This window comes from Oreochromis aureus, linkage group 3 (genome assembly GCF_013358895.1).
Source record: "Oreochromis aureus strain Israel breed Guangdong linkage group 3, ZZ_aureus, whole genome shotgun sequence".
In the NCBI taxonomy this organism is placed as follows: Eukaryota; Metazoa; Chordata; class Actinopteri; order Cichliformes; family Cichlidae; genus Oreochromis; species Oreochromis aureus.
Window position 1 is genome coordinate 88,557,630 of NC_052944.1, and position 576,716 is coordinate 89,134,345.

At 42.2% G+C, this 576,716-nt stretch overlaps 9 protein-coding genes, 10 long non-coding RNA genes and 1 pseudogene across 34 annotated transcripts; 10 read left to right on the forward strand and 10 right to left on the reverse strand.

Moving 5' to 3' along the window:
- Positions 1 to 21,985: 21,985 nt before the first annotated feature.
- On the forward strand, positions 21,986 to 25,238 carry LOC120438432. The gene is made up of 2 exons (XR_005611888.1): positions 21,986 to 22,229; positions 24,680 to 25,238. It is a non-coding gene; the product is annotated as an uncharacterized LOC120438432 (long non-coding RNA).
- A 10,638-nt stretch (positions 25,239 to 35,876) lies between these two features.
- On the forward strand, positions 35,877 to 37,168 carry LOC120438431. The gene is made up of 2 exons (XR_005611887.1): positions 35,877 to 36,680; positions 37,035 to 37,168. It is a non-coding gene; the product is annotated as an uncharacterized LOC120438431 (long non-coding RNA).
- Positions 37,169 to 54,530: 17,362 nt separating this feature from the next.
- On the forward strand, positions 54,531 to 58,351 carry LOC120438420 (gastrula zinc finger protein XlCGF49.1-like). Its single transcript, XM_039608839.1, has 3 exons — positions 54,531 to 54,586; positions 56,921 to 57,854; positions 58,218 to 58,351. The coding sequence occupies exon 2, from the start codon at positions 57,047 to 57,049 to the stop codon at positions 57,851 to 57,853; it is 807 nt and encodes a 268-aa protein (XP_039464773.1). The 5' UTR covers positions 54,531 to 54,586; positions 56,921 to 57,046; the 3' UTR covers position 57,854; positions 58,218 to 58,351.
- Positions 58,352 to 66,533: 8,182 nt separating this feature from the next.
- LOC120438415 lies at positions 66,534 to 257,131 on the reverse strand. 5 transcript variants are annotated; one of them, XM_039608832.1, is made up of 7 exons: positions 76,317 to 76,352; positions 75,961 to 76,001; positions 73,681 to 74,007; positions 73,498 to 73,593; positions 72,999 to 73,325; positions 70,841 to 71,158; positions 66,534 to 67,688 (listed from the first exon to the last, which is right to left on the reverse strand). In XM_039608832.1, the coding sequence occupies exons 4-7, from the start codon at positions 73,502 to 73,504 to the stop codon at positions 67,336 to 67,338; spliced, it is 1,005 nt and encodes a 334-aa protein (XP_039464766.1). In that variant the 5' UTR covers positions 73,505 to 73,593; positions 73,681 to 74,007; positions 75,961 to 76,001; positions 76,317 to 76,352; the 3' UTR covers positions 66,534 to 67,335. The 5 variants fall into 5 exon arrangements, 2 of the variants coding, with proteins under 2 accessions (XP_039464766.1, XP_039464765.1); XR_005611865.1 differs by lacking the exons at positions 66,534 to 67,688; positions 70,841 to 71,158; positions 72,999 to 73,325; ... (2 more) ...; positions 75,961 to 76,001; positions 76,317 to 76,352 and adding exons at positions 252,390 to 252,606; positions 252,719 to 252,793; positions 252,903 to 253,027; ... (2 more) ...; positions 254,517 to 254,895; positions 256,961 to 257,128; XR_005611864.1 differs by lacking the exons at positions 66,534 to 67,688; positions 70,841 to 71,158; positions 72,999 to 73,325; ... (2 more) ...; positions 75,961 to 76,001; positions 76,317 to 76,352 and adding exons at positions 252,390 to 252,606; positions 252,719 to 253,027; positions 253,725 to 253,820; ... (1 more) ...; positions 254,517 to 254,895; positions 256,961 to 257,129.
- Positions 88,392 to 90,244, forward strand: LOC116309989. The gene is made up of 2 exons (XR_005611886.1): positions 88,392 to 88,751; positions 89,115 to 90,244. It is a non-coding gene; the product is annotated as an uncharacterized LOC116309989 (long non-coding RNA).
- LOC120438441 lies at positions 168,726 to 170,018 on the reverse strand. Its single transcript, XR_005611905.1, has 3 exons — positions 169,732 to 170,018; positions 169,568 to 169,656; positions 168,726 to 169,488 (listed from the first exon to the last, which is right to left on the reverse strand). It is a non-coding gene; the product is annotated as an uncharacterized LOC120438441 (long non-coding RNA).
- On the reverse strand, positions 171,573 to 173,612 carry LOC120432729 (nuclear factor 7, ovary-like). Its single transcript, XM_039608796.1, has 2 exons — positions 173,387 to 173,612; positions 171,573 to 173,287 (listed from the first exon to the last, which is right to left on the reverse strand). Exon 2 carries the CDS (start codon positions 173,268 to 173,270, stop codon positions 171,879 to 171,881), a length of 1,392 nt encoding a protein of 463 aa, XP_039464730.1. The 5' UTR covers positions 173,271 to 173,287; positions 173,387 to 173,612; the 3' UTR covers positions 171,573 to 171,878.
- On the reverse strand, positions 202,878 to 210,858 carry LOC120438384. 2 transcript variants are annotated; one of them, XM_039608777.1, is made up of 2 exons: positions 210,195 to 210,858; positions 202,878 to 209,973 (listed from the first exon to the last, which is right to left on the reverse strand). In XM_039608777.1, exon 2 carries the CDS (start codon positions 209,154 to 209,156, stop codon positions 203,250 to 203,252), a length of 5,907 nt encoding a protein of 1,968 aa, XP_039464711.1. In that variant the 5' UTR covers positions 209,157 to 209,973; positions 210,195 to 210,858; the 3' UTR covers positions 202,878 to 203,249. The 2 variants fall into 2 exon arrangements, with proteins under 2 accessions (XP_039464711.1, XP_039464710.1); XM_039608776.1 differs by having other exon boundaries at positions 202,878 to 209,976.
- LOC120438428 lies at positions 215,254 to 217,921 on the reverse strand. 2 transcript variants are annotated; one of them, XR_005611878.1, is made up of 4 exons: positions 217,828 to 217,921; positions 216,911 to 217,055; positions 215,637 to 216,410; positions 215,254 to 215,554 (listed from the first exon to the last, which is right to left on the reverse strand). It is a non-coding gene; the product is annotated as an uncharacterized LOC120438428 (long non-coding RNA). The 2 variants fall into 2 exon arrangements; XR_005611877.1 differs by having other exon boundaries at positions 215,515 to 216,410; positions 217,828 to 217,914.
- Positions 257,132 to 262,818: 5,687 nt separating the features above from the next.
- On the forward strand, positions 262,819 to 265,950 carry LOC120438409 (zinc finger protein 814-like). The gene is made up of 2 exons (XM_039608821.1): positions 262,819 to 264,963; positions 265,808 to 265,950. The coding sequence occupies exon 1, from the start codon at positions 263,652 to 263,654 to the stop codon at positions 264,960 to 264,962; it is 1,311 nt and encodes a 436-aa protein (XP_039464755.1). The 5' UTR covers positions 262,819 to 263,651; the 3' UTR covers position 264,963; positions 265,808 to 265,950.
- A 28,365-nt stretch (positions 265,951 to 294,315) lies between these two features.
- On the forward strand, positions 294,316 to 297,711 carry LOC120438413 (zinc finger protein 418-like). The gene is made up of 4 exons (XM_039608827.1): positions 294,316 to 295,006; positions 295,087 to 295,236; positions 295,320 to 296,225; positions 296,589 to 297,711. Exons 1-3 carry the CDS (start codon positions 294,669 to 294,671, stop codon positions 295,993 to 295,995), a joined length of 1,164 nt encoding a protein of 387 aa, XP_039464761.1. The 5' UTR covers positions 294,316 to 294,668; the 3' UTR covers positions 295,996 to 296,225; positions 296,589 to 297,711.
- A 675-nt stretch (positions 297,712 to 298,386) lies between these two features.
- On the reverse strand, positions 298,387 to 307,682 carry LOC120438437. Its single transcript, XR_005611899.1, has 3 exons — positions 301,585 to 307,682; positions 301,458 to 301,519; positions 298,387 to 301,383 (listed from the first exon to the last, which is right to left on the reverse strand). It is a non-coding gene; the product is annotated as an uncharacterized LOC120438437 (long non-coding RNA).
- A 37,955-nt stretch (positions 307,683 to 345,637) lies between these two features.
- On the reverse strand, positions 345,638 to 354,210 carry LOC120438402 (nuclear factor 7, ovary-like). Of its 2 annotated transcripts, none has more exons than XM_039608813.1 (2): positions 353,905 to 354,210; positions 345,638 to 347,674 (listed from the first exon to the last, which is right to left on the reverse strand). In XM_039608813.1, the coding sequence occupies exon 2, from the start codon at positions 347,393 to 347,395 to the stop codon at positions 346,010 to 346,012; it is 1,386 nt and encodes a 461-aa protein (XP_039464747.1). In that variant the 5' UTR covers positions 347,396 to 347,674; positions 353,905 to 354,210; the 3' UTR covers positions 345,638 to 346,009. The 2 variants fall into 2 exon arrangements, with proteins under 2 accessions (XP_039464747.1, XP_039464746.1); XM_039608812.1 differs by lacking the exon at positions 353,905 to 354,210 and having other exon boundaries at positions 345,638 to 347,412; positions 347,514 to 348,052.
- A 10,308-nt stretch (positions 354,211 to 364,518) lies between these two features.
- On the reverse strand, positions 364,519 to 368,055 carry LOC116320176. 4 transcript variants are annotated; one of them, XR_005611894.1, is made up of 6 exons: positions 367,633 to 368,055; positions 367,161 to 367,183; positions 366,653 to 367,049; positions 365,950 to 366,035; positions 365,785 to 365,865; positions 364,519 to 365,129 (listed from the first exon to the last, which is right to left on the reverse strand). It is a non-coding gene; the product is annotated as an uncharacterized LOC116320176 (long non-coding RNA). The 4 variants fall into 4 exon arrangements; XR_005611895.1 differs by lacking the exon at positions 364,519 to 365,129 and having other exon boundaries at positions 365,141 to 365,865; positions 366,653 to 366,843; positions 366,924 to 367,049; XR_005611893.1 differs by lacking the exon at positions 364,519 to 365,129 and having other exon boundaries at positions 365,141 to 365,865.
- A 4,162-nt stretch (positions 368,056 to 372,217) lies between these two features.
- Positions 372,218 to 410,827, reverse strand: camta2 (calmodulin binding transcription activator 2). Of its 3 annotated transcripts, none has more exons than XM_039608779.1 (25): positions 410,695 to 410,827; positions 400,474 to 400,565; positions 397,379 to 397,482; positions 396,017 to 396,084; positions 395,781 to 395,916; positions 395,370 to 395,441; positions 394,047 to 394,194; positions 393,825 to 393,953; positions 393,524 to 393,734; positions 392,069 to 393,104; positions 391,296 to 391,946; positions 389,103 to 389,229; positions 388,875 to 389,009; positions 384,641 to 384,807; positions 380,476 to 380,660; positions 380,322 to 380,400; positions 379,618 to 379,885; positions 379,320 to 379,535; positions 379,040 to 379,242; positions 378,757 to 378,938; positions 378,467 to 378,671; positions 377,900 to 377,971; positions 376,752 to 376,945; positions 374,853 to 374,927; positions 372,218 to 374,773 (listed from the first exon to the last, which is right to left on the reverse strand). In XM_039608779.1, exons 2-25 carry the CDS (start codon positions 400,505 to 400,507, stop codon positions 374,719 to 374,721), a joined length of 4,752 nt encoding a protein of 1,583 aa, XP_039464713.1. In that variant the 5' UTR covers positions 400,508 to 400,565; positions 410,695 to 410,827; the 3' UTR covers positions 372,218 to 374,718. The 3 variants fall into 3 exon arrangements, with proteins under 3 accessions (XP_039464713.1, XP_039464712.1, XP_039464714.1); XM_039608778.1 differs by lacking the exon at positions 410,695 to 410,827 and adding an exon at positions 401,583 to 401,641; XM_039608780.1 differs by lacking the exon at positions 410,695 to 410,827 and adding an exon at positions 401,002 to 401,558.
- Positions 410,828 to 420,488: 9,661 nt separating this feature from the next.
- Positions 420,489 to 425,864, forward strand: LOC116320172 (nuclear factor 7, brain-like). 4 transcript variants are annotated; one of them, XM_039608791.1, is made up of 6 exons: positions 420,489 to 420,625; positions 421,164 to 421,251; positions 421,341 to 421,411; positions 422,223 to 422,890; positions 423,332 to 423,468; positions 423,570 to 425,864. In XM_039608791.1, exon 6 carries the CDS (start codon positions 423,587 to 423,589, stop codon positions 424,979 to 424,981), a length of 1,395 nt encoding a protein of 464 aa, XP_039464725.1. In that variant the 5' UTR covers positions 420,489 to 420,625; positions 421,164 to 421,251; positions 421,341 to 421,411; positions 422,223 to 422,890; positions 423,332 to 423,468; positions 423,570 to 423,586; the 3' UTR covers positions 424,982 to 425,864. The 4 variants fall into 4 exon arrangements, with proteins under 4 accessions (XP_039464725.1, XP_039464727.1, XP_039464726.1 ...); XM_039608792.1 differs by having other exon boundaries at positions 420,493 to 420,625; positions 421,167 to 421,251; XM_039608793.1 differs by lacking the exon at positions 422,223 to 422,890.
- Positions 425,865 to 465,949: 40,085 nt separating this feature from the next.
- On the reverse strand, positions 465,950 to 467,997 carry LOC120438387 (annotated as a pseudogene).
- A 2,866-nt stretch (positions 467,998 to 470,863) lies between these two features.
- On the forward strand, positions 470,864 to 472,036 carry LOC120438461. Its single transcript, XR_005611930.1, has 3 exons — positions 470,864 to 471,014; positions 471,300 to 471,357; positions 471,733 to 472,036. It is a non-coding gene; the product is annotated as an uncharacterized LOC120438461 (long non-coding RNA).
- Positions 472,037 to 489,480: 17,444 nt separating this feature from the next.
- Positions 489,481 to 491,769, forward strand: LOC120438434. Its single transcript, XR_005611892.1, has 4 exons — positions 489,481 to 489,511; positions 489,823 to 489,981; positions 490,060 to 490,116; positions 491,661 to 491,769. It is a non-coding gene; the product is annotated as an uncharacterized LOC120438434 (long non-coding RNA).
- Positions 491,770 to 501,020: 9,251 nt separating this feature from the next.
- LOC120438458 lies at positions 501,021 to 514,667 on the forward strand. Its single transcript, XR_005611927.1, has 3 exons — positions 501,021 to 501,144; positions 501,247 to 501,299; positions 514,521 to 514,667. It is a non-coding gene; the product is annotated as an uncharacterized LOC120438458 (long non-coding RNA).
- The last annotated feature ends 62,049 nt before the right edge of the window (positions 514,668 to 576,716 follow it).

Below are 576,716 nucleotides of genomic sequence, written 5' to 3' on the forward strand. Positions count from 1 at the left end.
TGCCTTTTTGCTTTTTTTCCACCTCCTGACTTCTGTATTCCTTCCCTGATCTGAAAGACAAAATCAGATTCATCTAAAACTCAACACTTCAACACCGACCTGCTGGATGATTCACTAACAGCCACTCTCTTCTCTGGCCCTTCGTTACACCTTTCCAAGGTCCCCAGATCTTATAGGGAATATAAAACATCACCGCTGCTGATTAAGTGTATTTCTATTTTTTTTATTGTAAGTTTATTTAATAAATGAGTTCCAGAACTGAGAATTTAATTAAGAGAGTTTCTTAGCACGTCACTACAGCCCCCTCAGACTGTGTTTTCTGCCGTCTAAAGATAATATTGATAGTGTGTGGATTTACAGAGCTGGAGACTTTCTTTTTGCCGAGGTCATTAATCATGTCAAACCGCAGACACGCTGACAGACTGAGAAGACCGCTCGTGAAAACGACCAATCTGTGGATCCACACACGATGAACACACAGAGTGGAGTCTGTAAACAAATCTAACTGTTAACCTGCAACACAGGGTCACGTGCCTCCCTCAGTTGGGAACTCTCCTAAAATAAAGTACTGGAACAAACGGCGCGCTTTAGGGCAACTTGGCTCCGCCCCCATATGTTACTTCAGTGTTGCCAACTTAGCGGCTTTGTCGCTATATTTAGCAGTTTTCAGACCCCTTTAGCGACTTTCTTTCTTCTAAAACGCGAGTAGCAACAAGTCTGGCGACTTTTTCTGGCGTCATTACAGACTTGTTTATGACGACTTTTTGACGTGAAAGCGCTCGTGAATATCGCTCTTACTCTCACTAAGCAGCGGTGCTGCCGTGGGCACCTCGCCCGTGTCAAAGCTCTCACAGGCGTTGGATAGTCCTCCCCCAGCTGCTATCAGGGCAGGGCTCCCTCACTGACTGTAACGCAGTCAGTTCTTCTTTTACTGTTATGCAGTTTTGTGGACGATAAAGTTTAAAACTACTTATGAACACACACAAAGTAACTCCACCAGAGTGACTGTTTCGGGTCACTTTTGCCGGTCCAAGCCCGGATAAAGGAGCATTGTAACATTAAAAAAGATTTAATTGCTAAAATAAATTTAATTTGTAGTTCTAAATAAATTCTAAATGCATTTAAGATGTTTTTTACTGACCTTATGTCTCTTCCACAACGTTATTTCTCTCTCCAACAGCGTAGGTTACAATTATATTAGCATGACAATTATGCAAATTAGGCAATAACATCATTAAGTGGCTTCTAGCGACTTTTAGGACAGCCAATAGCGTCGTGGGCTTTCTCACACCCACCCTCATACTTTCACAAACACAGTCGCGCTGTGTGAATCAAACCGCGGATTCACAATATGTTCAAACAGCGCTCAGAGTCAGTGTGTTACCCTTCATGAGGAGCAGGAACAGCGGAAACAGCTTAATCCTCCTGTAAACACGCAGAAAACCGTCCTCACGCCCCGTTAAATCCACGGCGAAGAGGCCAGAAGAGACCGTCCGCACTGCTGTGTGTGCAGAGGAAGCCCCCAATGGTGATGTGTCGGTCGTGAACGAAATGGCTCTTAGAGCCGGATCTTTGACGTGAACGACGCGAGCCGGCTCCTTATCGCGAGTCGTGGCGTTTTTTTTTCCCTCTCTGGCACTTTTTTTCCGCTTCACTAATAAATTAATTAAAGCAACAAAATAACCTGAAGAGCCGGTTCTCTAAAAAGAGCCCCCCAGACACCTGTTTGCTCAGCTGTTCTTTTTAAGTGTGTGTGTGTGTGTGTGAAATAGAATACAATGTATTTGATAAGTTTCGTTCATATCCACTCATGCGTTGTTTCACAGCCACACTGTGACTGAAGGAGAAAGCAGCACATTAAAGATTATAAATGTGCCAAAATGTCAAATACAAATATAAAACAGCTAAGCTGGAGTGGCTAAAGGAAGTGTCGCGTGTCCATGGACTCATCCAGTGTGCCTCTTTCTGAACATGTGTGCACATCAGTCTGTAAAGCAGTCTTTCAGGATTGTACTAATAAACAAATATGAATTATTATTAAACAGCGTAGTGATTGTCAGAGTTATTGTAAGGTTATTCATGTCCTGCATTTGAAAATGCAAAAAAGTAGAAAGATTTATAACCATGAAAAATTTGACTCAAATTCATCTGAAACACAGAATTTTATTGGTAAAAACATGCTGCATTTTATAACTTTGTATACATGTCATCCATAATAGATTTGTTGCAGATTCACCGTTTATAATTTGTATCAGACAACTGGATGAAATTCACAGTAAGTGCAGTTGTTTGCTTCTTTTATTTTCATTATTTTCTGCAAACCAGCGTGGCGCAGTGCAGACATCTTCATGTTTACTATGAAGGCACACACAGGCCTGAGGAGAGGAAGCAAGCAAGGGGGAAAGATGGATGTGAGGAAATAAACTAGGACAAATAAAATAGGATAAATAAATACAAATACACTCACACACAGGAACAGCCAGCTGTCTGTACCAGAGATCAAACTCTGAGTATCACTCTGATCTCTGGCATGAATAACTTTGAAACCTTTAACTGTGTTTGTTTTTGAACAGCTGTCTAAAAGGTACAGTGTCTAAAATGCAAAGCCTGATCCTCACATTGTTTTTATTTATAATAGTTCATCTATATCGGTCTGAGTGGATCTACCCAGACAGCAGAAACACCAAACCCAGAACTGATCAGCAAACCGGGTCTGTACCAGATTCCACCTGCACAGCAGGATCCAGAAGAGTTAAAGATGACAGATTCAGGCCACATCAGGTCTGCATCCCATTCAGATATTTAACTTATACTATTAACACTAGAGATGGCACGATACCACTTTTTTATGTCCGATACCGATATCATAAATTTGGATATCGGCCAATACCGATATGAATCCGATATAGTGTGTTTTTTAATCAATAAAACTAACACTAAAAAATATTTGCTGTAAGAGAGCCATTATCCATTGGTGAAGGCTGATGTTACTTAAATCTACCAATTGTTGCAGTGGGGAATCACCAAATCTCAATTCAAACTAATGAACAAAATATAATAGAAATAAAGAACAACATTACAAAATAACATTATAAAACTAAACAAAAGCAGAAATAAATAAATAAAAATCCAAAACTAAAATAAATAAATACAAAACCAAAACTGTACAAGACCCAGTATGACCAGTATGAAGTCAAAAGACATACAAACAACACATCACATGGAGGTAAAGTAAAATCACTGGTCTGCTTTGTGTGAGACTGACGTTTAAAGAGAAACACGTGGAGATCCTTTAATACTACAATGATGTGTTGTTGATTTATTGCTTTACTTCAAACATATAAATAAAATGAAAAAACAAAACAAAAAAATGACATAAATGTTCTGTTTCATTCTGCATCCATGGTGACAAAAAAAAGAATGACAGTTTCCTGTTTCTGAGAACTTTGACTTTAAGGACACCTGCAAACCCATTAATCTGACTTTGTAGCTATACCATTCTGGTCATGTGATCATGTGGTTTGTACGAACGCTCCTCTTCCTCAGAGGATCCACCTGTGCTTCCTCCCCTCTCTCCTCCACCTGTTACAGTGAGGGAACGTCCTCCATGATGGAGGAGCTGCTGGAAAGTGCTGAGAGTTTCCTCCAGAGTGAGACCTCTGTCACAGTTCAGAGGATCTACGGCAGCAGAGACCTTCATGGACACTAAAAGTCTCAAACACACAACAACAACATCACACTGACTCCACTCTGACATCACTGATCAATAATCAAAGAACACACAGATCAAACTGATTGATCAGCCATCAGAGGAGTCGGATCAATGGAGCTGCTTCTGTTCCTGATGTCCCCTGTTTGATCCTGGACCTGAACTCTCCCTGCAGAGGAGACACAACACAGTCAGACAGCAACAAACACAAATATCATCTCTGACAACTTAGGAAGTTTGAGGTCTCTCCAGTGATCCTCTGGCCTTTCTATGCAGGCGCTGTGGAGAGCATCCTGACACAGAACATCACATCCTGGTATGGGAACAGCTGTGTTAAGGACCAAAAAGCTCTTCAGAGAGTGATCTGTACAGCAGAACGCTGCTGCAGGACTGCCTCCCTAAAGGACATCTACACCAGTAGATGCTGGACTAAAGCAGCTCTGATTGAAGGACCTGTCACATCCCAGCAAAAAACTGTTCTAAGGTTCTTCACCGTCTGCGCAAAAACAGAGAAACTCAAGAGCAGCTTCTATCCTTGGGCCATCTGTGTGTTACATCAGGACATAGAACTGTGCACATGACAACTAAAGAATCTTGCATCTTGAATCTTGAAATATGAACATGAAGACAGAGACAGACAGATACCTTTGACTTTAAGTGGGATTATTTTGTATTGGATGATACTGCTGCTGGTGACCATACACTTATACACTCCACTGTCTCTCTCTGTGGGCTGTTCCAGGGTCAGACTGAGGTCTCCAGTTCTTAGCAGGTCTTCATCCATCTTTGTTCGTCCTCTGTAATCCTGGTCCTGTTCTTCAAGCTGATCAGAGCTATTCTTATACACGTGGACCTTCCTGTCATCACTGTCCCTCCACACCACTACAGCATCTTCAGGCAGGTTTTCTGTGGTTTTGAAGGGCAGCTGGAAAGACTCCACCCCCTCCTCTACCTCCACCTGACAGACTGAGAGGACAACAAACAAAAGATGGGCTGTACAGACAGCAGCAGCAAGTTTTCAGAGTTGTAGAGAAAGATGAGGGACAGAAGCAGATCAGAGCAGAAGGTAACAGGACAGAAAGTTAAAGGAACTTTTTGAGCTGTTGGAGATGCTGAACAAATGTGTGAAGAGGATTTGTTAGTTTGTCTGTGGTCTCTTTGGGGAACATTTGTGTTCCAGACAAAGTTAAAGAGACTGAGCGAGAAATGTTCCCTTGAAACACTGTGGGAGAATATATGGACTCTACTGATACAAACAGTTTCTGAGGAAAATGGGAATTTGAGTAATACTGTTAATTTTGCCCTGCTGACTGTAAAGGATTGTATTGTATATACAGTGGCTTGCAAAAGTATTCGGCCTCCTTGAACTTTTCCACATTTTGTCACACTACAGCCACAAACATGAATCAGTTTTATTGGAATTCCAGGTGAAAGAACAATACAAAGTGGTGTACACGTGAGAAGTGGAACGAAAATCATACATGATTCCAAACATTTTTTACAAATAAATTACTAAAAAGTGGGGTGTGCGCAATTATTCAGCCCCCTGAGTCAATACTTTGTAGAACCAGCTTTCGCTGCAATTGAAGCTGCCAGTCTTTTAGGGTATGTCTCTACCAGCTTTGCACATCTAGAGGCTGAAATCTTTGCCCAAACAGCTCCAGCTCAGTCAGATTACATGGACAGCGCTTGTGAACAGCAGTTTTCAGATCTTGCCACAGATTCTGGATTGGATTTAGATCTGGACTTTGACTGGGCCATTCTAACACATGGATATGTTTTGTTTTAAACCATTCCATTGTTGCCCTGGCTTTATGTTTAGGGTCGTTGTCCTGCTGGAAGGTGAACCTCCGCCCCAGTCTCAAGTCTTTTGCAGACTCCAAGAGGTTTTCTTCCAAGATTGCCCTGTATTTGGCTCCATCCATCTTCCCATCAACTCTGACCAGCTTCCCTGTCCCTGCTGAAGAGAAGCACCCCAGAGCATGATGCTGCCACCACCATATTTGACAGTGGGGATGGTGTGTTCAGAGTGATGTGCAGTGTTAGTTTTCCACCACACATAGCGTTTTGCATTTTGGCCAAAAAGTTCCATTTTGGTCTCATCTGACCAGAGCACCTTCTTCCACATGTTTGCTGTGTCCCCCACATGGCTTGTGGCAAACTGCAAACAGGACTTCTTATGGTTTTCTGTTAACAATGGCTTTCTTCTTGCCACTCTTCCATAAAGGCCAACTTTGTGCAGTGCACGACTAATAGTTGTCGCTCTCCTTGTTCGGCCTGTGAGTTTAGGTGGACGGCCTTGTCTTGGTAGGTTTACAGTTGTTCCATACTCCTTCCATTTCTGAATGATGGCTTGAACAGTGCTCCGTGGGATGTTCAAGGCTTGGGAAATCTTTTTGTAGCCTAAGCCTGCTTTAAATTTCTCAATAACTTTATCCCTGACCTGTCTGGTGTCTAAATCCAAATCAAGAATCTGTGGCAAGATCTGAAAACTGCTGTTCACAAACGCTGTCCATCTAATCTGACTGAGCTGGAGCTGTTTTGCAAAGAAGAATGGGCAAGGATTTCAGTCTCTAGATGTGCAAAGCTGGTAGAGACATACCCTAAAAGACTGGCAGCTGTAATTGCAGCAAAAGGTGGTTCTACAAAGTATTGACTCAGGGGGCTGAATAATTATGCACACCCCACTTTGCAGTTATTTATTTGTAAAAAATGTTTGGAATCATGTATGATTTTCGTTCCACTTCTCATGTGTACACCACTTTGTGTTGGTCTTTCACGTGGAATTCCAATAAAATTGATTCATGTTTGTGGCTGTAATGTGACAAAATGTGGAAAAGTTCAAGGTGGCCGAATACTTTTGCAAACCACTGTAATTGAAGACAGTTTGACTGCACACAAACTTCATGTTGTCAGTGAATTCACTGTGCAGTGGGAGTGACTGAAGTGACACCTGCAGATTCAGATTATAGCAGGCTGCAGACAGAGGTGGGAAGTGACAAGGTACAAGTACTTTGTTACTGTACTTAATTACAATTTTCAGCTATCTGTACTTTACTTGAGTGGCTTTTTTTCTGACTACTTTTTACTTCTACTCACTACATTTTTAAACAAATATTAGCAAACACACAAACTCTTTGTGTGTTTGTGTCACAGTGCATTGCAGCTAAAGGTGGAGCTGCTGGACTTCACAGTGAGATAAAAGAAAGAGAGCTAACTTCACTCAGAGAGGAAGAAAGAGAAGAAAGACAGGAGAGGAAGAAGAGAGCTTAGATTTAAAGGTAAGGACTGCTCATTTAAAGCTTACATGTCCTCATATTTTTAAATCAGATCTTCAGTCTGTACATGTCACATTGTGTTTTTAAAAATAAAGAACAGTGTGTGCCTGGTGCACAGTGACCGTGGTTTCATGCTCACAGTTAGCTTACATCAAGTGTAGTAGAGATTCATATGAATTTTAGCTGATGATGCTGAGATCCATTCACTGATTTCCACCTTCATACCAAGTTTGTATTGTCTAATATAAAGACTATAAACAGTGTAGTGTCAGTGTAGAGGATGACATCAGCCAGGACAGCTCATGAAACATCTGCTGACATCTGGTTGAATTCAGTTGTGTACATCCACAGAGAGCAGCAGGTCAGCTGATCAGCCTGCACACTAAAGAAATCTACTGGAGCTCTCAATAGAAATTAATGTGAGTTATGATTGTTTTCCCCACACTGAGACATTACAACCAATTTTAAAATTACGCCACCTGCTGAATCCACTTCAACCCCTGACTGTACATATTTTCTGTTTAGAGGCAAAGTCACCCTCTACAATGTAGCAACAGGAAATACAAATATATTTTTTTATTTTGCTTTGCAACCAAATAATAATAATAATAATAACGATTTCAAAGGACATTGTCAGAGTCAAAATTCACACTGACAATGTTTGAAACTTTGCATGTCAAATTTTTTTTTAAAGAATTTTTTATACAAATCTAAATAATTTCAGTTGATGATTAAATGCCTAAACGTACCTGTGTTCTGTAAGCAGCATTTAACAGTTTGGAGTGTTCAAACATGTAAACAAATGCAATAATAATGTAATAATAATGTAATAATAATGCATGAATGATAAACATACATGTGGAGGACCATGAAGAAGACAGAAGGGAAGATTTTACCTTGTGTCATTCGCCATTATTCTTAAACTGTGCAGTCACAATGACACAAATGTGCTGTCCTGAAACTGTTTTAAAGCACTATATCTTAAAATTGTGACTTCAAATCTGGCTGATAGTAAACTAAATGGAGCATTGCAATTTGAAAATTAGTGTTGCCATTTTACTGTTTGGGTGACCTTAATTTTATTTTAATTTTATCATGATACTTAGGTAATATACTTATGCTTGTCTAGTAGAGATCATTCTGATCTCAGTCTGTGATATAGCATGACATAGTCGATTCATCATTTCACTCATGAAGAATAGATGATGCTTTTTGATTTTACTGCACTAGAAGGATTGTGAGGGATAATTCTCCTCCTGACATGACGTAAGGCTGTTTATGGATGTCACTCATTGCTCAACAGCCTAGTGATGATTTTAAATTGATTACCACAAAAAACACAAGCCACAGCCTGCCTATCAATCCAGCTTAGATTTGTTTGCATACAGCATGAAAAGGCTTTACTCTAATCCTGCAAAGTAGTTTCTAGAATAAATAAAATGAAGTCATTCAGGAGGACAGCTCAAGTCCACCATTCCCAGTGTTTCCAATCTCTTCCCCTGGCCTTGATTCCTGAGCATTGCACCAGCAGCCAAACTGCTACTCCACATGTCTCTGGTCCCCTCCCCAGTCATACCAGGGTTGATATGTTTAGCTTGCTGGCTGTCTGAGGGGTGTCCAAAAATGTGGGCTTTATAGATAATTGACAAACTTTCTGGAGGAAGCCTGGTCTTGTTAGGAGAGACGGCATTCATTCCACTTTGGATGGAGCAGCTCTCATTTCTAAAAATCTGGTCAAATACATGAAAACCTCTGAGAACATGCCCCAAAAGGTTGATTCTGTTCATCTGGACACAGCGTTTTCAGTGGGAGAAACATTTAGTCACTCATCCAACTGACGTCTTAAGTCTCAGCTGACTTGTTTCCCCAATCTTGTAAACATTTGCACTGAAACGAGCCCACTGAATGACTGTGAGGTCAGTTCCTTGATCATTAATATGCCACTGTATAACGACTGATCAACAACCACTGATCAATGATCAATGGATGTGTACATCCTCATCCTTGAAAGAGTCTCCACTGGCCTGTAGGTGTGAACAGACTGCAGAGTCCTGGCCTCACGAGGTAGCTCTTCTGTGTTGTGCCAGAGGTTGTTTAGTTTCCCCGATGTATAAACCATGACAATCCTCCTAGAGTGTTGGGGATATATTCGCACATGAACACTCGTGCACAAGGAATCCTGTTACCTCTATAATACTCCACACTGATTTGGGTCTAATGTGAAGATCTCCACATTAACTACCTGAAAACAGCGTGTTAGGTTTCACACTGCAAGGACCTAAATCATGGTCTTTCTTCCCCACTAATTACTTTCTGCAGAAGAAGTAATTCCCCAGCTGCTGTTTAAAACCACCAGTGTTTCCACTCATTATCACATTTCTGTGTGTCCTCAAAGCTTTGAGCTACTGCTGTCTGTGTCCTGTGTTCTAATGAGTTGTTATATTCAGCAAAGAAATGCTGCACTGACTCCATAAGATTCACTCTGACTCCAAACTCAAAGAGGCACTTTTGAACTGGAAGCCACTTTTACCTTCAATCAGCTTCTCACTAGCTGCCTGGAAACAGAAAACAAAGTCAGAGGTCTGCAGCACTGACCTCTGAATTTCAGCTCCACTTGTTTCTTGAGGATGTTTCCCTCCCTGCTGCAGACGGTGCAGGTGTAGGTGGAGTTGTCTCCATCTGTGGGGTGTTTCAGCGTCAGACTGAGGTCTTCAGGGTGGTTGCTCCCTGTTGCCCCTGGTGAATCTATCTCATCGCTGTCTGAGTGGGTGGGGGTTAGGTGGTGTTAATTCTATCTTTCCAAATTATACTTTAAAAAGACAAGTCTTGAAAATCTGCTGACAATTTTATACATTAATACAGTGTCACACATAACCATTTATGCACAAAATAAGGTAAAAAAATAATATAAGTGTTTTTATGTGATTTCAAAATCAGCTGTTACATCTACAGCCACCTCAGAGTCACTAATTGGTCTAAACATGTGATTAGCTTAATTAGACAGTTGACAGTGTGAATAAATGTGGCTTGATGATGGACAGAAACACAGTGTCAGTGTTGCTCTTTGTTGGCCGTCCAATAAAGTTGCAGAATGTTGTTTAGTTTTTGGCTGAGAAGTGTACGAGGCAACTCAAACTGTAGCTTCTCAGAAGGAAATAGTTTTAATTTAACTGAAATGATCCATAAACTTTTAACATTTAACATTTAAGAAAAAACAAATGTGTTATATATGATCACAAATTGAGTTCTGGCATAGTCATGTACTAACCTTTGACCTGAAGCAGTACTTTTTTTTCATTCCTAACTTCCTGTTTGAATCATCCGTCTGTAGTTCCACTGAGTGTTGGAGGTTCATCAAAAGTCCAAAGCCCAATTTGTGTTCACAGAGCAGCTCCGATCAGAGCTCACTGTCTAAGTGCTAATTATGCAAATCTCAGAGGGGGACCACTATCTGGTTTTGTCCTGGAGGTCAAAGTTCAGCAGGTGTTTGTTTAGTCACACAGAACTTCTCATTTTACCCTCTGATCCTTAAGCAGACAGAAGGAGCTTTATCAAGCAAACAGATGAAAGGAAGGGTTAACCAGCTTCAACCTGTTAGCAGGTCTCTGTCCCAGGAAGCAGGATTAGCTAAAACCTCTGAGTCAGTGTAAAAGTTCAAAGCAAAATAACTTAACTATGGAAATTTATATTTTTACAAACACTGAGATTCCAGTTAGAAGTTCATTTATTTTGTAATCAACGTGGCTACTTTCATAACCCAACAGTGCTTAGGATGGGGAAATAAATTAGACATGCATTCATTTATTACAAAGCAGGCGCTGTTCTTTACTTAGCTGTTGATTTGTCAATTCTGAAGCTCGACTGATGATGGCTTTCTTGCTGTAAGCGTGAGTTTTCAGGAACATTTGTGTTCCACACAAAGTGTGAGCCAGACTCAGTGAGAAATGTTTCCTCCAAACTATGAAGGAGGAGAACAAAACTCTGGAGGCAGCAGATCCAAACTGTTCCTCTGCTGACTTCATGAAATACCAACATGTTTGCTTTCACACTGAAGGAATTTCAATGCTATTATTTCTTTCTGATCAGTCTGTCAGCTGCTCAAAACTCCTCTCTACAGAAGAATAAATTCTCCAACTGCTTTTTAAAACCACAAATGTTTCTTATGATCAGTGGAAAACCACTTTTACCTACGACTTAACTAAGACTTAACTTTGACCTGTGTCTGCAGCACTGACCTCTGACTTCCAGCTCCACTTGTTTCTTCAGCAGGATGTTTCCCTCCCTGTTGTAGATGGTGCAGGTGTAGGTGTCACTGTCTCTGTCTGTGGGCTGTTTCAGGGTCAGACTGAGGTCTCCAGTTTTCAGCAGGTCTTCATTAATCTTCGTTCGGTCTCTGTAAACCTGGTCCTGTTCTTCAGGCTGGTCCGAGCCGTTCTCATACACGTGGACTTTACTGTCGTATTTGTCCATCCACTCAACTTTAGCATCTTGAGGCAAGTGAGCTCTCGTTTTGCAAGGCAGCTGGACAGACTCTGCCCCTGAATCCACCATCACCTGGTAAACTGGACAACAAAAAACAACATGATGATATGAACAGCAGATGGGACGAGTCGTGACTTCCCAAAATGGGCTCTTTGAATGCAGCACGGATGAGAACTTGGAGAAACTCGAGGCTGTCGTGAGGACTCAGACTTTGCTCTTTGAGCGCAAAATTGATAACATCTTTGAGAAGCTCACGGCTCTTAAACGGGAGAATGAGAGATCAGTGACGGACTGTTAGATCGGCTGTGAAATTGACACGCAGTTGTTCACACTAAAGGAAAACCACCATCATTGACTGCAGGTGTAAACATTGCATGTGGCAAATAAAAGGATTGATTGATTGATTGATTGATTGATTGATTGATTGATTGATTGATTGATTGATTGATTGATTGATTGATTGATTGATTGATTGATTGATTGATTGATTGATTGAGCTGTGATGGTCACATGACCTCCCTGTCCCCTCCTTGTCTTCTAGTCTCAGTCAGATTGTGTCTCAGTTTGTTCCTGACTCGTTCTTTGGTAACTAGTCTGCAGCGTCCTGTAAAGTGCTGCAGACATGTTGGATGAAGAGCAGAAGAACAGACAGACTGAGCCTCCACAGTCGGCCATGTCTCACACACATCAGCACAGAGACCATGAAGATCTCATGTGTCTGCTCTGAACATCTGAAGCTCTCCACCACATGACTGAGCACAACTCAAGGAGGAACATTTACTGAAGCTGCTGCAACATTTACTGTCAGCATGTTTCCATGTCAGCCTGCTGTTTACCACCACAGAAGAAGAACAGCTTGTACACATGCAGCCTGTGTGTCAGATCAATACAGTGAAGCACACACACTGTTTAGTAAAGTCATGTTGTGGAGCTGTTTCACTGATCAATGACTGAGTCTGAAGGAGGTTTTCTGGAACAAACCTGGAAGTTTCTCTTCAGCTCTCTGTATCAGCTGTTTGTAACTCTCAACTCTTTCAGCTTCTGGAACAAGTTTGTGTGAGCCGCAGTCAAGGAGCCACCAGAGGACACCTGCTAACCATCGGCATTATGGGTAGTGTAGTAGGAGACACTCACCTGACATGAAAAAGTGCCGGAAATGATATAAAAGACCTCCAGAAACCACAACAAGAACCAGGAGAACCAGGAGAGCTTTGGCCCAAGATCGTTCTAAGAAGAAACAATAAAACAAGAAATTGAACTGTTACGCTCTTACTTGTAGCAGCGACCTCTGACCTGCATTTACAGCACTGACCTTTGACCTGCAGCACTACTTTCTGTCTCAGGATGTCTTTGTCCCTGTAGATGGTGCAAACGTATCCTCCACTGTCTCCATCTGTGGGGTATTTCAGGGTCAGACTGAGGTCTCCAGTTCTCAGCGGGTCTTCATTCATCATCGTTCGGACTCTGTAAAAGCCATCCTGTTCCCTGATGGTGTTACGTGTCTTTGAGTACACGTGGACCAACATGAAGTCTACATCAGAGCGAGTCCACTCAACCGTGGCATCCTGTGAGAGGTCAGCTGTCGTTTTGCAGGGCAAGATGGCAGACTGCGATCCTTCTACCACCTTCACAATCACCTGCTGGTCTGAGAGGACAAGAAACAAAAATGATCACATATGGAAGCAGCAGCCATTATCACAACAGTGAACTACACTGTTATCCTAGTGTTTACATTCCTTTCCTCTGACTCTATACTTCCAGTAGTGTTAATAAAGTATATAAATATCCCTTGTGTGGCCATTATCAGTTGATAGTGTGCTGAGCCTCGTGGAGTGGTGCACAGATACTTTTACATGTTCATTCACTGCAAAAAATAATACAAAATCACTCATTTGAAATTTTTACATTTTTTTGCATGCTTAATCGAGCACTCAGATGAAACAAACCTTGCACCCTCCTGATGAACTAACGGGTGAGAAAAACATATCAGGGTTTTCAAACTGTGCTAAAGAGCCAGCAACATGCGGCTAACTTATCTATGATTATTGTCTCAGACAAGGTGCCAGCTCAGAGTTCAGCTTCACACCTTGTTAAACCAGGTCAGTGGAATGAATGTTTTGTTAATGCCGGTGTTCTGAGATTCTACCCTGCCAAAACGTCCAACCGTAAGCAGTTTATGCACATTCCTGATGTCACAGAGTAATTCCAGCACAAATGTAAGTAGGTATGACGGTTTGCCACTTAACATTGCCCATCAGAGTATGCTTGTAGCTCATATTCATAAAGCCAGGACGGTTTGCTACTTCATTTTACCCGTTAAAGTATGTTTCTCGCTCTTATTAACAAAGGTAGGATGATTTGCCACTGAATTTTATCTGTTAAAGTATGTTTATAGGTCACATTCATAAAGGTAGGACGGTTCGCCCTTTAATTTCGTGTTGTGCGCATATGTAGAAACAACGGGTAGGATGGTTTGTCAGGTAGGATGGATTCCCAGAACATCGGTAAAACCTTTACTGCATTTTTATTGGGCCTCAGTGGGCCCAGAGTTACAGTGCAGAACAATAACTGGAATGTTTATGTAAGTAGGCAATTTTTTTTAAACGAATCAATCAGGGTTAGTTGCTGACCTTTGACCTCCAGCTCTATGTCTGTCAGTCTGCGTTCTACTCCATGGCTTCTATAACTGAGGGTGCAGGTGTAGTTGCCGCTGTCATACATAATAATTTAGGAAATACTTTTCTTCAGTTAACCTCTGACATTTGTCTACAGAACTGACTTATGACCAGTAATTACAACATTTGTTTGAGTTTTTCTGCTAACCTTTGACCTTCAGCTGGATGTCTATGACTCTCCGTTCCTCTCCTCCATCACTGATGGAGCAGCTGTAGTTGCTGCTGTCAGTCTTTGTTGGTTTTCTCAGAGTGAGGCTGAAGTCTCCAGTGTCCAGAGCGTCAGACCTCATTGTTGTGCGTCTGCTGTAACGCTGGTTTTGTCCTGTCAGATCATCTCCTCCTTCTCCTCGTAGGTGAACAGATTTCAGATCAAGATCATTGCGAGTCCATGTCACAGTGGGATTTGTCTCAGGTATGATACCGGAGTACTGACAGGGCAGCAGGACATAGTCTTCCCCCTCATTCACCTCCACCACCAGAGCCAGGGCATGCTGGGAAACTGTGATGAACACACAAACAGAAACACAGATTAACTGCTTGCCTTCAGTTTAGCACCGTACTGACATTTATCTGCAGGCATGAAAGAGACAACTTTTACAGTTAGTCTCTCCATGAAAAAACAGATTCAATCAGAGACGCTGGTGGTCAAAGAAATTACAGAATAAACTCCTAAAGTGTGACCTCATCACACATCTGTGCGGTACTCTAAGACTCATTTAACATCAAACTAAGAGATATTATTATAAACTACAGATCTAAGATTAAACAGCTGGAAATGCTAAAGTGATGAACACGTTAAGTTGTTTTAGAAATGCTTGAAATACACTGTTGTAGCATTGCAGTACAAGTACAAACCTACACAAAATAAACACCTGATACTGTAACTGTATTCAAACTATTGTAAAAAAAAAAAATAATAATCACAGTTTACTGGACTTCCTGATCCACTGATGAGAATTTAAATGTCCATAGACGATGGGAGGCACAGAGCTACACAACAACACACAGCAGTTGTAGTACAAATACAAACTTAAGCAAAACAAACTAACAGTTTGCACGTTTCCAGGAATCTGATTTATTCATAGGACAGTACAACAAACACAGGAAGCAAACACACACACAGCAGCTGATTGTAACATGAGCTCATCTGAAAGCCACCAAGAAGAATCCAGTGATTTGAAAGTTGCTGCTTTGGATTGTTAGTTTGATCTGAATCAGAATCCAGTGTTTGATGGAAATCTCCTCCTGCTGCACTTCAACACATTAAAGAGAGAGAGATGATGATGAGAGCAGAGAGAGGAAGGTGTACTTACCGTGCAGGAGGATCACAAACACCACAAACATCTTCATGTTCCTGTCAAACTCAGAGACTCTTTAAAAGCCCTTCAGGACATCAGCTCACAGCAGCTTCACTTTCCTCTGCTGATCATCTACTGACACTCTCACACTGCTCACACTGTCACAGCTCAGAGTTCAGCTTCACACTTTGTTAAACCAGATCAGTGGAAACAACTCCAGATGTGCACGGATCACTTCTGAGGAAAGAGGAGGACGTTCAGTTTCCTCCTAGTTTCACGCCCGAGCGCTCCGGTTGGAGGCGGCTGCTGCGGCCTCACCCTGACACACACAAAGCTCCACCTTCAGTCCTGACACTGAAACATGCACTGAGGGAAGGCCTGAAGCTCAGCCAATCACAGAAGAGAATCGGGAAAGGTCTTGATCAGCTGTCAGAGTGAGGCTACCTCACTGCTGAAAACAGTGGACCTGAACCCCTTTCTTTGTGTAACCTCCCACCAGTTAACAATAGGCAGTTCTCTTTAGGTCCTCACAAAAGCAAAGACCTCTAGGGCAAAGGTGAGGTATTCTTCCTCCCTGCAAGGTGACATACAAAGAAACAGCAGACAATCCTTCGCCTGTACGTGTGTGTCATGGTCCTCCAGGCCTGCTGTGTCACTGCCATTTCTCTCTCAGTATGAATATGTAGTGTTTTTGTGTTTGTTTCTTTACTCAGGCCTGCTGGGTCCAGGATCCAGGACCTTCACCCTCCTCCTCTAACCATGCTAGTGAACCTGTTCTGTGAGTCTCTTTCCTGTTGTTGCCTCAGGGATTACTCATTTGTCATCTCCTCTGTGCAGCAGCCCTGGTGTTGTTTCCCTGCAGACAGAGCGCGAGAGCTGTGGAGTAGTGCTGGTAGAAGTGTACCGAGGCTTCGAAACGACCTGAAACCGTCTCCACAGTGACACCTGCTGGACAGTTTGGCTGTCACCACATCTTGATGATGATATTCTGTGAAACAGTAACACAGCGAGGAAAGACTGCAGTGTTTCCTGTAATAACCATGTGTTTGGGTCACTTTAGGTTTTCTGGGAGTTCATGTTATCAGGTTTGTTTAACACACTGTCAAGCAAAGATAAAAGCTGACATACCGTTAGGTTTTATTTTTAATGAATTAAAAATCACGCTGCTGTGGATGTTTTATCCTGTAACACTGGCATGATGTTTTACTGAGTCTGTGAACCTTCATTACTTCTGTTGTTTATGATAAATTCACAGCAGAAGCTTCAGTGGGAATAAAAAAGGAAAAAGAAAAAACGAACTTGCCATGAAAACAGTAAAGAAGTAGATCACCTGTATTTAACGGATGTGTTTTACAGATTATTTTCTTTCTTGCTGTGTGCAGTGTGTGAGTGTCAGGTTACATGACTCACTGTTTTATTATAGAACTCCTGTTTTATTTCCTTCCTGAAAGCAGAGAGCAGGCTTTTATTGAGATACTGAAATCAGTTTACAGCAGTGTTGCCTCCTCTCTCTCTCTCTCTGCTGATAGGAGTGAATGGAGCTCTCGCCCTGAGTGAGCACTTGGTGACATGAGGCCTGGGATTTTCTTCTCCTTTCAAGAGACTGAAAGGAAGCTCAGTCGTGTGAAAGCCTGGCTTTTAACGTCCCATTACTCCTCTCTACCTTCTTTATCTCTTCGACCGTTTAACCCTTGGCTCTACCTTCACACACTTTCTTTCTTGATTGAAAAAGAACAAACTCTGGGACTGAATTCAGAAGTTCAGATGGTTCAACTTTAGACCTGAGAGGAAAACGATACTTCTGAACCAAACAAAGGACTAAACTTTAGGATGGAAATACAGGATTTTACACACCAATGAAATGAATGGGACTAAATGAGAGGAGAATTTAATGCAGCTCAAGTTCAGAATCATGAGGCCAGATTAATGGCATGGTTAGTTTTCCCTGTGGTCTCTCTTTTCTGCCTGCCTGTAAGATCAATCTCCAACATCCTTTGTCCAGTGTATCCACTGTCCCTCCCATGCACATGTCCACACCGTCTCAGTCGTGTCTTTCTAACTTTGCAGTGAGTGCACTTCCTTTACCAGCCTTAGTCCTTGTGTTTAAAGTCTCTACTCTCACCTCCACAGTCCTGTCCTTCCTTCTGTCTTGCTGCCTCTGAACTGCTTTTCCTCTTCTCTTCCATTAACACCCTGTTGCTCAACAGCACCAGAGGCCATCATCATAAACCTGGGCCCTGACTGATTCAGTATGTTTATGATCCGCATGTTTGATTTTGCAGAGATTTTATGTCTTTCCTGATTTTACCTTCCCTATTCAGACACACAGTCAGATGCTGCTCTGGTTCCTCTGCTTCCTCAGATCTGCTCCCAGCTGCTAACAAGAGTTCAAACTGTCTCACTGACATCGTTTCATATGTATGAATGCGTGATACAGCTTCTACTCCTGCATCAAACTATAATGTTCTCCATGCCAACGCCACTTTTTTTCTTCACTGTGCAGTTTCTGAGGACTTTTTGCAAAAATGTAACACATTTGGTGTGTATATAGGCTACATGGCAAGTTCTGATTAGTAAAATAACACAGTGTGTAACATCCTTCAGCACCAACTTAAATCTCTGGAACGCTTGATGTAACCCAACTCTGACGATGAACACCTCAGTCGCTGTGCACCAGTCCAACACTGTGTTCTTTACTGTGTATTCACCACAGAGAGGCAAGCTAGCCTATTACAGTATTACAGAGTCTGGCAGTCTTTGCATGATGTCCACGTCACTGTAAGCTTCTAGCTGACTCTCAGGTGTGACAGGTGTGCCAGCAGGAAAGAGTCATAATAACCTGCATCCTGAGGTTTGTCATGCAGGATTAAAGGAGCCAGGCTTTGTTCACACAGCTAGGATTGTATTTACACTGACCCTGGGTCAGTATAAGTATCATACAGTTTAAACGAAGCACTGAAACTTGCACATATTCATTACAGATGCACTAAAGAAAATCGAGATATTTACAGTCAATCTGTGGCTGCGATTAATCACTTTACTGGAAACTTTATTAACTAGTAACTTCATCAGTCATGACAGAAGCTAATATTTCTGTGCTAACATCGTTTAAATAAGTGGTTCCCAAACTTTTTTTGCTGGGTCTCCTTTGTTTTACAAGAAAAATTTGCCCGCCCCCCTCGTGCGCACAAACACATCCTCCAACCACACACACCCATGTTTTGCTCCATTGTGGTTTATTTCACACCTCAAACATTTAGTAAACAATTAAGCAAATACAAGTAATCTGCAGGTAGTAATAAAATAAAGTACTAACTCTTTTACGCTGCGTCCACACCTACACGGGTATTTGTGAAAACGCAGCTGTTTCGTCCACACGTAACCAGCGTTTCAAATCACCAAAAACTGAGATTTTTTAAAAGTCATTTTTTGCATTTACGTGTGGACGAGGAATACAGAGTTCGTCACGCAACGTCAAAGGTATGTGCCTCTTTTCACGCCACGCTGTGCGCCACGTTATTGTTTACATGAGATGAATTGCAGAATGGCAGATAGAGACAGTCTGACTGTCTGCAGGTTTTACACGCAGTTACTGTCCCTCCATTTACAAAGGCAGAGGCATCACGTGTGATTATTTTAGTGTAGTTGTTTTTTTCCTGTGTAATAACCAGTGTTGGGACTAACGCGTTATTAAGTAACGCGTTACAGTAACTACGTTATTATTATGGTAACGAGCACGGTAACTAGTTATTATGCCAAAACCAGGAACGCGTTACTCGTTACTGGGATTTAGATAGGCTCGTTACTCGTTACTTCGTGTGGTGGATATCGCGGAGCTTCCACAGATTCAATAACATTAGCAAGTGGTGGAAGCCAGCAGGTGGATGAAGGAAAAGGGAGGCAAGAGGAGAGACCCGAAGCGGCCGCCGGTCCGAGTGTCAGGTGAACTGAACTTCAGGTAAGAAGTTATGACCTGCAGCCTATCAGTCAGATATAAACCAAGTTTAGGTGGAGTTTATTTTCGGTATGCTGACATTTTCGTACTGCGAGCTAGCATGACGGAGTTTCTATACAGCTGAGTGGGTGCTATGTTACTGATGTTGAACTTTATTTTGTTCATACAGTTAATTATTAGAGTTGCCAACCATCCCGTAAAAAACAGAATCGTCTGGTATTCAGAGAAAATATTACGCGTTTCGTACTGAGGTGAAAAGGAACACAGTTTGTCCCGGACTTCAGCTACAATGAAAAAGACACAAAGCTGAAGCTGCACAGCTGCCTCTTCTTCTCTCATTCTCTCCTCTCCTGTTTCTACTTCAATCACGAAACTGATCAATGATCAGCTGATTGGCTTTTCTCTCTTGTTTATTTATCGCCCACTTTGCGCCAGAAAGAGGAAACCAGCGGAGGTCGCGTTAAACAACAGCAGCACGTTTAAGCTTGATCAGCTGTTGTTAGAATTTATTTAATATTAATTTCTAGTATCAGTTGATGTTTGCTGGAGCCACAGCTGTAAAGCTGCTGGTCATGATATCGGTTTGGTTATCTGGTGAGAGGGAAACATGCAGATGAAACCAGGAGATGTCCTTACTGAATCATCAGAGCTGAACAGGTGATGGAGAAACAGGTTTACCTTTAGGTAACATGAATGAGTGGAAGGGAAGTTATGAACTGTTTCTGAGAGACAAATAACACCAGCATCCTTTTCTATGTAGCTGACAGCTGGTAACTGTGCAGGGGCGGGTCTAGCAAAGTTTTGCCAGGGGGCCAGGTAGGGCATTAACAGGGAAAGGGGGGCACAAAGAAATACTTTTCTTTCTTATTCTCATTTAAAATGTCTCGCTTTTAAAAAAATAATTATCTGAGTCTTACAACAAACAATTGATAGATTGATACGTATATACCATCAGAACAGTGTACATCACTGTCACAACAGTGTTTGTTTTCATTCAAAGGCTTTATGATTTTTCCTATAATGGTGGGCTGGTCTCTAGTCAAAATGCCCGGACGATTGTTTTGTCCCAGTCCAGCTCTGTATGCAGCTCATCTGCAGTCTGGTGTTACCCACATCTTCCTATTCAGAAGGCAGAATTTCCAAGTTCTGAGTACAATCAAAAGCACCACGACTGCAGTTTTTGTGTTGGATGTAAAAAGCAGGCTAGAATCATGGCGGCGGTCAACGACGGTCCAGGCGTGATTTCTCTCGTGGAAATGTGCACATTATTTTTCCTTTCTGTTGGTAGGTGGCACAGTGCACTTGTGGCAAGTAAGCAAGCTAGAAGACTGGCAATCTGGCTGGGTATCCAGTTACGGAAGCAACACATTAACAAGAGAATTCTGAGTAAAACCAAAGTTACTTTCCCTAGTAACTAGTTACTTTGAAAGTAACGAGTAACTTGAAGTAACTGAGTTACTTTTTTAGAGAAGTAACTAGTAATGTAACTAAGTTACTAATTTAAAGTAACTTACCCAACACTGGTAATCATATTCAACATTGCTATCAATACATTTTTCAAAAAATGCCTCTCTGTGAAAAATGGGTTCAAAAACATAAACAGCTGTGGGAGACTGTTTGTCCGTGATTTGAACAGGGGGAACAAATCGTGGCAGGATCAGCCTGATATTATTTGTATCCCGCTGTAACTTTACTGTATAAAGAGCTAACATCTCCAAAATGTCAGGAGTAGTTTGTGAACTAAAAATCAAGAATGTGGGATACTGTTTGTCTGTGATTTGAACAGCCGAGCGCTGCTCTGACGAAGGGAAAACTAATTGTGCTGAGGAGACCTACCTTGGCACTTGTGCTCCCCCCCCACACACACACACACACTTTGGGTAGGTCTGGTTTAAACAGTAACAGCTTTACTACAATTATATTTTGGCTCACACGTGTTATAAAGCTGTTCTTTCGTACTGCTTTTACGCGAAACATGCTTTGTAGATGAGACCAAGGGTGTTCATCCTCTTCAATTCTAACAGAAACAGTTGCCTCTGCCATGTTTTCCTGTCTCTTCTTTCCGTGTGTCCGCTAGTTTGAAAGGCTTGAGCCGCTCTGCCCGCCACAGTTCATAACTGGTCATGTGACCGCCTGGCTACATCTGCTGGGGAAAGAGTTGCAGGAAACTCCACTGGCGGCATGATCTATTATTAGTAACATTATCTAATGTGTGAAATTAATTATTTAAAAAGAAAGTAACGAGTCAAATATTGTCAAATGTAGCGGAATAAAAGTACCGTTTCTTCTTCACAAATGTACTCAAGTACAAGCAGAGGTGGGTAGTAACGAGCTACATTTACTCCGTTACATTTACTTGAGTAAGTTTTTGAAAAAAATTTACTTTTTAAGTACCTTTTTTGCACGATACTTTTTACTTTTACTTGAGTACATTTATGAAGAAGAAACGGTACTCCGCTACATTTGCAAAATTCGACTCGTTACTTTAAAAAAAAAATTAGTTTAACACATTAGATAACATGCCGTCAGTGGAGTTTCCGGTAACTTTTTTACCAATGAGACGTGGCCATACAGTCACATGACCAGTTTAACCGTAGCGGGCGGAGCGGCCCAAGCGTTTCAAAGTAGCGACACACGGAAAGAAGAAATATGATGGCAGAGTCTACGCTAGAGCTGAAGAGGATGAACACCTTTGGCCTCACATACAAAGAATGTTTCGCTTAAAAGCAGCACAAAAGAACAGCTGTGTCTGCAGTGTCGGTGTCTTCAATGAGAGCCAAAACAAACCAACTTTTCAACGTGAAACAAATCAGCTCGTAACCTGATGAAACGGTAAGTTTTCTCTAAATATCTTTTTAGCTGTGGTTAGCTGGATGTCAGTCTTATGTTACAGCAGCTGTGTCGAGCTCGAGCTGCGAGTCATATTTTCGGTGCTACGTTGTAGTGAGATAAGTTTGTGGGTGTTTTGTGCAGCTTCAGCTGTCTTTTTAACTGCTCGCTGGTTAGCTAGCGTGAGCTATAAGCCAGTGGTTCCCAAACTTTTTTTGCTGGGCCCCCCTTGTTTAACAAGAAAAATGTTCGCGCCCCCCGACCCCCGCGCGTGCACGCGCGCACGCACACGCACAAACACATCCTTCAACCACACACACCCATATTTTGCTCCATTGCGGTTTATTTCACACCTCAAACATTTATTAAACAATTAAGCAAATACAAATAATCTGCAATAAATTACAGGTAGTAAGAAAATAAAAAACCAACTCTTTTACGCTCCGTCCGCACCTACACGGGTATTTTTGAACGCGCAGCTGTTTCGGGCACATGTAAACGGCGTATCGAATCACCGAGAACGGAGATTTTTTAAAACTCCTTTTTTTTTTGCGTTTACCTGTGGACAAGGAATACAGAGTTTGTCACGCAATGTCAAAGGTATGTGCCTTTTTCACGTCACACTGTGTGCCACGTTATTGTTTACATGAGATGAATTGCAGAATGGCAGATAGAGACAAAATACTGTTAATCTGACTCTGCAGGTTTTACACGCTTACATATACAGGCCATTACTGTCCCTGCATTTAGAAAGGCAGAGGCATCATGATGTAATTACTTTACATGTAGTTGTTTTTTTTCCTGTGTAATAATGTTCAACATTGCTATCAATACATTTTTCAAAAAAACCCTCTACAAAATGGGTTCAAAAACATAAACAACTGTGGGATACTGTTTGTCCTTCATTTGAACAGCCCAGCGCTGCTCCCGATGCAGGGAAAACTAATTCTGCAGGGAGACCTACCTCAGCACTTGTGCAGGTGAAACCAAAGGGAAGATATGCTTCACCATATTTTCTAGTCTTTGGCTTAGAATGAAGTTGGTTTGGAAACATATTCAGCAATGCTTCATCTCCTGCTTTGCGTTTGTGTGGGCGCCCCGTGCTAGCAGTGTCCAAGCATTGTTTTTGTTTTTGTTTTTTTTCCCTTTTCATGCCGCGCCCCCCCCTGCAATAGCTCTGCGCCCCCCCTAGGGGGCGGGCCCCACACTTTGGGAACCACTGCTATAAGCTAACAGCTAGCCTGGTTAATGACGCTAGAGTTCCACGAACATGCAAACAGCTCGTCTCTACTGCTTTAACTGTTAAACAGAAGGCAATACTGCGGGTGACAGGGTTTATTATGTGAAACAGCAGCTTGTTTAGTTTAAACAGTCTGCATTAAGCTGGGCAAACACTGTGCGATTTTTTTTTTTCAGTCACGTTATTCCGCTCCTGCTTAAACTGTACAATTAAATCGCAGAGGTTAGAAGTTCATAGGTCACGATGCAGGGTTTCACACTAGCCGGCCTGATGCTGTGAGTGCTCAAACGGTGCGTCCATAAAATGAAGCTTATCATACAAAATCTGTCCCTCGCTCTCCCTCTCTGTCTTTCACTCACACAGACACACACACCATCAACTCTGCTAAATTACTAATGAAAAACATTGACCAGGCAACTGTGATTGAGCAGCAATGTCCATCCAACTCTTCATGGTTGTTGCAGTCGTGATAATTTTGTGAGGCCACATTGAAAAGCCTCGGATACAGAAGTGTAGAGCTGCCACCGGGGCAAAAGAAAAATAGAGCTATGTTACGTTATAACATGAAAGCTTTATTGTTCTAACAATATACTTTTAATGTTTGAACAATATAATATCACGTTATTACAATATACATAATTATCACATTCGTACAATATAAATATTATATTGTTCAAACGTGAAAGGTATGTTGTTAGAACAATAAACTGTTTACGTTATAACGTGATATACTGTAGCTCTATTTTTCTTTTGCCCCGGTGGCAGCTCTACGCTTGCGTACTCGGATGAGCTTGCCTCATCCTACAAGTTGTGCCTCCATCTCTTGTGTCCAGATCACACACTGCACTGCCGTGCCGCTCCACCTTTTCTTTCATTTCTGTGTTTGTGCGTGCGCAGTGTGAGAGGCGACAGGATTTCAAACTGGTTTGATTATCATGCGACCATACGATTGATGATTGGGAGCTGGTCGTGAGGTGTGAACTGCTTATCGTTACCCCATGTATACTACACAATGCACACACGATTAAGGCAAAACACGGCCGATCCCCAAAACGGTTGCGCGATTGAAAAATCGTCTCAAAATGGGCCAAATCACACAGTGTATGGCCAGCTTTTGGAGGCTTCCTCCAAACAAACATCTGCAGCTTGGCAGTGTATACAGCACTATAATGACCAGACCTAATTCTTTTGAAAACCTTACATCTTTCCACAGGTCTCCACTTCATCAGACATCACCTAGACACAGAGCTGGATGAGGCCAGCACAAACAGCGGCCTATTCGATGAAGATGATGGATCCATGGGGTCAGGAAAGCCAGAAGCAGAGGAGCTGGAGAGATACTTTTCACTGTCCAATCACTGGAGGTGTGGAACTATTGCATGGCTTTCCTCAGATCAAGAAGCTGTCATGCAGGACTCCTGTTCACTGCCAAACTGTCGCAGCTGAAGCTGAACCACCATTTCACTGACTGAAGAAACAATTTGTGGTAAAGTGAGCAATACACATATGTACATCCACATAGTGGAAATTTGTATTTGTCTTTTATAATTAGTTTTACTCTGATTTCAGTGTTTATTTGTGAGTGTAGTTTTTACATTTTTACATATTACATTGTGTTAATCCACTGTCTATACTTCAGGGTATTTTAGTATACAAAATAAGTTTTGTTAGAATGCCTATTCATGTGGAATTTTAGCACAGATGTTTTTTTTTGTTGTTGTTTTTTTTTAATTCCTGCTGTCCGCCTTGGGGATAAACTTTTCCTGATTATACCTGTTGCATCTCTGTGTCATTTGTTTCTGATTTACTTAATTTACGTTGTGAAAAACTGAAATCTTGAAATTAGAATTGTTGTGCCTTATTTTGTGGATCTTTTTACATATATTCCTTTTGAAAATACTAAAATTTGTATATTTATTTATTTTTGATTGTCTGATAGCATTTATTTATAAAATAAATTGGACATTTCAAACAGATACTCGCTATTTACTCAGTACTTGAGTAGCCTTTTCACCAAGTACTTTTTTACTCTTACTCGAGTAACTTTTTTGACGACTACTTTTTACTTTTACTTGAGTAATAATATTTTAAAGTAATGATACTCTTACTTGAGTACATTTTTTGGATACTCGACCCACCTCTGAGTACAAGTAAAAAGTATGGTGCGATAAAGGTACTTTGAAAGTGCATTTTTTTCAAAAACGTACTCAAGTCAATGTAACGGAGTAAATGTAACTCGTTACTACCCACCTCTGGTCACTACTGTGTCATTTTGGAAATATAGAAATATACAGACAACAGACTCTTCCACAGCAATCTCTTGTCGTCGGTCTGCGTTCACACTGCAGGCGAAAGCGCATCAGTCTGACTTTTTTGACCCTATGCGACCCATATCCGATCATGGTGTGACAGTGTGAACGGCACAAATCCGATATTTTCAAATCCGATCTGGGTCACTTTCATATGTGGTACTGAATCCGATACATATCTGATGTTTTAGAAAGCGACTGCTGTTTGATGGTCATGTGGCATTAAATCCGTCTTTTACGTCACTGACACAAGACAGACGCCAATTATCAGCGCCTGAGGAGACATCATGAACGCTTCCTGGCCCTCCAGTGAAACTGTTGGGAAGACAACGTTGGAGAAACGTGAACATTTTATTTGTACTGTATAATGGTAAATGGCCTGTATTTATATAGCGCTTTACATATCCAGTCATTCACCCATTCACACACTGGTGATAGTAAGCTACGTTGTAGCCACAGCCACACTGGGGCGCACTGACAGAGGCGAGGCTGCCGGACACTGGCGCCACCGGGCCCTCTGACCACCACCAGTAGGCAACGGGTGAAGTGTCTTGCCCAAGGACACAACAACCGAGACTGTCCAAGCCGGGGCTCGAACCGGCAACCTTCCGATTACAAGGCGAACTCCCAACTCTTGAGCCACGATTGCAGATTTCTGCAGATTCTGACAGAAATCTGCAGAAATCTTATCCTTTGAAGCACCGCTCCTCTAAAACAGCAATAAGGATCATTATTAGGCCAAATGTATATAATACACACTAATTTTGAAACTTCAGCAAAAAGAATTTGTGAGGACAGGCATGATCTGTCAAAAACACAACTCACAAGGCAATCTGAGGACAAAAAGAGGACATTTCCCCACACTACCTCATCCATTTCACACCATTCACATGGACTTTATTGAATTAAGTGAAAGTCAAGGCTAAAAAATACGCTCTAGTGATTATAGACGTATTCTCAAAATGGCCAGAGATTTATCCAGTGAAAAAAACAGATGCAATCTCAGTTGCAAAATGTCTATGTAATCATTTCATTCCAACATATGGCATCCCTACTCTGATAAGATCAGATAATGGGACACATTTTGTCAATGATGTAATCAGTAAAGTCTCTGAAGCACTAGGATTCAGCATAAGAAACCATTGTGCTTATCACCCACAAAGTGCAGGGTTAGTGGAGAGAACTAACGGCGCCATAAAACAGAGACTCAGAAAATGCATGGAAGAAACAGGAAGACCGTGGCCTGAAAGCATAGGCCTAGTAAAAATGTGGATGAGATTAACACAAGGCTCCCAAAAACTTACACCATTTGAGGTCGTACATGGGAGACCTTTTCCTCTACCAGTGACAAGTGAACCTTTAGACAAATCTGTCAGAGAAATGACTCTGGCAGAATGGATGGCAAAACTACTAGAAAATAAGGATATTGTTTTGAACAATAAACTGCCGTACGGCTCTTCTCCAGTCTCTTGCAGGTTGAAACCAGGCGATTGGGTCCTAAAGGGGTGCTCCAGAGGAAAAATTGGAGTTTACCCCACTGGGAGGGCCCATACCAAGTGTTATTGACCACACCCACAGCCTGTAAAATTGCAGAGAGACCATCCTGGATTCATCAGAGCCACTGCAAGAAAGTTTGAAGCCCAGACCACTAGAGATGCACAAGTGTAAGGTAATCTCCCCCGGTGCCAGTGGGTCCAGTGGCGAGGGAGGAGTGCTGATTGAGCTCAGCTTGCACTCTCATTCTCTCCTGCCACTGACCAACTCTAGGCTCACTGATACATTTGGGTGTGACCAACCTCAAGCATGACGTGTTCTCAGGTGGTAACTGGCTCTGATCATCACGCTATCCACCCTGGAAGACGGAAGAAAACAATACACGAGCCGAGAAAAGAGATGGACAATGCCTGATACAGATACGTGTTTAACAGAACCACAGAGAAAGACTGTTACGTCTGCTGCACATGCCGAGCATATTAACACACCCAACTATATATGGGAAACACCCTGGAACATGTGCACCAATTCTGATCTCCGACCACACCTTCAGAATGACTTGTGTAAACTGCACCTGAAGAATTCAAACTCTGGACATCTGGACAAAAGGTACTCAACTCACTCTTCCTGTGGGCAGGAGTTGGAAAACATGTTCTCAGAATTGAGACACTGGACTGTAGATTCGGCTTGTTCCTCAAAGCATCCTGGAAGGTCAACGAGGGACAAAACCAAGAAATAGACGCTCTCAGAATTGCTGCAATGCAACATCGTGTAGCACTGGACATGATCCTGGCTAAGAAAGGAGGATTGTGTATCTTATTCAACACCACGTGCTGCACCTGTACATTCTTTAAACATGGCTTCAGATTCTATAGAGACTGTTGATCGGCGTTGGAGTTTCCCTGGTTTTATTTTACTTTTCTTTACTTGTGTTATTCCTTGTTTAGAAGCTGTAATTTCACAGATGATAAGTTTATCGTTCACAACATATGCGGAAATGTACCACAAACCGATGAAGATCATGAAGACTTCTTTTCCTATTTGTAAGATGAAGATGAAGTGAAACTAATTATGTAGTAACTGAAAATGTGAAAGACAAGTAGTTACTTACTGTTGAATTGTACATTTCACTTTCTGATAAACAGAATGTCAAAGGAAAATCGTGTATTTGTGTTATCAGCTACACGAAATGTGCTCTTTCAGGATCACTAAGCAAATGTCTACGTGACTTTTCACCTAATAACTTTTGTGATGATAAACTTATTTACCAACTAACAGCTTCCTCTCTTCTGGAACATGCAGACTTAGAAAAGGGGAACCTCAGCTCTGAGTTCTTAGAATAACTCTGTTATCTTTGTACACACACAGACACAAGCTTGTATAAATGGTAAATGGCCTGTATTTATATAGCGCTTTATTAGTCCCTAAGGACCCCAAAGCGCTTTACATATCCAGTCATCCACACATTCACACACTGGTGATAGTAAGCTACATTGTTGCCACAGCCACCCTGGGGCGCACTGACAGAGGCGAGGCTGCCGGACACTGGCGCCACCGGGCCCTCTGACCACCACCGGTAGGCAACGGGTGAAGTGTCTTGCCCAAGGACACAACGACCGAGACTGTCCGAGCCGGGGCTCGAACCGGCAACCTTCCGATTACAAGGCGAACTCCCAACTCTTGCGGCACGATTTATTTATAATATAAATAAATATAATATAATAATAATAATAAATAAATATAAATAAAGAACGCAGACAGTGACAGAGCGCGAGTCTGTGAGTGTCTCCTGCGAATACAAGCGCTCTGTGACCGTCCTCGCGAGTAAAGACAACTGCAGTGTTTGTGTTTTCTAACTCAGGTGTCTCAGCTGAAGAACTGCGGGGTGATTTTTAGAAATCCCCCGTCAATAACAAAATAACTTTTTAAGTTAAAGCAAAATTAGGAAATGTAAAGTCTGAAACAGGTCTCTATATTAACGGCCATCAGTCAAACAATACTGTTTGGTCTGGGTCTAAACAGAGCGCGTTGTGTGTGACGTCTTCTTTTGAGCATGCAGGCGCTTTGAGCGTTCACACTAGAGCGCGTTTGCTGTCAGACAAAAAAAACGTATTTGATCAAAAAATGGGAGCATTAAGACCTGCAGTGTGAACGTAGCCTAAGAGGACCCTGCACGTCAATTCTCGATGCGAGGGGGGTACCCGGCGCGTCAATAAGTGAAGCAGAGGGAGCCTGACCATGCGTCGCACATTTGACGAGTTAGGAGTGAGAACGTGTTGAACATCTATATTCAAGAAGTTTTAAAGAAAAGAACAATAGAAGCTGAACAAACCTACAAGAAGTATAAGAATAAACTGATAATAATTATAAGAAGCAGCAAAAGAAATTACTACAGTAAACTTTTAGATGAAAATAAAAAGAGTATGAAAAACGTGGACAGCAACAGGTCTGTCTAGCACAGACCTGTTGCTGTCACAGCCAAGACAATTCAGCTGCTGCTAGCACAGCATTGGGAACCAGGCAGAAGTCTTTGTGTGATCTCGTGCACGAGGGAGAGAACCGTGCACGAGCGCTGTTCCTCCCCAGTCACTCTCAGTTAGCTCCTCCATAGCACTGCTCTTTATTGTGGTCCCATGAATATGCATAGGTTCATTAACATATGACATCTCACACAGACATAGATGTGTTTACCATATCATAAATCAGAAAGAGAAGGTTCGACCTCTCTCATGACCTTACGATGTGTGTGGATGCCAGAACACTCTGGAAGGCACACAGAGTCTTTGCAGACTGCTAAGGATCAGACCTCTATCATTATACAATTGATTATATACCTCTAAGCATATATGATTATATATTTCTAAGCATAAAGGACAATCCAACAATATAAACCTGACAGACAGAACTAAATAATACTGTATTATATAAACCTGTAAAGGGGAAATCCTGACAAACCAATCCACAACCAGAAAAGAAGACTAACTCTGTACTGCTCCAATCAGGCGTCAGCTCTGTCAGTGTAATATGTAGGTGTGTAAAGTCACAGTGTAGCTGGTTTTAAATGTATCTATAAACTTTATTTACATTTTATTTAGGCTTAAAAAACGTCCAAGTTTATTTCTTTGGACTGTTTTCACTTAGTGCCACCTGGAGGACAGTCAGCTCCCTGCAGCAGCTCTGGAGGACTGTTAACTGATGAAGAGCTCGGACTGCACAGCCTGCTTCATCATGACTTCTTTAAATAAACATGACCACGATCAGTCGCAGCACCTCAGACAAACATTTGTTACACAGCAGCCGCCTTCACACCGACTGAGCTCCATCACAGCTTCAGAGATCAGCTTACTAAAGTCCAAAGTTTATTTCCTCTCAGGTTTATTACTTTCAGTAAAGTTTCACTTTTAGAGCCCTGACCAGCATCCTGCAGCATCTGGAGCAGCTGTGTGGTGCTGTCATGTCAATAAGGATCAATATCTGTGGGGATGTTTCCAGCAGGGGTTATAACCTGCAGTCAGCAAGGTGTACCTAATAAAGTGGCAGTGTTTATGTCACAGTGCAGCACCATCAGAAAACGGTGGTTTACATCTCTGTTACAGGAAACCTGAAGAGTTAAAACACAAGAGAAGAAAATCTAAACGTTACACAAAGAACATAAAAGAACTAAACTTCATAAAAACTTCACAAATGATGCTTTAAATGAAAAATAAATCCCTGTAAATAATTCAACAGGTCACATATTAGAACCACCTTAACTAAAACTCTGTAGCCGCTCACTGTGGTTTGTCCCAGCAGCTCTTAGGAAACAAACTGCTAACTTCAGTGTTAGCACACACTGTTAGTAAACTATGCAACACAGAATTCAGGTTTCAGTTGTGTTAAGTTGTGAAGTTGTGATGAAAGTTTTCTTACTGACACAGGTAGGATGGTCAGGCGTCCTCTGTTCCTGCACCGTTCATGAACTGTCACTTATAAAATGCTGCCAAACATCAACTACACTCAATAACTAAACGTGTGCAGGTTAAAGTGATGGACGCCCAGATCTGCACTCCAAATAAAAACAGACTAAAGGTGTTTCCTTCACAAACAAAGACAATATTTACAAAGATCTCACAGGTAAACTGTGAGCAATCACAGCAGCATCTCATCCTGACTAACAGCTTTTAGATGCAGGGAGAGCGTCGTGGTTCAGAGGTGCTTCAGCAGATGATGAAGGCCTTTCTGTTGCATTGTGTAGTGCTGTGGATGCCATGATGGTTGACTGGGTCTGGTTCTACTGAACTCAGAAACACTTCTGAGGTATTTACACCTGAAGCCTCATTTAATGTGAGTCAGAAACAAACGGCTCACCTGTGATTAATGGATGTTTCCCTGCATTTATATTTGCACACAGTTTATTTCTTACAGCAGGAAAACTGAACAGAATGTATGTAAGAGGTTAGAGTGAGGATGACGTCACTTAATACAGAAAATCCATGTTTGTCTGTTTTGATGATGAAGGACTTCTTTAGCTCTGTAAACAGCTACACTTGAGAGGACAGAGGTGATTTCATGGATCAATAACAATGTGTTTATCAGCTTTCATCATCGCAGTGCAGACATGACGTCAGATCTATCAAAGTGAAGGCCGTCTCTCTGATGACGTCACAGAGTCGTTCTGTCCAATAAAGGATGTCAGATCAGCTGCTGCCATCTTGTGGCCACAGTTGGTTACTGTCTCTGAAAGTTGTCTCATGTTTCCTGTTGTCCTGTTAACAAAGGCTGGAGCTCATCATGCTGAGAGGGGAGCAGCATTTTTTGGCTCTTCACACATGTTCATTATATTCTGATGATCCTGGATGGAGACAAACTACAGATAAGTGTGTTCAGCCCAACTAGTTTATCTCATTACAGCAGTTTGATGTTTCCTTTGAATCCCCTGAAGATACTGACAGTGAAGCACGTACATAATACTCCAGCCTTTCAACTCTGAGCTTATTTAGTTCTATTAATACACTGAAATCTCATTTGTGTCATGAAGAAAGTCTTTAATCAAACAGAATTCAAAGATCAGAAACATTTCATATATGGAGTTAAATATGAATCATTGTTTCAACAACATATTTATTGTTGTCATAAACAGACAAGAAGACAACAACAAACTGCTCCTCCCATTCAACACATGTCAGTCCATATCCCAGCAAACTAAATCATCTCCATTTACACACATCAAATAGAAACATGAATCACTTGTAATGATTAGAAACTTGATAGAATTTCAAATCTAGTTTGGGGAGTCATTCAGTGAGAAACAGTGAAATGATTTTCCATGTGAAAAGGTGGACAGCAGAAACAGAAAGAAACAGTGAGAACTAAAAGAGAAACAAAGAGCTTTGGAACAACGAGGCAGCAGGAGGACAGCTGCAGTTTAACAGCTTCAATTCACTGACAGGAAACAACATTAGAAACATCATCATCCTCAACTCATCTGCTCCACTGACACTGACACCTTCAATGGCAACACCTTCACTTTACCAGCCCAAATATATGGAAACATCCTGTGAGTGAAAGTGTGTGTGAAGGTGTGTATGTGTGTGTTAGTATCAGGATCAGAGAACGACAGCTTTCCTCTGTTCCAGTCCAGATTCACTCTGATCCTCTGGAGCTTCTTCTGTACTGAGAGATCAGTGAGAGGAGTTGATGGTGAGCGAGCTGAGTATTTACCTTCATATAAACGTATTCTCCACAAATGAGACAGCATGTTTCGCTTCCTCTGCACAGACTCTGCTAACACACCCAGTCGCCACTCTGTACTGTCTCCAACCTCAAAATCCCAGCTGTGAGTCCCCGAGTTAAAGCCCTCAGAGCCCAGGACAGAGCAGATTAATCCATCAAACCTCTCTGGATTATCAGGAAGCTGCTGCCTCTCTCCTCCTCGTCTCACACTGGTCAGATCTTCAGACAGGATGAGTTTTGGACTCACAGTGTTTGGGTCCAGAATGAGAGGAGTGTAGGAGACCATGTCCTTCATGTTCTTCCAGATGTTGAAGGTCAGGTTGCCCAGGTGTTTGGCCTGGTCTATCAGAGCTCCTGAGGGCAGCTGTGGATCATCCAGCAGGGGGCAGCGCTGGACTCTTTCCACTGCAGCCTTGTAGTTGTGCAGGAATGAGACGTCTTCAGCTCTCAGCTCCTCCTCTGTGGCTCTGACTGTGTCTGAAAGAGCTGCTATCTCTCTGCTCAGAGCCTCCATCTTCTCCTTCATCATCCCACTCTTCTGCTCCTCTTCCTCCCTCAGTGCAGCCAGCCTGGCCTCCTCTTCCTCTGCTAGAAACTGGTGAAGCTTCTTAAACTGCTCCTTAATCTGCCTCTCTGTGTGTCGGGCCTGGACCTTAATGTGTTCTGCTGTTCGATCAAACTTCACTTGAACTCTTTTGCAAACCTTTAACTTCTTCTTTAAGGGCTCCAGAGTTTCCTGAAGTTCCTTCTTGTGTTGTTGTGCAGCTTCATCGATGGGTCTGAATCTGTGATTGTTGTGTTTTTCTGAGTCTCTGCAGATGAGACACACTGGCACTGTGCTCTGCTCTCTGAAGACTTCCTGACAGACCGGACAGCAGAGATCCTCCTCTGATCTGGAAGCCATTGAGTCTGTGAGTGAAGCTGAAAACAGCACACAGGCAGTACAGTCAGTCCTGGCTCCCCTCCCTCCTCTACTACCACTGCAGGAACACAGAGAGAGTTATTCCCTGTACTGTGAGGACACATTCAGCATTGTGCAGTAAATCCAGATCATCCCAGTTAAATGATTACATGGATGTGAGTGTGGTCGTCAGAGCAGCACTGATCAGTGTCAGGTTATAATGACCAAGGTGTACACAAACACTAAGTTTGAGTGTGTGCAGTGAGACTTCAGTCAAAGCATTTAACTGACGTGTGAAAAATAAGCTGAACTCTACAGCTTGTTGTGGTCCCCTGTGGCTTGACAGCCTTCCAGCTGTTCTCCAGCATTTTCATTTACAGTCATAAAATATCTCCACATGTTGCTCCTCTTTCTCTCTCTCTGCAGTCCAAATGCGTCTTCTGAGTGCATCTGAGTCACGTGACGGCACAGTAACAAATCCCAGCAGGGCAGGAAGAAGGGGGCGGAGCAAAGTGCGTCTGCCGCATAAGAAGAGGTGTTCACACAGACAGAGCTGCTGTTTCATCCACAACGAGTAAATAGTGAACCTCCAGGAGAGAAACAAACTAAAGTATCGATCATATACCACTACCAACGTTTGGATCGATATTCCATGTATGCCTTGCCTGCTAGCATCTTGCACCCTGCTGTTATGTGCTGGATTGTCTCTGGGGCATCTTTACACAGCCTGCACCTGGGGTCTTGCCTGGTGTGATAGACCCCAGCCTCTATGGATCTTGTATTCTTGTGCTGCCATGATTAGTGCCTCTGTGCTGTCTTTCAGTCCAGCTTTGTCCAGCCACTGGTAGGATTTCTGGATATCAGCCACCTCCTCTATCTGCCGGTGGTACATACCGTGCAGGGCCCTGTCCTTCCATGATGGTTCCTCGTCTCCCTCCTCTTTCTTGGGTTTCTGCTGCCTGAGGTATTCACTGAGCACGCTGTCAGTTGGGGCCATCTTCGTGATGTATTCGTGGATGTTTCTTGTCTCATCCTGGACTGTGGTGCTGACACTCACCAGTCCCGGCCCCTTCCTTCCGCTTAGCGTACAGCCTCAGGGTGCTGGACTTGGGGTGAAACCCTCCATGCATGGTAAGGAGCTTTCTTGTCTTTATGTCAGTGGCTTCTATCTCCTCCTTTGGCCAGCCTATTACCCCAGCAGGGTACCTGATCACGGGCAGGGCGTAGGTGTTGATGGCCCTGATCTTGTTCTTACCGTTCAGCTGACTCCTCAGGACTTGCCTGACCCTCTGCAGGTACTTGGTGGTTGCAGCTTTCCTAGCGGCCTCTTCATGGTTCCCATTAAACATGCGGGATCCCCAGGTACTTGTAACTGTCCTCTATGTCTGCAATGTTGCCTTCTGGTAGCTCGATCATCTCAGTTCTGACTACCTTCCCTCTCTTTGTTACCATCCGACTACACTTCTCCAGTCCGAATGACATTCCAATGTCACTGCGGTATATCCTGGTAGTGTGTATCAGTGAATCGATGTCTCGTTCACTCTTGGCATACAGCTTGATGTCATCCATGTACAGGAGGTGGCTGACAACCGCTCCGTTCCGTAGTCGGTATCCGTAGCCAGTCTTGTTAATGATCTCACTGAGGGGTTCAGGCCTATGCAGAACAGCAGTGGGGACAGAGCATCTCCTTGGTAGATCCCGCACTTGATGGTGACTTGTGCTATGGGCTTGGAGTTGGCCTCTAGTGTTGTATGCCACATCCCCATTGAGTTCCTGATGAAGGCTCTTAGGGTCCTGTTGATCTTGTACAATTCTAGGCATTCCAGTATCCAGCTGTGGGGCATTGAGTCATAGGCCTTCTTGTAATCAATCCAGGCTGTGCACAGGTTGGTCAGTCTGGTCTTGCAGTCTCGGCTGACTGTTCTGTCTACCAGTAGCTGGTGTTTTACGCCTCTGGTATTCTTGCCATATATTCAATCACATTTGCAATGTGTGTATGAAAATAAGTATAAATACTTATTTAATAAAAGCTCACAAAATACCACTAATAAAAGGCCGGTTAGAATAATGTATTTCCCACAAATCACTGCCTCTGTTTGTATCTCTGTCACTGCAGGACCAACGTGGATCGAGAAGTCAGCGCTCTCAGGAGGCCGACAATTTTGTTGAAGAAAGAAGTGGAAGAAAAAAATACAACAGTGACGAGTTTGGGAAAGATTTTACTGTGAAAGCTTCCAAAAAAATGCATCAGGTCATCCACACCGGAGAGAGACCATTCAGCTGTGGAGACTGTGGAAAGTCTTTTACGCAGTCTGGAAACTTAAAAGCACACCAACTCATCCACAGTGGAGAGAGACCGTTCAGGTGTGACGAGTGTGGAAAGTCTTTTGCCACGTCTGGAAACTTAAAATCACACCAACTCCTCCACACTGGAGTTAAAGCGTACACCTGTGATCAGTGTGGCAGAGCTTTTACTCACAGTTACAGCTTACAGAGTCATCTAGTTACCCACTCTGGAATTAAGGCATACAGCTGTGACATTTGTGGAAAAACTTTCAGCCTGATAGGGAGCCGAAACATTCACCTACGCATTCACACCAGACATGATGTGTACAGCTGTGATCAGTGTGGTAAACAGTTTACTACAAACACAGAGTTACGACGTCACATGTTTACCCACACTGAGGAACGACCTTATAAATGTGGCCTGTGTGAGAAGACTTTTAAATCTCCACGTTACCTGAAAGCACACCAACAGATCCACACCAGAAAGACTCTACAAGTGCAGTTACTGTGAGGTATGTATTTATATTTTTATCTTGTCAGCCCGACTGTTTGAAACAACTCTGCTCATCAAAGTGTGTTAGCATGTTAGCAATTCTACTGGCAGCTCTGAATGATTATTCAGACTCTAATCACAGGTTTTTAGGGATAGTGTTTGAGAATTGTGTTATTGTTATTGTAGCATTAAACTAGTATTACTTTAATGTTTTTACTCTTATCGTTTTTATAGCACATTAAATTGAGCTGAGTGTGATAATGTAAACAGTAAAATGTAATTGGACTTTGGCAGAGATGCTCTTTATTTCAGGTGACGTTCAGGATAAAAATGTTGAAGGACTGACTTACACTGTCTTTGTGTTTTTGTTTAGAAGCAGAGCGACACAGATGGATCAAGTTCTCAACCCTGTCATCGCTGTGGGAAAGACTTTTGTTGTGACCTTTGTGGAAAAACTTTAAGTCATTGAAGGACTCTGAAAATACATCAACGTAGACACACTGGAGACAAAATGAACTACTGTAAAGAATGCGGGAGAGGCTTCACCACTTCAAAGGACTTCAAACAATATGAACTCCTTCACAGTGGCGTTAAAAAGCATGTCTGCGATCAGTGTGGGTCATCCTTCATCAGTGCACGTCAGCTTGAAAAGCATAAACGAGTCCACACATGAGAGAAACCATACAAGTGCAGACACTGTGACAAAACCTTTTCACAATCATGTGATCATACTAAGCATGAACGCAGACACATGAAAGAGAACTTCATCACGGCGCCCCCCGTGTGCGGCAGCCTGTTACAGCAGCTCTGCTCGTTCTGAGTTTCTTTCTTTCTTATCTTTTTCTTCTCGTAATTTTTTATAACTAACGTATTAGTAATTAGATAACAAATTTGCCACGTGTGGGACTAATAAAGGTTATCTTATCTTATCTGTGAAAGAGTTTGAGTAATCTCGGTTCATACTCCACTCAGAAACGATTCCATGTTACAAATAAACTGTTACGTCTTGATTCCTGCTTTTACGTTAATCTTGTAAACAGTACATTTGCATAACGACTGAAACCGGCCCAATGAATGAACAATGGGCTGTGAGGTCAATTTCTTCATCATTAATATCCAAATTCTTATGAGCATTGATCAACAACCACTGGTCAATGGCCATGAGTACCATTCACAGAGTAAAAATTTGCATAATGATTATGAAGTTTACTGTTACCAATGTTCAAAAACATTTACTAAATTATCTTCTCTGTGCAAACATCAGCGTGATGCAGGACTGAAATCATTGCCATCTCTGGATCACAGTGAATCTGCAGAGACAGAAAGATCCTCTTCTGGTTTCAGGGTCAGACTTAAACCCTTGAGATCAGGCTCCACAGAGTTCAGGTGGAGTCTTCTGCAAAGATCTGATGAGGCACCTATGAATGAAAATGTGCCTCTTGTTACATTTTAAGCTTTCTAAACTGTTCTACTGTAGTGTTTGTGTTGAGTGGTTCGCTTTGTTCCAGCAGTTTGATTAAGAAATCTGTTTCCTGTTATATTTTTAATGAATGCATTGATCCATGTGTTCTGCAGATTTTTTTTTTCAGTTTGTTTGTGTAATGAAATCCTGCAACAATTAAACCAAAATTTTATATGTTAAATAAAGAAATGGTTTACTGACAAAGAGTTTGAGCCGTGATGTCATTTCCTGTCTATCAGAGCAGCACCTGAAGTGACCAGTGTTTAAAGTCAGAGTCAAATTTTGTGTCAGCATGACCTTGTGAAAACTGCTTGGCGATGCTTCACTACGTTATCTGCTAACTGTTAGGGTGTAGAAGGACGAAACTCCCAGGGTGACCAGTGGCAGGAGCTTCCTGATGCAGAGAGTTGAGTGTGGGGATATAAAGAGAAGCTGAGGCATCCCAAGGTTAAAGCTGGCATAACTGAACTTTAATGTTTGATGTGTGTTTTGGCTCTCCTGCGCACAGTAATTAATAGCTTGAACACAGCAGAGCTTGATATAAAGACCTGGGTGACAACTAACTTTATGCTGCTGATTATACTTGGCCCTAAAATACCTAGAAATATGGTATCTAACCAGATACTTGCTCTGGATGGCATTACCTTGGTCTCCAGTAACACCTTGGAGTAATATTTGACCAGGACATTAAACAAATATTTAGGGCTGTGTGATGAACCAAGTTGAAAAAAAGCAGAAGGAGTCACAAGAATTATTAGAAAAACAGAGTTTTCATTCATTTAACCCAAATATTATATTTACAAAAGTAATTAATGTTAAGCTCATAAAAAATGTCAAAGAAACAAAACTGAACTCAGGCAAAGAACTGCAAACTTAACAAACCAAATGACTGCACAAGGAAATATAACTGACCTAAACAAACATAACTGACCTAAACATGAAATGGCACAGAAGGGTAAATATATTGTCTGATCAGACCACTATGACACACGAGGAGTTTTTCCTTTCCAGTCACCTTTCTCACTCACTATGTGTTAATAGACCTCTCTGCATTGAATCATATCTGTTATTAATCTCTGTCTCTCTTCCACAGCATGTCTTTATCCTGTTTTCCTTCTCTGACCCCAACCGGTCGCAGCAGATGGCCCCGCCCCTCCCTGAGCCTGGTTCTGCTGGAGGTTTCTTCCTGTTAAAAGGGAGTTTTTCCTTCTCACTGTCGCCAAAGTGCTTGCTCATAGGGGGTCTATGATTGTTGGGCTTTTCTCTGTATCTGCTGTACAATATAAAGCGTCTTGAGGCTATTTTTCTTGTGATTTGGCGCTATATAGATACAATTGAATTGAATTGGTTCTTTAGTATTTCTACAAGGTTAAACTGCTTCCTCACATCTGCTTCATGAGTATGAAGGGTTGTAGTGGGAGAAGGTGGTGTGAAATCCTCATAGGTGTGAAGTGAGGAGGTTGCTCCTGTGGGTGAAGTCTTTCATAGCATCTGTTGTGGGGGGAGTGGGGAAGGTGGGGGGATGGGGTTGCTGTTGCTGGGGGTGGCTGTATCTCAGGAGGTAGAGCAGGTCACCTACTGATCGCAAGGAGGTTCGATCCCAGGCTCCTCCAGTCTGCATGCCAAGTATCCTTGGGCGAGATACTAACGCCAAGTTGCTCTCCGATGCATCCATCGGAGTATGAATGTGTGTGAGTGTAGTGAGAAAGCACTCAGTATAGAGGTATTGCTTGTGAGAATGGGTGTGACTGTGTGAATGTGGCGTGTTGTATAGAGTGCTTTGAGTACTCTGGGAGAGTAGAAAAGTGCTCTATAAGAATCAGTCCATTTACCATTTACCATGAGTGACCAAAGTGTCTCTATTGTTGGGGAATTCTCTATTGAGTTGTGAAAGCTGCTTGATGTCTCATCAAACCAGCAGTAAGAGTCGTTGAGGGCGTTGGCCAACAGTGGAGTGGGGCTGTGTGCTTCCTGAAGTGAAAATCTGGCATTTAGTCAGCTGTGAGCGAGTCTTTCCCAGTGCCCGCCCCCAGGCCCCGGCTGCAGCTCGGAGCTGGGAGAAGGCGAAACAAGTGAGCCGCATGGAACTATTTCAAAGTGAACGAAGACGCGAAAACAAAGGCAGACTGCATATAGTGCTCAGCTCAGCAAACAGTTATCCTTTGTCCTCCCTGGTGAATCTGACTTTAAGGACACCTGCAAACCCATTAATCTGACTTTGTAGCTATACCATTCTGGTCATGTGATCATGTGGTTTGTAGGAACACTCCTCTTCCTCAGAGGATCCACCTGTGCTTCCTCTCCTCTCTCCTCCACCTGTTACAGTGAGGGAACGTCCTCCATGATGGAGGAGCTGCTGGAAAGTGCTGAGAGTTTCCTCCAGAGTGAGACCTCTGTCACAGTTCAGAGGATCTACGGCAGCAGAGACCTTCATGGACACTAAAAGTCTCAAACACACAACAACAACATCACACTGACTCCACTCTGACATCACTGATCAATAATCAAAGAACACACAGATCAAACTGATTGATCAGCCATCAGAGGAGTCGGATCAATGGAGCTGCTTCTGTTCCTGATGTCCCCTGTTTGATCCTGGACCTGAACTCTCCCTGCAGAGGAGACACAACACAGTCAGACAATGAAGTTTCATTTCTAGTCAAAGCACCTCTAAAAACTGAATCACTGAAGTGATATTTTATTCACATCAGAATTACATGTGAGAAGAAAATGTACAACCTCATTGTTCCAGACTGTCAGAATCAAAGAGCATCACTGACTCACACTGGAATGTGGCTGAATGTAAGTGAAGCTCTCAAATAACTGGTCAGTTTATGTCCCTACACTCACCTGTGGTCGTGAGCTTTGGTAGTGACTGAAAGAACCAGACTGCAGATACGAGTGGTGGAAATGAGCTTTAACCTGGGTGAGGTGTTTTGGGCATATATCCACCGGAAGGAGGCCCCGGGGAACGTCTTGGTGCTCCCAGTCAAGCTGGAAGAGGTGGCTGGGGAGGGAGAGGAGGACTGGGCTTCTTTGCTTAGGCTGCTGCCCGGTTAAGAGGAAGAAATGGATAGAAGGTACTTAAAGATTAAGCTGTTGCTAATGTAAACTGTGGTACCTGGAGCTCCAGTTATTAGTGTCTGTGTATGATGATGAGTTTAGAAGTGAGAGTAGTCGCAAATTAAATTTATGGAAACGTCGCGTTAAAGTATCACCAATAAAACAGTATCAAGGCTCCTAAGTCAGTTTCATAAATCTAATTTTCCCACTTGTTGATGCCCAGACTGGTTGAAACTAGATTTAGTTTGCTTGCTGTTGAAACATAATCCAACATAATCATTCTAGTGGATCATTCAGGCAGGTTTTCTGTGGTTTTGAAGGGCAGCTGGACAGACTCCGCCCCCTCCTCCACCTCCACCTGACAGACTGAGAGGACACAAACACACCGTGAGCTAAACAGATGGCAGCAGCAGTTTGCAGCACAGTTATAGAGAAAGCTGAAGGAGAGAAGCAGACCACAGCAGGAGGTAACAGGACAGAGATCTAAAAAGTCAAAGCAGTTTTTAAAGATGTTGGAGACGATCAGAGTCTGATGGTGCTGCTTCACAGTCATGTCTCCTGTCAGTGTGGATCTACTTACTGCTGAGTGTGTGTGGGCCTAAAATGAAACATTAAAGAGAAGAGTTCAAGGAGTTCTGATCACAGATCCTGTCTTCTGTCAGGATCGGTTTCTTTGTAGGACAATATGACTCAACAAAGCACCGGATTTAAAACACATCTTCAACCTGGAGCCTCAGAAACTGTCACACATCAAGGTTTCATTATTTCTACACATCACTAAGTCCTCAGGATCAACACAGCTCATCTCTACAGTTCTGTTTGAGCTGCTCTGTTGGACCAAACAGTTGAAATCAGCTCCACTGAAAGCTGCTGATAATCACATGACCTCAGATGAGTTGCTTCCTCCAAACAAACTGAATCACTGAGTGAATTTATTCCATCAGTCATGCTGAACATGAACAGCTTTGCAGGATGGAGAAAGTAGGACAAAAATTCAGTCTCTGAAAACACAATCAGAACCTGAAGTGAGAAATCGCTGCATGATCTACATATAAACTGGATCAGACTGTCTGCTGGACTCTCACAAACATTAAGAGCTAAAAATACAAGGCTGTCTATTCCAACTAAAGCACAAAGTCTAGTTTGTGTTCACAGAGTAGCTCAAAGCAATCTGCTGATTTTCTCCGGGAGGTCAAAGTTCAGCAGCTGTTTGTTAGCTTAAAAGGAGCTTCTAATTTTATACTCTGATCCTCGAGGACACAGGAGTTTACAAATCAAACATTTCTGCAGACTCAACAACTACAGGCTACCAATGCCTTTTTTCTTTTTTCTTTTTTTGGATTCACATCACCAACAGAAGTTCTAATGCTTTAAATAGTATAACAGATTAAGACACACACACAGAGGAGCAGCACTGACCCATGACTTTTAGATCCACTTGTTTCCTCATCAGGATATTTCCCTCCCTGCTGTAGACGGTGCAGGTGTAGGGGCCTCTGTCCCAGTCTGTGGGGTGTTTCAGGGTCAGAGTGAGATCTCCATTTTCATCATTCATCTCTGTTCGTCCTCTGTAACGGCGGTCCTGTTCTTCAGGTTGGTCAGAGCTGCTTGGATACACGTGAAGCATCCTGTATGAACTGTCCATCCACTCAACTTTAGCATCTTTAGGCAGGTTAAGTGTAGCTTTAATTGGCAGCTTGACAGACTCCACCCCTGAATCCTCCACCTCAACAAGGGGGACTAAGAGGACAACAAAACTTAATGTGACAGACAGCAGCAGCACTGAGCACATTTTCTTTGGTTTTCTTTGAATGAATTATCTTTGACTGGCTCCACTCTGACATGCTCCACTTTCTTTGCGTTAGCTGGCTCAATATAACATCAGTCGCATCAAAGCGCTTTATATTATAGGGTAGATATGTCAGTAATCATCAGTCATTATCAGTAATATCAGCACAGTGATAATCAACTTTCTTGAACTTTTTTGGTAGATTATCAGAATCAGAACCAGGCAGACTTTATTAATCCCAGAGAGAAATTAAGTTGCCATAGCAGCAAATATACAATAAACATCAAACAAAAAAAATAAGAAATAAAGAAGTGCAGATCAGCTAAGATCAAGAAAAAACAAATTACATAAAAGTTATAAATTATGAGTGGTCGTTTATTTGTGTAGTCAGTATTGAACACCTAAACTCTACAGGTTGTTGTGAGTACACTGCCGAAACTTTGGCTTCATCCTGTAACAATTCACTGAGTCTTCAGGTCCTCACCCCAGATGTTTACAACAGAGCTATTATCCAGATAGCACACTTGGTGTGGCCCCGATCTGGCCCACACAATGTGCTTACACATGGCCCACATACCGCAAAGAATGACGGCCCTTTGGTGGCCCAGATCTGGTTTACCAGAGGTGGCCCACACATGGGCCAGCACAACGCGAGTTGCAGACACACTGGTGGCCCAGATCAGTTTCAGATCTGGCCCCAGATGCCAGCCTAATGTGTACCTTAATCAAGCCATGTAATAACAACATGTGTCAAACATAATAATGCAAAAGTAACATGATGAAACCCTGTTCAGACGATGAATGGAATGATTCTTATATAGCACTTTTTTCTACTCTCCCTGATTACTCAAAGTGCCCTATACAACATGCCACATTCACCCACTTTCTCTAAACTGAGTGCTTCCTAACTACATTCATACACATTCACATGCAAACTGGAGGACCCAGGGATTCAACCATTAACCTTCCAATCAGTAAGTGACCCGCTCTACCTCCTGAGCTACAGCCACGCAGTGGTAAACATGCGTTTTAGGTTTTGGATAAAGTGTACACTCACAAACCTGTCAAACCTGCATTTGAAACATTGTCTACCACAGCAGTATAGTATTGCAACATGGGATTTGGGTCTTCTAACTAAAATAGGAAAATAGGAACATAAATAGTGCCATCATTGCCAGACCTGGCCCACATCTGGTTGACATACACTCTGCCATGACACCAGTCAGTCAGAAGTGCCGGTTTGATGCCGGATCTGGGCCAAACCTGTTTTCTATGAGCCTGCGCCACATAAACCAAACCACAATCGGGCCAGATGTGGCATGCCATCACATAAGCAGTGCCAGCTACGCCAGGCCTGGCCATATCTGTATGAAATACCACTTACCATGTGTTACGGGTCCGAAATTGAGGACGAGAGTAAAACAATGATGGTCCAGAAAAGGTCGATCAAACAATTGATTTTAATGAATGCACGCAGCGTGGGGAGACGTACACTGGAAACCATCAGTTGTAAATCCCCACCCAAAAATACACTTCAGATTGCTTTTATAACATCAGGGTATTATGACGCCCCCTCATGCGTTTACAAGCACATAATTTGCATCTTAAGAACATTATTTGCCTCTTCTACAGACAATGATCAATTTTAAGAGATAACTACAGAGACAGGAGTTCCCCTTTCTGGCATCCTTTTCCAAATATGGTGATGAGGTCCCCATGGACTTGTCCTCCTCTTTGGCCCATCTTCTGTCACCTGTTGCTAGGCAAACTCAAATGCAACAAGAAGCTGAATACATTCAGGCCTTTGCTCAGCTACTATTTTACTGTAACAATATACTCAGCATATAAGCTTTTATGATTATAGATTTAACTCAACGATTTAAGTGGTTATAACTGCACCTGTAATAAACCTGTTAATATGTGATTATGATAACACCTGTAATACAAATTATAACATAATGCCAGCAACTTCAACAAATGCTTGGATGAAATGATAATTAATGCAATGATAAAGATGATGGCTATGTAAAATAATCCCTGTAATTCCACACATGCCAGAAGTCAGCCAGCAGTGCTGGCTCGACACCAGATCCGGCCCTGACCTGTCTGTTATGTGGGTAATCTCGCTCAGTCTGATCCACTGTAGCAATAAAAAGGCAAATTTCTTCATTTGACTTATAAATACATAAAATCCAACTGCTTCCCAGTGTAAGCAGAAACCAAGGGCCCAGGTCACAGCTGGTTATTATATTAAATACTGATGAAAACAAAGTATGGTCTTACCTCTGACTTTCAGCTCCACTTGTTTCTTCACCAGGATTTTGTTTTTATCCCTGCTGTAGATGGTGCAGATGTAGGTGGAGTTATCTCTGTCTGTGGGGTATTTCAGGGTGAGACTGAGGTCTTCAGGTTTCAGTGGGTCCACATTAATTTCTGTTCGGTCTTTGTAACAGTGGTTCTGTTCTTCAGGCTGGTCAGAGTCGCTCTCATACACGTGGACTATCCTGCCTGAGCTGTTCTTCCACTCCACTTTAGCTTTTTCAGGCAAGTGAAGTGTGGTTTTGAGAGGCAGCTGGACAGACTCCACACCTGAATCCACCTCCACCCGGGGGACTGAGGGGACAAAAAAGCACAAATGAGCTGTACAGACACTAGACAAAAGACATCATCACTGGTCCTTGTTTCTCTTACGCTATTTGTGGTAACCACATCTTCTACAAGGCAGCAAAGAGAGGCAGAGGTCCTCTCTAAAGAATCCTTCCACTCGTTGCTGCCTGCTCTCGCTCTGAGAGTGGCAATATTTTGCAGTGAATGCATTGGAAAGCATCTTTCAGGCTGCCCACCCCAAACAGCTGGGGCATCCTCAGATCTGGCATCCTCACAAGTGCATGCCAATTTTATGACAAACTGCAAAAAAAGATATCACACTGGGCGATCTGAGTGGGAACTGTGACCAGCAACAGAACACATATTGAAACAGAAGCAGCAATAAGGATTGATAAACTAACACAACCTGAAGCAAATCAAATCAGGGAGAAGGGTTCAGCTACTGTCTTCAGTTCAAGAATTCCATTGACCAACCTCATAATTTACCTGGCGATGGTACGGCCTTCTTTTCTTAGAGTCCAAAACATCGCTACCCTTCTAACCGACAAGGGGAGGTGCACTGTTGTTCTAAACTCAACTGATTATCACACCAAAAGTACTACACAGCATTTCCTATTGTAATCCCAAAATGGCCCGACGTGACTCTGTGGCTGTGTTTTGTAGGGTTTGAGTTTTTTTTTGACACAATCAGTTTATCATTTGTGTCACTTTCCAGCACACACTGCCCTGACTCTGGTGCTTTTCTCCAGCAGCAGCTCTCCTTTCTCTGGCCCGGCCGCTATCGAAATAGGGAAGGTATGATTAGCCTCCCCAACACCACACCCTGAACCCACTACTCTGCACTGATAGTTAAGTTATTTATTCACCAGGATATAGTTATGTATATTACTTCGTTAGAGTTATCCGATACTATGTCTTGCACTATCCTACTGTATATTACTGTACACCATTCTTATTGTATATATTGTATATCTTATATCTTATTTATCTGTTCCTCTGTCTCTCCTGCTGCTTTGAGCATGTACATGACAAAAGAATTTCCCTCGGGATAAATAAAGTTGTTCTTATTCTTATTCTTACTCCAGTCCTCTTCATCTTAGCCACCAACCACACATCGATGAAGCCTTAAGATGAGACCCCACAAGCAATTAGAACAAGAAAGTCATCAGTTGCCTACAACAACATTAAAGGGGAAAAGCCATTGCCCCACTACATACAACTGCCTGTATACAGGGGATTTTATACCATATTCATGTGAACATCCAAAGAACCACAAAGAGGCCCCATTCAGACCCATTATTAACAGTATGAACTAAGGCACCTACAGCATTTCAAAGCACCTAGCTACCATCCTAACCCCCATTTTGTGGGGAGCACACCCCATCACATCAAAAACTCTACTGACTTCACCAACGAGGTTCACAAATTTACACTGGATCCAGATGAAACCATAGTGTTCTTTAATGTGGTCTCATGCTGTGGCTGGTTGTATTAACTGTATTAACTAACTCAATAAAAATATAATAACAGTGGAAAGCAGAAGAGAATACACTAACATAAGACAAGGAAATATCAAAGTAATACACGAAACACAAGGCCCCATTCACATTTGGGTCCAAGAGCATCAGAAACGACTTAATGCTGCTGATTAAAGTGTGAGAAAGTGTATCCAAGCAGCAGTGCAGATCATCAGACCACTCCAGCTTCTGACCCACTCCTATTGCTTCAGCTAGTGTATTTGAGAATACACAGTATCTGAACCAAGGCAATCTCCAGAGGACCTTGTTACTGTAATCAGCTCACATTCCAGAAAGGCTGAACCTGCTAACCTGAGAGAAGAAATTAACGTCTCCACTCCCCTGACTCACAGTAGTAGGGTTAGAGGAACAACACACTCAACAACTGACCACCATTCAAATCTTACCATCTGCTGCAACCAGCTCACGTAGTGTATATTTAGTTACAGCGTTTTACAGGCCTTGGCTTTGAGGTTTCATTGTTGAGTTGTCAATGCAAAAATAAAGAAATTGGACTAAAGAAAAGGTCACTATTGGGTATCATATGAAAAACAAATGAAAACAAAGTATGCTTTTACCTTTCAAATGTATCTACATCACTGACCTCTGACTTTTAGCTCCACTCGTTTCTTCATCAGAATTTTTCCCTCCCTGCTGATGGTGCAGGTGTAGGTGTTTGTATCTCTCTCTGTGGGATGTTTCAGGGTGAGACTGAAGTCTGCAGGTTCCAGGAGGTTTCTCTTCATCTTTGTTCGGTCACATAAATCATGTGCAGTTCAACATGATTATTAACAGACAAAAAGAAAACATATTACCTAATGTCCACCATACTGTTACTCATCTTATATTATGATTGTAACTACAGGGGTCCAACAAAGAATGGCCACGCATCATACTGATGTCTTCGGAAATTTATTTCTCTCTCACACACACTCTTATTGTCTTCAGACACCGTGAAAACTGAAGAAACACAAAGTTTACAACATAAATGCTTTGAGCTTATCAGTCTCTCTTATCAGTGTCCATAAACAGTCTTGTGCAAGCAGAACAGAAAAAATGCACAATAATGGATATCAAAAAAATGTTCTCTCATTACCAGTGTAGAACACGTATGCAACATTACAAACAATATACATGAAACCATACCGTGTGCGCCTCTTGGACCACATGCAGAATAACATTAACGTTGAGGCTGTAGATGCATCTGTAGCCATGTAGCCATGTATCCATGCTAGCTCCACCGTGCCATGGTTGTGCTCTCAACCAAACTCTGGTCATGTGACCATTACAAACTCTACCTCATACAAACTTTACATATTTAACAAACCCATATTTTGTCACATATTTTAGACATGTTTTTTAATCAATTTTACACTTTTATCAACTTATCTTGTAATTATTAAGCATCTCTCTATCACAGAAACATATGAAATAAACAACTTTATTTTAACTGTCTCAGGGACAGTTACAATGATTTAGGCTTAGAGTACTGCCGTATCAAAAGATGCCAGCTGAGCTGGTTCATGCATCTTACAAGGATGCCTCCAAACGGAGCTTTTTCTAGGCATGTCCTAATGGAGGAGGACCAGGGCAGAACTGGGACTCGCAGCTTCAGTTAACATTGACACACTTTGGCAACAATAGCAGATATAGGTGGCCACTTCATTGCATGTTCCTGTCACCTGTCTGAGAATGATGTTGTTGTGATATAAAGGATTATCGCACCTGTCAATAAAGCCTTTTATCTGCAGCCATGACCTGTCACCGAGCTAGCTTAGCACGGCTAGTTAGCCTCTCAAAGCTCAAACTTTCAACACAAAGTCGCTCCAGACTTTCTCACACCACCCCTCGCTCTCCTACATTAAAGCCATCATTACATCGGTAATTTCACACACTGCGTGTATCTACCTGTGCGATAATGATCAAACTTCGGTCTGAGTGCAAGATAAACATTGTTTACATATAGTATATAACATAGTAAGAGTTTCTTACCACTCGTGAGGAGCAGGAGCAACAGCAGCATCTTCAATCTCCTGCAAGAAACAGCAACCCGTTAAATCCAAATACTTCTCATTGTTGTCTTAATATTTGGGGATTTATATCTCATATTTGGAGCCGTGGATAAAACACAGTGGAGGGAGTAACACCAGCTGTTTACTTTCGGTTTCACGTGAACAGCAGTGTCTGTGTCTTCCAGGTTAACTTCCAGGTTAACTGGTTTTTACTTTCACTGGCATATGTATTGTCTGCTCAAACAGCTCTTATCTCCAAACTAAACTCTCAGCGCCCTGAACTTGTTTATTGATTAAACTTACGATGATAAAACATTACAAATACACTTACTCAGCAGTGGCGTGTTGTAATGCAGTTCATCGCCGCATGGTGGCGCCTGTTGTGTCATGACTGCAGGTCACCCTCTTTTTTTATTCTTCTTCGTTGTGTACGCGGACTAGTGTGCTCTCGTGTGAGGTAGAGCTGGCACTTTTATTTTTGATATTTAAATTCTGGACACAAGACGTCGCACACCTTCATCATGCAGCTTTTCAGAAACTCTCCCTCGGTAAATGGCCGGGCTGATTTGGCTTTCTCCTCTGCTACAATAAAACTTGCTTTCACAACAGCTTCACTTTGTGATTTTGCTCTGGTGACAAAAGTCTGCTGAAATGTCAGATTCTTCTTTAGCTCTTCTACTTTCTGTAGTTTCTGCTCTGCATTCAGGTTTTTCAGCTTATCCTGACGTTTGTCTCATAGTTTTGTCTTAAATTAAATTCTTTCATTACAGCCACATTAGCTCCACTAATAAGACACACGGGTTTACCAGCAATGTTTGTAAACAATCAGTCTCCCACCGGTGCTGAAAGGCTCTGTTTTCAGAAATCAACTTTTCTCTTCGCCATTGTGAGGTGCTAGCTAGTGATGTGTCCTGTGTGTCGAAGCGTCGAATCGTGCGTCGGGTAATCTCGGGGGCGTTTTTGTGAAGCGCGTATCGAGGCTTGCTTTGATTACGTATGCAGTGAAGTTCGAGGCCTCGCGGGCAGTCCGTACCACGTGACTGATTCAGGGACTGGTTCACCGGTTCGCGCCAGATTCGAAATAAAATGGGCAGCAAAACACAGCTGATTTCTCCATCACACTGTGTTGTGGAATTGGATTACGTACGTGTTACATAGTTACTTAAACTTCTTCGATGGAACCAGCAAGGAAGAGATTTTTTTTTTATTTCATCTCTCCTAATAAAGTCTGCACACAGTAATAAATATCACAAATGATAAGCACCATAATATAAATAAACAACACTACAGATCCTATAATCTGATTTCTGTCATTATCATCATCTGTCATTCTGTCATTATTTGTGTCATTATCCAGATGTACATAAGCATGATTACACAGTTACTATAGGAGCGGGTTTTGATTATCAATTAAAATCGATTCTAGCTTGGATAACGTGATATCGATTTATTAAAATCCTGAATCGATTTTTAATATAAATATTACTACATTTCAACAACCACCAAACAGTAAATGAGAGCAGGTACACCGATTCTGCACAAAGACGTAAACTCAAAGCGCGGACCCGCTGACGCATCAGAATCAGTGAGATGTCGCCTTTCTCTCCCAACGGCGCGGACACGGTCGGGGCTGAGAGCTGACAGCTCACTGATTCTGATCCGTCGGCGGGTCCAGTGTTTATGCCTTTTTTGCGCTGATTCTGAAGCTGCAGGTTTTATTTCTCTTCCCTTTCTTTTGCTGTTTTGCTTTCACCAGGATAAAATCACACTTCATGCACATCTCTCTCTCTCTCTCTCTCTCTCTCACACACACACACACACACACACACACACACACACACACACTTCAAGAACAGTTTCCCGTCTAAAAATCTGTTCAATAGATGGAGACCATCAGCACTTCTCGGGCTCTGCAGATCTCTGGCCGTGCTGGGAGGTTCTCCTCCAAGTTTAAAGAGGGAGAAGTTACAACCATGCACAGAGACGATCTCCCCGTCCTCAAAGAAATACTCAGTCACTCTGTCGATCCTAGAGACTGCAGGACTCCATCCAACTGCAGAGCAGATAGAGATGTTTGCTTACCATCTGCCCGATGCAACGCTATCCAACCTTGTTGACATATTTGTCAGCCTCTCTCATGTGGATGGTTTGTATTTTGTCTGCAACATTGACGACTTTAAGTTTCTGGCGGACATGATTCAGCACATACCGCTTAACCTGAGGTCACGCTACGTCTTCTGCACTGCTCCCATCAACAAAAAGCAGCCTTTTGTATGTACCTCCTTCCTTAAGTTTTTGCGTAACAAACAATCGCTTGTTTGTTACGCAAAAGACTACCGTTGTTTACAGCGCTGTCAGCCACTGTTTTTTCCCTTTTACATACTTCTGAAAAGAAAACCTAATTTCTGCCATTCAATAGGCTACAAAACAAATTAAAATTTTTTAACATTATGCAAAGTTGCAAAACGCTAAGGTGTGTGTCTAATAAAACCTCTATAATTTGCTCTGCTTCAATTCAGCAGCATCAGGTAATGTTCATTTGTTGATTAATGGTTTTCTTTCGTATTTGATCTACTGCTGAATATTTTTATAAAATCGTTTTTCTGTTTTAGCCTCAGCTATGTTGACACAAAGGCATCTGCTGTGATGCTTACACATTAGATAAAGTCTCGAAAGTGTCAGCTTTCTTTTTATAGTTATAAAAATATGCAAATATACTGATCGATGATCTGAATTATTCTATTGACTGACTGTCTGAGGCTAACAGTTACACAATCATACCAAAACTCTGTCCTGATAGTTTCCACCTTCACTTTTGTATCACTCATACTGAGGCAATATTCGGGATAAATAACCATGAAAACAATTTATTTATTCAGTTTAGAGGTTTACACATCATTATATTATAATCACAGAGCCCGCTTCACTTGAATTGTCCACTTGATGGCGCAGTAGAGCAAATGAATCATCACAATGCTTCGAACCATGAGTCGACCAATTCAGTGGAAAGCTTCAGTTCATCATGAGGCTTCATCTCACCATCACTAGTGCTAGCTAACACACGTTGGACTTGATTGACACAGGAATGTTCCCAGTTAGCCTAGCGTTCAGCAAGGAGGCTGCAGCGCTGCATTATGGGATCTGTAGTTTGTGTGTTATTAGCGCCTCATATTGCCGGGCCATGCATAACAATAATAATAAATCTATATAAAATGATCTCGCGGGCCAGATATAAATGTCCGCCGGGCCAGATGTGGCCCGCAGGCCTTGAGTTTGACACATGTGCTCTGAAGTGTCAAACTTCTTTTCTTGTTTCTGTGACTTCAGCACACTGACAAACTTGAAGTTGCTAAAGATTTTAAAAAGTGATAATTATATGGAAGAAACGCCTTTTTCATCCGTTTAATCAAACATTTGATGCCTCAGCTGTCTCAGTCCTACAGCGTTCTGCAACTACAACTAACCTGAGGAGGCTTGGATTTGGCAGCAGGTACACCTGTACATCCTTCTCAGCAGCACACATGCGGCTACAATTTAATCACACTTCTTCCTGAGCTTTGCTTCATCACAAGACCAAAGGTGGCATCCCATGTCACAGTCTTATCATCATCCAACAGGACAAGAAACATTTATGGTCATCCTGGTTTTGTGATGCTGAGGCTCAAGACATTCCGATTCATCCCCGCCACACGCCTGTTTGTACGCTCATACACAGTCGATGGGACTGGAACACATTCAGCAGGATTGCAGAACACACCATGACTGAACTGAGATCATCACAACATATAGTGTGATGGAAATTCAGTTTCCAGTAGCACAGCACCGACAGAAGTTGCATGTTACAGATACGCTAAGGGAAATGAGAGTAAGGATATAAGCACACAGCCCCACTCCACTGACGACCTGCTGTTGGCCAACACCCTCAACGACCTTTACTGCTGGTTTGATGAGACATCAAGCAGCCTTGACACCTCCACCTTCCCCAACAATAGAGACACTTTGGTCCATCATCCCCCCACCTCCCCACTCCCACCAGCACAGAGCTATCACCACCATCAAAGACTTCACCCACAGGAGCCCCCTCCTCACTCCACAGCTATGAGGATTTCACACCACCTTCTCCCACTACAACCCTTCATATTCATGATGTGAGGACGCAGTTTAACCCTTTAGACCTACTAAAGAACCCAGTCCGCCTGAGCTTATCTTTATATTTTTACATGTTGTAGTGCCATTTCTGGGAGTATTCTAAGTTGCTATACATCAATACAACCATTATATCCCAAATTTTAACCATATGTATGCACTAAGTCATCAGTAACTACATAAATTGCAATAGTGGTATTTTTACACAAATTTCTAGTTAAAGTAATTTCAGAGGTTCATCCCTGAAAATTGTAAATGTAAAAAAGTTGCATAAAACAGTTTCCAAATTAATTTTGAGTGTCTTCATAGTTTTATTTTTGAGATACACCAATTTGTATATACTGCAGCCACCAACTTTGAAATTCTCATTTACATGACTTATTTAAACATTCTCCTCTTGAATGCAAAATTCTTAAAAACATCTTTTATCCTTTAAGAGTAAATAAATCTGAAAGCTGTTCCATCCTAAAAGAGTACAACAATGTGTAGTTTATGATGTTCTAAAGGTTTCAGCATCTTTTTTGAATTTGTCACATGTGTGGAAAGGTATGAGTGAGCCTTTGTATCATACTGTGAGTGATGCTCGTCAGCACACAAACCCAGAGTTTCTCTACAGGAACACAGAGAGAGTTATTCCTTGTACTGTAAGGACACATTCAGCATTGTGCAGTAAATCCAGATCATCCCAGTTAAATGATTACATGGATGTGAGTGTGGTCGTCAGAGCAGCACTGATCAGTGTCAGGTTATAATGACCAAGGTGTACACAAACACTAAGTTTGAGTGTGTGCAGTGAGACTTCAGTCAAAGCATTTAACTGAGGTGTGAAAAATAAGCTGAACTCTACAGCTTGTTGTGGTCCCCTGTGGCTTGACAGCCTTCCAGCTGTTCTCCAGCATTTTCATTTACAGTCATAAAATATCTCCACATGTTGCTTCTCTTTCTCTCTCTCTGCAGTCCAAATGCGTATTCTGAGCACATCTGAGTCACGTGACGGCACAGTAACAAATCCCAGCAGGGCAGGAAGAAGGGGGCGGAGCAAAGTGCGTCTGCCGCATAAGAAGAGGTGTTCACACAGACAGAGCTGCTGTTTCATCCACAGCGAGTAAATAGTGAACCTCCAGGAGAGAAACATACTAAAGTATCGATCATATACCACTACCAACGTTTGGATCGATATCTGCATCGATCTGCACACCCTTGTCTCCTGGATCGTAGCTGAGATCAGCGTGAACCACGTGGGTCTCTGCTCCCTGACCTGTTTCCTGTGCTTGGAAAGAGTTCCAGCTTCATCACGGAGTTTCTCTCGGTTTGTGGGCTCATCTAAAGGTAAGCACCGAGCTAACTTCAACACTAGATTTACTAACCCTGCGCAAATTTGCAGAAATCCCTTGAACCCAACACCTACTAGAATTACTGACTTTTTTATTTTCTGTAAGACAAAAGCAGCAAAAATAAAAACTGTACCAAGAGTACAGTCTTAATGGCTCACTATACAAACAATCTGGAGACATAAATATTGACACGTGTAGCGCTGGGCTATATCATACCGTTCACGGTAATACCGGTGTAATTTTGGGCAACGATAGGAAAATGAATTATTGCGATAGAATATGGGTAAAACGCGCATGCGCAGTGCATATGTTTACATACGCACATGGCGGGTCGTTAAATGAAACGGATGAACCAGAACTGGTTTGTAGAAATGCTGCAACTTCAGTGGTGTGGAACTGGTTTGACTTTCGTCCGTCAGATGCACAACAAAGCACTATTTTTGGTAGAGCATGCTAGCGGGCCGTCGTTATTACTGTGTTTTTGGAAAATACTGCACACTTAAAATCAATCCTTTGATTTTTCTGAAAATCGTCAGTGCCCCTTATAATCCCGCGTGCCTTATGTAACTCTGGTTGTGTTTACTGACCTCGGAACGATTTTATGTACACGGTGCTTGAAAATCTGTCAAATGTTTCAGTACGACTTTGCTCAGCTATGAAGCCGCACCGCTTGATGGTAGTGGTGTTCGATACTGCATATTTTGGTATCGATCCGATACCAATACAGATACGATACTTTTCAATAAATAGGGTGGATGCCTCAGTGAATTACTAAATCGCAATTAATTTTCATGACCTTAAGTGTTTTTTGTGATGTTTCCTTTGGTGTTATTAATTAGTTAAAACCCAGGACATAATTAGGAGAAAGAATTTATTTATAATTAAATAAAAAATGTTTTATTATTGTGGCGGCTCGTGGTCTGCGATGCCGCTGCAGGTGAGATGGACTCACCTTCACTGCCTCTACAATGATGCCTCGCTGGCTTAAAACCTGTGCGCTGCTTGTGCTGTTGTTGTTTTTGGTGTTGATGTGTACAGCTGGCAGCAGGAGGGCTGCAGCCGTTGAATGTAGGCTACTGTTACAGCAACCGCGTGATCACTGTAAGTAGGGCTGCACGATTAATCGTTAGAAAATCGCGATCTCATTTCCAAATGACAACGATAAAAAAAAAAAAAGAAAAGACGATGACGATTGCACCGCATTTTGATCCGGGACTTAATCTGCATGAAAACAAGCGCTCACTCTTCCTGCTCAACAAATGACAAGGGCGTAGCCTTATACCACGTGATACAGACGCTGGCTGCTAATATTGGCAGGGAAAAACCAACGGAGAGCACGTCAGGGATGACGAGAAAGTGACTGGAGAAAATCCACCCAAACATCAATAACGGGAACCTTATACAGTGCTTCCCCATACCCGTCGAACGGAGGCTATTACTTATCACCTGACCAAAGATATGGCTCCCATCAACACTGTGCAAAACGAGGGATTTAGGAAAATGATCAACACCCTAGACAAATGCTACACAGTGCCGTCCCGCAACTATTTTTCTATTGTTGCACTACCTGCTCTATACACGTAGTGTTGAGCAACGGTGGAGACGGAATTTCAAGCAGTACAACATTTAGCGGCAACGACAAAATGTGAGGCATTTATTGTTTTTATGTTTATTGTTTTTATGTTCAGTCTCAACTGTTACAAAGTTGATGTGTAGTTAATAAGTGCAATAAATATTTATATTGGAAGTCAAGGGTTTGCAAAGAAAAGCGTCTGGACTTCTTTAAGTTGCTTGAAAATTTTTCAAGCAACTTAAAGAAGTCCAGACGCTTTTCTTTGCAAACTCCTTTGACTACGATGACCTGGATGACTGAGAACCTTCACAGACATTTATATTGGAAAAGAAAATCGTGAGAGAATCGTGATCTCAATTCTAAGCAAAAAAAACGTGATTCTCATTTTATGCAAAATCGTGCAGATCTAACTGTAAGGGTGGACAGCACGCGGCTCGGGTGAGCCGGAGGCTGGCGCACCAGCGGGACCTGCTGTTTTTTCTCCTCGTACACGTCTCTGAAACATCCAGAGTACATTCTGTGCTAATCTCACTGAGCAGGCGTACAGGCACAGCCAAATGTCTCTAATCTTTGCCCTAGAAACAAGTCTAATATTTATCTGTGTCTGTAAGCAAGTTTGACATTTGCAATGTGTGTATGAAAATAAGTATAAATACTTATTTAATAAAAGCTCACAAAATACCACTAATAAAAGGCCGGTTAGAATAATGTATTTCCCACAAATCACTGCCTCTGTTTGTATCTCTGTCACTGCAGGACCAACGTGGATCGAGAAGTCAGCACTCTCAGGAGGCCGACAATTTTGTTGAAGAAAGAAGTGGAAGAAAAAAATACAACAGTGACGAGTTTGGGAAAGATTTTACTGTGAAAGCTTCCCAAAAAATGCATCAGGTCATCCACACCGGAGAGAGACCATTCAGCTGTGACGAGTGTGGAAAGTCTTTTACGCAGTCTGGAAACTTAAAAGCACACCAACTCATCCACACCAGAGAGAGACCGTTCAGCTGTGGAGACTGTGGAAAGTCTTTTACGCAGTCTGGAAGCTTAAAAACACACCAACTCATCCACACTGGAGAGAGACCATTCAGCTGTGACGAGTGTGGAAAGTCTTTTACCCACTCTGGAAGCTTAAAAAGACACCAACTAATCCACACTGGAGAGAGACCATTCAGCTGTGATGAGTGTGGAAAGTCTTTTACGCAGTCTGGAAACTTAAAAGCACACCAACTAATCCACACTGGAGAGAGACCATTCAGCTGTGACGAGTGTGGAAAGTCTTTTACCGAGTCTGGAAACTTAAAATCACATCAACTCATCCACACTGGAGTTAAAGCGTACACCTGTGATCAGTGTGGCAGAGCTTTTACTCACAATCACAGCTTACAGAGTCATCTAGTTACCCACTCTGGAATTAAGGCGTACAGCTGTGACATTTGTGGAAAAACTTTCAGCCGGATAGGGAGCCGAAATACACACCTACGCATTCACACCAGACATGATGTGTACAGCTGTGATCAGTGTGGTAAACAGTTTACTACAAACACAGAGTTACGACGTCACATGTTTACCCACACTGAGGAACGACCTTATAAATGTGACCTGTGTGAGAAGACTTTTAAATCTCCACGTTGCCTGAGACGACACCAACAGATCCACACCAGAAAGACTCTACAAGTGCAGTTAGTGTGAGGTATGTATTTATATTTTTATCTTGTCAGCCCGACTGTTTGAAACAACTCTGCTCATCAAATTGTGTTAGCATGTTAGCAATTCTACTGCATGGAAAGGCAGCTCTGAATGATTATTCAGACTCTAATCACAGGTTTTTAGGGATAGTGTTTGAGAATTGTGTTATTGTTATTGTAGCATTAAACTAGTATTACTTTAATGTTTTTACTCTTATCGTTTTTATAGCACATTAAATGGAGCTGAGTGTGATAATGTAAACAGTAAAATGTAATTGGACTTTGGCAGAGATGCTCTTTATTTCAGGTGACGTTCAGGATAAAAATGTTGAAGGACTGACTTACACTGTCTTTGTGTTTTTGTTTAGAAGCAGAGCGACACAGATGGATCAAGTTCTCAACCCTGTCATCGCTGTGGGAAAGACTTTTGTTGTGACCTTTGTGGAAAAACTTTAAGTCATTGAAGGACTCTGAAAATACATCAACGTAGACACACTGGAGACAAAATGAACTACTGTAAAGAATGCGGGAGAGGCTTCACCACTTCAAAGGACTTCAAACAATATGAACTCCTTCACAGTGGCGTTAAAAAGCATGTCTGTGATCAGTGTGGGTCATCCTTCATCAGTGCACGTCAGCTTGAAAAGCATAAACGAGTCCACACATGAGAGAAACCATACAAGTGCAGACACTGTGACAAAACCTTTTCACAATCATGTGATCATACTAAGCATGAATGCAGACACATGAAAGAGAACTTCATCACGGCGCCCCCCGTGTGCTGCAGCCTGTTACAGCAGCTCTGCTCGTTCTGAGTTTCTTTCTTTCTTATCTTTTTTTCTCATAATTTTTTATAACTAACGTATTAGTAATTAGATAACAAATTTCCCACGTGTGGGACTAATAAAGGTTATCTTATCTTATCTGTGAAAGAGTTTGAGTAATCTCAGTTCATATTCCACTCAGAAACGATTCCATGTTACAAATAAACTGTTACGTCTTGATTCCTGCTTTTACGTTAATCTTGTAAATAGTACATTTGCATAACGACTGAAACCGGCCCAATGAATGAACAATGGGCTTGAGGTCAATTTCTTCATCATTAATATGCAAATTCTTATGAGCATTGATCAACAACCACTGGTCAATGGCCATGAGTACCATTCACAGAGTAAAAATTTGCATAATGATTATGAAGTTTACTGTTACCAATGTTCAAAAACATTTACTAAATTATCTTCTCTGTGCAAACATCAGCGTGATGCAGGACTGAAATCATTGCCATCTCTGGATCACAGTGAATCTGCAGAGACAGAAAGATCCTCTTCTGGTTTCAGGGTCAGACTTAAACCCTTGAGATCAGGCTCCACAGAGTTCAGGTGGAGTCTTCTGTAAAGATCTGATGAGGCAGCTATGAATGAAAATGTGCCTCTTGTTACATTTTAAGCTTTCTAAACTGTTCTACTGTAGTGTTTGTGTTGAGTGGTTCGCTTTGTTCCAGCAGTTTGATTAAGAAATCTGTTTCCTGTTATATTTTTATTGAATGCATTGATCCATGTGTTCTGCAGTTTTTTTTCAGCTTGTTTGTGTAATGAAATCCTGCAACAATTAAACCAAAATTTTATATGTTAAATAAAGAAATGGTTTACTGGCAAAGAGTTTGAGCCGTGATGTCATTTCCTGTATATCAGAGCAACGCCTGAAGTGACCAGTGTTTAAAGTCAGAGTCAAATTTTGTGTCAGCGATGCTTCATTACGTTATCTGCTAACTGTTAGGGTGTAGAAGGACGAAACTCCCAGGGTGACCAGTGGCAGGAGCTTCCTGATGCAGAGAGTTGAGTGTGGGGATATAAAAGAGAAGCTGAGGCATCCCAAGGTTAAAGCTGGCATAACTGAACTTTAATGTTTGATGTGTGTTTTGGCTCTCCTGCGCGCAGTAATTAATAGCTTGAACACAGCAGAGCTTGATATAAAGACCTGGGTGACAACTAACTTTATGCTGCTGATTATACTTGGCCCTAAAATACCTAGAAATATGGTATCTAACCAGATACTTGCTCTGGATGGCATTACCTTGGCCTCCAGTAACACCTTGGAGTAATATTTGACCAGGACATTAAACAAATATTTAGGGCTGTGTGATGAACCAAGTTGAAAAAGCAGAAGGAGTCACAAGAATTATTAGAAAAACAGAGTTTTCATTCATTTAACCCAAATATTATATTTACAAAAGTAATTAATGTTAAGCTCATAAAAAATGTCAAAGAAACAAAACTGAACTCAGGCAAAGAACTGCAAACTTAACAAACCAAATGACTGCACAAAGAAATATAACTGACCTAAACAAACATAACTGACCTAAACATGAAATGACACAGAAGGGTAAATATATTGTCTGATCAGACCACTATGACACACGAGGAGTTTTTCCTTTCCAGTCACCTTTCTCACTCACTATGTGTTAACAGACCTCTCTGCATTGAATCATATCTGTTATTAATCTCTGTCTCTCTTCCACAGCATGTCTTTGTCCTGTTTTCCTTCTCTCACCTCAACCGGTTGCAGCAGATGGCCCCGCCCCTCCCTGAGCCTGCCGGAGGTTTCTTCCTGTTAAAAGGGAGTTTTTCCTTCCCACTGTCGCCAAAGTGCTTGCTCATAGGGGGTCATATGATTGTTGGGGTTTCTCTGTATCTACTGTACAATATAAAGCGCCTTGAGGCTACTTTTCTTGTGATTTGGCGCCATATAGATACAATTGAATTGAATTGAATTTGTTCTTTAGTATCTCTAAAGGGTTAAAGTGCTTCCTCACATCTGCTTCATCTTCAATATGAAGGGTTGTAGTGGGAGAAGGTGGTGTGAAATCCTCATAGGTTTGAAGTGAGGAGGTTGCTCCTGTGGGTGAAGTCTTTCATAGCATCTGTTGTGGGGGGAGTGGGGAAGGTGGGGGGATGGGGTTGCTGTAGCTCAGGAAGTAGAGCAGGTCACCTACTGATCGCAAGGTTGGAGGTTCGATCCCAGGCTCCTCCAGTCTGCATGCCAAGTATCCTTGGGCAAGATACTAACCCCAAGTTGCTCTCCGATGCATCCATCGGAGTATGAATGTGTGTGAGTGTAGTTAGAAAGCACTCAGTATAGAGGTATTGCTTGTGAGAATGGGTGTGACTGGGTGAATGTGGAGTGTTGTATAGAGCGCTTTGAGTACTCCGGGAGAGTAGAAAAGTGCTCTATAAGAATCAGTCCATTTACCATTTACCATGAGTGACCAAAGTGTCTCTATTGTTGGGGAATTCTCTATTGAGTTGTGAAAGCTGCTTGATGTCTCATCAAACCGGCAGTAAAAGTCGTTGAGGGTGTTGGCCAACAGTGGAGTGGGGCTGTGTGCTTCCTGAAGTGAAAATCTGGCATTTAGTCAGCTGTGAGCGAGTCTTTCCCAGCTGACTAATGCTTAAGAACTGCATTGACCCCATTTCACTCAAGGTTTAAAATTCTGCCTGCAAATATCAGAGGTGTAGTCACCTGTGTCCATATTTTCTCCAGCATACGGGGGATTCCCATCATAATAAATCTTTTGGTAAGAGGTGATAAAGAACCTAATCAAAATTTTCCATCCAAATTCCCTCCATCTTTGTGAGGTAGTGCATTTCCATTGTTCTTTCCATATTTGAGTCCATTCATCCTGTGTTATGCACACTCCTCCCTCCTTCTCCCATAATATCTTATTTGTAAAAAATGTATACAAACAGGAAATGTGTTTTTTGTTGACGTCACCACTAGGGATGCACCGATATCGATACCGGTATCAGGTATCGGCCTCGATACCACATTTTCTAAAGTACTCGTACTCAAGTTCCTCGATACCGGGGACCGATACCACGGTCTGAGCCCTGTCTATGTTTGAGAGGCATGTAAGGGGTTAATCACAGGCGCCGAGTGCCCGCCCCCATGCCGGAGCTGGGAGAAGGCGAGGCGAAACAAGTGAGCCGTGTGGAACTATTTCAAAGTAAACGAAGACGCGAAAACAAAGGCGGTGTTGTGGAAATTTTAACAATAACCTGCATCACACCCAGTGAGCTTGATTTGAAGTGGGTTTAATGAACACATTGCAATGTGGAGAGAGTATCCCAGTGAAACACCAGGATCATCTCTGAATTGTGGCCACCGCCCTTACATCTTATATACAGAGACACAGACAAAGAACATTCCTCAAACTCTCACATGTTGGCCCCTCTCACGGGGGACCATACCTTCTCCCTCACAGAGAGAATTATGACCTTGTTTTCTGCTTAGCCTTCACCTAAGGATTTACATCCCTGATAAGCAGAAGGAGTCTCACTATCTGTATAATGTCTCCCATTACAACGGCCTCACTGTGTTAACATTACACATGCATGTAAACTAGTAACAGGAGTGCTCTTACTATAGTAAAGTGAGAAAGTGATATAACTATAACTAATGTTATATGATTAAATATGTGATTAATACATGAGAAAAGAAATCTGCCACCACAGCGGACTGCATATAGTGCTCAGCTCAGCAAACAGTTACCCTTTGTCCTCCCTGGTGAACATGATGTGAGGAATCTGACTTTGTAGCTATACCATTCTGGTCATGTGATCATGTGGTTTGTACGAACGCTCCTCTTCCTCAGAGGATCCACCTGTGCTTCCTCTCCTCCACCTGTTACAGTGAGGGAACGTCCTCCATGATGGAGGAGCTGCTGGAAAGTGCTGAGAGTTTCCTCCAGAGTGAGACCTCTGTCACAGTTCAGAGGATCTACGGCAGCAGAGACCTTCATGGACACTAAAAGTCTCAAACACACAACAACAACATCACACTGACTCCACTCTGACATCACTGATCAATAATCAAAGAACACACAGATCAAACTGATTGATCAGCCATCAGAGGAGTCGGATCAATGGAGCTGCTTCTGTTCCTGATGTCCCCTGTTTGATCCTGGACCTGAACTCTCCCTGCAGAGGGGACACAACACAGTCAGACAATGAAGTTTCATTTCTAGTCAAAGCACCTCTAAAACTGAATCACTGAAGTGATATTTTATTCACATCAGAATTACATGTGAGAAGAAAATGTACAACCTCATTGTTCCAGACTGTCAGAATCAAAGAGCATCACTGACTCACACTGGAATGTGGCTGAATGTAAGTGAAGCTCTCAAATAACTGGTCAGTTTATGTCCCTACACTCACCTGTGGTCGTGAGCTTTGGTAGTGACTGAAAGAACGAGACTGCAGATACGAGTGGTGGAAATGAGCTTTAACCTGGGTGAGGTGTTTTGGGCATATATCCACCGGAAGGAGGCCCGGGAACGTCTTGGTGCTCCCCAGTCAAGCTGGAAGAGGTGGCTGGGGAGGGAGAGGGAGGACTGGGCTTCTTTGCTTAGGCTGCTGCCCCGGTTAAGAGGAAGAAATGGATAGAAGGTACTTAAAGATTAAACTGTTGCTAATGTAAACTGTGGTACCTGGAGCTCCAGTTATTAGTGTCTGTGTATGATGATGAGTTTAGAAGTGAGAGTAGTCGCAAATTAAATTTATGGAAACGTCGCGTTAAAGTATCACCAATAAAACAGTATCAAGGCTACTAAGTCAGTTTCATAAATCTAATTTTCCCACTTGTTGATGCCCAGACTGGTTGAAACTAGATTTAGTTTGCTTGCTGTTGAAACATAATCCAACATAATCATTCTAGTGGATCATTCAGGCAGGTTTTCTGTGGTTTTGAAGGGCAGCTGGACAGACTCCGCCCCCTCCTCCACCTCCACCTGACAGACTGAGAGGACACAAACACACCGTGAGCTAAACAGATGGCAGCAGCAGTTTGCAGCAGAGTTATAGAGAAAGCTGAAGGAGAGAAGCAGACCACAGCAGGAGGTAACAGGACAGAGATCTAAAAAGTCAAAGCAGTTTTTAAAGATGTTGGAGACGATCAGAGTCTGATGGTGCTGCTTCACAGTCATGTCTCCTGTCAGTGTGGATCTACTTACTGCTGAAAGTGTTTGTGGACCTAAAATGAAACATTAGAGAGTTCAAGGAGTTCTGATCACAGATCCTGTCTTCTGTCAGGATCGGTTTCTTTGTAGGACAATATGATTCTCAACAAAGCACCGGATTTAAAACACATCTTCAACCTGGAGCCTCAGAAACTGTCACACATCAAGGTTTCATTATTTCTACACATCACTAAGTCCTCAGGATCAACACAGCTCATCTCTACAGTTCTGTTTGAGCTGCTCTGTTGGACCAAAGAGTTAAATCAGCTCCACTGAAACCTGCTGATAATCACATGACCTCAGATGAGCTGCTTCCTCCAAACAAACTGAATGACTGTGTGGATCTGTTCCATCAGTCATGTTGAACATGAACAGCTTTGCAGGATGAAAACAGCACAAGTATAGTAATACTTCAAATAATTGTAAGCATTTTTTTCTTCAACAATATTCTAAAAGTGCATCTGAAGCCTCGTGATATAGTTGAATCTCTGATTTCTGTCTTTATTGATAATGTTGATTTCTACTTTGTGATCTGTGTTTTAGTTCTTGATTTGTTTGCTATCTCAGCATGTAGAGTTCCAGTCTTACTGGATTACTCCAAGTTCTGTTTGCTGTGAGTTTTCAATGTTTCATTATTTTGAATTGTTTGGTCTTTCTTTAGCTCCAGTTTCACCAGTGTGTTGTCTGTGTGTTTAGTTCTGATCTTCATGTTTGCTTCTTTCAGAAAGAACCTGACTGACAACATGACAGCAGCATCTTACAGGCCTGAGGACAGCCTGGAGGAGAGGGTAGAAGGGCAGAGGACAGGGGAAAAGACTAGAATACATAAATACATAAACACATAAATCAGGAGGAAGGTACTGATTTTGATTCAGACCAGGTCTTGTATTAGATTTTTAGCTGTAACCTGACAGGACCTGACCAGAGATGATGTAATAGAAGTGAACCGATTTTGGTGATTTGCAGGTTCATAATTTACATTTTAAGATTTCAAAATACTGACTCTGAATCGTTAAATTTAAACTGCGGTTTTCTTCAGTTTTTAATGTTAGTAAGAAAAAAAAACCCAAACCTTCAGAGGTCCAGGTTACCGAGGAGACAGTACTCCGTCTTTAACATCATCCAAAGAAACACCTCAGACTTCAGATCAGATCCATAAAAATTCAGAATAAGACTAATTGTTATTAAAATGTCTCAAACATTCAAAGACATGATTTTCTTTTTTCCTGTCTGTGAGCTAGAATCATCATGGATAAAAGCAGCAGTGTAAGTGTGTATGAGGCATGTTGTATGTTTTGAAGAAAGTCTTTCAGACTTGAAGTCTGCTGACTGTAAAATAAATAGCATGTCAGGGGTAATACAGAAACCCCTCATCACTGATCACATGCAAATTTCAACATGTTGACCTCTAACCCCTGTTTAGTCTATAACTCTGAATGAATTCATGTGTTTTTAGTTATTGTTAAATTGGTCCTAAATTTCATTGTGAGTGACAAAAAAAGGCTTAAATCTAACTTTCCTAAAGCAGTAGGAACCCTGGTTTCATCCTGGGAGAATCCCAAGAAGAAAACAGCTGCAGACCAAAACAATCACACAGGTTCATCTCACGTTTGCCAAAACAATATCAATGATCATTTTATTCTCCGATCCCAGCAACAAACTGTTCCAGCTTCTGCAATCAGGCAGAAGGTTGTGCACCATCCGGGCAAAAACAGAGAGGCTCAAGAGGAACTTAATGTGATGAAGGTTTCTGTGGCTTGTTGTTGAACATGTGTTTCAAAGGCTGCGTGGAGCCATGATTCATTTAAAAACTGAGAAAAAGCTAAATAAAACCAAAGATCCAGAAAAACCACTGCGTTAGTTTACCAGTCCTGTTTACTCTTTATAAGTGATTGTACAAACAGTTGACCAACAAACACAAACAAACACTTGTCTGTTGGTGAGGAGATGGTGCACCCCAGTGCTTATTCATAATGAAGAAACCAGCTCAATCCCAACCAGGTCTAATCGACCGTGGCATTCACGTCGATTATCTCTTTAGCTGGAATGTCCATTTCAAACATCAGTGTTATCATTTAAAACTGCATTTTTAAGCAGACTAGGGGTGTTTGGAGTTGATCCGAAAGTAATGGTTTTGTACTACCAGGCTGCACTGGACAGCATAGTAAGGTACGGCATATCATTGTGGTATGGCAGGCAAAATCTAATCTGCTGCATGTGGTGTGGTCTACCATGAAGGTGATGGGGAGGACTGGAGACCTCTCAGGGACAGAGGGCTGTGTTAGACTGTCATAGACAGAAGATGAAGTGTCTCAAAACACTTTAAAATTACATTTGTTACAATACAACTTTATTTATAGAGCACAGTTAAAAAACAACATTATACCAAAGTGCTTAACAAAAAAAAAAGCAGAAAATAGAACATAAATATTGCAAGACCAAAACAAAGTACAAAATATGCTAACAGGTCGATGTCACTAATACACAGAAATAGCAATGAAATGCACATCAAATAAAAACATGGTAAAAGCACCAAAGCATAAAAGAAATGTATAAAAGAGAAACAGAATAAGTCTACAAATCAGGTGCAGCCAAGGCAAACGCATACGGTCACCTCTAGATTTCAGCCAAGATCTTGGCTGCACCAAGATTACCAGTAGATGATCTTAGTGCTCTAACAAGGACAATCTAAGGAATTCGATAAGGTAGCTCGGCGCTGTGTTGTTGATAATTTAAAAAGTAAGCAGCAGTATTTTAAATTGGATATGATATTTAATGGGTGCAGTGCAGATCAGCAAGAACAGCAGTAATAGAGGCAAACCTCCCAGTTCCAGTCAGAGGGCATGCCTAGTCTTAGAAATGAGATGCAGTTGGTAGAAGCTAGATCTATTTACAGCAGACACTTGTTCATCAAATTTAAAAGAGCTATCCAGCAACACGCCCAAATTGCTAACAGTGTCAGAGATGGAACTGGCAAGGGAACCAAAGGCATCACCAAGTTGGCCGCGAGGGATATTACTATCAAATACCACGATGTCTGTTTTCTTATCATTAAAGATAAGAGTTTCTTAAGAGCCATTATTTGACCTCACACAAACAGTGCAGAGACAGAGATCATCAGTTAGTTCAAAGTAGATCTGTATATCATCAGCATAACTGTGAGAAGCGATATTGTATTTCTGAAAGATTGCACCTAGAGGGAGCATACAACACGCTAGCTTCAGGTACTCCTGGGTGAAGCCAGGTTTCTGTGATGATCAAGGCACAGCTTCTGGATTTTATTTAAATTCTCTCACACACACACACACACACACACACTATTTATCTGTTATCTATTCCTCTTTTCTTTTAATGTCTATTGACTTTGTAAAGGCAGATTCTGTGACAATCCTAGAGTCCACACCAAATTTAAACAAGGGGACATTAAAGTTCATTCTATCATAAAGAGGAAATTACTATAATAAAACCAAAGTTCAATATCTAGACAATGGCACCCGAGAAACTGTTACTTTTAACATCACTGTTTTCGATCTGATCATGTCTCCCTTTCTCCAGACGTAACATGTGTATCTCCCAATGTTTCCCTGTGTGGGGTTTTTCAGAGTCAGACTGAACTCTCCAGTTTCCAGCAGGTCTTTATTCATCTCTGTTTTATCTCTATAGTCCTCATCCTGTTCTTCATGCTGGTCAGATGCATTATGATACACATGAACCTTCCTGCTGTATCTGTCCTTCCACTCCACTTTAGCATCTTCAGACACGTTAACTCTGGTTTTGAAGGGCAGCTGGACAGACTCCACCTTTGAATCAACCACCACCTGGGGGACTGAGAGGACAACAAAGAACAACATGAGTTGTTTGACTAGTTAAAGTCTGAAATATGTCCGACTTCTCCACTGAACAAAGACAGTGCTGCATTTCTTCTCTGTCCAGTCAGTGGCAGAGATAACCATTTGCTAAAAGAAGTGTTATTGTCACATGTCCAGACTCAAAGCTTTACTTGCTGTCTTCGAAAGAGAATCAAGAACTTGTTCCATGAGGGGCGTCCTATGAAAGAAGGTAAACATATTTAGACTTTCAAGTTCAATTTCCCTTCATGGGATGAAATGTTTCTCTTAGTCCAAGTAAGTGCAAAATTGTCAAAGTGAAAACCACTCAATATAACACTGAACAAAACAATAGACAATGCAAGGTGATAAAATACAAGCAATTTTTTGGAGATTGAAAATCAATCTGAAAAATAATCAAGTGTTCAAAACCTCTGGTGTGACCCTCTGGATTGTGACTCTGATACTGGATATTGGACTCAGAGTAGCAGAACTCGCTGCAGACTAGCCAAGAAGCTGCTAGTCTGCAGCAGGGCTGAGCATCATCACTGATTTCTATAATCGATTTGATCCTGGTTCGTTTCACTTCAATTTTGACTGAAACAGTCAGAAATGTTATAATTTGTCATCTTTCAGCACAGTGTGTCCATGTATGTGCCGTCTGCGCTTTGTGTTTACGCGTTTGTATGGAATCTGCTTACCTGCTCTCATTTGCTGTTTTAGCTTTGAGCTGAGATTCTGGCGTTTCTGGCAAAATACATTCATATTTAAAAATCAATCCTGGATTTTACTGAATCGATATTGAGATATTCAAACTAAAATCAATTCTAAGCTGACTAGTTCACAGCTAACCGAGCTTGTTCACTAGATAATGTTGGGCCTACGAGGACACAGATGACTGAGGAAGCTGACAATAGTCTTTCAGTAAAAAGTCTTTTTACTTCCTAACAGCAGATATTTCTGCTGTTGGGATGTAATAGAAAAGTATATTGGACTTTGTTAAGAAGTTAAAGTTGCTCTGTATTAAAAATGTGAGGAAGAAGCAGCAGATAGTGTACCTGGAGAGCAGGATTGCAGACTTGGAACAATGCACCAGGACAAACTATGTCATTGTTTCACCAACAAGAAACCCGCAGCAAACTTAAGGTTTGTAAACAGGAAGCTAAATGGATCTCATGTCTTCATGGATATGTAACAAATGCAATGTTGGCATAGCCAAGAAAGCCTCGAGAAATTGGGTAAAATTCAAAGCACTTGGACTACAAAGTAAAACTAAGCTAAATGTAACACTGGAAGATGTGGAAAAATACCAGTGAGCAACATGAACTGGACTATAAACAAGGTGACACGCATCCACACTTAAAGCACACAATTAAAATAACTGATGTGGAGAAAACAGCTGCATCACTCAGACGATTGCTGAATATAATCAACTCCAACTTAAAACATTTGAATATATGAATCACAATATATCAGGTTTTAAAACCATCTAAGAATTAGGGGTGCCGTCTTCAGATCAGGGGCTAAAGCAGCCCTCAGACTGCCAAGAACTGACCTCTCCCAAACTCACCTGAAGCATGAAGCCTAAGCTGGTGTGATGGAAATCTGAAACAGACTGAGCTACACAAAAAACCCGTTCCCTTTCAGGGCTCTAGAGTGTGATCAATTTGTTCACATTTGCGACTTAATTTCTCAGTGGTGCAACTAAAAGAAAATCGTAGGTCTCACCAGCCTTTCGCGTATATCATGGTCTATCTACCATATCGTGGTCTAAACCAACCAAAGGTCGTCAGGGGTGGGACCTCTCTGATAGTCCTGTCGGCCTACATGTGTGTATGTTTGAAAATGCAGGCGCATAGACAGAGGTGAGCAGTAGGCTGGGTTTCAATAACTGATTTAAAATGATTTTAGCTTGAATAAAGCAACATTAATTCATTAAATCCTGAATTCATTTTTCAATGTAAATTAATTTTGCCAGGAACTCCAGGAGCTCACAAACTATTTCAGGAACCACCAAACAGCTACAACAGTAAATGAGAGCAGGTAAACAGATTCCACACAAAGACAAACACAGAGCGCTGAGATGTTGGCTTTCTCGGTGTGTTCGTGCCGTCGGGGCTGAAAGTCGACATCTCACTGATTCTGAACTGCAGGTTTTGTCCCTCTTTGACCCAAATGTACTTCAAGAACAGTTTCCCATCTCAAATCTCTGTTTTCTGCACAATCTTTCTTCTTATTACGCACCAGTCTACCATTGGGTTCAGCGCTGTTTTTCTTCTTTTCCCCAAAAATGTTTAATACTAACAAAATTAAAACTTTTAAAAATTATGCCAAATTGCAAAACTCTTAGCTGTGTCTCTAATCAAACCTCTGTAACATTCCTCTGCTTCACTGCAGCAGCATCAGGTAATGTTCAGATGTTCATTCATGGTTTTCTTCAGTCTTGGTTCTTCTGCAGAATATTTTTAAGGCGGTTATCTGTTATAAAGCTGGCAACATGATGCACTGCATTTACTATGGTGAGTGTGGAAAGACCATGGCCGGCAATACTGATACACAGTGGATCCAGAAAACACATTGTATGCTGTGATAAATGCACTGCCCGAGTGTCCCCTCTCCCCACTGCCTTTAAGTGGCAGGCAGCAGCAAAAAAGGTCATCAGACGATGATCAAGTTTATCATTGTCTACAATATTGCCAAAGCACTTTAAGCACTTTTTCAGTAACTTAAATTTTGTAGAAATCTGCTTCAAATAAAGAACTTTGTGTTGACAAGATTGTTAATCATTTACAAATCAATATTGTCTGTATGGCAATTTCCCCCTGAAAAAGTGCAAATGTAAAAATGTGGTCTTAATTGATGCGGTTGAAAAATCTGGGTGCAGCGAAGCAAAAGGTTAGTCAACAGCCATCACTTTATATGGCTTTAATATGGCTTTCCAAAACGGTCAGATAAAATGTTTTTAGTATCATCAGTAACTGACCCATTATTTTTAGTTGTTGTATTGCAATAATTCTCATTGCTGCATTTCTAGTTAAAAATTAAAAAAAAAAAAAATGAGGCTGGAGAAAAAAAAAAATTTGTTTAAAAAGGTCAAAAATGAATATGATATCAAATATCAAATCCAAGGCAAAACCATGTACGCTCTGACCTCTGACTTTAAGCTCCACTTGTTTCTTCAGCAGGATGTTTCCCTCCCTGCTGTAGACGGTGCAGGTGTAGGTGTTTGTGTCCCAGTCTGTGGGGTGTTTCAGTTTCAGACTGAGATCTCCAGATTTCAGCAGGTCTTCATTCATCTCTGTAATCCTGGTGCTGTTCTTCAGGCTGGTCAGAGCCGTTCTTATACACATGGACCTTCTTCTTGTTCTCCGTCCACTCCACTTTAGGGAGTTTTTTTTAATCAGACGAACTCTGATTTTGAAGGGCAGCTGGACAGACTCCACCCCTGAATCCACCTCCACCTGGGGGACTGAGAGGACAACCAAGCACAACATGAGCTGAACAGGCAGCAGAAGCTTTTTCTTCCTCATCAGTTGGAGGTAAATTGCAGCAGACCCTTTCTGCATTTTGGATTGGAGTGGAGAAAGATTACCCACTGCTAGGTAAGAGAGGCTGGCCATACTTCTTTTATCACATCCTACTTATGTGAGGTAGTCTTTTCTGCTGTGGCTTCAATCAATATAAAAATAAATAAATAAATAAATTATACAGTTCATAGCTGGACATTGAAAATGAACTCAGAGTGGCGGTTTTAAAACTCCACCCAGGTTTGAGAAGATCTGCAGCAACAAGCAGCTCACACCAGCCACTAAAACGATGTCAGGATTAAATGTGTTATTTTTACACAACAAACCTTTAATTTCTGATTTTTCCATTGAGGGAGTTTGTCAGGAGTTTTCCTGTATTGCAACTCAGGTCGGAATAAAACGCTCAGACAGGTTAACGTGTACACGGGTGAGACTCAGAGAGACTCGCCCCGCTGCAGTAAAAAGGAAGAGTCTTTATTCAGAGAGCACATACAGGAAGAGAGAAAATAGAACTGCAGGCTTCCTGTGTAACTTCCCCATTTAGGAGTCTGCACAGAGTTGCAGAGTTTAAGCTGAATACTGAAAAGAGCAAACACATTTCGATAATGAAACGTACTTTTAAGCATAACATAATAAAAATCCCAAAATCCTAAGAAATCTCTTAACAGAGTTGTTTATGTTTTTCACTCCATTTTACACGGAGGACCTAAAAGAATCACACTATGAAGATGGTTTGTTTTTCTGTCATTTAAAAGAGTTTATTTTATTGAACCTGCAATTTATTGATGTTTAATTTTATTTGTTCAAATGTTTACAAAGGTTTCATGTGTGAAATAAACTGCAATGGATTTTCTTGTAAAACAAAGGGGGGTTAGCAAAAAAAGGTTTGGAACCACTGGGTTAAGATGATTAGAGATAAAGATGAAAATGTACCAGCGAGTGAAGAAAGTGTGTTGAGGAGATGGAAGTAGTTTGAGAGGCTGATGAATGAGGAAAATGAAAGAGTGAGAAGCACAGATAAAGGAAACAGTGCTTCATTATTTCAGAGGATTAGTAAGGAGGAAGTGAGGGCAGGTATGAGAACGATTAAGAGTGGAAAGAAAAGAGGGCAGTGGACCTTTGTGATCAGACTTTCTAACACATCCTGTTGTTTAACAAGTATCCTCTCACTTTAGAGAGAACTGATTTTCACAAACAAGGGTGATGTGCACCTTCAGTAGAAGCATAGCAGAATACAAGTGCATGCATGAGAGGCAGACAGGTGGGAAGGTGAACATGGAAGTAGCAGAAGTAGTGAAAGTAGATGAGTTTAACTACCTGGAGTCAACCCTTGAAAGGAATGGACAATGCAAAGGGAGGTGATAAAGGAGAATGCAGGCGGGGTGGATTGGGTGGAGATCAACATCAAAGGTGATTTGTGACAGAAGGAGAGCAGCAAGGCTGTTAGGGGTGGATGCTGGAAGAGGGGGAGATGTAGGAGGATAACTTGTGGCAACCTTTAAAATGAGCAGCCAAATGAAGACAAAGTAATATAATCCAGGTAATTAATGAATGTGTATAGCCTCAGTATATTCATTCAGCCAAAAGATCTGGCACAGACACAATGTGCCTCATTTAACTGATTACTTTTGGGGACAGAGTCAAAGTGAACAAAGGCACTTTGATGGCACGACTTGGTCTCAATATAAAGAATATTGCAGAAGCACAACATTTTTCCCATCATCATCAGTGAATCAAGTTAATATTATATGAAATACAAGTAAAAACTAAGTGCACACTGACCTCTGACTTTAAGCTCCACCTGTTTGTCTATCTGGAATTTTCCTCCCTCCTTGTTGTAGACGGTGCAGGTGTAGGTGCCTCTGTCCTTGTTTGTGGGGTATTTCAGGGTCAGACTGAGGTCTCCAGTTTCTAGCAGGTTCATCTCTGTTCGCTTCCTGTATGCTGGGCTTTGGTCTTCAATCCTATCACAACCATTCTGGTGCACATGGACTTTGTTGTTGTATCTGTCCTTCCATTCCACTTTAGCATCTTCAGGTATATTTTTTGCTTTGGTTTTGAAAGGCAGCTTTACAGACTCCACCCCTGACTCCACCTGCACCTGACAGTCTGACAGGACAACAAACAACATGAACTGTACAAACAGCAGCAGCAAGTTTTCAGAGTTTTAAAGAAAGCTGAAGGACAGCAATTCTTTCAACTTCTGGACCTTTGAGTGACACTTAAGGAGCCACCAGGGGACACTTGTTAACCACTAGTGTGTCTGGCACGAGAGACTCACCTGACATGAAATAGTGTTGAAATCTATATGTGAGACCCCCAAAAAACACAAGAACAAGAAGAACTACGACAGCTGTGGCCCAAAGTGGAAGTTTTTCTGTGGAGAAACAAAAAATAAATGAATAAATAAATTATGACCTTTGAATTCTGAAGTTAATCTGAGCCACTGTCCACCAGCTCTGACCTCTGACATAGTGCAGCACTACTTTCTGTCTCAGGATGTCTTTGTCCCTGTAGATGGTGCAGATGTATCCTCCTGTGTCTCTCTGTGGGCTGTTTCAGGGTCAGACTGAAGTTTTCAGCAGGTCTTCATTCATTTCTGTTCGGTCTCTGTAAAACTTGTCCTGTTTCATAAGTTTGCCACCTTTGTTTGAATACTCCTGAACTATCAAGAGTTCATGGTCAGAGCGAGTCCACTCCACTCTGGTGTTCTCAGGCAGGTCAGGTGTTGTTTTGCAGGGCAGGGTGACAGACTCTGAGCCTTCCTCCACCTTCACCTCCACCTGATGATCTGAAAGGACAAGAAACCACAATATCAAATATTGGACCAATAGCAGTCACACTCATGGCAAATGACAAGTTTCTGCATTTCTGACCTCTGACTTCACTAATGTGGCTCACTACTCTTTGCTTTGAGTGGTAACTAAACTGGAATTTATGAACTGGTGCTACAGCTACAGACAATTGAGGGATCATAATGAATGTTTCAGTGTTTTAAAAGAAATCTTGAGTTTCCATCATGGACAATATGTAAAAAGTCTACTGACATTTGTCTCCCTGAGAAGAGAAGACAACTCTGCACACCTAAAAGAATGCAATGCCATATACCACAGAGGCTGTATCAGTAAGATCTTATTTTAGTTTACTTTCCTGCTCATGTTTGTTGTTTCATTTTAAGGTTCGGTCCATTGGAAATCTTTCTGTTAGGTTAATCAAGACTGTTGCAGCTCCTCCAACCAAAGGCTGCGGCAGGCTGAACATGAGGACACAGATGACGCGCAACAATAAACGCATAAAATACACTTCTGTAACATTTGCTCCTTTTATTCCACATGCAACTGTCCAATATACAAATCAGCACATGGGATCAACTATTAAACAAACGCACAGACTGCACAGACAAATAACTGCAACTCACAATGGCTGCACTAATTACTATGCCAAATTACAACTTGGCCTATGGCATCAATTAGTGCACAAATATACAAAAAACTAGTGATGGGTCCAGCAACACTGACGCACCGACGCTTGTATCAAGCTCACAGAGCGAAACCTGTATCGGTGCGTGCGTCGCTTTAAGAAAAAGTCACGTGATCGATACAGCTGCTGTATCGCTTATTGCCAACGCGCCAAACTGTGTTTAAAAGGTATCGCATCCGCATTTGTTAACGGAATGAGTCACCACCAAAAAACACACAAAAGTACTCTCGCAAAGATAAAAAAAAAAAATACATATCTTTCTACAACAAATACAAACACATCTCTCCGTTACAAAATGGAGCCCGAAAGAAAAATAAATGTTTCTGCTGTGTGGGATCATTTTGATCTTTTAACTGCAAATAAGGTAATAGTTTGTCTGTCTTTGTTTCAGTGTAATCTATCAGAATAGGAAAAACAGCAATGTGACTTGCAGTGTAAATTATTTATTTCATTTTATGCAGGTTAAGTGTCGCATCTGTTCTGCGGAGCTTTCTTACACAAACAAAAGCACCTGTCATCATTTTTGGAGCAGCCTTCAGGATCTCCAAGTATTAACATGCTGTTTTTAGACTTGGTGGATAGCATTAACAACCTGCTAGCTGCAAATAATCATGTGCAGTTCAACAAGATTATTAACAGACAAAAAGAAAACATATTACTCATACAAAAATAGTTTTCTAAACAAGATCGCTGCAAAAAGTGCAGCCTTACCTAATGTCCACCATACTGTTACTCATCTTATATTATGATTTAGGCTTAGAGTCCTGCCGTATCAAAAGATGCCAGCTGAGCTGGTTCATGCATCTTACAAGGATGCCTCCAAACGGAGCTTTTTCTAGGCATGTCCTAATGGAGGAGGACCAGGGCAGAACTGGGACTCGCAGCTTCAGTTAACATTGACACACTTTGGCAACAATAGCAGATATAGGTGTCCACTTCATTGCATGTTCCTGTCACCTGTCTGAGAATGATGTTGTGATATAAAGGATTATCACACCTGTCAATAAAGCCTTTTATCTGCAGCCATGACCTGTCACCGAGCTAGCTTAGCACGGCTAGTTAGCCTCTCAAAGCTCAAACTTTCAACACAAAGTCGCTCCAGACTTTCTCACACCACCCCTCGCTCTCCTACATTAAAGCCATCATTACATCGGTAATTTCACACACTGCGTGTATCTACCTGTGCGATAATGATCAAACTTCGGTCTGAGTGCAAGATAAACATTGTTTACATATAGTATATAACATAGTAAGAGTTTCTTACCGCTCGTGAGGAGCAGGAGCAACAGCAGCATCTTCAATCTCCTGCAAGAAACAGCAACCCGTTAAATCCAAATACTTCTCATTGTTGTCTTAATATTTGGGGATTTATATCTCATATTTGGAGCCGTGGATAAAACACAGTGGAGGGAGAAACACCAGCTACACTGTTTACTTTCGGTTTCACGTGAACAGCAGTGTCCTGTCTTCCAGGTTAACTGGTTTTACTTTCACTGGCATATGTATTGTCTGAGGGAGCTGCACTGCTCAAACAGCTCTTATCTCCAAACTAAACTCTCAGCGCCCTGAACTTGTTTATTGATCAAACTTACGATGATAAAACATTACAAATACACTTACTCAGCAGTGGCGTGTTGTAATGCAGTTCATCGCTGCATGGTGGCGCCTGTTGTGTCATGACTGCAGGTCACCCTCTTTTTTTATTCTTCGTTGTGTACGCGGACTAGTGTGCTCTCGTGTGTGGTAGAGCTGGCACTTTTATTTTTGATATTTAAATTCTGGACACAAGACGTCGCACACCTTCATCATGCAGCTTTTCAGAAACTCTCCTTCGGTAAATGTCCGGGCTGATTTGGCTTTCTCCTCTGCTACAATAAAACTTTCACAACAGCTTCACTTTGTGATTTTGCTCTGGTGACAAAAGTCTGCTGAAATGTCAGATTCTTCTTTAGCTCTTCTACTTTCTGTAGTTTCTGCTCTGCATTCAGGTTTTTCAGATAAACCTGACGTTTTGTCTCATAGTTTTGTCTTAAATTAAATTCTTTAATTACAGCCACATTAGCTCCACTAATAAGACACACGGGTTTACCAGCAAAGTTTGTAAACAATCAGTCTCCCACCGGTGCTGAAAGGCTCTGTTTTCAGAATCAACTTTTCTCTTCGCCATTGTGAGGTGCTAGCTAACACACGTTGGACTTGATTGACGCGGGAATGTTCCCAGTTAGCCTAGCGTTCAGTAAGGAGGCTGCAGCGCTGCATTATGGGATCTGTAGTTTGTGTGTTATTATTACCTCATATTGCCGGGCCATGCATAACAATAATAATAAATCTATATAAAATGATCTCGCGGGCCAGATATAAATGTCTGCCGGGCCAGATGTGTGAGTCTGACACATGTGCTCTGAAGTGTCAAACTTCTTTTCTCGTTTCTGTGACCTCAGCACACTGACAAACTTGAAGTTGCTAAAGATTTTAAAAAGTGATAATTATATGGAAGAAACGCCTTTTTCATCCGTTTAATCAAACATTTGATCCCCCCACCTCCCCACTCCCACCAGCACAGAGCCATCACCACCATCAAAGACTTCACCCACAGGAGCCCCCTCCTCACTCCACAGCTATGAGGATTTCACACCACCTTCTCCCACTACAACCCTTCATATTCATGATGTGAGGACGCAGTTTGACCCTTTAGACCTACTAAAGAACCCAGTCCGCCTGAGCTTATCTTTATATTTTTACATGTTGTAGTGCCATTTCTGGGAGTATTTTAAGTTGCTATACATCAATACAACCATTATATCCCAAATTTTAATCATATGTATGCATTAAGTCATCAGTAACTAAATAAATTGCAATAGTGGTATTTTTACACAAATTTCTAGTTAAAGTAATTTCAGAGGTTCATCCCTGAAAATTGTAAATGTAAAAAAGTTGCATAAAACAGTTTCCAAATTAATTTTGAGTGTCTTCATAGTTTTATTTTTGAGATACACCAATTTGTATATACTGCAGCCACCAACTTTGAAATTCTCATTTACATGACTTATTTAAACATTCTCCTCTTGAATGAAAAATTCTTAAAAACATCTTTTATGCTTTAAGAGTAAATAAATCTGAAAGCTGTTCCATCCTAAAAGAGTACAACAATGTGTAGTTTATGATGTTCTAAAGGTTTCAGCATCTTTTTGAATTTGTCACATGTGTGGAAAGGTATGAGTGAGCCTTTGTATCATACTGTGAGTGATGCTCGTCAGCACACAAACCCAGAGTTTCTCTACAGGAACACAGAGAGAGTTATTCCCTGTACTGTAAGGACACATTCAGCATTGTGCAGTAAATCCAGATCATCCCAGTTAAATGATTACATGGATGTGAGTGTGGTCGTCAGAGCAGCACTGATCAGTGTCAGGTTATAATGACCAAGGTGTACACAAACACTAAGTTTGAGTGTGTGCAGTGAGACTTCAGTCAAAGCATTTAACTGAGGTGTGAAAAATAAGCTGAACTCTACAGCTTGTTGTGGTCCCCTGTGGCTTGACAGCCTTCCAGCTGTTCTCCAGCATTTTCATTTACAGTCATAAAATATCTCCACATGTTGCTCCTCTTTCTCTCTCTCTGCAGTCCAAATGCGTCTTCTGAGCGCATCTGAGTCACGTGACGGCACAGTAACAAATCCCAGCAGGGCAGGAAGAAGGGGCGGAGCAAAGTGCGTCTGCCGCATAAGAAGAGGTGTTCACACAGACAGAGCTGCTGTTTCATCCACAGCGAGTAAATAGTGAACCTCCAGGAGAGAAACAAACTAAAGTATCGATCATATACCACTACCAACGTTTGGATCGATATCTGCATCGATCTGCACACCCTTGTCTCCTGGATCGTAGCTGAGATCAGCGTGAACCACGTGGGTCTCTGCTCCCTGACCTGTTTCCTGTGTTTGGAAAGAGTTCCAGCTTCATCACGGAGTTTCTCTCGGTTTGTGGGCTCATCTAAAGGTAAGCACCGATCTAACTTCAACACTAGATTTACTAACCCTGCGCACATTTGCAGAAATCCCTTGAACCCAACACCTACTAGAATTACTGACTTTTTTATTTTCTGGTGCAAGTCCCGAGGTGTTAATCACCCCCAGTAGCGGTTTTAGATACGGGCGACACGGGCGGTTGCCCGGGGCGGCATCGTGGTGGGGGGCGGCATCACGGGCATCGGCAAAAAAAAAAAAAAAAAATTGCTTGTACTCATGCTGCCCAGACGTCATGCCAGCGCATATTGGGAATGGCATAGGCACCGATCGGTTTTCTATCGCCCATTTGCTGGGAGTAAGGGCGCCCTCCGTTTGCGAGGTGCACCTGCTGCTTGCGGCACAGGGAGGAGAGGGCGGGGCGGCGGGGGATTCTCTGGCTGGCTGGAGCAGCATATAATCAACTCGCAAAATAAAACAAAATAAAAACAAACCAACAAACACGAAAACACCAGACATCATGATACAGACTTATAATTTGCACCGGTGTTTTTTCGAAATTCAATACGCGAAAAGTGAGCGCGAGAGCCCTCGGTGCGCCTACTCGCTGCTGAAGTCAAAGTAAACTTTATTGTCATCTCCGCTATATACAGTCCAGTATATAGAGAGACGAGACGACGGGGCTCCAGTTACAGCAGTGCAAGTAAACAAATAATAACTGTAAGAAGAGTAAGAAAATAAATATACACTTTAGGACTCGGGGTAAAGGGATCAATGACAATTTAATATTTATAATTTACAGTTTGATGATTTAAAGTCTCACACACAACGCGTCGAAAGGGGAGAGGGGGCCGGCTGCTTCCAAATAGAGCACATTTCATTCATAATAATGTAAATCCAAGCCCATTATGTATTCATGATTTGAATCCTGGGTTGTGTGAAATCCCAAAAATACACCTTAGACAAAGTGAATCTGTGAACTAAGGTGTAGGTCTGTTAGGTTATGTTGTGGTGATCCTCGGGTTGGAGGATGGAGTGCAAAATGGAAGATGGACAAGAAAAGTTCAAAGCCATCAGGTGCTTAGTTTAGAAAAAAGAGAAAAGAAGAGGAGGAGAAACGAGCAAAAGATACACATAAGCAGATGTGTGATTGGATAATGGCAGGTCATCCTGAAACAATCAGAATCATACTTTATTAATCCCTAAGGAAATAATGTGGGTTACAGTTGCTCCAATAAGAAATGGTAAAAATAGTAACAGTAACAGACTAAATTCCAAACAAGACATTATGTTACAGACTTTAATAGTAATTAATCATTGTCAATTGTTGATTTGTCCTGTTCTCATTGTATGATGAATTATGATGGCTGTTTGGTAGCCGTTTGCATACAATCCATACTCTCTCTCTCTCTCTTCATATGTGTGTGTGTGTGTGTGTGTGTGTGTGTGTGTGTGTGTTTCTCTGGCGAAATTCAGTATGGTTCCGACAACAGTTTTATGTTAATGTATAATCCTTAATATGTTTTATGTGTGTGTGTGGGGGGAGGCCAGAGGGAGTGTTCGCCTGGGCGCCAAAACAGGCTAGGACCGCCACTGATCACCCCTGCTGAGATTTGTACAGGTCATATGCTCGATTCACATCCTGCTTTTGTTGTGCAAACCACCCATTGTCTTTGAGGCCTGGCACATTTGCTTTTGCACACACATACAAACGCTGCAAATCTGTGTTTATTTGACAGTGTAAGACAAAAGCAGCAAAAATAAAAACTGTACCAAGAGTACAGTCTTAATGGCTCATGTCAGGAGTTTTCCTGAATTGCAACCCAGGTCGGAATAAAACGCTCAGAGACAGGTTTTACGTGTACACGGGGAGACTCAGAGAGACTCTCGCCTGCAGCATAAAGAAGTAGTCTTTTATTGAAAGCACATACAGGAAGTGATACAGGAAGAGATAAAATAGCTGCTGCGTGCAGACTCTGAGTACAGAGTGTAACTTCCCATTTAGGAGTCTGCACAAAGTGTGCACAGAGTTTAAGCTGAATACTGAAAAGAGCAAACACATTTAGATAATGAAACGTACTTTTAAGCATAACATAATAAAAACCCCAAAATCTCTTAACAGCTCACTATACAAACAATCTGGAGACATAAATATTGACACGTGTAGGGCTGGGCTATATCATACCGTTCACGGTAATACCGGTGTAATTTTGGGCAATGATAGGAAAATGAAATATTGGATAGAATATGGGTAAAAGCAGCATGCGCAGTGCATATGTTTACATAAGCACATGGCGGCGAAGAAGAGAAAGTGGTCGTTAAATGAAACGGATGAACCAGAACTGGTTTGTAAAATGCTGCAACTTCAGTGGTGTGGAACTAGTTTGACTTTCGTCTCTGTCAGATACACAACAAAGCCTATTTTTGGTAGAGCATGCTAGCGGGCATAAAATACTGCACACCTAAAATCAATCCTTTGTTCGACAGTGCCCCTTATGTACCTTATGTAACTCTGGTTGTGTTTACTGACCTCGAAACAATTTTATGTACACGGTGCTCGAAAATCTGTCAAATGTTTCAGTACGACTTTGCTCAGCTACGAAGTTGCACCGCTTGATGGTAGTGGTGTGCAATACTGCATATTTTGGTATCGATCCGATACCAAGTAAATTCGGGCCAGTATCGCCGATACCAATACCGATACGATACTTTTAAATAAATAAGGTGGATGCCTCAGTGAATTACTAAATCGCAATTAATTTTCATGACCTTAAGTGTTTTTTGTGATGTTTCCTTTGGTATTATTAATTAGCTAAAACCCAGGACATAATTAGGAGAAAGAATTTATTTATAATTAAATAAAAAAGGTCTTATTATTGTGGCGGCTCGTGGTGCTGCTGCAGGTGAGATGGACTCACCTTCACTGCATCTACAATGATGCCTCACCAGCTTAAAACCTGTGCGCTGCTTGTGCTGTTGTTGTTTTTGGTGTTGATGTGTACAGCTGGCAGCAGGAGGGCTGCAGCCGTTGATTGTAGGCTACTGTTACAGCAACCGTGTGATCACTGTAAGGGTGGACAGCACGCGGCTCGGGGTGAGCCAGAGGAGTGGAGCCTGCGGCTTAATTTGACTCAACACGGGAAACCTCACCCGGCCCGGACACGGAAAGGATTGACAGATTGATATGTTGTCAAAGGAGTTTGCAAAGAAAAGCGTCTGGACTTCTTTAAGTTGCTTGAAGACGTTTCACCTCTCATCCGAGAAGCTTCTTCAGTTCTAAGGTCAAATGGCCGAGAGTCCCAGATTTAAACCCAGTGGGAGTATCCCCCCAAAGAGGGACAAAGGACCCCCTGGTGATCCTCTAATCACATGAACCAAGGTGTGAAAGCGGGTATGGGACCTAATCAGCCCGGGTTTCGGGTGAGCTCATTGTGAAACCTGGCCCCACCCTATCATGTGATTTCCTGAGGTCAGATGGCCCAGGATGTGAGTGGGCGTTAAGGCGTCTGGGGAGGGATCTCAAAACTGGATTATAGATGGCAGACAGTTGGTGTCGTAAACCACCGCCTCTGTTCAAAGATGGTCGCTCACAGTGGACATAGATGGCCTCTTTCACTCCTCTTTCAAACCATCTGTCCTCTCTGTCCAATATGTGAACATTGGCATCCTCGAAAGAGTGACCTTTATCCTTAAGATGCAGATGGACTGCTGAGTCTTGTCCTGTGGAGGTGGCTCTTCTATGTTGTGCCATGCGCTTGTGAAGTGGCTGTTTGGTCTCTCCAATGTAGAGGTCTGGGCATTCCTCGCTGCACTGTACAGCATACACCACGTTGTTCAGTCTGTGTTTTGGAGTTTTGTCTTTCGGGTGAACCAGTTTGTGTCTGAGTGTGTTGCTGGGTCTGAAGTACACTGGGATGTCGTGCTTGGAGAAAACTCTCCTGAGTTTCTCTGATACACCGGCTACATAGGGGATGACAATGTTGTTGCGTCTGTCTTTCTTATCCTCCCTCGCTGGTGGCAGACAGTCTGTCTGCCTTTCCTGGACTGCGCCGTGCACATTGAAGAGAACGGCAACTTCAACATTGAAGTTTACCGGAAGCCCACACACACGGACCAGTACCTCCTCTTTGACTCCCATCACCCTCTGGAACACAAACTTGGAGTAATCAGGACCCTACACCACCGGGCAGAACATGTTTTCTCTAAGCCTGAGGGAAAAAAGAAGGAACACACACACGTAAAGGAAGCACTCAAAACATGTGGTTATCCTAACTGGGTGTTCATAAAGTCAGCAAAGAGTCACAGAAAAGAAGATCAGACACCAGCGAGGGAGGATAAGAAAGACAGACGCAACAACGTTGTCATCCCCTATGTAGCCGGTGTTCGCTCTGTGTTGTAGCGTCCTGATGACACCCAGTTTGTGCTCCTGGTTTGAGCGCGGAGTCAAGGAGGCCATTTACGTGAAAAGGGAAAGACCATCTCTGAATCGAGGAGGGGGCCTAAGGGTACATCTTTCGCCATCTTACAATGCTGTGATTGCAGCCATTCCCCAACTCTCTGTGAATGGTACTCATGGCCATTGATCAGTGTTCTTTGATCAGTGGGTTTTGGTCAGTGATTGTTGATCAATGGTATGGCTGCACGATTTTGCATAAAATGAGAATCACGATTTTTTTGCTTAGAATTGAGATCACGATTCTCTCATGATTTTCTTTTCCAATATAAATATTTATTGCACTTATTAACTGCACATCAACTTCGTAACAGTTGAAACTGAACATAAAAACAATAAATAAACATAAAACAATAAATGCCTCACATTTTGTGGTTGTACTGCTTGAAATTCCGAGCAGGTAGTGCAACAATAGAAAAATAGTTGCGGGACGGCACTGTGTAGCGTTTATCTAGGGTGTTGATCATTTTCCTAAATCCCTCGTTTTGCACAGTGTTGGTATATCTTTGGTCAGGTGATAAGTAATAGCCTCCGTAATTTCTTTGTGCCTGCGGAAGTTCGACGGGTATAGGGAAGCGCTGTATAAGGTTCCCGTTTGGGTGGTTGACCGGGACGGATTTTCTCCTGTCACTTTCTCGTCATCCCTGACGTGTTCTCCGTTGTTTTTTTCCTGCCAATTTGAGCATCACGGCACAGCTTCTGTATCACGTGGTATAAGGCTCCGCCCTTGTCATTTGTTGAGCAGGAAGAGTGAGCGCTTGTTTTCATGCACATTACGTCCCGGATCAAAATGCGGTACAATCGTCGTCGTCTTTTTTTTTCTTCTTTTTTAAAAAAAAATCGTTGTCATTTGGAAATGAGATCGCACATAAGTATGAATCGAGATCGTGATTTTCTAACGATTAATCGTGCAGCCCTAATCAATGGTCATGGAATTTGCATAATTATGATTAAGGAACTGACCTCACAGCCCATTGTTCCTTCAGTGGGCTGGTTTCAGTCATTATGCAAATGTACTGTTTATAAGGTTTGGGGAAACCTGTAGTCAGCTGAGACTGAAGAAGTCACTTGGATGAGTGACGAAACGTTTCTCCCACAAAACGCTACGTCCAGATGAACAGATTCAACTTTTGGAGATTTACTTTCCTGGATGATTGAGAATGCATCAAGATGTAGTTAGGAGGGGTCGTCTCGATGAGAACAGCTCCACTGTTACTTTGGTCCATCCAAGTTTCAGTTAAAAACATAAAATCAAGGTTGTGCTCAGTGATTAAATCATTAATTAAATATGTTTTCCCAGCTAAAGCTCTAACGTTTAATAAAGCCAACTTAAGTGTTTTAGAGGTATTATTTGCCCCCTTGTGTTTGGGAGCAGTCTGTGGCACACAAGGTATGTTTACTATACTTAAAGATCTTTTAGAGTGCAGCTCTCTGTGTTTTGACCAGGCCACATGTCTCCTTCTGTCACCTAAAAGTACTGAAATTTTAAAACCTTCTAATAAACAGGGTCCCAGCTTCTCCTGGGAAAAGTCACCACTGCCATAATCCTCACAGCCTGGACCCTCCACACATCACACATCAGACTGCAGAGACAGAGCATGAAGGTGGTAAGGAGGAACTAAGGGGGAGAGGCTGCAAATGTAACTTCGATTGCTCTGTTGAGGGCGGGGCTCGATGGCGAACCTTGGCTTCTCTGGTGGGGGTTTATGGGGGACAAAAGGGATTGGGCCGGGGTAGATCTGAGCCCAGCATTGACCCGCTCCATCATCTCCTCAGTGAATTTCAGGTGTGGGGATGAGGGAGAAAGGGAGGGGGAGGAGGGTGATGGCCTGTCAGGGGTTCCGGGGACTGGGGAAGGTCGTGGTCCCTGGTCCTGGTCGTTGGTGTTGTTGAGAGAGTTGGAGGCAAATAGGGACCCCTCTTCTTGCCTCAGACATCTCTCCTTTCTGAGGCTCTTCCCGGGTGGAGGCAGATGGAGCTCCTCCTCAAGGTTTCTGCTGGGCTTTGTCTGTTCTTGGAGTACTGTTTGTTCCTCTTTATGAGATAACTCCTCGTTTATCTCAGCCTTGGCACCAAGCACAGATGGATGACGTATGGAATAAAACAAGTTGGAGGTGAACAGTTTCACCCCTGACTTGTTAAAATTAAATCCGTTTGCTTTAAACAGATGCCTGCGTTCCCAAAAAATATTAAAGTTGTTGATAAAATGCACTGAGTGGTCAGTACATGCTGATATGAGCCATTTATTCAGTGCAAACAACCTGCTGAATCTCTCGTCTCCTCCTCTGACGGGCGGTACAGGTCCACTGATGAATACAGCTGCATTCAGAGAGTTTACAGTATGTAATAATCCAGTAAAGTCCCGTTTCAGAGCCTCCGACTGTTGTTTGGACACATCGTTTGACCCTGTATGCAGAACAATGTTTGTCACAGTTGGATATTCATCTGCAATCTGAAGAATTCTCTCCTTCAGGTTGTTGACCATATCCTTAGGAAAGCAGAGGACTTTAGTGTTCTTACCGCACATCCTTTGTACATCCTTTACGGCAGAGTCACCCACAATCAGAGTTTCAGGCCTAGCCTTTAGCTTTCCTGTGGCCTTTACTTTTCAACAGATTTTCAGACTTTACTTCGCTACTTTTAGGTGGATGGTTGTCCGATATAGATTGTTAAGGTTCATTTTGAGGACGAGAGAGATGTGGGAGATCGAATAACACACTGACCCAGTCAGTTGGAGTCAACGAATGATTTTTAATGAAGCACACGCATGGCGTGGGAGATGGACACTGTATACAAACAGCATCAAAATCTCTTCGCCCAGACTTCAAAATACAGTTTTATATGCATCAGAGTATATTTAGTGACGCCCCCTCATTGCGTCATCACATACATCAGTTTCAAAACCACAAATGTTCTATTTGACAACTTGTGACAAAAGTAAAAGGACACCGGCTTCCATCTTCTCCCCGGTGGTTTCCCGTAAGCCAGCTCAGCTCCTCTGTTTCTTCATCAGTCACAGGAAGCATGCTCAACTTTCACCTACACCCAAACCGTATGTGTGTGTGTATGTGTGTGTATGTCTGCCTGTGCGTGCACAGAGTGTGCATATGCTCTCTGCACCTTAGTTGACCTCGGCCTAGGCAACCAGGCTGAGGCCATCCTGTGTTGTGATGATCTTAACTTCTATGTAAAATGTATAAAACAAATGTTTCAATCTAATACCACTACTTAAAACTTAATCAAAGCTTAATCAGAGATATAAATGCATAACAAAATGACAAAACAACTTGCACTCAGACTCTGCTTTCAGTTTTACTTCTGCAAGCCTTGCAGAAGTGTTTCCTGTCTCCTTTTGGCACAGAGTATATTTCCTGTCCCTGCAGCTCAGCAATTTAAAGTGATTCTTACTAGACCTGTACTAAAGGCTAATACTGTATATTTAAACCTATGAATGCAGTATCAATACTTCAATAAATGTGTCAATGCAAAGGCTTGCTATATGATTATGATGCAACAGTAATGACAAAATAATAAAAATAGAATTAATAAAAATAAAATAATAGATGGAAATAATAAAAATAACAAAAAATAATACTTCCTTCCCAACAAGATCCAGGGTCCTTTGATAGTGGAGCAAATCTGTTCTGCAGTTTCACATTCAGTTGTTTTGGAGGTTTGTTGTTAACCTTCCTATTCACGGTTGTCCAGTCCTGTTTCCTCCCGTATACAGGGGTAGAAGAGCTTCTCTGTCTCGTAGGAAGTGAAGGCCAGTCGGTTTCAGAGATTTCAGCTCGCTGTGCTCTGCATGTGATACGTCCTCCCCCTTCCAGGAGACATGATTTATGTCTTGGTTTTGCACCAAGACAGTCCAAGGGGGGATTATTGCTTGAGGATTTATTATAATGCACAGAGTCTACTTTCTTGGTCATGTTATCTGTGCTCCTTAACTGTGTACTAGCTTGCTCATCGCCATTGCTTTGAATCAACGGCGAGGTTGTTTCATTTCCACACAGTCCATTTACCTCCACATTTACTTCTAAGCGATGAATTTTTGTCTCCAGTACTGCAATCTTCTGCAGGAGGCTGTGGTAGTCATCTGTGGAGAGGGAAGGCATCTTGTTGCTAGTTAGCCTAGCGGTTAGCACCTTTCCAGGCTATTGAGGCTGTTCGGTGTCCAGACACTGTAATCAGGCTTCAGCTGTGTCTAGGCCAAGGACACACGGAGCGCTGAGGATAAGGTAACTAAAAATGTTGCTGTTCTGTTAAGAACACTTTAGTCCTAATGATCTATAAGTGTCCAGAAGCTCTCGCAGGTAAGCTCATTTAGAAAAAAGGGAAAAAATCAGCATAAAAATCAATAAAAGAAGCAAAGCCTTTGAAGAGCAAAGAGAGGAAGCGTCCACACTCACGAAAGGGGCGGAGAAAATAAGTATAAATACTTATTTAATAAAAGCTCACAAAATACCACTAACAAAAGCCCGGTTAGAATAATGTATTTCCCACAAATCACTGCCTCTGTTTTTGTCTCTGTCACTGCAGGACCAACGTGGATCGAGAAGTCAGCGCTCTCAGGAGGCCGACAATTTTGTTGAAGAAAGAAGTGGAAGAAAAAAATACAACCGTGACGAGTTTGGGAAAGATTTTACTGTGAAAGCTTCCCTAAAAATGCATCAGGTCATCGACACCGGAGAGAGACCGTTAAGCTGTGGAGACTGTGGAAAGTCCTTTACCAGGTCTGGAAACTTAAAAACACACAAACTCATCCACACCGGAGAGAGACCGTTCAGCTGTGGAGACTGTGGAAAGTCTTTTACCACGTCTGGAAGCTTAAAAACACACAAACTCATCCACAGTGGAGAGAGACCGTTCAGCTGTGGAGACTGTGGAAAGTCTTTTACCACGTCTGGAAGCTTAAAAACACACAAACTCATCCACAGTGGAGAGAGACCGTTCAGCTGTGACGAGTGTGGAAAGTCTTTTACCCACTCTGGAAGCTTAAAAACACACCAACTCATCCACAGTGGAGAGAGACCGTTCAGCTGTGACGAGTGTGGAAAGTCTTTTACCCAGTCTGGAAACTTAAAATCACATCAACTCATCCACAGTGGAGAGAGACCGTTCAGCTGTGGAGACTGTGGAAAGTCTTTTACGCAGTCTGGAAGCTTAAAAACACACCAACTAATCCACAGTGGAGAGAGACCGTTCAGCTGTGGAGACTGTGGAAAGTCTTTTACCACGTCTGGAAGCTTAAAAACACACAAACTCATCCACAGTGGAGTTAAAGCGTACACCTGTGATCAGTGTGGCAGAGCTTTTACTCACAGTAAGAGCTTACAGAGTCATCTAGTTACCCACTCTGGCATTAAGGCGTACAGCTGTGACATTTGTGGAAAAACTTTCAGCCTGATAGGGAGCCGAAGCATTCACCTACGCATTCACACCAGACATGATGTGTACAGCTGTGATCAGTGTGGTAAACAGTTTACTACAAACACAGAGTTACGACGTCACATGTTTACCCACACTGAGGAACGACCTTATAAATGTGACCTGTGTGAGAAGACTTTTAAATCTCCACATTACCTGAAAGCACACCAACAGATCCACACCAGAAAGACTCTACAAGTGCAGTTACTGTGAGGTATGTATTTATATTTTTATCTTGTCAGCCCGACTGTTTGAAACAACTCTGCTCATCAAAGTGTGTTAGCATGTTAGCAATTCTACTGCATGGAAAGGCAGCTCTGAATGATTATTCAGACTCTAATCACAGGTTTTTAGGGATAGTGTTTGAGAATTGTGTTATTGTTATTGTAGCATTAAACTAGTATTACTTTAATGTTTTTACTCTTATCGTTTTTATAGCACATTAAATTGAGCTGAGTGTGATAATGTAAACAGTAAAATGTAATTGGACTTTGGCAGAGATGCTCTTTATTTCAGGTGACGTTCAGGATAAAAATGTTGAAGGACTGACTTACACTGTCTTTGTGTTTTTGTTTAGAAGCAGAGCGACACAGATGGATCAAGTTCTCAACCCTGTCATCGCTGTGGGAAAGACTTTTGTTGTGACCTTTGTGGAAAAACTTTAAGTCATTGAAGGACTCTGAAAATACATCAACGTAGACACACTGGAGACAAAATGAACTACTGTAAAGAATGCGGGAGAGGCTTCACCACTTCAAAGGACTTCACACAATATGAACTCCTTCACAGTGGCGTTAAAAAGCATGTCTGCGAACAGTGTGGGTCATCCTTCATCAGTGCATGTCAGCTTGAAAAGCATAAACGAGTCCACACATGAGAGAAACCATACAAGTGCAGACACTGTGACAAAACCTTTTCACAATCATGTGATCATACTAAGCATGAATGCAGACACATGAAAGAGAACTTCATCTGTGAAAGAGTTTGAGTAATCTCAGTTCATACTCCACTCAGAAACGATTCCATGTTACAAATAAACTGTTACGTCTTGATTCCTGCTTTTACGTTAATCTTGTAAACAGTACATTTGCATAACGACTGAAACCAGCCCAATGAATGAACAATGGGCTGTGAGGTCAATTTCTTCATCATTAATATGCAAATTCTTATGAGCATTGATCAACAACCACGGGTCAATGGCCATGAGTACCATTCACAGAGTAAAAATTTGCATAATGATTATGAAGTTTACTGTTACCAATGTTCAAAAACATTTACTAAATTATCTTCTCTGTGCAAACATCAGCGTGATGCAGGACTGAAATCATTGCCATCTCTGGATCACAGTGAATCTGCAGAGACAGAAAGATCCTCTTCTGGTTTCAGGGTCAGACTTAAACCCTTGAGATCAGGCTCCACAGAGTTCAGGTGGAGTCTTCTGTAAAGATCTGATGAGGCACCTATGAATGAAAATGTGCCTCTTGTTACATTTTAAGCTTTCTAAACTGTTCTACTGTAGTGTTTGTGTTGAGTGGTTCGCTTTGTTCCAGCAGTTTGATTAAGAAATCTGTTTCCTGTTATATTTTTAAAGAATGCATTGATCCATGTGTTCTGCAGGTTTTTTTTTCAGCTTGTTTGTGTAATGAAATCCTGCAACAATTAAACCAAAATTTTATATGTTAAATAAAGAAATGATTTACTGACAAAGAGTTTGAGCCGTGATGTCATTTCCTGTATATCAGAGCAACACTTGAAGTGACCAGTGTTTAAAGTCAGAGTCAAATTTTGTGTCAGCATGACCTTGTGAAAACTGCTTGGCGATGCTTCACTACGTTATCTGCTAACTGTTAGGGTGTAGAAGGACGAAACTCCCAGGGTGACCAGTGGCAGGAGCTTCCTGATGCAGAGAGTTGAGTGTGGGGGATATAAAAGAGAAGCTGAGGCATCCCAAGGTTAAAGCTGGCATAACTGAACTTTAATGTTTGATGTGTGTTTTGGCTCTCCTGCACGCAGTAATTAATAGCTTGAACACAGCAGAGCTTGATATAAAGACCTGGGTGACAACTAACTGTATGCTGCTGATTATACTTGGCCCTAAAATACCTAGAAATATGGTATCTAACCAGATACTTGCTCTGGATGGCATTACCTTGGCCTCCAGTAACACCTTGGAGTAATATTTGACCAGGACATTAAACAAATATTTAGGGCTGTGTGATGAACCAAGTTGAAAAAGCAGAAGGAGTCACAAGAATTATTAGAAAAACAAAGTTTTCATTCATTTAACCCAAATATTATATTTATAAAAGTAATTAATGTTAAGCTCATCTTGAGGTCATCTGTGTCTATATTTTCTCCAGCATACGGGGGATTCCCATCATAATAAATCTTTTGGTAAGAGGTGATAAAGAACCTAATCAAAATTTTCCATCCAAATTCCCTCCATCTTTGTGAGGTAGTGCATTTCCATTGTTCTTTCCATATTTGAGTCCATTCATCCTGTGTTATGCACACTCCTCCCTCCTTCTCCCATAATATCTTATTTGTAAAAAATGTATACAAACAGGAAATGTGTTTTTTGTTGACTTCACCACTAGGGATGCATCGATATCGATACCGGTATCTGGTATCAGCCTCGATACCACATTTTCTAAAGTACTCGTTAAAAGTCCCCCGACACTGGGGACCGATACCACGGTCTGAGACCTGTCTATGTTTGAGCGACATGTAAGGGGTTAATCACATGCGCCGAGTGCCCGCCCCCAGGCCCCGGCTGCAGCTCGGAGCTGGGAGAAGGTGAAACAAGTGAGCCGTGTGGAACTATTTCAAAGTGAACGAAGACGCGAAAACAAAGGCGGACTGCATATAGTGCTCAGCTCAGCAAACAGTTATCCTTTGTCCTCCCTGGTGAACATGATGTGAGGAATCTGACTTTAAGGACACCTGCAAACCCATTAATCTGACTTTGTAGCTATACCATTCTGGTCATGTGATCATGTGGTTTGCAGGAACGCTCCTCTTCCTCAGAGGATCCACCTGTGCTTCCTCTCCTCTCTCCTCCACCTGTTGCAGTGAGGGAACGTCCTCCATGATGGAGGAGCTGCTGGAAAGTGCTGAGAGTTTCCTCCAGAGTGAGACCTCTGTCACAGTTCAGAGGATCTACGGCAGCAGAGACCTTCATGGACACTAAAAGTCTCAAACACACAACAACAACATCACACTGACTCCACTCTGACATCACTGATCAATAATCAAAGAAAACACAGATCAAACTGATTGATCAGCCATCAGAGGAGTCGGATCAATGGAGCTGCTTCTGTTCCTGATGTCCCCTGTTTGATCCTGGACCTGAACTCTCCCTGCAGAGGAAACACAAGACAGTCAGAGACACACACACACACACACACACACACACACAAACACAAATATCATCTTTGACAACTGAGGAAGTTTGGGGTCTCTCCAGTGATCCTTGGGCCTTTCTATCCGGTTGTTCAGTCTGACGTCACTAGCCGTGTCTGGGCCTAAACTCTGCTGCAGGTCCATATATCAAATGATCACTGTGGCATTACTGAGAGTTAAAACACTGTCTAAAGTCTTTCATCTTTAATAAAATGATCAGCGTTCTGCTCTACCAGGTGTAACAATTGAGTTTAACATCCAGGCATCCATGAAAACAGAATTTATGACATTTAACGAAGTTAGAAGTTAGCAGGAAGTTAGCTCGCTAGCTTCCATCTAAATACAATATAGCATGTCCTGACTGCGGGGGTTTAGAAACAAATTCAAACGTACAGCTCTGCTATCACTTCCAACATAAATGAAGACAGAAAACTAAACAGCAGTGACGTTTGTCGGGTTACTGAAGTTTGGCTAGCTGGTATATAATGATGTGCTACGTGACCGCTAGCGACACAGCTACGTTAGCATAATATAAACAAGCTAACTTTTTTTCCACTCGATAAAAGTTAACGTGAGGGTTCTCGGTGGTCAGGAACAAATGTAATCACATGGCAGGATGCTGTAAAAGGACCAAACTTCAGCCAGGAGAACAACTGAGATAATCCATCCACAATACGAGGTAGTCATTCATATACTGCTGCATGGGCCGTGCTGTAGTTACATCATAAGGTTTTAAAAACTGAGCTTAAATAAATGATTAGCGGTAATAAAAGCCGAGGGAGGTCAACGGTGATCACTGACTCTTTTTAGGAGCTTTTTGAGATTAAATAGAAGAAAATACAAAGCATTAAACATGTTAACAACACAAAACCCATATTAAACGCAGACTACTTTAGGCCCGGAAGTAGGATTCGTCGCGTCATCACTGAACAACCGGATATAGTAGGGCTGGGTATCGTGACTGATTTCTAGAATCGATTCAATTCTGATTCACAAGGTCCCGAATCTATTCTATCCACGATTCGATTTGTATCAATAAAAAGGAAGCTGGCACACGCAAGACTTTATCAAAGGTGTGAGCGTCACAGCAGATGCCTTTGTGTCAAAGTAGCTGAAGATAAAACAGAAAAACATGAAGGTGGTTTTCCTGGCCTGGGATTTTATAAAAATATTCTGCAGTACGAAAAACAAAAGAAAACCATTAATCAACATATGAACTTTACCTCTGACGTTCCAGCGGTTTTATTAGAGACACGGCTAAGCATTTTGCATTTTGCATAATTTTAAAAAGTTTAAATTTGTTCAGTATTGAACAGAAGAAATGAGGTTTTCTTTTCGGAAGAATGTAAAAGGAAAAAAAACAGCGGCAGACAGCGCTGTAAACAACGGTAGACTTGAGCGTAACAAGCAAGCGAATAATGCCGAAAACAGATTTTTAGACGGGAAACTGTTGTTGGAGTAGAGAGAGAGAGAGAGCTGTGCGTCGTGGTGGAAGCAAAAGAGTAAAAGTCAGAGTTGTTGTTGTTTATGTGAAGCATAGTTTGGATCTTCTTTTGCTGCTGGTTCGGTCAATATTGTTTGGAGAGAGATAAAACTAACAGCTTTAGAATCAGCGCAGAAAGGGCGTGAACACAAAGCGCGGACCCGCCGACGGATCAGAATCAGCGAGCTGTCGGCTTTCAGCCCCGACCGTGAGAAAGGCGACATCTCACTGATTCTGATCCGCGCTGTGTGTTTACGTCTTTGTTCCTGCTCTCATTTACTGTCTTAGCTGTTTGGTGGTTGTTGAAATTTTGTGAGATTTCACCAGAGATTCTGGCATTTCGAACAAAATAAATTTATATTAAAAAATCAATTCAGGATTTTAATGAATCGATTTTACGTTATCCAAGCCAGAATCGATTTTAATCGATAAATCAATTATAAAAACCCACCCCTACTATATAGGCGCTGTGGAGAGCATCCTCACACAGAACATCGCATCCTTGTATGGGAACAGCTATGTTAAGGACCAACAAGCTCCTCGGAGAGTGATCTGTACAGCAGAACGCTGCTGCAAGGCTGCTCTCCCCTCCCAACAGGACATCTACACCAGTAGGTGCTGGACTAGAGCAGCCCAGCTATTGAAGGACCTGTCACATCCCAGCAAAAAACTTTTCCAATTGCTGCAATCAGGCAGAAGGTTCTGCACTGTGTGCGCAAAAACAGAGAAACTCAAGAGCAGCTTCTATCCTTAGGCCATCTGTGTGGTAAATCAGGACACGCCCCCCCACCATACGTGACTGAGACAGGACTCATTCTTACCACATTCTGTCTGATCTAGTATTTTTCTTTCTCTCTTATTTTCTTTTCTAGATGTACCTGTATATTGTTTACATGTTTGAAATAAATTAACAATCTAATTAACAATCAATCCTTCTGGCTTCACTACGGCACAGGACACTTTAACACTCATGCAATGTACATTCTGAGATTCAAACGTAAATTTACAGATTGTTTTATTTTATTTATATCCATCCATCCATTCGCTTCCGCTTATCCTTTCCAGGGTCGCTGGAGCCTATCCCAGCTGTCACAGGGCAAGAGGCGGGGTACACCCTGGACAGGTCGCCAGTCTGTCGCAGGGCCAACACACAGGGACAGACAACCATTCACGCTCACATTCACACCTAGTGACAATTTGGATTATCCAATTAACCTATCCCCTCAAACTGCATGTCTTTGGACGGTGGGAGGAAGCCGGAGTACCCGGAGGGAACCCACGCAAACACGGGGAGAACATGCAAACTCCACACAGAAAGACCCCGGCCTGATGGTGGAATTGAACTCAGGACCTTCTTGCTGTGAGGCAACAGTGCTAACCACCATGCCACCGTGCTGCCGTGTGCTATTTTATTTATATAATATATATAATTCACTCACTGTATATAATGTTCTCTTTCTTGTTTTGTTGCACAGTTGAGCAGCTTCTCAGGACACATTTCTCTGTGTGTTGTACTTGTATAACTCTGCACATGACAACTAAAGAATCTTTAAATATGAACATGAAGACAGAGACAGACAGATACCTTTGACTTTCAGCGGGATTATTTTGTATTGGATGATACTGCTGCTGTTGACTATACACTTATACACTCCACTGTCTCTCTCTATGGGCTGTTTCAGGGTCAGACTGAGGTCTCCAGTTCTCAGCAGGTCTTCATCCATCTTTGTTCGGTCCTTGTAATCGTGGTGCTGTTCTTCAGGCTGGTCAGAGCCGTTCTCATACACATGGACCTTCCTGTCTTCACTGTCCCTCCACACCACTACAACGTCTTTAGGCAGGTTTCCTGTCGTTTTGAAGGGCAGCTCCAAAGACTCCACCCCCTCATCCACCTCCACCTGACAGACTGAGAGGACAACAAACAAAAGATGAGCTGTACAGACAGCGGCAGCAAGTTTTCAGAGTTGAAAGCTGAAGAAGAGAAGCAGATCAGAGCAGAAGGTAACAGGACAGAAAGTTAAAGCAACTTTTTGAGCTGTTGGAGATGCTGAACAAATGTGTGAAGAGGATTTGTTACTTTGTCTGGAGGCTAAAAGGTCCCTGTGCATCTGCATTGCCTGCATAGAGCATGAAAAGGTTTTACTCTAATCCTCCTGCAGAGTAGTTTCTAGAATGAATAAAATGAAGTAATTCAGGAGGACGGCTCCAGTCCACCATTTCCAGTGTTTCCAATCTCTTCCCCTGGTTTTATTAAGCTGATTCCTAAACATTACACCAGCAGCTAAACTGCTAGTCCACATTCAAAAAACTGTGGTTCTAACCCTTCTCTAATTCTCTAACCCTAAGAGAGTCTCCCAGACTTGTTCTCTAAAAACATAAAGAAGAATTATGGATTTGATCAACTGGTCTTGACACCCTCCTGGGCTTGGGAGAGCCTAATTGTCCTGTAGAGAAGTTTGCTGCCAGATACTTGATGGTCGGTTGCGTCGTTTGTCTGGCGACACTCTGAATGGAGGACATTGAACGACATCTACCAATTTGGAATCATGATAACAGAGTTCTGGCTGATTGGAGCTTGATTGGACCTGACTTATCGAAGAACAAAAGCAGCTACAGCTGTTCAAAATCCCACAAGGCTGGCCCACATGATAGACGATGGGCAGGGCTGTGAGCACTCAGACTGTGTTTATTGAACACAATATGGATAGGATCTTGGAGAAGCTCATGGCTTTGCAATATGGATAACATCTTGAAGAAGAACAACGGGAATTGAGAGACCTGGTGACCAGTGACGGACATAGACTACTGTAAAATTGGATGCAGTTTGTTCGCACTAACCAAAACAACTACCATCTTCATCTCATGCGGCCCCCCTGGCACCCCCTGACAAAACTCTCCTTTAGATAATAGGACTGTTCATCGTGACTCTCTCTCCCCTCATTCAACACACTTTCTCTCGGCTGAACACGGAACACACACACACACACACACACACTGACACAGACCTACACTCAAACCAGCCCACTAAATGAACAGTGTTGGTCAAGTTACTTGAAAAAAGTAATCAGTTACTAATTACTGATTACTTCCCCGAAAAAGTAATCCCGTTACTTTACTGATTACTTATTTTCAAAAGTAATTAATTACTTAGTTACTTAGTTACTTAGTTACTTTTTAAAAACACGATTTACAACCTGAATAGGTGATAAAGCTGTGGTGGACCACTAGAGGGCTCCACTCACACCCAGTGTTGAGGAAGTGTGTTCCTCGGTTTTGTGGCGCGATATGTGCAGTTAATATAGAGAGACGAATAAGATGAGAGATGAGATGAGATAACCTTTATTAGTCCCACACGTGGGAAATTTGTTTTGTCACAGCAGGAAGTGGACAGTGCAAAAGTTATGAAGGAAAAATTAGAATAAGATAAAATAAGAATAAATACAGTACACAACTGTACAGAATAGAATAAAATAAAATACTATATACAGTAGAATAAAATAGAATAAAATATACAATAAGATAAAAATAGAATACAAATGCTATATACAACTGAGTAAAAATACAACGATGCCAGAAAGATTATTGCACAATTTACTATATAAATAAATAAAGAAGGAGTGAGAACTGAGAGCTCTGTGTCGTTGATGCTTACCTCCACATTGGTGACCCCTGACTCGAGCATGCAACGGGCCGCAGATGACGCAGACTCCGCTATGGAGGCATCAGCGGCCGCCGGTCCTCCGCCTCCTGTTGCAGCTACGTTCGCTGTGGCGCTGAAACTGCCGGACTTTTGGCTCCATGACCCCCCGTCATGGTTCATACACGTGGAGGCTCAGTTCGCCCTTCGCGGGGCCTCGCTCGACCCGCTGGCCACCCGTCGCGCGATGACACTCCTCCGGGACCCACCCGCCCAAGGGAAATACCCCGCCCTTAAAGAGCTGCTTCTTCGGCGCTATGCCCTCTCCGACGCTGAACGAGCCGACAAGCTCCTCAACCTGTCAGGCCTGGGTGGCGGTACCGCGCTCGAGCTCATGGAGAACATGCTATCGTTGCTCGGGCCGGATGACGGGGGATTCCTCTTCGCCCACCTCTTCCTCCGCCAGCTACCGGCCGCCGTGAGAGCTGTCCTCGCAAACTCCCCGCTTCTGCCCGCGAAGGATTATCGCTCCCTGGCTGAAGAAACGGATCGCATTCTCCTGGCTAGCCGCACTTTCAACGTTCACGCCCTGGCTACGGACTCGCCGGCGGCGCCTTCCACGCCTCCACCTGCCTCCCCCGGAGCATCCGCCCCCTTGCTGACGGCAGGGATTGCTACACGCAGGCACCGCGGAAAGAACATCTGTTTCTACCATCAGCGTTTTGGCGACAGAGCGCGTCGCTGCCTGCCGCCTTGCGCTTTCACGGCCCAGGGAAACGGACCCGCCCGCGCGCCGTAGCAGCCGCGACCGCTGGCAATACAGAAAGGCTGCTCTTCATAGAGGACTCGCGCTCCGGGAGACGTTTTCTCGTGGACTCCGGCTCCCAGAAGAGCCTCCTTCCCCCTACCGCTGCCGACGGACTAGCAACGAACTGTGGGCCGCAGCTCCTGGCAGCTAATGGCTCTCCCATCAAAACGTTTGGGGAAAGGTTGGTGACTGTTTGTTTTCATGGCCGGGATTTCCAGTGGAACTTTGTTGTTGCCGCTAGCTCTGTACCTATTTTAGGTGCTGATTTTCTGTGCGCTCATGGACTGCTTGTTGATGTTGCTAACAGATGTTTAATTGATGCTCTCTCGTTTTCTTCGCTACCCTGTTTTACTCGGGCCGCCGAACCCCTGATTCGGGCTAATGTAGTGACCTCTGGGGATGCTTTTCAGCGTTTGCTTTCAGAGTTTCCATCGCTGTCTGTCCCTGATTTCTCTGGCATGGTAACGAAGCATGGGGTTGAGCATTATATTCCCACAGTCGGGTCCCCGGTGTTCGCGCGCGCGCGCGCCGCCTCGACCCCGCGAAACTGTCCGTCGCTCGGGAAGAGTTTGCAGCCATGGAGCGCCTTGGCATTGTACAGCGTTCGAACAGTGCATGGGCCTCTCCGCTTCACATGGTGCCCAAATCAGACGGTCGGTGGCGGCCATGCGGAGATTTCCGCCGTTTAAATAATGCCACGGAGAATGACCGTTACCCCATCCCCCACATTCAGGATTTTTCTGCCAATCCTGCCGGAACGTCGATTTTTTCTAAAATTGACTTGGTGCGGGGGTATCACCAAGTTCCCGTGCGCGCCGAAGACGTTCCTAAGACCGCTGTCATTACCCCCTTCGGCTTGTTCGAGTTTTTGCGCATGACGTTCGGCCTGAAAGGTGCCGCCCAGACCTTTCAGCGGCTGATGGACTCGGTTTTGCGTGGGCTGCCGTTCGTTTTTGTTTATCTGGACGATATATTGGTGGCCAGCTGCTCAGCGAGCCAGCACGAGTCCCATCTGCGCCAGGTTTTCCAGCGTTTGGCAGTGCACGGCCTGATCATCAACCCTTCCAAGTGCCAGTTTGGGTTGCCTGTTCTGGATTTCCTCGGGCACCGCATTTCCGCTGAAGGTGTGGTTCCGTTGTTCGACAGAGTCCAGGCCGTTTCAGCTTTTCCGCGCCCATGTCGGTTAAAGCGTTGCAGGAGTTCTTGGGGATGATAAATTTTACAACCGCTTTCTCCCAGAGCTGCCCACCTGCTACAGCCACTCTATGCTGCCTTAGAAGGTAAAACAGCCAAAGATCCGGTTGACTGGCTGCCGGAACGCGTCCATGCGTTTTCCGCAGCCAAGTCTGCGCTGGCTGACGCCGCCCTGCTGGCACACCCGCTTCCATCGGCGGAGATCGCGTTGACCACCGACGCGTCCGACGTGGCAGTGGGTGGGGTGTTGGAACAGCGGGTTTCAGGTCTCTGGCAACCGCTTGCCTTTTTCAGTCGTACGCTCCGGGATGCCGAACGCAAGTACAGTGTTTTTGACAGGGAGTTGCTGGCCCTGCACCTCGCCACACGACATTTTCGTTTTTTCCTCGAGGGTTGCAACTTTACTGCGTACGTTGACCACAAACCTTTGACATTTGCGATGTCCAAGGTCTCTGACCCATGGAGCACACGCCAGCAGCGCCAGTTGGCGGCCATTTCAGAGTTTACCACAGACATTCAGCACGTGGCTGGTAAGTCCAATCACGTCGCTGACTGTCTGTCACGTGTGTTGGTTTCTCCGGTGTATGTCGGCATCGACTACGCTGCCATGGCCGCCGAGCAACGTGCTGACCCGGACATCCTGGCCCTTCAGTCAGCAAAAACGGGCCTCGTGCTGGAGGACACCCCGGTGTGGGACGGCGGTCCGCACCTTCTTTGCGACGTTTCCACCGCCGCCCCGCCCGGTGGTTCCCCTTCGTGGCGTCGTCGTGTTTTTGACTCGGTGCATGCCCTCTCATCATCCCGCGTCCGGGCCTCGGTCAAGCTGGTCAGCGCCAGGTTCGTTTGGCCGGGCCTTCGCAAGACGGTGAAAGAATGGGCGGCGGTTTATATCCCATGCCAACGCTCGAAAATCCACTGGCACACACAGGCACCCCTCGAACCTTTCCGTATCCCCGGTAGGCGTTTCGATCACGTTCATGTGGACCTGGTTGGTCCCTTGCCGCAGTCACAGGGTTTCACGCACCTTTTGACTGTGGTGGACTGCACCACCAGGTGGCCGGAGGCGGTACCCCTGGCGTCCACGACAGCGGCGACGGTGGCCAGAGCATTTTTGTCGACGTGGGTTTCACGTTTCGGTCCCCCTGCTGACATTACTTCGAACAGGGGCCCCCAGTTTGTTTCTGAGCTTTGGTCTGCCATGGCTGACGGCCTGGGGGTCAAGGTCCACCGCACCACAGCATACCACCCGCAAGCTAACGGGATGTGTGAACGGTTTCACCGGTCTCTTAAGGCTGCGCTCCGGGCTTCCTTAACAGGTGGCGACTGGGTCGACCGTCTTCCGTGGGTTTTGCTGGGATTGCGTAGCGCGGCTAAAGAAGACCTCGGGGTTTCCCGGCTGAACTGGTCTCGGCCAGCCCCTCCGGGTCCCCGGGAATTCTTACCTGAGAGCCCTCCCCATGTTATGATACCTCTTTGTTGCCTTTTCGCCCCCACGAGACTCATTTCCTGTTCCTGGTCCTGTGCCCACTGCCTGCCTGACACTTTTGTTCCGAGTTCGTTGGACTCTGCTCGCTTTCGTTTTTCGTCAGGCACGATGCCCATAGGACTCCGCTCAGTCCCCCATATGACGGGCCATACAGGGTTCTTAAACCAGGCAACAAACATTTCATTTTGGACTTTGGCGGTCGGCAGGAGGTTGTCTCTGTTGACAGACTTAAGCCTGCACATGTTATGCATGAGGATCAGGTGGTCCCGGCCCAGGCCCCTCGCCGCGGCCGCCCACCTGCCACCGGGCTGATGGATTCTGTTTTTTCCCCCAGGAGCGACCCACAATCAACGGAGTCCGAGTCTTCTGCAGCTTTTTCTGACCGCCAGTGCCAACCTCGCTTCCGGGCTGGGTTGCCCTCTGTCAGTTCCCCACCCCCCCGGTTCAGCCGTTCCGGCCGTTTGCTTAAGCCCCGGGTCCTGGACTAGTTCTGCTGGGTGTTCGGGGGGGGCATGTGTGGTGGACCACTAGAGGGCTCCACTCACACCCAGTGTTGAGGAAGTGTGTTCCTCGGTTTTGTGGCGCGATATGTGCAGTTAATATAGAGAGACGAATAAAGAAGGAGTGAGAACTGAGAGCTCTGTGTCGTTGATGCTTACCTCCACAAAGCGATAGATCTTTCAGCCCAATTCTACTTTTTCTGCATAATCCATCATACAAAATGTAATCAAATGGAAACGTCTCTTTTTAAAACTTTAAACTTTAAATCTTTTAACATTATGCATCAAGCAAAAACTTAATTATATGCAACATTCTCTGACTGGAAGAAATTTGTTTAACAATTAAACCTATTTTCTGCACATTCCAGCATTTAAAATAAAATATTTTTTTGTGTTTACACTCACTCTTTCAAATAGATGAAAGTAAAACACAGCAGAAAATAAATAAAATCAAAGACTAGCGGTCCTGTTGCTCTATTTTCACCTGTAAAGCAGGAGTGGGTTAGGCGGAGGTTTACCCTGGTGCAGGTGTGCTGCAGCGGTCAGTGGAAGAATCCGCGAGTTTCTCTGTGAGTTTCACATTACGTCATAGTACACTCGCTGCTTGCTTGGAAGTTTAGGGGTTTTTTTCGCTGTAAAAAGAAGTTTTCTTCCCACGCACAACGGACACTAATGTTTTTGTCACTTTTGATGGAATCAAACTCAAAATAAGGTCAGTACTTCCACACTTTGAACGCTGCATGCTACACTCTGTCCCGCACTTGATATATTATGATCTGCACACAGCTGTTGTCACGAACGTCGCACTCGCTTACGTCACTGTCATGAGACATTCTCGCAAAAAATCACGGTTTTAGTAAGGGAGTAACGCAGCGTTCCTACGTGAAAGTAACGGTAATCTAATTACTGTTTTTGCAATAGTAATCCCTTACATTACTCGTTACTTGAAAAAAGTAATCAGATTACAGTAACGCGTTACGCGTTACTGCCCATCTCTGTAAATGAACAATGGACTACGAGGCCAGTTCCTTGATCATTAATATGCCACTGTATGACCATTGATCAGCAACCACTGATCAATGATCAATCAATGTGTACATCCTCATCCTTGAAAGAGTGTCCACTGGCCTGTAGGTGTAAATAGACTGCAGAGTCCTGGCCTGATGAGGTAGCTCTTCTGTGTTGTGCCAGAGGTTGTTTGGTTTCCCCGATGTATAAATCCTGGCAATCCTCCTGGAGTGTTGGGGGTATACTCGCATATGAACACTCGTGTACAAGTATGCACAAGGAATCCTGTTGTTATAATACTCCACACTGATTTGGGTCTAATGTGAAGATCTCCACATTAACTACCTGAAAACAGCGTGTTTGGTTTCACATTGCAAGGACCTAAATCATGGTCTTTCTTCCCCACTAATTAGTTTCTGCAGAAGAAGTAATTCCCCAGCTACTGTTTAAAACCACCAGAGTTTCCACTCATTATCATATTTCTGTGTGTCCTCAAAGCTTTGAGCTACTGCTGTCGGTGTCCTGTGTTCTCCACCTAAAGGAAACACTCGCCTGGCATGTTTAGCAAAGAAATGCTGCACTGACTCCATAAGATTCACTCTGACTCCAAACTCAAAGAGGCACTTTTGAATTGGAAGCCACGTTTACCTTCAATCAGCTTCTCATTAGCTGCCTGGAAACAGAAAACAAAGACAGAGGTCTGCAGCACTGACCTCTGAATTTCAGCTCCACTTGTTTCTTGAGGATGTTTCCCTCCCTGCTGCAGACGGTGCAGGTGTAGGTGGAGTTGTCTCCATCTGTGGGGTGTTTCAGCGTCAGACTGAGGTCTTCAGGGTGGTTGTTCCCCGTTGCCCCTGGTGAATCTATCTCATCGCTGGGTGAGTCTGGGTGGGTGGGGGTTGGGTGGTGTTAGTTCTATCTTTTCAAATTGTACTTTACAAAGACAAGTCTTGAAAATCTGCTGACAATTTTATACATTAATATACATTAATAGTAATAATTAACTATGAAAACACTTAAAAATATAAGTGTATTTATGTGATTTCAAAATCAGCAGTTACACCTACAGGCACCTCAGAGTCACTAATTGGTCTAAACATGTGATTAGCTTAATTAGACAGTTGACAGTGTGAATAAATGTGTCTTGATGATGGACAGAAACACAGTGTCAGTGTTGCTCTTTGTTGGTCGTCCAACCAAGTAGCAGAACGTTGTTTAGTTTTTGGCTGAGAAGTGTACGAGGCAACTCAAACTGTAGCTTCTCAGAAGGAAATAGTTTTGATTTAACTGAAATGATCCATAAAATTTTAACATTAAAGAAAATAACAAATGTGTTATATATGGTCACAAGCTGAGTTCTGGCATAGTCATGTACTAACCTTTGACCTGAAGCAGTACTTTTTTTTTTTCTATCTCAACGTTTCTATAGCAACATCATTAAATCCTCAGGTTTCACTCAGCTCATCTCTGAGCTGTTCTGTGGGATCAATAACGTTGATCATTTCAAAGTCATGCATCCTCGCTGATTCAATATTGGATGATTCTCTGATCTATGCAGATCACCATTACAGACATTCAGCTTTCTCTTTCTAATTTTTCTTTGTGTGAAACTTCCTGTTTGAATCATCCGTCTGTAGTTCCACTGAGTGTTGGAGGTTCATCAAAAGTCCAAAGCCCAATTTGTGTTCACAGAGCAGCTCAGATCAGAGCTCACTGTCTAAGTGCTAATTATGGAAATCTCAGAGGGGGACCACTATCTGGTTTTGTCCTGGAGGTCAAAGTTCAGCAGGTGTTTGTTTAGTCACACAGAACTTCTCATTTTACCCTCTGATCCTTAAGCAGACAGAAGGAGCTTTATCAAGCAAACAGATGAAAGGAAGGGTTAACCAGCTTCAACCTGTTAGCAGGTCTCTGTCCCAGGAAGCAGGATTAGCTAAAACCTCTGAGTCAGTGTAAAAGTTCAAAGCAAAATAACTTAACTATGGAAATTTACATTTTTACAAACACTGAAATTCCAGTTAGAAGTTAATTTATTTTGTAATCAACATGGCTACTTTCATAACCCGACAGTGCTTAGGACGGAGAAAGAAATTAGACATGTATTCATTTATTACAAAGCAGGCGCTGTTCTTTATTTAGCTGTTGATGTTGTCAATTCTGGTAGTGAAGCTCGACTGATGATGGCTTTCTTGTTGTAAGTGTGAGTTTTCAGGAACATTTGTGTTCCACATAAAGTGTGAGCCAGACTCAGTGAGAAATGTTCCCTCCAAACTATGAAGGAGGAGAACAAAACTCTGGAGGCAGCAGATCCAAACTGTTCCTCTGCTGACTTCATGAAATACCAACATGTTTGCTTTCACACTAAAGGAATTTCAATGCTGATGTTTCTTTCTGATCAGTCTGTCAGCCCTGCTCAAAAACTCCTCTCTACAGAAGAATAAATTCTCCAACTGCTTTTTAAAACCACAAATGTTTCTTATGATCAGTGGAAAACCACTTTTACCTACGACTTAACTAAGACTTAACTTTGACCTGTGTCTGCAGCACTGACCTCTGACTTCCAGCTCCACTTGTTTCTTCAGCAGGATGTTTCCCTCCCTGCTGTAGACGGTGCAGGTGTAGGTGTCACTGTCTCTGTCTGTGGGGTGTTTCAGGGTCAGACTGAGGTCTCCAGTTTTCAGCAGGTCTTCATTCATCTTCGTCCGGTCTCTGTAATCCTGGTCCTGTTCTTCAGGCTGGTCCGAGCCGTTCTCATACACGTGGACCTTCCTGTCGTATTTGTCCATCCACTCAACTTTAGCATCTTGAGGCAAGTGAGCTGTCGTTTTGCAGGGCAGCTGGACAGACTCTGCCCCTGAATCCACCATCACCTGGTAAACTGAGAGGACAACAAAAAACAACATGATGATATGAACAGCAAATGGGACGAGTCGTGACTTCCCAAAATGGGCTCATTGAACGCAGCACGGATGAGAACTTGGAGAAATTCGAGGCTGTCGTGAGTACTCGTGACTCAGACTTTGCTCTTTGAGCGCAAAATTGATAACATCTTTGAGAAGCTCACAGTTCTTAAACAGGAGATTGAGAGATCAGTGACGGACTGTTAGATCGGCTGTGAAATTGACATGCAGTTGTTGGCAATAAAGGAAAACCACCATCATTGACTGCAGGTGTAAACATTGCATGTGACAAATAAAAGGACTGATTGATTGATTGATTGATTGATTGATTGATTGATTGAGCTGTGATGGTCACATGACCTCCCTGTCCCCTCCTTGTCTTCTAGTCTCAGTGAGACTGTGTCTCAGTTTGTTCCTGATGTGTTCCTGACTCGTTCTTTGGTAACTAGTCTGCAGCGTCCTGTAAAGTGCTGCAGACATGTTGGATGAAGAGCAGAAGAACAGACAGACTGAGCCTCCACAGTCGGCCATGTCTCACACACATCAGCACAGAAACCATGAAGATCTCATGTGTCTGCTCTGAACATCTGAAGCTCTCCACCACATGACTGAGCACAACTCAAGGAGGAACATTTACTGTCAGCACATGTTTCCATGTCAGCCTGATGTTTACCACCACAGAAGAAGAACAGCTTGGACACATGCAGCCTCTGTGTCAGATCAATGCAGTGAAGCACACACACTGTTTAGTAAAGTCATGTTGTGGAGCTGTTTCACTGATCAATGACTGAGTCTGAAGGAGGTTTTCTGACTTCTGGAACAAACCTGGAAGTTTCTCTTCAGCTCTCTGTATCAGCTGTTTGTAACTCTCAACTCTTTCAGCTTCTGGAACAAGTTTGTGTGAGCCGCAGTCAAGGAGCCACCAAGGACACCTGCTAACCATCGGCATTATGGGTAGTGTAGTAGGAGACACTCACCTGACATGAAATAGTGCCGGAAATGATATAAAAGGCCTCCAAAAATAAGAAGAACCAGGAGAACTTTGACCCAAGATCGTTCTAAGAAGAAACAATAAAATAAGAAATTGAACTCTTACGCTCTTACTTGTAGCAGTGACCTCTGACCTGCATTTACTACACTGACCTTTGACCTGCAGCACTACTTTCTGTCTCAGGATGTCTTTGTCCCTGTAGATGGTGCAGATGTATCCTCCACTGTCTCCATCTGTGGGGTATTTCAGGGTCAGACTGAGGTCTCCAGTTCTTAGCGGGTCTTCATTCATCATCGTTCGGACTCTGTAAAAGCCATCCTGTTCCCTGATGGTGTTACGTGTCTTTGAGTACACATGGACCAACATCAAGTCTACATCAGAGCGAGTCCACTCAACCGTGGTATCCTGTGAGAGGTCAGCTGTCGTTTTGCAGGGCAAGATGGCAGACTGCGATCCTTCTACCACCTTCACAATCACCTGCTGGTCTGAGAGGACAAGAAACAAAAATGATCACATATAGAAGCAGCAGCCATTAGCACAACAGTGAACTACACTGTTATCCTAGTGTTTACATTCCTCTCCTCTGACTCTATCCTTCCAGTAGAATTACTAAAGTATATAAATATCCCTTTGTGGCCATTATCAGTTGATAGTGTGCTGAGCCTCATGGAGTGGTGCACAGATACTTTTACATGTTCATTCACTGCAAAAAATAATACAAAATCACTCATTTGACATTTTTCAATTTTTTTGCATGCTAAATAACTGGAATGTTAATGTGAGTAGGCACTTTTTTAAACAAATCAATCAGGGTTAGTTGCTGACCTTTGACCTCCAGCTCTATGTCTGTCAGTCTACGTTCTACTCCATGGCTTCTATAACTGAGGGTGCAGGTGTAGTTGCTGCTGTCATACATAATAATTTAGGAAATACTTTTCTTCAGTTAACCTCTGACATTTGTGTACAGAACTGACTTATGACCAGTAATTACAACATTTGTCGGAGTTTTTCTGCTAACCTTTGACCTTCAGCTGGATGTCTATGACTCTCTGTTCCTCTCTTCCATTGCTGATGGAGCAGCTGTAGTTGCTGCTGTCAGTCTTTGTTGGTTTTCTCAGAGTGAGGCTGAAGTCTCCAGTGTCCAGAGCGTCAGACCTCATTGATGTGCGTCTGCTGTAACGCTGGTTTTGTCCTGTAAGATCATCTCCTCCTTCTCCTCGTTGGTGAATAGATTTCAGATCAAGATCGTTGTGAGTCCACGTCACAGTGGGATTTGTCTCAGGTATGATACCGGAGTACTGACAGGGCAGCAGGACATAGTCTTCCCCCTCATTCACCTCCACCACCAGAGCCAGGGCATGCTGGGAAACTGAGATGAACACACAAACAGAAACACAAATTAACTGCTTGCCTTCAGTTTAACACCGTACTGACATTTATCTGCAGGCATGAAAGAGACAACTTTTACAGTTAGTCTCTCCATGAAAAAACAGATTCAATCAGAGTCACTGATGGTCAAAGAAATTACAGAACGAACTCTTAAAGTGTGACCTCATCACACATCTGTGCAGTACTCTAAGACTCATTTAATATCAAACTAAGAGATATTATTATAAACTACAGATCTAAGATTAAACAGCTGGAAATGCTAAAGTGATGAACAAGTTAAGTTGTTTACAAATGCTTGAAATACACTGTTGTAGCATTGCAGTACAAGTACAAACCTACACAAAATAAACACCTGATACTTTAATTGTATTGAAACTATTGTAAAAAAATAAAATAATAATCACAGTTTACTGGACTTTCTGATTCACTCATGAGAATATTAATGTCCAAGACGATGGGAGGCACAGAGCTACACAACAACACACAGCAGTCGTAGAACAAATACAAACTTAAGCAAAACAAACTAACAGTTTGGACATTTCCAGGAATCTGATTTATTCATAGGACAGTACAACAAACACAGGAAGCAAACACACACACACACAGCAGCTGATTGTAACATGAGCTCATCTGAAAGCCACCAAGAAGAATCCAGTGATTTGAAAGTTGCTGCTTTGGATTGTTAGTTTGATCTGAATCAGAATCCAGTGTTTGATGGAAATCTCCTCCTGCTGCACTTCAACACATTAAAGAGAGAGAGATGATGATGAGAGCAGAGAGAGGAAGGTGTACTTACCGTGCAGGAGGATCACAAACACCACAAACATCTTCATGTTCCTGTCAAACTCAGAGACTCTTTAAAAGCCCTTCAGGACATCAGCTCACAGCAGCTCTCACTTTCCTCTGCTGATCATCTACTGACACTCTCACACTGCTCACACTGTCACAGCTCAGAGTTCAGCTTCACACTTTGTTAAAGCACATCTGTGGAAACAAGTCCAGATGCGCACGGATCACTTCTGAGGAAAGAGGAAGACGTTCAGTTTCCTCATAGTTTCACACCTGAGTGCTCTGGTTGGAGGCGGCTGCTGCGGCCTCACCCTGACACACACAAAGCTCCACCTTCACCCCTGACACTGAAACATGCACTGAGGGAAGGCCTGAAGCTCAGCCAATCACAGAAGAGAATCGGGAAAGGTCTTGATCAGCTGAGAGCAGAGACAGTGATTTGAGGTTCAGCTGTCAGAGTGAGGCTACCTCACTGCTGACAACAGTGGACCTGAACCCCTTTCCTTTTACAACCTCCCACCAGTTCACAATAGGCAGTTCTCTTTAGGTCTTCACAAAAGCAAAGACCTCTAGGGCAAAGGTGAGGTATTTTTCCTCCATGCAAGGTGACATACAAAGAAACAGCCGACAATCCTTCGCCTGTACGTGTGTGTCATGGTCCTCCAGGCCTGCTGTGTCACTGCCATTTCTCTCTCAGTATGAATATGTAGTGTTTTTGTGTTTGTTTCTTTACTCAGGCCTGCTGGATCCAGGGTCCAGGATCTCCACCCTCCTCCTCTAACTGTGCTAGTGAACCAGCTCCCATCTGTAAGTGTCTTTCCTGTTGTTGCCTCAGGGATTACTCATTTGTCATCTCCTCTGTGCAGCAGCCCTGGTGTTGTTTCCCTGCAGAGAGAGAGCTGTGGAGTAGTGCTGGCAGAAGTGTATCAAGGCTTCGAAACGACCTGAAACCGTCTCCACAGTGACACCTGCTGGACAATTTGGCTATCACCACATCTTGATGATGATATTCTGTGAAACAGTAACACAGAGAGGAAAGACTGCAGCGTTCCCTGTAATAACCATGTGTTTGGGTCACTTTAGGTTTTCAGGGAGTTCATGTTATCAGGTTTGTCAAGCAAAGCTAGAGGCTGACATAGCATTAGGTTGTTTTTAATGAATTAAAAATCACGCTGCTGTGGATGTTTTATCCTGTAACACTGGCATGATGTTTTACTGAGTCTGTGAACCTTCATTACTTCTGTTGTTTATGATAAATTCACAGCAGAAGCTTCAGTGGGAATAAAAATGGGAAAAGAAAAAAACTAATTTGCCATGAAAACAGTAAAGTAGATCACCTGTATTTAATGGATGTGTTTTTTAAACTTTTCTTTTTACAGATTATTTTCTTTCTGGCGGTGCAGTGTGTGAGTGTCAGGTTACAGAGAGGATGACGTCACTGTTTTATTATAGAACTCCTGTTTTATTTCCTTCCTGAAAGCAGAGAGCAGGTTTTTATTGAGATACTGAAATCAGTTTACAGCAGTGTTGCCTCCTCTCTCTCTCTGCTGATAGGAGTGAATGGAGCTCTCGCCCTGAGTGAGCACTTGGTGACATGAGGCCTGGGATTTTCTTCTCCTTTCAAGAGAATGAAAGGAAGCTCAGTCGCGTGAAAGCCTGGCTTTTAACGTCCCATCACTCCTGTCTACCTTCTTTATCTCTTCGACCGTTTAACCCGTGGCTCTACCTTCACACACTTTCTTTCTTGATTGAAAAAGAACAAACTCTGGGACTGAATTCAGAAGTTCAGATGGTTCAACTTTAGACCTGAGAGGAAAACGATACTTCTGAACCAAACAAAGGACTAAACTTTAGGATGGAAATACAGGATTTAACACACCAATGAAATGAATGGGACTAAATGAGAGGAGAATTTAATGCAGCTCAAGTTCAGAATCATGAGGCCAGATTAATGGCATGGTTAGTTTTCCCTGTGGTCTCTCTTTTCTGCCTGCCTGTAAGATCAATCTTTAACATCCTTTGTCCAGTGTATCCACTGTCCCTCCCGTGCACATGTCCACACCGTCTCAGTCTTGTCTTTCTAACTTTGCAGCGAGTGCACTTCCTTTACCAGCCTTAGTCCTTGTGTTTAAAGTCTCTACTCTCACCTCCACAGTCCTGTCCTTCCTTCTTTCTTGCTGCCTCTGAACAGCTTTCCTCGTCTCTTCCTTTGTTCAGTTTCCATTAACACCCTGTTGGTCAACAGCACCAGAGGCCATCATCATAAACCTGGGTCCTGACTGATTCAGTACGTTTATGATCCGCATGTTTGATTTTGCAGAGATTTTATGCCTTTCCTGATTTTACCTTCCCTATTCAGACACAGTCAGACGCTGCTCTGGTTCCTCTGCTTCCTCAGATCTGCTCCCAGCTGCTAACAAGAGTTCAAACTGTCTCACTGACATCGTTTCATATGTATGAATGCGTGATACAGCTTCTACTCCTGCATCAAACTATAATGTTCTCCATGCCAACGTCACTTTTTCTTCACTGTGCAGTTTTTGAGGACTTTTTGCAAAAATGTAACACATTTGGTGTGTATATAGGCTACATGGCAAGTTCTGATTAGTAAAATAACACAGTGTGTAACATCCTTCAGCACCAACTTAAATCTCTGGAACGCTTGATGTAACCCAACTCTGACGATGAACACCTCAGTCGCTGTGCACCAGTCCAACACTGTGTTCTTTACTGTGTATTCACCACAGAGAGGCAAGCTAGCCTAGTTCTGCCCTGAACTGCTATTTTCATGCAACCTTTAAATAAGACAAAGTTAGTACACCTCCCATTGTTATGCAGGAGCATTCACAATATGAACAAAATATATAACTTCACATCATATCCTGTCAAGATTTATTCTAAAAGACACTTCTTCAGCTGAGAGTCAGAGAGTGAAGACACACACGCTGCAGATTTGACTTGTTTTCACAGAGCGCTCACATCAGAGTGGGGCCCTGTGAAGAGCGCGCTCTGTTCTTGCACTTGTCTTTATTTATACACAAGAAAAATGAAAACATTTGTTCAGTGGAATGTTGATACGTGAGCATGTGTGTATGTGTGTATGTGTGTGTGTGTGTGTGTGTGTGTGCGAGGTCAGAGCTGCTTGTTCAGCTTCTTACTATCGCTGTGGGAAGATTCAGATAAAAATATCAGAACACGTTTTATAAAGAACAATCAGTTCAAAGCAAGGAAAAGGTCATCATGCAGTAATCTATCACATGTAAACTTATATCATTAAAAGCTTATACTGACTACTAAGTACAATTTTCCATTGACACAAACTTTGAAGATGCAGAGCATGATGTCGCATCATCAGACTGTAAACAAACATCCACCAGGCTTCTTTGCTGGCAGAGGTGATGATTCTCCCATCAGGGATCAGTAGAGTGTATTAACCTGTGGTATAAGCAGCAGTCAGTGAAATATTACTGTTTCACATAAGAAATCTAGCACATAAAAGCCAGGGTGGGAGGGATCTCTACAAACTGACTTACCTCTGCAAGTGTGAAGCTCAACAAAGATCTGACTCTGCAGTCACAGACAAACAAAAAACTCCAGCTGGGAGATAGAAAACGCTGCCTGAGTCTTGCTGGATGTTGCTGGTCAGAGTCCCACATTAGCACAGTGCTGCTTGGTCCCACTGACCCATGTGGACAGCGACTGTGGAGAACTGTCCTGGAAAACAGAAAAGAGAATTAAAATGACAAAAAGCCAAACAGGATTTCCACAAAGACTCTCTTGGAATCAGCAATCAGAAAATCATTGGTTCATATTACAATTAAATATGACCAGGCTCCTTAAATGTAAGCAGTTAAGATCTGATTTCATTTACTTCCTTCACACAGCACATGTGTCCAGGCTGTCAGGTAAACATAGAATTAATCTCAGGTAACATGACTCAGAGTAGAGATTCAGTAGGAAAGATTGCCAGCTCTAATATTATTACCACACAATCCAAGGACACAACAGCTCAGATTTCTAGAAGTATTTAAACAAATGTCTTCTGAATATTCAATTCATGTTCACAGTGGGAGGGTAAATAAAGTCTGCAACACAGAAAGAGCTGTGATCAAGCTATTTATTACTGCGTGCAGGAGAGCCAACACACATCAAACATCACAGTTCAGTCATGTCAGCTCTGCCACAGAAGTCGTGCTCCTACTCCTTTGTGCATTCTAAGGAAGAGGGAGGAAGTTACAAACTGATCGTACCACACTTCACGCGTCTCACTATGAAACCTAACGGATCAATGGTTAAGCTGTTTTGTGCCCTTGGCCTTATCAGCACCTGTAAAGGGAGTTGTTTTCTCAAACTGCTGACGCTGAAGTAAGTTCATCTAGTTTTAGAAACTTTCACTGAACAGTCTATAACAGTGTCACAACTAAGCATATGCATAAGCACTTAAATACTTTAAATGAGAATAATAGAAAATGTCTATTACAGGAGCTAGAGCCTGTCCCAGTAGTCACAGGTAGAGCACACCTGGACAGGTACCAGTCTGTCAGAGGACTAACAGAGAGACAGACATCAGAGTAACAAATCGATTTAAAATTAATGTAAGCTTGCTGCAGCTGTATGTATGAACATGTGTTCCTGTGCTCACAGTCCACCTCTCAGGAACCTGGAGTTCATTTTAAGTCTACTTTAAACAGACCTCACAAAAGGCTGATGTGGCTGGATCAGTAGTCTGATTTAAGTACGATACCTTTGGCCAGGGATTCATCTGGTACATCGCTTCACTGCAGTCTTACGTATTTTCCCCACACCTGAATAAAAAAATACTGATATTTACAAATAACAGATTCAGCTGATGCAGCCTGACTCAATCCTAAATGTTCAGCACACACAGAGACACAGAGGGACTGTTTAAAGTTTAGTGTTAACCTGAGTCACTGATCATTTACAGTATTACAGAGTCTGGCAGTCTTTGCATGATGTCCACGTCACTGTAAGTTTCTAGCTGACTCTCAGGTGTGACAGGTGTGCCAGCAGGAAAGAGTCATAATAACCTGCATCCTGAGGTTTGTCCTGCAGGATTAAAGGAGCCAGGCTTTGTTCACACAGCTAGGATTGTATTTTACACTGACCCTGGGTCAGTATAAGTATCATACAGTTTAAACGAAGCACTGAAACTTGCACACATTTATAACAGATGCATTGAAGCTAATCGGGATATTTACTGTCAATCTGTGGCTGCGATTAATCACTTTACTGGAAACTTTATTAACTAGTAACTTCATCAGTCATGACAGAGGCTAATATTTCTCTGCTAACATCGTTTAAACCAGTGGTTCCCAAACTTTTTTTGCTGGGTCCCCTTTGTTTTACAAGAAAAATTTGCCCGCCCCCCTCGTGCGCACAAACACATCCTCCAACCACACACACCTATGTTTTGCTCCATCGCGGTTTATTTCACACCTCAAACATTTAATAAACAATTAAGCAAATACAAGTAATCTGCAGGTAGTAAGAAAATAAACTACTGACTCTTTTATGCTGCGTCCGCACCTACACGGGTATTTTTGAAAACGCAGCTGTTTCGTCCACACGTAAACGGCGTTTCGAATCACTGAAAACAAATTTTTTTTAAATCCTTTTTTGTGATATTTGAAAAAAAAAAAACCAGGATATAATCAGATTAGTTGTAGATATTTAGTAAAGGTGATCACAAGGGAATCCCACGGAGTAAAAAGCTATCAGTGCTGCTGTACATCTGATGCTACAATTGCATACCTGTGGGCGCAGCAGCAGGAGCTCAGGGACTGGGGAGCCAGGAGAAGCAACAGGGGATGCTCTGCCGCAGAATCAGTTGGTTCTATCAAGACAATATTAAATGTTAACAGGTTGAATACAATAATCATAGCGAAAGTATATACAGTGGTCCCTCATTTATTGCAGCAGGGGTTGTCAGAATAACTAGCCCCTCGCCACGCACTTTATACACTTTTTTCCCCACACACATGAACATTAGTCACAGTTCTCACAAGTTGATTCTCAAAGTGCAAACCTTTGTAGATTGCAAAACGTAAAAGTATTATTATGCTGCATTTTGTCTTCATCTGCCTGCCACTTTCGTGCGCCTTTTTCCCTCGCGGTGCAGGTGTCTATTCCCGAATGAGGGTCATAGTTATGGGTGTTTTTGTGCTGTTTTATCTATTGGACGTGATGGTTATAAAAACAAAACATGATAAATTTGACAAGCGCAGGAGACACAGCACGGAGGAGATTTGTCAATCAGGCTGCAGAATGCAATGCTGTACTGTGCAAAAAAAATAAAAAACAGCGAAAAAGCGAGGCAGTGACGGATGAGCGGGACCACTGTGTGCTGTTTATTAATAAACAAAATGTATTCCTATATGACAACATGCATAAAAGCAGAACGGTATTTGTACATCAGTAGGAAAATAGCGGTGGCTTGCTAGCTTTTGTGCGGCTTCCTCGGGTCAGTGAAAAATTTCAAAAGAGAAATGAATGAACTCACCAGGTTGCCCGATCTCTTCACATACAGTATCTTCCTCCAAGCTCGGTCCTTTTTATTCCTGTCTTGGTACAGAAAGCAGCTGGTGTCGTACAGCTCCGGGTTGTTTGATACAGCGTTGATTAGCCTTCCCTCCATTGAAGAATGAAGGGCTTTGGCTGGATCTGCCCCTTTGACCTAGGTCACAGCCACATCACCAGGCTCCTGATTGGTTGTCGCGGCGCGATTTGACACTGGAGTTCAGATTTTTCCAACTCAAGTGGTAGAGGCGAAACGCGCGTATGCACAAAATGCAACACAAAAACTGACGCGCGTGGTTTTATTCGCGAGCCAAAACGCGCCAGACGCGGTACACTGATGCCCGTTTCACGCGTTTTCGCGAGGCAAATCTGCTTCCGAATTTTCGCGGGACCCGCAATCGCGTGTCATCGCGCTTTTCCCACTGACTTTACATGTAAACCTGACGCTCTGTCTGCCTCTATCGCGTTCGGTGTGAACACACCGTAAGTGTTTAAGGTATGTGCTAACTAAAAATAAAGACAAGATGATAGTTCATTGAATTTAAATGAAATTTGCAGATTGTTTTGATGAAGTTTAATAAACTCAGCCATCTGCTCCTTGCTATCTAAAATATAACAGGACACCGGAGTATATTCTCGAGCATCTCACACTTCTGATAATCAGTTGTCTGCTTGACGTTTATTCATCCATCCATCCATCCATCTTCATCCGCTTTATCCTGGGCTGGGTCGCGGGGGCAGCAGCCCAAGCAGAGAAGCCCAGACCTCTCTCTCCCCAGCCACCTCCTCCAACTTATCCGGGGGAAAACCAAGGCATTCCCAGGCCAGCCGAGAGATTTAATCTCTCCAGCGTGTCCTGGGTCTGCCCCGGGTGCTCCTTCCGGTGGGACATGCCCGGAACACCTCACCCAGGAGGCATCCTTTTCAGATGCCCGAACCACCTCAGCTGGCTCCTTTCAATGTGGAGGAGCAGCGGCTCTACTCTGAGCCCCTCCCGGATGGCTGAACTTCTCACCCTATCTCTAAGGGAGAGGCCAGCCACCCTTTGGAGGAAGCTCATTTCCACCGCTTGTATCCGCGATCTCGTTCTTTCGGTCACTACCCACAGCTCGTGGCCATAGGTGAGGGTAAGGCCGTAGATCAACCGGTAAATTGAGAGCTTCGCTTTTACACTCAGCTCCATCTTCACCCTGACAGACCAGTGCAGCGTCCGCATCACTGCAGCTGCAGCACCAATCCATCTGTCGATCTCCGGCTCCCTTCTCCCATCACTCGCGAACAAGACCCCGAGATACTTGAACTCCTCCACTTGGGGCAGGAACTCATCCCCGACCTGGAGTGGGCACTCCACCCTTTTCAGGCTGAGAACCATGGCCTCAGATTTGGAGGTGCTGATCCTCATTCCTGCTACTTCACACTCGGCTGCGAACTATTCCAGTGCAAGCTGGAGGCCATCACCCGATGGAGCCAACAGAACCACATCATCCGCAAAAAGCAGAGATGACATTCTGAGGCCACCGAAGTGAAAGCCTTCCGCTACTTGGCTGCACCTAGAAATCCTGTCCATAAAAATTATGAACAGAATCGGTGACAAAGGGCAGCCCTGGCGGAGCCCATCACCCACCGGAAACGAGTCTGACTTATTGCAGGCTATGCAAACCAAGTTCAAACCAAGGGAACCTGTCATCCACCCATTCACACACACTGAAGACGTGTCAGTGGGATTAAGGATGTCCTCGAAGTATCCCTTCCACCGCCTGACAATTTTCCAGTTGAAGTCAGCAGCGCTCCACCAGCACTATACACAGTGCAGGTAGAGCACCGCTTTCCCCTCCTGAGAAGCCTGACTGTTTGCCAGAATCTCTTCGAGGCAGTCTGAAAGTCTTTTTCCATGGCTTCTCCAAACTGCTCCCACACCTGAGTTTTTGCTTCAGCCACTGCCCGAGCCGCATTCCGCTTGGCCTGTCGATATCTGTCAGCTGCTTCCGGAGTCCCACAGGCTAACCAAGCCCAATAGGACTCCTTCTTCAGCCTGGTGGCTCCCTTCACCTCTGGTGTCCACTATTTGGTTCGGGGATTACCACCACGACAGGCACCAACCACCTTGCGGCCGCAGCTCAATGCAGCAGCTTCAGCAATGGAGATGCTGAACATGGTCCATTCAGACTCAATGTCCCCAGTCTCCCTCTGAATGCTGTTGAAGCTCTGCCGGAGGTGTGCGTTGAAGATCTTGCGGACTGGGGCCTCTGCTAGACGTTCCCAGCACATCCTCACTATACGTTTAGGTGCACCGGGTCTGTCCAGCATCCTCCCTCGCCACCTAATCCAACTCACCACCAGGTGGTGATCAGTTGACAGCTCAGCCCCTCTCTTTACCCGAGTGTCCAGAACATATGGTCGCAGGTCTGGTGATACGATTACAAAATCCATCATCGACCTGAGCGTACTGGTGCCACGTGCACTTATGGACACTCTTATGTTCGAACAAGGTGTTCGTTATGGCCAAACTGTGATTTGCACAGAAGTCCAATAACAGGCCGTTCCTCCCAATCACGCCCCTCCAGGTCTCACTGTCATTACCCACATGAGCATTGAAGTCTCCCAGTAGAACAACAGAGTCTCCAGGTGGAGCACCTTCCAGCACCCCACCCAGGGACTCTAAGAAGGCTGGATACTCTGAACTGCCACTTGGCGCATAAGCGCAGATGACAGTCAGGACCCGTTCCCCGACCCTAAGGCGCAGAGAACAAACCCTCTCATCCACCGGGAAGAACCCCAATGTACCGGCAGCAAGCTGAGGGGATATTAGAATACCCACCCCAGCTCTCCGCCTCTCACCAGGGGCAACTCCAGACTGAGACAGAGTCCAGCCCCTCTCCAGGAGACTGGTTCCATAGCCCAAGCCATGCGTAGAGGTGAGCCCGACTATATCTAGCCGGTACCTCTCAACCTCATGCACTAACTCAGGCTCCTTCCCCACCAGAGAGGTGACATTCCATGCCCCAATTGCCAGTCTTGGAAGCCGGGGATCAGTCCGCCAGGGCCTCCGCTCCTGGCCACTGCCCGGCACACAATGCACCCGACCCCTGTAGCACCTCCTGCAGGTGGTGGGCCTGCGGGAGAATGGGCCCATGTACCCTTTTCGGGTTGTGCCCGGCTGTGCCCCATGGACATGGTGTCACATCCGGTGTGGCAGACGTGTTGAGTTGAAGATAGGAGCCAAAATGTGGCAGCTCTGGTGCAGGTGAGTATTTATTGAACAAGAGATGATACGAACAGAAATGGCAGGTGAACATGAAACTGGAAAACCTAAACTGGGCAAAACTAACAAAACAAACCAGAAACGAAGATGCAGAGAGGAACTGGGAATACACAGAGAGACGGAGAGACACAGGAAGACCGAGAATAACACCGACGAACCAGCCACGAGGACGGGTGAACACACACTATAAATACACACACCAGTAATCAGGGGATGGGAAACAGGAGGGAAACACACCTGGGAGACATAACAGCTGACGAGGCAGGGGAAACGTAAACAGAACACACTGACATAAGACAGAGACCTTCAAAGTAAAACAGGAAACACATACACGTAATGACACAGACTCAGAGACGCAGACTAAACACAGAGACCTACTACACAAAGGGGATACACAAGCAGGGACGACACCAAACAGAGGGAACTCGGACCCTCCAGCGGAGACTATCACAAAGCCAGCAGGCATGAAGTCCTCTGGCAGACGTGAAGACAATGGGTGCTGTGCTGAGCACTGGCTCTGCCCAGACAGCGCTGACCCGGAGTAGTTCTCTGAGGGCTGCTTAGCCTTCAGGAGTCCAGAAACAGCTGGGGACTGAAACCTAGCTTCTGGGGATGCCCTGGAGTGCATAACTGTGCCTGAAGCAGCTAAACCGCGAGAAACTCCATGATTGGAACTTGGATTTTCTCCCTGCATGGAGTGAATGAGTGAGACTGGTGACAGAATAAGTGACGGAGCTAGTGGTGACAGTGGAGCCAGAGTTATGGGTAGCGGTGACACTTGTGCCTGAGCTACGGTTAGCGGCGACACAGGAGTCTGAGCTACGGGTGACACTGGAGGCACTGCAGCGTGAACTACAGGTGACCCTGGAGGCACTGGAGACTGAACTGAGGGTGGCTGCTGGGCAGCTAACTGAGCTGAAGATGGCTGCTGGGTAGCTAACTGAGCTGAAGGTGGCTGCAGAGCAGATAATAAGCTGTTAACATTACTATCTGCCACACAAAACATAGCCCCAGAAAAAAACAGTTCCACAGTCCAACACAGAAAAAGAGTCCTCACTCACCACAGCCGGGGATTTAGAAGTCCGAACGTCCGGCTGTGGGGTGGCGCGCCGGCAGCGTGATCGTCGTTTCTTCCCCGCAGACGGCTCCAACGGGCTGGGCAAAAAAACATACGATGGGGCGGGCAGCGAGGTAGTAGTGGCTGAGAGAAGGTGTGGTGTGTGGTGGAGAAAGGCCTGCATGGTCGGGGAAAGCGATTCCAATAGCCATGGCAGGCCGGAAAAGAGCCGCTGTAGCCGACTTTCCACTGCGCAGCGAAGCTCTTCCGGGGGGTGTTCCAGCCACAGGCTGAGAAGATTCTCCACAGTGAAAATAATGTCATCCTTTAGCTCCTCAGAAGGGTTGCAGACTGCTGGGTCCATGGTGGCTGGTTTGTACTGTCATGGGGTGCCGAGGAAGGCCATGTGAATTAGTAACGGACACAGATACACACATACACACACAAGGTATTCTGTGTTCACATGTATACCTATATAAGAGGTCATATGTTAATGAACCTATGCATATTCATGTAACCACAATAAAAGGAGTGCTATGGGGAACCTGACTGAGAGTCCGACGGAGGCCAAGTGGGCGGAACGACATCTGGCTCCGGTCCGGTCTCCCTCATGCATGAGTACGAACTTTGCCTACTTGGTGTTCAATGCTTTTGCTGTGTAATTACATTGTCTTCAACGTTCCAGCGAATAGGTTCAAGCTACAAACCTATCAAAAGGGTGGCGAGAAACAGAACTGAAAACACTCTAAATTGGGAAAACTAAAACTTACACAACAAAACCAGAACACGAATGAGAGTACCTTGCAGGGTGAATGTCGAGGAAGACGGAGAAAAAATACACAGAATGATGGAGGGGAATAACACCGACGAACCAGCCACGAGGACGGGTGAACACACACTATAAATACACACACCAGTAATCAGGGGATGGGAAACAGGAGGGAAACACACCTGGGAGACATAACAGCTGACGAGGCAGGGGAAACGTAAACAGAACACACTGACATAAGACAGAGACCTTCAAAGTAAAACAGGAAACACATACACGTAATGACACAGACTCAGAGACGCGGACTAAACACAGAGACCTACTACACTAAGGGGATACACAAGCAGGGACGACACCAAACAGAGGGAACACAACTAAACCGTAGGAAACCCAAAACAACAGTCATAATACAAAAACTATCAAAAGTAAAAGTACACAACCCAAAACAATGGGTCACCGACCCAGGACCATGACACTAAGGCCCGGCCACCAGACGCTCACCTTCGGGAACCCTCGCTGGGCCTGGCTCCAGGGCGGGGCCCCGGTAACCTTATCCCGGGCAGGGTAAACTGTTCCCTCGATGTTTTTCTCATAAGGGTCTTCTGAATCGATCTTTGTCTGGTCCCTCACCCAGGACCATTTTGCCATGGGAGACCCTAACAGAGGGCAAAATCCCCCAGACAACATAGCCCCTGGGATCCCTGGGACACACAAACCCCTCCTCCACGATAAGGTAGCGTTTATTCAGCTGTGTAAAAACTATAACTTTAATCTCAGCCAAACCGATTTACTCAGGAACAAATAAAATACTGAAAAAAGCCAAACAATAACATTTTTAAGTTTTCTAAGTGACTTATATATCATGTTTAACCTGAGTATTGAAAGACGGCGGTGGGTTTGAAAACGATTTGCCGGGAGTCCGGTGTTCTCACCGGCTCTAGTGAGCCTTGAACCCCGGCTAGCTATCGAGGTGATGGGTAACAGACGTCTCCGAAAACGTCGGAGCGCTTTACAAAATATGATGTGTCTTGATAAACTGAGCAGATATTTGAATTTACACAGATGCATTCTCGCCTGAAAATATGTTAAACGTTTATTTTGTGACCCAGAAAGAATAATAAGAGTAATATTAAAACTAACTAGCTGCCGCCATTGTTGGAAACTGAGTAGGGCCGCATGGGCCGCGCTATGATTTCTGGGACACAGCTTCTTCTTCGGGAGTTTAACGGCAGCTGGCATCCTTGTACATGCAGTGCTGCCATCTTCTGTTTCAGTCCGTTATTACACTTTTAAATCCTACTACTTATTCTTTCATCTTTTGGGATCTTGCAAAGCTTCAAACGACACGTCGACTATTAGATTAGTCGGCAACGATTTTGATATTTGATGTAATCGTGACTGGTCGACTAATCGTGGCAGCCCTACTAGCATGTCTCCTGAACTTTTGATTTGGACTGACTAACTTTGAACTTGTATATAAATGTTAAAAAAAAGAAAAAAGAAAGACCCCTGGGCAGGTGAAACTCAGAACCTTCTAGCTGTGAGGTAACAGTGCTAATCATTGCACCATCGTGCTGAGGAAGTTGAGGTAAAACAGCTCCCTCAGCACGGGAAAACAACTGGACCTATCACTAGAAGTTGAATCTTTGGAGTTGCTAAACATGTTGAAATTCCACCCACTGTGGTGGTAGCAGCACATTACACATCCAACCAGGTGTAGTCAAAAAACAAAGAAAACTTCATAATGATTCAAATATTCATAATAATATTCATAATGATTCCCCTCCCTCCAGGACATTTACAGCACCCGTCTCACTAAAAAAGCCCTTTGCATAGCGGCTGATCCCACGCACCCAATGCAAAGCTTCTTCAAGCTGCTGCCGTCAGGGAGGAGACTGCGGAGTCTCCAGGCCAGGACCAGCAGACTGAAGGACAGCTTCATCCATCAGGCTGTCAGGAAGCTTAACTCCTCCCGATTCTGCCCCTCTCCCTCTCTCCTCCACGGTCTCACTGAACTCTGACACACACACACACACACACTCTCTGACTCACTCACTGGCCTGCACCAGTTATTAGTCACTTTGTGGAGCATTGGACTGCCATTACCTCATAAGACTTTGTTGTTACACTATCTCCTACCGTACATTACCAAATCTCCATTTGCACTATTTGCCTATTTGCACTACCTTGCCTGGTTTACACCCAATGTCATTTACCCTTACCTGAATATTGTATATTGTATATTGTATAGCTTTTTTTTTGTTATATGTAAAATTGTACTGTATTTATTTAAATTTTTACTTAATTATTTTACTTGCATTTTTAATCACTCTCTTATATTTAAATGTTCATTTGGGTTTGAGAGTAACGAAATTTCTATTCTCTGTATGTCCTGTACATGTGGCAGAATTGACAAATAAAGTTGACTTTGACTTTGACTTTGATGACACCACTTTTTAATCATACCGATATCTTAAATTTTGATATCTGCTGATACCGATATGAATGAGATACACTCTATTTTCTAATCAATAAAACAGTTTTTAATATCTTGGTGCCTCTTGTATAGGTTCATACCCAAATTTAAAAACAAAACAAAACACTGAAGCTATTCTGTTGTACTTGTATGCAGGAAATACACTGCACCCAAAATATGGCTCAGTTCAGCAGTACTGATCTTTTCCATTTAAACTTTTAGCACCGTTTAGCTTTCACCAGTATCGAACATCCATCCTGAAAGTCAGCAGCTTTATGCAGGACTAGTATTTAAGTAATATTACACTACTATAATAAAAGTAATTCAAAAATGCAATTTGATGCAAATGTCAAAAAGTCTGTGGGTCTGACAAATAAATGAAGCACAAAATAAGGTTTATATTCAACAACTTAAAAAACAAAAGCAATTGTAGAATCGACCGTTTTATACTTGTTGTTTCTATCACTTTTAACCTGAGATTGATATTTGTAATTTCTATACAAAACTTAACACAAATATGAAAAGTGTTTTCATAGTTTTTGAACCACAAAACTGTTTAGTCTGCAACACTGCTTTTTACAAAGTAAAGCTTGAGTCTATCCATTGTACAGTCAGATGATGGACAGACGTCCGAGCCCCAGATATCAGCTGTTAAGCTTAAAGTGGGAATGCTTTACAAACACTCAGAGATGAACTTACACACTTGCTTGTAATTCTGTGGGATAGCTTGCTCTGAGATTAAATGCCAGTTTGGCAGCACGCAGCGAGACTCTGATACAATACTGTATCTGGGTTTCGGTCCATCACTAGATTCAAATATTGTAAAATCATGTCCATCTCTGGAGCTCGTAAACAAATTTTCATGATATCATGTTAAGACACTAAGAATGGTCATTAACATTTACCAGGTCTATGCTTTCACATGTTTTTTGTTCTATTATATATTTCTATGATTTTCTAATTAATATTATTCAATGATAACAAATCAAATGCAGTTTGATATATAAGGCAAAAATCACCACTACTCTGGTCAACAATAAGCTTGGTTGATTGAAGGAAAATATAGATTATAGAATATAGAATCTTTTTGTAGTATCAGTATTTTGACATTTCTGGTAACATTGCGTTCTTAAATATCATTTAACATTTTCAGTAAAACAGCCATATTTTCCTCACCGTTTGTGTCGAGCTCATTGTTTCCTCTGTAGTGATTCAGCTTAGTCCAGATGGCTGGAAATCTTCCTCTGCTCCTCATTCAGAGTCTTCTCCTCCTGCTGATCAGCTGGGACACAAAACAGATCTTTGTTAGGCTCCACACTGCAAGATTGACTTGTTCCAGCAGCTGCAGGATGGTTTCTACAGGCTGAAGAACAGCAGTCACTGCAGGAAACAACATCTGCACATTGACTTTCTATTAGTGTCACGGCCTGAGGGATCGGCGAGACGCTGATCGACCTCTTCTGTCTTTCTCTCTCTCTCGTGCTCTCTCTCTCTCTCTCCTCCTCTCTGTTGCCGGGGCAGAACTCATTGCGGGTTCACGCCCTCGGCCCATGCCCACGGAGATCAACACACCTGACGCCCATCAAGGTGAACAGCATTTAAGCCAGGAGAGGACTGCTGGTCTTTGCTGGATCGTTGTCTGCCACGCGTTAGTGAAAGTCGAACTTCAGCGCAAGATAAGTCAAGTGTTTTCTGTGAATATCGTTCTCATTCCTGTCTCCTATCTACAGACCCCCTGGACCCCTCTCGTGTGAATCTGTGTCAAGTGTGAAAGAAGAGGACAGCCGTCGGTATGTGGAGAGTTGGAGAACGACTGTTTCCCCCCCTTGGATTTCCCTGGAGCCGGTCCCTCACATTTCTGTAAATAGCACTACCCCGCACTCTCTGTATATACACCTTGGTGACCTCTGTAAATAAATCCTTGTCTTCAGCTGATTCAGGAGTCCCGCGTTTGAGTCCCCTGCATTGAACCCTAACAATTAGAGGAACAAACAGGGCTGGACTGGGACAAAAAAAATTGGACCGGGCATTTTGAGTTGTGACCGGCCCACCAGGCATAATAGGAAAAGCCATAAAGCCTGTAAATGAAGACAAAAACTGTTGTGAGAGTGAATTTGTGATTTCATCAGCCACACATGGGTAAAACAAATCCATCCATTCACCTTCAGTGATGTGTCGGTCGCGAACGAAACGGCTCTTATTGGGAGCCGTGTTTTTTCTTTTTCTTTTTTTTCCTTTCTTGCACTTTTTTTTCCACTTTACTCCGCACGTAAGCCTTAGTGATGGGATTTCCAGCTCTTTTTAGAGAACCAGCTCTTTCGGCTCAGCTCACTAAAAAGAGCCGGCTCTTGTTTTGTTGCTTTAATTTACTATTAACAACAATATACAATTATGCACAAAAGAAATTACTAATGTAAAAAAACTTGTTTTATTTATATATGTTTATATATAAATATATGCTGTGGCCCCTAGAGACAAAGCTCGTACAAACTCAAAAACACATTTCTAGCGTTAACTGAACTTCCGAAACAGAGCTACCTAGATCACTTAAATTACACAATTTAAAGCATAAAAAAAAGTTCATTTACCTGTTACTACCACACACCAAATCCGGTCGTTGGTACTTCCTGGCCTGTGTAGTCACTAGGTAACAAAAGCTCAACACTGCCCCTAGCATCCTGGAGCACTTCTGTTGTGTTTTGTACGTGCTTCTGAGTTTTTACGTGTTCTGGAGTTTCGATGTGCTTCGGGCAACAAGCTTCAAATGATGATTTATACATATGCAAAAAATAATGCCCGTGACCTCAACACACATTTTGGAACAAATTCCAACCCTAATCATCAGAATCACAATACTTTATTAATCCCGAAGGAAATTATGGGTTACAGCAGGCAGCACGCTAATAGCGCATGCGCACTTACAAAGGAACCTTCTGACCAAAATTTACAGGATAGGATAGGAAAAAACAAAAAAAAATACATAACATAAGGTGAGAGGAGGAGGAAAAAAGCTCCACTCAGACTGAGCTCCTAATGGGAGAACAGTTTGAGAACAGAAAAAAACCCACCCCAGCACAAAAAGCACATGACTGTCAATACACCATAGAAACACAAGACAAGCAACAGGGGTGGGTAAGGGTAAGAGAGAGCCGGTGTTGACAGCACATCCGGTCCTGCAGCATGTCTGCGCTGGTCCAGTCGACCCGCCATCTGCACTGGGAGGGAACAAGCATCGAAGGCGTTTGGAAAGGGAGGGGGGATGAGTGTGTATCAGTGTACGTGTGTGTCTGTGTCCTGAGTTTAGCTGATAGAGTGTCCTTGGCCCTGCCAGGCCAAGTAAACAGTCTTACAGCCAACCCAGGTGGCCTTGGTAGGATAGGAAGAAACAGTCTATGCACAGTCCGTTATCAGGGTGTTTTGTTCGGCTCCAGCCTTGAGATCACAGCTGGCGCCGAAGTGGTAGCCGCATGAAGTGATGGCGGTTTTCACTTTAGTGCAAACAACTCGTGTGAATTTCAAAGATGTTCTAGCATTCCCGTTGGACAGCTGTTAGCCCCTCCACGATGTCATCCATCCATACCGAGATGTTATCCAGTGTGCTCATAGAGCATGAGTGTTCACGACAGCCGTGAGCCTCTCTGAGATGTTGTCAGATGTTGTCGGTCTCAGTACTCACAGCAGCCACAAGCTTCTCCAAGATGTCATCCGTGCTGCGTAGAATGAACCCATTCTGAGAAGCCACAGCTCGCTCCATTGTTCCAATCAACATAGCGGGCAGCCTTGTGGGGATTTGAACAGCCGTTTCCGCTTTCTTTATTCTTCGATAAGCCAGGGCTAAGCCAGTGCCGATCAGCAAGAAGCCTGTAATCATGGTTCCGAAAAGGTGTCTTCAATGTCTTACAGTCAGGCTCACCCGAGCCCAGGCTTCTCATTGAGAAGAGGGTGTCAATTGCATTCAGGGGCCAGTTGATCAAATCCATAATTCGTCTTTTAGGTTTTAGAGAACAGACTGTGAGAGAGTGTTCCAGGGAAAAAGTGAGAAAATACACGAGACTAGACAAGGACACAAGATGCTAAGCAGGGAAGATAAGGGAAGGGGGAGGAGAAAAGTGTGACTGCCTTCACCAAGAGAAAAAAAATGAATAAAATTTGGAAGCTTTCACTTAAATAAATGAGGGGAAAGTCATACCTTAATGTTCGGTGGTGACGACAACATAAAATCTGCTTCTGTTAAATCAATATTTAAAACTGATTAAAAAAACAAACAAACAAAAAAAAAGCTTAAATCTTATGGATGTATCTAAAATTTTATTGTGATAATGAGGAAACATGACTACCAACACACAGTATTCCCCTGCAGGTTTATATTCAGCTTTCTTGGAATGCCGTGTCTCCTCATTATCTAACATGTCAGTTTAAAGGGACTCAACTCTGCCTGTGTCAGCATTTCTTTCAGCTCTTCTTTCACAAATTCCTCCATCAGTGAATCAGCTCTCACACACATAAAGTTTCACAGGTTAGAGAAAATGATCCAAATACTGTCATAAAACAACACTGACATGAAGGGCTCATCAATCAGGTACATGAATGAAATTCAACATATAGATAATATAGGAAGAAAACCCAGTTAGATACTTTTCACCTTAAGGTTGTTCAGTGTTTAAACAGCTGGAGCTGAAACATGAACTAAATGTTAAATAAAACTAAAATAAGTACAAAACACTGTGAACATCCTTTGATTCATTAGAACTACGACTGACCGTCACTTACAAATGAAACAGATGATGAAAGCTTATTTTTTCTTATAGTCTATATGTGAATGAAGTTTGATTAATGGTCATCATCATAAAGTTCACAGAGCTCTGAGAGATGCACGGATTGTTTCCATGGCAACCAAAGGTGACGTCACTTCCAAAGGTTCCAAAAGTGAAAAGCAGAATAAACACCAACTATTTAATGCACCACACATCACAGCTAGCTACATCCAACTTTTTCATCCAGACTAAAAAAGTACACACAGATAAAAAACTAAATACAACAACAAAAACAACATGACAGAAATATTAAATGAAGGAAGAAAAATTGAAAAATATTACAAAATTAGCTACATTTACAATTCATAATGTCAGGATATCACACATACTTACTAGTGTCTTAAAGAAATATCCACACGCCACAACCAAGAGGGGGGTCGTACCCCGTACATATGGATTATATTATGCTGTGTGGAGATAGTCTCGATATGCTAGAGAACTTTAATATTTAATGTGCTAAACGAGGCCTGGTAAGTCTGACGTGCAGCTCTATGGTTTGTTGCACCTTCTTTGAGGATTGCATGGTCTGAATTTGGGGAAAGTGGCAGCCGTCATTTCTTGTGAATAATTTCTCACTGTAAGTAACTAATGTGTACTTATATAGTGCTTTTGTTTTTCTGCCACTGTAAATAAGAATGCGCTCTTTCCTTGATTAGATAAAAGTTACTCTGACTCACTGCTCCACCTTGTGGCTGAAATTGCTATTACATAGAAGTGCAGCTAAGCCCCAGGTCCAACTTCTACTTTTTTTTAAAATTTGTTCGTCTTTTGATAATTAAACTCTAAATACTTATGTCTGTAGTTGTAGATGGTTGGTGGTTATTAAACACAAGAAGTACTGCACTGACTTGAACATCCTGTCAGTCTTTTAAATATAAGATTACATTTTGCTGCTCTATAAGTTGTAATATAAAGTTGCAGAAATCTCTGTTATATTCAAGGATTACTAACAAATATATTTCCCCGGTGAACAAAAAGATTAAAATGTAACTGGGATAACACTTTAGAGTACTAAGATTCCTCACATCATGTTCACCAGGGAGGACAAAGGATAACTGTTTGCTGAGCTGAGCACTATATGCAGTCCGCCTTTGTTTTTGCGTCTTCGTTCACTTTGAAATAGTTCCACACGGCTCACTTGTCTCGCCTTCTCCCAGCTCCGAGCTGCAGCCAGGGCCTGGGGGCGGGCACTCGGCGCCTGTGATTGACCCCTTACATGCCACTCAAACATAGACAGGTCTCAGACCGTGGTATCGGTCCCCGGTATCGGGGGACTTTTAACGAGTACTTTAGAAAATGTGGTATCGAGGCCGATACCAGATACCGGTATCGATATCGGTGCATCCCTAGTGGTGAAGTCAACAAAAAACACATTTCCTGTTTGTATACATTTTTTACAAATAAGATATTATGGGAGAAGGAGGGAGGAGTGTGCATAACACAGGATGAATGGACTCAAATATGAAAAGAACAATGGAAATGCACTACCTCACAAAGATGGAGGGAATTTGGATGGAAAACTTTGATTAGGTTCTTTATCACCTCTTACCAAAAGATTTATTATGATGGGAATCCCCCGTATGCTGGAGAAAATATGGACACAGATGACTACACCTCTGATATTTGCAGGCAGAATTTTAAAGCTTGGGTGAAATGGGGTCAATGCAGTTCTTAAGCATGCATGCAAATGTTCATTAGTCAGCTGTGAGCGAGTCTTTCCCATTCATCTTTAAATGCCAGATTTTCACTTCAGGAAGCACACAGCCCCACTCCACTGTTGGCCAACGCCCTCAACGACTTTTACTGCCGGTTTGATGAGACATCAAGCAGCTTTCACAACTCAATAGAGAATTCCCCAACAATAGAGACACTTTGGTCACTCATGGTAAATGGACTGATTCTTATATAGCGCTTTTCTACTCTCCCGGAGTATCAAAGCAACACGCCACATTCACCCAGTCACACCCATTCTCACAAGCAATATCTCTATACTGGGTGCTTTCTAACTACACTCACACACATTCATACTCCGATGGATGCATCGGAGAGCAACTTGGGGTTAGTATCTTGCCCAAGGATACTTGGCATGCAGACTGGAGGAGCCGGGGATCGAACCTCCAACCTTCCGATCAGTAGGTGACCTGCTCTACTTCCTGAGTTACAGCCACCCCATCCCCCCACAACAGAGCAATTAATGCTATGAAAGACTTCACCCACAGGAGCAACCTCCTCACTTCACACCTATGAGGATTTCACATCACCTTCTCCCACTACAACCCTTCATATTCATGAAGCAGATGTGAGGAAGCAGTTTAACCCTTTAGAGATACTAAAGAACAAATTCAATTCAATTCAATTGTATCTATATAGCACCAAATCACAAGAAAAGTAGCCTCAAGGCGCTTTATATTGTACAGTAGATACAGAGAAACCCCAACAATCATATGACCCCCTATGAGCAAGCACTTTGGCGACAGTTCGAAGGAAAAACTCCCTTTCAACAGGAAGAAACCTCCGGCAGAACCAGGCTCAGGGAGGGGCGGGGCCATCTGCTGCGACCGGTTGGGGTGGGAGAAGGAAAACAGAATAAAGACATGCTGTGGAAGAGAGACAGAGATTAATAACAGATATGATTCGATGCAGAGAGGTCTGTTAACACATAGTGAGTGAGAAAGGTGACTGGAAAGGAAAAACTCCTCGTGTGTCATAGTGGTCTGATCAGACAATATATTTACCCTTCTGTGCCATTTCATGTTTAGGTCAGTTATGTTTGTTTAGGTCAGTTATATTTCTTTGTGCAGTCATTTGGTTTGTTAAGTTTGCAGTTCTTTGCCTGAGTTCAGTTTTGTTTCTTTGACATTTTTTATGAGCTTAACATTAATTACTTTTATAAATATAATATTTGGGTTAAATGAATGAAAACTTTGTTTTTCTAATAATTCTTGTGACTCCTTCTGCTTTTTCAACTTGGTTCATCACACAGCCCTAAATATTTGTTTAATGTCCTGGTCAAATATTGCTCCAAGGTGTTACTGGAGGCCAAGGTAATGCCATCCAGAGCAAGTATCTGGTTAGATACCATATTTCTAGGTATTTTAGGGCCAAGTATAATCAGCAGCATACAGTTAGTTGTCACCCAGGTCTTTATATCAAGCTCTGCTGTGTTCAAGCTATTAATTACTGTGTGCAGGAGAGCCAAAACACACATCAAACATTAAAGTTCAGTTATGCCAGCTTTAACCTTGGGATGCCTCAGCTTCTCTTTTATATCCCCCACACTCAACTCTCTGCATCAGGAAGCTCCTGCCACTGGTCACCCTGGGAGTTTCGTCCTTCTACACCCTAACAGTTAGCAGATAACGTAGTGAAGCATCGCCAAGCAGTTTTCACAAGGTCATGCTGACACAACATTTGACTCTGATTTTAAACACTGGTCACTTCAGGTGTTGCGCTGATATACAGGAAATGACATCACGGCTCAAACTCTTTGTCAGTAAACCATTTCTTTATTTAACATATAAAATTTTGGTTTAATTGTTGCAGGATTTCATTACACAAACAAGCTGAAAAAAAACCTGCAGAACACATGGATCAATGGATTCAATAAAAATATAACAGGAAACAGATTTCTTAATCAAACTGCTGGAACAAAGCGAACCACTCAACACAAACACTACAGTAGAACAGTTTAGAAAGCTTAAAATGTAACAAGAGGCACATTTTCATTCATAGCTGCCTCATCAGATCTTTACAGAAGACTCCACCTGAACTCTGTGGAGCCTGATCTCAAGGGTTTAAGTCTGACCCTGAAACCAGAAGAGGATCTTTCTGTCTCTGCAGATTCACTGTGATCCAGAGATGGCAATGATTTCAGTCCTGCATCACGCTGATGTTTGCACAGAGAAGATAATTTAGTAAATGTTTTTGAACATTGGTAACAGTAAACTTCATAATCATTATGCAAATTTTTACTCTGTGAATGGTACTCATGGCCATTGACCAGTGGTTGTTGATCAATGCTCATAAGAATTTGCATATTAATGATGAAGAAATTGACCTCAAGCCCATTGTTCATTCATTGGGCCGGTTTCAGTCGTTATGCAAATGTACTATTTACAAGATTAACGTAAAAGCAGGAATCAAGACGTAACAGTTTATTTGTAACATGGAATCGTTTCTGAGTGGAGTATGAACTGAGATTACTCAAACTCTTTCACAGATGAAGTTCTCTTTCATGTGTCTGCGTTCATGCTTAGTATGATCACATGATTGTGAAAAGGTTTTGTCACAGTGTCTGCACTTGTATGTTTCTCTCATGTGTGGACTCGTTTATGCTTTTCAAGCTGACGTGCACTGATGAAGGATGACCCACACTGATCGCAGACATGCTTTTTAACGCCACTGTGAAGGAGTTCATATTGTTTGAAGTCCTTTGAAGTGGTGAAGCCTCTCCGCATTCTTTACAGTAGTTCATTTTGTCTCCAGTGTGTCTACGTTGATGTATTTTCAGAGTCCTTCAATGACTTAAAGTTTTTCCACAAAGGTCACAACAAAAGTCTTTCCCACAGCGATGACAGGGTTGAGAACTTGATCCATCTGTGTCGCTCTGCTTCTAAACAAAAACACAAAGACAGTGTAAGTCAGTCCTTAACATTTTTATCCTGAACGTCACCTGAAATAAAGAGCATCTCTGCCAAAGTCCAATTACATTTTACTGTTTACATTATCACACTCAGCTCAATTTAATGTGCTATAAAAACGATAAGAGTAAAAACATTAAAGTAATACTAGTTCAATGTTACAATAACAATAACACAATTCTCAAACACTATCCCTAAAAACCTGTGATTAGAGTCTGAATAATCATTCACAGCTGCCTTTCCATGCAGTAGAATTGCTAACATGCTAACACAATTTGATGAGCAGAGTTGTTTCAAACAGTCGGGCTGACAAGATAAAAATATAAATACATACCTCACAGTAACTGCACTTGTAGAGTCTTTCTGGTGTGGATCTGTTGGTGTGCTTTCAGGTAACGTGGAGATTTAAAAGTCTTCTCACACAGGTCACATTTATAAGGTCGTTCCTCAGTGTGGGTAAACATGTGACGTCGTAACTCTGTGTTTGTAGTAAACTGTTTACCACACTGATCACAGCTGTACACATCATGGCTGGTGTGAATGCGTAGGTGTGTATTTCGGCTCCCTATCCGGCTGAAAGTTTTTCCACAGACGTCACAGCTGTACGCCTTAATTCCAGAGTGGGTAACTAGATGACTCTGTAAGCTCTTACTGTGAGTAAAAGCTCTGCCACACTGATCACAGGTGTACGCTTTAACTCCACTGTGGATGAGTTGGTGTGCTTTTAAGTTTCCAGACGTGGTAAAAGACTTTCCACAGTCTCCACAGCTGAACGGTCTCTCTCCACTGTGGATTAGTTGGTGTGTTTTTAAGCTTCCAGACTCGGTAAAAGACTTTCCACAGTCTCCACAGCTGAACGGTCTCTCTCCAGTGTGGATTAGGTGGTGTGTTTTTAAGCTTCGAGAGTGGGTAAAAGACTTTCCACACTCGTCACAGCTGAACGGTCTCTCTCCAGTGTGGATTAGTTGGTGTGTTTTTAAGCTTCGAGAGTGGGTAAAAGACTTTCCACACTCTCCACAGCTGAACGGTCTCTCTCCAGTGTGGATTAGTTGGTGTGTTTTTAAGTTTCCAGACCTGGTAAAAAACCTTCCACAGTCTCCAGAGCTGAACGGTCTCTCTCCAGTGTGGATTAGTTGGTGTGTTTTTAAGCTTCCAGACTCGGTAAAAGACTTTCCACAGTCTCCACAGCTGAACGGTCTCTCTCCAGTGTGGATTAGGTGGTGTGTTTTTAAGCTTCGAGAGTGGGTAAAAGACTTTCCACACTCGTCACAGCTGAACGGTCTCTCTCCAGTGTGGATTAGTTGGTGTGTTTTTAAGCTTCGAGAGTGGGTAAAAGACTTTCCACACTCTCCACAGCTGAACGGTCTCTCTCCAGTGTGGATTAGTTGGTGTGTTTTTAAGTTTCCAGACCTGGTAAAAAACCTTCCACAGTCTCCACAGCTGAACGGTCTCTCTCCAGTGTGGATTAGTTGGTGTGTTTTTAAGCTTCCAGACCTGGTAAAAGACTTTCCACAGTCTCCACAGCTGAACGGTCTCTCTCCGGTGTGGATGACCTGATGCATTTTTAGGGAAGCTTTCACAGTAAAATCTTTCCCAAACTCGTCACGGTTGTATTTTTTTCTTCCACTTCTTTCTTCAACAAAATTGTCGGCCTCCTGAGAGCGCTGACTTCTCGATCCACGTTGGTCCTGCAGTGACAGAGATACAAACAGAGGCAGTGATTTGTGGGAAATACATTATTCTAACCGGCCTTTTATTAGTGGTATTTTGTGAGCTTTTATTAAATAAGTATTTATACTTATTTTCATACACACATTGCAAATGTGCTCATGAGAGTTGGCATTCAGTCTTTTGAGGGTCAATGCAAACACGCTTACAGACACAGATAAATATTAGACTTGTTTCTAGGGCAAAGATTAGAGACATTTGGCTGTGCCTGTACGCCTGCTCAGTGAGATTAGCACAGAATGTACTCTGGATGTTTCAGAGACGTGTACGAGGAGAATAAACAGCAGGAAACACAGAGTGTGAGATGGTGAGGACGTTTTTTAAGTGTTATAGAAGTCAAGTAACTGATGCATATTATGATATCTGCTTACGTATTGTGAGGCTGGACTTTAATATACAAAAGTAGTGTGATGTGTGCTTCCAAGTTGAGATCTCTGTAAGTGAGTGACGCTGCAGACCTCTCCCACGTACATGTAATCAATAGATCATTGTTTGACTGAACTTCTCTGGAGTGTTGGTTGTTTTTTCTCGAACTCAAATAAAAGGATCGGGACAGTGTGAAATGCAGTCGTGAAACAAACTGAACCTTCAAACTCCCTCCAGTAACACTAGTTTTAAACCCGAGGCTGGTAGTGATGTGAAGTTCATGAACAAGTTTGCTCTAAGAGTCGATTCTTTGTAGTGAAGGAGAAAAACTGGCTTCTGTCACAAGAAGTTAAATAACCTCCCCTACCCCACCCGCTTCTATATATATATATAGATATATATATATATATATATACACATATATATACACACAGATAGATAGATAGATAGATAGATAGATAGATAGATAGATAGATAGATAGATAGATTTAAAACCTACTGCTTATTCCTGCGTCTTTTTGGGATCTTACAAAGCTTCAAACGACGGGTCGACAATTAAATTAGTCGTTGACGATTTTGATTGTTGACGTAATCGTGACTAGTTGCCTAATCGTGGCAGCCCTAATATATACATCAATATTTTTCAATACACGTGTCAATATTTATGTCTCCAGATTGTTTGTATAGTGAGCCATTAAGACTGTACTCCTGGTACAGTTTTTATTTTTGCTGCTTTTGTCTTACACTGTCAAACAAACACAGATTTGCAGCGTTTGTATGTCTGTGCAAAAGCAAATGTGCCAGGCCTCAAAGACAATGGGTGGTTTGCACAACAAAAGCAGGATGTGAATCGAGCATATGACCTGTACAAATCTCAGCAGGGGTGATTAACACCTCAGGACTTGCACCAGAAAATAAAAAAGTCAGTAATTCTAGTAGGTGTTGGTTTCAAGGGATTTCTGCAAATGTGCGCAGGGTTAGTAAATCTCAGTGCCCTTACTCCCTGCAGATGGGCGATAGAAAACCGATCGGTGCCTATGCCATTCCCAATATGCGCTGGCTGATGTCGGGGCAGCATGAGTACAAGCAATTTTTTTTTTTTTTTTTTTTTGCCGATGCCCGTGATGCCGCCCCCCACCACGATGCCGCCCCGGGCAACCGCCCGTGTCGCCAGTATCTAAAACCGATACTGGGGGTGATTAACACCTCGGGACTTGCATCAGAAAATAAAAAAGTCAGTAATTCTAGTAGGTGTTGGTTTCAAGGGATTTCTGCAAATTTGCGCAGGGTTAGTAAATCTAGAGTTAAAGTTAGCTCGGTGCTTACCTTTAGATGAGCCCATAAACCGAGAGAAACTCCGTGATGAAGCTGGAACTCTTTCCAAACACAGGAAACAGGTCAGGGAGCAGAGACCCACGTGGTTCACGCTGATCTCAGCTACGATCCAGGAGACAAGGGTGTGCAGATCGATGCAGATATCGATCCAAACGTTGGTAGTGGTATATGATCGATACTTTAGTTTGTTTCTCTCCTGGAGGTTCACTATTTACTCGCTGTGGATGAAACAGCAGCTCTGTCTGTGTGAACACTTCTTCTTATGCGGCAGACGCACTTTGCTCCGCCCCCTTCTTCCTGCCCTGCTGGGATTTGTTACTGTGCCGTCACGTGACTCAGATGCGCTCAGAAGACGCATTTGGACTGCAGAGAGAGAGAAAGGGGAGCAACATGTGGAGATATTTTATGACTGTAAATGAAAATGCTGGAGAACAGCTGGAAGGCTGTCAAGCCACAGGGGACCACAACAAGCTGTAGAGTTCAGCTTATTTTTCACACCTCAGTTAAATGCTTTGACTGAAGTCTCACTGCACACACTCAAACTTAGTGTTTGTGTACACCTTGGTCATTATAACCTGACACTGATCAGTGCTGCTGTGTCGACCACACTCACATCCATGTAATCATTTAACTGGGATGATCTGGATTTACTGCACAATGCTGAATGTGTCCTTACAGTACAGGGAATAACTCTCTCTGTGTTCCTGTAGAGAAACTCTGGGTTTGTGTGCTGACGAGCATCACTCACAGTATGATACAAAGGCTCACTCATACCTTTCCACACATGTGACAAATTCAAAAAGATGCTGAAACCTTTAGAACATCATAAACTACACATTGTTGTACTCTTTTAGGATGGAACAGCTTTCAGATTTATTTACTCTTAAAGGATAAAAGATGTTTTTAAGAATTTTGCATTCAAGAGGAGAATGTTTAAATAAGTCGTGTAAATGAGAATTTCAAAGTTGGTGGCTGCAGTATATACAAATTGGTGTATCTCAAAAATAAAACTATGAAGACACTCAAAATTAATTTGGAAACTGTTTTATGCAACTTTTTTACATTTACAATTTTGAGGGATGAACCTCTGAAATTACTTTAACTAGAAATTTGTGTAAAAATAACACTATTGCAATTTATGTAGTTACTGATGACTTGATGCATACATATGATTACAATTTGGGATATAATGGTTGTATTGATGTACAGCAACTTAAAATACTCCCAGAAATGGCACTACAACATGTAAAAATATAAAGATAAGCTCAGGCGGACTGGGTTCTTTAGTAGGTCTAAAGGGTCAAACTGCGTCCTCACATCTGCTTCATGAATATGAAGGGTTGTAGTGGGAGAAGGTGGTGTGAAATCCTCATAGCTGTGGAGTGAGGAGGGGGCTCCTGTGGGTGAAGTCTTTGATGGTGGTGATGGCTCTGTGCTGGTGGGAGTGGGGAGGTGGAGGGATGATGGACCAAAGTGTCTCTATTGTTGGGGAAGGTGGAGGTGTCAAGGCTGCTTGATGTCTCATCAAACCAGCAGTAAAAGTTGTTGAGGGTGTTGGCCAACAGCAGGTCGTCAGTGGAGTGGGGCTGTGTGCTTATATCCTTACTCTCATTGCCCTTAGCGTATCTGTAACATGCAACTTCTGTCGGTGCTGTGCTACTGGAAACTGAATTTCCATCACACTATATGTTGTGATGATCTCAGTTCAGTCATGGTGTGTTCTGCAATCCTGCTGAATTGTGTTCCAGTCCCATCGACTATGTATGAGCGTACAAACAGGCGTATGGCGGGGATGAATTCGGAATGTCTTGAGCCTCAGCATCACATCATCATAGTGGGTGTCAAAGTAATTCTCGGGCAATTCGGAGTCTGGCGAGTCTGAGAGGTCCCATGCTTGCATGTCTCCCTCTGAAAAATGAGAACAATAACAAGATGTTATATTTTGTTGCATAGATACTCACACACACATTTAACCTACCATTTGGTTTATTTAGTTGTCAGACGGCCTTATGATTTTAGGTTTGCACAGGGTAGAATGCATGCCAGTCTTTGGACAAGTTGCAAAATCATCAAAAACAAGGCGTTTTCTAATACACTCGTACGCAGTGTTGAGCCTATCCCTCTTGATGGTGTCGTCAATCTGGCTAAACAGACGCAGCATAGCTCTCCAGTCGCACCAATGTATAAAAAACATGTCCTTAAACCATGTAGCAGCCAGGCACCGTGTTCAAATAGCGCACTAAACTAAAAACTTCCATTTTTTTATTTCTATATGATAATTCTGCATTATTAAGTGATAAGAACAAGTAATCTGACGTCCTGTAATCATTATGAAGCTATAATTTGAGATACAATAAAACATACAGTAAAAAAATAGTATCGGTATCGGATCAGTATCGCCGATACCACCCTGAATTTTACTTGGTATTGGATCGGAAAGGAAAACAGTGGTGTCACACATCACTAGCCATTATGCAGTAATTGTATTTGGCCACATGATGGCGCCAAAGTTCCGTGTCAATGGTTAGTTCAGAGCCATTGCGGGGGGGGGGGGCGAAAAGGAAAAAAAACAAAAAAACACTTGGACACTGCTAGCATAATGTACAGGTTTTTGACGGGGCGCCCACACAAACGCAAAGCAGGAGATGAAGCATCGCTGAATATGTTTCCAAACCAACTTCGTTCTAAACCAAAGACTACAAAATATGGTGAAGCAAATCTTCCCTTTGGTTTCACCTGCACAAGTGCCGAGGTAGGTCTCCCTGCAGAATTTTTCCCTTCCAAATTAAAGAGAAGCAGTATCCCACATACTTGATTTTTAGTTCACAAACACTTCTTATTAAGACTAATTACTCCTGACATTTTTGAGATGTTAGCTCTTTATACAGTAATGTTACAGTGGGATAATACCAGGCTGTTTCTCCCACGATTTGTTCCCCCGGTTCAAATCCCTTACAAACAGGATCCTACAGCTGTTTATGTTGTTGAACCCATTTTGCACAGAGAGGAATTTTTGAAAAATGTATTGATAGCAATGTTAAATATTATTACACAGGAAAAAAAACAACTACACATAAAATAATCACACCGTGACGCCTCTGCATTTCTAAATGGAGGGACAGTAACTGCGTGTGTGTGTGTAAGCGTGTAAAACCTGCAGATAGTCAGATTAACAGTATTTTGTCTCTATCTGCAATTCATCTCATGTAAACAATAACGTGGTGCACAGCGTGACTTGAAAAAAGGCACACACCTTTGACGTTGCGTGTTGAACTCTGTATTCCCGGTGCAGACATAAACGCAAAAAAGGAGCTTTAAAAAATCTCCGTTTTCGGTGACTTGAAACGCTGTTTACACGTGGACGAAAGGCTCAAACGCATAGAAACAGCTGCGTTTTCAAAAAGGTGTGGATGTAACATTTTTCTTGTAAAACAAAAGGGGGCAGAGTTAGAATAAATTATTCTGCTTATAGTACTGCATTGCCACTGTGCTTAACTTGAGTTATCATATATTAGGTCATGGATATATTTAGATGGATGTGTGGGTTTAATTCCGCAGATATTATCAGTTTATATAAGTTGAGCTGCTTCTCTGTGTATATATTTGGTCTCATGGCAATTTGTTTATTATTACTTTTTTTTTTTTTTTGTCTGTCCCATTTGGTTCTTTAGCCGTCAGAATTGTTGTCTGAAGACCAACAAGGATACCAAATGGATTTATTTTGCCAAATGGATCATCATGGCATTGCTGTATTGGTCCATTTGATCAAACTTTGTTGTTATTATTTATTTCATTTTCAGTTGTTACAGATGGGACAGACATGACTGGGGGATAGGAAAGGGAGAAAGAAAGAGAGGAAGGAAAAGAAAAACAGAAGGAAAAGGGACAGTGAGAAAGGGCACTTACAAAGACAAAGAGAAAAAAATCTCCTGGATCACCTGTTGAGAGAAAAGAAGAAAACAAGCAAAAAAAAAAAAAACAAAGCAACATACTAAACACAACACCATCACGTTAATCTAGCTAAGTGTGAACAGCAATAAATACTAAATATTGAATGTTGTTGTGCAGCACGCAGGACAGACAGCGCACAATGTGCTTTGAAGTAGCAGCTAAGAAAGGTGTAGTTTATGTCTACGAACAGTGAACACCCGTGTGCACACCTGTGTGGATCAGCGCGCTTGTATACAAAAGGTTTCCCCATGTAACGGTCTGCTAGAGGGTGTGGAGGGCCATAGCCCCGTCCCCCAGGGCATGAAGCAGGCATGGAGGAGATCCAGGCTCCAGACATCCAGAGCCCCCAGAGTGCGAGAGCCCAAGGAGTACCACTGGAGGGGCATCCGTGCCACCCTCCTGGGAAGGGCTGAGGAGATCCCCAGACGAGGGGGTCACCCAGTAGCCATGGAGCAGAAGCCAGAGGGGGCTGCACCGGCGTGCCCGCCGGCTCTGCCAGCAGCCAGCTGTGCCAGAGTGAACCGAGTCGCAGGCCCCGAGGCCGGAGGCCCGAGGGCCCCCTTTGCCCCGGAAGAGGCCTGACCGAGCGACAGGCACCAGGCCCCACCAAGTAGCCACCGGGAGTGAGCTGGTGCATACCTGAGCGCCCAGCCCCGGACACCAAGAACCACCAATGCACCAACCCCTGAGGGCATCAGTTACCAGCAGGGAGTGTGGTGAGGGGAGATACGCCTCCACACTTGGAGGGCCTGGGAGTTCCCAGGGAGGTGGAGTCTAAGACCCGACCTGACATATAGACACAGACAAACAGGCACACACAGACACAAACATGCTTTCCCACCCTCATGCACACATATACAAACACTCAGCACTCACCCAACGTAGGGAAAGACATAAATCGACATGTACACACAATCATACTCCCCAAACATACTCTATACCCCGGGTCCAGGTACCCTCGTCCCCAGAGGGGGAAACGGCATCCAGACCCAAGAGATGTGACCCTTTCCCCCAGGGTGGAGGCAAGCAGACCGCCCCAGGCTCCGCAGCAGCAGGGAGGCCAATCGGACAGCCAACACCTCTTCCCAGCCCCCCGCCCCGATGGCTAGTAGAGTACGGGGGTGTGTGAAGACCCCATACCTCCCTCCTCCCGCTCATGTGTAGTGTTGCTGCGTGTTGTTCTAAAGTGCATTTAAAAGAAGGGAGGGCATGGTGCTGCTGCCAGAGAGCAGCAGGTGTTAGCACGGCCCCTCCCGAGAACCCTCAATGTCCACATGGATTTAAAATTGAGAGGTGGGCACCGGCGCCAGAGGTAGGGTTGAATACACAGACCGTCCTCTGGATGCCGTTAACGTGGTCACCCTCAAGGCCCTATATATATGTGTGTGTGTTATGAGAGTGTGAATAATGTGGATGTCTAAGTTGTGGAATAAAATTGAGGCACAGGTGGCCAGAAGGGGACGGGGGGGGGGTGCCTCCCCTGCACCCTGGTGACACACCCGCACCCCAAGGCCCTAGCTGTGTGGGTGGGTGTGGTGGAGCGGGAAGAGGGAGGCAGCTGGGGATGGGGAGGAAGAAAAGGGAGGGGCAAGATGCCTCTCCTTAGGGCCAGCTCCCCCGCTGACCCCAGTAGGCACCCCCGTCCTCTGGTACCCACCAAGGCAAGGGAGCCCAGGCCCATCCAGACCGGGGCCTACGGCTGCAGCACTGCCAAGCCCCACAGGACCTGGGGAAGCCCACCTTACCCCACCGCAGAGGAAACTATACCCACCCCAACATTCAATCATCTCCAGACTACACAAGACAAAAGACACCCAGGTTAGGTTTATTCTCCACCTCTCTTATGTCTCTCCCCCACCTGCAGAGTGGACTTCTGCAAGGATGGAACAACCTCCCTGCCAGTTGAAGAGCCCCCCAGTTAGGCCGATGCACCAGAGGCCCCCTGCGCCAGGGCTGAGCCGCCGTGCACTCACCCGCCCACAACCTCGGCGACACACCGACGAGGACCGAAGCCCCCAAGGCCCAGCCAGAGCCCCATCACGGAGACGAAGCACCCCGAGCCCCAAGCCCCCACGCCTTCCCCGGATCCACTCAGGGGCAGCCAGGCTACCAGGCCAGTAACCTACGTCCGCCAGTACAGACCATCCCCCAGCCCCACTGCACGCAGCCATGAGGAGAACACCCTCTAAGAGCGACCAGAGCCACTAACCAGGTTATGACCACAACCCCCGGGTTGAGCCCTCCAGGGATAACGTCTCTAGGGGTTCTCCTGGCGCCCTAAGCCCATCCCAACCTCCACATCAACCACAATAGCGAAGGCAGGACCAAACCATGACCCCCCACCCCCACTAGGTAAAGAAGCCGATCAAAGGAGCCCAAAGGGATTGATCAAATGTGGTGGCAGAGGCTGTATCAAGACTAATGTGATCTATTAGATGGTTTTTATATTGATTAGAATTAAGATTATTTTTATTTTTCCAGTTAAGGAGGACCGTTTTCTTGGCAATGCATAGGGCTGTAAAAACAATGTGGGCCATGTTCATTTCTGTGGTTACATCAGCCAAGTTGCTCAGCAAGCACACTAAAGGGGAAGTTGGAATGTTACATTTCAGACACTTTGATAAGTCTTCACATATCTCACGCCAAAACTTCTGCACTGGTGGACAGAACCAAAGAGCGTGGATGTAATTGTCTGGTGTATTGCCTTGACAGTGTGAGCAGTTGTTGGAAGATGTAAAGCCCATCTTGAACATCTGATGACCTGTATAGTGCACTCTATGTAGTAATTTGTATTGTATTAATTGCAGACTGGGATCTTTAATCAATTTAAAGGTTTTTAAGCAAATCTGAGACCAGAAGTTTTGGTCTAAGCTTACTGATAAATCTGCTTCCCACTTTGCAATAGGAAGGAATATTGATTCATCTATTTTAGAAAGTGTTCTGTATATTTTAGATAATAATTTGGGGGCAGGGCAATTTAAGAGTAAGAAAGTGTACCACACTTGGTGGTGGTTGTAATTCAGCTTGACTGAGGTAAAATTTCTTTTTTACTATGGATTTAATTTGTTGATATTCTAAAAATCTTTTCTTGTTGATCCCATATTGTGTAACTAGTCTGTCAAATGGAATAAATTCTGTTACCTCTAATATATGTTCTAAGTATTTAATTCCTTTACAACTCCATTCTGGAAAATTAATCAAATCAAATCAAATCACTTTTATTGTCACATCACATGTGCAGGTACACTGGTACAGTACGTGTGAGTGAAATTCTTGTGTGCGAGCTTCACAAGCAACAGAGGTGTGCAAAGTACAATAACATAAGAACAAGCAAATATAAGAATGGCTAAATCTGAGAATTATATGAATAAATATATGTACAATATAAGAGTGTATGCATATTACTGAATGTGTATACTAAATATGTATGTCTACGTGTGTATATATGTGTGTGTGTGTATGTATACATATTTTACAAATTAAATAGAGTAAAAATAAAATAAATATATAACTACTACTCTCTGGAGAGCTTTGCGGTTGTAAGCGGTGCTGTTGCCATACCAGGTGGTGATGCATCCAGTGAGGATGCTCTCAATGGCACAGCGATAGAAGGTCCTGAGGATGCGGGGGCTCATGCCGAATCTTTTCAGTCTCCTGAGAAAGAAGAGGCGCTGCTGCGCCTTCTTCACTGTTTTGTTTGTGTGTACTGACCACGTAAGATCCTCAGCCAGATGTACACCAAGGAAGCGGAAGCTGCTCACTCTCTCCACAGCAGCGCCGTTGATGGTGATGGGGGTGTGTACTTCTCTGCACCTCTGGAAGTCCACTATCAACTCCTTTGTCTTTGCGACGTTGAGGGTGAGATGGTTGTCTTGACACCAGTGGGTCAGGGCACTGACCTCCTCCCTGTAGGCCGTCTCATCACCGTTGGTGATAAGACCCACCACTGTAGTGTCGTCCGCAAACTTCACAATGATGTTGGAGTTGCTAGTGGCCGTGCAGTCGTAGGTGTAGAGTACAGGAGAGGGCTCAGTACACACTATTGAGAATAGAAATATTTTGCTGCTATTATTTGCTGCTACTTTTATAATCATCATTACCATTTCATGATTGAGGGTAATGTTGCTTTCACAGATGCATTTAGATGTTCGAATATATTGGTATTATATTAGTCTTTATTGCAGGTCCAAGAAGAACCGCTTTAAGCTGTTGAGTTGAATTTATAATCTTAAATGTTTGTATGCAGACTGCATGGTGAAAGAAAAGGCCCCACGTAGAGTAACTTCAAAATGAGACAGGAAGTTATAGGCTTTTGAAGTTGCAGGCTTCTGCAGAAGTGAAACTGAAACCAGAGTTTAACTGCAAGTTAAGAGCAGGGTGTTATTATGCATGTATCGTTGATTAACACACACACTTAGTTAGAGGGATCACTGATAGGGGAAAATTCAAATTGTGTTGCTTGGGGTTGCTTTTAGACTATATTAGGAGGAGCAAACATATTGGCAGATCTGAGAAGGAAAACCTGTGTTATGAAATGATTTTAATCTTTTATACATGATTGCATTTGAGCTTATTGAAGAGCTGTGGCTCCTGGTCAAGTGAAGGTTAGAAACTCTTGGCGGGCGTTATGATCAGCCAATACAAGGTGAGGAGAACAGGAGCTCTGAAAGGAATTGCAACACACCTGCTTACATGACATATGCCTGGAGTTATATCCTTATATCCTTATAAGAGTTAAGTTTGTGTCATTTATCACTTATATCCTTTTAAGTAAGTTTTAAGGTTCATTTATCTTCAGTTTAAGTAAGTTTCCTTCATGGTTTGAGTATCATCATTCGAGTGTGACATTTAGCCCAAAAGTCACTCATAGTTTAGCTGTATGAGCTCAGGCCTTATGTCTGGCTATGACAGAGGTGTGAGGTGAAGCTGGGGTGCAGGAGAGGTCATGACACGTACACAGTACACAGCATGCACGCGCCCCCGCATGTGCACACACACACAGATAGACTCATTTAGGTAAGAGTTTATAACTGCAAAGTTGTGCCTGTGTGAGTGACATTTTGTGCAGAACGTGGGCCTGATGTTCCAGGAAGATAAGCCTGGGCAGGATGGAGACAGGAACCATCTGCCTTCGACGCGAAGATGATGTTCTATGTTAAAAGTCATTGTGGTTTTGGAGTGACGTATGCTTTGTTGTCCTACTCCTATAAAACCTTGTCTAATTGTTGTAAGTTCAGTTCGAGTGCTGACTTTGCCCAGCTTCGGACTCCACGCGTGTGTAATCAATAAATCTTCGCTTTGATCACATCCTCTGGACCAGAGTTGTTATTTTGCTTGTGAGCCCTCCGTACTCCTTATCTCCAATTTTTGAACCTTAACAACACCCCTGTGGAGCACCAGTGTTCAGTGTGATGGGGGATGAGGTGATGCTGCCCAGTCTGACCACTTGGCGTCTGTCAGACAGGAAGTTAAGGATCCAGCTGCAGAGGGAGCTGCTCAGTCCTAGATCCTGCAGTTTCCTGTCCAGCTTCGAGGGAACGATGGTGTTGAATGCTGAACTGTAATCTACAAACAGCATTCTCACATACGTGTCTCTCTTCTCCAGGTGTGACAGGGCAGTATGTAGTGTCTAGAGATGGCACGATACCACTTTTTTATGTCCGATACCGATACCGATATCATAAATTTGGATATCTGCCGATACCGATATGAATCCGATATTGTGTTTTTTAATCAATAAAACTGTTTTTTTTAATATCTTGCTGCATTTTGTATAAGTTCATACTCAAGTTTAAATAAACAACAACACTAAAGCTATTCTGTTATACCTGTGTGTAAAAAATACACTGCACCCAAAATATTTCATAGTTCAGCAACACTGATCAATCTAATAAACCTTACCTAACTTAAAACCTAACTTAAACCTGCTCCATCCTCCCTATTCTGGTATTTTAAAAGAGTACTTAGCAGAAATATTAAGCAACCTAACTAATAGGGTTGCAAACTCCCAACAAAAAAAAAAAAAAAAAAGGGAACCACCCACCCTCCACCTCATGATGCTTAATCGATGTAATCAACTTTAATTTGATGCAGGGTGAAAAAATGCACAGAAACAAATTATTTTTCAAGAATAATTAAATAGATTCAACATCTTTCTTCAACAGAATTGCAGAACTCACAGATGGTACCTTCCCAAAGGAAAAAGTACTATAGCTTACTAGTATATAGACTTAAGAGTTACTATATACAGTAATGGACTTCTATACATTTTACATCAGATTAAAACTTTGGGTGTAAGATTCAGATAATTATTTATTAAAAGCTACATATTTTAAATGAGAATAAGAAAGAAAAGTATGTCTCTGTGCCCCTTTTCCTGTTCATTCCCTATCGGCCCCCTGGCTAAACTTTGCTAGATCCGCCCCTGCACAGTTACCAGCCGTCAGCTACGTGAAAAGGATCCTGGTGTAGAAAGTAATATTAAATAAATTCTAACAACAGCTTATCAAGCTTAAACGTGCTGCTGTTGTTCAGCCGCTGGTTTCCTCTTTCTGGTGCAAAGTGGGCCATAAACAAAGAAGAGAGACGGACTCGCGACAGAAAAGCCGATCAGCTGATCGTTAAGCAGTTTCACGATTGAAGTAGCAGCAGGAAGGTGAGGGAGAGAGAGAGGCAGTCGCTCCATATATCGGTTGTTAAGCTTAACATGGGAACGCTTTACAAACATTCAGAGATGAACTTACACACTTGCTTTACTTCTCTCTGGGATAACTTCCTCGGAGATGAAATGCTGGTTTGGTAGCGAGGCTACAAATACACACAGCCGCTCTATCACGTGACGCACACTGCTGCAACGTGCTACAGTTATGAGCCGAGTTACGCCGTGTCGCAAGTTTTGTGAGATGCTTTTTTTGATATTTAATGGATCGGATTACATTTTTTATTTTTCGCCGATATCCGATCCAGTAATTTAGGTCAGTATCGGACCGATACCGATACGTAATATCGGATCGGTCCATCTCTAGTAGTGTCAGGGCTATGGCATCATCAGTGGACCTGTTGTGGCGGTATGCAAATTGTAGAGGGTCCAGTGAGTTGGGTAGTGCAGAGCAGATGAAGTCCCTGACCAGCTTCTTGAAGCATTTGCTCACGATGGGGGTCAGGGCTACAGGTCGCCAGTCATTCAATGAGGAGATGGTGGAGGATTTGGGTACAGGGACGATGGTGGCCATTTTGAAGCAGGCTGGGACTACAGACAGAGAGAGGGAAAGGGGGATTTTGTAATATGTCAGGGTTATTCCAGATAGGTGTACGTTTGCATGGGATTAATGAGGACTCTGTCATTTTTAGAAACTCCCACCATGCTGTCAGAGAAGAGCTGATGTTGATGCTTTTAAAGCATTCATGTCTTTTGATGTTTGAGCTGATAAATAGTGGGTCTGAAATTTCTAGATTATTACATAGTGCCTGTTCTACATCTAGCCAGGGCTCATCTAAGAAGCTGTGTTTAAACCATCTAGAGATGAATTGGAGCCTGTTGGCTAAAAAATAGTGATTAAAGTTAGGCAGATCTAATCCTCCTTTATCCTTGGTCCTTTGTAATGTTTTTAAGCTGATACGTGGGGGTTTGTCTTTCCAAAGGAATTTAGAAATACATGAGTCTAGAGATCTGAACCAATCTTGTGATGGCTTATTTGGGATCACTGAAAACAAATAGTTTATTTTTGGCAAGACCATCATTTTTATAGCGGCGACCCTTCCCATGAGTGATATGGGTAAAGATTTCCATCTAGCCAGATCGCTTTCTACTGTCTTTAAAAGCGGGATGTGGTTTAATTTAGTTAATTCTGAAAGCTTAGGAGAGACATTAATACCTAAATATTTTATATTTCCAGATTGCAGTGGTGTAGGAGAAGAATTATGGAAGGAGCAATTAATCGGAAGAACTGTAGATTTTGACCAGTTAATTGAATAATCTGAGACTCTTGAGAAAGAATTTATCAATGCAATCACCTCAGAGATATTGGTTTGTGAGTTTTGGAGAAAAAGTAACACATCATCCGCATAAAGGCTGATTTTATGTTCTACATTCTTACATTTTATGCTCTTAATTGTAGCCTGTCTAATTGCTGCTGCTAGTGGCTCAATAAAAATTGCAAACAGTGAAGGGGAGAGTGGGCATCCCTGCCTGGTGCCCCTCAGGAGACAGAAGCTGGAGGATGTCTGGTCATTTGTTCTGACACAAGCTGTTGGGGAATTATATAATATTTTTAACCAGTTTATGAAAGAGGTTCCAAAACCAAATTTGTGTAAAGTTGCAAATAGAAATTTCCAGTTAACTCTGTCAAATGCTTTTTCTGCATCAAGAGACAATATTATGGTTTCAATGTTTTTACTGCATGAGTAGTCTGTTAAATTAAGTAATCTACGTGTATGTGTTGATGAGTGCCTACCTTTTATTAAACCAGTTTGGTCAGGATGAATTAAAAGGGGGGTCATTTTCTCTAATCTCTTTGAGAGAGCTTTGCAGATTATTTTAAGGTCTACATTAATAAGGGATATTGGACGATAGCTTGAGGCAAATACAGGGTCTTTGCCTGGTTTTAGTAAGAGACTGATATTTGCAGAGTTCATATTTGATGGTAGTTTTCTTTGATTTCCTGCAACATTCTGTAAACAACTGGTGCTAGAATCGTCCAGAATTCTTTGTTTATTTGTTTATTATTACTGACCGATACAACATCTTCTTAGCTGCTAAACCTAATGAGCTAACCCTCACCTACTACTCCTCAACAATGAATTATAGTAGTCCAGCCCAGATCCAACAAATGCATGAACTAATTTTTCAGTGTCACTCTGAGTCAGAATATTTCTAATTTTAGAGATGTTGCACAAATGAGCAGCTCTACATATTTGTTTAATGTCCTGGTCAAAAATGACTCCAGGATTCTCACAGTGTTACTGGAGGCAAAGGTAATGCCATCTGCAGCAAGTATCTGGTTGGATACCATATTTCTATGCATTTTAGAGCCAGGTACAATTAGCAGCAGAAAGTTTGAGGTCATCCAGGTCAGTTTGATCAGAGAGAGGGTTTTCAGAAAAGTGTTAAATGTTCAGTTTCTATATAGATTCACATCATGGATGTCCAGCTGAAAAATCTGCAGCAAATGTGTGATGCTGTCATGTCAATATATACATCAACAACTTCTGAAGAGAGGCAGTGCCAACTATGGAAACGCTGATAAACACAAAATTAGATGTTTTAATAGCTACAGAAAGTTTGATCAAATATTAAAAAAAAATAAAGATCTTATTTTTCATGAATTTTAGGTCAGAGTTTGCAATAAGCTGCAGGAACCCTGTGAGAACAGCCAAGTCTCGTCCTCTGATAAACCTCAATCTGTGTCACTGAAAACAGTTAATTTGACTCTGACTGTGAAGATGTTTCCATTCGTAACTTCAGTTTTTGCTCTGAAATACAGGAAATGACATCATGGCTCAAACTCTCTGTCATTAAATTATTTCTTTATTTAAAATTTAAAAATTGTATTTAACTGTTGCAGGATTTCATAAAAACAACCTGAAAAAATAAACCTCTGCAGAAAACGTGGATCAAAATGCATTCAATAAAAACATGATAACAGGAAAGAGATTTCTTCATCCAACTGCTGGAACAAAGTGAACCACTCAACACAAACACTACAGTAGAACAGTTTAGAAAGCTTAAAATGTAACAAGAGGCACATTTTCATTCATAGCTGCCTCATCAGATGTTTACAGGAGATTCCACCTGAACTCCGTGGAGCCTGATCTCAAGGGATGAAGTCTGACCCTGAAACCAGAAGAGGATCTTTCTGTCTCTGCAGATTCACAGAGATCCAGAGATGGGAGTGATTTCAGTCCTGAATGATCACGCTGATGTTTGCACAGAGAAGATAACGAAGTGAAGCTGTTGTCACACTGGTCACAGCTGTAGTTTCCTTCCATGTGTGTACGTTCATGATAGTTACTACTACCTGAATGTGAGAAGCTTTTGTCACAGTGTCTGCACTTGTATGGTTTCTCTCCTGTGTGGACTCGTCTATGCACTTTAAGCTCAAATGCAGATATGAAGGATGACCCACACTGATCACAGAGGTGTGTTTTAACGCCACTGTGAATAAGTTCATGTTTTTTTAAGAGACTTGTTGTGGTGAAGCCTCTCCCACATTCTTTGCAGTAGTTCATTTTGTCTCCAGTGTGTCTATGTTGATGTATTTTCAGAGTCCTTTGATGACTGAAAGTTTTTCCACAAAGGTCACAACGAAACTCTTTCCCACCATCACAGTGATGACAGGGTTGAGAACTGGATCCATCTGTGTCGCTCTGCTTCTAAACAAAGACACAAACACAGTGTAAGTCAGTCCTTCAACATTTTCATCCTGAAATAAACAGCATCTCTGCAGACATCCAATTACATTTTACTCCTTCAGTAAAAACTCAACTGACTGGGACAGAAAAAACACTACCACCATAACAATGTAGTTGTATTATTAAATGAGTATTTTAACACTAATGTCTAAAAGTACTAAAGCTATAGGGAAGCAATGATACTACTGCTAAAATACTACAATACCATTACATAATGCTACAACTTTGTTAACCATAAGAGAAGATTACTGAATGGTTTTGTACTTATTTTCATTTGTGTTATATTTTATTTCATGTACACCTGACAGAGGAATGGGCCGCTGTAAACAAAAGGCCATTTATGCTGAACTAATAACAATACCATGAAATACCACGAAACTGCCTGAAAATTAAATAACAACAAGGTTTTTTTTTAGCACTTTTAGTTTTTTATGATCGTGTAAACAAAAATCACACCTGAAATGAAAATTGGAATAATCACCCAGAACTGCTTTTCAATGCAGTAGAATTGTTGTCATGCTAACACAATTTGATGAGAAAAATGACAAGATAAAAATATAAATACATACTGTTACGGGTCCACAATTGAGTGAAGAGTAAAAAACCAAGACAGTCCAGAAGGATGGTCAAAACAATGATTTATTTGCACACGCGTGGGAAGATGATTACTGCACACATCAGCAAGGATCTTCACCCAAAATACATTTCAAAATGCTTTTATACTGTCAGGGTATTATGACGCCCCCTCATGCGTTTACAAGCACATAATTTGCTTCCTAAGAACATTATTTGCAACTTGTACAGACAATAATCTATTCTAAGAAATACATGCAAACACAGAAGTTCCTCTTCCTGGCAAATAAGGCGATGGTCTTTGGCCTCTGGGTCGCCATGGGCTGGTCTTCTTCTCCTTGTCACCTGTTGTTAAGCAGAGTCTAGTGCTACAGGTTTGCTAAATACATTCAGGCCTCTACTCAGATCTGTGTCTAGGTTATATGTGATATATATGTGTGTTGTAAGCATGTATGCAATTACCCTACTATGTTCTCATCTCCCTCCAACATGTATCACCTGGACACTCTCACCAGTGAAGCTTAAAACCTTTTGGATGGAACATCAACTCGAAACAAGCACAAATATGCATTGTGTATAAAGATATAACAACATAAGAAATGGTTATAACTGCACCTGTAATAAAGGTTAATATGGTGTCAGTGTGTTAAATGTCTCCCTACTATCTTGAAGCTATATGTGATGTTATTAATGCAATGCTAATGCTATAAGATATATTGTAGCAGTAAAACAGTTTCTTTTAATTCCACAATTCCTCCTTTTGACCTCTTGACCACAAGAGGTCACCATACCGGGTGCTGTATCACTCCTCGGTCTCCTCAACTGCTTCTATCAATGGCATCATGGACACCGGGTCACTTCCCAGGGTCCACTGCCCTCGCGATTACCTTTTCCAACAATCTTCTGACACAAGGAATGAGGCAGCACCCACAGGTGACCAAAATCCCTAGAAAGACAGCAATAGAAAGCATTGCAGAAATCACAAACCCCTTCCACTGCCCGAACACGGATGTCATCCAGCCCTCAAGGGGATTCTCAATCCCTGAGTCTTCATGCATGGTCCTGGACAGGGTTCTAAGGCCCTCCAGTGCTCGGGTTACTGAGCCATCTGGGGCAGTGTTGTTGGGGATGAAGGTGCAGCACTGATCGCCGAACATGGCACAGACCCCTCCTCTTTCTGCCAACAACATGTCCAGGGCCATACGATTTTGGACCCCCATCAGTGAGGTCGGGCCCAGTTGCTCCACTAATCCCTCCATGGCGTCCCTGGTTAGGTTTGAGAGTCTCAGCACATTATAATGAACATAGTTTATTCTATCCACATTCTTGTTTGGGGTCACTGGGAAAAGAGCAGAGATTATTGGCAAGTTTTCAAAACCAGCGGCTATTTGATCCACTAATTTATACTCATTTGGGACTCCCCTGGGCACTCCTATTGAGTCAATCCAGGTGGGTGAGTCCATTCTGGGGTCGTATGCATGAGTCCCCTGGGTCCCTCTCTTCCTCAGAATGTGTCTCTTGCGTCTAGCTGCCAATGTGCGTGTATTTCTTTGTGGTATGGCTTTTACTTTGTTTCCTATTAGAATCAGTGGAGCTCCCAATCTCACCATAGCGCATGTCCCGACACTTCCCATTGGAACACGAACCAACAGAGTTTTCTGCCCACAATAATAATATAACCCACTTCTGGCCCAATTTCCAATTAAGGTGCTGGGGTCAGTCCTATTGTTAGTGGTCCTCCCTGTGAGTGTCACGGAGCACCAACTAGGATCGATCTCTCCCAGATTGTATCTCATCCTATTTGTAGAAAAATTAAAGCACGTGTAGTTATCTTTTTTACTTATGAATGGTCCTACCTGTGTCTGCTTGTCTATAGGTGGAAAAAGACTGGACAAGATTGTACAGTTGCCAGTGCTCACCGCCTCCCTTGTCAGTCGCAGCATGCAGTCATAGCCCCACTTGTCCTCTGGATACAGTGGTGCGGGTTCTGTAAACAACCGCGGCCTAGCTGAAGCACAAGCAACACAGTTAGATACCTGTTGTTCTTTAGCATTTTGAGCCACCCAGTCCAGCCACAGGTTACTGTCACTGAAACCAGTGGCGCGTTCAATCAAATCCTGTGGCTTCAGCCTAGTGTAATCCACCATCAGGACTCGTCTCTTTTGCTCTTCACGTGCAACAGTTAACGACTCGTTTCCCCAATTCCCTGTACTATTTGTGACAGGAGTTTTTATGACCGGTTTGGGCTTTGGGTTGACTAGATTCACTCTGATCACCCCTGTCGGGTCTGTCCCTGACACATCTACCCCTATCACCAGGTAGAACACGCCTCCCGGACTACCTGACCTGGGCAGAGAGTTCCAAGGTCCCAGAGAAAGAGTGATAGGGTTCTGGGAAGCAGAGAAGTCCCTCTGAATTGCTATTCCTTTCAATCCTTCAGGGATGTGTGGCTGCCACCCTACTCCTGTCCAAGCTACCACATTGCCCCACCCAGGAATGCACCACTGCCCTGCCGTGTATGACGCCAGAACAGGGCGGATTCCCCGGGTGGAGTGAGGGTTCCCTCCCCGGGTACAAATATCAGGATGACTACAAACCCACACATCATATCCCCTCCAGCTGCTGTTTGCTCCTTTACAATTAATCACTCCACACAAATCAAACGTGTATGAGCTTGTGGACCCTTTAACGTAGTCCAGTTCTATGCCATTAAATGCGCTGAGACACCCATCCCTCTTACCCGAGACCTCACGCTTTGGTCTTTTCAATGGCCACATCTCCGTATCCAGTTTCTCAGTTGGTGGTGGGCTGGACTGGCCGCCGTGCTCGGACAGGTTCCCCAGGGCGGTCTGCAAAAAATACACAAGAAAACACACGGCCAGAACTAACACTATCTGACCTAGCAAGCATGTGGTTGTGAGAAGCATTTTTACCAATTTCTTCTCTTCACGTGTCCCATTACGTGTCTCTGATTCGTGTGGGTGCATTGTATTGTGTGAAATTTGTACTTTTAGCATAAAATAGTGCGCCTTTCTTTCTCCTTAATTTGTTACCACTCCTTTGTGTTGACGTGGCGATCTCCTCCTGGGCTGTTCTTCTTGCTTCGGCCTTCCAGGTGGACTACTGGTCGGCCCGTTGCACAGGTGAGAGGATTTATTCTGCCTCTGATTTTCACCACCCGTGTCTGGTGAAGCTGAGTTCTTCTCCACCAAGCTCTCGTCTGCTGCAGCGCACTGCGTCCAATGGAACCAGGTGTCGCCTTTCCCTTTCAGCCGAACCGCTGTGCTCGTCCTGGCCGTCACCTCGTACGGACCGGTCCAGCGCGGTTCCTTCCACTTCCTCTTGATGACTTTCAGCCACACTGCTTTTGCATCTGGGACCTCCTTTTCTGCTGTGGGTCCTCCAGAGGTGACCTGTGTTGTGAAACTGGACACAAGAGCTTTCAACTCATTAAAATATTCAGCATGGGACCTGTTACTTCTTCTGGGCTGCTCCTCCGGGACCACTGTCCAGGGCGCCGGAAACTGCCTCCCTGTCAGCAGCTCGTAGGGCGTGAAACCTGTTGATTGGTTAACAGAGCATCTTATGGTCATCAAAGCAATTGGCAGGGCCGCAACCCAGTTCAACCCTGTCTGCGCGCAGATCTTAGCTAACTTGTTCTTCAAATTTAGATTCATTCTTTCTACTTTCCCCTGGGACTGTGGATGATACACTGTCCCAAACTTATGCTGAACCCCCAACATTCTCTCCACCTCTGCTAAATCCTGATTTCTAAAATGGGTGCCGTTATCTGATCTAATTCTCTTAGGAAATCCATGCCTTGGAATGTAGTGGTTAATCAGACATTTAATCACACTTTTTGCATCCTCTCTCTTTGTCGCCCATGCCTCTGGCCAGCTGGTCAGAGCATCCACACATACCAACAAATACCTGGTCCCTCCCGGACCTGGATCTACCATGTCGGTGAAATCAATCACAATCTCTTCTCCCGGTCTCTCTGGCATGAGAAACTTACCTGGTTCTGGCTTCACCGCTGGTTTTGGATTGTGTGCCCCACAAATCAGACACGTTCTGGCTTTTTCTTTTATCATGTCTCTCAAGTGAGGGTGCCACCAGTGACACAAGTTTCTCTCCATCTGTGTCACTCCTACATGACCAAGCCCATGCGCTTCCCTTACCTTCTTTTCAGCCAGTTTAGCTGTCAGAACCGGTCGCCCGTGGGGTCCTCTCCATAGATCTCCTTCTTTCCGGGCTCCTCGGGCCTGCCACACCTCCTTTTCCTCTGGGGTGGCCTCTTCCTGGGCTTTTCTGGTTTCTTCCAACACGTCCGTGTTTGACTCTTCTTCAGCGATAACTGCCACCATCTGCCTTCGTCCTTTGTAGCCAGCAGCTTCTTTTGCAGCTTCATCTGCTTTCTGGTTCCCTTTGCCCACCATTGTTTTTTTTCTTGAGAGTGTGCTTTGCATTTTATGATACTCACCTCGTCTGGGTCATTCAGAGCTTCTTCCAGTTCCTCCATTTCCTTCTTATGGCTTATTGGGGCATTGGTTGCCGTTCTGAAACCTGCTCTCTTCCATTGGGCAAGTTCCACGTGAGCTGCCCCAAAAGCATAAGCTGAATCAGTGTAAATGTTCACCCTCATGTCCTTAGCCAGTCTGAGGGCTCGAGTCAGGGCTATTACTTCAGCTCTCTGTGCTGACTGTTGACCCTCAATTCTTCCAGCTTCTTTTACTTCATACTGGTTTCCTCTTCTGCAAACCACAGCGTAGCCTGCTTTCAGTCCTTCTTCATCCCGGTGACAGCAGCCGTCTGTGAACCAGTCCTCGGCTCCGGGAATGGGCTCCGCTTTCAGGTCTTCTCTGACTTTCTCTTCAGCTTCAGCTTTTTTGGCACAGTCGTGTGGTTCCCCTGACCCCATCAAGTCTGCCATGTTAATTCCCTCATGTGTGAATGTCAAGTTTGGAGCGTCTAGGACTTTGCTCAACCTCTGCTGTGTCAGTGGTGTCATGGTGAAGGCTTGTGAGTTCACGTAGGCTACTACACTGTGTGTGGTGAGCACTTTAAGTGGATGTTCTCTCACTACATGTGCTGTTTTCTGGATGATTTTTGCTACCCCAGCTGCGTGTTGTGTGCATGTGGGATGCCTGGCCTCTGTTGGATTTAGTCTTATGCTGACATACATAAGCACATCTCTGCCTCCTCCTTTTTTCTGAAACAACACCCCATTTACAATCCCATGTGTTTCAGAAACATCGAGGTAAAATGGTTCGTCATAGTTAGGTGTAGCAAGGTCTGTGGCTCTTGACAGATCCTGCTTCAGTGAAATGAATGCTGTCTCTGTGGGTGGCGTCCAGGGCAATTCAGCCTTAAGGTTTCGAACGCCCACCTTTTTTATCAGGTCCCTTAAAGGGGCCGTTTTGCCTGCATAGTTAGGAATGAACTGTCTGCTGTACCCTGTCAAACCCAGGAAGGAAAGGAGCTCTTTCACAGTTCTTGGTTGTGGGTGTGTCAGAATCTGGTCTCTGTGTGTGTTCATCAAACCCACTGACCTGTGTGCGACGACTCGGCCCAGAAATGTTACTTCCGGTCGGACCAACTGCAGTTTTTCTTTACTTACTTTGAACCCACATTCTGCCAACCGGTTCAGAACCACGAGCGAGGCTGCTGTACAGGCTGATGCTGAAGGGGCTGCAATGAGAAGGTCATCAACATACTGAATTAATGTACAACCTTCAGGCAGGTGGCATGGTGACAATGCATCTTTCAGCACCTGATTGAAAATGCCTGGGGACAGTGCGAAACCTTGTGGCAGGCGTGTGTATCTGTATTTCTGGCCTCTGTATGTGAATGAAAAAATGTCCCTAAGTGACTCATGTAGAGGGAGACAAAAGAAAGCATTAGCAAGATCAATACATGTAAACCACTTTTGGTCCCATGAAATGGCGGTTAACGCCGTGTATGGGTTTGGCACAGGCACAGTGTCAGTGCGCAGTATGGCATTAATTGCCCTGAGGTCATGTGCCATCCTGTACTTTCCTGTCCCGTGTTTTTCCACTGGCAAAATAGGTGTGTTCCAAAACGACTGTGAAGGCTCAAGCACACCTACTTCCAGCAGCCCTTCAATGGTTTCTGCAATTCCTTCCTCAGCCTCTGGTTTGTGTCTGTATTGTGGTCTATTAATTGGCGCCTCAGACTTCAGCTGAAACAGGACAGGTGAACAGGTAGCGAGGCCGACGTCAGTGGGCCCCGTAGACCACAGAGTGTCAGGTAGTTGTGAAAGCGCGGCGACTGCATCAGGATGGTCAGTTCTTTCCCTGCCGTGTGTTCTTGAGATTTCCTGATGTTCCAGAACCACTGCATCAGTAGACAGACAGGTGATTCGGTACGTTTTGCATTTTGGCGCATACCATACATTTGGAATCTGAGTACTTTGCCACCAAGCGTTATCCAGCGCCCGCTTGACCATCGGTCCCATTTCTCTAGCCTGATGACCTACGTGGACCGCCAATGTGACATGAGGAGCTGAATCTGATCCCATCTCGTACCAAGGCAGTTGTTCGTCCGTCAATTTCACAGCCGCTGCTACTCCTTCCGGGCCAACATAGATGTTGTGGCTACGCACGTTCCAAATTTGACCTTCAAGGTCAGATTGAAAGCTTTCTCGGTACGTGTCATCGTCGTCCCTATCATAAAAAAGAGTGACGTGGTATGGATCACGCGGCGGGGTGTAGACGGCCAGGCTCATTATCCAGGGTTTCCACAGCTGATATTGTCTGAGAATGCCGTCTTCTACTAGCCTTCCCCAGTATATGTCGGCTGTAGCTTGTTCAGAGTCTTGGAGCAGATATTGGTTCTTTGAAAATGTCCCCAGGCACGGGAACTCTTTTCCTCCTGGAAGACTGACAGTAAGTCCATCTGCAGAACACATGATAGTGGCTCCCAGCTTCACGAGCAGATCCCTGCCCATGAGATTTACAGGCACTTGTGGTGACACCACATATTGGTGCTTCAAAGTTTGTTTTCCCAGCTTTGTCAGGGCTGGATCAGTTAGTGGCAGAGTCATCGGGACCCCGGAAAAACCAACCACTGTCACAGTGTGGCTGGAGAGTGTTGCACTGTTTGGTGTGGTTCTCAGTGTTGAGTAAGTTGCTCCAGTGTCCACCAGGAAGGTCAATGGTGTTCCTTCCACGGTCATTGACAGCATGGGATCTGCCATCCCCACGCTGTCGGGTTTTTCAGGGCCCCGTCAGTATTGCTCCTCCTCCCAGTTCCAGTCAGCCACTGGATACTGAGCGACTGGCGCTGCACTTGGGTTTGGGGCTTGATGCCCTCCTCTGTATGCACCTCTTCCTCTGGGAGCTCCGCGTGCCTGGGTTTGGCAGCCTCGCCCTCGATAGTTCATGGGCGGTTCGGGGCAGTCTCGCGCCCAATGTCCTTCTGCTCCACATCTCAGACAGACATTCCATGGCGTGTTGCTGGGATTCCCCGTACCACGAGCCCTTTGTCCTCCCCGTGCGGATCCACCACGCCCTCTATACTGTCTACCAGCTCCCCAATTCCCCGCGGGTTGCCGCTGCCTTGGTGCATTTACGGGCCAGCGGTCATCAGGGTAGACGTTGGGATCCAAATCTGGCCATTCAGGCACGGGATCAGGCTGGGGCTTCACCACCATTATTTTCTTTGTGGCTTCCTTAACCTCTTTCTTTTTGTCGCTCACTTTAGTCTTTGCCTCTGCCAGCTGTAGTTTTAACAACAACGCCTGCGCTTCCTCCAACTCCTTCCTCTGTTTGTTCACGTCATCCTGTTCCAGCATCAATCTGTGCGTGACATGCCGCTCCCATTGGGTGGAGTCTGCAACAGCAAAGTCTGGATTCTTTTCCAGATCAGTTCTCACTTGCTTGGGCAGCCCTGCAAGGACCGCAGCACGGAACCACGCCCGACTTTCTCCTTCCCTTCCGGGGTGTATTCCCGTTTCTGACATCCACTGCTCCTTTGCTCTTGCTAAAAACTCACTAGGTGTGTGTTGTGGATCCCAAATTATTTTAGGAATGGCTCCAGTGTTTGGGGTCGGGTACTTCTCACGAACTGCGTCCGCTAGGTCACTCTGCACGTCACGATATGGCACGCCGCTGGCGTGATGGGTCGCTCGGCGATTTCTTCCACGTCAGCCAGGCCACACCCAAGCATACATCTCCCAGCGATCCCGCGGAAGTCTCCAATGGCAATCTCGTCTCCTTCTGTCAACATGTTCAGTTTCCTCAGCCATTTTGCTCCCCCTTCTGTTATGGGTGGTAGTTGTTTGACCAATGCGTCCAGGTCTCTTACCTTGTATGCGCGATAGATTGGTTCGTGTTTGGGGCCCATTATCAGTGGCAAACTCAAACTTGCGGTTGTGGCTTCATCCCTGAACTTCACTCCCTTGCCCCTCTTGGGTTTTTCCAAGCCCCTTGGGACGTCAAACACGGATTGGCGTTGTCCTCTGCCACTGGATGTCCTTCTTGTGCCTGAATCTCTGCTCACTCTCCTGTTACGCAGTTTGATACTGGTGCCTGGGTCAGAGGAAGCGCCTTCTATGATGTCTTCCTGTTCTGGGTCCTCTTCTTCTGATGAACTCCTACGGGCTGTGATTTCTCCCTCAGCGAGCTTTCTCAGGGCTTTCTGCTTCACCGAGGTCAGTGTGTCCAAGACCGCTAGTATGGCGTCTCTGTCCTCATGCATGAACCCATGTACTTCTCCTTCCCAACGGTCTTTCCTCACAGGAAGTGACTTACCTGTCTGGAGCTGTCCTTCTCTTTTTGGGGTTGGCAAATCAACAAATGATGGCCTCCTGACCACGTCGTCTGGTGATCCCATATCCTCATGTGGAGGTGTGAGTGGAGCCTCGCTGTGAGGCTCTCCGTGGCTCCCAGCCTTTCCTGAGTCCTGCATGGTCACGTCATCGTGTGGCGAGGTCGAGACCCCACCTGCAGCTGAGGCTATCAGTGTCCCTGCTTCCTCTGGGGTTGGTTGTCCCCCTGTCATTGTCTCTCCTGGTTGGGTGGTTGTGATTGTGCCTGTGTATTTAACATCTGCGATTCCCCCAAGCACAATGCCAGTTTGTCCATCTGGGCCACGCACTCGTCCCCCCTCAAAGGTCATCATAGGCATCACGTAGGGTGGCGGGGCTTCAACTCCAAGAGCCTGAGGCGGGGCACTGGGCAGTTGTGGGATCCACGGATATATTTTTGGTGTGTGGTGTCTGTTTGCTTCTTCCTCCTTTGAGGTGAGTTTTGTCATCTGATCCTCCATCTTTTTGTTGTCTTCCTGCAACTGACGCAAAGTTTTCATTATACTCACCATATCCTCTGTTCCCTTTATCTTCTCATCCACCTCCTTTCCAGATTCCGTCTTTTCCAATTGCTCCTTCATCCAGGATGGCACTGCATTGCTCATCATCATCCACTTACAGCAATTTCCATGCATTGCCTTCAGGGCCTTCATTTCCTTTTTTGTTTTCCTGTTTACTGAACGGCCTCCACATTCCTCCTGTAAACTCTTCAATTTTGTTTCACACCTTTCCCCTTCAGTTTTAAGCACAAGGTCCAGGGGCACCCTATCATCTGGCCCTTTCTGTTGGGATTGAAAAAGTTTGCATACCTCAGCTTCCATGGCTTGACATTCCTTTTCTGCTTCTTTAGATGTACCCGGGCAGGCCATCCGTATGGCCTTTTTCAACTGTTCCACCTGATCCTTCAGTGGTTTGTAACGCCTCTGCCCGCTGGCCGAGCTGTCCGCCATTTTGTGTCTCCCCCTGCAAGACAGCACTCACCTCTTCAAAATGGCTGCTGTCGACTCCTCCCTCCGAGTTACCCCCGGACGCTTCCCTGTTCAGTCACAGAGGCCGTCTCACTGCTCAAACAGTCACTTCCTCTTTTTCCTGCTTGGTGACACACACACAACGGTGAACTCAGGACTCACAATTCAGTTTTTATTTCAGCAGTCGTCACAGCCAACCCCTGGACAACACCCCAAACTTACTGTGCAAGAGAAAATGGAAATGGCAGCTGAAAACTCCCCCAAAAACCCTCAATATGCTGTAGTGTGTTTGTTCATGCGTTTCATGCTATTTCCAACCCCTTTAAATTTCTGAAAGGCCTCACTGTGCTTTCTCAGAAAGCAGGCCAGCTGCACACCACGCACCAGTGAGAAAAGAGGAACCAGGGCCAAGCTCCCCTGGCACCCAGCAACACTTCTACTAAGCCTATTTAATAAAATATCACAACATAACAGTCTATAGCCACAATTTCGAACTCAAAATCAAGTGTCTCAAATGTACTTATTGTCACAGGAACCAAGTAAACACAAATCCACATTATTTTAACTGCAAGCGAGAAGCCAGGCCTTCCCCTGTAAAAATCGTATCTACAGTAATAAGAAAAGACAGAATCGCAACCCAAGTGTGTGTGATTGCAGTCAACCGTTTCAACGTGCAGCTCAGTTCTTGGTCAGAGACGTCTAAGCACAACAAAGATCACATAGAAAACAAGGCAACATCACATAAAAACACTCATCATGGGCCTTCTCCAAGGCTGTCCTCTGTAGGTGCCCAGTCAGTAGTACCAGCACCCTCGCACAAGTCGGCTATCATGACAAACAGATCCAGGCTCCTGCTCAACCAGTCATCTAACTCTGATTCTGTAAGGTCAACAGCAATGGAAAACTCATGAGGTTCTTCCACCGTTTCACCTCGCACGACACAAGTAACCATAAGCCGATCCTCCCCTAAGGGCACAATTCTTATCCTCCAGGAACCGGAAATGAGCATGATTCTATACAACTGGACAGTGTCAATAGCAAAATTCAAGAAAAGCAGTCCAGTTACCGACCAACAACAGTCCTTACACAATCTCGCAATATTGCCCACAGCAAACTCACAGTGGATATGGTATTGACTATATTCACATAAATATAAAGACCATTTGTAAAGTCTGAATACTAACAGGAATCTTAGCAAAATTATTTCAAGTATTTAACCGACAGTACGACAAATATCACAGTTTCACCCAAACCAACAGGCAAAAAGAACACATGTAAGTGAAAACAAGGTATTACTTATTATGAGTTTTCTCAATGTATAAAAGTATTCAAAAGCCTTCAGTATTCATATATCACATAGCAAACCCAACCAAAAATCACATATTAATTGCAAACATAAACATCATTTATTTCATTGTAAAACACAGAGCCAGAAGTATAATCTCACACAGTCATTCCATGCCTATCAAGGCGTCATGGCCAGACACCTACGCACCAGGTAATTAACGGCTCCACATGTCCCTCAGTTATGTCACACACAAATAAAATGCCAAAACAAAAATTAAGTATTTCACCATAAATGTATAATTCAAAGTGACTTCCCTGGCCTTCTCGGGTTAGCTCAGCGCTCCACGAGAAATAATTAAACATGTCCCTTTACTTCCCTATGGGGTAGGACCGCACCCTGCTGTCTCTGTGTAAAGTCTCAAGTTATCCGTAACTCAACAGATAAATGGTTTAATGTTTAAAGTCAACAGATAATAACAAGGTGTACATGAATATTCAGCATTTCAAACTGTAACTCAAAAGCAGCCACTTCAACCATATGTGCAGTTATAGAAATTAATAAAAAACAGTTAAACATATTGTCCACAGTAAAAGAGGAACTAGATCTCTAATTGCAAGTGCGTATGAGGCCTTCAAGAAAGGCCCCGAGAAAAAAGGGAAGTGACCGCACCCACTGGGGGTATTCTGAAAACACCAGCAAATTTCAAAATTTCAAATACTACAAATGCACAAAATGACCACTTATAAACACACAAAGAGACCACACCATTAAAGCTTTTAAACAACAAGATATTACTGCGATAACAACATACGAGTCACCCTGCAATTCAGTTCTCATAATTAGGCTCATAAGATCTATAAACCAGATGAATTAGACCTTGTACAATATACATGGTATCAATCAAAAAATCAGCCAGTTGTTCTTCTGTTATCAACATACTCGTGCGATATTCATAAGGAACATCCACCGTTTCACAGGAAATAAAAATCTCTATTGCAATCCCTTCAGGTACTGGTCTTAAACTAACTGCCACAAATGCGTCAGTCACATTACCCTCCAAGTCGGACAAAGGGATGTCAGGACCATCCATTGGTTATATGTATTTTAAATGGGACCGTGTTGAACTGATCTTCTCTATTCTCTCAATGTTTTAAATGAAAATGACATCCTGTTTCATTCATGGTTTAAGTACTGGATCAATACACACGAATGTCGCACTTTAAATTGAAAACAGGAAGTCACACTCAAAGTCAATGGTAACCTAAGAAATTCACAACTGGGTCACTTTCACACACACACACAGACATACGACTTTAAAATAACATGTCCTCTGCAACTTCGTCTCTCACACAGACTTTCTAGGTATAAAAACTTTTTACATTATAATACAGTGACGTCTTGTAATTACAATAACAACAATTATCAGGCCAGACATCGCACAACCTCAACAATTTCGACAGATTTAAATTAACCCTCCAAGGGACAAACTCCAAGTTTTTTATTGTCAATTACCCAGTATCAGGTCCAACCTGTCTCTGGTCTAATTTCTAAAAACTCTAACACAATTTAAAAGCGTCCAACGCCCAAGCTCCAAGCTTTACTACCCAAAAAAGTGCAAACACCATTCCAAACGGTAAAGTGGTCCAACCACTAGCTATTTTGGACCGTCCCCAGTTGTCCACGATTGCTAATCGAACTATCCCGTCCAACGGAAAATCTTAAGCGTCCCTAAGAAATGTGGAGCGTCACCTCCGAACAATGCACTTCTTAGCAGTCTAACTGCCGTTCTACAGAAATTTACCTTAATTTAAAACAACCATCACAACTCTACATTAAGTATATGACCGAAGCCGGTCCAACCGTTTCACCAATTAAAATTACCAATTACCTATTTTTCTAAATTCTCTTAAGTCATTTGTCACGTATCCGTTATTATTATCAGAACAATATTATTCTCGACAGATTATATCCGACTTTGCAAATTTTCAAACCATTACGACACAAACATTTACCAGCAATCTAATGAGTAGACATTAATTTCAAAATCCAATTCGGCACACTTTGGAATAATTCAACAGGTGGTGCCTACCTTTTAGATGGGCTGCCCTTTGTCCACTCAGTACGACCGCCGGATCTGTCTGCGTGACCCCTTCGGACGTCCACACCGCCAACAAATCCGTCCTCAACTCAACCCCGGGCCAATGCACCAAATGTTACGGGTCCACAATTGAGTGAAGAGTAAAAAACCAAGACAGTCCAGAAGGATGGTCAAAACAATGATTTATTTGCACACGCGTGGGAAGATGATTACTGCACACATCAGCAAGGATCTTCACCCAAAATACATTTCAAAATGCTTTTATACTGTCAGGGTATTATGACGCCCCCTCATGCGTTTACAAGCACATAATTTGCTTCCTAAGAACATTATTTGCAACTTGTACAGACAATAATCTATTCTAAGAAATACATGCAAACACAGAAGTTCCTCTTCCTGGCAAATAAGGCGATGGTCTTTGGCCTCTGGGTCGCCATGGGCTGGTCTTCTTCTCCTTGTCACCTGTTGTTAAGCAGAGTCTAGTGCTACAGGTTTGCTAAATACATTCAGGCCTCTACTCAGATCTGTGTCTAGGTTATATGTGATATATATGTGTGTTGTAAGCATGTATGCAATTACCCTACTATGTTCTCATCTCCCTCCAACATGTATCACCTGGACACTCTCACCAGTGAAGCTTAAAACCTTTTGGATGGAACATCAACTCGAAACAAGCACAAATATGCATTGTGTATAAAGATATAACAACATAAGAAATGGTTATAACTGCACCTGTAATAAAGGTTAATATGGTGTCAGTGTGTTAAATGTCTCCCTACTATCTTGAAGCTATATGTGATGTTATTAATGCAATGCTAATGCTATAAGATATATTGTAGCAGTAAAACAGTTTCTTTTAATTCCACAATACCTCACAGTAACTGCACTTGTAGAGTCTTTCTGGTGTGGATCTGTTGGTGTGCTTTCAGGCAACGTGGAGATTTAAAAGTCTTCTCACACAGGTCACATTTATAAGGTCTCTCCTCAGAGTGGGTAAATGTGGATTTTTAACTGTGCATCTGTTGTAAACTGTTTGCCACACTGATCACAGCAGTGCACATCATGTCCCATGTGAATGCGTAGGTGTCCTTAGACTGAGTCTAACCCTGAGGTTAGACTGTAAGGACTCTCTGCAGCCGTTATTCTCCTGTCTGTCTGACGTTAAGACTTGGATGGCTCTTAACTTTCTACATCTAAATGAAAGTAAAACTGAAGTCATTGTGTTTGGGCTTCCTAAAGACCCCAACCCTTCCTTTGATTTTATGGGACCCCTAACTTCTGAATGTACTTCCTCCATTAAGAGCCTCGGTGTTATTTTTGACAGTGCTTTTAAATTTGATAAACAAATCAGCTCCGTAGTCAAGGGATCTTTTTATCACCTACGGATTTTAGCTAAAGTCAAGTCCTACCTGTGCAGGAACGATCTAGAAAGGGTGGTCCATGCTTTTATTACTTCACGGCTGGACTACTGTAACTCCCTTTATGCTGGTTTAGATCGTTCCTGTCTGCATCGCCTCCAACTGGTGCAGAACGCTGCTGCTCGCCTGCTGACCGGTTCCAAAAAGAGAGACCACATCACTCCGGTCCTCTGCTCTCTCCACTGGCTCCCAGTTGCTTTTAGGATTGATTTTAAAATTTTACTGCTGGTTTTTAAGGTTCTTAACGGTACTGCACCTCCTTACCTGGCAGAGCTTCTTAGCATTTACTGCCCCAGCAGATCTTTGAGGTCAGCAGACTTGATGCTTTTAGATGTTCCCAGGTACAGATTAAAGACTAGGGGAGAGAGGGCTTTTGCTGTGGCTGCACCCAGACTGTGGAACAGTTTACCCCCCCCACATTAGATTCTCCACAAGCCTAGGAACTTTTAAAACTGCTCTTAAAACTCACCTCTTTTCATTGGCTTTCAGCAAGGTTTAACCTATTGTTTTTAATTTATTGTTTTATCAGTGAGGTATTTTATGTACCTGTGTTTTATAGTATTTTATATTTGTATTTTATTGTACAGCACTTTGGTCAGCCTTGGTTGTTTTTAAATGTGCTTTATAAATAAACTTGACTTGACTTGACTTGACTTGTGTGTATTTCGGCTCTGTTTCAGGCTGAAAGTTTTTCCACAGATGTCACAGCTGTACGCTTTAATTCCAGAGTGGGTAACTAGATGACTCTGTAAGTGGCTACGCTGAGTAAAAGCTCTGCCACACTGATCACAGCTGTACACTTTAACTCCACTGTGGATGAGTTGGTGTGCTTTTAGGCCACTCTTCCTGGAAAAAGACTTTCCACACAAGTCACAGCTAAAGGGTTTCTCTCCAGTGTGGATGACCTGATGACGTTTTAGATAAGACTTAGCAGAAAACCCATCCCACACTCGTCACAGCTGTATTTGTTCTCTCTCTTTCCTCTGTGAGGTTTGTCAGCCTCATGAGAGCGCTGACTTCTTGGTCCATGTTGGTCCTGCAGTGACAGACATACAAACACAGGCAGTGAGTGAAATGAAGTCGTGGAACAAACTGAATCTTCAAACTCCCTCCATCAACACTAGCTTTAAACCTGAAGGTGGAGCGTGGCACCAAACACCTTAAAGTAGTGATGGGTCCAGCAACACCGACCGGCGCATGTATCAAGCTCACAGAGCAAAACCTGCATCAGTGCTTTAAGAAAAAGCCATGTGAGCGATACAGCTGCTGTATCGCTCATTGCCAACGCGCCAAACTGTGTTTAAAAGGTAATGCATCCGTATCTGTCAATGGGCTGAGTCGCCTCAAAAAAAGGAAAATCACTCTCGCAAAGATAAAAAAATAAAAAATAAATATACATCTCTCTCCATAAGAAAATGGAGCCTGAAAGAAAGAGAAGTGTTTCTGCTGTGTGGGATCATTTTGATCTTTTAACTGCAAATAAGGTAACTGTGTGTCTGTCTTTGTTTCGGTGTAATCTATCAGAACAGGAAAAACAGCAATGCGACTTGCAGTGTAAATTATTTATTTCATTTTATGCAGGTTAAATGTCACATCTGTTCTGCGGAGCTTTCTCACACAAACAAAAGCACCTCCTCAGTGTTCAGGCATTACAGAGCCAAACATGAAAATGAGGAGACAAACACACTGAGAATGAACAGTCGGCCTATATTGATACTGAAAAGCTTTATCATCATTTTTTTAAATTAATATGTGTTTTATTTTGAAATCAAGCATCTAGGAAGACTGCTCTGGACCAGGCAGTCCTGAATTTTATTCTAAAGGACTGCCAACCCCTTAGTATTGTGGAGAGTGTCGGAGAGAAACATTCCAAGATCAGAGGATCCTTTAACGTTGTTTACTATTTTTATTTATTTTCTCATCTGATATAGTTATCATAATGAACATGTCAGTGATGAAAGCAAGAAAATAAAGAAAAATAGTAAACGGCTGTCTAATTAAATTGTTCCTGTGAACCTTAAGCCCAAAACAGCCTTAAATCATCCTTTAATATGTTTGGTGTTACAAACTTGAAGACCACAGAAACCGTCATCAGAAATTAATCGAATGAGTTTTTCAGCCTTCATTCATATTGAAATGTTGAAATCTTTCCTGCTAGACCAAAATGCAGCATTTGATACCGCTGACCATAACATTTTATTACAGCTATTATTAAACGGAGAGTCTTCTTCACACACATTGAGGTTAATTATGAAGCTTCAAGGGCTTCTGTGCTAATACCAGTTCTATTGACATTATACATGCTTTGGAAGGCATAGCATACATTTTCACTGCTATGCAGATGATACCCACTTTTATTGGTTAAACGGTTGGGATGTTTTAGATACATAATGAGCTTTAATTTTCTGCTTCTAAGTTCAGATAAAACTGAGGTTATTGTAATGGGACTTGAAAATCTTAGAAACACTGTCTAACAAGATCCTTACTCTGGACGGCATCGTCTTGAGCCGCCTGTTGTAGTGATTTGGCACATTATAAGTAAAATTGAAGCACACAATCCCGTCGCCCAACATCAACATTTATTTATATACAAAATAAAAATGCTTTTTGTTTACAGAAAAGAATTGTAACTTCACAATTCATCACCGTTTACGTGGGTACACAGGGTAAGTCCCCATCCTTATCCCATAGTGATTCGGGTAATTTGTCAGGGCCTTGGAAGGGTGGCCATGTCAGGATACATGTTTTAAAAATGCGCTAAATGTAGGATACATGTTTGAAAAAGGATACATGCTTTTAAAAATGTGGTAAAATGCAGGTTAAACATTTTAAGAAAGAAAAATCTGGATACATCTTTGGAAAAAAAAAAAAGCAGGGTAGCTGTTTGAAAGATACGGTACAATGCGTTTTTGTTTTTTTGGAAAGAATCAGTGTTTCAGAGAAAACATTATCAGCCTCCTTTGTAACACTCTGTGACCAAGCGTAGCTGTCCGATTTTCACCACGTCCAACCCCACCAGATTGTGGTATGCCTTGGCGATGGCGTCAAAGACTTTCCTTACTGATTTCAATTCGTGCAAGAGAGTCTCTGCCACCATGCGGACATTGACGTCGTCCATTTTGATGTTGCGGGCAATCAGCAGACATTGAATGGATGGAATGAAGCGAGGGGTGAGGAGTCTTTTTCTGATGCTGTAATAATTTTCAGCGTAAAAGTCATCCTCCGAGATTTGCAGACACTCTTGCTGTCTCTGGCTGGGGTGATCAAACTTACAGCCGTTGCATTCGTCAGTGAGGTACTTGTTGATTGCTAGGTTGACTAGATGATACACACCTGTTTTCATGGTATCGATAAAATAAAGAAGATGCCCGACCGTCAAGCTCGATGGCTTGCTGCTGCTGCTTCTCCAAGGGGCTATAGTAACGGGCGTGTCAGGTACTAATGAGCCCTCGTCCGAGGAGCTGTCCTCCTCCTCAGTGTGACGCAGGGGTGCAGACTCCATCCTTCTCGCTGTTTTGAGCTAAGAAAGGTTTTGGAGGAATGAGACGGCGGTCTTGTTTTAAAATAACAGAAGGTGGGTCGTGATCTGGAAGTGGGATGATCTTAAAGCGCTGGTAGGATATGAAGCGTTTGAAATGCAATACATGTCCTTATCAGCTGGAAATATTAATGCCAGAACTTACAACATGATACTTTTTACTTCATGTACAGGGTTTCCAAAATAAGTTTTATTTCAAGTAAACAAACTAATACATTTGATTCAGGTAAAACAGATCATCACATTTATTCTTGTAAAGGGTTTTCTAAAAAGTTTTATTTCATGTAAAGCGTTTCCAAGGCTGTTAGCCGCGTTGCCCTGTATTGAACTTATGTACAGTGTGCCAGTAAAGGGTGACATGCACTTCTGGCCCCTGTGTTGAATGAGCCCATGTTGGTGTGACCAAGTGGTCGGCGGGGTTCTAAAAGAAATGATAAAAATGACAACACCACCTGGGGGGAAATTCTAGCCCTCAGGAAATATGAAAAAATAAAATGTAATTAAAACAACGCTCGCACAGGTTCAGGGATGCACACTGAGGCCAACTCAAATATAAACACAATTTTATTTATTAATGTAAAATGAAAAACAAAACAACAGCGCACTGAATATCTAAAACGGTGTCCCAAATTACAATACAAATAAATACAACTGGGACTTACCAGCAGCGGTGGACCAAAAGAACCACACACAAAAAAAAAAAACCTACTATAGTCTATTCACCTGGTGCTGTACAACAATAGTAGTGTGGAAAACGACGCACCACCTGAGGTCCCACGGCCGCTGGTAAATCCTCAGTTCGCTGAAATAAAAGCACGAGATAAACACATTAAAAAGGATAAAAACATGGGACATAAACAAGCTCTCAACCTAGAAAACAAAAGAAAGAAACAATTAAAGGAAAACAAAAGTCGGTGATACAACACACCCAGTTAGACACCACAGAGCACTGATTAAAAATACTTTCACTCGGCGAACCAGCCCAAAGCTGGTGCTGGGTCCGATTATCCTTGGTCTGCTCGGTCTCACACAACTTCCCACAGCTGGGAGAAAGGGGAAAGGCAGTACCAGTTCGTATAACCGGCCCAGTATACGGCCGACAATCGCCCCGGCCAGCCACAAAAGCTGGAGCGAACAATAGTCCAAAAGGGCGTGGAAAGGCAAGCTACAGGGGAAAACTGGGCCGCCGACAGATTGACCGTAATATAACAAAATCAACAAAACAAGACAGCAGCAGGGCAGGTGCCCGACTCTCTACGTAGCCAAAGCAGGCGGTTGGTCCCCGAGAGGGCACGGCAGCAATCAAACCCTACAAATAAGAAAAAGGCAAAACTAACCTTAGTCTTCTTTAATTTACAAAACTAGCAGCTATAAAATAAGCTGCTTACCCCAGAACTTGGAGGCGCTGTACTGCACGGCGGATGCACTCACGCGTCTCCTCACCACGGCTGGAGCAAAGGAAAGAAAAACAGCCGCACTGTAGCGGGCCGCAGAAATATAACTACTAATTGCCGACGTCAGGGAGAGATCAGAAATCGAAGAGGAGACCTACCTGTAGCAATCACACGACCTGATCGCCTCAGTAATTTAACCAGCAAGCCAGCGTCTACCGCTGTATCGCACCAGAAGCTCGGGAGGAAATAATCCAACGAAAGAACCCGGCTTCTCTTTATACAGGTGAACGCCGCCCTGTAATCAATATACAGGTGTGCTCCTAGTTGACGTAAGCGCGCAGCGGGAGCAAGCACAGGAGGGAGAGAGAGAAAGCAGTAGCGCAAGTGGGGGCGAGAGAGAAAGAAAAAGCGAGTAGCCCCTCCGGCTACATCGGGTTTGTGAATTTGACACCTTAAGGTTTTGAAGTTGGGGATACATGCTCCTGGTGAGCATAAGATGTCTGATATCAGCTTGACATCTCAGTTATAAATGAAATTCAAAATGTTTTTGGAAGTATGACTAATGTATAATCTGACTTCTAAGGTACGCACGCCAAGGCCTAGAAGACAAGGGGACAGTTTACTTCGTGCTCTAAAAACACAAACCTTAATCTTTGATCTTCCAACTTTATCTTTCTGTTCTGGTTTTACAGTCTCTGTTTATTGAGTCGTACTTTGGGAACCACCCTGTTGTGAGACAAGGGTACACTGGGAGAGAATGCAGGCATTTTTTACTTAAGTAGAAGTATAGCTGCTAGTGTCAGAGATACTCAAGTAAAAGTTTGATAATGTATGGGCTCAGAAATGTGCTCAAAGTAAGAAAGTCAAAGTAGTAACCAAGCTGAATATTGTGCTATAATAAAATAATATTAGCAGGTGAGACTACAAACTTAGTCTGGTGGTGAAAAGGCACACGAGGCTCAGAGGCACATTAGAGGGTTAGAGCTCAGAGACCCTGAGCCTGGTGGTTGGGCTAGCAGCATGGTCTGGTGAAAGAGTCTAACATCCATGCATTACATGGTGTTGCGCCTGATCAAAAAACAAAACAAACAAGCAAAAAACCTATAAACTAACCCCCCCTTGTTTAGAGGTGATTGTCAGTTTGCTGGGTTTTTAGAGACACTGAGAGTGAGAGAGATCATGTTCTACATTACTTTAAAAGTGATTTTCAGAGCTGTTGATGTATGAAACAGTGTCCATATGGATCAACTCTATTTATGGTACTGAGTGTTAAATTGTGACAGTTTCAATAAAGTCTGCAAAATTCTTGCATTTATACTGGGGAGCAAGGAAAAGTTAGACGTTGGTTGTACTATTGAAAACCAGTTTCATAAAAGAACAATTAAACAGATATGAAGAAGAATGTGTTTGTAAAACTAGCGGTAAAGTATGGGAACTATAGGGCAGACTGTTTCTGCTATCAAAACAGTTTGTGTTGTTAATCCTGAATGATTCTTGGTCACAACATTTTACTCCACACACATTTGGAAAATCGCATAGTTTGACAATAAATATCCCAGTAAAGACGCTTTATTTCTTAACAAATATGCAGACGGAGTGATCTTTGTTAAAAGTAGAAGTTGTATCAGTAGCTAAACCGTTGTACACAAGAACTTTAAAAATCTATAGTGTGTGAGGTTGTGTAAGTAAGGGGTGGCTTGCCCTTCTCGCCCACGTGTCACAAACCATCTGTTGGATCGTGGATTTGTCACCTCAGCATTGTGAAAGTGGGGAAACACGCTTCTGGCTGAGCATAAGATTTCTGCTTACAACTTAGAATCTCAGTTCTAAATGAAATTAAAAATGTTTTTGTAAGTATGGCTAATGTATACTTTGACTTCTAATACATTCACACACGCGCACGCGCACGCACACACACAAACAACATCAACACAGAGAAGAAGAAGAGGGGGTAGTTTACTACGCATCATAAAAAACCCCGCAATCATTCATCTTCCAACTGTATCTTTCTGTTCTGAATATCCCAGCAAACTAAATCATCTCCATTTACACACATCAAATAGAAACATGAATCACTTGTAATGATTAGAAACTTGATAGAATTTCAAATCTAGTTTGGGGAGTCATTCAGTGAGAAACAGTGAAATGATTTTCCATGTGAAAAGGTGGACAGCAGAAACAGAAAGAAACAGTGAGAACTAAAAGAGAAACAAAGAGCTTTGGAACAACGAGGCAGCAGGAGGACAGCTGCAGTTTAACAGCTTCAATTCACTGACAGGAAACAACATTAGAAACATCATCATCCTCAACTCATTTGCTTCACTGACACTGACACCTTCAACGGACACACCTTCACTTTACCAACAGTGTTAATATATGGAAACATCCTGTGAGTGAAAGTGTGTGTGAAGGTGTGTATGTGTGTGTTAGTATCAGGATCAGAGAACGACAGCTTTCCTCTGTTCCAGTCCAGATTCACTCTGATCCTCTGGAACTTCTTCTTTACTGAGAGAGCAGTGAATGGAGCTGATGGTGAACGTGCTGAGTATTTACTTCCATCAAACCATATTCTCCATAATCCAGACAGTTTGTCTCCCTTCCTCTGCACAGACCCTGCTAACACACCCAGGAACCACCATGTACTGTCTCCAACTTCAACATCCCAGCTGTGAGTCCCTGAGTTAAAGCCCTCAGAGCCCAGGACAGAGATGTAACTGTCAAACCTCTCTGGATTATCAGGAAGCTGCTGCCTCTCTCCTCCTCGTCTCACACTGGTCAGATCTTCAGACAGGATGAGGTTTGGACTTGCAGTGTTTGGGTCCAGAATGAGAGCAGTGTAGGAGACCATGTCCTTCATGTTGTTCCAGATGTTGTAGGTCAGGTTGCCCAGGTGTTTGGCCTGGTCTATCAGAGCTCCTGAGGGCAGCTGTGGATCATCCAGCAGGGGGCAGCGCTGGACTCTTTCCACTGCAGCCTTGTAGTTGTGCAGGAATGAGACGTCTTCAGCTCTCAGCTCCTCCTCTGTGGCTCTGACTGTGTCTGAAAGAGCTGCTATCTCTCTGCTCAGAGCCTCCATCTTCTCCTTCATCATCCCACTCTTCTGCTCCTCTTCCTCCCTCAGTGCAGCCAGCCTGGCCTCCTCTTCCTCTGCTAGAAACTGGTGAAGCTTCTTAAACTGCTCCTTAATCTGCCTCTCTGTGTGTCGGGCCTGGACCTTAATGTGTTCTGCTGTTTGATCAAACTTCACTTGAACTTCTTCACAAACCTTTAACTTCTTCTTTAAGGGCTCCAGAGTTTCCTGAAGTTCCTTCTTGTGTTGTTGTGCAGCTTCATCGATGGGTCTGAATCTGTGATTGGTGTGTTTTTCTGAGTCTCTGCAGACGACACACACTGGCTGCTGATGGTCCAGACAGAAGAGTTTGAGTTTCTCAGAGTGCAGACTGCAGAGAGCCTCTGAAGCTCTCTGATCTCTCTCCTGTAAGAACGACTCACACAGGTTCTTCAAAGCTCGGTTTAAAGGTGGTTCATTCTTTGAAGATCTTCTCTTACAAACTGGACACTCGTGTGTTGGTCTCTCTCTCCACCATCTCTTCAGACAGTCTTTACAGAAGCTGTGGCTACATGACAGAATAACAGGATCTCTGAAGACCTCCTGACAGACCGGACAGCAGAGATCCTCCTCTGATCTGGAAGCCATTGAGTCTGTGAGTGAAGCTGAAAACAGCAGACAGGAAGTACAGTCAGTCCTGGCTCCCTCCTCCTCTACTACCTTCACTGAAACTTCCTTTGAGTCGTGTTTTTGCTCAAACTCACATTCAGTGTGTGGAGCGTCAGCAGCTTGAAGCAGCAGTGTTGGAGTTTCCACTTTTCTCTCCTGTAGCTGGACTCACTCAGAGGAAGCTGCTAGTTTGGTCTGAACTCAGTCTGATCGTCTGTCCGTCTCTCTTTACTGAGGACGAAGAACTTCCTGTTTCCTGGTTTGCCACATTTGAGTGACGTGAGGGGAGGAGACAAATGTTGCTGTTTGACTTTTAACTAAGATGTGTTTCAATCCTGCCTGTAGCTCAAAAACTGTAAAACAGTTTTTTGTCTTTTCACCTCCACAGGTCACAACATGAAACCTGTTGTGAAGTTTATAAAATAAAGTGTCACTCGGTGGTGCAGCTGTTTGTCAGCTTCTATTTTAGACTTTGTTCTGGTTCTTGTTCAGGTTCCCAGCAGTGGGAGTGTAATGCAGTCACACACACACAGGTGGTGTTAAGGTGGATTCACTTTGTTACAGACAGTGGTGTTATTTCTTGTAACTAAGGGTGTGTTTCACTCCAAAGTTCAGACATTAACCTGCCAGAAGTTGTAAAACCCATACGGTAAAAAATATATTTTAAAATATATTTTAAAATATATTTTTATATTTTGAAATATATTTTAGCACATATATTTTTTGGCCATTTTTTGTATATTTTGAAATATATTTCAAAATATATTGTACAATATATTTTTTTTTATTTTGAAATATATTTCAAAATATATTTTAAAATACAATTGAAAATTAATTAAAATCTTTCAAAATATATTTTACCCTCATATATTTCAGTCAAGAAAACACATTCACATGTAACAACTGAAAATCTTTATTTGATATCTAAAACAAACATAGCATATAAATCAAGCTAGGAACATACATTATACAACTTTATTCTCATAACATTATTAAAAATTGTAAAATAATAAAAAAAATACATATCTATATCTATATATATATATATATATACACACACACATATATATATATACACACATATACATTTTGCTATACAAAATGCAACTGCAACAAACACTTATAAATAACGATACTGTGAATTTGATGTGAACTGCTATTAACACAATAAAGATGTGATTACTCAAAGATATTTACTGATCAATAACAAGCAGAGGAATACACACACACACACACACACACACACACACACACACACACACATATATCTATATATCTATATATCTATATATATACACATATATATATACACACACATATATATATATATATATATATATATATATATATATATATATATATATATATATACACATATATATATATATATATATATACACACATATGTGTGTGTGTGGGGGGTGTATGTGAACATAATACATACTTAAGATGTAACTTTTTTCTTCTCCAACAGTCTGAGTTCCCCTAGCTTTGAATTGACTGCAATCCCCAAAGCCCCTCTGGATACATTGGGGAACCTCTTCCTGACTGCCACTGTAACAAACAAAAGTCACAGTTGTAGTACTTTTATCACAGTTAAAATAAAAACGTGATTTAAATTAGCTAGCTTCATTTAGGAAACAGATATTTCCGTTTATAGAGATACAGATATATTTTACACATAATTTTACCTTTTTTTTTCCCCGATGGAAATTCTATCCAGTTCACATTACAGTAATACTAACCCCTTTTGGTCATCTATCCTTACTCTCCAGCATTCAATCTGTTGACCTTCTTCGTCTGAGTCACACTACTTCAATGCATCATCACCTCTTTGTGCAATTTTTACTGTTGCAAAGTGAGTTACTTGTGCAGTATGCAATTTTAGATACACAGTCTTCACTTACTATATATGGCTGTCATGGTTTCTTTATCAAGGGCAGTTCTTCGCTCTGCGCCGATGTCTGTTTTGCTGTGTCCTCCTATAAAAAGCATGAACATTTGAGTGTCTGACTAGTTTTAGATTTCCAAAAATCTGATCTTTGTTCATCTAAACATTTGAACTACAACATTATGCTGTTTGGTAAAGAAACTGGTGACAGAGAAGTAGGCTTTTTAAAATACTGTTAGCTAACCATTGGAACTAAATTTCAAAGCTGTTTACCTTTTAAATTGCTCTGGATCAAAACCTCCAGTGGGAAGGCAGCCGTCAGAAGAACACGCACCATTGAAGTGGGTGTTTGGGCCTGAAGAGCAGCAGCCCACTGATGTTTAAGAATTTTTACTCCTGTAGCATGTGCTATCGCCACCTGTGGTTGCAATCACATAAAAAGAGTGTTTCAATATAAATTGTTTTTAAAAAACACATTTGAGTATGCACCTACCGAAATTCTCAGCAAAAATTACTTACATATTCAGCATCACTGGTACCCTTTAAATAAAAAAATACATACATACGAAGTCAACAATGTTGTTACAGACAGAGTGTAACTGGTTAAATAAAGGAAAGAAGGAAGAACTCAGAATAACTTAGATGATTGAGTCTTTACACTTTAATGAGAAAGATTTACATTTCTCGGTGGCACAAAGCAGAAGCAAAATACTTACTTTAGCATCACCAGATGTAGAAGCTTTGCATGAAGAGTTGGGCACCTATAAAGGATAATATTTAAAGATTAAAAAAACAAAGACACATAGCATTGACCGCCATAAAATCACTGAATAAATATCAGAATGTGACAATGTTGCACAACTATCTAAAACTTCTTCTAAGTCATGTGACATATTTTGATGACGTAAATATATCTATACAATTCAAGTAAATAGGTACAGCATACATGTTCTGGAGAAAAAAACAACAAACAAACAAGCAAAAAACAAAACAATATATAAGAATCCAGTAGGGTAAAAAATCTCTTCTGAAGCAATAGAGTTCATTTTGGGTGAAAAACAAAACATTGCTCTAAAATATATATACTGACACCAGCAATCAACATCCCGATTGAAATTATTTCCCTCCTAGTCAATCTACTGCTCTGTGCATGTGTCAAGCACTACGACTGTATCTATGCATATAAATTCACCATATACATCCTGCAAAAATGTCCCAAAGCGCTTACACATTCAGTCATCAACCCATTCACACACTGGTGATGGCAAGCTATATTGTAGCCACAGCCGCCATGGGACGCACTGGCAGAGGTGAGGCTGCCGGACACTGGCGCCACCGGGCCCTCTGACCACCACCAGTAGTAGGTGAAGTGCAAGGTACACAACGACCGAGACCGGCAACCTTCCGACTACAGGTGAACTATTCTTTATGTACTAGCAATCAAGCTTATTTAACTAAGAAGCTTGAGATATTTGAATGTAAAATAAAATAAATAACAATAAAAATAACATGATATAACAACGTACATTAAGGATATCTGCATTTAAATCCACAGGCTAAAAGTAATATAGTAAATGTGTTATTAATAGTACAGGTATTTGTGCAAAATAATTTACAGTATATCTCCAAAAGTTGAATCTGTTCATCTTTACGTAGCGTTTTGTGGGAGAAACGTTTCGTCACTCATCCAAGTGACTTCTTCAGTCTCAAATTTACAGTATAGTACTTTGCATGTACAGGTAGCTGTGGTGTGAATTGTAACTGAATATCAGATGAATGTCAGAGAAATGAAATGTATTCATTTTTTGTATTTATCAATCATAAAACCTTCTGTTTTGTGACAACAATAACTACTTTTTGTTGGTCGGTATATTGCCCCATAAACAATTGCGACAAGTAATGTCATTGTCATTTTAAGACCATGTAATGCCTTTGAGTGTATAATCATAAAATAACACCATAATAATGCAAGATCTACACACTTTCAATTGACAAACAAACTACTATTTCTTAAAATATTTAGATCATGGATATTAGGTATGAAAATATTAGATACCTTAAAAAACTTGAATAAATAGTAAATTTTCTAACAAATAGAAAACAAAATGCACAAAGAACTTTTATGGAGATTTTTCCATCTACAAATTTTTCCCTTTTTTACTGTGAAAAACAACATATCGTGCTGAAAAACACAATCTTATTAAGCAATGTATAACTAGTAGTACTGGTGTGAATGACGACAAACATAGCTAGTGTTTGGGAAATCTGTTATAAAACAGTTATTATTTCAATAGTTATGCTTAACATGTGACATAATATCACGTGACACAGACACTGCGTAAAAAACCACAACAACTAATACTTACTTTAGGAGAATGAGGGAGGGCAGCATCAGGTTGAGACTTTGACATCTGTAAGAGAAAAACTGATGTGTTAGAAACAACTCGCTTAAAAATACATTAATGTGGCAGACTGTTCCCTGTTCCGATGCAGTGTACAAGTACAATCAGAGCTGTCACAACAATGGGGCGGTGCCAAGTGGCTGCAACCCTAGGTACAATGTACAAGTACATATAACTACATATTATGTGAATAAAGCAAGAATCTGTTTAGGTTACGCACACTGCTGACTGATGCTTGTTAGGTTTATATGATTGTAAACTGCACAAAAACAACAAAGCAACAAAATTAATGAGAATGTGACAGGTGCGACCTGAGTCTGGGAACCGCCCCTGGTGGGCGGAGCTGGTCTTTGCTCCTTTGATAAGCGCAGGTGTGGGCAATTGGGCATTTTCTCTGCGAACCTGAAGCTGCAAGTGCTCAGTCCAAGTTGGGCAAGTTGGTGTTTGTAACTTCTGTCTATGAAAGTCTGATATGGGTCCTCCCCTAAACTTCTGTTAGAACGGTAGGTACACAAAAATGTACCATTTGAGCTCTGGCTTTGGCAGAGGTTTATAGTTATGTGCACCCTTGTAGGTGGGAAACATTGCTCCCGTGAGAACGGTACAGTGGACTTCATCGCCACTGACCCACAGTTATTAGGGTGTGACACGAACTTGTGGACAGGTAACAAAACAATTAAGTTGAGGAATATTCCTGTGTTTTATTGTCCAGCATAAGTGATCTCCTGCCTTTTATTCACAGAGTACCGAGCTGCTGCTTTGCCAAGTGGATTTCTGGCTGCGGGCAAAGGACCCGACACGTCACTGAATTTTAAACTGTTTTAAATGCGACAGACTGACTGCTGTGGCTGTCGATTGTTTGTTTCTTGTTTTATTTTTCTGTATCAGTAGGCACCACAGATATTGATTCTTTTAGTATTTTAACCTCTTTTTTATATATATATATATATAGAGAGAGATATTGTCTCAAACGGTGAAGGCGCTGTGTGGAAAACAAATCCTTTTTTTGTCTCGCCGCTTTTGCATGCACAGCGGTGGGTCTGAGTGAAGACGGCACTGAAGACTTGACTTTTTCTATAGTGTTTTGCCCATTTGGGGGTTATGTGTGAGTTGCCGTCCCTTTTTAACCTGTGTGCTGTGTTGATTTGTTCCTACACAGTTCCCCGCAGCGCTTGTCCTGTCTCACGGGCAATCGTACAGTTTTATCATTTTTAAACAAGGTAAAGTTTTTAATTGTTTTTAAGTACCGCTGTTACATTGTTACTTTTATTTTGTATTAAAAATTAAATTCTTTTTAACTGACTGTGCGCCTACGGCTCTGTCCTATTTTAAATAGGTACCTACCACGGGCCACAATAATGACAAACAAATTGATTAGATTTCACTTACGTCAGGAAGATCTGCATTCATTGTCATGGGCTGAAATAAATAGGCACAAACATTAATGCTAAACAACCAAAAGAACCTCCAGAAGGCCTTAAAATTATTAAAAAGGCAAGGAAATTTGGAACATTGTAATTAGTGATTATTAATGAAGCATAACTGTGCTTTGTTTCTAACCTTGGTAAGTAAATGTTCTGTAGCCTGAAGGAGAGGTGGGATTTCTGTGAAAGTCAAATTAAATGTGAATAGGTTTTGATAGTCTTTGTATATAACAAGTGTAAACACACACATAACACATGCAATAGTACAGTACTTACTTTCAAGTATTTCATTTTTCAGCCTCTCGTTCTCTCTTTTTAGATTCGAGTTCTCTTCTCTCAACTGATTAATGACACGCTGTAGATGTTCAATTTTCTTTTCATTCCATAACTTTAGATCGTTTTGTTGGTCTGTTGGGTATGCCTAAAAAATGAAACAAAAAACTCTCTCTTTAAAAGCCACCTTAGTGATTCTGTATGAAGGAATGATCTCAGAGCAGTTGTGGCAAAATGTTGGAAAAATTTTGAATAACAAATTGTTTAACTAATAAATTCTTATTCTCAAAAAGATAAACAATAAGCACAAATGTGTGTGTGTATGTATACAGTCAAGTCACAATTTATTTAGACACCTTCAACTAGGGCTGTGCGATGTGACCAAAATCTCATATCCCGACATAAGACATCTATCGTCCTGATAACGACATAAATCACAAAAATTTAACATTTTATGTAAATTATGTGAATCTCGGGCAACTCGACTTGCGTGAAGTGTTTCCAGCTGGGCGTCGTGTACCTGGAGTCGAGTGTTTTAACCGATGCATGAAATGTTACATAAGTTGTATGTAATAAACAACATAAGTTGTTTATTACACAACGTGCTGCGGGGAAAAGTCTGTTCTAACCATACTTGCCAACCTTGAGACCTGAGAATTACAAAGATATTCAAAAGGGCTGTTGGGGGGTTACACATGCATATATATATACTGTATATATATGCAAAACAGGTATACATATATATATATTAGTATATATGTGTGTGTGTACCTGTGGCAAAACACTCACCTTTTTCTTAGCTCAAGGAGTTTCATAGAAGGTTTACTTTTTCTCTTAAGCACCTCTGGCTTGGGTAGTTGTTCCTCAATTTCCTTAAGTTTTGTTTGCAAGGTTTTTTCCCTTTCTGAGGAGGCAGAATAATAATAAAAAAAAAAGGCTAAAGTACATCATAATAAAATTGATTAAGTTAGATATTTTGATTAACAAATAAGCGACAATAAAGTAATATTATATTGGAGAAAAGGCACCTGCTAGCTTGATGATGGAGGCTTCATAGACCGGCCACCCGCCTTTTGGCTCCTTGGCGCCTTGTCGCCACTCCACCAAATAAACATCCTTTTCCTCCAAACCGTCCAAGTATTCCTCCTCATCAAAATCCCGAATGTGTTCAGTTGGCAGAATTGAGAACTTTCCATCTTCCGACCACTTAATTAACGCGAACATTATCCGCTTGTGTCTTCCCGCCTGTATCGCGCCATTCCACTCACTGTCGGAAATTGCGCCTCAGAGGTCGGTTATATTTAAAAAAAAAAAAAAAAAATAAAAAAAAAACAACAACAACAACTAACAAACAGATTTTTTTATGCTGTTGTTGTGTTGTTGTTTGGGAATATTTAAATATTTACTTTTTACGTATTACTTTTTATTTTATCTTAATTTATAAAAGCACAATGGCAACCCGCATGCGCATACTCTGCTCCGCGCATTAACCTACAGATCTAGAACGAATACGCTGCATTTTTGGAATAATCTCTGGTGAGCATAGATTTCATAGAAAAAAAAACATACTATATTGTTTTAAGTGTTTACCTTTTTTCGATTAATCCTGTGACGATAAAGACTGATGTTTTTAGGACTTTACGTTTAAGTTTTTAAAGTTTTTCTTAAGGTGTGCATTGCGCGTGCAGACCCTCTCGGAAGCAAATGCTGCAATTTTGCGAACTCCCTGGAAAACTGCTCGGTAAGCATATATTTCACAGTAACATGCTACATTTATTTTATATGTTGCAGTTTCTGTTTTACAATCCTCGATGTTTTCTTCAATGTAATTTTAATTTCATCAATAGGTCACATGTAAGTCAAAATGAGCGAGCCTCCTGAAAGGATTTCGTATAAACGTTATCTAACTGATCCACGGAGATGGGCACAAAAAGAAAGGTGTGTTGGTAATGTAATATCCCTCACTCTTTAACATTAACGAATGCCATAGGGCCGCACAATCAATTAATCTAGTGGCAATCACTAAGGATGCCACAATTATGTAATCGTTCAAAGTGGCAAATAATCGTCCACTGCATGCTTAAGATGTTTGTTTGTTTTTTATCAAGAATAAACAAAGCCAATGTGTAATAGACATTTGGGGTTTAATACTCCAGAATAGCATTGAAGGATTTACAATTAGTGTTTTCAGCTTATGTTCTTGTAAAAATAGGACATGCAGTTGCTTAAAACAACATCATTCTAAGTAATTTTTATATAATGTAATTAATAACCACAATGAAAATATTAAGGAAAAAATGACAATCTTTATAAATTACCATAGCATAAGGTACGATAAATGTACTCTGGCTCCCAAATGAATGATCTGGAGTTTTAAACAGCGAGGCTATGTCTAATCTGCTTATTACTGATCAATAAACATCTTTATAAGTGATCACATCTTTATCGTTTTAATAGCAGTTCACTTAGAGTTCAAATATAGCAATAAGCAATTTCTATTTTCTTTCTATTTCTTTTTCAGAATTAAGGTTGCAGAAGAAGAACTTCAGAATGTTATCAAGGAATGTCAAAAGGTATGCCTTATGATATAATTGGTGGTTCAATTTGCATTTTTGTAAATTCATATATATATAAGTTGTTCTAAACCTTTATGAATTTCTTTTTAACATAAAATAATGTTGATAATCAAACAGTTGCTGGTCCATCTTGACATAGTATGGACATAGTATGAAATAACAATACTATGGAAGTCAGTAGGGACAAGAAACTGGTTACCAGCATTCTTGAAAATATCTTCTTTTGTGTTCAACAGAACAAAGAAACAGGTTTAGAACAACTTGAGGGTGATGATTACCAAAATAAAGTTTTATTCCTTTTTCCTTTTTATCTTATCATCCATTTTATCATATCCCTTAGCATTTAATTACTTCAGTTATACCAAATAATAAATGATTGATTAATATTACTATTAATAAATGATCTTATTGGTCTCTTTTTAAGGTTAGTATTGGAATACAAACATTTTGGGTTAACTGCAATGAAAACACTTTTAATGCATAAATCTAAATTGGATTTATCATGAATATTGGACTATAGATTTGTTGAAATAAGTACACCATAGTTAGTTGAATTTTCAAGTCAAGAAATGAAATCAAAAAGATCATTAAATTTCTAGACATTATTTTTTAAAGAATATTCATGAATTAGTGCATTGATAGAAAAAATAAAACAAGTAATCATTGTTCTAATTATTATTTTTACAGTAATTTCTACTTTCTACTGCAATCATATATTCTTACAGAATTTATCATGAAAGAAAGCACTAAGCATTCATTTTGAGAGTTAATCTTGGACAGCCAAAGCACACTTACATTTTGGCAAGACTGAATGGACATGTCAAATAGTGCACAATTAGTGAATAATACCAATTTCAAATGTCTGCTGTAATGTTAAAAAAAAGAGATGCATAAATACAGTATATATATATATATATATATATCGGTGAGATATGTCTATATCTCACCAATATAGACATAAATGCGTCTATGAGTCCACTAGGCTGATGCTCTTACACTGAAGATTTGTAATGTGATGTTTACAGGACCCATAATTCTCACTCTCTCTCTTCTCTTTTCAAGGAAATCCCAGACACCCTTCCAGAAGACAGAACTCTGCTGATGACTAATGATGAAGAGTGCACTGCAGGTCCTGTTCAGATAGAGGTCCCAGTGGATTCAGGTCAAACTAAAGAGCAAAATCAACTACTACTTCTGGCACTTAAGCTCAAACACAGTTTGACCAATGACTGTCTTGAAGATATCATGAAAATCCTTAATGTTGTTGGTGGCAGTGATTCAGCGTGCAGGACAAAATATTCATTTTTCAAAGCTTTTGATGATACAAAAGACATCATGAAAATCTGTTATGTGTGTGAGCAGTGTAATAATATAATGTCAGCTGAGCTGGACCAAGTTCATTGTGTTCAATGCAACATCACCTATGACAAAGCAAGTTGTCATGGTTGGCTGTGTGGCAGGCAGGCAGGAGAGGTGGATCCAAAATGCAGGACTCAGACACAGGGAGTTCAAACTTAAAGCGCAGCTTTATTGCTGGGACAAAACCTTGAATTAACTAAACTCACCAAAAGACAACAAAAGACGCGAACAGAGGAACTAAGGTCTGAAACACTGGAAAACAAAACTGAACCTGAGCAGATGACTAAACACAAGGAACACTGGAAACAGAACACACACAGCTAGTTGAGGGTACGACGCGACACTGAGCAAGGGCAAACACAGGGCTAATATACACAGGGTAGTAACGAGGGGAATGAGACACAGAAGGGGAGCACAGCTGGGAGAAATCAGAACTGACGAGACGAGGGAGCAAAGTAGAATACACTCACAAGAGACATGGACCTTCAAACTAAAACAGGAAGTAGCACAGACGCAAACTAGACTAGGGGAGACAGAGCAACTAAGAACACAGAACAACAACAAAGACACAGAGGGGAGCTATTAAATACTCAGAGAACTAAAGAGAATACAAGAGAGCCAAACTAAGACACTAAAGAATAAACTGGGGAACAAAGGGAACTGAGACCATAATACAAAACTCAGAGACAAGAAACTCAAAACACTGGGTCACCGACCCAGGACCGTGATAGTACCCCCTGAAGGGCTGGCTCCAGACAGCCCAACAGGGAAAACAAAAACGCCTAAAACACAAAACCACCCGACCAGGGCGGGCGGCGGGGCCCAGGACGGAGGGCTCGGAACAAAACCAAAACATCCATCACATGAACGCAGAAAAGAGTCCAACACAAAATGTCCATGAAAAGCACAGGGGCCCGGGAATTAGTGAAAACAAAACAGGCGGGCCAAAAACAACCATGGGTTGCAGGGAACGGAGTCCAGAAACATAGTTCAGGGGGCCGACCCTGGTCCCGACAGTACAGGAGCCAAGGGGAAAGCAGTTCAGGTGGCCGACCGTGCGCACGGCAACGGCGGCGACGGGCAAACAGTTCAGGGGCCGCCCTCGACGCCATGATGCCGACTCCGAGGCCTGGAAAGCGGCCAACAAAGGCGAGGAGGCGCAGGTCGAGCTGGCTCTGACAGCAGAGTTGCCACTGCAGGACCAGGCGAGGCTGGAACAGATGCTGAGGCCGCAGGCGGCGAGGACGAAGGCTCGGAGGCCGCAGGCGGAGCAGGTGAGGCCGAAGCTGTTACTGGACCAGGCGAAGCTGAGGCCGGACCAGGCAAGGCAGGACCGGGCGGCAGCGTGGCAGCTGCGGAAGCCAATGAAGCGGAGGCTGGACCAGACGAGGATGAAGACACGGAGGCAGGACCGGGCGGCAGCGTGGCAGCTGCGGAAGCCAATGAAGCGGAGGCTGGACCAGACGAGGATGAAGACACGGAGGCAGGACCGGGCGGCAGCGTGGCAGCTGCGGAAGCCAATGAAGCGGAGGCTGGACCAGACGAGGATGAAGACACGGAGGCTGGACCAGACGAGGATGAAGACTCGGAGGCTGGACCAGACGAGGATGAAGACTCGGAGGCTGGACCAGACGAGGATGAAGACTCGGAGGCTGGACCAGACGAGGATGAAGACTCGGAGGCTGGACCAGACGAGGATGAAGACTCGGAGGCTGGACCAGACGAGGATGAAGACTCGGAGGCTGGACCAGACGAGGATGAAGACTCGGAGGCTGGACCAGACGAGGATGAAGACTCGGAGGCTGGACCAGACGAGGATGAAGACTCGGAGGCTGGACCAGACGAGGATGAAGACTCGGAGGCTGGACCAGACGAGGATGAAGACTCGGAGGCTGGACCAGACGAGGATGAAGACTCGGAGGCTGGACCAGACGAGGATGAAGACTCGGAGGCTGGACCAGACGAGGATGAAGACTCGGAGGCTGGACCAGACGAGGATGAAGACTCGGAGGCTGGACCAGACGAGGATGAAGACTCGGAGGCTGGACCAGACGAGGATGAAGACTCGGAGGCTGGACCAGACGAGGATGAAGACTCGGAGGCTGGACCAGACGAGGATGAAGACTCGGAGGCTGGACCAGACGAGGATGAAGACTCGGAGGCTGGACCAGACGAGGATGAAGACTCGGAGGCTGGACCAGACGAGGATGAAGACTCGGAGGCTGGACCAGACGAGGATGAAGACTCGGAGGCTGGACCAGACGAGGATGAAGACTCGGAGGCTGGACCAGACGAGGATGAAGACTCGGAGGCTGGACCAGACGAGGATGAAGACTCGGAGGCTGGACCAGACGAGGATGAAGACTCGGAGGCTGGACCAGACGAGGATGAAGACTGGAGGCTGGACCAGACGAGGATGAAGACTCGGAGGCTGGACCAGACGAGGATGAAGACTCGGAGGCTGGACCAGACGAGGATGAAGACTCGGAGGCTGGACCAGACGAGGATGAAGACTCGGAGGCTGGACCAGACGAGGATGAAGACTCGGAGGCTGGACCAGACGAGGATGAAGACTCGGAGGCTGGACCAGACGAGGATGAAGACTCGAGGCTGGACCAGACGAGGATGAAGACTCGGAGGCTGGACCAGACGAGGATGAAGACTCGGAGGCTGGACCAGACGAGGATGAAGACTCGGAGGCTGGACCAGACGAGGATGAAGACTCGGAGGCTGGACCAGACGAGGATGAAGACTCGGAGGCTGGACCAGACGAGGATGAAGACTCGGAGGCTGGACCAGACGAGGATGAAGACTCGGAGGCTGGACCAGACGAGGATGAAGACTCGGAGGCTGGACCAGACGAGGATGAAGACTCGGAGGCTGGACCTGGCGACGCTGATGAGGCCGCAGGTGACGGCGTGGAAGCCGGACCTGGCGACGCTGATGAGGCCGCAGGTGACGGCGTGGAAGCCGGACCTGGCGACGCTGATGAGGCCGCAGGTGACGGCGTGGAAGCCGGACCTGGCGACGCTGATGAGGCCGCAGGTGACGGCGTGGAAGCCGGACCTGGCGACGCTGATGAGGCCGCAGGTGACGGCGTGGAAGCCGGACCTGGCGACGCTGATGAGGCCGCAGGTGACGGCGTGGAAGCCGGAGACGAAGAGGCCGCAGGTGACGGCGTGGAAGCCGGACCTGGCGACGCTGATGAGGCCGCAGGTGACAGCGTGAAGCCGGACCTGGCGACGCTGATGAGGCCGCAGGTGACAGCGTGGAAGCCGGACCTGGCGACGCTGATGAGGCCGCAGGTGACGGCGTGGAAGCCGGACCTGGCGACGCTGATGAGGCCGCAGGTGACGGCGTGGAAGCCGGACCTGGAGAGGCTGATGGGGCCGCAGGTGACGGCGTGGAAGCCGGAGACGAAGAGGCCGCAGGTGACGGCGTGGAAGCCGGACCTGGCGACGCTGATGGGGCCGCAGGTGACGGCGTGGAAGCCGGACCTGGCGACGCTGATGGGGCCGCAGGTGACGGCGTGGAAGCCGGAGACGAAGAGGCCGCAGGTGACGGCGTGGAAGCCGGAGACGAAGAGGCCGCAGGTGACGGCGTGGAAGCCGGACCTGGCGACGCTGATGAGGCCGCAGGTGACAGCGTGGAAGCCGGACCTGGCGACGCTGATGAGGCCGCAGGTGACAGCGTGGAAGCCGGACCTGGCGACGCTGATGAGGCCGCAGGTGACGGCGTGGAAGCCGGACCTGGCGACGCTGATGAGGCCGCAGGTGACGGCGTGGAAGCCGGACCTGGAGAGGCTGATGGGGCCGCAGGTGACGGCGTGGAAGCCGGAGACGAAGAGGCCGCAGGTGACGGCGTGGAAGCCGGACCTGGCGACGCTGATGGGGCCGCAGGTGACGGCGTGGAAGCCGGACCTGGCGACGCTGATGGGGCCGCAGGTGACGGCGTGGAAGCCGGAGACGAAGAGGCCGCAGGTGACGGCGTGGAAGCCGGAGACGAAGAGGCCGCAGGTGACGGCGTGGAAGCCGGAGACGAAGGCACTGCAGCTGGCGGCGTAGATGGTGAGGCTGCCGCTGGCGTGGATGGTGAAGCTGCAGCTGGCGGCGGCGTGGAAGCCGGAGGCGCTGCAGCTGGCGTGAATGAAGAGGCTGCAGCTGGCGTGAATGAAGAGGCTGCAGCTGGCGTGGAAGCCGGAGACGGAGGCGCTGCAGGCTGGACGGATCCCTCGGACCCTCCAGCGACGACAGGAAGCAAAGGCCGGACGGATCCCTCGGACCCTCCAGCGACGACAGGAAGCAAAGGCCGGAGCGGTCCCTCGGACCCTCCAGCGGAAACGGGTGGCTGAACGGGCCACTCGGACCCTCCAGCGGAGAAGGCAGGTGGCGGCGTGGGAGCCGCGGAGTGCTGGATGAACTCATCTGAGCTTCCAGCAAGTGTTGCCGTAGAGCCAGAGGGTATAGGGACCCCTGGCTGAATGTGTAGAGGACCAGGTGAGCTAATGTGTCGCTGACTAGGGGACTGAGCGGCTACAGGGACCTGGGCTAATGGTTCAGGTGGGAGCTTGGCTGCTAACGGTGGTGAAGCAGGTGACTGCACTGGGAAGGCTGAACTGCAGGTGACTGCACTGGGAAGGCTGAACTGCAGGTGACTGCACTGCACTGGGGAAGGCTGAACTGCAGGTGACTGCACTGGGAAGGCTGAACTGCAGGTGACTGCACTGGGAAGGCTGAACTGCAGGTGACTGCACTGGGAAAGGCTGAACTGCAGGTGACTGCACTGGGAAGGCTGAACTGCAGGTGACTGCACTGGGAAGGCTGAACTGCAGGTGACTGCACTGGGGAAGGCTGAACTGCAGGTGACTGCACTGGGAAGGCTGAACTGCAGGTGACTGCACTGGGAAGGCTGAACTGCAGGTGACTGCACTGGGGAGGCTGAACTGCAGGTGACTGCACTGGGGAAGGCTGAACTGCAGGTGACTGCACTGGGGAAGGCTGAACTGCAGGTGACTGCACTGGGAAAGGCTGAACTGCAGGTGACTGCACTGGGGAAGGCTGAACTGCAGGTGACTGCACTGGGAAGGCTGAACTGCAGGTGACTGCACTGGGAAGGCTGAACTGCAGGTGACTGCACTGGGAAGGCTGAACTGCAGGTGACTGCACTGGGAAGGCTTGAACTGCAGGTGACTGCACTGGGAAGGCTGAACTGCAGGTGACTGCACTGGGGAAGGCTGAACTGCAGGTGACTGCACTGGGGAAGGCTGAACTGCAGGTGACTGCACTGGGGAAGGCTGAACTGCAGGTGACTGCACTGGGAAGGCTGAACTGCAGGTGACTGCACTGGGGAAGGCTGAACTGCAGGTGACTGCACTGGGGAAGGCTGAACTGCAGGTGACTGCACTGGGGAAGGCTGAACTGCAGGTGACTGCACTGGGAAGGCTGAACTGCAGGTGACTGCACTGGGGAAGGCTGAACTGCAGGTGACTGCACTGGGAAGGCTGAACTGCAGGTGACTGCACTGGGAAGGCTGAACTGCAGGTGACTGCACTGGGAAGGCTGAACTGCAGGTGACTGCACTGGGGAAGGCTGAACTGCAGGTGACTGCACTGGGGAAGGCTGAACTGCAGGTGACTGCACTGGGAAGGCTGAACTGCAGGTGACTGCACTGGGGAAGGCTGAACTGCAGGTGACTGCACTGGGAAGGCTGAACTGCAGGTGACTGCACTGGGAAGGCTGAACTGCAGGTGACTGCACTGGGGAAGGCTGAACTGCAGGTGACTGCACTGGGGAAGGCTGAACTGCAGGTGACTGCACTGGGGAAGGCTGAACTGCAGGTGACTGCACTGGGAAGGCTGAACTGCAGGTGACTGCACTGGGAAGGCTGAACTGCAGGTGACTGCACTGGGGAAGGCTGAACTGCAGGTGACTGCACTGGGGAAGGCTGAACTGCAGGTGACTGCACTGGGGAAGGCTGAACTGCAGGTGGCGGCACTGGGGAAGGCTGAACTGCAGGTGGCGGCACTGGGAAGGCTGAACTGCAGGTGGCGGCACTGGGGAAGGCTGAACTGCAGGTGGCGGCACTGGGAAGGCTGAACTGCAGGTGGCGGCACTGGGGAAGGCTGAACTGCAGGTGGCGGCACTGGGGAAGGCTGAACTGCAGGTGGCGGCACTGGGAAGGCTGAACTGCAGGTGGCGGCACTGGGGAAGGCTGAACTGCAGGTGACGGCACTGGGGAAGGCTGAACTGCAGGTGACGGCACTGGGGAAGGCTGAACTGCAGGTGGCGGCACTGGGGAAGGCTGAACTGCAGGTGGCGGCACTGGGGAAGGCTGAACTGCAGGTGGCGGCACTGGGGAAGGCTGAACTGCAGGTGGCGGCACTGGGGAAGGCTGAACTGCAGGTGGCGGCACTGGGGAAGGCTGAACTGCAGGTGGCGGCACTGGGGAAGGCTGAACTGCAGGTGGCGGCACTGGGGAAGGCTGAACTGCAGGTGGCGGCACTGGGGAAGGCTGAACTGCAGGTGGCGGCACTGGGGAAGGCTGAACTGCAGGTGGCGGCACTGGGGAAGGCTGAACTGCAGGTGGCGGCACTGGGGAAGGCTGAACTGCAGGTGGCGGCACTGGGGAAGGCTGAACTGCAGGTGGCGGCACTGGGGCCTGGACTACAGGCGGCACTGGGGCCTGGACTACAGGCGGCACTGGGGCCTGGACCACAGGCGGCACTGGGGCCTGGACTACAGGCGGCACTGGGGCCTGGACCACAGGCGGCACTGGGGCCTGGACCACAGGCGCACTGGGGCCTGGACCACAGGCGGCACTGGGGCCTGGACCACAGGCGGCACTGGGGCCTGGACCACAGGCGGCACTGGGGCCTGGACCACAGGCGGCACTGGGGCCTGGACTACAGGCGGCACTGGGGCCTGGACTACAGGCGGCACTGGGGCCTGGACTACAGGCGGCACTGGGGCCTGGACTACAGGCGGCACTGGGGCCTGGACTACTGGAGACACAGGTGACACTGGGAGCTGGGCAGCTAAGTGAGCTACTGGAGGCTGGGCAGCTAAGAGAGCTACTGGAGGCTGGGCAGCTAAGTGAGCTACTGGAGGCTGGGCAGCTAAGTGAGCTACTGGAGGCTGGGCAGCTAAGTGAGCTACTGGAGGCTGGGCAGCTAAGTGAGCTACTGGAGGCTGGGCAGCTAAGTGAGCTACTGGAGGCTGGGCAGCTAAGTGAGCTACTGGAGGCAGCGGAGGTGTGGTGGAGCGAGGACAGTGAGGATGCAGTCTCTTACTGAAGGGAGGATCGAAGGATTTGGTTAGTCTTGATTGGAAAAGATGCTGACGCTGAAAATACCAGGCTGCGAGGGCGTCCAGAAGGGCCGCGGAATCTTCCTTGCCTGGACCACCCATGCCAAACAGCTCAAAGCAACACCTGGCTCGCAGAGCTGCTATTATTTGAGTTAGTCTGTTAATGTCCAAAAAGCTGGCTGTACAAAAGGTGGAAGACAGAAAATTGTCAAAAAAAAACAACCTGGATGAGTCTCTTGGGAGTGTCCTCAGCGTGGATAACGTCCCGGCAATAATTCCGCAGCTGCGCGAGGAACAGTGAGTCTGCTGGATCCATTTGATGGTCGCGTCGTTCTGTCATGGTTGGCTGTGTGGCAGGCAGGCAGGAGAGGTGGATCCAAAATGCAGGACTCAGACACAGGGAGTTCAAACTTAAAGCGCAGCTTTATTGCTGGGACAAAACCTTGAATTAACTAAACTCACCAAAAAGACAACAAAAGACGAAACAGAGGAACTAAGGTCTGAAACACTGGAAAACAAAACTGAACCTGAGCAGATGACTAAACACAAGGAACACTGGAAACAGAACACACACAGCTAGTTGAGGGTACGACGCGACACTGAGCAAGGGCAAACACAGGGCTAATATACACAGGGTAGTAACGAGGGGAATGAGACACAGAAGGGGAGCACAGCTGGGAGAAATCAGAACTGACGAGACGAGGGAGCAAAGTAGAATACACTCACAAGAGACATGGACCTTCAAACTAAAACAGGAAGTAGCACAGACGCAAACTAGACTAGGGGAGACAGAGCAACTAAGAACACAGAACAACAACAAAGACACAGAGGGGAGCTATTAAATACTCAGAGAACTAAAGAGAATACAAGAGAGCCAAACTAAGACACTAAAGAATAAACTGGGGAACAAAGGGAACTGAGACCATAATACAAAACTCAGAGACAAGAAACTCAAAACACTGGGTCACCGACCCAGGACCGTGACACAAGTAGGTTTACCAATAACTTTTTCATATACCTCTCCTTGGAAGATCAAATCAAAAATCTCTTGAAAATGCCAGGAATTACAGATGAATTAATAGGAAGGCAAACAGAAACATCTACTTCTCTCAGTGACATTTGTGATGGTTTTTTGTATCAGAAAGCTTTAAGTGGTTCAGAAACGGCCCTTCAAACCCTCAGCTTAACATTTAGCTGTGATGGTGTCCCAGTTTTAAAAGTCCCCTTGTAGTATTTGGCCCCTTTATGCACCATTAATGAATTGCCATTGAAAACAAGACAGGATAATGTACTCCTTTGTGGACTATGGTTCGGGGATGAGAAGCCTCACATGAGAAGTTTCTTAAAACCTTTCATTGATGAGTGTGTGGACCTACAGGACAGTGGTTTCACATGGGAAAATGACAAAGGTGTTTCTGTCAATACAAAAGTAATCCCTCTAATTCTAATGAGTGACTCAGTTGCCAGACCTCTGATCCAGAATTTTAAACAGTTTAATGGTGAATATGGATGCTCCTACTGCCTTCATGAAGGAAAGGTAGTTGAAAAAGGCAGAGGATTCACTCGTGTATATCCTTTTCAGAAGGACATTCAGCTCCGCAATCAGGAACAAACTAATGAATTTGTAGAAGCTGCGCTACAGTCTGGTAAAGCTGGTATGGGTGTTAAAGGGCCAAGTATGTTGTGTAGACTTCCCAGTTTTGATATTATCGAAGGGTCTGTCCCAGACTACATGCATTCAGTACTTCTGGGTGTTTCAAGAAGTGTAACAGGGCTGTGGTTAAACAGTGAAAACCATGAAAAGCACTGGTATATAGGTAGGTCTACAAAACTGTTAGATGAAATGCTTTTAAAGATTAAACCGCCATGTAATGTACCTCGTGTGCCAAGGTCTGTCACATTGAGGAAATTTTGGAAAGCCCATGAGTGGTATATGTGGCTCTTTTATTATAGCTTACCTGTACTAAAAGGTGTATTGTGTTAAAATCTCCCAGTTCTTTTAATCTTTGGGCTGAAGGAAGGACAATACTCGGTGTATAAATGCTCAATCAACAATACTTTATTTCCATATAATTCAACACTTAAGAGCATAAGAACCATCATGATGGGGAGACCTGCCTGCAGAGGGTCACAGCAAGTCTCAAAATGGTGACGGGTTACTCAGCCTTTTATAGCCCCTAGTGGCCCCCACCTAGTCGTAAAAGCCTAAACATTCACATGTTTTCTCTCTTACGGCGCCTAAGTTATGACCTCAGCTCCTTGTTTTTCTGCTCTCCGTAAAGGTGGGGGTATGGAATGTGGTCTGTTTCTTCTATTCTAGACACAAGGTCTCCTGCACACAACATTCTCTTCATGATTCAGCAATATGAAATGTCAAGAAACAGTGTAACACATTCAACAGTGTCAAATAATACAGGTCAATCAAATAGATCTAATGATTTTCACACTCTTTTAAGTCAGAAGTATAATGCAAACTAAAACTACATACTGATCACACACTCTATATTAAGGGGTATAATATGATCTACAGCAGTATCATAATTCAACTACTTTGATTACAGATATAAGGTAACATATGATAACAGAATAATCTCACAATTGCCAGAACCACTACTGAATCACTGGTCTAAACTAGTCAAGGGAGTATCCCTTCTGTTGGGCGAAAATATAACCAGAGAGCAGATTACTGAGTCTGAGGCACTTCTAACAGATTTTGTGAAAGACATGGAGGTATTCTATGGGGAAGCTAATCTGTCTTATAATGTCCATCTTTGCCTCCATTTACCAAGAAGTGTAGTTAACTGGGGGCCTTTGTGGGCTCATTCCGCCTTTGTGTTTGAGTCTTACAATGCTAAACTACTAGACATGATCAAAAGCACTCAAGGGGTTGCGCTACAGATTGTAAAAATGTTCTGGCTACAGAAGGCCTTACCATTTTATGGCCAGACTTTACTGAAAGATGCCTCAAATGAATGCAAGGAGATATTTGAATCTCTAACAAGACCTAAACAGTTAAAACATGTAACTCGCACACATGGTATCACTGCACTTAATCTTTCTAAAGTGCGATTAATTAGGAGGGATGACTATATGGCACTGAGTCGTTTTGGGGTACAAAGGAGCAGAGTACAGTACTTTCAACGAATCATTACAAATGGCGAGGTGTTTCACTCAGAAGATTACAGTCGTGTACTCAAACGTAATTCATTCACTGTTATGTTGAATGATGATGATCAAAATTTCTTTAACATTAAACGATTTGTATTATGTCAAAATGAAAGTGGAGAGACGTGTTATGCCATTGGAAGATTCTATGAACGAGCAAAGCATAGTCTCTGTGCCTCAAATCCAAGTTATTTTGAACCAGTATCAAAAGGTCTTGGGCATCTGACAGGTATTCTTGCTGCAGAGATCAAATGCAAATGTCTGATCATTCACACTGAAAAACTAAAAGTTAATTACATTTTTAGAAGCATTAATCAGTGTGAATTCCTTAAATAAGGTTAAACATGAGAAAACATGATTTTCTTCAGTGCCATGTGGTATTTTTCTGAAGTGATTTTGAACCAGTTCATTAAAAAAAAAAACATACATAATTAAACATTAAATGGTAAAACGTCAGATATACATTACATTAAGTCATTAAGTGCTATATATTGCATCATTAAAGGAACACTCCCTCAGAGTTAATACGTTGAGTCTGACCATTTTGGAATCCATACAGTTGATTTGTATGGTGATAACACTTTTAACATAGCTTAGCATACATCATTGAATCTGAAGGGACCGTGAGCATTGCATTGAAAAATGACCAAAGACTTAATGGTCAAACTCATTTTTTTTTTTTATTTCTGAGGGAGATCGAGAATGAGCTTATTTCCAAAAAAAGTGGACTGTTTCTTTAAGTACTATATTGTATATAATGTCAAAAACTAAAGTGTACATAGCAGTTGTTGTATTTTGTGTACTGTATCACTGATAAATAATTTCAAAGTCAAGTGAATGCTAATATTGTGTGAAATACTGTAAGCAAATGAATAAATAACCTAATTCTTGCTAGACCTTTGACTCTGTTTTGTTTGAATCCAACTGTTTTTGTAGATGTGATTAGATGCAGATGTTGTTACTTTTATTATTGTTATTATTATTGCACTAAATACATTTTAAATAAGGGATACTTTGATATACATTCTACTGTAAGGTTGGAAATGTATTTTCTTGAACACAAATATATTTTGAAATGTATTTTGGTTAGAAAGAAATATATTTTCAATTTCAAAAATATATTTTTTTGGAGCATCACAAATACAAAATATATTTACCATATATTGTAAATATATTTTGGCCGGGAAAAATGTATTTTTTTACCGTATGGGAAGTTACTAATAAAGAGCTTTTATCTCATTTCATATGCAGGTCAGAGCATGAAAGCTGTGATGCAGCAGTTTGAGAAAAATTGCTGTGATATAAAATATGTTTTTTGGTTTTACAAAATATATAAAAGAGCAGATAGAAAAGAAATAAGTGTAAAGAGTGCAGCAAACTGCATGTTTTAGTGTGAGTTGGTTCATCTGATCTGGTTGTGTAAAAGTCACTGCATGACACTGAGTTTGACTTTTGTGTCACTGACACTCATCTCTGACTCAGAGAAACGATTTCTCCCCTGTGATGTTCACACAGTGGTGAGTTACATGTGTGTGGAATTTTTACTCTTTTATAGAATTAAAGTTTTGCTTTTCTCTTACTTTCTTTTTTCTGTTATTTACTAAAAAATCTCTCAAAGAAATAATGAATTCTCCACACGTGTTTGAAGGTTGCATGCAAATATCATGTGATCTAAAAGTCAAATATCTGCTGATGGAGCAAAACAAGGCCAGATGTTCAGCAGCTGTATTGCTGCATGACATCAGCCCACAGCAGCAGAGACCGTGGAGCCAACATGTGAGAAACAAAGCAACACGCTGAACATCTGAACCACAGCAGGAAGTGCGACTCTTTGTAGACCTGTGGACAGGAAACACACAGCAGGTCCTGATCAGTAACAGGGTCCAAATACAAACATGTGTTTATCAGCATCTGTATATATGAGCACACAGAGAGCTCAGCTGGACACACACTTCAGTCCTCCATCAAACACAACACACCTACACACTGTTTCCACCAGCTGCAGCACAGTCCAGTCTTTACAGTCAGGGAGGGCTTTTAATGTGAAAGGGACCACACAGGAAGTTTCAGAGGAACAGAAGAACCAAAGGATGGTCTGTGATGTTAAGGTTAGTGTGATCAGCATCAGCTGGAAATATGAAACATGTCAAACATGTGAGGAAGAAGCAGCAGCAGCTCACACGTTTACCACAACCACACACAGTCCTCTGAGAGCAGCGTGGCCTCCATCTTTGAAACGCACAAACTCACTGTTTGATTATTGATTGATTGATTTTCAGAGATAAGTAATGAAAGTTTATTTATTAAGCACAAAAGGCTCAAATATACATGAACATTAAGTGGAAAAAAAAGATTCAATAAGACAGTAAAATAAACAGGTGGTTTTAAAATAAATAAATAATAATTCAATAAAATGTTTGTCATTAGAAAGCCTGTAAAACAGAAACATTTGAACAGCTTTTTTAAAGAATCCACAGAGTGGACTAAACGTAGTTGTGGAGGCAGACTGTTCCACAGCCTTGGTGCCACAGACTGAAAGGCTCTGTCACACTTAGTCTTTAGTCGTGTACAGGGAACAACTAACACATCATGAGTCCGTGAACGGAGACAACGAGCTGCATATATTTTGTAAGAAGTTGAGATAAATAATCGAGGACGTGATCATTTAGTGTTCTGTGTGTTAAAACAAGAATTTTGAAACAAATCCTGAAATTTATTGGGAGCCAATATAAAGAAGATTAAATAGCAGTAATGTGAGCTCGCTTGTTAGAACATGTTAGTCGTCTGGCTGCAGCATTTTGTATAACTTGGAGGTGAGAACGACATGATGTGTCCAGGCTGGTAAACAGGACATTACAATAATCTAAACACAATGACACAAACGTATGAACAGTTTTTTCCAGTTCAGCCGAGGAGACCATATGTCACAGTTAGAAATGTTCCTTAAATGAAAGAAACAGGAACGAGACAGATTTTATATGTGAGTTGAAGCCCAGAGAAGAATCAAATATTCCACCAAGATTTTGAATGTTGGACTTAAAGTTGATCAAAAAGAAGCAAGAACCAATTTATATTTGTAGTTCATGAGGAGCTATGATCACGGTCTCAGTCTTGTTGGTGTTTAAGACAAAGTATTTGCTACAGAGTGAATCAGTCCCCTGATTTAAGCAGTGGACTAGGGTGGATAGCCTATTGATCTGATGAGGCTGAATGTCAATGGCATAGAAATGATAAGAAATGTTATTAAAAGACTGAATAATGCCATCCGAGGGGGCGGTGTGGCAGCAATTTTTCACACCAGCCTATTAATCAATGAAAGACCAAGACAGACTTTTAATTCATTTGAAAGCCTGATGCTTAGCCTCGTCCACCCCAGCTGTAAAACTCAGAAACCAGTCTTACTTGTTATCATCTATCAACATTTACAATAATTGATTACACAGCAATGGAGAGTAGACTTTATCAAAGTAGATGTCTTTCTGAAAGTGCTGTAACTAAGTTTAAGAATATAATCCACCCACTGTTATCATCTTCAATGCCCTGTACCAACATAGAGCAGGGCAGCTATCTGAACGCTACTCCAACAGAGGTCGATTATCTTGTTAATAATTTTACCTCACCACGCATGCGACTCTGGATACTGTAGCTCCTGTGAAAACTAAGGCCTCAAATCAGAAGTACCTGACTCCGTGGTATAATTCTCAAACACGTAGCCTAAAGCAGATAACTCGTAAGCTGGAGAGGAAATGGCGTGTCACAAATTTAGAGGATCATCATTTAGCCTGGAGAAATAGTTTGCTGCTTTATAAGAAAGCGCTCCGCAAAGCCAGAACATCTTACTATTCGTCACTGATTGAAGAAAATAAGAACAACCCCAGGTTTCTCTTCAGCACTGTAGCCAGGCTGACAAACAGTCAGAGCTCTACTGAGCCAACAATCCCTTTAACGTTAACTAGTAATGACTTCATGAACTTCTTCACAAATAAAATTTTTATCATTAGAGAAAAAATTACCAATAATCATCCCACAGATGTAATATTATCTACAGCTACTTTTAGTACCATTGATGTTAAGTTAGACTCTTTTTCTCCAATTGATCTTTCTGAGTTAACTTTAATAATTACTTCCTCCAAACCATCAACGTGTCTTTTAGACCCCATTCCTACAAAACTGCTCAAAGAAGTCCTGCCATTAATTCATTCTTCAATCTTAAATATGATCAACCTCTAATAATTGGCTATGTACCACAGGCCTTCAAGCTGGCTGTAGTTAAACTTTTTCTTAAAAAGCATCTCTAGACCCAGCTGTCTTAGCTAATTATAGGCCAATCTCCAACCTTCCTTTCATATCAAAAATTCTTGAAAGAGTAGTTGTCAAACAGCTAACAGATCATCTGCAGAGGAATGGCTTATTTGAAGAGTTTCAGTCAGGTTTCAGAGCTCATCACAGCACAGAAACAGCTTTAGTGAAGGTTAGAAATGATCTTCTTATGGCCTCTGACAGTGGACTCATCTCTGTGCTTGTCCTGCTAGACCTTAGTGAGATTCCCATGATGCATTGAGTTTTTCCTTTCCAGTAACCTTTCTCACTCACTATGTGTTAATAGACCTCTCTGCATTGAATCATATCTGTTATTAATCTCCGTCTCTCTTCCACAGCATGTCTTTCATCCTGTTTTCCTTCTTTCACCCCAACCGGTCGCAGCAGATGGCCCCACCCCTCCCTGAGCCTGGTTCTGCCGGAGGTTTCTTCCTGTTAAAAGGGAGTTTTTCCTTTGAACTGTCGCGAAAGTGCTTGCTCATAGGGGGTCATATGATTGTTGGGTTTTTCTCTGTATCTATTATTGTGCGATCTACTGTACAATATAAAGCACCCTGAGGTGACTGCTGTTTTTATTTGATATATAAATAAAATTGAAATGAAATGAAATTTAAAATGGGTGGACAGGCTGCACTCTCCCATAGACCTGTCACAGCACTGACAGCCTAGAACAGCATCATTGAAGTCTTTGTTTCTCTCTGAGTGGGGCAAAACTAGCATAAGCCAGAGAATAAGCAGCAGTGAAAATATCTGCACTGACAACGTGCCAATAAACTACAGTCATACCACATGTAGGAGGACCTGCAGTCACTGTGTTTAGAGTGGACATGAAACAGTACCTGTATTAGGTTTTATTTGAGATGTTCACATGATGTGATCATCACTCTTTTATGCAATATTAAGGTGTGATTTAACCACAAGTCTCTCCTTTTCCCAGCCCAACAGTTTACAACATAACAGGCCCGTGTGCAATCAACCCACCTTTGTCTACAACATGTCTCAAAGCCTCTGTTTGCTGCCCTGTAATCTTTGTGCCCCACAGCTTTTAACTGAACTCTGCTTGGATTTTGCCTTTTTGCTTTTTTCCCACCTCCTGACTTCTGTATTCCTTCCCTGATCTGAAAGACAAAATCAGATTCATCTAAAACTCAACACTTCAACACCGACCTGCTGGATGATTCACTAACAGCCACTCTCTTCTCTGGCCCTTCGTTACACCTTTCCAAGGTCCCCAGATCTTATGGGGAATATAAAACAACACCACTGCTGATTAAGTGTATTTCTAATTAGTTAGTTCCTAATTAGTTGAGTTAGTTTCTTAGCACGTCACTACAGCCCCCTCAGACTGTGTTTTCTGCCGTCTAAAGATAATATTGATAGTGTGTGGATTTACAGAGCTGGAGACTTTCTTTTTGCCGAGGTCATTAATCATGTCAAACCGCAGACACGCTGACAGACTGACCAATCTGCGGATCCACACACGATGAACACACAGAGTGGAGTCTGTAAACAAATCTAACAGTTAACCTGCAACACAGGGTCACGTGCCTCCCTCAGTTGGGAACTCTCCTAAAATAAAGTACTGGAACGCACCGCGCGCTTTATGGCAACTTGGCTCCGCCCCCACACGTTAGTAATGTCACGTAGTGTCGGGTCGTGGGCTTTCTCACACCAGCCCTCATATTTTCACAAACACAGTCGCTCTGTGTGAATCAAACCGCGGGTTCACAATGTGCATTTTCACCCAGTCCTGTTACCCTAACATATTATCCCGTGTAAAAAATGTGGAACATTGCAGAAGTCACATGCACGACAGGAAGTTGCATAAGGTGAATCTTTTAAAAGCCATGCAAAGACCAAAAGTACGTTTTCTCATTTATTTGATATTTTAACTATGGATGAATATCAACATACAGCCCCATTACCTTAATTATATCTTAGTTGTTATTTGATTATTTTAAAAATACAATGTTGGGGAAAATCATTAGATTGTGCTCACTGTCCTCATACTAGCAAGGATGCCATGTGGCTATATTGCAAACTGTATGCTAAAAACTCACTGCTATTACTTTCAGTCCTGTTACTCATATAAAGAGTAGACTGAGTACCAGTTACAGGAGTGAGTAGAGTAAATGGATTAAATGATTTATTAATGTGAATATTTGTTGATTTTACTCTATTTACCTGATTTTTAAGTTGTACAGTTGAAATTACTTGAGTTGTTGAGATTTATGTTCAGTTTCGTGATATAAATAAATACTGATATGAAGTCAATGCAAAGGTGGAGAAAGACACACCATAATATCAAGGAAAGAAAAGAAACTGAACTGCACCTTGTTACCCCTCGAGACTTATTGGGACACATATATGTGCAAAATGCATGAGAATCTGGGTTGTTGTGCAGAAGCTTCACCACTTGAAAGTGATCACTGTCGATCTGGATGATCTTGTGAAAGCCATCACACAGAAAACAAACTGCATGTACGGAGAATGTTCTGAGTGCAAGGATCTCTCTTCCCAGTCTCCATCCAGTACAATGCAGAGAGTCAAGTGACTTATCTCCAGCAGGCAGTAGTGGATTAGGAGCACAAGAATGACCCCAGTGGCAAAACATCCAGAGTAACAATCAAAAAAGAGACGAGGCTTGAAAGCACATGAAGACTTGATTCGTGTTGACCTCTGAAAATGAGCTCTGAAAATATAGCACAGAGATACAAGCAGTCCACTTCAGAACATCACACCAGCACACAGATGTGCTTTATATACATACATCCTCCCATCCAACGTCCTTCTGCACAGTGTCCCCATCAAGAAATATTTTAAGGTTAGCGATGGATGTTGTAAAGTAATACAGCATGCGCTCGGATGATAGAGACCGATTGATAATAGAGGAGTGAGACATCTGTGAGAGATCCTCAAAAAGAAATTTGGAGGAACAGTATGCTTTGGGAAGAAGGAAGTGTGCATATGAGAAACTATGTCCTGGAGATGGAAACCAAATCAAAATCAGATAACAGGGTTGACTGAGAGACTTGGAAAGGTGATAGTTCCAGGTTTGAACTCTGATCTTATACTGCTGATGCCACCGGCAAAAGAATTACAAATATTTTCACAATAATCAGATAACATGGCAGGAAAACCAGAATGAGCAGTAGTAAGAGGTCAGGAACTTCATATCCCTGTGCTTATTATTGCTAATCAAGCTAACCTTATTAGAGGTGTTTTTTAGCTGTTTTTTGTGTCTGAAGTTAGTCTTTGTCCTTGCCAGATCATTTGTCTCTGTCCTCTGACATTTCCCTGTGTCTTTTATTATCCCTGTGCACTGTTGGATTCCTGATTTGTTCATTTGCTTAGATTCAGTGACTGTGGAAACTTTATATCCCTCATTTATAATTATCAGACTTTACATGTTATACATAACAGATTTGTTGCAGATTAACTGTTAAGAATAGGGAACACATAACTGGATGAAATTCACAGTAAGTGCAGTTTTTTGCATTTTTTTTTCATTCTTTTCTTCAAACCAGCGTGGCACAGTACAGACATCTTCATGTTTACTATGAAAACACACACAGACCTGGGGACAGCCAATGCAGAGGAAGCAAGCAAGGGGGTAGGAAGGATGTCAGGAAATAAATTAGGACAAATAAAACAGAATAAATAAATACAAATACACTCACACACAGGAACAGCCAGCTGTCTGTACCAAAGATCAAACTCTATTGCCCTGATCTCTGACATGATTAAGTTTGAAACCTTGAACTGTTTTTTTTATGTTTTGTTTTTTGTTTGTTTCTAAATCAGGAGTCTAAAATGTACAGTGTCTATAATGCAAAGCCTGATCCTCACATTGTTTTATACTAATAATATTTCATCTATATCATATGTAACACCCGTCCCACGTTCTATTGAGAGGGGCCCTGGGTTCCTGTTGTTACTTTCCTATTGATATTCCCTTTTTAATGCTTATGGTACAAAATATGCAATAAAACTACACTGTATAGAAATAAATCACACACAAGCAAGTCAATTATAAAGTTAACTCCACTTTAGTAAATGATTAATTAACGACACAGAAGAAAATAAGTAAAATTAATAAAGTTTGTTAAACAATGTAATGTATCTACTTTAACAGAAACAAAAATAATCAAACAATATTGTGGGCCCACACACACTCTCACCGACACACACAGACCTCAAGTGCTACAGTCTTTCTGCTAGCAAACCCCTCGTTGCAGGCCTGAGTTGTGGCTCGGGTGCGCTGGGACCTAAAACAATATGGTCGCTTCACTTGTTGCCAAGCAGTAAAATAAAAAGCACGTGCAAACAGTACTCACACCTCCAGGCAGTTCAAGGGGATAGCAGGGGAAACTGGGTCAAGGCTACCAGCAGGCCACGGCAGCAGCACTCACAGTCGTCCTCACCACGTGCTCTCACGTGAACACATAACTTCAGCCCACCAGCAGAAGGGACCTCTCTGACACGCCAGCAAGACGTCCGTCTCCTACTGAATCACACAACCCCGCTAAATGCCAATTCACAAGCAAGAACATTCAATCTTAGCATTAGCTTCATAAATAAAAACAGAGCAGGACAAGAGCTTAACGAATATGCTAGGCTATGCTAGCGGCTATGTTAGCAGCTGTGCTAGCGGCTGTGTTAGCAGTTGTGCTAGTCGCGTAGCTAATCGCGGTTAGCGGTTTTACACAATAACATAAGGCACAAGTGTAAGACAAAATTGGCATTTACCTCACAGTAGGGTACAACCGATTTTCACTCCAGCTAACTATCAGTCAACCCGAAAAATACGTCCGTCGGCCTTCTATGAACTCTCATGCTCACTCGACACTGTTCAGCTCTCGCTCTCTCGCTTCCTGCAGAGTGCTCACGGCCCCCCACTTGCTCCCACCCCCTCTACCTGAGACTACTTCAGGGTTCACTGGAGCTGTAGTACATATCAATACCAAATCAAAAACAATGACATAAACCTCAAAATACAAATACAAAGGTTGTGCATTGAACTCACACACATCACATACCTTGCAGGCATTTGTATACACAATATTGAACACAGTGAACATTTGCATTTAACTATCAATATAAATGAACTATTTAAATAAATGAGCTACTTATATAGCCAGGGCTACACCCTCCCCCTTCTGAATGTCTGAATGTCCCCATCAGACCTACTTTCATTAGGCCAGTTAAAACCTCACTAAGGAGTACTGGCTAGTGCATTAACATTTAGGAGTCAGGGTCGTAGCAAATCTGAATTACCATACCTCGGTAACTAATAGTCACAGGTCTGTCAGTGGGCCTTCCAGGTTCATCATAACTGAGGCGTACTACAGGTCTCACTCTCCTTTTTGTTTTGAGGTCATAGGGTGAGTCAGCACCTCCAACTGAGACACTAGGTGTGGGACCATCTCTCTCCTCCAGCTCTTCAGCCACCACAGAGTCTTGGTGTTGCTGTGAACTTTCCTCCGTCTGATCTACTGCTACTGGGATTTGTTCCCCCTGTTCCTCCACCTCAGACAATTTATGAACACTGGGATGATCATTTTCCATCTGGTCAGGAAGGCTCACAACCTCCTTTTGCGCAACCCCCTCACTTTGAGGTTCAACACTGTCACGAAAGGCTAAAGGAGGTTCATAGTAGACACACTGTTCTTCAGACTCTGAAGACCAATCATCTTCACTCAGATGCTCCAAATCGCGTGTCCGATTTTCATTTTCACACCTTACTTGCTGTGCCCTGGTCCTTGGTCTCTTTGGTCGCGCTGTCTTTTCTGATGGAGCAGACATCCTGACCATGTAACCAATGGGCAGCAGGTGATCCCTATGCACGGTCCTCACAATACCAGTTCCTCTCTCTGGTTTTACACGATACACAGGGAGATTGGGTAACTTGGAGATCACTATGTAAGGTAGTGAGTTCCATCTGTCTTGTAGTTTGTGCTTTCCTGTGAGGCCGAGATTCCGAACCAGTACCCGATCACCTTCCTCAAGTGTCTGATTCCGAACTCTCGCATCATACAGTCTCTTGTTTCGTTCATTATTTCTGGAAGCTGCATCAGCGGCTAGCTGGTAAGCTTTTTGAAGTTCTTTTCTCATGTTAGCCACATACTGGTGGTGCTTTAAGTCATTTTCTTCATCTGACCCCACACCAAAACACAGGTCAATGGGTAGTCGCGCCTCTCTTCCAAACATGAGGAAGTAGGGCGAGTATCCTGTGGCATCATTTCTAGTGGTGTTGTAAGCATGTACTAGCTGGCTTATATGCTGGCTCCACTTTGGCTTTTTAGCTGGATCAAGGGTGCCCAACATTGCCAGCAAAGTACGGTTGAAACGCTCAGGCTGCGGGTCGCCCTGAGGGTGGTAGGGTGACGTTCGGGACTTACGAATGCCCAACAGGGTCAATAGCTCCTTAATGAGCTTGCTCTCAAAATCTCTACCCTGGTCTGAGTGAATGCGAGCAGGCAATCCATAATGCACAAAGAACTTTTCAAAAAGTACTTTGGCGACAGTCAGTGCTTTCTGATCTTTTGTGGGAAATGCTTGAGCATACCTGGTGTAATGATCAGTGACAACCAGCACATTAGCTATGCCTTTAGAGTCTGGCTCAATAGAAAGAAAGTCTATGCAGACCAGGTCTAGAGGGCCATTACTGGTGATGTGCTGTAAAGGGGCAGCTTTCTGTGGGATGGACTTCCTAGCTACACACCTTCCACAGTTCTGTATGTATGTTGCAACTTCAGATGCCACTCTGGGCCAGTAAAACCGGTCTTTAATGAGCTCTGTAGTTCGTTCTGTGCCCAGGTGACCAGCATCATCATGCACTGATTTTAGTACCATTGGCCGATACTTAGCAGGCAAGACAATCTGACTTACTTCTCGACCAGAGGGTCTTGTGGTGACTCTGTAGAGAAGGCCACGCTTAACCTTTAACTTGGATCTTTCTCGCATCAGCAACACAACATCTGGGTTTGCATGCGTAGAAGCTGAAACACTATGGTTTCTCTCAACTTGAGGTTTCACCACACCTATAACTGGATCAGAGTCTTGGGCTTCTGACAGTTCTTTTAGGCTTAGCTGTTGCAGCGGGCCCACTTCTATCTGGGTGAAGTTTGCATATAAAGCTGGAATGGCGTCTGGCGAAGCACCAAGCTGGTCGACAAATCTGGTGGTGTGTTGGCAGACACCATCTGTAGTGATCCGACGACACAAAGCTTTTACCCCAGAGGGTGGGATATCCACCCATCCATCTGCTGTGTCTTGCGGACTCCTGGAGAGTGAGTCGGCATCCACATTTTCACGGCCGGGCTTATATTGAATGCTGAAATCATAGGTGGAGAGTGCTGCTAGCCACCGATGACCTGTCGCATTCAACCTGGCAGTGGTCAGGACGTAGGTGAGTGGGTTATTATCAGTTCTCACCGTGAACTTGGCACCATACAAGTAGTCATGGAACTTCTCCACTACTGCCCATTTCAGAGCCAAAAACTCCAGTTGGTGAACTGGGTAGTTCCGTTCTGCATGACTCAATTTGCGGCTGGCAAACGCTACTGGGCGGAGTCCTTCTGGGTACTCTTGGTTCAAGACTGCTCCTAGCCCGTCCAAACTTGCATCAACATGTAAAATGTATGGTTTGGCTGGATCAGCAAATGCCAAGACTGGAGCATGTGTGAGCTTGTAAACAATGCTCTGAAAGGCATCATCACAAGCTGGGGTCCACCGATCACCAAAAGGCTCGGCAACTCGAAAGTAGCTATTTTGCTTTACTTTAGCAACACCCTTTTTGCTACCATGTGCAGGAGGATATCCCTTAGTCAGTTCTGTCAACGGGCGGACTATGGCGGAGTAGTTCTCAATGAACCGCCGGTAGTATCCACAAAATCCGAGAAAAGATCTCAGGGATTTTAGATCAGTGGGTTTCTTCCAGTGGGTCACGGCACTCACTTTCTCAGGATCAGTGGCAACTCCAGAGGCAGAGACAATGTGTCCCAAGAACTTCACCTGTGGTTGGCAAAATTGGCACTTGTCAATGGAGACTTTGAGACCACATTCCTCCAGCCGGTCCAGGACTTTAAGTAGCCGTTCCTCGTGCTCCTCCAGTGTCCGGCCAAACACAATAAGGTCATCCAGATACACAAGGACTTGAATGAGGTTCATGTCTCCAACAGCTTTCTCCATTAACCTTTGGAAGGTTGCAGGCGCGCCAGTGATACCTTGAGGCATCCTCTCAAACTGGAAAAACCCAAGAGGACAGATAAAAGCCGTTTTCTCTTTATCAGCCTCGGACATCTCCACTTGGTAATATCCACTTCTCAGGTCCAGTACAGAAAACCACTTGCTTCCTGTCAGACAATCCAGCGCATCATCTATGCGTGGCATAGTGTACTGGTCTGGGATGGTTCTGGAGTTCAGTAGACGATAATCAATACACATCCGCACCTTGCCATTCTTCTTCCTGACTATGACAATCGGGGAAGCATACGGACTTCGTGACTCTTTGATTATTCCGGCTGCCAGCAGTTCTTGTAGATGGCGTCGGACATCCTCAATGTCAGCGGGTGCGATTCTGCGGGATCTCTCCCTGAATGGTCGAGGGTCTCTCAGCCTTATGTGGTGAGCGACACCTTTGGCTAGGCAGACATCCCACTCCTCCAGGGAAAAAACATCCGCTCTCTTTGATAACTTTGCTGCTAACCTGGCTTTCCACTCTTCAGGGATAGGAGAATCTCCAAAGTCAAACAGCTCAGGGTCAATAGACCTTTTTTGGGCGGAGGTCTTTGTTAACTCAGTGACGGTGTCCACCAAGTACACCTGAGCTAGCACTGTACCAGTGGGGACAATAGTCTCTCTTTGGGACTCATTTCTTAGCAGAAGTGTGAAACTGTTAGTGTCCATCTCAGAAGATGGTAGTACCACAGGTGGAACCAACACTCCAGCTGGGAGGTTTGTGGATTCGCCCACCTCCACCATTAGAATACTTTTGTCTAATGGCTGCTGTTGTTCCACCTTGCAAACTGCATACTGTACTGCACAAGGAGGGATAGTGATAGGCCCGGGGCCTTGCCACTTCACGTGACCCACCACACCTGTTTGTTGGGTGCTTAGCGATGAGGGCTGTTCTGGGGAGAGGGTATTTATCCTCAGTGAGTGAACCTCATCTTTTCCTCCTACCTCTTCACAATTTCTCAGCAGAGAATGCAGTTTCTGGGAGTTAGTACCAATGATGACAGGAACAGGGTCTGGGCTCTTTGGATCTGGACACACCAAGGCCAAGACAGTGACTGTCTCTACAGCTTCCTTTGAGTTGGGGGAAAAACCCACCTCAACAGCCACATACCCCTTGTATGGGTAGTTGGAATCACTCAGTCCCCATATGGCGAGATCTTGTAAAGGAAGAATGGGCACATTGGGGATGAAACGGGAATACCAGCTCTCAAATATAATGGTGACTTGAGAGCCGCTGTCAAGGAGAGCTCTACATGGTTGTCCTTCTATGGTCACATCGGTCATCATGGATGGGCCAACCAATCCATCTGGGAGTCCACAATGTGATGATGTGTGTACGGAACTTTTCCTGATGGAACCGACCTGTGTGGGCTCAGAAGCGCCACCTGTAGCCCCTTTTTCCTCTTTGCTCCTACGAAGGGCTGCGAGTAGCCTCTGGATTACTTTGGCAGTGTTTTCAGGAGCCATGCAGCGGGTGGCAATATGGCCATTCTCCCCACACCGGTAACAGAAGTAACTGTCTGAATCTTTTGCAGCATGTGGTCTGTTTACCTTGCTTCGTCTGGCTCTCTCATCTCTCTTTGTCGAGTCCGTTTGGGTTGAACCCTGTGACACAGCCATAACAGTCAGCTGGTGTTGTAACTGTTGAACTTGCTGCTTTAACTGCTGGACTTCTTTCTCCGCCCCAGCCTCAGCAACTTTCTTGGTTTGCTTAGACATTAGCTCGGAATCTGAGCGCTTGCTTGTTAACTCTTTAAGCTCAGAGCGTAACTCTTTGATCTCGGCTTTGAGCTCTTGAACCTCTGTCGATTTGGCTTTTGTCTCTTCGCCAACTTTCACTTGTCTCACTGTGGTGTTTGACTCATGCCTCACTCTTGCATGGTCTTCTTCTTCTCGAATCTCACTGAGCAGCTTCAGGAAAGTAGGTGGCTCCTCCTTCCTTTCTCTGAGTCTTAGCTGCAGTAACATTATCTCTGACTCAGTCGCACCCCGTATAAGCTGGTCAATACGTGCACGGTCGACTCGATGGCTAGGGAGACCCCCTCTCTGCACTACTTTGGTCAGAGAGCGTTCCAATCTTCTCAGGAAGTCTGACAGCTTTTCTCCTCGCTGTTGACCCAGGCTCCTGAAGGTGAGGTACAAGTCTTCACCTGACTCCAGGGATCCAAATGCACTTTCTAGAGCCTCTACATAGCTCTCCGGGCTAGCATCAGGGTTATCTCGCCGTACAGCTTGGATGATCTCCAACGCCGGTCCCTTTAGGCTCTCAACTATTCTCCTTCGCTTCTCTCTCTCAGAGCAGTCGCACTCTTCAATTATCAGGCGAGCCTGCTCAACCCAGCTATCAAGGCTCTCTTCACCTGCCGGAGTAGGAGACTGGCCAGAGAATATCCGCAGACGTCGAGATGCAGTATTCTCACTGGTAGGTCGCATAGTTTTCGCTAACAGGTCTCCGACTGCCCGAATGATGGATTCAGGGGAGTTTTCCTGTGGGGTTTCAGTAGACAGCAAGGCACTAACATCATCAATTGTTTTACCTTCTTCTACCATTAGTTTCTTAAGCTTGGCTGAGAAGTCATCAGCTGACCTCACAGATTCAGTGAGGAGGGAAATCTTCCAGACAGGACCTCCGTTCAATGGCTGCACATGCGGTGGTATGCGGTCTGGCTGAATATCTTGACGGCATTCACACAGCACAAGGTTATTGCCTGTCTGGGTGTCTGTTAGCCTATCTCTCACTTTTACTCTTCCAAAAACTTTCACTGACTGAGCAGTCTCTTCAATGTCTGATAAGTCAAAGTCAGTAGGAACATCATGCAGTACAAAAGCCCGGTTTGGGTCTATACCTGCTTTACTGCACCAGCTACTAAGCTCAGGTGTAATTTGAGACTCTTTTCGAGTAGTCATCATACAAATCCTAATGCTGGTGTGCTAAGCGGTGCAAATCTGTAAACAAAATACTCCTTTAAAGAACAAACTAGAAAAGTTAAGCACGGGAGTATCCCAGCGGTGCCTCCAGAATTGTGTAACACCCGTCCCACGTTCTATTGAGAGGGGCCCTGGGTTCCTATTGTTACTTTCCTATTGATACTCCCTTTTTAATGCTTATGGTACAAAATATGCAATAAAACTACACTGTATAGAAATAAATCACACACAAGCAAGTCAATTATATGATGCCAGGTCTCTCTTGGAAATGAGATTTTAAATCTCAATGAGATTTTTACCTGAATAAATAAAGGACTAATAAATTGTAAAGTTAACTCCACTTTAGTAAATGATTAATTAACGACACAGAAGAAAATAAGTAAAATTAATAAAGTTTGTTAAACAATGTGATGTATCTACTTTAACAGAAACAAAATAATCAAACAATATTGTGGGCCCACACACACTCTCACCGACACACACAGACCTCAAGTGCTACAGTCTTTCTGCTAGCAAACCCCTCGTTGCAGGCCTGAGTCGTGGCTTGGGTGCGTTGGGACCTAAAACAATATGGTCGCTTCACTTGTTGCCAAGCAGTAAAATAAAAAGCACGTGCAAACAGTACTCACACCTCCAGGCAGTTCAAGGGGATAGCAGGGGAAACTGGGTCAAGGCTACCAGCAGGCCACGGCAGCAGCACTCACAGTCGTCCTCGCCACGTGCTCTCACGTGAACACATAACTTCAGCCCACCAGCAGAAGGGACCTCTCTGACACGCCAGCAAGACGTCCGTCTCCTCCTACTGAATCACACAACCCCGCTAAATGCCAATTCACAAGCAAGAACATTCAATCTTAGCATTAGCTTCATAAATAAAAACAGAGCAGGACAAGAGCTTAACGAATATGCTAGGCTACGCTAGCGGCTGTGTTAGCAGTTGTGCTAGTCGCGTAGCTAATCGCGGTTAGCGGTTTTACACAATAACATAAGGCACAAGTGTAAGACAAAATTGGCATTTACCTCACAGTAGGGTACAACCGATTTTCACTCCAGCTAACTATCAGTCAACCCGAAAATACGTCCGTCGGCCTTCTATGAACTCTGCGTTCACTCGACACTGTTCAGCTCTCGTCTCTCTCGCTTCCTGCAGAGTGCTCACGGCCCCCCACTTGCTCCCACCCCCTCTACCTGAGACTACTTCAGGGTTCACTGGAGCTGTAGTACATATCAATACCAAATCAAAAACAATGACATAAACCTCAAAATACAAATACAAAGGTTGTGCATTGAACTCACACACATCACATACCTTGCAGGCATTTGTATACACAATATTGAACACAGTGAACATTTGCATTTAACTATCAATATAAATGAACTATTTAAATAAATGAGCTACTTATATAGCCAGGGCTACATATATATATATATATCTCAGTGCATCTGCCCAGATAGCAGCAACAACGAACCCAAAAGTATGATAGGGTACTGTAATGGAACAGCAAACAGGGTCTTTATTGGATTCCACTTGCACAGCAGGATGAATCCAGAAGACACAAGGATGACAGATTCAGGCCAGACCAGGCCTGCAACTGATCCAGATATCTAACTCTTACTATTAACAGTAAAACATATTTGCTGTCAGAGAGCCATTGGTGAAGGCTGATGTTACTTAAATCTACCAATTGTTGAACTGGGGAAGGACCAAAGCTCCATACAAACTAAAGAAGAACTTTATACAATGCAAGATGAAGCTCAACATTGCAAAAATGACATTATAAAAACAAACAAAAGAAAAACTTAACCAAAGCAGAAAAATAAATTAATCCATCCATCTTCTTCCTCTTATACAGGGCCGGGTCGCGGGGGCAGCAGCCCAAGCAGAGAAGCCCACACCTCCCTCTCCCCAGCAGCCTCCTCCAGCTTGTCCAGGGGAACACCAGGCGTTGCCAGGCCAGCCGAGAGATATAATCTCTCCAGCGTGTCCTGGGTCTGCCACCTCAGCCAGGAGGCACCAAGAGGGCATCCTTCTTACTGTATCTCTAAGGGAGAGGCCAGTCCCCCTTCAGAGGGAGCCCATTTCCAGCGCTTGTATCCGCAATCTCATTCTTTTGGTCACTACGCAAAGCTGGTGACCATAGGTGAGGGTAGGAACGTAGATCGCCGGATAAATCACGAGCTTCGCTTTTAAACTCAGCTCTATCTTCACCACAACGGACCAGTAACGCATCACTGCACTGCAGCCGCGGCACCAATCCGTTGTTGATCTACCTTCTCCCGTTACTCGTAAAGAAGACCCTGAGATGCTTAAACTCCTTCACTTGAGGCAGGAACTCGTCCCCGACCCGGAGTGAGCACTCCACCGTTTTCAGGCTGAGGACCATGGCCTCAGATTTGGAGGACCCTCAGATCTGAGCCAATGGTCCTCCAAATCTGACCCCTATGGCGCCATAGTCCATGGGGCACCGCCGGGCACAGGCCCAAAAAAGGGACATGGGCCCGTCCTCCTGCAGGCCCACCATCTGCAGGATGCGCCGTAGTGTCAGGTGCAATGTGTGCCAAGCGGTTGCCAGAGTGGAGGCCCTGGCAGACTGATCCCCAGCTACCAAGACTAGAAACTGGGACAAAATTAAATAAATACAAAAGCAAAACTCAAAAATGGTACAAGACCCAGTATGACCAGTACGAAGTCAAAAGACATACAAACAACACATCATATGGAAGTAAAGTAAAATCACTGGTCTGCTTTGTGTGAGACTGACCTTTAAATGGAAACGTGGAGAGATTAAAATTACAATGATGGTTATTGATTGACAGATTGTTTTACTTCAGACATGTAAATAAAATGGAAAATAAACAATTAAAAAACTGACATTGTTTCATTCAGTTGCCACGGTGACATAACAGGTAAAAAGAGTGACAGTTTTCTGTTTTTGAGAACTCTGACTTTAAGGACACCTGCAAACCCATTAATCTGACTTTGTAGCTATACCATTCTGGTCATGTGATCATGTGGTTTGTAGGAACACTCCTCTTCCTCAGAGGATCCACCTGTGCTTCCTCTCCTCTCTCCTCCACCTGTTACAGTGAGGGAACGTCCTCCATGATGGAGGAGCTGCTGGAAAGTGCTGAGAGTTTCCTCCAGAGTGAGACCTCTGTCACAGTTCAGAGGATCTACGGCAGCAGAGACCTTCATGGACACTAAAAGTCTCAAACACACAACAACAACATCACACTGACTCCACTCTGACATCACTGATCAATAATCAAAGAACACACAGATCAAACTGATTGATCAGCCATCAGAGGAGTCGGATCAATGGAGCTGCTTCTGTTCCTGATGTCCCCTGTTTGATCCTGGACCTGAACTCTGCCTGCAGAGGAGACGCAAGACAGTCAGACAATGAAGTTTCATTTCTAGTCAAAGCACCTCAGAAAACTGAATAACTGAAATTATATTTTATTCACATCAGAATTACATGTGAGAAGAAAATGTACAACCTCATTGTTCCAGACTGTCAGAATCAAAGAGCATCACTGACTCACACTGGAATGTGGCTGAATGTAAGTGAAGCTCTCAAATAACCGGTCAGTTTATGTCCCCACACTCACCTGTGGTCGTGAGCTTTGGTAGTGACTGAAAGAACAAGACTGCAGATACGAGTGGTGGAAATGAGCTTTAACCTGGGTGAGGTGTTTTGGGCATATATCCACCGGAAGGAGGCCCCGGGGAACGTCTTGGTGCTCCCCAGTCAAGCTGGAAGAGGAAATGTTGCGTTAAAGTATCACCAATAAAACGGTATCAAGGCTACTAAGTCAGTTTCATAAATCTCATTTTCCCACTTGTTGATGCCCAGACTGGTTGAAACTAGATTTAGTTTGCTTGCTGTTGAAACATAATCCAACATAATCATTCTAACAAGTCAAACTCAAATCACAAGACAGTCAGATAGAAAGAAATAAACAAACCTTTGACTCCAGCAGCACCGTTTTGTATCTGTAGATATTCCTGCTGTCAACTACACAGTTGTATCTTACTGTCACTCACTGTGGGCTGTTTCAGGGTCAGACTGAGGTCTCCAGTTTTCAGCAGGTCTTCATCCATCTTCGTTCGGTCTCTGTAAACCTGGTGCTGTTCTTCAGGCCTCCAGCCGTTCTGATACACGTGAAGCTTCCTGTTGTATCTGTCCCTCCACTTCACTCTAACATCTTCAGGCAGGTTTTCTGTGGTTTTGGCAGCTGGACAGACTCCGCCCCCTCCTCCACCTGACAGACTGAGAGGACACAAACACACCGTGAGCTAAACAGATGGCAGCAGCAGTTTGCAGCAGAGTTATAGAGAAAGCTGAAGGAGAGAAGCAGACCACAGCAGGAGGTAACAGGACAGAGATCTAAAAAGTCAAAGCAGTTTTTAAAGATGTTGGAGACGATCAGAGTCTGATGGTGCTGCTTCACAGTCATGTCTCCTGTCAGTGTGGATCTACTTACTGCTGAAAGTGTTTGTGGACCTAAAATGAAACATTAGAGAGTTCAAGGAGTTCTGATCACAGATCCTGTCTTCTGTCAGGATCGGTGTCTTTGTAGGACAATATGACTCAACAAAGCACCGGATTTAAAACATCTTCAACCTGGAGCCTCAGAAACTGTCACACATCAAGGTTTCATTATTTCTACACATCACTAAGTCCTCAGGATCAACACAGCTCATCTCTACAGTTCTGTTTGAGCTGCTCTGTTGGACCAAAGAGTTAAATCAGCTCCACTGAAACCTGCTGATAATCACATGACCTCAGATGAGCTGCTTCCTCCAAACAAACTGAATGACTGTGTGGATCTGTTCATCAGTCATGTTGAACATGAACAGCTTTGCAGGATGAAGAAAACGGCACAAGTATAGTAATACTTCAAATAATTGTGAGCATCTTTTTCTTCAACAATATTCTAAAAGTGCATCTGAAGCCTCGTGATATAGTTGAATCTCTGATTTCTGTCTTTATTGATAATGTTGATTTCTACTTTGTGATCTGTGTTTTAGTTCTTGATTTGTTTGCTATCTCAGCATGTAGAGTTCCAGTCTTACTGGATTACTCCAAGTTCTGTTTGCTGTGAGTTTTCAGTGTTTCATTATTTTGAATTTTTGGTCTTTCTTTAGCTCCAGTTTCACCAGTGTGTTGTCTGTGTGTTTAGTTCTGATCTTCATGTTTGCTTCTTTCAGAAAGAACCTGACCGACAACATGACAGCAGCATCTTACAGGCCTGAGGACAGCCTGGAGGAGAGGGCAGAAGGGCAGAGGACAGGGGGAAAGACTAGAATACATAAATACATACATATATACATAAATAAACACATAAATCAGGAGGAAGGTACTGATTTTGATTCAGACCAGGTCTTGTATTAGATTTTTAGCTGTAACCTGACAGGACCTAACCAGAGATGATGTAATAGAAGTGAACCGATTTTGGTGATTTGCAGGTTCATAATTTACATTTTAAGATTTCAAAATACTGACTCTGAATCGTTAAATTAAAACTTCGGTTTTCTTCAGTTTTTAATGTTAGTAAGAAAAAAACTATCAAACCTTCAGAGGTCCAGGTTACCGAGGAGACAGTACTCCGTCTTTAACATCATCCAAAGAAACACCTCAGACTTCAGATCAGATCCATAAAAATTCAGAATAAGACTAATTGTTATTAAAATGTCTCACACATTCAAAGACATGATTTTCTGTTTTCCTGTCTGTGAGTTAGAATTATCATGGATAAAAGCAGCAGTGTAAGTGTGTATGAGACATGTTGTATGTTTTGAAGAAAGTCTTTCAGACTTGGTGAAGTCTGCTGACTGTAAAATAAATAGCATGTCAGGGGTAATACAGAAACCCTCATCACTGATCACACGTAAATTTCAACATGTTGACCTCTAACCCCTGTTTAGTCTATAACTCTTAATCAATTTAACTCTCAATGAATTTAAAGTTTTATTTTGTTATTGTTAAATACTGAGTGACAAAAAAAGTCTTAAATCTAACTTTGCTGAAGTTGTAGGAACCCTACTTCCATCCTCAAACACCGGGAGAATCCCAAGACGAGAACTGCTGCTGACCAAAAGGATTACGAAGGCTCATCTCACATATCCAAAATGATCTCAATGATCCCCAAGTCTTCTGGGAAAATAATCTGTGCACTGGCGAGACAAAAGGCTCATCTTTCTGGAAAGTCTTAGTCCCCTTACATCTGCACTGAAAATAACAGCATTTCATAAAAAGAACATCATACCAACAGTCAAACATGGCGGTTGTAGTGTGATGGTCTGGGCTGCTTTGCTGCTTCTGGACAATTTGTCTCACTTGATGAACATGAATTCTGCTCCCTGTCTGATAATCCTGAAGGAGAATATGAAGCTATCAGTTCATGCCCTTTAGCTCACTCAGATTATGCAACAGGGTAATGATGCAGAAAGCCCACCTCTGAAAAACAAAATGAACATTTTGCAATGGTGTCGTCTTAGCACAGACTTTAGTCTGAGCCCGACCTTAAACTGCTGGATTAAAACATTCAAACATATTGTTGAAATATAAATAAATATAAAAAACATGTTTAAAATGTTCATGCTTGTACTTTCATCATGTTATTCAGAAATGTTAACCTGTTGTAACTGTGAAGCTCATCAACTTCACACTTGGCAGAATATCACCCTAACAGTACTCTGAAAGACCAGGTAACAGAGAACAGAGGAAGATGAGACAGAAGGAGGAATCGACACTCTGGGAGCCAAACACATGAGAATACATGAAAATCTGTACAGAAACAATGAGACTTTAATGTGATAAAGGTTTCTGTGGCTTCTTGTTGAACATGTGTTTCAAAGGCAGTGTGCAGCTAAGACTCATTGAAAAAAAAAAAATAGAGAAAAGAAAAAGAAACTGTTACTTTTAACATCACTGTTTTCGATCTGATCATGTCTCCCTTTCTCCAGACGTAACATGTGTATCTCCCAATGTTTCCCTGTGTGGGGTTTTTCAGAGTCAGACTGATATCAGCACGATCCTATTGGAAAACTATCAGTCACACCAAAAGTGCCCGTGTCGCAAAGTCGACTTAAGGAGCGGCTCACGGAAGCAGATTCAGCCAAATGGAGAAGGAGAGCCCTGGGCGGATGGTGGCATGTCAACAACGTAGCTGAAGATTTGGAGAACATGTCCTCAAAGCCTCAGCAGCTTCATCCCAAGAGGCCTGAACCTAAAAAAGAAAGGAAGAAACAGTCTAAACAGAGCAAATCTCCCAGACTCGCTCTTCCCAAAAATGGCAACACGGCAGTTTCATTAAAACCTCTAGGAGGAGCTCCAGTGCCTCCTTTGACAGCAAAGTCACTGATCACTCCTAAGACTGTCAAACGCTGTCTGGCGGCATTTAAAGACATTTTTGCTTCAGTCATAGAGTCTTCGACTGTGGACAGACGTCAGACTAACAGATGTGATGTCAGATCACGTCCGTCTGAGGAAATCTGTGTAGCAGGCAGTAACACTCATGCAGCTGACAACAGCCCAGACAACCAGGAGACCACACAAGACAGCAGGTATCAGCTACATAACATGCAAGGAAAAGCCTGAATTACTCTTAACCTCTGCCTTTGTTAGAGTTTCAGTATATTTCTGACTGTCGTTCATCTTTTATCAGCAGGTCTTCATTCATTTCTGTTCGGTCTCTGTAAAACTTGTCCTGTTTCATAAGTTTGCCACCTTTGTTTGAATACTCCTGAACTACCAAGAGTTCATGGTCAGAGCGAGTCCACTCCACTCTGGTGTTCTCAGGCAGGTCAGGTGTTGTTTTGCAGGGCAGGGTGACAGACTGAGCCTTCCTCCACCTTCACCTCCACGTGATGATCTGAAAGGACAAGAAACCACAATATCAAATATTGGACCAATAGCAGTCACACTCATGGCAAATGACAAGTTTCTGCATTTCTGACCTCTGACTTCACTAATGTGACTCTTTGCTTTGAGTGGTAACTAAACTGGAATTTATGAACTGCTGCTACAGCTACAGACAATTGAGGGATCATAATGAATGTTTCAGTGATTTAAAAGAAATCTTGAGTTTTTCATCATGGACAATATGTAAAAAGTCTACTGACATTTGTCTCCCTGAGCAGAGAAGACAACTCTGCACACCTAAAAGAATGCAATGCCATATACCACAGAGGCTGTATCAGTAAGATCTTATTTTAGTTTACTTTCCTGCTCATGTTTGTTGTTTCATTTTAAGGTTCGGTCCATTGGAAATCTTTCTGTTAGGTTAATCAAGACTGTGGCTGCTCCTCCAACCAAAGGCTGCGGCAGGCTGAACATGAGGACACAGATGACGCGCAACAATAAACGCATAAAATACACTTCTGTAACATTTGCTCCTTTTATTCCACATGCAACTGTCCAATATACAAATCAGCACATGGGATCAACTATTAAACAAACGCACAGACTGCACAAACAAATAACTGCAACTCACAATGGCTGCACTAATTACTATGCCAAATTACAACTTGGCCTATGGCATCAATTAGTGCACAAATATACAAAAACCATCAAGTTACAGTCAAAATCTATCAAAAGCATTCAAGCTGCGCTCAACAGAAGGTTTTGCCTCATGCTCACCCTACCTTTCTGCTCATCAACATCAGGTGCGGTGAACAGGTGAGTGCAACCACATTTATCATCTACCACACCCATGAGACACGCCCCACACCCGTGCACCAATACAGTGAGTCCATTTAAACCAACACAGTCAAAAAAGAGCAACTCATGGCTCCTACAAAGACTTTCAGAACTACTCAGAAAAAACTTGGCTTTCTTGTTGCTTTTAGGACTATTTGAGCTTCATCTACTGTACTGACTTTTACTCTTTCATGCAGCAGGTCTGACCTTTGACCTGCAGCTGGATGTCACTCAGTCTCTGTTATCCTCCTCCAGCACTGATGGAGCAGGTGTAAATACCGCTGTCAGTCAGTTTGGGTTTCCTCAGAGTGAGGTTGAAGTCTTTTGTGTTTAATGCATAACGACTCATTGATGTGCGCCCACTGTAGCGCTGGTTTTGCCCTTTAAGATCGTCTCCTCCTTTTCCTTGTAGGTGGACAGATTTGGGATTGAGGTCACTGCGAGTCCACATCACTGTGGGATTGTCCTCAGGTATCGAACCTTTGTAAACATAGTGCAAGAGGACAGAAGTCTCCCCCTCATATACCTCCACCACCACAGCCAGAGCATGCTGGGAAACTGTGAAGACACAAAAGCAGAAATCAAAGGAATGTTTGGGTTTGATTTAGTGTTGAAATAATAGATTACAAGTAACATTATCTTTAGGGAACATTTTACAAAGAAATGACAACATTTTAATCTTTACATATTTAAATAGAGTGAAAAGGCTGCTGTGTCTGAAGGAGCTCTCGATGTATCAAGAACAGTTTAATGCTCCTCAGCACAGATTATCCAAGTGTCCTTTTCTGTCCTGAATGGATGAACACATTCTCCCAAAACACTCCTAAGGAAACATTTGGGTTAGGTCCCAGCTGCAAAAATGGACCACTAGGAGCAGAAATAGCTTTAAATGATCAACTAAAAATGTTCCAACATGCAGAGATGTAGTCAGTGTTGGGAGTAATGGAATACATGTACTGACATATTTAAAATACACAATATGAGAAACTCTATTCCGTTACAGTTAACGTTTACATAGGTGGTAATCAGATTACAGTTACTTTGTTGAAATAAATGCACGGCGGTCTTTTCCTGTTTTATATATTATAGGCTACTTAGGTTATCCCCACTCTATGCCTTCTCCAATGTTGGTGATTAATCAAGTTCGGGCGCAGGTTTAGCTCAGTTGGATGAGCATGTACACATATATCACATGTTGCATGCATATCGCTGTTTCGAGCATGACTCATGGCCCACTTTATTTATTTTTGTTTTTTTTACTCAAATTCCATCAGGGTTTAATAAAGTTTCTCTGATTCTGATTACCAGAAACCAAAACCAAACACATAATAAAGGCTCTAATGCAAGCATCCTGCTGGTGGTGTCAGTTACACAATGAACCCAGAGCCAGCAGTGCACGGGCAGGAAATCATTCCTCACTTGGAAACTCCGACACCACTTCATAAGAAGAATGGGATGGCCAAAACTTCAGTATCTTTGATGTACTATTGCTGTGTGATTCCTATTACTATTCATTAAGGCTACTTGCTACAGAGCTAACATTGTTAGTTGGAGTTAGTTGATGTTAGTTCATAGACTGCAGACTGTCAGGCTGTTTCTCAGTACTCATGTATGCGAGTCCGTACTCCAGTCGTCACTTGTCCAGACTTTGTAAGTTCACAAATGTTAGAGTGAATTGTTAAATGTTTGTCATTTTTATTCTTACCATTTGTACTTTAACTGTGTGTTGAAAGGAATTCTTTGTTCTCCCCCTCCCCAGATTCTCGAGGTTCTGAGTGGGGGCTGTAGTGTTTATCACAGGCAACATCCTTGTGAAGGTCTGTTTGATGTGGTAAAACTTCCTGTCCTTTGTATGGCTTCACTGTGTTATCTAGGGTGATCCATAGATTGGGTGTGGGGAGGTTACCCTCTTTATGACCTAGGATGTTGTTCCTGCTTTATGACCCTTTTGGTCAGCAGCTCTCACACACACACTCACACACACACACACACACACACACACACACACACACACACACACACACACACACGCACTTACAAAACCACAGGCAAGGTACTCTTTGTGTGTATGTATACATCACATGTTAATGACCCTATGCATATTCAAGTAACCGCAATAAAAGGAGTGCTATGGGGAACCTGGCTGAGAGTCTGACGGAGGTCAAGTAGGTGGAACGACACTTGGCTCCAGGCAGGCCTCCCTCATGCATGAGTAACCCAAAGGACTTTGCCTACTTCGTGTCTTGCTTGCTGTGTAATCACATTGCCTTTAACGTTCCAGCGAATAGGTTTAAGCTACGAACCTAACCTATCACACAGGAGTCCGGACTCCCGGAGAACGCAGTGCGATCATCCCACAACTGAAATTGCAGTGTACTTGATGGTATCACTGGAGTTTTTATTGCCATTCCCTCTTAATTTAACTGTGATTAATGTTTGCAATGGAAATTACACATGACATAAAAATAACACATGTAGTAGATTTTTTTGAGAGGAAAAGATCGTTTGAATTGAACAAATATGTAAAATATAATGTCATCATTTTTGGAGCAGCCTTCAGGATCTCCAAGTATTAACATGCTCTTTTTAGACTTGGTGGATAGCATTAACAACCTGCTAGCTGCAAATAATCATGTGCAGTTCAACATGAACTGGGGAGGTAAACTGAACACACTCACATGAGACACAGACCTTCACAATAAAACAGGAAACAAGAAACCATCACACAAAGACGCAGACTTGACACTGAGAGGCAGAATATAACACATGAAACTCAATGCTGAACATGAGACACAAATCCTGAAACATGAATGAACAGAAACGTGGAACTCTAATCATCATCTTCATCATCAACATCGTCATCAGCACAAGCACTACAAGAAAATAAGAAAACAATCCATAATGCAAAAACACACCAAAACATAACAACTCAAAATACTTTATCAAACTGACCCAGAACCGTGAAAGTTTTCTGATCCTGCAAAGAGACTGAGGACAACAAACCCAGAGAACATGAGATACACAACATCCAACATTCAGACTCAAACAGCCTCCATAAATGAAGACTACCAGGTTGGCCCAGTTATACTAGGGCTGGGCCATATCATACCGTTATAATGTTAGGCAATGATTTAAAAAAAATGAAAATACCGAATATGGATAACCTGCCTTTCCGAACAGATTTTAGGTGGCACACGGCGCTCAAAAATCTGTCACAAATGTTTTAGTATGACTTTGCTGAGCTATGCAGCCGCACTGCTAGATGGACTGTTGGAGCATTACGGCTACCGTAGTCGGGAGCCTCGCAGTGATACGGTGCTTCAACGTAATATTACTGCATTGTGTGTGTTTAACCTCATTTTAAGTTTTGTGGATATTATACATGGTTATGCTGAGGATATGTCGGCCAATTTCCACTGGAAATGCCTTTTGGTTAAACTGTCAATGAGGAGTTTGCATTTGCACTGTTACAGTTTTATATAACTTTAATGCACATAAAAAACAGCTGCTTGTTTAAGTGAAAATACATTGATGGGTTTTTACTCTAATAAAGTTGTGGAGTTGTAAAGTATTTTGTCGAGTGTCATTTATATCGTTATCGCAAATTTTCAAATATATATCGTGATAAATATTTTGGGCCATATTGCCCTGCTCTGCTAGATATGAGCATACTTTACATAACTGTGTATGAATGATGATCAAGAGACAAACTTTGAAGATGCAGAGCATGATGTCGCATCATCAGACTGTAAACAAACATCCACCAGGCTTCTTTGCTGGCAGAGGTGATGATTCTCCCATCAGGGATCAGTAGAGTGTATTAACCTGTGGTATAAGCAGCAGTCAGTGAAATATTACTGTTTCACATAAGAAATCTAGCACATGAAAGCCAGGGTGGGAGGGATCTCTGTAAACTGACTCACCTCTGCAAGTGTGAGGCTCAACAAAGATCTGACTCTGCAGTCACAGACAAACAAAAAACTCCAGCTGGGAGATAGAAAACGCTGTCTGGGTCTTGCTGGATGTTGCTGGTCAGAGTCCCAAACTATTTTCATCACTTTGGTGTATCTCAACATCAGTTATGCAGACATACGTGTTCTTAAAAGCAATTCTTTGTTTTGCGGGCGGAGTGGAAGCTGTTTTGCTTCACAGTGCATCTTAACAAAGAGGGGATGCTTTTTATTTACATCTAGTCAAAAGTGTTGGTAATAGTGTTTTAATCACACTAATTTTAAAATTCTGACAATATCTCAGCTTGCAACGATTCATGCATTTTATTTTAAAAACGGCACAAGTGGGAATTTCTTCTGAATGGGTAATGTCAGCTTGTTCACAAGCGTTTCATTTAATCAAACCACTAGTTTTAATTTAACTAGTTTTTACGCATCTACTGGGGTTTCTTTCACGGGTTGATGAGATTATTTTATTCGGGATTTCGGAATGTTGAACTAAGAGTGAGACAGGGGCTACTACTATCTTGTTATTGTTCTCATTTTTCAGAGGGAGACATGCAAGCATGGGACCTCTCAGACTCGCCAGACTCCGAATTGCCCGAGTATTAATTTGACACCCACTATGATGATGTGATGCTGAGGCTCAAGACATTCCGATTCATCCCCGCCACACGCTTGTTTGTTCGCTCATACACAGTCGATGGGACTGGAACACAATTCAGCAGGATTGCAGAACACACCATGACTGCACTGGGATCATCACAACATATAGTGTGATGGAAATTCAGTTTCCTGTAGCACAGCACCGACAGAAGTTGCATGTTACAGATACGCTAAGGGAAATGAGAGTAAGGATATAAGCACACAGCCCCACTCCACTGACGACCTGCTGTTGGCCAACACCCTCAACGACTCTTACTGCTGGTTTGATGAGACATCAAGCAGCCTTGACACCTCCACCTTCCCCAACAATAGAGACACTTTGGTCCATCATCCCCCCACCTCCCCACTCCCACCAGCACAGAGCCATCACCACCATCAAAGACTTCACCCACAGGAGCCCCCTCCTCACTCCACAGCTATGAGGATTTCACACCACCTTCTCCCACTACAACCCTTCATATTCATGATGTGAGGACGCAGGTTAACCCTTTAGACCTACTAAAGAACCCAGTCCGCCTGAGCTTATCTTTATATTTTTACATGTTGTAGTGCCATTTCTGGGAGTATTTTAAGTTGCTATACATCAATACAACCATTATATCCCAAATTTTAATCATATGTATGCATCAAGTCATCAGTAACTACATAAATTGCAATAGTGGTATTTTTACACAAATTTCTAGTTAAAGTAATTTCAGAGGTTCATCCCTCAAAATTGTAAATGTACAAAAGTTGCATAAAACAGTTTCCAAATTAATTTTGAGTGTCTTCATAATTTTATTTTTGAGATACACCAATTTGTATATACTGCAGCCACCAACTTTGAAATTCTCATTTACATGACTTATTTAAATATTCTCCTCTTGAATGCAAAATTCTTAAAAACATCTTTTATCCTTTCAAGACTAAATAAATCTGAAAGCTGTTCCATCCTAAAAGAGTACAACAATGTGTAGTTTATGATGTTCTAAAGGTTTCAGCATCTTTTTGAATTTGTCCCATGTGTGGAAAGGTATGAGTGAGCCTTTGTATCATACTGTGAGTGATGCTCGTCAGCACACAAACCCAGAGTTTCTCTACAGGAACACAGAGAGAGTTATTCCCTGTACTGTAAGGACACATTCAGCATTGTGCAGTAAATCCAGATCATCCCAGTTAAATGATTACATGGATGTGAGTGTGGTCGTCAGAGCAGCACTGATCAGTGTCAGGTTATAATGACCAAGGTGTACACAAACACTAAGTTTGAGTGTGTGCAGTGAGACTTCAGTCAAAGCATTTAACTGAGGTGTGAAAAATAAGCTGAACTCTACAGCTTGTTGTGGTCCCCTGTGGCTTGACAGCCTTCCAGCTGTTCTCCAGCATTTTCATTTACAGTCATAAAATATCTCCACATGTTGCTCCTCTTTCTCTCTCTCTGCAGTCCAAATGCGTCTTCTGAGCGCATCTGAGTCACGTGACGGCACAGTAACAAATCCCAGCAGGGCAGGAAGAAGGGGGCGGAGCAAAGTGCGTCTGCCGCATAAGAAGAGGTGTTCACACAGACAGAGCTGCTTTTTCATCCACAGCGAGTAAATAGTGAACCTCCAGGAGAGAAACAAACTAAAGTATCGATCATATACCACTACCAACGTTTGGATCGATATCTGCATCGATCTGCGAACCCTTGTCTCCTGGATTGTAGCTGAGATCAGCGTGAACCACGTGGGTCTCTGCTCCCTGACCTGTTTCCTGTGTTTGGAAAAAGTTCCAGCTTCATCACGGAGTTTCTCTCGGTTTGTGGGCTCATCTAAAGGTAAGCACCGAGCTAACTTCAACACTAGATTTACTAACCCTGCGCACATTTGCAGAAATCCCTTGAACCCAACACCTACTAGAATTACTGACTTTTTATTTTCTGGTGCAAGTCCCGAGGTGTTAATCACCCTGCTGAGATTTGTACAGGTCATATGCTCGATTCACATCCTGCTTTTGTTGTGCAAACCACCCATTGTCTTTGAGGCCTGGCACATTTGCTTTTGCACACACATACAAACGCTGCAAATCTGTGTTTGTTTGACAGTGTAAGACAAAAGCAGCAAAAATAAAAACTGTACCAAGAGTACAGTCTTAATGGCTCACTATACAAACAATCTGGAGACATAAATACTGACACGTGTAGGGCTGGGCTGTATCATACCGATCACGGTAATACCGGTGTAATTTTAGGCAACGATAGGAAAATGAAATATTGGATAGAATATGGGTAAAACGCGCATGCGCAGTGCATATGTTTACATAAGCACATGGCGGGCCGTTAAATGAAACGGATGAACCTGAACTGGTTTGTAAAAATGCTGCAACTTCAGTGGTGTGGAACTGGTTTGACTTTCGTCCGTCAGATACACAACAAAGCACTATTTTTGGTAGCGCATGCTAGCGGGCCGTCGTTATTACCGTGTTTTTGGAAAATACTGCGCACTTAAAATCAATCCTTTGATTTTTCTGAAAATCGACAGTGCTCCTTATAATCCCGCGTGCTTTATGTAACTCTGGTTGTGTTTACTGACTTCGAAACGATTTTATGTACACGGTGCTCGAAAATCTGTCAAATGTTTCAGTACGACTTTGCTCAGCTACGAAGCCGCACCGCTTGATGGTAGTGGTGTGCGATACTGCATATTTTGGTATCAGATATGATACCAATACAGATACGATACTTTTCAATAAATAGGGTGGATGCCTCAGTGAATTACTGAATCGCAATTAATTTTCATGACCTTAAGTGTTTTTGTGATGTTTCCTTTGGTGTTATTAATTAGTTAAAACCCAGGACATAATTAGGAGAAAGAATTTATTTATAATATAATTATATAATTTTATAATAAAATTATATATATATATATATATATATAGATATAGATATATATATCTATATATACATATAGATATATATAGATATATCTATCTATAGATAGATATATCTATATATATATACATATCTCTCTCTCTCTCTCTACATATACATATACATATATATATATATATATATATATATATATATATCTGCAGCGTCACTCACAGAGATCTCAACTTTTGTATATTAAAGTCCAGCCTCACAATACTTCAGCAGATATCATAATATGCGTCAGTGACTTGACTCCTATAACACTTAAAAGCCGTCCTCACCGTCTCACACTCTGTGTTTCCTGCTGGTTTTTCTCCTCGTACACGTCTCTGCGTACAGGCACAGCCAAATGTCTCTAATCTTTGCCCTAGAAACAAGTCTAATATTTATCTGTGTCTGTAAGCGTGTTTGCATTGAAGACTGAATGCCAACTCTCATGAGCACATTTGCAATGTGTGTATGAAAATAAGTATAAATACTTATTTAATAAAAGCTCACAACATACCACTAATAAAAGGCCGGTTAGAATAATGTATTTCCCACAAATCACTGCCTCTGTTTGTATCTCTGTCACTGCAGGACCAACGTGGATCGAGAAGTCAGCGCTCTCAGGAGGCCGACAATTTTGTTGAAGAAAGAAGTGGAAGAAAAAAATACAACCGTGACGAGTTTGGGAAAGATTTTACTGTGAAAGCTTCCCTAAAAATGCATCAGGTCATCCACACCGGAGGGAGACCTTTCAGCTGTGGAGACTGTGGAAAGTCTTTTACCAGGTTTGGATACTTAAAAAGACACCAACTAATCCACACTGGAGAGAGACCGTTCAGCTGTGATGAGTGTGGAAAGTCTTTTACCACGTCTGGAAACTTAAAATCACACCAACTCGTCCACAGTGGAGAGAGACCGTTCAGTTGTGGAGACTGTGGAAAGTCTTTTACCAGGTCTGGAAACTTAAAAACACACCAACTCGTCCACAGTGGAGAGAGACCGTTCAGTTGTGGAGACTGTGGAAAGTCTTTTACCAGGTCTGGAAACTTAAAAACACACCATCTGATCCACACCGGAGGGAGACCTTTCAGCTGTGGAGACTGTGGAAAGTCTTTTACCAGGTTTGGATACTTAAAAAGACACCAACTAATCCACACTGGAGAGAGACCATTCAGCTGTGACGAGTGTGGAAAGTCTTTTATCCACTCTGGAAACTTAAAAACACACCAACTAATCCACACTGGAGGGAGACTGTTCAGCTGTGGAGACTGTGGAAAGTCTTTTATCCACTCTGGAAACTTAAAAACACACCAATTCATCCACAGTGGAGAGAGACCGTTCAGCTGTGATGAGTGTGGAAAGTCTTTTAGGCACTTTTCAAACTTAAAATCACATCAACTCATCCACAGTGGAGTTAAAGCGTACACCTGTGATCAGTGTGGCAGAGCTTTTACTCACAGTTACAGCTTACAGAGTCATCTAGTTACCCACTCTGGAATTAAGGCGTACAGCTGTGACATTTGTGGAAAAACTTTCAGCCGGATAGGGAGCCGAAATACACACCTACGCATTCACACCAGACATGATGTGTACAGCTGTGATCAGTGTGGTAAACAGTTTACTACAAACACAGAGTTACGACATCACATGTTTACCCACACTGAGGAACGACCTTATAAATGTGACCTGTGTGAGAAGACTTTTAAATCTCCACGTTACCTGAAAACACACCAACAGATCCACACCAGAAAGACTCTACAAGTGCAGTTACTGTGAGGTATGTATTTATATTTTTATCTTGTCAGCCCGACTGTTTGAAACAACTCTGCTCATCAAAGTGTGTTAGCATGTTAGCAATTCTACTGGCAGCTCTGAATGATTATTCAGACTCTAATCACAGGTTTTTAGGGATAGTGTTTGAGAATTGTGTTATTGTTATTGTAGCATTAAACTAGTATTACTTTAATGTTTTTACTCTTATCGTTTTTATAGCATATTAAATTGAGCTGAGTGTGATAATGTAAACAGTAAAATGTAATTGGACTTTGGCAGAGATGCTCTTTATTTCAGGTGACGTTCAGGATAAAAATGTTAAGGACTGACTTACACTGTCTTTGTGTTTTTGTTTAGAAGCAGAGCGACACAGATGGATCAAGTTCTCAACCCTGTCATCGCTGTGGGAAAGACTTTTGTTGTGACCTTTGTTACGGGTTCGAAATTGAGGACGAGAGTAAAACAATGATGGTCCAGAAGAGGTCAATCAAACAATTGATTTTAATGAATGCACGCAGCGTGGAGAGGTGCAAACTGCAAAACAGTTGTGCATCTCTACCCAAAATACACTCTAGATTGCTTTTATAACATCAGGGTATTGTAACGCCCCTTCTTGCGTTTACAAGCACATAATTTGCATGTACAGAACATTCATGTATTTTAAGAATTAACTGCAACATAGAGGTTCCTCCTTGTGGCATACTCTTAAGAATATGGTGATGATCTAAGGCCTTTGAGGTCACCATGGACTGGACATCCTTCCGTCACCTGTAACTAAGCAAACTCAAATACCACAAGAAGCTGAATACATTCAGGCCTTTGCTCAGCTACTATTTTACTGTACCAATATACTCAGCATATGAGTTATGATACATATATATTTAACTCAATCATTTTAAAGTAGTTATAACTGCACCTGTAATAAACATGTTAATATTTGATTATGATAACCCCTATAATATAAATTATAACATAATGCCAGCAACTTCAATAAATGCTTGGATGAAATGATAATTAATGCAATGACAAAGATGATGGTTATATAAAATAATCCCTATAATTCTACACCTTCGTGGAAAGACTTTAAGTCATTGAAGGACTCTGAAAATACATCAACGTAGACACACTGGAGACAAAATGAACTACTGTAAAGAATGCGGGAGAGGCTTCACCACTTCAAAGGACTTCAAACAATATGAACTCCTTCACAGTGGCGTTAAAAAGCATGTCTGCGATCAGTGTGGGTCATCCTTCATCAGTGCACGTCAGCTTGAAAAGCATAAACGAGTCCACACATGAGAGAAACCATACAAGTGCAGACACTGTGACAAAACCTTTTCACAATCATGTGATCATACTAAGCATGAACGCAGACACATGAAAGAGAACTTCATCATGGCGCCCCCCGTGTGCGGCAGCCTGTTACAGCAGCTCTGCTCGATCTGAGTTTCTTTCTTTCTTATTTTTTTTCTTCTTGTAATTTTTTATAAGTAACGTATTAGTAATTAGATACCTAATTTCCCACGTGTGGGACTAATAAAGGTTATCTTATCTTATCTGTGAAAGAGTTTGAGTAATCTCAGTTCATACTCCACTCAGAAACGATTCCATGTTACAAATAAACTGTTACGTCTTGATTCCTGCTTTTACGTTAATCTCATAAACAGTACATTTGCATAACGACTGAAACCGGCCCAATGAATGAACAATGGGCTGTGAGGTCAATTTCTTCATCATTAATATGCAAATTCTTATGAGCATTGATCAACAACCACTGGTCAATGGCCATCAGTACCATTCACAGAGTAAAAATTTGCATAATGATTATGAAGTTTACTGTTACCAATGTTCAAAAACATTTACTATATTATCTTCTCTGTGCAAACATCAGCGTGATGCAGGACTGAAATCATTGCCATCTCTGGATCACAGTGAATCTGCAGAGACAGAAAGATCCTCTTCTGGTTTCAGGGTCAGACTTAAACCCTTGAGATCAGGCTCCACAGAGTTCAGGTGGAGTCTTCTGTAAAGATCTGATGAGGCAGCTCTGAATGAAAATGTGCCTCTTGTTACATTTTAAGCTTTCTAAACTGTTCTACTGTAGTGTTTGTGTTGAGTGGTTCACTTTGTTCCAGCAGTTTGATTAAGAAATCTGTTTCCTGTTATATTTTTATCGAATGCATTGATCCATGTGTTCTGCAGTTTTTTTTTCAGCTTGTTTGTGTAATGAAATCCTGCAACAATTAAACCAAAATTTTATATGTTAAATAAAGAAATGGTTTACTGACAAAGAGTTTGAGCCATGATGTCATTTTCTGTATATCAGAGCAACACCTGAAGTGACCAGTGTTTAAAGTCAGAGTCAAATGTTGTGTCAGCATGACCTTGTAAAAACTGCTTGGCGATGCTTCACTACGTTATCTGCTAACTGTTAGGGTGTAGAAGGACGAAACTCCCAGGGTGACCAGTGGCAGGAGCTTCCTGATGCAGAGAGTTGAGTGTGGGGGATATAAAAGAGAAGCTGAGGCATCCCAAGGTTAAAGCTGGCATAACTGCACTTTAATGTTTGATGTGTGTTTTGGCTCTCCTGCGCGCAGTAATTAATAGCTTGAACACAGCAGAGCTTGATATAAAGACCTGGGTGACAACTAACTTTATGCTGCTGATTATACTTGGCCCTAAAATACCTAGAAATATGGTATCTAACCAGATACTTGCTCTGGATGGCATTACCTTGGCCTCCAGTAACACCTTGGAGTAATATTTGACCAGGACATTAAACAAATATTTAGGGCTGTGTGATGAACCAAGTTGAAAAAGCAGAAGGAGTCACAAGAATTATTAGAAAAACAAAGTTTTCATTCATTTAACCCAAATATTATATTTACAAAAGTAATTAATGTTAAGCTCATAAAAAATGTCAAAGAAACAAAACTGGACTCAGGCAAAGAACTGCAAACTTAACAAACCAAATGACTGCACAAAGAAATATAACTGACCTAAACAAACATAACTGACCTAAACATGAAATGGCACAGAAGGGTAAATATATTGTCTGATCAGACCACTATGACACAGGAGGAGTTTTTCCTTTCCAGTCACCTTTCTCACTCACTATGTGTTAATAGACCTCTCTGCATTGAATCATATCTGTTATTAATCTCTGTCTCTCTTCCACAGCATGTCTTTATCCTGTTTTCCTTCTCTCACCCCAACCGGTCGCAGCAGATGGCCCCGCCCCTCCCTGAGCCTGGTTCTGCTGGAGGTTTCTTCCTGTTAAAAGGGAGTTTTTCCTTCTCACTGTCGCCAAAGTGCTTGCTCATAGGGGGTCATATGATTGTTGGGCTTTTCTCTGTATCTGCTGTACAATATAAAGCGTCTTGAGGCTACTTTTCTTGTGATTTGGCGCTATATAGATATAATTGAATTGAATTGGTTCTTTAGTATTTCTAAAGGGTTAAACTGCTTCCTCACATCTGCTTCATGAATATGAAGGGTTGTAGTGGGAGAAGGTGGTGTGAAATCCTCATAGGTGTGAAGTGAGGAGGTTGCTCCTGTGGGTGAAGTCTTTCATAGCATCTGTTGTGGGGGGAGTGGGGAAGGTGGGGGGATGGGGTTGCTGTTGCTGGGGGTGGCTGTAGCTCAGGAGGTAGAGCATGTCACCTACTGATCGGAAGGAGGTTTGATCCCAGGCTCCTCCAGTCTGCATGCCAAGTATCCTTGGGCAAGATACTAACGCCAAGTTGCTCTCCGATGCATCCATCGGAGTATGAATGTGTGTGAGTGTAGTGAGAAAGCACTCAGTATAGAGGTATTGCTTGTGAGAATGGGTGTGACTGGGTGAATGTGGCGTGTTGTATAGAGCGCTTTGAGTACACCGGGAGAGTAGAAAAGCGCTATATAAGAATTAGTCCATTTACCATTAGCGTGAGTGACCAAAGTGTCTCTATTGTTGGGGAATTCTCTATTGAGTCGTGAAAGCTGCTTGATGTCTCATCAAACCGGCAGTAAGAGTCGTTAAGGGGGTTGGCCAACAGTGGAGTGGGGCTGTGTGCTTCCTGAAGTGAAAATCTGGCATTTAGTCAGCTGTGAGCGAGTCTTTCCCAGTGCCTGCCCCCAGGCCCCGGCTGCAGCTCGGAGCTGGGAGAAGGCCAGGCGAAACAAGTGAGCCGCGTGGAACTATTTCAAAGTGAACGAAGACGCGAAAACAAACGCGGACTGCATATAGTGCTCAGCTCAGCAAACAGTTATCCTTTGTCCTCCCTGGTGAACCTGATGTGAGGAATCTGACTTTAAGGACACCTGCAAACCCATTAATCTGACTTTGTACTTAAACCATTCTGGTCATGTGATCATGTGGTTCGTACCAACGCTCCTCTTCCTCAGAGGATCCACCTGTGCTTCCTCTCGTCTCTCCTCCACCTGTTACAGTGAGGGAACGTCCTCCATGATGGAGGAGCTGCTGGAAAGTGCTGAGAGTTTCCTCCAGAGTGAGACCTCTGTCACAGTTTAGAGGATCTACGGCAGCAGAGACCTTCATGGACACTAAAAGTCTCAAACACACAACAACAACATCACACTGACTCCACTCTGACATCACTGATCAATAATCAAAGAACACACAGATCAAACTGATCGATCAGCCATCAGAGGAGTCGGATCAATGGAGTTGCTTCTGTTCCTGATGTCCCCTGTTTGATCCTGGACCTGAACTCTCCCTGCAGAGGAGACACAAGACAGTCAGAGACACACACACAAACACAAATATCATCTTTGACAACTGAGGAAGTTTGGGGTCTCTCCAGTGATCCTCGGGCCTTTCTATATAGTAGGGCTGGGTATCGTGACTGATTTCTAGAATCAATTCAATTCTGATTTACAAGGTCCCGAATCTATTCTATCCACGATTCGTTTTAATTTGAATCAATTCGATTTGAATCTGGGAAATTTTGACAGTCAGAAATATTATGATTCAGATCAGTACATTTACATATTTTTGTATCAATAAAAAGGAAGCTGACACACGCAAGACTTTATCAAAGGTAGTGGTGTGCGATACTGCATATTTTGGTATCGATCCGATACCAAGTACGGGCCAGTATCGCCGATACCAATACCGATACCGATACTTTTCAATAAATAAGGTGGATGCCTCATTGAATTGCTAAATCGCAACTAATTTTCATGACCTTAAATGTTTTTTGAGATTTTTCCTTTTGTATTATAAATTACTTAAAATTCGGCACATAAAAGAAAAATAATTTATTCATAATTAAATAAAAATGTTTTATTATTGTGGCAGCTCGTGGTCTGCGATGCCGCTGCAGGTGAGATGGACTCACCTTCACTGCATCTACAATGATGCCTCGCTGGCTTAAAACCTGTGCGCTTCTTGTGCTGTTGTTGTTTTTGGTGTTGATGTGTACAGCTGGCAGCAGGAGGGCTGCAGCCCTTGAATGTAGGCTTATGTTACAGACACTGGATGATCACTGTAAGAGTGGACAACGCACGGCTCGGGGTGAGCCGGAGGCTGGCGCACCAGCGGGACCTGCCAAGCTGGAGATGGTGGCTGAGGTGCGCAGGGGTCCTGCCCGAGGGCGGCATGCTATCCGCTTCGGCCGTCTGCCCTGCTGCCTCTCAGCCCCGGCTAACTTCCACTCCTTCTCCGCCGCCTCTGCTTGCCATATGGGTGGCCATCAGGCCAGCTCCCGGGCTTCCACTGGAGGTGTGGGCGACCGCCAGAGTGGACACTTCTCCGTCGCTGGCCGGGACATGGGGCGCCGATGGTCCGGGCTGATTCCCTCGCCTGCTCGCGGGGTGGGGTGAAGCGGGCGATGGGGGTATGGGGCAGGACGTGTTCCGCGACGCCGCTGCAGTCTTGGTGGTGATGATGTGTACGGCTGCCAGCAGAAGAGCTGCAGCTGTAGAATGTACTGTTACAGCAACCGTGTGATTATTGTAAGAATAAATTATGCTGCAAAGCACGAAAATGCCATCGGGTCTGCCGTGTTGGCGATGTTTTTTTTTGTTTTTTGTTTTTTAAATCTTAAATCTTAAGTGCAGGCAAACCAGTAAACAAATTAAAACAAATACTGTTGACAAACTATAATACAGAAATTATTATTAAAATTCTCAACAACAAAAACAATTGGTAAAAATATAATTAATATGTAAACAATAACCCCCAAAGTGTCTTAAGTGTCAGCGCAACACTGAAGAGAGAGGGGGAGGAGCAAAGTGTGCCTGCTCTCCGCTGTCACAGGCGCTGCGAGTCTGCCGACCTAGCTGTTTCTGTTTTGCCGAAAAGCGCAGCGTAGCAAAAGCAAAATTCAAAGTAACGAATCGATCTAACCAGGCTAGTATCGATCCGATACCGATCCCGATCCCGACTTGGGATCGATACTATTGATATTTGGATCGATCCGCCCACCACTAATCAAAGGTGTGAACGTCACAGCAGATGCCTATGTGTCAAAGTAGCTGAAGATAAAACACAGAAAAACATGAAGGTGATTTTCCTGGCCTGGATTTTATAAAAATATTCTGCAGTAGGAGAAACGAAAGAAAACCAATAATCAACCTCTGAACATTACCTCTGAAGTTACAGCGGTTTTATTAGAGACACAGCTAAGCATTTTTGCATAATTTTAAAAAGTTTAAATTGGTTCAGTATTGAACAGCAGAAATGAGGTTTTCTTTTCGGAAGAATGTAAAAGGAAAAAAACAGCGGCAGACTTGAGCATAACAAGCAAGCGATAATGCAGAAAACAGATTTTTAGACGGGAAACTGTTGTTGGAGTACAGAGAGAGAGAGCTGTGCGTCGTGGTGGAAGCAAAACAGTAATAGTTAGAGTTGTTGTTGTTTATGTGAAGTGTAGTTTGGATCTTCTTTTGCTGCTGGTTCGGTCAATATTGTTTGGAGAGAGATCAAACTAACAGCTGTAGAATCAGCACATAAAGGGCGTGAACACAAAGCGCGGACCCACCGACAGATCAGAATCAGCGAGCTGTCGGCTTTCAGCCCGACTGTGAAAAAGGCGACATCTCACTGATTCTGATCCGCGGGTCGCGCTGTGCGTTTACGTCTTTGTGCAGAATCCGTGTTCCTGCTCTCATTTACTGTCTTAGCTGTTTGGTGGTTGTTGAAATTTTGTGAGATTTCACCAGAGATTCTGGCATTTCGGGCAAAATAAATTAATATTAAAAAATAAATTCAGGATTTTAATGAATCGATTTTAATCGATAAATCGATTATAAAAACCCACCTCTACTATATAGGCGCTGTGGAGAGCATCCTCACACAGAACATCGCATCCTTGTATGGGAACAGCTATGTTAAGGACCAACAAGCTCTTCAGAGAGTGATCTGTACAGCAGAACGCTGCTGCAAGGCTGCTCTCCCCTCCCAACAGGACATCTACACCAGTAGGTGCTGGACTAGAGCAGCCCAGCTATTGAAGGACCTGTCACATCAGAAGGTTCTGCACCATGTGCGCAAAAACAGAGAAACTCAAGAGCAGCTTCTATCCTTAGGCCATCTGTGTGGTAAATCAGGACACGCCCCCCCACCATACGTGACTGACGCAGGACTTATTGGCCGTTTATCAATGCCCAAGTGCACGATGCGTACTACGCGTGCTTCGGTGAGTACGTACCGCCGAGAACGCACGGGAGTGCGTACCACCGAGAACGCGAGCACGGACTCGTTGGCCGTTTCTCAATTCTCGGGCACGCGAGCACGGACTCGTGATTTGTACAGTCGGAACACCTGCGTGCGTGATGATGTCACAGGTCCGGAGTTTTCACTGCCGTCCCCTCTTAATGTAACTGTGAGTAACATGTTATGAAGCTTAACTTTAATCACAGCCAAACCGGTTTACTCAGGAACAAATAACACACTGAAATAAACCAAACATTAACATTTAGAAGTGATCTACGTGACTTATATATCATTTTTAACCTCAGTAGTGAAACCTCTATTAATAAAAATAGTGTACATGTACATACGTGTACATACCTTAATAAAAACAAGCAGGTGAGATGTTAGAACGCTTTTATTTCTATTCTAGTGGACACTCAATACTATAGACAGCTGCTGGGGTTTCTTTAACCTGAGTAGTGAGAAGACCGTGAGCGGGGGGGGGGGGCGATGTGCCGGGAGTCCGCTGTTGAGTTTTGGACGAAATGCATTCTGGGATATATAGCTGTCCCAAGTCTACACCGATGCATGCTCGATAAAATGGGCGGATCGAGAACACATCCGGGACTTTTTCGCGTTCTCGGCGTGATGCGTACTTCGAATTGGAACAGTACTTGGTCTCCGACTGATGACGTATCACGAGTACACGAGAACGCAAGTACGCACAAGTACGCATATTGATAAACGCCCATTGTTACCACATTCTGATATCATTGTCACGGCTGGGGAGCAGTCGTGTGGAGTATTGAAAAAAGGATCCAAAAAGCAGGTACTGGCTGGGGTGCGAGTGAGGGTTTATTTACAGTGGAGAAAAAGTGACAAAACAGGTAGAGCAGAGCGGGGCATAAACAAGTCTAAACTGGGAAAACTAAAGAACCAAACTTAAACCAGAAACTCACGAGAAGAGGAGCTAAATGCACAAAGAAGGATGACGGAGAGACACAGACTGAACACCGGGTTACACAGAGTAGAGATGACTGAAACGGAATAATACAGACCACGCGACAGTGAGCACAGGAAAACACAGGGCTTAAGTACACAGAGGGAGTAATTAGGGGATGAGCAACAGGAGGGAAACACAGCTGGGAGAAATTAGGCTAACGAGACAGGGGAGAGGTGAAACTGAACACACTGACATGAGACAAGAACTTTCAAAATAAAACAGGAACTAACAGACACGGAGAACCAGACAGGACACTTAACTTGACAAGCAGACTCATGAGCAGATACAGTAACCCCATGGACAGACAGAGACACAGACGCAGACGCAAAAGCAGGCCAAATATAACACAGAACTCAAACAATAATAATCATCATAATCGTCAACGGATAGCTAAAGAAACAGAATATAATTATAATCAAAACAGCATCCCCAGAGAGGAACTAATGCAACACTAAACCAAAACATAACACAAAATGCTGGGTCGAACCGACCCAGGACCGTGACAATCATGTCTGATCTAGTATTTTTTTTCTCTCTGATTTTCTTTTCTAAATGTACCTGTATATTGTTTACATGTTTGAAATAAATTAACAATCTAATTAACAATCAATCCTTCTGGCTTCACTACGGCACAGGACACTTTAACACTCATGCAATGTACATTCTGAGATTCAAACGTAAATTTACAGATTGTTTTATTTTATTTATATAATATATATAATTCACTCACTGTATATAATGTTCTCTTTCTTGTTTTGTTGCACAGTCGAGCAGCTTCTCAGGACACATTTCACTGTGTTGTACTTGTATAACTATGCACATGACAACTAAAGAATCTTGAAATATGAACATGAAGACAGAGACAGACAGATACCTTTGACTTTCAGCCGGATTATTTTGTATTGGATGCTACTGCTGCTGTTGACCATACACTTATACACTCCACTGTCTCTCTCTGTGGGGTGTTTCAGGGTCAGACTGAGGTCTCCAGTTCCCAGCAGGTCTTCATCCATCTTTGTTCGGTCCTTGTAATCGTGGTGCTGTTCTTCAGGCTGGCCAGAGCCGTTCTCATACACATGGACCTTCCTGTCTTCACTGTCCGTCCACACCACTACAGCATCTTCAGGCAGGTTTCCTGTCGTTTTGAAGGGCAGCTCCAAAGACTCCACCCCCTCAACCACCTCCACCTGGCAGACTGAGAGGACAACAAACAAAAGATGAGCTGTACAGACAGCAACAGCAAGTTTTCAGAGTTGTAGAGAAAGATGAGGGACAGAAGCAGATCAGAGCAGGAGGTAACAGGACAGAAAGTTAAATCAACTTTTTGAGCTGTTGAAGATGCTGAACAAATGTGTGAAGAGGATTTGTTACTTTGTCTGGAGGCTAAAAGGGCCCTGTGCATCTGCATTGCCTGCATAGAGCATGAAAATGATTTACTCTAATCCTCCTGCAGAGTAGTTTCTAGAATGAATAAAATGAAGTAATTCAGGAGGACGGCTCCAGTCCACCATTTCCAGTGTTTCCAATCTCTTCCCCTGGTCTTATTAAGCTGATTCCTAAACATTGCACCAGCAGCTAAACTGCTAGTCCACATTCAAAAAACTGTGGTTTTATCTGGTTCCCTCCCCAGCAAGACAAGGGTTGATATGTGTAGCTTGCTGGCTGTCTGAGTGGTGTCCAAAAACAATGTGGGCTTTCTAGATAATTGAGAAACTTTCAGGATTAAATCTGGTAGGAGAGACTGCGTCCATCCCACTTTGGATGAAGCAGCTCTTATTTGTAAAAAATGGTCAGATATACGAAAACTTCCAAAAATGTGCCCTTAAGGCTGATTCTGTTCATCTGGACGTAGCATTTTGAGTGGGAGAAATGCTTCATCACTCATCCATTCTCTCTTGGCTCTTGACGGAGGCAGTCGCACTTTCTCCCTCTCTTTCTCTTTTCTTCTTATCTTTTCTTCTTGGCTTCTCATGTCTTGTATAGTCTTGCTTATTCTCTAACCCTAAGAGAGTCTCCCAGACTTGTTCTCTAAAAACATAAAGAAGAATTATTGATTTGATCAACTGGTCTTGACACCCTACTGGGCTCGGGAGAGCCTGATTGTCCTGTAGAGAAGTTTGCTGCCGGATACTTGATGGTCAGTTGCGTCGTTTGTCTGGCGACACTCTCGATGGAGGACATTGAACGACATCTACCAATTCTGAATCATGATAACAGAGTTCTGGCTGATTGGAGCTGGCTTGGACCTGACTTATCAAAATACAAAAGCGGCTACAGCTGTTCAAAATCCCACAAGGCTGGCCGACATGATAGACAATGGGCAGGGCTGTGAGTACTCAGACTGTGTTTACTGAACACAATATGGATAGGATCTTGGAGAAGCTCATGGCTTTGCAATATGGATAACATCTTGAAGAAGAACAACGGGAATTGAGAGAGCCAAAACAACTACCATCTTCATCTCATGCGCCCCCCCTTGCACCCCCTGACAAAACTCTCCTTTAGATAATAAGACTGTTCATCGTGACTCTCTCTCCCCTCATTCAAGGCCACCAGCGTGGATCAAAGATTGTTGATTTTTGCTTAACCGGGTGAAGGGACACTTTCTCTCGGCTGAACAAGGAACACACACATACAAATGCACCACAACAGACCTACACTCAAACCAGCCCACTGAATGAACAATGGACTACGAGGCCAGTTCCTTGATCATTAATATGCCACTGTATGACCATTGATCAGCAATCACTGATCTAAGACCATTGATGAGTGATCAATGGATGTGTACATCCTCATCATTGAAATACTGTCCATGGAAACATGCACTGAGAGAAGGCCTGAAGCTCAGCCAATCACAGAAGAGAATCGGGAATGAACTTGATCAGCTGAGAGCAGAGACAGTGATTTGAGGTTCAGCTGTCAGAGTGAGGCTGCCTCACAGTGGACCTGAACCCCTTTCCTTGTGCATCTCCCATCAGTTCAGTTCTTTGGGTCCTCACAAAAGCAAAGACCTCTAGGGCAAAGGTGAGGTATTCTTCCTCCCTGCAAGGTGAAGGATCAGTAGTCTGATTTAAGTACGATACCTTTGGCCAGGGAATCATCTGGTCATCGCTTCACTGCAGTCTTATGTGTTTTCCCCACAGTAGTAATAAGGGGGCATTAGTCAGGTCTGTGACTAATGCCTTGACTAATGGGGGCATTAGTCCAAGATGGCGGCCAACCAAAAAGGTTTGACCGGTTTCGTGCGTGTGCGCGTTCAGGTGTGCTCGTGGCCATGCGAGTTCATGTGTGGAGACACACAGGGCGTCAGAGGGGTTATATGAGTTTATGTGTTTTTAACTGGGTTTTAATTTAAACAAACCATAGAGTTTTTAATTAAACTATTTTTATCACTTTGGTGTATCTCAACATTCAGTTATACAGGCATTTGTGTTCTTAAAAGCAATTCTTTGTTTTGGGAGCTGTTTTGCTTCACAGTGCATCTTAACAAAGAGGGGATGCTTTTTAGTTATATCTAGTCAAAAGTGTTGGTAATAGTGTTTTAATCACACTAATTTTATAATTCTGACAATATCTCAGCTTGCAGCGATGCATGCATTTTATTTTAAAAACGGCACAAGTGGGAATTTCTTCTGAATGGGTAATGTCAGCTTGTTTTCATTTAATCAAACCACTAGTTTTAATTATCTAGTTTTTACGCATCTACTGGGGTTTCTTTCACGGGTTGATGAGATCATTTTATTTAAAAATGAGGATTTCGGAATGTTGAACTAAGATGGAGACAGGGGCTACTAGTTTTAACACAACAGATGGTCACAAATAACATTCATAGACTAGAGAATAACATAGAAGAGCGCACTACATGGTTTAAGGACATGTTTTTATACAGTGGTGCGACTGGAGAGCTATGCTGCGTTTGTTAAGCCAGATTGACGACACCATCATGAGGGAAAGGCTCAACACTGCGTACGAGTGTATTAGAAAACGCCTTGTTTTTGATGATTTTGCGACTTGTCCGAAGACTGGCATGCATTCTACCCTGTGCAACCCTAAAATCATAAGGCCGTCTGACAACTAAATAAACCAAATGGTAGGTTAGATGGGTGTGTGTGAGTATCTATGCAACAAAATATAACATCTTGTTATTGTTCTCATTTTTCAGAGGAAGACATGCAAGCATGGGACCTCTCAGACTCGCCAGACTCCGAATTGCCCGAGTATTACTTTGACACCCACTGTGATGATGTGATGCTGAGGCTCAAGACATTCCGATTCATCCCCACCACACGCCTGTTTGTACGCTCATACACAGTCGATGGGACTGGAAAACAATTCAGCAGGATTGCAGAACACACCATGACTGCACTGAGATCATCACAACATATAGTGTGATGGAAATTCAGTTTCCAGTAGCACAGCACCGACAGAAGTTGCATGTTACAGATACGCTAAGGGAAATGAGAGTAAGGATATAAGCACACAGCCCCACTCCACTGACGACCTGCTGTTGGCCAACACCCTCAACGACTCTTACTGCTGGTTTGATGAGACATCAAGCAGCCTTGACACCTCCACCTTCCCCAACAATAGAGACACTTTGGTCCATCATCCCCCCACCTCCCCACTCCCACCAGCACAGAGCCATCACCACCATCAAAGACTTCACCCACAGGAGCCCCCTCCTCACTCCACAGCTATGAGGATTTCACACCACCTTCTCCCACTACAACCCTTCATATTCATGATGTGAGGACGCAGGTTAACCCTTTAGACCTACTAAAGAACCCAGTCCGCCTGAGCTTATCTTTATATTTTTACATGTTGTAGTGCCATTTCTGGGAGTATTTTAAGTTGCTATACATCAATACAACCATTATATCCCAAATTGTAATCATATGTATGCATCAAGTCATCAGTAACTACATAAATTGCAATAGTGGTATTTTTACACAAATTTCTAGTTAAAGTAATTTCAGAGGTTCATCCCTGAAAATTGTAAATGTAAAAAAGTTGCATAAAACAGTTTCCAAATTAATTTTGAGTGTCTTCATAGTTTTATTTTTGAGATACACCAATTTGTATATACTGCAGCCACCAACTTTGAAATTCTCATTTACATGACTTATTTAAACATTCTCCTCTTGAATGCAAAATTCTTAAAAACATCTTTTATCCTTTAAGAGGAAATAAATCTGAAAGCTGTTCCATCCTAAAAGAGTACAACAATGTGTAGTTTATGATGTTCTAAAGGTTTCAGCATCTTTTTGAATTTGTCCCATGTGTGGAAAGCAGCACTGATCAGTGTCAGGTTATAATGACCAAGGTGTACACAAACACTAAGTTTGAGTGTGTGCAGTGAGACTTCAGTCAAAGCATTTAACTGAGGTGTGAAAAATAAGCTGAACTCTACAGCTTGTTGTGGTCCCCTGTGGCTTGACAGCCTTCCAGCTGTTCTCCAGCATTTTCATTTACAGTCATAAAATATCTCCACATGTTGCTCCTCTTTCTCTCTCTCTGCAGTCCAAATGCTCTTCTGAGCGCATCTGAGTCACGTGACGGCACAGTAACAAATCCCAGCAGGGCAGGAAGAAGGGGGCGGAGCAAAGTGCGTCTGCCGCATAAGAAGAGGTGTTCACACAGACAGAGCTGCTTTTTCATCCACAGCGAGTAAATAGTGAACCTCCAGGAGAGAAACAAACTAAAGTATCGATCATAGATAGAGAGATAGATAGATAGATACTTTATTAATCCCCAAGGGGAAATTCAAGGTTCCAGCAGCTTAAGAACACCACACACACAGCATTCACTACAATGTACCAGGATGATACACAACAATCAACAAAACAACATTACTAAATCTAAATCAATCTAAATCTAAATCAATCTAAGTCAACAGTAGCAAAGCGTATAATGTACTGGGGATGCAGTCCTGTTTGAGGTGCGTGTCAGGATAATAATGCAATGGTGCAACAGTGCAAGGTTAAAATCTAGTGACCAACAGTAAATGTGTGCATATGTCAACATGTACAATAAAATGTAAGCACAGTAATTTAACAGTTCTAATATAAATATATGGGCAAATAATATAAAAACTAACCCGCAGTAGTATAAGAATTATGGCATCAGTGCAAGTCAGATACAATCATTGGTCAAGAATGACATATATGGACAATAAAAAAAAATGTAAACATGGTAATATAACAGTTCTAGTATAAATATATGGGCAAATAAGATAAAAAGAATAAAGTGTACGCATGGTAATATAACAGTTCAAGTATAAATATATATCATATACCACTACCAACGTTTGGATCGATATCTGCATCGATCTGCACACCCTTGTCTCCTGGATCGTAGCTGAGATCAGCGTGAACCACGTGGGTCTCTGCTCCCTGACCTGTTTCCTGTGTTTGGAAAGAGTTCCAGCTTCATCACGGAGTTTCTCTCGGTTTGTGGGCTCATCTAAAGGTAAGCACCGAGCTAACTTCAACACTAGATTTACTAACCCTGCGCAAATTTGCAGAAATCCCTTGAACCCAACACCTACTAGAATTACTGACTTTTTTATTTTCTGGTGCAAGTCCCGAGGTGTTAATCACCCCTGCTGAGATTTGTACAGGTCATATGCTCGATTCACATCCTGCTTTTGTTGTGCAAACCACCCATTGTCTTTGAGGCCTGGCACATTTGCTTTTGCACACACATACAAACGCTGCAAATCTGTGTTTGTTTGACAGTGTAAGACAAAAGCAGCAAAAATAAAAACTGTACCAAGAGTACAGTCTTAATGGCTCACTATACAAACAATCTGGAGACATAAATACTGACACGTGTAGGGCTGGGCTGTATCATACCGATCACGGTAATACCGGTGTAATTTTAGGCAACGATAGGAAAATGAAATATTGGATAGAATATGGGTAAAACGCGCATGCGCAGTGCATATGTTTACATAAGCACATGGCGGGTCGTTAAATGAAACGGATGAACCAAAACTGGTTTGTAGAAATGCAACTTCAGTGGTGTGGAACTGGTTTGACTTTCGTCCGTCAGATACACAACAAAGCACTATTTTTGGTAGCGCATGCTAGCGGGCCGTCGTTATTACCGTGTTTTTGGAAAATACTGCGCACTTAAAATCAATCCTTTGATTTTTCTGAAAATCGACAGTGCTCCTTATAATCCCGCGTGCTTTATGTAACTCTGGTTGTGTTTACTGACTTCGAAACGATTTTATGTACACGGTGCTCGAAAATCTGTCAAATGTTTCAGTACGACTTTGCTCAGCTACGAAGCCGCACCGCTTGATGGTAGTGGTGTGCGATACTGCATATTTTGGTATTAGATATGATACCAATACAGATACGATACTTTTCAATAAATAGGGTGGATGCCTCAGTGAATTACTGAATCGCAATTAATTTTCATGACCTTAAGTGTTTTTTGTGATGTTTCCTTTGGTGTTATTAATTAGTTAAAACCCAGGACATAATTAGGAGAAAGAATTTATTTATAATATAATTATATAATTTTATAATAAAATTATATATATATATATATAGATATATCTATCTATATGTAGCGTCAATCCTTTGATTTTTGCAGCGTCACTCACAGAGATCTCAACTTTTGTATATTAAAGTCCAGCCTCACAATACTTCAGCAGATATCATAATATGCGTCAGTGACTTGACTCCTATAACACTTAAAAGCCGTCCTCACCGTCTCACACTCTGTGTTTCCTGCTGGTTTTTCTCCTCGTACACGTCTCTGCGTACAGGCACAGCCAAATGTCTCTAATCTTTGCCCTAGAAACAAGTCTAATATTTATCTGTGTCTGTAAGCGTGTTTGCATTGAAGACTGAATGCCAACTCTCATGAGCACATTTGCAATGTGTGTATGAAAATAAGTATAAATACTTATTTAATAAAAGCTCACATATACAATACCACTAATAGAAGGCCGGTTAGAATAATGTATGTCCCACAAATCACTGCCTCTGTTTGTATCTCTGTCACTGCAGGACCAACGTCGATCGAGAAGTCAGCGCTCTCAGGAGGCCGACAATTTTGTTGAAGAAAGAAGTGGAAGAAAAAAATACAACCGTGACGAGTTTGGGAAAGATTTTACTGTGAAAGCTTCCCTAAAAATGCATCAGGTCATCCACACCGGAGGGAGACCTTTCAGCTGTGGAGACTGTGGAAAGTCTTTTACCAGGTTTGGATACTTAAAAAGACACCAACTCATCCACACTGGAGAGAGACTTTTCAGCTGTGACGAGTGTGGAAAGTCTTTTGCCCACTCTGGAAGCTTAAAAACACACCAACTCATCCACACTGGAGAGAGACCGTTCAGCTGTGGAGACTGTGGAAAGTCTTTTACCAATTCTGGAAGCTTAAAAAGACACCAACTAATCCACACTGGAGAGAGACCATTCAGCTGTGGAGACTGTGGAAAGTCTTTTACGCAGTCTGGAAGCTTAAAAACACACCAACTCATCCACAGTGGAGTTAAAGCGTACAGCTGTGATCAGTGTGGCAGAGCTTTTACTCACAATCACAGCTTACAGAGTCATCTAGTTACCCACTCTGGAATTAAGGCGTACAGCTGTGACATTTGTGGAAAAACTTTCAGCCGGATAGGGAGCCGAAACATTCACCTACGCATTCACACCAGACATGATGTGTACAGCTGTGATCAGTGTGGTAAACAGTTTACTACAAACGCAGAGTTACGACATCACATGTTTGCCCACACTGAGGAACGACCTTATAAATGTGACCTGTGTGAGAAGACTTTTAAATCTCCACGTTGCCTGAAAGCACACCAACAGATCCACACCAGAAAGACTCTACAAGTGCAGTTACTGTGAGGTATGTATTTATATTTTTATCTTGTCAGCCTGACTGTTTGAAACAACTCTGCTCATCAAAGTGTGTTAGCATGTTAGCAATTCTACTGCATGGAAAGGCAGCTCTGACTGATTATTCAGACTCTAATCACAGGTTTTTAGGGATAGTGTTTGAGAATTGTGTTATTGTTATTGTAGCATTAAACTAGTATTACTTTAATGTTTTTACTCTTATTGTTTTTATAGCACATTAAATTGAGCTGAGTGTGATAATGTAAACAGTAAAATGTAATTGGACTTTGGCAGAGATGCTCTTTATTTCAGGTGACGTTCAGGATAAAAATGTTGAAGGACTGACTTACACTGTCTTTGTGTTTTTGTTTAGAAGCAGAGCGACACAGATGGATCAAGTTCTCAACCCTGTCATCGCTGTGGGAAAGACTTTTGTTGTGACCTTTGTGGAAAGACTTTAAGTCATTGAAGGACTCTGAAAATACATCAACGTAGACACACTGGAGACAAAATGAACTACTGTAAAGAATGCGGGAGAGGCTTCACCACTTCAAAGGACTTCAAACAATATGAACTCCTTCACAGTGGCGTTAAAAAGCATGTCTGCGATCAGTGTGGGTCATCCTTCATCAGTGCACGTCAGCTTGAAAAGCATAAGCGAGTCCACACATGAGAGAAACCATACAAGTGCAGACACTGTGACAAAACCTTTTCACAATCATGTGATCATACTAAGCATGAACGCAGACACATGAAAGAGAACTTCATCTGTGAAAGAGTTTGAGTAATCTCAGTTCATACTCCACTCAGAAACGATTCCATGTTACAAATAAACTGTTACGTCTTGATTCCTACTTTTACGTTAATCTTGTAAAAAGTACATTTGCATAACGACTGAAACCGGCCCAATGAATGAACAATGGGCTGTGAGGTCAATTTCTTCATCATTAATATGCAAATTCTTATGAGCATTGATCAACAACCACTGGTCAATGGCCATGAGTACCATTCGCAGAGTAAATATTTGCATAATGATTATGAAGTTTACTGTTACCGATGTTCAAAAACATTTACTAAGTTATCTTCTCTGTGCAAACATCAGCGTGATGCAGGACTGAAATCATTGCCATCTCTGGATCACAGTGAATCTGCAGAGACAGAAAGGTCCTCTTCTGGTTTCAGGGTCTGACTTAAACCCTTGAGATCAGGCTCCACAGAGTTCAGGTGGAGTCTTCTGTAAAGATCTGATGAGGCACCTATGAATGAAAATGTGCCTCTTGTTACATTTTAAGCTTTCTAAACTGTTCTACTGTAGTGTTTGTGTTGAGTGGTTCGCTTTGTTCCAGCAGTTTGATTAAGAAATCTGTTTCCTGTTATATTTTTATTGAATGCATTGATCCATGTGTTCTGCAGGTTTTTTTCAGCTTGTTTGTGTAATGAAATCCTGCAACAATTAAACCAAAATTTTATATGTTAAATAAAGAAATGGTTTACTGACAAAGAGTTTGAGCCGTGATGTCATTTCCTGTATATCAGAGCAACACCTGAAGTGACCAGTGTTTAAAGTCAGAGTCAAATGTTGTGTCAGCATGACCTTGTAAAAACTGCTTGGCGATGCTTCACTACGTTATCTGCTAACTGTTAGGGTGTAGAAGGACGAAACTCCCAGGGTGACCAGTGGCAGGAGCTTCCTGATGCAGAGAGTTGAGTGTGGGGGATATAAAAGAGAAGCTGAGGCATCCCAAGGTTAAAGCTGGCATAACTGAACTTTAATGTTTGATGTGTGTTTTGGCTCTCCTGCGCGCAGTAATTAATAGCTTGAACACAGCAGAGCTTGATATAAAGACCTGGGTGACAACTAACTTTATGCTGCTGATTATACTTGGCCCTAAAATACCTAGAAATATGGTATCTAACCAGATACTTGCTCTGGATGGCATTACCTTGGCTTCCAGTAACACCTTGGAGTAATATTTGACCAGGACATTAAACAAATATTTAGGGCTGTGTGATGAACCAAGTTGAAAAAGCAGAAGGAGTCACAAGAATTATTAGAAAAACAGAGTTTTCATTCATTTAACCCAAATATTATATTTATAAAAGTAATTAATGTTAAGCTCATAAAAATGTCAAAGAAACAAAACTGAACTCAGGCAAAGAACTGCAAACTTAACAAACCAAATGACTGCACAAAGAAATATAACTGACCTAAACAAACATAACTGACCTAAACATGAAATGGCACAGAAGGGTAAATATATTGTCTGATCAGACCACTATGACACACGAGGAGTTTGTATGTTGTATAGAGTGCTTTGAGTACTCCGGGAGAGTAGAAAAGTACTATATAAGAATTAGTCCATTTACCGTTACCATGAGTGACCAAAGTGTCTCTATTGTTGGGGAATTCTCTATTGAGTTGTGAAAGCTGCTTGATGTCTCATCAAACCGGCAGTAAAAGTCGTTGAGGGCGTTGGCCAACAGTGGAGTGGGGCTGTGTGCTTCCTGAAGTGAAAATCTGGCATTTAAAGATGAATGGGAAAGACTCGCTCACAGCTGACTAATGAACATTTGCATGCATGCTTAAGAACTGCATTGACCCCATTTCATCCAAGGTTTAAAATTCTGCCTGCAAATATCAGAGGTGTAGTCATCTGTGTCCATATTTTCTCCAGCATACGGGGGATTCCCATCATAATAAATCTTTTGGTAAGAGGTGATAAAGAACCTAATCAAAATTTTCCATCCAAATTCCCTCCATCTTTGTGAGGTAGTGCATTTCCATTGTTCTTTCCATATTTGAGTCCATTCATCCTGTGTTATGCACACTCCTCCCTCCTTCTCCCATAATATCTTATTTGTAAAAAATGTATGCAAACAGGAAATGTGTTTTTTGTTGACGTCACCACTAGGGATGCACCGATATCGATACCGGTATCTGGTATCGGCCTCGATACCACATTTTCTAAAGTACTCGTACTCAAGTCCACCGACACTGGGGACCGAAACCACGGTCTGAGACCTGTCTGTTTGAGAGGCATGTAAGGGGTTAATCACAGGCGCCGAGTGCCCACCCCCAGGCCGGAGCTGGGAGAAGGCGAGGCGAAACAAGTGAGCCGTGTGGAACTATTTCAAAGTAAACGAAGACGCAAAAACAAAGGCGGTGTTGTGGAAATTTTAACAATAACCTGCAACACACCCAGTGAGCTTGATTTGAAGTGGGTTTAATGAACACATTGCAATGTGGAGAGAGTATCCCAGTGAAACACCAGGATCATCTCTGAATTGTGGCCACCGCCCTTACATCTTATATACAGAGACACAGACAAAGAACATTCCTCAAACTCTCACATGTTGGCCCCTCTCACGGGGGGCTATACCTTCTCCCTTACAGAGAGAATTATGACCTTGTTTTCTGCTAAGCCTTCACCTAAGGATTTACATCCCTGATAAGCAGGAGTCTCACTATCTGTATAATGTCTCCCATTACAACGGCCTCACTGTGTTAACATTACACATGCATGTAAACTAGTAACAGGAGTGCTCTTACTATAGTAAAGTGAGAAAGTGATATAACTATAACTAATGTGATATAATTAAATATGTGATTAATACATGAGAAAAGAAATCTGCCACCACAGCGGACTGCATATAGTGCTCAGCTCAGCAAACAGTTATCCTTTGTCCTCCCTGGTGAACATGATGTGAGGAATCTGACTTTGTAGCTATACCATTCTGGTCATGTGATCATGTGGTTTGTACGAACGCTCCTCTTCCTCAGAGGATCCACCTGTGCTTCCTCTCCTCTCTCCTCCACCTGTTACAGTGAGGGAACGTCCTCCATGATGGAGGAGCTGCTGGAAAGTGCTGAGAGTTTCCTCCAGAGTGAGACCTCTGTCACAGTTCAGAGGATCTACGGCAGCAGAGACCTTCATGGACACTAAAAGTCTCAAACACACAACAACAACATCACACTGACTCCACTCTGACATCACTGATCAATAATCAAAGAACACACAGATCAAACTGATTGATCAGCCATCAGAGGAGTCGGATCAATGGAGCTGCTTCTGTTCCTGATGTCCCCTGTTTGATCCTGGACCTGAACTCTCCCTGCAGAGGAGACACAAGACAGTCAGACAATGAAGTTTCATTTCTAGTCAAAGCACCTCTAAAAACTGAATCACTGAAGTGATATTTTATTCACATCAGAATTACATGTGAGAAGAAAATGTACAACCTCATTGTTCCAGACTGTCAGAATCAAAGAGCATCACTGACTCACACTGGAATGTGGCTGAATGTAAGTGAAGCTCTCAAATAACCGGTCAGTTTATGTCCCTACACTCACCTGTGGTCGTGAGCTTTGGTAGTGACTGAAAGAACAAGACTGCAGATACGAGTGGTGGAAATGAGCTTTAACCTGGGTGAGGTGTTTTGGGCATATATCCACTGGAAGGAGGCCCGGGGAACGTCTTGGTGCTCCCCAGTCAAGCTGGAAGAGGTGGCTGGGGAGGAGAGGAGGACTGGGCTTCTTTGCTTAGGCTGCTGCCCGGTTAAGAGGAAGAAATGGATAGAAGGTACTTAAAGATTAAGCTGTTGCTAATGTAAATTGTGGTACCTGGAGCTCCAGTTATTAGTGTCTGTGTATGATGATGAGTTTAGAAGTGAGAGTAGTGGCAAATTAAATTTATGGAAACGTTGCGTTAAAGTATCACCAATAAAACAGTATCAAGGCTACTAAGTCAGTTTCATAAATCTCATTTTCCCACTTGTTGATGCCCAGACTGGTTGAAACTAGATTTAGTTTGCTTGCTGTTGAAACATAATCCAACATAATCATTCCAACAAGTCAAACTCAAATCACAAGACAGTCAGATAGAAACAAACAAATAAACAAACCTTTGACTTTAAGCAGCACCGTTTTGTATCTGTAGATATTCCTGCTGTCAACTACACAGTTGTATCTTACTGTCACTCACTGTGGGCTGTTTCAGGGTCAGACTGAGGTCTCCAGTTTTCAGCAGGTCTTCATCCATCTTCGTTCGGTCTCTGTAAACCTGGTGCTGTTCTTCAGGCCTCCAGCCGTTCTGATACACGTGAAGCTTCCTGTTGTATCTGTCCCTCCACTTCACTCTAACATCTTCAGGCAGGTTTTCTGTGGTTTTGAAGGGCATCTGGACAGACTCCGCCCCCTCCTCCACCTCCACCTGACAGACTGAGAGGACAACAAACACACCGTGAGTTAAACAGATGGCAGCAGCAGCAGTTTGCAGCAGAGTTATAGAGAAAGCTGAAGGAGAGAAGCAGACCACAGCAGGAGGTAACAGGACAGAGATCTAAAAAGTCAAAGCAGTTTTTAAAGATGTTGGAGACGATCAGAGTCTGATGGTGCTGCTTCACAGTCATGTCTCCTCTCAGTGTGGATCTACTTACTGCTGAAAGTGTTTGTGGACCTAAAATGAAACATTAGAGAGTTCAAGGAGTTCTGATCACAGATCCTGTCTTCTGTCAGGATCGGTTTCTTTGTAGGACAATATGACTCAACAAAGCACCGGATTTAAAACACATCTTCAACCTGGAGCCTCAGAAACTGTCACACATCAAGGTTTCATTATTTCTACACATCACTAAGTCCTCAGGATCAACACAGCTCATCTCTACAGTTCTGTCTGAGCTGCTCTGTTGGACCAAAGAGTTAAATCAGCTCCACTGAAACCTGCTGATAATCACATGACCTCAGATGAGCTGCTTCCTCCAAACAAACTGAATGACTGTGTGGATCTGTTCATCAGTCATGTTGAACATGAACAGCTTTGCAGGATGAAGAAAACGGCACAAGTATAGTAATACTTCAAATAATTGTAAGCATTTTTTTCTTCAACAATATTCTAAAAGTGCATCTGAAGCCTCGTGATATAGTTGAATCTCTGATTTCTGTCTTTATTGATAATGTTGATTTCTACTTTGTGATCTGTGTTTTAGTTCTTGATTTGTTTGCTATCTCAGCATGTAGAGTTCCAGTCTTACTGGATTACTCCAAGTTCTGTTTGCTGTGAGTTTTCAATGTTTCATTATTTTGAATTCTTGGTCTTTCTTTAGCTCCAGTTTCACCAGTGTGTTGTCTGTGTGTTTAGTTCTGATCTTCATGTTTGCTTCTTTCAGAAAGAACCTGACCGACAACATGACAGCAGCATCTTACAGGCCTGAGGACAGCCTGGAGGAGAGGGCAGAAGGGCAGAGGACAGGGGGAAAGACTAGAATACATAAATACATACATATATACATAAATAAGCACATAAATCAGGAGGAAGGTACTGATTTTGATTCAGACCAGGTCTTGTATTAGATTTTTAGCTGTAACCTGACAGGACCTGACCAGAGATGATGTAATAGAAGTGAACCGATTTTGGTGATTTGCAGGTTCATAATTTACATTTTAAGATTTCAAAATACTGACTCTGAATCGCTAAATTAAACCTTCGGGTTTCTTCATTTTTTAATGTTAGTAAGAAAAAAACTATCAAACCTTCAGAGGTCCAGGTTACCGAGGAGACAGTACTCCGTCTTTAACATCATCCAAAGAAACACCTCAGACTTCAGATCAGATCCATAAAAATTCAGAATAAGACTAATTGTTATTAAAATGTCTCACACATTCAAAGACATGATTTTCTCTTTTCCTGTCTGTGAGCCAGAATCATCATGGATAAAAGCAGCAGTGTAAGTGTGTATGAGGCATGTTGTATGTTTTGAAGAAAGTCTTTCAGACTTGAAGTCTGCTGACTGTAAAATAAATAGCATGTCAGGGGTAATACAGAAACCCCTCATCACTGATCACACGCAAATTTCAACATGTTGACCTCTAACCCCTGTTTAGTCTATAACTCTTAATCAATTTAACTCTTAATTTAAGTTTTTTTTGTTATTGTTAAATATTGAGTGACAAAAAAAGTCTTAAATCTAACTTTGCTGAAGTTGTAGGAACCCTGCTTCCATCCTCAAACACCGGGAGAATCCCAAGACGAGAACTGCTGCTGACCAAAAGGATCACGAAGGCTCATCTCACATTTGCCAAAATGATCTCAATGATCCCCAAGTCTTCTGGGAAAATAATTGTGCACTGGCGAGACAAAAGGCTCATCTTTCTGGAAAGTCTTAGTCCCCTTACATCTGCACTGAAAATAACAGCATTTCATAAGAAGAACATCATACCAACAGTCAAACATGGCGGTTGTAGTGTGATGGTCTGGGCTGCTTTGCTGCTTCTGGACAATTTGTCTCACTTGATGAACATGAATTCTGCTCCCTATCTGATAATCCTGAAGGAGAATATGAAGCTATCAGTTCATGCACTTTAGCTCACTCAGATTATGCAACAGGGTAATGATGCAGAAAGACCACCTCTGAAAAACAAAACTAACATTTTGCAATGGTGTCGTCTTAGCACAGACTTTAGTCTGAGCCCGACCTTAAACTGCTGGATTAAAACATTAAAACATATTGTTGAAATATAAATAAATATAAAAAACATGTTTAAAATGTTCATGCTTGTACTTTCATCATGTTATTCAGAAATGTTAACCTGTTGTAACTGTGAAGCTCATCAACTTCACACTTGGCAGAATATCACCCTAACAGTACTCTGAAAGACCAGGTAACAGAGAACAGAGGAAGATGAGACAGAAGGAGGAATCGACACTCTGGGAGCCAAACACATGAGAATACATGAAAATCTGTACAGAAACAATGAGACTTTAATGTGATAAAGGTTTCTGTGGCTTCTTGTTGAACATGTGTTTCAAAGGCAGTGTGCAGCTAAGACTCATTGAACAAAATAGAGAAAAGGCTAAATAAAAACCAAAGATTCAGAAAACAACAACATAATGCCTTTGTCCTTTGTCCTGTCCCAGCAGAGTGCAGCCTGCTAGCTGCACGCTAGCTTCGGGTACTCCTGGGTGAAGGTTAAACAAGAGGACATTAAAGTTCATTCTATCATAAAGAGGAAATTAATATAATAAAACCAAAGTTCAATATCTAGACAATGGCACCTGAGAAACTGTTACTTTTAACATCACTGTTTTCGATCTGATCATGTCTCCCTTTCTCCAGACGTAACATGTGTCTCTCCCAATGTTTCCCTGTGTGGGGTTTTCCAGAGTCAGACTGATATCAGCACGATCCTATTGGAAAACTATCAGTCACACCAAAAGTGCCCGTGTCGCAAAGTCGACTTAAGGAGCGGCTCACGGAAGCAGATTCAGCAAAATGGAGAAGGAGAGCCCTGGGCGGATGGTGGCATGTCAACAACGTAGCTGAAGATTTGGAGAACATGTCCTCAAAGCCTCAGCAGCTTCATCCCAAGAGGCCTGAACCTAAAAAAGAAAGGAAGAAACAGTCTAAACAGAGCAAATCTCCCAGACTCGCTCTTCCCAAAAATGGCAACACGGCAGTTTCATTAAAACCTCTAGGAGGAGCTCCAGTGCCTCCTTTGACAGCAAAGTCACTGATCACTCCTCAGACTGTCAAACGCTCTCTGGCGGCGTTTAAAGACATTTTTGCTTCAGTCATAGAGTCTTCGACTGTGGACAGACGTCAGACTAACAGATGTAATGTCAGATCACGTCCGTCTGAGGAAATCTGTGTAGCAGGCAGTAACACTCATGCAGCTGACAACAGCCCAGACAACCAGGAGACCACACAAGACAGCAGGTATCAGCTACATAACATGCAAGGAAAAGCCTGAATTACTCTTAACCTCTGCCTTTGTTAGAGTTTCAGTATATTTCTGACTGTCGTTCATCTTTTATCAGCAGGTCACAAGCCCCCTGAGTTTGATGGGTGAGTCTGACAGATAAAATTAATTCATGATGAGAGCCAGGACTGCCAAAATGAAATAAATATATCATTAAATATTTAATTAAATGTGTCAATAATTTAATTACATGTGTCATAACTATTTATTTAACTAATTAATTCCAATTTTAATTAATTGTTGCCACATTTAATTAATTATTTAATGGTGTATTTAATTCATTATGGCAGTCCTGGCGTTCCATACAAGAGACTCACCTGACATGAAATAGTGTCGAAATCTATATATGAGACCCCCAAAAAACACAAGAACAAGAAGAACTACGACAGCTGTGGCCCAAAGTGGAAGTTTTTCTGTGGAGAAACAAAAAATAAATGCATAAATAAATTATGACCTTTGAATTCTGAAGTTAATCTGAGCCACTGTCCACCAGCTCTGACCTCTGACATAGTGCAGCACTACTTTCTGTCTCAGGATGTCTTTGTCCCTGTAGATGGTGCAGATGTATCCTCCTGTGTCTCTCTCTGTGGGCTGTTTCAGGGTCAGGCTGAAGTTTTCAGCAGGTCTTCATTCATTTCTGTTCGGTCTCTGTAAAACTTGTCCTGTTTCATAAGTTTGCCACCTTTGTTTGAATACTCCTGAACTATCAAGAGTTCATGGTCAGAGCGAGTCCACTCCACTCTGGTGTTCTCAGGCAGGTCAGGTGTTGTTTTGCAGTGCAGGGTGACAGACTCTGAGCCTTCCTCCACCTTCACCTCCACCTGATGATCTGAAAGGACAAGAAACCAAAAAAGTCTACTGACATTTGTCTCCCTGAGAAGAGAAGACAACTCTGCACACCTAAAAGAATGCAATGCCATATACCACAGAGGCTGTATCAGTAAGATCTTATTTTAGTTTACTTTCCTGCTCATGTTTGTTGTTTCATTTTAAGGTTCAGTCCATTGGAAATCTTTCTGTTAGGTTAATCAAGACTTTCAGAACTATTCAGAAAAACTTGGCTTTCTTGTTGCTTTTGAGACTATTTGAGCTTCATCTACTGTACTGACTTTTACTCTTTCATGCAGCAGGTTTGACCTTTGACCTGCAGCTGGATGTCACTCAGTCTCTGTTCTCCTCCTCCAGCACTGATGGAGCAGGTGTAAATACCGCTGTCAGTCAGTTTGGGTTTCCTCAGAGTGAGGCTGAAGTCTTTTGTGTTTAATGCATAACGACTCATTGATGTGCGCCCACTGTAGCGCTGGTTTTGCCCTTTAAGATCGTCTCCTCCTTTTCCTTGTAGGTGGACAGATTTGGGATTGAGGTCACTGCGAGTCCACATCACTGTGGGATTGTCCTCAGGTATCGAACCTTTGTAAACATAGTGCAAGAGGACAGAAGTCTCCCCCTCATATACCTCCACCACCACAGCCAGAGCATGCTGGGAAACTGTGAAGACACAACAACAGAAATCAAAGGAATGTTTGGGTTTGATTTAGTGTTGAAATAATAGATTACAAGTAACATTATCTTTAGGGAACATTTTACAAAGAAATGACAACATTTTAATCTTTACATATTTAAATAGAGTGAAAAGGCTGCTGTGTCTGAAGGAGCTCTCGATGTATCAAGAACAGTTTAAAGCTCCTCAGCACAGATTATCCAAGTGTCCTTTTCTGTCCTGAATGGATGAACACATTCTCCCAAAACACTCCTAAGGAAACATTTGGGTTAGGTCCCAGCTGCAAAAATGGACCACTAGGAGCAGAAATAGCTTTAAATGATCAACTAAAAACGTTCCAACATGCAGAGATGTAGTCAGTGTTGGGGAGTAATGGAATACATGTACTGACATATTTAAAATACACAATATGAGAAACTGTATTCCGTTACAGTTAACGTTTACATAGGTGGTAATCAGATTACAGTTACTTTGTTGAAATAAATGCACGGCGGTCTTTTCCTGTTTTATATATTATAGGCTACTTAGGTTGTCCCCACTCTATGCCTTCTCCAATGTTGGTGATTAAACAAGTTCGGGCGCAGGTTTAGCTCAGTTGGATGAGCATGTACACATATATCACATGTTGCATGCATATCGCTGTTTCGAGCATGACTCATGGCCCACTTTATTTATTTTTGGTTTTTTTACTCAAATTCCATCAGGGTTTAATAAAGTTTCTCTGATTCTGATTACCAGAAACCAAAACAAAACACATAATAAAGGCTCTAATGCAAGCGTCCTGCTGGTGATGTCAGTTACACAATGAACCCAGAGCCAGCAGTGCACGGGCAGGAAATCATTCCTCACTTGGAAACTCCGACACCACTTCATAAGAAGAATGGGACGGCCAAAACTTCAGTATCTTTGATGTACTATTGCTGTGTGATTTCTATTACTATTCATTAAGGCTGCTTGCTACAGAGCTAACATTGTTAGTTGGAGTTAGTTGATGTTAGTTCATAGACTGCAGACTGTCAGGCTGTTTCTCAGTACTCATGTATGCGAGTCCGTACTCCAGTCGTCACTTGTCCAGACTTCACACGGGAGTCCGGACTCCCGGAGAACGCAGTGCGATCGTTCCACAACTGAAATTGCAGTGTACTTGATGGTATCACTGGAGTTTTTATTGCCATCCCCTCTTAATTTAACTGTGATTAATGTTTGCAATGGAAATTACACGTGACACAAAAATTACACATGTAGTAGATTTCTTTGAGAGGAAAAGATCATTTGAATTGAACAAATATTTAAAATATAATGTCATCATTTTTGGAGCAGCCTTCAGGATCTCCAAGTATTAACATGCTGTTTTTAGACTTGGTGGATAGCATTAACAACCTGCTAGCTGCAAATAATCATGTGCAGTTCAACATGATTATTAACAGACAAAAAGAAAACATATTACTGATACAAAAATAGTTTTCTAAAGATCGCTGCAAAAAGTGCAGCCTTACCTAATCTCCACCATACTGTTACTCATCTTATATTATGATTTAGGCTTAGAGTCCTGCCGTATCAAAAGATGCCAGCTGAGCTGGTTCATGCATCTTACAAGGATGCCTCCAAACGGAGCTTTTTCTAGGCATGTCCTAATGGAGGAGGACCAGGGCAGAACTGGGACTCGCAGCTTCACTTAACATTGACACACTTTGGCAACAATAGCAGATATAGGTGTCCACTTCACTGCATGTTCCTGTCACCTGTCTGAGAATGATGTTGTTGTGATATAAAGGATTATCGCACCTGTCAATAAAGCCTTTTATCTGCAGCCATGACCTGTCACCGAGCTAGCTTAGCACGGCTAGTTAGCCTCTCAAAGCTCAAACTTTCAACACAAAGTCGCTCCAGACTTTCTCACACCACCCCTCGCTCTCCTACATTAAAGCCATCATTACATCGGTAATTTCACACACTGCGTGTATCTACCTGTGCGATAATGATCAAACTTCGGTCTGAGTGCAAGATAAACATTGTTTACATATAGTATATAACATAGTAAGAGTTTCTTACCGCTCGTGAGGAGCAGGAGCAACAGCAGCATCTTCAATCTCCTGCAAGAAACAGCAACCCGTTAAATCCAAATACTTCTCATTGTTGTCTTAATATTTGGGGATTTATATTTCATATTTGGAGCCGTGAATAAAACACAGTGGAGGGAGAAACACCAGCTATACTGTTTACTTTCGGTTTCACGGGAACAGCAGTGTCCTGTCTTCCAGGTTAACTGGTTTTTACTTTCACTGGCATATGTATTGTCTGAGGGAGCTGCACTGCTCAAACAGCTCTTATCTCCAAACTAAACTCTCAGCGCCCTGAACTTGTTTATTGATTAAACTTACGATGATAAAACATTACAAATACACTTACTCAGCAGTGGCGTGTTGTAATGCAGTTCATCGCGGCATGGTGGCTCCTGTTGTGTCATGACTGCAGGTCACCCTCTTTTTTTATTCTTCTTCGTTGTGTACGCGGACTAGTGTGCTCTCGTGTGTGGTAGAGCTGGCACTTTTATTTTTGATATTTAAATTCTGGACACAAGACGTCGCACACCTTCATCATGCAGCTTTTCAGAAACTCTCCCTCGGTAAATGGCCGGGCTGATTTGGCTTTCTCCTCTGCTACAATAAAACTTGCTTTCACAACAGCTTCACTTTGTGATTTTGCTCTGGTGACAAAAGTCTGCTGAAAATTCAGATTCTTCTTTAGCTCTTCTACTTTCTGTAGTTTCTGCTCTGCATTCAGGTTTTTCAGCTTATCCTGACGTTTGTCTCATAGTTTTGTCTTAAATTAAATTCTTTAATTACAGCCACATTAGCTCCACTAATAAGACACACGGGTTTACCAGCAATGTTTGTAAACAATCAGTCTCCCACCGGTGCTGACAGGCTCTGTTTTCAGAATCAACTTTTCTCTTTGCCATTGTGAGGTGCCAGCTAACACACGTTGGACTTGATTGACGCGGGAATGTTCCCAGTTAGCCTAGCGTTCAGTAAGGAGGCTGCAGCGCTGCATTATGGGATCTGTAGTTTGTGTGTTATTATTGCCTCATATTGCCGGGCCATGCATAACAATAATAATAAATCTATATAAAATGATCTCGCGGGTCAGATATAAATGTCCTCCGGGCCAGATGTGGCCCGCAGGCCTTGAGTTTGACACATGTGCTCTGAAGTATCAAACTTCTTTTCTTGTTTCTGTGACCTCAGCACACTGACAAACTTGAAGTTGCTAAAGATTTTAAAAAGTGATAATTATATGGAAGAAACGCCTTTTTCATCCATTTAATCAAACATTTGATGCCTCAGCTGTCTCAGTCCTATAGCGTTCTGCAACTACAACTAACCTGAGGAGGCTTGGATTTGGCAGCAGGTACACCTGTACATCCTTCTCAGCAGCACACATGTGGGTACCATTTAATCACACTTCTTCCTGAGCTTTGCTTCATCACAAGACCAAAGGTGGCATCCCATGTCACAGTCTTATCATCATCCAACAGGACAAGAAACATTTATGGTCATCCTGGTTTTGTGATGCTGAGGCTCAAGACATTCCGATTCATCCCCGCCACACGCCTGTTTGTACGCTCATACACAGTCGATGGGACTGGAACACAATTCAGCAGGACTGCAGAACACACCATGACTGAACTGAGATCATCACAACATATAGTGTGATGGAAATTCAGTTTCCAGTAGCACAGCACCGACAGAACTTGCATGTTACAGATACGCTAAGGGAAATGAGAGTAAGGATATAAGCACACAGCCCCACTCCACTGACGACCTGCTGTTGGCCAACAGCCTCAACGACTTTTACTGCTGGTTTGATGAGCCATCAAGCAGCCTTGACACCTCCACCTTCCCCAACAATAGAGACACTTTGGTCCATCATCCCCCCACCTCCCCACTCCCACCAGCACAGAGCCATCACCACCATCAAAGACTTCACCCACAGGAGCCCCCTCCTCACTCCACAGCTATGAGGATTTCACACCACCTTCTCCCACTACAACCCTTCATATTCATGATGTGAGGACGCAGTTTGACCCTTTAGACCTACTAAAGAACCCAGTCCGCCTGAGCTTATCTTTATATTTTTACATGTTGTAGTGCCATTTCTGGGAGTATTTTAAGTTGCTATACATCAATACAACCATTATATCCCAAATTTTAATCATATGTATGCATTAAGTCATCAGTAACTACATAAATTCCAATAGTGGTATTTTTACACAAATTTCTAGTTAAAGTAATTTCAGAGGTTCATCCCTGAACATTGTAAATGTAAAAAAGTTGCATAAAACAGTTTCCAAATTAATTTTGAGTGTCTTCATAGTTTTATTTTTGAGATACACCAATTTGTATATACTGCAGCCACCAACTTTGAAATTCTCATTTACATGACTTATTTAAACATTCTCCTCTTGAATGCAAAATTCTTAAAAACATCTTTTATCCTTTAAGAGTAAATAAATCTGAAAGCTGTTCCATCCTAAAAGAGTACAACAATGTGTAGTTTATGATGTTCTAAAGGTTTCAGCATCTTTTGAATTTGTCACATGTGTGGAAAGGTATGAGTGAGCCTTTGTATCATACTGTGAGTGATGCTCGTCAGCACACAAACCCAGAGTTTCTCTACAGGAACACAGAGAGAGTTATTCCCTGTACTGTAAGGACACATTCAGCATTGTGCAGTAAATCCAGACCATCCCAGTTAAATGATTACATGGATGTGAGTGTGGTCGTCAGAGCAGCACTGATCAGTGTCAGGTTATAATGACCAAGGTGTACACAAACACTAAGTTTGAGTGTGTGCAGTGAGACTTCAGTCAAAGCATTTAACTGAGGTGTGAAAAATAAGCTGAACTCTACAGCTTGTTGTGGTCCCCTGTGGCTTGACAGCCTTGCAGCTGTTCTCCAGCATTTTCATTTACAGTCATAAAATATCTCCACATGTTGCTCCTCTTTCTCTCTCTCTGCAGTCCAAATGCGTCTTCTGAGCGCATCTGAGTCACGTGACGGCACAGTAACAAATCCCAGCAGGGCAGGAAGAAGGGGCGGAGCAAAGTGCGTCTGCCGCATAAGAAGAGGTGTTCACACAGACAGAGCTGCTTTTTCATCCACAGCGAGTAAATAGTGAACCTCCAGGAGAGAAACAAACTAAAGTATCGATCATATACCACTACCAACGTTTGGATCGATATCTGCATCGATCTGCACACCCTTGTCTCCTGGATCGTAGCTGAGATCAGTGTGAACCACGTGGGTCTCTGCTCCCTGACCTGTTTCCTGTGTTTGGAAAGAGTTCCAGCTTCATCACGGAGTTTCTCTCGGTTTGTGGGCTCATCTAAAGGTAAGCACCGAGCTAACTTCAACACTAGATTTACTAACCCTGCGCAAATTTGCAGAAATCCCTTGAAACCAACACCTACTAGAATTGCTGACTTTTTTATTTTCTGGTGCAAGTCCCGAGGTGTTAATCACCCCTGCTGAGATTTGTACCGGTCGTATACTCGATTCACATCCTCCTTTTGTTGTGCAAACCACCCATTGTCTTTGAGGCCTGGCACATTTGCTTTGGCACACACATACAAACGCTGCAAATCTGTGTTTGTTTGACAGTGTAAGACAAAAGCAGCAAAAATAAAAACTGTACCAAGAGTACAGTCTTAATGGCTCACTATACAAACAATCTGGAGACATAAATACTGACACGTGTAGGGCTGGGCTATATCATACCGTTCACGGTAATACCGGTGTAATTTTAGGCAACGATAGGAAAATGAAATATTGGATAGAATATGGGTAAAACACGCATGCGCAGTGCATATGTTTACATAAGCACATGGCGGGCCGTTAAATGAAACGGATGAACCAGAACTGGTTTGTAAAAATGCTGCAACTTCAGTGGTGTGGAACTAGTTTGACTTTCGTCCGTCAGATACACAACAAAGCACTATTTTTGGTAGAGCATGCTAGCGGGCCGTCGTTATTACCGTGTTTTTGGAAAATACTGCGCACTTAAAATCAATCCTTTGATTTTTCTGAAAATCAACAGCGCCCCTTATAATCCCGCGTGCCTTATGTAACTCTGGTTGTGTTTACTGACCTCGAAACGATTTTATGTACACGGTGCTCGAAAATCTGTCAAATGTTTCAGTACGACTTTGCTCAGCTACGAAGCCGCACCGCTTGATGGTAGTGGTGTGCGATACTGCATATTTTGGTATCGATCCGATACCAAGTAAATTCGGGCCAGTATCGCCGATACCAATACCGATACTTTTCAATAAATAAGGTGGATGCCTCGGTGAATTACTAAATCGCAATTAATTTTCATGACCTTAAGTGTTTTTTGTGATGTTTCCTTTGGTATTATTAATTAGTTAAAACCCAGGACATAATTAGTATGTATATATATATTAGGGCTGCCACGATTAGTCGACTAGTCACGATTACGTCGACTATTAAAATCGTCGACGACTAATTTAATAGTCGACGCGTCGTTTGAAGCTTTGTAAGATCCCAAAAGACGCAGGAATAAGTAGTAGGATTTAAGAGTGTAATAACGGACTGAAACAGAAGATGGCAGCACTGCATGTACAAGGATGCCAGCTGCCGTTAAACCCCGAAGAAGAAGAAGCTGTGTCCCAGAATTCATAGCGCGGCCAAGCTCAGTTGTCAACAATGGTGGCAGCTAGTTAGTTTTAATATCACTCTTATTATTCTTTCTGGGTCACAAAATAAACGTTTAACATATTTTCAGGTGAGAATGTAGCTGTGTAAACCTCAAATATCTGCTCAGTTTATCAAGACATCACATATTTTCAAAAGTGGTCCGACGTTTTCGGAGACGTCTGTTACCCACCAGCTTGATAGCTAGCTGGGGCTGACGGCTCACTAGAGCCGCTAAGAACACCGGACTCCCGGGAAATAGTTTTCAAACCCACCGCCGTCTTTCGCTACTCAGGTTAAACATGATATATTAGTCACTTAGATAACTTAAAAATGATATTGTTCGGCTTTTTTTTAGTATTTTATTTGCTCCTGAGTAAATCGGGTTGGCTGAGATTAAAGTTATAGTTTTTACACAGCTGAATAAACGTCAAACAGACAACTGATTATCAGAAGTGTGAGATGCTTGAGAATATACTCCGGTGTCCTGTTATATTTTAGATAGCAAGGAGCAGACGGCTGAGTTTTTTAAACTCCACCAAACAAACTACAAATGTCATTAAAATTTAATAAACTATCATCTTGTCTTTAATTTTAGTTAGCACATACCTTAAACACTCAAAGCTGTAAGCTAATGATAGTTATTTAAGAGCAGATGCATGCTGGTGCAATAAGCTGTATGTTGTACGTGGCTGCATGATCTGATTAGTCGACTAATCGCGAAAATAATCGGTGACTAGTCGACTATCAAAATAATCGTTTGTGGCAGCCCTTATATATATATATGTATGTGTTACAGGCCTTCGATGGGACTGTTTTGAAACTGTTTTTTTAACAGAAAAGCAAAGACAGGAGACATGAGTTGCGTTCGGTCTGCAGGCTCTTCCTCGTCTGAGGCACAGAAGCGTTGCAACAGCCTATCGCACTCAGCGCTATCTCCCCCTTGTGGCAATGCCACGCAATTACATTGTCCATAACTCTAAATGAAAAGTGCAATACCACCATAAAATCAGGTCATTTACATCAAAAACAATTCACAAAAAAATTATAATTGTGACCATACACTTGTGGGCGTCACATATATATGTGTATATATGTATGTGTATATAGATAGATAGAAGCGGGTGGGGTAGGGGAGGTTATGTAGCTTCTTGTGACAAAAGAAGCTAAATAACCTCATTCACTACAAAGAATCGACTCTTAGAGCAAACTTGTGAACTTCACATCACTACCAGCCTCGGGTTTAAAACTAGTGTTAATGGAGGGAGTTTGAATGTTCAGTTTGTTTCACGACTGCATTTCACCCTGTCCCGATCCTTTTATTTGAGTTCGAGAAAAAACAACCAACACTCGAGAGAAGTCCAGTCAAACAATGATTTATTGATTACATGTACGCAGGAGAGGTCTGCAGCATCACTCACTTACAGAGATCTCAACTAGGAAGCACACATCACACTACTTTTGTATATTCAAGTCCAGCCTCACAATACGTAAGCAGATATCATAATATGCGTCAGTTACTTGACTTCTATAACACTTAAAAACCGTCCTCACCGTCTCACACTCTGTGTTTCCTGCTGTTTTTTCTCCTCGTACACGTCTCTGAAACATCCAGAGTACATTCTGTGCTAATCTCACTGAGCAGGCGTACAGGCACAGCCAAATGTCTCTAATCTTTGCCCTAGAAACAAGTCTAATATTTATCTGTGTCTGTAAACATGTTTGCATTGACCCTCAAAAGACTGAATGCCAACTCTCATGAGCACATTTGCAATGTGTGTATGAAAATAAGTATAAATACTTATTTAATAAAAGCTCACAAAATACCACTAATAAAAGGCCGGTTAGAATAATGTATTTCCCACAAATCACTGCCTCTGTTTGTATCTCTGTCACTGCAGGACCAACGTGGATCGAGAAGTCCGCGCTCTCAGGAGGCCGACAATTTTGTTGACGAAAGAAGTGGAAGAAAAAAATACAACCGTGACGAGTTTGGGAAAGATTTTACTGTGAAAGCTTCCCTAAAAATGCATCAGGTCATCCACACCGGAGAGAGACCGTTCAGCTGTGGAAACTGTGGAGAGTCTTTTACCAGGTCTGGAAGCTTAAAAACACACCAACTAATCCACACTGGAGAGAGACCGTTCAGCTGTGACGAGTGTGGAAATTCTTTTACGCAGGCTGGACACTTAAAAACACACAAACTCATCCACAGTGGAGAGAGACCGTTCAGCTGTGGAGACTGTGGAAAGTCTTTTACCACGTCTGGACACTTAAAAAATCACAAACTCATCCACACTGGAGAGAGACCGTTCAGCTGTAGAGACTGTGGAAAGTCTTTTACCGAGTCTGGAACATTAAAAACACACAAACTCATCCACAGTGGAGAGAGACCGTTCAGCTGTGACGAGTGTGGAAAGTCTTTTACCCACTCTGGAAGCTTAAAAAGACACCAACTCATCCACACTGGAGAGAGACCGTTCAGCTGTGACGAGTGTGGAAAGTCTTTTACCCACTCTGGAAACTTAAAAACACACAAACTCATCCACACTGGAGAGAGACCGTTCAGCTGTGGAGACTGTGGAAAGTCTTTTACCCTCTCTGGAAACTTAAAAACACACCAACTGATCCACACTGGAGAGAGACCATTCAGCTGTGACGAGTGTGGAAAGTCTTTTACCCACTCTGGAAGCTTAAAAAGACACAAACCAATCCACACTGGAGAGAGACCGTTCAGCTGTGGAGACTGTGGAAAGTCTTTTACCCACTCTCGAACATTAAAATCACACCAACTCATCCACACTGGAGAGAGACCATTCAGCTGTGGAGACTGTGGAAAGTCTTTTACCACGTCTGGAAACTTAAAAGCACACCAACTCATCCACAGTGGAGAGAGACCATTCAGCTGTGACGAGTGTGGAAAGTCTTTTACGCACATTTCACACTTAAAAACACACAAACTCCTCCACAGTGGAGTTAAAGCGTACACCTGTGATCAGTGTGGCAGAGCTTTTACTCACAGTAACAGCTTACAGAGTCATCTAGTTACCCACTCTGGAATTAAGGCGTACAGCTGTGACGTCTGTGGAAAAACTTTCAGCCGGATAGGGAGCCGAAATACACACCTACGCATTCACACCGGACATGATGTGTACAGCTGTGATCAGTGTGGTAAACAGTTTACTACAAACACAGAGTTACGACGTCACATGTTTACCCACACTGAGGAACGACCTTATAAATGTGACCTGTGTGAGAAGACTTTTAAATCTCCACGTTACCTGAGACGACACCAACAGATCCACACCAGAAAGACTCTACAAGTGCAGTTACTGTGAGGTATGTATTTATATTTTTATCTTGTCAGCCCGACTGTTTGAAACATCTCTGCTCATCAAAGTGTGTTAGCATGTTAGCAATTCTACTGCATGGAAAGGCAGCTCTGACTGATTATTCAGACTCTAATCACAGGTTTTTAGGGATAGTGTTTGAGAATTGTGGGGGGCCTCGCCTCTGTCAGTGCGCCCCAGGGTGGCTGTGGCTACTATGTAGCTTGCCATCACCAGTGTGTGAATTGTGTGTGTGAATGGGTGGATGTCTGGATATGTAAAGCGCTATATAAATACAGGCCATTTACCATTTACCATTTTACTGTTATTGTAGCATTAAACTAGTATTACTTTAATGTTTTTACTCTTATCCTTTTTATAGCACATTAAATTGAGCTGAGTGTGATAATGTAAACAGTAAAATGTAATTGGACTTTGGCAGATTCAATTCAATTCAATTCAATTTTATTTATATAGCGCCAAATCACAACAAAAGTCGCCTCAAGGCGCTTTATATTGTACAATAGATCGCACAATAATAAATACAGAGAAAACCCCAACAATCATCACCTATGAGCAAGCACTTTGGCGACAGTTCGAAGGAAAAACTCCCTTTTAACAGGAAGAAACCTCCGGCAGAACCAGGCTCAGGGAGGGGCGGCCATCTGCTGCGACCGGTTGGGGTGAAGAAGGAAAACAGGATGAAAGACATGCTGTGGAAGAGAGACAGAAATTAATAACAGATATGATTCGATGCAGAGAGGTCTATTAACAGAGATGCTCTTTATTTCAGGTGACGTTCAGGATAAAAATGTTGAAGGACTGACTTACACTGTCTTTGTGTTTTTGTTTAGAAGCAGAGCGACACAGATGGATCAAGTTCTCAACCCTGTCATCGCTGTGGGAAAGACTTTTGTTGTGACCTTTGTGGAAAAACTTTAAGTCATTGAAGGACTCTGAAAATACATCAACGTGACACACTGGAGACAAAATGAACTACTGTAAAGAATGCGGAGAGGCTTCACCACTTCAAAGGACTTCAAACAATATGAACTCCTTCACAGTGGCGTTAAAAAGCATGTCTGCGATCAGTGTGGGTCATCCTTCATCAGTGCACATCAGCTTGAAAAGCATAAACGAGTCCACACATGAGAGAAACCATACAAGTGCAGACACTGTGACAAAACCTTTTCACAATCATGTGATCATACTAAGCATGAACGCAGACACATGAAAGAGAACTTCATCTGTGAAAGAGTTTGAGTAATCTCAGTTCATACTCCACTCAGAAACGATTCCATGTTACAAATAAACTGTTACATCTTGATTCCTGCTTTTACGTTAATCTTGTAAACAGTACATTTGCATAACGACTGAAACCGGCCCAATGAATGAACAATGGGCTGTGAGGTCAATTTCTTCATCATTAATATGCAAATTCTTATGAGCATTGATCAACAACCACTGGTCAATGGACATGAGTACCATTCACAGAGTAAAAATTTGCATAATGATTATGAAGTTTACTGTTACCAATGTTCAAAAACATTTACTAAATTATCTTCTCTGTGCAATGTTAAGGTTCAAAAGTTGGAGAAAAGGAGTACGGAGGGCTCACAAGCAAATAACAACTCTGGTCCGGAAGATGTGATCAAAACAAAGATTTATTGATAACACGCGTGGAGTCCGAAGCTGGGCAAAGTCAGCAATCGAACTGAACTCACGATGATTAGACAAAGGTTTTATATGGGTACAATAACAAAGCCCCCCTCTTTTGCAAAAATAGACAAAGTACAGCTTACATCACTTAAACCACAAAATGTTCCTGCTAACTTTAACATAGTTTACAGAACATCACGTCTCATCTCCCTCCCGGTGTCGCCCCACGTACGCTTCCTTATCTTCCCGTAGATCAGGTATACTTCCTGTAAGCATCTGACAATCTGCCGGCATAATTTGCATTTGCAGCAAAACACATCTTCACTTCTTACCTACCAAAATAGATCTGTTATGGTGTGTGTGTGTGTGTGTGTATGTGTGGGTGCCTGCTGTGTAGGCTATGTATGTGTCATGACCCCGTCTGCACCTCTGCTCCTCACACTGCTCGTCTTAGCCAGACATCAGGCCTGTGCACCTACACAGCTGAACTCTGTGTGATTTCTAGGGTAAATGTCACACTCGAACCATGAAGGAAACTTACTCAAACTGAACTGAAACTTAAAACTTACTCAAAAGATATAAGGTATAAATGATAAAAACTTAAATCTTAACTCTAAAGAATATAAGTAATAAAAGATAAAAAATCACTCCAGGCGTATGTAAGCAGGTGTGTTGCCATTCCTTTCAGAGCTCCTGTCCTCCTCACCGTGTATTGGCTGATCCTTAACGCCTGCCAAGAGTTTCTGACCTTCACTTGACCAGGAGCCACAGCTCTTTAATAAGCTCAAATGCAATCATGTGTAAAAGATTAAAATCATTTTCATAACAAAAGTTCTCTCTTCTCAGATCTACCAATATGTTTGCTCGTCTCTACTACAGTTCAATCATTGAAAATTACACTGATCAGCATACTTTGTGGAAATTACAGATTACATCATGGCAAAAGCATTTTTCAGACCCCTCAGCAAACATCAGCGTGATGCAGGACTGAAATCATTGCCATCTCTGGATCACAGTGAATCTGCAGAGACAGAAAGATCCTCTTCTGGTTTCAGGGTCAGACTTAAAGCCTTGAGATCAGGCTCCACAGAGTTCAGGTGGAGTCTTCTGTAAAGATCTGATGAGGCAGCTATGAATGAAAATGTGCCTCTTGTTACATTGTAAGCTTTCTAAACTGTTCTACTGTAGTGTTTGTGTTGAGTGGTTCACTTTGTTCCAGCAGTTTGATTAAGAAATCTGTTTCCTGTTATATTTTTATTGAATGCATTGATCCATGTGTTCTGCAGGTTTTTTTCCAGCTTGTTTGTGTAATGAAATCCTGCAACAATTAAACCAAAATTTTATATGTTAAATAAAGAAATGGTTTACTGACAAAGAGTTTGAGCCGTGATGTCATTTCCTGTATATCAGAGCAACACCTGAAGTGACCAGTGTTTAAAGTCAGTCAAATTTTGTGTCAGCATGACCTTGTGAAAACTGCTTGGCGATGCTTCACTACGTTATCTGCTAACTGTTAGGGTGTAGAAGGACGAAACTCCCAGGGTGACCATTGGCAGAAGCTTCCTGATGCAGAGAGTTGAGTGTGGGGGATATAAAAGAGAAGCTGAGGCATCCCAAGGTTAAAGCTGGCATAACTGAACTTTAATGTTTGATGTGTGTTTTGCTCTCCCATGCGCGCAGTAATTAATAGCTTGAACACAGCAGAGCTTGATATAAAGACCTGGGTGACAACTAACTTTATGCTGCTGATTATACTTGGCCCTTAAATACCTAGAAATATGGTATCTAACCAGATACTTGCTCTGGATGGCATTACCTTGGCCTCCAGTAACACCTTGGAGTAATATTTGACCAGGACATTAAACAAATATTTAGGGCTGTGTGATGAACCAAGTTGAAAAAGCAGAAGGAGTCACAAGAATTATTAGAAAAACAAAGTTTTCATTCATTTAACCCAAATATTATATTTACAAAAGTAATTAATGTTAAGCTCATAAAAAATGTCAAAGAAACAAAACTGAACTCAGGCAAAGAACTGCAAACTTAACAAACCAAATGACTGCACAAAGAAATATAACTGACCTAAACAAACATAACTGACCTAAACATGAAATGGCACAGAAGGGTAAATATATTGTCTGATCAGACCACTATGACACACGAGGAGTTTTTCCTTTCCAGTCACCTTTCTCACTCACCATGTGTTTGAATCATATCTGTTATTAATCTCTGTCTCTCTTCCACAGCATGTCTTTATCCTGTTTTTCTTCTTTCACCCCAACCGGTCGCAGCAGATGGCCCCGCCCCTCCCTGAGCCTGGTTCTGCCGGAGGTTTCTTCCTGTTAAAAGGGAGTTTTTCCTTCGAACTGTCGCCAAAGTGCTTGCTCATAGGGAGTCATATGATTGTTGGGGTTTCTCTGTATCTACTGTACAATATAAAGCGCCTTGAGGCTACTTTTCTTGTGATTTGGCGCCATATAGATACAATTGAATTGAATTGAATTGAATTGGTTCTTTAGTCAAAGGAGTTTGCAAAGAAAAGCGTCTGGACTTCTTTAAGTTGCTTGAAGACGTTTCACCTCTCATCCGAGAAGCTTCTTCAGTTCTAAGGTCAAATGGCCGAGAGTCCCAGATTTAAACTTGGAGTATCCCCCCAAGGAGGGACAAAGGACCCCCTGGTGATCCTCTAATCACATGCGCCAAGGTGTGAAAGCGGGTGTGGGACCTAATCAGCCAGGGTTTCGGGTGAGCTCATTGTGAAACCTGGCCCCACCTTGTCATGTGAATTCCTGAGGTCAGATGGCCCAGGATGTGAGTGGGCGTTAAGGCGTCTGGGGAGGGAACTCAAAACTGGATTATAGATGGCAGACAGTTGGTGTCGTAAACCACCGCCTCTGTTCAAAGATGGTCGCTCACAGTGGACATAGATGGCCTCTTTCACTCCTCTTTCAAACCCCCCCTCTCCGCCCCTGGTTCAACATTCCAAAATCCCGATTTTTTAAATAAAATAATCTCATCAACCCGTGAAAGAAACCCCAGTAGATGCGTAAAAACTCGTTAAATTAAAACTAGTGGTTTGATTAAATGAAACGCTTGTGAACAAGCTGACATTACCCATTCAGAAGAAATTCCCACTTGTGCCGTTTTTAAAATAAAATGCATGCATCGCTGCAAGCTGAGATATTGTCAGAATTATAAAATTAGTGTGATTAAAACACTATTACCAACACTTTTGACTAGATGTAAATAAAAAGCATCCCCTCTTTGTTAAGGTGCACTGTGAACCAAAACGGCTTCCACTCCGCCCGCAAAACAAAGAATTGCTTTTAAGAACACAAATGTCTGCATAACTGAATGTTGAGATACACCGAAGTGATAAAAATAGTTTAATTAAAAACCCTATGGTTTGTTTAAATTAAAACCCAGTTAAAAACACATAAACTCATATAACCCCTCTGACGCCCTGTGTGTTTCCACACCTGAACGCGCATGCGCACACGCACGAAACTGGTCAAACCGGTTTGGTTGGCCGCCATCTTGGACTAATGCCCCCTTATTACTACTGCCCACACCTGAATTAAAAAAAATACTGATATATACAAATAACAGCTTCAGCTGATGCAGCCTGACTCAATCCTAAATGTTCAGCACACACAGAGACACAGAGGGACTGTTTAAAGTTTAGTGTTAACCTGAGTCACTGATCATTTACAGTATTACAGAGTCTGGCAGTCTTTGCATGATGTCCACGTCACTGTAAGCTTCTAATAACCTGCATCCTGAGGTTTGTCCTGCAGGATTAAAGGAGCCAGGCTTTGTTCACACAGCTAGGATTGTATTTACACTGACCCTGGGTCAGTATAAGTATCATACAGTTTAAACGAAGCACTGAAACTTGCACATATTTATTACAGATGCATTGAAGCTAATCGAGATATTTACAGTCAATCTGTGGCTGCGATTAATCACTTTACTGCAAACTTTATTAACTAGTAACTTCATCAGTCATGACAGAAGCTAATATTTCTGTGCTAACATCGTTTAAACCAGTGGTTCCCAAACTTTTTTTGCTGGGTCCCCTTTGTTTTACAAGAAAAATTTGCCCACCCCCCTTGTGCGCACAAACACACCCTCCAACCACACACACCCATGTTTTGCTCCATTGCGGTTTATTTCACACCTCAAACATTTAGTAAACAATTAAGCAAATACAAGTAATCTGCAGGTAGTAATAAAATAAACTACTAACTCTTTTACGTTGCGTCCGCACCTACACGGGTATTTGTGAAAACGCAGCTGTTTCGTCCACACGTAAACGGCGTTTCGATTCACCAAAAACTGAGATTTTTAAAACTAATTTTTTGCGTTTACGTGTGGACGAGGAATACAGAGTTCGTCACGCAACGTCAAAGGTATGTGCTTTTTTTCACGTCACGCTGTGCGCCACGTTATTGTTTACATGAGATGAAGTGCAGAATGGCAGATAGAGACAAAATACTGTTCATCTGACTGTCTGCAGGTTTTACACGCAGTTACTGTCCCTCCATTTACAAAGGCAGAGGCGTCACGTGTGATTATTTTACTGTAGTTGTTTTTTTCCTGTGTAATAATATCCAACATTGCTATCAATACATTTTAAAAAAATGCCTCTCTGTGCAAAATGGGTTCAAAAACATAAACAGCTGTGGGATCCTGTTTGTCCATGATTTGATCAGGGGGAACAAATCGTGGCAGGATCAGCCTGATATTATTTGTATCCCGCTGTAACTTTACTGTATAAAGAGCTAACATCTCCAAAATGTCAGTAGTTAGTCATTACAACAAGTGTTTGTGAACTAAAAATCAAGAATGTGGGATACTGTTTGTCTGTGATTTAAAGAGCCCAGCGCTGCTCTGACGAAGGGAAAGTAATTCTGCTGAGGAGACCGACCTTGGCACTTGTTCAAAAAAGTACTCAAGTAAATGTAACGGAGTAAATGTAACTCGTTACTACCCACCTCTGGTCACTACTGTGTCATTTTGGAAATATAGAAATATACAGACAACAGACTCTTCCACAGCAATCTCTTGTCATCAGTAAACAACATTTAGGGATCTCTATAGTATTCAACAGTTCAATCGGTCTGCGTTCACACTGCAGGCGAAAGCGCGTCAGTCTGACTTTTCTGACCCTATGTGACCCATATCCGATCATGGTGTGACAGTGTGAACGGCACAAATCCGATATTTTCAAATCCGATCTGGGTCACTTTCGTATGTGATACTGAATCCGATACATATCTGATGTTTTAGAAAGCGACTGCTGTTTGATGGTCATGTGGCATTAAATCCGTCTTTTACATCACTGACACAAGACAGACGCCAATTATCAGCGCCGGAGAAGCGCCTGAGGAGACATCATGAATGCTTCCTGGCCATCCAGTGAAACTGTTGGGAAGACAACGTTGGAGAAACGTGAACATTTTATTTGTACTGTATAATCTGCAGATTCTGACAGAAATCTGCAACTATCCTTTGAAGCAATAAGGATCATTATTAGGCCAAATGTAAATAACAAAATAACTTTTTAACTTAAAGCAAAATTGGGAAATGTAAAGTCCGAAACGAGTCTCTATATTAATGCCATCAGTCAAACAATACTGTTTGGTCTGGGTCTAAACAGAGCGCGTTGTGTGTGACGTCTTCTTTTGAGCATGCGGGCGCTTTGAGCGTTCACACTAGAGCGCGTTTGCTGTCAGACAAAAAAATCGTATTTGATCAAAAAATGGGAGCATTAAGACCTGCAGTGTGAACGCAGCCTAAGAGGACCCTGCACGTCAATTGTCGATGCGAGGGGGGTACCCGGCGCGTCAATAAGTGAAGCAGAGGGAGCCTGACCATGCGTCGCACATTTGACCAGTTAGGAGTGAGAACGTGTTGAACATCTATATTCAAGATGTTTTAAAGAAAAGAACAATAGAAGCTGAACAAACCTACAAGAAGTAAAAGAATAAACTGATAATAATTATAAGAAGCAGCAAAAGAAATTACTACAGTAAACTTTTAGATGAAAATAAAAACAATATGAAAAACATGTGGACAGCAACAGGTCTGTCTAGCACAGACCTGTTGCTGTCACACTGTTAGTAAACTATGCAACACAGAATTCAGGTTTCAGTTGTGTTAAGTTGTGAAGTTGTGATGAAAGTTTTCTTACTGACACAGGTAGGATGGTCAGGCGTCCTCTGTTCCTGCACCGTTCATGAACTGTCACTTATAAAATGCTGCCAAACATCAACTCCACTCAATAACTAAACGTGTGCAGGTTAAAGTGATGGACGCCCAGATCTGCACTCCAAATACAAACAGACTAAAGGTGTTTCCTTCAGAAACAAAGACAATATTTACAAAGATCTCACAGGTAAACTGTGAGCGATCACAGCAGCATCTCATCCTGACTAACAGCTTTTAGATGCAGGGAGAGCGTCGTGGTTCAGAGGTGCTTCAGCAGATGATGAAGGCCTTTCTGTTGCATTGTGTAGTGCTGTGGAGGCCATGATGGTTGACTGGGTCTGGTTCTACTGAACTCAGAAACACTTCTGAGGTATTTACACCTGAAGCCTCATTTAATGTGAGTCAGAAACAAACGGCTCACCTGTGATTAATGGATGTTTCCCTGCATTTATATTTGCACACAGTTTATTTCTCACAGCAGGAAAACTGAACAGAATGTATGTAAGAGGTTAGAGTGAGGATGACGTCACTTAATACAGAAAATCCATGTTTGTCTGTTTTGATGATGAAGGACTTCTTTAGCTCTGTAAACAGCTACACTTGAGAGGACAGAGGTGATTTCATGGATCAATAACAATGTGTTTATCAGCTTTCATCATCGCAGTGCAGACATGACGTCAGATCTATCAAAGTGAAGGCCGTCTCTCTGATGACGTCACAGAGCAGAATCATTCTGTCCAATAAAGGATCTCAGATCAGCTGCTGCCATCTTGTGGCCACAGTTGGTTACTGTCTCTGAAAGTTGTCTCATGTTTCCTGTTGTCCTGTTAACAAAGGCTGGAGCTCATCATGCTGAGAGGGGAGCAGCATTTTTTGGCTCGTCACACATGTTCATTATATTCTGATGATCCTGGATGGACCTCTCCGTGAATCGCTACCTTATCGTGGTGGAGGGGTTTGTGTGTCCCAGGGATCCCAGGGGCTATGTTGTCTGGGGGCTTTTGCCCCCTGGTAGGGTCTCCCATGGCAAATTGGTCCTGGGTGAGGGACCAGACAAAGAGCGATTCAGAAGACAATAATGAAGAAAACATCGAGGGAACAGTTTACCCTGCCCGGGATAGGGTTACCGGGGCCCCGCCCTGGAGCCAGGCCCGGGGAGGGTGCCCGAGGGCGAGCGTCTGGTGGCCGGGCCTTAGTCCATGGGGCCCGGCCGGGCACAGCCCGAAGAGGAGACATGGGCCCATCCTCCCGCAGGCCCACCACCCGCAGGAGGCGCCATAGGGGTCGGGTGCATTGTGTGCTGGGCGGCGGCCAGGAGCAGAGGCCTGGCGGACTGATCCCGGCTGCCAAGACTGGCAATAGGGACATGGAATGTCACCTCTCTGGTGGGGAAGGAGCCTGAGTTAGTGCGTGAGGTTGAGAGGTACCGGCTAGATATAGTCGGGCTCACCTCACGCATGGCTTGGGCTCTGGAACCAGTCTCCTAGAGAGGGGCTGGACTCTGTCTCAGTCTGGAGTTGCCCCTGGTGAGAGGCGGCGGGCTGGGGTGGGTATTCTAATATCCCCTCGGCTTGCTGCCGGTACGTTGGGGTTTTTCCCGGTGGATGAGAGGGTTTGCTCCCTGCGCCTTAGGGTCAGGGAAAGGGTCCTGACTGTCATCTGCGCTTATGCGCCGAGTGGCAGTTCAGAGTACCCAGCCTTCTTAGAGTCCCTCGGGGGTGCTGGAAGGTGCCCCACCGGAGACTCTGTTGTCCTGCTGGGAGACTTCAATGCTCACGTGGGTAACAACAGCGAGACCTGGAGGGGCGTGATTGGGAGGAACGGCCTCCCTGATCTGAATCCGAGCGGTGTTTTGTTATTGGACTTCTGTGCAAATCACAGTTTGGCCATAACGAACACCTTGTTCGAACATAAGAGTGTCCATAAGTGCACGTGGCACCAGGACGCTCTAGGCCGCAGGTCGATGATCGATTTTGTAATCATATCACCAGACCTGCGACCATATGTTCTGGACACTCGGGTAAAGAGAGGGGCTGAGCTGTCAACTGATCACCACCTGGTGGTGAGTTGGATCAGGTGGCAGGGGAGGACGCTGGACAGACCCGGTGCACCTAAACGCGTAGTGAGGGTGTGCTGGGAACGTCTAGCAGAGGCCCCAGTCTGAGAGATCTTCAACTCACACCTCCAGCAGAGCTTCAACAACATTCCGAGGGAGACTAGGGACATTGAGTCCGAATGGACCATGTTCAGCGTCTCCATCGCCGAAGCTGCTGCATTGAGCTGCGGCCGCAAGGTGGTTGGTGCCTGCCGTGGTGGTAATCCCCGAACCAAATGGTGGACACCAGAGGTGAAGGGAGCCACCAGGCTGAAGAAGGAGTCCTATCGGGCTTGGTTAGCCCGTGGGACTCCGGAGGCAGCCGACAGGTATCGACAGGCCAAGCGGAATGCGGCTCGGGCAGTGGCTGAAGCAAAAACTCGGGTGTCCAAATACAAACATGTGTTTATCAGCATCTGTATATATGAGCACACAGAGAGCTCAGCTGGACACACACTTCAGTCCTCCATCAAACACAACACACCTACACACTGTTTCCACCAGCTGCAGCACAGTCCAGTCTTTACAGTCAGGGAGGGCTTTTAATTTGAAAGGCACCACACAGGAAGTGTAAGAGGAACAGAAGAAGAACCAAAGGATGGTCTGTGATGTTAAGGTTAGTGTGATCAGCATCAGCTGGACAGAGGTGGAAAGTAACGAATTACATTTACTTGCGTTACTGTAATTGAGTAGTTTTTTTTGTGTATTTGTACTTTTTAAAGTCATTTTTCAAGTCTGTAATTTTACTTTTACTTAAGTATATTTTTAAAAAAGTATTGTAGTTCGCTACGTTTTCAATCACACCTGTCACTGAGTAAATAAAAAAAAAAAAAACTATGTGTAGCAAGTACATAAGCTAAGATAAATTGAGTTGGTTATGGTCTATTATTGTACGATCTACTGTACAATATAAAGCGCCTTGAGGTGGCTGCTGTTGTGATTTGATATATAAATAAAATTGAATTGAAATGAAATTTAAAATGGGTGGACAGGCTGCACTCTCCCATAGACCTGTCACAGCACTGACAGCCTAGAACAGCATCATTGAAGTCTTTGTTTCTCTCCCGGAGTTATGAATCAATCCTCAAAAATTAGTCCCTTATTTCCTGAGTGGGGCAAAACTAGCATAAGCCAGAGAATAAGCAGCAGTGAAAATATCTGCACTGACAACGTGCCAATAAACTACAGTCATACCACATGTAGGAGGACCTGCAGTCACTGTGTTTAAAGTGGACATGAAACAGGACCTGTATTAGGTTTTATTTGAGATGTTCACATGATGTGATCATCACTCTTTTGTGCAATATTAAGGTGTGATTTAACCACAAGTCTCTCCTTTTCCCAGCCCAACAGTTTACAACATAACAGGCCCGTGTGCAATCAACCCACCTTTGTCTACAACATGTCTCAAAGCCTCTGTTTGCTGCCCTGTAATCTTTGTGCCCCACAGCTTTTAACTGAACTCTGCTTGGATTTTATGGAACTCCAAAGTGTTCAAAATTAAATAAATAAATAAATAGGACATGATGAAATAAATAACTATGTGAATAAATAAGACACAGATATGTAATGTGAGAATGATATTGTGAAATAATGGAACACATTTTGAAAAAAAAAGCTTGTTATTGTGAAATATATTGCATTCTGCTACATAAATTTACTTATTATTGTGAAATATTATTTCATGGTCATTATTTTTCACAATAACAGAGATTATTCCTGAGGCATTTTATTTCGTTTTCAATCCAAAATGTCCTTTTTTCAAAGTCAGTCTTTATTTCAAAATCTCGTTTTTTCCCAATAGCCTATTTATTTCATAATGCGACTTTTCAGCAGAATGACTTTGTCTGTCAATCAAGAAAGACAGGGCGGAGCCAGTTGTGTGATTGGTTGCTCCTTTCCTCAGACATAAGTAATAGCACGTGAAGTGTCGATTTAGGTCTAATGGTGCAGTGCGTCTCCTACACAGACGGCGGCAGTGTGCAGCTCGAAATAAAGTTAAGGCACCGACAAGTGTAAAACACTGGGCGCGAAGAACGTTACAGGTGTATCAATGCTTGTGAAGGGCATGGCTGCAGGAGACTAGTCCGTTTCTGAGTTACTCAGAGATGTTGCTAACCGCTTAGATTGTATGTCTTCACCTCAGTCTGAGAGAGTGTTGCAGCAGCGTACTGAGATGAAGCGGTCCCTGGTCCAAGTTCTCATCAAAACAGCACAGTTTTAACGTTAGCAAATGCTATCACAGCTAGCTCCACTCCACAAAACGCTGTTTAGGGTAAGTAACGATATGTTATTACTGCTTGGTTAGTCTGTCTGCCAAAAATTAGCTTTTTAATCAGTTCAATCACATATTTTATACTGTTTTTATCATAGCAAAGAAATCAATAAATTAGGTAAGAGAAGATAATCGTCTTCTGGGTTAATGTCTGTATCACTATTTACATTGTTGTAGGTAATAGTTAATCATGACGTTTTAAAGTGTCTTATCTTCTCTGCTAATACAGAAGTCAAGTAATCTATGTGAACGAAAAGAAAGCAATTTTAGTTCAATGTAGTGATTTTGTAAGCGGGTAAAATGCTTGCAAATTAAATAGCAATTAATCTAAGCTTTTAGAATTTTTTTAAATATTGTTTTTCCCTTTTTAAAGCTGAAGTCACAAGACTGTTTGCCCCTTACAGAGTGAGGCCTTCCTCAGCACCACTTTCATCTCTGACCCCGCAATCTGCCGCTCCATTTACACACACACACCTTCTTCTGTTTACATGACCATATGTCAGACACAGTGCCAGCTAAAGCAGTCAAATTTGACCTAGCAGCAGCTGGACTTGGAGAGAAACGGATTTCATTCCAAGGTGATGCTACATGTCATTTGTTAATATTTCAAGATTTAGTTTAACTACTTTTTTACTCTTATATGTACCATTTTTGTAGTAATGTACAGTAAGTAATGTGTTTTACAGGAAGGGATGATGACCCAGAAGTGGTCAAGGCAAAGATTGAGGATACCTTCCCTCAGCTAAAAGACACAGGAGGGTTTGAACTGCTGAGAATCTCGGGTACAACACGAAGTCGTAACCTGTGCACAATCCCAATCCCAGACACTGGATATACAGTGCGATATCTCCGCAGTCCATTGAGTGGAATTGGACAAGCTTTGATCTATATAAGGCAGAAAAGTATTGATTTGGAAGACGTGAGTAATGACTACGGTCAGAATATGTTATTTGCATGTATTAATAAACTAGTTCAAATGGCTAGCTAAACTCAACTATGTGTCAAATCACTTTAGCTGTCAGCTGGTTAGAAACATGACTGCATATGAGTAATAATGTTGCTGAATGTGTATGTAAGCAATTGTTAGAAAAGGTTTAGAAGGAGATGTCATTTTGTGTTTACAATTTGTTTCTGCTGCTCACATGTTGACAAATGCAATTGCAGAACTGTCAAAATATTTTTATCACAGCATGTGTGTAAAGAAAATGTGTTTGTTATGTAAATGAGTTAATTGTGTTAAAATTACTGCCTGGATTTCTCATACTCACCATAACCTAGCTGTACTCTTTTCAGGGAACACAGATCTTACAAGACTGTTTGACGGTGAGCCAGAACACTTGACTCCATCCACTTCTCAGACCTTGCTTGAGAGGGACATGTTTTTGGTGGCAGGTAAGAAAGTCATGTACAGAAATAAGAGGAGGAGTAATTTAAAATAATACATGTGCAGCACTAAAGGAAACAGCATTACTTGTGTTACATTATCCTAACTGTAACCATAAAGATGAAAAATAGATTGAATACAGTTACGAAACTGTTTGTTTTTACCCCCGTGCAATGTTAGGCTAAGTGAATTTATTATGTTTGATCTTAGGAAGAATAATGGGACATTCATTCATTCATGGTGGACCGTGTGTGTCTGGTATAAGTCCTGCAATCATCCATGTCCTTTTTGGTGGCTCACCTGAAACAGCTACGGTTCAGATTGAGGATTGCCATGATATTGACATCCGCAGCACTATTCAGCTGGTTTGCATTTTTGTACCATTATTTTAAAGAACTACTATTTCACTAAATATTGAATTTAGAGACATGCTTGGATAGCCATCAGTACCTACTACTGACTACTAACTTTTTTTTTCTCTGTCCTAGCTTGATGGCACTACTGAATTAACAGAAGTGGAACAAAGAAATGTTCTCGAGCTAGCCCTGGCTTGGGACCTGCCAGGTGTCACACAAACCAATAGAAAGTGGCTGTATGAATGTCTGCTATTCCACGCTGTGAGTACAGACTCACTCTCCCCAATAAATTTACATTTTGAAAAGCACATCAAACCTTCGGATGTGAATAAGTACATTTTTCATATACAATTAAAAAAAATCTCTTTGGAGGCCATTTAAAATGCTTTTACCAGTACAGTGGATGTTCTTTAAGTATTTAACATTTAAAGTGTGTCTCAATTTACGGACTCCAACTTCAGTTTTGGTTTGGTCTCACCGTTGTAGGTCATAACACGAACAAGCCGTCAAGTCAAGCAGCTGAGGAAAGGGCTTAAGGAGACTATGGTATGGCCGCTTCTGACAGAAAGATCAGACATCATTCCTCTTTTCTTACCAAGAGAATCAGAGACTGCTCCCTGTTGTAAGGTCAGGTCACATTTTATAACATCTGAACAGTAAAGGTATTTGGTTAATTTATGAAGGATGCACATTAATTGTTGACACAAAACATCAATATATCTGCTCTTGCTCTTGACGAAGGCGGTCGCACTTTTCTCCTCTCCTCCTCTCCCTTATCTTCCCTGCTTAGCCTCTTGTGTCCTTGTCTAGTCTCGTGTTTTTTTTTCTATTACTTTTCCCTGGAACACTCTCTCACAGTCTGTTCTCTAAAACCTAAAAGAGGAATTATGGATTGGATCAACTGGTCCCTGAATGCAATTGACACCCCTTGTCAACGAGAAGTTTGGGCTTGGGTGAGCCTGAGTGCTGAAGATATCTACCTATTTGGAACCATGATAACAGGGTTCTTGCAGATCGGAGCTGGCTTGGCCCTGACTTATCGAAGATTAAAGGAAGTGGAACCGGCTGTTCAAACCTCCACAAGGCTGCCCGCTGGGATTGAAACGATGGGAAGAGACGTGAGTTTCTCAAAATGGGCTCATTGAGTGCAGCACGGATAATACCTTGGAGAAGCTTACGGCTGCTGTGAATACTCAGAATAAGATCTCTGAGTGCAAACTGGATTACATCTCGGAAGGGCTAGCTCGGAATAACACCTCTGAGCGCAAATTGGAAGACATCTCGGGGAGGCACACTGTTGTGAGTTCTCAGAATCGGCTCCTTGAGCACAAGAATGACAACATCACAGAACGCAAGTATGGCGAAGCTCGCGGCTCTCCAACGGGAGGTTGAGAGACCAGTGTTGGACTGTAGAACAGCTTTGAAAATCATATGAGTTGTTTGCACTAAAGTAAAAAGCACCATCACTTCATGCGGATACCCTCTTGGTGCCAGCTGCGGTCGCAAGACTGGAGCTGAACAAAAATACCCTGATAACGACTGTGTTGTGACTGTTCTTCCCATTCCATGCAAGGCCACCTGGGTTGGCTGGAAGACTGTTTACTTAGCCTAGCAGGGCGAAGGACACTGTCTCAGCTGAACTCTGGACACGCACACACATACATATACACTGATATGCACACACTCATCCCCCCTCTCTTTCCAAACGCCTTCGACGCGTATTCCCTTCCGATGCTGACGGTGGATCATGGAGACCAGCGCATAGGCTGCAGGCCCGGATGTACTGTCTACATCGGCTGTCTCTCACCCTTTACCCGCCCCTGTTGCTTGTCATGTGTTTCTTTGGTGTATTAAGAGTTTTTTCATGTGCTGAGGTGTTTTTTTCTGTTCTCAAACTGATCTCCCTGTTGGAGCTCAGTCTGGGGGGAGTTATTTTTTCTCCTTATCTTTCCTCATGTGATGCATTTTCCATTGTTATACCTCTCTGACCTGTCTTCCCCATGTGATGTTTTGTGTAATCTATGTATGGTCGGAGGGTAAGATGGCGCCGCCATTGCGTGCAATAGGTCGGCAGCCTTATGAAATTTCCCCTTGTGGGACTAATAAAGGTATATTAGGGGCGACCGTGGCTCAGGGGGTTGGGAAGGGCACCTGTAGCCGGAAGGCCGCCGGTTCGATCCCCGGCCTCTCTGTCCTGGTCGTTGTGTCCTTGGGCAAGACACTTTACCCTACCGCCTACTGGTGTTGGCCAGAGGGGCCGATGGCGCGATATGGCAGCCTCGCTTCTGTCAGTCTGCCCCAGGGCAGCTGTGGCTACAACAGTAGCTTGCCTCCACCAGTGTGTGAATGTGAGCGTGAATGAATAATGTCATTGTAAAGCGCTTTGGGTCCCTTGAAAAGCGCTATATAAATCCAATGCATTATTATTATTATATCAATATACTATTTTGTATGCGAACAGCTGGGTTACATTTAATAAAAATACACCTAATGTTGCTGACGCTCTTAAGACTACAAGATAAGTAAAGCTATAAAAATGACAAATTAAGCTTATTTTATCTTGTAGCATTTAAGAGAAAAAATTAACCAACGTGGACTATTTTATGCAATCTGTTCTAGAAAGGATAGTGTGACCTGCCACAGAAGATGAAGAGTGGCAGGTTACCTTCGGTCCTTCATTGAAAATAGTAAATCTGCTGCTATACGTATTTTGCTATTGGTTTTCTCTGATTATACTTTGGTAAATTACATACAGTCCAGTGATCTCAGTTTACTAACAAAGTACACTATAGTATAATTTTGTTTTGTTATTTGCTCCATACTTCCTCCATGCAACACATAAAAAAAACAGAGTGGTGGCATTTTCAGTTGTATTATAATTGTATGTAACTACTTTTAGCTTTGTTACCATAAAAATATCTATAACAGCTACAACAGCAATTTGAGTGGGGCAAAAATGTCTTGTGCTCTTTATGTAATTGTTCATCTTTTATGGTATTTCTCCATAAAAGATTCAAAATAATGAACATAGGATGTCATTATAGGTCAAAACAATATTCCATTGCAGCAAGTTTTGGACAGGATGGGAAGTCTTTCCAAGAGAAATGACTGTGGTCTTCCACCTGTTTTGAAGTTCTACGTCTTCCTGCACACTACTGTACCTATGAGTCATTTCTGATGGACATTGAGGTGTGTCTCAACTCTACTGACTCAAGTTTTGGTCTGGTTTAGGATTGATTCCATAACCACTTGGTAAGATAAGATAAAAAAAATACTACAGGTGAGCATTTATGGCTTTTTTTAAAAAAAATAAATAAATAAACTGACAAAAAGTTCAGAAAAAAAACCAGTTGTTCACTGTACATTATAAATTACACAGTATGTTTAGTTTATATTCGCTACTGGTACAAAAAAATTTTGTAGGAAAAATTATTTGCATTAAGATGTTACACTACTGTTCTGTGTGCATTTTATTAAATCTACTCAGAGTTGATATGTACTGCACATCCAAGAAATGAACATCATTAAAGTGACAGCTGTGTAAAACAAATCCTGTTTTATAGCCACTCAGTTTTGTTTTGTTGAAAATGAAATTGGTTATGCTGTTTTGAGTCAGTATTAGCTACAAAGCCATAGATGTAGAAACATAAAAAAAATCCTCCTGACATAGAAACTGATTAAATGTGATAGTGTCTTTCTACAAGTGATTTTGAAGGATAGTTATGCAAGAAATAGGGTGTGAACATATTGCACCTGCTTACTTTGAAGAGTTAAGGTGTGGTATCAAATAGAAGTTTGAGTGACTGAACAGTTTCACAGTAGGCATCCAAAGCTTGACTGAGTGAAATGTTGTTTGGTAGCACAGCAGGGTCTCGTTCATTCAGTGCACGGGGGAGCTGAATCTCAGGAATGGTGATCTCATTTGATGGGCGATGATTATGTGGTTCTGTCCAGTCCACACCATAATCCTCATCAACCTGAAAGAGCATGCACATGTCTTAAATCTAAACTGAAGTGGTGTTTCCTGCAGCTGTTCATAGATGGACTTTATTGAGTCTGTCTATGTGAGTTTCTTAGGCATTGGCGACCAACTAATTATTCATTCACACATTCTAGGTCAGGATTGGTTCTCTTCAGGTATAACAAATTTAACTTTCTTCAAAGTATTGCCATCTATACCTGACAGATGGGATAAAAGGAGAGAATGGCTTGGGAGACACTTCTAATTACACGAGAAATATTTGGTACGCCAACTTGAACAGTAGAAATAAACTCATCTCCACCATAAATAGCAGAGTTTTACATACAAGAACAAATATGGATCAAATAGTCATGTACCTGTGACAAATCTTGTCCCTCTTTTCTGTGCAGCAACCAGAGTTGCAGGGGTGAATGGTTGTTTGCTGTTCTGAGTCCGTGCTGATTCCATGCTTCCTAGAATGACTGAAGATGATGTTGAATGTGATGCAAAAAGCATCTGTGCAGTGCAAACAAGTCAATTTCTTCACCAGGGTTGAGCAGTCCTTGAATCTCCAGCTGGGTGAAGATTGTGTACAAAAGGTCAAGGATGTTTTCATATACATCCCTCCACAGGTGCTCAATGCTATAAGACACAGTGAGGGAAATTGTTCATTTATGGTTTTTCAGGTATTTCAACGTCAACAGCCTTCTAAGTTAATTATTAGTGTAGTGGTAATGTGCTGTGAAACCAGTCAATTATGCTTGGAAACCATTTGTTTTATTACAATTGCATGTGTTAAAAAAAATGTAAGACAGGCCATCAATTTACTTGTCCTTACCGCTGGTTGTGAACACTTCTGCCTGTAATGTGAGAGTTCCTGTTCTCCCCCATTGTCTGCACCATGAAATGTGCAACCTTCACATTCCCCCCTTCACATTGTCTGACCTGGAAAAAAAGTAGAGAAGTTTCATCCGAGTCAGTGAGAGTAACAATCTGAATATAACTACTGTCCAATACAGAGTTTTTTGGCATACTGTATTTGTTAAACACCTCTTACCAGACTCGTGACGGTATGCCATATTGTCTGATTGCTGACAAGAAACCATCAAAAACTGTTGTAGCTTTGTTGTTGGTGGCAGCTTTAAGGTAGACAATTAACCTAGAAAAACCATCTACCCCACCATGGACAACAAAGCTCCATCTGACAAGGCAGAATTAAAAAAAACAAAAACATTGTTATGTCCCCAGTTACATTTTTACAGAAGAAAACTTTAAACTTTTAACTTTTAACTTTTAAAGGAAAATGTAAGACCAATGTTCAAATATGTAAAGCCTTAGACGTGACTATAGCTCATCCTATAAATTGTCTTGTATGACAGTACATTTAAGATGACATTTACAAACTCAAGGCTTCATTTTACAATTTTATACATGCATCCTGTTACTTAAATGGAATAGGGAAAAGTGATGCAAGTACTGACCGAATTAGTTTATGATTTCCATCGATATGCCAAAGGTGATTTGGTGCTGGTACACTGTACTGACGATGCCTTGCAGTCTGAATAGATAACCGTCGCATCATGACCCCTTCTGGATTGACTTGTCTCATTGAATCCATCAGTCGAAATCCTGATTAACAAACCGATCATGTCTTAGTACTACCAACTACAAAAAGACTGTATTGTAAACACTGTAATGCATATGGGACAGATCTTCATTGCTTCAGGTAAGTATCCAGGTGCTGTACAGATTTACTGAGGAGAGAGAATCGTGTACAAACTGGTTCAAAAAGGAACATAACTGCATAACAGGGATGAGAACATGCCTAGTCATTTTTGATGGAAACATTAAAAATGGCCACACTGACACATGTTTTCCTGGTGTTTGGATATTCAAACAATATCAGCTTACTTTGAATGTATATGCCTCTGGATCATAGATGTCCCATCATCATTCTGCAGCCGGCATTTGGGTGATGACGCTGAATGTCCAGCACTTTTGCATCCAAGTCTTCATCTCCAATAGAAGAATACCTATCGGATTTTCTGCACATAATTTTTTTTAGTTTAACAGCAAATCTCAACACAAAGTTTTCCAATTAATAATGAAAGAACTAAGGACGTAAATGTATTCTTGTTTTAGCTTTATTGAAGACACCAGCGAAATCATGATATTTATAACGCTGCTGAAATAGACAAAACCATTTCAATAAACTCGCTATTTAACATCAACTTTGTTATGTGTTATCAGAGAACAATCAGCTGCAAACAGCAATGAAACATTCAACTATGTACTATTTAAAGCACTAATGACCCTGCTTTCTACCAAGATGCGATAAGTAAGTAGCCTGTGGAAAGCTGGTGGGTCTACTCTCTGTGTAAAAGGTTCCTACAGGCTCCACTGGCTAAACGTGTCTCAACGGCGAGATGGCGCCGATAGCTTTAGCCGTAGCTACCCCACTAAGTTTAGACAGTCACAATAAAAAAGCGATAATATTTCAATGTCAAACGTCATAAATAAGGATCAACATCTATGTAATGCTGTGTACAGACTCACACAGGTGTTAAATTACAGCGTAAACTTACCTTAGACCTTCCTCCGTCATTCTCCTCCTAATTGTGCTCAGAGACACAGAAAACATATCGGCAATTACCCCGATGGTTATCCCGGACAGCACTAAAGTCCTGAGTGCTGCAGCCGGGATTTCAAGACGTGGACGACCAACATTTGAAGACAGTTCTTCCTCGGCGTATTCCAAATGAACACGGTGCTGAATTGATCTTAAACTTTCGACAATGTTGTCATCGATGCTAACATCTTGAAGAGCAATTATCATCCCAAGCATTTCAGAAACATCATCTAAACGACTCAGAACAGTATCTACAGGTAAATGATCCCTCTCTATCTGATCTGCTAAAATGAGCAGAATTGACTGAAGTTCACACCAGTCCGCCATCTTCCGTGACTTTTGACCTAGCACGTTTTTGCTAGCTGTGGCAGCCGTCCGCGGAGCAGGTATCCAGGAAAACTAGTCGATGGTAAACGATCAGCCAATAGGAGCAAAGGTCCAACCCACTCACACTGATTGACAGACAAAGTCATTCTGCTGAAAAGTCGCATTATGAAATAAATAGGCCATTGGGAAAAAACGAGATTTTGAAATAAAGACTGACTTTGAAAAAAGGACATTTTGGATTAAAAACGGCTGGAAATAAATAAAATGCCTCAGGAATAATCTCTGTTATTGTGAAAAATAATGACCATGAAATAATATTTCACAATAATAAGTAAATTTATATAGCAGAATGCAATATATTTCACAATAACAAGCTTTTTTTTCAAAATGTGTTCCATTATTTCACAATATCATTCTCGCATTACATATCTGTGTCTTATTTATTCACATAGTTATTTATTTCATGTGTCCACTGGACCATCTGGGAACTCTTCTTGTTTAGCACTCGTAATAACACAAACACTAAATCCTCCTTCTCTTGTGCTGTTTTGTAGCAGTGTGTACACCTGAGACTGTCACCTGTCTGTCTGTCCTGCACTCTCTCTCTGTTTCTTTCTCTCTGATTGTGGAATGAAAGTATGAACATGTATTTATAAGTTACACTTGTGTTTGAATCCTGCAGCTTATCACACATTTGATTTCCATGTGTGACAACTGCAAGTGTCCAAAGTGAGGACAGACTGAGGGAGCCACTGCTGCACATCATCTGTGAGGCTTTGCACCCCTGATGATCCACCAGGACAAACTCAGCAGTGTGTGAGGAAGAGGAGGAGGAAGAGCCAGCAGCAGCTGACAGATGGAGAGAATAGACAGACTGTTCCCTGTTTGTGAAGGACTGCTAGAAAAGTTTAACATAACTAATTGTCTGTCCTGAATCAGTCTTATTAGGTAATGTTCAAATAATGTTATCATTCCAGTGTTTTCAGTGTGGGAGAAAGTAAATGACAACAGCTTCACTTTGTGATTTTGCACTGGTGACAAAAGTCTGCTGAAATGTCAGATTCTTCTTTAGCTCTTCTACTTTCTGTAGTTTCTGCTCTGCATTCAGGTTTTTCAGCTTATCCTGACGTTTTGTCTCATAGTTTTGTCTTAAATTAAATTCTTTAATTACAGCCACATTAGCTCCACTAATAAGACACACGGGTTTACCAGCAATGTTTGTAAACAATCAGTCTCCCACCGGTGCTGACAGGCTCTGTTTTCAGAATCAACTTTTCTCTTTGCCATTGTGAGGTGCCAGCTAACACACGTTGGACTTGATTGACGCGGGAATGTTCCCAGTTAGCCTAGCGTTCAGCAAGGAGGCTGCAGCGCTGCATTATGGGATCTGTAGTTTGTGTGTTATTATTGTCTCATATTGCTGGGCCATGCATAACAATAATAATAAATCTATATAAAATGATCTCGCGGGCCAGATATAAATGTCCGCCGGGCCAGATGTGGCCCGCAGGCCTTGAGTTTGACACATGTGCTCTGAAGTGTCAAACTTCTTTTCTCGTTTCTGTGACCTCAGCACACTGACAAACTTGAAGTTGCTAAAGATTTTAAAAGTGATAATTATATGGAAGAAATGCCTTTTCATCCGTTTAATCAAACATTTGATGCCTCAGCTGTCTCAGTCCTACAGCGTTCTGCAACTACAACTAACCTGAGGAGGCTTGGATTTGGCAGCAGGTACACCTGTACATCCTTCTCAGCAGCACACATGTGGCTACCATTTAATCACACTTCTTCCTGAGCTTTGCTTCATCACAAGACCAAAGGTGGCATCCCATGTCACAGTCTTATCATCATCCAACAGGACAAGAAACATTTATGTTCATCCTGGTTTTGTGATGCTGAGGCTCAAGACATTCCGATTCATCCCCGCCATACGCCTGTTTGCACGCTCATACACAGTCGATGGGACTGGAACACAATTCAGCAGGATTGCAGAACACACCATGACTGAACTGAGATCATCACAACATATAGTGTGATGGAAATTCAGTTTCCAGTAGCACAGCACCGAGAGAAGTTGAATGTTACAGATACGCTAAGGGAAATGAGAGTAAGGATATAAGCACACAGCCCCACTCCACTGACGACCTGCTGTTGGCCAACACCCTCAACGACTCTTACTGCTGGTTTGATTAGACATCAAGCAGCCTTGACACCTCCACCTTCCCCAACAATAGAGACACTTTGGTCCATCATCCCCCCACCTCCCCACTCCCACCAGCACAGAGCCATCACCGCCATCAAAGACTTCACCCACAGGAGCCCCCTCCTCACTCCACAGCTATGAGGATTTCACACCACCTTCTCCCACTACAACCCTTCATATTCATGAAGCAGATGTGAGGACGCAGTTTGATCCTTTAGACCTACTAAAGAACCCAGTCCGCCTGAGCTTATCTTTATATTTTTACATGTTGTAGTGCCATTTCTGGGAGTATTTTAAGTTGCTATACATCAATACAACCATTATATCCCAAATTTTAATCATATGTATGCACTAAGTCATCAGCAACTACATAAATTGCAATAGTGGTATTTTTACACAAATTTCTAGTTAAAGTAATTTCAGAGGTTCATCCCTGAAAATTGTAAATGTAAAAAAGTTGCATAAAACAGTTTCCAAATTAATTTTGAGTGTCTTCATAGTTTTATTTTTGAGATACACCAATTTGTATATACTGCAGCCACCAACTTTGAAATTCTCATTTACATGACTTATTTAAACATTCTCCTCTTGAATGCAAAATTCTTAAAAACATCTTTTATCCTTTAAGAGTAAATAAATCTGAAAGCTGTTCCATCCTAAAAGAGTACAACAATGTGTAGTTTATGATGTTCTAAAGGTTTCAGCATCTTTTTGAATTTGTCACATGTGTGGAAAGGTATGAGTGAGCCTTTGTATCATACTGTGAGTGATGCTCGTCAGCACACAAACCCAGAGTTTCTCTGCAGGAACACAGAGAGAGTTATTCCCTGTACTGTAAGGACACATTCAGCATTGTGCAGTAAATCCAGATCATCCCAGTTAAATGATTACATGGATGTGAGTGTGGTCGTCAGAGCAGCACTGATCAGTGTCAGGTTATAATGACCAAGGTGTACACAAACACTAAGTGTGAGTGTGTGCAGTGAGACTTCAGTCAAAGCATTTAACTGAGGTGTGAAAAAATAAGCTGAACTCTACAGCTTGTTGTGGTCCCCTGTGGCTTGACAGCCTTCCAGCTGTTCTCCAGCATTTTCATTTACAGTCATAAAATATCTCCACATGTTGCTCCCCTTTCTCTCTATCTGCAGTCCAAATGCGTCTTCTGAGCGCATCTGAGTCACGTGACGGCACAGTAACAAATCCCAGCAGGGCAGGAAGAAGGGGGCGGAGCAAAGTGCGTCTGCCGCATAAGAAGAGGTGTTCACACGGACAGAGCTGCTTTTTCATCCACAGCGAGTAAATAGTGAACCTCCAGGAGAGAAACAAACTAAAGTATCGATCATATACCACTACCAACGTTTGGATCGATATCTGCATCGATCTGCACACCCTTGTCTCCTGGATCGTAGCTGAGATCAGCGTGAACCACGTGGGTCTCTGCTCCCTGACCTGTTTCCTGTTTGGAAAGAGTTCCAGCTTCATCACGGAGTTTCTCTCGGTTTGTGGGCTCATCTAAAGGTAAGCACCGAGCTAACTTCAACACTAGATTTACTAACCCTGCGCAAATTTGCAGAAATCCCTTGAACCCAACACCTACTAGAATTACTGACTTTTTTATTTTCTGGTGCAAGTCCCGAGGTGTTAATCACCCCTGCTGAGATTTGTACAGGTCATATGCTCGATTCACATCCTGCTTTTGTTGTGCAAACCACCCATTGTCTTTGAGGCCTGGCACATTTGCTTTTGCACACACATACAAACGCTGCAAATCTGTGTTTGTTTGACAGTGTAAGACAAAAGGAGCAAAAATAAAAACTGTACCAAGAGTACAGTCTTAATGGCTCACTATACAAACAATCTGGAGACATAAATACTGACCCGTGTAGGGCTGGGCTATATCATACCGATCACGGTAATACTGGTGTAATTTTAGGCAACGATAGGAAAATGAAATATTGCGATAGAATATGGGTAAAACGCGCATGCGCAGTGCATATGTTTACATAAGCACATGGCGGCGAGAAGAGAAAGTGGGTCGTTAAATGAAACGGATGAACCAGAATTGGTTTGTAGAAATGCTGCAACTTCAGTGGTGTTGAACTAGTTTGGCTTTCCTCCGTCAGATGCACAACAAAGCACTGTTTTTGGTAGAGCATGCTAGCGGGCCGTCGTTATTACCGTGTTTTTGGAAAATACTGCGCACTTCAAATCAATCCTTTGATTTTTCTGAAAATCGACAGCGCCCCTTATAATCCCGCGTGCCTTATGTAACTCTGGTTGTGTTTACTGACCTCGAAACAATTTTATGTACACGGTGCTCAAAAATCTGTCAAATGTTTCAGTACGACTTTGCTCAGCTACGAAGCCGCACCGCTTGATGGTAGTGGTGGGCGATACTGCATATTTTGGTATCGATCCGATACCAAGTAAATTCGGGCCAGTATCGATCCGATACCAATACAGATATGATACTTTTCAATAAATAAGGTGGATGCCTCAGTGAATTACTAAATCGCAATTAATTTTCATGACCTTAAGTGATTTTTGTGATGTTTCCTTTGGTGTTATTAATTAGTTAAAACCCAGGACATAATTAGGAGAAAGAATTTATTTATAATTAAATAAAAAATGTTTTATTATTGTGGCGACTCGTGGTCTGCGATGCTGCTGCAGGTGAGATGGGCTCACCTTCACTGCCTCTACAATGATGCCTCGCCGGATTAAAACCTGTGCGCTGCTTGTGCTTTTGTTGTTTTTGGTGTTGATGTGTACAGCTGGCAGCAGGAGGGCTGCAGCCGTTGAATGTAGGCTACTGTTACAGCAACCGCGTGATCACTGTAAGTAGGGCTGCACGATTAATCGTTAGAAAATCGCGATCTCATTTCCAAATGACAACGATTAAAAAAAAAAAAAAAAGAAAAGACGATGACGATTGCACCGCATTTTGATCCGGGACTTAATCTGCATGAAAACAAGCGCTCACTCTTCCTGCTCAACAAATGACAAGGGCGTAGCCTTATACCACGTGATACAGACGCTGGCTGCTAATATTGGCAGGGAAAAACCAACGGAGAGCACCTCAGGGATGACGAGAAAGTGACTGGAAAATATCCACCCAAACATCAATAATGGGAACCTTATACAGCGCTTCCCCATACCCGTCGAACGGAGGGTATTACTTATCACCTGACCAAAGATATGGCTCCCATCAACACTGTGCAAAACGAGGGATTTAGGAAAATGATCAACACCCTAGACAGATGCTACACAGTGCCGTCCCGCAACTATTTTTCTATTATTGCACTACCTGCTCTATACACGTAGTGTCGAGCAACGGTGGAGACGGAATTTCAAGCAGTACAACATTTTGCGGCAACCACAAAATGTGAGGCATTTATTGTTTTTATGTTTATTGTTTTTATGTTCAGTCTCAACTGTTACGAAGTTGATGTGTAGTTAATAAGTGCAATAAATATTTATATTGGAAAAGAAAATCGTGAGAGAATCGTGATCTCAATTCTAAGCAAAAAAACGTGATTCTCATTTTATGCAAAATCGTGTAGCCCTAACTGTAAGGGTGGACAGCACGCGGCTCGGGGTGAGCCGGAGGCTGGCGCGCCAGCGGGACCTGCAGAGCTGGACACGAAGGTCGGGGTGTGTGGGGGTCCTGCCATGCCTGAGGGCGGCATGCTGGCCGTCTGCCCAGCTGCCTGTGTGTATGTATGTGTGTGTGTATATATATATATATATATGTGTGTGTATATATGTGTATGTATGTGTATATATGTGTATGTGTGTGTATATATATGTATGTATGTATATGTGTATATATATGTGTGTGTGTGTGTGTGTATATATATATACATACATACATATATATATATATATATGTATATATATATATATATATATATATATATATATATATATATATATATATATATATATATATATATATATATATATATATATATATATATATATATATATATGTGTGTGTGTGTATATATATACAGTGGCTTGCGAAAGTATTCGCCCCCTTGAACTTTTCCACATTTTGTCACATTACAGCCACAAAAATGAATCAATTTTATTGGAATTCCACGTGAAAGACCAATACAAAGTGGTGTACATGTGAGAAGTGGAACGAAAATCATACATGATTCCAAACATTTTTAACAAATAAATAACTAAAAAGTGGGGTGTGCATAATTATTCAGCCCCCTGAGTCAATACTTTGTAGAACCACCTTTTGCTGCAATTCCAGCTGCCAGTCTTTTAGGGTATGTCTCTACCAGCTTTGCACATCTACAGACTGAAATTCTTGCCCATTCTTCTTTGCAAAACAGCTCCACAACTGCTCTGTGACGGCCTCAGAGGTTGCCTAAGAGAATGTTGGGAGCAACAACACCATGAAGTCCAAAGAACACACCAGACAGGTCAGGGATAAAGTTACTGAGAAATTTAAAGCAGGCTTAGGCTACAAAAAGATTTCCCAAGCCTTGAACATCCCACGGAGCACTGTTCAAGCCATCATTCAGAAATGGAAGGAGTATGGCACAACTGTAAACCTACCAAGACAAGGCCGTCCACCTAAACTCACAGGCCGAACAAGGAGAGCGCTGATCAGAAATGCAGCCAAGAGGCCCATGGTGACTCTGGACGAGCTGCAGAGATCTACAGCTCAGGTGGGGAATCTGTCCATAGGACAACTATTAGTCGTGCACTGCACAAAGTTGGCCTTTATGGAAGAGTGGCAAGAAGAAAGCCATTGTTAACAGAAAACCATAAGAAGTCCCGTTTGCAGTTTGCCACAAGCCATGTGGGGGACACAGCAAACATGTGGAAGAAGGTGCTCTGGTCAGATGAGACCAAAATGGAACTTTTTGGCCAAAATGCAAAACGCTATGTGTGGCAGAAAACTAACACTGCACATCACTCTGAACACACCGTCCCCACTGTCAAATATGGTGGTGGCAGCATCATGCTCTGGGGGTGCTTCTCTTCAGCAGGGACAGGGAAGCTGGTCAGAGTTGATGGGAAGATGGATAGAGCCAAATACAGGGCACTCTTGGAAGAAAACCTCTTGGAGTCTGCAAAAGACTTGAGACTGGGGCGGAGGTTCACCTTCCAGCAGGACAACGACCCTAAACCTAAAGCCAGGGCAACAATGGAATGGTTAAAAACAAAACATATCCATGTGTTAGAATGGCCCAGTCAAAGTCCAGATCTAAATCCAATCGAGAATCTGTGGCAAGATCTGAAAACTGCTGTTCACAAACGCTGTCCATCTAATCTGACTGAGCTGGAGCTGTTTTGCAAAGAAGCATGGGCAAGAATTTCAGTCTCTAGATGTGCAAAGCTGGTAGAGACATACCCTAAAAGACTGGCAGCTGGAATTGCAGCAAAAGGTGGTTCTACAAAGTATTGACTCAGGGGGCTGAATAATTACGCACACCCCACTTTTCAGTTATTTATTTGTAAAAAATGTTTGGAATCATGTATGATTTCCGTTCCACTTCTCACGTGTACACCACTTTGTATCGGTCTTTCACCTGGAATTCCAATAAAATTGATTCATGTTTGTGGCTGTAATGTGACAAAATGTGGAAAAGTTCAAGGGGGCCGAATACTTTTGCAAGCCACTGTGTATATATATATATATGTATGTGTGTGTATATCTGCAGCGTCACTCACAGAGATCTCAACTTTTGTATATTACAGTCCAGCCTCACAATACTTAAGCAGATATCATAATATGCGTCAGTTACTTGACTGCTATAACACTTAAAAACCGTCCTCACCGTCTCACACTCTATGTGTTTCCTGCTGTTTTTTCTCCTCGTCCACGTCTCTGAAACATCCAGAGTACATTCTGTGCTCATCTCACTGAGCAGGCGTACAGGCACAGCCAAACGGGACGGCCGTGGCTCAGGGGGTTGGGAAGGGCACCTGTAACCGGAAGGTCGCCGGTTCGATCCCCGGCCTCTCTGTCCTGGTCGTTGTGTCCTTGGGCAAGACACTTTACCCTACCGCCTATACCGCCTACTGGTGTTGGCCAGAGGGGCCGATGGCGCGATATGGCAGCCTCGCTTCTGTCAGTCTGCCCCAGGGCAGCTGTGGCTACAACCGTAGCTTGCCGCCACCAGTGTGTGAATGTGAGCGTGAATGAATAATGTCATTGTAAAGCGCTTTGGGTGCCTTGAAAAGCGCTATATAAATCCAATGCATTATTATTATTATTAAATGTCTCTAATCTTTGCCCTAGAAACAAGTCTAATATTTATCTGTGTCTGTAAGCGTGTTTGCATTGATCCTCAAAGGACTGAATGCCAACTCTCATGAGCACATTTGCAATGTGTGTATGAAAATAAGTATAAATACTTATTTAATAAAAGCTCACAAAATACCACTAATAAAAGGCCGGTTAGAATAATGTATTTCCCACAAATCACTGCCTCTGTTTGTATCTCTGTCACTGCAGGACCAACGTGGATCGAGAAGTCCGCGCTCTCAGGAGGCCGACAATTTCATTGAAGAAAGAAGTGGAAGAAAAAAATACAACCGTGACGAGTTTGGGAAAGATTTTACTGTGAAAGCTTCCCTAAAAATGCATCAAGTTATCCACACCGGAGAGAGAGCATTCAGCTGTGGAGACTGTGGAGAGTCTTTTACCAGGTCTGCAAGCTTAAAAAGACACCAACTGATCCACACCGGAGAGAGAGCATTCAGCTGTGGAGACTGTGGAGAGTCTTTTACCAGGTCTGGACACTTAAAAACACACCAACTGATCCACAGTGGAGAGAGACCGTTCAGCTGTGGAGACTGTGGAAAGTCTTTTACCACGTCTGGACACTTAAAAACACACCAACTGATCCACAGTGGAGAGAGACCGTTCAGCTGTGGAGACTGTGGAAAGTCTTTTACCACGTCTGGACACTTAAAACACACCAACTGATCCACAGTGGAGAGACCGTTCAGCTGTGGAGACTGTGGAAAGTCTTTACCACGTCTGGACACTTAAAAACACACCAACTGATCCACAGTGGAGAGAGACCGTTCAGCTGTGACGAGTGTGGAAAGTCTTTTACCAGGTCTGGACACTTAAAAACACACAAACTCATCCACAGTGGAGAGAGACCGTTCAGCTGTGACGAGTGTGGAAAGTCTTTTACCAGGTCTGGAAAGTTAAAAACACACAAACTCATCCACAGTGGAGAGAGACCGTTCAGCTGTGACGAGTGTGGAAAGTCTTTACCAGGTCTGGAAAGTTAAAAACACACAAACTCATCCACAGTGGAGAGAGACCGTTCAGCTGTGACGAGTGTGGAAAGTCTTTTACCAGGTCTGGAAAGTTAAAAACACACAAACTCATCCACAGTGGAGAGAGACCGTTCAGCTGTGACGAGTGTGGAAAGTCTTTTACCAGGTCTGGAAAGTTAAAAACACACAAACTCATCCACAGTGGAGAGAGACCGTTCAGCTGTGACGAGTGTGGAATGTCTTTTACCGAGTCTGGAAGCTTAAAAACACACAAACGCATCCACAGTGGAGAGAGACCGTTCAGCTGTGACGAGTGTGGAAAGTCTTTTGCCCACTCTGGAAGCTTAAAAACACACAAACTCATCCACACTGGAGAGAGACCGTTCAGCTGTGGAGACTGTGGAAAGTCTTTTACCGAGTCTGGAAGCTTAAAAAGACACCAACTAATCCACACTGGAGAGAGACCGTTCAGCTGTGGAGACTGTGGAAAGTCTTTTACGCGCATTTCACACTTAAAATCACATCAACTCATCCACAGTGGAGTTAAAGCGTACACCTGTGATCAGTGTGGCAGAGCTTTTACTCACAGTTACAGCTTACAGAGTCATCTAGTTACCCACTCTGGAATTAAGGCGTACAGCTGTGACATTTGTGGAAAACTTTCAGCCGGATAGGGGCGAAATACACACCTCACGCATTCACACCAGACATGATGTGTACAGCTGTGATCAGTGTAGTAAACAGTTTACTACAAACACAGAGTTACGACGTCACATGTTTACCCACACTGAGGAACGACCTTATAAATGTGACCTGTGTGAGAAGACTTTTAAATCTCCACGTTACCTGAAAGCACACCAACAGATCCACACCAGAAAGACTCTACAAGTGCAGTTACTGTGAGGTATGTATTTATATTTTTATCTTGTCAGCCCGACTGTTTGAAACAACTCTGCTCATCAAAGTGTGTTAGCATGTTAGCAATTCTACTGCATGGAAAGGCAGCTCTGACTGATTATTCAGACTCTAATCACAGGTTTTTAGGGATAGTGTTTGAGAATTGTGTTATTGTTATTGTAGCATTAAACTAGTATTACTTTAATGTTTTTACTCTTATCGTTTTTATAGCACATTAAATTGAGCTGAGTGTGATAATGTAAACGGTAAAATGTAATTGGACTTTGGCAGAGATGCTCTTTATTTCAGGTGACGTTCAGGATAAAAATGTTGAAGGACTGACTTACACTGTCTTTGTGTTTTTGTTTAGAAGCAGAGCGACACAGATGGATCAAGTTCTCAACCCTGTCATCGCTGTGGGAAAGACTTTTGTTGTGACCTTTGTGGAAAAACTTTAAGTCATTGAAGGACTCTGAAAATACATCAACGTAGACACACTGGAGACAAAATGAACTACTGTAAAGAATGCGGGAGAGGCTTCACCACTTCAAAGGACTTCAAACAATATGAACTCCTTCACAGTGGCGTTAAAAAGCATGTCTGCGATCAGTGTGGGTCATCCTTCATCAGTGCATGTCAGCTTGAAAAGCATAAACGAGTCCACACATGAGAGAAACCATACAAGTGCAGACACTGTGACAAAACCTTTTCACAATCATGTGATCATACTAAGCATGAACGCAGACACATGAAAGAGAACTTCATCTGTGAAAGAGTTTGAGTAATCTCAGTTCATACTCCACTCAGAAACGATTCCATGTTACAAATAAACTGTTACATCTCGATTCTCGCTTTTACGTTAATCTTGTAAACAGTACATTTGCATAACGACTGAAACCGGCCCAATGAATGAACAATGGGCTGTGAGGTCAATTTCTTCATCATTAATATGCAAATTCTTATGAGCATTGATCAACAACCACTGGTCAATGGCCATGAGTACCATTCACAGAGTAAATATTTGCATAATGATTATGAAGTTTACTGTTACCAATGTTCAAAAACATTTACTAAATTATCTTCTCTGTGCAAACATCAGCGTGATGCAGGACTGAAATCATTGCCATCTCTGGATCACAGTGAATCTGCAGAGACAGAAAGATCCTCTTCTGGTTTCAGGGTCAGACTTAAACCCTTGAGATGAGGCTCCACAGAGTTCAGGTGGAGTCTTCTGTAAATATCTGATGAGGCACCTATGAATGAAAATGTGCCTCTTGTTACATTTTAAGCTTTCTAAACTGTTCTACTGTAGTGTTTGTGTTGAGTGGTTCGCTTTGTTCCAGCAGTTTGATTAAGAAATCTGTTTCCTGTTATATTTTTATTGAATGCATTGATCCATGTGTTCTGCAGGTTTTTTTCAGTTTGTTTGTGTAATGAAATCCTGCAACAATTAAACCAAAATTTTATATGTTAAATAAAGAAATGGTTTACTGACAAAGAGTTTGAGCCCTGATGTCATTTCCTGTATATCAGAGCAACACCTGAAGTGACCAGTGTTTAAAGTCAGAGTCAAATTTTTGTGTCAACGATGCTTCACTACGTTATCTGCTAACTGTTAGGGTGTAGAAGGACGAAACTCCCAGGGTGACCAGTGGCAGGAGCTTCCTGATGCAGAGAGTTGAGTGTGGGGGATATAAAAGAGAAGCTGAGGCATCCCAAGGTTAAAGCTGGCATAACTGAACTTTAATGTTTGATGTGTGTTTTGGCTCTCCTGCGCGCAGTAATTAATAGCTTGAACACAGCAGAGCTTGATATAAAGACCTGGGTGACAACTAACTGTATGCTGCTGATTATACTTGGCCCTAAAATACCTAGAAATATGGTATCTAACCAGATACTTGCTCTGGATGGCATTACCTTGGCCTCTAGTAACACCTGTTGCGAAATCAGTTTTGCCCCGGTTCTTCATTAGTCGAGGGATCCAGAAACGGCACCGGAACTTCAGTAGTTATTTTTACAAAATCTTTATTCATCTTCATTTAAGCATGCACTTCTAGAAGGGAAGACGAGGCCGGTGTCCCTCTGAAACAATCTTCACCCCTTTGTTAGTTCCAGCCAGCTTTATAGAGGCGACCCCATCATAAATCCCCATGTGTGCTGCAAAGTCTGTGTCTGTGTCTATGTGCACGAGCACGTGAATGACTGTGTGTGCGCGTACCCGCGTGTCTATGTGAGTGCTCGTGAGTGACTGTGTGTGCATACCTGGTATGTGCGTGCACGTGAGTGAGTGTGGATATAGGTGTGGGAGTATATCAGTTAAGCACTGTGGGTATGTCTCTTCCTAGGGGGCATAAATACCATCTCCCCTCCAGACCACAGTTATCCAGTTACAAATCTACTTCTAAGCTCACGACACAATCAGGCCTTTATTATATTGAGGGCAGTGTCAGTGTCTCTACAATAATTCTACATTCTATCTTAACACATGTCTAAACTCTAAAATAAGCTAAACATTCCTACAAATCCACCTTTTTATCTGCCCCATGGCAGATAAAACTACACTAAATCTTTCACCATAATGTTTTCATACTGTGACTCCCCATTTCCCAAAAGTGGCAACATGGTGTCTGCCTTTGTATCAGATTCTCCCACAGCACGATTGATGAGTCTTACGAACAAGGCTCTGATACAAGGCACACAACGACACCCACACGTCGCTAATACTGCAGTAAAAACAGACAAAGAAACCATAATTAACATAATGAAACCTTTCCATTGCCCAAAGACAGAGGTCATCCACGCTTCCAACAGGTTATCCACTCCCGAATGCTCATACATCGTGGTGGACAACGTCTTTAGGCCTTCCAGAGTTCGGGTCACAGAGCTGCCTGGAGCTGTGTTATTTAAAATAAAAGTACAATACATATCCCCAAACATCGCGCAAACGCCCCCTTTTTCTCCCAACAACATATCTAACGCCATCCGATTTGTACTGCCATTAAAGATGTTGGACCCAACTGATCAGCAGGCCCTTCAACCGCGTCCCTGGTAAAGTTCGCCAGTCTCATTACATTATAGTGCACATAATTGATACAATCCACATTCTTATTTGGAGTTACTGGAAAGAATGCAGAAATTATGGGAAGCTTTTCAAATCCTTCAGCAATTTGGTCTGCTACCTTAAATTCATTTAGGCACACTCCTAGGAACCCCAATAGCATCTATATATGTTGGTGATCCTATTGTAAGGTCAAACGATCCTGATGACTGTTTAGCCAACACATGACGTCTGCACGTGGCTATCAGTTGAGCGGTGCCGGGCTTAGCCAGCCGCATCCCCTTTTCTCCTACTAAAACGAGAGGTGCACCTATACGTACCATGGCACAGAGACCAAAAGTCCCACTAGGAATTCTAACATACAATCTGTACCCACCACAATAATAATACGAACCAGCACGTGCCCACAGGCCTATTTCAGTGCCGGTGTCTCTTGACAGCTTTCCTCTGACCAGGTACGTAACAGTACACCAATCAGCATTAATCTCCCCGGCCTCATGCTCATGTCTGTCAGGGAAAAACACCGTAGAGTCGAAACACGTGTAGTTGGCTCTTCTCAGTGTGAAAAGACCAAGCACAGTATCATTACCTATTGGTGGAGACAAACTTGCTAACATAGTACAATTACCTTCAGAAGCCGCTTCTCTGGTAAGTCTGAGCATGCACTCAAATCCCCACTGGTCTTCGGGATATAAAGGAGCTGGTTCTGTGAAAAGACGTGGGCGGGCAGGTGCGCACGCCACACAATCTGAAACATTCTGTTCCCTAGCATTTTGGATGAGCCAGTCTAGCCATAAATTGCTCTCACGATAGCCAGTGGCCATTGAAATGAGCTGTTTAGCTTTGAGTCTTGTATAATCTACCTCAAGTATTTGTGAGCCCTATTCTGAAAGTGACAATGGTGGGGGAGGTGTTAATTATTTCAGCCACATCAGGTGCAGAATCTCTAAAGTTAATTTTAACCAGACCGTATGGGTCCTTCCCTAAGACGTCTACTCCTATGAATAAGTACACCACGGATCGAGCGGGCCACACAGTGTCACGCCAACCATTCAGTGAGAGGGTCAACGGGTTCTGCCCAGCTGAGAAGTCCCGCTGAAACCCAAGCTTCTGCCACGTGGTGTCCTTGTACGGGCGCCACGTGCCAGAATACTCCACTATGGTAGACCAGTACTCACACGGGCCCTTCCAATAAGCGTGATAGGGGTAGCCAAGTGTGGCAGCACGAGGTGGAAATAAAGTAAATACTCTTCACAGTTTTAAAAAGACAACGCCACCCTGGGAATTTCACCCAGAGAATACTGGAAGTAACAGTAAATCACCAAAAAGGCACTTAGGTTCGCTATACTCAGTACAGAGACGAGGTTCAATGATAAACAAATTAACAATTTATTAATAATTATTTAAAACACCATATAAAAGCACAATCATAAATATTCATATACAAATATGCTTAAAAAGGTATTCAGAGCTGAGGCTTACCAGTGGAGGGGCAGGGATGCCACACACAAACTAAAAAAGAAAACACACCAAGACACAAGTGCAGCACACTATCACACACACACTCACACTAATAAACTAAACAAGGCAGGTGTGTACACGCAAAGGATCCCACCACCAAGGCACCCTAGTCTCCTCCACGTCGGCGCTCCGCATCTGAATAAAAGAAACAAAGAAAATTTTAATATATCACAACAAACTAATGTGTAGCGCTGGGGGATAACCCAACTGCAGGACCACACTGGTGATCTACAGCTAGAAAAAGGGCCTCCCACCAGTGGCGTAACAAAAATCCAAACTACAAAACAAACAACAGTAAAACAACATACAATCTGGATAAAACTCTAAAATCTGGAGCAAACGGAATCACCGTATTGCTCCAACTTGCCGTCTGCACGACTACAAGTTAACGGTCAATCAATATGCACGCCAGCTGACTCCCATAACCGGCGGGCATATGGCCGCTGTCCACGCCGACGTCCACAGTAAAAGCTGGCAGCAGCAGGAAAAGAAATCTCGCAACGGGAACAGACGGTAAAAGCACAGCAAAGCAAAGCAGCAGCCCTTCAGTTTGCGTAGCTTGGCGCAAAACTAAGGCCCACACTTCCTGCAAAGCATAATAAATAATTACTATAAAAGAACAACAGAAGGCAGAGAGCGTAACAGAAGTTGATTACGTACCAAGTAAGCCGTGTCATAAAACGTAAGCAGAATGGCTCAGAGGAGGCTTCTACAGCTACGACCTACAAACAATAGCTGTTTACCACCAAGCAAAGTAATATATACACTACAATGAGTAAACACCTACCAGCTGCGATGGAGGCTTCAAAAAAGTAACCCGCAACTAATCTCAGCAACACCAACAGGAAGTCAGGTGACCAAAAAGGAGGTCACAGGCAAGCGATCCAGGGACACTCGAATGGCCACTATTTATACTAGCGCCCCCTAATGCGCCAGGCTGAAAGTGGGTTGGACTGAGGGATAACATTCATCCTGCCACACAAGCTTCTGATTATTACACTCTATATCTACCATTGGATTATAACCTACCCAGACATCATATCCCCGCCATGAACTGTTTAAACCTTTACATTTAATGACAGCACAAAGGTCGAATGTATACGAGGTAGTGGACCCTTTAACGTGGTCCAACTCTATACCGCCATAATAATCAAAACACTCATCTGATTTACCTGTTTCACTACGTTTGGTTCGCTTCGCCGTGGCCTGTGATGGTGGAGTCGCCGGAATGGATTCGGGTCTGTCTCTGGGCAATTCACTTATGAGAAAAATCACAGTTACAATAACAACAATTATCACACCTAACACTACTGTTTCTCTCAAATTCCCCCTCACCAGCCTAGAGAAGTTGACATGATATAAATTTAGATAAAAGGCTTGTCTGTTTACATCTCTTCCCATGCTGAAGGCTTCTCTGCAGAGCATCAAATCATTTGTGCTGTTCACAAAATCACAATTCCATCGCTGGACTTCCTCTGCGCTGTCACTTTTGGAGCTTGGCACGCTCTCTCCATCCCTCGATTCTCACGTTCCAACGCTGCTGAAGATTTTAAGGCAGAGCACGTCGTACACCTTAGTTGTCTTCCTCAACGTCGACACTCTTTCATTTTATTTAAAATCTTGCTGTGCAGAGTCTCCTCATGACGATCTCCTGCGTGATGTCTGCTGTGCTGAAGGTGATCTCTGATCCTCCTGAAAACTCTCTCCTGGCCTCAGCTCCCATCTTGTAGACGATCTCCTCAGTCACTCCTTCTCGTCATGGCACCTCACGACATCTACAGATTTAAAAATAACACTCCTCTCCCCACATGGCTTTCACCATGTGTCAACTTCCCAATGAGACATAGAATGTTGCACAGTCTCCCTAAAACAATCTCCAGGGTTTCCCACTTGGAGCAGCCATACTCCAACCTGTAACCCTGTGTAAAAACATCAGTCAGCAAATAAATGTTTAGCTTGTCTAACTCCCAGCTCCACCTGGAGCCTGTATCCTGGAAGACAACGTCTGTTAAATCAAACTTCACATTTTCAACCGACTATAGATCATAAGAATAATAAAGTATTCAGCATAAAAGGCAAGTATCATGTGCAGGTTTTCTCAAATCATCAGATCACTATTATTGCCATAATTTGTCCCAAATCATGAATCATCCCAATTTAGTCCACAATGTAATCGGTGACTTTCCTTAAGTTTATCACTCCACTCATTTTATCACTATGAGCTCAATAGTGGCCAGCTAATGAGCCCCATATTAAACTATTCCATAAACACTGCATCTCTTATTTGTTTTCTCATGTCACTTGTCTGTTTTCTGCTGAATCCTCTACATGCACTCTTAGGAAAACAAACATTAACAGCACAGATGGACAATCTTGGTGGTCAGGCGCAGGTCGACAGGTTCCAGAGATGCTGTAAGAGGTCATAAAGTTAAGCCTGCTGTAAAAGGAATGACACTGATTTCAACACAGGATGTTTCTCACACTATTTTCACTTCTCCCCTGTAATAGTCAACATTTTCCCAAGAACACAGTGTAATAGCATAATCAACATATAGCCTGTAAACACAGTTCCCTTCACTCATAAACCCAGTAATCCTGTAGTAGAAAGAACATTAACCATTAGTGTGTCCTGCTGTAACTCACATAATCAAACACATGATTAACTCTCTGCTGTAGAAAAGAAATGTAAATGTTAACGCTGCGCACAAGCCCATGAATAACACACCTCTAATAGATTGACAAACACAGAAAGTGGCATTTAAAAGGTTAAATCATCACACAACCTAGGATGCTGCTGTCATCTTCCTACTCCTGTAAAAGAAACACACATAAATTCATCCACCCTTTTGTCCTGTCTAGGTGGAGGTTAACCTTGAGTAGTGGTCAAGTCTTATCAGCTATTGTCAGCTTTTACCAGTCAGTCAGTTTTTTTTTCTCTCACTCATTCATTCATTCATTCATTTTTTCTTTGCTGATAGTGGAAATTATCATCGCATTTTCATTTCCACCCACAGCAAAATGACGTCATTTCAAAAAAAAGAACTTTAGATCGGATTATCTCGCTGAATCCTTTTTGGGCAGGGACTCTCATTTTCCAATTGTCCCAAATCAGCGGCTTTCTCCAGAGCCCATTGTAATTTTTGGAGAAACTCACTCGCAACGGTTTTCTCGACGTGTCGTATAGCGCTTTTAATTCCCGTCGTGCAGATCTGCTTAAAGAAAAGAAATTCACAAACAGAAATCAGTGCACTGTCCAAAAAACAAAATAAAAATAAAAATAACAGATAAAACTGAAAAACAAAATTAAATAAAAATACAGAAGCCTGGTCTTAGGACTCATCCCAGAATATTATTTTTCTAATAGGTGAAAACACACCAAATCTAAAACTTGGTGCCATGGTACAGCCTTCCCTATACATCAGAAACAAAAACAAAACAAAAAACAAAAGATCTGCTAGTTTTATTCATTTAAACTCTGGCTGCAGGATTCTGTTCATCCCTGTTATCCTGTTCCCCAAAATAATACTAATTCAGTCGTCTATGTATCACTTCTCAACCCACTCAATAAACCAGACAGGATGATGGTAACAGTATTGCCTACTTAAAATTGTGTTTGATCCTAATGAGCTTCATTGCGTGTGTGTGTGTTAGTCGGGTTAATACATTTTCTATTTCTGTGTGTCCTTTTATGTACCTTCCCCCTTTTTTCTGAAACAAAACTCTGTTCACTCCAAATTTTGTTTCAGAAACATCTAAATGAAAATCTCTATCATACTCAGGCACAGCTAAACCCCAAATGCTTGCAGGTTACCATTGGCAACCACGCTGTGTGTTATTAACCCCTTCTACAAATATCCTCTTTTGATGTGTAACACTTTATGTATGATTTTGTATTCTCTGTAGTGCATATCATGTGCATGTGTGGTGTTGCCTTTCCATTTTCTCTAACAGTACTCTTGCATACCTCAGTGCTTGTCTTCCTCCCCCTTTTGTGGTGGTCTGGACACTTTGTCAATCCTCCACTTCAAGGCAGTCGTTTGTCTCCCCAGATTCCTTAACCCAATTTGATTCCCCACACTAAAACAGCCTTCCTCTGTCCTCACCTGCTCCTCTCTCTCCATTCTTCTCTCCCACTTTGCAGTCCAATGACAGTCAGTTCTCTTCAGTTTTGTCCCATGTTTGCTCCCACGGTCTCTTCCATTGCCATCTTGCTCCAAACACAGCAAGTGTCAAACTCCAACAATCTTCTCAAAGGTCCTTCACACACAGTGAAGTTGCAGCTTGCTGGAAACGCATCTCCATTCATCCAATCAAGATGATGGATCTTCTCTTTCTGATGCCGTTTGCCCAAAGTGCTGCTGGACCTCTCTGCTCAGGTCTCTGGTATTGTCTCTCAGACTGCTGTCCACTGTTGATGTTCATCCTCATGCTTCTGGTAGTGCACTCTGTGTCTTCAGGGAGAGATTAGCTTCCTTGGAGCTTGCTTTTTCAGGATGAGGACGGGAAGCTGCAAAACAATTCAGCCAAAAATGCTGGCTGGGTGTTTCTTTTTTTATTTCTAATGATCTTAACCTATAACTTTCTTCCGACTGCCGCCCGTTGAGAATTGATCCAGGTCCGTTCCCCACCTGTAATCGACAGACTGAGAGACTTTCATTATTCACTGTGACTGGATATGTTTTCATCACTCCTAAAGCAACACATCTCCGCTTATTTTGTTTTGAACTCTACTGACTTTAAACCCCAACAATGAAATTTTATTTGTTCTTAACCACAAACACAAAAAACTTCTTGATGTTGTTGTTAATTATTTTCACCCACAATACTCCAAATTATGTTTTCTTTCTTTCAGCAGGGGAAGAAGATGACCTGTAGTGTCACTGCTTCACCCAATTGGAGACAATTTCCCATTCACGCTTCCACACTTTTTATTTTTCTTTGTTTTCATTATTTTCTTTCTCTTTTTTCTCTTTTCTTTTACCCCATTGTTTCACACGCACACATTAACCTGTTAACTCACTCCTCCAACCTCATTTTCCTTTCAGCCCAACAGCTCTCATACAATCAGCAAACAAATTCTCCATTCATCCTTGAGTACTTGGTCACCTTTAAATGTCACTGTTAATTTTATCAATTTATTTATCATTACTTTAACGCTAATCCACTGTTTAGTTTTTCTTTAGTTACTTTAGTTCATTTTCTCCTATTTGATCACTTTGATTTCTTAACTATCATTATTTCACAGAAAATCAACAAATCTACTTTTTCTCCCTCTTTTGTCATCAAGGAATTCACACACACACACAGGCTGGTCACTCGCCCCCACCTTTCTTTCTCTCTCACTCACACACACACATTTTACTCCTCCTTTGTTCCACCTGTGACCCCGCCCCTCGAGGCTGGCTCACACACACCTCATGCTTCTCGCAGTCCCATTCAAACTTTCTGCGAGACACCTTCTCTGCTGACACAGGACAACGCCCTGATCAGCACAAAGAGCGGGTGCCGTCCGCTCTTGTACACCTCAAGCTAACTAGGACAATTAGGCTCATGATCTTCCGATCGCGCCACATTTGCCTCACGAATTATTCAAACTGCGCCACGGACTGGATACCGCAGTTTCTCTTCCCCATAAAAAATAAAACCAAATTAAACCCCCCAATTGACTTCACAGTTTGCAACAATTCGCGACACGGCCTCCTGCCGCGATTTCTGCACACCACAAACACACACTTTTAGACCCAAATTATTTTTGTTACTTTAATTGACTCCCGTACTTCAAACGAGACGCCGACTCTAACGGCGCTTTCCACACACACAACGCAATTTACTAACGCTGCAGTCAGTGGGGTGAGCCAAGCCGTCGTGCTTTCACTAACGAAGCAACTTGCCCCCACTCTCATGCAGGTTATCAACCGCGACTAGGATCCAACACCTAGCTTTAGTTATTTAAGGCGTCCCCGGTCCCCTAGGTAACCACCCTGGATCTCCTGTCCCACAGGTCCTATCCCCGCGTCCGAGAATAGGTGGGGCAACCAAGCCCGGAACACACACAGCCCTAAGCTGGCGACGAGGCCTTCCAGCCCCGCTTTCTAACTAATAGTAACACAGGTGTCCTGCTTTAACGCACGGAGGACGGATCACACACCGCCACTTTTTCCTAATACTAAGACGGATCACACACCGCCACTAAAACGGATCAAACACCGTTTCTTTTAACTACTGAGTGAAATTACACTGAGATACGCTCAACTTGGCGAACAGATAATTTAGACTTTAAACAATATGCACGGTTCGAAAATAAACAGGTCGTGCTTACCTTTTAATCATGTGAGCTAGCTCTCTGTTCGCCTCGTTTCACGATCTCAGCTCTGCCAATTCATCCTCTCTGGGCCACGAGCGAATCCCAGGGTTTCGGCAACAAAACTGTTGCGAAATCAGTTTTGCCCCGGTTCTTCATTCGTCGAGGGATCCAGAAACGGCACCGGAACTTCAGTAGTTATTTTTACAAAATCTTTATTCATCTTTATTCATCTTCATTTAAGCATGCACTTCTAGAAGGGAAGACGAGGCCGGTGTCCCTCTAAAACAATCTTCACCCCTTTGTTAGTTCCACCCAGCTTTATAGGAGCGACCCCATCATAGATCCCCATGTGTGCTGCAAACTCTGTGTCTGTGTCTATGTGCACGAGCACGTGAATGACTGTGTGTGCGCGTACCCGCGTGTCTATGTGAGTGCTCGTGAGTGACTGTGTGTGCATACCTGGTATGTGCGTGCACGTGAGTGAGTGTGGATATAGGTGTGGGAGTATATCAGTTAAGCACTGTGGGTATGTCTCTTCCTAGGGGCCATAAATACCATCTCCCCTCCAGACCACAGTTATCCAGTTACAAATCTACTTCTAAGCTCACGACACAGTCAGGCCTTTATTATATTGAGGGCAGTGTCAGTGTCTCTACAATAATTCTACATTCTATCTTAACACATGTCTAAACTCTAAAATAAGCTAAACATTCCTACACACCTTGGAGTAATATTTGACCAGGACATTAAACAAATATTTAGGGCTGTGTGATGAACCAAGTTGAAAAAGCAGAAGGAGTCACAAGAATTATTAGAAAAACAAAGTTTTCATTCATTTAACCCAAATATTATATTTATAAAAGTAATTAATGTTAAGCTCATAAAAAATGTCAAAGAAACAAAACTGAACTCAGGCAAAGAACTGCAAACTTAACAAACCAAATGACTGCACAAAAAAATATAACTGACCTAAACAAACATAACTGACCTAAACATGAAATGGCACAGAAGGGTAAATATATTGTCTGATCAGACCACTATGACACACGAGGAGTTTTTCCTTTCCAGTCACCTTTCTCACTCACTATGTGTTAACAGACCTCTCTGCATCGAATCATATCTGTTATTAATCTCTGTCTCTCTTCCACAGCATGTCTTTATCCTGTTTTCCTTCTCTCACCCCAACCGGTCGCAGCAGATGGCCCCGCCCCTCCCTGAGCCTGGTTCTGCTGGAGGTTTCTTCCTGTTAAAGGGAGTTTTCCTTCCCACTGTCGCCAAAGTGCTTGCTCATAGGGGGTCATATGATTGTTGGGTTTTTCTCTGTATCTATTATTGTACGATCTACTGTACAATATAAAGCACCTTGAGGTGACTTTTGTTGTGATTTGATATATAAATAAAATTGAATTGAAATGAAATTTAAAATGGGTGGACAGGCTGCACTCTCCCATAGACCTGTCACAGCACTGACAGCCTAGAACAACATCACTGAAGTCTTTGTTTCTCTCCCGGAGTTATGAATCAATCCTCAAAAACTAGCCCCTTATTTCCTGAGTGGGGCAAAACTAGCATAAGCCAGAGAATAAGCAGCAGTGAAAATATCTGCACTGACAACGTGCCAATAAACTACAGTCATACCACATGTAGGAGGACCTGCAGTCACTGTGTTTAAAGTGGACATGAAACAGGACCTGTATTAGGTTTTATTTGAGATGTTCACATGATGTGATCATCACTCTTTTATGCAATATTAAGGTGTGATTTAACCACAAGTCTCTCCTTTTCCCAGCCCAACAGTTTACAACATAACAGGCCCGTGTGCAATCAACCCACCTTTGTCTACAACATGTCTCAAAGCCTCTGTTTGCTGCCCTGTAATCTTTGTGCCCCACAGCTTTTAACTGAACTCTGCTTGGATTTTGCCTTTTGCTTTTTTCCCACCTCCTGACTTCTGTATTCCTTCCCTGATCTGAAAGACAAAATCAGATTCATCTAAAACTCAACACTTCAACACCGACCTGCTGGATGATTCACTAACAGCCACTCTCTTCTCTGGCCCTTCGTTACACCTTTCCAAGGTCCCCAGATCTTATGGGGAATATAAAACATCACCACTGCTGATTAAGTGTATTTCTAATTAGTTAGTTTCTAATTAGTTGAGTTAGTTTCTTAGCACGTCACTACAGCCCCCTCAGACTGTGTTTTCTGCCGTCTAAAGATAATATTGATAGTGTGTGGATTTACAGAGCTGGAGACTTTCTTTTTGCTGAGGTCATTAATCATGTCAAACCGCAGACACGCTGACAGAAGACCGCTCGTGAAAACGACCAATCTGTGGATCCACACACGATGAACACACAGAGTGGAGTCTGTAAACAAATCTAACAGTTAACCTGCAACACAGGGTCACGTGACTCCTTCAGTTGGGAACTCTCCTAAAATCAAGTACTGGAACGCACCGCGCGCTTTATGGCAACTTGGCTCCGCCCCCACACGTTAGTAATGTCACGTAGTGTCGGTCGTGGGTTTTGTCACACCAGCCCTCATACTTTCACAAACACAGTCGCTCTGTGTGAATCAAACCGCGGGTTCACAGTGTGCATTCAAACAGCGCTCAGAGTCAGTGTGTTCATGAGGAGCAGGAACAGCAGAAACAGCGTCATCCTCCTGTAAACACGCAGAAAACCGGCCGAACGTCCCGTTAAATTAAATGTGCCAAACTTTGAAATGTTAAATGAGTCATTCCACCGAATGGGCGCCATTTTCATCCCCTGGAAATTATATTTATAAATTCTGATGAAGATTAACTGTAAAACACATTTTCTTATTAAGCAAACTGTCACACATATTGATCTGATTGAAAATTTAAGATATATGTTGTGAAGGAATAATATAAGAACTGCCTTGAATACTGAAAAAAAAAACAGTATTTGTCACCTGTCCTCATTACATCTTAAAATGAAACATATTGAATACAATCCTAAAGACATGTTGGGTTTTGTGCATTTTGTGGTGACTGCATTTCCGCTCTATGCATTGCATAAATCTTTGAGTCTTGAATCTTGAATATTTCCATAGAAACCTATAATAATTTTGTTAAATATACACTTTAGTCATGTCCCTGGGTTTTCACCCAGTCCTGTTACCCTAACATATTATCCCGTGTAAAAAATGTGGAACATTGCAGAAGTCACATGCACAACAGGAAGTTGCATAAGGTGAATCTTTTAAAAGCCATGCAAAGACCAAAAGTAGGTTTTCTCATTTATTTGATATTTTAACTATGGCTGAATATCAACATACAGCCCCATTACCTTAATTATAGCTTAGTTGTTATTTGATTATTTTAAAAATCAAATGTTGGGGAAAATCATTAGATTGTGCTCACTGTCCTCATACTAGCAAGGATGCCATGTGGCTATATTGCAAACTGTATGCTAAAAACTCACTGCTATTACTTTCAGTCCTGTTACTCATATAAAGAGTAGACTGAGTACCAGTTACAGGAGTGAGTAGAGTCAATGGATTAAATGATTTATTAATGTGAATATTTGTTGATTTTACTCTATTTACCTGATTTTTAAGTTGTACAGTTGAAATTACTCGAGTTGTTGAGATTTATGTTCAGTTTCGTGATATAAATAAATACTGATATGAAGTCAATGCAAAGGTGGAGAAAGACACACCATAATATCAAGGAAAGAAAAGAAACTGAACTGCACCTTGTTACCCCTCGAGACTTATTGGGACACATATATGTGCAAAATGCATGAGAATCTGGGTTGTTGTGCAGAAGCTTCACCACTTGAAAGTGATGACTGTCGATCTGGATGATCTTGTGAAAGCCATCACACAGAAAACAAACTGCATGTACGGAGAATGTTCTGAGTGCAAGGATCTCTCTTCCCAGTCTCCATCCAGTACAATGCAGAGAGTCAAGTGACTTATCTCCAGCAGGCAGTAGTGGATTAGGAGCACAAGAATGACCCCAGTGGCAAAACATCCAGAGTAACAATCAAAAAAGAGACGAGGCTTGAAAGCACAAGAAGACTTGATTCATGTTGACCTCTGAAAATGAGCTCTGAAAATATAGCACAGAGATACAAGCAGTCCACTTCAGAACATCACACCAGCACACAGATGTGCTTTATATACATACATCCTCCCATCCAACGTCCTTCTGCACAGTGTCCCCATCAAGACTTAAGGGCCCACCAGCAATCTGGCAGCACTTGTCACCAGTGCTCAATTACATGCAGAGGGCACATTCACAATCCACTTTTGCAGTGATGCTTTCAATAGAGACAGAGAGGGAATTGTTTTATGTTTTCTACTGAACTGTTCAAACTAGTATTCACTGCTGGGACATGAAACGGCGAGCCACAGAAGGGTCCACTGGATGGTGTGGGATGAACCCTCAAGAGGACAGCACAGAAATAGCACCAACTGTCTTGTCAGCAACGGGAAATTTCAGATGCTGCAGAACTGTTTACTGTGTGGCACAATTTTATATGAGTGCTTGATGTTTGTTGTATATTAGCTGCTATGACAACTCAGATTCCCTCTGGGATTAATAAAGTCTCTTTGATTCTGAAAAGGCAGAAATGGCAATCAAGTTGTTTGAAGCAGTTGAGAAAGCAGTTCAGGAGATGGCTAAAGATGGGCCATCAGTTCCATCCACTGAGGATACATCAGGCAGTTCTCATTTCCCAAGAACTGACATACAGGGACGTCAGCTGCCAGTGCACAGCAAAACAAACTGTGACCTGTGAGTGCTTTAATGCAAAGCATTTCACATTCAATCAACAGACAGCACCCACAGCCACAGAAATTGTGGCAAAAAGGTCACACAAGTTTGTTTTCACAGAAAACTCCCACACACGTGCACACTAACATCCAAACACACTCAGGACATGTTCAGTACTGTTACCCAATATTCATTCCTTGTTACTTTCTGCAAATATGTTTGGTTGATCTTTCATCCAGTTGGTTAATAAATTACATGATAATAAATTTGATAAGCTTGAGGTTTGTGTCTACTTGAATTGATAAATGTGCCTTTGGATCGATATGATTTCTGCTTATATGTCAAGGTTAGTGCTGTGGCAAGCAAGATGAGGACCCAAATGCAGGACTCCCAAGACACAGAGGGATAGGGAGGCAGCTGTATTAGTATAGCAAGCCATTCTGTTCAAAAAAGCACCAATAACCAAAACTCAGGAAACTAGGAACTAGAAACATGGAACTAAAGCTAGGAAACTGGAAAACTAAGACTGGAACAGAAAACTTGGAATTACGTGGCGCTCTGCAGAAACACACAGCAACACAGGATAATGACGTGACAATGGACAGAGGACAACACAGAGCTTTAACACACCAGAGAGTGATGAGGCAATGGGACACAGGCGGGAAACACAGCTGGGACCAGTCTGACGAAATGAGACAGGGCGGAAGCAAAACTGAAAACTCTGAACCAGGACACAAGACTGTCAAAGTAAAACAGGAAACATAAGACAGGCACAGAGATGCAGACTTGACAAGGAGGCAGTGATGACAGGGGAGACAGAGAGAACATGGAGCACAGAGACAAGAGTAACTCACTGCGACATGGAGACACACTGACTGGGCATGCACAGCAGATAGATGAACATAGGGATCGGGGACACTAGACATGACACGTGGAACACAGGGAGGCACAGAGACAAAATCTAAATCCTTGGAACTGCAAGAAAGACGAGTATAAAATAAATAACACAAAATCAGAAAGAATTCAAAAACAGAAAATACAAACCCTGGTCCTCAGACCCAGTACCTTGACAGTACATATAGGGATTTTTTTGGTCACAAATATCACTTATTTTACCATATACTCAACCATTCCATCAAAAAAAAGACTTTTTTGTGGGGAAAACAATGAAATTAGTTGATGCTTGCTTGCTTACATGCTTTTTAGATGTCACATGAATTTCTGGCTTAAAAAAAACTCATAAAAATGTAATAACATCTCCTGTGATTGACTAAAGCCCATTTAGAATAGTTAGATATGTATGTTACTACATTCAGTTTTAAAAACTATATAAAAAAAATATTATTTCATGTTGGAGATGGCACCCATTCGGTGCAATGACCCCTATAAAAGAAATAAAAGTTGAAAGCTGAAGTTAGTCTTTGTCCTTGCCAGGTCATTTGTCTCTGTTCTCTGTCATTTCCTTGTCTTTTATTATCCCTGTGCACTGTCGGATTCCTGATTTGTTCATTTGTTTCGATTCACAGACTGTTGAAATAGCCGATAAATGGCTTACTCCTATTTTATGTCAGCTGCCTTTACGTCCTGCATTTCAAAACGTAAAAAAACGTAGAAAGATTTAGCCATGAAATTCTGACTCAAATCCATCTGAAACATACAATTTTATTGGAAAAACATTTCATGTTATACATAACAGATTTGTTGCAGATTAACTGTTAATAATTGGTATCAAATAATTGGATGAAATTCACAGTAAGTGCAGTTGTTTGAGTCTTTTATTTTCATTTTTTTCTTCAAAGCAGCGTGGCACAGTACAGACATCTTCATGTTTACTATGAAAACACACACAGGTGTAAGAACAGCCAATGGAGAGGAAGCAAGCAATAAGGAAAGGAAGGATGTCAGGAAATAAATTAGGACAAATAAAACAGAAAAATTAAATACAAATACACTCACACACAGGAACAGCCAGCTGTCTGTACCAGAGATCAAACTCTATTGCCCTGATCTCTGACATGATTAAGTTTGAAACCTTTAACTGTGTTTTTATCTATCTATCGTTTTTTTTCTAAATCAGCTGTCTAAAATGTACAGTGTCTAAAATGCAAAGCCTGATCCTCACATTGTTTTATACTAATAATATTTCATCTATATCATAGATATATATATCTCAGTGCATCTGCCCAGATGGCAGCAACACCGAGCCCAAAAGTATGATAGGGTCTGTAATGGAACAGCAAACAGGGTCTTTATTGGATTCCACTTGCACAGCAGGATGAATCCAGAAGACACAAAGATGACAGATTCAGGCCAGACCAGGCCTGCAACTGATCCAGATATCTAACTCTTCCTATTAACAGTAAAACATATTTGCTGTCAGAGAGCCATTGGTGAAGGCTGATGTTACTTAAATCCACCAATTGTTGTACTGGGGAAGGACCAAAGCTCCATACAAACTAAAGAAGAACTTTATACAATACAAAATGAAGCTCAGCAAAAATGACATTATAAAAACAAACAAAAGAAAAACTTAACCAAAGCAGAAAATTAAAATAATCCATCCATCTTCTTCCACTTATACAGGGCCGGGTCGCGGGAGGCAGAGAAGCCCAGACCTCCCTCTGCCCAGCCACCTCCTCCAGCTTGTCTTGGGGAACACCAAGGCTTCCTCCCGGTGGGAAATGCCCAGAACACCTCAGCCAGGAGGCGCCCTTCTCACCGTATCTCTAAGGGAGAGGCCAGCCACCCTTCAGAGGAAGCCCATTTCCACTACTTGTATCCGCAATCTTATTCTTTCGGTCACTACCCACAGCTGGTGACCATAGGTGAGGGTAGGGACGTAGATCGACGGCTAAATCACGCTTTTACACTCAGCTCTCTCTTCACCACGGCGGACCAGTATAGCAACCACATCACTGCAACCGCGGCACCAATCCGTTGTTGATCTACCGCTCCCTTCTCCCATTACTCGTAAACAAGACCCTGAGATACTTAAACTCTTACATTTGGGGCAGGAACTCATCCCCGACCCAGAGTGAGCACTCCACCATTTTTCGGCTGAGGACCATTGCCTCAGATTTGGAGGAACCTCAGATTTGGAAGATCCATGGCCTCCAAATCTGACCCCTATGGGGCCATAGTCCATGGGGCCCAGCCGGGCACAGCCCGAAAAGGGACATGGGCCCATCCTCCTGCAGGCCCACCCCCTGCAGGATGCGCCGTAGTGTCAGGTGCAATGTGTGCCAGGCGGTGGCCAGAGTGGAGGCCCTGGCAGACTGATCCCCAGCTACCAAGACTAGAAACTGGGACAAAATTAAAATAAATAAATACAAAACCAAAACTCAAAAATGGTACAAGACCCAGTATGACCAGTACGAAGTCAAAAGACATACAAACAACACATCACATGGAAGTAAAGTAAAATCACTGGTCTGCTTTGTGTGAGACTGACCTTTAAATGGAAACATGTGGAGAGATTAATATTACAATGATGGTTATTGATTGACAGATTGCTTTACTTCAAACATGTAAATAAAATGAAAAATAAACAATTAAAAAAAACTGACATAAATGCATTGTTTCATTCAGTTACCACGGTGACATAACAGGTAAAAAGAGTGACAGTTTTCTGTATCTGAGAACTCTGACTTTAAGGACACCTGCAAACCCATTAATCTGACTTTGTAGCTATACCATTCTGGTCATGTGATCATGTGGTTTGTACGAACGCTCCTCTTCCTCAGAGGATCCACCTGTGCTTCCTCTCCTCTCTCCTCCACCTGTTACAGTGAGGGAACGTCCTCCATGATGGAGGAGCTGCTGGAAAGTGCTGAGAGTTTCCTCCAGAGTGAGACCTCTGTCACAGTTCAGAGGATTTACGGCAGCAGAGACCTTCATGGACACTAAAAGTCTCAAACACACAACAACAACATCACACTGACTCCACTCTGACATCACTGATCAATAATCAAAGAACACACAGATCAAACTGATTGATCAGCCATCAGAGGAGTCGGATCAATGGAGCTGCTTCTGTTCCTGATGTCCCCTGTTTGATCCTGGACCTGAACTCTCCCTGCAGAGGAGACACAACACAGTCAGACACACACACACACACACACACACACAAACCTTTGACTTTAAGCAGCACCGTTTTGTATCTGTAGATATTCCTGCTGTCCACTTCACATCTGTATTCTCCACTGTCTGTCACTGTGGGCTGTTTCAGGGTCAGACTGAGGTCTCCAGTTTTCAGCAGGTCTTCATTCATCTGTATTCGGTCCACATAAACTTGGTCCTGTTTGTCAGGCTGGTCAGAGCCGTTTTGATACACATAAACGGTCCTAAATGGTTCATAGTGTCTCCACTCCACTTTAGCATCTTCAGGCAGGTTTTCTGTATTTATAAAGGGCAGCTGGACAGACTCCATCCCCTCCTCCACCTCCACCTGACAGACTGAGAGAACAACAAACACAACATGACCAGAGATGGGCAGTAACACATTTTTAAGTCCCCACGAAGAGGTCTAGGGGTGTGAGTGTGGGGACCAGTAACAAATGGGTCCGGAAAAAGAATAAAAAGGAAAACAGACAGAGGTTTTCTATAATAATATAGTTTTATTACAAATAATATATCCTTATTACAAATGACCCGAACTTAAAGAGTCGGCAACGCCGTTCTACCAATAATGCCAAAGGAATAAAGGAAACAATCACAGCAACAAAAGAAAAACTACTAAACAAATAAGGGAGGCACTTCCCAATGCTCACACTTCATATTTTACTTCTCACCATGGGGAGACACTTCCAGGGCCCACAAGCCCATCTACTCACTACTCGCAAGGAGGCTGTCTGTCCAAAACCTAGCAGAAAACCGTGTAGAGCCACAGAGGGAAAAAAACACTTCGCTCACAGCTCATCCCCAGCTTATATAGCCTCAGAGGTGATTGCTGACTGGGCCCAGGTAACAGGACAGAAATGTAGAGAGTCAAAGCAGGTTTTAAAGATGTTGGAGATGATCAGAATCTAATGGTGCTGTTATGTAATGTCTCCTGTCATTGTGGAGCTGCTGTTTTTCTTTGTGGATTTAAAACGTATCATTGAAGAGAAGAAGAGTTCAAATTAAACATGCCCTCTGTCATGATCTTGTTTCTGTCCAGAACAATCCTCTCTGCCAATGAATCTTAATTCTATTTTACAGAATTTCACACACATCTGAAACATGAAGCCACAGAAACTTTCATCACATCAAAGTGTTTTTGTTTCTGCTGCAACATCACTGAATCCTTGGGATCGACTCAGCTCATCTCTCATTTCTAAAGAAGCTGTACAGCCTCATTTATTCCCTTTCAGCATCACTGATTTTGGCTGGAATCAAAGGGTCAAAGGGTCAAACTCTGAAAATGATGTTCAATGAATGCAAATTAATCCCACTAAAAACTGCTGATGATCAGATGGTATGAGACAAACTAAATCACTGAATGGATTTGTTCCATCAGTCATGCTGAACATGAACAGTTTTGCAGGATGATGGAAACGGGACACAACTTCAATGTCTGAGAACAAAATCAGAACCTGAAGTGAAAAATCTTGAGAAGTGAGACGTTGTTATTGCACTTTAGTTTAATAGTGTTTGTGTATTTGTGCTTTACTTGAGTATTTATGTTTCTAACAACTTTTTACTTTGTGTCCTACATTTAAACACAAATATCTCTACGTTGTATTCTTAACATTTTCAAAACAGGTTCACTCATTTAAAAGTTAATTATGGTTAATTTGGTTTAACGCATTAGAGAGACTTATTAATGCATGTCACTTTCCAACATCAAACCCTACAGCACTGACCTCCGACTTTCAGCTCCACTTGTTTCTTCATCCGGATCTTTCTATACCTGTTGTAGACAGTACAGGTGTAGATTCCTCTGTCCCAGTCTGTGGGGTATTTCAGGGTCAGACTGAGGTCTCCAGTTTTCAATAGGCCATTATTCATCTTTGTTCGGTTTCTGAAAAAACGATGTTGTAATGCAAGCAGGTCAGAGGTGTTGTGATACACGTTGACCTTCCTGTTCTCTTTGTCCGTCCACTCCACTTTGGCTTCTTTCAGTGAGTGAACTGTGGTTTGGCAGGGCAGCTGGACAGACTCCACACTTGAATTAACCTCCACATGTGGCACTGAGAGCAACAACAAAGCACATCATGAGCTGTACAGACAGCAAAGGCAGTGATCACATTTTCTTTAGATGAATTAATGTATTTGGACATCCCAGCAGGGTCATGCAAGGAGGTCTCCAGCAAAATTCATGAACAAATATAATATCAAACACTCCAATAAAACATAGAGAGAGCTGTTGAAATGGGTTCATATTGTGGTTTCATTTCTGAAGAGTTCCTCAGAGACATCATACTATTGGATGGAGACATTTATTTTCTCACAATGCTGCTGCTTCAACTGCAGCTGATTGTTAGGTACAAGAGTCCTCTTCACACACTTAGGTTAATTATGGAGTTCCACAGGGTTCCGTTCTAGGACCAATACCATAAAGATGCTTCCCTTAGGCAGTGTCACTACAAGGCATATTTTCATTGTTATGCAGACAGAGGTTGTCCTAAAAACTCTCTGAAAAGCCTTCAGCTGAATTCAAAATCCTGCTCCTCACATACAAGGTCTTAAATAATCAGGCCCCATCTTATCTTAATGACCTTGTAGTACCATATCACCCTATTAGAGCACTTCGCTCTCGCACTGCAGGCCTACTTGTTGTTCCTAGAGTATTTAAAAGTAGAATGGGAGGCAGAGCCTTCAGTTTTCAGGTCCCTCTTCTGTGGAACCAGCTTCCAGTTTGGATTCAGGAGACAGACACTATCTCTGCTTTCAAGATTAGGCTTAAAACTTTCCTCTTTGGTAAAGCATATAGTTAGGGCTGGACCAGGTGGCCCTGAATCCTCCCTTAGTTATGCTGCAATAGTTGTAGATTGCCGGGGGATTCCCATGATGCATTGAGTATTTCTCCTTCACTGACCTTTTTTCGCTCACTATGTGTCTATACACCAATCATTAGTCTTTACCTTAAAATGTAAATCACATTGAGGTGACTGTTGTTACGATTTGCTGCTGTCTAAATAAAATTGAATTGAATTAAACTAAAAGAATGATGACTGACAAAAAACAGTGAACAGACTGCTATCTGTGGGACAGGACTTTATTCAGAGTCTGTGGACCAGGTTTGAACTGAAGTCCTTGATGCATTTGTGTTCATTATTTAAAACACACACAAAAAAACGCAAGTAGAGAACATGAATGCGCCTCTTCTTGTAAGCAATTGTAGTACTGCAATTGCACCCTGGGCAGAAACTCAAACACTGTGTTTAATTCTGTTTTGGAGTTTATAATGTACAAAGACCAGTCTTGAACCTGTCCTGTCAATTTCTGGAAATAAATGGTACTAAAATTGATCGTTTAAATGCAAAATTCTATTTAAATATTCAATTTGTATTTGTGTGAATGAAAATGGGTGAAAAAGCAGCCAGTGCCCAAAGTAAAACATTGAAAGAACTTCAGAAAACCTGGACAACTGTTGCTCAAGACCATTTTATGAAATTATAAAATTAGAAGAAAGTTTGGCTCATTGGCAGCAAAATATAAAGAAACTAGGGGTACCTCGAGACATACTGTATGCAAAGCACAGTATATGAATACTTTTGCCCTCAAAAACCCCAGTAATTCATGTAGATTCTACTTGTAGGGTCCATAAATGAACCTACCATATTTCTATTATTGAGGCTGTACTGACCTTTGACCTGAAGCACCACTTGTTTTTTCATCAGAACATTTCCCTTAGTGCTGTAGACGGTGCAGGTGTATGTCTTTGTGTCTCTCTCCATGGGGTATTTCAGGGTCAGGCTGAGGTCTCCAGTTTTCAGCAGACCTTCTTTCATCTTCGTTCGGTCTCTGTAAACCTGGTCCTGCTCATTGGGATGGTCAGCGCCGTTCTGATACACATGGACCTTGTCATTATCACTGTCTATCCACTCTACTTTAGTGTCTTCAAGCAGGTGAACTTTGGCTTTGCAGGGCAGCTGGACAGACTCCTGCCCTGAAACTACTTCCACCACCTGGGGGACTGAGAGGACAACAAAGGACAACATGATGACATCAGCAGCAGCTGTGATGGTCACATGACCTCCCTGTCCCCTCCTTGTCTTCTAGTCTCAGTCAGATTGTGTCTCAGTTTGTTCCTGATGTGTTCCTGACTCGTTCTTTGGTAACTAGTCTGCAGCGTCCTGTAAAGTGCTGCAGACATGTTGGATGAAGAGCAGAAGAACAGACAGACTGAGCCTCCACAGTCGGCCATGTCTCACACACATCAGCACAGAGACCATGAAGATCTCATGTGTCTGCTCTGAACATCTGAAGCTCTCCACCACATGACTGAGCACAACTCAAGGAGGAACATTTACTGAAGCTGCTGCAACATTTACTGTCAGCACATGTTTCCATGTCAGCCTGCTGTTTACCACCACAGAAGAAGAACAGCTTGTACACATGCAGCCTCTGTGTCAGATCAATGCAGTGAAGCACACACACTGTTTAGTAAAGTCATGTTGTGGAGCTGTTTCACTGATCAATGACTGAGTCTGAAGGAGGTTTTCTGACTTCTGGAACAAACCTGGAAGTTTCTCTTCAGCTCTCTGTATCAGCTGTTTGTAACTCTCAACTCTTTCAGCTTCTGGAACAAGTTTGTGTGAGCCACAGTCAAGGAGCCACCAGAGGACACCTGCTGACCATCGGCATTATGGGTAGTGTAGTAGGAGACACTCACCTGACTTAAAATAGTATCGGAAATTAAATAAAAGACCTCCAAAAACAAGAAGAACCAGGAGAACCAAGAGAACCATGAGAGCTATGGCCCAAGATGGAAATGGTTCTGTTGAGAAACATAAGAAAAAAAATAACAACATAACCTGATCTCTGACCTGCATCTACACCTAAGGCATTTGACTTATTTATGCATCACTGACCTTTGACCTGCAGCACTACTTTCTGTCTCAGGATGTCTTTGTCCCTGTAGATGGTGCAGATGTATCCTCCACTGTCTCTCTCTGTGGGGTATTTCAGGGTCAGACTGAGGTCTCCAGTTCTCAGCAGGTCTTTATTCATCTTTGTGCGACCACAGTAAAGGTCGTCCTGTTTCTTAAGGTTCTCACTTCTGTTTGGATACACATGGACCATCATGAGTTCTCGATCAGAGCGAGTCCACTCCACTGAGGTGTCACCAGGTAAGTCGTTTGTTTGGCAGGGCAGGATGACAGAGTCTGAGCCTTCCTCCACTTTTATCTCCACCTGCTGGTCTGAGAAGATAATAAAACAAAACTATCTGAATTGCAAAACATCCAGGCTATCATGCTTTTCCAAATAAGACTTCAAATGAGTACAAACAATTGTTTCTACAAATGTTGAAAGGACAGGCAGCTTAGTGACAGGCATAAAATTAGGCTTAGGCTGCCCTCTGTCTCCTTCCGCACCCCTGCACCAATTCACCAGCTTCTTTGATAGCCAGCCTAAGGCTACAGGTAGGGCCCTGCCTGTGCTAACATCAGCAGGTGCTCAGGGTGAGGAACAGAAACATGATATGAGCCCTGCGTAGCCCCAGAGGGAGCAATCAGAGATCCCTGAGAAACCTGTGTAACCTGGGAATCAGGTGCATCTAGGTCCCAGCTAGTAACAGATTTTGTCTGCTGATGCTGGGTCCCTGGTGTCAGCTTTTGCCCTGGTCAACACAAAAACTTTTATTTGGTCTTGCCCTGCCCAAGTCTCTGCCTGCAAGCCCTGCTTGTCAGAGGAGACAGCATGACCAAATGAGGGTACCGATCTGTCTACCCCCGATCCTGAGGGTCCTCGGTCGCCTGAGCCTGGGAGTCCTGGACCATCTCGAGGTGAAAAGAAGAAATGACAGTTCATACACAAAATATTTTTGCCCAGTTTTTGTGGTTAAATCTGCCGATAATTATTCAGAGTTAATAAAAGCATATGTATTTTGGTTCATTTGGAGGTCTTCCAGTACCAAACCCTGGTGTTTGATGGAAAGCAGTTCACCAACAGTATAAACAGACCATAACCATGATAATAACCAACCAGCTGTGCTTTCAAGATGGATGCACGGTGTGCAACGTAAATGCTTTTAGCTCCCTCTAGGAGTGTAGGTTATTATCAGGGGTTTGAAAAAGAAACAATAACAACCAAAAACAACAACCCCACCAAAACAAAGCAAAATCTAAATCAATTCAGTGTCCAAACCACAAATAATATGAGAAAGTAACTTGATGCATTATAGCAGTATATTTTTGTGCAGTTGATATTTTATACCTTTTAATGAGTGAAAAATAACTTAAACCAGAAAAGCTCATGTTAGATTTGTATTGTGATTGTCATTTATGCTTAGAAATATCTACTCATATATTCTTAGAGTTTTATAATTAGGTGTAGAGTGATAGGAGGTTTGATCCTTAATAGTCTGCAAGCTTTGTGTGCATTCCAGGGTGTTCTGGTATTCAAACCCACATCCTGGGAGCATGGGAGAGGTCGTACCTTGTCTTATTGTTTTATGGTAGGATAAACGTATCTATGTCTGTTTTAGGCTAAGTGCATTTTGTTTAGATGAACTGCTGGACTTCCAGGCCAGTAGGTTTAGGAAGTCATTAATGGGTTCACACACACACACACACACACACACACACACACACACACACACACACACACACACACACACACACACACACACACACACAGTGTATTCTTTGTTCACATGCATACCTATGTTATATGTTAATGAACCTATGCATATTCATGTAACCACAATAAAAGAGCAGTGTTACGGGAGAGTGGACGAGAGCAACTGAGGTCAAGCGAAGGAACGGCGCCTGTCCAGTTCTCTCCCGTGCACGTGAAACATAAAGAATGTTGCCTACTTCGTGTCTTGCTTGCTGTGTAATTACATTGCCTTCAACGTTCCAGCGGATAGGTTCAAGTTACAAACCTATCATTAATTGGTCCTTCGACGCCGGATCCCTGGAGTCGGCATTCACCGAGGAGAGAACCCTGACGTCAGCGAGACGTGAGAATTTGTCATCGGGCCGGTGGATGAGCTGTCCGTTTTCTCTCTTCGACGAATGACGATCAGCGGGATCTGAGGCTGATATTACACGTTAAGCAACGCCAAGTAAGTTGAAAAAGAACTGGGTTAGTGTCCCAGAACTGGGTTAGGGTCCCAGAACTGGGTTAGGGTCCCGAGAGAGAGGTTTTGGTAAAATCGCCCAAGGGCCCAAGCGTCCGGTGAGTGTCCGGTTTTGAAATCGCCCTGGGTTTGTGTCCCGAGCGTCCCTTCATTGGGTTTTGAGTCGCGCGACTGGGTTAGGGTCCCAAAAGAGTGTTGCTGTGTTTGTGTTAATGACTGCGGAGCAGGCGTGGTCTGGGACACGGTTGTTGTTGTTATCATTGGTTCCTAAGCAACCAAGAGTGTGTCCGAGCGTGACAGACGTTTATGCTGGACTTCGCTCCTGGGAGCGCACAGTATTTAAAAAAAAAAAAAAAAAAAAAAGTGACGGCTCCTTAGCTGCGCGAGTTCGCGCGAGCACGGTCGCGCGGGTTTCACGCGGACCTGAGCCGTGCGGTTAATTGCAGGCTTATAAATGGAAGAGATTAAGTTTTCAGAAAACACAGCAGCCTTGAAGAGCGTGTGGAGAAGGCCAGCCCACATCAGCAGCAGTTAAGATATGATCTGGTGAATGGCTTTCCCCCACCCCGTGCTGACACAAAATGTTTAGATGATTCTTTAGATTGCCCTGATCAACAACGGCCTGTGCTCCAGACCATTACTTTAACCGGTTGTTAAAAGTAATCTGCATTAAGCTTAAGGTTGCTCAAATTCAGTACAATGACATATGAGATGAAGTAAAATAGGCAAATATTTTACCTAATTACGTGCATAGAGGCACTTGACCTGTTTGAAAACTGCCATCCTATTATCAAATCAAATCAAATCAAATCACCTTTATTGTCACATCACATGTGCAGGTACACTGGTACAGTACATGCGAGTGAAATTCTTGTGTGCAAGCTTCACAAGCAACAGAGTTGTGCAAAATACAATAACGTGCAACAAGCAAAATATAAAAATGGTTAATTTAAAAAGTAATAAATATATGTACCATATATAAAGGTATATACATTACTGAATGTGTGTACTAAATATGTTTTTCTACGTGTGTGTGTGTGTGTGTGTGTGTGTGTGTGTATATACATGTTTTACAAATGAAATAGAGTAAACAATAAAATAAGATATATAAAATATAAAATATACAGAGGTAGGTATGTGCAAAACAGTGGCATTAATGTACAGTATGGAGTGCATAATGTTGAAGTTCCAGTAGTGAGGGTGAGGTGTCTATGACGTGTTCAGCAGTCTGATGGCCTGGTGGAAAAAGCTGTCTCTCAGTCTGCTGGTTCGGGACCGGATGCTGCAGAACCTCCTTCCTGATGGAAGTAGTCTGAAGAGTTTATGGCTGGGGTGACTGGAGTCCTTGATGATCCTCCCGCTTTCCTCAGGCACCGCTTCCTGTAGATGTCTTGGAGGAGGGAAGCTCACCTCAATTATCCGTTCAGCACACCGCACTACTCTCTGGAGAGCTTTGCGGTTGTAAGCGGTGGTGTTGCCATACCAGGTGGTGATGCATCCAGTGAGGATGCTCTCAATGGCACAGCGATAGAAGGTCCTGAGGATGCGGGGCTCATGCCGAATCTTTTCAGTCTCCTGAGAAAGAAGAGGCGCTGCTGCGCCTTCTTCACTGTCTTGTTTATGTGTACTGACCACGTAAGATCCTCAGCCAGATGTACACCAAGGAAGCGGAAGCTGCTCACTCTCTCCACAGCGGCGCCGTTGATGGTGATGGGGTGTGTACTCCTCTGCACCTCCGGAAGTCCACTATCAGCTCCTTTGTCTTTGCGACGTTGAGGGTGAGATGGTTGTCTTGACACCAGTGGGTCAGGCGCTGACCTCCTCCCTGTAGGCTGTCTCATCACCGTTGGTGATAAGACCCACCACTGTAGTGTCGTCCGCAAACTTCACAATGATGTTGGAGTTGTTAGTGGCCGTGCAGTCGTAGGTGTAGAGTGAGTACAGGAGAGGCTCAGTACACACCCTGTGGAGCACCAGTGTTCAGTGTGATGGGGATGAGGTGGTGCTGCCCAGTCTGACCACTTGGCGTCTGTCAGACAGGAAGTTAAGGATCCAGCTGCAGAGGGAGCTGCTCAGTCCTAGATCCTGCAGTTTCCTGTCCAGCTTCGAGGAACGATGGTGTTGAATGCTGAGCTGTAATCTACAAACAGCATTCTCACATACGTGTCTCTCTTCTCCAGGTGTGACAGGGCAGCATGGAGTGTCAGGGCTATGGCATCATCAGTGGACCTGTTGTGGCGGTATGCGAACTGTAGAGGGTCCAGTGAGTCGGGTAGTGCGGAGCAGATGAAGTCCCTGACCAGCTTCTCGAAGCATTTGCTCACGATGGGGGTCAGGGCTACAGGTCGCCAGTCGTTCAATGATGAGATGGTGGAGGATTTGGGTACAGGGACGATGGTGGCCATTTTGAAGCAGGCTGGGACTACAGACAGAGAGAGGAAAGGTTGAAGATGTGTGTAAACACTCCAGCCAGCTGAGCCGCGCATGACTTGAGGACGCGGCCGGAATCCCGTCCGGACCAGTAGCTGCGTGGGTTCACTCTCCTGAAGTACCTCCGCACATCCTCCTCAGACACAGTGTGCGCACTGACGTCATCCATGGTGCGCACACTGTCCGGTCTCCTGGTGTTCGCTGTGTCGAATCTAGCGTGAAATACGTTTAGATCCTCACACAGAGAGGCCGTGGTCTGCGGTGTGCTGGTTTTCCCTCTAAAGTCTGTGATCGTGTTTAGTCCCTGCCACATACTCCGAGGGTTGTCAAACTGTTGCTCCACCCTGTCCCTGTACTCACGTTTGGCTGCTTTGATCGTCTTCCAGAGTTGGTAATGTGCGTGTTTGTAGTCCGATGTGTTCGCGGAGGCAAAAGCGGTGCTCCGTGCCGCTAGCGCCCGTCGCGAACATCTCCGTTAATCCAGGGTTTTGATTTGGGAAGGATTTAACTGTTCTGGATGGGACGACATCTTTCCACGCATTTTCTGATAAATCCGCAGACTGAGTCTGTGTATTCATCGATGTCTTTAGCAGCCACGTGAAACATTTCCCAGTCCGCGTGATCAAAACAGTCCCGCAGCGTAGACTCCGATTGGTCCGACCAACGATGCACCGCCCTCAGGGTTGGAGCTTCCTGTTTCAGCTTCTGCCTGTAGGCGGGCAGGAGCAGGATGGAGCGGTGATCTGATTGGCCGAATGGGGCGCGGGGGAGGGCTTTGTACGCATCCCGGAAAGAGGTGTAGCAGCAGTGGTCAAGAAGCCGGTCTCCACGAGTGTTGAAATGGATGTGTTGGTGGAGTTTTGGTGAGACTTTCTTCAGGTTACCCTTATTAAAGTCCCGGTCGTGATAAACGCCGCCTCTGGGTGTGAGGTTTCCTCACTGCTGATCGCGCTGTACAGTTCCCTGAGTGCTCGGTCAGTGTCGGCTTGTGGGGGAATGTAAACAGCCGTAATAATCACTGCTGTAAATTCCCTCGGTAGCCAGAATGGCCGGCACTTAACCATCAGGTACTCCAGGTCCGGTGAGCAGAAGGATTTGACCGGTGCACGTTCGCATAATCACACCAGCTGTTGTTGATCATGAAACACACACCACCGCCTCTGCTTTTCCCAGTAAGCTCCTGTGACCTGTCCGCGCGGTGCACAGAGAACCCCGGTAGTTGTACTGCGGAGTCCGGTACCTTGTCCGATAGCCAGGTTTCTGTGAGGCAGATCACGCAGCAGTCCCGCATCTCTCGCTGGAATGAGATCCGTGCTCAAGCTCGCACAGCTTGTTCTCCAGAGACTGCACATTAGCCAGTAATAAGCTGGGTAACGGTGGTCTGTTAGTGCGCCATCTCAGTCGAACCAGAACGCCAGATCTTCTCCCTCTGCGTCGGCGTTTGCGGCCTCCACGGGCCCAGAACAAAGGCGTCTCAGGTGAGATGAATGGGGGGTCTGCAAACGGAGGGTCCGTGTTGCAAATTATGAGCCATTGTTGAGATATAGAGCACACCTGTGAAAACAACTAATATGCTGAACCCTGTGTGAAACAGCTGAAAACTACATGATGGAGAAGCTGAATTTAATATGAAAGTGTAAGTCTTTGCCACTGTGGGCAAAGCACACAACCACTGTGTGAGGTTGCGTTGCGGTCTCTTCTGAGCTGATGAGCAAGCTACACATTATCAGATCAGGAGCTGGCTGAGAACTCATCAAAGAAAGGGGAAGAGAACTATGATAACTCGAGTATGTAGCGTATCCGTGAGTTCAGCTTCTTCTTTCAGATGCGCAGCAGTTTTCCTGCATCTTGATTCATGTGTGTAGAGTGTTCATAGCATCAGCATCATGTTTTTGTTTATTTGCTTTGTTGGGTTGAAAAATAATTAAATAAACTCGTGATCATACTTATGGATCACCATGGCACATATCATCAGCCATATGGTTATTTATGCAGATGAAAAGAGTGAGTGTGAATGTGCCTGACGTCGCAGTGTGTGTGTGCGCTATGTAAACGTAATTGTCTCCAATTGTGAGAGCGGTGATTCTGCAGGTCACCAGCTAGTGTAAAGAAAAAAAAGAGTAAAACAGACAAAATCTACATTGTAGATGGAAAAATCATAGGAAAAAGGTTTTGTGTTTATTAGCCAAGAACAACTACAATCTCATTTTCTGCCTTTAAGGAAGAAGAGTTCAAAAAACAGAGAGAGATGTGTGTTGGTTAAGCAGTGATAATAATAATGAAATGTCTTAGTTTTGTCACTTTCAGATGAAAAGCAGACCTGGATCAGTTTTCCCCATGCAGCAGTCGGAATAAAGTTATAGTTTAATATCATTGGAAACATTCAGGCCAAGTTTCTGGCTAACTTATTTACAGCACCATGTGTCCCTCATCCTCACAAGCGAGCTCTCACTCCTCCCTGAAGACAAGGAATGCAGTTCCAAAGAGCAATAACATGGCAGATAAAGAGACAGCAGCAAAGTCCTGAGCAAAGAGACCCAGCAAGCAGCAGCAGTGTGGACAAACAGCATCGGAGAAGAAGAGCAAACCATCATCCTGATTGGATGAATGACACTGTGTTTCCAACAAGCTGCAAAGTCACTGTGCTTGTGAAAAGAACGTTTGAGGAGAACTGAGGAGACTGTTGGAGTTTGACATTTGCCACCTTTGGAGAAAATGGCAAGAAGAGACAGTGGAACACAGGACAAAGCTGAAGAAGAACTGCCGGCTGTTGGACTGTTGAAGTGGGAGAGGACAACAGAGTGAGGGGGGGTAAGAACACAGAGAGTGCTGTTGTTTAATGTGGGAAATCAAAATTTGGGTTAGCAAACCTGGGGAAAAGAAAACTGACTGCTTAAGTGGGAAAATTGTGAAGGAATCTGAACCACTGCAAAAAGAAACATATGCAAAATCACGCACATAAGCAGAACATGCATTAACCCTACTAACACAAACACAAGAGAGCCCATGTAGATTAGGCAGCATCTTGAGCATGTGAGTCTGTTTATCATCTTGTCCAAGTCACTTAGTGTGATGCAAAGACCAGTGGACTCATAGCACATTAGTTGAAAATGATCAATTAATAGCAGAGAAGTGTGTAGGAAAGGCAGCTTTAAGAACATGCCCTGCTGGAGATGCAGCTCCACAGACATTGATTAAACCTGCCTAATAACACAAACACATGCAATGAAAATCAGCTTGTTATCAAATGCTGAATTTATCCAATGCTGACAGTTAACTCTCTAGGTTGCAGGACAACAGTTTAACTTTTGTGGGAAACAAAGATTCTGGTTTGACCAACCATTGATCAGACAATAAATTTAGTTGTTAATATAGTAAATTGGGAGATGCTTTCTGCCTGACTGATGCAGCACAAGTAATTTACTGTATGAGGGAAATTCTATTTTTGTGATAATATTTTGAACATGCATTTCTGTTGTCCTGTCAACTTAGTGGGTTAATAGCTGATATGCAAATTAGTTGATCATTCTTAGATTAATGAAAGGTGACTGAATTCTAGTACGAGTGAATGGGATGTGTTGGAGTTTGTTACAGTGGAGACTCTAAAACACTGAGTTTCCTGTTGTGATGTGCGAGTGAATCCTGCACCCAGATACACAACTCTGAATACATAAGAACAAACTTCTTTTGTGAAATACCTGATGACATGTCACATGTTTTATGATGACGGGGAAAGAGAAAAACTGAATAAGATGGGTATGTGGCCTACATGAGTGAAGAGCACAGACATAGGGATTAAATTCATTGCTAATAAGACATGAGGCTTATGTTGTGTGTTGTGCGGCTGATGGTTGGGTTGCAGTTTATCTAGCTGATGATTTTTCTTTTGTTGTGAAGTTGAGCCTGCCAATTAGTATGATGGTATGATAAATCATGCTAATGGTATGATTTACCCTCCTGAGATGAGGAGCATGTGTCATGACTTAACAAGGCCTTTTTATTTTGATACTTTCACAGTGCACTGAAAGTTTTGTTTGATAATCTCGTTTGGAGCAGATCTGCACGATTGTAACAGAAGCGCTATACGACACGTCGTCGAGAAAATTGTTGCAAGTGAGCTTCTCCATTAAAATGGGCTCAAGAGAAAGCCACTTATCTGGGACAATTAGAAAATAGGTCCCTGCCCAAAAAGGATTCAGCGAGGTAATCCAGTCTAAATTCTTTTTTTTGAAATTTTCTTTTTTGAAATGACGTCATTTTGCTGTGAGTGGAAACTAAATGCGACGATAGGTTCCACTATCAGCAAAGAAAGAATGAATGAATGAATGAATGAATGAGTAAAAGGGAAAAAAAAGCTGACAAGACTTTGCTGATGTAACACGACTGTGCGAAGTTAACCCCCACCTGACAAAGGTGCAGATGAATCTATGTGTGTTTCTTTTTACGGGAGCAGAAAGAGGACAACAACATTTGAGGTTGCGTGAGCTTTGGCTGTACCGATTTAACCTTTTAAATGCCACTTTCTGTGTCTGTGCATCTATCAGGGGTGTTATTCACTACCTTGTGTTGCTCACAGAGGTAACTGTGAGAAAGTGTGTATAAGCCTGCGCAGTGCTAACTTTTCTACAGCATTACAGTTCTTCATGTGATTTGATCATGTGATTTATACCAGGACAGCCGGTTGATGTTTTCCTACTACAGGATTTCTGGGTTCATGTCTGAAGAAAACTGTGTTTACAGGTTATGAGTGGTGATGCTGTTAAACTGTGTTGTTGGGAAAATGTTAAAGGTTACTTTGACGATGTGAATAACATGCGAGACATTTCCTGTGTTGAAACTAGTGTCACTTCTGTCCACAGCTATGGATGGCTAACTTTATGGTCTTTTTATAGCACCTCTGGACCCTGTCAACTTGTGCCTGACCTCCAGGATTGTCCATGTGTGTTGCTGATGTTTGTTTTTCTAAGAGTGCATGTAGAGGATTCAGCAGAGACGGACAAGTAACATGAGAAAGCAACTAAGAGATGCAGTGTTTGTGGAATAGTTTAATATGGGGCTCATTAGCTGGCCACTATTGAGCTCCTAGTGTTAAATACATGGAGTGACTTTGCTTAAGGGAAGTCACCGATTACATTAATGTTAACTGAGTACATGGGATGATCCATGTCTGAGGCAAATTATGCCAATAATTGTAGTTTACTAATTTGAGAAAACCTGCACATGATACTTGTCCTGCTGATGCTGAATGCTTTATTACTCTTATAATACAATTGTTTATAAGTGTGAAGTTTGATTTCACTTCCAGATCTTGTTTTCCAGGCCATGATGGTGTGTATGATGGCTCCTGGCAGAGCCAGGTTTTAAGCAAACTTAATATGCAAAACACACTAACATCTTTTATTGCAGGGTTACGGAGCTGCTCCAGAGGAGTCGCCCTGATGTTGCCTGGGACATGATCTAGCTAACCTTTTTCTTTCAGACAGGAATCTAGGTTTGATGAGTTGACTCATGGGAGTGTCCATGCGTCAAGAGGAGGGGTCCAGAATTACAGAGTTACATGAAATTATCTTTTCTATGTTTTCTAAACTATGTTTTTATGATTTTTGTGTGATTGAGTTCATTTACGGGTATTAAACCTATGCAAGTGGTGCATCCATGTTCAGATGAGGTTTTGATGGTCCATAAATGAAGCTCACTGAACTAAAGAGGAGAAATATTTTACTGCTATTATTTGCTGCTATTTTTATAATCATCATTATCATTTCATTATTAAGAGTGATGTTGCATGCAGATGCATTCAGATGTTCAAATATATTGGTATCATATCAGTCTTTATTACAGGAGCAGTTATAACCACTTTAAGCTGTTGAGTTGAATTTATAATCTTAAATGTTTGTATGCAGACTGCATGGTGAAAGAAAAGGCCCCACGTAGAGTAACTCCAAAATGAGACAGGAAACACTTCTGCAAGGCATGCTTCTGCAGAAGCGAAACTGAAACCAGAGTCTAAGTGCAAGTTAAGAGTAGGGTGTCTTTTATGCATTTATCGCTGATTAAGCTTTAAGTAGTTGTATTAGATTGAAACATTTGTTTTATACATTTTATACATTTCACATATAAGTCAAGATCAGTACACACAGGATGGCCTTAGCCTGATTGCTTAAGCTGAGGTCAATTAAGGTGCAGCGTGTATGTACAGACATACACACATACACACACATAGTTTCAGTTGTGCTGGCCTTCTGTCTGGTGGAAAGGTTACAAGGTGTAGCTGATGAAGTGAAGGGTGAAATAAAGGACAGCACACACACCCACACACACACATATTAGATAGACGCATTTATATAGGGAAGGGGGGGGGGGCGTACGTGTTAGTCTGTTCCAGGAAGTACACCAGATGTCCCAGAGATAAGCGACAGCGGAGGCGAGCGTCCAGGATGGTGACAGGAAGCATCTGGCTTCGACGTGAAGATGATGTTCTGTTTTTGAACTGTGTTCAGAGTTAACTGAACGTTTGTGGTTTTGCATTGACGTATGCTGTATTAAATCTGCCTAGCAACAGAAGAGGGGGCGGTACAATTCTCACCTCTATAAAGTCTTTGTTCTGACTATTGTAAGTTCAGTTCAATACTGAATCTGAACAGTATTGGCTCCGCATATGTGTATTCATTAAAATGCCGTCTAATTGCACCCGGCTGGATCTGTGGTTATTTTTGGATTCCTCCTCGATATCCGAACCTTAACATTTGGGGGCATCGTCCGGTGAGAGGGGGAATTTTGGAGGTGTAGACGGAGAGATCCGGGGTCCGTAGTGATTAGACGGGCAGATACGAGTCAGTGGTCGAAAGTGAGAGACAAGCCGGCTTATACAAAGGTAAGGCACATACCTGTTGAATTTTCCAAACTGTGCCAGATTGGACATGTCAAATTAAAGTCTACTCACTGAAATTACTGGTGAATGTCTGTTTTGATTTTGGTGAAGTTTTTATGAGGTTTACCGGTTGAAGTAATGATAATGAAGTATAAGTGACAGTACTGAGTAATGAGAATAAAGGAATGAAAAGAGAAAGCAGTTGGACTGCTAAGTGAACTTAGAGTGATAGGGAATTTGGTCATTGGGTGGGGTAAAGCCCCGTTGGTCATTTGGTCTACGTGTGATGGTCATTTTGTGGGTTCAAGTCCCCTATGTCCACAACGGGAGACCTGCCTCAATCCTAATCCTGTTTTGGGTGTAGATTGTTGTTTCAAATTATTATAAATTTTTCTAGAACGACAGCGGCGTCTGTTAAGAAGCGCATTTTCTCGGAGGTAACGCTCCCTCCTAGGTAAAGACGTTTACCTTTGACCTAGCGGCGACTAATGGGATAGTACGGTACGACGAACCGGGGAGGACTTGGGAATCTCCAAAATTGCTAGGAGTTAGAGTCTCCTATTTTTGCGCTTGATTGGGCATGCTGGCAAATTGAGTTAGGTTTAGAAATCTGGACAGGACAGTCTGGGACTGCCCTGGTGAATTGAGCACAAAAAGTCTGGGACTTATCGGTTGGAGCCGTTATGTTAAATTTATCGAAATAACATAGGAGTTGAAAAGGCCTAAAATCTGTGCAGTTGTATTTATATGACGTCTGTGTAAAATAATGTATAAACAGAGTGGTGTGTGATGAGTCTGATTGAGTGACAGGATGCTACAGTCCTGTGAGTTATTTTTAGAGAGCCTGTGAGAATGCAAATGAGCAGCGGTGACGCGCAGAGAGGGTGGTTTCAGTTTCGAGAGTATTGAGCCTTATAACTATTGTTTGCCAATATTGCTAAATGCCTGTAATGAAGAGGCTGGTTTTGCGTATTACGAGAGTATAATAGAGTTTGAATTCATTACTGTGGATGTATAGGAGTTGACTGACTTATGATGTAAATATATAGATTGAGTGCATTGTACAGTACCTAAGACCACTATATATTTTCCTGTAGTAACCTCTCTTGAGTAATAAATGGTGGTGTGTTTTATTTTTTCAGTTATGTGTGTGTGGTGAGAAGCTGTGAGGATGATTAGAGGTTTCAGTTGTTTTTCTTTGACTTGCTCTTTCTGATTATGAAAAGCATGGCTAAAATACTCGTATGAAAGTGTATTTTGAGTGATTTTAACCGTGTGAATGCTGTCAGTATTTGATTTGAGTGACTGTGAAATATATTTCTTTTGTGATGTAAAGTAGGATGTTTTAAAGTTTGAAAGTGCTTTTAATTCAAGAAATCCATGAGTGATGTTATGAGAGGTTGAGTTTATTTTTTCTGATTGAAAACACATAAGTATATACACTTGGTACACCCAATTAAGAAATTATTGTGTGACTGATGCTACAAAACTGACCTAAAGAATGGTGATGTGTGTGAAGAAGTGTTATTTGTTCTGATGTGTGAAAGAGCTCTATTTAAATGGGTGTGAGTGAAATGAAGGTGTATTGTTTTTAGATCAAGATTTAGTAGAATTACTGATTGTTTGTAGACTGTGAAATTTAAAGGGAGACAGAGTCTGCCTGTTGCCTGGAGAAAGTCTCTGCAGAGTCTGCAGAAACAGGAAGTGTGTGTGTGTCTGGGACAGGAACTTTGCATGCCCATAAAAGGGGAAACTCACGGTGACGCACCTAGAGAAGAGAGACAGACGAGTTAACTCTAGGCAGACGAAGCAAATGGAGGTTTTAAGATAAAAAATGAATATGATACTAATTATATGCTTTAGTGTGCCAATACAGGTGGACTTCTCTCAACATTGGAACCTTGAGTACAGCGGCAGAACAATAGATTAACAGAATTGGGAGAAAATAAGCCAGTCTTTGGCTCGAAATTGTGCGGCTTGATCTCTCATTTTGTCCCTGAAACTGAGAAGAAACGCAAAGGACAGTCAATTTCCTGATGAAGACCGACAGAACATCGTGGACTTGAAGAATTAACTGAAGCTAAAAGACAGTGCAAGTGAAAGCAGTAACACTGACGACGACTGATGAGTCCAGCAGTATGAAAGAAAGCACGTGATGCAACATGCATGCTGGTGAAGAACAGTGTGATATGTCTGCTTGAAGGCACTGACTCTCATATTTGCCAAGCTTGGAGCAATCTTGGAAGAGAAGACTGAAAAGATGAATGGAGAAGAAAACAGAGCAAATGAAAATAAGACTGAAGGCATTGAAGGTGATATTTTGCCAGACTGGAACTTAACTTCGAAGAAGAATACTGGAAGATTAAAACAGAGAAGAAACAGACTGTGTTTGCTGGAGCTTTGAAGCCCGAACAGGACACTGTGAATGAAGAAGGACCAGTGAGAGATGAAGCTGGACGAGTTTAACTGCGAGAATACAGGATATGATTGGATTGAAATTGAAGCCGGAACTCATGATGGTTTAGGGATGTCCACCACATCACAACAAAGAGGTAAACAATACAAAAGGTAAAAATAATGAAAGAAAATAACTGACAACTATATTAATGAATAGAAAACACACATACACAAATTGTTACATGTGAGATTATTTTTGAAATGAATCAGAAGTGAGATAGTTTGAATCTAAAGCTCAGTGAAAAGATGCATAAATTAGATATGATCACATGCCATGCAACGAAGAAAGCAGCTTACAATTAACATGAAATGTAACGAGGAAGAACACGCTTATAGTCATATTCATGACATAAACATGACATAACTGGTATTTGTGGCAGGAAAGAGAGAGAAGTGGGTCGTTTAAGCACTCGTGATAATAATGAAAATGTCTTAGTTTTGTTATTTTCAGGAGTAAAGCAGACCTGGACCAATTCTCCACGGCAGCAGTCGGAAGAAATTAGAGGTTAACATCAATGGATATGTTAAGGCAAGTTTCTGGTTGAATTGTTCACAGAATGATGTGTCCATGAACCTGAAAAGCAAGCCCTAACTCCTGGCTGAAGACCAGGAGTGCTTTTATTTAAGGTGGGAAATGAAAATTTGGGTTAGTAATTCGGGGAAAGAGAAAACTGACTGGTTAACTGGAGAATTGGGAAGGTGTCTGGGAGACTGCGAAGCCATAGATGCAAAAAATAACACACACAAACAGAGAATGCATTAACCTTACAAAGACAAGCATATGCAATGAAGATCCGCTTGCTACTTGTATGAGTGATGAAATGGTGTGAATGTTTAATAAAATAGACTTAAAGCTTGAAGTTGAAGTTGACTCAAAGAAGTTAGATGACAGGGGAGTGAGTTATGGAAATTGATTACGGTGGTCAGGTCTGTTCAGAGGTGCAGATGTGAACAGGAAATTTATAATTTAGTGAGGATATGTTGTCGTAATGGGCTTATATCTGAGGCTGAGTCTGAGCCTGAGACATTGGTGTGTGTAAAACGGTGCAGCTTGTGATGAGGTCCAGGTTGCAGTGAAAGGGTGAACTTTGAGATTGTTTTAGATTTTTGAGGCTGTTGTTTCTATTTCCAGAGAGGGAGTTTGATTAAATATGGATATGTCTGAGAGGGGCCCGAAATTTTTGTAGTAGTGCACTCAGAAAAAACCTGTCAGGAGATTTTGTTTTGTACTTTGATGAGCTAATAATCAGCTCTCTTTTCTCATTTTTGTTCTAAGCAGGCCTGGAAGAGAGTGGACTAACGGCGCTGACAAAATTACCGAGTACGAAAATCAGGTGGGCTTTCCAGATCACAATTGGCGGCGGAGGAGTCTACCGGTGGAGACCTGATGGGTTGCGAGTCTCTGTCTAAAAAAGGATTGTATCGATTCAATCCAGTCAAAAGTATAGAGAACTATTTTCCTAAAAAGGAAAACGAAATAAAACAAATGGTTGAGCTCATTTTGCTGATGTGGAGCATCTGATGACGTGCGCAGAAGGCTGCAGTATCAGCAAAAATATTATGTGTGAATGCATGTGAGTGAATGCGAGTGATTGGACCAAGGGGGGAAATAAATAAAAGGTTGGCAAACAGGAGGAGTGGAAGACTTAATTCTGGGGATGCTGATGTTTGCTTTGAGTGAATTTCTGTTTTATTGATTTGGGTTAGACCATGTTATGACATTATAGAATGCTAAATGCTAAAAGGGAAACATTGTTTGATGAAACTCAAGTTACCATTAACTGAGGTAACACATGATTAATAACTGTTCTGTTTAAGTTAATTTTTGTCATGACACAGATTGGATCATAAAGGGGGAGAGTTGAGTATGAAATGTAAAGTACAGGTTTTGTTTCCAGGAAATTCCAAGGATCCAGACTTTGAAGGGAGCAGGAGTTCGAGAAGATTTGACATGATGATTAAATTGATTTTATTCCTTAAACACAGGTTTTAGGGCCGGAGCAAAATACCGGAGAGGAGGATGGCTGAAGTGTTTGGAGAAATGAAATGACTAACCTTTTTTCCTTTTAATTTGTTAAGTGTGGGTGAAGCATTTTGAGTTTTTTGCCACATGAGATGTGTCAAAAAAGAGAGGGGTTTAAGATTTAATTTGTTTAATTTGAAATGGGTTTAGGATGATTTTAGTGGGTTTTTTTTTTGATAATTTAGAGATGGTAAAATTCTTTAAATTCTTTAAAGAAAGGATTAAAATGAACTGAATTCAGTTTAGAAGATAAAATGCTGTGTTGATAAGAAGTTGTACACCAAACTTAAAGGGAAACTGTGGGAATAATAATAATGGGGAAGATTAGTGAAGATTTTAGGAGTAGAAAATGTGTGATTTCTTTTTGACTTTTAGAATAAGTTGTTATAATGTAGGCTTTAGAAACAGATAGTAAATAGATTTATTTCTAGGGTAAAGGAGAGCTTTTTATGAGGATGTTAAAAGTGTCACTGACCCGAATGAATAGCATTGAAGATTACATACACAGGAATGATTTCATACACATTGCATTTTGTGCTTATTAAAGAAATGTTGCTCAAGTCAATAACTGAAGGTCAGAAGCTTTGTTCGGCGCGAGGTCCGAGCAATTTATTGTGTAAGATGATAGAGCATTGAAGGCTGCGCACGCTTACAGACATATAGAGTTCATCAACACACCTGACAGTATTGATTCCAGGCAAAAGGCCTGAAATCCATTTAGCATTTAACTGAATAGGAGTTGGCGTGTAACTAAACTGAGTGACATGTAAAATATTGAGATAACACATGCAGCTCTAAATTAGTCTTATTATATAAAATGCAGTTACAGGATAACGGATGCTTGTTGAAGTGACCAAGTTTTTGTTTAAAACAGAAGCAAAGGGAGAAAGCTTATATATTTTGTTTAAGTCTGATAAAGCATAAATTAGAATGAATCATTACATTAAGAGCAGCAAAACGAAATAAAATGATATATTAAAACAGGTTATAACACAGGAAATGTGAGTTCTAAAATATAGTTAGAGTTCAGCTTTTAGCTAGGATGAAATTTATTTAGGAGCTATTGATAATGTGCTTACACTTAGTGATTAAAGTGGTTGTTTTTCTTTGATCCTGGTGTAGAATAAGTGGTTATGAGGATTTTGCTTGTGAAAGGTGACGTTAGGGGAGAGCTCCGTGCAGCAGCGACAGTTTTGTGCACAGGAGCAACAGGAAGCACATGCAGAGACGTGAAAGCAGTGCTTTTAAGAGTTTTACAAATGCTGAGTAATGTTGAATAAGATATAAAAATAAAAGTCAAAAACCAAATACGAAATTAGGTTCATGTTTTGAGTAATATTAGGTTGAATCAGGTTTGAATAAAGAGAACAAGAGAGGGACCCAAAAAAGGGACAGACCACTAGAAATTCACAAGTGTAGGGGGTCTCTCACCGGGTATGATTGGGTTCAGGGGTGAGGGAGGAGTGCTGATTGAGCTCTGCTTGCACTCTTATTCTCTCCTGCCGCTGACCAACTTTAGGCTCACTGATACTTTGGTGTGATTAACCTCAAGCATGAGTGTTCTCAAGTGGGAGCTGGTGTCGTATTACTAGACCACCTAGATGACATGAGGTTGTCTGGTTCGTTAAGTCACAGGATGCCTAGAGAGGGTCAGAGCTAAGAACAGTGATCCTAATGTCCATGACGTCATGGGTGGATAGGGAAGCAGCTGAATGGGCCAAGGAGTGACCCAACATAATGTATGGCGACCTCTGGTGGTCCAGAGGTCAAGAGAGGGAGTGTCAAGAGGAGAAATATTTTACTGCTATTATTTGCTGCTATTTTTATAATCATCATTATCATTTCATTATTAAGAGTGATGTTGCATGCAGATGCATTCAGATGTTCAAATATATTGGTATCATATCAGTCTTTATTACAGGAGCAGTTATAACCACTTTAAGCTGCTGAGTTGAATTTATAATCTTAAATGTTTGTATGCAGACTGCATGGTGAAAGAAAAGGCCCCACGTAGAGTAACTCCAAAATGAGACAGGAAACACTTCTGCAAGGCATGCTTCTGCAGAAGCGAAACTGAAACCAGAGTCTAAGTGCAAGTTAAGAGTAGGGTGTCTTTTATGCATTTATCGCTGATTAAGCTTTAAGTAGTTGTATTAGATTGAAACATTTGTTTTATACATTTTATACATTTCACATATAAGTCAAGATCAGTACACACAGGATGGCCTTAGCCTGATTGCTTAAGCTGAGGTCAATTAAGGTGCAGCGTGTATGTACAGACATACACACATACACACACATAGTTTCAGTTGTGCTGGCCTTCTGTCTGGTGGAAAGGTTACAAGGTGTAGCTGATGAAGTGAAGGGTGAAATAAAGGACAGCACACACACCACACACACATACACATATTAGATAGACGCATTTATATAGGGAAGGGGGCGTGCGTGTTAGTCTGTTCCAGGAAGTACACCAGATGTCCCAGAGATAAGCGACAGCGGAGGCGAGCGTCCAGGATGGTGACAGGAAGCATCTGGCTTCGACGTGAAGATGATGTTCTGTTTTTGAACTGTGTTCAGAGTTAACTGAACGTTTGTGGTTTTGCATTGACGTATGCTGTATTAAATCTGCCTAGCAACAGAAGAGGGGGCGGTACAATTCTCACCTCCTCTATAAAGTCTTTGTTCTGACTATTGTAAGTTCAGTTCAATACTGAATCTGAACAGTATTGGCTCCGCATATGTGTATTCATTAAAATGCCGTCTAATTGCACCCGGCTGGATCTGTGGTTATTTTTGGATTCCTCCTCGATATCCGACCCTTAACAGTGGTTTGATGATGCTTTACATGCTTTCCAAATAGAAGTTTTTCCTCCTAGCAAGGAAATACAGGTGCAGGTGCTGCAGTCAGAGTATTGCTGAAAGGAATCTCCTGAGAAATCTTCAGAGGCCCAGTGAGAAGCGAGAACCATTCCAGGCATAGCTGACAGTCCAGGCAGTGGTTGAGGTCAAAGGTTGAGCTGTTTGGGGCCCATCATGAGATCAGATTCAGGAGCCACAGCAAAGACTATGAAGCTGTGTTGGAATGAGAGCTGTGCCAAGGGGGCTTTCCAGAGGCCAACAGAGGAGATTGTGGACAACGGACGGGCACCTGAAGGATGAGGGGAGCGTGCCAAGCTCCAACGACAACGCAGGGGGAGTCCAAGGATGGCATCATGATTCTGTGAAAAGCACAGGAACCAGAAGCGATAGTGGTGATGACAGCAGTTTCCTATGAACATCACCTAATGCTGTGTCACTGTACTGTGCATACGATGGCACACTGAAAACTGCTGGGATCATAACAGCAGTAAGATAACTGGATCCAGCACCCTTTCCACAGAGGGTTTTCCTGCAGAGGATGGACAATGGAGGATATGTATCCCCCACAGGACAAGGAGGCCTGAAGTGAGGTGATGGGGGTTGGTAGAGGCCATAAAACGATAGCTGAGACCCATGTTGACAAACAACAAACTCAACTGGTATGTTTGAATGTCTATTCTACATACATTTGGACTCTGGTCCTATGGACAGTGATGGAAACAACTGGAAGACACATTTATGACGCCCTGCAGAACTTAAACCCCTCTGCAGAGAGACGTGTGATTTACATGTCTTGCAGAGGAGCACCACCAAGCTGGAGTGTTTTTGAAAATGTTAATTTCTCTTTTGACCGTTAACAATTCATCTGTTTACTTGTAGGATGCAGTTTACCATTGAATGAGATCAATGAGAACTTGGATAACTGCTAATACATTTGTCAAACTGTGTATGTTTACAGTAATTTAGGGTGATTGGACATATGCTGAGTATAAAAATGTTTGCATTGACACTGTCAGACATGAGGTGATCATAACTGGGGACTTTTCTAGCATAACTGCCAAAAAGGGGGGAAATGTTGGATTTGTATTGTGATTGTCATTTATGCTTAGAAATATCTACTTATATAAGCTTAGAGTTTTATAATTAGGTGTAGATTGGTAGAGGTTTTGATCCTTAATAGTCTGCAAACTTTGTGTGCATTCCAGAGCACTCTGACTTTCACACCCACATTCTGGGAGCATGGGAGAGGTTGTACCTTGTCTTATTGTTTTATGGTAGGATAAACGTATCTATATCTGTTTTAGGCTAAGTGCCTTTTGTTTAGATGAACTGCTGGACTTCCAGACCAGCAGGTTTAGGGAAGTCGTTTATGGGTTCACACACACACACACACACACACACACACACACACGGTATTCTTTGTTCACATGTATACCTATGTAAGATGTCATATGTTAATGAACCTATGCATATTCATGTAACCACAATAAAAGAGCAGTGTTATCGGGGAGCGGACGAGAGCAACTGGGGTCAAGTGAAAGAACGGCGTTTGTCCGGTTCTCTCCCGTGCACGAGAAACATAAAGAACTTGCCTACTTCGGGTCTTGCTTGCTGTGTAATTACATTGCCTTCAACGTTCCAGCGAATAGGTTCAAGCTACAAACCTATCAGCCTTAGCGGAACTACAGGACTGTATCGAGGTGACTGACTGGGAAACACTCTGTGAGACTCACGCTGAGGACATCAATGAGCTTACTGAGTGTATCACAGACTACATAACTTTCTGCACCGACTCCATTGTTCCAGCTCAGACTGTTCATTGTTACCCAAATAACAAGCCGTGGGTGACTAAGGACATCAAAGTCCTCCTCAACAACAAGAAGAGGGTTTTTAAAGCGGCCAATAAAGAGGAGGTGAGGAAGGTCCAGGTGTTACTAAAGGACAAGATCAGAGAGGCTAAGGACAATTACAGGAGGAAGCTGGAGTGGAAACTCCAGCAGAACAGCATGAGAGAGGTGTGGAGGGACATGAAAACCATCACTGGATTCAGGCCAACCAACAGCAGGGGAGCTGAGGGAGGTGAGAACAGAGCTAACGAGTTGAATCTGTTTTTCAATAGATTCGACACCACAGTGTCTGCTCACACCCCCACAACCTCACCTGTAGTCAGCCAGGAATCCAGAGCCACACCACTGTGCCAGCCTCTCTCTTCACATAACACTGTTTCCTCCTGTGGGATTCCTGACACCCTTCCCCCACCCATCACCTTCACTCAATACCAGGTTGAGAGGCAAATGAGGAGACTTCACTCAGGCAAGTCTGCTGGACCAGACGGAGTGAGTCCCCGCGTCCTCAAGGCCTGTGTCTACACCCATCTGGACCAGCAGGCGAGCACTGTGAGGGTCATGTTTTTTGACTTTTCCAGTGCTTTCAACACCACCAGGCCGACCCTGCTGGGTGATAAGTTAACAGCGATGCAGGTGGATGCTTCTCTGGTATCCTGGATTGTTGATTACCTGACAGGAAGACCACAATATGTACGTCTCCCACAGTGTGTGTCTGACAAGGTGATCAGCAACACAGGGGCACCACAGGGGACTGTCCTCTTCCCCTTCCTCTTCACCCTCTACACCACAGACTTCAGCCACTGCACAGAGACCTGCCATCTTCAGAAATTATCTGATGACTCAGCGGTGGTTGGATGCATCAGCAGGGATGATGAGACAGAGTACCGGGCTGTGGTCAACTCCTTTGTCACGTGGTGTGAGCAGAATAATCTGCAGCTCAACATGGCAAAGACCAAGGAACTGATCGTGGACTTCAGGAAGACCAGGAAACACTTGACCCCTGTTTCAATCCAGGGGGGTCAGTGTTGACATTGCGGAGGACTATAAATACCTCAGAGAACACATTGACAATAAACTGGACTGGGCTAAAAACACCACAGCACTTTACAGAAAGGGCCAGAATCGTCTCTATTTTTTGAGGCGACTGAGGTCCTTCAACATCTGCCAGAAAATGCTCAGGATTTTCTACGAGTCTGTTCTGGCCAGTGCGATCCTCTATGCTGTTGCATGCTGGGGGAGCAGGCTGAGGGTCACAGATGCCAACAGACTCGATAAACTGATCCGTAAGGCCAGTAGTGTTGTGGGGATGGAGCTGGACTCCCTCAAGGTGGTGTCGGAGAGGCGGATGTTGTCCAAGATAAAGGCAATGTTGGATAACACCTCCCACCCACTCCATGACATGCTGGTCAGTCACAGGAGCGTGTTCAGTGAGAGACTGAGAGTACCGAAAAGCACCACTGAACGACACAGGAAATCATTCCTGCCTGTGGCCATCTCCCTCTACAACGCATCCACTTAACACACACGTTTCTTTTTTCTTTTTCTTTTTTAGCTATTTATTAATAAACGACTTATGTATATATATGCCTGTATATATTGTACTATTCTTAGTTAGTGTATTGTCTGTCTTGTTAATGTCTGTTTATTATGGAGCACTGTAACAAAAAAATTATTTCCCCTAGGCATCAATAAAGTATTCTGATTCTGATGATTCTGATTCTGATGTGTGTGGATGCCAGAACACTCTGGAAGGCACACAGAGTCTTTGCAGACTGCTAAGGATCAGACCTCTATCATTATACAATTGATTATATACCTCTAAGCATATATGATTATATATTTCTAAGCATAAATGACAATCCAACAATATAAACCTGACAGACAGAACTAAATAATACTGTATTATATAAACCTGTAAAGGGGAAATCCTGACGAACCAATCCACAACCAGAAAAGAAGACTAACTCTGTGCTGCTCCAATCAGGCGTCAGCTCTGTCAGTGTAATATGTAGGTGTGTAAAGTCAAAGAGTAGCTGGTTTTAAATGTATCTATAAACTTTATTTACATTTTATTTAGGCTTAAAAACCATCCAAGTTTACTTCTTTAGACTGTTTTCACTTAGTGCCACCTGGAGGACAGTCAGCTCCCTGCAGCAGCTCTGGAGGACTGTTAACTGATGAAGAGCTCGGACTGCACAGCCTGCTTCATCACCGACTTCTTTAAATAAACATGACCAGGATCAGTCGCAGCACCTCAGACAAACATTTGTTACACAGCAGCCGCCTTCACACCGACTGAGCTGCATCACAGCTTCAGAGCTCAGCTTACTAAAGTCCAAAGTTTATTTCCTCTCAGGTTTATTACTTTCAGTAAAGTTTGACTTTTAGAGCCCTGACCAGCATCCTGCAGCATCTGGAGCAGCTGTGTGGTGCTGTCATGTCAATAAGGATCCAAATCTGTGGGATGTTTCCAGCAGGGGTTATAACCTGCAGTCAGCAAGGTGTGCCTAATAAAGTGGCAGTGTTTATGTCACAGTGCAGCACCATCAGAAAACGGTGGTTTACATCTCTGTTACAGGAAACCTGAAGAGTTAAAACACAAGAGAAGAAAATCTCAACATTACACAAAGAACATAAAAGAACTAAACTTCATAAAAACTTCACAAATGATGCTTTAAATGAAAAATAAATCCCTGTAAATAATTCAACAGGTCACATATTAGAACCACCTTAACTAAAACTCTGTAGCCGCTCACTGTGGTTTGTCCCAGCAGCTCTTAGGAAACAAACTGCTAACTTCAGTGTTAGCACACACTGTTAGTAAACTATGCAACACAGAATTCAGGTTTCAGTTGTGTTAAGTTGTGAAGTTGTGATGAAAGTTTTCTTACTGACACAGGTAGGATGGTCAGGCGTCCTCTGTTCCTGCACCGTTCATGAACTGTCACTTATAAAATGCTGCCAAACATCAACTACACTCAATAACTAAACGTGTGCAGGTTAAAGTGATGGGCATGCCCAGATCTGCACTCCAAATAAAAACAGACTAAAGGTGTTTCCTTCAGAAACAAAGACAATATTTACAAAGATCTCACAGGTAAACTGTGAGCGATCACAGCAGCATCTCATCCTGACTAACAGCTTTTAGATGCAGGGAGAGCGTCGTAGTTCAGAGGTGCTTCAGCAGATGATGAAGGCCTTTCTGTTGCATTGTGTAGTGCTGTGGATGCCATGATGGTTGACTGGGTCTGGTTCTACTGAACTCAGAAACACTTCTGAGGTATTTACACCTGAAGCCTCATTTAATGTGAGTCAGAAACAAACAGCTCACCTGTGATTAATGGATGTTTCCCTGCATTTATATTTCCACACAGTTTATTTCTTACAGCAGGAAAACTGAACAGAATGTATGTAAGAGGTTAGAGTGAGGATGACGTCACTTAATACAGGAAATACATGTTTTTCTGTTTTGATGATGAAGGACTTCTTTAGCTCTGTAAACAGCTACACTTGAGAGGACAGAGGTGATTTCATGGATCAATAACAATGTGTTTATCAGCTTTTATCATCGCAGTGCAGACATGACATCAGATCTATCAAAGTGAAGGCCGTCTCTCTGATGACGTCACAGAGCAGAATCGTTCTGTCCAATAAAGGATCTCAGATCAGCTGCTGCCATCTTGTGGCCACAGTTGGTTACTGTCTCTGAAAGTTGTCTCATGTTTCCTGTTGTCCTGTTAACAAAGGCTGGAGCTCATCATGCTGAGAGGGGAGCAGCATTTTTTGGCTCTTCACACATGTTCATTATATTCTGATGATCCTGGATGGAGACAAACTACAGATAAGTGTGTTCAGCCCAACTAGTTTATCTCATTACAGCAGTTTGATGTTTCCTTTGAATCCCCTGAAGATACTGACAGTGAAGCACGTACATAATACTGCAGCCTTTCAACTCTGAGCTTATTTAGTTCTATTAATACACTGAAATCTCATTTGTGTCATGAAGAAAGTCTTTAATCAAACAGAATTCAAAGATCAGAAACATTTCATATATGGAGTTAAACATGAATCATTGTTTCAACAATATATTTATTGTTGTCATAAACAGACAAGAAGACAACAACAAACTGCTCCTCCCATTCAACACATGTCAGTCCATATCCCAGCAAACTAAATCATCTCCATTTACACACATCAAATAGAAACATGAATCACTTGTAATGATTAGAAACTTGATAGAATTTCAAATCTAGTTTGGGGAGTCATTCAGTGAGAAACAGTGAAATGATTTTCCATGTGAAAAGGTGGACAGCAGAAACAGAAAGAAACAGTGAGAACTAAAAGAGAAACAAAGAGCTTTGGAACAACGAGGCAGCAGGAGGACAGCTGCAGTTTAACAGCTTCAATTCACTGACAGGAAACAACATTAGAAATATCATCATCCTCAACTCATCTGCTCCACTGACACCTTCAACGGCAACACCTTCACTTTACCCATAATTCCAACGTATGGAAACATCCTGTGAGTGAAAGTGTGTGTGAAGGTGTGTATGTGTGTGTTAGTATCAGGATCAGAGAACGACAGCTTTCCTCTGTTCCAGTCCAGATTCACTCTGATCCTCTGGAGCTTCTTCTCTACTGAGAGAGCAGTGCGAGGAGCTGATGGTGAACATGCTGAGTATTTATCTTGATAGAACCTTATTCCCCATAATCCAGACTCTATGCGTCCCTTCCTCTGCACAGACTCTGCTAACACACCCAGTCTCCACCGTGTACTGTCTCCAACATCAACATCCCAGCTGTGAGTCCCTGAGTTAAAGCCCTCAGAGCCCAGGACAGATTTATAATAGTCAAACCTCTCTGGATTATCAGGAAGCTGCTGCCTCTCTCCTCCTCCTCTCACACTGGTCAGATCTTCAGACAGGATGAGTTCTGGATTTGCAGTGTTTAGGTCCAGAATGAGAGGAGTGTAGGAGACCATGTCCTTCATGTTGTTCCAGATGTTGAAGGTCAGGTTGCCCAGGTGTTTGGCCTGATCTATCAGAGCTCCTGAGGGCAGCTGTGGATCATCCAGCAGGGGGCAGCGCTGGACTCTTTCCACTGCAGCCTTGTAGTTGTGCAGGAATGAGACGTCTTCAGCTCTCAGCTCCTCCTCTGTGGCTCTGACTGTGTCTGAAAGAGCTGCTATCTCTCTGCTCAGAGCCTCCATCTTCTCCTTCATCATCCCACTCTTCTGCTCCTCTTCCTCCCTCAGTGCAGCCAGCCTGGCCTCCTCTTCCTCTGCTAGAAACTGGTGAAGCTTCTTAAACTGCTCCTTAATCTGCCTCTCTGTGTGTCGGGCCTGGACCTTAATGTGTTCTGCTGTTTGACCAAACTTCACTTGAACTTTTTCACAAACCTTTAACTTCTTCTTTAAGGGCTCCAGAGTTTCCTGAAGTTCCTTCTTGTGTTGTTGTGCAGCTTCATCGATGGGTCTGAATCTGTGATTGGTGTGTTTTTTTGAGGCACAGCAGACGAGACACGCTGGCTGCTGATGGTCCAGACAGAAGAGTTTGAGTTTCTCAGAGTGCAGACTGCAGAGAGCCTCTGAAGCTCTCTGATCTCTCTCCTGTAAGAACGACTCACACAGGTTCTTTAAACCCTGGTTTAAAGGTGGTTCTTCCTTTGAAGATCTTCTCTTACAAACTGGACACTCGTGTGTTGTTCTCTCTCTCCACCATCTCTTCAGACAGTCTTTACAGAAGCTGTGGCTACATGACAGAAGAACAGGATCTCTGAAGACCTGCTGACAGACCGGACAGCAGAGATCCTCCTCTGATCTGGAAGCCATTGAGTCTGTGAGTGAAGCTGAAAACAGCAGACAGGCAGTACAGTCAGTCCTGGCTCCCCTCCCTCCTCTACGACCTTCACTGAAACTTCCTTTGATTCGTGTTTTGGCTCAAACTCACATTCAGTGTGTGGAGCGTCAGCAGCTTGGAGCAGCAGTGTTGGAGTTTCCACTTTTCTCTCCTGTAGCTGGACTCACTCAGAGGAAGCTGCTAGTTTGGTCTGAACTCAGTCTGATCGTCTGTGCGCCTCTCTTTACTGAGGACGAAGAACTTCCTGTTTCCTGGTTTGTCACATTTGAGTGACGTGAGGGGAGGGGACAAATGTTGCTGTTTCACTTTTAACTAAGGTGTGTTTCAATCCTGCCTGTAGCTCAAAAGGTATAAAACAGGTTTTGCGTCTTTTCACCTCCACAGGTCACAACATGAAACCTGTTGTGAAGTTTATAAAATAAAGTGTCACTCGGTGGTGCAGCTGTTTGTCAGCTTCTATTTTAGACTTTGTTCTGGTTCTTGTTCAGGTTCCCAGCAGTGGGAGTGTAATGCAGTCACACACACAGGTGGTGTTAAGTTCCCTCTAAGCTGCGCACGTGCGCAATTGCGCACCTTTGGCACGGTCTCTGCGCACAGAAAATCTGCGTTGCGCACAAAAAAATTAACCTGAATTGAAATTAAAATTAAAACTTTAACAATTCTGTTTTGCAGTGTTAGTCAGTAAGTGACTGGCTGCTCCCGTATGGGATTAGACTGATGCCACCTTATCCCATAGTCCAGCTAATGATGCGATTCACATTCGTATATACGCAGCCAGTCAATGTGGTTGACAGGCTATGACAGCGTCCTTATGTGCTGACACCGGTGTTTTAGCTAGCAAAGCGCCGTGGCTGATGTGGAGTGAAGCCACGTTAATGACAACGTGTACAACCATTGGAGATGTGAGCAGGACAGAGGAAACAATTGACGGAAAAAGTGTGGACTATATACCAGTTTTTTGTGTTGATAGGCCACGTAAAACCAGAGTTATGATAAAAAATATATGCAATGTTTGGTTTTCTTCCTGAATACTATCGTTATTTATATTTACTGCTGGAAGAAACGGTAAAAACGGTGTTTTATAAGGAAAACGCTGCAAAGCACTCTCCGCCTGTGAGCAAAACCACCCCCCTATTGGTCGAAAAAAGTACCATGTCGACCAATCAAAAAATGATATGGCAACGTGGCATCTAGTTGTTAAGAAATGGGGGGAAGTTTTAGGAGTGACGGCGGTGCTTTGAGATGTGAGAGATTTGAGACGTTTAGCGCAAATCTTGTGTAGTTAGTGTGTAGTGTAGTCAATAGTTTTGTTGTGTGTGTCAGAACAATGAGGCGGCTGCTGAATGTTACAGGTGTTACAGGAGTGATACATCTCCTGTTGTCAGGCCTGCAGGTATCAGGCTGTTGTTCTCCTTTATTTCACAGTGGACAGAAATTATTTTTTGGAGTGGCACAAATAATTTGTGTGGCATCAGATTTGATGCAGAACAGCTGATTGTTCTGTAAATAGTTTGAAATGTTTATTTAAAAAAATGCTTTGGCTGCATTTAAAAAAAAAAAAATAGCTGCAAAAAACTTTGTTGTTTGCCAAACTGAGTTACTTTTTTGAAGAGGTAACTATATAATTAATTGCCCAGCATTGGTCATTATATACTGTATTTTGCAGACAGAGTTACAGGACTCTCTCCCAGACCACAGACTCATAATACAAGTCAGAGCTTTATGAAAAAAAAGAAAAGAAAGAAAGTTGTGTTTTCAAAATTGGAGTTCAAGTTATTTTTACTTCCAATAGTGTTAACACAGGTCATGAACAAGATTTTTAACTGCTAAAGCAGTTAATTAAAAGGAGTCTAACATAAATGTAAATGCTGTAATTTGATTATTTTAATAAACCCTATAACTTGGATGGATTCGATGCTGGTGTGACCACGTCTGCTGTCGCTCACAGTGGTCCAAGGGACGCTCAGGGAGTTTGTGTGTTCGCTCAGACACATGAAAAATTAGAGGGAACATTGGTGTTAAGGTGGATTCACTTAGTTACAGACAGTGGTGTTATTTCTTGTAACTAAGGGTGTGTTTCACTCCAAAGTTCAGACATGAACCTGCCAGAAGTTGTAAAAGTTACTAATAAAGAGCTTTTATCTCATTTCACATGCAGGTCAGAGCATGAAAGCTGTGATGCAGCAGTTTGAGAAAAATTGCTGCTGATATAAAATATTTTTTGTGGTTTTACAAAATATATAAAAGAGCAGAAAGAAAAGAAATAAGTGTAAAGAGTGCAGCAAAATGCATGTTTTAGTGTGAGTTGGTTCATCTGATCTGGTTGTGTAAAAGTCACTGCATGACACTGAGTTTTACTTTTGTGTTACTGACACTCATCTCTGACTCAGAGAAACGATTTCTCCCCTGTGATGTTCACACAGTGGTGAGTTACATGTGTGTGGAATTTTTACTCTTTTATAGAATTAAGTTTTGCTTTTCTCTTACTTTCTTTTTCTGTTATTTACTAAAAATCTCTCAAAGAAATAATGAATTCTCCACACGTGTTTGAAGGTTGCATGCAAATATCATGTGATCTAAAAGTCAAATATCTGCTGATGGAGCAAAACAAGGCCAGATGTTCAGCAGCTGTATCGCTGCATGACATCAGCCCACAGCAGCAGAGACCGTGGAGCCAACATGTGAGAAACAAAGCAACACGCTGAACATCTGAACCACAGCAGGAAGTGCGACCCTTTGTAGACCTGTGGTACGGTGTACATTTTAGGACATCGTCAGGTCTCAGGAAAAAAGTCGTCAGGTATCAGACAAAAAATTGTCAGGTCTCAATTGTCAGGAAAAAAGTCGTCAGGTATCAGACAAAAAATTGTCAGGTCTCAGTTGTCAGGAAAAAAGTCGTCAGGTATCAGACAAAAAATTGTCAGGAAAAAAGTTGTCAGGAAAAAAGTCGTCAGGTATCAGACAAAAAATTGTCAGGAAAAAAGTCGTCAGGTATCAGACAAAAAATTGTCAGGTCTCAGTTGTCAGGAAAAAAGTCGTCAGGTATCAGACAAAAAATTGTCAGGTCTCAGTTGTCCGGAAAAAAGTCGTCAGGTATCAGACAAAAAATTGTCAGGTCTCAGTTGTCAGGAAAAAAGTCGTCAGGTATCAGACAAAAAATTGTCAGGAAAAAAGTTGTCAGGAAAAAAGTCGTCAGGTATCAGACAAAAAATTGTCAGGTCTCAGTTGTCAGGAAAAAAGTCGTCAGGTATCAGACAAAAAATTGTCAGGTCTCAGTTGTCAGGAAAAAATTCGTCAGGTATCAGACAAAAAATTGTCAGGAAAAAAGTCGTCAGGTATCAGACAAAAAATTGTCAGGTCTCAGTTGTCAGGAAAAAAGTTGTCAGGTCTCAGAACACAAGGTATCAGACAGAGAGAAGATCTTCCTGCAGGTGGCGCTGTTGTCATGTCCCACCCAATGACTGTAGTGACAGCTGCAGTCACGGAGAAACTTGCGTATCTCTGTTCGGGAATAGCAGATAGAGCGTAGGAGGGCCAGCGTTTACGCTACGAAAACACGACCGATTGTTTTAACTTGACAGCCTGACATGTTCTTTAGTAAACTGGACTACCTGACAGAAGGACCCGAGGCCCCGCTGCACGTTTTCGGTAAGTTAAACGTGTTTGTAAGCTAATCCGTAACTACTGTCCTTAGGTCCTGAGACCTAGCTAGCTAAAATGAGCACTCAGCTGTCAGGGTTCGTTTAGCTAATCTGTGCAGGTGAATGAATTTACTACAGAAATCAAGAGAAATGCCCCGGGCTACTCAGTCACTAATTACTGTTACTGTACTTTTATTACAAGTATTATACTGTAAAAGCATCAGGCTGCACCCTGCTTCAGCTCCTGTGCAGAGCTGAATATTAAATATGTGCAAACAACAGCATGTTTTCAGTCTCTTGCCACATCTGTAAAGACAGTAACATCTTTTTTAAAAGCTTGTACTTCAGTAACTCCTCATTAATCAGGAACTATGGATTAAAGTACTGTAGTGTACTGTAATACTGAAAAAATGTAAGAGAAGAACTTAAGATCCTGAGTGTGTGAGGACAGAAGAATCAGCTTTATTTTAATTTTGAGAGATAAAATTTATATTTGAGTTTGATGGTTCTGTTCTCTTTGTGATTACAGGGGCTGCCCTCAGATTCAGACCTCAGCACCACCCAGTGACAGCAGACAGATCATCCAACATGTTCACATGTTAACTGCAAAATGAACTGATGAAAACAGTACAAAGGTTAAAGTACCACATGTGCTGTAGTGAAGGCTGCAGCTTTATTGATTAAGTTAAAGACAAAAAAACAAAAGGATTAATCACTCATGTAACTGTGTCACTATATATCAGCATTAACAGGACCTCAGTTTGTATCTCAGACCTGCACAGCTTCCGTTTTAAACACTTGATGTACTCAGCTGCATGAAGAGCATATGAGATTTTGTCTAACACAATTAAATAAAAAGGTCGTCACTTGTATGTTGAACTACAAACCTGTCATCTGGAATTCTTTCACAGTTTTCTGCAGATAGTGTGTTATTTACCATAAAATTATTCAGAGTTATTCATACCAGAGTAACCAGAGAGGATCATATATTTTTAAATGTGTAACTTTCTACAGGACTGAATATAATATCTTTATGTAAAAGTCTGGAGCCTCTGGGGAGTATCCGAGTATTTATAACATTACACAAAGCAAAGGTCTCCATCACAGTGTTCATGAAATGCTGGGTGTATCCATCTCCTGGGGCGGGCCTACGGAGGAGTGCTGAAGATTTCCCTGTGAGGGAGCTGCTGGTGGAGATCATGAGTCCTGCTTGATCAATGCGATGAGCTTCAGTGTTCCTGGTGTTTCTTAAATGATGCCTCTTTCAGTGGGTCAACAGATCTTCTGGCACAGGACAGCTGTGATGAAAGAAAGGGAAGAGGTTTCTCCAAACCTCTGGACCCAGGAAACCCGGTCTCCCTCACTAGTTTCTCTCCAGGGGGTATGTAGCTGTTGATATAATATGGACTCTATTATTAAATGAAAAGAACAAATTAGACTACACTACTGAAACGTTCTGCTGATGTTTTTAAAGTTTCCATGTTACCAGGCTGTAGAGGGCTCTGAAGATTTAAACAGTTTTAGATCCATGACACTCACAGTCTTATGTTAAAATCTCAAAGGACAGCATTATATTTTTGATATTAACAGTAACTCCTCTGTAGAGTGTGCAGCTGATCTCATCGCTGTCTAAAAATGGATAAAAAAAACATAAGAAGTGCTGAATCCTTCAATAACACAGACTATTAGAGTAGCAGGTGTGTAGCATTGCTAAATAGCTAGCAACAAGCCTCCAACACAGTGCGTATGCTAGCGGCTAATCTAGCTAACGAATTAACAACAGAGTGATTTTAGAACTATAAGATGATAAGCTGTGTATCTATTTTTATAACAGTGACATGGTTGTATTTACCTGAATTAAACAAGTCGTCAGTCGTGGTAAACCAGCAAAAAAACTCGAGCAGCCGGGCTACGTAAAAAGTGTAGGGGGGCGTGTTTGCGGTCATGTCCAGTGGGTGTGTGGGCGGGAGCGTTACACAGTTGCTCCACCTCAAGTCACTACTGCGCAGACTTTGGCTCCAAATTTGCAAGATGGCAGCCTCCACAAGCGGGATATTTTGGCTTCATTTTTGCACAATGGGAGGAGGCGGTGTCGCGTTGTCCATCTTTTATACAGTCATTGGTGGGACATGACAACAGCGCCACCTGCAGGAAGATTTTCTCTCTGTCTGATACCTTGTGTTCTGAGACCTGATGACTTTTTTCCTGAGAACTGAGACCTGACAATTTTTTGTCTGATACCTGACGACTTTTTTCCTGACAACTTTTTTCCTGACAATTTTTTGTCTGATACCTGACAACTTTTTTCCTGAGAACTGAGACCTGACAATTTTTTTTCTGATACCTGACGACTTTTTTCCGGACAACTGAGACCTGACAATTTTTTGTCTGATACCTGACGACTTTTTTCCTGAGACTGAGACCTGACAATTTTTTGTCTGATACCTGACGACTTTTTTCCTGACAACTTTTTTCCTGACAATTTTTTGTCTGATACCTGACGATTTTTTTCCTGACAACTGAGACCTGACAATTTTTTGTCTGATACCTGACGACTTTTTTCCTGACAACTTTTTTCCTGACAATTTTTTGTCTGATACCTGACGACTTTTTTCCTGAGACTGAGACCTGACAATTTTTTGTCTGATACCTGACGACTTTTTTCCTGAGACCTGACGATGTCCTAAAATGTACACCGTAGTACGGACAGGAAACACACAGCAGGTCCTGATCAGTAACAGGGTCCAAATACAAACATGTGTTTAACAGCATCTGTATATATGAGCACACAGAGAGCTCAGCTGGACACACACTTCAGTCCTCCATCAAACACAACACACCTACACACTGTCTCCACCAGCTGCAGCACAGTCCAGTCTTTACAGTCAGGGAGGGCTTTTAATGTGAAAGGCACACCACACAGGAAGTTTCAGAGGAACAGAAGAAGAACCAAAGGATGGTCTGTGATGTTAAGGTTAGTGTGATCAGCATCAGCTGGAAATATGAAACATATCAAACCACCGGGCCTTACACAGAGTTTCTCTCTGATTTCTCAGACTTTTTATCTGATTTAGTGCTCAGCTCAGATAAAATAATTATTGTGGGTGATTTTAACATCCATGTAGATGCTAAAAATGACAGCCTCAACATCGCATTTAATCTGTTATTAGACTCAATTGGCTTCTCTCAAAATGTAAAAGAACCCACCCACCACTTTAATCACACTCTAGATCTTGTTTTAACATATGGCATAGAAACTGAACATTTAACAGTGTTTCCTGAAAACCCTCTGCTGTCTGATCATTTCCTGATAGCATTTACATTTACAATAATTGATTACACAGCAGTGGAGAGTAGACTTTATCACAGTAGATGTCTTTCTGAAAGTGCTGTAACTAAGTTTAAGAATATAATCCACCCACTGTTATCATCTTCAATGCCCTGTACCAACATAGAGCAGAGCAGCTACTTGAACGCTACTCCAACAGAGGTCGATTATCTTGTTAATAATTTTACCTCCTCACTACGTACGACTCTGGATACTGCAGCTCCTGTGAAAACTAAGGCCTCAGATCAGAAGTACCTGACTCCGTGGTATAATTTTCAAACACGTAGCCTAAAGCAGATAACTCGTAAGCTGGAGAGGAAATGGCGTGTCACAAATTTAGAGGATCATCATTTAGCCTGGAGAAATAGTTTGCTGCTTTATAAGAAAGCCCTCCATAAAGCCAGAACATCTTACTATTCGTCACTGATTGAAGAAAATAAGAACAACCCCAGGTTTCTCTTCAGCACTGTAGCCAGGCTGACAAACAGTCAGAGCTCTACTGAGCCAACAATCCCTTTAACGTTAACTAGTAATGACTTCATGAACACACACACATATATATATATATATATATATATATATATATATATATATATATATATATATATATATATATATATATATATATATATATATATATATATACACATGTGTGTGTATATGTGTATTGATCAGCCATCAGAGGAGTCGGATCAATGGAGCTGCTTCTGTTCCTGATGTCCCCTGTTTGATCCTGGACCTGAACTCTCCCTGCAGAGGAGACACAAGACAGTCAGACACACACACAAATATCATCTCTGACAACTGAAGAAGTTTGGGGTCTCTCCAGTGATCCTCGGGCCTTTCTATATAGGATCCTGATATGGGAACAGCTATGTTAAGGACCAAAAAGCTCTTCAGAGAGTGATCTGTACAGCAGAATGCTGCTGCAAGGCTGCTCTCCCCTCCCAAAAGGACAACTTCCAAAAATGTGCCCTAAAGGCTGATTCTGTTCATCTGGACGCAGCATTTTCAGAGGGAGAAACGTTTCATCACTCATCCATTCTCTCTTGGCTCTTGACGGAGGCGGTCGCACTTTCTCCTTCTCCCTTATCTTTCCTGCTTGGCTTCTCATGTCTTGTATAGTGTTGCTTATTCTCTAACCCTAAGAGAGTCTCCCACACTTGTTCTCTAAAAACATAAAGAAGAATTATGGATTTGATCAACTGGTCTCTTAACAGAATTGACACCCTTGGGCTTGGGAGAGCCTGACTGTCCTGCAGAGAAGTTTGCTGCCAGATACTTGATGGTCGGTTGCGTCGTTTGTCTGGCGACACTCTCGATGGAGGACATTGAACGACATCTACCAATTTGGAACCATGATAACAGAGTTCTGGCTGATTGGAGCTGGCTTGGACCTGGCTTATCGAAGAACAAAAGCGGCTACAGCTGTTCAAAATTCCACAAGGCTGGCCGACATGATGGACGATGGGCAGGGCTGTGAGTACTCAGACTGTGTTTATTGATCACAATATGGATAACATGTTGAAGAAGAACAACGGGAATTGAGAGACCTGGTGACCAGTGACGGACATAGACTACTGTAAAATTGGATACAGTTTGTTCGCACTAAACAAAACAACTACCATCTTCATCTCATGCGGCCCCCCTGGCACCAGCTGGATGTTCAAGGTAAAAGCTGACGGGAATGACAAAACTCTCCTTTAGATAATAAGACTGTTCATCGTGACTCTCTCTACATACTTGAACACTCGTGTACAAGTGTGCACAAGGAATCCTGTTACCTCTATAATACTCCACACTGATTTGGGTCTAATGTGAAGATCTCCACATTAACTACCTGAAAACAGCGTGTTTGGTTTCACACTGCAAGGACCTAAATCATGGTCTTTCTTCCCCACCAATTACTTTCTGCAGAAGAAGAAATTCCCCAGCTGCTGTTTAAAACCACCAGTGTTTCCACTCATTATCATATTTCTGTGTGTCCTCAAAGCTTTGAGCTACTGCTGTCGGTGTCCTGTGTTCTCCACGTAAAGGAAACACTTGCCTGGCATGTTTAGCAAAGAAATGCTGCACTGACTCCATAAGATTCACTCTGACTCCAAACTCAAAGAGGCACTTTTGAATTGGAAGCCACGTTTACCTTCAATCAGCTTCTCATTAGCTGCCTGGAAACAGAAAACAAAGACAGAGGTCTGCAGCACTGACCTCTGACTTTCAGCTCCACTTGTTTCTTGAGGATGTTTCCCTCCCTGCTGCAGACGGTGCAGGTGGAGTTGTCTCCATCTGTGGGGTGTTTCAGCGTCAGACTGAGGTCTTCAGGGTGGTTGTTCCCCGTTGCCCCTGGTGAATCTATCTCATCGCTGGGTGAGTCTGGGTGGGTGGGGGTTAGGTGGTGTTAGTTCTATCTTTCCAAATTATACTTTACAAAGACTAGTCTTGAAAATCTGCTGACAATTATATACATTAATATACATTAATAGTAATAATTAACCATGAAAACACTTAAAAATATAAGTGTTTTTATGTGATTTCAAAATCAGCAGTTACACCTACAGGCACCTCAGAGTCACTAATTGGTCTAAACATGTGATTAGCTTAATTAGACAGTTGACAGTGTGAATAAATGTGGCTTGATGATGGACAGAAACATAGTGTCAGTGTTGCTCTTTGTTGGTCGTCCAATAAAGTAGCAGAACGTTGTTTCGTTTTTGGCTGAGAAGTGTACGAGGCAACTCAAACTGTAGCTTCTCAGAAGGAAATAGTTTTAATTTAACTGAAATTATCCATAAAATTTTAACATTTAAGAAAAAACAAATGTGTTGCATAAGCTGAGTTCTGGCATCGTCATTATTGAAAGCATACTAACCTTTGACCTGAAGCAGTACTTTTTTTTCCTATCAGGATGTTTCCCTCCTTGCTGTACACGGTGCAGGTTTAGGTCTTTGTGTCTCTGCCTTTGGGGTGTTTCAGGTTCAGACTGAAGTCTCCAAATTTCAGCAGTTTTCTCTTCATCTCTGTTTGGCCTTTGTAAAACTGGTGCTGTTCTTCAGTCTGTCTTTCATGTCCTTCCACTCCACTTTAGCATCTTTAGGTATGTGAACTATGGCTTTGCAGGGAAGCTGGACAGACTTCACACCTGAATCCACCTTCACCTCGTAAACTGAGAGGACAACAAAGCACAACATGATGACATCACCAGCAGCTGTCATCACATGAGTTTCTCTTCAGCTCTCTGTATCAGCTGTTTGTAACTCTCAACTCTTTCAGCTTCTGGAACAAGTTTGTGTGGCCACAGTCAAGGAGCCACCAGAGGACACCTGCTAACCATCGGCATTATGGGTAGTGTAGTAGGAGACACTCACCTGGCATGAAATACTGCCGGAAATGATATAAAAGGCCTCCAGAAACCACAACAAGAACCAGGAGAACCAGGAGAACCACTAGAACTTTGGCCCAAGATCGTTCTAAGAAGAAACAATAAAATAAGAACTTGAACTCTTACGCTCTTACTTGTAGCAGTGACCTTTGACCTGCATTTACTACACTGACCTTTGACCTGCAGCACTACTTTCTGTCTCAGGATGTCTTTGTCCCTGTAGATGGTGCAGATGTATCCTCCACTGTCTCCATCTGTGGGGTATTTCAGGGTCAGACTGAGGTCTCCAGTTCTTAGCGGGTCTTCATTCATCATCGTTCGGACTCTGTAAAAGCCATCCTGTTCCCTGATGGTGTTACGTGTCTTTGAGTACACATGGACCAACATGAAGTCTACATCAGAGCGAGTCCACTCAACCGTGGCATCCTGTGAGAGGTCAGCTGTCGTTCTGCAGGGCAAGATGGCAGACTGCGATCCTTCTACCACCTTCACAATCACCTGCTGGTCTGAAAGGACAAGGAACAAAAAATGATCACATATAGAAGCAGCAGCCATTAGCACAACAGTGAACTACACTGTTATCCTAGTACAACCCCGACTTACGAATACTTAACGAAAAATTCAAGTTGCGAAGGCACTTGACGGCAACATTTCCGTAGTTATGACGGTTTGCCACTTAACTTTGCCCATCAGAGTATGCTTGTAGCTCATATTCATGAAGCCAGGACGGCTTGCCACTTCATTTTACCCGGAAAAGAACAATAACTGGAATGTTTATGTAAGTAGGCAATTTTTTTAAACTAATCAATCAGGGTTAGTTGCTGACCTTTGACCTCCAGCTCTATGTCTGTCAGTCTACGTTCTACTCCATGGTTTCCATAACTGATGGAGCAGCTGTAGTTGCTGCTGTCATACACTTCTGGTTTTCTCAGAGTGAGGCTGAAGTCTCCAGTGTCTCATTGATGTGCGTCTGCTGTAACGCTGGTTTTGTCCTGTAAGATCATCTCCTCCTTCTCCTCGTTGGTGAATAGATTTCAGATCAAGATCGTTGCGAGTCCACGTCACAGTGGGATTTGTCTCAGGTATGATACCGGAGTACTGACAGGGCAGCAGGACATAGTCTTCCTCCTCATTCACCTCCACCACCAGAGCCAGGGCATGCTGGGAAACTGTGATGAACACACAAACAGCAACACAAATTAACTGCTTGCTTTCAGTTTAACACCGTACTGAAATTTATCTGCAGGCATGAAAGAGATGTAATGGAATTTCTTTCACTTATGTACTAATCACATTATTTTATTGTATAATGCCTTGGTGCCACTGATTTTAACATGTCTGACACCCATACAGTAAGACAAATGGTGGGGGTCTATTTAGGAAGTTGGGGGAAGCAGACAACTCCACAGGAGGGAGAGTCTTTTGTCTCTTCAAGGACTCTGGGAGGTAGAAAGGGGGTGTAAACCTTAAGGTGTGAAACAACCGTGTACTGCCTTTTGTTCCTGGAGAAGGTATTTAACTGAGAGCCACACTAGGCTCAGTGAGACTCTGCTGACCCTGCCCCGTGGTCATGCAGGCTCTCCACCAAGCTTGGTTGTCTGTTCTTTGTGTGCTTTGATTAAAAGAATGTTGGCTATCGCTCACCACTCATCTGCAGGCTTTATTTAATGGAAAACTTCCACAACAGAGACAACTTTTACAGTTAGTCTCTCCATGAAAAAACAGATTCAATCAGTCACTGGTGGTCAAAGAAATTACAGAACGAACTCTTAAAGTGTGACCTCATCACACATCTGTGCAGTACTCTAAGACTCATTTAATATCAAACTAAGAGATATTATTATAAACTACAGATCTAAGATTAAACAGCTGGAAATGCTAAAGTGATGAACAAGTTAAGTTGTTTACAAATGCTTGAAATACACTGTTGTAGCATTGGAGTACAAATACAAACCTACACAAAATAAACACCTGATACTGTAATTGTATTGAAACTATTGTAAAAAAAAAAAATAATAATCACAGTTTACTGGACTTCCTGATCCACTCATGAGAATTTAAATGTCCATAGACAATGGGAGGCACAGAGCTACACAACAACACACAGCAGCTGATTGTAACATGAGCTCATCTGAAAGCCACCAAGAAGAATCCAGTGATTTGAAAGTTGCTGCTTTGGATTGTTAGTTTGATCTGAATCAGAATCCAGTGTTTGATGGAAATCTCCTCCTGCTGCACTTCAACACATTAAAGAGAGAGAGATGATGATGAGAGCAGAGAGAGGAAGGTGTACTTACCGTGCAGGAGGATCACAAACACCACAAACATCTTCATGTTCCTGTCAAACTCAGAGACTCTTTAAAAGCCCTTCAGGACATCAGCTCACAGCAGCTCTCACTTTCCTCTGCTGATCATCTACTGACACTCTCACACTGCTCACACTGTCACAGCTCAGAGTTCAGTTTCACACCTTGTTAAACCAGATCAGTGGAAACAACTCCAGATGTGCACGGATCACTTCTGAGGAAAGAGGAAGACGTTCAGTTTCCTCATAGTTTCACACCTGAGCGCTCTGGTTGGAGGCGGCTGCTGCGGCCTCACCCTGACACACACAAAGCTCCACCTTCACCCCTGACACCGAAACATGCACTGAGAGAAGGCCTGAAGCTCAGCCAATCACAGAAGAGAATCGTGAAAGAACTTGATCAGCTGAGAACAGAGACAGTGATTTGAGGTTCAGCTGTCAGAGTGAGGCTACCTCACTGCTGACAACAGTGGACCTGAACCCCTTTCCTTGTGCAACCTCCCATCAGTTCACGATAAGCAGCTCTGTCTCCTCACAAAAGCAAAGAACCCTAAGGCAAAAAGTGGGTAAAAAGATATTTTTCCTCCATGCAAGGTGACATACAAAGAAACAGCAGACAATCCTTCGCCTGTACGTGTGTGTCATGGTCCTCCAGGCCTGCTGTGTCACTGCCATTTCTCTCTCAGTATGAATATGTAGTGTTTTTGTGTTTGTTTCTTTACTCAGGCCTGCTGGATCCAGGATCCAGGACCTTCACCCTCCTCCTCTAACCGTGCTAGTGAACCAGCTCCCATCTGTAAGTCTCTTTCCTTTTGTTGCCTCTAAGTTTACTCATTTATCATCTCCTCTGTGCAGCAGCCCTGGTGTTGTTTCCCTGCAGAGAGAGAGAGAGCTGTGGAGTAGTGCTGGTAGAAGTGTACCGAGGCTTCGAAACGACCTGAAACCGTCTCCACAGTGACACCTGCTGGACAATTTGGGTATCACCACATCTTGATGATGATATTCTGTGAAACAGTGACAGTAACATTTGTGTTGCTCACAATAAACCAGTTTATAAAGCTAAACATAGAGAGGAAAGACTGCAGCATTTCCTGTAATAACCATGTGTTTGGGTCACTTTAAGTTTTCTGGGAGTTCATGTCATCAGGTTTGTTTAACACACTGTCAAGCAAAGATAGAAGCATTAGGTTTTATTTTTAATGAATTAAAAATCACGCTGCTGTGGATGTTTTATCCTGTAACACTGGCATGATGTTTTACTGAGTTTGTGAACCTTCATTACTTCTGTTGTTTATGATAAATTCACAGCAGAAGGTTCAGTGGGACTAAAAATGGGAGAAGAAAAAACTAATCTGCCATGACAACAGTTAAGAAGTAGATCACCTGTATTTAATGGATGTGTTTTTTTACAGACTATTTTCTTTCTGGCGGTGCAGTGTGTGAGTGTCAGGTTACAGAGAGGATGACGTCACTGTTTTATTTCCTTCCTGAAAGCAGAGAGCAGGTTTTTATTGAGATACTGAAATCAGTTTACAGCACAGTGTTGCCTCCTCTCTCTCTCTGCTGATAGGAGTGAATGGAGCTCTCACCCTGAGTGAGCACTTGGTGACATGAGGCCTGGGATTTTCTTCTCCTTTCAAGAGAATGAAAGGAAGCTCAGTCGTGTGAAAGCCTGGCTTTTAACGTCCCATTACTCCTCTCTACCTTCTTTATCTCTTCGACCGTTTAACCCTTGGCTCTACCTTCACTCACTTTCTCTTCTTGATTGAAAAAGAACAAACTCTGGGACTGAATTCAGAAGTTCAGATGGTTCAACTTTAGACCTGAGAGGAAAACGATACTTCTGAACCAAACAAAGGACTAAACTTTAGGATGGAAATACAGGATTTAACACACCAACGAGATGAATGGGATTAAATGAGGGGAGAATTTAATGCAGCTCAAGTTCAGAATCATGAAGCCAGACTAATGGCAGTTAGTTTTCCCTGTCGTCTCTCTTTTCTGCCTGCCTGTAAGATCAACATCAACATCCTTTGTCCATGGTATCCATAGTGCACTCTCTTTACCAGCCTCACTCCTTATATTTAAAGTCTCTACTCTCACCTCCACAGTCCTGTCCTTCCTTCTGTCTTGCTGCCTCCGAACAGCTTTCCTCTTCTCTTCCTTTGTTCAGTTTCCATTAACACCCTGTTGGTCAACAGCACCAGAGGCCATCATCATAAACCTCGGCCCTGACTGATTCAGTATGTTTATGATCCGCATGTTTGATTTTGCAGAGATTTTATGTCTTTCCTGATTTTACCTTCCCTATTCAGACACAGTCAGATGCTGCTCTGGTTCCTCTGCTTCCTCAGATCTGCTCCCAGCTGCTAACAAGAGTTCAAACTGTCTCACTGACATCGTTTCAAAAAAAATGTAACACATTTGCTGTGTATATAGGCTACATGGCAAGTTCTGATTAGTAAAATAACACAGTGTGTAACATCCTTCAGCATCAACTTAAATCTCTGGAACGCTTGATGTAACCCAACTCTGACGATGAACACCTCAGTCGCTGTGCACCAGTCCAACACTGTGTTCTTTACTGTGTATTCACCACAGAGAGGCAAGCTAGCCTAATTCTGCCCTGAACTGCACAGTATTTTTATGCAACCTTTAAATAAGACAAAGTTAGTACACCTCCGATTGTTACGCAGGACCATTCACAATATGAAAAAATATAACTTCACATCATATACACACACAAAATCTGATTTTAAGAAAAGAAGACATTACATGTAAGCTTTAAATTTAAATGTTTTCAGTTCCTACTAAGCAGTCCTTACCTCTCAATATCACCTCTGCTTTTTCCATCTCTGAGTGATGTTCGCTCTCATTCTGGGAAATATATCAGGTTTACCTTCAGCTTGCAGAATGTGACAAACTGCACACAAACAGTTTGTGTGCATGCTGATATTAGTTTGAAATTTGAAATTACCTGCCACTTAAACATAATTTTTCTAATTTTTACTTTTTCTCCCTACAACTTTAAACAAATTTCTGTACCTTCTAATCCCTACATTTTCAAAATGTAATACGTTGTGTTCATGGTACTTCAGCGTCTACCTTTTTAAGTATTTGTACTTTGTTACTTCCCATCTCTGCAGGTCTGACACATCAGCTGTGTATGGAAAGCCAAATGGATCATAATTCATTGGTTTGGGGTTTGAAACTTAGAATGGAAGATGGAGATTTTAAGTCGCTCTCTTATGTTCGCTGTGTTGCTTGTCCATTGCTCTATAACCCTATAGTTGGCTGTTTCAGACAACTTTTGATTTTACCTTTATATTTCACCTTTATAAACTATTTGCCTTGCCTTGTTTGGTATCTTTCTTTTCCGTACAACATCAAATGTCTAAATTTACTGTTATTTGTTCATTGACATGCTGCATTAACGCAAACAATCTAAAAAAAATACAATCTGAGTAGAAAAAGTGTTTGTTTGTTTTTTACTGTAAAAACCACATACATGTTTTAAAAAAGTCCTTTTTATAACTTGAAATGCAAATATAAACTGTATTCTTTTTAAAATATTTATGTTAAAAACTGCAAACAGCAAAGTTATATCAAAGTATTTACCTAAAAATGCACCCAGTGCATCAGGCGTTAAATTTAGAGAAAAATCAGGTGTTACACCACCTCATCGGCTCATCTTCCTTTCATATTTCTCAAAATATGTCTTCCATTTTAAAAAATGAGAATATCTTAAAAATGTGTTTGTTTACAGCAGGGCTTATAAGATACTGGACTGTACCCTGTACTCTGCTGGACTGCAGCCTGCAGTCTGCTGGACTGGTATCAGTTGGAGAAAACGGCAGTCTGCTGGACTGACACTGCCGCTGAAATTTCATTATAATCTTGAAATTTTAAAATTTAGAAGTTCTTTTTCTATTACTGTCATATTGTAGCTAAAATTATACTCTCACAATAGAATAATAAACCACCATAAATTAGTTTGGAATGGAGCCCCCGCAGTCCCCCACCCGCCACCGCCCCCAGTTATTGTTAATACAGTTTATTGATGACTAATTTTTGAAATTAATTTTTATCAGCAGCTTCTTTCTTTTGAAAACAGATGTTTACATATGACTCAGAAGTATATATATTTTCTCTATATATACACACTCTGGTCAAAAGCTTTAGAGCGCCACAATTTTTCCAGTCTTACTGAAATTCAAGTAGTTTAATGTCTCTTTGTATTTTGAAATGAAAGCACAGAACTAACAAACAACTAAGGTTAAAAAACAAAATCAGAGAATCCATTTGTAATCAAAATTAATTCTAGACTTTTGACTCAAAATAGTAACCTTTGGCAGATATGACAGCTGAACACACTAGTGTCCTTCTTTCTACAGAGGAAACAAAATATTCTTCGAAAGGTCTTGATGCATGCTCAATCATCCAGGTAGTTAAATCCCAAAAGGTTGATTTTTTTCATCTGGAAATAGCATTTTCAGTGCAGAAACATTTCATTGTTCATTCAGCTGGTTTCGGTCATTGTCCAAATGTACTGTTTATAAGATTGGTCAAACCAGCAGACAGCTGAGACTGAAGAAGTCACTTGGATAAGTGACAAAACGTTCTCCCACTGAAAACACTACGTACAGATGAACAGAATCAACTTTGGGGATATTCTTCAAAAGGTTCTTCCCAATTCTGCTGTAAAAGTTTCCATAAATGTGTAGCGCTTGTAGGTTGCTTTTCAATCTTCTGTCCAGTTCATCCCAAACCAACTTGATGGGCCCACTCTATGATGGCAACTCCATGTTTTTAAGCTCCTCTTCTTCTTTTTTTTGTTTAAGTTAGATCTATCATAGCTTGAACTTTTAGGTAATTATCTTTCTGCAGAAGGAGGGGCGTAGTTAAATCATTTCTTTTTAACTGAACAAAACAGCATAAGGAACAAGTTAATAGCTGTAATACTTTACCTTTTTTTTGCTTCTGTCCCTTCTCCCCTGCTCTCAGATTGATTCCATTTGCCCAGATGAACAGTAATGTCCATATTTATTAACAACTTTTGTGAGCAGGAAACAAAAATACAAAATATCAAACAATTAATTTGATCACTGGAGTCAAAGATCAACGTCAAATTGATAACTCGTCTCAGAGGTTTCTTTAAAATATAGAACTGTATTTTGCACTTTAAAATCGTGAAACACTTTATGGCAAGATCAACAAGAACTAAAGAGTTCCAGATGCAAAGTCAAACTGTAACAGTAAGTTCCTACATCTCCCTTCCAAAAAACACAAAAGCACTGAATGTTAAACAACTGATTTGTTCATCGGAGTCACAGAAAACTGTCAATTCAATATATCATCTCAGAGGTTTAGAACAAAACATATTTTTCACACGTCTGATTCATTTCATCTGCTCAGTTTCAATCCCACATATGTTGATGGTTACTTCTCAGCAGCCTTGCTAACATGTATAGACTACTTGCACAATACATTTTTAGCTCTAAAGGTCTACACTAAAGTCTGGACTTGAGTGTCTCAGTCAGCCGCAGCATAATCTGTCAGTTTATTCCCTGTCATGAAGGTTTTCACAGTGCACCAAGTTCAACCTTTTCCTGAAAGCGCTTTGCATTCTTTCCCCCAGTGTGGTTTGTCTCCAGCCTGAACTAACATGTGACACACCAGAGTACCTTTCTGAGTAAAGGTTTTCTCACACTGGTTTCAAATGTATTGCCTGTCTCCCTGGATGGATGACCTTTCCTCCATATGGATTTGCTGATGGCGACTCAAGGAGCCTGAAAGAGTGAAAGCATTCCCATATTTTCTGTATGTGAACAGATTCTCTCCAGTATGAATTTTGATGTTTTTCTTCAGGTTACCTGATTGAGTAGATAGTGATCTACATTCATCACAGCTGTACAGTTTCTCTCTGGTGCAAATCCTTTGAAGGCTAGCTGGCCTCTCCCTTACAGATAGGGTGAACAGTTTAGTCATTTTATATACTATTATAATATGCGTGTGGGTTATTATTGTTTTATTGGTACTGTAAAAGTCAAGCACAACATGTTTTTATTGGTGATCGTGGTGTCTAAAGATATTTTCTGGTTATTAACATGTTATAATTAATGTGTGGCTTTAATTCTTTCTGTAAATGATTAAACTTCGGCATTTAAAAACACAGAAAACGAAGGTACTACAACAGATAGAAACAAACAGAAACACAAAGTGCACATGTAGATATAATACTCATGGCCATATATGAACATCAGGTAACAATAGTTTGGATGGTTATTATATTTAAACTGTAGCACTGCACACCTTCACAAGTTTACAGTGTCTGGCTGTTAGTAACAATGGTTCATTAACATGAGCCTGAACCTCAGAGAAGCCTGACTGCGGCTCTCAAACCCGGCTGTCTGCAGACGACAGCTTTCTGGAGCATGGTACTCTCGTGGACTGGTTGGCCCTTCTTATTAGTTTGTTTTTCAGAGGCGCCAAAAGCCCAACCGTCCTTTCTAAAACCAGAATAAACCGGATGATAAACGGTCCGTTGTAGGGTAAAAAAAAATCCGGGACACTGACCTGGAGCTCGTTGGGAGCTTCGGAGCGCTGCCCTCCGTCGCTGGTCTCTAGGTTTATGGTCTGCTGGTCCTGGTTCCTCTCCGCCATGATTCCCGTTAATCCGACTCCTCTTGTCATCAAAGTGTGATCAGCAAGCGGAGCCCGGCTGAGCCCCTCCATTGCGGTGCCGAGTAGTTACATTACAAATGGCTCTGTTAAAAAACAATTCTGTTTTTAAATAAGGGAAGACATATTATAAAAAAAGGTAAAGAAAGCATTTCGCCATCCCTACTCGCTGAATCGCCCACTGGTGTCCGGCCGCAGGACAGCCCATAATCCCCGCCTCCTCCACGTTAGCGGATAGGACGACAACCTCCTCCTCAGATAGAGCCTTCCCCAAGATTTGTCTTGCGGGGGTCTACTTTTTCATAAATTTGATTCTAATTACTACCATAAAACTGTCCATCGCCACATTTTGATAATGCCATTATGTGAAACAGTGACGCAATACAATACCAAACAAATCTACCTGTTATATCAGACTGTCGATCACTGTGACCATCACGTTTTGGAAGTAAATAAAAATGACAAGGAAATAAAAATAATGAGACTGCTGAAAGACCGAAAGCTGTGACAGTGCTGATCAGTGTGCTTCAGTAAAATCCTCCCTCTGTTAACATTCGTGTTACTCACAATAACTCCGTTTATAAAGCCGCAGATAGAGAGGAAAGACTGCTGTGTTTACTGTAATAACCGCACAGGTTTGCAGATGGTTTGGGGCTCGATCGGCTTCGTTTTGTGCTCTCAGCCCTCAGAGTTCTTTATGTTTTCTGCTTGTTCGTGTCATCCGCTTTGTTCAAGCAAAGCTAGAAGTTGGCATGGCGCTATATTTTTATGTTTAATTCATTCAAACATATATATTTACAGGAAAAAACACTAAATGTGCTTTCCTGCTTCATAAAACTGTAACATTTATCAGATTTTCATGGGCTGATTCTCACCGATCGTAAGTACGTTTTTTAAATCCTCCTCCGCTGAGTCAGGCGTGAAGAAAACAGTATCCTGTAACACTGGCATGATGTTTTAGTTATAATGAACCTTTCCAAAACCACACCGACTGTTACACACTGACAGCCTGAGGTGTTGTTCAATAAACCGAAAATAACCGACAGAAGGAAACGAAACCCCTCCGCACTGTTTCGCTAAGTTAAATGTGTTTTTAAGATAATCTAACGTCCTTAGCTAGTTAGCTAACTAGCTAGCGGTCAAGGAAGGCAGCTAGTCCGGGTACATGAATGAAATCTCCTCTGACCAAAGAAATCTGTATGAGCTTGGATGTCGATTAAAGTCAGTGCTGTGGTTCAGACATTAGCTCTGCTGCTCTGACTGAACTGAACTGAGGGATGTCCAGACCTGCAGGTCACTCAAACGGTTTATATGACAAACAGGGCAAAGTCACTAATGACGTCACCGTTACTGTGCTTTTATTATGAGTGTTAGACTGTAAGAGCAGCAGGCTGGACTTTGTCTTTTTTTTTAAAATAAACAATAAAAGTAGACTTTCAGATCTAGAAGTGTGTGAGCAGGGCTGGTTATTGTCACTGATTCCTACAATTGATTCTGTTCTCATTCACAAGGTCATGATTCGATTCAATTCAATTTTGACTCAATCAGAAATATTATAAATATGATCATTTATCTTGGATATGCACTGTTAAAAGAACCCTGTAAACCTTGTAAATAAAAGATATTTCATTCCAAATTATTTGACTGTTTCTCTGCAATTAAAAACTCAGTATAAACTATGTATGTATACAAACTAAGCAGACACTTGTGAGGTGTGAGCATCACTGCAGATGCTGTTGTGTCAAAGTAACTGAGGATAAAACAGAAAAACATGAAGGAGATTTTCCTGGCCTGGGATTTTATAGCAGATGACCTTAAAGATATTCTGCAGTAGATCAAAAACTGAAGAAAACCATGAATCAACATATGAACATTACCTGATAGAGATGCAGCTAAGAGTTTTGCAATTTGGCAATCTGTCAGTCATTCAGCCAGATCAAACGTTTTTTTGTGTGTTTGTTTTTTGTTTTACAGTTTTGGACACTTTAACACACACACACACATATGAAGAGAGAGAGAGTATGCATCGTATGCAAACAGATACCAAACAGCCATCATAATTTGCCATACAATGAGAACAGGACAAATAAACAATTGACAATGACTAATTAATATTAAAATGTATTGTTTGGAGTTTAGTCTGTTACTGTTACTATTTTTACCATTTCTTCTTGGAGCAACTGTAACCCACATACAGTGGCTTGCAAAAGTATTCGGCCCCCTTGAACTTTCCCACATTTTGTCACATTACAGCCACAAACATGAATCAATTTTATTGGAATTCCACGTGAAAGACCAATACAAAGTGGTGTACACGTGAGAAGTGGAACGAAAATCATACATGATTCCAAACATTTTTTACAAATAAATAACTGCAAAGTGGGGTGTGCGTAATTATTCAGCCCCCTTTGGTCTGAGTGCAGTCAGTTACTCATAGACATTGCCTGATGAGTGCTAATGACTAAATAGAGTGCACCTCTGTGTAATCTAATGTCAGTACAAATACAGCTGCTCTGTGACGGCCTCAGAGGTTGTCTAAGAGAATATTGGGAGCAACAACACCATGAAGTCCAAAGAACACACCAGAGTTGCAGAGATCTACAGCTCAGGTGGGGGAATCTGTCCATAGCACAACTATTCGTCGTGCACTGCACAAAGTTGGCCTTTATGGAAGAGTGGCAAGAAGAAAGCCATTGTTAAAAGAAAACCATAAGAAGTCTCGTTTGCAGTTTGCCACAAGCCATGTGGGGGACACAGCAAACATGTGGAAGAAGGTGCTCTGGTCAGATGAGACCAAAATGGAACTTTTTGGCCAAAATGCAAAACGCTATGTGTGGCGGAAAACTAACACTGCACATCACTCTGAACACACCATCCCCACTGTCACATATGGTGGTGGCAGCATCATGCTCTGGGGGTGCTTCTCTTCAGCAGGGACAGGGAAGCTGGTCAGAGGTGATGGGAAGATGGATGGAGCCAAATACAGGGCAATCTTGGAAGAAAACCTCTTGGAGTCTGCAAAAGACTTGAGACTGGGGCGGAGGTTCACCTTCCAGCAGGACAACGACCCTAAACATAAAGCCAGGGCAACAATGGAATGGTTTAAAACAAAACATGTCCATGTGTTAGAATGGCCCAGTCAAAGTCCAGATCTAAATCCAATCCAGAATCTGTGGCAAGATCTGAAAACTGCTGTTCACAAACGCTGTCCATCTAATCTGACTGAGCTGGAGCTGTTTTGCAAAGAAGAATGGGCAAAGATTTCAGTCTGTAGATGTGCAAAGCTGGTAGAGACATACCCTAAAAGACTGGCAGCTGTAACTGCAGCAAAAGGTGGTTCTACAAAGTATTGACTCAGGGGGCTGAATAATTACGCACACCCCACTTTATTTATTTGTAAAAAATGTTTGGAATCATGTATGATTTTCGTTCCACTTCTCACGTGTACACAGCTTTGTATTGGTCTTTCACGTGGAATTACAATAAAATTGATTCATGTTTGTGGCTGTAATGTGACAAAATGTGGAAAAGTTCAAGGGGGCTGAATACTTTTGCAAACCATTGTAATTTCCTTAGGGATTAATCAAGTATTCTGATTCTGATTGTTTCAGGATGACCTGCCATTATCCAATGACACATCTGCTTACCTGTATCTTTTGCTCGTTTCTCCTCCTCTTCTTTTCTCTTTTTTCTAAACTGAGCACCTGATGGCTTTGAACTTTTCTTGTCCATCTTGGTTTTAATTTTGCACTCCAGTATGAACACCCATCCCCCAACCCGAGGATCACCACAACATAACCTAATAGACCTGCACCTTAGTTCACAGATTCACTTTGTCTAGCGTTTATTTCTGGGATTTCACACAACCCAGGATTCAAATCATGAATACATAATGGACTTGGATTTACATCATTATGAATGAGATGTTTTCTATTTGGAAGCAGCCCCCTCCCCTTTCAACGGGTTGTGTGAGACTTTAAATCATCAAACTATAAATTATAAATTTTAAATTGTTATTGATCCCTTTACCCCGAGTCCTAAAGTGTATATTTATTTTCTTACTCTTCTTATATTTATTATTTGTTTACTTGCACTGCTGTAACTGGAGCCCCGTCGTCTCGTCTCTCTATATACTGGACTGTATGTAGTGGAGATGACAATAAAGTTTACTTTGACTTCAGCAGCGAGCAGGCGCACTGAGGGCTCTCGCGCTCACTTTTCGCGTATAGAATTTCAAAAAAACATTGGTGCAATTTATAAGTCTGTATCATAATGTCTGCTGTTTTAGTGTTTGTTGGTTTGTTTTTATTTTGTTTTATTTTGTGAGTTGGTTATTAGATGCTGCTCCAGCCAGCCATTGAATCCCCCGCCGCCCCGCCCTCTCCTCCCTGTGCTGCAAGCAGCAGGCGCACCTCGCAAACGGAGGGCGCCCTTACTCCCAGCAAATGGACGGTAGAAAACCGATCGGTGCCTATGCCATCCCCAGTATGCGCTGGCATGACGTCTGGGCAGCATGAGTACAAGCAATTTCTTTTTTTGCCGATGCCCGTGATGCCGCCCGTATCAAAAACCGCTACTGGCTGGCGACATGGCATAGATGAGTGGTGATTCCTTTGGCACAGTTCTATCTCTCCGGAAGTGGCAGCGGTGGTCCTCTGGTTCAAGCCCAGTATTACCTGGAGGACATCTGAAAAGTTGGCCCTTGCTGTTGCAGGAAGGGTCACCACTGCCACTTTCAACTCTCTGGACAGCAAATGCAGCAGCTGCAGTGACCACTCCAGTGCGGCCCACTGGTACGCCTTTGCTGTTGCTTGGAAGACCTTCATGAAGGCTGGGGGTCATATCCCTTGTCCATCTGGTGGAGTGTCACTGCCGGGGGCAGGGGGAAGCAATGTCGGCAAGAGACACCAAACCTCCAGTGGTTTTGTCCGGTGTTTGGCCTGGTCCTGCAGTCAGTTGGGTTTGTTTATGGAGCTCCACCGCCTGCTCCTGATCCAGCGGTTAGGTCTGCCACCATTCTTGCCAGTCATCCTATGACTGGGTTTTGGCATCACTCATGAAAAATAACCCGGTGCACACAGTGTTGATTGTGAAGCGGTCCATGGTCCTCAGATGGAAAAGGGCAAAGATCCCACTTCGGGTCAGGGACAAGTTACTGTCCCAAGTGTAGGAGAGTAAGTATTTTGGCCTCTTGTTCACAAGTGTGGAGAGAGGGGAGCAGTTTTATGTATCAGGCTGTAAACATGTTCATTTCTGCTGTGAAGTTGGACTGCAAAGTCTTAACACTGGAGTTTATAGGGACTGACTCCCTTTAGGAATGGTTAAATTTTGTTTTAAAAGCTTTTAGGATCTAATTTACACATTAATACAGAAATACACAGATGGGTGAAGAATATCACAAATATATTAGGGCTTTCCCCTCTTTGGTTCAGTTATCAAAATAAGGAACCAAACAACAGAGACGAATAGCAAACAGTTGATTTAATCATCTGAATCATACAACAATGATTTAATCTTAAAGGTTTAAAATGCAGAACAAGTCAATACAAACTCATGCAAAGCTTCACTGCAATGGCTGAAGAAGAAAAACGGAGGATTTCCTCATCTCAGCTCAAACTGAGAGCAAACAAGTCGTAATGAAAGCTCATGCTCGGGCGCTTCAGTGTCCGCCTAAGAAAAGCACATCGTTAAAAAAAAACAAAAAAAAAAAACAGCAGGACTTGGAGAGTACTTTGTCCTCAATTTTGCCCTGAAATAAAATGCTGCACAGATTAAAATATGGAAGAGAAAGGAGCTCCATCTGACCTCTGACCTCATCAGAGGAAGAATAAAGTGAGATTTGATCAAATGGAAGCGGCTGTGCTTAAAAGTTCAAAGTACCATTAATAATAATCATTAAAAAAAAAAACCCCAAAAACCCCACACACATCTTACTACCTGCATCTGTGTTGCTATCTTACTTAAAGGTTTATCGCTCAACTGGGAGGAGAATCCTGGGGGAAACTAGACAGTGTTGAGCATCTGGAAAGACATCCAGAATACCTGCTGAGCCTCCTGCCACCACAGCCTGAATTCAGATAAATGGAAGATAAAGGATGGATGGCCCTTTAAGTCTTATCCAGATGCTTCATGAGCAAAGCACTCATTGCATTCTTTTAATTGACAGGTGTCGCGCAGACATCAAAACAGGAAGCAGAGAAATTGTGGAGTTTTTTTTTTTTTCATAAAGTGATCTGAATCCCTCCACTCCCTTGGTGGCAGTACTTATTGCAAGTTCTACTTCCCCACATGAGACTCTGTGTTCCACAAATCTACTCTACTTTTTATTCCCTAAACCTGGAGCAGACTTCTCTCTGAGATTTGGGTTCCTTAAAAACTCCCAAATAAATCTAACATGAATACTGATTAACATATAAAGAATTGTTCTCTGTTTAGGATCTAATAAACCTGAAAATAAAATTTGATTTTGTTTCTACAATCTGCTGTACATTTTATCAATGTCCATCTTCTGCAAGTGGATACACTAAGAGCCTTTATTGTGAAAGGCAGGAACAGGAAGAAGCCCTTTTTGCACATGTGAAGAATAAATGGAGCTTCTGGTTTAGATCAGGCAGCAACAACCAGATCTCTAAGGTACTTAAGGTAAACAATAAACAAGCTGTTTAATTATCTGTTTTCTGATCAGATCTTCTCACTAAAACAGAAAAATCAGCATCTGACTGAGGTCAGAGGTCAGGGTTCGGGGAAAGCTTCCGTCGGCTGGGGGGGTGGGATTATTAAGACTCGACCTCACAGTCTGTGCAGAACTCACACTCACACATTCACTCACATGAACAGTTCATGCTGTAATAAATAAAAACATCCAGAGCATCTATAAAGTCCAACGTTAGAATATATATATATTTATATATGTTTCTATATGTGGCTGTGTTTAAATATATTTATAAGTAGCTTTGATAGAATCATGTACATTTCAAAAGAAGCAGAGCTCCATTCAAAAGTGCTGCAGCAGAAATCAAACATTCACACGTCCCTTCGATCCCTCATATAAAAAAAACCCCAAAATGACAAACAGCAGTGAATTATGGGACAAAAAACAAAAGAAAAAACACTTGGATGTGGGCTCACTGTGCCCTGAGCTGTGCCTCCCAGGAGGCACCTTTCTCACTGTGCTTCCTTGTGAAAACAATGCGCTCTTCCTTAACTTCAGGTCCATGTCTCGCACTCATCTGCTGTTGATTGTTATGGAAAGGAAAAATCAAACTGCAGATCTGTTGGAAGAAGCACCTGATAGAGGATGAATTTCAATCTGGCAGTGTCAGGAAGCAGTTTTGACTCAAGGTTTTTATTCACCGCACTTTACTGAAAATAATCAATAAATAAATAGAAAGGTAAACAAATGCAGTGCGGTCAATATTAACAGGGATACATTTCCTCAGCAATTAATCTGAGGATTTTTTTTTTCTTCTGTTTTTACTAAAAAAAAAAGCTTGATTTATTTTATTACAAAAACAGTTCATTTTTTTCTGTCACTGATCAGTTCAATTCCTGATATCATCTTCAGTTTGTAAATATAGACTGAAAGCTCAATGATTGTCCTGTCAGATGAGGCGTAAGAAAAGACTGCCAGAATCTCACTACAAGACACTGCTCAGGGCAAAGAAGCGAGCCCACGTAGGCTGAGCTGCTTTCGAACGGAGCGCTTCAAGCTGCAGACAGACAGCTACATTCAACAGGAGAGAAGACATAGATCGATAGATAGATAGATTGGTAGATAGATAGATCAGTAGATAGATGGAGTTGGCGTGGGGTAAGGCATCTCTCCGTCACTGTCCTTTCTCTCCATCTGTCGTTTCCTCGTTTGGTTTTTCTCTTTGTATACATCAAACTAAACCTGCTGAACTTTCTCGCTCCCGCCATCATCCCTCTCTCCGCTGGAGAGGAAAAAAGGTTAAAACGGTTTAGGTGGTCAGTCCTCTCCTCTCCAGCTCCCTCGTCTGTTTCAGCTCTTTGATCCTGTAAAAATATATTTAAAACTCAATTCGAGCTGACAGAGAAAATATGATTATTATTTTAAAATTCCTCCTTCTGTTACCTGTGTCTGCAGCGCCGCAGAAACCTCATGATCTTGCGGGCTGCCTGGTCCTGTTTCTTTGTCAGAAACGACCCCCTTAATGACAACGAGAAAAGAAAATATCTGTGATCAGTGTGTGTCTCTAAACCTCACAACTTAAGAGATCTATCCGGATCACTAACTCAAACGAAACCCTTGTCTTTGCCTAGTTTTTGGTGCCATTGGGCGGTCACTTTGATCAATTATTCTCTGCTCTCTGGCTCTTTAGCCAGGTGCTCTAAACAGCAGATATTCAACCTCTGCTAAGAACTACACACCACACTACAGACAAGCTACAGACCCATCTCGAAACTTCCCATCATTACAGAAATATTAGAAAAAGCAGTTTGGTCACAAGTAAGTAAGGCACTTGAGACGCATAATATTCTTGATAACTTTCAGTCAGGTTTCAGGAAGTTACACTCCACAGGAACAGCTCTCCTTAAAGTCACAAATGCCCTTCTGATGGCCGCGGATACGGGTTCCTGCAAGGCTTTCAACTCACACTCAAATTCTCACATATCACTCCACTGTTAGTTGCAATGGCTTGTGGTTAGCTACAGATATCAATTTAAAATCCTCACTCTTACTTTCATGGCCTTAAAAATACATCACACAAAAACAACATAACTTAAGTTCCCTGTAAAGCACTTTGTAATACATTATTTTCTTAAAAAGTGCTATATTAATAAATTGGACTTACTTAAAACTGAGGAACTAAATCTGTGTTTCACTGCAGAGGCTAATTTAAAGAGAACTTTTACATTAAGCTTCATTGTTGGACATGAAAGCAGCACAGCAACTGATCTTCTCCTGACAGAACAAGTTGTTCTGTCAAGTTGAAAGATGTTGTTCATTGCATGAACAAGAGATAAACTTGGGGGAACAAGTTATTATCTCGTGTGAAAAGGTTAATAAAGTTATTGTCAAGATAATAACTTGATAATCCTGAAGGAAACCAGTTGGGAACAAGTGATTATATTTAGAGATTTTGAAAGTTATTTTCTTGTGTGAAACAAGTTAATAATTATACCCACAAGGTATTTAACATGTGGGCTAATATTCTAAAGCAACAAGTTATCATGATGGTTATTTTATTATCCTAAGGGAACAAGTTGTGATACTGAGGGAAGCTAATTATTACCTTGAGGGTACAAGAAAGAGATTATTCTGAGAGAAGCAGTTTTTACCTTGAGGTAAAAAGTTACCAGTTACCATCTAGAGGGAATATTTTACAATATTTAGGGAAGTTGAGAAAAAAGTGATTTTCTTGTGTGAAACAAGTTAACAACATATGTCCACAAGATGTTCAACATGTTGGTTAATATCCCAAAGGAGCAAGTTATTATCATGATCTTCTTTAAGGAACAAGTTATCTTTTGAGTGAACAAATTACTATGTTGTGGGAAAACAAATTATTTTTCTGTAGACGACAGAAAGAAGACAACAAGTTGTTCCCTCAAGTTTTTATTCTGAGGGAACAAATTACCTTTTTGAAGGAAAAAGTTATCTTGACTGAACAAGTTATTAACCTGTTTTAAAGAATTATTTATTTAAGGGCTAAGTTGCATTTCTTGAAGGAACAAATTCATATTCGGAAGGAACAAGGAGAAACTTATTTATTGTCTTGAGAGAACAAATTTTTATCTTGTGGGAAAAGATAAAAAATTTCCTTGTTTTCTTGAGGGAACAATTTGTAATCAGAATGAAACTTTTTTTCCTTTTAGGAAAATATTATACTTAAGAGTATGGAAGAAGACACTGTCTTAACTTGTCATTACTACATTATTTTTTGTGGGCAGAAATTAATCTTGTTTCCATGCCATCAGAACGTTTTTCCACCAGGTTTATTAGCTTGTTTCAGGAGTGATAAGGTCTTACTTGATCTTGGGGTTGTGGGTGGCAGTGCCTCTTGGTGCCTGTTTGAGCCTCTCATACTCCTTGTAGCTGCGGTAGTACTGCTGGATGAGGACGGCGGCCCGCCGGCTCTGCTGGAAACGCTTCTGCTCGTAGTACGACCTGAACTTGGACTGGATCAAGATGGCTGCCTGGGTCATCTTCTTATAGAGAGCATACTGAGGGGGCAAACAGAGTGTTAGAGCTCGTACAGAAGAAATAGTGTTCAGAGAAACTGACGGAGAGATGATCCATCATCCGTTTTCTGTTTGATGTCGTCACTCTGGTGAACCTGAAGTACCGTACCTTGACGCGGTTCAGGACTCTTTATAAATCTGACTTTCCTTTTGTTTTTACTTAGTGCTGTCAGCATCAACTTGCTAACGGAGATTTGCCGCATTAATGCGGTTATGGCGTTAACATCATTTTAACGCGATTAATGCTGACAGCACTCGTTTTCTGTTTTCCATTTCGCCCTGATCCATTTAACCTCTGAACAGAGTTTAACAATGTTTTTTAAGATGTTCATGTAGGACATGAACTCGATTTAATCTCAGTTTTACTTTCACCGTAATAGTAAAAGTTTATCCCATTATGAACTCAATGTCTCAATGAACATAATCAACTGTCTGGGACTATCTTACATTGCTTTTGCCACTAAAAGAGAAGGGAACATATTTGCTGTTTTACACTGTCAAAGGTGATCATTTTTTATTTTTCTTTGTCACTTGACAATGAAGTTGTTATCTTTGAGTATTTTATTGCTGGACAGTGAAGCACAGCTGTTGCCCTACTTTAACAATTTTATGTAATTTCCCAGGTTTGAGCCTCTCTGTTCCAGCTCAAATAAAAACTGGAACAGTGACCTAAAATAAAGTGACATCATGAGCTCGATGTAGTACGGATACATTACTGACTGCTGTCGTTAAACAGTGAGCCACACACCAACACACACACAGGGCGATGTACTGACTACACATCACTACGTCTACGGTCAGCCATATTACCTTCAGAGCTATCCATGTTAGCTAGCCAGAGAAAGAGAGAGAGAGAGATGGTAAAGAGACATGGCAGGTTAGTTTAGTGTTAGTGAAGCTCGAGACAAACTCAAACAGCTCAGCACACACACACACCTGTTTGTATTTCCGGTAGCATCTCTGGATGACGGCCGCAGCCATGTCCTGCTGCTCCTTTAACCTCCGACCCTGAAAATAAAGAAAAAAATACTAAATTTCCTGGGAATAAACTGCCACACTACACAGGTGAAATAAACCAAACCTAGATGACAGTAGATGGATGGTATGAAATAGTGACCTCTGAAGGATGTATTTCCTCTGGTATGCTTATCTGACTGCAGACATCCTGCATATATGATGTGGATGTTTGAGATACTGAGGGCATTTCTTTCTTTGTTAGCAGACACAAATTTGATAAAGAGCAGTGGAGAATACAGAAAGACATTTTTGGTGCTGAATGGGTCCAAATGCTTTGTTAACAGTTCAGCCCTTGTTAAAAAACACAACTTTGGAGAATTAGACTAGGATGACCAAATTCAGCTGGGGGAGAAGGAAGTGAACTACCACACTAGATTACGGGACTGAACTGTGTTCTTGGACACACAGACTAAACGCCCCGCACTAGAAGGAAACCTTTATCCCTAATATTGCTCGCTCCCTCACTTCCCATAACGCCATGTGCACCTTGTATCTCCTGAAGGCGTTCTGGATGATTCTGGCGGCCTCGTAAAGCTCCCTCTGCTCGCCGTCTGTCAGTGTCAGCAGGGCGAAATCTCGCTCCATCTTTCCATTGGCTGAGGCGTTGAGGAATTCTGCCCATGCTGCAGAAGAGGGAGGGCGGAGCCTCTGGAGCGCTAAAGCGCTCAGTGGTGAGGGGGGGCACACCCGCCTGCAAGCACATGTGCACACATTCTCATGACAACGTTTGGTTCTAATGGTTACACTTTTCTGGCATCTTTTGGGGCGGGGCTTACCTGGGCGGGGAGTGTGCGTGGGTGTCGACCGTTTCCAGGTATGTAGCCAGCCAGGTGTCCTGTATGGCCGGGTTGTCCCATCTTTCTCGGAGCGGTGACTCCGCCCCCCTGGGGAAATCCTCCTGTTTGATTCGCTCTGGGGTTGCCTCAATGATTTGCTCTGCTAGCGTTGCCATGTCAACCTGTTGTGTGTGGATGGTAACCATAGCAACAGTGACATTTTTTTCATTAAATACATTTAAAAAATTAGTCTGGTCTAAACTAAGGGACTAAATTTTGCTACCTGCAGCACCTCTTCCTCCAGGTACGCCTCTTCCTCGCCTTCGTTCTCAGCATTCTCGCTGTAGCTCAGCAGCTGCTCCTCAAGTGTGGCGTGTGACCGCCGCCTGCTTGCCGTGCGCATGTATGACTGAGCGTGGCTGGCGGAGACGCTCTCATAGTCCATGAGGTGAAGGGGGGAGTCTCTGGAACCACCAGGGTTCAAACCTGCAAGATCGAATTTGACGATCAGTGACCTCATCAGGTACGTTGGCGAATTACAAATCAATGAATGCAAATGTTACCTGTGCTGAAAGCGGTGTTTGTCTCCTCCCCCCACATGGACACCAGAGGGAGGGAGGACGGGGAGGGAGGGGAGACAGATAGTGAGGAAGAAGAGGAAGGAGACGAAGGGGAAGAGGGCGACGTCTCCATGGGGGCGGGGCCGCTGGAGTAAGCAGAGCTGGGGGAGGGTGAGGAGGGGTCACTGGGGGAGGGAAGACTGCTGGAGGAGCTCAGACCTGTTGGGAAGAGTGCATACTGTTACAGCCAATCAGAGAGATGGACTCAGGCCACATGATGGGCAACAGGTGTAAGCATTACCTGTATCTGGGCTGGTGGAGAGAGGGGACAGTGGTGGCTGCGGTGTGTGCGTGTCTGCTGGAGGCGTGTGCACGTCTCTGGACATCACGTTAGCGAACGTGCGCTGCGTGTGCAGCTCCTCCAGCGCCGTGGCGAGGCGAGTGTGTCCTCGGGAGCGAGCAACGGCGAGAGGCAAGCGTCCCAGAGAATCAGGGATGCCCAGAGCCAGACTGTTCCAGCTGTAGAGGAGCTCTGCCGCCCTCTGGTGGCCCAGCGCACACGCCCACATCTGGAATGCACGTGACACAGAGGTGAGGGAAGCAGCAACCAGATGTTGGCGCGACAACTCTGACACTTCATTTATGAGGATGAAAGATGGTCTTTATCCAAAAAGTGAATAGATTTGCTTTAATTCACTCTGTATGGATTAAGGATTGCTCTTCAACATTTGTTGAAAACTAAAGTTACTCTTTTAGTGTTGAAGTTGTCTTTTACATTCCTCATATGACGCTCACTGCGTTACTGCTGGAAAATGAAACTGACCTTTAGCTGCAACTCAGTTAGCAATACAACAGCAAGTAATACAACAGGATGCAAGTTGCTCTTTAGGGATCAAACTTGCTGTTTTAAGGCAGAAGTTCCTCTTCTTGGTACGAATTTCAAATATTGAACAATGAACTTTGACCCCGTTGGCCACTGATATGTGTGTGTGTGTGTGTGTTTACCAGCGGCGTGCAGGAGAAGTGGTCGACATTCAGAGGATCGACTTCCTGTTCCAGGTCCAGACTGTCGCTGTTTACATTCCTGTGAACAGCAACAACAATGTTAACAAAGCAAAAACAACAGCAGTAACAGGAGAATGTGTGTGTGTGTGTTTACCTCCAGTGTATGAGTGTGTGGATCAGGTGTGTGTATCCCTGTGCAGCAGCCAGGTGGAGCAGCGTCATGCCACGGTGACGAACGGAGTGATGAAGCCTCTCTCCTCCTCCTCCCCCTGACCACCGACCGCCCCTCATCATCCGCTCGCACACTCCCACAATCCTCCTCTCGAACCACTGAGAGGACTGACACACACACACACACACACACACACACACACAGATCAGACAGCTTAATGTCAGCTTTGCCCTTTTTAACCTGCTCTGACCTCACCTGCTACCTGACTTCACAGGGTCATGTGACACTTTAGACCAATCACAGGGGAGCTCCTTTAGCTTGATAAATGATAGTTTATAAATCACCTCCTTCTCCTCCAGCTGGTAGGAAACATTACATTCATACCCTCCTCCCTCCCCTCCAGTTTTCCCTGCGACTCACCCAGGCATGCACACCTCCCCCTCCCCTAACTGTGAGGACAAGCGTGGCTAAAAATGACTGACGGCGGAAAGGGAGAGAGAGAGAGAGAGTCTCTGTGATCCACCCAGCTGTCAGTCATCCATCAGGCTCTCGGACAGCTGCAGCACCAACACCATGCTAACACCGTTCTAACCGCACGCTAACCCGCGCAGTAAATAAACTCTGCGGTCTCCAGTTTACGCTCAACATTTTTATTTTAATTCAAAGTGACATTTCCAGGCTGATTGACTACGATCGCTCAGGTCAGCAATCAAAGACTCTAGGTCTGCAAAAGTGCCGCGATCGAGCTAAAACACTGCACAAAGGGTCTCTTTCTGACGCTCCTGGTGGATAAGTTACTCTGACTCATTCTATGAAAGGTTTAAGGAAAAATAAATGCCTTTAAGTTGCTAGAGTTGCTTTTAAAGTTGTTCTTTTGGTATGGAAGCTGCCCTTGAATTTCATCTTTAAGGCATCGCTCTTTAACTTTATGCATATATATATATATATATATACATATACACAAATATTTCAGCTGCGCTTTTTTTGTTTTTGAAGGATTCAAGTTGCCACCAAAGTTGAGTGTTGTTCTTCACAAGCCACTCTTAGTTTCTGTAGTCCGAGAAAGTACTGAAGGTGCTCTTTAAGCAATAAAGGATTAGTGTTAAAGGACGATTTTAATCCACTTCTAGTTTAATCCACTTTAAGCCTGTTAACTTTAATTTTGTCTTTAAGGACTGAAGTTAGTTTTAAAGCAGCTGTTTGAGCTGAGCTGTTGTTAAAGGTTTCAAGCTGCTCTTTCATTTGTTCCTTATGAACAAATATGGAATAAAGTTGCTTTTTAAGCAGCTCTGTAAGTATTCAGGTTGCTGAAGCTGCTCGTGAAGTTTCTGTCTATGCATTAAAGTTGCTGTTAAAGGTTAAAAGTTGGTTTTAATCAATGAAAGTTGCTCTTTAAGTATAAAGGTTTCCCTTTTTTTGCTAGGCCCCATAATATTCAACATTGCTATCAATACATTTTTCAAAAAATGCCTCTCTGTGCAAAAATGGGTTTAAAAAGATAAACAACTGTTTGTCCGTGATTTGAACCGGGGGAACAAATCGTGGCAGGGTCAGCCTGATATTATTTGTATCCCGCTGTAACTTTACTGCATAAACAGCTAACATCTAGTTAGTTAGTAGTTAGTCATTATAATAAGTGTGCTATGAACTAAAAATCAAGAATGTGGGATACTGTTTGTCCGTGATTTGAAGAGCCCAGCGCTGCTCCCAACGCAGGGAAAAGCAATTCTGCAGGGAGACCTACCTCGGCACTTGTGCAGGTGAAACCAAAGGGAAGATATGCTTCACCATATTTTCTAGTCTTTGGCTTAGAATGAAGTTGGTTTGGAAACATATTCAGCGATGCTTCATCTCCTGCTTTGCGTGTCTGTGGGCGCCCTGTGCTAGCAGTGTCCAAGCGGTTTTAATTTTTTCTTTAATTTTTTCTGTTAGGAATAAAAGCTGATCATTAAGCGATAAAGTTACTGTTAAAGCTTTAAGGATTAAGGGTGTTGTTAATGTTTCAAAGTAACCCTTCGGATGAAAGTTGCTCTTCAAGTTACTGTTTAGGCATTAAAGCTCCAGTTAAAAGCTTAAAGTTGCGCTTTATGTTGCTCGTTAGGGGTTTAGGTTGCTGGTGAAGCTCCTTTACCACAGTTCAGTGTAGATTAGTTGCTGTGTCCAGCTGCTCAGACAATGTGATTTTTAATTTTCTCGATCAGTGGAAAAGCCAGCAGAGTTAAATCCAAGTGCCACCATGCTGACGCCTCGCCTGAGCGTGGACGCACACAAACATCTGTTTGTGCACAGCTGACTGACAGTTGTGCACAGCTGCGTAACAGCCTGGGTACGAGAGGGTTAACGGGGCCTCCCTGAGCAGCTCTTCTTTCTCAAGACAACAGCAGATTGTTTCAGTTAAGGTCAAGTGTCTCTCTGTCACAGCGAGGCTATTTTAACTTGACCGCGGCGTCTGCCAAATTCCCATGACATCAGAGGGAGGGCGAGGGGGGCGGAGGGAGGTTCAGCAGAGGTCACACCGTTTGTTCTTCACAGGATCCAGCTGTACGCGCTCGCTGCGAGGCCTCTGCTGCAGTTTGATCAGTTTAGAGGAGGATCCATCCAAGTTTCAGTCTTAGTGAATTTCAAATTAAAAGTTCAGCTGAACTGTTACTGCTTTCAGAATCGAGCTTCATTTGTCATCTTTTACTCTGTGTAGTAAGTTTTCAGTTACTTCATGGTGGTTTTGATTGTTGTAGTTTAGCTCCTGGCTTCAGGTTGCTACTTTGAATGACCTGAGTGTACGGGGACCAAATGAAAGATGTGAAAATAAGGACTTTTCATTGTATTTTTTCTGAAGAACAGACGGCGTCACAAGACTGAATTGTTACCTACAGTTCAGTTTTACAGCTTTCTTACACAGACATCATCCATACCTTACACTATAAAGGTGACTGCTGTTGTGATTTGGTGCTAGATAAATAAAAATTGAAGTAAATTAATGGTGCTGTTAGTTATCCATTAACATCCACTCCATTTCCTCTGCTGTTAATTTTAATTATGGCTTCCTCAGGGCTCTATCCTTGGCCCACTTTTGTTTTCTAAATATATATATATATGATTTCTCTCAGCCAGACCACTCTTAGCTGTGATACCGCCCACTGCAGCTATGCAGATGACACACAGCTCTATGTTCCCCTGTCAGCCTCGACAGTTTGCTCACCTGCTTCAGTGATAGCAAACGCTGGGTGCTCAACACTTTCTAAAAGCTCAGCGATGATAAACACGGCGTCCGCTCTGACCTACAGTAGGCTCAGTTCATGGAACAAACATAAGAAGCTGTGTTAAAGTGTTCATCTCGGTTCTCTTTGTTTAAAATGTGCTCCGAATCGGATCATTGTTATCTGCTAATGCTTTGCACAACTTCACAAGTGCATTTAATTTTTCCCGCCATGATTATCGTGCTCCTCTCTACGTCAGCATCAGAGCTCCCTTCACCGATCTTATTAATAACTGTAAAGCATTGGATGGCTTTGCTCTGAAGTTCATTAAGAACCTCTTAACGCTCTGTGAATGTGAGTAAACAAAGATCAGCAGGCGTTTACATTCAGAGCAGTCCACCCACTGAGATCAAAACCTCTTTACTGACTTTTTAATCTCTTCTTAAAAGAGTAATTATTGACATGCTTTCATGGATGTTTAATAGGTTTTAAATACATTTTTAGGTTTTTAAGGCATTAATGCATATATATAATAATGTTATTTTTATTATGAAATAACAGAAATAAATCTTGTTGATTTAAATGTCTTTTCATACTTCTGTAGACGTCTCTCGTGATCAGTTTTATTATTGGATGGTTTATTAAATGTGATCATTATCAGATTGTGCCAACACTTGTTTAAACTAAAAGAAAGGTGGACCGTTAGCTGGAGTTTTTTCAATGTTTAAATTGGGCTGAATGTGTCCCAGGAAGTGAAATAGGTTTGATTTTGAGGTGCTGCAGCAGAATCAGAAACCTTTATATAAAAACCATAAAACTGAGGAGAGGAGCGAACACACAGAGACAGAAATCCAACACAATCGTGACTTATTGTAGGTAAGGGGCGCTTTCAGGAAAGTTTGGTATGAAGTGACTTCAAATGGTTTTCAGATGGTGAACAGCAGTCTCACCTGTTCGTGGTCCTCTGGTGGAGGAGGGGGGGGCGTGGCCAGCTGGCTGCCGTGCTGCTGTTGATTTTGCCGTTGTTGCTGCTGTTGGTTGTTGTCGCGGGCCATCTCCGCCATCCTGCGCTCCATCTGCTCCAGCCGCTCGAGAATGGACATCCTGAACTGATTATCTGCAGGAAGAGAACACGGAGGGTGAAACCCTGTCATCCATCATCTATAGTTACTGATGCAGCGCTGCAGGGTGATTTTTTTGCATTGTAGGACGTTAGCATGGCGAAACAAAACTTCACAATATTTATAGGTTTATTTCTGGAAGGTTGGCTCCACTAACAGATGTCACTTATTCCTGAAGCGTAAACTGCACTGGGGTGTTACTAACAGGGCTGCTGAGTGAGAAAACTTGCATCTAGGATGACTCCCTGAGTCCTACACTTCCCATGATGCACCGGTATCGAGGGTTATCTCTGGTAAACCGCTGCAAATTCAACAGCAGAAGGACAAACCGTCAATCATCGGAGAGGCTCGGAAAACTGAAAATCGAAGCTCAGAAAACTGCGTGTGTGTTGACAGCTCTAACCATGAGGCTGCTCCTAAATAACTTTTTAAAGAGCACCTCTTTATCACTCACACACACACACACACACACACGCGCACACACACGCACACACACACACACACACACACAGTGTCTCACATGGAAACTATCTGACTGACTTCAATCGCTCAGCCGCCTGGCACACCGAGTGTGTGTGAAGGAAATAAAAGCAGAGTCCCTAATATAGCCTGATACACTGTGACCTGGACCCCCCCCACACTCTTACACACAGGGGACTCCCTGCTTTCTAACAGCTGCTGTGATTATTTTACCCGTTTCTCTAGATCGACCTTCATCTGCTAACGAGCAAAAACACCTACAAAGAGACACAAACGCAAAGAAAACGACGTCTGATTCGGACTCCGTCAGCCGGGGCCGGTGGCGACGGGGACCTGCAGGTCGTGATGGCTTTGAAAGTCTGAAAAAACAGTGCCGTATTTAAAATCCAAACAGAAATGATGAGATGATCAACGCTTAAGGAAGAAGCAGCGATTCAGATTCTCTCCTCAGAGAATGACAGACGACACATTAAAGTTAACGTTTTCTAGGTTTAAGGTCTAAAATATTTACGCGTTACGCGCCACAGAACGTGAGAGATGTGGCTTCAGTTTTAACGGGTAAAACTTTTAACAGTTACTTCCACCTGCAGCTCTCATGTTTGTTCCTGTTATTAAACACTTAATCAATACAGGTTTACGGAAAGAAAATTACCTCTCTGATGACTGTGGGTGGTTGCCGTGGTTACGGGGCAGCCATGTAACCATGACAACCATCACATAAAAAAAAACCCCCACACACACTCTCTTAGGTTGGTCCTACCGGCCCCATCCTGCTGCCGAGTGTCCATCGCCTGTCTGTCTGTGGGCGTCTGATTTCAGGTGAGGAGCATGCTGGGTACGCTGTGACGTCACAGGATAAGTCTACACGGGATCCTTATGTGTGCAGCAACGCACAAAGACACGCATGCCATGAGGAGGCAGACTGAGCGGCGGTACGAGGATCAGAGAGAGAGAGAGAGAGGGAGCAGGCAGGACGGCCAAACACTGCAGAAAGGCATGCTGGGAAACCCACAAAGAGGGAAGGGGAGGGGTGGGGAGGGGAGGCTGATAGAGTGTCTCCACTGACTGTGTGACATTCCTGAATGTGAGACGGAAACCCTCAACAGACAGACAGCTGAGGCCAGACAGCTGCCCTCTCACTCTGACCACAACAACCAACCGAGCTGAAAACAAGATGCTGCAGTTCCACTAATGTCCACCAGAGGCCCCCCCAAGTGTGTAAGTGTTAAAAAGTCCAACTTCACAGTAGAAATCAGCATGTCTCTGTGTCAGAAAAACAGCAGTACACATATAACAGCCTTTAAATGTCTGACCTGAAGTATTTTAAACCAAAATCTGAGTTTTTCTAGATGCAGGAACCGACAGAGATCAAAGAGAAAAACAAAACCCAGAATGGAGTTCCACAAGGCTCTATTACTGATCCTCTAGTTATTATTCAGATTATATCATCTTGTTTGTTTGCTTCTACAAATGTACAGAGGGTGTTTTTTTAAAATATGCCAGGTGTTAAAGTTATGATAATTCATTATTAGGGGCGTGATCTCTGACAGGTTGCTGTAGCTGCTAGCTGTCTGCTAGGCCTTACCTCAGCTAATTGGAAACCTGTACTGGGCCTCTAGAACTTGTGCTGTGGGATCCTTTTGAAGCATTTTTAAATCCAATAATCTGACAAATAATATGACTGCTGTGTGGTTAAATGTACTGTCCAAGAATTCTAAGCTCTAATTTCAATGAGTGAAATTCAAGGATTTTATTTAAATGTTACTCAGTGCGGATTAGCATGGATCTGATTTTAAGGCAACTAGCATTCGCTGATATCCTGGTCACTTCTGGCCCAATAAAAATTAGACTATTGCAGTCAGCTGCATCGACGTAACATGCAGTTATATCTTTAGGAGGTGGACGTCAGCGTACAGCGGTGAGTGCAGCGTTAATTAATACAAACAAAACAAAGGGGAAATTTCCTTTGAGTCACTGATGAAAGACTTTCTAATAGGAAGTATCACTATACTGCCATATGGTTTCCACAGCAGCAGACAGATGTGAGGACTGTAAATTAATTTAGGAATAAATATTAGAATATCTGGGAGGAGGCCCCGGGGCAGACCCAGGACACGCTGGAGAGATTATATCTCTCAGCTGGCCTGGGAACGCCTTGGTGTTCCCCCGGATAAGCTAGAGGAGGTGGCTGGGAAGAGGGAGGTCTGGGCTTCTCTGCTTAGGCTGCTGCCCCTGCGACCTGGCCCCGGATAAAGCGGCAGTGGATGGATGGAATATCCATCCCAAGCAGCTTTAGTGTGAAACTAAATCTTTGCCATACGGTCGCAAAGTTACAGAAAAAAAGACCAAGTTAAAATAAAAGTTCACTGTATGATGATAAATAATGACAATGACTACATTGAAGGTAGGGACTGGTCTGAATCAGCTGTTGGACTCTGCTGCCCTCTTGTGGACGAGCAGCTGAACCCCACACTGACGGCAGCAGAGCAGCTCAGAGTATCAATCACTTACTCGTTTGATCAATATCCCGATCACTGATCAGTAGTTCCTCCACTGTAAACCTTCTAACTACACTTCACATTCATACAGCACTTTGGTGCTTTAGCCTTTAAATGCTTTCAAACCATCAACATTCTGATTAACAGGCAATTTGTTCCTGACCGCATGAGTCAAACATGAACCCACGAACATGTTAGACGAATGTGTAAACCACTACAGTACAGAGACACTGAACCCAAAATGCTGATACAATTTATTTAAAACTTCTTCTACTACTAGATTTTTTCTACTACTCAGAGTTTACATCATTTTTCATCCAAGAACAAACGACATATTCAGACAGACTTCCATACAGTCCTCCAAATAACCAACTGGATGGAGTGTAATGGTGATGACACCATGTGTGTAGGGAGGATGTGATTGCTTAACAAATTGGATGCTCTTTATATATTGGAACAGTTTCCATTGCGGTATAAGGACCATCAACAACAAAAATACTGTAGCCCACAGACTGGTTGGTCCTCACATTTTTAACATTTTGGCTGGTTTCGCCTCATAAGTAAGATTAAGGAGGTTAACCTCTGATGGGACACTTAGCCTGGTGGATAATCTTCCAGAATACTTCCAGATACTTGACTTCTGTTTGCTTTTTGTCCTTCTGTGTTGGTTTCTGTGGGTTTGTGGCTGTTCTTCAGGATCATAAGAACAAAACTGGGATTTTGGAAAATTTTGTATCATTTATGGAACAGCCTAAACTGAGTGAAAGTTTGGTTTTGAGGCTGGAGTGAGCTTTGAAGAAGTGTATCTGACCTCTGAACCGCTTGTGTGGTAGAATTTACTTGACTGAACTGACTTTTTGATGTTTTGTAGGCTTGGTTTTGATTGGTTGATTTCACTGATACAGACTGCCTTGTGTTGGGGTTGTCATATAATGCCTGAGCTTCACACATATCGAGCATCATCTGTTTTTTGTTTTTTGGCAGTACAAAATCTGAAATATCAGGATCTCTAAATTCTCTTTCAGCCCACTTCCACGTTAATTATTTGTCATGTGTAGGTGGCGACATAGAGAGGGAAATCTGACCGTCTAGTGAGAGCCAGTCGAGCTGAGAGCTGGGCAGAGAGCTGGCGTTCCTCGCTCTGTACTCGAACAGGACCGAAGAAGAAACCGAACCTCCAGACTCCAGGACCTGCAGACAGACCAGGCCGGCCTCATGGGCTGAAAGACAGGAGATGGGAGAGTCTGTCAGGTCACACGCGCCATTTCAATCAGCATAGTCAGGCTGGAAGAGGAAAATCTGTGAGAGCGTACCAGGACAGTAGCAGCGTAGCACCCCGGGTTGGATCAGCGAGGCGGGGACGGTGCTCTGATCGAACACGCATGAATACCGACCCGACGGCTCGCTCCATGGCCCTGTTATCAGCACCTTTACTCCGCCCTGCAGAGGACACGACGATGACTAATGAGTCATCACTTAAACACCTTTATAGACATGTATTTAAATACATAATATTTATTATGTATTTAATAACACACACAGTTACTTTATCCTTTTATACTGTATGACGTGAGGATGACAAATCTGTAATTCTGACAATAGCTTTTTAAATCTTCAACCTCTTGCCTGGCATTTGACTCTGCGCAACACTTCGTCTCCACAGACAGAACAATCAACATGTTTCCTGATCAAAGTACACAAGAAGAAGTGTTTGTTATTCAAGATGAGGTTAAGCTGAGGTTAAAAGTTTGCTACCCCTCAGCCTCTTAGTAGAAGCACCTGTGGTACGATTTCAAAATCCTACATCACTTTGCTGTTGAATTATCGCGTTCACAAACTTGGGTGCCAACACCACCAACTCAGCAGGGCGACGACAATCTGTTTAATTACATCCAGCAAAAATTTCCATCTTTTTTGTCACATCTAATCTTGGATAAATTGAAAGTTGTGTTCCCTCCATCACGTACAGGTTTTTTGCAACCCATAAAGAGTTTGCATTGAAAAAAAAAAACAAAAACACAACAGCGATGACAAAAATATTCAAAATTTATATTTTATTACAATTAACTACGCATAATTTTTCTGAGATACCTTACCTTTCACTATGAGCAAAATACACCTGTCGGGACATGATCATCTGAGCTCCTCGCACCACCTAACCCACCGTACTGACCCCTTTCAATTCATCACATTTCTCTTGAGTCTCCCTCTTAGAAATATTTAATTAACCCGCTGGGGTCCAGGGTATAATTGGCCGTTTCTGACTACTTTTGATTTTACCTCTCTATTTCACCTTTAAAAACCAGTTATTTTGCCTTGTCTGGTATCACTATTTTCAGCACAACCTCAAATATCTGAAATTGGAGTTATTTTTTCATTTTGACACACTATATTATCACAATTGATCTAAATTCAGACAAAAAATGTTAAATTCGAGTAGAAAAAAGTTATATTTTTTACTGTAAAAACCACATACTTGTTTAACGAATCATTTTCATAACTTGAAGTGCAAATAGAAATTGTACATTTCTAAAAATTATGCGCAAGTTTTGCAAATAACAAAGTCATATGGTACTATTTACCTACAAATGCAGCCAAGGTCTCAGGCGTTTTTTATATAACCATTTAAATCTAGTATCATTATTATTATTATTATTATTTTTAATCATAACTCTGGTTTTACGTGGCCCATCGGCACAATTTAAAAACTGGTATATAGTTTGAAGTCCTCCCTTTCTACCCAATTTGAAATGGAGACTCTGGGTCACTGCATCTTGTAGCTGGTCAAATTGGTCATGTGACGCACCGGAGTGTCCGTAGACCCCAGAGGGTTAATGTAAGAAATCATTATGGTTTTTTGACTCAGATTTAAGTTTAAAAATTTCAGTTTATGCTTAATTAATTAATTACGAAACAGTCAAAAAATCCTATGCAGGTTTTTGGTTGCAGACATTGTTGTGCCATCTTTCCCTCAGTTAGAAAGAATGAAACAAAAAACATTTTTCAATTGAGAGACGAGTAAGAACACAAAGAAATCATCATGCCACGAGGGAGCCTTGAATTCCTGAGCTCTCTCTCTGGGGGTGGCTTATGATGTGTGATTTGTACTTCTGTGATAAATGTACAACGTGGCCTGTACAAGTGTCCAACAGCACAAGAAGCAGCAGGAGGGTCTGACCATAGTGAACAGGCCAATCACAGTCAGCTGCATCGATGCATCATGTAGTTTTATAGACATCAGGTTCAATCTTCTGACTTTTACCCAGTTAAATCAATAAAACCTCACTGATGACGATAAATAATGACAATGACTACAGTGAAGGTAAAGACTGGTCTGAATCAGCTGTTGGACTCTGCTGCCCTCTTGTGGACGAGCAGCTGAACTCCACCCTGCCTGAGTAAGAAGCTTAGAGTATCAATCACTGACTCGTCTGATCAATATCCCGATCTGATTTTCTATTGACTGATTGCTCGACTGTGAAGCTGATTTATTGGCGACTGATTACCTCAGGGTACGACCACTCCGGGGAGAAGTCTGTGATGGAGGCGAGGCGTGTGGACGAGGCGGGCAGCGGGTGAGGAAAAGGGAGAAAGGAGGAGGAAGGGGAGGGCTGGGGAGGAACGACATAGCGGACTCCTGCCGGAAACACGGCAGGGCTTGGCACGGCGGAGACGGCAGCGCAATGAGCCGCGACAGGATTGGCCTCCTCTGTCATGAGGTCAGAGATGAGGTCAGGAAACTGACTGTCAAAGGAGATGTCAAGCTCCTCCCCTCCCCGCTCACAGGGCTCCGCCTCCTCCTCCAGCTGAGTGTTCATGCAGGTGTCCTCAGAGTCGGAGCCCCGCCTGCTCTCCTCTTTCACCTGGATAGCAGTATCCATGGCAACAGCAGCAGGTGTGGAGTCCATGTTAGCGTCACTGTTGGCAAATATTGAAGACTGCTGCTGCAGCATCAAGGGCTGACGGGATGTCTGAGCTGGGGTTGGACTGGAGTGTTGCCCGGGGTTTAACGGATGCTGATGCTCGTCAGCCTGTCGGTAAGTCTGATTGGCCGGCTGGCAGGCCTGGGTCGCCGAACTCTGACACACCAGGAGCAGGGAGGCAGAACTGCTAATTGTCTGTTGCCGTGGTGCCAAGCTGGAGGAGGCATGGTTTGTCTGGAAGGCACAGAAATAAAAAGGGTGTTGATGTAGGTGGAGGGTTACAAGCTTCTGCTACAGGAAATAGTCCCCCACTGAAGGACACTTTTTAAAAAGAAATAGATCGAGCACATACTCACCTGCAGGAGAGCGAGTTTAGAGGGAGGAGCACTTCCTTCATCATCATCATCATCTTCCCCTCTCCTGTCCTTCACCTCTTCTTCGGCATCCTCCCTCACTGCCTCCGACTCCCCCAGAGCTCCGAGCTCCAAGCAGAGTGGCAGCAGGGGCGGGGCCACAGTGGACGTGGGAGACAGTGATAGGGAGAGGGAGGGGGGCATTGTAGACTGAACTTGGGGAGAAGAGGAGGAGGAGGAGGAAGGAGAGGCAGAAAGAGGGAGGACTGAGTCTCTCCTGTCCACTTCACAGGAAGATGAGAGGGAGGACAGTGAGGAAGGAGGGGAAACAGAGGATGGAGGGGTGGAGGTGGGGGACAGGGAGAGAGCGAGGGAGGGGGGAGAGAAGGGGGAGGAGGTGGTGCACATGACAGAGGTGGGGGTGGATGAGGAGGAGGTGGGAGGAGGAACAGGGCCGCCGTACGTCTGGCCTTGTTTGGGGGAGTTGAGGAACGAGTCAGGATCAAAGGCAGGGGGAAGGGATGGGGGAGACGGCGGCGGGGGTGAGGGGGAGGAGGGGGGAGAGGGTGGGGAGATAGCGGCAGAAGGAGGTGGTGGGGAGCAGAGGGAGGTGGACGTGTTGGAGGAAGATGGGGTTAAGAGAAGGCCTCCAATAACCGGGGAGGGCAGAAGAGTGAGTGAGAGGGTGGTCACGCCTGGTGCCTGCACAGGAGGTGGGGGGAGGGAAGGGGGGGCAGGTGAGGAGGAGGAAGTTGGAGGGGAAGGGGAGGTGGGCTTGATGCCTGGGGGAGGGAGGGCCGGGGAAAGTAGCAACTGCCCAGAGCCGGTGAATGACAGGCTCCTCCGCAGACCCGCCTCCTCCCCTCTCACCACGCCGCCCCCTCCTCCCTCTCCTGTTATGGCAGCAGTCGCCATGACAATGACTGCGTTCTGTGGCAGTGCCACCGTTGTCAGGTTGCCATGGCGGTCTCCGTAGAAACTGTTACCGTTGTTACTCATGGTGACAGCAGCTCGGTGGGGTTGAGGCGGGGAGGAGGAGCTGTGGGAAACAAACAGGACTAATCGATCAATCAGGAAGTGAGCTCATAATCAATACCCGCTGACAACTTTCTGACAGAACACAAGTTGTTCATAAATGTCACAATCAGTGAGTCCATATGGCTTTGTGTTCACTACAGAGTCAGTGTGAATCTGAACCAGAGCTGCTTTAAAATAAAACGCTTTTCTCTCCGGATCAAATACACCAAACAGTTCAAAAGGACAACAATAACGAGAATTACAGATCCTCCAACAAAGCCAATGACTTTTTTATCTATCTATTTTAAGTGGAGTGGTGAAATTCAGTTTTGTAGTTTTTGGGTTATTTCGCTCAAAACGAACCACCAAACCAAAAGGACTCGAACAGGAACGTGCACAGTTCGACCAATAACTTCTCTTTTTCCTGTGCAGGTGACTTACGTGGACGAGGGGCAGGGAGACGAGACCGGGCTGTTCTGAGCCTGAAGGTGAGGCAGTTTGGCTTCTCCTCCCGCTCCTCCTCTCCCCACCTCCCCCAGCTCAGAGGACACCGGCGAGGCGGATGGCCTGCAGGAAGAGGGAGGGAGTTTGGGGGAGATGATGCGATGCTTGGTGCTGTTACATCGGTGGGGAATGTTCACTCCGGATGATACTGTGCGCAGAGATAAACAGGGCCGGGTGGTTAGTTTCACGCTGTGATGTCATAGCGATGTCACAGTGAAGTCAAGGTGGCAGGGCTCACCCTGGGCAGTGTTACACAGGCAGGTGTGTGTGCGCGGCTGTGGTTTGGTTCTTTGTCGGTCCAGGATGTGCTGAACCAACTCCTCAATACTGAAATCTCCCGCACCAACCGAACACTTCATACTGTGGACTGAAACGCAGTAAAACTACACATTAGTACTACAAAACACACTCTGCATCCTGACAATGTGACAAACACATGCAGTTAGGTGCTCGTGCATACACATGGGCCTCAGCTGGCTCAGCAGGTCGTCTCGGCTCCACCGCACGCTGTCATGGCGGTCGGCCACCGCGCAAAGCAGTGGACTGCATTTCCCAGAATCCTCCAGGGACGGCACGTTCAGGTAGTGGACCAGCACGATGTCTGGGTTCTGCCGCACAGAAACACACTGATTAAAACAATTTTAGGTTTACATTTTCTATTATTTTGTGTCTGCATGTACATAAGGGAAAGTACTGCTGACAGACTGCAAGTACATCCACTTACGATAGCCTGCAGTTCATGTCTTAATTAGTTTTAAGTTCTGATACGTGGTTTTAGGGATCCTCACACGTGCTTAGCACTCTGCTCGTGCTTACCTGCAGCCTCATAACTAAACTGGGGACTAAACTCAGGAATTCAAGTAATAAATAATAAAACAAATAATAAATCTAGGATCAAACACTGGTGAAATAAACTTGGAAACTAACACCAGGAACTAAATACAGCAACTAAACTCGGGAACTAAACTCTGGTCTGAAGTCAAGAGCCAAATCCCAGGTGACTAAACTTAGACACGAAACATGGAAATAAGTCTGGGACTAAACTCTCGACTTAACGCTGGAACTAAAGGTGTAGTTTGGGAACTAAACTTTCTAACTAACTGGAAAACAAGTTGTAACCACTTAACTTGGGAACCAAAAGTTCAGTTTGGGAACTATAAGGTAAGAACTAAATCACTGGGAGCTAAATCTTACAACTAAATTTGGAACTAAACAAGTTGGGTAACAGGTTGGAACTAATACTAGATTAAACTTTGTAACTAAACGATTAGATTGGGAACTAAACTCTGAGTAAGGAACTAAACCCCGGGAGAGACTAAAATTTGAAAACGATGGAAAAACATGGAACTAAACTCTGAGCTAAACTCAGTACCATAACTGGTGAACCAGTCTGAGACTAAATCCTAAACTTTACTTTTAAATTAAAAACAGTAAATAAATTTGGGGACTAAACTCAAAGAATAAACTGCATCTGAATTTAGTGACTAACCACTAGACTTTACTAGGGAACTCAGCTTCATACTTCAGGAGTAAACTCGAGCTCTGAACTTTGTCAGTGGAAACACCAACATTTAATCTCAGTGTTGTTTAATCTTAATGATGTTTAAGCCCGCAGTTGCTCACACACTGCAGTAAATAAAAGGAACCTGTAAACAAGCTGAGGAGAACTTCTTTCTATATGGTTCCTTGCAAGTGCTGAATCAACACCACTTGGAAAACTGGCTGCAAACCATTGGCAGCGTGGTGTGTGTTAATGTGTGTGTGACGGGGTGTTTATTCTGACCTGCAGCAGCCAGTAGCATCGTCTGTGGAATGTTGGCACGATGGAGGAATGGACGTAGCAACCATACAGGCACTGAAACCCAGAGACCAGCACAGTTTAGCAGGGATCAGCTGAAACACTTGCTAATAGAACAGCAAGTATACCACAATCCTTTCAAAATAAGAGCAGATGCTGTGTCGCTGCTGCAGCCTGGACTAACTAACTGTTTTAAAACAGGATGTGGACACGAGCTTCATCTTTATTCATTTAACATTTTCTGCTTCATAAAGATAATGTTCAGGGCAGAAAATGCATCTTATTTCCTCCCACAATAATCTCACAAACAGTATTCCTTATGCTGTGCTGTGACACTGTGCATCCTGCAGGGGGAGCAGCTGTGCTCAGGTGTGTGTGTGTGCACATGCTGCAGACCTCCATGCCCTGGACCTTCAGCTTCATGTGGTCTTCTCTCGTCGTCTTTCCATCCTTCCTTTTCTTCCAGCAGTATCCGTCCTTTCTATACTTGACCTTCTTCCTGTTGTACAGGATGATGCTGCCGTTCTTCGGCCTGACACACAAACCAATCAATCAATCAATCAATCAATAAAATCCAACAGGAGAGAGGCCCTCAGCTGTGTGTGTCTGACAGGTGTGCTCTGGATCTGTACCTGGTTTTGAGGGTGCAGGAGAGCCACTCGTCATGTCTGTCGAAGGATATCAGGTAGGAAGCGATTTCCTGCAGAAACAAAGACGATTTACATCATTTAAAATCACACGTAGAGCTCAGAGTGAACTGCTCCTAAAAACAGCGTTACAGTCGACATACGGGATGAAACGTTTTCTACTGACGCTAAAGAAAACATTTTCCGACTCCAAAAACTTCAGGAGGCTTTCAATGTCCCAGTAAAACTGATGTTTTACTGGGACATTGAAAGCCTCCTGAAGTTTTTAGTTAGTTGTTAGTTAGAACGACCAGAATATCCGAGTTATTATTATGTAAAATAAAACAATCAGCCACGTCTGTGACGCTGGAAACGCCAAATCTTCCTTTCAAAGTCAGAAAACCCCACAGACGGTGACGGCGGGAACTGTCAACTGTAACAGGCTCATCAGGTTTAGACAGTGTGGCGTGTGCAGACTGAATAAATAATGGGATTTCTTGAGTTTCTGTTTCATATTTATCAGAGCGGCTCGATTATCAGAGCAGAAACACTCAGAGCAGCGAAGCCTGTGTAGGTTTTAGTTCCTCAAACTGACGGTTTCTGCCTCACATTTAAAGAACAGCCCCTCTGCTATTGTTACCATTACCATTGTATTCACGTGCATGTCCGACCTGATGCAGTCACCTACGCTCACAGTAGGTGGGGGCCCAAGGGCTCTCTGACTGTCTTTCTGGGGCAGGGAGGGTTGAGGGGAAAGTCGCAAGTAAACCGAATCCTCCTCAGAGCCTGACACCAGTTTTAAAGGGATCGCACCTGTGAGCCTCCCCCCGAAAGTCCTCACTAAAAGGGATGATAACAGCAGTGATGGAGGACACGAACGTGGGTAATAGAGCAACTCACTTTTAAAGTTTGAAATTCTGCTTTCATTCTTAACCTGCTTCTCTGATCCTATCTCTGTCTGTTGTGTGTTGTTTTAAATGGTAAATGGACTGATTCTTATATAGCGCTTTTCTACTCTCCCGGAGTACTCAAAGTGCTCTATACAACATGCCACATTCACCCATTCAAACCCACTCATACAAGCACTTCTAAACTCAAGTGCAACTAAGAAACATTCACACACATTCACACTCCGATGGACGCATCGGAGGGCAACTTGGGGTTAGTATCTTGCCCAAGGAAGGCATGCAGACTGGGGGAGCCAGGAATCGAGCCACCAACCTTCCGATCAGTAGCTGATCTGCTCTACCACCTGAGCCACAGCCACCCCAGTGATAATAGTGATAATAATAGTATTCTCCATGTGATGTCACTTCCTGCCTCCACCGGTTGCATCAAACAGGAAACGAGGATCACACGAGAACTCACCTCGTTAGTGTTCCACCTGAGCCGCTCATTAGGCAGGCTGGACGAGCGAGGGAGACACTCGAGCAGCTTGTTGGGAAGAAATACCTTCCTCTGTCCTTTGTTCTCTGCGCACACACACACACACACGCACAGTTAGTGATTCTGCTGGTTCTGATGCGGACAAACACCTCAAATTCTCATCATCATCACCCTCAGTGAGAGAGGACACGATTAGAAATGAGTCCATCACAGGGACAGCTCAGTCAGAGAGGCTGAGATGGTCTGAGCATGTGCAGAGGAGGGAGGATGGAGGATGAAGCTGGAGCTGCCAGGCAGGAGGAACAGAGGAAGAGCTCAGAGGAGGTACAAGGATGAAGGAGGACATGCAGAGGGTTGGTGTAACAGAGGAGTATGCTGGGATAGGAAGAGGTGGAGGTAGATGATACACTGTGGAAGAAGCACCAATCAAAGGCCCAGAATCCTGAACTTTAATCTCTGAATATCTCAGGATCTCAGCAAAGACGGCAGAAAAACAGTCACATTTTTAGGTGAAAAAATCCAATCATTTTTTTAGAGGTTTTTACAGGATGTGACATGAAGGACAAAATGACCCAGGACTGATGAACAGAAAAACAAGGTGTGTCAGAGAGTGGACACGCTCCACCAATCGCAGCTTGGCAGAGCCAGCGTTTCACTCACATCTGAGACTAAAAATAGACGCTTCTGAGTTGGCAACGTGTGCAACCTCAGTTTGACCACAGCAAGCAGCAAAAAACCACAAAGACGCCGAACCCAGGTGTAGCTGGGCGCAGGGGTCCGTGTGGATGACTGCGTGCCAAAGTTCAACGAGTTAAAGGTATGAAAATGTCCTGTCAGAGGCTTCATGCACCATCACTGGGTTTACAATATAAACAAGTTCAATTAGAAACTTAACCGTTGGTTCAGCCTGCCTCCATCTTTCTTTCTTTTTCCTTTGTACTTTATTATTTTGCCGATTTTGACCCTGAAACTCTCAGGTCTCCGACAGAGGACCCGAGCTTGAAGATCTCACACACCCCACCCCTCCTCCATCAGTAAAAATACACGGGGACCCACTATAACTCTGATGTACTGCAGGAAACTGGGACACTTGTTCTGTGATATGTTACCGAAGCACCCAGGAGCTCATTTACCAATGATTTCATTGAGAGGAAAAAGTCAGACTGTCACTGAGTCTAAAAGTAGGAAAGCATTCAGAAACACTGAAACAGAGTTTAGTGGATGAGGTCACCAAGTCAGAGCAACACTGACTTCTTCTCTGTTTGGTTTACTCAGACACAGCTGACACACTCTTCCTGCTCAGTAAACAGCAGCAAACATCATCAGACCACAGTGAGTCTGCAGGGCGTTATCTGACTGAAGCCTTTGCATCTCCATGTCACTGGTAGCTGAAACAGATTACACACAATGAAATCCTACATGACGTAACGCTGTGAGCTGCAGTCAAACTTTGGTAAAGACTTAAAACAGGTAAAATTAAACAGCTTCAGAGACCTCATCAATCAAAGCGTCTCTAATGTTCCCTCAGAGGAGCTTCCTAACGTCTGCCCTCCAGCAGGCTCATCCTTTGATTTCATCAGATCAATATGTCTGCATGCCTAATGTATAAAGGCACTCTTTTTTTCATACCGTCCTGTAGTACAGGACCTGCGTTCAGCCTGTCTGAAAGGCTCCGTTTGAGCTCCTGTCTTTGGCATTTCAAACACGTATCGGCTTAGAGAAGCTTCAAACTTTCATTGAGTCATTTCACACGTGAACAGAGCAGAAAACCACAGAACACCAACAAAACGGCTTCTTACTGTCCACCTCCCTTATTTACAGCTTTCCATCAGAGAGCAACGGTCACAGGGGGCGCCATTACATCGTCATAGCAACAGAAACACCACCTTTATACATTTATTAAACAAAAATAAATCTTTTAACCGACTAATGACGGAAGTGACGCGTAAGCAGCTAGTTGAAAAAACCCAAAACAAACATCTAGCCGTTGCTCTGAAGAGAAAAATGAAATTATTAAAAAAACAACAACATATTAATATACATATAATAATAATTATTAAAAATTGTATATAATAATCTAAAATTTTTAACATGAATTAAAACATGAATAAACGCTATGAAATTATTTTGTTTAATCATGATTTAATTTTTTTAACAATTTTTTTTTTTACATAAAGTTAAAATGAAGTAAACTAAATAGTAAATATATAAAACCAAAATGAAAGTAATACAATATGAAAATGAAATTTAAACAATATCTAAAGAGCTAATGGGGACAACAAGCTTAAAAAAAATATTATTCAACTTATATTAATAATAATAAATAAAAAACGTTAAATCAGTAAATAAAAAATGTTAAACTTGAAATATTTATTTTTTTATAATTATTTTTTAATTTTTTCACTTCAATAAAAATAAACCTTTTTAGAACAGATTTGAAGGAAAAGGGTAGAAGTAAAAATAATATAGCATAATTTATAACTACTACTAACAATAATAGTAATAAATATCAGTAATAAAATAAAATTCTTTGTTTATCTGAAATAAAACTACGTCCAGTAATATTAAATTATACAGTTCAGTAATAATATACCTGAGATCGAACCAAAAACCCTAATAACACAAAACCGGTTAAATAAATAAGAATAAACACATGTAATCCTACATTTTTTTAATAGTTTAAAAAAAAAAAAGATAAATAACAACAAGTATCAAAGCGAAAACAGACACAATAATAAAGAAACAGCATAAATAATAAAAGAAGGTCAGGACAGTGAAGTTTAAGAGCCAGTCCAGCTGGACAAACAGTCACAAACAAATACATGACAAGACAGAAAGAGCTAAAACACTTCAACTGCAAGAAGAAGTGACATATTGATCCTCTGACTCACAATGAAAGACACAACCAGGTACAGCTACAGTAAGACACACCAGACGCACCAAACACAGCAGCTCGTGAGGCCTTGCAGGAAATCAGAAATCCATTAAAGAAGAACTCATTGACCTGATGGAAACACAAACGCAATAACAGGCGACACCATGCAGTCACTGTCTGCGTGCAGGTGGATGGGACTGACCTGTCTCCGGGGAAACCATCTCCTTGTTGCTCATGGTGACGAGTCCATGCAGGATGAGTCTCACACAAGGCAAGGCGGCCTGCACTGCCCCGCTACACACACACACACAGAACAGGTCATCAGTGTGATCAGTGTGATCAATGACAAACAAGAGCTGCAAACACACACATCTGATATCCAAAGCTCTGATCTGGCTAGCTCCACACAAACACACACAGACAGCCACGCACTTCTTCAATAGCTCCCTGTTGCCTAGCAACAGCTGAATTTGCACCTACTTTACATGGAGAGCGTGTAAAGTGGGTGTGTTGGGATAGGAGTGTGTTTGTGTGTGTTTAGTTACATAACAACAGCTTCACGATGTGAGTGTGTGATGATTAACCCACAGAATGACTTCTTTGATTAATTCGTGAATAAAACCCAAACATCACTTGCTGTCTCACACACACACACACAGACAGACACAGAAAACATGCCAGCTGTCACTTGATCGATATCTGATTTAGTTCTAATCATCAAGACGCTCACTGAGGCAGGTTCACAGATAACAGATGACGCTGAGCCTCTTGTGTAGAGGATCCATCCTCCTCCCACACAGGCTCGGTCTACACAGGCCGGGCTCAGACCCCGGATTCTCATGGGTGCTATGGCCGCCTCGCAGAGCACAGCACCCCGCCCGCGGGAGCTCAGCTGCAGCTGGCTGGTCAAAGCTAACGTTTCACGCCTTTGCGTTAACAATTAGCACAGTTACCCAGACAACAACAGGTTTTAACGCAGCGCTGTATTTATTCAGTCCCTCATGATCTACACTCGGAGGGGAACTCAGATGCGAGTGCTGATGTTTGGGTGTTAGCTGCTCTGCTAGCCGGCTAACTCCACCGGCGGAGCTCGGCTAGCTGCTGGTAACAGGCTCGCCTCCGCGGTGATTAAAGCAGTCCCGGAGCCCAGCTGCAGGGCTTCACCTGCGGGTCACAGCACGCTACACCGAGCCAGCCAGCGGTGGCTCCTTTACAAATATACCGTATAAAACAGAGCGAGCTAGACGAGAGCAGACAGTCGAGAGCAGCAGAGAGTTCGGAGGTAAAACAATCTGTTTAAAGCTCCTTTACCTTCCGCCTTCAGCACAGCCGCCATCTTCTCTGGCTATGACGTCACTGCGCAGAAACGTCTGGCGGGAGGGAGGACTTGGACTAAAGTTTTTTTTCTGTTAAATCTAGCATATTGTAAAAATACAATACTAAGTTCTTTCTTGTGTTAATTTAATTGTACTTATGAAAAACATAAAAAAATATGCAGTTGCATTCTCTGATTTCATTGGAACGCATTGGAACAGGTTTTATTTATCTGGAAGGACTATCCCAGAGTTTGTGTGTATAATGTTATAATGTGTCATTTTGTTATGTGGCTCTTTTTCTCAATTTTTCTAGTTTTTGTACACAGGTCTCTTTTGACTAAGAGATCTTGATCTCATTGTTCAAATAAAGGATCAAATAGAAACAATAGTGTTATATAGTAGTATAACAATATTATTATTGTTGTTGTTATTGTAAGTGTGACTAAAAGTACCAAATCTGGATTAAAGAAATTTTCTTCAACAGAGAATATGGGGAAACAATCCACAGTTCATACAAAGTTAGATTTGAATTATTCCCAACGTCTGTGGTGTTGTATTAGTGCAGTTCTTGTTAAATCTTGTTTTTGGTGTAGTAGTCTGTGCTAGTCATGATGATTTCTTCTTATGGACTTTTTTTTTCTCCTTGTGATCACTTTGTAAACACTATGAAAACATTTTAATCCGGAAACTCAATTTTCTTCCTCCTTTTATAGCATCCAACATCCACCCAGAATATTTGAGAGTATGTGCACTGATAAAACTTGTGACAGGTGGGTAAAGACCAACAGCACAGTCATCTGCATGAGCTGTTATCGTGACCTGAAAGCCACTGACTTCATCTTAATGCAATTTGAGTGAATTTGTCCCACAATGCACTTAGACCTACTACTCCTCAGTCACCGGATGTGAATCAAGCTAAAAGCTTGAGAAAAAGTACATTTTCAGTTTCCCTTGTTGTGATGATAAGTCTGATAAATGCTGAATTTCTGTTCCTTCTAATGAAGCTGAAATGATTCTGTCTCTAAAGGTGCCTTCTTTCATTTACAACTATTTCCCAGACCGGTTGCAGCAGATAAGATAACCTTTAGATAACCTTTTATATAAGCAGAGGACACGACATGTTTAACACCTAGAGTGCTAGCTACTTGTTTAAATAATGTAGACTGAAAGTTTGAACCCTGGTCAGTCTGTATGTCAATGCCCTAACAACTGATTTTGCTGCAATCTTATGTAATGGGACAACCTCAGGGAAACGGGTAGCTGCACACATGATCGTGAGATGACATTGCTTTCCTGATTTTGTTCTTGGTAGTGGACCCACACAGTCTACTATGACACGGTCAAATGGCTGATCCACTACAGGAATGGGACACAAGGGGGCAGGGGGTATGATCTGGTTAGGCTTACCCGCAATCTGGTACACATGACAACTACGACAAAATTGTGAAACATCACACTTCATACCAGGCCAAAAGAAATGCTTTAATAAAAGCTGGTATCTTTTTGTGACACCCACGTGTCCAGACCACTGGCTTTCAGTAGCAAGAGCCAGGATTTTATGCCTGTACATAGCAGGCATAACAATCTGCTTGACTTTACTCTGGGTTCACTGGGTCTGGGGGTGACAGAACATTGTTTCTTTCAGTTTATACATTATTCTCCTCAGAAAATGAGGATATCAACAAGGAAGAGAGGGAAATGTCAGCACCTTTACTTGCTTGCACATGAGTAACCGCCAGTGTTGGGGAGGTTACTTTGAAAAAGTAATTAATTATAGTTACTAGTTACTTCTTCAAAAAAGTAACTGAGTTACAATATTCTAAAAGTAATTAATTACTTGAAAAGTAACCATTGTAACTATCAGTAACATTACTTTAAAAAAATGTTTAACCCTTTGGGGTCCAGGGTGTAATTGGCCATTTTAGACTACTTTTGATGTTTCCTCCACATTTTACCTTTAAAAACTATTTATTTGCCTTGTTTGGTATCATCCATTTCAGCACAACCTCACGTGTCTGAATTTACAGTTATGTTTTCATTTTGACATACTGTATTAACACAGTTCATCTAAAATCAGACAAAAAACATAAAATCAGAGTAGAAAAAGTTATATATAAACAGGGGTCTGGCACCTTACCACCACAACCGTGGACTTCATTACGGGCTTCAGCTTTTACAAAACCAACCCCTTTGGCTTGGTGAGAATTTGACATTTTCCAGTAATACATTCAAATGCTGTAAAGTATGTATCAACCTCAGCTTCTCTAAAAGCAGGTAATTACTGATAGCGAAAGCAGAAGCAGACGAGGAGGTGGAACCGGGATTTTCAGCAGAGGCAGATAAGGCTGCGACTCCAGCTCACGCTGTGTCTGCCTCTATCTCCAGCCTTCTGGTTTCGAGGAGTACAAGTATATAATTTTATGTATTTAAGTTTAAGTTTTTCAAGGTCTTAACTGTTCGTTAATAGCATGTATTTGTAATATTACGTTACTTTTTATTAACTATTTTATCAGTTACATATTTTATTATATTCTTGAAAAACTGTACTTAATGAGTTCTTTATTTTATTGTATTCACTTTTTATATTTATTTTTTTTATTTTTCACATAACGACCAAAAAACGCCTTTATTTGATTTCTTCTATCTCTTTGTGGAGTTTTTACTGCCGTCCCCTCTTAATTTAACTGTGATTATTATGTTATGAAGCTTAACTTTAATCTGGCCCAAACCAATTTACTCAGGAACAAATAAAACACTAAAATAAACCAAACATTAACATTTAGAAGTGATCTAAGTGACTTATATATCGTGTTTAACCTGAGTAGCGAAAGATTGTGGGGGGGTTGAAAACTATGTGCCGGGAGTTCGCTGTTCTCGCCGGCTCTAGTGAGCATTGAAACCCTGGCTAACTATCGAGCAGGTGGGTAACAGACGTCTCCGAAAACGTCGGAGCATTTTTAGAAATATGTGATGTCTTGTTAAATTGAGCAGATATTTGAAGTTTACACAGCTACATTCTCGCCTGAAAAAAGTAAACATTTATTTTGTGATCCAGAAAGAGTAATTTTTTAGCTGCGCTTCTCTGCTATTGCCGCGTTTGAGTTGTGGAAGAAAGGCATTCTGGGATATTTAGCTGTACCAAGTCCACACAAGTCACCACCGATGCATGCTCGATAAAACACATCCAGGAATTTTTTGCATTCTTGTCTTGATGCATACTTTGAATTGGAACAGTAGTTGGTCTCCGACTGATGACGTATGAGGAGTACACGAGAACGCAAGTACGCACAAGTACGCATATTTAGACAGGCTCGCTAGGTCACTGCAATGTGCAAGCAATACTTTCAAATGCTGCAAAGTATGTATCAACTTCAGCTTCACTAAAAGCAGGGACTAAAGAAATGAAATTACTGTTATCGAAAGCAGAAGCAGATGATGAGGTGGAACTGAGATTTTCAGCAGAGGCCGATGAGGCTTGTGGCTGAGACTCCAGCTCAAGCTTTCACAGCCTTACAGCTTTGTCTGCCTATCTCCAGCCTTCTGGTTTCAAGCTCTAGCTCAGCCCGCCTGTTCTGGGCCTTCTCTTCAGCCTTCAAATGGAGACGTGCCAGCCGCACCTTTAACAGAGATCCATCCCTGCTTTCTGAACTCCCAGAGGAGAGTGGATCATAGCGAGGAAGCGTGTGCGGCATTTTCAGAATTCTTAGATTAAAGTCGGAATTCTGAGAAAAATGACCTTAATCTAAGAATTCTTACTTTTATCTCTGAATTCTGGAAAAGGAAAAGAAGAGAAAAAGATGTGCCCACTTTTTTTTCCCCGGTGGCCCTAATCCTACAAGTATATGATTTTATGTATTTAAGTTACATGTTATTTATTTATTTATTTTACATAACGACCAATCAAACGCCTTTATTCGATTTCTTCTATCTCTTTGTGGTTCTGGAAATATAAATATACGTTCAATGTATTACTGTATAAATATCTATTATGTATTCTTAAATGCTCAACAAACAAATGCTATTTAAAAGTTTTGGGCCTTATAATTAGAAAGAGCTAAAAAAGAAAGAAAGAAAAGAAAAACACTATGAAGCTGAATTTGATTTTATTATTTATCTGGTATTAGTCTTCAACAGGTTGCTCTTAATATTGTAATATTTTGTGTAGCTAATAGCAGAAAATGATTAAAAGCATTACATTATTATTATTTGGTCTTGATGCATGCTCAATCATCCAGGTAAGTAAATCTCCAAAAGTTGATTCTGTTCTTCTGGACGTCTCAGCTCACCTGGCAATCCTCCTGGCACTTAACAGCGTCATAATTATGATGAAGGAGCTGACCTCCCAGCCCATTGTTCATTCAGTGGTGCTAGTTTTAGTTTAAACGTATTGTTTATAAGGTTTGGGGAAACCTGCAGTCAGCTGAGGCTGAAGAAGTCACTTGGATGAGTGACGAAACGTTTCTCCCAGAAAACGCTACGTCCAGATGAACAGAATCAACTTTTGGAGATTATTATTATTATCATTATTATTATTAACTGTAGAAAATGTACCAAATCTTGTTCGACTTTTTTTCTTTTTTTATAGCACTCAACATTCACCAAACATGTATCAGTGTATGTACACCAATAAAACACATTACAGATGGGTAAAGGGCAACAGCACAGGTAATCTAGGTATTTGCTGTTATCATGACTTTGGAGCCATTAACTTCCTGTTAATCTCATTCTGTTTAAATTGTCAAACCGCGCACTTGCAACATTCGTCCTAATCCTCAGTGGCCAGGTGTGAATGGACCTAAACAGCTTCCTGACAAAAAGACAGATTTTCTGTTTCCCTTGCTGTCAGTCAGTCTGGTAAATGGTGTTTCTTCCTCTGACTCAGGATATGTTTTATTCCAAAGTTCAGACGATGAACTGCCAAAAGCTATAAATGTTAATGATAAACAGATTCTATCTTATGTGTCCTGTGATCAGTGATGCAGTCCTTGGATAACTGTCACCATACTATACCTTCTGAATTCTTGCCAGCATGTTAATAGCTCGGCCTTCGTCAACTTCAGTCAGCCCCACAGTGTTGTGCATACACTTGTGTTCTGACACCGCTTGCTTGAGAATGCAAAAAACGGAGCCAGTTCTGAGCTATACAACAGGGTTCATTTGTGTTGAATGATCAAAATTTTGTCCCACCACTGGCACTAAAACTATTGAACTATAATCAAAGACTACTCTCAGAACATGCCTGAGAGTAGTTACACTCACATTTACTTACATTTACATACATTTTTTTAAAAGTAGCAAATATAAAACGGTTTGAGGCAAATGTTGCTGTAAACTAACAATATCTAAATCACCACAACCCCAGGTATTTAAGCTGATCCACCTTCTATCTCCCTATCATTCAAACATATATGTATTCTTTCTTGCTTCGACTGATTTTAATTCCTGTTCTCTTCGGTACTTCCATCTCTTTGGGCTTTTTCATCCATTACTCCTGTCCTCGTCTGCGACACTCACACAGAGAACATATGGGCTTTAAATACTCACCCAGACGCTGAGGGCTAATCAGGGGAATCAGCTAGGAAACAAGACCGGTGAAATGAATGAATACAATCACAGACAGGAACTAAACTAAACTAAAGAGACAAAAACTAATCAATTAAAAGAGGAAGTAATGAACAGAGAAACTTGACACAGGAGAACACACGGGAAAGCTTTTTACCTCTATTCCCAAGGCTAAAGTCACAGTTTTGGTAAAATTATTAACTTTCAGAAATACATCTACTGTAATGAAATGTATTCCCAATTGCTGTGTAAGCCATTATTATAAATGTGAAATATTTATACATTAATTAAAAACAGACACATCTAGTTCATTTCATTAATTACCAACATTCTGCTAATAGCAATGTAAAATACAGGAGCAAGTAATACACTAACAAAATTATTTTTAGAGCACATTTTAAGGGCTGGGTCCAATGACCTGCGTTTTGGATTTTGAATCAGGAAGGTCATCCAGGTCTTTGTATGTTTAAGATAGTCCAGCAGTTCAGGATCACAGACCATGGATAGATTACGCTGGGTATTATCTGTACAGCATTAAAAATATATGCTGTGCCTTCTAATGATACTGCCAAAGGGAAGCCCCATGTCATGGCTGTGTGAAGGTAGGCAGGAATGGTGGACCCAAGAGCTGGACTTGCAAAGGCAAAGTGAACTCAAAACATACGGCTTTATTGTGGGATTGCAGACAGAACAGAAAAAAACTGGGAAAGCAAAACTAACAGGCGGCAAGTTGGCAAACAGAACACACAGTGAAGAATGAGAGATGATGCGATGGGGAGAAGGGAAATACGCAGACACTAAATACAAGAGGTGAACAGGACTGAAAGGAAACAGCTGGGAGACACGGCTGACACTGATTACACTGACGAGACACGGTACAGACGGAACACAGAGAGAACACATGGGCGGGCACTAAACAGAGGGAGCACAGTAGCAGAACCCTAAGAAGTCTAAACACAACATCAGAATAAACTGGAAGACAAGATCATCATCATCATCATCATCATAATAATAATAATTAAAAAAACTCAAAACACTGGGTCAAGTGACACAGGTCCATGACACCCCACTTCCAGAAAAGTTGGGGCACTTTCTAAAACTGCAATAAAAGCTAAATTTGGTAATTACCTTGAACTATTATTTAACAAGCAAAGGACAACAAAGAGGTTAGAGTATTTTCTACAACAAACTTAAACATAAATACATTTAAACATTGATGCCAGCAACACACTCCAAAAAAAAAGAATAAAAAATAAAAAATAAATAAATGAGACAGAGGCAGATAAGCCTGTAAATGTAGTAACAAGTAACCAGAGTTAGTAAAAGTGCTGATTTTCTTTACGTAAGTAGAAGTACAGATAACTTTGTTTAAAAATACTCCAGTCAAAGTACTGAAGCAACTTTTTTTACTCAAGTAAAAGTAAAAAGTGTGAGCTTCAGTAGATTTTCTGTTTAGACTGCTCCTTGTGGAATTACACAACTGAACTGAACAAGACATCAGCAGTTTCACAAGCTATCATGGCTGATATCTATCCCCTACACTGAAACAATACACTATATACTTATACTGTCTTTATACCAGTATATATTAAAATTCAGTTAATTAATCCAAACATCATCATCTTAAATGCAAATTCATCTCTGTTATACTTGATGTAAACCTTAATCTGACCATGAGCACCACAGACACTCTGAATTCACCACATTAATGCAGACCAACCTGTTTATCCTGCACAAAACTACACAAAGTCAGTCTACTCAGTTTATTTGGTATAAATCAAAATACATAATTTATCAAATCACATCATATACAAATCCAATATGTGAGTAAAATGATGATATCACATGTAAGCTTTAATTTGCAGTTTATCAAGTGTTACTGAGCAGTCCTTCCCTTTAAATGTAAGCTCTCTTCTTCCTCTTCTGCCCTTTCTTATATTTCTGTAGTACCACAAACAGAACAGGACACCTGCGCTCCCTCCGTCCCACTTTAACACCCCCAAGTATAACAGATGATACCACTGAACCTAAAGTAAGGAGTCTGTTTTAAAAGTGTAGAATGTACAGGTATTTGTTTAAAAATGTAGGGAGCAAAAATATAAATACTCAAATAAAGTACAGATATCTGAAAATTCTACTTAAGAACAGTAACAAAGTAATGGTACTCATTCCCACTTCTGCATCTACTAATCGTCTCAATTAGCAGGTTAAGAGATAACTCATGTGCATGTCAAGCTTTGGTATAAAGGAAGCACCCACCAAAGGTTCAGTCTTTGCAAGCAGAGAGGAAAGAGGAAGCGAATATCAATTTCGTGCAGAAATGCTAACAAGTTTTTTCAGCTTAAGATCACCTGACATGGAACGCAAGACTATGGAAATGTGTTCTGTGGTAAGATGAGTGCACATTTCAGCTTGTTTTGGGGGAAACTGGACCTCATATACATTGCAAAGACGAGAAAAAACCCCTGATCCAGATTGTTACCAAAGAAAGGTGCAAAAACAAACCTTTGTGATAAATGGGCGTGCATCAGTGTCCATGTGATGGGGGATTTGTGAAGGCACCATTGATGCAGAGGCTTACACAAGAACTTTGGAGGAACATATGCTCTTTTCCTAGCAACTCCATGTGTATTTCAACAGGCCTCATTATGCACAAATTACAACAGGCTGGCTTCACAGACATAAAGTCTGTAAAAAAAAAACAGGGGATATGACCCAATGGTAAACTTGCATGTCCCAACCTTTTTGGAATGTGTTGCAGGCATCAGTGTTTAAATGTGTTTCTTGAAATATTTTGTTTACCCCTTTGCCCGTTAACTAAATGTTTAAATGCTGTACCAAATCGCAGATTTTAGTGTTTATTGCAGTTTTAGAAATAGTCCCAAGTTTTCTGGAAATGGGTTTTGTATAATATAAATAGAATCAGTGTCATATACAGGACCTTTGGCCATGTTGCTTTAACGACCACACAAACATTAGGTTTGTAATTGACTGTACTGGAAAATGACCAAAACCCAGTCAATTAGAGACGAGCTGTGAGTCAAGCCAAGTAAGTACCAATGAAAAAGGGACATTAGTGTTAAAAAACAAAAAAACCAAAAGATCTCAGGATATGACTTTAATATGCATATTTAATAATTTGTAAGACTGCTTTTCTTGCATTTACGCAATCTCTAAAATGAGAAATATCCTATCTCAGAGCGATGCTGATAAAACCCCAATGAACTGGCAGCAGGCCGTGGGCATACAAGATTACCCATGCCTGCCCACGGCCTCTTACTGAGTGCAGCTCCAGACTGAAACAATCCAGTTCCTCTCTAGGAGACTGGTTCCAGAGCCCAAGCCATGCTTAGAAGTGGACACCTCATGCAACAGGTCAGGCTCCTTCCACATCAGAGAGGTAACATTCCATCTCAATTCCATCTTAATATTTTCTGAGCTGCAGGCAGAGTTCAGAAGTCTGAACCTTAGACTGAAACAGACCTATGCTGTGGGCAAAGCTATAGGATTTACAAGAGGAAGGTGAATAAAGCTCTGACTCTTACATCACCCAACTGCGCCAAAGCAGGAAACAGGAAGTTCTTCATCCTTGGAAAAGAGAGACGCACAGACGATCAGACTGAGTTCAGACCAAACTAGCAGCTTCCTCTGAGTGAGTCCAGCTAAAGGAGAGAAAAGTGGAAAACTCCAACACTGCTGCTTCAAGCTGCTGACGCTCCACACACTGAATGTGAGTTTGAGCAAAAACACGACTCAAAGGAAGTTTCAGTGAAGGTCGTAGAGGAGGGAGGGGAGCCAGGACTGACTGTACTTCCTGTCTGCTGTTTTTCAGTTTCACTCACAGACTCAATGGCTTCCAGATCAGAGGAGGATCTCTGCTGTCAGGTATGTCTTCAGTATTCCTATTGTTCTTTCATGTAGCTACAGATTCTGTAAAGACTGCATTGAAGAGACGGTGGTGTCAGAGAAATGAGTACGCATGTGAGTAAATTTTAAACTTGGCTTAAAAGACCTACTCACAAGTTAATATTAAATAAAGATAACTTGAGAAAATGAAAATTGCAGTGAAATGATACATTTCTAAAAATTCTGCACAAGTTTTGCAAATAACAAAGTTATATGGTACTATTTACCTAAACATGCAGCCAAGGCCTCAGGCGTTTTTTTATATAACCGTTTAAAACTATTTACAGAACAATCAGGTGCATCAAATAAAAACGCACACAAATGATTTGTGCCACTCCAAAAGAATAGTTTCTGTCCACTATAAGACAGAGGAGAATGCCACAGGCCTAAACCCTGCAGGTCTGACTGCAGGAGGTGCATCAGTCCTGTTTGCCATGTGGGAACAGCGTTTACACTGGAATCTACCTTTGGTGGCCTTTTTGGAGCAAATGTGACATCCACTATTTCATTCAGCAGTATAACTGACACACAAAACAAAACAATGACTACACAACACACTAAACGTCACTAATGTCTCACATATGAAAACTCTCTCTTTCTTTCACTCGCCCACTTTCTCTCGCTGGTGTCACTCCTAAATCTTTCCCCTCTTCCTAAATAACAAAATGCCAGATGTTGCTATATCATTTTTTGATTGATTGACATAGTACACTTTACGAGGGAATTGATATAGTTTTTTTCTTTTTCTTTTTTCACTCACAAGCGGAGAGTGTTTGCTAGCGCTGTCCGTAGAAAACACTGTTTTTACTGTTTCTTCCCGCTGTAAACACCAGTTTTGTTCAGAAAAAACATTGTGTGTATTTTTTAACATACCTCTGGTTTTACATGCCCTATCGACACAATTTAAAATCTGGTATATGGCTTGAAGTCCACACTTTTGATCCAAGTTGAAATGAAGACTCTGTGTTGCTGTATCTTGTTGCTCTGTCATCTTAAATCAGTGATGTGATTTTGACGCTGCTCTACACCTGGTAGAGCAGCCACACTGATCATTTTGTTACAGATTCAAGCACTGAAAGAACAGTTTTTCAACTCTCAGTAATGCTGCAGTGATCATTTGACTTGGGACCTGCAGTGGAGTTTGGGCCCAGACATGGCTAATGACGTCAGACTTACAGACCGGACTGAATTAGACTGAGGCTAACCCCACCTTTCACTAATAAGGACTACTGTAGACTGCCATTTCTGTAACTTTGTGGAACTTAAAAAGCTGCAGAGGATCGTTACCGGATGGGATAACGACAGATGGACTCTAAATAGTCACTCTGGCCCTTTCTCAATTCTCAAGTACGCGAGTCCGTACAGACTTGCAGAGAACTCGAGCACGGACTCGCGATTTGTACAATTGGAACACCAGCGTACTTGATGATGTCACAGATCCGGAGTTTTTACTGCCATCCCCTCTTAATTTAACTGTGATTAATATGGTATGAAGCTTGACTCTAATCTCAGCCAAACAGATTTACTCAGGAAAAATTGAAAACACTGAAATAAACCTGTCATGATATGCTATGTGCAGGCAGTTGAAGAGGACCCAAAACGCTGGACTCAGAGGCAAAACATGAACTTAAAACTCTGCTTTATTGCAGCCTTAGAAGTCTGGTATGATCTTGAAAATGGCCATCAATGACAGGTTCGCTGTGTAGCACGCAGGTTAGGACCCAAACACAGGACTCAAAAAGCTATACGTAAATCTCAAAAAACAGCTTTACTGCTGAATGAAAGAAAAAACACATATACACTCCAATTTGTTCATGTGGAGAGTCCTCTTCACAATAATCACTCTAATAGAATATTATTGTTGGGTCTGCGCTTCCACAGGCCCCGCTGGTTTAGACTTATTCCCGTTAACGAAGCAAGATGAACAGGTTAACCGGTTTTTCACATGCTAGCAAGGGAAGTATCTCAGCCCTTCTGCCCTCGGTCTCAGACCACTTCGAAGAAAGAGCTTCCCCCGCAGCCTTTTATTCTGTGACACAAACAAGAAAACAGAACCCTCACATAGGATGTGCCTATAATAAAACACTGCATATCTGGCTCAATTGTGGTTTGGTTTATGTGTCCCAGGCTCATAGAAAACAGGTCTAGCCTGGATCTGGCATCATGCTGGCACTTCTGGCTGCCTGGTGTCATGGCAGAGTGTATGTCAACCAGATGTGGGCCAGGTCTGGCAATGATGGCGCTATTTATGTTCCCATTTCCCTATTTTAGTTAGAAGATCCAAATGCCATGTTGCAATACTATACTGCTATGGTAGCCAATGTTTCAAATGCAGGTTTGAAAGGTTTGTGAGTGTACACTTTATCCAAAACTTAGTGGTGGTTTTCTCATGTTTACCACCAGGTGGCTGTAGCTCAGGAGGTACAGCAGGTCACCTACTGATCGGAAGGTTAGTGGTTTGATCCCTGCATCCTCCAGTCTGCATGTCAAGATTGTGAATGTGTATGAGCGTAGTTATGAAGCCCTCAGTTTAGAGAAAGTGTGTGACTGGGTGAATGTGGCATGTTGTGTAGAGCACTTTGAGTAATCAGGGAGACTAGAAGCGCTATATAGGAATCAGTCCATTCACTGTGCGAACAGAGTTTTGTCATGTTACTTTTGCACTGTTTTACATGTTCTGGCACATGTTGTTATTACATGGCTTGATTAAGGTACACATTAGGCTGACATCTCAGGCGCCAGAGCTGAAACTGCTCTGTTCATGTGTGGGCCACATCTGGCAAACCAGATCTGGGCCACCAAAGGGCCGTCATTCTTTGCGGTATGTGGGCCACGTGTAAGCACATTGTGTGGGCCAGATCGGGGCCACACAAATTTTGCTATGTGGGTATATTATGAGTCATTTTTTTTCTAATCGTAAAAATGTCTTGTGTGAAGTTCAGGACATCATTACCAGTGCTGAAAAGAAACCTAGGGTTGACTTAGGAGCTTGGAAAGAAAAGCATCTGGACTTCAAATATAAAGTTTCTTAAAGATGTTTCACCTCTTATCAACATCCGTGAAGCTTCTTCAACTACGATGACCTGGATGACTGAAAATCTTCAAAGACACTAGGCTTGCACTTATTTGCTTCAATCAGTGACGAATAGTAAGATGTTCTGGCTTTGCGGAGGGCTTTCTTATAATTTAGCAAACTATTTCTCCAGGCTAAATGATGATCCTCTAAATTTGTGACACGCCATTTCCTCTCCAGCTTACGAGTTATCTGCTTTAGGCTACGTGTTTGAAAATTATACCACGGAGTCAGGTACTTCTGATTTGAGACCTTAGCACTTTCAGAAAGACATCTACTGTGATAAAGTCTGCTCTCCCCTGCTGTGTAATCAATTATTGTAAATGTAAATGTTATCAGGAAATGATCAGACAGCAGAGGGTTTTCAGGAAACACTGTTAAATGTTCAGTTTCCATGTCATATGTTAAAACAAGATCTAGAGTGTGATTAGTCAAAGTCAAGTCAAAGTCAGTTTTATTGTAAAAGACCATATGCACAGTCATACACAGAAATTTGAAACTGCAATGCTCCCATAGCCCTCAGTGTACACTAAAACATTATGAAGGTAAAAAGATAAAAATAAAATAGGAGTCTTATGTGCAACACAATACAATACTATATCATTTTATAAACAGCAGTGTCCAACACAATCATAGTGATTGTGGGCAAGTCCGTGTGCAAGTTGGGTTGGGACAGTCAGTGAAAAGGCAATGGTGGTGGTTTAGAGGAGGTGGGGGGTTCAGAGGGAAGAGGTGAATGCAGGTCTGGAGTTCATGTGTGAGAGAGCAGGGAGTGAATTCAGCATCCTGACAGCCTGATAAACGAAGCTGTCTCTCAGTCTGCTGGTTGTAGCCCACAGGCTCGCAGAGTCCCCCTCCGTGAGTCTTACTCCTTTCGGCGAGAGCTCTGTCTGCTCAAAAGCATGCTAGCCGGTCGAGTTGAATGGTGCTGTGGTGAATGTTATTGTTAAGCCAGGTTTCCACAAAGATGAAGAGCCACAGCACTCCCTCACAGACCTCAAAGTGGACTCAAGTAAGCCTGTTGTCCAGGGAGCACATGTTGGACAAAACGATGATTGGAATAGCGGATTTGTGTGGAATAGCCGTTAGCCTACTCCAGATGCCTCTGCACTAACCCCTCTTCTGTCTCCTCTCGCACCACCTGAGATGTTTCCACTGTGGGCGAGATTTAGTAGCGGGGGTAGCTGATGGTAGATGCTTCCAAAGCAGTCCGGAGTTCCTCAGTGTGATTTGTAGCTCTTCCATGATTGAAAAGCTGGTGGATTTGCTTCTCTTGATTTAGAGAAGGAGATCCCGACTGTATGAGCGTTATCAAAAACAAGAAAAAGAGCAAAACAAATACAGGAACACTGTTTGTCGGGACAGGGAGCAGCTGCTGCGTGTGTCCGTACCGCCATTTTGAATCATAGATGGTAAATAAAAGTGGTGGGTGGGTTTTCTCTCTTTTGAGAGAAGCCAGTTGACTCGAATAACAGAGTGTCGTGTTGAGGCTGTGCGCATCCCAATAAACACCCACAGTAATCATTTCATAATTATTTCTGAGCTGCGTACTAAATCAGACAAAAAAGTCTGAGAAATCAGACAGAAACTATGTAAGACCCAGGTGCACGATAGATAATCACAAATAAGACTGTTTTGTTTTTTTGTTGTTTTTCTTAGTTTTGCAGCTACGGTGGATAAGGCTGAGCATCTGGCTTTCAAATGAATTAAAAGTCTGTCTTCATTTTTGGTTGATTAATAAGCTTGTGCTGAAGACTGCTCCCTGAATTTACGTTAACTCTCCAAATTTCCCTTAATGTCACCTGCTCTGGCCCCTGGAAAACAATTAGCTATGGTTGCTGGTGTCTCTAGCTTCACGTCTCAGTAGAGAATCATTAATTTTGAGATTTTGATCCCCAGCGGGTGTTTCGCAGAGTGGGGAAAAATGGTTAGACAAATGAACGGGTTGGTAGTGTACTGGATCTTCTGTTTAGGACTATTCTTCCTGCTCACCATCATCCAGCTGTTTTCCCAGCTGCTCGGGACAAGCTGCCAAGCAGGTATTACCCTCGGCTGCATTGGCTACAGCAGCCTGGCTACCCATGGGTTTTTCGTGGGTTCGAAGCAGAGTTTCCAATTTAGTCATTCTGGTCTCCAGAGTTGCAAATAGGCAGCATTTATTACAAGCATTGTTATCACTAAAGAAGGCTGAGGAGTCACTAAATATCTGACACATTGAGCAGGAAAGTGTGTGAGGGACAGGTGAAGAGGCCATGCTGCTAGTGACTTGGCTACGAGCTAAGCTAGGGAATCCCTAAGGACACAGTGAGTTAATCCTGTGACTATAATTAACAAGTGAATCAACAGAGAGTGTGCTTTGGACAAAGCACATGAAGATTACACTATGAAATAAGATGTTATCTAGATGTTTTTAATTAAATTGCTATGCAGATTACTTTTTGCTAAATCATATAGTTAGGGCTTGATCAGGTGACTCTGAATCCTCCTTTAGCTATGCTGCACTAAGTGTAGGCTGCTGGGGAATTGCTACTTTGGTCACCTTTCTCACAGTGTATGAACACACCTTTCTGTGTTTATACATTTCTCTGCACCGAATCATTTCTTCTTATTAATCTCTGGCGGTCTTTCACAGTTGCCTTTTATCCTGTCTTCCTCCCTTCACCCCAACAGGTCGTCGCAGATGGCCGCCCTTCTCTGAGCCTCTTGTTGCTGGAGCTTTCTTCCTGTTAAAAGGGAGTCAAAGTGCATTTGCTCATATGTGGTCATATGACTGTTGGGTTTTTCTCTGTTGTTTTATTGCAGGATCTACCTTGTAATGTAAGGTACACCCTACAGTGTATCTGAATAAAGTAATTCAGCAAAAAAACAAAAAACAAAAAGTGGAAAAAATAATTTACTCATATTACTATGTGTTCCTTGTTCTTACAGGAGAGAGATCAGAGAGCTTCAGAGGCTCTCTGCAGTCTGCACTCTGAGAAACTCAAACTCTTCTGTCTGGACCATCAGCAGCCAGTGTGTCTTGTCTGCTATGTCTCAGAAAAACACACCAATCACAGATTCAGACCCATCGATGAAGCTGCACAACAACACAAGAAGGAACTTCATGAAACTCTGGAGCCCTTAAAGGAAAAGTTACAATTTTTCAAAGAAGCTAAAATGAAGTTTGGTCAAACAGCAGAACACATTAAGGTCCAGGCCCGACACACAGAGAGGCAGATTAAGGAGCAGTTTAAGAAACTTCACCAGTTTCTAGCAGAGGAAGAGGAGGACAGGCTGGCTGCACTGAGGGAGGAAGAGGAGCAGAAGAGTGGGATGATGAAGGAGAAGATGGAGGCTCTGAGCAGAGAGATAGCAGCTCTTTCAGACACAGTCAGAGCCACAGAGGAGGAGCTGAGAGCTGAAGACCTCTCATTCCTGCACAACTACAAGGCTGCAGTGGAAAGAGTCCAGCGCTGCCCCCTGCTGGATGATCCACAGCTGCCCTCAGGAGCTCTGATAGACCAGGCCAAACACCTGGGCAACCTGACCTTCAACATCTGGAAGAACATGAAGTACATGGTCTCCTACACGCCTGTCATTCTGGACCCAAACACTGCTCATCCAAACCTCATCCTGTCTGAAGATCTGACCAGTGTGAGAGGAGGAGAAGAGAGGCAGCAGCTTCCTGATAATCCAGAGCGAACTAATTGGTTCTACTCTGTCCTGGGCTCTGAGGGCTTTAACTCAGGGACTCACAGCTGGGATGTAGAAGTTGGAGACAATGCATATTGGGACCTGGGTGTGTTAGCAGAGTCTGTGCAGAGGAAGGGAGAGTTATGGTCTGGATTATGGAGAATAGAGTTATTTGAAGGTAAATACTCAGCATGTTCACCATCAGCTCCTGTCACTGTTCTCTCAGTAAAGAAGAAGCTCCAGAGGATCAGAGTGAATCTAAACTGGAACAGAAGAAAGCTGTCGTTCTCTGATCCTGATACTAACACACACATACACACCTTCAGAAATACTTTTACTGAGAAGATGTTTCCATACATTCGCACTCGTGAAGAAGTGAAGGTGTTGCCATTGACAGTGTCAGTGTCAGTAGAGTAGATGAGTTGAAGATGACGATATTTCTAATGTTGTTTCCTGTCAGTGAATTCTCCATGTACTTCTACTCTCACTGACAAAATGTAATGATACACCCAGTCTAAAAGAAAGTTCAGATTTGAATGTATTTAAGAATGATTTAGAAAGTGAAAACTCAGCACATGGTTAGAAACCAGCTTGAGTTGTAACTCAGAGAGTGAGTACAAACCTCAGACTAACAAATTAAAACTGGTTAATGTAAAGGAATGGAACTCCTGCCACAAAAAATATATATGTAGCAGCATATGTAGTAGACAACAAGAATTTAATGAAACTTTATATCTGGTAGTAATTTCAAAATTGTTGATTAATAATAATAGTGTTTGGTAGACCCATTTTGAACCCTTTGTAACACATTTGGCTTTATTGTTGTTAATTATTCCTATTCAGTTTTTTATCATTTGGAAGAAAAGGACATTTTATTATAAATGTAAATATTAAATTTGAGGTTATATGGATATGAACAGACAAATTACTCTACTTGTATTGTAAGTTAGTATTTTTAAGTGGTCAGTAACTTTAGAGTATTTTTTACCGATAAAGGGACGTAATGTTGTGTAGGTAATTTTAAGAAGTGATTCCATGATATTTTCTCAATCTTACATTATAAATAAACATCAGTTTTGATTGTTCACTGTTCAGTTGTCCTTGTACTTTACAAAAAAAAAAAAAAAAAAAAAAGGAATTACAGGGAAAAAAATGACTCTTTTTGTAATTGTATGTGGAAAAACAATCAGTATGAAACATTACAGGTATAGACATATGTGACTTTATAATAATGTAATCAAAACAGTCTGCTTTTTGTTACCAATAATTATTTGGTATTTAAATTTTTAATTTTATGTGTTTATTGTGTTGTGTTATGTTGTGTTGGATGGTATACATGCATGCATCTGAGAGAGAGAGTATATAAATCTATCAACATGCACTGATCATTTAGGAGGTGAACAAAGGCCATCTTGGAGGGATGTGTTTGATGTGTCTTTGAAGAGGCCCTCAAGCAGGGGCGGATCTAGAGAAATTTTCTTAGGGTGGCATGAGGGTGGCAAAGAAATCAAATGGGGTGGCAAAATCAAAGCCTTTTTTTTCAAACACATATGCAGGGGGTTACATATGGTTAAAATGATTCAAATGCAGTAAGTATACATGTTTTCCATATAAATATAGTCTATAACTTTTTAATTATATAATTATTTTCTGTAGCCCACATAATTAAACACTTTAGTTACATAAAACGTGAGTTTTGATTTTATGTACTTTATAGCCTGTATAATAAATAAATATGAGCCCAATAAGTATAAAATCCAGAAAGCTACACAACATGGGGCGGTTCATTTACAAACACAAGTCTAACTTGAGTTTCACTGTTTCTTGTTAGAAAAAAAAAGTAAAATTGTTACATGCTTAAATTACACGAAATGTCAGAAATCTGCACTGTCATGAACACCAATTTAAACCTAATTTTTCATGATTTGTTGGATTAACCCTCCAAAATATAACTGGTCATTTTTGACTCCTTTTGATTTTACGTTTTTATTTCACCTTCAGATTGTTTCATTTTATTTTTTCCCCTTGCCTTGTTTGGTATCGTTCTTTTCAGCTCAACCTCACGTGTCTGAATTTAGTTGTTTTTTCATTGACTTACTGCATTAGTATTACTGATCTGAAATCACACAAAAAACTTAAAATCCTAGTAGTATTTTTTTTTTTTTACTGTAACCCCCCCCCAGCAGACATGTTGAGTAAATTATTTTTATAACTTGAAATGCAAATATAAATTGTACATTTTGTAAACATATACAAGTATTTATCTAAAAATGCAGTCAATACACCTGCCATTTTTTTTAATTTTGTACAACCATTTAAAAATATTACTAAAACTAAAATGAGAGAACAATCAGGTGTCGCAATAAGATGCCTCACAACTTATGTGTGCAACAAACTAACTACACAAGACAACAGGTAAAACATTTGATGTTCATTGTTTCTGTTCTTACTGTCCCTGGTAATGAAAGTGAAACGAGATCAATATATTTATTTAAACAAAAAAGGGACACAGATTTATATATTTGTTCTGGTTAAACAAGGGTTAAGTTTTCTCAGAGGGTTGATGAGCTCTGATGGGAGCCTGTTGTTTTACTCCACTCCTCATGTGTCAGCCAATCGGTGAACCTCTATGCAGCTCTTGTCCCTCCTTAGTATTAGCTCCCAAGTTTTCAGTCTCTTGCTTCTGCAGCCGAACAGAGCAGGCAGACTAAAGCCAGCTCATGTAGGAATCAGTGGAAATGAAAAGGTGGATAGGTTGGCAAAAGGTGCATTGATTAAAAATAGGACTGAGATGGAAATTAAAAGCAGCGGATCTGAAGCAAAAGGTATTGTTTGGAGGCAAGTTGTTCGGGAGTGGCAGAAGCGGTGGGATTCAGGGAGTAAGGGCAGGCACTTGTATCATTTTAAGAAGGAGGTGGCAGAGTGTAGGTTGTATAGGGGTAATAGGAGAGAAGAGGTGGTCATTACCAGGCTTAGACTGGGACATTGTGCATTAAATAAAACAGTACAGATGATAGGAGAACATGAGACGGGGCTTTGTGGAGTGTGCCAGGAGGAGGAGGAGACGGTAGAGCATGTAATACTGCGGTGCAAGGGTTATGATGTGGAGAGGAAAGTTCTGCAGAATAGATTGAAGGAGCGGGGAATTGGGGAATTTAATCTGAAGAGTATGTTGGAGGGTAGTAGGGCACAGGTGGGGGAACTGGTGGGGTTTCTGAAGGATATAGGTGTTTATGAAAGAGTGTGGGTGTTTTGTTTTGTTTTTTTGTTTGTTTGTTTTGTTTTTATTTGTTTTGGTTTGGTTTTGTATTGTTTTTTGGATACAAATTGTAAACTCACTGTCTGACCCATACTCCGGAACAGTAGGAGGCGGTAATGCTCCTTTACGTTGGTTGCCAACCGCCGTTAAACACAGGAGAAGGAGAAGAGGCGGACTACAACTTTGTTATCGGTAAACTGGAGAAATTAATCTCTAACGAGTTAGAATAACATCTAAACTGATATTGTTCACAGAGTATGGTTTTGTACTTGTTGTCGTAGAGGGCAGAGCGAAACCGGAAGGTTTACTGAGCTGTGGCTTCACGTAAACGCTGAGCATACACTCGACGGAGGTAAGCTAAATGTGGCTAATCAGACACGTGATGTGCGGAGTGTGGGTACAGTTGTTGGATGTCTCTGAAACGCACTGTTGTTATGTTAGTTAGATCATTAACTAAGTCATTAACATGTGAAAAGCTGTAAATGATTAAAGCAGCTGAAAATAACTTTATGAGAGATAATTGTAAGCAGACTTTATGCTGCTTCCTGCTTAATTTTTTGATGTCAATCAGTTGTTTTACAATACTCAGTATTGAATACTTGGAGGTAATTTTTAGTGTATTTCCACTTGTACTTGTAGGCCCATGGTACAAGCGGGATTAAGCTCGTCTATTTTAATACTCCTATTTGTAGACTGAACCCTTGTGTTTACATGTTATTGAACCTGATTGTTTGCACTTTGTTCAATTTCTGATAAGCATTTGCATATTATTCCATTTCTTAAAAGGGGTAATATACTTATTTATTTGTGATTAGATATATATGTACAGTGAGTTTATTTTGATGGATGTAATTAATGTTTACAATGAAAGTGAATTATATGGTGACTATAATTCCTGAATGTTTGAAGCCTTGTAGATGATCTTTAATGTTACTGCAGGTTACAAATAAGTATTGAACCTTGATACTGTGAATTTTTGGATATTGATACTTTAAACTTTGAACCTTGATATTTTAATGTTGTACAACATGACTGAACTGATGATGATTGAAATGATGATAGCTGATCTGAATAGTAGTTACTGCACTGTGACACTACTTTAGTTTAATTTGTGAGAGTTATTCTTAAATTGTTCGTGACATATATTTGGCCATTGTTTATAGGTCAGGTTTTTATATGGGACGAATCCAAAGACCAGGTCAGCGATTCCAGAACCCAGAGTGTTCCAGTGTTCACTGGATGGCGAGTCAACCCAAGATCCTAGGAGACGATATACATACACACGCACACTCATTTGCACATTGATGGAATACAATCCTCTACTGTACAAGTAGTGCAGTAGGACAGACAATCACACACACTCTTACCATTGGACGAACTCTAATGCAATACACCCGTTTGTCATGGGCCCCACCGGTACCCTTTGGTCTTAAAAGGACTAATTCTTTTACTTGTGCACAATTTTAGTTTATTCTATTTTTTTTTTTTTTTTTGATATTTTGGGGGAATTCTTTATACTTGAAGTTCTGTTAAACCTGTTGTAATACTGTGTGGTTACAAAATTCTTTTAAAAGGCTTAACATCACTAAAGTACTTTTAAGCCACACAACTGTGTTTGTCTGGTTTCTGTGTCATTCATCTACCAGAGCTCTAAGAGTCGTTCTTAATTATCTGGTACTAGCCCAAATTACTCATTACCTTGGTAATTATCCATTGGTACTTTATATAACTCCACGTAAGTGCTACATTACACTAACTGTTAGTAGTTCAACGATCCAGTGAAGCTCCACCACTCTGGTTAGTAGTGGCTTCATTAAAGCATAAGGAACAGGTAAGTGATCATCAGCAGGTGCATAGAGTAAAACAAAAAAGGTGGGAAAACAATAATATCTTAGAGAAAAGAAAAGGTTTGCCTGTTTTAAACTTTGTTCTGTTATTAAAAGGATTCACAGCATCATGATTAAATATTTCTGATTAAATTAGCAAAAAAGAAGATCATCAAGGGTCCTAAAGGCTGAACGACAGCTTGAGATACAAAGAGAGTCCACCTTTGTGTTTTCATGCGTGACATATCCCACTAGAACAAACTTATAGTTGTGCCTGTGGCTGTTGTGGAATATACACTACACCACTGAAGGACACTCTGTATTCTTAGCTTCTTAAAAGTTTACATGTTTTGACGTGTCTTACAGCAGACAAACAGCTACGCTCTGGAATGAAACACACACGTGGGTCTAGTTGAATGAGTCTCTACCCTGTTCTTCTTCCTCAGTAAAGAGAGACGCACAGACGATCAGACTGAGTTCAGACCAAACTAGCAGCTTCCTCTGAGTGAGTCCAGCTACAGGAGAGAAAAGTGGAAAACTCCAACACTGCTGCTTCAAGCTGCTGACGCTCCACACACTGAATGTGAGTTTGAGCAAAAACACGACTCAAAGGAAGTTTCAGTGAAGGTAGTAGAGGAGGGAGGGGAGCCAGGACTGACTGTACTTCCTGTCTGCTGTTTTCAGCTTCACTCACAGACTCAATGGCTTCCAGATCAGAGGAGGATCTCTGCTGTCCGGTCTGTCAGGAGGTCTTCAGAGATCCTGTTCTTCTGTCATGTAGCCACAGCTTCTGTGAACACTGTCTGAAGAGATGGTGGAGAGAGAGACCAACACACGAGTGTCCAGTTTGTAAGAGAAGATCTTCCAAGGATCCACCTCCTAACCTGGCTTTAAAGAACTTGTGTGAGTCGTTCTTACAGGAGAGAGATCAGAGAGCTTCAGAGGCTCTCTGCAGTCTGCACTCTGAGAAACTCAAACTCTTCTGTCTGGACCATCAGCAGCCAGTGTGTGTCGTCTGCAGAGACTCAGAAAAACACACCAATCACAGATTCAGACCCATCGATGAAGCTGCACAACAACACAAGAAGGAACTTCAGGAAACTCTGGAGCCCTTAAAGAAGAAGTTAAAGGTTTGTGAAGAAGTTCAAGTGAAGTTTGATCAAACAGCAGAACACATTAAGGTCCAGGCCCGACACACAGAGAGGCAGATTAAGGAGCAGTTTAAGAAGCTTCACCAGTTTCTAGCAGAGGAAGAGGAGGCCAGGCTGGCTGCACTGAGGGAGGAAGAGGAGCAGAAGAGTGGGATGATGAAGGAGAAGATGGAGGCTCTGAGCAGAGAGATAGCAGCTCTTTCAGACACAGTCAGAGCCACAGAGGAGGAGCTGAGAGCTGAAGACGTCTCATTCCTGCACAACTACAAGGCTGCAGTGGAAAGAGTCCAGCGCTGCCCCCTGCTGGATGATCCACAGCTGCCCTCAGGAGCTCTGATAGACCAGGCCAAACACCTGGGCAACCTGACCTTCAACATCTGGAACAAGATGAAGGACATGGTCTCCTACACTCCTCTCATTCTGGACCCAAACACTGCTCATCCAAACCTCATCTTGTCTGAAGATCTGACCAGTGTGAGACGAGGAGGAGAGAGGCAGCAGCTTCCTGATAATCCAGAGAGGATTCATTTGTTCTACTCTGTCCTGGGCTCTGAGGGCTTTAACTCAGGGACTCACAGCTGGGATGTTGATGTTGGAGACAGTACATGGTGGAGACTGGGTGTGTTAGCAGAGTCTGTGCAGAGGAAGGGAGACATAGAGTCTGGATTATGGAGATTAGGCTTCAGTTCAGATAAATATTCAGCACATTCACCATCTGCTCCAGAAACTGATCTTGTAATACAGAAGAAGTTCCAGAGGATCAGAGTGAATCTGGACTGGAACAGAGGAAAGCTGTCGTTCTCTGATCCTGATACTAACACACACATACACACCTTCACACACACTTTTACTGAGAAGATGTTTCCATATATTCACCCTATGGATGACATGAAGATATCACCAGTGAAGGTGTCAGTGTCAGTGGAGCAGACCAATTCAGGATGATTATATTCTTAATGCTGTTTGCTCTCAGTAAACCTACTAAAATGTAGTTATACTGTAGTTTTATGTAATGAAAAAAATCATCAACGTTACTTTTTCAGTTAAATTAAGAGAAAGAAGGCAATTTCTACAATTTTACATTTCAGTGAAGTGCAACAGTTCATATAATATTTAACATGCAGTTCGTATATACTACATGATATACTCTATGCTATACAACATTTAAAAGAACCAGACTCTTTGTATCAGTCTACTATGAGATAATCTGCTTTTAAATTCCAGAAGAGCAGATGTAACATTTAAATGTTGGGCCTTTAAAAGGCCCACAAGATTCAGCATCTGTGTCATTCACCCTGGACTGGAGATACTTTTAAACATCTCCAGTTGTGTCTTTCTTTGTAAAGTACATTAACATACTTCACTTACCAGACAAACTCTAGTTCAAACAACACTGACAAACTGGCATCAGCACAGACGTTTATAATGTGCTGTGAGTTGACTTTAGAAGCTAGATGCATGGAAACAAGATGAGAAAACTGGAAACTCAGCACAGGATGTGGAATCAGGTCATGCTGTAACTCACACTGTGAACACGCACTTGAACTATCAAACTATATTTGACTGTAATTAAAAAACATATTCTGCATTTACTACTACATTGCATTACTACATTAATGAATGTGTCTTTCAAATGCCACATAGCTAATGGCATAAAAACTCAAGTGCTGTGATCTGGGTGAGACAACTTATGTCAAACCTTCCTAGTGATGGGTAGATGAGGCCTTGTGAAGCGTTTCAGCACATTTCACAAACTGTATCGATACTGTGTCGACACAGTGTTGCTGTTTTGCTCCATACTGACACCTGCTGGAACTTAAATATCATTGAAGGCAACTTACTTGAGACTCACAACAGACACTGATTCAATGACCTCGTCATACTTGTACACTGTAAGGTATTGTACTCTCCATGGAATCATTTTATATCTTTTACATTGCAAATATTGTAGACATATTTAAAAATATATTGTGAATGACATTAAGTTAAAATTAAAATGAAAGTATTGTGAATGTAATATTAGTATTCAGAAAAAATAAGTTTATCCAATGTTTTTGCATTCAGTCTATTGTGGGGTGTTTTTTTGACACCATTTCCCCAGATTTGTAAAACTCACAGTTACAGATGAAGCTAGGGTACACAAAAACTGTAAAGCCAGGTGGAAGGGGTTGGCAGTCCTTTATAATAAAATTCAGGACTGCCTGATCCAGAACAATCTTCCTAGATGCTTGATTTCAAAATAATAAAACACATATTAATAAAAAAAATGATGATAAAGCTGTTCAGTGTCAATATAGGCCGACCTGTGTTCATTCTCACTGTGTTTGTCTCCTCATTTTCATGTTTGGCTCTGTAATGCCTAAACACTGAGGAGGTGCTTTTGTTTGTGTAAGAAAGCTCAACAGAACAGATGCAACATTTAGCCTGCATAAAATGAAATAAATAATTTACACTGCAGGTCACATTGCTGTTTTTCCTGTTCTGATAGATTGTTCTGAAACAAAGACAGGCAAACTATTACCTTATTTGATGTTAAAAGATCAAAGTGATCCCACGCAGCAGAAACATTTCTTTTTCTTTCTGGCTCCATTTTGTAACGAAGAGATGTGTATTTCTATTTGTTGTAGAGAGAGATGTATTTTTTTTAATCTTTGCGAGAGTAATTGTGTGTTCTTTGGTGGCGACTCATTCCGTTAACAGATGCGGATGCGGTACCTTTTAAACACAGTTTGGCGCGTTGGCAATGAGCGATACAGCAGCTGTATCGATCACGTGACTTTTTCTTAAAGCGACGCACGTATGGGCTCAAAATGTGGTCATAAATATTTTGTACTTGTAAATCAGGATTTGTATGTGTAAAAAGAATTTGTGTGTGTGTAAAAAAAGATTTGTATGTGTTAAAAAGATTTGTGTGTGTGTAAAAAAAGATTTGTGTGTGGACTTAGCCAAAAAAAACCCTGCAAGTTACAAGTACGAATTTTGACCCTATTTTTCTTCCTTTCATCTGATTGGTCAATGTCATGTCAATCACAAATCAGGGTTCGTACGGGTGCTTGAAATCCTTGAAAATGCTTGAATTCTAATGTCGTCTTTTCAAGGTTTGAAAAGTGCATGAATTTCAGATGTGGTGCTTAAAAGTGCTTGAAAATGTAACTGTATTTCATTCACAATAAATAGCTATCTGATTGAATTGTTTTCTTATCAGATAGAGAAATAAAATGAGACGCAAAAGCAAAATTTCCCCGCCTGGGCTGCCTTGAGTCTGTTTCAATATGTGACCCCGCCCCTCCCTTGGACAGTCGGGGATGAGTGCGCTAACATACCTGTAGGTTGCTGTTTTAATGAGTGTTTGATGGAAAACAACAATGGCGGAGTTTGCGTTCTCCAGTCGCATGATAGGTGAGTCCTAGTAAATAATTTTCCAGTGAGCGTACGTTACACATGCTATTTTTTTTAAATTATGGTTATTATTTTGCTAGCTATCAAACTCGCTGGAGAAATGATTGAAATGCACCGAGTGTGATGCAGTATGGCAGCGCTATTACGGAATATGCTGTGAACTTAGCTAACATTACTTAGCAGTAATATGAGTTAATTTACTCAAGTGAAAGCTTTAAACATTAGCCCGATTCATAACTAGCTAACTTAAGGCTTTCTGATTAACTCTCTGGGGTCGACGGACCCAGAGTCTCCATTTCAACTTGGGTCGAACGTGCGGACTTCAAGCTATATACCAGTTTTTAAATTGTGTTGATAGGTCACGTAAAACCGATGGTTTTTTTGGGGGGGGGGTTCTGAATAAAACAGTGGCGTTTACTCCGGGAAGAAACGGTAAAAACGGCGTTTTTTATGGAGAGCGCTAGCAAACACGCTTTGCTTGTGAGTGAAAAAAGAAAAAACACTCCTTCCCTATTGGTGGAAAAATGTACCATGTCGACCAATCAAAAAATGATACAGCAACATGTGGTATTTGGTTGTTGGGAAGAGAGAGAGAGCGAGTGAGCGAAAAAGAGAGAGAGAGTTTTGATACGCGAGAGATTTGTGATGTTTATCATGTTTGGAGTCTCAAGTTAGTGTGTTTTCTTGTGTAGTTAGTGTGTAGTGTAGTCGTTTTGTTTTGTGTGTCAGTTGTACTAGTGAACGTCACAGTTGCTGCAACTGTGCGCTGGAAAAGCTTAAAAAGGGACCTTGAAAGTGCTTAAAAAGTGCTTGAATTTGACCCTGAAAAAAGCGTACGAACCCTGACAAATGTAACAATCCAATCAGAGAACAGATGTGTTTGGCTGTCGGAGGGGCACTTTTGATGTAAGTTGTGCTTACACACATTAAATGTTTGATACTGTAATTCTGTTTTAATGCATATTTTTTAATTGACGTAGTTGAGTAGTTAAATATGAAGAGAATTTATAATGAATAACATTTACGTGGTTCACTATCAATATGTAGGTGAATGATATATCACGGTGTAATTACAGGAGTTGATGGTCCTTTTGCATCACCTGAATCCAATTTGTGAAGAATTTCCTCAGTAAAGGCTTAAAGGAGTTTTTAAAAGCAGCTTCAAACTAAAACTGTAACTCCTCGTCATCATTATACATCTTGACATCTGGACGTAGTGTTTTGTGGGAGAAACATTTCGTCACTCATCCAAGTGACTTCTTCAGTCTCAGCTGACTGCAGGTTTCCCCAATCTTATAAACAGTACATTTGCATAATGACTGAAACCAGCCCACTGAAGGAACAATGGGCTGGGAGGTCAGTTCCTTCATCATTAATACACAAACTCTCATGACCATTGATCAGCAACGACTGATCAATGGCCAAGAGTACCATTCACAGACTGTTGGGGAATGGCTGCAATCACAGCATTGTAAGATGGCAAAAGATGTACCCTTAGGCCCCCTCCTCGATTCAGAGATGGTCTTTCCCTTTTCACGTAAATGGACTCCTTGACTCCACGCTCAAACCAGCGTTCCTCCCCGTCCAGGATGTGTACAATGAAAGAGTGTCCAGGTAGGTAGGAAGGTGTAAATAGACTGCACAAAACGCACAAAGAAATAAAACAAAAAACAAAACACAGCACCTGCAGCAGAAAAATATGAAGAAGCGCAGATACACAATTCAACAATTTTCTTGTGGTGTGTGAGAGAGAGAGTGAGCGAGTGCCACTGTATGTGTCTTCACACAACTTTGTTTACTAATTAACAGATTTGTTGTGTAAATATGGAAAGGAATCAAATGTTAGGCAAAAATGTTTTTTTAAAGTATAATTTCACTGATTGTATTTTATAGTTTTTGTATCTTCCCTGTTCGCATAAACAATAAATGCCTGTAAAATTAAAGTTTTGCATAATTAAAAATACAGTTTATATAAAATACAATTTTGCATATATTTCATTTGTTTAATGAAATGATGTCCCACTGAAAATATCAAAATGTTTTTGTAAACATGAGTAAGAAATGAAAGGGTCAGTTTAGGAACCATTCTTGCTGAATAGTTTAAAAAGCAGGGAATGTCTAGGGTACATTATAAAAATATTATTATTTTTATAATTTATTAAGTAATTGATACATTAATATTCACTGAAAAATGAAATGAAAAAAATGATTAGAGTTGATTTCAACATCCATGTAGACAGTGGCGGTCCTAGCCTGTTTGGCGCCCTGGGTGAACACTCCCTCTGGAAGCAGCCGGCCCCTCCCCTGTCAGCAGGTTTTGTGTGAGACTTTAAATCATCAAACTGTAAATTATAAATGTTAAATTATTATTGATCCCTTTACCCCTGGTCCTAAAGTGTATAGTTATTTTCTTACTCTTCTTATATATATTGTTTGTTTACTTGCACTGCTGTAACTGGAGCCTCGTCATCTCGTCTCTCTATATACTGGACTGTATGTAGCGGAGATGACAAGAAAGTTTACTTTGACTTCAGCAGCGAGCAGGCGCACCGAGGGCTCTCGCGCTCACTTTTCGCATATAGAATTTCGAAAAAACATCGGTGCAAATTATAAGTCTGTATCATAATGTCTGGTAGTTTGTTTGTTTGTTCGCGGGGATATGCCAGCCGCAGCCCTCGGTGCCCTGGAGGCGTCCCCGTCGACCGACCGACCGCTGCTACCGGTGAGATGAGCCTGGCCACGTGGCGCGCGACTGCCTGGCGCCCGCCCCGAAGGCCAGAACGATGTGGCCCCAGGGGGATGAGAGGGGGAGCGGTACAGCGAGGGGACCACCGCTCCACCTTCCTGCCCCCCTCTAAGGACCATGCACGGTGGCGGGCCTAGTCGGGCACCTCAAGGGACTCTACCTGAGCTGCTGTGTTGAGGACCAGTCCTGCCAGGCCCTGGTGGACACGGGGTCCACCATTTCCCTAATACGACCTGGTGTGTTTCCTGGAACATCCGGGCCGCTTGTGATGGGTTGGTCGCCCACCGACACCCAGCTGATGACAGTGACGGGGGAGAGAACTGATATGTGGGGGAAGAAACCGTTGCGGATCCGAGTGAAGGATCTGGAGCTGGTGCACGACTTCTGGCTTGCTGACATCCAAGACCAGTGCATCATCGGCCTTGATCTGCTGACCCGCTGGGGGGCCTGTGTTGACACCGCGAAGCTGGCTATCACTCTTGGTACAGAGACTCTGGCCCTCCAGTGCGGTCAAAAGCAGGGAACCAGAGACTGCAGGCAGACGCGGCTGGTTCAGCACACCATCGACACCGGCTCTACTCAACCCATCTGTCTGCGCCCACGCCAGCTGCCCTCGCGAAACGGGCAGGGAGGCGGGCCCAGGAGGCACGGGCGTGGCTACTGCTCGGGCCACAGCCGGCGGAGGGGATGGCTCGTTGACCATGCAGCAGCTGAAGCAGGAGCAGGAGGCTGATGCGACGTTGGTTCAGGTGGGGGCCTGGCTGGAGGCAGCACGACGCCCAGACTGGACAGGGGTGTCAGGACAGGGGCCCGAAGTGAAGGCCTACTACTCCCAGTACAACAATCTGGAGACCCACGACGGCCTCCTGTACCGGAGATGGCGGGCCCCCGAACAGAGCAAGGATCTCCCTCAGCTGTTGATGCCTCGGTCGCTGTGGTCGCAGGTGCTCGAGCTTGTCCACGGCTCGGTGGGGGCCAGCCACTATGGGAATGCTAAAACTCTCCGCCGTCTCAGGGGACAGTTCTACTGGCCTGGTTGTCGACGGGATGTGGAACTTCATGTGCACTGCTGTGACACCTGTACGGCACGGAAGGGCCCCACTCAACGCCCCACTGCCCCCCTGCAGCAGCATTGGGTGGGGGCCCCGATGGAGAGATTGGGAGGAGACGTCCTAGGGCCTTTCCCCGTCCCCGAGGCAAGGAACCGGCGCGTGTCAGTGGCCAGGGACTGCTACAGGAGGCTGAGGGAGCGGCCACGAGTAGTTCATGACTACACCCGCCAGGCCCAGGTCAGCGCCGGAGTACGACAGAAAAGAGCCTGCGACACCAGGTGCCGAGGGGGAGCTTTCGTGCCTGGCGACAAGGTTTGGGTGTGCTGCCCGGTTCGCAAGAGAGGGGTGTCCCCCAGGCTGTGTGGTCACTGGCAAGGGCCGGCGGAAGTCGTGGGGCGGCTAACAGAAGTGGTGTACCGGATCCGCCTGCCGGGCCCAGGGCGCGTGGCGGTGTTGCACCAGGACAGGCTCTCACCGTACCGCCCGCCCGCTCCAGCAGCCGCCGGGGCAGGGGATGCTGGTGGCACCCCAGGTTCTCATCCAAGTGACTCTTCCCCTGCTGGTTGAGATCGGCCTGCGCGCTGAAGGAAGACACATGGACATTTGCAGGACTTTGTGTTGGGTGATGGGGTTGTCGGGGACGACTGACCCCTTAGGTGGGGCCTATGTAGCGGGCCAGGGCTGCTCGGGGTTTTGTTATTGACATTTATGTTCTGTTGCCTTGGTTACAGGTGACGCTCTCTCTGCAACTGTGTGTTTCCGGGTGAGAGAGCGCCATTTTGTGTTGTTGTTATGTTGTTGTTGCCGCGCTGAGGAGGGAGGTAGCGGCAGTGTTCTGGGCCGATTCTAATAAACGGCTGTGCTCCCAAGAAACCTCTGTCTCCTCTGTGTCTGAGCTCGCCACAGTATGCTCAAAATGCTCTGATGTGTTCTTGTTCAGTTGTCATCCAGGGAAGGACCGATTTTATTTTGAAGTTGTTTTACTTTGCATGTTTGCTGTGTTTTACCGTGTTCCACTGTGGAGTGTTTTTATTTATATTTTTCGTATTGCATGTTTTGGTTATATTTTGTGGAGTGTTTTATTTATATTGCATGTTTTATTGAATATATTAAATTCTCCCGGAGAGACTCCGCCCACTTCTAATCACAAATCAGATACACCTGGGAAGGCACAGAGGTGGATAAGAGAGCCTGCCAGACCACTGAGAAAGGTGCTCGAGGGGAGGCTTGAGAGGGAGGCAACAGGAATGGCGAACTAGGAGTGGCAGGTGACGGCTGCAAGCGGCGCCGCCGGGAATGGTGTCGGGCGGCGGCCCTGCAAGCCTGGAGCGAGGATACGATGCCAGTGAGCAGAGGAGCAGAGGGAGCGGTCCGGCTGTTGGAATAACTGGAGGCCAGATCACGCTACTGTGGGGAATTAGAGACGGCGAGACAGCGCCTACCTCCCACAGCGAGACGGGCCGGTGCCGATTGGCTTGCTACAAGAAAGCAGGGGGCAGAGTTAAGAGCTCTAAGAGTAGTGACTGTCGCTGCCCCTCTCTTCCAGCACTCTGGAGCGGAAAACACTGATAGGACGGCGAGGGCGCTGCCGGGTTTCCCCTTCTGCTCCAACCCGCTGGATTTTTAACTTTTAGTGACTTTTATACCGTGGCGGACGCCACTGGACTTTTAATCTTTGTGCTTTATTGATTTTTATTGTGTTTTTTCCCTGGCCAGGGCTGTTTTAATTCCTTTTATATTTTTAACTGTTTAAATATAATAAATTATATTTTAGCCATACAGTTTTTTAATTCGTGTGCATTCCCTTGGCTGCTCCACTGCTCTGTCCGTTTTGAGGAAGTTTTGTGCAAAAAATATCACCTTCCCCCGTTACACAGTCAAGCAAGCATTGGCCGTGACTTTTGTGTGTGCTTTGTGCAGCCAAGCATGCCAGAATGCCTTTCATCTGAAACTCAAAAAGCAGCAATTGCATATAACAGCAGCTAAAACTGTAAAGTTGGAAAAATTATTGTTTCTGTGACACAAAATCAATGTTTGTGTTTACATGCTCTTAAGCAAGAATGCAAATGTGCAAACTTCAAATATATTTTTGATTCATTAGGACATTAAGACATGGACAGCATTTACAAAAGTGCTCTGACATTTTTGGATATGTCTGAGCTTGACCTGACCCGGTGAGAAACCCCCTCTGGGCTTCGCCACTCAGTGGGAGTGAAACATGACAGAATTCATCTAGATGATTTCTAACTTGTTTTTATTTTTCTTTAATTCAGTCTTTTACTTGTTCCTGAGTAAATCCTTTTGGCTGAGACTGAAGTTAAGCTTCATAACTGGACCGTTTTATTTAACTGTGATGTCAGTAAGAAAGACTCTTTCACCCACCGTTATTCTCGATGTTAAATTGGCCAGAGGGGCCGATGGCGCGATATGGCAGTCTCGCTTCTGTCAGTCTGCCCCAGGGCAGCTGTGGCTACAACCGTAGCTTGCCTCCACCAGTGTGTGAATGTGAGCGTGAATGAATAATGTCATTGTAAAGCGCTTTGGGTGCCTTGAAAAGCGCTATATAAATCCAATGCATTATTATTATTATTATTAAATTATAATATACGTATTGTAACACTTTATTCTAAACTGAAGTGCGTTTTCACTTGGAGCAGACATGTCTGGACCAGCATATTCATCCTGATGACTGCTGCAGAAACGATCAGATTTTTGGGGGGTTAGTTTTGGTTGTTTATTCAACTCTGTTCTAAACACCAGCTGACCATTGAAAGTCTTGGGTTTCTGCTAAAATAGAAATAAAATTCTAACATCCGATCTGTCATTTTTGTTCAATAACCAGCGTCAGCTGTGCCAACATGTATAATGTTTTATTAAGAGAGATGACATTTTAGTCATGCAATGATCGTTGGTGCTTAACTGTGTGAAGCATATCAGACATTATGAAAATGAATCAAATAAATCAATGGTTGTTGAAAGACAACTTATAATGGACATGAAAAGTAAAGGCAGGTGGGTTTTCTTTAGATCTAAAAACAAGGTTAATAGTAGCCAGCATCTCTTGATTTATAATAGTTTAGTGCATACAGCACATGAATGCACACATGTAGGCATGTATAGTTCTGCTCTATCTTTAGAAGTGAAATCCTCTCTTCTTAAATAATCTTTTTTCTCCTTAAATAAATCTCATTATTTTGTGTAATATAGTGTAGTGTATATGTGTGTGTGTGTCCAGAGTTCGGTAGTCCCCTTAAACCACCGCCGGGCGGATTGACGTAGTATAGTCCCTCCATACCACATAGACCCGTATGTGTGTGTGTGTGTGTGTGTGTGTGTCCAGAGTTCAGCTGAGACCGTGTCCTTCGCCCTGCCAGGCTAAGTAAACAGTCTTCCAGCCAACCCAGGTGGCCTTGCATAGAATGGGAAGAACAGTCTAAGCACAGTCTGTTATCAGGGTGTTGTTGTTCAGCTCCAGCCTTGAGACCACAGCTGACTCTGGAGTGATAGCCGAATGAAGTGATGCTGATTTTTACTTTAGTGTGAACAACTCATATGAATTTCAAGCTGTTCTAACAGTCCACACTGGTCTCTCAATCTCCCGTTGGAGAGCCATGAGCTTCTCCATGATGTTATCAACCTTACGCTCTGTGATGTTGTCATTCTTGTGCTCAAAGAGCCGATTCTGAGAACTCACGACCGCAGTGAGCTTCTTCAAGATGTGATCCAATTTGCGCTCAGAGGTGTTATTCTGAGTATTCACGGCAGTTGCAAGCCTCTCTAAGATCTTATCTGTGCTGCACTCAATGAGCCCATTTTGAGAACTCACGCCTCGTCCCGTCGTTTCAATCCCAGCGGGCAGCCTTGTGGGGGTTTGAACAGCCGGTTCCACTTTCTTAATTCTTCAATAAGCCAGAGCCAAGCCAGCTCCGATCAGCAAGAATTAAGAATTTTTATGACAAGATTAAAAGACACGTCCATCACAGTTAAGCAACATCTCAGTTTGATTAAATTAAAGTTTTGAAACTACACAGGGTTTATTTTCTCCTCTAATAGTAGTCATATTGAACATGTCAGTGATGGAAACAAGAATATAGAGAAAAATAGTAAACGTGTGTCTAACTCTTCCTGTAAACCTTAAATCATCTTTTAGTATGTTTGGTGTTACAAACTTGAAGAAGCACAGAAAAGATCATCAGACATTAATCTAATCAGTTTTCAGCCTTCATTCATATTGAAATGTTGAAATCTTTCCTGCCAGACCGAAGTGCAGCATTTGATACCGTTGCCCATAACATTTTATTACTGCTATTATTAAATGGAGAGTCCTGTTCACACACACTGAGGTTAATTATGAAGCTCCACGGGCTTCTGTGCAAAGACCAGATCTGTTTACATTATACATCCTTTAGAAGGCATAGCATACATTTTCACCGCTATGCAGATGATACCCACTTTTATTGGTTAAACTGTTGGGATGTTTTAGATACACAATGAGCTTTAATTTTCTGCTTCTAAGTTCAGATAAAACTGAACTTATTGTAACAGGACATAAAAACCTTAGAAACACTGTCTAACAACATCCTTACTCTGGACGTCATTGTCTTGAGTCGTCTGTTGTAGTGATTTGGCACATTATAAGTAAAATTGAAGCACACAATCCCGTCGCCCAGTGGCGTGTCCAGTGGGGTGGCCTGGGGGGGCACAGGCCACCCCCCCAACCAGACTGGCCACCCCAGGTGCCATCCCGAAGCTAAAACAATAAAATTCAATGAAACATCAAATGTACGATTATGTTTTCACAGTGAAGCTCAGATATCCGAGTGTAAGTGAATGCAGCATGGGCTTCTGCACTATGAGCATCACATTAACAAAGGTAGGAGAGCCAAGCACGAAAGATGGCACCGCAGAAAACAATTTTTCGGTGAAGATTAACAGGTTAACATAGCTGGACTGGCCATCGGGCATACCGGGCATTGCCCGGTCGGCTGATGACTTTTTGTTTTTTTTTTTAACGGCATGAACAATGAGAGGTGGTGGATTGGCCAGATGCTGGCCGATGTGTAAAATAACTCAGTTGTTTGGTGGTGGCTGTGGCGGAGCTTCCACGGAGGCCAGCAGGTGGATGAGGAAGGGAGGCAGGAGGAGGAGAGACCCGAGGCGGCCGCCAGTCCGAGTGTCAGGTGAACTGAACTTCAGGTAAGAAGTTATGACCGGCAGTCTATCTGGGTCAGATATAAACCAAGTTTAGGTGGAGTTTATTTTCGTTATGCTGACTTTTTACAGTCAGTTACAATAACTCGTACTGCGTGCTAGCTAGCATGACGGAGTTTCTATACATCTGGGTGGGTGCTGTGATGTTACTGATAGTGAACTTTATTTTATTCATAAGGTTAGTTAGTAGAGTTGCCAACGGCTCCTTAAAAAAGGGAATGGTCCCTCATTTAGAGACAATATTACGCGTTTCGTGTTGAGCTGAGAAGGAACACAGTTTGTCCCGGACTTCAGCTAGAATGAAAAAAAGACACAAAGCTGGAGTTATTCTGTCATTACGCTGCACAGCTGCCTCTTCTTCTCTCATTCTCTCCCCCTCCCTCTCCTGTTGCTACTTCAATCATGAAACTGATCAATGATCAGCTGATCAGCTTTTCTCTCTTGTTTGTTTATCACCCACTTTGCGCCAGAAAGAGGAAACTGCCGGATGTCGCACTAAACAACCGCAGCACGTTTAAGCTTGATCAGCTGTTGTTAGAATTTATTTAATATTAATTTCTAGTATCAGCTGATGTTTGCTGGCGCCACAGCTGTAAAGCTGCTGGTCATGATGTCGGTTTGTATATCTGGTGAGAGGGAAACATGCAGATGAAACCAGGAGATGTCCTTACTGAATCATCAGAGCTGAACAGGTGATGGAGAAACAGGTTTACCTTTTAGGTGACATGAATGAGTTGAAGGGAAGTTATGAACTGTTTCTGAGAGACAAATAACACCAGGATCCTTTTCTAAGTAGCTGACAGCTGGTAACTGTGCAGGGGCGGATCTAGCTAAGTTATGCCAGGGGGCCAGGTAGGGCATTAACAGGGAAAGGGGGCACAAAAAGAAATACTTTTCTTTCTTATTCTCATTTAAAATGTCTAGCTTTTATTTAAATAATTATCTGATTCTTGCGAAAAAGTTTTTATCTGATGTAAAATGTATAGAAATCATACATATACCAAAGGACAGTGTACATCACTGTCACAACAGCGCTCGCTTTTCATTCAAAGGCTTTATGGCTTTAATACCTGGTGGGCGGTCTCTGGTCAAAATGCCCGATTTTTGTCCCAGTCCAGCCCTGCAGGTTAATACTGGCAGTGTCACCATGCCAGCTGACTGTATTTCATCATCAGCCAATGTTGTTCTTTATACATCAATATTACCAAAGTTTACCATAAGGCAGCATAGAAAGTATTTACTTGCTTTCAGGTTTTATTCAAATGTTAGTCTTTTCAGTTGTTTCCCACTTTTTCCTGTTTCAAAATCAAACACCAATTTTTGAGAAGATTATCTTCTTTTTTAATAGGCAGATTAAGTTTTGCATTGGCTAATTTGCCAATTGTATGTTAAAAATGTTCGTATTTTAATATTCAAAAATGTTTTTGCCCAAAACATATGTGCACTATATGTCAGTAAAAATACTATGCAAATATTGCTGTCCTTGAATGCTGACTAAACACTTAACGGTTGGTAGAATTTTTTTTTAACATTATCTGCCAATTACATCTGCCACCCTTCTCCAAATCTGTGCCCCTACCTGGCCCCCCCAACAAAAATTTTCAAGACACGCCACTGCCGTCGCCCAACATCAACATTTATTTACAAAAATAAAAATGCTTTTTTACCTAAAAGAATTGTAACTTTACAATTCATCAACGATTATTTGGGTACATAGGGTAAGTCCTCATCCTTAACCCATAGTTAAGGATGAGGACTTCAAAGCATTGATGGTTCTTTGTGGCACCAAAAAAGGTTCTTCTATGGCATCAGTCTAAAGAACCACTTTTGGTTCCAGTTTGCACCTTTATTTTGTGTGGGGTCATTAATCATTTTTATTGGGGTCATAAATCACTCATAAGGGTCTATTATCCCTCTCTACCACAGACACTCTGAATTCACCACATTAATGCAGACTAACTTGTTTATCCTGCACAAAACTACACAAAGTGAGTCTACTCAGGGTCACAAAATGAAAATGCATAATTTATCAAAAAACATCATATACATATCCAATATGTGAGTAAAATGATGACATCACGTATGTTTCAAATGTGCAGTTTATCAAGTGTTACTGACAACCCTTCCCTTTGAATCTAACCTCTCTTCCTTCTTTTTAGTCTTTCTTATCTTTCTGAAGCACCACAAACACAACAGCACTCCTTCACTCCACTTAAACCCCCGAGTGTAGATGCTACAGATTTTACCGCTGAACCTAACGTAACGAGTCTGTGAAGGTTCTCAGTCATGCAGGTTATCGTAATAAGGAGCTTGGAAAGAAAAGCATCTGGACTTCTTTAAGTAACAAAAACTGGTTCACCTGAAAGACAAAAAACACAAACTTAATATGGTGTATGCTGTAAGGTGTAGCGAGGAATGCCCAGACCTCTACATCGGAGAGACCAAACAGCCACTTCACAAGCGCATGGCACAACATAGAAGAGCCACCTCCACGGGACAAGACTCAGCAGTCCATCTGCATCTTAAGGATAAAGGTCACTCTTTCGAGGATGCCAATGTTCACATTTTGGACAGAGAGGACAGATGGTTTGAAAGAGGAGTGAAAGAAGCCATTTACGTCCACTGTGAGCGACCATTTTTGAACAGAGGCGGTGGTTTACGACACCAACTGTCTGCCATCTATAATCCACCATTTGACCCTTGGAACTGAAGAAGCTTCGCTGATGAGAGGTAAAACGTCTTAAAACAACTTAAAGAAGTCCAGACGCTTTTCTTTCCAAGCTCCTTAGACTAAAGTAACGAGCCTATTTTGAAAATGTAGAAAGTAAAAATATTTGTTTAAAAATGTAGGGAGTAAAATTCAATTTCAATTCAATTTTATTTATATAGCGCCAAGTCACAACAAAAGTCGCCTCAAGGCGCTTTATATTGTACAGTAGATAGCACAATAATAAATACAGAGAAAAACCCAACAATCATATGACCCCCTATGAGCAAGCACTTTGGCGACAGTGGGAAGGAAAAACTCCCTTGTAACAGGAAGAAACCTCCGGCAGAACCAGGCTCAGGGAGGGGCGGCCATCTGCTGCGACCGGTTGGGGTGAAAGAAGAAAAACAGGATAAAGACATGCTGTGGAAGAGAGACAGAGATTAATAACAGATATGATTCGATGCAGAGAGGTCTATTAACACATAGTGAGTGAGAAAGGTGAGTGGAAGGAAAAAACTCAATGCATCATGGGAATCCCGGCAGCCTCGTCTATTGCAGCATAACTAAGGGAGGATTCAGGGTCACCTGGTCCAGCCCTAACTATATGCTTTAGCAAAAGGAAAGTTTTAAGCCTAATCTTGAAAGTAGAGATAGTGTCTGTCTCCCGAATCCAAACTGGAAGCTGGTTCCACAGAAGAGGGGCCTGAAAACTGAAGGCTCTGCCTCCCATTCTACTTTTAAATAGTCTAGGAACAACAAGTAAGCCTGCAGAGCGAGAGCGGGGTGCTCTAATGGGGTGATATGGTACTACAAGGTCATTAAGATAAGATGGGGCCTGATTATTTAAGACTTTGTATGTGAAGAGCAGTATTTTGAATTCAATTCTGGATTTAACAGGAAGCCAATGAAGGAAGCCAAAACAGGAGAAATATGCTCTCTTTTCTAGTCCCTGTCAGTACCCTTGCTGCAGCATTTTGGATCAGCTGAAGGCTTTTCAGTGAGTTTTAGGACATCCTGATAATAAAGAATTACAGTAGTCCAGCCTGGAAGTAATAAATGCATGAACTAGTTTTTCAGCATCACTCTGAGACAGGATATTTCTAATTTTAGAGATGTTGCGCAAATGGAAGAAAGCAGTCTTACATATTTGTTTAATATGTGCATTGAAGGACATGTCCTGGTCAAAAATGACTCAAGGTTCCTCACAGTGTTACTGGAGGCCGAGGTAATGCCATCCAGAGTAAGAATCTGCTTAGATACCATATTTCTAAGATTTTCAGGGCCGAGTACAATAACCTCAGTTTTATCTGAATTAAGAAGCAGAAAGTTGGCGGCCATCCAGGTCTTTATGTCTTTAAGACATTCCTGCAGTTTAACTAATTGGTGTGTGTTACCTGGCTTCATGGATAGATAGAGCTGCGTGTCATCTGCATAGCAGTGAAAATTTATGCTATGTCTTCTAATGATGCTGCCTAGGGAAGCATGTATAATGTAAATAGAATTGGTCCTAGCACTGAACCCTGTGGAACACCATATTTAACCTTAGTGTGTGAAGAGGACTCTCCATTTACTTGAACAAATTGGAGTCTATTAGATAGATATGATACAAACCACTGCAGTGCAGTACCTGTAATACCTACAGCATGTTCTAATCGCTCTAATAGGATATTATGGTCAACAGTATCAAACGCAGCACTGAGGTCTAGCAGGACAAGCACAGAGATGAGTCCACTGTCAGAGGCCATAAGAAGATCATTTGTAACCTTCACTAAAGCTGTTTCTGTGCTGTGATGAGCTCTGAAACCTGACTGAAACGCTTTCAAATAAGCCATTCCTCTGCAGATGATCTGTTAGCTGTTTGACAACTACTCTTTCAAGGATTTTTGATATGAAAGGAAGGTTGGAGATTGGCCTATAATTAGCTAAGACAGCTGGGTCTAGAGATGGCTTTTTAAGTAAAGGTTTAACTACAGCCACCTTGAAGGCCTGTGGTACATAGCCGATTATTAGAGATAGGTTGATCATATTTAAGATCGAAGAATTAATTAATGGCAGGACTTCTTTGAGCAGTTTTGTAGGAATGGGGTCTAAAAGACACGTTGATGGTTTGGAGGAATTAATTATTGAAGTTAACTCAGAAAGATCAATTGGAGAAAAAGAGTCTAACTTAACATCAATGGTACTAAAAGTAGCTGTAGATAATATTACATCTGTGGGATGATTATTGGTAATTTTTTCTCTAATGATAAAAATTTTATTTGTGAAGAAGTTCATGAAGTCATTACTAGTTAACGTTAAAGGGATTGTTGGCTCAGTAGAGCTCTGACTTTTTGTCAGCCTGGCTACAGTGCTGAAGAGAAACCTGGGGTTGTTCTTATTTTCTTCAATCAGTGACGAATAGTAAGATGTTCTGGCTTTGCGGAGGGCTTTCTTATAAAGCAGCAAACTATTTCTCCAGGCTAAATGATGATCCTCTAAATTTGTGACACGCCATTTCCTCTCCAGCTTACGAGTTATCTGCTTTAGGCTACGTGTTTGAGAATTATACCACGGAGTCAGGTACTTCGGATTTGAGGCTTTAGTTTTCACAGGAGTACAGATATCTGAAAATTCTACTTAAGTACAGTAACAAAGTAATTTTTCTGCTGCCCTCAGGTGAATGTATGGCTATTCACCCTATGCAGTGAGCTTAACATAAGAGGAGATGGTTCCAGGAACGACAGGACACATCGCTTTGTCTTTGTGTCTTTAACTGAAGACCGTTTTTTCCTCTTTTAATTTGTAAAACTGTGAACATACAGTAAAATAATACGTAAGCATCAGTATTGACATATTTTGTAACCAAAAACAAGTTAGCAACATAGCTTTTCTTTTGCTTTACATTCACCATAAACATCTTTTCTTATACGTTCAAATAAGCTTTTCAGTAACATGAAAGTAACAATCTTACATCATCTTACAGAAAATAAAGCTAGACAGTGATTACTTACAGATTATGGCTCAACAAACTCCCCAACGATGTAAACTGGGCTTAAAGTTCTGCAGGTTGTTTTCTGCTCCATGCATTTTCTCCCACTGCCTGCGTGAACTTTGCCTGCTGCTTACAACACATCACCAAAGGGGGCAGTGTAGCGCACAACAACAACTTGAAGGGGTAATACTGCCCACTATTGGGAAACCTGAGAAATGCGCCAGCCAAAGAAACCCAAGAAAGCAACAACCGAGGGGCAGAATAATTGTACTTATTCCCATCTGCATATAACAATCTGTAATCTTCTTAATTAGCAGGTTAAGAGATAACTGGTGTGCATATCAAGCTTGGGTATAAAGGGAGCATCCACCAAAGGTTCAGTCTTTGCAAGCAGAGACGGGTGTGGCTCACCACTGTGTATGGGACTTAAAACGATAACAAAGAATTTAGGTATGCGATTATCAGGGAGACAGGAGAACTCACCATGCATGAAGCCCAAGAGAGGAAACCGCTGTTGAATGTGTGTGACCTTCGAGCCCTCAGAAGGTACTATCCCCCCCCACCTGACTAGCCTGTTACCTAAGAAAGATGCAAGAACAAACCTTTGTGATAAATGGGCATGCATCAGTGTCCATGGCATGGGAGATTTGTGAAGGCACCACAGACTTACACGGGAACTTTGGAGCGACATATGCTCCCATCAACACATTGTCTTTTCCTAGCAACTCCATGTGTGTTTCACCAGGATAATGTCAGGCCTCATTATGCACAAATTACAACAGGCTGGCTTCACAGACACAAAGTCCGTGTCCCTGACTGGCCTGCCTGCAGTCCAGATCTGTCTCCCATTGAAAATGTTTTGCACATCGTGAAGAGGAAAATCAGACAATGGTGACCACAAACTGATGCACAGCTCTAGTCTTACTTACAGCAGGAATAGACAAAAATTCCAATCGTAAAATTGCAACACTTTCTTCAGTTTCAAAAAGATTAAAATGTGTAATTAAAAGAAAAGGGGATGTGACCCAATGCTAAACTTGCATGTCCCAACTTTTTTGGAATGTGTTGCATTTGCGCCATCTCTAAAATGAGAAATATCTCTGAGCGATGCTGAAAAACCCCAACAAACTGGCAGCAGGCCGTGGGCATACAAGAATACCCATGCCTGCCCACTGCCTCTCACTGAGTGCAGCAACCAGACTGAAACAGTCCAGTTCCTCTCTAGGAGACTGGTTCCAGAGCCCAAGCCATGCTTAGAGGTGGACACCTCATGCAACAGGTCAGGCTCCTTCCCCATCAGAGAGGTAACATTCCATCTCAATAGCCGGAGATGAATAAGATGAAGGTGAATAAAGCTCTGAATAAAGCTCTGATTCTTACATCACCCAACTGCGGCAAACAGTGGCGGTCCTAGCCTGTTTGGCGCCCTAGGCGACCCCCCCCCCCCCCTCCAAAACCATATTAAGGATTGTACATTAACATAAAACTGTTGTCGGAACCATACTGAATTTTGCCAGAGAAACAAACACACACACGAAGAGAGAGAGAGAGAGAGAGAGAGAGAGTATGCATTGTATGCAAACGGCTACCAAACAACCATCATAATACATCATACAATGAGAACAGGACAAATCAACAATTGACTAATTAATATTAAAATCTGTAACATCATTATGTTACAGATTTGTTTGGAGTTTAGTCTGTTACTGGAGCCTCAAATGGGTGATAGAAAACCGATCGGTGCCTATGCCAATATGCTTATGCATATCTTATGCTTATCCCAATATGCGCTGGCTGACGTCGGGCCAGCATTAGTACGAGCAATTTTTCTTTTTTTTTTTGATGCCGCCCCCCCACCACGATGCTGCCCTTGGCAACCGCCCGCATCAAAAACCACTACTGGTGCCAAAGCAGTAAACAGGAAGTTCTTCTTCTTCAGTAAAGAGAGACGCACAGACGATCAGACCTCAGACCAAACTAGCAGCTTCCTCTGAGTGAGTCCAGCTACAGGAGAGAAAAGTGGAAAACTCCAACACTGCTGCTTCAAGCTGCTGACGCTCCACACACTGAATGTGAGTTTGAAATTAAAACACAACACAAAAGAAGTTTTAGTAAAGGTAGTAAAGGGGGGAGGGGAGCCAGGTCTCACTGTATTTCCTGTCTGCTGTTTTCAGTTTCACTCACAGACTCAATGGCTTCCAGATCAGAGGAGGATCTCTGCTGTCAGGTAAGTCACGAGGTCTTCAGTATTCACTGTCATAGTCCTGGGTCAGTGACCCAGTGTTTTGAGTTTTTGTATCATTATTGAACTTTGATTTTGTCATTGTTTATTTTTTCTAGTCTTTTGGTTTCTGTGTTCCATGGTTGCTGGTCATTCTGTGTTTTCTCTCCGTGTCTCCCTGCATTTCTGTTCTTGGTTTCAGGTTTGTTTTGTTAGATTTTTCCAGTTGAAGCTTTATCCTGGCCTTGCTGTTTCTGTTTGTTTCCGTCCATCTTACAAAATAAAGCTCACTCGCATGAAAAGTTGCATCCTATTCTCCTACTCCACACGTCTGCCACGCCAGATGTAACATTTCCATTGTTCTTTCATGTAGCTACAAATTCTGTAAAGACTGTATTGACTCTTCTTTTTGTTTCCTGCCGCTGGCGGAAATATTCAGTCTTTAAGTGATGACGTGATGAATCCTGCTTCCAAGCCCAAACTACTCTGCGTTTAATAAGACTGTTGTGTTTATGATACCTTACGATTTAACTAATGCTTAGCCAGTGCATCAGTATATTTATGACTAACCTTAAAAAGTGGGTGAATTATCTCAGTTGTTCTCCTGACTAAAGTTTGATCTGTTTACAGCATCCTGCCATGAAATTGTATTAAGCGATTGCATTCAGCAATTGCGTTCATTAGCGTTCATCCTCCAGCTTTACTGTTTATATTATGCTAACATAACTGTGTCGGTAGCGGTCACGTAGCACATCATTGTATACCAGCTAGCCAAACTTCAGAAACCCTAAAAATGTCATTGCTGTTTACCTTCCTGTCTTCATTTATGTCAGAAATGATAACAGAGGTGTACGTATTAATTTGTTTCAGAAATCCCTCAGTCACAACCTGGTATATTATATTTGGATGGAAGCTAGCAAGCTAACTCTCTGCTAACTTCTAACTTCGTTAAATTTAATAAATTCTTTCATGGATGCCTGGATGTTAAACTTAATTGTTACACCTGATAGAGCAGCAACACTGATCATTTTATTGAAGCTGAAAGAACAGTTTTTCAACTCTCAGTAATGGTACAGTGATCATTCGACTTTGGGACCTGCAGCAGAGTTTGTGCCCAGACATGGTTAATGATGTCAGACTTACAGACCGGGTTGAATTAAAGTGAGGCTAACCCAGCCATTCACTTGGACTACTATGGCATGTAGACTGCCGTTTCCCTAATTTTGTGGAACTTAAAGCTGCAGAGGATCATTACCGGATGGCATAACGACAGACGGACTCTAGATAGTCACTCTGGTCCTTTCTCAATTCTTAAGTACACGAGTCCTGTTGGAACACCAGCGTACTTGATGATGTCACAGGTCAAGAGTTTTTACTGCCGTCCCCTCTTAATTTAACCGTGATTAATATGTTATGAAGCTTAATTTTAATCTCAGCCAAACCGGTTTACTCAGGAACAAATGAAACACTGAAATAAACCAAACATTAAGATTTAGAAGTGATCTAAGTGACTTGTATATCATGTTTAACCTCAGTAGCAAAATCTCTCCATTAATAAATAGCAGTGTACATGTACAGGTGACAAATTAGAACGTTTTTAATTTTAATTTTAGTGGACACTCAAAAATACCAACAGAAAGCTGCTGGGGTTTGGAAGAGAACTGAACAAATATTTAAAATATAATCTGATCTCTACTTATTAACATGCTGTTTTTGTTTACACAGCTAAATTCTCGCCTGAAAATAACTTAAACGTTCATTTTGTTACCCAGAAAGAGTAATATTTAAAAGTTTTTAATTGAGCTCCTCAGCCTTTGCCGCTTTTGAGTTTTGGAAGAAATACATTCTGGGTTATTTAGCTGTACCAAGTCCACACAAGTCACCACCGATGCATGCTCGATAAAATGGGCAAAGCCAGAACACATCCGGTGAGTTTGCGTTCTTGGCTTGATGCGTACTTTGATTTGGAGACAACCTGTTGCCTGGAGTAATCTGGTGGGAGTTGGACATTTTACAAGGTACTGAGTTCATTTATTTCTTTGCTTTTTGAGTGAAGAACTTAGGGTTTGGAGATCTCATTGGATTGCTACATTCTAGGGCATCAAACAGGCCTGCAACATAGGGTGTATTTGCACCGGCTTTAGGTTTAGTTTTGGGGCAGTAATTATTTCTATAAGTGGCGGTTTAGGACTTCTGGAGAAACTTCTTTACAACAATCACTCTAATAGAATATTATGTTCAAGAGTATCGAGCGCTGGACTGAGGTCTAGCAGGACAAGCACAAAGATGAGTCCATTGTCAGAGGCCAGAAGAAGATTATATATTATGAGTAATTTTTTCTCAAATCGTAAAAATCTCTTTTGTGAAGTTCAGGACGTCATTACCCTAACCCTAAACCTCCTTGGGGGGAAACTCCCACTGGGTTTAAATCTGGGACTCTCCACCATTCGACCCTAGAACTGAAGAAGGTTCTCGGATGAGAGCTAAAACGTCTTCAAGCAACCTAAAGAAGTCCTGACGCTTGTCTTTCTAAGCTCCTTAGACTGCTCAAAAGCATGTTAGCCAGTTGAGTTGAATGGTGCTGTTGTGAATGTTATTGTTAAGCCAAGTTTCCACAAAGATGAAGAGCCACAACACTTCCTCAGTGACCTCAAAGTGGACCGAAGTAAGTCTGTTGTCCAGTGAGCACATGTTGGACAATACAATGATTGGAATAGCGGATTTGTGTGGAATAGCCGTTAGTCTACTCTGCACTTACCCCTCTTCTGTCTCCTCTTGCACCACCATGTTTCCACTGTGGGTGAGATCTAGTTGTGGGGGTCGCTGATGGTAGTCCAAGTGAACGATAGATAATCACAAATAAGACTTTTTGTTTGTTTTTTTGTTTTGCAGGTGGATAAGGCTGAGCATTTGGCTTTCAAATGAAATAAATTAAATATTAATTTTTGGTTGATTAATAAGCTTGTGCTAAAAACTGCTCCCTGAATTTACGTTTATGCTAGCAGTTTTAAATTTCCCTCAATGTCGCCTGCTCTGGCACCTGGAAGACAATTGACTATGGTTGCCGGTGTCTCTAGCTTCACATGTCTGAGAACAGAGTCGCCAATTACCAGATTTTGACCCCCGGCTGGTGTGTCACCGAGTGGGGAAAAACGGTTAGCAGATTACTGTTTGCTAAAGCATGTATTTAGGGCTGGATCAGGTGACCCTGAATCCTCCCTTAGCTATGCTGCAATAGGCAGTAGCGGTTTTAGATACGGGCGACACGGGCGGTTGCCCGGGGCGGCATCATGGTGGGGGGCGGCATCACGGGCATCGGCAAAAAAAAATAAAAATTGCTCGTACTCATGCTGCCCCGACATCAGCCAGCGCATATTGGGAATGACATAGACACTGATTGGTTTTCTATCGCCCATTTGCTTGGAGTAAGGGTGCCCTCCGTTTGCGAGGTGCGCCTGCTGCTTGCAGCACAGGGAGGAGAGGGCGGGACGGCGGGGGATTCTCTGGCTGGCTGGAGCAGCATCTAATAACCAACTCGCAAAATAAAACAAAATAAAAACAAACCAACAAATACGAAAACAGCAGGCATAATGATACAGACTTATAATTCCTATAAACTAAAAGTGAGCGCGAGAGCCCTCGGTGCGCCTGCTCGCTGCTGAAGTCAAAGTAAACTTTATTGTCATCTCCGCTACATACAGTCCAGTATATAGAGAGACGAGACGACGAGGCTCCATTTACAGCAGTGCAAGTAAACAAACAATAAATATAAGAAGAGTAAGTGTGGTGGACCACTGGAGGGCTCCACTCACACCCAGTTCTCAGGAAGTGTTGTTGCTATGTTTTGGAGGGAAAAGTGTTTAGTTGTGTGGTGATGAGGAATAAACGAGGAGTGTTAATCGAGAGCTCTCGTGTCGTCTGTGTGTACCTCCACATTGGTGACCCCTGACTCGAACATGCTGCAGTCCGATGGTGGCACCGACTCCGCTCTGGATGCATCAGCAGCTGCCAGCCCTCTGCCTCTGGCTGCAGCTGCGTTTGCTGTGCCGCTCGAGCTGCCGGACTTTGGCTTCACGATCCCCCGTCGTGGTTCGTGCACGACACGAAATATCACCAGGTGGTGGCCTCTCTCGACCCGCTAGCCACCCGTCGTGCGTTGACTCTCCTCCGGGACCCACCCGCCCGAGGGAAGTACGCCGCCCTTAAGGAGCTGCTTCTTCAGCGCTATGCCCTCTCCGACGCAGAGTGAGCCGAGAAGCTCCTCTCCCTCTCAGGCCTGGGTGGCGGTACGGCTCTCGAACTGATGGAGCGCATGCTGTCCTTTCTCGGTCCGGACGACGGGGGATTCCTGTTCGCCCACATCTTCCTCCGACAGCTGCCGGCGGCCGTGAGAGCCGGCCTCGCCAACTCTCCGCTTCTGGGCACGAAGGATTATCGCTCCCTGGCTGAGGACGCGGATCGTATTCTCTTGGCTACCCACGCTTTCTACGATCACGACCTAGTTCCAGCCTCGCCGGCGGCGCCTTCTACTTCCCCGCTGACCTGCCCCGACGTGTCCGCTCCTTCGCTGGCGGCAAAGGTCGTGGCACAGCAACACCGCGGACGGGACCTCTGTTTCTACCATCAGCGTTTTGGCCCCAGAGCGCGCCGCTGCTTGCTGCCTTGTGCTTTTCCGACCCTGGGACACAGGCCCCGACAGCGCGCTGTAGCGGCCGCGACCGCTGGCGACAAAGAAAAACTGCTCTTCATAGAAGACTCGCGCTCCGGGAGACGTTTCCTGGTCGACTCCAGCTCCCAGAAGAGCCTCCTTCCCCCGTCCGGCGCCGACAGTTTAGCAGCGGGCTGCGGACCGCAGCTTATTGCGGCTAATGGCTCTCCCATCGCAACATTCGGGGAAAGGTTCGTGACTGTTTGTTTTCATGGTCGGGATTTCCAATGGACCTTTGTTGTTGCCGCTAGCTCTGTACCTATTTTGGGCGCTGATTTTCTTTGTGCCCACGGACTGCTGGTCGATGTCGCTAACAGACGCTTAATCGACGCCCAGTCTTTTTCTTCAGTGCCCTGTTTCACTCGCGCCATCGAGCCCCTGAATTGGGCTAATTTGGTGACTTCTGGGAATGTTTTTCAGCGTTTGCTCTCTGAGTTCCCTTCACTGACTGTTCCTAATTTCTCAAACACGGCAACGAAGCACGGGGTTGAACATTATATTCGACGGTCGGTCCCCGGTGTTCGCCGCAGCGCGCGCCTCGACCCCGCCGAACTCTCCGTCGCTCGGGAAGAGTTTGCCGCTATGGAGCGCCTCGGCATTGTGCAGCGCTCGAATAGTGCCTGGGCCTCTCCGCTACACATGGTGCCCAAGTCCGATGGTCGGTGGCGGCCGTGTGGGGATTTTCGCCGTTTGAATAATGTCACGGAGAATGACCGTTACCCCATTCCCCACATACAGGATTTTTCCGCCCACCTCGCCGGCACCTCGATTTTTTCAAAATTGACTTGGTGCGGGGTATCACCAGGTTCCGTCGCGGCGCGAAGACGTGCCAAAACTGCCGTTATTACCCCTTTCGGCCTGTTTGAATTTTTTGCGCATGCCGTTCGGCCTGAAAGGCGCCGCCCAGACTTTTCAGCGGTTGATGGACTCTGTCTTGCGCGAGCTGCCTTTCGCCTTCGTGGTACCTTGACGATATATTGGTGGCCAGCTGTTCTGAGAGTCAGCACGCGTCACATTTGCATCAGGTTTTCCAGCGCTTGGCGGCACACGGCCTGATCATCAACCTCCAAGTGCCAGTTCGGCTTGCTGGTTCTGGATTTCTTGGGCCACCGCATTTCCGCTGACGGTGTGGTTCCGTTGCGGACAAGGTCCGGGCCGTTTCGCTTTTCCGTCCCGCGTCCGTTAAAGCGCTGCAGGAGTTCTTGGGGATGGTCAATTTCTACAACCGCTTTCTCCCCAGAGCTGCGCACCTGCTGCAGCCTCTCTATGCTGCTTTGAAGGGTAAAACTGCTAAGGACCCGATTGATTGGCTCCCTGAACGCATCCAGGCATTTTCTGAGGCCAAGGCCGCGCTGGCAAACGCTGCCCTGCTGGCCCACCCGTTTCCGTCGGCGGAGATTGCGTTGACCACCGACGCGTCGGACGTGGCGGTGGGCGCAGTGTTGGAGCAGCGGGTCTCCGGTGTCTGGCAACCGCTTGCCTTTTTCAGTCACACGCTTAGGGACAGTGAGCGCAAATATAGCGTTTTTGACAGGGAGTTGCTGGCCCTGCACCTCGCGACCCGGCATTTTCGGGTTTTTTTGGGGAGTTTCACCGCGTACGTCGATCATAAACCCTTGACATTCGCGATGTCCAAGGTCTCTGACCCGTGGAGCGGGCGCCAGCTGGCAGCCATTTCCGAGTTCACAACTGACATTCAGCACGTGGCTGGTAAGTCCAACTGCGTGGCTGACTGTCTATCCCGCGCGCTGGTTTCTCCCGTTTATGTTGGCATAGACTTTGACGCTATGGCCGCTGACCAACGGGCGGACCCGGACGTCCTTGCCCTTCGGTCTGAGCAAACGGACCTTGTACTGGAGGACAGACCCGTGTGGAACGGCGGGCCTAGCCTGCTTTGTGACGTTTCCACCGGCCGACCACGCCCTGTAGTTCCACTTTCGTGGCGTCGTCACGTTTTCGACTCCGTACACGCCCTCTCTCATCCGGGCGTCCGGGCCTCGGTCAAGCTGGTCAGCTCTAGGTTTGTTTGGCCGGGCCTTCGTAAATCGGTGAAAGACTGGGCAGCAGCGTGCATCCCATGCCAACGTGCTAAGATCCATAGGCACACACAGGCGCCCCTCGAATCCTTCCGCGTTCCAGGGAGGCGTTTTGATCATGTACATGTGGATCTGGTTGGTCCCCTGCCGCAGTCACAAGGTTTCACGCACCTTTTGACTGTGGTGGACCGCACAACCCGCTGGCCTGAGGCGGTGCCTCTGGCGTCCACTACAGCAGCAGCAGTGGCCAGGGCATTTTTGTCAACGTGGGTTTCGCGTTTCGGTCCCCCCGCCGACATCACCTCAGACAGGGGCCCCCAGTTCGTTTCCGAGCTTTGGTCTGCCATGGCTGACGGCCTGGGCGTCAAGGTCCACCGAACCACTGCGTACCACCCGCAGGCCAACGGGATGTGCGTTAAGGCCGCGTTCCGTGCTTCTCTCACAGATGGCAACTGGGTTGACCGCCTTCCATGGGTTTTACTGGGGTTGCGCTGCGCGGTTAAAGAAGACCTCGGGGTTTCCCCGGCTGAACTTGTCCTCGGTCAGCCCCTCCGGGTCCGCGGGGAATTCTTGCCCGAGAGCCCACCCCCGTGCTTCGCTCCCTCTGTGCTGTCTCTCCGTCCCCCGAGAGACTCGTTTTCTCTTCCTGGCCCAGTGCACCATTGTCTGCCCGACACCTTTGTTCCGAGGTCGTTGGACTCTTCGCAGTTTGTTTTCGTCAGGCATGACGCTCATAGGCCTCCGCTGCGTCCACTGTATGACGGCCCCTTTAGGGTTATTCAACCGGGCCGGAAGCATTTCCTTTTGGACATTGGGGGTCGTCAGGAGACTCTTTCTATTGACAGACTTAAGCCGGCACATGTGCTGCAGGATGACCAGTTGGTGCCGGCTCAGGCCCCCCGCCGTGGCCGCCCGCCTTCCACTGGACTGGACAACCCTGCTTCTTCCTCTGGGAGCACCCCCCACCTGGCGGGGCCCGAGCTATCTTCAGCTTTTCCTGGCCGCCCATGCCAGTCTGGTCCTCAGGCTCGTTTCCCCTCAGCCAGCTCTCCACCTCCCTGGTTCAGCCGTTCTGGACGTTTGATTAAAGTGAGGGTTCTGGACTAGGGGATGACCCTACTGGGTGTTCGGGGGGGGCATGTGTGGTGGACCACTGGAGGGCTCCACTCACACCCAGTTCTCAGGAAGTGTTGTTGCTATGTTTTGGAGGGAAAAGTGTTTAGTTGTGTGGTGATGAGGAATAAACGAGGAGTGTTAATCGAGAGCTCTCGTGTCGTCTGTGTTTACCTCCACATAAGACAATAAATATACACTTTAGGACTCGGGGTAAAGGGATCAATAACAATTTAAAATTTATAATTTACAGTTTGATGATTTAAAGTCTCACACATAACCCGTCGAAAGGGGAGGGAGACCTGCTGCTTCCAAATAGAGCACATTTCATTCATAATGTTGTAAATCCAAGCCCATTATGTATTCATGATTTGAATCCTGGGTTGTGTGAAATCTCAAAAATGCACCCTAGACAATGTGAATCTGTGAACTAAGGTGTAGGTGTATTAGGTTATGTTGTGGTGATCCTCGGGTTGAGGGATGGGTGTTCATACTGGAGTGCACAATTAAAACCAAGATGGACAAGAAAAGTTCAAAGCCATCAGGTTCTCAGTTTAGAAAAAAGAGAAAAGAAGAGGAGGAGAAACGAGCAAAAGATACAGGTAAGCAGATGTGTCATTGGATAATGGCAGGTCATCCTGAAACAATCAGAATCAGAATACTTTATTAATCCCTAAGGAAATTATGTGGGTTACAGTTGATCCAAGAAGAAATGGTAAAAATAGTAACAGTAACAGACTAAACTCCAAACAATACATTATGTTGCAGAATTTAATATTAATTAGTGAATTGTTGATTTGTCCTGTTCTCATTGTATGATGAATTATGATGGCTGTTTGGTAACCGTTTGCATACTATGCATACTCTCTCTCTCTTCATATGTGTGTGTGTGTGTGTACAACAGTTTTATGTTAATGTACAGTCCTTAATATGTTTTGTCTGTGTGTGTGTGGGGGGGTGGGGGTGGGGTGGGGGTGGGAGGGAGTGTTCGCCCAGGGCGCCAAACATACATTTTATACATTTCTCTGCACTGAATAATTTGTTCTTATTAATCTCTGGCGCTCTTTCACAGTTGCCTTTTATCCTGTCTTTCTCCCTTCACCCCAAGATGGCCGCCCTTCCCTGAGCCTCTTTTTGCTGGAGCTTACTTCCTGTTAAAAGGGAGTTTTCCCTTCCCACCGTTGCCAAAGCATTTGCTCATATGTGGTCATATGACTGTTGGGTATTTTTTTTCTACTGTTGTGTTGTAGGGTCTACATTGTAGTGTAAGGTACACCCTACAGTGTATATAAATAAAGCAATTCAGCGAAAAAAGAAAATAAGTGGAAAAAATGATGTACTCATATTACTATGTGTTCCTTGTTCTTACAGGAGAGAGATCAGAGAGCTTCAGGGACTCGCTGCAGTCTGCACTCTGAGAAACTCAAACTCTTCTGTCTGGACCATCAGCAGCCAGCGTGTCTCGTCTGCTGTGTCTCAGAAAAACACACCAATCACAGATTCAGACCCATCGATGAAGCTGCACAACAACACAAGAAGGAACTTCAGGAAACTCTGGAGCCCTTAAAGAAGAAGTTAAAGGTTTGTGAAGAAGTTCAAGTGAAGTTTGATCAAACAGCAGAACACATTAAGGTCCAGGCCCGACACACAGAGAGGCAGATTAAGGAGCAGTTTAAGAAGCTTCACCAGTTTCTAGCAGAGGAAGAGGAGGCCAGGCTGGCTGCACTGAGGGAGGAAGAGGAGCAGAAGAGTGGGATGATGAAGGAGAAGATGGAGGCTCTGAGCAGAGAGATAGCACCTCTTTCAGACACAGTCAGAGCCACAGAGGAGGAGCTGAGAGCTGAAGACGTCTCATTCCTGCACAACTACAAGGCTGCAGTGGAAAGAGTCCAGCGCTGCCCCCTGCTGGATGATCCACAGCTGCCCTCAGGAGCTCTGATAGACCAGGCCAAACACCTGGGCAACCTGACCTTCAACATCTGGAAGAACATGAAGTACATGGTCTCCTACACTCCTGTCATTCTGGACCCAAACACTGCTCATCCAAACCTCATCCTGTCTGAAGATCTGACCAGTGCAAGATATGGTGGAGAGAGGCAGCAGCTTCCTGATAATCCAGAGAGAACTAATTGGTTCTACTCTGTCCTGGGCTCTGAGGGCTTTAACTCAGGAACTCACAGCTGGGATGTTGAGGTTGGAGACAGTACATATTGGGACCTGGGTGTCTTAGCAGAGTCTGTGCAGAGGAAGGGAGAGTTATGGTCTGGATTATGGAGAATAGAGTTATTTGAAGGTAAATACTTAGCATTGTCACCATCAGCTCCACCCACTGCTCTCTCAGTAGAGAAGAAGCTCCAGAGGATCAGAGTGAATCTGAACTGGAACAGAGGAAAGCTGTCGTTCTCTGATCCTGATACTAACACACACATACACACCTTCAGAAACACTTTTACTGAGAAGATGTTTCCATATATTCGCACTCGTGAAGAAGTGAAGGTGTTGCCATTGACGGTGTCAGTGTCAGTAGAGTAGATGAGTTGAGGATGATGACATTTCTAATGTTGTTTCCTGTCAGTGAATTATTGATGCACTTCTACGTACTTGTTCCCTCACTGACAAAATGCAATAATACGCGCAGTCGAAAAGAAAGTTAGGATTTGAATGTATTGAAGAATGATTTAGAAAGTGAAAACTCAGCACATGGTTAGAAATCAGCTTGAGTTTTAACTTCGAGAGTGAATACAAACCTCAGACTAATAAATTATAACTGGTTAATGTAAACGAATGGAACTCCTGTCACATTAAATGATTTGAAATATATATAGCAGGCTATATAACAAGAATTTAATGAAACTTTATCTGGTAGCAAGATTAAAGTCAAGTGTTTGGCTGACCATTTTCGAACCCTTCATATATATATATATATATGTGAGATAGATAGATAGATATATTATTTTTATATACATTTATACTTCATATATATAAATATATAAATATAACAGGCATATGTAGTGGACAACAATAATTTTATGTAATTTAATATCTGGTAGTAAGATTAAATTTCAAATTTGTTGATACATAATAAAAGTGTTTGGTGGATCCACTTTGAACCCTTTGTAACACATTAGGCTTGAACAGAAAACCAATTAGAATAATTTATTGTTGTTAATTTAATTAATTATTAATTATTTTTTTATCATTTGGAAGAAAAGGGTATTGTAAATATTTAATTTGAGGTTATATAGATATGAACAAACAAATTACCCTATTTGTATTGTAAGTTAGTATTTTTCAGTAACTTTTGAGTATTTTTTAGAGAGAAGGTGACATACTGCTGTGTAAGTAATTTTAACAAGTGATTTCATGATATGTTCCCAATCTTACCTTATAAATAAATGTCAGTTTTAATTATTCACTGTTCAGTTGTCCTCATTCATATAAAAGGAATTACAGGAAAAAAAATTATTCTTTTTGTAATTGTATGTGAAGAATAATCAGTATGAAACATTACAGGTGTAGACATACAGTGGGATGGAAAAGTTTAGGCAACCTTGTTAATAGTCATTATTTTCCTGTATAAATCATTGGTTGTTACAATAAAAAACGTCAGTTAAATATATCATAGGAGACACACACAGTGATATTTGAGAAGTGAAATGAAGTTTACTGGATTTACAGAAAGTCTGCAATAATTGTTTAAACAAAATCAGGCAGGTGCATAAATTTAAGAAGAAAAATAAATAAATAATAAATCTGAGAAGCTTCTTCAATTCGAGGATCAAATGGTGGACAGTCCCATAATGTATGCCCTGTGGGAGTATCCAACCAAGAAAGGACCCCTTAATGATCCTCTACCTCATCACATGACCCAAGCTGTGAAAACGGTGTAGGTCACAATCAGCCAAGGTTTCGGGTGAACTCATTGTGAAAAATCTGGGACTCTCCACCATTTGACCCTGAGAGGTGAAATGTCTTCAAACAACTTAAAGTAGTCTTTTCTTTCCAAGCTCGTTAGACTACAATGACCTGGATGACTGAGAACCTTCACAGATACAATGCTCTGAATGTATATCTAAATTTTTATGCAATGAGGCAAAATTAAACCTTTCTTGTATGCCAGCTTTTGCAATAAGAATTAAGATCCAGTACAAACACATTTTGCATTTCTTTTTTGTCTTTCTATTACTGTTATTTTAGTTATTACAGTATATGTGTAGGATGTCTAAGCTGAGGGGCAGGGGAAAAAATAAAAATTGTATCACAAACTGTTGCATCTATTAGAAGAAACGCACAAAGAAATAAAAAAACAACAACAACAACAACAAAAAACCCCAGTACCTGCAGCAGAAAAATATGGCAAAACACTGATACACAAATCAACAATTTTCTTGTGGTGTGTGAGAGAGAGTGAGCGAGTGCCACTGTATGTGTCTTCACCAGAGATGGGCAGTAACGCGTTACTTGTAACGCGTTACTGTAATCTGATTACTTTTTTCAAGTAACGAGTAATGTAAGGGATTACCATTGCAAAAACGGTAATTAGATTACCGTTACTTTCCCGAAGGAACGCTGCGTTACTGTGTTACTAAAACCGTGATTTTTTCGAGAATGTCTCATGACAGTGACGTAAACGAGTGCGACGTTCGTGACAACAGCTGTCTGCAGATCAACAATGGATAATATAGCGAGTGCGGGAGTATGAGCGTGCAGCGTTTAAAGCGTGGAAGTACTGACCTTATTTTGAGTTTGATTCCATAAAAAGTGACAAAAACATTAGTGTCCATTGTGCGTGGGAAGAAACCTAAACTTCCAAGCAAGCACCGAGTGCGCTACTGACGTAATGTGAAACTCACAGAGAAACTCATGATTCTTCCACTGACCGCCAAGCACACCTGCACCAGGGTAAACCTCCGCCTACCCCACTCCTGCTTTACAGGTGAAAATAGAGCAACAGGACCGCTGAGTCTTTGATTTTATTTATTTTCTGCTGTGTTTTACTTTCATCTATTTGAAAGAGTGAGTGTAAACACAAAAAAATATTTTATTTTATGTGCTGGAATGTGCAGAAAATAGGTTTAAATGTTAAACAAATTTCTTCCAGTCAGAGAATGTTGCATATAATTAAGTTTTTGCTTGATGCATAAAGTTAAAAGATTTAAAGTTTTAAAAAGAGACTTTTTCATTTGATTACATTTTGTATGATGAATTATGCAGAAAAAGTAGAATTGGGCTGAAAGATCTATCGCTTTATCACCTATTCAGGTTGTAAATCGTGTTTTTAAAAAGTAACTAAGTAACTAAGTAATTAATTACTTTTGAAAATAAGTAATCAGTAAAGTAACGGGATTACTTTTGGGGGGAAGTAATCAGTAATTAGTAACTGATTACTTTTTTCAAGTAACTTGACCAACACTGGTCTTCACACAACTTTGTTTACTAATTAACAGATTTGTTGTGTAAATATGGAAAGGAATCAAATGTTAGGCAAAATTGTTTTTTTAAAGTGTAATTTCACTGATTGTATTTTATAGTTTTTGTATCTTCTCTGTTCACATAATAAATGCCTATAAAATTAAAGTGTTGCATAATTGAAAATACAATTTATATATAATATAAAAATATAAAATTATACAATTCATATATTTATAAAATTTCATATCAACCACTGAAAATATCAAAATGTTCTTGTAAACATTATGAGTAAGAAATAAAAAGGGTCTATTCTTGCTGAATAGTTTAAAAACCAGGAGGTGTCCAGGGTACACACTCTGCAGAGCAACTTCAATAATGAACTGTGGCCATAAGATGGCAGTAAACTGCAGTATGGCAGCAACTTTTCAAAATTGCTAACATGCTTGAAGAAAATGTTAAAGATGTTCAAAATTATAGAGTTGTCATAGCTGTAGTGTTTTATGATGTTTACTAGCTTACTTATCTTGTTTATTGTCACCATCTTTAATCTTCAAAGTGTCAGGCTTTGCAAGGACCAATAATGATAATGTTATTATTATTTGTATAATTTATTAAGTAATTAATACATTAATATTCACTTAAAAATGAAATGAAAATAATGATTGGAGGTGATTTTAACATTCATGTAAATACTAAATAAGACATGGCATTTAACCTGTTAATAATAAACTCCACTGGCTTCTCTCACTATGTAAATAATCCACCTAACACTTTAACCACAGGCTGTTTCTCAGTAGGTTTACTTGTGTGTACTTGTGAGACACCAGTCACCTGCACTGCTTCACTTCAAAGTATCCATTAAGTCAAGTATGCTCAAAATGCTCTGTTCTTGTTCAGTCAAGCAAGCATTGGCCGTGACTTGTGTGTGTGCTTTGTGCAGCCAAGCATGCCAGAATGCCTTTCATCTGAAACTCAAAAAGCAGCAATTACACATAACAGCAGCTAAAACTGTAAAATTGGAAATATTATTGTTTCTGTGACACAAAATCAGTGTTTGTTTTGACATGCTCTAAAGCAAGAATGCAAATGTGCAAACTTCAAATATCTTTTTGATTCATTAGGACATTAAGACATGGACAGCATTTACAAGTGCTTTGACATTTTTTGGATATGTCTGAGCTTGACATTACCCGGTGAGAAACCTTCTCTGGGCTTCGCCACTCAGTGGGAGTGAAACATGACATAATTCATCTAGATGATTTCTAACTTGTTTTTATTTTTCTTTAATTCAGTCTTTTACTTGTTCCTGAGTAAATCCTTTTGGCTGAGACTGAAGTTAATCTTCATAACTGCACCATTTTATTTAACTATGTCTCACTGCTGTCAGTATGAAAAACTCTTTCACCCGCCGTTATTCTCAATGTAGAATTGTAATATACGTATTGTAACACTTTATTCTAAACTGAAGTGCGTTTTCACTTGGAGCAGACATGTCTGGACCAGCATATTCATCCTGATGACTGCTGCAGAAATGATCTGATTTTTGGGGGGTTAGTTTTGGTTATTTATTCAACTCTGTTCTAAACACCAGCTGACCATTGAAAGTCTTGGGTTTCTGCTAAAATAGAAATAAAATTCTAACATCTGATCTGTCTGCAGAACATCTGTCCTCTATGCATTTTACACTTCAGAATTGTGCTCTTGGCCTTTTGTCGAATAAAAACAAGAACCTTTGTACCTTTGTTATGACATAATTGTAACTAACTACTGAATTTAGTACAATCACATGTTACATTACATTACATTAAAGCAACGCTGAAAAAAGTAATGTACTTTGTGTAATCTGTTATTCTCCCAACACCAGTGATGAGAATAATGGTGTTGCTAACGGCGTTACTTTTTTTAGTGACTAGTAATCTAACAAATTACTATTTCTATTGTTGCCATGCCATTACTAACAAGAAAATGCAGTGCAGACGCGTTACTATTGTTCAACACATAGACAGCTGAAGCTGTCTTCAGCATACCGGGAGCTACGCAGGCAGTGCTGCTCATTGGCTGAGGAAGAATAAAGTAGTCAGGGTAAACCAATCACATGACTGATTTAATGATGGCATAGCATCAAGATACTATGGCAATCTCTGTGAGGAAACTGCTAAATGTCACAGGTGCTGCTAAGAAGCCACCAAAGCCAGATTGCAATGTAAATGCTGTCTCCAGGTGGAAAACAGGAGCGATACACCTCCTGATGTCAGGTCTGCAGGTATCAGGCACAAATAATTAATGTGGGATCTTATTTGTTGCAGAACACCTGATTGTTCTGTAAATAGTTTTCTTTAGGTAAATAGTTGCACATAACTTTGCAAAAGTTTTGTAAACCACAAGTTTTAAACTTGTACATAGATTTTTTAAATGTACAATTTATATTTGCATGTTAAATTGTTATTAATCCCTTTACCTCTGGTCCTAAAGTGTATATTTATTTTCTTACTCTTCTTACATATATTGTTTATTTACTTGCACTGCTGTAAGTGGAGCCTTGTCGTCTCGTCTCTCTATATACTGGACTGTATGTAGCGGAGATGACAATAAAGTTTATTTTGACTTCAGCAGCAAGCATGCGCACCGAGGGCTCTCGCGCTCACTTTTCGTGTATAGAATTTCGAAAAAACATCGATGCAAATTATAAGTCTGTATCATAATGTCTGGTAGTTGGTTTTGGTGATGGGATTTCCGGCTCTTTTTAGAGAACCGGCTCTTTCGGCTCAGCTCACTAAAAAGAGCCGGCTCTTTCGGCTCCGAACCGGCTCATCAGGTTGTTTTGTTGCTTTAATTAATTTATTATTACAATAATATAAAATTATGCACAAAAGGAATTACTAATGTAAAAAAGTGGTTTTATTTATATATGTTTATATATGAATATATACAGTGGCCCCTAGAGACACGTACAAACTCCAAAAAGCTCGTACAAACTCTAAAACACATTTCTAGCGTTAACTGAACTTCCAAAACAGAGCTACCTAGATCACTTAAATTACACAATTGAAAGCATATGTGTATTGTTTGTGTATTTATACACAAGCACTCAATTATATTCAAATAATTAAAAAAAAGTTCATTTACCTCTTACTACCACACACCGGTCGTTGGTACTTGCTGGCTTGTGTAGCCTCTAGGTAACAAAAGCTCAACACTGCGCCTAGCATTCTGGAGCACTTCTGTTGTCTTTTGTACATGTTTTGGAATTTTTACGTGCTTCTGAGGCTACGTCCACACGTACTCGGGTATTTTTGAAAACAGAGATTTTCCGTTTTCGTTTTAAAAAATAATCCCATCCACATGTAAATGCAGAAATGAAGGAAAACGCTGCTAGGAGCATGCCAAAGCAACAGGTGGCGATATATTCCTAAACGTGTAGAAATGTTGGCCAATCGAGGCCTCGGTGGGAAATAGTAAACAAAGATGGGGCGTAGAAGCAGAACCGAGTCGTATGTGTGGAGGGACAGTAACTGTGTGTGTATATGTAAGCATTTAAACACTGCAGAGAGTACAATTAACAGTAACAGTATTGTAGAAATTCATTTAACCGAAACAAAACGTGGCGCACAGTGTGACGTCAAAAAAGGCGCACATCTTTGACGTTGCATTTTCTCCGTTTTCCTCATCCACGCGTAAATGCAAAAACGGAGTTATCAAAAATATCCACCCTGACAGGCATTTTTAGAAATCTCCATTTCCAGTGACCGAAAACGCCGTTTACGTGTTGACGAAAGGTGCAAACGCATAGAAAAATCTCCGTTTTCAAAAATACCCGGGTACGTGTGGATGTAGCCTGAGTTTTTATGTGTTTTGGAGTATGTACGTGCTTCAGGGTTTGTACGTGTTTTGAAGTTTGTACGTGCTGCTTTGTCTCTAGGGGCCACCATAAATATACTTTTATTTAGTCACTCCACATAAAATGTAATAAATAAATCATATAATACAAAAACCAACTAGTCACTGTTCAACTTTTAACTATTTAAATTTTCAGCTTTTCCTTTTAAACAAATTTAAAATGAAACAACCATAGCTGGACTGGCCATCGGGCATACCGGGCATTTGCCTGGTGGGCCCTGGCGATTTTTTGTTTTTATGGGCCGATGGATTTTTTTTTTTTTTTTAGGAAGGGTATAGATAATGAAAGTGTTGGATTGGCCAATTGGTCATGATCGACTCTCGGCTGGACCAATTACAGCCGAGGAAGCCGGATGCTCCTTGTTTAGCAATCTTATAGACGAACTAAAGAAAATGGAGAACAAAAAAAGGAAAGGAGGTGTTTATGGAAATATCACTAAATCTGTCATTTATTAATTTTAATATTAATTAATGATCATGCCTCACCTCTAGTGTTCTTGGTCTTAATTTAAGGTTTCTACCATGTGTTGTAGATAGTTCAGGAGGTTAACTCGACCAAGCAGTCTTTTTGTTTCCGCTATGTACTGTTTAAAATCCAGAATAGGGATGATGGTGTAGGTTTAAGTTTATTAGATTGATACATATATACCAACAAGGCAATGTACATCAAAGCAGTTGTTTTCATGCAAAGGCTTTATGGTTTTTCCTATAGCGATTGACAGATCACGTGACTTTCGCGCATTGCATGCCGGGAACTCGTGGCAAAACAATCCAAGTACCGCATCAATTGCAAGCATTTGCAGCACCGCAAAACATTCATCCTCCGGTTCCAATACCTTCTTGGTTTTTCTTTGCCGCACAAAAAAGGAATGTACAAAACTAAGGAGAACAATGCCGGTCCGTACAAAGACAGACTCGACGAAAGGGCAACGAAAAGATATGAGGAAAAAATCAAAGGAGTGAGAGGGTCAGACCCTTATGAGCACACAGAGTGAACAAGACGTTAGCGTGCTGCCCAACTTTCACCACGCTCAGATTTATAATTATACGGTTCTTGGAGTGAGTGCATACACTCATGAAGTTTAGTAACTTCAGGTCACTGCAACAAGCCCAGGTACAGTTTACCGACGGATGGGTACAGGACCTTGAAATGCACCGTGTAGAACGAAAGACCATCGTACAAACAAAGGTAAGTTCACCAGTCTCACAAATCGTCTTCATAAATACACAATCGTTAACCGTTTATTAGTATAACCTTTGAGCTCAACGGTAATTAATTAGTAGTGGAAATAATTTCTGGTACGCATTACAGAAATGTAGCAGTGACAATAATATTGTATGTTGTAATCGCACTGGACAATTAGTGATACAAAACAACTGTTTTATCCTGTGAATAAAAGTATATGTTTTTGTCAGTGTACCGTGGTAATAACAGAAGCGAAACGCAATATTGTGTCAGGACAATTCACTATTTATGCACAATAAATAAAGAAGCATAGCGCGACAATTTCTGCGCCAGACTTGCTTGTAACCTATATCACCAATTATGTTAAGAAAAATGACGTATTAACTATTACAAAACACTGACCTTTGTGGGAATGCTTGGAGCAGACTAACATGTGAGCTGGAGTGTTCTGAGACGTTATATTTGGTATATCCAGACCATCCGTCAGTTCTTACTTCGGAAACATGGCTTAAAAAATTTCTCTTCAACGACATCCGATAAAAAAACCCGATCTCTTTACCCGTCGGCTTCCCGTGGCTGTCATGTGACCGGCTATTGCAGTTAATAATACAACAGCTTCTTGCCATTTTTTGGGTTTCTTTTTATCGCTGTGTAACTGAGTTCAATTGAAAGCCTGCGTGCGCTAGTACCTCTTGCCACAAGTTCCCAGAATCCTTTGCGGTTTTACCCCTGAATGACGTCACATTTTCAATCTCTGTTTTTATTTATAAAACAAAATAAAAACAAACCAACTAGTGGTGGGCCGGTCTCTAGTCAAAATGCCCAGGCCGATTTTTTGTCCCAGTCCAGCCCTGGAAGCAACACAAAACACTGCAAACCACAGCACAATTAAATATAAATTAAGATATGAAAAAGAAGATGCATATTCTCTGTCATATGGGCCTGCATGAATAAACTTTCTGAATCCTTTATCATCTGCAACTGAAATAGTTGTGGATTATGGAGGACCACAAGAGCCACGCGCATCGAAATAAAAAATTCTGTGCTTAATTTTAATAAACTGCATTTCAAAATCCTTTTTCGAATTCCACTTTAATAAAAACATTTTCGAATTGCACTTTAATAAACTGCATTTCAAAAAACATTTTCGAATTCCACTTTAATAAACTGCATTTCAAAAACCTTTTTCGAATTCCACTTTAATAAAAACATTTTCGAATTGCACTTTAATAAACTGCATTTCAAAAAACATTTTCGAATTCCACTTTAATAAACTGCATTTCAAAAACCTTTTTCGAATTCCACTTTAATAAACTGCATTTCAAAAACCTTTTTCAAATTCCACTTTAATAAAAACATTTTCGAATTGCACTTTAATAAACTGCATTTCAAAAAACATTTTCGAATTCCACTTTAATAAACTGCATTTCAAAAAACATTTTCGAATTGCACTTTAATAAACTGCATTTCAAAAACCTTTTTCGAATTGCACTTTAATAAACTGCATTTCAAAATCCATTTCCCTTTCCTGTTCGCTCAGGGATTAACATGTGGATTAGCAGTTGGATTAGCAGTTGGATTAACAACTTCATTTTAAAAATCCTGCTGCTATTCAAATTAGCCACACCGTGGGATGTAAGGAGCTCTCTGGTTGGTCAGACACAGGCTGTCTGCCAGCCTGGATTTTTCTAGCTCATAGCTTCGCCCTGCTACGGCGCGTGTGTGCTTGTACAAGGCCGTTCAGCCTCGGGATTTACACTCGGCTCGACACGGATATGTGAAGAATGAAGGAGCCTGCAGCGAAACGGAGAGCCAACCTCTGACTGAGTGCCCGTTTACTCAGTCTGACCACCTGTTGAAGGTAACGTGCTAACATGGCTAACGCTAGCATCACCCCACGTAGCCCCGTTATTTTAAGGTCATTTTAGCTTATGAAAATTTTACGTCGCAGCTGTACGAGCTAGCTACGTGTTTTGTAAGCTGCTGTGCTCTTCACAAATAAAGCTGGAAGCAGCTCAGACTGTTAGAACCAGCACTGAGGCCTGTTACATTTATACGGTGTTAGAGCAATGGCTGCAACCTACAGCCTTTAAACTAGCGATTAAAATGCTGACAGTAAACTCGTCAGTCCAGATGTTACCACATTACTTTGTGATACTTAGAGTTAAAACAACTGAGACAGGCTGATTAAAATAACAGCTGTCAGTTCTCTCATTCCTTATATCAAGACTGGAGATCACACTACTGATTTCAGTTCATTTAATATGTGAGTGCACAGATTCATGCTCAACTGGACATAAATGATGATCAAAGGTTGTATATATGATGAATTCATCAAATCCCAGCCTCTAAGCATTCACTGAACCTACAGTATCTACACCTGTGTGGTAAAGATACAGATAGTGAAGTTTAATTATTAATACAATATACATCATGAAAAACAAAAGCTGAAATTGATTCAGTTTAGTACTTTTCTCTGTATGTTCTGTGATTATAAATGCCTTAAATTCTGTGATATATACTGTAAATCAGGGATGTCAAAGTCAAATACATCGGAGGGCCAAAAAAAGAAATTTGCTACAAGCTGAGGGCCGAACTGGTTCAATGTTTATTAAAACATATTAAAATGATTGCACATAACCTATTGAACCAAGACCTAACACAGTGTACTGTATATTATTTAACGATTAAATGAATAATCCAATATTTTCTATGGCTCTGTCAGTAATTTTAAGTGAAAACATTTTTCAACAGCCTCACAGACAAAAACAAACTTACTTCAAAGAAAAATTGCATGTCCTGTACATTAAATGAATAAAGCAATATTTTCTCATGGCTCTCAGTTATTTTGAAAGAAAACATTTTCAACAGGCAAACAGCAAAAAAGTAAATGTCATTCATAAACAAAATATGCTCCTTAATATTAAGATGAATGCATAAATGAAATTACATGCATTATAAACTGAAAGTGCAATATCCTACCAATCACTGCTTTCCAATAGTAAAAAGAGAAAATTGAAAAAACAAACAAACAATCAAATCAGTTGTATTCTTTCTCATGGCTCTTATCTGCAATTTTCCCTGAGTCTATTAACTGAAAAATAAATATAAATAAATAAAATACAATAAGATAAAATACAAAAATCTATGGCACACAGACAAAACAATACTTCCTTCAAAGAAAAATCACATCTTGTAGAAACAAATGTAAAAAAATGTAACTGAATTAAAAACTAAAAATACATAAATGTTCTGCGATGCTCACTTGTCTGAGCCTGAGACTTGGTGGTGTCTCATCTTTTGTACGAGTTCATCAATGTTCGGGGTCAGGCTCTGAGCTGAGGAAATCCTCAGAATTGAGTCAAGGTGTTTATCAGTAAGACGGCTCCGGTGTGATGTTTTGTTTAGCTTCATCAAAGAGAACAATTGTTCACACAGGTATGTGCTGCCAAACATGGAGAGCGTCTGAGCAGCTTGGATGCGCAGCTGAGGCATTGCGTCGGGGATGAAACGTGCAAACTCAGCGGCACCCACTCTCTCATATTTTTCCCTCAGTGTGTCATTGCACTGGAGCTCAATCAACTCCATTTGGAGGTTTGGTGGTGCGCTTTCCACATCAACTCCAAAAGGATTGGCAAGTAGTTCGAACCTGCTTTTTTGAGCTTCAAAGTCAGCAAATCGGCGCCGAACTCAGCGGCAAGTATGTTGAGTTTATCGGCAAACTGTGCACTTGGGAACACAGCGGTAGAGAGCTTGTCTTTCATGGTCTGGCAGCTGGGAAAGTGGCTCAGGTTTTCTTTCTGCATCTGCGTCTCCCACAGACTCAGCTTGGTTTTAAACGCCTTCACCGTACTGTACATATCAGAGATGACACGCCCCCGTCCCTGCAGTTGCAGGTTCATCACATTCAGATGGCTTGTGATGTCGCACAGAAAGGCCATTTCACACATAAATGTTTCATCTCGAAGCTCTGTTGTGTCTTTCCCTTGCTTTCCATGAACAGACAGATCTCCTCACGAAGCTCGAAACATCTTTGCAGCACCTTTCCTGGCTTAGCCATCGCACATCTGTGTGATAGGGCAAGTCACCATACTCTGTATCTAACTCGCCCAGAAATGCCTTGAACTGGCGGTGATTTAAACCTTTGGCTCTGATGAAGTTAACTGCACGCGTTATGATGGTCATTACATGTTCCATTTTCAAGGCTTTGCCACATAACGACTCCTGGTGTATTATGCAGTGATAAGCTGTCAGCTCGTCTGTAACATTTTCGTCCCGCATCCTCTCACGTATCCTTGCCACCAATCCACTCCTGTGTCCACACATCGCGGGTGCTCCATCTGTTGTCAATCCCACGAGTTTTCCCAAGGCAGTCCCATCTCATTTACACATCTGGATACCTCTTCATACAGATCTTGTCCTGTAGTCGTGCCATGCATCGGACGTAACGCCAAAAAAACTCTTCTGTTACGGTCAGGCTGGAGTCTACTCCACGAATGAAAATTGACAACTGGGCAATGTCAGTTGTGTCAGTGCTCTCATCCACAGCAAGGGAATATGCAATGAAATCTTTTCCCTTTTCCACAAGCTGTTCTTTTAGATTGGTGGACAGCTGGTTTACACGTTCAGCAACGGTGTTTCTGCTCAGGCTCACGTTTGAAAATAGCTGCCTTTTGTCTGGGCACACTGCATCACAAACTTTAAGCATACAGCTTTTGATAAACTCTCCCTCTCTAAATGGTCGGGCTGATTTTGCAACTTCTTCTGCCACAAGAAAACTCGCCTTAACAGCAGCCTCGCTTTGTGATTTTGCTTTTGTGAACAGAGCCTGCCAGGACTTAAGACCTTGTTTTAATTCTTCCACCTTCTGTAGCCTTTGTTCCGTGTCCATATTCTTGTCTCTGTCTTTGTGTTTCTTAGAGGTTTCATAGTGCCTTCTTAGATTATATTCTTTCATTACAGCCACACTTTCTCCACACAGAAGACAAACAGGTTTGCCTTTTACCTCCGTGAACATGTACTCTGCCTCCCACCTGGCTTGAAATTCCCTGTGCTCACCGTACACCTTCCGTTTAGCCATTATTGGGGAGGGGAGTTGCTGAAAGTTGACATCTGCTCTGAATGCTGATGAATAATGAAGCCGAGTCCCGCTTCCAGCGCTACAGTGAGTTCGCGGGCTTCTGTTGCATTGTGGGGAATGGAGTATTGGTGCGTGTAAAACCCCAGCAGGCGGCTGTGACCTGCGGGCCGATTCTAATACTAATCAAATATCATCCCGGGGGCCATAATAATTCATTCGCGGGCCAAATCTGGCCCGCGGGCCTTGACTTTGACACATGTGCTGTAAATGATTTTCACAGAGGTCTTAAAGTACTTAAATCACTGCTGATAGTCTGGTTGTTTATATTTTCATGTTTTTGTGTCTGTAGGGCTGTTTGATGACGATTTGGACTCCTCTGGGAGATGAGGACACACCCACATCTGTTCCATACTGCAGCCATGGATGGTGTTACGGCTCTGAGTCAGCTTTGGGCCATCAGATGCACACACTGGAAAACCAGCGCTTGTACTTCCCTACAAAACTTTACAGTACTCATGCTGCCAAACTTCTGATGGCTAGGTGTGCAGTTCCTGCTTTAAATGCATTCACTTTTAAGATTAAGAAATCTAAGTGATAAGAGGCCAGAAATGTTTGAACTCGCTCATGAACCTACATCACTGAGGTCATCTCTCCTGCATGAAGTACAAGCGCTGGTTTTCCAGTGTGTGCATCTGATGGCCCAAAGCTGACTCAGAGCCGTAACACCATCCATGGCTGCAGTATGGAACAGATGTGGGTGTGTCCTCATCTCCCAGAGGAGTCCAAATCGTCATCAAACAGCCCTACAGACACAAAAACATGAAAATATAAACAACCAGACTATCAGCAGTGATTTAAGTACTTTAAGACCTCTGTGAAAATCATTTACAGTATATATCACAGAATTTAAGGCATTTATAATCACAGAACATACAGAGAAAAGTACTAAACTGAATCAATTTCAGCTTTTGTTTTTCATGATGTATATTGTATTAATAATTAAACTTCACTATCTGTATCTTTACCACACAGGTGTAGATACTGTAGGTTCAGTGAATGCTTAGAGGCTGGGATTTGATGAATTCATCATATATACAACCTTTGATCATCATTTATGTCCAGTTGAGCATGAATCTGTGCACTCACATATTAAATGAACTGAAATCAGTAGTGTGATCTCCAGTCTTGATATAAGGAATGAGAGAACTGACAGCTGTTATTTTAATCAGCCTGTCTCAGTTGTTTTAACTCTAAGTATCACAAAGTAATGTGGTAACATCTGGACTGACGAGTTTACTGTCAGCATTTTAATCGCTAGTTTAAAGGCTGTAGGTTGCAGCCATTGCTCTAACACCGTATAAATGTAACAGGCCTCAGTGCTGGTTCTAACAGTCTGAGCTGCTTCCAGCTTTATTTGTGAAGAGCACAGCAGCTTACAAAACACGTAGCTAGCTCGTACAGCTGCGACGTAAAATTTTCATAAGCTAAAATGACCTTAAAATAACGGGGCTACGTGGGGTGATGCTAGCGTTAGCCATGTTAGCACGTTACCTTCAACAGGTGGTCAGACTGAGTAAACGGGCACTCAGTCAGAGGTTGGCTCTCCGTTTCGCTGCAGGCTCCCTTCATTCTTCACATATCCGTGTCGAGCCGAGTGTAAATCCCGAGGCTGAACGGCCTTTGTACAAGCACACACGCTTCGTAGCAGGGCGAAGCTATGAGCTAGAAAAATCCAGGCTGGCAGACAGCCTGTGTCTGACCAACCAATCAGAGAGCTCCTTACATCCCACGGTGTGGCTAATTTGAATAGCAGCAGGATTTTTAAAATGAAGTTGTTAATCCAACTGCTAATCCACATGTTAATCCCTGAGCGAACAGGAAAGGGAAATGGATTTTGAAATGCAGTTTATTAAAGTGCAATTCGAAAAAGGTTTTTGAAATGCAGTTTATTAAAGTGCAATTCGAAAAAGGATTTTGAAATGCAGTTTATTAAAATTAAGCACAGAATTTTTTATTTCGATGCGCGTGGCTCTTGTGGTCCTCCATAGTGGATGATTACTATACCTTTTTAATGTGACGTTGTTGTCCCTGGCTCACTTTCTCTCTCTCTCCCTCCCGCTCTGTTCCTCTGCTACTGCGACTGTAACTACCGCCCCTCCCCCCTCTGCCCAGCGCAAAGCACAAGGCTCGCGTGCGGAGTGAAGCGGAAAAAAAAGTGCGAGAGAGAGGGTGAGAGAAAGGAAAAAAAAAAAAACCACGGCTCGCGATAAGGAGCCGGCTCTAAGAGCCATTTCGTTCGCGACCGACCCATCACTAGTTGGTTTGTTTTTATTTTGTTTTATTTTGCGAGTTGGTTATTAGATGCTGCTCCAGCCAGCAAGAGAATCCCGCCGCCCTGCAGCAGGTGCACCTGGGCAATATCGATACCGATCAGCCTATGCCATTCCCAATGTCGGGACAGCATGAGTACGAGCCTTTTTTTTTTTTTTTTTGCCGATGCCCGTGATGCCGCCCCGGGCAACCGCCCGTGTCGCCCGTATCAAAAACCGCGTAGATACTAAAAGCGACAGCCTCAACAGGGCATTTAACCTGTTAATAATAAACTGCTGGTTTTTCTCACAATGTAAAAGAATCCACCTAACAATTTAACCACAGGCCGTTTCTCAGTAGGTGTACTTGTGTGTACTTGTGAAACACCAGTCACCTGCACTGCTTCACTTTAAAGTATGCTCAAAATGCTCTGATGTGTTCTTGTTCAGTTGTCATCCAGGGAAGGACCGATTTTATTTTGAAGTTGTTTTACTTTGCATGTTTGCTGTGTTTTACTGTGTTCCAATGCGGAGTGTTTTTATTTATATTTTTCGTATTGCATGTTTTGGTTATATTTTGTGGAGTGTTTTATTTATATTGCATGTTTTATTGAATATATTAACTTCTCCCGGAGAGACGCCCACTTCTAATCACAAATCAGATACACCTGGGAAGGCACAGAGGTGGATAAGGGAGCCTGCCAGACCACTGAGAAAGGTGGCAGCAGGAATGGCGAACTAGGAGTGGCAGGTGACGGCCGCAAGTGTAACAGAGTTAGAAAATAGCTTAATGAATTTCCTCAAAATTGATGTGCTTTGTGAATAGTTGGAGCCACCTGGTGGACAAATACCGCAACTGCAACTGTTAAGGTTCCAAATCGCTGCACAGCGCATGCCTCAGCAAAGGAAAATACTCCCAAGCTGGTGGTAGGTGCTTGTGAGCGATACTGTTGTCAATTTTTTATGTGTATTAATGAAAACATTCTTATAGTGGTAATTGTCAACATGTATTTTGATTGTAAGTAGTGCTAGCATGTATCCTGAAAGTTACAGGCATTTTGATGCATGGGTAGTAACTTTATTCACGAGTAGCATTTCTAGTTAGCATGCTAAGCTAAGCTAATACTCGTTAGCTAGTCGGGTGCTTTTTGATTTGCACTCAGCTCTAATGTTTCTCTGTGTGATTGTAATTGTTCTAATTCTTTTTAACAGAACTGAATGTTGCAGTTGCTTAGCACACTGTTAATGACGACTGTTTTCTTTGTACCAGGTAGGCGCTGTTAAGTATAAGTTTTAATTGATGCTGTTGTATAGGAAAAAAAAAGATGAACAATGATGATTTATAATAGAAAAGCTGTTTTATATGTTATTGTTGTTGTTGGTTAGGAAAAAGGAGATATAATGTCTCTTATCACTCACTTACCACAAGGAGAAAAATAAATAAATAATACTGCTACTATACGATCACAGGTTTGGTTTCAGCTAGAACTTTTAAAGAAAGATTTTGTTAATGTTGTGTTGTATCTTAGTCATTTGTTAAGTGTTATGTTTGGAAAGAAAAAAAAAGAAAATACTCCCAAGCTGGTGAACTGAATGTTGCAGTTGCTTAGCACACTGTTAATGACGACTGTTTTCTTTGTACCAGTTGCCAGAATAAAGAGGGAGCCCAAAGTAAGGGCAAGTCCAGCGTTGCAGTGCCGTCCTTCCTACATGGGCATATCACACCACTTGCACGATAGACTCACAGAACAGCAACAGCTACATTGGTGCCGTGACTCTGCGATTTGAGATCAACTTGATGCGGATCTCCAACCCAGGTTGCAGTGTATTGAGCTTAAAGATTCATCCTTTGCCCGTCTTGGACTGTGAATTGCGTTGAGGTACTGGACTGTTTGTTCTTTGGTTTGATGGGACTCTCTCCGGACTGCTTGTGCTGACACCTGCGACTCTGAATATTTGTTATTGTCTACGTTTTTTCTTGCTTGCTTTTCCTTTTCTCTGTTTATATGCTAATATGGCAAGCAAATTCCAGCTGAGTGATATATGTGACAATGTTCGCTCCTCTGTTGGGTGGGGTAGAGGTGCAGCACGTGCTCATTTACTGTCACATGGGTCAGTTGGGAGGGATGAGGGAGCTTCACCTGTGTTGCCTGGGAGGGTTGGAGCCTTTGGGTCGGGTGTAGATCCAGATGAGTCTCCCGTGGGGCAATTTTTATGGGCGAAGCACGTCACTCCACTCCCAGTGATGGGAATGACACATTAAACCAGTTTAGTGACATGATCTTTCAACTTGGTTCACAGATAGGTGAATCTATTGCGGCCAGACTTATGTCTAGTGGAGCTGTTGGTGATGTTGACCGAAATGATGCTCACTCACATAACCAGACTTCCCATTCGGGTGGCAATACGAATACGCCGAGTGAGAACACTCAATTCAGCGTTATTGTAAAATCCGACAGGGAGCCTGTCATTTTCAGGGTGATGGTACAGACAAGTACACAGTGACTGAATGGGTTGAGCTGATGAAATCATACATCAGAAAGCAGAGTCTTGATGTGTCATTGCAGACAGAGGAGGTGATGGGGAGGCTAATGGGGAAAACCAGGGATGTAGTTAAGATAGGCTTGAGAAGTGATCCTGCACTTATTACTTCCTGCGCCCCTGATGTCATATTCAACATGCTGATAAGGTACTTCAGCAACACTTCCTCTTGCCTACCTCTGCAGGACTTCTACTCGACTCTGCCTTCTCACAGGGAGAATCCTGTTGATTACTGGATACGTCTCAACAAGGCTGCTGATATGGCTGAGGAAGGTTTGAAGCATCAGGGCAGACGAATGGAGGACATTGGTGGTGAGATCGCTAAAATGTTTGTGAAACACTGCCCAGATCCTGAGCTTGCATCTGTGTTTAAGTACAAGCAGATACATGAGTGGACATGCAAGGAGATTCAGGAGAGGATAGATGAGTATCGGCGCGAGAGGGTGTCTTCTGTGAGAGTGCGCGTGGTTGAGGCCCATGCAGCAGCGCTGATTCGTGATGACACGCGTGTTGAGCTCTTGAATATTGATGACAGGAAGTCTTCTGGTGTTGACTCGCTTCCTACCTCACCCCCGTCTCCTGGGGTAGGTCCCTCTGTCTCACCCTCTCCTCTCTTGTCCCAGACGCAGCAGACGTTTCTCGCTCCAAGCTGTCCCACAGTTCCTCCTCTATTGTCACAGGATGGGGAACGGAACCCGACAACCTCATCTCAGAATAGATGTCAGACTATTCCCCTGCATTACCAGAAGCAGTCTGCTCTCCCTGCTCCTGAGCAGCAGTTCCCCCACAGTCAGCAGCCCAGTGATAATGCTGTGCTTGGCGAGATGATGTCAATGCTCAGGGAGCTGTTGAATAAAGTGAAGGCTGGGGATGGACATTCCCCCTCACGGCAGGGTGGCAGACGAGTACAGAACCGGGCCCCTTCGTTCAATGGCAGGAGCTGTCAGGTCTGTAATAAGGAGGACCACACTACACAGTCCCATTGCCGCTTCGCCCGACTCTGTTTCACATGCTTTCAGCCCGGTCACACACGTCGCTCGTGTGCCAATGGGGCCTCTACGGGTGACAATGCCCAGGGAAACTAGACGACCTGTGCTTTGAGGGAGGCTGTACAGGTCATGAAGAACACTCCCACACACATGATGCAGCAGAGCTGTATGAAAATGTAAAGGACCTAGACAGGTCTGAGAGAGTTATTTTTCAGGACACACAGAGAATCAGCAGCAGTGACAGCCTGTTCTACACTCCTGTTACAATCGGAGGCAAGGCATCTCTTGGTGCTATGTTGGATAGTGGTTCAATGGCCTGTTCCTTGAGTGAAGTAGCACTGCAGAGGCTTGCTGCTGCTGGTGCTATTGATTTGAGCAATCAGGGGGCACCCACTGTTGTTTTTGTTGGCTGTGGTGGTGTACGAGTGAAGCCTAAATCAGTGGTGGAGCTCGACATGGAGGTGTATGGGTGCCATATCTTGGTTCCAACCTTTGTTGTTGAGAATCAACGAGATGACTTAATTGTTGGCTCAAATGTCATCAGACATTTAATCCGTCAGTTCAAGAAAGATGCAAGCTACTGGGAGGCAGTTTCGACGTCGGGTTCAGGTCATCAGGAACTTGAACAGTTCCTCTCTCTGCTTGCTGGCTTGGAACGCTGGTCTGGTACTGAGGTACCAGACAAAGTGGGCACAGTCAGGTGCAACAGGGCTGTCACCCTGCCAGGTAACAGTGAGTTTCTTGTATGGGGGAAACTTCCTAAAGATGTTAAGATATCTCCCGGCTCCACTGTGGTTACTGAGCCAACCACCTCTCGCTCTGCACCCAGGGGCATCATGGTCGCTAGAGTGGTGACTCCTCTCTGGGGAGACAGGTGGGTCCCACTCAAGCTCCTCAACATCACAGACAACCCTGTTATTCTGCGGAGGAATGCCAAGCTTGCTGATGTCTACACCTGCCTTGCATTGGAGGATATGGAGGTTCCGGAGTTCAGTCAACAGTCTACTCGTACAGAGCCCACTGGGACATCTGTACCCACAGTGGATGTTGGTACTGTACAGGAGAGGCTGGACCGTGTTGGCCTGGGTGACCTGGACCTAAAGTCCTGTGATGTGTCATCGGACTGGCAAGAAAAGTTGGCTGACCTTGTGGTGAATTACCAAGATGTCTTTTCTCGCCATCATCTGGACTGTGGTGAGGCTAAGGCCTTTGTACATAGGATTCGACTGACAGATGACAGGCCATTTCGTCTCCCCTACAGGCGTGTGCCTCCTGCCGAATACCACAAGCTCCGCCAGGTTCTTAATGAGATGGAGGAGAGAGACATAATCAGGAAGTCTACTAGTGAGTTTGCCTCACCTCTTGTCCTTGTGTGGAAGAGAAATGGTGACTTGCGAGTGTGCACCGATTTTCGGTGGCTCAACAGGCGAACGCTAAAGGACGCTCATCCTCTGCCACATCAAGCTGATTGCTTGGCAGCCCTTGGTGGCAATGCATTTTTTAGCACAATGGACTTAACTTCTGGCTTCTATAACATGCCGCTGCATGAGGAGGATCGCAAATACTCTGCATTCACAACACCCATGGGTTTGTACGAGTATAACCGCCTCCCTCAGGGTTTGTGCAACAGCCCAGCCAGCTTCATGAGAATGATGACCTGCATTTTTGGCGATCAAAATTTCCTCAGCCTGCTGTGCTACCTTGATGATCTGTTGGTCTTTGCACCATCTGAGGAGTTGGCTTTGAAGAGGTTGGAAATGGTTTTCAGCCGACTTCGCCAACACAACCTGAAATTGGCCCCAAAGAAGTGCTGGCTTCTCAGGAGGTCGGTGAGATTCCTCGGGCACATCATTAATGAGTCTGGTGTGTCCACAGATCCTGCTAAGGTCGAGGCTGTCAGCAATATGACCATTGCGGACCTAATGGAGCCTGATGGGATCACCCCGTCACAGTCCCGTGTCAGATCATTTCTGGGCATGGTAAACTATTACCAGCACTTTGTGCCCAACTACTCTGCCTTGGCAAGGCCTCTCTTTGACCTTCTGTCTGGCCAGAAGCAGAAGCGCAAGGGGCGGGCACGTGTGGGCCGTGCTATGCAATCTCGGAAGCTGACACCTACTGACTGGACACATGATCATCAACAGTCATTTGAGGATCTGAAGGCTGCTTTGGTGTCCTCAGTGGTTTTGGCCCATCCTGACTTTGCTCGCCCTTTTGTCTTGTCCACCGACGCCTCCTTGGATGGGCTGGGAGCAGTTCTTTCACAAGTTCAGGAAGGTGATTTTGTGGCTAGACCAGTTGCATTTGCCAGTAAATCCCTTTCCCGTGCCCAGCGGAAGTACCCTGCTCATCGCCTTGAATTCCTTGCGTTGAAATGGTCTGTGTGTGACAAGTTTAGCCACTGGCTCAAGGGACATGCCTTCACGGTGTGGACTGATAATAATCCGCTTACACACATTATGACTAAACCTCGCCTGGGCGCCTGTGAGCAGCGGTGGGTGGCGGTTGGCATCTTACGAGTTTGATATCAAATATGTCCCTGGTTCTAAGAACATTGTCGCAGATGCACTAAGCCGTCGACCGTTTGTAAAGTTGGCTGTTGGAGAGAGGTTGCTTTGCTGCCCTTATCGTGACCTAGTTGGAGAAGCTGTTCCCATCTCTGTTGGCTCAGTACAGGAGGCGTTTCGACACTCGAACTCCAGTCGACATCTCTTCGACGGCCAGGTCGAGGAGGAGCCTAATGTGTCGGTGCATGCTAGGAACCAGTCCTTGACTAAAGAAGAGGTCTCTGCCATCTTTGAGACACATACCCTTTGGGAGTCGGGTGCCAGAACGCGTGCTGTTGACATCCTCCAACAGCTTCCACAGCTACTTCTCCCTGAAACAGATGCTCAACCAGTGTTCTCTGAGGGTGAGCTTCGTGAGGGGCAGATGAGTGATCCTGTTCTCTCGAGAGTGTTGTACTTTGTGGAACGAGGCCGTCGGCCTTCCAGGAGGGAGAAATCCAGTGAGTGTGCCATGGTCATTAGGTACCTTAAACACTGGGACAAACTGACGATGTGTAATGGTGTCCTTTACAGAGTATCTAGGGATCAGGTCTCCAAGAAGAAGAGATACCAATTTGTTGTCCCTGATGCCCTTAAACCCGAGGTACTCCAGGGCACACATGACAATGCTGGTCACCAGGGGCAGTTTAGGAGCTTGTGTCTGGCCCGCCAGAGATTCTTTTGGCCGCACATTGATAGAGATGTGAAGGATTATGTGCGACAATGCCAGCGGTGTGTCGTTGGTAAGGCAGCTGATCCTGAGGGGAGGGCACCCCTGGAGAGTATCAAGACATCTGCACCTTTGGAAATTGTGTGCATTGATTTTTGGACTGCGGAGGATTCTAACAAGAAATCTGTTGATGTGTTGGTAGTGACGGATCATTTTACTAGGATGGCCCAGGCCTTCCCTTGCCGAGATCAGTCTGCTAAACAGGTTGCGAAGCAACTCTGGGACAAGTATTTCTGCATTTATGGATTCCCAGAGAGGGTCCATTCTGACCAGGGGGCATCATTCGAAAGTCAGCTGGTTGCTGAGTTGCTCAGGGTCGCTGGTGTGAAGAAGTCTCGGACGACACCGTACCATCCAATGGGCAACGGTAGTGTGGAACGTTTCAACAGGACACTGGGCAACATGATTCGTGCCCTCCCTCCTGATGCAAAACACGACTGGCCCCGGCGCCTCCAGACCCTGACATTCATGTATAACTGTACTGTGCACGAGACAACAGGTTATGCTCCTTTCTATCTCATGTTTGGTAGGGTACCCCGTCTTCCAGTTGATGTGCTGTTCAAAAACATACTGAAAGATCCTGAAATCAGTTGCTATGATAGCTACGTGGTGTCCCTGACAAAGGATCTTCAAGAGGCAATGGCTATTGCTCAAGGACATGTTGACAAAGAACAGAGACGTCAGGCTGAGCTCTATAACCGACGTGTGAGGGGGAACGTAATCGCTACGGGTGATAGAGTCCTGGTTTCCAACAGACGTGAGAGAGGGAAGCGAAAAACAGCTGACAGGTGGGAGTCCACCATATACACTGTCGTTGGTGTGAACCCTGCTACTCACACATATGTGATCAAGAATCCTGTGACTGGACAGGAGAGGGTTGTGCACCGTAACCTGTTGATGCTTGTTAACTTCTTACCTGTGGACGTGGACAGTCACGCAGGTCGCACCTTTCAGTCCTCTTCTGAAGCTGGATCTGGCGATGTCATGGATGTGACGGGATTGCTGTCTTTCTCAGAAGGTGGGGATTCTGTGAATAGAACTCGGCAATGGATTGATAATTTGTCGGCTGCATGTTCGGACAGCTGTGAGGACGCTGAGCCCTCTAGTCGCGTTTTGAGCATGGCTGATGTGCCTGAGAGTGTGAGTGATTTGCACCATCAAGCCGGTTCAGTGACTTCTGAACGAGACTGCTTACCAGCCCCGTTGACCATCACTCAGGGAGGGAACAGACAACTCACGCCTTACAACCAATCTGGTCCTGGTGATGTACAACCAGTCAGATCTCGTTTTGGACGCATTGTCAAACCAGTCAATCGGTTGCTCCATGTAATGTCCACTCAAGAGGTCGTCAATGATGCAAGTCAGATAATTGGCAAAGTCTCTAAGTCAATACGTCAGGCTTTTCAGTAAGGTTTTTCTTCTACATTGTGGTTTCCAGTTTGGGGTATTCTTTATTCCATTCTGGTTTGCCATTGCACCACCATGTTTGAAATTCGGTCCCGTTGCGGAGACATTTCTTTTTCTGTGGGGCATGGTTTGTGTGGGGTGTAGACGGCATCCTGCATCCAGGAGCTGGTACTGAGTTGGCGCCGCTCACTCTGCTTCATCCTTTTGGGGATACTTCTTGAGTTGGTGTGTCTATATAACCATGGTGTGTCTGTTTTCTTTTGGGTCTCTCTTTTGTTTTGTTGATTTTGGTGGATGCTGTGGGTTGTGCATCTATAATTTTGAGTGAAATTCTGCGGGGGTGGATGTAACAGAGTTAGAAAATAGCTTAATGAATTTCCTCAAAATTGATGTGCTTTGTGAATAGTTGGAGCCACCTGGTGGACAAATACCGCAACTGCAACTGTTAAGGTTCCAAATCGCTGCACAGCGCATGCCTCAGCAAAGGAAAATACTCCCAAGCTGGTGGTAGGTGCTTGTGAGCGATACTGTTGTCAATTTTTTATGTGTATTAATGAAAACATTCTTATAGTGGTAATTGTCAACATGTATTTTGATTGTAAGTAGTGCTAGCATGTATCCTGAAAGTTACAGGCATTTTGATGCATGGGTAGTAACTTTATTCACGAGTAGCATTTCTAGTTAGCATGCTAAGCTAAGCTAATACTCGTTAGCTAGTCGGGTGCTTTTTGATTTGCACTCAGCTCTAATGTTTCTCTGTGTGATTGTAATTGTTCTAATTCTTTTTAACAGAACTGAATGTTGCAGTTGCTTAGCACACTGTTAATGACGACTGTTTTCTTTGTACCAGGTAGGCGCTGTTAAGTATAAGTTTTAATTGATGCTGTTGTATAGGAAAAAAAAAGATGAACAATGATGATTTATAATAGAAAAGCTGTTTTATATGTTATTGTTGTTGTTGGTTAGGAAAAAGGAGATATAATGTCTCTTATCACTCACTTACCACAAGGAGAAAAATAAATAAATAATACTGCTACTATACGATCACAGGTTTGGTTTCAGCTAGAACTTTTAAAGAAAGATTTTGTTAATGTTGTGTTGTATCTTAGTCATTTGTTAAGTGTTATGTTTGGAAAGAAAAAAAAAGGAAAATACTCCCAAGCTGGTGAACTGAATGTTGCAGTTGCTTAGCACACTGTTAATGACGACTGTTTTCTTTGTACCAGTTGCCAGAATAAAGAGGGAGCCCAAAGTAAGGGCAAGTCCAGCGTTGCAGTGCCGTCCTTCCTACATGGGCATATCACACCACTTGCACGATAGACTCACAGAACAGCAACAGCTACACAAGCGGCGGCGGCGGCGCCGGGAATGGTGTCAGGCGGCGGCCCTGCAAGCCCGGAGCGAGGATACAACGCCAGTGAGCAGAGGAGCAGAGGGAGCGGTCCGGCTGTTGGAATAACTGGAGGCCAGATCACGCTACTGTGGGGAATTAGAGACGGCGAGACAGCGCCTGCCTCCCACGGCGAGACGGGCCGGTGCCGATTGGCGTGCTACAAGAAAGCAGCGGGCAGCGTTAAGAGCTCTGCCCATCCGGGGTAAGTCTCACGACTTATCCCATTCTAATAGACTGTAGCCGCTATAGGAGTAGTGACTGTCGCTGCCCCTCTCTTCCAGCACTCCGGAGCATAAAACACTGATAGGACGGCGAGGGCGCCGCGGGGTTTCCCCTTCTGCTCCGACCCGCTGGATTTTTAACTTTTAGTGACTTTTATACCGTGGCGGACGCCACTGGACTTTTAATCTTTGTGCCTTATTGATTTTGTGTTTTTTCCCTGGCCAGGGCTGTTTTAATTCCTTTTATATTTTTAACTGTTTAAATATAATAAATTATATTTTAGCCATACAGTTTTTTTTAATTCCTGTTTATTCATTACCTTGGCTGCTCCACTGCTCTGTCCGTTTTGAGGAAGGTTTCCCTCCTTTAATAACACTGTGCAAAAAATATCACCTTCCCCCGTTACAGTCAAGCAAGCATTGGCCGTGACTTGTGTGCTTTGTGCAGCCAAGCATGCCAGAATGCCTTTCATCTGAAACTCGAAGCAGCAGTTACATATAACAGCAGCTAAAACTGTAAAGTTGGAAAAATTATTGTTTCTGTGACACAAAATCAATGTTTGTGTTTACATGCTCTTAAGCAAGAATGCAAATGTGCAAACTTCAAATATATTTTTGATTCATTAGGACATTAAGACATGGACAGCATTTACAAAAGTGCTCTGACATTTTTGGATATGTCTGAGCTTGACCTGACCCGGTGAGAAACCCCCTCTGGGCTTCGCCACTCAGTGGGAGTGAAACATGACAGAAATCATCTAGATGAATTCTAACTTGTTTTTATTTTTCTTTAATTCAGTCTTTCACTTGTTCCTGAGTAAATCCTTTTGGCTGAGACTGAAGTTAAGCTTCATAACTGCACCATTTTATTTAACTGTGATGTCAGTAAGAAAGACTCTTTCACCCACCGTTATTCTCGATGTTAAATTATAATATACGTATTGTAACACTTTATTCTAAACTGAAGTGCGTTTTCACTTGGAGCAGACATATCTGGACCAGCATATTCATCCTGATGACTGCTGCAGAAACGATCAGATTTTTGGGGGGTTAGTTTTGGTTGTTTATTCAACTCTGTTCTAAACACCAGCTGACCATTGAAAGTCTTGGGTTTCTGCTAAAATAGAAATAAAATTCTAACATCCGATCTGTCATTTTTGTTCAATAACCAGCGTCAGCTGTGCCAACACGTATAATGTTTTATTAAGAGAGATGACATTTTAGTCATGCAGTGATAGTTGGTGCTTAACTGTGTGAAGCATATCAGACATTATGTCACCGTCTGGCTGGGGCAGACTGTATGTGTTGCAAAAGAGGACTCAAACGCAGACCAAAAACTGAACGTGACGTGGATTTAACAAAAAAACAAGCCGTTTATTGTGGCTAGCAAAAAGGTACAAACAAAAGAGCATTGGTGAAACAAACAATAACCTAAACTGGGTGAACTAAAACTAAACATGAAAAACCTTAAACATGGTGAACTGACATGGATACCTGAAGTTGAGATGTGGATGAGCAGACGACCTGACAAGGAATGACAGAAAGCACACGGACTAAATACACACAGGAGGATAATGAGGGAAGTGGGAACACATGGAGAAACAGCTGACACACATGAACATAATGACCTCAGTGGAAGAGTAAAACTAAACACTATGGACACAGGAACACAAGATCTCTTCAAAATAAAACAGGAAACACGAGACAGAGACCTGACAACATGAACTTGACAACATAAGACTCACAGGCATGAAACACATGAAGGGCAAGGGAGACTTCACAGGGGATGGAAGACACAAGGGGAATCTAATAACAAATGAACATAGGAAACCTAATAAGCTTAAACATACACTATAAACATCAAAAGAACTAAAACTCAAAACACTGGGTCATAAGATCCAGGATCGTGACACATTATGAAATGAATCAAATAAATCAATGGTTGTTGAAAGACAACTTATAATGGACATGAAAAGTAAAGGCAGGTGGGTTTTCTTTAGATCTAAAAACAAGGTTAATAGTAGCCAGCATCTCTTGATTTATAATAGTTTAGTGCATACAGCACATGAATGCACACATGTAGGCATGTATAGTTCTGCTCTCTTTAGAAGTGAAACCCAAGTTCTTAAAAATCCTCTCTTCTTAAATAATCTTTTTTCTCCTTAAATAAATCTCATTATTTTGTGTAATATAGTGTAGTGTGTGTGTGTGTGTGTGTGTGCGCGTGTGCGTGCATGCGTGCGTCTATGTGGTATGGATGGACATTTGACCTGACGCTGTACCTGGGCTACAGGGACATTTCGACTTTTTGCTGTGTATTCATGTGTCCCCCTAAAACATGAATTGTAAATGCATTTTTAAGTGTCTAAATAATAATAAATTCTACTTCTTATGAGGTCATTATTTATCTTTTGACCTGTATTTGCTTAAACTCTAGTGTAAATTTATTTATTAAACTATAATTAAAAGATTTTCTGATTTTCTTAAAAGTCCACCTATACCACTCACCTGATTTTTGTGTATTCCAGTTTATTGCACAGCGACGTTTCGAGTTAGAGTGGATGTGTGTAAGTACTACAATTTAATACACATTTTCAATACACACGGCCGGAAGTCATTGTGATTGGTAGGCTATATATATAGGCGGTACCTACCGGATACGATTTGCATGCGTGCCCTTTAACAAGTACATGTCGACGGCAATACGAAGACTGATTAAAAGCACAAAGGTAAGCCTTTTTTAATGTAAAATGCACCATGACTTTAATACTATATGAAATTATAGGTGCACAGGCTTATATTAAACTGGTTTAATATATGCTTTATGGACTGTTAGCTAGTTTTTGAAGAAGTAAAACTGCCTCAGCGTTTGTCATTGAGTAAATAAAATAGGGCTGATGACTAACCGCGTCAACGCGATAAAGCGGGCTAACCCGTGTTAGGATTTACTCGGTGTTAAAGCATTAATGTGGCTTAAACGTGTTAATGCCGACATCGCGACTAACGTGATTAACAGTTAAACCAGCGCAGTCTGAGTCAAAATCCCTGATGTCGCTGTCAGCTAATTTCGGGCAGTTTGTCCAATGTCTGTCCATTCTGCTGACAGCCCTAAAATAAAAGCAAGGGGTATAAGTGTATTTAATCGTGTATTTATTTATATGCCTGAAGAAAAAACTTCTTACAGTTTTGATGCCTAAGCTTTCTCAGTACTTGTATCACTCTCTGCAGTCGCCATTACAGAAATGTCACATGTCGCCATTTTGAGAACTTGGCTTTTAACATTTTAAAAGAAGGCATAAATTAGGACTATGAATAAGTCAGCTGTGTTTATGCTGTAAACTACACTACTGCTAGTTCCACTACTACTGATGATGATGACAATGATGACGATAATCGTAATACTTTATATGCTTTGGTAATACAGGCAATCAAAACTTACAGGAGAACATGCGAAGGAGACGATTCCTCCACGGGAGGATGCAGTCTGTCATGTTTCTGCTGGAAGGGACAAACTGGGACTTGATATCCACTACATAAATGCCTTCAAAGGTAAGTTGGTCTTTAGTTTAGATTAGATTTGGAGTTTGTCACTTTGTCTTTTGTCACTCACTTGATATGCCTCTGCAATTCAGGTCGGGGCATTTTCACGACTGTTCCATTCCAAAAAGGAGACTTCCTTTTGGAATACAGAGGTAAACTCATACCAAAAGAAGAATGTGAGCGGAGACACAGAGTTTATCATGACAGCCTGAAGGTGTTCATGTTTGAATTCAAGTTTGATGGAAAACTCTGGTGGTGCGTATTATATCAGTGTAGTTTGATTAAGATTAAATTACACATTGCTTTTGATTTATGAAAAAAAAAAGCTTCCTAACAAAAACTAGTTAAGCTAATACTTTTTTGCCTAACCCCACAGTGTGGATGCATCTCAAGAAGATGGGTCATTAGGCAGACTTGTCAACGACAACCACATCAGTCCAAGTGCTAAAATGAAAATATTAAATATCAATGGAAAGCCCCATCTATGCTTATTTGCAAGCAGAGACATAAGTCCAGGCGAAGAAATAGACTATAATTATGGTGACTCGGATTGGCCCTGGAGATGCAAGGTATTTCTACAATTGTACTTTTTGGAACTGATAAATTGCATACCGTAAGCCATTTTTACATTTGTACCAACTCAAATTGGCTTAACGTGACTTAGGGCATCTAGTTTTCCATTGAAATTGAGTATCACCTACTGTGCATTTGGTCACTATAGCAATGCAGCCGAGCATCCAGTGATATAAATGTATTTTCATTCTCTATCTGTTACACACGAAGGCTGAGACCAGCCAGATTGAGAAGACTGTGAGCTGCCTAAAGCCGCAACCAAACTGCATTCCAAACAGTGATCTGGACCTGAAACATCCAGAGCCTGAAAGGGTAAATATAATCCAGTGTACCACTTAATGAGCTAATAATTTAATCTATCATCATTCTCTATGGATGCTGTGTGTGTGTGTGTGTGTGTGTGTGTTTGGCAGTCACCTGGGTGTAATGTGATTTACATGGACCGTGGCTTGTAGGTCCTTTTCATTGTTTCAAAGTGCAAGTCTGGATAACACGTGTGTGTGTGTGTGTGTGTGTGTGTGTGTGTGTGTGTGTGTGTGTGTGTGTGTGTGTTAACCACCCAAATGTGACTTAGGAGGACCACAGTGTTATTGGGGGACTCCGTCAAAGTTTGCTTCATGGTGACATCACTCTGGTTTTAGGAGGGGTCTTCTCTTATTTTTTGACAGTTTGACCTACAGCACGCAGAACTGACTGCATGTGCTTTGTTTCTATGTTGAAATGGTTTGAAACTCAGGCTTGAACATTAAGATAGTACTATACAACTGCTTAACTTGTTTTAGGCACGTTTTACTGCTGTAGTGCATGGGTTCTCCCTGGCTGTGTACTCTGGCTTCTTCCCACAGTCCAAAGATGTAGCTTATGGGGTTAGGTTAACTGATGATTCAAAACTGCCCTTTGGTGTGGATGCAAATGCCTGTCCTTCCATGTTAGACTGGTGATCTGTCCAGGTTGTACTGCCCTTTGGTAGCTGGTATAGGCCCCAAACCTGCTACCCCACAATCCTGATAAGGATAAGTGAAAGAGGATGGATGATTGCCACGGAATCAGTTGTTAATTGGAGTGAGAGGCTGTCGCAAGGTATCACATTGACAGACTCTAACACAGTCACACCTATGGGCAATTTAGAATTACCAGTCCAGCAAACCCCACTAACTGCATGTCTTTGGGCGGAAGTTGTAGTTGGCAGATACAAGTCGGGTGAGAGGCATTGTGCACCCACCATATTTGGAATAGAGGTTCCAGCCGCAAGGATAAGCAAATAAGGAAGGATTGTTTTTATAAATTTTGTTGTTGTTTTTTTTTACTCTGACCCACTCCACACAGATAAGAATGCATGTGCCATTTTTAAGAAGTTGCAGTGTTTTAAGTCAATTAACTATTCTAGATAACAACAAAGTGAAAGAATCAATTCCCCTAATCCCAGTAAAATGGTTCCAGTAGAAAAAAGTGAAGAGGTTGATTGCGTTCAAATTTTATACTGGGATGAAGTGTATTAGTTGATATCTGCAACTGAATTGAAAACACCTCACCTTTCCAACTGTCCAAAACAAATAAATGTTGCAATATTTTGCTAACAGTGTCACAGTCATCGTCTGGTGTGCACAACAATATCATCTTTGGACAAGTGCATTCAGTGTGTGGGACCGGTTTCCTCCCTCAAGTGGCTTGGCTATAAGTGCAAAGGTGAGACATTTAGTGAATAGGTACAGTATATAGTAAAAAGCATTAATAGAGTTCAACAAGTTAAGACTACCTGAAATGAACACTGCTCCCTTTTTAATCAGTGGGTGGTCACGTCTAATTAAAGAAATGTAGTATTACCTCTTTGTTGCAGGACCTTGTAAAATGGTATACTTGGGATTGTCCTCAATTCCCCATTCCATAACATAAACTGCTCAAAATAATAAAGGGAACACTTAAACAATCCGATGTAACTCCAAGTCATTCACACTTCTGTGAAATCAAACTGTTCACTTAGGAAGTAACACTGACAACCAGTTTCACATGCTGTTTTGCAAATAGAGTAGACAACAAGTGGAAATTATAGTCAATTCACCATAATAAAGGACTGGTTCTGCAGGTGTTGAACACAGACCACTTCTCAGCACCTATGCTTTCTGGCTGATGTTATGGTCACTTTTGAATGCTGGTGGTGATTTCATTTTAGTAGTAGCATGAGACAGAGTCTACAACCCACACAAGTGGCTCAGGTAGTGCAGCTCATCTAGTGTAGCACATCAATGTGAGCTGTGGCAAGAAGGTTTGCTGTGTCTGTTAGTGTAGTGTCCAGAGCATGGAGGTGCTACCTGGATGTGGAGTAGGCCATAGGAGGGCAACAACCCAGCAGCATGACCGCTACCTCCACCTTTGTGCAAGGAGGAACAAGAGGAGCCCTGCAAAATGACCTCAAACAGGCCACAAATGTGCATCTGTCTGCTCAAATGGTCAGATGGCTTGAGGGTCCAGCGTCCACAAGTGGGGATTGAGCTTGCAGCCCAACACCATGCAGGACGTTTGTCATTTGCCAGAAAACACAAAGTTTGGCAACTCCGGCACTGGCACCCTATGCTCCTCACAGCTGAAAGGAGGTTCAAACTGAGCACATGTGACAGTCTGGAGATGCCGTGGGGAACGTTCTGCTGCCTGCAACATCCTCCAGCATGATCATATTGGCAGTGGGTCAGTAATGGTGTGGGGTGGCATTTCTGTGCCTGCCAGAGAGCCTGACTGTCATTAGGTAACAAGATAAGATCCTCGGACCCTTTGTGAGACCACATGCTGGTGTATTTGGCCCTGGGGTCCACCTAATGTGAGAGGACACTGGACCTCATGTGGCTGGAGTATGTCAGCAGTTCCTCCATGACAAAGGCATTGATGCTATGTACTGGCCCGCCTGTTCCCCAGACCTGAATCCAATTGAGCACATCTGGGACATCATGTCTCACTCCATCCACCACAAACTGTCCAGGGGTTGGTGGATGCTTTAGTCCGGGTCTTGGAGGAGATCCTTCAGGAGACCGTCTGCCACCTCATCCCGAGCATGCCCAGGCATTGTAGGGAAGTCATACAGGCATCTGGAGGCCACACACATTCAACTACACATTTTCATGCCATTCAACTACCTAAAGAACAAAGTATTTAATAAGAAGAATTCATTCATTCATATCTGGGATGTCCTTTTTGGGGGGGGGGGTTAGCAGTGTATGTGTAGTCATTAAAATATCCTTAAGTGTGAACAGTTTGTTTTGTTTTTTTCAGCATTTGACATTACTGCAATGCTTTGACAAAAAACTACTTCACTTAAATAGAACTGCAAAGCTAAATTAAGTCTATCAAAATGTGTTTCAGTTTGTTTAGGGTCTGGCACAAATCCTGCCTTGCAAAATTGGCAAATCAGAATTGTCACCAGTCAACACAGGTGTGTATCCCATTCATATTTGGCTTGACTTTTTCAGTTTATTTTTTTTACCTGTCTAAAGTATTGATCAATTAAAATAACTTTTATTCTTACATTCCAGAAAGAAGAAATTTCTGAATATTCAGGGGAGGATGGATTGCCACATTCAGTTCTGGATCAAATATCAAGCGATGATGATGGCAACCACAGCATATCAGAAGAAGAATATGTGCCAGATTCAGAGTCATATGATGAAGATTCAGATAAAGACATCTCATTATTGCCAAGCACATCAAAAGGTCTGCTATGCCAAGATGACATCTCCAAAGCGCATGAACAATCAGATTCAACAAATTTAATCCACAACTTGACAAAAGACAAGCCAGAAGATAAAAGTGAGCTTTATGAAACTGAATCAGAAAAATGACTTTAAGTAAAAGAAATTACTGCTATTTTTGTGGCAAACCACAAGCTAAAATTTCCCGCCACCTGAAAACGCACAAAACAGCTCCTGATGTTGTGCATGCATTTTCCCTGCCTAGAGACTCAAACGAGCGTAAAAGCCTGTTAGAGAAATTGAGAAATAAGGGAAATTTTAAGCATAATGCTGCAGTTTTGCATGGTGGAGTGGGACCACTGAAAGTGAAGAGAAGACCCAAGATTAAAGCAGTAGAGGAAAGTTTGCTCATTGCTTTTATTGTCAAGGGATGTATGTTCGCAAGGATCTTTGGAGACATGTCCGCAGATGTCCTAACAAACCAAAAGATGACACAGATAAAGAACCTGGAAGAACCAAAGTACTCGGCCTGGCTTTAACTCTGGAGTCTCAGTGTTATCCGCAGGTGTCAAGTGGAGTGTGGAAGGTTCTTGCTGTTATGAAACAAGATGAGATTGCCTCAGCTGTGCGAAATGACTTTACTGTTATTCAGTTTGCCCAGTCCCTCTACAATAAACATGGACAAGACCCTACAAAGTATGATTATATACGACAGAAGCTTACGTGAAGCGGGGCGTTTGTTGTTGTGTCTGCGTGCAGAATTCTCAGTGCATAACATGGAAGAAACTATTAAGCCTGCTAACTTCCAGAGAGTTGTGCAAGCAGTAAAGAAAGTTTCAGGTTTTGATGAAGAGACACTGTCATACAAAACTCCAAGCCTTGCGCTGAAACTGGGACATACACTGCATAAAATGTCTGACATTATCCATTGTCGTGCCCTCATGACAGAGGATGAAGCCCTAATCAAGTCCACTGATGCGTTCAAGAAGTTGTATGTCTCCAAATGGTCCGAGATGGTGTCTCACCGTGCCTTGAACACACTGAGCGAGGCAAAGTTTAACAAGCCATCAACATTGCCCTTTACAGAAGATGTTCGGATTCTCCATCACTACCTTCAAAAATCTGCAGAAAGTGCCTTTTGCAGCTTGGAGAACGAAGCCACAGCTCAGAATTATGCCCAACTTGCACAAGTTACACTCTCACAGATCATTGTGTTCAATCGAAGACGTTCTGGAGAGGTTTCAAAGATGCGCCTCAAAAGTTTTCTTGAAAGAGACAAAACAGCACTCCACACAGATGTTGCCATGGGGCTTTCAGAAATGGAACAGAGACTCTGTAACTATTTCTGTAGAATAGAAATAATGGGAAAAAGGGACAGAAATGTTCCAGTTCTGCTAACACCAAGCATGCTGGATGCTCTGTCACTACTGGTTAGTAGGAGGCCTGACTGTGGTATTTGTGCCACTAATATCTACCTCTTTGCAAGACCCCGATCAATGAGTCATTACAGAGGAAAGGACTCCTTGCGTGTTCATGCATACCAGTGTGGAGCAAAGCACCCTGAGTATCTAAGATCGACACAGCTCAGAAAACATGTTGCCACACTCTCACAAGTCCTTAATTTGAAAAACAATGAACTTGATCAGGTTGCAGATTTCCTGGGTCATGATATTCGCGTTCACCGCGAATTCTACAGATTACCAGTTCCCACAACACAGCTGGCCAAGATTTCCAAACTGCTTTTAACACTGGAAAAGGACATCTTTCCCAGATCCAGGGAAATCACTGGATGAGATCGAAATTGAAGGTTTGTATTGAAAGGAGCAAATATTAGGGCAGTAGTTGAATATTATGCTTTATCAACAGAATTAAAACCTAAAAGCACAGACCATTCTGTTAAATGTCCATGATTTAAGGTTCTTGAAGTCTGTTGTTTCATCACTTTGCAACATTTGGCAAACTGCAGAGTGGTGGCCTTAAATAGTAAAACTATGTACTGTGGAAAAGTATAATTTCCAGTATTTGTTCTGTATTTTGTCATATGTCGTTGTTAATGTGAGGTTTTGGGGGTTTGTGTTTGTGTTGGGGGTTTTTGGTGTTTTTCCCACAATTTCTCAGATGAAATTGCATTAAGTGATGCTGAAACAAAGGACCGTGAGAGTGAATCAGATGATGATGACACAGCACTCACAATGTCAGCGTGTGGCACCAGTGAGCCTGTACATGCAGTAGCTGATTCCACAAACACAGCGCAGCTACAAGACACTGTAGATTGTGGTAAGTTACCACTAGCTTGATTTCTGTGGATAAAATGTTTGTAACAAATATGAAAACTTAATCAAATTGTGTAATCAGCAGATGAAGAACCACTCATAATGCCTGCAGCAAGTGAGACTGCTGCTCCCTCTGAAGGTAAGGGGTGCAGTTGGTTCTCTAAGCTTATGGACACGTTCTTTGTAATTGCGTTGCAATTCTGTCTCTCTACACCACCACAATGGATTTTAAAATCAAACAATATCCATATGTGTTAAAGTAGACTTCCTGCTTTAATTCTAGGGATTTGACGGAATCATCACATCACAACCATTATGCATAGTCTATTATTCTTAGAAGCTCAAGGGTAATTGTATAGCTGACAAACAATTTAATGACTGGGTGAGGCCTGTCTACAGACTACTTCATGTGACATACTATGGTGCTTGCATGATGCATTCTCATTATCCAGTTAAGTAAGTAAAAAGGTTGATTCTGTTCATCTGAACGTAGTTTTTCAGTGGGAGAAATCAAATCAAATCACTTTATTGTCACGTCACATGTGCAGGTACACTGGTACAGTACATGTGAGTGAAATTCTTAATGTGCAAGCTTCACAAGCAACAGAGTTGTGCAAAAATACAATAACGTAAAACAAGCAAAATATAAAAATGGCTAATCTAAAAAGTAATAAATATATGTACAATATATAAAGGTATATACATTACTGAATGTGTGTACTAAATATGTTTTTCTACGTGTGTGTGTGAGTGTGTATATAGTGTGTATATACATGTTTTACAAATGAAATAAAGTAAACAATAAAATAAGATATATAAAATATACAGAGGTTGGTATGTGCAAAACAGTGGCATTTATATACAGTATGGAGTGCATAATGTTGAAGTTCCAGTAGTGAGGGTGAGGTGTCTATGACGTGTTCAGCAGTCTGATGGCCTGGTGGAAAAAGCTGTCTCTCAGTCTGCTGGTACGGGACCGGATGCTGCAGAACCTCCTTCCTGATGGAAGTAGTCTGAACAGTTTGTGGCTGGGGTGACTGGAGTCCTTGATGATCCTCCCCGCTTTCCTCAGGCACCGCTTCCTGTAGATGTCTTGGAGGGAGGAAGCTCACCTCAATTATCCGTTCAGCACACCGCACTACTCTCTGGAGAGCTTTGCGGTTGTAAGCGGTGCTGTTGCCATACCAGGTGGTGATGCATCCAGTGAGGATGCTCTCAATGGCTCTCAAATGTTTCGTCACTTAGATGTTTGTGCTTAAGGTTCTTGAATTGTTCATCATCTATTGTTTCATCACTTTGCAACATATGGCAAACTGCAGAGTGGTGGCAAGAAGTCACTTGGATGAGTGACAAAATGTTTCTCCTACTGAAAACGCTACGTCCAGATTAACAGAATCAATGTTTTGGGATTTACTTACCTGGATGATTGAGCATGCATCAAGAGACTTTTATTCAATGTTTTATTCAGTCTTTTATTCACAGTGGAACACTAAATGTTGTCTCATTTTAGAAATTTGATAAATTTTCAAAGAGAATTTTAGCTCGTTTTGATATTGATGGTACCAACACATTTCAGAAGTTAGGACAGGGTAACATCCATTCTTTTAAAAAGCAAATGATTTTTGGGGTTTTTTTTGGTTTGGTTTGTTTGTTTTAACTACTACTACTTTATATATCTTCCAGATAAAAATGCTGCTCAATCCCACAATTCCCGAAGAGCTCCCAAAAACATGTGGTCCAAGGCTGAGGTTGCTGCAGTGATGAGGCATTTTAAAGACCACATAAACGAAGGAAACTGGCCACCAAAAATGAATGCAGTCATTGCAAATTGGTAGAAGATCCGGTGTTGGCAGGAAGAACAGTTCAAAACATAAGAGATTTTGTAAGAAACAGAGGATTAACTGCAAAAGGCAGAAAAAATGAACTAAAATAACTGTTTAGCCAGATGTGGTTTTACATCTTGGTCAGATTGCCGAACTGTTGTTAAAACTGACTTATTGTGCAGCAGGCTGCCTCACTGATGTTCTGTTTAAAGAAAAAGTTCTTGTTAATTACAGAAGTAGTTTGTATTTCATAACTTTTAAATTTAATTTATTTAGTTTTTTTTTTTTGACAGGTTCTTTAATATATATTTTTGACAGGTTATATTGAAAATAAAAAAAAATATAAATGCATATTTTCTCCCCTTAATATTTACCTTTAAACTATTAAAATTCATTTTAAATGTTTTTAATTTTTCTGTTTTCTATATTTTTATATTTCTGTGGTTAGCGTGGGCATTTTTGTCCATAGATTTCTTTTTTTATTTATGGTTAAAATTAATGTTCAGATCCAAGAACACTAATAAAATAATGTCCCAGTAATCCTGTGTCCTGTCAGATGTGTATTCATGGTAATGATGAGCTATTTAATAATGACATCATTGTCCCTTTAAAGTCCTGATATTGGTTTTTTTGGACCTCATTGAACACATCGTTGTCAAGTGGACAATGTCTCCAGAAAACACAATAGAGTCTGGTTGGTGTGTATCACTGTATCTAGACTTCTATAGGGAGTGTATTAGGTCTGAAGTGACCCAAATTTTTTTCAGATTTTTTCGAACACTTTAACCTCGCTCCCTTGGCTCTAAGTCCTCTGGAAACGGTAGTCCCCTTAAACCACCGCCGGGCGGATTGACGTAGTATAGTCCCTCCATACCACATAGACCCGTGTGTGTGTGTGTGTGTGTGTGTGTGTGTGTGTGTGTGTGTGTGTGTGTGTGTGTGTGTCAGAGTTCAGCTGAGACCGTGTCCTTCGCCCTGCCAGGCTAAGTAAACAGTCTTCCAGCCAACCCAGGTGGCCTTGCATAGAATGGGAAGAACAGTCTAAGCACAGTCTGTTATCAGGGTGTTGTTGTTCAGCTCCAGCCTTGAGACCACAGCTGACTCTGGAGTGATAGCCGAATGAAGTGATGCTGATTTTTACTTTAGTGTGAACAACTCATATGAATTTCAAGCTGTTCTAACAGTCCACACTGGTCTCTCAATCTCCCGTTGGAGAGCCATGAGCTTCTCCATGATGTTATCAACCTTACGCTCTGTGATGTTGTCATTCTTGTGCTCAAAGAGCCGATTCTGAGAACTCACGACCGCAGTGAGCTTCTTCAAGATGTGATCCAATTTGCGCTCAGAGGTGTTATTCTGAGTATTCACGGCAGTTGCAAGCCTCTCTAAGATCTTATCTGTGCTGCACTCAATGAGCCCATTTTGAGAACTCACGCCTCGTCCCATCGTTTCAATCCCAGCGGGCAGCCTTGTGGGGGTTTGAACAGCCAGTTCCACTTTCTTAATTCTTCAATAAGCCAGAGCCAAGCCAGCTCCGATCAGCAAGAATTAAAAGACACGTCCATCACAGTTAAGCAACATCTCAGTTTGATTAAATTAAAGTTTTGAAACTACACAGGGTTTATTTTCTCCTCTAATAGTAGTCATATTGAACATGTCAGTGATGGAAACAAGAATATAGAGAAAAATAGTAAACGTGTGTCTAACTCTTCCTGTAAACCTTAAATCATCTTTTAGTATGTTTGGTGTTACAAACTTGAAGAAGCACAGAAAAGATCATCAGACATTAATCAGTTTTTAGCCTTCCTTCATTCATATTGAAATGTTGAAATCTTTCCTGCCAGACCGAAGTGCAGCATTTGATACTGTTGCCCATAACATTTTATTACTGCTATTATTAAATGGAGAGTCCTGTTCACACACACTGAGGTTAATTATGAAGCTCCACGGGCTTCTGTGCAAAGACCAGTTCTGTTTACATTATAAGTGCTTTAGAAGGCATAGCATACATTTTCACTGCTATGCAGGTGATACCCACTTTTATTGGTTAAACTGTTGGGATGTTTTAGATACACAATGAGCTTTAATCTTCTGCTTCTAAGTTCAGATAAAACTGAGCTTATTGTAACGGGACATAAAAACCTTAGAAACACTGTCTAACAACATCCTTACTCTGGACGTCATTGTCTTGAGTCGTCTGTTGTAGTGATTTGGCACATTATAAATAAAATTGAAGCACACAATCCCGTCGCACAACATCAACATTTATTTAAAAAACTAAAAATGCTTTTTTACATAAAAGAATTGTAACTTTACAATTCATCAACGATTATTTGGGTACATAGGGTAAGTCCTCATCCTTAACCCATAGTTAAGGATGAGGACTTCAAAGCATTGATGGTTCTTTGGGGCACCAAAAAAGGTTCTTCTATGGCATCAGTCTAAAGAACCACTTTTGGTTCCAGTTTGCACCTTTATTTTGTGTGGGGTCATTAAACATTTTTATTGGGGTCATAAATCACTCATAAGGGTCTATTATCCCTCTCTACCACAGACAGTCTGAATTCACCACATTAATGCAGACTAACTTGTTTATCCTGCACAAAACTACACAAAGTGAGTCTACTCAGGGTCACAAAATGAAAATGCATAATTTATCAAATAACATCATATACATATCCAATATGTGAGTAAAATGATGACATCACGTATGTTTCAAATGTGCAGTTTATCAAGTGTCACTGACAACCCTTCCCTTTGAATCTAACCTCTCTTCCTTCTTTTTAGTCTTTCTTATCTTTCTGAAGCACCACAAACACAACAGCACTCCTTCACTCCACTTAAACCCCCGAGTGTAGATGCTACAGATTTTACCGCTGAACCTAACGTAACGAGTCTGTGAAGGTTCTCAGTCATGCAGGTCATCGTAATAAGGAGCTTGGAAAGAAAAGCATCTGGACTTCTTTAAGTAACAAAAACTGGTTCACCCGAAAGATAAAAAACACAAACTTAACAATATGGTGTATGCTGTAAGGTGTAGCGAGGAATGCCCAGACCTCTACATTGGAGAGACCAAACAGCCACTTCACAAGTGCATGGCACAACATAGAAGAGCCACCTCCACGGGACAAGACTCAGCAGTTCATCTACATCTAAAGGACAAAGGTCACTCTTTCGAGGATGCCAACATTCACATTTTGGACAGAGAGGACAGATGGTTTTAAAGAGGAGTGAAAGAGGCCATCTATGTCCACTGTGAGCGACCATCTTTGTACAGAGGCGGTGGTTTACGACACCAACTGTCTGCCATCTATAATCCACCATTTGACCCTTGGAACTGAAGAAGCTTCGCTGATGAGAGGTAAAACGTCTTAAAGCAACTTAAAGAAGTCCAGACGCTTTTCTTTCCAAGCTCCTTAGACTAAAGTAACGAGCCTATTTTTAAAATGTAGGGAGTAAAAGTACAGATATCTGAAAATTCTACTTAAGTACAGTAACAAAGTGATTTTTCTGCTGCCCTCAGGTGAATGTATGGCTATTCACCCTATGCAGCGAGCTTAACATAAGAGGAGATGGTTCCAGGAACGACAGGACACATCGCTTTGTCTTTGTGTCTTTAACTGAAGACCGTTTTTTCCTCTTTTAATTTGTAAAACTGTGAACATACAGTAAAATAATACGTAAGCATCAGTATTGACATATTTTGTAACCAAAAACAAGTTAGCAACATAGCTTTTCTTTTCTTGTCCCTCCTTGGGGGGATACTCCCACTGGGTTTAAATCTGGGACTCTCGGCCATTTGACCTTAGAACTGAAGAAGCTTCTCGGATGAGAGGTGAAACGGATGAGAGGTGAAACGTCTTCAAGCAACTTAAAGAAGTCCAGACGCTTTTCTTTGCAAACTCCTTTGACTAGCTTTTCTTTTGCTTTACATTCACCATAAACATCTTTCCTTATACGTTCAAATAAGCTTTTCAGTAACATGAAAGTAACAATCTTACATCATCTTACAGAAAATAAAGCTAGACATTGCTTACTTACATATTATGGCTCAACAAACTCCCCAACCCACTGCCTGTGTGAACTTTGCCTGCTGCTCACAACACATCACCAAAGGGGGCAGTGTAGCGCACAACAACAACTTGAAGGGGTAATACTGCCCACTATTGGGAAACCTGAGAAATGCGCCAGCCAAAGAAACCCAACAAAGCAACAACCGAGGGGCAGAATAACTTTACTTATTCCCATCTCTGCATATAACAATCTGTAATCTTCTTAATTAGCAGGTTAAGAGATAACTGGTGTGCATATCAAGCTTGGGTATAAAGGGAGCATCCACCAAAGGTTCAGTCTTTGCAAGCAGAGACGGGTGTGGCTCACCACTGTGTATGGGCAGTGGCGTGTCTAGAAAATTTTTGTTGGGGGGGCCAGGTAGGGGCACAGATGTAATTGGCAGATAATGTTAAAAAAAAATTCTACCAACCGTTAAGTGTTTAGTCAGCATTCAAGGACAGCAATATTTGCATAGTATTTTTACTGACATATAGTGCACATGTTTTGGGCAAAAACATTTTTGAATATTAAAATACGAACATTTTTAACATACAATTGGGAAATTAGCCAATGCAAAACTTAATCTGCCTATTAAAAAAAGAAGATAATCTTCTCAAAAATTGGTGTTTGATTTTGAAACAGGGAAAAAGTGGGGAAACAACTGAAAAGACTAACATTTGAATAAAACCTGAAAGCAAGTAAATACTTTCTATGCTGCCTTATGGTAAACTTTGGTAATATTGATGTATAAAGAACAACATTGGCTGATGATGAAATACAGTCAGCTGGCATGGTGACACTGCCAGTATTAACCTGCAGGGCTGGACTGGGACAAAAAATCGGGCATTTTGACCAGAGACCGGCCCACCAGGTATTAAAGCCATAAAGCCTTTGAATGAAAACGAACGCTGTTGTGACAGTGATGTACACTGTCCTTTGGTATATGTATGATTTCTATACATTTTACATCAGATAAAAACTTTTTTCGCAAGAATCAGATAATTATTTAAATAAAAGCTAGACATTTTAAATGAGAATAAGAAAGAAAAGTATTTCTTTGTGCCCCCCTTTCCCTGTTAATGCCCTACCTGGCCCCCTGGCATAACTTAGCTAGATCCGCCCCTGCACAGTTACCAGCTGTCAGCGTAAAAAAGGATGCTGGTGTTATTTGTCTCTCAGAAACAGTTCATAACTTCCCTTCAACTCATTCATGTCACCTAAAAGGTAAACCTGTTTCTCCATCACCTGTTCAGCTCTGATGATTCAGTAAGGACATCTCCTGGTTTCATCTGCATGTTTCCCTCTCACCAGATATACAAACCGACATCATGACCAGCAGCTTTACAGCTGTGGCGCCAGCAAACATCAGCTGATACTAGAAATTAATATTAAATAAATTCTAACAACAGCTGATCAAGCTTAAACGTGCTGCGGTTGTTTAGTGCAACATCCGGCAGTTTCCTCTTTCTGGCGCAAAGTGGGTGATAAACAAACAAGAGAGAAAAGCTGATCAGCTGATCATTGATCAGTTTCATGATTGAAGTAGCAACAGGAGAGGGAGGGGGAGAGAATGAGAGAAGAAGAGGCAGCTGTGCAGCGTAATGACAGAATAACTCCAGCTTTGTGTCTTTTTTCATTCTAGCTGAAGTCCGGGACAAACTGTGTTCCTTCTCAGCTCAACACGAAACGCGTAATATTGTCTCTAAATGAGGGACCATTCCCTTTTTTAAGGAGCCGTTGGCAACTCTACTAACTAACCTTATGAATAAAATAAAGTTCACTATCAGTAACATCACAGCACCCACCCAGATGTATAGAAACTCCGTCATGCTAGCTAGCACGCAGTACGAGTTATTGTAACTGACTGTAAAAAGTCAGCATAACGAAAATAAACTCCACCTAAACTTGGTTTATATCTGACCCAGATAGACTGCAGGTCATAACTTCTTACCTGAAGTTCAGTTCACCTGACACTCGGACTGGCGGCCGCCTCGGGTTTCTCCTCCTCCTGCCTCCCCTTCCCTCATCCACCTGCTGGCCTCCGTGGAAGCTCCGCCACAGCCACCACCAAACAACTGAGTTATTTTTACACATCGGCCAGCATCTGGCCAATCCACCACCTCTCATTGTTCATGCCGTTACAAAAAAAACAAAAAAAGTCATCAGCCGACCGGGCAAATGCCCGGTATGCCCGATGGCCAGTCCAGCTATGTTAACCTGTTAATCTTCACCGAAAAATTGTTTTCTGCGGTGCCATCTTTCGTGCTTGGCTCTCCTACCTTTGTTAATGTGATGCTCATAGTGCAGAAGCCCATGCTGCATTCACTTACACTCGGATATCTGAGCTTCACTGTGAAAACATAATCGTACATTTGATGTTTCATTGAATTTTATTGTTTTAGCTTCGGGGTGGCACCTGGGGTGGCCAGTCTGGTTGGGGGGGTGGCCTGTGCCCCCCCAGGCCACCCCACTGGACACGCCACTGTGTATGGGACTTAAAACGATAACAAAGAATTTAGGTATGCGATTATCAGGGAGACAGGAGAACTCACTATGCATGAAGCCCAAGAGAGGAAACCGCTGTTGAATATGTGTGACCTTTGAGCCCTCAGAAGGTACTATCCCCCCCCCCCCACCTGACCAGCCTGTTACCTAAGAAAGATGCAAAAACAAACCTTTGTGATAAATGGGCATGCATCAGTGTCCATGGCATGGGAGATTTGCGAAGGCACCACAGACTTGCACGGGAACTTTGGAGCGACATATGCTCCCATCAACACATTGTCTTTTCCTAGCAACTCCATGTGTATTTCAACAGGATAATGTCAGGCCTCATTATGCACAAATGGACTACTTGCACTAAGGCATGTGACGTATTTCCGTTTCCAAATACTACCGCTTGGGCGTTTCCGGTATGTTTGTTTATCTATCGGTAGCTATGCTAATGTCACTTCAGAATGAGTAAAAAAAGGAAAGTATTTAAAACAGAACATTTTCAAAAACAGGAGAAGAAATACTCCGAGCATTGCTGTGTCCCACTTTGTTCGGCTTCAGCCAAATTTAACGGCATACTAAGTTTTCATGGCTTTCCGACCTATTCCGACTTGAGAAGACAATGGCTGGTAAACATACGCCGGGATCATTTCACGATTGCCTCTCACACCAGGGTCTGCAGCAGACACTTTGCCAGTGATCAACTCATAGAGCCAACAACCCTTGGTGGTTGAAGGCGGCTTATTAAAGGTGCTGTACCAACACTTTTTGAGTGGAATGGCTATAAAGTTGAACCACCGCGGTGTAGTGTTTGGGAGAGAACGGAGCGACGCCCTGGACTAGTTCCTCCTGACGATCAAGAAGAGCACAGTCTTACAAGAGATCATGACTACTGCTCAGTCCCTGAGCCGTCTGCATTGGACATATCTGCATCAGCTGCAGAAGACCTGTCCAAAGATGTGGAGACTCTGAGGAAGGAAATGCAGGAGTTACGTGTCCAGCGAGAATTTGGGTTACAGCGTTTTGCTGGCTCCGACACTGACATCCGATTCTACACCAGGTACACCTAAGCTCTATTCAAGCTAACTGTTTAAAATATACCTAACTATAGTTTCGGACGACATAAAACACCGTTTAAAAAAACATGTAATGTAGAGAATTAACATCAAATGAAGGACATAGTGGAGTAACGTAGTGTTTGCATTTGACGTTAGCTAACGTTTCTTTGTCGGTTAATTTACGTTTTCTTACCTTCGTATTTTTGTATATATGATGCAGCATATAATTTAAATCCTTTATCTAATTTGCTGGCAGGGGTAGTCGTCACTCTGCAAATCCGATGAACATCAATGATGTTCAATTTTGGGAGCTCTTGTAGGCAGCGACTGTAGAAAGTCGCCATGGTTTAACCATACCGGAAGCACTGGGGCAGGACTACATAGAACGCGGAAGGGATTGTGCAAGTAGTCCATTACAACAGGCTGGCTTCACAGACACAAAGTCTGTGTCCCTGACTGGCCTGCCTGCAGTCCAGATCTGTCTCCCATTGAAAATGTTTTGCACATTGTGAAGAGGAAAATCAGACAATGGTGACCACAAACTGATGCACAGCTCTAGTCTTACTTACAGCAGGAATAGACAAAAATTCCAATCGTAAAATTGCAACACTTTCTTCAGTTTCAAAAAGATTAAAATGTGTAATTAAAAGAAAAGGGGATGTGACCCAATGCTAAACTTGCATGTCCCAACTTTTTTGGAATGTGTTGCATTTGCGCAATCTCTAAAATGAGAAATGTCTCTGAGCGATGTTGAAAAACCCCAACAAACTGGCAGCAGGCCGTGGGCGTACAAGAATACCCATGCTTGCCCACTGCCTCTCACTGAGTGCAGCAACCAGACTGAAACAGTCCAGTTCCTCTCTAGGAGACTGGTTCCAGAGCCCAAGCCATGCTTAGAGGTGGACACCTCATGCAACAGGTCAGGCTCCTTCCCCATCAGAGAGGTAACATTCCATCTCAATAGCCGGAGATGAATAAGATGAAGGTGAATAAAGCTCTGATTCTTACATCACCCAACTGCGGCAAACAGTGGCGGTCCTAGCCTGTTTGGCGCCCTGGGCGAACACTCCCTATGGTCTCTCCCCCCCCCCCTCCCGCCAACCACACACACACACACATAAAACATATTAAGGATTGTACATTAACATAAAACTGTTGTCGGAACCATACTGAGTTTCACCAGAGAAACAAACACACACACGAAGAGAGAGAGAGAGAGAGAGAGAGTATGCATTGCATGCAAACGGCTACCAAACAACCATCATAATACATCATACAATGAGAACAGGACAAATCAACAATTGACTAATTAATATTAAAATCTGTAACATAATGTATTGTTTGGAGTTTAGTCTGTTACTGGAGCCTCAAATGGGTGATAGAAAACCGATCGGTGCCTATGCCAATATGCTTATGCATATCTTATGCTTATCTCAATATGCGCTGGCTGACGTCGGGCCAGCATGAGTACGAGCAATTTTTCTTTTTTTTGCCGATGCCCGTGATGCCGCCCCCCCCCACCACGATGCCGCCCTTGGCAAACGCCCGTATCAAAAACCACTACTGGTGCCAAAGCAGGAAACAGGAAGTTATTCTTCTTCAGTAAAGAGAGACGCACAGACGATCAGACTGAGCTCAGACCAAACTAGCAGCTTCCACTGAGTGAGTCCAGCTACAGGAGAGAAAAGTGGAAAACTCCAACACTGCTGCTTCAAGCTGCTGACGCTCCACACACTGAATGTGAGTTTGAAATTAAAACACAACACAAAGGAAGTTTTAGTAAAGGTAGTAAAGGGGGGAGGGGTGCCAGGTCTCATTGTATTTCCTGTCTGCTGTTTTCAGTTTCACTCACAGACTCAATGGCTTCCAGATCAGAGGAAGATCTCTGCTTTCAGGTAAGTCACGAGGTCTTCAGTATTCACTGTTATAGTCCTGGGTCAGTGACCCAGTGTTTTGAGTTTTTGTATCATTATTGAACTTTGATTTTGTCATTGTTTATTTTTTCTAGTCTTTTGGTTTCTGTTTCTGTGTTCCATGGTTGCTGGTCATTCTGTGTTTTCTCTCCATGTCTCCCTGCATTTCTCTTCTTGGTTTCAGGTTTGTTTTGTTAGATTTTTCCAGTTGAAGCTTTATCCTGGCCTTGCTGTTTCTGTTTGTTTCCACCCATCTTACAAAATAAAGCTCACTCGCATCAAAAGTTGCATCCTATTCTCCTACTCCACACGTCTGCCACGCCATGTAACATTTCCATTGTTCTTTCATGTAGCTACAAATTCTGTAAAGACTGTATTGACTGTTCTTTTTGTTTCCTGCCGCTGGCGGAAATATTCAGTCTTTAAGTGATGACGTGATGAATCCTGCTTCCAAGCCCAAACTACTCTGCGTTTAATAAGACTGTTGTGTTTATGATACCTTACGATTTAACTAATGCTTAGCCAGTGCATCAGTATATTTATGACTAACCTTAAAAAGTGGGTGAATTATCTCAGTTGTTCTCCTGACTAAAGTTTGATCTGTTTACAGCATCCTGCCATGAAATTGTATTAAGCGATTGCATTCAGCAATTGCGTTCATTAGCGTTCATCCTCCAGCTTTACTGTTTATATTATGCTAACATAACTGTGTCGGTAGCGGTCACGTAGCACATCATTGTATACCAGCTAGCCAAACTTCAGTAACCCTAAAAATGTCATTGCTGTTTACCTTCCTGTCTTCATTTATGTCAGAAATGATAACAGAGGTGTACGTCTTAATTTGTTTCAGAAATCCCTCAGTCACAACCTGGTATATTATATTTGGATGGAAGCTAGCAAGCTAACTCTCTGCTAACTTCTAACTTCGTTAAATTTAATAAATTCTTTCTTGGATGCCTGGATGTTAAACTTAATTGTTACACCTGATAGAGCAGTAAGACTGTATTGAAGAGATGGTGGTGTCCGAGAAATGAGTACACATGTGAGACACTTGGCTTACAAGAACTGCTCACAAGTTAATATTAAAGATAACTTGAGAAAATGAAAATTGCAGTTTTTAAATGAATATGTTTTGTAACCTGGATTTAAAAAATCCATGTAAAGTGATTAAAAACATGTTTATATTCTTTAAAATAAGTTATCTATCTTTTGTTGTTAAATTGCTGGTGATAACTAAACTGTACTTTCCTAAGAGGAGATGGTCTGTGAAGGTGGCACAGAGTGAGGGGATTGGTGTGTGGATGATATAGGGCAGTTGGAGAAGTTAGCTTGTTTACATAAATTTCCAGCAAGTGAGTCTATACTTTTCGGAAAGATAAGTCACAGTTTGTGTCGGTAAGCTAGTGGCAAGACACGGTTACGTTTCAGCGTAAGGCTGCTGGACTGTTCATTTTGTTTCCTGCCGCTGGCGGAAATATTCAGTCTTTAAGTGATGACGTGATGAATCCTGCTTCCAAGCCCAAATTACTCTGTGTTTAATAAGACTGTTGTGTTTTTAACATGGTTTAATGTTTTGTATCTTGTTCTATTTAATCTCAACAAGCTCCTAAAAACAGTCAGTGATCACTGTCAACCTCTTTGTTTTTATTACTGCTAATCATTTTAAAGCTCAGTTTTTAAAACCTTATGATTTAACTAATGCTCAGCCAGTGCATCAGTATATTTATGACTAACCTTATATAGTGGGTGAATTATCTCAGTGACTAAAGTTTGATCTGTTTACAGCATCCTGCCATGCGATTGTATTAAGCGATTGCATTCATTAGCGTTCATCCTCCAGCTTTACTGTTTATATTATGCTAACATAACTGTGTCGCTAGCGGTCACATAGCACATTATTGTATACCAGCTAGCCAAACTTCAGAAACCCTAAAAACGTCATTGCTGTTTACCTTCCTGTCTTCATTTATGTCAGAAATGATAACAGAGGTGTACGTATTAATTTGTTTCAGAAATCCCTCAGTCACAACCTGGTATATTATATTTGGATGGAAGCTAGCAAGCTAACTCTCTGCTAACTTCTAACTTCGTTAAATTTAATAAATTCTTTCATGGATGCCTGGATGTTAAACTTAATTGTTACACCTGATAGAGCAGCAACACTGATCATTTTATTAAAGCTGAAAGAACAGTTTTTCAACTCTCAGTAAGGGTGCAGTGATCATTCGACTTTGGGACCTGCAGTGGAGTTTGGGCCCAGACATAGTTAATGACGTCAGACTTACAGACCGGGTTGAATTAAAGTGAGGCTAACCCAGCCATTCACTTGGAATACTATGGCATGTAGACTGCCGTTTCCCTAATTTTGTGGAACTTAAAGCTGCAGAGGATCATTACCGGATGGCATAACGACAGACGGACTCTAGATAGTCACTCTGGTCCTTTCTCAATTCTTAAGTACACGAGTCCTGTTGGAACACCAGCGTACTTGATGATGTCACAGGTCAAGAGTTTTTACTGCCGTCCCCTCTTAATTTAACCGTGATTAATATGTTATGAAGCTTAATTTTAATCTCAGCCAAACCGATTTACTCAGGAACAAATGAAACACTGAAATAAACCAAACATTAAGATTTAGAAGTGATCTAAGTGACTTGTATATCATGTTTAACCTCAGTAGCAAAATCTCTCCATTAATAAATAGCAGTGTACATGTACAGGTGACATGTTAGAACGTTTTTATTTTTATTTTAGTGGACACTCAAAAATACCAACCGACAGCTCCTGGGGTTTGGAAGAGAACTGAACAAATATTTAAAATATAATCTGATCTCTACTTATTACCATGCTGTTTTTGTTTACACAGCTACATTCTCACCTGAAAATAACTTAAAAGTTTATTTTGTGACCCAGAAAGAGTAATATTTAATACGGACCATTGCCCCGGATGAACACATTCTAATCGGAGGCGATCTGAACGGCCGTGTGGGATCGAATAGGGGCGGCTAGCCACAGTGCCATGGGGGACAAGGCCTCGGTGTGAGGAATGACGATGGAATACGTATCCTCGATTTTGCGGTGGCCCTAGCCACCTACACCAGCGGCGGACATGCAACTCAGATCGACTATTGGATGGTTCGGCGGTGAGACCTCAAACAGGTCATGGACACCAAAGTAATTCCATATGAATCCGTGGCCCCCCAGCACCGTCTACTTGTCATGGATACGAAGATTGCCAAGCCAAAGCTGCCCAGATGCCGGACAGGACCAAAACGATTCAAATGGTGGAAGGCGAAGGAGCACAAGGAGAAACTGACAACTATGCTCCTCTCACTTGCAGTAAACACTGACCAACCTGCTGAGAAGATGTGGACTGAAGCGGCGGAGCGCATTCACAACATTGCGGAGGACACCGTTGGTTCAACAAAACCAGGCAGAAAATACATTGAGAAACAGGTCTGGTGGTGGAATGAGGAGGTACAAAAAGCAATAAAAGCGAAGAAGCTGGCCTATAAGACTTGGTGGAGATCGCGAGTGCATGAAGATCTCACCCGATACCGCTAGCTGAAATCGGCAGCAAAGAGGGCAGTGGCCTCCGCAAAAAGACGACACTACCAAGATCTTTATGACCAGCTCCAAACCCAAGAGGGGGCCAATAACATCTACCGACTTGCCAAAGCCCGCCACCACGCGAAGCAGGACTTTGATACGAACCATGTTGTCCAAATCAAGGGAGCCGACGGGCAGGTTCTGCGAGACCCCCGGAACATCCTTCAGCGCTGGTCAGCCTATTAATTAACGAAAGACCAAGACAGACTTTTAATTCATTTGAAAGCCTGATGCTTAGCCTCGTCCACCCCAGCTGTAAAACTCAGAAACCAGTCTTACTTGTTATCATCTATCGTCCACCTGGGCCTTACACAGAGTTTCTCTCTGATTTCTCAGACTTTTTATCTGATTTAGTGCTCAGCTCAGATAAAATAATTATTGTGGGTGATTTTAACATCCATGTAGATGCTAAAAATGACAGCCTCAACATCGCATTTAATCTGTTATTAGACTCAATTGGCTTCTCTCAAAATGTAAAAGAACCCACCCACCACTTTAATCACACTCTAGATCTTGTTTTAACATATGGCATAGAAACTGAACATGTAACAGTGTTTCCTGAAAACCCTCTGCTGTCTGATCATTTCCTGATAACATTTACATTTACAATAATTGATTACACAGCAGTGGAGAGTAGACTTTATCAAAGTAGATGTCTTTCCGAAAGTGCTGTAACTAAGTTTAAGAATATAATCCACCCACTGTTATCATCTTCAATGCCCTGTACCAACATAGAGCAGAGCAGCTATCTGAACGCTACTCCAACAGAGGTCGATTATCTTGTTAATAATTTTACCTCCTCACTACGTGCGACTCTGGATACTGTAGCTCCTGTGAAAACTAAGGCCTCAAATCCAAAGTCCCTGACTCCGTGGTATAATTCTCAAACACGTAGCCTAAAGCAGATAACTCGTAAGCTGGAGAGGAAATGGCGTGTCACAAATTTAGAGGATCATCATTTAGCCTGGAGAAATAGTTTGCTGCTTTATAAGAAAGCCCTCCATAAAGCCAGAACATCTTACTATTCGTCACTGATTGAAGAAAATAAGAACAACCCCAGATTTCTCTTCAGCACTGTAGCCAGGCTGACAAAAGTCAGAGCTCTACTGAGCCAACCATGCCTTTAACGTTAACTAGTAATGACTTCATGAACTTCTTCACAAATAAAATTTTTATCATTAGAGAAAAATTACCAATAATCATCCCACAGATGTAACATTATCTACAGCTACTTTTAGTACCATCAATGTTAAGTTAGACTCTTTTCTCCAATTGATCTTTCTGAGTTAACTTCAATAATTAATTCCTCCAAACCATCAACGTGTCTTTTAGACCCCATTCCTACAAAACTGCTCAAAGAAGTCCTGCCATTAATTAATGCTTCAATCTTAAATATGATCAACCTATCTCTAATAATCGGCTATGTACCACAGGCCTTCAAGCTGGCTGTAGTTAAACCTTTACTTAAAAAGCCATCTCTAGACCCAGCTGTCTTAGCTAATTATAGGCCAATCTCCAACCTTCCTTTCATATCAAAAATCCTTGAAAGAGTAGTTGTCAAACAGCTAACTGATCATCTGCAGAGGAATGGCTTATTTGAAGAGTTTCAGTCAGGTTTCAGAGCTCAGCACAGCACAGAAACAGCTTTAGTGAAGGTTACAAATGATCTTCTTATGGCCTCTGACAGTGGACTCATCTCTGTGCTTGTCCTGCTAGACCTCAGTGCTGCGTTTGATACTGTTGACCATAATATCCTATTAGAGCGATTAGAACATGCTGTAGGTATTACAGGTACTGCACTGCAGTGGTTTGTATCATATCTATCTAATAGACTCCAATTTGTACATGTAAATGGAGAGTCCTCTTCACACACTAAGGTCAATTATGGAGTTCCACAGGGTTCAGTGCTAGGACCAATTCTATTTACATTATACATGCTTCCTTAGGCAGCATCATTAGAAGACATAGCATAAATTTTCACTGCTATGCAGATGACACGCAGCTCTATCTATCCATGAAGCCAGGTATCACAGACCAATTAGTTAAACTGCAGGAATGTCTTAAAGACATAAAGACCTGGATGGCCGCTAACTTTCTGCTTCTTAATTCAGATAAAACTGAGGTTATTGTACTCGGCCCTGAAAATCTTAGAAATATGGTATCTAAGCAGATTCTTACTCTGGATGGCATTACCTTGGCCTCCAGTAATGCTGTGAGGAACCTTGAGTCATTTTTGACCAGGACATGTCCTTCAACGCACATATTAAACAAATATGTAAGACTGCTTTCTTCCATTTGCGCAAACATCTCTAAAATTAGAAATATCCTGTCTCAGAGTGATGCTGAAAAACTAGTACATGCATTTATTACTTCCAGGCTGGACTACTGTAATTCTTTATTATCAGGATGTCCTAAAAACTCGCTGAAAAGCCTTCAGCTAATCCAAAATGCTGCAGCAAGGGTACTGACAGGGACTAGAAAGAGAGAGCATATTTCTCCTGTTTTGGCTTCCCTTCATTGGCTTCCTGTTAAATCCAGAATTGAATTCAAAATCCTGCTCCTCACATACAAGGTCTTAAATAATCAGGCCCCATCTTATCTTAATGACCTTGTAGTACCATATCACCCTATTAGAGCACTTCGCTCTTGCACTGCAGGCCTACTTGTTGTTCCTAGAGTATTTAAAAGTAGAATGGGAGGCAGAGCCTTCAGTTTTCAGGCCCCTCTTCTGTGGAACCAACTTCCAGTTTGGATTCGGAGACAGACACTATCTCTACTTTCAAGATTAGGCTTAAAACTTTCCTTTTGCTAAAGCATATAGTTAGGGCTGGACCAGGTGACCCTGAATCCTCCCTTAGTTATGCTGCAATAGACGTAGGCTGCCGGGGATTCCCATGATGCATTGAGTTTTTCCTTCCAGTCACCTTTCTCACTCACTATGTGCTAATAGACCTCTCTGCATCGAATCATATCTGTTATTAATCTCTGTCTCTCTTCCCCAGCATGTCTTTCATCCTGTTTTCCTTCTTTCACCCCAACCGGTCGCAGCAGATGGCCGCCTCCCTGAGCCTGGTTCTGCCGGAGGTTTCTTCCTGTTAAAGGGAGTTTTTCCTTCCCACTGTCGCCAAAGTGCTTGCTCATAGGGGTCATATGATTGTTGGGTTTTTCTCTGTATTTATTATTGTGCTATCTACTGTACAATATAAAGCGCCTTGAGGCGACTTTTGTTGTGATTTGGCGCTATATAAATAAAATTGAATTGAATTGAATTGAATTGAATTTCGCTGGAATCAGCAATGAAGAATTTACACATCCGCCTATCCCGCCCGCGGACCCAGTCGCAGGGCCTGTCACACCAATCACCACTGCCGAAGTCCAAAACGCGTTGAAGAAAATGAAAAACGGAAAAGCCACAGGACTGGACGACATCCCAGCTGAAATCTGGAAGATGATGGGCGACCAGGGTACAACATACCTTGCGGCACTCTTCAACCATATCACGGTCGAAGACAAAGGCCCCCGAGCTTGGACATCGAGCATCACAGTGCCCATCTGGAAGGGCAAGGGAGACGTTACAGAGTGCACCAACTATCGACCAATTCCTCTACTCTGCCATGCAATGAAGATCTTCGAACGTGTCCTGGAAAATCGGATCCGTCAACTGGTCACAATCACCCCGAATAAATGCGGCTTTGTTAAGGGCTGTGGACCTATAGATGCCATACACGTGGCCCGTTTGCTGACGGAAAAGCACCAGGAAAAGAACAAGATGGTGCACATGGTCTTCCTGGATCTGGAAAAGGCATTCGACAGGGTCCCCCACAAGCTGATTTGGCGATCATTACGAACTCATGGTGCCCCGGAAGCTTATGTGAAATGGACTCAGCTGGTCTACTGTAATGTCACAAGCGAGGTCCGATGTTCAGCGGGAATATCACCAGCCTTCCCGATTACCGTTGGCGTCCACCAGGGCTCGGCCCTCTCGCCCCTGCTGTTCACTCTCTGTATGAACACCGCGACAGCTGATCTGCAATCACCACATCCATGGAGCCTCCTGTATGCAGATGATGTGTGCCTATCAGAAACAGAAAACTGCCTAGCCCTGCAAACCCAAACACAAGCATGGAAAGACCAGCTCTCCGAAAACGGCATGCGCCTGAACATCAAGAAGACTGAGTACCTTGAATGCGGCCCCCAGACCAACAGTACCATCACTATCGACAGCGAGCCGCTGACTAAAGTTGCCCAATTCAAGTACCTTGGGTCCCTTGTCACCTCGGACTGCGAAACTCTACCAGACGCCAGACTCCGTGTCAACACAGCGTGAATGAAGTGGCATCAGGTGAGTGGAGTCTTATGTGACAAGAGAATGCCAATCTATCTTAAGGCGAAAATCTATAAGTCGATTGTGCGCCCAGTGGCACTCTACGGGTCAGAGTGCTGGCCAGCAACGACCAAACATGAACAATCTCTTCACACCAGGGAGATGAAGATGCTGAGGTGGCCTTTGGGTCTCACACGACTTCACAGAGTGAGGAACGAAGATGTCAGGAAACAACGGGGAGTGACACCGATCACAGACAAGCTGCGAGAGGCGAGGCTCCGATAGTACGGCCATGTTGTCCGTAGTGATAAAAATTCCATCGCAAAGACAGCCCAGCAATCAGATCTGGATGGAAACAGGCCGCAAGGAAGACCAAAAAAGCGCTGGATGGACCGAATCAAGGATGATATGAAGGCTGTGAATGTTACACCAGAAGACGCCCTTGATAGGAAGAAGTGGAGGAAGGCATGCAAGATAGCGGACCCTGCGTTGCGGGATATAAACCGCTAGGAAGAAGAAGAAAGAGTAATATTTAAAAGTTTTTAATTAAGCTCCTCCGCCCTTGCCACTTTTGAGTTTTGGAAGAAATACATTCTGGGTTATTTAGCTGCACCAAGTCCACAGAAGTCACCATCAATCAGTGTTGGGGAGTAACGGAATACATGTACCGCCGTTACGTATTTAGAATACAAAATATGAGTAACTGTATTCCGTTACAGTTACCGTTTAAAAAGGTGGTATTCAGAATACAGTTACTTTGTTGAAATAAATGGATTACACGGCGGTACTTCCCTGTTTCATATTGTCGCGGGTCTGGACTGTTTGGGTTTTGTTTGACAGCTATGTTCTGTTGTTCCAGGCGGCAGCGTTACGGTTGCCATGGTTACAGGGTGACGCGCTCTCTCTCTGCGTGTTTCCTGGGTGAGCGAGCGCCTTTTTGTTGTTGTTGTTGTGCTAAGCTAATAGACAGAATGCTACAGGCATAGCTCTAAAGAATGTAGCCTGATGGGCAGTGTAGTCCGTGCTGCAGGGAGAATGGACTACCATACCCGTTATGTGTCTGTGAGGTAGAGGAGGGAGAGAAAGGAAAAGTCCGAGCTGTCACGGAGCAAAAACGGGAGCTGGAAGCATGTAAATATAATAATAACCACAGCAGCCAAGAAGAGTGCCTGACGAGCCGAGCTGTAAGTAAGCTATTAAGACTCAACTGTACACTGTGTTCGTGTTTTCCGTTGGAGAAGCCTTTCAACGCCTCTCTCTGTCTCCTGCAAGCAAAGTTGACCCAGACAACAAAGTAAAGCTAGTTTTTGGCTACGAGCCTGACACGGAACCCGACGTATTAGCCAGAGGTCCCTTTACTACGTTTCGGAGCCGCGGACCTTCAGTAACAGTAATAAATCACAGCAATAGTACATTCACGTAGTTGTAAACAGCATGATAATATATTAAGTAATCCAAAGTATTCAGAATACGTTACTCTCATTGAGTAATGTAACGGAATACGTTACAGAATTCATTTTGGGGCATGTATTCAGTATTCTGTAGTGGAATACATTTTAAAAGTAACCTTCCCAACACTGCCATCAATGCATGCTCGATAAAATGGGCAGAGCCAGATCTCAGAGCCAGATCAGAACCACATCTGGTGAGTTTGCGTTCTTGGCTTGATGCGTACTTTGAATTGGAGACAACCTGTTGCCTGGAGTAATCTGACGGGAGCTGGACATTTTACAAGGTACTGAGTTCATTTATTTCTTTGCTTTTTGAGTGAAGAACTTAGGGTTTGGAGATCTCAATGCATTGCTACATTCTAGGGCATCAAACAGGTCTGCAACATAGGGTGTATTTGCGCTGGCTTTAGGTTTAGTTTTGGAGCAGTAATTATTTCTATAAGTGGCGGTTTAGGACTTCTGGAGAGACGTCTTTACAACAATCACTCTAATAGAATATTATGTTCAACAGTATCGAGCGCTGGACTGAGGTCTAGCAGGACAAGCACAGAGATGAGTCCATTGTCAGAGGCCAGAAGAAGATTATATATTATGAGTAATTTTTTCTCAAATCGTAAAAATCTCTTGTGAAGTTCAGGACGTCATTACCCTAACCCTAACACTCCTTGGGGGGAAACTCCACCATTTGACCCTTTCCACAAAGATGAAGAGCCACAACACTCCCTCACTGACCTCAAAGTGGAATGAAGTAAGTCTGTTGTCCAGTGAGCACATGTTGGACAATACAATGATTGGAATAGCGGATTTGTGTGGAATAGCCGTTAGTCTACTCCGCACTTACCCCTCTTCTGTTTCCTCTTGCACCACCATGTTTCCACCGTGGGTGAGATCTAGTTGTGGGGGTCGCTGATGGTAGTCCAAGTGAACGATAGATGATCACAAATAAGACTTTTTGTTTGTTTTTTAGTTTTGCAGCTACGGTGGATAAGGCTGAGCATTTGGCTTTCAAATGAATTAAATTAAATACTAATTTTTGGTTGATTAATAAGCTTGTGCTAAAAACTGCTCCCTGAATTTACGTTTATGCTATGTTTATGTTTACCCTTAGCCAGCAGTTTTAAATTTCCCTCAATGTCGCCTGCTCTGGCCCCTGGAAGACAATTGACTATGGTTGCCGGTGTCTCTAGCTTCACATGTCTGAGAACAGAGTCGCCAATTACCAGAATTTGACCCCCGGCTGGTGTGTCACCGAGTCGGGAAAAACGGTTAGACACATGAATGTTTTGGTAGTTTACCGGAGCTTCTGTTTAGGATTATTCTTGCTGCTCACCATCATCCAGCTGTTTTCCGGGCTCCTCGGGACAAGCTGCCAAGCAGCTGTTATCATCGCCTGCACTGGCTACAATGGCCTGGCAAGCTATAGGTTTTTCCTGGGTTTGAAGCAGAGTCTCCAATTCAGTCATTCTGATCTCCAGAGTTGCAAATATGCTGCATTTATTACAAGCATTGTTATCACTAAAGAAGGCTGAGGAGTAACTAAATATCTGACACATTGAACAGGAAAATGTGTGAGGGACAGGTGAAGAGGCCATGCTGCTAGTGACTTGGCTACGAGCTAAGCTAGGGAATCCCGAAAGACACAGTGAGTTAATACTATGACTATAATTAATGGTCGTGTCCAAATTCATGGGCTGCATCCTCCTGAGGACCCGGCCTTCGCGGTCTACGTGGGCCGGGTCCTCAGAAGGTTGGGTAGGCCGGAAGTAAACGGCTGTGAAATTGGACGGTCTAGCCTTCTGATTAACGTCAGACTGGCCCTGACTTATCGAAGAATTAAGAAAGCGGAACCGGCTGTTCAAACCCCCACAAGGCTGCCCGCTGGGATTGGAACGATGGGAGAGGTGTGAGTTTCTCAAAATGGGCTCATTGAGTCAGCACGGATAAGATCTTGGAGAGGCTACGGCTGCTGTGAATACTCAGAATAAGATCTCTGACTGCAGACTGGATACATCTCGGAAGGGCTAGCCCGGAATAACATCTCTGGGCGCAAAATTGGATGACATCTCGGGGAGGCACACTGCCGTGAGTTCTCAGACATTGGCTCCTTGAGCACAAGAAGTGACAACATCACAGAACGCAAGTATGGCGAAGCTCGCGGCTCTCCAACGGGAGATTGAGAGACCAGTGTTGGACTGTAGAACTGCTTTGAAATTCATATGAGCTGTTCGCACTAAAGTAAAAAAATAACATCACTTATGCGGATACCCCTTTGGCGCCAGCTGCAAGGCTGGAGCTGAACAAAACACCCTGATAACGACTGTGTTTAGTCTGTTCCTTCCCATTCCATGCAAGGCCACCTGGGTTGGCTGGAAGACTGTTTACTTAGCCTGGCAGGGCGAAGGACACTGTCTCATCTGAACTCTGGACACGCACACACATACATATACTGATACTGATAAGCACTCACCGACGCATCACCTTCCCTACCCCGGATCCAACGCCACCTCCAACGCTTACCTCCCCTCTGATGTGGACATCGGGTCAGTTGGAGGCGCAGTCGAAGATTGCAGCGGTCCCAGATCAGATGTACACACTGGAACTCTTTCCCATGTTGCTTGTCTGTGTTTATTGTGCTATGATGTGTTGATATCTGTGCATTCCTGTATTATCCTTTTGTGTTACACATTTCGATGTTTTTTTCCTCGCTACCTAGCCTGACCTGTCTCCCCAATGTGATGTTTGTGTATTGTATGTACGGTCGGCAAGGTCTGTCATCTCGGTTGCGGGCAAAAGACCTGCAACTGACAAATAAAGGCTATCTCATCTCATCTCTCATCTCAATTATGCAATACCTTGATAAACCGAGCAGATATTTGAAGTTTACACAGCTACATTCTCGCCTGAAAATATGACAAAAGTTTATTTTGTGACCCAGAAAGATTAATAAAAGTAATTTTAAAACTTAGTAGCGGCCGCCATTGCCGGAAACTGGAGTTTGGCTGGGCCGCGCTATGAATTCTGGGATATGGTGGGCCACGAAGGACACACCCAACCCATCCTTCAAATTCGGGGAAAAGGAGGACGCATTTGTCGGCTGCATTCGGAGGAGTCTACGAATTTGGACAGCCTTCGGCGCGTTGCTGTGACATAATCGGTCTACAAATGCGGCCTCAGGAGGATGCAGCCCATGAATTTGGACACGACCAATGAGTGAATCAACAGAGAGTGTGCTTCGGATGAAGCATGTGAAGATTACACTATGAAATAAGATGTTATCTGGAAGTTTTTAATTAAATTGGGTTTTCAGATTACTTTTTGCTAAAGCATGTATTTAGGGCTGGATCAGGTGACCCTGAATCCTCCCTTAGCTATGCTGCAATAGGTGTAGGCTGCTGGGGGATTCCCATGGTGCATTGAGTATTTCTTCTTTAGTCACCTTTCTCGAAGGTGTTTATACATTTCTCTGCACTGAATCATTTGTTCTATTAATCTCTGGCGCTCTTTCACAGTTGCCTTTTATCCTGTCTTTCTCCCTTCACCCCAACCGGTCATCGCAGATGGCCGCCCTTTTCTGAGCCTCTTTTTGCTGGAGCTTTCTTCCTGTTAAAAGGGAGTTTTCCCTTCCCACCGTTGCCAAAGCATTTGCTCATATGTGGTCATATGACTGTTGGGTTTTTTTGTGTTGTTTTGTTGTAGGGTCTACATTGTAGTGTAAGGGACACCCTACAGTGTATTTAAATAAATCAATTCAGCGAAAAAAAATAAAATAAGTGGAAAAAATTATGTACTCATATTACTATGTGTTCCTTGTTCTTACAGGAGAGAGATCAGAGAGCTTCAGAGGCTCTCTGCAGTCTGCACTCTGAGAAACTCAAACTCTTCTGTCTGGACCATCAGCAGCCAGTGTGTCTCGTCTGCTGTGTCTCAGAAAAACACACCAATCACAGATTCAGACCCATCGATGAAGCTGCACAACAACACAAGAAGGAACTTCAGGAAACTCTGGAGTCCTTAAAGAAGAAGTTAAAGGTTTGTGAAGAAGTTCAAGTGAAGTTTGATCAAACAGCAGAACACATTAAGGTCCAGGCCCGACACACAGAGAGGCAGATTAAGGAGCAGTTTAAGAGGCTTCGCCAGTTTCTAGCAGAGGAAGAGGAGGCCAGGCTGGCTGCACTGAGGGAGGAAGAGGAGCAGAAGAGTGGGATGATGAAGGAGAAGATGGAGGCTCTGAGCAGAGAGATAGCAGCTCTTTCAGACACAGTCAGAGCCACAGAGGAGGAGCTGAAAGCTGAAGACGTCTCATTCCTGCACAACTACAAGGCTGCAGTGGAAAGAGTCCAGCGCTGCCCCCTGCTGGATGATCCACAGCTGCCCTCAGGAGCTCTGATAGACCAGGCCAAACACCTGGGCAACCTGACCTTCAACATCTGGAACAAGATGAAGGACATGGTCTCCTACACTCCTCTCATCCTGGACCCAAACACTGCTCATCCACAACTCATCCTGTCTGAAGATCTGACCAGTGTGAGACGAGGAGGAGAGAGGCAGCAGCTTCCTGATAATCCAGAGAGGATTCATTTGTTCTACTCTGTCCTGAGCTCTGAGGGCTTTAACTCAGGGACTCACAGCTGGGATGTCGAAGTTGGAGACAGTACAGGGTGGGAACTGGGTGTGTTGGCAAAGTCTGTGGAGAAGAACAAAGAGTTATGTGCTGGATTATGGAAGATAAAATTATGTGAAGATAAATACTACGCCCACTCACCATCAGCTCCTCTCACTGCTCTTGTAGTACAAAAGAAGCTCCAGAGGATCAGAGTGAATCTGAACTGGAACAGCGGAAAATTGTCGTTCTCTGATCCTGATACTAACACACACATACACACCTTCAGAGACACTTTTACTGAGAAGATGTTTCCATATATTCGCACTCGTGAAGAAGTGAAGGTGTGTCCATTGAAGGTGTCAGTGTCAGTGGAGCAGGTGAAATGAGGATGATTATATTTCTAATGTTGTTTCCTCTTATTAAGTTGTATTTGTACTCTCACTGACAAATTGTAATAATATAATCGTGATGAATTGTAAGACTGCACAGCTTTGGAGCGGGACTGCTTTTAAGATCCAATTAAAATCAATGCACTCAAAAAGATTCTCTGGAAAAGAGTTTATTCACTTCATCATATGAACAGCAAGAACATACATACAGAGTATAGCAAAACACACAGCAGAAAGCGAACAAAGCAAAACCACCTGGGGTGTACAGCCTTTAGCACAAACAGCAAAGGAACACAGAGACAGACAGAAATAAGAAGAAGGAAAAAAAGCATTGGGGTGTCCTCTGGTACTCCAATATATAGGGACCAAAAACCCCGCCCCCTGATGCTCAGTAACTTTCCCACCTGTCCTCCAGTCAAAACAGCAACTGCAGGCTCGTATACCGGCCAAGGTCCTGGCAAGGGTCACTAGGGACTCTGGCGACCCTTTGCTTTGGCTTATCATAATAGGTCAAGACACGGTCAAACATCGGACATAAATCCTAACTATTAAATCTTACAACAGGCAGTCAGCATAATCTTTATAACCATATATTATGGTGATCCTCATATATAAAATATCCCAGTGTGGGTTTATAGTGTTTTTGTGTAGGATTGTATAGCATTAAAATGATCCTTAAGGTGATTTTATCGTAATGTGTTCAGTATCTCTGTTATAATGTTACTGTTTTAGGTTTTTTTCTCCTCATCTTTCCTCATGTTGTGGTTTTTCAATGTTATACCTCTCCAACTTGTCTTCCCCATGTGATGTTTGTGTAATGTATGTATGGTCGGAAGGGTAAGACGGCGCTGGCACGGATGGCAGCCTTAACCCAATTTCCCTCGGGACGAATAACGTATGATCAATCAATCAATATTCAGTTGGCTTCTCGAATCGAAAAATGTTTTTCGATTTAATGATCTGCTAAAGGGTGTGAAGAGCCATGGCCTGGTCCCACAGGCCATGATGCTGGCGTGGATGAGATCTAGGCTCCAGACAGCCAGAGTGTGAGAGCCCAAGAAGGACCAATAGAGTGGTAACTGTGCCACCCTCCTGGGAAGAGCTGAGGAGAGCCACAGATGAGGGGTCACCCAGCAGTCATGGAGCAGAAGCCAGAGGGGGCTGCAGTGATGAGCCCGCGGGGATCTGCCGGCAGCCAGCTCTGCCAGAGTGAAGCGAGCCCCAGGCCCGGATGCCAGAGGGCCCCACCCCCCCGGAATGCACCCGACTGAACCACCACTGCCAGGCCCTGCAGCAGCCACTGGGAGTGAGCTGGTGGCTGCTGCTATACTTGAACGCTCACCACCAAGAACCACCAATACACCTACGTCTCCCGGCATCACCGGGAGTGTGGTGTGGGGAGATAGGCATCCATACTTCAGAGGGCCTGAGATGTTCCCACAGACGTCGAGTCTAAGACCCGACCTGACATATAGACACAGACAAACAGACACACACAGACACAAATGTGCATTCCCACCCTCATGCACACATATGCAAATACTCAGCACTCACCCGATGTGGAGACAAACTGAAATGAACACTATACACTGAACACCGAGAAGACTAAGGAGCTCATCGTGGACTACAGGAGGAATGCTGACCCACATCCACCCATCCACATTAAGGGGACAGCTGTGGAGCGTGTGAGCAGCTTCAAGTTCCTGGGAGTCCACATCTCCGAGGATCTCATCTGGACGACCAACTGCTCCAGGCTGGTCAAGAAGGCTCACCAGCGCCTCTTCTTCTTGAGGACTCTGAGGAAGAACCACCTGTCCTCAGATATCCTGGTGAACTTCTATCGCTGCACCATCGAGAGCATCCTGACCAACTGTATAACAGTCTGGTACAGGAACTGCTCTGCCTCTGATCGGAAGGCGTTGCAGAGGGTCGTGAAAACTGCCCAGCGCATTGCCGGAGCACCACTTCCTGCCATAAATGACATCTACAGGAAGCGGTGTCTGAAAAGGGCTGGGAAAATCATCAGAGACCCCAGTCACCCATCACATGGACTCTTCAGCCTCCTGCCCTCTGGGAGGCGCTACAGGAGCCTCCGGACTAAGACCACCAGGTACCGGAACAGCTTCTTCCCCACAGCTGTCAGACTCCTGAACTCTGCCTCCTGACATCTGACCCACGTTAAACTCATGGACTGAACATACACACACCCACAACCACCTACACACACAATGGACAACTGTACCCTCATACACACAATAATAACATGGACTGAACCACCACTCACAACCACTAGCACTTTATATAGCCTCTGTAGGAATTATCCACATATCTCACTTATCTTACCTGCACTACTGTATAGTTCTGTGTAAATAATCATTCTGTACAATAGAATAATTTTTAATCCTACAACTAGAGCTGGGCGATAAAACGATAACGATATGTATTGCGAAATAACTTTTTCTCGATAGAAAAATTAAACTATTGCGATAGACCTCATCTCTCTTGTCCTCTTAAAAAAAAAAAAAAAGAACAGCCAATCCAAATTAAGTAGCGCAGAGCCGAACCAATCACAGCCGCAGCGTCACGTCACATGACTTGTTACGTACAGCACAAGCGCCAAAGGCGCACATGTGTATTTGTTTTGCAGCCGGGCCGCCCAGGTAATGAAGGAAATGAGTTTGCCGACTACAGAAAAATCAACCGAGAGCGTGAGCGAAGGGTTACGAAAAAACAGATGATGGTTCCAATGCTGGAGAGATTGTCAAACGGAAGGGCCACAGAAGTTCCGTGGTGTGAAGGTATTTCGCTATTTCAAGTCTGACAAAAACAGAGTAGCGCGCACTGTAAATTGTGCCGAAAGCAAGTCTGGATATACAATAAAGCGGTGCATGCTCAATCTCTGACTGAAAGCGCTAATTGGTCATTCGGCTTTTGTCAGACTAAAGTAACTGTTAAAACTGTTTGAAAAGCTAAGCTATACAACAAGGAGAGATTGATGCTACGTCCACACGTACCCGGGTATTTTTGAAAACGCAGATTTTTCTATGCGTTTGCACCTTTCGTCCACACGTAAACGGCGTTTTCGGTCACTGAAAACGGAGATTTCTAAAACGCCTGCCAGGGTGGATATTTTTCGAAAACTCCGTTTTGCATTTACGTGTGGACAAGAAAACGGAGAAAACGCAGCGTCAAAGGTGTGCGCCTTTTTGACGCCACACTGTGCGCCACGTTATTGTTTCGGTGAAATGAATTTCTACAATACTGTTACTGTTAATTGTACTCTCTGCAGTGTTTAAATGCTTACATATACACACATAGTTACTGTCCCTCCACACATACGACTCGGTTCTGTTTCTATGCCCCATCTTTGTTTACTATTTCCTACCGAGGCTTCTAGACTTCCGATTGGCCAACATTTCTACACGGTTAGGAATATATCGCCACCTGTTGCTTTGGCATGTTCCTAGCAGCGTTTTCCTTCATTTCTGCATTTACGTGTGGACGGGATTATTTTTAAAACGAAAACGGAAAATCTCCGTTTTCAAAAATACCCGTGTGTGTGGACGAGCCTGAGAATTTCCTTTTAGTTCTCAGTTTATTTGATATTGACAAAAGTTAGTCAATTTTGTCTGTTCTTCTGTAAAACGACCTAAGATTTATTTTTAGAATTAAAATTTTGTTTCTAAGTGGAATTGACAATTTAGTGGTCTGTTTTGTTTGTTCTATTTTGAAACTTAAACGCTTTAGCGGCTGCCTTTTGTGTAGTTTACAATATTTGCCTTTATCTGAAACTGAAGTCTCATGTTCCTTAAGTACATCTACCCTGTTGAACTTATTATGGGAAATAAATATTTTAATTAAAACAAGCTGCTAATTATTTCACATTTTACTTGTGAGCAACGGCACATTTAAATCTTACAAATATAGTTATTTGGCTTATATCGTGATATATATCGTTATCGCCTGAAATGAAAAAAACATATCGTGATATGAAAAAATCTTATATCGCCCAGCTCTACCTACAACTGTTCATAACTTGCATAATTCACATTTCTGTATAACTGTATATCTCAGATTTCTGTATAGTTTTTATTTCATACTTAGATCCTGTTCATAGCCTGTACATAGCTTGTACTCACTACAGCCTGTACATACTTATAGAATATTCATAATGTACTTCATACCGTGTACATTATAACATACCATAATAGACCCATTTCTGTAATATACTTACACATCTAGGGGTGCAACGATACTCGTATCGATATTGAACCGTTCGATACAGTGCTTTCGGTTCGGTACGCATGTGTATCGAACAATACAACATTTTTAATTTATTTTATCAACTTTGCTGTCTGTGTTGAGAGCTCAGTGGATCTGCGTTCGACTACTCCGCCTAGGTTGCACTGTCGAGCACAGATCCACTGAGCACAGCGCAAGCTAGCAAGACAGAAGCTAAGCTCATTGCAACATGGCAAATTGAACCTCCCCCGCCCGCATTCAGATCTGGCTTTTGGAACTCTTTTGGTCTTCATGTGAAGTATGACCCTGAAGGTAAGCGCATCATGGAGAAAAGTAAAACAGTATGTCGGATGTGCCACGCAGTGCTCAATTACATGGGTGGGAACTACTGCGTTAGCGCAGTTTGCTCGTTAACGTGTTGACGCCGTCCAGCCCCACGCACGGGTCGATCAGCGGTAGCTCGTTAACGGAGATTTGCCGTGTTGTGGTGTTAACGTCATTTCAGATTAACGCTGACAGCACTAGTGGGAACACAATGAATATGACTGCACATTTACGCCGACATCATCCTAGTGCAAAGACAAGTGGAAGCAGACAAAAACAACAAGCACGCATGCTACAAACTTTACCCGAGTCATTTAGACAGCCGTTAGCACATGATTCTCCTTATGGGGACCTGATATGTTTAATATGCTGCTGAGAATATACCCCAGAAGAAGGGTATAGTATAGCTTTTATTTTGGAAAGAGCCATTTCTCTGTAATAAACTCTCTTTTCCAAAGATGAGGGATTTCTCGATCAGATGGATTTATTTTTTTATTACTTTGTTGTTTCAGCAACATTAAATTTAAAAACTGTACTTTTGAGTTAAAATATATATTTATAATTTTAATAAATGACAAATTAAAGAAGCATGAACATTTTTTTGTATCGAAAAAATATCGAACCGTGACACCAAAGTATCGAACCGAACCGAACCGTGAATTTTGTGTATCGTTGCACCCCTATACACATCTATATTATTGCTAATATATAAATGTAATATATCTATATCATGGCTAAAGCACTTCTGGATGGATGCAAACTGCATTTCGTTGCCCTGTACCTGTGACATGTGCAATGACAATAAAGTTGAATTCTATTCTATTCTATTCTATTCTATTCTATTCTATTCTATTCAATACACACAATCACACTCAGAATCTGAATCATTCCTCAAACATTATCTATACCCCAGGTTCAGGCACCCCTGCCCCCAAAGGGGGAAACAGCACCAAGACCCAGGAGATGTCTTGTTCCTTGGGGAGGAGACAAGGAGACTGTCCCTGGCTCTGCAGTAGCAGGGAGGCCCTGTGTCCCAGACCCCAACCAGACAGCCAACACCTCCTCCCAGCCCGTCCACCCCGATGACTAACAGAGAATCGGAGTGTGTGAAGACCCCATACCCTAACAAGTACTAACTAAAAGAGACGGATAAGCCGCTATCACCATTTAAAGAAACAAAACAAAACACAAGCGTTGGTCAGTAAACTGAAGTCAAAAAGAGATAAGTGACCAAATACACTCCTCTCCACAGAGCAGGAGCAAGCAATTACAAAATACAGCTCACTAGCTGCAACCACTCACACGGCACTCTGGCACCAGAGCTCACCTTTCTCTTCCCTTAAATACCTTTTCTTGCTGATGTGAGGCAGCTGTATAAAAGAGAAAGGTGGCAGAAGAAATTGTAGGACACGGCCAAACAGGCACCTTCAGGAGTCCCTGCTAGGGCCGTAACAGCCTGTTTGTTCTTCGATGTTATGCTGGGCCAGTGAGAAGGTCTTCCAGTTCACATTTGGACCATCCATTGACAAATGAATCAGATTCTGGAAGCCTATATCAGAACACCTTTTTTCAATCTTCTCATACATTTGCTCTGCAGTGTGATGACCCATGAAAAATAATGTCAGGTACCGCGATTTTACTTGGTTATCATTCCATATTCTCATGTGCATGTCAGGCTGACATTCCTTCATTTCCCTGTCCAGACTTTCATCAAAGAGACGTCTTTCTTGGCTTTATCTTTCATTAGTGACGAGAAATGACGAGCAATCCTAAATGCAGTGAGGTATGCCACTTTACTCTCTTCACCAGTAAACTGTTTTTCTATGTCACTGTCAGGAAACATGCTTCTGAAAATATCCCCTACATTCTCACATGATTTGTAGGAATAGTGGCTCATTACAACTTTTGGCGTCCACCATATTTATCCCTTTGGAGCTGAAGCTCCATTTAACCCCCAGTGTTGCAAGGCACCAAGATAATACTTAAAACGTTGCAGATTGCAAAACACATAAAAATATAAGTAGTAATAATGAGGTGGTGACACCTTTGCTGCTTTATAGCCTTTATTCAGACTTCTAACTGCACTTTTGCACATTGTGCTTTTTTCCACAGTGCTGATACAGCAGTATTCTTCATATTTACACAATACTTGTGCCATATCTAATACCATACAATGACTCCCTTGGCCTTAAAAATGATATTTCTTTAGCATGGAACAAAAAGTAGTTGGTAAAAAGGAACTGTCCTCCAATAAACTGTTCAGTTCCCTGAATTATGACCACATATGACAAGGACAGAATCCATCATGCTAATAACACCCCTGTTGTCTGTTCCTAGAACCACACCTGAGCTTATTTGCTTCTTTTTTTAAACCTATTTTAACAACTTGATTTTCCTAATAATTTACATGTTGGTGAAGTAGAATCACCTTTGTTTAACCTTGATTATGTTTCTCTAAGCATTGAGGCACGCCACTTACAATGTCACCATGACAAACTAATTTGTTATTTTAAATGTTTGATAATAAATTGTACTTTGAGCATATTTGGGTTTTCTCATGAAAAAACCAACCAACAGTCAACAGATGAAAACAAACTGTCAGGTAAGTTATGCATCATTAATTTATTAATGATAAAACTTATAATGATGATTTAAACTATCTTTTAAAGACACAATAGATATAAATAGATTTAAATATTCAAAAGTATTGGATATGATTCCTTGTATACTAGTTACTAATATACACAGACCAAACTATATTAATTAATTATTCAACCTGCGATAAGAAACCCTAAATTGTAAATATGGATGACAATAAATATAGTAAACTAGTCATGGTGATGATATCTGTTATACAGAAGCAAAAAAAAAAAAAAAAACTGGAAGAAACCTGTTTACTGCTCATCATGCTGCTCTCAAGTCAGTATTATTAAAAATCTTAAAAATTTGAAAAATGGCTTGAAAACACTCTGAGACCAACTGAGGTCATTTGGGTAATCAGATTACATGTGATGTTTGTTTAAAATGTACTTTTACCAACCATATCTACTACAAGGACAGATAAAGAAAATCTTTACCTCCTCATACTACAATACCTACATTAATTTTGAGTTAAAAACAATCCTGGATTTTAATTTATTGAATGACTTTGTCTAACTATTTATCTGATATCCATTTAATTAAACTGTTTTTCATATTTTAAGGACTAAAACAATATTTTTCTGACTAGTCACAATGAAGGAGTAAAAATAAAATAACTGAAGTACCTGAAAATTCAATTTAAATATCATAGCAAATTATTACTTCCACCCTCATGGTAGTCTCCATATATATGACTATTTCACTGGTTTTAATTTTTATTTTTCTAAATTTGACTTTTTCAGTTATTTGTCTAACAGCTGAGTTTCCACTATAATTTCTTTTTAAAATTTTTCTCAGGAATACTTTCCACTTTTCCACACACTAATGAAATTTTATCTCTCACACACACTACTGAAACGCTCTCACAAACAACACTGAAAAACCAAGGCATTTCAGTCAAACAGGAAGGCATTTCAGTTGAATAGGAAGGTGTTTTAATTGAACATAATCTTAAAATCATTAATAAAACCAGGGAGAGAAGGCTTATCATTCCTCCATTTAGCACAATGGATATGATATTTAGTCAAAAGTATGATGATGTTAATTATGTCTGAGACACCCAATGCTAGATGATCCATATAAAAAACATTCTCTTTGAACAGTTTAGACAATACTTTTCTGAAAATTCTGTGTAACTTAGAATGAGACATCATCCATCAAATCTGTTAAGAATATAATCTTTTTGTTTAAACCAGTCGCTCTTGAAAATTAATTTTTGATTGAGTGTTATTACCCTATTATTCAATAAGGTTGAATTATGGGGAAAAGTTAATAATACTAATACTACTACTACTACTACTACTAATAATAATAATAATAATGATAATGGATTGCATTTATATAGCGTCTGTGAAGGTTCTCAGTCATCCAGGTCATCGTAGTCTGAGGAGCTAGCAAAGAAAAGCGTCTGGACTTCTTTAAGTTGCTTGAAGACGTTTCACCTCTCATCTGAGAAGCTTCTTCAGTTCTGAACTGAAGAAGCTTGGAATTTGGAATTAAGCCACATCCTTAAAATTCAGGGAAATGAAGGACACATGTGAGGGCCGCATTTCCCCCCATTTTGAATTGGGACAGCCTTCGTTGCGTCGCTGTGACGTAATCGGCCTTAAAATGCGGCCTTTAAGGCTGCAGACCCTGAATTGGGATACAGCCACAGAGAGCTGAGCTGCAAAACTTTGATCCCTGAGAGACTGAAGTTTTTGAGTTGGAAAAAGTATTAGATATAAGTTACAACCAACTGTGCTGCACATAAGTTCGCTGGTTATCAGCTACCTTTCATGTTAAAAGTAGCCAAAGTGAGTAAAAAGGCGAATGCTGCAATTGGCGACTTTAAAAAGTACCGCGTGAAGCTAAACTGTTAGCCTTCATTAGCTCTAGTTGTTATCAACTGCCTGAAAGTTCATCTCAGTCTGCTTCCAAAAGTAAGGTAACACTTGAAGCGCAACTTATGTTTATTTTCCTTCATGTCATATTACTGTTATTAAAGAGAAAAAAAAACATGTTCCGTTAGATTATTTAGAGCCCTGCATTTTCTGACCGAGAGATCGGTTAGCACATATTGTGTGTCTCAGTTTAAGTGTGTATTGCACTTTATTGTTCAGTAACTGAATTCATTTGAATTTTTTGATTAATAATTGTCGCATATGCAATAACGTTAGTTTAGTTGTAAGTTGTAATGTTTTCATATTATATTTGAAGAAGTGTTCTGCAGTGTACAAATAAGAATATTGACAATATATTGCAGTAATGCATAGTGTAAGAGAGATGTTTTATTTTTGCAAATTAGAGTATTTTAATTGCTGATTAATGTTGAATGTGATGTCAACAAAATCCTTAGTTGTGAATTATAGCTAGAACAGCATAATTAATAATTGAATTGCTGTTCTGACCTTGTCTGTCTACAGGTTTTTTTTGTGTGCTGAATTATTCCTGAGGTGGATTCCTCCAGTGAAATAGATGGCGAGCCTTCCCACCTGGACTTAGAGAGACTGAGATTCGCTTCTTTTCCACTTGATGATCTGCTGCACCTTGCGGTGTGGTAGGACTGTATCACTCACACTTTCACACACAGCTGGTTATACATGAGACCACTGACTGACATTCTCTCACCCCTATTTTCTTTCACACCCTGGGAATTTTTTTGGACTTTACCCCTTGGACATTTTTATTTGGGACTTTGAATAATAAGCTGTTGTGTAGAACATTCTCCACATGTGAAAAGAGTGTGAGATTTTCATTTGGATTTGTGTAATCTGTTTCTATAAGAGTTAAAGAGTCAGGATACTAGGATGCACCCGAGTTTTGAAATCCTATATTGAAAACCAGAAGTAAAACTTGGCCAAGTCATTGTTTTAGTAGTTTATGCGTTTTACTTTTCTTTCATGTTTTGTAAGTTTTCTTTCTACCATTGTAAAGTGTCTTTAACCTGTGCTTGTCAACCTTATGGTTTATTTCACTAAAGTCGGCTGGTTCTTTTGAGTTACATTCTTGTCTCTGTGTCTCATAAACACACCCCTGTGCTCCTATAGTCGAACCTATTTGCCCATTCATATATTCTTTTCAACAATTCCCCTTACTGTGCTACAACAACATTAACTGATTGTTATTTACTGGCTAATCTTAAAATGACTGTTCACTACATAAATGAAGCCCAGCAGTCATGTTTTTACATACTTATGAAATCAAAGTGATTTTATAATAAAAATAAACAAACAAATAAACACTTTTTCTCCTTCCTGTCAAACAATGCTGTATGAAACGTTTCTTGTGGTTAGTATCATGGTTGCTAGACAACCTGAGCAGCACGACGAAGACCAGACTGTCCCATTTCACAAGCCTCTCACTTCTGCACTTCTTGCAGTCGTAGCACCCATCGTTAGTAGTCAACAAAGTACGTGCACTACAAAGTGTGCGGTTGCTGAATTGGGACACAGCCTATGTCCACTGTGAACAACCATCTTTTAACAGAGGTGGTGGCTTATGACACAAAATGTATGCCATCTATTCTACTACAATCATTAAAAGTCTATGAAAATAACTTGATAAAATAACAATAGAGAGTTAAACAAGGTGTGCTTTAGATGGTGTCAGTGGTCGCTAAAACACACAATCCTTCACCTTCACCATTTTCTCAATTCGACAGCTGACAACATCTTTTATTAAACCCAAGCTTGAGTGAGAGAGAAGCCATTGCAGTACTGACAGCAGTCTCTCTGAAGATCCCAGCATATTCCTGGGTTACATATTACATAGCTGTTGCTTACGCATTTGATCTCTCCTACGGAAAGATTTTACAATCCCTTATCACCTCTTTACAGGGTCATCGCAGATTGCCCTTTGCCACTTGCCCAATCCTCAAAGACATGGTAAACAAAGGGTCTTGAAATGAAAAGTTCATGTTCATAATGATGATATGTTAAAGAAAGGTGAAACAAAATTTCCTCCCCTACCAACGCAAAACAGCTGAGAGCATCTTGACCACAGCAGAGAAAAAGTTGTACACTGGGGGTGATTTTGAACTATGGATATTAGGCCATTCAACTTCAGGTTTTGGGTCAGGTGCTGCAAAATCTTGAGCCATCAAGCCAATTGGAAAATTCCAACAGTTTCTGAAAGCAACAATCCTCCTTTTGTCAGTTATATTACGATCAAAATTATCATTGTGTTTATCCCAGGTGCGGGTCAACATCCAAATATCATGAAATAACACAGAAAACAATACGGAAAAGGCAAAACAATAAAAAATGAATGTTGAATGAAAAATCAGTTCTCTGTAGAGCTGCATCTAATACCAGCGACAGGTTATGCTTCAGAGGGTTAACCATTACGATCATTGAGCTTCGGTGAGAATTTTGGACAGACAATGAGGACAAAAGCTCCAAAGTATGGACACAGATCCTTATTCACTTAGCTGCTCTTTAAAATTTCAAGTCTTTGTCAGAAGAAACACTTCTAATAGAGATTGAAAATGTGACGTCATTCAGGGGTAAAACCGCAAAGGATTCTGGGAACGAGTGGCAAGCGGTACTAGCGCACGCAGGCTTTCAATTGAAATCAGTTACACAGCGATAAAAAGAAACACAAAAAATGGCAAGAAGTTGTTGTATTACTAACTGCAATAGCTGGTCGCATGACAGCCACGGGACGCCGACGGGTAAAGAGATCGGTTTTTATCGGATTACGTTGTGGAAGAGAAATTGTTTAAGCCACGTTTCCCAAGTAACAAAGAGCCGACGGATGGCCTGGATTGCAGCCATTTTAAAATATTTGAAACGACAAATAGATTGCGTTGGCCTGTACAGGAGACAAAGGAAGAAAATTAACAACAGCTGTGAAATGGAATAGTCCAAATAATCAAAGTAAATGGGACCTGGGCTTGTCGCAGGGTTCTGAAGTTACTAAACATTTTTTGAGTGTATGCACTAAAACTTAGGACCATATAATAATAAATACGTGCGTTATGAAAGTTGGGCAGCACGCTAACATCCTTACTCCACTCTGTGTGCTCGTATGGGTCTGACCCTTTAACTCCTTTGATTTTTTCCTCGTCCTTTTTTTTTGCCTTTTCGTCACGTCTGTCTTTGTACGGACCTGCCGTGTTCTCCGTCGTTTTGTACATAACTGTTTTTGGGGCAAATAAAATGCAAGTAGGGATTAAAACCACAGAATTAATGATTACCGGTTCTGGAAATACTAGCGCTTGATGCAGTGTTTTGATTTTGTTGCCACGGGTACCCACAAAGCAATGCACGAAAGTCACGTGGTCTGTCAATCTCTATTGTGCTTTGTACATTGTGTTTTTTCCACAATGTTTACACAGTAGTATTCCTAAAATTTAGACAACACTTGTACAATATCTAATTCCATTCAATCAGTCACTCTGCTTTAATAATGATATTTCTTTACCAGACAACAGAAAGTAGTTTGTAAAACCAAATTGCTTGCTAATAAAAACTTCAATTCCCTGAATTCCTAGAACCACATCTAACCTTATTTGCCTTTCTTTTAAAACCTACTTTAACAGCTTGATATCCCTAATGATTTGAATGCTGCTGATGTAGATTCACCTTTATGTAACCTTGCTTATGCTTCTTTAAGCATCAAGACGCGTCACTTACAGAATTTATGTGTTTAAAGTAGCATAGGTATGGTTACATGACAGAAAAATGCCACTACATTTAATTTTGGGAGATCTCGAATAAGAGATCTTAATCTTAAATTACAGAAGGTAAGGTGAATAATCATTAAACTGATTTTGTCTTTGACCAAAGCTCAGAACATACAATACAAGTATAATACTTGTAATACTAGATAAAAGTTTACAGCGTTTCCTAACTACAATCTCTAATCTGAACTATCATTAACTTCACGTCTCGATTTTCTAGAGGATATTCACTCTGTTTTGGTGTCCTCATTTGACAGTAAAATCTGTTAGAAGATCAAATAAAAACCTTGATTAAAGTCAGCTTCAGGCATGTTAGAATTTATTCTTTTATAGGACATAAATAGACAGAGACTAGACTAGAGATGGCACCAGAAGTATGGCTGACTCTCTGAGAGAAAAAAACAGAGCAATCAATCAGTTATTAGGGAATGACCACCGCGTGCTTTACAGGCCTGACAAGAGATGGTTGCCATGGTGATATTAGAAGCAATGTCTCCTTATAGGGAGATGTCTGAAAGGTGCAGGGGATGAAACATGAGCTTTTGAGCTTTTTGACCAATCACGTTAACATTCTGTTTTTATGACATGTAATAAAAGTGTTTACTGTCTGGGTGCGGCAGCACTCTGTGTCAGAGCCAGAGAGACGCATGGTATCCATGGTACCACTCAAAACTAATTTAAAATTCTAAATGTTTGATAATAAATTATAAAGAAGTATAATTTAAAACATATTTGTCTTCTTCTCTGAAAGAACAGTCAACAGATGAAAAAATAAACTGCCAGGTAAGTTATACATCATTACTTTATGAATGATAAAACTTATAAATGATTATTTAAACACTTTTTAAGAAATGATAGATATAGATACATGCAAACATTGAAAAACTATTGCATATGATTGTTTTGCATATACATATTAAATATATACCAAGCAGCTATTAGAATGGAGATAAGAAATTTTAAATTATAAAAATCTTATATCATAAATAAATATGGCACAGTAATCGTAATGACTGTATCTATTATACAGACGCAAAGAATGGAAGAAACCAGTTTACTGCTCATCCTACTGGTCTCAGGTCAGTAATAATTATCTTAAGCATTCAAATTATAGCATATGAACCATTGACATTAGAAAACACTACACAACACAACACAAGTAACTAAATTGTCTTATGTAAACTGCATGTGGCGTTAAATAGGAGCTGATATAGACTTTTGTTAACGCTCCAATAAATTCTTTAAAATAACTTCAACATTTTTTGTCATAAAATCCTTTTAGAATGTTTATATAATGTTTTAAACAAGTGAATGCAGGTATTTTGGTATAAGGAGAAAAAGGTTTTCTCTTTGTACTTGTGGCTGATGTTTAATAAATTACATTTTAAAACCCTTACATGTAATCAAATTACCCAAATGGTTTCAGTCTGTCACTGTGTGTTCATATCATTGGACACGGGGATATGGCAGACAGGGGAGACAGCAACTAAGGATTACACAGAGACATAAACCATAAGAGAACTCTAACAAAGAAACCAAAGACTAGAAATGATAAATAATATAATAAACTCAATACCCTGGGTCAACGACCCAGGCATCCTAACAGTTGTCTGGCTCAACTTTGCTTGTGACAGGTGTTGAAACAGAACTTGTTGTTCAGACAGTTCTGCAGTATATTAATGACTCACCTATTGCAGTTGTTCTCCTGACTGAAGTTTGGTCTGTTTAAAGCATCCTGCCACGCAATTACATTTGTTCCTAACTGTCATTGAGTGGAAAAAAGCTTCAGCATCTAGGCGATAGTTCCTGATTCCCCGACGGCATCTCCTGCGCCCCCACCGATTCTCCTGGGGCAGGGGTCTGCAACCTTTAACACCCAAAGAGCCATTTGGACGCGATTTCCACGCAAAAGAAAACACTGGGAGCCGCAAATACTTTTTGACATCTAAAATGAAGATAACACTGTATATATTGTTTTTTATCTTTATGCTTTGTGTGAACAACTAAGGTGTGCTGCTTATGAAATCCATGAAGTGCTACAGAGAAAATTACATTTTATTTATGTAATTAACATATTTTGAACTCTTAAAGAAATATAACAAAAGGAAAGACACCCAGCTGAACTAAAATGATCCATGTAGCAAACAAAAACTGTTGTTAGCTGCCACCCTTATATCGCCTTTGGGCTTTTGGAGCCTTGACCTGACTTTTAAAAAGTAATTGAAAAAAAGCACTATGCTGCTGAAAGATAAAAAGTAGATATTTGCAAAATTCAGCCTAAATATGTATTTTACTTGGTTAATGTGTGTGGCGGGGCGTGGTCTGCAGTGCTGCTACAGACCACGCCGCAATCACGCCTCGCATGCCTTAATGTCTGTGCTATCTGTACTGTTGTGTTGGTGTGTGTCGGGCTGTGAGCTTTAACACCTCCTGTATGCGTACAGCAACTCATAGGTTTGTAGCTTAAACCTATTCGCTGGAACGTTCAAGACAATTCAACTACACATCAAAAAGCATTGAAGACCAAGTAGAGTTCTTTATGATTCTCGTATACGAGGGAGACCAACTGGACAAACATCGTTCCTTCGCTTGACCCCAGTTGTTCTCGTCCGCTCCCTCGTAACACTGCTCTTTTATTGAGGTTACATGAATATGCATAGGTTCATTAACATATGACGTCTACATACAAACAAAGAGTACCTTGCCTGTGCGTTGTGTAAGTGTGTGTGTGTGTGTGTGTGTGTGTGTGAGTGTGTGTGTGTACTTGTAAAGTCTCCCCAAAGCCGGTGCCAGGAGTCTAGCGGTCCATCTAAACAAAAGGCTCTTATACTTAACCAGATACAGAGTAGGTGTCCTCCTATACCATAAATCAGTAAGAGCAGATATAACCTCTCTCCTGACCCTAAGTTGTGTGTGCATGCCAGAGTGCTCTGGGAGGCACACAGAGTCTTTGCAGCCCACTAAGGATCAGACCTCTACCACCATGACATTGATTATAAAACTCTAAGCATATATGAGTAGATATTTCTAAGCATAAATGACAATCAACAATACAAATTTAACAGCAACTGTGTGTGAAAAGTGGTCAATAAAGAGATGCTGAAAAGCGTGTTCATGCAAACATCGTCGGGTTTGCTGTGGTATGTTTACAATAGGTTTTCTGCTCCTGAACCTCTGCGCACAGCGTCTGCAAATTGGGGCTGTACAAAGTCACTTCATCTTTACGCAGGACTGTAAGCTGTCATCTGTGAGGCGTGAGCGGTGTTTGTTTTTAACATAGTTCACGGTGGAGAAAAGCTGCTGAAATAATGTGGATCCGAAGATCCATAATTGGCATACCTGCGGTTGAAAGTCTCGATAAATGCACAGCGCTTCAGCGGGTATATCGGCTTCCGCGAGTGTGACGCTTATTTTGAGCGATCAAAATATAATAGAATATAATTTTATATTTATATTTCAATATCACAATAATCCTCGAATTTAGAACTACAAGTTAAAAAAGAACTAACATAAATAAAATACACTTCAGCTAATTACTTAGAAAAGATAATTTATTTTCCCAAACCACGTGGAGCCGCACTAAAAGGACTAAAGAGCCGCATGCTGCTCCGGAGCCGCAGGTTGCCGACTCCAGTCCTGGGGTATCCAACTCATCGATGGTGGCTGGGATTGCTGCACTGTGGCATCACAGAAAGAGCTGTGTTTTTACCATCAAGGTGACAGCGCCGTGCTGCCTTTGCAGGGAAATAAAACCTGCCAGCGGTTGACTTTCCAAAATGTGTTAAAACACAAATGTGTTAAAATGTGTTAAGACACAAACACAAATAACACAAATGTAAAAAATAAAAAAAAGAAAACAAACAGACATCTGTATCTGTAAATATGTAAGGAGTAAAAGTAAAACACCTGATGTACCCAGAAAATTCTATTTCTACTTTATTGCTTGTGATGTTTGGTTAACCTCAAACTTCAAATATCACATATTTGCAAAAGTGCTCCGATGTTTAAATTAGTTTAAATTTTAGAACTTTTTTAGTGATTTGTCTAACAGCCCAGTTTCACCAATAAAACCTTTTTATTTTTCTCAGGAGGACTTTCCACTCTTCCTCCCCACTCCAGAGAATACCACTTTGTGAACCAGCTGATGAACTGGACCGAAGCTCAGAGTTACTGCAGAGAACACTTCACTGACTTGGTCACCATCTACAACAGCAACATCAACCAACTGCTTTTCTCAATGTCACCAAGGATCAATGATTGGGCTTGGACAGGTCTCTATAATGATCGTTACAGCTGGAAGTGGTCCATGGAGAGAAAACTTTTTTATGTTGGCAGTACACATGAATTTTTGATCTGGGCTAACGGCCAACCAGACTGTGCATATGCAAATGAATACTGTGTGGCTCTTCAGGGACAAACACAGATGGATGATAGACCCTGTGGAGATTCTTACCCTTTCCTGTGTTACAATGGTAGGAAAAAGATTTGTTGTCCTAATTATCCCTACAATTTTATGAGATTCATAACGTGCATGTTCTTAAATTAATTCTTATCTTTAATCCTTAACAGCCCAAAATACAAGTTACATCTTAGTGATGGAGAGCCGCTCCTGGTCAGCAGCTCAGTCATACTGCAGGACATACCACACAGACCTGACCAGTATAAGAAGCAAAGAGGAGAAATCCAACATCACGCTCACTTTGAATGGATCAGGGGTTCAGTATGTGTGGATTGGCCTCTACAGGGATCCCTGGGCCCCCTGGTCTGACAACACAACCTCCACATTCACTAACTGGAAGATTTCTGAGCCTAATAACTACGGTTCAACTCAGTATTGTGTAACAATGAATTTAATGGCAGGGATTTGGTCTGATTCCGGGTGTGAATTGAGATACAATTTTTTCTGTTTCACAGGTGAGGTCCAGAATACAAACACTGTAAGATCCTGTCATCATGTAAAACACTAATGTTTGTGTTTTTATATGTGGTTCATTTTTAGCAGTGACAAAGCAAACAGTGGTGAAAATGAAGCTTCAGTCAGAGGCAGACATGCACAGCACAGAGATCCAGCAGCAGGTTTCACAGCAGGTCAGCAGTTCAGTCACACAAACTTGACACAAGTTCAAACTATGCTTCATGTTTTTCATCATCTGCACATTTTGTCCAGCTGTCAGGCCTCATGCTGTCAGAAGGACTGACAGACTTCAGGATTCGATGGAGGAAAGTCCAGAGTTACCGTGACGACCAGTCGAAGAAGCAGGATGTGGACGGTGGCTGCAAAACTGAATTCTGACTGGACTGAACCACTTCATGTGTGATGTTAATAACATGCTGTGCTGAGCTGTCTCATCCTTTAAATCTTTCAATATTTCAGAGTGTAAAGTTCCACCAACAGCTCATTTGTTCAGCTGCAGTTGTAGTTTGGTAGAAATTCTTTAATCAGAGGTCCACTCACTAGTTTTCCTGATAGGCTCTAGTCTCTTGTTTTGTTTTGCATCATGTCTTTCAACACTTTAGACTCTGTCCGTCTGTGGACGTCACTGCACAGGCTTTGTCTGTGTGCATTTATTAGGATCCATAGTTCTGTTTGATTGTGACAGCAACCTCTGCTGACTTACACAAATGGTAAAGAAGAAAGTGAGGAGAGCCAGAGGTCTGCTTGAGGAGGTCAGGGTGGACAGCAAAACATTGTATTGTTCATGTCCTTTTTCTACTTTTACTGTTTGATAACTGCAACACCTAAAAGTGAGACCATAACAGTCCCAAACCTTCCTGATATAAATTTGGATGATGTATGCATTGATGTCCTTGTATCTGACACTTCACTGTCCCGTTGGGGGAGCAGAAAAGTTGAAGAAAATAGAGCAGCTGATGAGTTAAGTGAGGAAGTACAGGTAGTCTTACACAGGGTTTTGTTTGTTTTGCTTCATCCTCTCTGTTCAAGTTTGAGGTCAATGTTAAAATCAGATTTATTCAAATTCAAAAGGACTAAATGTGATTTCTACTATTGAACAATAGGGAAGTAAAACAGCTTTTAAAGCCATAACTTCATAATATAATCAATGACCGTAAATAGTCCAATCCCAATTTTCCCACTCATACATGAAAGCTTAAGGCAGTCTCACAGTGAAAGTGGAGGAGCCCGAGGTATGTCTGCAGACTTTGACTAAAGTAATATAGTTTTGATTATAACCACAGGTCACACAACAGCAACAAAAGAGATCTTTCTTAAATGATCATGAAAGTAACTAAGTCTGTACATCATTGATCATCAATAAAATAAGATAAGGAACGTGATTTGTTCTTTTTTTTTTTTTTACCTTTAATTTTTTCAGCTTATAGTTTACATGAGAGAAGATATTTGAAAATATCTTATTGTTGCAGTTTGGCGTGTTGCAATCACATAATTTCCTTACTCACAGAGTGAGACATTAAAGCTGTTCCCATTTTAACCTGTTGACTTAGAAGAAGATGATCTATGGATGTCTCTAGACAGCTGACAAGAGCCAGCTAAACAAAAAAATAGCTGGTTATAAGTTAACAGTACTTTCACTCTGATTAGCAGTTTCTTTACTGTTCCACAATATATGAGAGTTCATTTGCTAAGTGTCAGAGTCCAGCAAATTTTCATCCACTTTAAAGACACACTGTTAGCCTTTGCAGTAATTTCCATAGCTTAGTACTGCAAAATCAACAGTAAAAAACTCTAAAGGATGTTAGCAGTTTAGTACCGTAATTTGCATGTAATTGTGGGAAAATTCCAGGAGATTACATTATTTTTACGGTAACTCACCGTACTCATGGAAACAGCTGTAAAATACAGCAAATGTAACAATTGGTGATGTTACTGAGATTTTACTATTATACCATCTGGATTTCTGTTCTTTTCTACTGTAGATCTAAGAGTAACGACTTAAATCCTCATTCAGAGTGTATTACTATAAAATTCAATTCACTGTGAGAGCAGTATAACATATAAACTACAATATACAGCATCATTTTTAACTTAAGGAGTAAGTTGCAGCCACACTAAAATTGAATTCCTTGAACTGAATGGAACCTCAGATATTAATAAATATATTGTGAAACATTATTACAGCCCACTTTGTATCAAACAAACAGTCTCACTCTTACAAAAAATAATATTCAAGTATAAGTATACTTTAAAAACTAGAAAACAAGCAAGTATACCTTTAGTTTACTTTGTATGCATTTTCTTCCTTTTTTAGACCAAATTACATTTAAGCGTACTTTAAGTACAGTTAGAAGTATACAGAAAAGTATAAGTACATTTAGTCTATACTTGTAGTATAGTAGTGCTTGTAGTATACTATGTAGTATGTAATTTATTTGTATCTATTACTAACCTCAGGTATAGTATACCTGAGGTTTACTAAGAAGTACAAAGAAATACCCAGCATGCATTACAGGGCTTTAACTGTGAAATTAAAACAACAGATGGGGAAAAAAGTGTTATGTCCATTTAAAGGTTGCTCTAATACTTCAGTGTCCGAACATCATTTTTCAGCCATGTTTCTCAATAACATAAGCAGACAGTTCAGCAGTCAAGGCAACAAGAAATTGTGGAATTTGCCATAATACAATGACAGGACACAGTTAATCTATTAGAAGACAGTTGACTTTGTGTCATTTAAAAATGCAGGCTAAAATGCTCTTGCCAACCAGCACTATACAGAGCATCATAGAGGAATTTCAGGATCTTTGCAGCTGTGCAATGCACGAAACAAAAGTAGACACTGAATCTAACACCATTAACCTTTCATTGGTAATTGTAGGACTAAGGGTGGAAATTGTGACAAACTGTAAAATATACTGTATTTTTCTATGTATTTTTAACCTTTTCAATGCAAGACCTTGAGTTTGTAGTTCTTTTGCAGTCCTGGGATTGATTTTCATCTTCAGACATGGTCCCCAAAACTGCCTTTCTGTTAGTACTCAATCCTAATTGCAGGGTTCATCTTTTAGTGAGGACATATTTGTTGAAATAGCCATATAAAGTTGCTTTTCCAATGATCTCTCTCTCTTATTTTTAGATGGCAACAGACCAAAGAACCTGAATGTCACCATTACTCTGGAGCTTGGGAAAGATTTCCACTCCAACTGTTGCATGCAATCACAAGAGGAGACAGAGCTCATCCAGAGGACAGTTGTGGAGGCCATGCAAGTTCACTGCAGAAACCCTAAACGTGCATCTTGTGAAGAGGTTGCTAAGATCATTGTAAACGGGCACCCTCAAACATTTGCAGATTTTACTGAAAAGGGAGAAAGACTGGGTTGTGGGCATTATTCACTACTAAGAAGCATCAAATCTAGAGTTGAACATCCAGCAGATAGAAAGTGAGGGAGTTTTGACCAACAACAAGGTTGGCACAGCAGCCATACTTCTCATGATGAAGTATTACAAGGAAGATGAAGACTCCCTCTTTGTCTTAGCAGATGTAAGCTTTTTTCATACAGCTCTATCTTTAATGCTGTTGCTTGCTGTCCTGTTTTTTGTTTTGTTACATAAAATGTCTTTGTCCTTTGTCTGGCAGGAAACATCTACCAAGATGTCCCTTGAAGCAGAGAGCAACCTGCCAAGCACCCCAAGGCTGATTATGCTTGGTAAGAAGTCATTTATGAAATAGAGCTGATTAGACCATATTAAAATTTCTGTTTGGCACAGGAGCTTTTCGTGGACACGGGTATCCAGTCTCTGTTTTGTTAGCTCAAATTTCTGTAATTTCCTTTATAAACCAAGGTTGTTGGAGATGTGTCTCAGTGAATCCAGCAAAGTAACAATATCAAATTTCACATTATTGATCAACATGGTAGTCTAGCTACACCAACAGCAGAAATACTGAAGTCAATACTGTAAAGTTTAACAGCAGCACAAACTATAAACTCCAAAATAACCATACAGTTGATTCATCTCTGGTAATTTAATTGGGCTGACTCTTTGTTAGGTGTGTTTAATGTGCAGAATAATTCCCAATTATGTACAATTATAATATGTTAAAACGGACTTATGTACATAAGTCCATTAATAATTAACTGTACGCAGCTATTTGCTTTATGACTATCTAGACAGTGTGAAGAAGTGAAGTTTTGAAATTATTTTATGTTGCATAATGACAACATGTTGCCCCTATACATTTAAGGACAAAGTTCAATGACCGCCACCTGCTGGATGGTGAGTGCAGAGGGACGTGTAATTGTTGAGCTGGACAAAGAGAACACCTTTGCTGATGCGATGTCAGTCTTCTTTGGTTCATTCTATGTATTGAACCTGGAATACCAGGAGTCAGCGTGTGCAACATTGGAACTAATTCAGAGGTATGTTTGAACAGTTAGCTAATAGTGATAGATGATGAATAAATTATCCCTAAGTAACTCATTATTTCAAATCACAACTCAATGTTACTGTATGTTACTATTTATTGTTGCATGTTTTAAGGTTTTTTGTAAGGATAAACCCTGAAGAGGGAACAAAATGTACCTCCAAGGTTGGGACAAGCAGAAAGACTGGGACCACTGTGAAGCCAAAGGTTGTTCAGATTAACCCTCATGCCACAACTTTCCTCCAGCGGCTTACTGAATTTGAGTGGAGAACTTCAAATTAGTTAACTGTTTTTGCCATTTTAGTGAATTTCTTGTATAATTTAAGTGACCAATTTGTTGTTACCTGTGTCTCCACAGATGATCCATGGCCCATGCTTTCTGAACATTTACACAAGACAGACAACAATGAAGACAAGCTCTCTTGCGATCTTGCAAGAAGCTGTCTCTGTCCAATAGGTTTTTTGAGTGCAACAGTTTTGATTTTTTTTTTTTTCCTTCTTTTACCCGTTTGTTAAAAATTATTTCAGCTACTTACACTTTAATTGTCACATGTATTGGCTCACCCTACAAATCAATGAACTCAGTCCACAAAGGAAGATCAGGGTTCAGTGCAGGTCAGTCAAGTTCCTTCACACCACACACGCTCATCCATGTCCTTGTGGACCCTGTTTTGTGCATTGATTTGGTGATGTGAGCCAGTATTTTGGACAAAGTGTATATAAAGGCAGGCGTGTGGGGCTTGATATTATATTCATTACAATTCAGTTTATTTGTATTGTGCCAACAAAATGACTGCCAAGGCACTTCACATTGTAGGTTTAAGACCCTACAAAATATAACTAAGAAAACCCAACACTTGAGCATATGTTGTCTGCCGTGATATGGATATGACATAATATCGTTTGTATGTATATTGTTTGTACAACCATCTGAGAAAATAATGGATTACACCATTTACGCCATAACGGTATCTCACTGGCGTCACTGTCACCAGTGAGATACCATAAAAAACCCCACAATGCGTTACCATAATTTGTCCAAGAGTATTATACCACAACAGCAAAAAACGGTATCATCCAGCAGAATGGTAAGCTACCGTAACACGGTGTCATGGTATGACGCTGGCAACAGTGACGCCAGTATGTTACCGTAAAGTGGAGACGAAAAGTCTAACAGTGCAGTTTAAAAAACACAACTGAGGTGATGGAAAATTCGAAGGTTGATCTGAATCTGGTCCCCAGAGTAGTAGAAACAATGTTACAAGATAAATATATATTCTTAGTGCGTATTTTTGGATTATATTATTTTATGTATTTTATGTATTTTAATAATAAAGGCTAGTACAGCAAGGAGAGTTTTGACTCATAAACCACATGCTCAGCTAGACTGAAAAACAGGAAGTTTAGTGTAGTGCTGCAGATAATAAAATACAGGAAACCAGACAGAAAAAGTGGAACTAGTAACACAGAAGGAGTTGTTTGTATCGAGGCTGTGTGTGACATGTAAGTACCAAAATAACACATATATGAGACACATTTTAGCTTCTAATGTTAGAGATTCTGCAACTGGCTTTGGGCTGTGCAGGGCTCTCTGATTGAATAAAGAATTATAAATGTTTTGACCACTTCTGAGTCAGGTTTTCTCTGTTCTATCAAAGAATTGGGTTTAATACACACCAGCTGGATTTCCATGCCAGGACCATGCAGTTGAACTGGGAGGGTAAGAAAAAGAGCCCAGTTCACTGAATTTTACTGACGCCTGGTGATGAAACAAATAGCATCCAGAAAGCTTTGTTGTGACTATAACTGACTCTTAGCTGTCCTCTGTTTCTGAAAAAAAAGAAAAAGAGGAAAAAGAAGCAATAAGAAACTAAAGAGTTTATTTATTTAAACTGAGGGTAATGTGATGCTCATTGGGGGAACAACTTGTCTGTGGGTGAATTAAACCAACAAAGAAAAAAACCCTCATTGATTGTAGCTTTTTCAATGTAAATATTTGATTTGATTTTAATGACATGTAATGGTAATAAACATCAACACTGGTTCTTCTAAGTGAGAATCAAAGTCATCATTAAACCAAACTAGCAGCTTCCTCTGAGTGAGTCCAGCTAGAGAAGAAAAAGTGCAAAAACTCCAACACTGCTGCTTCAAGCTGCTGATGCTCCACACACTGAATGTGAGTTTGACAGAGGTGGGTAGTAACAAGTTACGTTCACTTTACGTTCACTTTACAGTCACGCTCCATTTACTTGAGTACGATTTTGAAGAAAATGTACTTTTAAAGTACCCTTATTGCCTCATACTTTTTTCTATTAGTACTTGTATTCTATTAGTACATTTTTGAAGAAGAAACGCTACTTTTACTCCACTATATTTGGCAATATTCCACTGGTTACTTAAAAAAAAAAACATTTCACACATTAGATAATGCTACTAATAATACATCATGCCACCAGTGGAGTTTCTTTCTTCTTTTTTTGTCTGTCCCATTTGGTTCTTTAGCCGTCAGAATTGTTGTCTGAAGACCAACAAGGATACCCAATGGATTTCCTTTGCCAAATAGATCATCACGGCCTTGCCTATTGGTCCATTTGATCGACCTTTGTTGTTGTTATTTATTTTATTTTATTTTCAGTTGTTACAGATGGGACAGACATGACAGAGGGATAGGAAAGGGAGAAAGAAAGAGAGGAAGGAAAAGAAAAACAAAAGGGAAGAGGGACAGTGAGAGAGGGCACTTAAAAAGAGAAAGAAAAAAAATCTCCTGGATCACCTGTTGAGAGAAAATAAGAGAAAACAAACAAACAGAGCAACATTCTAAACACAACACCATCACATTAATCTAGCTAAGTGTAAACAGCAGTAAATACTAAATATTGAATGTTGTTGTGCAGCACGCAGGACAGACAGCGCACAATGTGCTTGGAAGTAGCAGCCAATTAAGTTGTAGTTTATGTCTATGAACAGTGAACACCCGTCTGCACACCTGTGTGGATCAGCGTGCTTGTATTCAAAAGGTTTCCCCATGTAACGGTCTGCTAGAGCAGGGGTCGGCAACCTGCGGCTCCGGAGCCGCATGCGGCTCTTTAGTCCTTATAGTGCGGCTCCGCGTGGTTTGGGAAAACAAATTAGAAGTATTTAGCTGAAGTGTATTTTATTTGTGTTTAATTCTTTTTTAACTTGTAGTTCTAAATTGGCTGATTATTGTAACACTGAAATATAAAAATAATATCATATTTTATTATTGTTCATCGCTCAAAATAAGCGTCACACTCGCGGAAGCTGGTATACCCGCTGAAACAGTGTGCATTTATCAAGACTTTCAACCCCAGGCAATTATGGATCTTAGCTGTTCTCCATCGTGAACTATGTTAAAAACAAACACTGCTCACGCCTCACAGATGACAGCTTGCAGTCCTGCGTAAAGATGAAAGCGACTTCATACAGTCCCGATTTGCAGACGCTGTGCACAGAGGTTCAGGAGCAGAAGTTCCATTGTAAACATCACGGCAGACCCGCTGCTTTTCAGCATCTCTTTATTGACCACTTTTCACACACGGTTGCTGTACGCATACAGCCGGCTGTAGCTTTTCAGCTCACAGCCCAACACACACCAACACAACAGCAGAGAGAGCACAGACTTTAAGGCGGCGAGGCCAGGAAAGTCAAATGTAGATGCAGACACTCTTTCTCGTCTGCACTTGGATATAGAGAAATATGAAACTGCTTGTACAGAGGAATTTCTGGATGAGGCAGTGCAGGCAGTCCTGAACGGAAGCCAGGTGGCCAGGCAGAAAGATGTTGCTTGGGTAGACATGCTCAATATCTCTTCTCTGGACCCCCATCAGCAGCCTCATATCAACTCGCTGAGCATCAGCCATGATGATCTGGTTAAAGCTCAAAGAGAGGATTCAGCCATTGGCCAAATCCTCCAGCTAAAACTAGATGGAACAAAACTGATGAAATACGCAAGATGGTAAGAGGAACTGCCCATAAACTCCTCCATGAGTGGGTTAAGTTACATCTTGAAAATGACCTCTTGCCAGTGACAGAAGACAATTAGTACTTCCTGCCAAGTACAGGACTTTAGCATTAAGACATTTGCATGACACGATGGATTATGTCAGACATTACGGATTATGACAGACCGAGTGCTACATCTCGCAAGGAATACGTTCTATTGGCCCTTTATGGTTAAGGACATTGAAGCCCATGTGACCCAGAAGTGTCCCTGTTTTATGTCCAAGAAACCAGTAACACACGTCAGGGCTTCTATGGGTAGTATCACATCTGACTACCCTTTAGAACTGGTGTGTATTGACTTTTTGCATTTGGAATCCAGCCAAGGAGACTATGAGTATATTCCAGTGGTAACTGACCATTTGACTAGATTTGCTCAAGCATACCCTACAAAGAAGAAGAGTGGAGAACAGCCTCTGAGAGGATTTTCCAGGATTTCATACTCAGATTTGGATACCCATCCAAACTACATCATGACCTGGGTCGTGAATTTGAGAATGAACTGTTCAGGACACTACAGCAATTATCTGTTGTCAGACATCCCAGAACATCAACATACCTTCCTCAAAGTAACCCTTCAGAACATCTCAACAGGACAATACTCCAGATGTTGAGAACATTAACAGAAAAGGAAAAAGTAGAGTGGACGGACCACTTCCCACATCTTGTACATGTGTACAACTGTACTCGACATGTGTCTACTGGCTACTCACCATTCTTTCTCGTCTATGGACAACACCCGCGTCTACCAGTTGATCTACTGTTTGGATTGAATGAGGATAATGAAACATACTCAACTACAGGATATGCCAAGAAATGGGCCGAAAGAATGTCAGATGCTTATCTGATTGCTAGTGAAAATAGCAAGAAGACTAGTGCAAGAAGCAAAATAACATATGATATATAGGCAAAATGACTCATGCTCCAGCCAGGAGAAAGAGTTCTGGTCAGTGAGTGGGGAGGACCTGGCAAGTTGAGATCATATTGGGAGAGGAATATTTACATAGTTAAAGAGCAGTTTCAGATAGCCCAGTTTAGGTTGCCCATCCTGACGCTGGAGACCCAAAAAGAACCCAAACATTGCACCGCAATCTGCTGTTACTGGTAAATGATTTACCTGTTGAAGTCACTCCCCCGAGGAAAAGCCTGCTACTGGAAAGACAACACGCAACAGACGAAGTTTCCTGCCACAACGCACTGTATTTCCATACCCACCATTGGCAATTGTGTCACTTCTGTGTATGTCTCATTCACCAATGTACTGCACCCCAATACCATACTCACCATACCAGTATTGTTATGCCTTTTGGTCAAAAGTCAGTAGTTAGTGGATAATCTGATTAAGTTACGTAAGCAAGGTGATAAATAAGTTCAAAGTTAAGAAATATTATGTGATTCATGCTAAAAACAGTTAAAATGTGTGGGTTTGAAATTTGCTCAGAGTGAGACATCGTTATCACAAGCAATCTTTGTATTGTACGTGCGGAAATGAGAGCGAGGGAGCGCTCTGATCATTAACCTATCTTTGACGTTTTTTCTCCGTGAACGCTGTGAAAGGTGCTTCGGCAGTATTAAAACAGTGAATAACAGAGGTGTGGACTCGAGTCACATGACTTGGACTCGAGTCGGACTCGAGTCATTATGTGTGCCTATGCCAAGAGGCACACATATTACTATTCGTCGGATTTATTGTGTGGATGCCCTAAAAGGGCTTCCACACTATTGTTTTCCTGTTTCTCTTTATTGTGTGGATGCCCTAAAAGGGCTTCCACACTATTGTTTTCCTGTTTCTCTTTATTCTTTATTGTGTGGATGCCCTTAAAGGGCTTCCACACTATTGAGTTCCTGTTTCTCTTTATTGTGTGGATGCCCTAAAAGGGCTTCCACACTATTGAGTTCCTGTTTCTCTTTATTCTTTATTGTGTGGATGCCCTAAAAGGGCTTCCACACTATTGAGTTCCTGTTTCTCTTTATTGTGTGGATGCCCTAAAAGGGCTTCCACACTATTGAGTTCCTGTTTCTCTTTATTATGTGTGCCTATGCCAAGAGGCACACATATTACTATTCGTCGGATTTATTATTATGTGTGCCTATGCAAGAGGCACACATATTACTATTCGTCGGATTTATTATTCTTATTATTATTATGTGTGCCTATGCCAAGAGGCACACATATTACTATTCGTCGGATTTATTATTCTTATTATTATTATTATTATTATTATTCTCCATCTTCCGCCTAAATTTCGCACGTATCACGCCCGCAGTTTTGAGAAAAGCTTCATATATGTTACCTCATTTTGTGCGGCTGGATCTGGAATGGTGTGCTATGACTTTTGGTGTTTATGACTATTATAGTTTTTAAATATTAATATTTTAGTGAAAATTTTCCCGCGCCCTCTGCCAAACAGTTTTGAGAATAGGGGTACATATGTTACATCATTTTGTGCGGCTGGAGCTGGGCTAGTATGGTGCGACTTTTGGTGTTTATAACTTTTATAGTTTTTGAAATATTTAGATTTTAGTGCAAATTTAGGCCAATTTCTAGGCTCCTGAGAAAGATTCTGCTTTTGGCACCATAGAAACAGACTTCATTTGTGGGGTGTTGGCTCTCTCTAGTGGTATACCGGGTAGTAGTACGGCCTAAAGGGTGCCATGCTTGGTGAAAACTACATATCCCACAATTCATAGCATGCCTCTACCGAGTCAAACAATGGCGGACACCACTGCGTTTTATATGTCTTTTATTCGTGTTTCTAGGTCACAAAATACACTTTTAAGATATTTTCAGGCGAGAATGTAGGTGTGTAAACTTCAAATATCTGCTCGTTTTATCAAGACATCCCATATTAGCGACAATTCTCTTAAGTGTTGCTGATAGCCGGTTAGTTAGCTAGCGCCGCTAGCTTAGCTAGCTAGCGCCTTTGTGAAAAAAACCACCCAGGCTTGGCTGATAGTGAGGTGGCTAAAATTTGTTTAATCGCCTGATCGCTCGGCAAGGGTCTGTGTCTTAGCTGGACTTATTTTTCGTTATATGGGCCGATGATGCTGGTCGATGTGGAAAAAATAACTGAGTTGTTTGGTGGTGGAGCTACAACAGAGGGCAGCTATCCACGGTGTGTGACAGAAAGGACATGCCGTGAACGAGACATACAAGGCGGTGAGGCTACCGCCGATCGTCCGGTGTTTGCTAACGCAGAGGTCAATCGTGGATCAGGAAAAGCGAAGGCAGGAGCGTGAGGTGAACTGAATTTCAGGTAAGAAGTTATGACCTGCACTCTATTTGGGTCAGATATAAACCGAGTTTAGGTGTAGTTTATTTAGCAACAGTTCTCTTATGTGTTGCTGATAGCCGGCTGGCTAGCTAGCTAGCGCCGCTAAGCTTAGCTAGCTAGCGCGACTAGCGACCGCCGTGAAAAAACCACCCAGGCTTGGCTGATAGTGAGGTGGCTAAAATTTGTTTAATCGCCCGATCGCTCGGCAAGGGTCTGTGTCTTAGCTGGACTTATTTTTCGTTTATATGGGCCGATGATGCTGGTCGATGTGGAAAAAATAACTGAGTTGTTTGGTGGTGGAGCTACAACAGAGGGCAGCTATCCACCGGTGTGTGACAGAAAGGACATGCCGCGAACGAGACATAAAAGGCGGTGAGGCTACCGCCGATCGACCGGTGTTTGCTAACGCGAGGTCAATCGTGGATCAGGAAAGCGAAGGCAGGAGCGTGAGGTGAACTGAATTTCAGGTAAGAAGTTATGACCTGCACTCTATTTGGGTCAGATATAAACCGAGTTTAGGTGTAGTTTATTTAGCAGCAGTTCTCTTATGTGTTGCTGATAGCCGGCTAGCTAGCTAGCGCCGCTAGCATAGTTAGCTAGCACCGCTAGCGACCCTTCGTGAAAAAGCACCCAGGCTTGGCTTATATTGAGGCGGGTGAAACTCGTGTCAGCACCCGGTCGCTCGCCGACAGTATGTGTTTTAGCTGGACTTATTTTTCGTTTATATGGACCGATGATTTATTTATTTATTCATTTTAGTAACGGTATAAACAGTGAAAGGTGGTGGATTGGCCAGATGTAAACTTCAAATATCTGCTCGTGTTACCAAGACATCCCATATTAGCTCTGATGTTTTCGGTGCCTGCAAAGAGCTAGACAGGTAGCTAGCTAACCCGAGCTGGCTGTCTTTTTTGACTCAGGGTCATAGCTGGACTTATTTTTCGTTTTTATGAGCCGATGAGGGTTTTTTTTTTAGTAACGGTACAAACAGTGAAAGGCGGTGGATTGTCCAGATGCTGGTCGATGTGGAAAAAATAACTGAGTTGTTTGGTAGTCGCTGACGCCGGAGCTACAACCGAGGGCAGCTATCCACCGTGTGTGTCAGAAAGAACATGCGGGAACGAGGCGGCGAGGCGACCGCCGATCGACCGGTGGTAGATCGTGGATCAGGAAACCGAAGGCAGGAGAAGCAGGCGGCTGCCGGTCGGAGCGTGAGGTGAACTGAATTTCAGGTAAGAAGTTATGACCTGCACTCTATTTGGGTCAGATATAAACCGAGTTTAGGTGTAGTTTATTTTCGTTGTGTTGACTTTTTACAATCAGTTATAATAACTCGTACTGCGTGGTAGCTAGCACGATGGAGTTTCTATACAGCTGTGTGCGCGCTAAGTTACTGATGTTGAACTTTATGACAGCCTCCCCTGTCATTCTCTCGCCTGTTCAAACTTCAGTCATGAAACTGATCAATGATCGGCTTTTCTCTCTTGTTTGTTTATCGCGCTAAACAACAGCAGCACGTTTAAGCTTGATCAGCTGTTGTTAGAATTCATTTGATTTTAATTTCTAGTATCAGCTGATGTTTGCTGGAGCCACAGCTGTAGAAGCGGCTGGTCGAAACCAGGAGATGACCTTACTGAATCATCAGAGCTGAACTGGTGATGGAGAAACAGGTTTACCTTTTTTTTAGGTGACATGAATGAGTTGAAGGAAGTTATGAACTGTTTCTGAGAGAAATAAACACCAAGCTCCTTTTTTTATTTAGCTGACAGCTGGTAACTGTGCAGGGGCGGATCTAGCAAAGCTTTTGCCAGGGGCCAGGTAGGGCATTAACAGAGAAAGGTGGACACAAAGATATACTTTTCTTTCTTACTCTCATACAGGAGTGCAGAATTATTAGGCAAGTTGTATTTTTGAGGAATAATTTTATTATTGAACAACAACCATGTTCTCAATGAACCCAAAAACACATTAATATCAAAGCTGAATGTTTTCGGAAGTAGTTTTTAGTTTGTGTTTAGTTTTAGCTATTTTAGGGGGATATCTGTGTGTGCAGGTGACTATTACTGTGCATAATTATTAGGCAACTTAACAAAAACAAATATATACCCATTTCAATTATTTATTTTACCAGTGAAACCAATATAACATCTCCACATTCACAAATATACATTTCTGACATTCAAAAACAAAACAAAAACAAATCAGCGACCAATATAGCCACCTTTCTTTGCAAGGACACTCAAAAGCCTGCCATCCATGGATCCTGTCAGTGTTTTGATCTGTTCACCATCAACATTGCGTGCAGCAGCAACCACAGCCTCCCAGACACTGTTCAGAGAGGTGTACTGTTTTCCTCCTTGTAAATCTCACATTTGATGATGGACCACAGGTTCTCAATGGGGTTCAGATCAGGTGAACAAGGAGGCCATGTCATTAGTTTTTCTTTTTTTAAACCCTTTCTTGCCAGCCACGCTGTGGAGTACTTGGACGCGTGCAGATGGAGCATTGTCCTGCATGAAAATCATGTTTTTCTTAAAGGATGCAGACTTCTTCCTGTACCACTGCTTGAAGAAGGTGTCTTCCAGAAACTTGCAGTAGGACTGGGAGTTGAGCTTGACGCCATCCTCAACCCGAAAAGGCCCCACAAGCTCACCTTTGATGATACCAGCCCAAACCAGTACTCCACCTCCACCTTGCTGGCGTCTGAGTGGGACTGGAGCTCTCTGCCCTTTACCAATCCAGCCACGGGCCCATCCATCTGGCCCATCAAGACTCACTCTCATTTCATCAGTCCATAAAACCTTAGAAAAATCAGTCTTGAGATATTTCTTGGCCCAGTCTTGACGTTTCAGCTTGTGTGTCTTGTTCAGTGGTGGTCGTCTTTCAGCCTTTCTTACCTTGGCCATGTCTCTGAGTATTGCACACCTTGTGCTTTTGGGCACTCCAGTGATGTTGCAGCTCTGAAATATGGCCAAACTGGTGGCAAGTGGCATCTTGGCAGCTGCACGCTTGACTTTTCTCAGTTCATGGGCAGTTATTTTGCGCCTTGGTTTTTCCACACGCTTCTTGCGACCCTGTTGACTATTTTGAATGAAACGCTTGATTGTTCGATGATCACGCTTCAGAAGCTTTGCAATTTTAAGACTGCTGCATGCCTCTGCAAGATATCTCACTATTTTTGACTTTTCTGAGCCTGTCAAGTCCTTCTTTTGACCCATTTTGCCAAAGGAAAGGAAGTTGCCTAATAATTATGCACACCTGATATAGGGTGTTGATGTCATTAGACCATACCCCTTCTCATTACAGAGATGCACATCACCTAATATGCTTAATTGGTAGTAGGCTTTCGAGCCTATACAGCTTGGAGTAAGACAACATGCATGAAGGGGATGATGTGGACAAAATACTCATTTGCCTAATAATTCTGCACTCCTGTATAAAATATTTAGCTTTTATTAAATAGTTATCTGAATCTTACAACCAAAGTTTGTATAATAATACACAAGATTGGCTGTAGACCATTGTTCATCATTCAGAACACTGTGTAAAAATAACAAAAAACAAAAAGTGAATGCAAAAGTGCATAAATATTTATTTTACGTGTTTGATATGTGTGGCGGGGCGTGGTCTGCAGTGCCGCTGCAGGGGAGGTGGACCCACCTGAGGGGCATCTGCAATCACACCTCTCGGGCGTAGTCTGTGCTCTCTCGGCTGTTTTTTGGGTGTGTGTCGGGCTGTGAGTTGAAAAGCTACAGCTGGCTGGGAGGGTACACCAACCATGTGTGAAAAGTGGTCCATAACGTACTGGTTCAAAGTGTGTTCGTGCAAACATTGTCGGGTCTGCCGTGGTACAGAGGACTTCTGCTTATGAACCTGTGTGCACAGCGTCTGCAAATCGGGGCTGTACAAAGTGACCTCATCTTTACCCAAAACTGTAAGCTGTCATCTGTGAGGCGCGAGCGGTGTTTGTTTTACCATAATTCATGGTGGAGAATGGCTGCTCTTCTGAGTTTTGCTGTCTGTAGCCGTATGAATGGAAAAAACTACACAGATTAGCAGCGGCATAGGCACACATAAAATTTCTTCTGAAATTTTCGCTTTCTAGTTATTATTATTCTCCATCTTCCGCCTAAATTTCGCACGTATCACGCCCGCAGTTTTGAGACAAGCTTCATATATGTTACCTCATTTTGTGCGGCCGGATCTGGAATGGTGTGCTATGACTTTTGGTGTTTATGAATTTTATAGTTTTTAAAATATTAATATTTTAGTGAAAATTTTCCCGCGCTCCTCTGCCAAACAGTTTTGACATTAGGATTACATATGTTAGATCATTTTGTGCGGCTGGAGCTGGACTATTATGTTGTGACTTTTGGTGTTTATGACTTTTATAGTTTTTTAAATATTAATATTTTAGTACAAATTTAGGCCAATTCATCTTTTGGCGCCAAATAAACAGACTTCATTTGTGGTGTCTTGGCTCTCTCTAGTGGTATACCGGGAGTAGTACAGCCGAAAAGATTTATCCTTGTGTTGAAAACTCCATATCCCACAATTCATAGCACGCCTCTACAGAGTGAACAATGGCGGCCACCACTTCGCTTTTATATGTCTTTTATTCGTGTTTCTAGGTCACAAAATAAACTTTTAAGATATTTTCAGGCGAGAATGTAGGTGTGTAAACTTCAAATATCTGCTTGTTTTATCAAGACATCCCATATTTAGCGACAGTGCTCTGACGACGTCGGTCCTGCCTGACAGCTAGCCGGCTACCTAGCTAGCTGCCGCGACTTGGCTGCAAATGGATAGCGAGGGACTCTCTCTGTCGTTTCACCTCCCGGTCTCTCGCAAATGCTCGCACAGAATCGGAGTTACAGCTGGATGTGGAAAAAATAACTGAGTTGTTTGGTGGTGCTATAACGCCGAGCTACAACAGTGGGCAGCTATCCACGGTGTATGACAGAAAGGACATGCCGCGACCGCCGATCGACCGTGTTTGCTAACGCGGAGGTCAATCGTGGATCAGGGAAAGCGAAGGCAGGAGCGTGAGGTGAACTGAATTTCAGGTAAGAAGTTATGACCTGCACTCTATTTGGGTCAGATATAAACCGAGTTTAGGTGTAGTTTATTTAGCAGCAGTTCTCTTATGTGTTGCTGATAGCGGCTAGCTAGCTAGTGCCGCTAGCATAGTTAGCTAGCACCGCTAGCGACCCTTCGTGAAAAAAAGCACCCAGGCTTGGCTTATATTGAGGCGGGTGAAACTCGTGTCAGCACCGGTCGCCGCCGACAGTATGTGTTTTAGCTGGACTTATTTTTCGTTTATATGGACCGATGATTTATTTATTTATTCATTTTAGTAATGGTATAAACAGTGAAAGGTGGTGGATTGGCCAGATGTAAACTTCAAATATCTGCTCGTGTTACCAAGACATCCCATATTAGCTCTGATGTTTTCGGTGCCTGCAAAGAGCTAGACAGGTAGCTAGCTAACCCGAGCTGGCTGTCTTTTTGACTCAGGGTCATAGCTGGACTTATTTTTCGTTTTATGAGCCGATGAGGGGTTTTTTTAGTAACGGTACAAACAGTGAAAGGCGGTGGATTGTCCAGATGCTGGTCGATGTGGAAAAAATAACTGAGTTGTTTGGTAGTCGCTGACGCGGAGCTACAACCGAGGGCAGCTATCCACCGTGTGTGTCAGAAAGAACATGCGGGAACGAGGCGGCGAGGCGACCGCCGATCGACCGGTGGTAGATCGTGGATCAGGGAAACCGAAGGCAGGAGAAGCAGGCGGCTGCCGGTCGGAGCGTGAGGTGAACTGAATTTCAGGTAAGAAGTTATGACCTGCACTCTATTTGGGTCAGATATAAACCGAGTTTAGGTGTAGTTTATTTTTGTTGTGCTGACTTTTTACAATCAGTTATAATAACTCGTACTGCGTGGTAGCTAGCACGATGGAGTTTATGACAGCCTCCCCTGTCATTCTCTCGCCTGTTCAAACTTCAGTCATGAAACTGATCAATGATCGGCTTTTCTCTCTTGTTTGTTTATCGCGCTAAACAACAGCAGCACGTTTAAGCTTGATCAGCTGTTGTTAGAATTCATTTGATTTTAATTTCTAGTATCAGCTGATGTTTGCTGGAGCCACAGCTGTAGAAGCGGCTGGTCGAAACCAGGAGATGACCTTACTGAATCATCAGAGCTGAACTGGTGATGGAGAAACAGGTTTACCTTTTTTTAGGTGACATGAATGAGTTGAAGGAAGTTATGAACTGTTTCTGAGAGAAATAAACACCAAGCTCCTTTTTTTATTTAGCTGACAGCTGGTAACTGTGCAGGGGCGGATCTAGCAAAGCTTTTGCCAGGGGGCCAGGTAGGGCATTAACAGAGAAAGGTGGACACAAAGATATACTTTTCTTTCTTACTCTCATACAGGGTGCAGAATTATTAGGCAAGTTGTATTTTGAGGAATAATTTTATTATTGAACAACAACCATGTTCTCAATGAACCCAAAAACACATTAATATCAAAGCTGAATGTTTTCGGAAGTAGTTTTTAGTTTGTGTTTAGTTTTAGCTATTTTAGGGGATATCTGTGTGTGCAGGTGACTATTACTGTGCAGAATTATTAGGCAACTTAACAAAAACAAATATATACCCATTTCAATTATTTATTTTACCAGTGAAACCAATATAACATCTCCACATTCACAAATATACATTTCTGACATTCAAAAACAAAACAAAAACAAATCAGCGACCAATATAGCCACCTTTCTTTGCAAGGACACTCAAAAGCCTGCCATCCATGGATTCTGTCAGTGTTTTGATCTGTTCACCATCAACATTGCGTGCAGCAGCAACCACAGCCTCCCAGACACTGTTCAGAGAGGTGTACTGTTTTCCCTCCTTGTAAATCTCACATTTGATGATGGACCACAGGTTCTCAATGGGGTTCAGATCAGGTGAACAAGGAGGCCATGTCATTAGTTTTTCTTCTTTTAAACCCTTTCTTGCCAGCCACGCTGTGGAGTACTTGGACGCGTGTGATGGAGCATTGTCCTGCATGAAAATCATGTTTTTCTTGAAGGATGCAGACTTTTCCTGTACCACTGCTTGAAGAAGGTGTCTTCCAGAAACTTGCAGTAGGACTGGGAGTTGAGCTTGACTCCATCCTCAACCCGAAAAGGCCCCACAAGCTCACCTTTGACGATACCAGCCCAAACCAGTACTCCACCTCCACCTTGCTGGCGGCTGAGTGGGACTGGAGCTCTCTGCCCTTTACCAATCCAGCCACGGGCCCATCCATCTGGCCCATCAAGACTCACTCTCATTTCATCAGTCCATAAAACCTTAGAAAAATCAGTCTTGAGATATTTCTTGGCCCAGTCTTGACGTTTCAGCTTGTGTGTCTTGTTCAGTGGTGGTCGTCTTTCAGCCTTTCTTACCTTGGCCATGTCTCTGAGTATTGCACACCTTGTGCTTTTGGGCACTCCAGTGATGTTGCAGCTCTGAAATATGGCCAAACTGGTGGCAAGTGGCATCTTGGCAGCTGCACGCTTGACTTTTCTCAGTTCATGGGCAGTTATTTTGCGCCTTGGTTTTTCACACGCTTCTTGCGACCCTGTTGACTATTTTGAATGAAACGCTTGATTGTTCGATGATCACGCTTCAGAAGCTTTGCGATTTTAAGACTGCTGCATCCCTCTGCAAGATATCTCACTATTTTTGACTTTTCTGAGCCTGTCAAGTCCTTCTTTTGACCCATTTTGCCAAAGGAAAGGAAGTTGCCTAATAATTATGCACACCTGATATAGGGTGTTGATGTCATTAGACCACACCCCTTCTCATTACAGAGATGCACATCACCTAATATGCTTAATTGGTAGTAGGCTTTCGAGCCTATACAGCTTGGAGTAAGACAACATGCATGAAGAGGATGATGTGGACAAAATACTCATTTGCCTAATAATTCTGCACTCCCTGTATAAAATATTTAGCTTTTATTAAATAGTTATCTGAATCTTACAACCAAAGTTTGTATAATAATACACAAGATTGGCTGTAGACCATTGTTCATCATTCAGAACACTATGTAAAAATAACAAAAACAAAAAGTGAATGCGAAAGTGCATACATATTTATTTTATGTGTTTGATGTGTGTCGGGCGTGGTCTGCAGTGCCGCTGCAGGGGAGGTGGACCCACGGGTGTAAAGTCTGTGCTCTCTTGGCTGTTTTTGGGTGTGTGTTGGGCTATGAGTTGAAAAGCTACGGCTGCCTGTGTGGGTACACCAGCCATGTGTGAAAAGTGGTCCATAACGTAATGCTTCAAAGCATGTTCATGCAAACATTGTCGGGGTCTGCCGTGATACAATGGGACTTCTGCTCATGAACCTCTGTGCACAGCGTCTGCAAATCGGGGCTGTACTGAAGTCACCTCATCTTTACCCAAACTGTAAGCTGTCATCTGTGAGGCGCGAGCGGTGTTTGTTTTATCATAATTCATGGTGGAGAATGGCTGCTCTGCTGAGTTTTGCTCTCTGTAGCCGTATGAATGGCAAACTACACTGATTAGCAGCGGCATAGGCACACATAAAATTTCTTCTGAAATTTTCGCTTTCTAGTTCTTATTGTGTGGATGCCCTAAAAGGGCTTCCACACTATTGAGTTCCTGTTTCTCTTTATTGTGTGGATGCCCTCAAAGGGCTTCCACACTATTGAGTTCCTGTTTCTCTTTATTCTTTATTTTTCTTTTTCAAGTTGCTTCCGTACGTTTTTTGGACTTTATCTACTCCCTCAGTTTTCAGCCGATTTTCTCCGTTCAAACTCTATGCTGTTCTGCTCTTTCTGCTTATGGGTGCTATGACTTTTGGTGTTTATTACTGTTATACTTTTTAAAATATTACACTTTTTTCCTTTAATTTGTCCCATTGAAATGAATGGGAAACTTCCACAATTCTGCTAAAACTTGCTTGTTTTTGAAACTTAACTACTTTGTCATACTTTCACCTAGAAACTCCATTCAAACTTTAAAATGTTCTCAGATTATTGGGGTATTCCTGTGTGATTCAGCTGTTTCAGATCTTCTACCATTTTAATTTTATGCCTCTTTAAGTTTTCAGTTGCAAAATTGTGATTTTTCAGAAAATACATGCGTTGCTATGGTTGCTATGCAATTAACTCAGAGTGAGGGCTGGTCTGTTCGAATTTTCTCTTCATGTCTGAACAACTTCTTGCTACTCGCTCAATTTCCACTCAACCCCCACAAATTATACATCAAAATGTAGGTATTTTTGCTGGCTTTCAGAAAATGTCACTATCTTTATTGTGAGATTTACAGATTTTTGCAAATCTCCTCAGAGCAACACAAAGTCTGAAAACTCTCCATAGAAAGTCAATGGAGAGCTTGTTCAAAATCACCGCTGAATTTTTCTAATGAGAGGCATTTTCAAATCGTCATATCTCCTTAACGAAACAAAGTTGAGACATGACGCTTGTGCCAATATATCTTCAGACTCTCCTGATGCTCACAATTCAAGAGTATTTTCCTCACCTATTACCGTTTGGCCATGAATTACATTTGTTTGAGGATAGGAAATTTGTCTCTCGCTCAGATCTCTTCAGATTTCAAACTCTGGAAATGAGGCACTTTTTTCTCTCGTCATATCTTTTTGATGGATTTCAACAGAGCCCTGAAAATTTCCATGACTGTTCACCAAAGCCTGCTGTTTCTTACGGTGAAAGAATGATTTTGAGGCTCCATAGAGATCTAGAGTTACACAACGTTGTTTGAGGGCAAGTCAAGGCAGTTTTGCTTCGCCTCTTCTCAGTTGCAGTCTGTTACAAGTCATATAGCTTTAATAATTTATATTTTAGCTCTGAATTATGAAGACCTGGAGATTTCCCCATCTCTTCTGAACAAAACGGTGTCAGAATGAGCGTTCTAGCCCCTACGGTTAGGAAATTATGGCCATTTGTTCGAGGGGAATCCTGAATGTGAGAAATACACTAAAGAAAACTCAGAGCTCTCTCTGTGTCTGTGTTTGTAAGTGCTGATTAGAGCAGGTGCAGCTAATTTAGCTGACCTAGATATACCAAGCCCAGACTCTTAACAGCCACTGTTCCCTTTGCGCTCTGTGTATGTGTGTGTGTCTCAGTATTTCTCCCATGTTAAAGTATAACTCCTCCATAATAGTATTTCTGCTAAATCAAAGTACTTCTACTACATCTTAGTACTTCTGCTCAATCATAGTAATTCTGGGAAATCATAGTATTTATCCCAAATCATAGTATTTATGCAAAATTACAGTATTTCTGCTAAAAAGCAGAAATAGTACCTTTAGCAGAAATTTCTGTCAAAAGATATTATTTATGTTAAAACATACTATTTCTGCTAAATCATAGTATTTGTGCCAAATCATAGTATTTGTACCCAATCATAGAATTTCTGCCATGTCATTGTATTTGCGACAAATCATGGTATTTTTTTATGCCAAATCATGGTATTTGTGCCAAATCATGTTATTTCTGCCCAATTAAAATTTCTGTTATGTTATAGTATTACTACTAAGTCGTAGAATTTCTGTTATGTTATAGTATATCTGCTGATTATAGTATATGTGCCAAATCATAGTATTTATAGCAAATCATAGTATTTGTGCCCAAACATAGTATTTCTTGCCAAATTGTAGTATTTGTGCAAAAACATACTATGTCTGCAAAATCATAGTATATCTGTTATGTTATAGTATTACTACTAAGGCATAGTATTTCTACCAAATCAAAGTATTCCTTCAAAATCATAGTATTACTGCAATTTCATAGTATTTGAGTGAAATCGTAGTATCTGTGCAAAAAATTTCATACTATGTCTGCTAAATCACAGTATATCTGTTATGTTAAAGTATTAGTACTAAGTCACAGTATTTCTGCCAATTCGTAGTATTTGTACTAAATCATGGTACTTGTGCCAAATCATAGTAGTTTTTGCAAATCATAGTATTCGAACCAAAACATAGTAGTATTTGTACGAAATCATAGTATTTCTTCTAAATCATAGTATTTCACTCAAATCTCAGTAGTTGTGCTTAAACGCAGTATTATTGCCAAATCATAGTATTCCTTCAAAATCATAGTATTACTGCAGTTTCATAGTATTTGAGCAAAATCGTAGTATTTGTGCAAAAACATACTATATGTCTGCAAAATCACAGTGTATCTGCTATGTTATAGTATTACTACTAAGGCATAGTATTTCTACCAAATCATAGTATTCCTTCAAAATCATAGTATTACTGCAATTTCATAGTATTTGAGCGAAATCGTAGTATTTGTACTAAATCATGGTACTTGTGTCAAATCATAGTATTTTTGCAAATCATATTATTTGAACTAAAACATTGTATTTGTAACGAAGTCATAGTATTTCTTCTAAATCATAGTATTTCACCCAAATCTCAGTAGTTGTGCTAAAAAACCCTGTATTATTGCCAAATTGTAATATTTGTACTGAAACGTAGTATTTGTGCCAATAAGAGTATTTGTACTAAATCATAGTACTTGTGCCAAATCATAGTATTTCTGCCATATTGTGTTAGTTGTGCAAAAACATATACTATGATTTTGCAGAGAGTCTATCTATTATGTTATAGTATTACTACTAAGTCGTAGACTTTCTGTTTTGTTATAGTGTATCTGCTGAATATAGTATATGTGCCAAATCATAGTATTTGTGCTGAAACATATTATACTGCCAAATTGTAGTATTTGTGCAAAAACATAGAATGTCTGCAAAATCATCATATATCTGTGATGTTATAGTATTACTACTAAGGCATAGTATTTCTGCAAAATCATAGTATTTTTGCAGAAACATAGTACTTCTGGTAAATCATAGTATTTCTACTAAATAATAGTATTTCTGCCAGATCATATTATTTGTTTCAAATCATAGCATTCGGACCAAATCATAGTATTTGTGCCAAAATATTGTATTTGTACAAAGTCATAATATTTCTTCTAAATCATAGTATTTCAATCAAATCTCAGGAGTTGTGCTAAAACGCAGTATTATTGCCAAATCATTGTATTTGTACCCAAACATATCAGTTCAACTTATTTAACTCTTCTCAAGAACCCAACATCTCTTCTTCACCCGTTTCAGCAGAATTGTGAGTTTTTTCCCCCCTTTTCAGCACAAATCCCAGCTTTTTCAGGTGTTTTCAACAGAAATCTCTTTTTAGCAGACATTCTGCTGATGCACCTGTTTTCAGTGCAACGTTCTACTTCTTTACCTCTTTTCAGTAGAAATTCTGCTGATTCACCTATTTTAAGCAGAATTTTCAGCCTTTCACCTCTTATCAATACAAATCTCAGTATCTTCTGCTCATTTCAGAGGAAACCTTTTCACCTCTCCTCTTTTCAGTACAAATTTGAACTTGTACCCCCCTGAAGCAGAATCTTTGCCTTTTCACCTCTTTTCAGCAAAAGTTTCTGTTTTTTCACTTGTTTTCAGCATAATTTTTCAGTTTCTTTACTGCCATACAATTTTTGCAGCAGACAGCTTCAGCGTTCCGGCATCCACACAGCATTTTCGCAGGAAATGCAAATTGTGTGGATGCTTTATGCATCCACACTATTGAGTTCCTGTTTCTCTTTATTCTTTATACTTTATTATTCTAGTTGCCACTTTTTGTACGTTTTTGGCACTTAACTACTTTAACAATTTTCAGCCGATTTTCACCGTTCAAATTTTAAACTATTCTGCTATTTCTGCTAATGATGGCTATGACTTTTGGTATTTTATGCTATTATACTTTTTAAAATATTAAGCTTTTTCCTTTAATTTGTCCCATTGAAATGAATGGGAAACTTCCACAATTCTGCTAAAACTTGCTTGTTTTTGAAACTTAACTACATTCTCATACTTTCGCCTTGAACAACCATTCAAACTTTAAAATGTTCACAAATTATTGGGCTATTCATTAATGATTCAGCTTTTTCATATCTGTTACCGTTTTCATCTTATCCCTCTTTAAGTTTTGAGTTTCATTTTGTGATTTTCAGAAAATACATGCGTTGTTATGGTTGCTATGCACTTGGCTTCCAGTGTGCCACTGTAGGTTTCGCAGTCTTCTCTTCATGTCCGAACAACTTCTTGCTACTTGCTCAATTTTCACTCAACTTCCACAAATTATACATCAAAACGTAGGTATTTTTGCTGGCTTTCAGAAAATGTCACCATCATTGTTGTGAGATTCATAGAATTTTGGCAAATCTCCTCAACCAACACAAAGTCGGAAAACTCTCCATAGAAAGTCAATGGAGAGTTTGTTCAAAATCATCGCTGATTTCTGTAATGACAGGCATATTCGAATCGTCATATCTCCTTAATGAAGCGAAGTTAAAACATGAGGCTTGTCCCCGTATATCTTCAGACACTCCTGACGCTCACAATTCAAGAATTTTTTTCTCACCTATTACCGTTCTGAAATGAGTTAGACTTGTTTGAGGGTAGGAAATTCGTCCTTCGCTTAGATTTCTTCAGATTTCAAACTCTGGAAATGAACCACTTTTTCTCTCGTCATATCTTTTTTTTGATTTCCACAGAGACCTGAAAATTTCCATGACTGTTCACCAAAGCCTGCTGTCTCTTACGGTGAAAGAATGATATCGATACTCCAAATAGATTTAGAGTTAGAAAGCGTTGTTTGAGGGCAAGTCAAGGCAGTTTTCGCTTGCCTCTACTCAGTTATGGTGCATTACAAGTCAAATATCTTTAATAATTCATATTTTAATGATAAATTGTCAACACTTGAAGATTCCCCCATCTCTTCTGAACAAAACGGTGTAAGAATGACTGTTCTAGCCCCTACGGTTAGGAAATTATGGTCATTTGTTTGAGAGGAATCCTCACTATGAGAAATACACTGCAGAAATCCTGTCTCTGTCTGTGCTGAGTGTGTGTACAAAGGGCTGCACCTGTTTTGGCGGGAAAAAGTACACAGCCTCTCTGATTGGTGGATTCAAATTTAGCAGCTCCCAGGCTGCTTGACTGACCTAGAAAGTTTCTCTGTCCCTCTGTGTGTGTGTGTGTGTGTGTGTGTGTGTGTGTGTGTGTGTGTGTGTGTGTGTGTGTGTGTGTGTGTGTGTGTGTGTGTGTGTGTGTGTGTGTGTGTGTGTGTGTGTGTGTGAGAGAGAGAGAAAGGAGGGCGAGAGAGAGTTTTTATGGGAGCATCTTATTATATGATTTAAATTCAATATATTTAGACTGGTTGACTGAATTTGATCCTGTGTGTGTCTCTCTGTGCATGTGTGTTTCCATATGTGTCCATATTTGTGATTGTGTCACTGTTATACTTTTTTTTGCTGATTTTTTTCATTTAACAATTACATTTGAGGGACCCTTAGCATGTTCAGGATTCTTTCAGCTGTCCATTTTGCTTTTCCAATTTTTCTATTTAAGTTATTACTATTGTGTTGAGTCATAGCATTTCTGCTGCTTTTCAGTATTTGTGCTAAATACAGCATTTGTGCAAAATCATACTATGTCTGCTATTTTATGAGATTTGTGCTAAATACAGCATTTCTGCTAAATCATACTCTTTCTGCTATTTCATAAGATTTGTGCTAAATATAGTGTTTCTGCTATTTCTGCCAAATTTAGTATTTTGGATTAATTAGGGTTTTTCTACCAAATCATAGTACAGTTTTACTGCTTTTTATAGGATTTTAGAGGATATTTATATTGCTTAATATAGTATTTCTGCTTTTTATAGGATTTGTGCTTAATATAGTTTTTCTAAAAATGTAGTATTTATGCTTAATCATACTATTTCTATATATTTCTGCCAGGTCCCCAGGCAGCTAATCCTCTGTGAGGACTGATACATACAAATACATATCAGGGCCTGCACGGCTTCCCAGCCAGCCAATCATATCTGGGGTCTGCCCTTTCTTCTCTCGTCATATCTCAGTGACAGATGTACAAAGAGCAATGCAAATCACAGTCAAAGTACACGAAAGTACGCTGATTCACCCAGTACAAGAATTATGCTTCTAGTCCACCTAGTTTTTGAGTTACACGACGTTTTGTAACTGCAAAAAACGGCATTTTTCGCCTCTCACCGCAATCTGATTCTGACTGCTCATCACCCTGTTTTCCAGGCGTTTGCTCTCTTTCCCAGTGGCGCAGTTGGTAATGACACAGATCTGCAACCCAAAGGTCGTGGGTTCAATTACACCTTGGGCAACATGTGTTTTTTTCCTACAAATTAATACACTATCACAGACCACTAATTCATATTCATCATTTATTACAATTCTGCAACCTTTTATGATTTTAGCAGCTTTTGTAATATGGACCTCAGATTCTTGTTAACACTCCATGGCACAAATACTGTTCCCTTTAGGCTCTGTGTGTGTGTGTGTGTGTGTGTGTGTGTGTGTGTGTGTGTGTGTGTGTGAGAGAGAGAGAGAGAGAGAGGCGAGAGAGAGCCTTTGATGGGAGCATCTTATTATATCATTTAAATTCAATATATTTAGACTGGTTGACTGAATTTGGTCCTGTGTGTGTCTCTCTGTGCATGTGTGTTTCAATATGTGCCCATATTTGTGATTGTGTGACTGTTATATTTTTTTTGCTGATTTTTTTTTTCAATTAACAATTAGATTTGAGGGACCCTTAGCATGTTCAGGATTTTTCCAGCTGTCCATTTTGCTTTTCCAATTTTTCTATAAGTTATTACTGTTGTGCTAAGTCATAGCATTTCTGCTGCTTTTCAGTATTTGTGCTAAATACAGCATTTCTGCTAAATCATACTATTTCTGCTATTTCATAAGATTTGTACTAAATATAGTGTTTCTGCCAAATAGTATAGTATTTCTGCCATTTTATAGTATTTGTGCTAAAACATAGTATTTCTACTAAATGTAGTATTTATGCTTAATCATACTATTTGTATATATTTCTGCCAGGTCCCCAGGCAGCTAATCCTCTGTGAGGACTGATACATATAAAATTTACATATCAGGGCCTGCACGGCTTCCCAGCCAGCCAATCATATCTGAGGTCTGCCCTTTCTTCTCTCGTCATATCTCAGCGACAGATGTACAAAGAGCAATGCAAATCACAGTCAAAATACACGAAAGTCCGCTGATTCACCCAGTACAAGAATTATGCTTCTAGTCCACCTAGTTTTTGAGTTACACGACATTTTGTAACTCCAAAAAACGGTGCTCTTTGCCTGTCACCGTGATCTAATTCTGACTGCTCATCACCCTGTTTTCCAGGCACTCGCTCTCTTTCCCAGTGGCACAGTTTGTAATGACTCAGGTCTGCAACCCAAAGGTCGTGGGTTCAATTCCACCTTGGTCAACATGTTTTTTTTCCCTACAAATTAATACACTATCACAGACCACTAATTCATATTGATCATTTACTACAATTCTGTAAACTTTTATGATTTTAGCAGCTTTTGTAATATGGACCTCAGATTCTTGTTAACACTCCATGGCACAAATACTGTTCCCTTTAGGCTCTGTGTGTGTGTGTGTGTGTATCAATATTTCTCCCATTTTAAAGTATTACTCCTGTATAATTGTATTTCTGTTAAATCAAAGTACTTTTACTACATCTTAGTACTTCTGCTCAATCATAGTATTTTGCCAAATCATGGTTTTTGTGCCAAATCATAATATTTGTGTTATGTTATAGTATTACTACTAAGTGGAGGAATTTCTGTCATGTTACAGTATATGTGCTGATTACAGTATTTCTGTATAATAGAATTTTGGCAAATCTCCTCAGACCAACACAAAGTCTGGAAACTCTGCATAGAAAGTCAATGGAGAGCTTGTTCACAATCACCGCTTGATTTCTTTAATGAGAGGCATTTTCAAATCGTCATATCTCCTTAACGCAGCAAAGTTAAGACATGAGGCTTGTGCCAATATATCTTCAGACACTCCTGACGCTCACAATTCAAGAATTTCTTTCTCACCTATTACCATTTGGCCATGAATTGGGTTTGTTTGAGGGTAGGAAATTCGTCCCTCGCTCAGATTTCTTCAGCTTTCAAACTCTGGAAATGAACCACTTTTTTCTCTCGTCATATCTTTTTGATGGATTTCCACAGAGACCTGAAAATTTCCATGACTGTTCACCAAAGCCTGCTGTCTCTTACGGTGAAAGAATGATATCGATACTCCAAATAGATTTTGAGTTACAAAGCATTATTTGAGGGCAAGTCAAGACAGTTTTCGTTTTGCCTCTACTCAGTTATGGTGCATTAGAAGTCAAATATCTTCAATAATTCATATTTTCAAGATAAATTGTCAACACTTGAAGATTCCCCATCTCTTCTGAACAAAGCGGTGTAAGAATGACTGTTCTAGCCCCTACGGTTAGGAAATTATAGCCATTTGTTTGAGGGGAATCCTCACTATGAAAAAAAAAAAGACAGCACAAATCCTGTCTCTGTGCTGCATGTGTGTAAAAACAGGTGCACCTGTTTTGGCGGGAAAAAGTACACAGCCTCTCTGATTGGTGGATTCAAATTCAGCAGCTCCCAGGCTGTTTGGCTGCTGCTGCTGCTAGTTTGTGTGTGTGTGTGTGTGTGTGTGACAGAGAGAGAGAAAGAGAGGTGAGAGAGATTTTTGGGAGCATCTTATTGTATGATTTAAATTCAATATATTTAGACTGGTTGACTGAATTTGATCCTGTGTGTGTCTCTCTGTGCTTGTGTGTTTCCATATGTGTCCATATTTGTGATTGTGTGACTGTTATACTTTTTTTTTCCGATTTCTTTTTCATTTAACAATTACATTTGAGGGACCCTTAGCATGTTCAGCATTTTTTCAGGTGTTCATTTTGCTTTTCCAATTTTTCTATTTAAGTTATTACTATTGTGCTAAGTCATAGCATTTCTGCTGCTTTTCAGTATTTGTGCTAAATACAGCATTTCTCCTAAATAATACTATTTCTGCTATTTCATAAGATTTGTGCTAAATATAGTGTTTCTGCTAAAAAAAAAAATAGTATTTCTGCCAAATATAGTATTTTTGATTAATTATAGTTTTTCTACCAAATCATAGTATAGTTTTACTGCTTTTTATATGGCTTCTAAGCCAACCAATCATATCTGAGGGCTTACACATTCAAATTTGCACATTTTTTCACTACTTCATGGCTTCCCAGCCAGCCAATCATATCTGAGGGCTGGCACATTCAAATTTGCATATTGGGGCATTCATGGCTTCTAAGACAACCAATCATATCTGAGGGTTGGCACATTCAAATTGCATATTGTTGCCTTCATGGCTTCCCAGCCAGCCAATCATATCTGAGGGCTGGCACATTCAATTTGCATATTAGGGGCCTTCGTGGCTTCTAAGCCAACCAATCATCTATGTCATATATCTATAATATTTCATATTTTTATTTTAAATGGTCAACATTTCAAGATTCCCCATGTCTTCTGAACAAAACGGTCTAAGAATGACCGTTTTAGCCCCTCTGATTAGGAATTTATGGCTGTTTGTTTGAGGGGAATCCTGACTATGAGAAATAGACTGCAAAATCCTGTCTCTGTGTGCTGCGTGTGTGTAAAAACAGGTGCACCTGTTTTGTGCGGGAAAAAAACACAGCCTCTCTGATTGGTGGATTCAAATTGAGAAGCTCACAGCTGTTTGACTGACCTAGAAACATGCTGTTAACAGCCCCTATTCACTTGCTGCTGCTGCTGCGTGTGTGTGTGTGTGTGTGTGTGTGTGTGTGTGTGTGTGTGTGTGAGTGTGTGTGTGTGTGTGTGCACACACACACACACACACAAAGACCCTTTTAGGGCAGCATCTCATTGTTGGATAAAAATATAATATATTCAGACTGGTTGACTGGCATAGACCCATTCTGTGTGTCTCTCTCTCTGTACATTTTTGTATCCATATTTGATTTTGTGTGTATCTGTTGATTTGTATATCCATATTTGATTTTGCATGTATCTGTTGGCTGTTCTTATTTGTTTTTTTCTAAATGTATTTTTATTTTATTTTTTCAGAGGTAAACAAAAATGAGTTTTGAGCAAACTTAACCATGTTCCTTTTATTCAGCTTGTCATTTTACCTTCCCAATATTTTCACTTAAGTTATTACTATTCTGCTCAATCATAGTATCTGTTCTAAATCATTGTTATTAAGCTATATTGTAGGATTTCTGCTAAATCATAGTATTTCTACTATATTATATTTTTCTTTCTAAATATAGCATTTCTGCTATAGAATAGTATTTCTGCTATGTTATAATATTTGTGCTAAATTGGATATTTTGCTAAAACATAGTATTTATATAAAATTACAATATTCATAGTATATTACAGTGTCTCTGGTAAATCACAGCATTTCTGCTATGTTGTACTGTTTTTCTAAATCATAGTATTTCTGTAATGTTTAAGAATGTTTGGCTAAATATATTCTTTCTGTTATCTTATACTATTTCTCCTAAATTCTTGTATTTTTGAGAAGTTATCGTGTTTCTGGTAAGTTACAATATTTCTGCTAAGTTCTGCTATGCTATTGTATTTCTGCCAAGTATTATGTTTCCTCTAAGATATTACAGTTCTGCTAAGTTACTGCATTTTAGCAAAGTTCCTTTGCTTCTGCAAAGTTTTTACAATTTCTGCAACTTTTCAGCTTTTTCAGCTAGTTTCAGCAGAGAGCTTCAGCTTTAAAGCATCCACACTGCATTTTCGCAGGAAATGCAAATTTTTCTAGTTTTTCTAGTTCTTTATTTTTCTTTTTCAAGTTGCTTCCGTACGTTTTTTGGACTTTATCTACTCCCTCAGTTTTCAGCCGATTTTCTCCGTTCAAACTCTATACTGTTCTGCTCTTTCTGGAGATGGGTGCTATGACTTTTGGTGTTTATTACTGTTATACTTTTTAAAATATTACACTTTTTTCCTTTAATTTGTCCCATTGAAATGAATGGGAAACTTCCACAATTCTGCTAAAACTTGCTTGTTTTTGAAACTTATCTACTTTGTCATACTTTCACCTAGAAACTCCATTCAAACTTTAAAATGTTCTCAGATTATTGGGCTTTTTCTGTGTGATTCAGCTGTTTCAGATCTTCTACCGTTTTAATTTTATGCCTCTTTAAGTTTTCAGTTGCAAAATTGTGATTTTTCAGAAAATACATGCGTTGCTATGGTTGCTATGCAATTAACTCAGAGTGAGGGCTGGTCTGTTCGGAATTTTCTTCATGTCTGAACAACTTCTTGCTACTCGCTCAATTTCCACTCAACCCCACAAATTATACATCAAAACGTAGGTATTTTTGCTGGCTTTCAGAAAATGTCACTATCGTTCTTGTGGGATTTACAGATTTTTGCAAATCTCCTCAGAGCAACACAAGGTCTTAAAACTCTCCATAGAAAGTCAATGGAGAGCTTGTTCAAAATCACCGCTGAATTTTTCTAATGAGAGGCATTTTCAAATCGTCATATCTCCTTAACGAAACAAAGTTGAGACATGACGCTTGTGCCAATATATCTTCAGACTCTCCTGATGCTCACAATTCAAGAGTATTTTCCTCACCTATTACCGTTTGGCCATGAATTACATTTGTTTGAGGATAGGAAATTTGTCTCTCACTCAGATCTCTTCAGATTTCAAACTGTGGAAATGAGGCACTTTTTTCTCTCGTCATATCTTTTGATGGATTTCAACAGAGCCCTGAAAATTTCCATGACTGTTCACCAAAGCCTGCTGTTTCTTACGGTGAAAGAATGATTTTGAGGCTCCATAGAGATCTAGAGTTACACAACGTTGTTTGAGGGCAAGTCAAGGCAGTTTTGCTTCGCCTCTTCTCAGTTGCAGTGTGTTACAAGTCATATAGCTTTAATAATTTATATTTTATCTCTGAATTATGAAGACCTGGAGATTTCCCCATCTCTTCTGAACAAAACGGTGTCAGAATGAGCGTTCTAGCCCCTACGGTTAGGAAATTATGGCCATTTGTTCGAGGGGAATCCTGAATGTGAAATACACTAAAGAAAACTCAGAGCTCTCTCTGTGTCTGTGTGTGTAAGTGCTGATTACAGCAGGTGCAGCTAATTTAGCTGACCTAGATATACCAAGCCCAGACTCTTAACATCCACTGTTCCCTTTGCGCTCTGTGTATGTGTGTGTGTGTCAGTATTTCTCCCATGTTAAAGTATTACTCCTCCATAATAGTATTTCTGCTAAATCAAAGTACTTCTACTACATCTTAGTACTTCTGCTCAATCATAGTAATTCTGGGAAATCATAGTATTTATCCCAAATCATAGTATTTATGCAAAATTACAGTATTTCTGCTAAAAGCAGAAATAGTACCTTTAGCAGAAATTTCTGTCAAAAGATATTATTTATGTTAAAACATACTATTTCTGCTAAATCATAGTATTTGTGCCAAATCATAGTATTTGTAATTTGCGCCAAATCATGGTATTTTTTTTTGCCAAATCATGTTATTTCTGCCCAATTAAAATTTCTGTTATGTTATAGTATTACTACTAAGTCGTAGAATTTCTGTTATGTTATAGTATATCTGCTGATTATAGTATATGTGCCAAATCATAGTATTTATAGCAAATCATAGTATTTGTGCCCAAACATAGTATTTCTTGCCAAATTGTAGTATTTGTGCAAAAACATACTATGTCTGCAAAATCATAGTATATCTGTTATGTTATAGTATTACTACTAAGGCATAGTATTTCTACCAAATCAAAGTATTCCTTCAAAATCATAGTATTACTGCAATTTCATAGTATTTGAGTGAAATCGTAGTATCTGTGCAAAAACATACTATGTCTGCTAAATCACAGTATATCTGTTATGTTAAAGTATTAGTACTAAGTCACAGTATTTCTGCCAATTCGTAGTATTTGTACTAAATCATGGTACTTGTGCCAAATCATAGTATTTTTGCAAATCATAGTATTCGAACCAAAACATAGTAGTATTTGTACGAAGTAATAGTATTTCTTCTAAATCATAGTATTTCACTCAAATCTCAGTAGTTGTGCTGAAACGCAGTATTATTGCCAAATCATAGTATTTGTACTGAAACATAGTATTTGTGCCAATAAGAGTATTTCTACTAAATCATAGTACTTGTGCCAATTCATAGTATTTCTGCCACATTGTGCTAGTTGTGCAAAAACATAGACTGTCTGCAAAATCATAGTATATCTATTATGTTATAGTATTACTACTAAGTCGTAGACTCTCTATTTTGTTAAATTATATCTGCTGAATACAGTATATGTGTCAAACCATAGTATTTATAGCAAACCATAGTATTTGTGCTAAAACATAGTATTTCTGCCAAATTGTAGTATTTGTGCAAAAACATAGAATGTCTGCAAAATCACAGTATATCTGTTATGTTGTAGTATTACTACTAAGGCATAGTATTTCTACCAAATCATAGTATTCCTTCAAAATCATAGTATTACTGCAGTTTCATAGTATTTGAGCAAAATCGTAGTATTTGTGCAAAACATACTATGTCTGCAAAATCACAGTGTATCTGCTATGTTATAGTATTACTACTAAGGCATAGTATTTCTACCAAATCATAGTATTCCTTCAAAATCATAGTATTACTGCAATTTCATAGTATTTGAGCGAAATCGTAGTATTTGTACTAAATCATGGTACTTGTGTCAAATCATAGTATTTTTTGCAAATCATATTATTTGAACCAAAACATTGTATTTGTAACGAAGTCATAGTATTTCTTCTAAATCATAGTATTTCACCCAAATCTCAGTAGTTGTGCTAAAACCCAGTATTATTGCCAAATTGTAATATTTGTACTGAAACATAGTATTTCTGCCAATCACAGTATTTGTACTAAATCATAGTACTTGTGCCAAATCATAGTATTTCTGCCATATTGTGCTAGTTGTGCAAAAACATATACTATGATTTTGCAGAGTCTGTCTATTATGTTATAGTATTACTACTAAGTCGTAGACTTTCTGTTTTGTTATAGTATATCTGCTGAATATAGTATATGTGCCAAATCATAGTATTTGTGCTGAAACATAGTATACTGCCACATTATAGTATTTGTGTAAAACCAGAATGTCTGCAAAATCATCATATATCTGTGATGTTATAGTATTACTACTAAGGCATAGTATTTCTGCAAAATCATAGTATTTTGCAGAAACATAGTACTTCTGGTAAATCATAGTATTTCTACTAAATAATAGTATTTCTGCCAGATCATATTATTTGTTTCAAATCATAGCATTCGAACCAAATCATAGTATTTGTGCCAAAATATTGTATTTGTACAAAGTCATAATATTTCTTCTAAATCATAGTATTTCAATCAAATCTCAGGAGTTGTGCTAAAACGCAGTATTATTGCCAAATCATTGTATTTGTACCCAAACATATCAGTTCAACTTATTTAACTCTTCTCAACAGCCCAACACCTCTTCTTCACCCGTTTCAGCAGAATTGTGAGTGTTTTCACCCCTTTTCAGCACAAATCCCAGCTTTTTCAGGTGTTTTCAACAGAAATCTCTTTTTAGCAGACATTCTGCTGATTCACCTGTTTTCAGTGCAACGTTCTACTTCTTTACCTCTTTTCAGTAGAAATTCTGCTGATTCACCTATTTTAAGCAGAATTTTCAGCCTTTCACCTCTTATCAATACAAATCTCAGTATCTTCTGCTCATTTCAGAGGAAACCTTTTCACCTCTCCTCTTTTCAGTAGAAATTTGAACTTCTGTACCCCTTTGAAGCAGAATCTTTGCCTTTTCACCTCTTTTCAGCAAAAGTTTCTGTTTTTTCACTTGTTTTCAACATAATTTTTCAGTTTCTTTACTGCCATACAATTTTGCAGCAGACAGCTTCAGCGTTCCGGCATCCCACAGCATTTTCGCAGGAAATGCAAATTTTTCTAGTTATTATTATTATTCTCCATCTTCCGCCTAAATTTACGGCACGTATCACGCCCGCAGTTTTGAGACAAGCTTCATATATGTTACCTCATTTTGTGCGGCCGGATCTGGAATGGTGTGCTATGACTTTTGGTGTTTATGAATTTTATAGTTTTTAAAATATTAATATTTTAGTGAAAATTTTCCCGCGCTCCTCTGCCAAACAGTTTTGACATTAGGATTACATATGTTAGATCATTTTGTGCGGCTGGAGCTGGACTATTATGTTGTGACTTTTGGTGTTTATGACTTTTATAGTTTTTTAAATATTAATATTTTAGTACAAATTTAGGCCAATTCATCTTTTGGCGCCAAATAAACAGACTTCATTTGTGGTGTGTTGGCTCTCTCTAGTGGTATACCGGGAGTAGTACAGCCGAAAAGATTTATCCTTGTGTTGAAAACTCCATATCCCACAATTCATAGCACGCCTCTACAGAGTGAACAATGGCGGCCACCACTTCGTTTTATATGTCTTTTATTCGTGTTTCTAGGTCACAAAATAAACTTTTAAGATATTTTCAGGCGAGAATGTAGGTGTGTAAACTTCAAATATCTGCTTGTTTTATCAAGACATCCCATATTTAGCGACAGTGCTCTGACGATGTCGGTCCTGCCTGACAGCTAGCCGGCTACCTAGCTAGCTGCCGCGCTTGGCTGCAAATGGATAGCGAGGGACTCTCTCTGTCGTTTCACCTCCCGGTCTCTCGCAAATGCTCGCACAGAATCGGAGTTACAGCTGGATGTGGAAAAAATAACTGAGTTGTTTGGTGGTGCTATAACGCCGGAGCTACAACAGTGGGCAGCTATCCACCGGTGTATGACAGAAAGGACATGCCGCGACCGCCCATCGACCGGTGTTTGCTAACGCGGAGGTCAATCGTGGATCAGGAAAGCGAAGGCAGGAGCGTGAGGTGAACTGAATTTCAGGTAAGAAGTTATGACCTGCACTCTATTTGGGTCAGATATAAACCGAGTTTAGGTGTAGTTTATTTAGCAGCAGTTCTCTTATGTGTTGCTGATAGCGGTTAGCTAGCTAGTGCCGCTAGCATAGTTAGCTAGCACCGCTAGCGACCCTTCGTGAAAAAGCACCCAGGCTTGGCTTATATTGAGGCGGGTGAAACTCGTGTCAGCACCCGGTCGCTCGCCGACAGTATGTGTTTTAGCTGGACTTATTTTTCGTTTATATGGACCGATGATTTATTTATTTATTCATTTTAGTAACGGTATAAACAGTGAAAGGTGGTGGATTGGCCAGATGTAAACTTCAAATATCTGCTCGTGTTACCAAGACATCCCATATTAGCTCTGATGTTTTCGGTGCCTGCAAAGAGCTAGACAGGTAGCTAGCTAACCCGAGCTGGCTGTCTTTTTGACTCAGGGTCATAGCTGGACTTATTTTTCGTTTTTATGAGCCGATGAGGGTTTTTTTTAGTAACGGTACAAACAGTGAAAGGCGGTGGATTGTCCAGATGCTGGTCGATGTGGAAAAAATAACTGAGTTGTTTGGTGAGTCGCTAACGCGAGCTACAACCGAGGGCAGCTATCCACCGGTGTGTGTCAGAAAGAACATGCGGGGAACGAGGCGGCGGGCGACCGCCCGATCGACCGGTGGTAGATCGTGGATCAGGAAACCGAAGGCAGGAGAAGCAGGCGGCTGCCGGTCGGAGCGTGAGTGAACTGAATTTCAGGTAAGAAGTTATGACCTGCACTCTATTTGGGTCAGATATAAACCGAGTTTAGGTGTAGTTTATTTTGTTGTGCTGACTTTTTACAATCAGTTATAATAACTCGTACTGCGTGGTAGCTAGCACGATGGAGTTTATGACAGCCTCCCTGTCATTCTCTCGCCTGTTCAAACTTCAATCATGAAACTGATCAATGATCGGCTTTTCTCTCTTGTTTGTTTATCGCGCTAAACAACAGCAGCACGTTTAAGCTTGATCAGCTGTTGTTAGAATTCATTTGATTTTAATTTCTAGTATCAGCTGATGTTTGCTGGAGCCACAGCTGTAGAAGCGGCTGGTCAAAACCAGGAGATGACCTTACTGAATCATCAGAGCTGAACTGGTGATGGAGAAACAGGTTTAGCTTTTTTTTTAGGTGACATGAATGAGTTGAAGGAAGTTATGAACTGTTTCTGAGAGAAATAAACACCAAGCTCCTTTTTTTTTATTTAGCTGACAGCTGGTAACTGTGCAGGGGCGGATCTAGCAAAGCTTTTGCCAGGGGCCAGGTAGGGCATTAACAGAGAAAGGTGGACACAAAGATATACTTTTCTTTCTTACTCTCATACAGGGAGTGCAGAATTATTAGGCAAGTTGTATTTTTGAGGAATAATTTTATTATTGAACAACAACCATGTTCTCAATGAACCCAAAAACACATTAATATCAAAGCTGAATGTTTTCGAAGTAGTTTTTAGTTTGTGTTTAGTTTTAGCTATTTTAGGGGATATCTGTGTGTGCAGGTGACTATTACTGTGCATAATTATTAGGCAACTTAACAAAAACAAATATATACCCATTTCAATTATTTATTTTTACCCGTGAAACCAATATAACATCTCCACATTCACAAATATACATTTCTGACATTCAAAACAAAAACAAAACAAATCAGCGACCAATATAGCCACCTTTCTTTGCAAGGACACTCAAAAGCCTGCCATCCATGGATTCTGTCAGTGTTTTGATCTGTTCACCATCAACATTGCGTGCAGCAGCAACCACAGCCTCCCAGACACTGTTCAGAGAGGTGTATTGTTTTCCTCCTTGTAAATCTCACATTTGATGATGGACCACAGGTTCTCAATGGGGTTCAGATCAGGTGAACAAGGAGGCCATGTCATTAGTTTTTCTTCTTTTATACCCTTTCTTGCCAGCCACGCTGTGGAGTACTTGGACCTGCGTGTGATGGAGCATTGTCCTGCATGAAAATCATGTTTTTCTTGAAGGATGCAGACTTTTTCCTGTACCACTGCTTGAAGAAGGTGTCTTCCAGAAACTTGCAGTAGGACTGGGAGTTGAGCTTGACGCCATCCTCAACCCGAAAAGGCCCCACAAGCTCACCTTTGATGATACCAGCCCAAACCAGTACTCCACCTCCACCTTGCTGGCGTCTGAGTGGGACTGGAGCTCTCTGCCCTTTACCAATCCAGCCACGGGCCCATCCATCTGGCCCATCAAGACTCACTCTCATTTCATCAGTCCATAAAACCTTAGAAAAATCAGTCTTGAGATATTTCTTGGCCCAGTCTTGACGTTTCAGCTTGTGTGTCTTGTTCAGTGGTGGTCGTCTTTCAGCCTTTCTTACCTTGGCCATGTCTCTGAGTATTGCACACCTTGTGCTTTTGGGCACTCCAGTGATGTTGCAGCTCTGAAATATGGCCAAACTGGTGGCAAGTGGCATCTTGGCAGCTGCGCTTGACTTTTCTCAGTTCATGGGCAGTTATTTTGCGCCTTGGTTTTTCCACACGCTTCTTGCAACCCTGTTGACTATTTTGAATGAAACGCTTGATTGTTCGATGATCACGCTTCAGAAGCTTTGCAATTTTAAGACTGCTGCATCCCTCTGCAAGATATCTCACTATTTTTGACTTTTCTGAGCCTGTCAAGTCCTTCTTTTGACCCATTTTGCCAAAGGAAAGGAAGTTGCCTAATAATTATGCACACCTGATATAGGGTGTTGATGTCATTAGACCATACCCTTCTCATTACAGAGATGCACATCACCTAATATGCTTAATTGGTAGTAGGCTCTCGAGCCTATACAGCTTGGAGTAAGACAACATGCATGAAGAGGATGATGTGGACAAAATACTCATTTGCCTAATAATTCTGCACTCCCTGTATAAAATATTTAGCTTTTATTAAATAGTTATCTGAATCTTACAACCAAAGTTTGTATAATAATACACAAGATTGGCTGTAGACCATTGTTCATCATTCAGAACACTATGTAAAAATAACAAAAACAAAAAGTGAATGCGAAAGTGCATACATATTTATTTTATGTGTTTGATGTGTGTCGGGCGTGGTCTGCAGTGCCGCTGCAGGGAGGTGGACCCACGGGTGTAAAGTCTGTGCTCTCTTGGCTGTTTTTGGGTGTGTGTTGGGCTATGAGTTGAAAAGCTACGGCTGCCTGTGTGGGTACACCAACCATGTGTGAAAAGTGGTCCATAACGTAATGCTTCAAAGCATGTTCATGCAAACATTGTCGGGGTCTGCCGTGATACAATGGGACTTCTGCTCATGAACCTCTGTGCACAGCATCTGCAAATCGGGGCTGTACGAAGTCACCTCATCTTTACCCAAAACTGTAAGCTGTCATCTGTGAGGCGCGAGCGGTGTTTGTTTTTATCATAATTCATGGTGGAGAATGGCTGCTCTGCTGAGTTTTGCTCTCTGTAGCCGTATGAATGGCAAACTACACTGATTAGCAGCGGCATAGGCACACATAAAATTTCTTCTGAAATTTTCCCTTTCTAGTTCTTTATTATACTTTATTCTGGTTGCTTCCGTACGTTTTTTGCCGCTTAACTACTGCTTCAGTTTTCAGCCGATTTTCTCAGTTCAAACTCTATACTGTTCTGCTCTTTCTGCTGACGTAGGCTATGACTTTTGGTGTTTATTACTGTTATACTTTTTAAAATATTACACTTTTTTCCTTTAATTTGTCCCATTGAAATGAATGGAAATCTTCAGAAATTCTGCTAAAACTTGCTTGTTTTTGAAACTTAACTACTTTGTCATACTTTCACCCAGAAACTCCATTCAAACTTTAAAATGTTCTCAGATTATTGGGCTATTACTGTCTGATTCAGCGTTTTCAGATCTTCTACCGTTTTAATTTTATACCTCTTTAAGTTTTCAGTTGCAAAATTGTGATTTTTCAGAAAATACATGCGTTGTTATGGTTGCTATGCAATTAACTCAGAGTGGACAGTGAAACTTTCTGAATTTTCACCACTTGTCTGAACAACTTCATACTACTCGCTCAATTTCCACTCAACCCCACAAATTATACATCAAAACATAGGTATTTTTGCTGGCTTTCAGAAAATTTCACTATCATTGTTGTGGGACTTATAGATGTTTTGCAAATCTCCTTAGAGTAACATAAAGTCTCAAAACTCTCCATAGAAACTCAATGGAGAGTTTCTTCAAAATCAGCGCTGGAATTCTCTAATGAGAGGCATTTTCAAATCGTCATATCTCCTTAACGAAACAAAGTTGAGACATGAGGCTTGTGCAAATATATCTTCAGACACTCCTGATGCTCACAATTCAAGAAGTTTTTTCTCACCTATTACTGTTCTGAGATGAGTTACACTTGTTTGAGGGTAGGAAATTAGTCATTCGCTCAGATCTGCTCAGATTTCAAACTCTGGAAATGAGGCACTTTTTCTCTCGTCATATCTTTTGATGGATTTCCACAGAGCCCTGAAAATTCCATGACTGTTCACCAAAGCCTGCTGTTTCTTCACGGTGAAAAAATGATTTTGATGCTCCATATAGATTTAGAGTTACAAAACGTTGTTTGAGGGCAAGTCAAGGCAGTGTAGCTTTGCCTCTACTCAGTTACAGTATATTACAAGTCATATATCTTCAATAATTTATAGTTTATCTCTGAATTATGAAGACCTGTAGATTCCCCATCTCTTCTGAACAAAACGGTGTTAGAATGAGCGTTCTAGCCCCTACGGTTAGGAAATTATGGCCATTTGTTCGAGGGGAGTCCTGAATGTGAGAAATACACTGCAGAAGACTCATACTTCTCTCTGTGTCTGTGTGTGTAAGGGCTGATTACAGCAGGTGCAGCCAATTTAACTGACCTAGATATACCAAGCCCAGACTCTTAACAGCCACTGTTCCCTTTAGGCTCTGTGTATGTGTGTGTGTATCAATATTTCTCCCATGTTAAAGTATTACTCCTCAATAATAGTATTTCTGCTAAACCAAAGTACTTCTACTACATCTTAGTACTTCTGCTCAATCATAGTAATTCTGGGTAATCATAGTATTTTTGCCAAATCATGGTATTTGTGCCAAATCATGGTTTTTGTGTCAAATCATGACATTTCTGATATGTTATAGTATTACTAGTAGGTGGAGGTATTTCTGTTATGTTATAGTATATGTGCTGAATATAGTATATCTGCCAAATCATAGTATTTATCCCAAATCATAGTATTTATGCAAAATTGCAGTATTTCTGCTAAAAGCAGAAATAGTACCTTTAGCAGAAATTTCTGTCAAAAGATATTATTTATGTTAAAACATAGTATTTCTGCTAAATCATAGTATTTGTGCCAAATCATAGTATTTGTACTAAGTCATAGTACTTGTGCCAAATCATAGTATTTGTACCCAATCATAGTATTTCTGCCATATCATTGTATTTGTGCCAAATCATGGTATTTTTTTGCCAAATCATGGTATTTGTGCCAGATCATGTTATTTGTGCCCAATTAAAATTTCTGTTATGTTATAGTATTACTACTAAGTCGTAGAATTTCTACCACATCATAGTATTCCTTCAAAATCATAGTATTACTGCAGTTTCATAGTATTTGAGCAAAGTCGTAGTATTTGTGCAAAACATACTATGTCTGAAAAATCACAGTATATCTGTTATATTATAGTATTACTACTAAGGCATAGTATTTCTACCAACTCATAGTATTCCTTCAACATGATAGTATTACTGCAGTTTCATAGTATTTGAGCAAAATCGTAGTATTTGTGAAAAAACATACTGTGTCTGCAAAATCAGTATAACTGTTATGTTATAGTATTACTACTAAGGCATAGTATTTCTACCACATCATAGTATTCCTTCAAAATCATAGTATTACTGTAGTTTCATAGTATTTGAGCAAAATCGTAGTATTTGTGCAAAAACATACTATGTCTGCAAAATCAGTATAACTGTTATGTTATAGTATTACTACTAAGGCATAGTATTTCTACCACATCATAGTATTCCTTCAAAATCATAGTATTACTGCAATTTCATAGTATTTGAGCAAAGTCGTAGTATTTGTGCAAAACATACTGTGTCTGCAAAATCAGTATAACTGTTATGTTATAGTATTACTACTAAGGCATAGTATTTCTACCACATCATAGTATTCCTTCAAAATCATAGTATTACTGCAATTTCATAGTATTTGAGCAAAGTCGTAGTATTTGTGCAAAAACATACTATGTCTGCAGAATCACAGTATATCTGTTATGTTATAGTATTACTACTAAGGCATAGTATTTCTACCACATCATAGTATTCCTTCAAAATCATAGTATTACTGCAATTTCATAGTATTTGAGGAAAATCGTAGTATTTGTACAAAAACATACTATGTCTGCAGAATCACAATATATCTGTTTTGTTATAGTATTACTACTAAGGCATAGTACAACGTTCTACTTCTTTACCTCTCTTCAGTAGAAATTCTGCTGATTCACCTATTTTAAGCAGAATTTTCAGCCTTTCACCTCTTATCAGTATAAATCTC

What these genes read in the sequence shown, in the direction of transcription:
- LOC120438420 (XM_039608839.1), top strand. Translation starts at nt 57,047, where the DNA reads ATGCATCAGGTCATCCACACCGGAGAGAGACCATTCAGCTGTGACGAG.
- LOC120432729 (XM_039608796.1), bottom strand. Translation starts at nt 173,270, where the DNA reads ATGGCTTCCAGATCAGAGGAGGATCTCTGCTGTCCGGTCTGTCAGGAG.
- LOC120438384 (XM_039608777.1), bottom strand. Translation starts at nt 209,156, where the DNA reads ATGATGACTACTCGAAAAGAGTCTCAAATTACACCTGAGCTTAGTAGC.
- LOC120438415 (XM_039608831.1), bottom strand. An exon ending in GGTGGAGCTTAAAGTCAGAG is followed by an intron (nt 71,159 to 72,998) that starts GTCAGTGTGCAC and finishes TTGTCCTCTCAG; the next exon opens with TCCCCCAGGTGGAGGTGGAT. An exon ending in AGTGGAGCTTAAAGTCAGAG is followed by an intron (nt 67,689 to 70,840) that starts GTCAGAGCGTAC and finishes TTGTCCTCTCAG; the next exon opens with TCCCCCAGGTGGTGGTTGAT.
- LOC120438409 (XM_039608821.1), top strand. Translation starts at nt 263,652, where the DNA reads ATGCATCAGGTCATCCACACCGGAGAGAGACCGTTCAGCTGTGGAAAC.
- LOC120438413 (XM_039608827.1), top strand. Translation starts at nt 294,669, where the DNA reads ATGCATCAAGTTATCCACACCGGAGAGAGAGCATTCAGCTGTGGAGAC. An exon ending in ACGTCTGGACACTTAAAACA is followed by an intron (nt 295,007 to 295,086) that starts CACCAACTGATC and finishes ACACTTAAAAAC; the next exon opens with ACACCAACTGATCCACAGTG. An exon ending in TGTGGAAAGTCTTTTACCAG is followed by an intron (nt 295,237 to 295,319) that starts GTCTGGAAAGTT and finishes AGTCTTTACCAG; the next exon opens with GTCTGGAAAGTTAAAAACAC.
- LOC120438402 (XM_039608813.1), bottom strand. Translation starts at nt 347,395, where the DNA reads ATGGCTTCCAGATCAGAGGAGGATCTCTGCTGTCCGGTCTGTCAGCAG.
- camta2 (XM_039608779.1), bottom strand. Translation starts at nt 400,507, where the DNA reads ATGAGCAACAAGGAGATGGTTTCCCCGGAGACAG. An exon ending in GATGGTTTCCCCGGAGACAG is followed by an intron (nt 397,483 to 400,473) that starts GTCAGTCCCATC and finishes GTGTGTGCGCAG; the next exon opens with AGAACAAAGGACAGAGGAAG. An exon ending in TGGAGGAAGAGGTGCTGCAG is followed by an intron (nt 378,939 to 379,039) that starts GTAGCAAAATTT and finishes CACACACAACAG; the next exon opens with GTTGACATGGCAACGCTAGC.
- LOC116320172 (XM_039608791.1), top strand. Translation starts at nt 423,587, where the DNA reads ATGGCTTCCAGATCAGAGGAGGATCTCTGCTGTCCGGTCTGTCAGGAG.